The 576,716-nt window shown below is 40.4% G+C and overlaps 5 protein-coding genes, 2 non-coding genes and 3 pseudogenes across 12 annotated transcripts; 6 read left to right on the plus strand and 4 right to left on the minus strand.

Moving 5' to 3' along the window:
* Nucleotides 1–36,551: 36,551 nt before the first annotated feature.
* NHLRC1 (NHL repeat containing E3 ubiquitin protein ligase 1) lies at nucleotides 36,552–38,211 on the minus strand. Its single transcript, XM_066372251.1, has one exon. The coding sequence runs from the start codon at nucleotides 38,149–38,151 to the stop codon at nucleotides 36,964–36,966; it is 1,188 nt and encodes a 395-aa protein (XP_066228348.1). The 5' UTR covers nucleotides 38,152–38,211; the 3' UTR covers nucleotides 36,552–36,963.
* A 52-nt stretch (nucleotides 38,212–38,263) lies between these two features.
* On the plus strand, nucleotides 38,264–44,612 carry LOC136398396 (immediate early response 3-interacting protein 1 pseudogene; annotated as a pseudogene).
* A 16,382-nt stretch (nucleotides 44,613–60,994) lies between these two features.
* TPMT (thiopurine S-methyltransferase) lies at nucleotides 60,995–95,811 on the minus strand. The gene is made up of 9 exons (XM_066377128.1): nucleotides 95,702–95,811; nucleotides 93,750–93,931; nucleotides 92,476–92,568; nucleotides 81,644–81,776; nucleotides 79,335–79,387; nucleotides 77,816–77,890; nucleotides 71,058–71,143; nucleotides 62,233–62,277; nucleotides 60,995–61,521 (listed from the first exon to the last, which is right to left on the minus strand). Exons 2-9 carry the CDS (start codon nucleotides 93,887–93,889, stop codon nucleotides 61,409–61,411), a joined length of 738 nt encoding a protein of 245 aa, XP_066233225.1. The 5' UTR covers nucleotides 93,890–93,931; nucleotides 95,702–95,811; the 3' UTR covers nucleotides 60,995–61,408.
* On the plus strand, nucleotides 74,732–75,183 carry LOC136397775 (small ribosomal subunit protein uS10-like; annotated as a pseudogene).
* Nucleotides 95,812–96,049: 238 nt separating the features above from the next.
* KDM1B (lysine demethylase 1B) lies at nucleotides 96,050–159,117 on the plus strand. 5 transcript variants are annotated; one of them, XM_066377130.1, is made up of 22 exons: nucleotides 96,050–96,196; nucleotides 96,499–96,539; nucleotides 101,363–101,462; nucleotides 102,630–102,757; nucleotides 104,568–104,657; nucleotides 105,508–105,619; nucleotides 109,395–109,511; nucleotides 121,146–121,184; nucleotides 123,804–124,008; nucleotides 125,646–125,830; nucleotides 129,042–129,218; nucleotides 129,819–129,893; nucleotides 133,597–133,734; nucleotides 134,850–135,021; nucleotides 137,641–137,768; nucleotides 138,960–139,091; nucleotides 140,763–140,837; nucleotides 144,848–144,964; nucleotides 145,628–145,753; nucleotides 147,065–147,187; nucleotides 148,855–149,007; nucleotides 158,661–159,117. In XM_066377130.1, exons 3-22 carry the CDS (start codon nucleotides 101,376–101,378, stop codon nucleotides 158,742–158,744), a joined length of 2,463 nt encoding a protein of 820 aa, XP_066233227.1. In that variant the 5' UTR covers nucleotides 96,050–96,196; nucleotides 96,499–96,539; nucleotides 101,363–101,375; the 3' UTR covers nucleotides 158,745–159,117. The 5 variants fall into 5 exon arrangements, with proteins under 5 accessions (XP_066233227.1, XP_066233226.1, XP_066233229.1 ...); XM_066377131.1 differs by lacking the exon at nucleotides 96,050–96,196 and adding an exon at nucleotides 96,311–96,326; XM_066377129.1 differs by lacking the exon at nucleotides 96,499–96,539.
* Nucleotides 159,118–160,815: 1,698 nt separating this feature from the next.
* DEK (DEK proto-oncogene) lies at nucleotides 160,816–196,903 on the minus strand. Of its 2 annotated transcripts, none has more exons than XM_066377135.1 (11): nucleotides 196,760–196,903; nucleotides 196,267–196,411; nucleotides 192,612–192,713; nucleotides 191,089–191,198; nucleotides 188,468–188,562; nucleotides 187,191–187,311; nucleotides 182,578–182,766; nucleotides 169,303–169,438; nucleotides 167,774–167,922; nucleotides 162,799–162,867; nucleotides 160,816–162,368 (listed from the first exon to the last, which is right to left on the minus strand). In XM_066377135.1, the coding sequence occupies exons 2-11, from the start codon at nucleotides 196,400–196,402 to the stop codon at nucleotides 162,357–162,359; spliced, it is 1,119 nt and encodes a 372-aa protein (XP_066233232.1). In that variant the 5' UTR covers nucleotides 196,403–196,411; nucleotides 196,760–196,903; the 3' UTR covers nucleotides 160,816–162,356. The 2 variants fall into 2 exon arrangements, with proteins under 2 accessions (XP_066233232.1, XP_066233234.1); XM_066377137.1 differs by lacking the exon at nucleotides 196,760–196,903 and adding an exon at nucleotides 196,512–196,659.
* Nucleotides 196,904–196,910: 7 nt separating this feature from the next.
* RNF144B (ring finger protein 144B) lies at nucleotides 196,911–460,955 on the plus strand. Its single transcript, XM_066377134.1, has 8 exons — nucleotides 196,911–197,133; nucleotides 374,154–374,353; nucleotides 409,693–409,797; nucleotides 420,161–420,221; nucleotides 446,361–446,565; nucleotides 448,729–448,873; nucleotides 455,727–455,816; nucleotides 457,043–460,955. Exons 1-8 carry the CDS (start codon nucleotides 196,911–196,913, stop codon nucleotides 457,181–457,183), a joined length of 1,170 nt encoding a protein of 389 aa, XP_066233231.1. The 3' UTR covers nucleotides 457,184–460,955.
* LOC136397331 (small ribosomal subunit protein eS24 pseudogene) lies at nucleotides 266,957–267,498 on the plus strand (annotated as a pseudogene).
* LOC136401929 (U6 spliceosomal RNA) lies at nucleotides 267,258–267,364 on the plus strand. Its single transcript, XR_010750852.1, has one exon. It is a non-coding gene; the product is annotated as a U6 spliceosomal RNA (small nuclear RNA).
* A 50,182-nt stretch (nucleotides 460,956–511,137) lies between the features above and the next one.
* Nucleotides 511,138–511,211, minus strand: TRNAP-UGG (transfer RNA proline (anticodon UGG)). Its single transcript has one exon. It is a non-coding gene; the product is annotated as a tRNA-Pro (tRNA).
* Between the last annotated feature and the right edge of the window lie 65,505 nt (nucleotides 511,212–576,716).

Consider the following 576,716-nt stretch of genomic DNA (forward strand, 5'->3'; position numbering starts at 1 on the left):
GTGACCTTGAATCATGTCAATGATCTCACAGTCAAACCAGTGACCCTGTGCTCAAGCTGGCAAGCCTGTGCTCACAGCCTGGGACCTTGGAGTTTCCAATGGGGGATCTCAGTATCCCTGTCGATGCTCTATATACTGTGCCACCACCAGTTGGGCTTTAATGGCTCATTTCTAAAGAATAGATTACAGCAGAAATGGTGGGATGTCATTGCTGAGATTAGGTTACAAAAAGACTCTGCTTTGCATTTGGACCATTCTCTCTCTCTTTCTCTCTCTCTCTCTCTCTCTCTCTCTCTCTGACTGTTCACCTTGAGGGAAGCCAGTTGTCCTGTTATGAAGCAGCTCTACCGAAAGACCCATCTGGTGAGGGATTGAAGTTGGCCAATAAACACATGAGTGAGCCTGGAGGAAGCTGTTCTCACCTCCCACTTTCAGATGAGACCATGTGGCCAGCTGACAACTTGAGTAATCTCATGAGTGTCCTCATGTCAGCACCACCCGGCTAAGAAGCTCCTGAATTTCTCACTCACAGAAACTGAGTGGTAATAAATACTTGTTCTATTAAACCACTAAGTTTTGGGATAACATGTTATACAGCAATAGAAAACAAATACAGAAAAGCCTTATTTATGTTCCATTCATCAAAATTAAAAGACATATATTTCAAAGTAAGTTATATCATTTTTAATAGCAACAAATGTTTATTAATATTGAGTAATGCAGGACAATCATATGGAACGGGGGAGAAATAGGACACTTTAAATTATGAAATATGAAATCTCTAGAGGTTATAAACTTCAGTGTCCATCAAAGTTAGGGCTGCTGTTATCGATACAGCATCTGGCATATTATCAATGCATTGTGCTTATATTAAGCTACAATAATATTGCAAACTTTCAAACTTTAGACTTAAACATTCAGAGGAAGAAAATGGTAAATAATAGGATGTTAAAATGAGACTCCCTGGCTTGGTTTCAGATGAGCTCCCCAAAGCTGAGAGCCATCAAAAGTGCCAAGTGTTACCCAGATGATTGAAGAAGGGCTCTGGTCCTCTCGCACGGATATGCTAAAAGAATCAGAAACCAGGTTGCCAGCATTAGCTGATCACTTACACATTTACTGTTTCAAGACTGAATTTAAGCCCTTCAGGCGTCCCCAAACTACGGCCCGCCTGCTGGCCGCATGTGGCCCCCTGAGGCCATTTATCCTGCCCCCCGCCGCACTCCCGGAAGGGGCACCTCTTTCATTGGTGGTCAGTGAGAGGAGCACTGTATGTGGCGGCCCTCCAACGGTCTGAGGGACAGTGAACTGGCCCCCTGTGTAAAAAGTTTGGGGACCTCTGCGAGATGGTTAGCTTAGTCCAGTGGTTCTCAAACTTTATGAAGTCGGGGCACATTTAAAATCCTACAAATAATTGAAGGTGCACTATATACAAATTTCTGAGAAATATGTTATAATAATTAAGTCAAATATTAAAAATATATATATAAAGTCCACGCGTGTTTTTATGAAATGAAATGAATACCACAAAATTAAATTTATTCTGACATTAAAAAACATTTCTACATTACATTTTTTGAGTTATGCTTTTTCCTTTTTTTTTAATTTTTTTTATTTTTCTGAAGCTGGAAACAGGGAGAGACAGTCAGACAGACTCCCGCATGCGCCCGACCGGGATCCACCCGGCATGCCCACCAGGGGCGACGCTCTGCCCACCAGGGGGCGATGCTCTGCCCATCCTGGGCGTCGCCATGTTGCAACCAGAGCCACTCTAGCGCCTGAGGCAGAGGCCACAGAGCCATCCCCAGCGCCCGGGCCATCTTTGCTCGAATGGAGCCTTGGCTGCGGGAGGGGAAGAGAGAGACAGAGAGGAAAGCGCGGCGGAGGGGTGGAGAAGCAAATGGGCGCTTCTCCTGTGTGCCCTGGCCGGGAATCGAACCCGGGTCCTCCGCACGCTAGGCCGACGCTCTACCGCTGAGCCAACCAGCTAGGGCTAGTTATGCTTTTTAAAATTCATAAAAAAGAAGGCTTAAAAAATTAAAAAACAGCTTGACCAGGCAGTGGCACAGTGGATAGAGTGTCAGACTGGGATGCCGAGGACCCAGGTTCGAGAGCCCGAGGTCGCCAGCTTGAGTGCAGGCTCATCTGGTTTGAGCAAAAGCTCACCAGCTTGGACCCAAGGTCGCTGGCTCGAGCAAGGGGTTGCTCAGTCTGCTGAAGGCCCATGGTCAAGGCACATATGAGAAAGCAATCAATGAACAACTAAGGTGTTGCAACGCACAACAAAAAACTAATGATTGATGCTTCTCATCTGTCTGTTCCTGTCTATCTCTCTCTCTCTGTCTCTGTAAAAAAATTTTTTTAAAAAAATTAAAAAACAATAAAAAGTTATCTTTTTATATATATAGATACATTCTTAGTAAGATTTAGTAAATTTGGCAGGTACCTGCGTGAATGTGTTAAGTTTTTTTATTCTTGTGTTTATGAGAAACATAAATAATATAATGATGTGTTAATAATAAATATAATAATGATGTGTTAACAAAAAGAGTGGTATTTTCATAAGGAAATGGTATAATAGAGTAACTATATTTGTTTTCATATCTGGGCACATGTCGCGAACCAGTGCAGCTAGTAATTTCAGGTCCGAAGTAGGAACAGTGCGGAATTAAGAAAATATGGAGTCAGGAGGGCCCTGTAATTGCTGCTGGCAAGAACAAAGAGCACCAAACACGGCATCTTGCTTTATTTATAGGGTAGAGTGAGGCCATTAGCAAATCTTAACTTTACACCAAACAAAGGATAGAAGAAACTTGCCTCCAGTCTTTCCTGGGAACATGGGGGTAGTGTAAACAATCCAGCACCACAGCTTAACAGCCTTTTGCAACCTAATCAGGCAAGTGAGGTGGGGGGTTGGGCAGACTGTTAGCTTACAGCCAATTCCCCACACTTCTGTTCCCCAAAAATCTAAACTCCAAAAACCCTGTTGGTTTTTTGGTCCCCAACAGGCACATATTTCTCTGGAGCACCATAGGGCACACCTGGAAATCTTCTAGGGTGCACCAGAGTGCCATGGCGCATACTTTGAGAACCACTGGCTTAGTCAGTTAAGAGCATCATCCTGAATGGACAAGGTTGCCTGATTGATCTTCGATCAGAGCTCACATGGGAAGCAACCAGTGAGTGTACAACTGAGTGGAACAACAAATGAGTACTTCCCTCCCCATTCCCCTCTCTTTCTTCCTCTCTCTGTCTCTCTAAAAATCAATCAATAAAACAAAAGGACTGAATTTGAGTAATTTATACTAGAAGAAGGATTTTTTTGTGTGTGAGAATTTTCAATGTGCTGCGTACTCTGACCACACAAGCAGGAGAAGAATGGGCTTCAAGTCAAAGAAAGGAAATTGAAGAGAACCAGTTGCAGAGACCATGGTTTGAGGTCTCAGAGACTAGTGTCTGACTCTTGCCAAGGGACATGTAGAGGTGAGAGAACATGGCTGGACCTGCTCCTGTCTTGTAGTGGAGTGAAGATAGGGTGCCCTAAGAGGCAGCTGCATTTCCACTGCTTTATTCTAGGCCACTGCATTTGAAGGCCACTGGTCTGGAATTTGTGGTAAAAATAACTCTTCCCAGGAGTCCTGCCTAGAGGAGCAATGTGACCCAGGCTGAGGGTGTAGGCACCAGAGGCCCAAGGGTCATGAGCAACCAGGGGAGGCACATTACCTATATCAAGGAGTGGGTGGGGAGATCTCTGAAGAGTGTGCAAAGCTCACCATGAGACAAATCACCTGCCACCCAGAGGGACCAGCAGCAGGGTAACAGCAGTCCAATGGAGTGAGGCTATGTCCTTGTCCTTAACCCTTCTCCCCAACACCCCACATTAAGGAGGTTATGAACAGCAGGACATAAGTGGGGAAGCAGAGGGACTGGGGAAAGAGATAAGAAAGAAAGTCTACCCTAAATCCTGTCTCCTGACTGGCCACGCCCAAACTAGAGAAGGAAAGAAGTCTTTGTTGAATAAAATCTAAAGTTCTGATTTTTATACTGAACTAGATGAGAATTAGAAAGTTATTAAACTGACTTTTTAAATTTTATTGATTGATTTTAGAGTGAGAAGAGAGAGAGAGAGAAACATGGATCTTTTGTTGCATTTATTTATATATTCATTGGTTGCTTCTTTTATGTGCTCTGGCTGGGGCTTGAACCCACAACCTTGGTGTATTGGGACTATGCTCTAATCCAGTGGTAGTCAACCTGGTCCCTACCACCCACTAGTGGGCATTCCAGCTTTCATGATGGGTGGTAGCGGAGCAATCAAAGTATAAATAAAAAGATAGATTTAACTATAGTAAGTTGTTTTATAAAGATTTATTCTGCCAAACTTAGCGAAAATCCAACATAAAGTACTTGGTAAGTAATTATTATTATATGCTTTAACTTGCTGTAACTCTGCTTTATAAATTTTATAAAGTTACTTTCCTACTTTATAAATCACCATTACTGTGGAACTGGTGGGCAGTTAGAAAATTTTACTACTAACAGAGATACAAAAGTGGGCGGTAGGTATAAAAAGGTTGACTACCACTGCTCTAACCAATTGAGCTACATGGCCAGGGCCTAAATTGATTTAATTTTTTAAAATATGAAAACAGGGGCTTTTCATTTATTTTCTAAGAATGACTGGGAAAGCCATGGACCATGCCCATGATCCCTTCCTCAGGCAGGGAAAAATTAGACCATGGAGTGATTTGAGCGGACAGTGGAAGAAAAAATAAAGCTATTTTATGCTTATACTCCACCAAGTTCAACTCATTCAACAAAATGACTGCAAGTGTTTCTGGAAAAAGGAAGGGAGTGTCCTGTTGCCAGGAACCTGCCTCTAGCTACGAAGGATATATGGATCACTAAAGATAAGAGTTACCTAGTGAAGCCTTAGATATCTTCCCTTTGATGAGAAATGATGCCTTCCCCAAAGTTCAGGTTCAACAAAGGACCTTGGGAACATCAATACCTGGACCCATCCAATAGCTGCTAAGGGAATTTATCTCAAGTAAGGAGAAGGATTTTGGTTCCAGGATAGCCAGGTGTCTTCCACCTAGTCTACAACCTTATTGATTTAAAGCCAACATCAGTGTTTTCAACTGTGCTTTTACAAAGCATGACATCCACAGGATATAAATAGTTATTATGAAGGAAAAGAGGTAAAAAAGTTCGATATGTGCTAAGCCAAACAAAGCTAAACAGCTGTCTTTCCTGCAGGACTTCTCAGAGCCTTTAATAAGCTGTAAAGCATGCTGGTCATGTTTTTCGAAGATGAGATTACATTGTACAGTATTTCTTGCAGCTTCAGTCACTGTGGAACACTTTTCTTAATTCCCAGGAATACACTTTAGGAGACATTGTGTAGAAGGAGGGGCAGAATAGAAAAGAATACAAGGAAAGGAGCCAGCTGGGGTAACCGAGTCAGCCAGTGATAAATGATCTGTATCCCATAGTTACAATACAAAACAAGAACAGCAATATCTGTATGTAACTATGACCAGTGATCTGGAAACTCATTCCCCCTTGTTTATCCAACCAAAACTTTCCCTCCCCTCTCCCTGAGTCCTGGGAAACCTTAAACAAAGACATCACATGCACATTGCTTAGATACTGTAAAGGTATATATATACCTGTGAGAAATCAACTTTGAGGAGCCCGTGTTTTGGAACTACAAGTCCCATATGCTCCGCCGGCTTAATAAATTCTTCTTCCTTTAATAATTGAGTTACCTGAGTGTCTATCCTCCGATGGGTCGCTTCCTGCAACAACTGATTTAGAGAATTGTACCCAGGAATGGTACTAACCAGATAAACTACAGCTGCTTGAGAGTAGATTACAGTCTTGAGGTAAAAGGGCAACAGTTTTTTTGGCATCCTCCTTGGTGCTTGGAGCAGCCCCTTGAGGCATCTGCTCTTCCCATCCAGGCCCTGATGTTGTCCTGCCATCCTCCCTCTGGTTCCATGACTTACCTCTGATTTGGTCCCTTTCTGCATACCTACCTACCCAAGATCAAAGGCTTGTTCTCTAATCCAAGTATTGTGCCATTGTGTCCTGAATGTGCTCTCCAGCCTGCTAGGGGTTGAAAAGCTTTGAATTAAGAAATTTTATCTCCTCAAATGTCATGTTTATGCAACATGTATTGCTAGAAATTTAAGCTTTAGGTGATAATCTAAGATTTTATGTTAAATCTCTGGTTAAATAGTTCCATGCCCCCAACCTTGTTCTTACTCCAGACTTCAGCCAGTGTGGTCTGGCTCCGATTACCTCCTAATTCTCACTTTTGTCCTCTTCAACCGTGTTCCCTAAGCTTCAGCAGCACCAGTTTGTCCCAACTCTTTGGAAGCACATCTTCTTCATTTTTCTTGTCCTCCTTTTTTCTCACTCAGTCTCACCACACTCCTTAAGGCATTGGTACATTTTTCTGTTTTGGATACCTCCTACCTCTTTGTAGCATCTTATCTTGTCCCCCCAAACTAAATTAGGTGCCAACCACTCTGTGCTTACTCTTATCTCTCTGAATTAGGATTTCCTGGGGTTTTTTTTCCCCCTATTTTTCATTTAATTTTTTAAATTTTATTTATTGATTTTAGAGAGAGACAAAGGGGTGGGGCAGAGAGAGAGAGAGAAACATCAATTTGTTTTTCCACTTATTTATGTAATCATTGGTTGATTCTTGTATGTGCCCTGACTAGGGATCAAACCGTCAACCTTGGCATATCAGGATCATGCTCTAACCAGCCGAGCTACCCACCCAGGGCTGCCTGCTTTCTTGTATGCATCTTTCTCTAGGCTATAAGCCCCTTAAAGGATGAAATTGTGTCTTATTCATTGCTACATTGTATCTGGCACATAGTAGATATATGGTAGATAAATGAATGTGTACCATTTCATTGGATAGATGTAAGCAGAAAGCAACTTTATTCTTTTTTTTATTTCACTCCATTAAGAGTCGACTGTCAAATCATCCCTAAGTGCAATTTCCAGCAAATGATAGAACTTTTCTTATAATTTGTTTGAATAATAAGTCCACAGGTCACTGGCCTAGAAGCCAATCTAGTCAAATAACCACACAGCTCCAGTCTATTACAGTATAATATCAAAACTCTAAATATATACAATGTTAAAATTTCTCCCATTTTTCACTGAGGCCTCCTTAGCTTTGAAGCCTAGAGTGAAAAATAAAAAGGCATGACTGGTTCCTCTGTTCTCCTTACTTCCTGCCTCCCTTACTACAGAGGTGAGGTTTCTGAATGTGTTTGCATTCCCATCTCCCTATCCCCTTCCACCCCTCTGGCCTCCCCACTAAGATCAGGCACAGACCTAGGGGAAAGGCCATGGTTTATGTGGCTGCTTAAGTCATGGTTGGCATCAGTGCCCTTTTAGAGTGGTGTGTGTCTAAGATTGCAGTTGTGGGCATTTTTCCAGGTTCCTGCGAGATTTCCCTACTGGTGACCTCTAACATATATTAGTTATCTATTGCTACATAAAAAATTACTCCAAAACTTAGTAGCTTAAAACTATAAATATTATCTCACACAGTTGCTACTTAACTGATTGGTCTAGAGCAGGGGTCCCCAAACTACGACCCGCGGGCCACATGCGGCCCCCTGAGGTCATTTATCTGGCCCCCGCCGCACTTCTGGAAGGAGCACCTCTTTCATTGGTGGTCAGTGAGAGGAGCACATTGACTATCTCATTAGCCAAAAGCAGGCCCATAGTTCCCATTGAAATACTGGTCAGTTTGTTGATTTAAATTTACTTTTCTTTATTGTAAATATTGTATTTGTTCCCGTTTTGTTTTTTTACTTTAAAATAAGATATGTGCAGTGTGCATAGGGATTTGTTCATAGTTTTTTTTATAGTCCGGCCCTCCAACGGTCTGAGGGACAGTGAACTGGCCCCTGTGTAAAAAGTTTGGGGACCCCTGGTCTAGAGTCTCTTATGAGGTTGCAGTCAAATGTTGGTAAGGACTGCAGTCATCTGAAGGTTCAGCTGGGGCTGGAGGGTCAGCTTCTAAGATGGTTCTCTCACATGCCTGACAAGTTAGTTCTAGCTTTTGGTGGGAGGCCTTAGTTTCTCACCACTTGGACCTTTCTGTTTGGTTGTTTTCCCCAGAGTGAGTGATCCAAGAGAAAGAACAAGAAGGAAGCCATAGTGCCTTTTATAACCTGGTCTTAGAAGTCACACACCATCACTTAAATTGGTCACTGTCTTGGTCAGATCAAGCTGTCATAACAAAGTACTATATATAGATTAGATGGCTAAAACAACAGGAATTTATTTTTCCCGGTTTTAGATGCTGGGGAGTCTAGGCTCAGGGTGTCAGCTTGGTCAGTTTCTGGTGAGAGCTCTCTTCCTGGATTGTACATGGCTGCCTTCTCCCTTATGGCAGAAAATGTCCTCTCGTAGCAGAGAGGGAGCAAGCTCTTTGCTACATTTCCTTATAAGGGAATTAATCCCATCATGAGGGCCCCATCCATAGGATTTCATCTAAAGCTAATTAACTCCCACCAATCCCAACTCCAAATACCATTTCATGTGAGTTGGGACTTGAGCATATAAATTTTGCAGAGACACAATCAGTCCATATCAACCACACAGCCCTGATATACTGTAGGAGGAGACTGCATGGGAGTATAACATGGGGAGGTGGGGCTCATTGGGAGTGTCTTGGAGGCTGGCAGTCCACAGACAAAGCCTCTCCTCCAGCTGGCCCCTATGGCTCCCAGCTCAGTCCCTGAGCTTCCCCTTGCCCACCCTCCCCCAAACCCCAATACCTACTGGAGGTTCTCTGCCCTTTCAAGTGATCTCTTGGAGAGATTCATTATGCAAACTGGCTCCCTTTACAGTTCCCCATACAGCCCCTGGGAAATATGTCTGTGCCCTGTAGTGGTTAGAAGTGCAACTCACACCCAGCGCAGTGCCCTCCTCTTGGTTGGTCAGCATCAGCCAGATGCTGACCCTTAGCTTTCTCCAAGGTGTTTTAGAAACCAATCTCTGTGGTCTCTAACTCCAAAGAAGGTTGTCAGGTTCTTTGAGCATTCCCCTTAAATTCCGATTCTCACTTAGTTTAAGGTAAAGAATAGAACCCTTTTGTCCTCCAGTTGGGAGAGGATATTGGAAATTTGCTGTACATTGACAAATTTCCCCAAATATCCCACACTCCTCTAACCTCTTCTGCCATGACTTTTGTATAATTTGGGTATACAATTTCCTTTTGTAGCCAGTGTTTTAATCTCTCCATAGACCCTGCAGAAGAGGTTGTAGCAGCTGCTTTTGGTGTCCTGCCCTTTGGTCCTTATGGTGCCACCCATGGTTTCATACTGTGAGTGCCTGTGACTCTGCCTAGGAAACATGGTCTGCCTTGGGCACAGGGGAAGTCCGAAGGCCTGGAAGGTAACTCCTTCTAGAGTAGCCATCAACCAATGGCACATGGGAGTTGGAGATGATATTACCTAGCTCCCTTAGATGGGACAGCTCTGGGGTATAATCCACTGTCTACCAGAAGTCCCCAGTGGGATTGATCTATAACCTGCTTATTAATGCACCTCCAATTGGCTTTTACCCTTTCAGATCCACTTTTCCTCACCTTCTGTTGATGCTTTCTGAATTTACCTCTCAAATAAATTATCATCTTAGGGTCTGTGACAGGAAGAACCCAACTTGATGGGTGTGACCTGTGAAAGGCCTTATTTTTGGCTTGGTGTTCCGCTGTTGCCTTCTTGAAATATGAATAATTTTTTAACAAGGAGCCTCACAGTTTTTTTTTTACCAGACCCTGCAAATTATGTAGTCAGTCCTGAACCCAACTTAAGACAGTGGTCTAGCCTCTCTATTTAAGGTTGGGGGACTTGATACCTATGGTATTATTTGGGGCTTTGGGATTATAGTTCATTATTCTATTTCAAATACATGATTGAGAATGCAGAGAATGGCTGGGTTTTACTCTTGTAAATAATTACATTTGATTTTGTTCTATATGGTTTTCATTGGTTATCCCATAGCTTGGGTTGTGATTAGTCTTTTAAGTTCAAAAGAAAGCTTATTATATTTGTAATGTGCTGTCACTTATACTCTATCAGGCTGTGTTCATTGTTGCAATTCCATAGACTTTTATTTCTATGACTTCTTATCACTTTTCTCAGACTTTGTAATTAATTCTTCAATGTGGGAATAGTCAGTTGGCTCAGATTTTCCTGTTTCTCATATTTGTATTAATAAAGGCTCTAAATCCACAAAAATATGTCCTCATGAGGAAATAATGAAAAGAAATATGGGAGACTGTTTCTGTAGAGCTGGACCTGCTCTGAAAGAGAAGTTATGTAGCTTAGAATTTCGACTTAGACAAAAAGAAGGAACCCTTATCATTGGTCATGGATTGGCCATGCCATATCTTTTCATACCTCAAGGGAGCTGTGTTTTCAATTAAAGGGAATCTCCTCCATCAGAGATCCAACACACTTTTCCAAGAAATCATTCTATTTTCCAGATATAATATCAACATAGAAATTTACTCTTTTTTCTCTCACTACATAATAATCAAATAAAATAGCTTCAGCCTTCTCAACTAAAAATATTATTCCAACAAAATGGCTAAATATCAAGACATTATTGAATGCAAGTGGAAAGTGGAATTTTATCTCTGTGAACTTGAAATGGAAAAGACAAGATCTCTTCATGGGAGGGAAAGGTGAACCAGATGACCCTTAGCTCCCTTTAAACGCTCAAATTCTAGTTTTTGTTCTAGGTGGTGAATCAACTCTTGTGGTAAATAAATTCCATTTTATTCATACTTGACTTCTTGTGTGACAATTTAATGGTAAAGCATATTGGTAAGTATAATAATGACCATTTATTGAGTAATTGATGTGCCAGTCATCTGCCACAAGCATTCTGTCATTAATTTAAAGTAGATACTAATGCTCCCATGCTACATTTGAGGAAAGTGAGACTCAGAAAGTTTAAATGATTTACCACTGAGTCAATGTCTAGATCCAACTGCCCATGCTCGTATGTACTAGGATAGCTTCAATGTCTGAGGTATAATTTAAAAGCCTTGTTACTTCATCTTCCCACAATTTGATTTCTTAGGAGTCTGGTCTAGTTTTCATTGCGTCTTAAGTTTTTACCAATTTTAGAGTTAATATCAGAAAAAGTATAAACAGTAACAGACAAAAGACCTCTGGGAAAATAATGTCTTTGGAAAAAAATCTGCTGCTGAGCAACATGCTGCTTTGGCCACAGGGAGATGGTGGATGGAGGTCTCTGTGGAGAGGAAGTATGATTCTTTTGGTCTGAATACAATGTTATTTCCTTCCTCCTTGCCTTTGCTCATGTGCTTTCCTCTACCCGTCCCGTTCATCTGGTCATTCCTACAAACCCCGCTAAGCCTCTGCATAGACATTTCTTCCAAGAAGGCTACCCTGCCCTTTCCCCCCTGCCCAGTCCTGGGTGGGGCCGCTGGGATTGATCATTGCTCCACAGTGCCCCCCGAAATCACTGTGCATGTTTATGCACTAGTGACCTGCTTCCCCACTAGGTCGGAAGCTCCTTGGACACAGGTCTGATGCCTTACTCATCATTACCCTTTGTACACAGTTGCAGCTTCCTTTTTTTTTTTTTTTTTTTTTTTTTTACAGAGAGAGGGATAGACAGGGACAGACAGACAGGAACGAAGAGAGATGAGAAGCATCAATCATCAGGTTTTTCGTTGCGACACCTTAGTTATTCGTTGATTGCTTTCTCTTATGTGCCATGACTGTGGGCCTTCAGCAGACCAAGTAACCCCTTGCTTGAGTCCAAGATGGTGAGCTTTGCTCAAACCAGATGAGCCCACGCTCAAGCTGGCAACCTTGGGGTCTCGAACCTGGGTCTTCCGCATCCCAGTCTGACACTTTATCCACTGAGCCACCGCCTGGTCAGGCCAGTTGCAGCTTCTTACTGAACCTTTGTGCAATGACTATATGAATGGCTCACTACCTGATAGAACACAGGATCTTCCAAGAACTTTGCCAGTAGAGCTTTGCACGGAGGTGAAGTATGTAAAGGAAGAGGCATCACTACACAAAGAGCTCAGAAAGTTGAACTCTTCCTTGTGAATGAAAACAGCAGCGGGTCCAAGCCCAGCTGTGATCTGAAAGGGAACATTTGCTGTCAGATCCTTCCTTGGACTTGGCAAGTTCTTCCTTATTTGAGGGTGTGTCACTCCCTTTTGTCAGATGTCGCACCCCATAAGGAAGAGTTATTTGCTTCTATTTTAAATGAGGAAAGAAGTAGGTGCCCTGAGGGTCTCTTAGCCTTTTATTGAATGAAAGGCCTTTATTACAGATATAATGGTATCTTTATTTTTTTTTTTTAAGCAAGAAAGAGAGAGAGAGAGAGAGAGAGACTGGCAGGGACAGGTAGACAGGAAGGGAGAGAGATGAGAAGCATCAATTCATAGCTGTGACATCTTAGTTGTTCATTGATTGCTTTCTCATATGTGCCTTGACCGGGGGCCCCTGGCTGAGTCAGTGACCCCTTGCTTAAGCCAGCTACCTTGAGCTCAAGCCAGAGACCTCTAGGCTCAAGTCAGTTACCATGGGGTCATGTCTATGATCCCACGCTCAATCTGGCGACCCTGAGCACAAGCCGGTGACCTCGAGGTTTTGAACCTGGGTCCTTAGTGTTCCAGGCTGATGCTTTATCCACTGTACCACTACCTGGTCAGGCATGATATCTTGGAATAACAGACTTTAATGAATACAGGGTCTGAAGGTAGGTATAGGACAGCCCCTCATCAGTTCATTACCCTGTAGGCTTTACTGACAGACAGATGCCAAAGTGGACAGATTCTGGGAGCTGACATAGCATTGGATTTTCAGTTAGAACTGGATCTGTGATACTTAGTTAGACAGACCAGAGCATGGATGATGGGCCAGGTACAGAAGGTCACCAAAGCAAGAACTATAGGCTAAAAAAGCAAAACTAAAATGATAGGCCAGGCCTAATTGCTGTTTCAGCTCCAGGCCTCCAAAACGCAGCAGATCCAGCCAGGATACCCCATGGCTGACCTTAGGACCAGCTGCATTGACTAATAAACCCCTAAAGGGACACACCCAGAAAGCTGATGAATATTCTATTGAAATTCTCCTCAGGACCTCCCTTAAAATCTCCAGCCTTTGGGAAAACTGGAAAGCCACATGCAAAAGAATGAAACTGGACTACAGTCTCTCCCCCTGTACAAAAATTAACTCAAAATGGATCAAAGATCTAAACATAAGACCTGAAACAATTAAGTACATAGAAGAAGACATAGGTACTCAACTCATGGACCTGGGTTTTAAAGAGCATTTTATGAATTTGACTCCACAGGCAAGAGAAGTGAAGGCAAAAATTAATGAATGGGACTACATCAGACTAAGAAGTTTTTGCTCAGCAAGAGAAACTGATAACAAAATAAACAGAAAGCCAACTAAATGGGAAATGATATTTTCAAACAACAGCTCAGATAAGGGCCTAATATCCAAAATATACAAAGAACTCATAAAACTCAACAACAAACAAACAAACAATCCAATAAAAAAATGGGAAGAGGATATGAATAGACACTTCTCCCAGGAAGAAATACAAATGGCCAACAGATATATGAAAAGATGCTCATCTTCTTTAGCTATTAGAGAAATGCAAATCAAAACGGCAATGAGATACCACCTCACACCTGTTCGATTAGCTGTTATTAGCAAGACAGGTAATAGCAAATGTTGGAGAGGCTGTGGAGAAAAAGGAACCCTCATACACTGTTGGTGGGAATGTAAAGTAGTACAACCATTATGGAAGAAAGTATGGTGGTTCCTCAAAAAACTGCAAATAGAACTACCTTATGACCCAGCAATCCCTCTACTGGGTATATATCCCAAAAACTCAGAAACATTGATACGTAAAGACACATGCAGCCCCATGTTTATTGCAGCATTGTTCACAGTGGCCAGGACATGGAAACAACCAAAAATCCCATCAATAGATGACTGGATAAAGAAGATGTGGCACATATACACTATGGAATACTACTCAGCCATAAGAAATGATGACATCGGAACATTTACAGCAAAATGGTGGGATCTTGATAACATGATACGAAGCGAAATAAGTAAATCAGAAAAAACCAGGAACTGTATTATTCCATACGTAGGTGGGACATAATAGTGAAACTAAGAGACATTGATAAGAGTGTGGTGGTTACGGGGGGGAGGGGGGAATGGGAGAGGGAAAGGGGGTGGGGAGGGGCACAAAGAAAACAAGATAGAAGGTGACAGGACAATCTGACTTTGGGTGGTGGGTATGCAACATAATTGAACGACAAGATAACCTGGACTTGTTATCTTTGAATATATGTATCCTGATTTATTGATGTCACCCCATTAAAAAAATAAAATTATTAAAAAAAAAAAAAAATCTCCAGCCTTAAAAGCCCTTTGGAAGGAAGACCAGTGTGCTCTCCTGCCCTCCCCCTGGAGCACACCAGGCTTTTCCCTCCTCCTCCACTTTCCCCTCCTCCCAGGCACCTTACTCCCTTTCTCCTAAGCTCTAAGGACCTTTATTTGCCTCCATAACTTGTTTCCTAAAGCCCATTTCTTCCATCTCTGTGACTTTCTAAATAAACTTTCTCTTATAGTTTGAGTCTTGGCTCTGAATTCTTTCCTAGCCAGAACTCAAGTACCAACATTGCTGAATCCAGGTTCAGTCTTACCCCACGGGCCTACGCCCAGTGCCATTTTCATTCTCACTGCCACCAACAGACTCAATTTCCAGTTCTTGGAGTTCTTGAACAAGTCATTTCACTTGGCTCAGTGTTCCTTTAAGCAGAGATTATAACATACCTAATTTTGTGCTATCATTAAAAAACTTAGTAACATAACTTCTATACAAGAGTGGACAAAAAAGAGGCCACATATTAAGCTGGACAAGCCCAGGGGAAGTATGCACGGTGGGCCTCACAAACTCAGAATGAAAGTGATAGATACATGAATTGACGAGGAATTATTGTACAACTGCCCTTTTTGTGTTCTGCTTGGCTGCCTGACTCCACCCTTAATTACCGGACAATCGGCTCTGGGACAGAAGGGTTCCAGGAAGCTGGTCGATCACCCCAAAGAGGAGTATCCAGAAAGTCGAACATATCAGCACGCCCTTGCTCGAGGCTATCCTCAACCCTATAAAGTTTTACCTCAGTCTGTTTTGGGGGCCCTTCTTTCTGAGAAGTGCCCCGGCAGGTCTTTCTTCTCTAATAAAGCCTGCACACCTGGAGTTCAAGTGCCATCTCATTCTTACAGAAAGTAACCACATAGGGCGTTTTATGTTCAGACCGTCCCTAACTAAAAGCAGGTCATGGAGGGAAGTCATGTCCTAGGCCTGAAGCTTCCCTGATGAAGGTCCATCTTTACTGTAACAGCCTGTCTACTGTCTTTTTTGCATCTAAGATGACATACCTTTAAAATGTCAGAGTAACCCCTTTTCCAGACCCCTCGGAGCACAGCCCCACAGAGCAGAGCCCACAGCCCCTCCTTGTTTTCCTGATCCCACACACCATCTCCATGTGCTGCACACGTTAATTACTGACCGTTCCGTACCCACCAATGTGAGAGAAGTATGTGTTTCTCCATTCGGCCTTCTTATCCAATCCCAGAGATTTCCCTGCTTTGCTTTCTCCTGCCCCCTTAATCTACCGCCAATGGATTTCATATAACCCTCCTTACCGCTCCTCCTTGGTTCTAATGTGTAAAATAAGCTGCAGGACTGCCATTCTCTAGAGCATTTTTTCAATCATTGAGATTTTGCTCTATGTCAATTGTCAGTTTGGCTCAAAGAAACTAAAAAATTCCCTAAGATTTGGACCTTTCTTACATTGACGCAAGGTACTAAGATGAGGTCGTCAATAAACAACTCCTTTGCTTCCATACAGGTTTAGCTCAATTTCCATCACTTGGCAGTTTATCTCCGGCAACCTTCCTCTGAAGACTGCTCCTTAATCCTCCCAGGTTTAAGAATCAGAGATCCTTGTTAAAGGTAGCCTCCTGGCATCGCCGCCCCTCACCCCCACCCCCACCCCCGAGATTCTAGTGCTCTAGGTCTGGGTTACCACCCAGGAAGTTTTATTTTTAACAGTTGTCCCAGGTAATTCAGAGTCAGGTTGATTATTCAGAGAACTGTTACTCACACTTCTAGAAACATGATTTGAAAAATGCAAACTCTTTTTTTAATTTTTATTTATTTATTTATTTAATTAAAAGATTTTATTTATTCATTATAGAGAGGGAAGAGAGAGAGAGAGAGAGAGAGAGAGAGAAGGGGGAGGAGCAGGAAGCATCAACTCCCATATGTGCCTTGACCAGGCAAGCCCAGGGTTTTGAACCGGCAACCTCAGTGTTTGTTTCCAGGTTGACGCTTTATCCACTGTGCCATCACAGGTCAGGCTAATTTTAATTTTTTTTTAATTTTTTTTATTTTAAACTCAGACTGCTTTCCTTTCATCAGCAACAAGCGAAAGAAAAATACCTTTAAGCCAAAATATCTAACTGCATACTCTGACCTGAGACGTGTTTAGAAAAATAGACAGCAAACTGCGGAGGTAGTGAAAGTTATGGTGGAGAGTGGGGCGAGTTGGTATTTGTTATTAGCCTACTGCTTGGGGAGGGGTGAAGTGAGAAAAGTAGCAGGTGGTCTATACTGGAAGTGGGGATGGAGGAGGGAAAACTTAATGGGGCTGGAGAGCATCCAACTTATACCAAGTCAGCACTTTGAAGTACAGCTTTATTACCTAACTTTAAGGGCTCTAAATTTCCTCTAAATCAGACCCATTCAAATGTAAACATCAGTACTCATATAAATTCCTAAGCCAAATATAAGAGATTTTGCTATTACCAGTGGGTTTGGGTTCCCTCATCCCTGCAGCTTTTTTTTTTTAATTAAGTGAGAGCAGAGGAGACAGAGAGATGGACTTCCACATGTGCTTCCATCGAGATCCACCCAGGAAGCCCTGTATGGGGTAATGCTCTGCCCATCTGGGTCACTGCTCCATTGCTCCACAACTGAGCTATTTTTAGCACCTGAGAAAGAGGCCAGAGCCATCCTCAGTGCCCAGGGCCAACTTGCTTGAATCACTTGAGCCATGAGTGCAGAAGTGGAAAATGGAGAGAGAAAAAGAGAGAGAAAGGGAAAGGGGAGTGGGGGAGAAGCAAATGGTCGCTTCTGTGTGTCCTGACCAGGAATTGAACCCAGAACATCTACACACCTGGCCAATCAATGCTCTACCACTGAGCCAACCAGCCAGGGCCCCTGCAGCTTTATTAGAAGGGGAAAGTGAGAGGTAATTAGCCATCTGCTCAAACTGCCTCTTGCAAAATGCCCACTGAGGCCTGAAGTAGACAAAGCCTTAATCTGCCTCACCTTCCCAGGCACTGAGCAGAGCATTTGGCCAAAAAGCACCTGGCAAGGGCTCCCCAAAAGGCTGATAACTAACTAGGTATGGGCTATTCCTGGAATTTCTCTCCCAATTCTTATTTTCCACCCTTCCTTCTCTTTTTAAATACCATTGAAATTTGGAATTCATTGCTATTTAAAGAAATGCAATTTGTTGTTTTGATAGGTCTTTCCTGCCCTATCTGGAGTCCTTATTTTTGTCCTGCCACCACCTAGTCACTGGTATAGAAGGCAAGTGGTTTTCTTAGCTCTGCATTGATTCAACAACAAAAAATTATTTTAATTGTGCATATTCAATGGAAGAAAAGAAGCCATTTCTTCCCACATGTAGTATACACATAATATCAAATTTACTATCTTCACCATTTTAAAGTGTACAGTTCAGAAGTACTAAGTTATTCATTGTAGTGTAATCAATCTCCAGAACTCTTTCCAACTTGCAAAACTGAAACCCTGTATCCATTAAAGAACAACTCCTCATTACTTACTCCCCTCAGAACCTGGCAACCAACCTGCACTCCACTTTCTGTCTCTACAGATGTGACTGCTCTAGGTACTTGATGGTCAAATGGAATTGCACAGTATTTGTCTTTTTATGACTGGCTTATTTCACTTAGCATAACGTCCTCAAGATTCATTCATGATGTAGCTTATGTCAGAATTTCCTTTCTTTTGAAGACTGAATTATATTCCATCGTGTGTATACATCACATTGTATTTATCCATTTATCTGTCAGTGGACAGTTGAGTTGCTTCAACCTCTTGGTTATTTTTAATAATGCTACTATGAACATTGGTGGACAAATATCTCTTCCAGGCCCTGCCTTCAGTTCTTTAAGGTATCTACCCAGAATTGGAATTGCTGGATCATATGGTAATTCTACTTCTAATTTTTTAAAGAAACCTCCATACCGTTTTCCACAGTGGCTATACCATTTTAAATTCCTACCAACAGCTCACAAGAGTTCTAATTTCTCCCCATTCTGACAACATTTCCATTATGTTCTGATTTTTTTTTATTGTAGCCATCCTAATAGGTGTGAGATGGTTTTGATTTGCATTATTCTAACTAATTATTAGTGATGTTGAGCATCTTTTATGTGCTTGTTGGTCTGTTTATCTTCTTTGGAGAAATTCAACATTTTTTGGTTGTCTATGAGTTGCTTATCCAATAGCCATTTTTCTCTCATCATCCTGGCTGACCTCTGATATTACTTCTCCCTGATGTGGCTCAGGGACAAGTCCTGTTTAATCTAAGTCAGTGGTTTTTAATCCTGGCTGCGCATTAGAGTTACTAAGGGTAACTTCAAAAAATATCCATGCCTGGCTTTCCCCCTTAACCCAAGGCCAATTAAAAATCAAAATGTCTTGAGGTGGCCCTGGGCATTACTACTTTTAGAAGTCTCCTACTTAGCCCCAGACAGTCCAATATGCTGCCAGGAGTAGCAGCCACAGCTCAAAACCAACCACACTGCTCCCATTTCTCTCGCCAGAGACTGGGTTAGGATTGGATGGATGTCTTGGTCCTAGTCAATGTGATATGATGGCTTCTAGGAAAGAGTTACATTTTCCGAAAATGAGACATGAGACAGAGTGGGAGGTTGGAGGGGGGTCAATTTTCTTTCATTGAGTATGACTCTTTAAACTAGGACAGTTCTCTTGCTACTATGAGACACTAGCTTGAGGCTGTCGGAACAGGGGACCCTGGTGATGCCACTGAGCTGCTGAGTTGACCCACCTTGGAGCCAGCCTACTTCTGGAATTCTGATAATAAATGTCCTTCTAATTTAAGCTATTTCGAGTTGCGTTTTCTGTTACTTGCCACTGAAAGTATCCTAACATTACACTTCCTATGTGCTGAGAATTTCAAGAAGACATAGGGCTATCCTTATGGAGTATCTGTTATGACAGAAGAAAGGAACAGAGACATTGCCTTGAATAGACTTAAACCCTGGATTCTCACACTGAAAGTCTGAAGCTCTATTGTCCAAGGTTTTTTTTTTTAAGCTTTCTTTGTATAGGCCTGACCTGTGGTGGCGCAGTGTTAAAAGCCGCGACCAGGAACGCTGAGGTCGCTGGTTTGAAAACCTGGGCTTGCCTGGTCAAGGCATATACTGGAGTTGATGCTTCCTGCTCCTCCCTCCTCCTCTTTCTCTCTCTCTTCTCTCTAAAATGAATAAATAAAGTCTTAAATTCATTTAAAAAAAAAAAGAGCAACTTTCTTTGTGTAATGCTGGTGGTCGAGGCCAGGCAGGTCCACTTTGGATTCGGGCAGACAGTAGAGAGACTGTGGAGCCGGAAAGCGTTGGGCCATACTGTTTAATCAAGTCTCACAATGGTGGATGAACACACAGGCAGGGGAAACGGCCTCTCAGGCAAACAAACAGTAAAACGGCCTCTCACCATGGCGGACAGGCAATCGCCATCCACAATACCCCTGAGCGCAAGCACCCATAGCCTTATACACACCATGCACACATGGCACAGCCACACACTCACGTACCAACTAGGCAAAGTGCTTGCAGCCGGTGAACCAGTGAGCAAGCCTCACATAGCTGCCCCACATTTTGAAACCCGGGTAAGACAGAAAACCAAGAAAGGTGGGCATGCTGTGAGTCAATGGCTAGATCAAAACTGAGGCATTTCAAACTAAAATCCTGTCCTGCCTCAACTTGCCCTGTAGTCCAGGCCAAGTCCTTAATCTGGGTCAGTTAATAGAATTTGGAGGCAACATAAAAAGGGAAAGAAGCTGTATACTTATGAACACTCTGAGCCCAAACCGCATAAGTCTTTAGGGATTAAATTTAACACCTTGGTGTGATACCCGAGCCCAACCAGGTAACTTATTTAAATTAAGAGTCAGCAAAGTAGTACTTCTCAGGTGACATGATTCTCAGGTTTATGGCAGGGGTAATGTTCTTCAGCATTGTCTTTCCTGGGTCTAGGAGTTATCACATCAGGCCTCCTTTCTGCTACAGTTTTCTTCAACTTGACCTGCGAGGGCAGCTTGTATATCACTGCTTAGTGAGTTCCAAAAGTGAGGCTGGGTGAGGGGGTACATGGGATAGATATTTTGTTGGCTGGTCACAGTTTTCTGCCTAGGAGCCAAATTTCAAGATACACCAAACATTTAAAAATGACAATTAGCTGCTAGCTCACAGCACTGTGGGACCAGCATCAGCCATAGTAAGGTTTGGCTCAATGTAAACTACTGAAAGGGTATGTCTGCCTCTAGGAAAGACATTGAAGCGGGAAATACTAAAAACTACTTACCACCCACTTTCCTTGTGGATCATATCAAACTTGAAAATGAACATTGATGAGTATAAGGTGTGGCTAGATCTCCATGTGTCAATAGTTCCCTGGTTTTTGAACTTGCTTGTTGGGCTTTGTGGTCGCTCTAGTGGAGACGAGGGCCTGGTTAGTATTCCCAAAGCTCCTCAGATATGAGAGTTGCATCAGGTGTATCTCAATCTTAAAATGAATGGGGAAAATGTTGGGGGGAAAGGGGTGAGAAGGAGAAAAGTCAGGGGGTGTTTATTTAATTGGATGGTGTTGATGTTGCTTCAACCATGGTTTCGCTGTGGAAACAGCACAATGATACTCCCAACTCTGCCTGGTCTGTGAAAAGAAGGCAATTTTGAGTGTGAAAACTATAAGGGAAGGTAAATCCTACCCGTGTGTAAAATGTATTCAAAATTACTGCTAGAAATGAGAGGACATAAGGCAGAAAGAAAACACAGAAGAACACTTTAGAAAGGTGAAAGACAGTACCATACTTGGTGACAGCTGCTGCAAATCTTCACAGAGGAGGCTGATTCTCCCATCGGAAGGTTGAGCTGGGAACAGACTGGTGTGTAATATGGGAAGCTGGGTGAGCAGCTTCTGGAGACTGGGTGAGTCTCAGAGGCGTCCTGCTGCCAAGTCTGTGCCTGGAGAGACCTAGACTCAACAAGGGGGCCTAGGGTTTTCCCCCGCACTTCTGGGCAAGTTCTCAAGGGCGTCTCAACGCACTGCTCTTCCCCAAAGCCCACATAAGCAAGTGGGAACATTGAGACACACTGAAACCAGGGCTGATCCTGACCTTTTGGGTGAGCCCAGGCTAGTGCTTCTTCCTTATATCTGCCAGAGACATTGTCTCACCTCTACCTCCAAAATAACGGCCACACATAAAGAGACTGAGAAAGAGCGCCACAGCCAGAAAGCAACCAAATAGAGAAGCCTGTAGAAATAGGAGGGTGGGAGGGAGTATGAAAATGGAAGTAAGCATCTAAAAATAAAGATAAGAATTAGAAAATGAAGAACCAAAAGCACATCCCCAAAAAGGGCAGAATTAAATTGCTAAGAAAAGTAACTCTTGAAAAAAATGTGAAAATTCCAGCCTCTAATACAGCATTCCTCAGAACACAAGACCTGGAGTGAAATAAGTTTTAAAAACATTGTATCCTAGCCCTGGCAGTTTGGCTCAGAGGTAGAGTGTCGGCCTGGCATGTGGATGTCCCGGATCCAATTCCAGGCCAAGGCACACAGGAGAAGCACCCATCTGCTTCTCCACCCCTCCCCCCTCGCCTCTCTCTCTCTCTCTCTCTCTCTCTTTCTCTCTTTCTCTCTCTCTCTTCCCCCTCCAGCAGCCAAGGCTCCATCCAAGGCTCCATTGGTTGGCCCAGGTGCTGAGGACGGCTCCATGGCTTCCACCTCAGGCTCTAGAATGGCTCAGGCAATGCCCCAGATGGGCAAAGCATCGCCCCCTGGTGGGCATGCCGGGTGGATCCCAGTCGGGCTAATGCGGGAGTCTGTCTCTCTGCCTCCCTGCTTCTCACTTCAGAAAAATACAAAACAAAAAACAACAACAACAAAAAAAAACCCCAAAACCAAAAAAAAAATCATTGTATCCTATATGTAGCAACTTAAAATGCAAAAGAGCTTATTAATGGCTTTGTAAAGAAACCCATTTATCTCATAAATTGATTTAAATACAGAACCTCTTTTTCCACATTACTCCATTCTAGTACCATCCTGCAGTGCTAGGGTTCAACACATTTTCTGTATTCTGTTATAGCATATTAAGTAACTATAGCAGCCACAAGACATTATTTACTCACAGGAAGAAGCATGATACAATGGGAAAACCAAACTAGGTTCAGTGTCAGCGGAGCTGACATCAGCTACTGACTCGCTTCAATTCTGCACATCTATGTAGAAAAAAAAAATGTTATGTGTAGCTTATATTGCTGAAAATCCAAAATCAGAGAGAATTCAAACAGCAGCAAGGTTTAGAATTCTGGTTTTTCTCATAAGATTAATCACTTGTCCAAGTTACCTAACCTCTCCAGGCTTTAGTTTACTCAGTTAGAAAGTAAAGGAGTTAGACAGCAAGATCCCATGATCCTCCTGCTAAACTTTAAAACCTTACAAAACGAAGGAGCTCTGATAATGCAAAAACATCCTTCTTTTCTTTTTTCTTTCTTTCTTTCTTTCTTTCTTTTTTTTTTTTTTTTTTTTTTTTAGAGCAAGAGACAGGAAGCAAGTGAGATGAGAAGCATTAACTTGTTAGTTGTGTAACTTTTAGTTGTTCATTGGTTGCTTCTCATACGTGCCTTTACCAGGAAGGCTCAAACTGAGCCAGTGAGCCCTTACTCAAGTCAGTGACCTTGGGCTTCAAGCCAGCAGTGTTTGGGCTCAAGCCAGTGACCCTGGGATCATATTGATGATCCCATGCTCAACCTGGTGACTCCATGCTCAAGCTTGTGAGCCTGCACTCAAGCCTGCAACCTCTGGGTTTTGAACCTGAGACCTCAGCATCCAAGTCGACACTCTATGAACTACACCACCAGTGGTCAGGCAAAAAACATCCTTTCAGTTGGTACCAGGCAACTCTCCTCCTACTTGTTAAAAAAAAAGTCTAAGAACTTATTAGCAGTATGATATCCCATTCAAGAGGACTAAATGACTTTCTTCTATTGTGGAACTCTGAGCAAAGACTGAAAACCAGCTACATGCTGCCTTGACAAAAGGTGTAAAGCAGAGTCTTTGTAATGTGTGATGCTTTCTAGAAATTTCTGCCTTGGACTCTCAAAAGGCTCCTTAAGGTAAAAGTCATAGATACCCAACTCAAACTTAGTTAAGGATAACAGGGCATTCATCAGCTCAGATAACTAGGACATTCAGCATTGCATCCAGCTATGGGAACAGAACATTTTGGGAATCAACACAATGTTAGATGGATGTTGTCTTCCTCAGTATCTCAACTCCGCTTTCTTTACTGTGGGCTCCACTTTCAAGCAGGCTGTCTTCACGTAGGAACAAAAATGGCTTCCTGCATGTCTAAGCTTCACAGTCCTTACCTTCTTGCTTAAGAAGGTTTCTCTCCAAATCAGTCAAGCAAAGTAGTGATTTCTAAGAATTATTGAGCACCTACCAGGTACCAATCCAATGCACATGTGTAAACTTATTTAGGCCTCACAACAACTCTAGAGAGCAGGTACTATTAAAGTTCCATTCTACAGACAAGAAAACCAAGGCTCAGAGAGATTAAATGGTTTGCCTACTTTCTCTATGGGTGACTTTGGCCAAGTGACTTAAGCTCTCTGTGTCTCAGTTATTCTCATTCATAACATGGTTTCCCAGGCTGCAGAGAAAATTAGATAAGAATTCATAAGAACTGAAGGATGGTACCAACATAGAGTCACTATATTCATCAAGAAGCCAATAATTCTTGGGACCATTTCCATTTGCTATTCTCTCATCCCTTTGTTGGTTCACAAACCGGCTCCTGCACACAGAGGGCAAGGCGTGATGAAAGAAAGAGGCAGAACACTCCAGACTGCTAAGTGGCAGGTTTAATAAGCAAGGGGACTTACATATGAGGCTTGCCTTGGGCAGCCACAAGAGATATATTTATCCGAACCCGCCCACTAGAATCTTAAGAGTTTATATAGAGGCCCTAACTGGGTTCAATCACATGTTAGTCCAGCTGGTATCAACAACACATTGCTCCCTGAAGCCTGCATTCTTGAAAACAGCTCCTGCTGTGGGCACAGTGGGCATGGTGTACATTCCAAGGACAGGGGAAGGTTGAGGAGCCTCTGGTTGCCCAGGTCCAGCTCATAGGTCAACCTACGATCATGTCCCCTTGGTGACCTCCTCCAACACCCCTGCTTCTTTCCCTGTAATGGTGCAAAAAAATTCAGCTTTATATATTCCATGGTCTCAAGAACATTAGATAAAAAAGAGAATATTACAATGGATCACAGCTATAGATAGAGGAAAGGAAGCTCAAAACAGCAGACCTAAGGCAAAGCTGGGACCTAGATATTGTATCCATGTTGGGACAATGGAGCGGAAGGTAAGAACAAGGTCAAGGCTGTCAATATAGCCAAGATGGATACAAGTAACAAGGCCTATGCCCGGGGTGGCAGACTCCAGGCACTCAAGCACAGGTCATATCCCAACAGGAAATCTTTCATTGATAGTGATTACATGGAAAGATGGTACTAAATATTATTTATAAATTATTTGGCAAGATTCGCAACAGAGTCAAAAATCTTAATTTAACACATATCTGGGCAAAAAATACTTTTTAACTAAGTTGTAAGAAATCTGAACAAATCAACAAATCACTGAGGGTGGTTTTCATTGGAACTAGAGAAACTATTCTGGATTTCCAGACCAAGTGATGGGTGCCAGGATTCAAAATTATTCAAGGCTCACCTGACCTGCGGTGGCATAGTGGATAAAGCGTCGACCTGGAATGCTGAGGTCACTAGTTCGAAACCTCAGACTTACCTGATCAAGGCACATATGAGAAGCAACTAGTATGAGCTGAAACTTCCCACTCCTCCCACCCTCACTTTCTCTCTCTCTCTCCTCTCACTAAACAACAAAAAAACTATTCAAGGCTCCATATTTATCCTACATTGTTCTTTGAAATTAGCTAATGTTTCTGACCTCCTTAAAGATACATTTTCCAATCGTTAAACAGAGCTACCAGGTGAAATCTTACAATCTCTTCATCTTGAATATTGTGCTTCTCCTTGGTCTTTTGGTTAGTGTACAGAAGTAATGCCACCTGAATTGCTGAAGTGGGGTGAGGGGAGGACTCAAGCAACACCATCAGTGCCAAGGTGTCTAGCAAGTTTTTGATTCCTCAGTGCCTGTTAACAGGTTCTGAACATCAAGTGATATCAGAACATGGAAGACACCTTCAATGACACAGCTCTGAATTATGAAAGTATTTGTTATAGTGTCAATTTTACTTCTCCCCCCACAAAATTTGTGGTTGCCATGGTGATGAGAAAGAGGTGCACATGGAAGAAGATTATAAAATATTTTACTATGGGAAGTATTTTATTGTAACATAAATAAGCTTTTCAAAAAAGCCAAAATTGACCTGGGCAGATATTAATAAATTTACTACTGTGTTGTTTGGCTAAATGTGAAAATCAGTAAAACGCCCTTTGATGCTCTGGGACTGTCATTTTGTCTTCTTTATATGATCCCAGAATCCTGACTAGAGACAGCTACAGAGAAATAGATCTTGATATTGGTAATGCAAAGAATCAATATAGGCTTAAATAAAATTGTTTACTTTTAGCTTGTTTTGGATGAAGCAACCAGTATTCATGATATTTATTCATCTGAAATTCTAAGGTGACATCATCTCTTCCAATATGCCTTTTCTGTTATAGCTATTTGGGGTCACCTCTCTCTCTTTGTGGAGCCTTGAGCACACCTGTGCAGGGTGCTTTCCATCCTGTACTGTATTCTTCTGGTTACCGTGCCCACTCCACACCAGACCCTTGCTGTTTCGAGAACATCTTTATACTTCCACTGCTTAGAAAATTGTTTAACATAGAGTGAACACATAGGAAATATTACTGGATAAATGCTTGCCAAAAAAATCAAAGAAATTTAAAAGTTAACTTTTTAAATTGATAAACTTCTTTTTTCAATATGGTTATTTCGAACTGGCCAATCTTTCTCTAGAAAACAACTATAAACTCTGGGCACACACACACAGAAACCTCCCGGACCACGACATTTCACTGTAAAGTCTATCAGGCATTTAAGAAAAAATAACATCTATGTTATACAAATTATTTTTAAAAATAAAAAAGGAAGGAATGTTTTCTTTTTTAAAAAATTGATTGATTTTAGAGAGAAAGGAAGGGAGAGAGAGAGAGAGAGAGAGAGAGAGAGAGAGAGAGAGAGAGACAGGAACATCAATCTATTCCTGTATGTGCCCTGACTGGGGATCGAACCTGCAACTTCCGCATATCAGAACAATGATCTAACCAACAGAGCTATCTGGCCAGGGTGAGAAGGAATATTTTCTGAGTCACAGCACAACCTTACTGCCCAAACCTCACAAAGACATTATCAAAAAAGTAACCAGATAAATTTCCTACACGCTCAAAATACATTTAGATATCCTCATATTCTTCACTTGTGCAGAGAATGCTTCTAGCAAATTTAGCAAATTCATATCAGATATTTCTTACTGATTTACCAGAAAAGAAAAAATGACTAATTTTAAGATTTTTATTTTCATATTCAGCAGGAGGACTGGAAATTAACCCCAAATTGTGATGAAATTGAACTCCTGCATCTTCGGTTTCACAGTCAGTCCACAGATATTTCAATCCATGGTTTAGAAATGGAAACAGACTGAGAAGAAAGAGCATTACACGAAGTCTATTCTGGAATATCTTGCTCATCAGAATGCAGCCTGGACACGGAGGAGGCTGACGTGAAGAAATTGGAGCAGAAGTTTCCTCTGATTCTACCAGCCGTCACCATGCTGCTGACTGCACAGCGCTCCAAACAGCGCGCAGCCCTGTTGCTAACCTTTGACCTCACATATTTATAGGAACTCTCCCCCTCTGTACCGCCGCAGGGTGCCCTGAAAACATACATGAAACTGAACTTTCCGGCTTATAATGCTAACTTTGGTATGACTGAAAGGTAAATCAGACTCCACTAAATTTTACTTTATACAATATTTTATCTCTATATATTACAATACTTTCACTATGAAACTTGAGACCTCTGCTTCACCTCAAAAAAAAAAAATTAAGCCTATATTTTCACGCTGTCATTGTTCTCACGCTACACAAATTGTACTGCTTCCTCTGGGGTTCTGTTCACTGCTAGCATGTGGCACGTGGCACGTGGCACCCGGAAGGGCAGGGAGCTGGGCCGCATGGAAGGCAAGGGGGAGGTTTGGTGACAACCTCTCTCTGCCACGGAGCTAGTGCTGCTGGTGGGTGTAGTCTCCCAAACTGAACTTCAGCCAAATGCTACTAAAAGTTACTTTGAAGAAGTACTACCAATTTATAGGATTCGTTCACTGTTTTACAAAATTTGGATCAATAAAGTGATTTCCAGGAATACTAATTTCAGAGTGATGAGTCAACTAATCTTAAAATGATAACATTAGTTTTCTCTAATTAAAAGTGATTAAATATCTTTATGCTTATTTCTGTTTTCAGATTCTACTATGAACATATGTTACTTCCATAATTTGAGAGGTTGGGAGCGAATGACAAAGAAAGGTAAGGGCACACGACAGGACAAAGGGGTGAAAGAGAATGTTGGGGCCTTGGTTTTGAACCGTGTGGCCTTTCACAGGCAGGCTTCTGCCACTCGCCACTTGGCTTTTTAAGTCTCTCACTACCTGACTGGTGACGCCCTTCACAATACTGATGGACATCAGTTCACAGAACTACTGAGCTCAGTGTGCCAGGAACCTGCGGTTACATTCTCTGATTTCTGAAAATATCAAGTACATTCCTTTATTTTATTTTTAACAAAAGCATTTGGTTTAAGAAAAATATCAGAACTTGAATCTCATCATGCAGAGCCCTCCTAAGACCGAATCACAGAGTTTGCTCTCACCATGGAAACAAGCCTCGCTCCATAGCACCTCAGGGAAGGTGCCATGCATGGAGCTGTGGAGCGCTTCACTCAGAATTTGGTAGGATCAATCTCCGCTTTGAGCAGAAGCTCTGAAACCCAAGGAGGATCGCAACATTTCTGTCTGAATAACATCACCAAGTGCTGAGAGAAATTGATGTGAAGGGTAGATGTGGTGAGGATACCACCAGGAAGGGATGACTGGCATTTATTCGTTCTCTAGAGCAGTGGGAACCAACCCTGACTGTGCATATATTGTCACCTGGGGAGATTATTTTTTAGAAATACCTACTCTCCCCCAACCCAACACACAGCTGGATTTAGTTATATAATCTTGGGCATCACTCCATTTCTGTCCATCTCTGCTTCTTCACCTGTGAAGACCCCCTAATCAAACCTGCCCTATCTCAAAGACAGTGTGAGGGTCACATTAATACACAGCTTTGTGCCTGACCAGGTGGTGGTGCAGTGGATAGAGTGTCAGACTGGGATGCCAAAAACTCAGGTTCGAGACCCCGAGGTCACCAGCTTGAGCCCAAGGTCACTGGCTTGAGCAAGGGGTTACTCTGTCTTCTGTAGCCCCCTGGTCAAGGCACATATGAGAAAGCAATCAATGAACAATTAAGGTGCCACAATAAAGAATGGATGATTCTCATCTCTCTCCCTTCCTGTCTGTCCCTATCTATGTCTCTCTGTAAAAAAACAAAACAAATCAAAACAAAACAACACAGCTTTGTGAAACAACTTTAGAGTATTGTGAAAATGTTGGTTATGTTTAAGCTCTATAATCATGCTCTCTTGCAAAAAAAGGCTCCTTTTTATAACACAGATAGGTGCTGCGAGAGGACATTTGAGGATCATGAAATAGAATGAAGTTATCTGGCTCCTATAGGGACAGAACCTCATGACTTTGGACTCACTGGAACTTACTTACAATTAATGAGACTGGCCTTATGGTTATAATCTGATCAATTTGGAAACACTATGGTGCTCTCCTCGGCCAGCATGCATACAAAGCTGGATGTTTCATGTTATTAGAGAGAGAAACAGTAGGACATCCCAGTAGCTGCAGTGAAACAATAAAATAAAAGTTGACTTAGGAAAGTTGGGACAAAAATACCTATTTGTAAGAACATAAAAGTACCAGCGCACCTGTGTGCACAGATATGTGTGTGTGTGTGTGTGTATGTGTGTGTGTGTGTGTGTGTGTGTCACCAAGCCTTGGACCTTCAGATCCTTTCCCATTAGAGGGGTCAGTGTGGAATATGGAAAAGTCCAGTTTCCAGTCCTAGTTCTACACTTAACTACCTGTGTGACCTATACTTGTCCTTTTACAACTCCACAAGCCTCAGTTGTCATTTGAGTGTATGTAATTAACAATTTTGAAATTTCCTTCCAGGCCTTAAAAACCTTAAAAACTTGAAGCGGTTTCAGATTATCATTCTTCATGGTCTGACAAAAGAGGTGACTCATGAAAACTCAAGCCATGCTTATACTTCAAAGTGCCATGTGTTTGGCAAATTAGAAATGTGGTAACTAAGAACATGAAGTTCTTCACTCAGTTCCCACCCAGGCTACCACAAAGTCACCATAATGCTTTTGTACTCTCTCTGAGTCACTCAGCAAATCCACCACAAATTGTTTTCATGCTGGACTAGCCTTCCCAAGCTACCAAACTACCTACAGCACTTCCCTTTTAGTGAAAGGATACATAGTCTAGAAAAAGTCTTTAAAAAAAACCATACAGTAATTCAACAACTATTTCTGAATGTCTACAATGTGTCAGGCAGTGTTCTAGGTACTAGGGAGAGAGCTGTGAACAACACAAACATCTTTGCCTTACTGGAGTTTACATTCTAATTGTTAGAGGGTGACCAAAACCAAAACAAAACAAAACATGCTTTTTAGGCTCTTCCTCAGACCTTTCAAACATACTTTATCTTAGCATGAGTTTTCTTAAAACTTTGGCACCCCAAATTTGACCCAAAACTCCATCCAAGTATTCTCAAATGGAATCTGGCCTTCCAAATCACAAGAAAGGGCATTTTTAACTTATACGTTTACCTTCACCAAGGTAGAGGATTGAATATATTTTATTTAATAGTGTGGTGGCTTGCTTTACAACTCAAATATTTAGACCTTTCGTATGTGGGCCTCTACTTGGACTCTGGCCTTGGGCCCCACCAGGATGAGGGGTGGATATATTGATGAGAGTGTGTTGAATCTCTCAGAATTAGTTTCTTATTCATGGCATCAACCATGTTTAAGTTTAATTTTCTCCAGATGAGTCAACAACATAATTATTTTTAAGTGAGAGGAGGGGAGATAGATAGATTCCTGCATGTGCCCCAACTGAGATCTACTCAGCAGCCCTGGTCTGGGGCCAACGCTAGGACCAACTGAGCCACTGGCTGCGGGAGGGGAAGAGAGAGGGGGGGAGAGGAGCGGGTGAGAAGACGTTCACCTCTCCTGTGTGCCCTGACCAGGGATTGAACCCAGGACATCCACACGCCACACCAACACTCTATTGAGACAACCAGGCAGGGCCTATAATTTTTGTCAAGGCACTTTCTGTTGCAACCCCCCCCCCCCAAACTCGGTGTATTTTCTCCTTCACTTTTCACCTGGATTCTTCATAGGGGTTATCTTTTCTCTGCCACATAGCTTCTTCTCCTTTGTGACTTTGGCTTGCTCGCAGCTGTTTTGTGAACCTCTAACTGAGCATACTTTCAGCATCCCCCCCCCCCAGCTGCCATTTTCCTGATTTGCTCTATATTTTTCAACTCAAAGTTTCAGGGACAAGAATCTATAGTCATGCACCACATAACAATGTTTGGCAAGATGATAATGAAGCTAAAAAATTCCTGTTGCCTAAAGATGTCGTAACTGTCATAACCTTGTAGCACAACACGTTACTCACAAGTTTGTGATGATGCTGGTGTAAAGTCTACTGTACGTGCCAGTCATATAAAAGTATACAGTTATGCATACAATTACAGTAGCAGGCTATACCATCTAGGTTTCTGTTAGTGCACTCTATGATGTTAGCACAGCAATGCATTTCTTAGAATAGATACTGTCTGTAAGTGGCATATGACTGTGATTTTATCTCCTTGCCCCTTTCTGGGAAAACCTGTTTATTCCAGTCTAATTTGTAGGACAGGCCTCATCTAATTAATGCATTTGATGGGACATTGATGAGTAGACTGTTTTTCAGTGTTAGGGGGATGTCCCTATTCAATCAGCTATTGCTGGAGGGGGTCATGTAATAGCAACTATGGTGGCTGAGGGCAGGCTTGCCAGAAGGGCCTGCAGCAAGGGTGAGGCCAGTTTTCCTCAGCAGCAGCTGCAGGCCCAGGAGACTCCATGATTGTTTAGTGTGGTAGTTGTGAGTGTTGGAAGCCTCCCTGTCATATTTTCTACGTACTCTACAAGAAAACAGTTCATCTCCCTATTAACCATAATAACCACCACAGTGTACCACTGTTGGTAAAGCACTGAACACCAGTATAACACTTTCTTCTGTGGGAGGTGTAAGGATGTTAGTCAGCTGTCAGCAGGTACATTTTTCTGAGATACATGGACTATACTGCTTGTTCTTCTAAAGGTATGTAATTCACTTTGGGTAGGGTAGGGTCTGTACCCCACCTAATTGGGGGCCAGGAAAGGTCTAGAGAAGGCCCTAAAAGTCTAGAGAAGGCCCTAGCTAAATGATCATTTTGGGGTCCCGGGTGAGATTTGCTAAAGGGAAGATTTATGAATTTGAACCAAATCCTTTTGTTCATGGTAAGACAGCACCAAATGTTAGACCGGTGGAGTGAGACAGAACCTCAGCTCAGCAACCTCAGTACTTGGGTTCTGACTAAGAAGAATTCAGAGCCAAGACTCAAACTATAAGACAATGTTTATTTAGAAAACCACAGAGGTAGAAGTGAGCTGTAGAAGAAATGGACTTTAGGAAATGAGTTACAGAGGCAACAGAATGGCCCTTAGATCTTAGAAGAAACAGAGTTAAGGAAAACTCCCCTGGGAGAGGGGTGGGAGAGGCATGGGCCTGTTCTGTAGAGAGAAGCATATTGGGTTCTCTGTCTTGAGGGTACTTATCTGGAGGTCTCAAGTGACGATTCCAGTAGAATATTCATCAGCTCTCCAGGTGTGTCCTTTCAGGGTCATGGTCTCCACTGATTGCTCAGCACCAGGGCAGGGGTCCTTAGTCAGTGCAGCTGGTCCTAGCTCAGCCATGGCATTGCTTGTCTGGTTTTGCTGCTTTTCTGGGCCAGGAGCTGAAACACATCTGAGACCTAGATGTATTTGATGCAGGTCAGAACCTCATTGTCCTAAGGGCTTCATGCTTAAGGGCTATTCTCTGCACCCTTGTAGTTTCCCCTCTAAGGGAGTCTACTACATGACTAGTAACATGCTAGGGGAGAAAAGGTCAGGGGAGGGCCCAAATCATATGACCAGTGACATGAAAGGTCAGGGGGTCTAAACTGCATGACCAGCAATATGCTAGGGGACAAACAATTACTCTGGTGTCAATGTTGGTCAAATAAGTTTGTAAATATGATATACTATATGTTTGCTTGCTTATAGTTTGCATTGAGTGTGGGAGACAGGTTATAACCTGGCAAGGTCCTTATAGCCTAAGGTTTAGTTTTAAGACTAAGCCTTTCCCACCCTTTTAATACTAAGATCTTTTCAACATCTTTCTGATACTAAGATCTTCTCAAAACTAAGCTTTTCCCACACCCTTGACTGTTGCATGATGTGGGGTGGTGCACTCTTATGAGGAATCCCATTCATGCCTCAGATGAGTGGCTTTGTATCAGAGACTTCCTTATTTGTATATTGGCTTTGATTTCTACACTATAAAATGGGGCAGACCAGGGGCTTTCTCTCTCAGTTCCTGCCATCAGCATTGCAGAGGATAGGCAGCCAAGATGGCGGAGTGCTGAAGGAAAAGCCAGTTTGTGCAGAGAGAAGGAGATGGAGAACAGAGGTGAATAAGATTGGTGAGGCCTTTGATTCTAGGAAACTCGGATGAGTCAGTGGCTTTGGGAGCCCTGAATGGAAAGGGAAGTGTTTTTCCACTGTGTGTATTTCTTGCCCGCCGGGTGCGAGCTAGGATTAAAGCTCTTGGCCCACCAGTTCTTGGCTCCGTTGTTTCTTTACCATCTGTCCGAATCCAATGCGAACCTGCATGGGCCAGGCAGCTGTAATGGTGGCCGCGGCCACTGGCTTTACAGTCAAGGTCCTTGTTTTCCCAGTTTTTCTGTTGCTAGGCCCCTGGGCTTTGTGTCCTGGTGCGTTGTCCTTGCTCTGCTCACATTGTCTAACTGCCTGCCATACTTGGAAAATGTCAAGAAAAAAAAAATTGAGAAAACCAAGTCCAGGTGGCAAATCCAGAGGGCAAAACAAGGGCAAAAACAGGAGACAACCAAAGGATCAGAGACTGGGCAAAACGGGAACAGACAGAAGGTGAGTGAGGACTGCTGAGCGGGGGAGCCCAAGTGTCTATGCTTGCTTTTGTGGCCTCACCAGGTGGCATAGAGTGGGCAGTGCTGGCCTAAAGGCCCGCGAGTGAGAGCGACATCAGGAAGAGGCTTTTTTCTCTTTCAACACTTCTTTCTGGTCATATTCTTTTGTCATTTCAACTTTCCTTCATCACCTTGGAACCTTTTGCTTTCTATTGCAATGATCTCTTCCCACCTATCTCAGGAGATCAGGAATCGCCAGCTTTGCACCTTCCCTGGAGAAACCTTGCCTGTTCGCTCCCCCATTATGCTTTCCTAGGAAGAGCCACTTTCTCTCTCTTTTTTTTTTTTTTTTTTTTTTTTGTATTTTTTTTCTGAAGTTGGAAACGGGGAGGCAGTCAGACAGACTCCCGCATGCGCCCGACCGGGATCCACCCGGCATGCCCACCAGGGGGCAATGCTCTGCCCCTCTGGGGCGTTGCTCTATTGCAACCAGGGCCATTCTAGCGCCTGAGGCAGAGGCCATGGAGCCATTCTCAGCGCCCGGGCCAACTTTGCTCCATGGAGCCTTGGCTGTGGGAGGGGAAGAGAGAGACAGAGAGGAAGGAGAGGGGGAGGGGTGGAGAAGCAGATGGGCGCTTCTCCTGTGTGCCCTGGCCGGGAATCGAACCCAGGACTCCTGCACGCCAGGTCGACGCTCTACCACTGAGCCAACTGGCCAGGGCCACCACTTTCTCTTTATGGTGCAAATATTGCCCCACCTACTTCCACACTGATAACAGAGGTAGCAGTTAATGAGGTCACTTGTTATCACCTCTCTGATTGGCTCTCACATCATCTCAGGAACTCACACCTCATTCTTCTGGTGGTATACACCCCAGGAAACAAGCAACACTTTGCTCACACACCTCCACTCATGCTGCATGTTCCATACCTTTCCTCCAAGTGCTATCTGAAAGAGACACAGCACAGCTCTATAGCCAAAGGTGATACCACCGGGAATTCCCCCCACAGGAGAAACTCCCTGGAATTGGCTCAACTGACCCTGAGGCCATTAAAATGTCATTATTCCTAAAGAAAACTTTAAAGATCAATCCACAGTTGCCCTACTTGCAAATGACCAAGTATGAACCTATATCTCCACCTGGGACTTTTCTTGATATGCAATGCAGAATACCTGTGAATTTACTGACCTAAGAGTGACTCCCATGGGTCGGGTGAGTGGGGGAGGAGGTTGCCCTCAGAATTCCTCTCTGGAATGCATTGACAAAGGTGAGCCAGGGAGCTGAAATCTTCTATTACTGCTATATGATGAGAATGTTGAAACAAAATGGGCTTCTGTGGACTGCATGGGAACCAAGCTCTCTTGCAGCTCCAGAGCACAAACTTCCAGTCTTTTTTTTTTTTTTTTTTTTTTCTTACAGAGACAGAGAGTCAGAGAGAGGGATAGATAGGGACACACAGACAGGAACGGAGAGAGATGAGAAGCATCAATCATTAGTTTTTCATTGCGACACCTTAGTTGTTCATTGATTGCTTTCTCATATGTGCCTTGACCATGAGCCTTCAGCAGACTGAGTAATCCCTTGCTTGAGCCAGCGACCTTGGGTAATGGTGAGCTTTTGCTCAAACCAGATGAGCCCGTGCTCAAACTGGTGACCTCTAGGTCTCGAACCTGGATCCTCCGCATCCCAGTCCGACGCTCTATCCACTGCGCCACCACCTAGTCAGGCAACTTCCAGTCTTTTGGAACATATTTTACTAATACTTTTAGGACTGTGTCTAGTGCATACATTATGTCTATTAGAACTGTTGGTATAATAGAATCCTGCTGTTAATAAAGCATCCGCTATTACTGGAAGCAAACACTCACCTTTCAAACCAGTATTTTCTTCCTGAGAAAAACGTTTTGGTGCTTCTGAGGTTCCAGTTATTCGGGGCTATTCTAACAGACTTAAACTCTAAGATGTTTGCACTGGCTAAAAATACACGACTTATAAAGAACTGGCCACTTCACCTGAAATTTCCATTCATTGAATCAACTGCAACATTAAGCAGGTGTTATCTTGGTCAAGGCTATACTTCAACTCAAGAGCTATTTCTGTGTTTACCAGTGGCCTAAATGCTGACTTAGGATCAAGGGAGGTATTTATTAAGTACAGTGTTTGCAACACGTGGGACAAATAAAAAATCACATCACAAAAGTGCTTCAGGTTACAACTCATTATAAAAAGGTTGGCACACCCAATTTACCACAAACTGTGGTGACTTATCTTTGTATTAACATAAACATATAACAGGAATATCATCCAGTCCTCTAATACTGTATAAATGTAGTGTATTCTACAGTCGTTTGGAACTTACACCAACACAGCCTTTCTCAGCCAAGCAAGTACTATTTCCTGCGTGCCTATACAGTGGGGGAGAAACAAGTACCAAGTGACACATTGATTTCCTGAATAAGCAGCTCAACGGTTTTTCTTAGTCTAGTAACTCAGGATCCACAATAACTCCATCCAGTGTGACATCAGAGGAGTTGCAAGTTGAACTAACCGAATCCACACCACACACCCTTTTTCTCTTGAACTCTCTATAAAGTCTCCTATCGCTGTGCATCCAACTGAAATAAATGGCCACTTGTAAACAGTATACACAGAGCAATAATTCACATCCATATATTTATTTAAGAGAAAGGAGTCTGGGAGTCAGAATTGAGTTCCAGTGGTGATTGTCGCAATAAGTGAGTGTGACTTTGAGTAAATCATTTCAGCTCTCAGTCTGTTTTCTCAAATCTAAAATGGGATTAATAATAGAAATTACCTTATTGGGTAATTGTTAAGGATTAATTGAGCTAACATTTACACATTTCTTAGAACAGGGAGTACATACTCAATAAATGGTAGGTTTCATTATTATTCTTTAATAATTGCCTCAATCACTGTAAGTCTGCCAGGCAGTGATAATGATTCCTGTTGGATAGCTGAGATTAGGTAGCTTATCCAGGGCTAAACAATCCACTAGTGGTGGCTCCGGGGCTTCTGGTTCCAAGTCCCAAGACTTTCTCTCACTACGCCCTTCATCCCAAGTCATACTTATAGACGTTTACAGAATGGGCTGCACTGTCCAGCACAAGAAGAGAATTCTCCTTGGTGAAGGTCAGTGCCACAGGATGGGAAAGACCATGGGTGATGATGGGCTTCAGTACTGGAAATTCCTCGGGTTTTCCTAAGCATAGGACAGCCTGATTAGATGTATCGGTGACAATCACATTCCCTTGATGATCGAAGGTCACAGCGGAGGCAGTTATTTCAGACGGGAAGAAGAGACTCAGCCCAAAGTTATCCACCTGGCCGATTAGCTGCATGCTAGCGTTGAACACCTTCACCGTGGTGCTGCAGGCCCCGGTCCTCAGCGCCAGGGGGCGCTCTAGGACAGCAATGGCCCCGGTGAGCCAAGACACCGCCACCCCACGGGGACTACACAGACGCGCTTGCAACCTCTCAGTTCTCCGGAGAACCCCTTCTGGAAAGTCCACTTCCAAGAGGTGCAGGGATCCTGCCTCCGTATCAGTTACCACGACCCCATTCTGAGGGGTGGTCTCCACACCCCAAGGCAAGGAGAACTGGCTTCCAATGACAAGCTTAATCTGGCCCCAAAAATCGAACACTTTGATGGATCGGTCGCCGGCGTCAGTGACAACCACGTGGCAGTCGCTGGTGATGGTGACATCAAGTGGATACCTAATGTCCTGGGCAGCGTCCCCCTTCTCTCCAAACTGATGAGCGCATCCTCCCCCGGAATCAAAAATCTTGACCCGTTTCTTGCCGTCGTGCACCACCACGACCCGCCCCGTCTTGGGACACAGCGCCAGCCCGGTGGGATTGACCAGGGTTCCCCAGCCGCCAAAGGTGTGGTGGCAGGTGAGGACCCCAGGGCTGCAGGGGACGATGCGGTGGGCGGCCTGGGCCGGGCGAATTGCGGAGCCCAAGAGCTCCAGAAGATGCAGCACCGGCAGGCAGTCGCTAGTGTCGCAGCCCCGGCAGGCTCGCCGACAGAATGGACACTCGAGGGCCAGCGTCCGCGGGTGCGCCAGGGCCGCCACGCAGGCCAGGCAGACCACGTGGCCGCAGGGCAGGTTGCGCGGACGCCGCTGCTGGCGATGGCCAAACCTTTCAAAGCACACCTTGCATTCGAGCAAACTGATCTCGGCTTCGCGCATGAGCTCCTGCAGCTCCGGCCCGCTCCCGGAGGCCTCGGCACCCATCGCGCTGCTCGGACGCTGCCACCCCGCCACCAGCCCGCGGTGCTGGGCCCCACCCCCATGCCTCCCGACACCGCCCCCGCGCCGCCCTGGGTCACGGTCAAGGGGCGGGGCGATGACGTTCCCGTGGCGGGCCGCTAGGCCAGGATCTGCTGCCCCCTGGTGGGCGCGTTCGGCACTGCTCCCTGAAAGTCTGGTAAGTGGGTATTTACGGGCTGTATACACAGCGCGTGGTCACTTCGCAGTCCTTCACCACAGTCATGGTTGGATTTATCTCCACGTAACACATGAGAAAATGCACCTATTGAGAACAAGGGGGTTCCTCCCTATTACTCTGTCTGTAAGTGGCAAAGCAAGAACTACAACAACCGAGTTTTCCAACCCTGCTGCCCTGCAGTTTCCAATTTGTGGTGCTGGGTGCTAGGTGCTAGGGCTGACCTGTCATAAAACTTGGTGTCATGGTTCATGGTGCTTATGATCAGATTGGGAGAAAACACACACACACACACACACACACACACACACACACACACGAGGAAAGTTAAATTTCAAGGGGGTGACACAGGTGTGTGTCATCTATTACACTCGTAGTTGAAGTAGATGCTTACTGAATACGTGTAAAATAAATTCATGTATGAACAAAGAAATGTTACAGGACAATACAAGAAACTCAGTAGGTGAATGGATGTCAGATGGGGAAACCATGGCTGGTAATATCTTCCAGAGGAATTAATATGAAATAAGCTGTTCATCATAATTGCTATAGAATTATGCCATGCCTGCTTTCTATTAAGAGGTTTATACAGATTCTTATTTAAACCTAATGACAATACTACAGTATAAGAGTATTGTTTGCATCATCCCTTTTCTATGATAGAATTCACAAGGTTAAGCATCTTGTCCAGGTTCGTGTGCCTAGGAAGTAAATAGCTGTGCTGGGATTAGAAGCCTGACAGTTTGATTTCAGAGCCCACATTCTTACCTATCTCAGGGTTTTTCCAACTTGGCTGCATATGGTAAATACCTGGGCCACATACACATATGTAGGCTTAGTTGGTCTAGGCAGCTAGAATTTTTAAAGCTCTACAGATGATTATAATGTGCAGCCAAGTTTGACAACCACTAACAACTGCACTACAACAATCCCTTTAAATGACCCCAGGTTAAATTCTTCCAACCTTGGTTAAGTTTGAAAGCACAGAGAATCTACCCTATATTTTAAAAACTATTTTTTAATTAATTAATTTATTTAGAGAGAGAGAGGGACAGATAGGGACAGGCAGACAGGAATGGAGAGAAATGAGAACACCAGTTCTTCGTTGAGGCACCTTAGTTGTTCATTGAGTGCTTTCTCATATGTGCCTTGACCAGGGGCCTACAGCAGACCAAGTGACCCCTTGCTCGAGCCAGCAACCTTGGGCTCTAGCTGGTGAGCCTTGCTCAAACCAGATGAGCCCACGCTCAAGCCGGTGACCTCAGGGTTTCAAACCTGGGTCCTCTGTGTCCCAGTCTGATGCTGTCTATCCACTGCGCCACCGCCTGGTTGGGTTACCCTGTTTTAAACTCTAAAAATTCCTCCCTCACTCCACCTGACTACCTTACCTTTATAAACATTTTCTTTATAAAACTACATATCAGCTCACTTATCTTCATTTAAAGATCATTATTCACCCTTCTGCAAAAACAGAGGATTTTTATCTTGTGTTGAAACCCCTGGAGGAGCTTTAATGTAAGACAAGAAAAAAAATTTTTTTATGTGTTACATGATTCAAATATTATTTGTGTATTGGGACATAATAAACAATTTAATATCATAATTTCAGGCTATAATGCATTTTCACTCCAAATAAATAACCAACCAAAGTCAAATTGAATAGAAATTACTTTCTGAAGTAGTCTTTAAGTCAAGAAATGCATTCAGGATACCAAAATATAATATTTTTAAGAACTACTGTTTAATAGAAATTAAAGCCACAGATATAATATTAAATTTTTTAATGCCCACATTTTAAAAAGTAAAAAGAAACTAAGTGAAAAATAATTTCATAATTTATTAATCCCAAATATACATAATGTCATTTTGACAGAAAATTGCTATAAAAACTATTGAGATATTTTACCCCCTTTTTTTTAGTACTGAGTAAAATTCAATGTGTATTTTATACTCACAGTATATCCTAGTTCAGACTAGCCTCACATCAAGAGCTCAGTAACCACCTGCTACGGCAAAAACAATACAGATCTAGACCAAGTCTGTGCTGTGAAATGTTGCCTTCTCAAGATGCTTTGCAGACTGGTCTCATTGATCCTTGACTCACTTCTGACTTGTCTCTGCTCCAGCATTGTCTTAAAATGTATCCTAAGCCCTCCAACTCGCTGCTGACTGTGGCAAGCTTAGGCCCTTCAGTGACCTTGGCTGCAGATCAGGAGAGTTAGCTGTAGGGCTCAGCTCCTTGCTGGCTCCCTGATAATCCTACAATCTTCTTCTTGATCCTTTGCTGCCCCTGCGGGGGCACCAATAGTACTGCAGCAGAGACCATAAAAGGCTGCAATAAACCTGACTTTTTTCTTTCTTTCTTTTTTTTTTTACAGAGACAGAGAGAGAGTCAGAGAGAGGGATAGACAGGGACAGACAGACAGGAATGGAGAGATGAGAAGCATCAATCATTAGTTTGCAACACCTTAGTTGTTCATTGATTGCTTTCTCATATGTGCCTTGACCGCGGGCCTTGAGCAGACCGAGTAACCCCTTGCTCGAGCCAGCGACCTTTGCTCAAAGCAGATGAGTCCGCGCTCAAGCTGGCGACCTCGGGGTCTCGAACCTGGGTCCTCGGCATCCCAGTCTGACGCTCTATCCACTACGCCACCACCTGGTCAGGCTAAACCTGACATTTTTTAAGGAATGATCATAGTAATTGCTCTCCTATTTGGTACAGCATAGTAGTTCTGGAAAGCGTTTTGGCACATACACAGACAATCCACCCTCATGAATTACTGTCAAGACTCTAATGGTAAATTTAAAGCACAGAACTATTTCGGAGCCTTGAATGAAAGTTAAGGTTTTCTCAATTATTCAAATCTTCAGAACTGAAAACATGTGTCTCTCCCTCCCCCTATTCTTCTCCCACAAGTGTGCATCTCCTAAACTCTAAGGGTTCCAGGAGACTTGCGACCAGGGGAGCAGTGGGCAGTGGCAGCTCATCCTGGGCTAGCCCCTGAACCTGTCTCCAAGGCCCCCTTTTCTCTGACTCTCCAGTGAGCTCACTTCTTACTCATAATGTTTCTAGAGAGCCAACACAGCCCCACTATTCCTTCTTCTATTCAAGGCCCTTCCTTGTTTCACTGCACCCAGATTTAATAAACGTACTCTCAAAATCAAATGGACTCGTGTTGTGAAATCCTTCCAGCTCCTAGTCAAGAGCCCACACACTACAGGTCCACTCAGGACAGACCAGCTCTGGGCCCAATCCCTTTCCAGTAACAAAAGAACAAAGACAACACTTAATAAAATAATAAGATAAATAAAACAAAACATGTCGGTTTGAGTCTTTCACCATTTAGGATCCCCACATTCTCGCTCAGCATCCTTAGCAATCATTTTCTTCGCTGTTTAATACATCTCCAAGGAATTAAGCACAGATTCTGTTCCAGCATTCCTGTCAACCCAACCCAGTCACTCCCTCCCCTCACGTTTTGTCCTGTTTGTACTTTACCAAGTATGTGGAATCCAATTTTCCTTTTTGTCCAATCTTATCTTCACCCCTTCTTTCTTTTGCTCCTGTCCCTGGCGAAATAAATTTTCAGGAGAGCAGGACCCACATCTGGTTTTGCTCGGCACCATATCCCCAGAGCCTGGCACATGCCCTGTACACAAGTAGCTGCCCAATAATGTTTCTTAAATGGATGAATAAAGGAATATTTAGAAAGCTATTTCTTTTCTTTCTTTCTTTTTTTTTTTTTTTTTGTTCATTGATTGTTTTCTCATATGTGCCTTGACCAGGGGGTTACAGCAGAGCCAGTGACCCCCCCACTCAAGCCAGCGACCTTGGGCTCAAGCTGGTGAGCTTTTGCTCAAATCAGATGAGCCCACGCTCAAGCTGGTGACCTCAGGGTTTTGAACCTGGGTCCTCCACATCCTAGTTCGATGCTCTATCCACTGCGCTACCGCCTGGTCAGGCAGAAGTCTATTTTTTACAGGTAGTAAGCCCAAATGTTATACGGGAAGCATTGTTAGGAAAGTAGCATTTAGCCAGGAACAGTTTTTGCCTCTCTCTAGAGTCCACGCTAATGGGTTTCTCAAATATTGTATGGAGGATAAGCCTCATCACAGATATACATACAATGATTAATGATAGATCTGTCCTGAGTCAAACACTAACACTTTGAGTTTTTGATGGTGAATCTTTCTGTGGCAGAGTCTCATTGATTTCTTCTCTTTTCCTCCGGAACACCTTGCTGGAGTAGCCCACTCCTCCCTTCCTGATTCCACCTAGAATGAGCCCTGGGGATGACAGAACAAAGGGCTTGAGGAATAGAACCTTTGGCTGGTGGCTGGACCTGTGTGCAAAGTACCACCCAGGGGAGGAGAGAAAATGGAGTCTCAGCCCAAGTGGTTACAGCAGAGAAGAGGGAACACAGAGGAACGGGCTAAGGAACTCAGGGAGGGAGTTGGTGCTTAGGCAGGTGGGTTCCTGGTTTTGTAAATGTGGCAAGATATGCCACATGCATGCAGTTAGAAGGCATCCTAGAACAAGCCAATGACACAGTTACCTCCCAGACTGTACCTGGCAATGGCAGGAGAGAAAAAAGAGCTGCAGGTCACATCGAATGGAATCATCTCAATCAGGGAGGAGAGGTGCAACTTCTTGAAAAAGGAGCAAAGACAGTAGGTGCCTTAGCATGGGCTTATGAGCCCACAGAGCCAAAAACGTGCTATCTTTGCTAACCTGCATCCTTCCTGGGTGGGTCAGTTTTGAGTTTCAAGCCAGCTTCAGGACACCTCCTCAACAACAGGTGAATCCCTTTTTCCTGCGTGGTTCCTTGGACTCTGACCTGGGCTCTGGTGACATCTCCAGCTTTACACTTCTCCTGGGGCATTTGTGTTCCTAGTGTCCCTCTGACCACTTATCTAATTTTCTAACTCACACTACGTGCTTGGCTTCTTCGGTGATAGGTTTGGTGGACCAGGAAATAGTGGTACAGGCCTGAATGCTTTGAGTGCCTACAGAAAAATGAAGTGTATTATTGGAAATGGGAACCTGTAGATTTCAATGTTTGTCAAATTTGAAAAATTTTAGTGTTGCTCAGGGCACCGTCCTTGGTCTTTTTCTCTTCTTTTCCCCACCTGCTTTCCCTGAGCAATGCCGTCCTCACTTATTGATGGGTTAAGTGGCCACTTACAAGCTGATAGCTGCTTGTGTGTCCCCGTAATGCAGCCTTACCACACTATATAGTAATGATAATGTTCAGTCTCTGCCGCCGGAGTCTAAGATCCCTCAGAACAGGACTGTCTCAATCATCAGCGAATCCTCATCCTGCACTTTCAAGAGTACTACTTACATTTGCTGAAAGACTCTGTGTAACAGGAGGACGATGAAATGATGATGGTACTGCCATATGACAGAATATTATGCAGCTATTAAGAAATATTATTTCTACCGGTGGCTCCTGGCGATCATGGCCTTTACCCTCTGCTGCAGGCTGCCCTGCTCTGCGTTAATGCCATCGCAGTGCTGCACGAGGAGCGCTTCCTTAAGAACATTGGCTGGGGAACAGACCAGGGAATTGGCGGATTCAGAGAGGAGCCAGGAATTAAATCTCAGCTAATGAACCTTATTTGATCTGTAAGAACTGTAATGAGAGTGCCATTGATAATAGTAAACTCAGTTGCAATTGTATTACTTCTACTATTTGGGTGAAGATCAGTGAGGGAAGTGGAGACTCAGAAGAAGAGATGCCAGCAGAAGTTAGTACTTTGGTCTTTATTGGAATATACATATCTTGGTTGGCTGTCCTTGGACATGACAAAAATGTAAACCTGATAATAAAACCAGAGTCCCTATTTATATGATTTTTTACAATGTTGTACTTGTAGTTTCATTACAAAAAGATCAGATCATGATAGTTGGTAACTACCCAGGACTGGAATACATTTGATTGCTGACTATTAATAAAATTCATGCTATGTAAAGATTGTTCAAAGCATATAGGACTGTCACTTCTCTGTTTTTAGAACTTTTTCTCTCACTTCTCAGGGATAAATTTTTTTAACTTTTGAAGTTCTTTGTGATTTAGCTATGATGCTCGGAGAGTGATTATTTTCTTAGATAAAAGTTAAAGGATTTTAAAAGTAATTACTGCATATAAAATGATAAATATGTAATTGGGATGATTTCACTTTGCACTCTTTGGCTAAATATTTTGTCTATATTGTCTTGGCTATGAAAAATTCAAATTTACAGTAACTAGCAAGGAGCAATACAGTCTGACTTCACGGAGAATTATAATTTTGTATGTCAGTCACATGGTGATTGTGTTTTTGTTTTAAATTCTTTTCATGAATTTCTTACTTTAATAATTGGCCTGAATAACGAGACCAGATTGGTATCTACATATTTTTGTTGGTAGAAAAATCTGAGTAGAAATCTATTCCCATTTTACAATGATGACTTACTTTTTGAAATCAGCATATTAGCCTGCAAGAGCAATCCTAAACAGTCACAACTTTAAACTATACTATGTAAAAAGACTTATGTATGTGAGACTTTATTGTGAAGGATTTATGTGTCCCAAAATTACCAAGTTTCCTATTCTTGGAGTCCTATATTAAGGGGTGTCATCCTTAACTCTTCTTTCCATCAGTCACTAGGGCATTCATGCTGGATAAGTGTTTTTGTTTTGGTTTTATGTCTTAGACCATCCTATATTTTATTCATCCCATAATAGAGTTTTTTGCAGAAATATTAAAACTATGTAAATGGTTTTTCTGGAAATTATCAGTTATAATATTTTAAAGGGGGTAAATGGCATTTTGTTTATAGGACAACATCTGTAAATAAAAGTTAAATTTCCAAGTCAAAAAAAAAAAAAGAAATATTATTTCTAAAAAGTAGTGGTGTGAGAAAGGCCTGATGAAATACTAGAGAAGATAGTCGAGAGACAATACTGTATCCATAATAAATATGATCTCAACTTTGCAAAAACATACACGTGTATGAGCTAGCACAGGGGTAGTCAATCTTTTTATACCTATCGCCCACTTTTGTATCTCTGTTAGTAGTAAAATTTTCTAACCACCCACCGATTCCACAGTAATGGTGATTTATAAAGTATGGAAGTAACTTTATAAAATTTATAAAGCAGAGTTACAGCAAGTTAAAGCATATAATAATAATTACTTACCAAGTACTTTATGTCGAATTTTTGCTAAGTTTGGCAGAATACATCTTTATAAAACAACTTACTATAGTTAAATCTATCTTTTTATTTATATATACTTTGGTTGCTCCGCTACCGCCCACCATGAAAGCTGGAACACCCACTAGTGGGCGGTAGGGACCAGGTTGACTACCACTGAGCTAGCAGAAAAGATTTTAAAAAAACACTACATAGCCTGACCAGGCGGTGGCACAGTGGATAGAGCATCGGACTGGGATGCGGAGGACCCAGGTTCAAGACCCCCCAGCTCGCCAGCTTAAGCCCGGGCTCATCTGGTTTGAGCAAAGCTCACCAGCTTGGACCCAAGGTCGCTGGCTTGAGCAAGCGGTTACTAGGTCTGCTATAGCCCCACAGTCAAGACACATATGAGAAAGCAATCAATGAACAACTAAGGAGCTGCAACGAAAAACTAATGATTGATGCTTCTCATCTCTCTCTCTGTTACTGTCTGTCTGTCCCTATCTATGACTCTCTCTCTGACTCTCTCTCTGGCTCTGTAAATAAATAAATAAATAATAAGATTAAAAAAAAAAAACACCACATCACCAGTTTAGCTGTAATAGCCTTCAGTAATAGGACTTGGCTGCTTTTGTGTTTCTTTTTCAGATTTTCCTATACATCCTAAATTTTCAGTGAGAACATATTGTTTTATTGTTATTTAAATATAAACATTAACACTGTATGGTGTATTTGATTCTTAAATATGTCCCTTTATTATCCTCCTTCTAGCTGCTGTTGAGATTTAACACCAATTCTCAAACAAATTTTTTTTTTTTTTTGTATTTTTCTGAAGCTGGAAACGGGAGGCAGACAGACTCCCGCATGCGCCCGACCGGGATCCACCCAGCACGCCCACCAGGGGGCGATGCTATGCCCATCCCGGGCGTAGCTCTGTCGTGACCAGAGCCACTCTAGCGCCTGGGGCAGAAGCCAAGGAGCCATCCCCAGCACCCGGGCCATCTTTTGCTCCAATGGAGCCTCAGCTGCGGGAGGGGAAGAGAGAGACAGAGAGGAAGGAGAAGGGGAGGGGTGGAGAAGCAGATGGGTGCCTCTCCTGTGTGCCCTGGCCGGGAATCGAACCCGGGACTTCCGCACGCCAGGCCAATGCTCTACCACTGAGCCAACCGGCCAGGGCAGTTTTGATGTTTTAAAAAGTAATCAGTAGAATCTTTTTCTTTAAAGAGTGTGTGCCGTGTGTGTGTGTGTGTGTGTGTGTGTGTGTGTGTGTGTGTGATTAACACACATCTATATCACATCATTATTAAAATAAAACAATGATAGCTATACGCTATAGTTGTGAATAAGAAAAATTATTTGGACTAACTTCTCTGTGGGTGACATTTTTTTTTAATTTAATGCAGTGACATTAATAAATCAGGGTACATATGTTGAGAGAAAACATCTCCAGATTATTTTGACATTTGATTGTGCTATATACCCCTCCCCCAAAGTCAAATTGTCTTCTGTCACCTTCTATCTGGTTTTTTTTGTGCCCCTCCCCTCCCCCACCCCCTCTCTCCTTCCTCGGCCCATCCCCCCTCCCCCCACCCCCTACCCCTGTTGCCATCACATGTCTCTGAGTCTCATTTTTATGTCCCATTTATGTATGGATTCATATAGTTCTTAGTTTTTTCTGGATTTACTTATTTCACTCCGAATAATGTTATCGAGGTCCATCCATGTTATTGTAAATGATCCGATGTCATCATTTCTTATGGCTGAGTAGTATTCCATAGTATATATGTACCAAAGCTTTTTAATCCACTCATCCTCTGATGGACACTTGGGCTGTTTCCAGATCTTTGCTATTGTGAACAATGCTGCCACAAACATGGGGGTGCATTCCTCCTTTTGGAGCAGTTCTATGGTGTTCTTGGGGTATATTCCTAAAAGTGGAATAGCTGGGTCAAAAGACAGTTCGATTTTCAGTTTTTTGAGGAATCTCCCTACTGTTTTCCACAGAGGCTGCACCAGTCTGCATTCCCACCAGCAGTGCAGGAGGGTTCCCTTTTCTCCACATCCTTGCCAGCACTTATTCTGTGCTGTTTTGTTGATGAGCACCATTCTGGCTGGTGTGAGATGATATCTCCTTGTGGTTTTAATTTGCATTTCTCTAATGATTAGTGATGTTGAGCATTTTTTCATATGCCTATTGGCCATCTGTATGTCCTCTTTGGAGAAGTGTCTATTCATTTCTTTTTCCCATTTTTTTAAAATTTATTTATTAAATTTAATGCAGTGACATTGATAAATCAGGGTACATATGTTGAGAGAAAACATCTCTAGATTATTTTGACATTTGATTGTGCTGTATACCCCTCCCAGAAAGTTAAATTGTCTTCTGTCACCTTCTATCTGGTTTTCTTTGTGCCCCTCCCCTCCCCCAACCCCTCTCTCATTCTTCACCCCATCCCCCCTCCCCCCACCCCCCACCCCTGTTGCCATCACATTCTTGTTCATGTCTCTGAGTCTCATTTTTATGTCCCTTCTATGTATGGATTCATGTAGTTCTTAGTTTTTTTTCTGATTTACTTATTTCACTCCGTATAATGTTATCAAGGTCCATCCATGTTATTGTAAAGGATCCGATGTCATCATTTCTTATGGCTGAGTAGTACTCCATAATATATATGTACCAAAGCTTTTTAATCCACTCGTCCTCTGACGGACATTTGGGTTGTTTCCAGATCTTCGCTATTGTGAACAATGCTGCCACAAACATGGGGGTGCATTTCTCCTTTTGGAGCCGTTCTATGGTGTCCTTGGGGTATATTCCTAAAAGTGGGATAGCTGGGTCAAAAGGCAGTTCGATTTTCAGTTTTTTGAGGAATCTCCATACTGTTTTCCACAGAGGTGGGAATGGTCTGCATTCCCACCAGCAGTGCAGGAGGGTTCCCTTTTCTCCACATCCTCGCCAGCACTTATTCTGTGTTGTTTTGTTGATGAGCGCCATTCTGACTGGTGTGAGGTGATATCTCATTGTGGTTTTAATTTGCATTTCTCTAATGATTAGTGATGTTGAGCATTTTTTCATATGCCTATTGGCCATCTGTATGTCCTCTTTGGAGAGTGTCTATTCATTTCTTTTTCCCATTTTTTGATTGGATTGTTTGTCTTCCTGGTGTTGAGATATACAAGTTCTTTATAAATTTTGGTTATTAACACCTTATCAGATGTATTGTCAAATATGTTCTCCCACTGTGTAGTTTGTCCTTTTATTCTGTTCTTATTGTCTTTAGCTGTGCAGAAGCTTTTTAGTTTGATATAGTCCCATTTATTTATTCTGTCTTTTATTTCACTTCCCCGTGGAGATAAATCAGCAAATATATTGCTCCGAGAGATGTTGGAGAACTTACTGCCTATGTTTTCTTCTAAGATGCTTATGGTTTCACGACTTACATTTAAGTCTTTTATCCATTTTGAGTTTATTTTTGTAAATGGTGTAAGTTGGTGGTCTAGTTTTATTTTTTTCCAGGTAGCTGTCCAATTTTCCCAACACCATTTGTTAAAGAGGCTGTCTTTACTCCATTGTATTTCCTTATTGTCAAATATCAGTGGTCCATAGAGCTGTGGGTTTATTTCTGGGCTCTCTGTTCTGTTCCATTGATCTATATGCCTGTTCTTATGCCAGTACCAGGCTGTTTTGAGTACAATGGCCTCGTAGTATAACTTGATATCCGGAAGTGTGATACCTCCCACTTTATTCTTCCTTTTCAAGATTGCTGAGGCTGTTCGTGTTCTCTTTTGGTTCCATATAAATTTTTGTAATATGTGATCTATATCTTTGAAGTATGTCATTGGTATTTTAATTGGTATTGCATTGAATTTATAGATTGCTTTGGGTAATATAGATATTTTAATGATGTTTATTCTTCCTAACCATAAGCACGGTATATGCTTCCACTTGTTTGTATCTTCCTTGATTTCTTTTATTAATGCTTTATAATTTTCTGAGTACAAGTCTTTAGTCTCCTTGGTTAAGTTTACTCCTAGGTACTTTATTTTTTTGGTTGTAATAGTGAAGGGAATTGTTTCCTTAATTTCTCTTTCTGACTGTTCATTGTTGGCATATAAAAATGCCTCTGATTTCTGAGTATTGATTTTATATCCTGCCACTTTGCTGAATTCATTTATCAGGTCCAGTAGTTTTTTGACTGAGATTTTAGGGTTTTCTATATACAATATCATATCATCTGCAAATAATGATAGTTTTACTTCTTCTTTTCCAACTTGAATGCCTTTTATTTCTTCTTCTTGTCTGATTGCTGTGGCTAGGACTTCCAGGACTATGTTAAATAAGAGTGGTGAAAGGGGGCACCCCTGCCTTGTTCCTGATCTTAAGGGGATTACTTTTAATTTTTGCCCATTGAGTATGATGTTGGCTGTGGGTTTTTCATAGATGGCTTTCATCATGTTGAGGTATGTTCCCTGAGAGTATGTTCCCTGAGGTTTGTTCACTTTGCTGAGAGTTTTGATCATGAATGGGTGCTGGATTTTATCAAATGCTTTTTCTGCATCTATTGAAATTATCATATGGTTTTTCTCCTTCTTTTTGTTTATGTGATGAATCACATTGATTGATTTACGAATGTTGTACCAGCCTTGCCTCCCCAGAATAAATCCCACGTGATCATGGTGTATGATTTTTTCCATATATTGTTAGATCCAGTTTGCTAATATTTTGTTGAGGATTTTAGCATCTATATTCATCAGAGATATTGGCCTATAATTTTCTTTCTTTGTGTTGTCTTTGCCTGGTTTTGGTATCAGAATTATGCTCGCCTCATAAAAGGAGCTTGGAAGTCTTCCTTCCTCTTGAATTTTTGAAATAGTTTGAGAAGGATAGGAGTTAGTTCTTCTTTGAATATTTGGTAGAATTCACTTGTGAAGCCATTAGGCCCCGGACTTTTCTTTGTTGGGAGTTTTTTGATAACTGTTTCGATTTCATTTGGTGTAATCAGTCTGTTTAGGTTTTCTGTTTCTTCTAGATTGATTTTTGGAAGATTGTATGTTTCAAGGAATTTGTCCATTTCTCCTAGGTTGTCTAGTTTTTTGGCATACAGTTCTTCATAGTATTTTCTTACAATATTTCTGTTGTGTCAGTTGTTCTTTCTCCACTCTCATTTCTAATTTTATTTATTTGAGTCCTCTCTCTCTTTTTCTTTGTGATTCTAGTTAAAGGTTTGTCAATCTTGTTTACCTTTTCAAAGAACCAGCTCTAGTTTCATTGATCCTCTGTATTGTTTCTTTAGCCTCTATGTCATTTATTTCTGCTCTGATCTTTATTATTTCCTTCCTTCTACTACATTTGGGCTTTACTTCCTGTTCTTTTTCTAGTTCTTTTAGATGCAGGATTAAGTTATTTGAGCTTTTTCTAGCTTCTTAACGTGTGCCTGTAGTGCTATGAACTTCCCTCTCAGTACTGCTTTTGCTGTGCCCCATAAATTTTTTTTAATTCATTTTAGAGAGGAGAGGGAGAGACAGAGAGAGAGGAAAGACAGAGAGAGAGAAGTGGGGGAGGAGCTGGAAGCATCAACTCCCATATGTGCCTTGACCAGGCAAGCCCAGGGTTTCGAACCTGCGACCTCAGCATTTCTAGGTCGATGCTTTATCCACTGCGCCACCACAGGTCAGGCCTGTGTCCCATAAATTTTGAGTTGTTGTATGCTCATTGTCATTCGTTTCTAGGACTTTTTTTATTTCTTCTTTGATCTCATTCTTAATCCATTCATTATTTAACAACCTGCTATTTAGTTTTCATGTGTTTGAGAATTTTTGACCTTTTCTGTTGTGGTTCATTTCTAGTTTCATTCCGTTGTGATCGGAGAAAGTGCTTGATATGATTTCAATCTTCTTAAATTTGTTGAGACCACTTTTGTGCCCTAACATGTGGTCTATCCTAGAGAATGTACCATAAGCACTTGAAAAGAATGTATATTCTGCTGCTTTAGGGTGAAAGGTTCTGAAGATATCTATTAAATCGAGTTGATCTAGTGTGTCCAATAAGTCTGCTGTTTCTTTGTTAATTTTCTTTCTTGAGTGATGTTAGTGGGGTATTGAAATCCCCTATTATAGTATTACTGTTGATCTCACCCTTTAAATCCATCAAAGTCTGCTTTATATATTTAGGTGCTCCTATATTAGGTGCATAGATATTTATAATAGTTATATCTTCCTGTTGGATTACTCTCTTTATCATTATGTAGTGGCCTTATCTCTTACTGTTTATATCCTTTGTTTTAAAGTCCACTTTGTCTGATATAAGTATTGCTACCCCAACTTTTTTTTCATTTCCATTTGCATAAAATGTTTTTTTCCTTCCTTTTACCTTCAATCTATGTGTATCTTTTGTTCTAAGGTGTGTCTCTTGTAGAGAGCATATGTACGGGTCCTGTTTTCTTATCCACACAGCTACCCTATGTCTTTTGATTGGATTATTTAATCCATTTACATTTATGGTTATTATTGATATGTAGTTGTTTATTGCCATTTTATCCTTTAAAGTTGTATTCCTTTTTTGCTATATTCTTTTCCCACTTTGATCTGTTTACAACAGGCCCCTTAACATTTCCTGCAGCATTGGTTTGGTTGTAATGAATTCCTTGAGTTGTTTTTTGTCTGGGAAGCTTTTTATTTCTCCTTCGATTTTAAACGATAGTCTTGCTGGATAAAGTAGTCTTGGTTGTAGGTTCTTGTTCTGCATTACTTTGAATATTTCTTGCCATTCCCTTCTGGCCTCAAGTGTTTATGTTGAGAAATCAGAAGTAATCCTTATGGGGGCTCTTTTATAGGTGATAGCTTTTTTTTCTCTTGCAGCTTTTAATATTTTCTCTTTATCGCTTAGCTTTGGTATTTTATTTATTTATTTTTTATTTATTTATTTTTTTGTATTTTTTTGAAGCTGGAAATGGGGAGGCAGTCAGACAGACTCCCGCATGTGCCCGACCAGGATCCACCCGGCACGCTCACCAGGGGGCGATGCTCTGCCCATCAGGGTGTCGCTCTGTCACAACCAGAGCCACTCCAGTGCCTGGGGCAGAAGCCAAGGAGCCATCCCAGCACCCGGGCCATCTTTGCTCCAATGAAGCCTTGGCTGTGTGAGGGGAAGAGAGAGACAGAGAGGAAGGAGAGGGGGAGGGATGGAGAAGCAGATGGGCACCTCTTCTGTGTGCCCTGGCCGGGAATCAAACCCGGGACTTCCGCACACCAGGCTGATGCTCTACCACTGAGCCAACTGGCTAGGGCCTAGCTTTGGTATTTTAATTATGATGTGTCTTGGTGTAGGTTTCTTTGGGTTTCTCTTTAATGGAGTCCTCTGTGCTTCTTGAACTTGTGAGAGTTTCTCCTGCATTAATTTAGGGAAGTTTTCGGCTATGATATGATTGAACAAAGTCTCTATCCCTTGTTCTTTTTCTTCTTCTTCAGGAACCCCTATGATGTGGATGTTATTTCTCTTCATGTTGTCACAGAGCTCTCTAAGAGTTTCCTCAGACTTTTTGAGTCTCTTTTCTTTTTTCTTCTCTGCTTTCATGCCTTCATTCCAGTTGTCCTCCAACTTGCTGATTTGATCCTCAGCTCTATCTATCCTGTTTTTAATTCCTTCCATTGTGGTCTTTATTTCTGATATTGTATTTGTCATCTCTGACTGATTCTTTTTTATAGTTGCTATTTCTTTATTTAGGTGTTCATAATGACCATCCATTGTTGTTCTAAGATCCCTAAGCATCCTTACAATCATTATTTTGAACTCCGCATCTGGAAGTTTGATTATTTCTATATCACTCAGTTCATCTCCTGAAGGTGTCTCTTGTGGTTTCATTTGGATTGCACTTTTTTGTCTTCTCATTATGTCTATGTTTGGGTGTTTTGCTTATAGAGCTGGTTGAGTCTAGGCTTGGTGTTGTCTGCCTCCAGTTTTCAGTCGTGTTATTTCTAGGTCTTCTTGGGTTGGTATCAGCTATTATTTGTAATCCACTTTCGGATTTGGACAGCTTTGAAGTCTTGATTTGTTTGTTTTCTTTTTTTTTTTTTTGATTTGTTTGTTTTCTTAACAGGTGATAGTCTTGTTTACTGATCTCAGCAGGGGGCTTCCTTGAAACTGTATCCAGGAATGCGATGGGTGTAACCTGAGACTCTGAAGGCCTCTTCCACCAACTAATCTCTCTGGGGGCAGGGTGTTTTCTCAGCTTCAGTAGGGGGAGGTGTATCTCAGATCTCCATGGAGACCTGAGTTACTGCCCCTCCTCCCCACTTCTTGTTTCAGCTGTGTCATGTGGTGCTGATTGGAGCTGGAGAGATGTCTGGAGATCTCTGATCCGGAAGCAATTCAGTACTGTTTTGTGGGGAGGGATCAGTCCCTCCCCCCGCTATGGCCACCTCCAGCATGAATGAGTCAGCTTTTTTTAGGTCGTTTCCTGAATTCCTTAGCCCCTCACAGTCTGTCTCTCTCTCTTTCCTTTCCACTTGGGAGATAAGCTGGTCTTTTCAACACATCTCGCTCCCTGGTCGCCAGGCAAGTGGCTGTGAGCAGTAGTTTCTGCTCTTTTCCCTGGAGTTAGATCCCCTCTTGGCTCTCAGCCTCACCCCCCCCCCCTCTGATCCTGTAAGCAGGGGAGATTCAGGCGCTCTCTACCAGGTTTGTTGTGTCTTCTTCTTTGCTCCTTGGTTTTTGAGAGCTGTTCGTATAGTCCAGAGTTGGTTTTTCATGCTGATTTTTCCTAAATTGATTTCTATTACAGTTTGGTGGTGAGAGCTGGGCATCTGTGCATCTGCCTACTCTGCTGCCATCGTCAGGTCTCCCTCTGTGGGTGACATTTATATTGATCATTTCATTTTTCTGGCCAGGAATCCCCTTTCCTATGATAATGTGTCTCCCAAAGTACATCTTTCAGACTACCTTCTGTGGTCTCCACACCACTAACCCTTTGGAGAACCAAATCTCCAGCTCATCACAGGTAGGTGTGAAAGCTTTGGTTGTATTTCTTTGTAGTTTCCTTCCCACACTCACCCAAACAGACTATTACAGACAGCTCTCGTTCCATCCTGTCACTGCAAACCCTGCATGTCCCCTGTTAGTGCACTTGTGTCCACTGTTCAGGTGGGGCAAGGCCTTTCCTGAATCACTGGGTCAGGGCCCAGAGTCTCAGGCGATCTGTTATTTAAATTGCAAAGCTGAATAAAAGGCATCTCTAGAAAACTCTGAAAATAATACATTTGCTCTAAAATAATTTGTAATACATATGTAGAATATCATCTTCCCTGAGACTTTTTAAAAAGGTCATTGTTAAAAAAAAAATCATTGTTCCCCAATATGGATACATAATATATAAAAGATCAACTCCATAAGGCTATCTCTTTTTGTTATTTAAGAATCTTTGAGTACAGTTACAGAAAATAACTCTAGCTGGCGAAAGAGAACAGAGGTCTCTATCACAGGGACGCATGGTGTTCTCCTCTCCAGAGCAGCAGGGCTCTGGGAAGGATGGAGACCAGAAATACCCAGGCTGTCTCCAGCTCTCATCTTAGCCGCATTCTGCAGACAGCAGTCTCTTTTTCCTCAGATCTTTTTTTTTTTTTTTGTATTTTTCTGAAGCTGGAAATGGGGAGAGACAGTCAGACAGACTCCTGCATGCGCCCGACCGGGATCCACCTGGCACGCCCACCAGGGGGCGACGCTCTGCCCACCAGGGGGTGATGCTCTGCCCCTCCGGGGCATCACTCTGTTGCGACCAGAGCCACTCTAGCGCCTGAGGCAGAGGCCAAGGAGCCACCCCCAGCGCCCGGGCCATCTTTGCTCCAATGGAGCCTTGCTGCGGGAGAGGAAGAGAGAGACAGAGAGGAAGGAGAGGGGGAGGGGTGGAGAAGCAGATGGGTGCTTCTCCTGTGTGCCCTTGCCGGGAATCGAACCCCGGACTTCTGCACGCCAGCCGACACTCTACCACTGAGCCAACCGGCCAGGGCTTTTCTTCAGATCTTTAAAGTACAATGTGGCTGCCTCAATGCTCTGTGTTCACCTGTTAGTTTCACTCCCTCCATGTGGCTAACTTGCTTGTCTCACTCCAATTCTAAAAACCTCTGAAAAGAATGAGACTGGCCCAGCTCAGGTCAGCTGTCCCTTCTTGGTCCACTCAAATGGTGAGTCAGGAAGTCCACATTAAGAACTGGGGACAGGTCTCAGAGAAGCAAGAATCGTTATGACCTAGAAGACACTTCAAATTACTAGCCTTATATTAGAATAAGACCAGGGCCAAAAAGCATCTAGGGCAGCAGTTTCTAAACAGGGGCAGAATGGACAGGGAGGTCAAAAACTCTGAACCCTAGGAAGTTTTCAGTGTATCTTGCTTATATTCTATCAGTAGTCAAGTGGTCTATAAACTTCCCCCTTTAATCCAGCACACACACATGCACAATTAAGTAACATTTCTTTCTTTTTTTTTATAAAATTTATTTTAATGGGGTGACATCAATAAATCAAGGTACATATATTCAAAGAAAACATGTCCAGGCTATCTTGTCATTCAATTATGTTGCATACCCATCACCCAAAGCGAGATTGTCCTCTGTCACCTTCTATCTAGTTTTCTTTGTGCCCCTCCCCCTCCCCCTCTCCCTCCTTCCATCCTCCCTCCCCCTGTAACCACCACACTCTTGTCCATGTCTCTTAGTCTTGTTTTTATGTCCCACCAATGTATGGAATCCTGCAGTTCTTGTTTTTTTCTGATCTACTTATTTCACTCCGTATAATGTTATCAAGATCCCACCATTTTGTTGAAGATGATCCGATGTCATCATTTCTTATGGCTGAGTAGTATACCATGGTGTACATGTGCCACATCTTCTTTATCTAGTCTTCTATTTTTTTTTACAGTGATTAAAACCTTTAAGCAAACTCTTTGCCAATACAGCAAGAAACCACAAAAGAGTAGTGAGTGTCCTTAACATGTTCACCAAGTCCAAGTTGGCCCCAACACCATGCCAAATCCCTGAAAAATGCAACCCAACCCCAGTGCAGTCTGTTAGGAGCTGTCACAAGGAGTAGGAGTCCAGGAAAAGTCCACATCCAGGAAAAGTCCACATGGCACTGGAATTGTTATCACAATACTATACTTTGCAGCTCACGTCCAAGTCCCAATGACCACTGCTTCTAGCTGGTAATGATTCAGGTAGACTGGAAAAGCCATCTGCAGCATGTGTGGATATGGAGCTTCTGTTCTCCTCTGCCTGGAGAGATGAGACCAGGTTGCTTTTCCCTGGAGCTCTGTGACTGTGGCTTGGTAAAGAGAACCTTGGGATACACTAAGCTGGGTAGCAAAGGTAGATTCATAATAGAAGTTGGCAAAAGGGGGAAAGAGAGCTCTAAATTAGGAGTAGGTCCCAGCCTGAAATACGAGTGGGGCATTGAGGTAGGAGGAATAAAGGAAACACTATATATTAAACAAAGCAGCAGAAAATAGGACTATCAACACCCACAACAGAGATCTTCAAGGGAAGAATAAAAAACCTGACTATTCAGGCAAGACATAGTTAAGTGGCCATTGTGCAAATGAGATCAGTTTACCTGCTTCTTGGAAGAAATACCCTAGGCTCGTCCACAGTGTCGTAGATGGGGCTGACGGCCCTGGGCACCTTCAGCCTTCAGTGGCAAACCCCAGCATTCTGGGCAAGGTTAGGTCATAGGTGGCTGGAGCAGGGCTGGAAGAGACTGAACCCTCCCTTAGAGGAGCAAGGGGGAAGCCTACCTTCCAGTGTCCCTGTTTCCTCACAGCAGAGGCATGTAAGTCTGGCCGGCTTTAGCTCAATGACCTTCCTTTCCACTATTGAAGCAGGACCCAGATGGCATCCTATGAGACCCCTTTGGGGCACTGGAGCCTTTAAGGGTGTATCCTAAAAGCTGGTAGTTCCCCTGATCTCTATTGGGCTTTTTCTGCCTCTTGGTATCTTAAAAGCCATGCTCAGAAGATCTCGCTGAGGGGTTTGAGGATCCCCATCCACCTATATAAATCTTTTCCATATATCTGGAGCTATTTGGAAAAAGACAAAACAATGTTATTAGCTGGATCAAATAAAGAAGGTAGTAGTTTGCAGGTGAAAAAGATTTGGCGTCTCCTGTTCATCAGCATTCAAAAGAAATTAAAATTTTTTTTAAGTAAAAAGCATGATATGGTAGACCCGTAGGAGTTCCAGGATATGACTACCCCCTTAAATTTTTTTTAAATTGACCTTAAAATATTGGCTGGGTACACTTTAATAATACCTTAACTTTAAAGATTGTAAGAATGACAAAATACAGTAAATGCTTTTGCTCCATATGCAGGAGCATTGTCAGTTTAACCAATTTAGGAAATCCAATTAACAGAACAATGCAAGGACTGTTTGCCAAATGAAGGTATATGAGTAACATCCATTTGCCAAAGTTGTCCTGGTAGGGGTCCTTGAGGGTTAACTCCAGATTGTAGTATAGGACCCCTTGGACAGGATTTCCCAATCTGCTGTGCTGCTTCTCGAGAAAGTTGAAACTGTTTACACAGGGCTGCAGCGTTCTGGTGATGAAGAGTACGAGACTGAATTGCTCGATCTGTCATGGTTGCTCCAAATAATTTTCTTTTGGGTAGTTTGATCAACAAGGGCATTCCTAGGCCCTGGCCGTTTGGCTCAGTGGTAGAGCATTGGCCTGGTGTGCAGGATTCCCGGGTTCGATTCCCAGCCAGAGCACACAGAAGAAGCGCCCATCTGCCTCTCCACCCTTCCCCCTCTCCTTCCTCTCTGTCTCTCTCTTCCCCTCCTGCAGCCAAGGCTCCATCAGAGCAAAGCCACCCCAGGTGCTAAGGATGGCCCCGTGGCCTCTGCCTCAGGTGCTAGAATGGCTCTGGTTGCAACAGAGCAACACCCCAGATGGGCAGAGCATTCCCCCCTGGTAGGCGTGCTGGGTGGATCCCGGTCAGGCGCATGCGGGAGTCTGTCTGACTGCCTCCCCCTTTCCAATTTCAGAAAAATACAAAAAAAAAAAAAAAAAATAGAAAAGAAAAAAGAAAAAAAAAGGGCATTCTCTTGTGCTAAAGCTCCAGGGAGCATGGAGTGAGCTCAAGTATGTCCTATGAAACATGGAGCCCTATGTTGACATACAAGTCTTTGAAGAAGGAGGAACTGCTGAAATAGTTCATTAGCATTTGTCCCTAAGACAGCAGTCTTTATAGTGGAAACATCATAAGTAAATATTTGCTGTGTGTATATAGATTAAAGGGGGAATATGGCAAATGCTGAAAAGCCATGATAATGGCATATAATTCTAGACTTTGAGCTGATTTTAAGTTGACAGTTTCAGTTTAAAGTTGTCCATTCATTTGCAAGAGCGATTTGCCATTTAGTGGGTTTCCCAGAGCCATTGTTGTTGATCCTTTGAAAAAAGGAACAACAATAATTTTGAGACTCAAAACCTATAAGCTGTAAGGGTCGCCTATGCCCCTTGATAATCCAGGAGGCGACAAGATCAAAATATGGAAGTGTATTCCATGGGCTATTAGATGGTTCAATGTGCCCAAGCTGTAGCTGCTCTTGTACCAATTGAGCAGCTTAGCTGCCCTAAGTTTCTCCTGAGAAAGGGGACATTGGTCTACCCATACAGGATTATCTGATTTCCAAGTAATTGGGTCTGCACAATGCATTATTGAGGTAGCAGGAGCTACCAAGGCCCCTATGCTAAATTTTGATACCCTAATCCACACCTTCTGGTATTGGGTGCCACTTCTATGGGGGTGAGAATTCCTCGCTGTTCTTTCCCTAGAACAGCGGTTCTCAACCTGCAGGTCGCGACCCTGGCGGGGGTCGAACGACCAAAACACAGGGGTCGCCCAAAGCCATCGGAAAACACACACTTATTATACAATACATTTTTAAATAAAATATGTATTTCCGATGGCTTTAGGCGACCCCCGTGTCCTGGCCGTTCGACCCCTGCCGGGGCCACGACCCACAGGCCGAGAACCCCTGCCCTAGACCCTTGGTGGGCAAAAATCCCTGATCAAGCATCTGAGTACTGACTAAACCATTAGGATTGACAAGCAACACTCCGATATTTTTCAAAACATCTCTACCTCACAAATTAATTGGCCATCCAGGGAGCACATAAGGCTTAAATAATCCAGAATGACCTTAATCTTCCCAATGTAGAAAACTAGAACTTTGTTGAGGGGATTTACTCTGCCCTATACCTTGTACTTCTGTGGCTGCTGCATGAGTGGGCCAGGAAGGAGGCCAATGTAGCTTAGCAATAACAGATACATCAGCTCCAGTATCTAAAAGTCCTTTAAATTTATGCTCATGTATTGTTAGTTCCATTTCAGGGCGTTAAGTAACATTTCTTAATGATAAGCACACACTAGCCTTACCTGTGGTGGTGCAGTGGATAAAGCATCAACCTGGAATGCTGATAGTGCTGGTTTGAAATGCTGGGCTTGCCCGGTCAAGGCACATACAACAAGCAATCAATGAACAACTAAAGTGAAACAACTAAGTTGATACTTCTCACTCTACCCCCCTCCTTTCTCTGTAAAAATAAATAAAATTTAAAAAATAATAATAAGCACACACTATCCTCTTAACATACACCAAACAATCTAAATCATTTAGGTATTAGTGAGGTTTGAGAGGAATGTCTGATTTAACAAAATATGGTTATTAATGAAACACTGAGAAATACTGAATCTAAACTATTAAAACGAGCGGTCCTGAATCCAGCCCCCAGCACACTGCACTTAATAAGACTAATTTTTTTTTTTTTAATTTTAATTTTTTTTTTTTTTTTGCATTTTTCTGAAGCTGGAAACAGGGAGAGACAGTCAGACAGACTCCCGCATGCGCCCGACCGGGATCCACCCGGCACGCCCACCATGGGCCGACGCTCTGCCCACCAGGGGGCGATGCTCTGCCCATTCTGAGCGTCGCCATGTTGCGACCAGAGCCACTCTAGCGCCTGAGGCAGAGGCCACAGAGCCATCCCCAGCGCCCGGGCCATCTTTGCTCCAATGGAGCCTTGGCTGCGGGAGGGGAAGAGAGAGACAGAGAGGAAGGCGCGGCGGAGGGGTGGAGAAGCAAATGTGCGCTTCTCCTGTGTGCCCTGGCCGGGAATCGAACCCGGACGCTAGGCCGACGCTCTACCGCTGAGCCAACTGGCCAGGGCAATAAGACTATAATTTAAACAAGATTAAATTAAAAGAAACAAAAAACTGTCAAACTCAGAAAAAAACTTTTAAAAGAAATTTATTTTTATAGTTTGGGAACAATATTTTGTTACAGATAGATTAGTTTATTTAATTAATTTTAAAATCTGTTTCTTGATTCTGTTACATATGAAATTATATGAAGAGAAAAATAGAGGAGTGTTGAACTTGAGCATAGCTTTTTATAGAAAAAGCTAACCTTTTATGTAATTCTTAGACCTTATTAAAGTGTTACATTTCCTCAATGGTTCCAAATTTCATAAAGAATGCCAATTTTTCTGTCTCATATATTTAAGTTATGTATATTACATTTCTCTTTCTTTAAATTATATAAGTAATCATGCTGATTGTAAAAAATTCTTGCAATTCATAAGTAAAACACGCAGGTATAATCTTTCAACCCAACCATATTCTCCTTTCCAAAGGCAGCTACTTCAACATTCTAGTATGTGTTTTTTATTTTTTATAAAAATCATATGCATTTCTGTGATGTAATTTGAGAACAATTTTTTTCAAAGGTCACCTATTATATTTTCAAGCTTTGGCATAATTTTCAGTGGCTCAAAAGCTCAAACACTTGATGTTACTTGCTTTTATTTCTGTCTCATTTACTTTTCTGTAAGTAGATATAACTTTTCAACAAGGGAGACAATTCCCCAACTTTTATGTTTTTCTTCAAACACATCTACCTCCTCAAGGCACTGAGTCTTGCACACTGAACCTGAAACAAGAAGAAAGGGCCACAAGTTAAAACATTAGGAAGAATGCAATCAGAGGTTCTTCTAAAAACACATCAGATGATTTTTAAAACTGTGTACTGGAGATTTCTCTCAGTTTTAAATAAAAGTTTTTCTTTTCTTTTTTTTAGATTTTATTTATTCATTTTTAGAGAGAGAAAAGAGAGACAGGTCAGGCCTCTTTTTTAAAAATGAAAACGGAAAAATACTAGGCCCATTTTCTGAACTCTGAATTGTTATCACTTATTACTCCTAAGAGCCCAACTAAATATACCATCTCTCCAGAAGAATTCAAATGTCTTCAACATAAGCATACCACTTAGCTAAAAAGGCATATTACAGAAATCTGTCCCTTTTCTAGGATAATACAGTCTTCAAGAAAATGGTTTCTGCAGGCCTGTGGTGGCGCAGTGGATAAAGCATTGACCTGGATGCTTGAAGTCACTGGTTTGAAACCCTGGGCTTGCCTGGTCAAGGCACATATGGGAGTTGATGCTTCCTGCTCCTCCCCCCTTCTCTCTCTCTTTCCCTCTCTATCTCTTCTCTCTCTAATGGAATATATGAAAACCTAAAAAAAAGTTTAAAAAATAGTTTCTGATCTTTAAATTTTATACTTAGTAACAGTTTAATAAGAGCTCAGAACAGTCAACTGTTAGACTTTATTTAAAAAGTTACAGCACATATCCATAACTTACCAAATAATCTTTTAATTTCAGCATCAGAAACATAAAATGGTGGGCCTGGGTAAAAGAGAAACATGGTTAGATCTCACTGTAAGGAGGAATAAATTTTCAGGGCCCCTTCTCAGTGTATATCCAGCAACCTAGGTAGGAGGTACAGCTAGTGCTCAATTTATGACCATGATTGGTTCTGACAGAATGGTCGTAACATGATTTGGTCGTAAGTTGAGTAGGCTATATGTACAGTACTGTGAAATGATGTTAAAAAAAATCTTTAAGTCATATTTTATCATAATTTTCTTTGTTCATTTTATGCCATTTGTACCATCTCTACACCATTTTGTTTCTTATTTTTATATTCGTCAGGTTTAAGTAAAACACTGCATTACCTGTACAACTGGTTTAATATTTGCAAAGACAATTTCCTCTTGGTAGACATCTTGGGAGGGGTTTGATGAAAAATATCCAAGACACAAAACACAAATTGCTGTACCGAGTCTGGGATAACAGTTGAAATAGTGCACGCGGAGATGGTAGTGCTGCCGGAAGCTGGTCTGCACTGTCGTATGCCCAGCTGGGTAATGCTTGTGCTGCCAGATGCGGAGCAGTCGTGGCTAGTGATTGTGGTCGTAAAGTCGAATGGTTGTAAGTTGCATAGATCATAAGTTGATCAATATTTGTATAGTTATTCTACATGCAACTTGATTAGCCAAATAGGTGAGGTTGTGACAGGTTCTTATGCTTCCCCTTTTCTCCATCTCACGCCAAAGACTGGCTCACTGAGGGGAAGGCAACGGTAGGTGCCCATATCCAGCATAGGTGAGATGGCCGAGCCATGGGACTTGGGAAGAATGAAATCAGAATGGAGTTAATTAACAAATTCCCCTGGGGTTTCCATCACCTTCTGGCGTACTGATTTTCTACTGCTCCTGCACTCACCCACAGACTACACACTTCGCCAATGGCCATAACGTTCAAGGAAACATAACTTCTTCCCCGTCCTAAAGCTCTCCCTTCCGGGCTTCATCCCCACACAGAGCTTGCTGTGTGTTCTTCCCACAGGCCCTTTGCTAAGCCTGTTGTTCAGGAATAAAACTGAAATCAGATTAGCGAAGCTGATGTCTGTCTCCATTAATTTCTATGTTTATCTGATTGTCCCAGACTTAATTAGGAACACCAAGTCTCATCTTTTAATGAATTTTAGAGATTTTTTATTCAAACAGAAAAAAAAAATACTAATGTGTAAATGTTTATAAAACATAGCACTTTTAAAAGCTCAATTAAAAATCAAAAAGGGAAATTTTATACATTAAAAGTCTATGCATCTGGTTTTCAAATCTTGCTGAAAATGAAAGTTCTGCTACGACAAAGGTTAAGCTTTAATGTTCAAATACATCAAAATGGGACCAGGCCCTGGCCGGTTGGCTCAGCGGTAGAGCGTCGGCCTAGCGTGCGGAGGACCCGGGTTCGATTCCCGGCCAGGGCACACACAGGAGAAGCGCCCATTTGCTTCTCCACCCCTCCGCCGCGCTTTCCTCTCTGTCTCTCTCTTCCCCTCCCGCAGCCAAGGCTCCATTGGAGCAAAGATAGCCCGGGCGCTGGGGATGGCTCCTTGGCCTCTGCCCCAGGCGCTAGAGTGGCTCTGGTCGCAATATGGCGACGCCCAGGATGGGCAGAGCATCGCCCCCTGGTGGGCAGAGCGCCGCCCCATGGTGGGCGTGCCGGGTGGATCCCGGTCGGGCGCATGCGGGAGTCTGTCTGACTGTCTCTCCCTGTTTCCAGCTTCAGAAAAATGAAAAAAAAAAAAAAAAAAAAAAAAAAATGGGACCAGAAGAAAGCAGCATTTTTATAAATTCAAAACAAAGATAGTTATAAAAGAATACAATTAATAAATTGTAAAATTTTCCCTGGCCAGGTAAGTCAGTTGGTCAGAGCGTCATCCTCATACACCAGTGGTTGTCAACCCAGTCCCTACCGCCCACTAGTGGGAGTTCCAGATTTCATGGTGGGCCGTAGTGGAGCAACCAAAGTATAAATAAAAAGATAGATTTTGAGTGACATCAGAGAAATGGTGCCATAAGGAGTGATACCGATAAATCTCCCCAAAATTTCAACAAATTCTTCAACCAGAGACAGAAAAATCTATCCTTGGAGCGTCTAGAAGTCCCACACTGAACATGAAGGTATGATCAAGCGAAAAATTGACTAAATATATAATCAACCCCAAAGGAAATAGGACGGAGAAAGGAACACTCCGCCTTCCTCACTAACCTAAACAAGGGCTGCTTTCACTTAGAACTGAGAGTATAGGAACTAAGGCGGGCAAAGGGTTGGTGAATAGAGCCAGGCTGCGGCACAAACATCTGAGCCAGGCTGTGGCACAGACGTCCAAGCCGAGGAAAAACTGTGCTTGTGGTGACCCAGCCAACGCAAGCTAACACTCGTGCCAAACCCAGACAAAGAAAGGCAAGTGCGGCAGCCATTAGCCCCGATATCCTGGTTGGCAAGCGTAGATAGAGAGAGGTTCCTCCTAGCGCCCCGGGAGTGGGTGCCTGTGTTACCGAACAGAGGGGCAGAGTCAGAGGCCTTTGTGTGGGCTATAATCAGAGTCTCTGGGTTGCCCCTGCACCCTGAAGAGTGGCCCGCAGGGAGTGCACGAAAGCAAACTTCCCTACGCTCGAACTTCTCCGGGCGGGTGGGGCGCCTCACCCAGCCATACAAACTAACAGACCAGGGAAGGATTAGTTTAACCTACAGTCTGCTCGCCTCCCAACTGACCTATGCAAACTTAACTGACAAGATCTCTCTCAGTTCAGCGATCTAAGACAAGAGGCATGATATTTTTTAGTGCCTCTTGTTATGCTATGCACGTAGGGGTGGGAGAACTTCTGATTGGCAGAGCTTGAATACTCAGGGCTATATGTTAAAAAGAGGAATTTGGCAGCTTGTAAGTCCTCCTGCTTTGCAAACAGCGACTAGGGCATCTTCTACCCAGCCAAAACAGGTTACAAAGTGCCAAAAGCCTGGGTAAAGTGGTCCCACAGAGGGCTGAGGCATTCAGGACGTGCCTAGAGGTGCATAGAAAGGCACCTTGAAAACAATTGGCTCCCAGCCCCACCTGATTATGCTAGCAGCTCTGACTGATAGAGCCTTACCCATAGCCCTGCGCTGAGTGGGGATTTGCCAGTTCTTTGGGCCTCTTACTCTCCAGGCAGAGGCGGCAGCAACCCCATAGCTGGATCATCAGGCTGTTAATTCAGGAAGAAAAGACTAGAAGAGAGGCTCTGGAAAAACGGACTCACTCATTGTCAGAGCCTACAAATGCTAATGAGCCTCGACTGCGAACGAGGCTGAAGCCTAATATATGACATCGCCATAGAGACTTATCAACTGCAAACCTCTACCTAAGTGTGCCACAGGGGCAGAGCCTGGGGTACAGAGTCACCGACCAGGAAGAGGGAGAGAAAAGAAAAAGCAAGAAGATAACCTCTCAAAATCAAGAAAAATCCACAGATTTTATAACTTTTCCATTTTATTTTATTGGTTCGTTTGTTCCTTTCATCTTCTTGTCTTGATTATTTTCTTCTTCTTCCACTTTGGTTGTTTTATTCCCTGCCCGTCTTATTCTTTCCTCTTCTTGAACTACACTACCCATAAGTGTTACATTTCCCATTTTCTTTCCTTTCTTCTTCCTTTCTCTCTATGAGGGTTGCACTCTAAAACCCTTAACTCTCTCTCTTTTTGTTCTTTTTTCTTTTTTCTTCTTTTCTTCTTTTTTTCTCCCTCTATATTAGTTTATTATTTTCTCCTTTACTTTTCCTCTCATTCAATCCTCAAACACGAACAAATTATTTTATTTGGAACTCAAAGGAACTCAAATTTTTCTTTGTGGCACTTTGGGTGTTTTTTACTTTGCATTTTAACTCATTAGCAGTGCTCCGGCCTGGCTCTCCATTTTATCTAGTTTTTGCTCCACTAAATACAATAGTAATTTTTAAAATTTTTCCCCCTTTTTCCTGTTTCTCTCTTATCCCTTTCATTATATCTCTTAGTCAACCATCACTTAAAAGCAAATCATTTTATTCTTGACAAAATTTTTTCCTTTTTTGTATTTTGTGGGTCCATATCCCCTTTTTTGCTCCTTTATCACTTCTCCCCAACTCAGGCCCTCCATTATAGGTAGTTTTTGTTCTATTTAGCACAATATAATTCACAGTTCATCACAATTTTTATTCAAGAAGGAGGGGAGAGGAGAGGGGAGAAAAAAAAGGAAAATAATAAATTATTATTTTTTTTACGTTTTATTCTTTATTAATTCTCATTAGTACTATCAACAAAACCACCCTCAGATGCCATTAAGAAAAAGAAAATTGAATATCATGGATACAACAGACAGAGAGGTAGCACAGATAGATGAGGAAAAATCTATGGAGAAAAAATTTAATATATTGGAAACCTTGGAGCTAAATGACAGAGAATTTGAAATAGAAATCCTAAAAATACTCAGAGATATACAAGAAAACAGAAAGGCAATTTAGGGAGCTCAGAAAACAACTCAACGAACACAAAGAATATATTACCAAGGAAATTGAAAATATAAAAACAAATCAAACAGAGATGAAAAACTCAATTCAGGAACTGAAAAACGAAGTAACAAGCTTAGCTAATAGATCAGGCCAGATAGAAGGTAGGATTAGTGACATGGAAGACAAGCAACTTGAGGCACAACAGAGAGAAGAAGAAAGAGACTCAAAAATTTAAAAAAAATGAGAAACCCTACAGGAATTGTCTGACTCCATCAAAAAGATTAACATAAGAATAATAGGTATATCAGAGGGAGAAGAGAAAGAAAATGGAATGGAGAATATATTCAAACAAATAATAGATGAGAAGTTCCCAAGCCTGTGGAAAGAACTAAAGCCTCAAATTCAAGAAGCAAACAGAACACTGAGTTTTCTTAACCACAACAAACCTATTCCAAGGCACATCATAATGAAATTGGCACTAACCAACGACAAAGAAAAAATCCTCAAAAAAAAAAAATTCTCAAGGCAGCCAGGGAAAAGAAGAATACAACATATAAAAGAAGGCCCATTAGATTATCATTGGATTTCTCAGCAGAAACTCTACAAGCTAGAAGAGAGTGGACCCCAATATTTAAAGTCCTGAAAGAGAGGAACTTTCAGCCACAAATACTATACCCATCAAAGCTATCCTTCAAATACGAAGGAGAAATAAAAACATTCATAGATACAGAAAAGATGAGGGAATTTATCATCAGAAAACCCCCACTCCAGGAAATACTAAAGGGGGTTTTCCAACCAGATACAAAGAACAAAACAAAACAAAACCACAAGTAAAAGCTCTACCAAGAACACAATAAAACCAAATTTAAACTGTGACAACAAAAACAAAAAAGAAAAGGAAGGGAAAGGATGGAGATTAACAGTAGCAAAGGACGATGGAGTGCAGAAGTACTCACAAGATAGTGTACTACAATGAACAGGGTAGGAACCCTTTTTATTACTTAATGGTAACCACCCTTGAAAAAACCACCACAGAAGCACATGACTTAAAAAAGATAGCAACAGAGGAAAGAAGTATGGGATACAACCAAACAAAAACAAAGGATAGAAAAACAAAAGAGAAGAATCAAAGAAGATATAAAACTAACAGAAAGCAATTTATAAAATGGCAACAGGGAACCCAAAAGTGTCAATAATTACACTAAATGTAAACGGATTAAACTCATCAATAAGAAGACAAAGAGTAGCAGAACGGATTAAAAAAGAAAATCCAACTGTATGCTGCCTACAAGAAACACATCTAAGCAACAAGGATAAAAACAAATTCAAAGTGAAAGCCTAGAAAACAATACTCCAAGCAAATACCCAAAAAAAAGCAGGTGTAGCAATACTCATATTTAAAAATGCTGACTACAAGACAGCAAAAGTACTCAGAGACAAAAATGGTCATTTCATAATGATTAAGGGGACACTGAATCAAGAAGACATAACAATCCTTAATATATATGCACCAAACCAAGGAGCACCAAAATATATAAGACAACTACTTACTGACCTTAAAACAAAAACTGACAAAAATACAATCATACTTGGAGACCTCAATACACCGCTAATGACTCTAGATCATTCATCCAAACAGAGAATCAATAAAGATATATTGGCCTTAAACAAAATACTAGAGCACCTGGATATGATAGACATCTATAGGACATTTCATCCCAAAGTGACAGAATATACATTTTTCTCCAGTGTACATGGATCATTCTCAAGAACTGACCATATGTTGGGCCACAAAAATCACATCAGCAAATTCAGAAAAATCAAAATTGTACCACGCATATTTTCTGATCATAAAGCCTTGAAACTAGAATTCAACTGCAAAGAAGAGGGAAAAAATCCCACAAAAATGTGGAAACTAAACAACATACTTTTAAAAAAATGAATGGGTCAAAGAAGAAATTAGTGCAGAGATCAAAAGATATATACAGACAAATGAAAATGACAATACGACATATCAGAATCTATGGGATGCAGCAAAAGCAGTGATAAGAGGGAAGTTCATATCACTTCAGACCTATATGAACAAACAAGAGAGAGCCCAAGTGAACCACTTAGCTTCACACCTTAAGGAACTAGAAAAAGAACAAAGACAACCCAAAACCAGCCGAAGAAAGGAGATAATAAAAATCAGAGCAGCCTGACCAGGCAGTGGCGCAGTGGATAGAGCGTTGGACTGGGATGCAGAGGACCCAGGTTCGAGACCCAGAGGTCACCAGCTTCAGCGCGGGCTCATCTGGTTTGAGCAAAAGCCCACCAGCTTGAACCCAAGGTCGCTGGCTCCAGCAAGGGGTTACTCGGTCTGCTGAAGGCCCACAGTCAAGGCACATATGAGAAAGCAATCAATGAACAACTAAGGTGTTGCAACGTGCAATGAAAAACTAATGATTGATGCTTCCCATTTCTCTCCAATCCTGTCTGTCTGTCCCTGTCTATCCCTCTCTCTGACTCACACTCTGTCTCTGAAAAAAAAAAAAGTCAGAGCAGAAATAAATGAAATAGAGAACAGAAAAACTATAGAAAAAATTAATAGAACAAGGAGCTGGCTTTTGAAAATATCAACAAAATTGACAAGCCCTTGGCAAGACTCACCAAGGAAAAAAGAGAAAGGACTCATATAAACAAAACCCAAAATTAAAGAGGAGAAATCACCACGGATATCATAGTTATACAAAGAATTATTGGAGAATACTACGAAAAACTATATGCCACCAAATTCAACAATCTAGAAGACATGGATAAATTCCTAGAACAATACAACCTTCCTAGACTGAGTCAAGAGGAAGCAGAAAGCCTAAACAGACCAATTAGCAGGGAAGAAATAGAAAAAACTATTAAAAACCTCCTGAAAAATAAAAGTCTAGGCCCAGACGGTTATACTAGTGAATTCTATCAAACATTCAAAGAAGACTTGGTTCCTACTCTTCTCAAAGTCTTCCAAAAAATTGAAGAAGAAGCAATACTTCCAAACACATTTTATGAGGCCAATATAACCCTCATATTGAAACCCGGCAAGGATGGCACAAAAAAAGAAAACTACAGACCAGTATCTCTAATGAATACAGATGCTAAAATACTAAACAAAATGCTAGCAAATTGAATACAACAACATATTAAAAAAAAATACATCATGATCAAGTGGGATTCATCCCAGAATCTCAAGGATGGTTCAACATATGTAAAACGGTTAACATAGTATACCATATCAACAAAACAAAGAACAAAAACCACATGATCCTATCAATAGATGCAGAAAGGCATTTGATAAAATACAACACAATTTTATGTTTAAGACACTCAACAAAATGGGTATAGAAGGAAAATATCTCAACATGATAAAGGCCATATATGATAAACCATCAGCGAACATCATATTAAATGGCACAAAACTGAAGGCTTTCCCCCTTAAATCAGGAGCAAGACAGGGTTGTCCACTCTCTCCATTCTTACTTAACGTGGTGCTAGAAGTTCTAGCCAGAGCAATCAGACAAGATAAAAAAATAAAAGGCATCCATATCGAAAAAGAAGTAAAGGTATCACTTTTTGCAGATGATATGATCCTATACATCGAAAACCCCAAAGAATCTACAAAAATACTACTAGAAACGATAAGCCAATACAGTAAGGTCGCAGGATACAAACTTAATATACAAAAGTCCACAGCCTTTCTATATGCCAACAATGAAACATTAGAGAACGAACTCAAACTTAGCAAAAATTCAACATAAAGTACTTGGTAAGTAATTATTATTATATGCTTTAACTTGCTGTAACTCTGCTTTATAAATTTTATAAAGTAAAGTTACTTTCCCACTTTATAAATCACCATTATTACTATGGAACCAGTGGGTGGTTAGAAAATTTTACTACTAACAGAGATACAAAAGTGGGCGGTAGGTATAAAAAGGTTGACTACCCCTGCCATAGATATACTCAGACTATAGCTGAGCAACCAAATCTCTCCATCTCCTAAGCATGAAATTTCTCTTTTATATTAGAGCCATCCATTTCTCTCTCTCTTTCATAGTCTGAGCTGTGAATGAACAAAATGGGAATGAAGTATGAGAAAAATACGTATCAATTGGGAGACAGAAGCATGTTTATACAGCAGTTTCCATTAGGCAAAAATAGACTTATTTTCATGTATGTGTATAAGCAGTATACGTCCTAAGGGATAAATTAGGAGAAAATGAATGCTATCCATGTCATAGAATTAAATCAGGAAATAAGACAACTAGGAAAACAAAAAGACTTTACCTCCATGTTTAGTTGGATCATAAGACAAAACACACAGGAAGTAGTGAATCCCTTTTCTCATTAGGGACAGGATTATATCTGCATAACTAAAACAAAAATAGTATGTTAGATTTCTGTACAAAGGCAGGGCAGAAAAGCAGCATTTACTTCCATCTACATTACCGAGTTTATTTCCCTTCACTGCCCTGTGAAGCTGATTCTCATTCTCAAAGTGAGAAATGGGCTGTCACCTGCCTAGACTGGGAAATATAAAATGCGACCTGCCTTCAGAGCCGCTCGACCAGAAGACTCACTCTAAGACTAGCAGAGGCTCCTTCCAGCCTGATGGACTCAGAGGCCTGGTCACCTTGAATACATTCTTCCCAAAGACCCACCACGCTTCCCTGGGCTCTGGGAAAGTGACACCTCTTCCCAGGCTGGCATTGAAGTCACCTGGGCACACACTCAGAGAGAAGATGCTTGAACTCCACCCCCACGAACTGAGTCAGCAGGTTTCCTGTGGGGCATGAGATGCTGCAGGGTGACAAATATCCTGGGTGACAGGGACCTCTCCAGAGATACATGTAAGAGGTACAAAACAATCTCTTTCCTCTAGTTAGTTCAGGAGAGAAAGACTAACAGACACAAATTCAAGGAAGGATGAAATTTAAGTTCTGCAAGTATGGCATAAACCATGAGTGTCACTGGAACAGTTCTTTGTAGCAGGTGGCTTGGGGAGCAAGGGATGCCACTTCCCGGCCACGTCTGATTGGTTCAGAGTAGGGACCTGGTCCTGATGGGGCCCATTAGTGGACTAACCAGGAGCCAGGACTGGGACCAGTACAGAACGATGAGCTGGGCCAGTCAGATGACTCCACTGGGAAACTGAATTAAGAGCCCCACTGAGAGGTCACGAGGTCACTGTGGCCGTTGCCCTGAAAGCTGGCGCCTCTGTGCTGTGTGGTGGGTGGAGCTGAGGAGGCTGAAGGGAGCGAGCAGGTCAGATACGTGGGAGCAGAGGTAGAACAAGCAGGGAAGCTGATGGTGAGGGGGAGGACAGAGGACACCCACACAGGGAGGTGAGAGGCCAGCAGAGATGGACAAACAGAGATGGGCAGACTGCCCAGCTCTGCTGGAGGAGCTTTGGCTCTTGGCACACAAGGGTATGGTCTGCCCTCATAGTGAGCTTTGTGTCTTCCAGTTAGCCCAGTAGTCAGCAAACTCATTGAGCCAAATATCTACAGTACAACGATTGAAATTTCTTTTGAGAGCAAAATTTTTTAAACTTAAACTATATAGGTAGGTATATTCCTTATCGAGGTAGTGCCCGCACGTGGTATTTTGTGGAAGAGCCACACTCAAGGAGCCAAAGAGCCACATGTGGCTCGTGAGCCGTGTTTGTCAACCACTGAGTTAGTCCCCCACTGCCTTGTGGATTTTAACTGTGCAAACCAAAGCCCCCAGAGGGACTAACCTCAAAACAGATGAACATCAAAAACAAACAAGACACACAGATGAACATCATTAGGGAGTGGGAAACACCTACAAAGTTAGACATTTAGCAGGATTGAGTTTAGTACACAAATATGGTGTTTTATGGATACAAAGAGGTCAGAGGTGAATCTCTGAGTGGATAAAGGATACTGATATCACACAGGAAATGCCAAGCAGACCCGGGAAATCTGACGTGGATGTTTGGGAGAAAGAACAGAGCTGAAAATATGAAAATGATAAGGGTAAATACCATGTACAATTACTCTAGTTATTTAAATATATCCTATGCTAACATCTGGCATAGGATATATTAAAGCATAATAGGAATTTAATATGTATTTGTTGAAGAACTGAATGAAAGTAACAAGTGAATTAAAGTGTCATTTATTTTTTTTTTTTTAAGTGAGAGGCAGGGAAGCAGAGAGACAGACTCCCACACGCACCCCAAACAGGATCTATCCAGCAACCCCCACCTGGGGCTGATGCTCTGCTCATCTGGGGCAAAATCGAAGCCGGGAGTTCCACATGCTGAGCCGATGCTCTACTGCTGAGCCAACTGGCCATGGCCCTAACGTATCATTAATAGAGCAAGTATAAGAGAGAAAAGCATCCCTGGCCGTTTGGCTCAGTGGTAGAGCGTCGGCCTGGCGTGCAGAAGTCCCAGTTCGATTCCAGGCCAGGAGAAGCACCCATCTGCTTCTCCACCCCTCCCCCTCTCTGTCTCTCTCTTCCCCTCCCGCAGCCGAGGCTCCATTGGAGCAAAGATGGCCCAGGCGCTGGGGATGGCTCCTTGGCCTCTGCCCCAGGCGCTAGAGTGGCTCTGGTCGCAACAGAGTGACGCCCTGGAGGGGCAGAGCATCGCCCCCTGGTGAGCAGAGCGTCGCCCCCTGGTGGGCGTGCCGGGTGGATCCCGGTCGGGCGATTGCGGGAGTCTCTCTGACTGTCTCTCCCCGTTTCCAGCTTCAGAAAAATAAAAAAAATTAAAAAAAAAAAAAAGAGAGAAAAGCAAAGGGCTAGGCTGGTCCCTATGGGAATGACGATTTAGGCATGTGAGAAAGGTGAAGATTCTAGAAAAGCAATCAAGGGGGAGCGGCGACAGAAAGAGAAGGGAGAAAAGGAGAATGAATTATCACCAAAGAAAAACGTTTATTAAGAAGGTGTGGCATGGCTTAATTTAAAAACATTAGATTTGGCAGTAAACCTTATTTATGAAACAACTTCTAAAAATAAAAATGTAATTTCTCTGATGTGGATTCCAACCTTTTTTGCCGTGTTTTAAGAGTCTTCTTCCATACAAATAATTCAATATTATGTGCCAAATCCAAGTAAGTATGTGAGGGATATCTGAGTTGGAAAGTAAGTAGGTGTGGTCACAGTCTACTCAGTACACTTTCTCCTATTTTAATTTTATTTTCTAATGAGGCTAGGTATAGTAAGCATGGTCACCAAAAACATCAATCACAACAGCTCTAATATAATAGCAGTGAATCTTTATACAGTGATTTAAATGATAAGGCCTTTCTTACACATATCATTTCTTTTAATTCCCATAATGACCCTGTAAAGTGTATAATGTACGGATCATGAGTGTGTGCTTTAAAGCCAAACTCCCTGGTTTCAATCTCAGCTGTTACATACTAGCTGTCCAACTTTGGACAAGTAACTCCATCTGTTTGATCTTAGTCTCTTTATCTGTACAATGGGAATAATGAGAGCATATATACCTCACAGAGTTGTTTTGTGGATGAAATGTGTTGATCCACATAAAGTATTTCAAACAATGCCTGACACATGGCCAATGCCTAACATGTCACCTGGTAATATTAGTGGAGGTGGTGATGGTGGTATCAGTAGAGATATAACAACTTTGCAGAGGAAACTGAGACTTAGAGAAAGTGAGTACAGCTAGTGCTTAACTTATGATCACGATTGCTTTTGACAGACCGGTCGTAACACGATTTGGTCGTAAGTTGAGTAGGCTATACTGTACGTACAATACTGTGAAATGATGTTATAAAAATCTTTAAGTCATATTTTATCATAACTTTCTTTCATTATTGTTATATATCATAATTTTCTTTGTTCATTTTATGCCATTTGTATCATCTCTACACCATTTTGTTTCTTATTTTTATATTCGTCAGGTTTAAGTAAAATACTGCATTAGCTCTTTCAGGAAGACACTGCTGCTATTGTAGCGAGCTGTGTCCCTTGCGCTCCTGCTCCTGACTCACCGCTGTTCGCTCTCGCCGAGGAACAAGTCGGTCAGGAAGCCGTGCCGCAGCCATGGCTTTTAAAGATACTGGAAAGACACACACCGTGGAACCAGAGGTGGCAATTCACTGAATTAGAATTACTCTAACCAGCCGCAACGTAAAGTCTCTGGAGAAGGTGTGTGCTGACTTGATCAGAAGTGCAAAGGAAAAGAATCTCAAAGTGAAAGGGACCCGTTTGGATGATGCCTACCAAGACTCTGAGAATCACTACAAGAAAAACTCCCTGCGGGGAGGGTTCTAAGACTTGGGATCAGTTTCAGATGAGAATCTACAAACGTCTCATTGACTTGCACAGCCCTTCTGAGATTGTTAAACAGATTACTTCATTCAGTATTGAGCTGGGAGTTGAGGTTGAAGTCACCATTGCAGATGCTTAAATCAGCCTTTTTTTTTTTTTTTTTTTTTTTTTACAGGGTCAGAGAGAGGGAAAGAGACAGACAGACAGGAACAGAGAGAGATAAGAAGCATCAATCATCAGTTTTTCATTGTGACACCTTAGTTGTTCATTGATTGCTTTCTCATATGTGCCTTGACCACGGGCCTTCAGCAGATTGAGTAACCCCTTGCTTGAGCCAGCGACCTTGGGTCCAAGCTGGTGAGCTTTTTGCTCAAGCCAGATGAGCCCGCACTCCAGCCGGTGACCTCGGGGTCTTGAACGTGGGTTCTTCCGCATCCCAGTCCAATGCTCTATCCACTGCGCCACTGCCCGGTGAGGCTAAATCAGCCTTTTAAATAAATTATCAGTTGTTAAAAAATAAAACAAAACAAAACAAAAAAAACCACACTGCATTACCAGTACAACTGGTTTAATATTTGCAAAGACAATTTCCTCTTGGTAGACAACTTGGGAGGGGTTTGATGAAAAATATCCAAGACACAAAACACAAATTGCTGTACCGAGTCTGGGATTAACAGTTGAAATAGTGCACGCGGAGATGGTAGTGCTGCCGAAAGCTGGTCCGCACTGTCGTATACCCAGCTGGGCAACGCTTGTGCTGCCAGACGCAGAGCAGTTGTGGCTAGTGATTGTGGTCATAAAGTCGAATGGTTGTAAGTTGCATGGGTCGTAAGTTGATCAATATTTGTACTTTGATCAAGGCAATACATCTTGGATGTGACAGCGTCACAGCCTTGTTCCCTTGTTTCAATTGCCAAATCCTACAGTTTTTAATTTTTATTTTATTTATTCATTTTAGAGAGGAGAGAGAGAGACAGAGAGAGAGAGAGAGAGAGGAGAGAGAGACAGGGGGAGGAGCTAGAAGCATCAACTCCCATATGTGCCCTGACCAGGCAAGCCCAGGGTTTCGAACCAGTGACCTCAGCATTTCCAGGTCGACGCTTTATCCACTGTGCCACCACAGGCCAGGCAAATCCTACAGTTTTTAGATGGTACTGTGTTGGGCAGATAAAATATATTATGCTCACTTTGTTAAAGATGGCGCTGCCCAGGTGGAGGCCCGTCACCCAGGTGATATTAGTGTGTCTTGGGGGCGGGCTGTGGGCAGGCTGGATCCTTGTAGCCTGGGGCTTAGTTTTAGGACTAAGCCAGGGGTCCCCAAACTACGGCCCCCTGAGTCCATTTATCCGGCCCCCGCCGCACTTCCGGAAGGGGCACCTCTTTCATTGGTGGTCAGTGAGAGGAGCATAGTTCCCATTGAAATACTGGTCAGTTTTGTTGATTTAAATTTACTTGTTCTTTATTTTAAATATTGTATTTGTTCCCGTTTTTCTTTTTTTTCTTTTTTTTTTTTTTTTTTGTATTTTTCTGAAGCTGGAAACGGGGAGAGACTGTCAGACAGACTCCTGCAAGCGCCCGACCGGGATCCACCTGGCACACCCACCAGGGGCGATGCTCTGTCCACCAGGGGGCGATGCTCTGCCCATCCTGGGTGTCGCTATGTTGCGACCAGAGCCACTCTAGCGCCTGAGGCAGAGGCCACAGAGCCATCCCGAGCGCCCAGGCCATCCTTGCTCCAATGGAGCCTTAGCTGCGGGAGGGGAAGAGAGAGACAGAGAGGAAGGAGAGGGGGAGGGGTGGAGAAGCAGATGGGCGCCTCTCCTGTGTGCCCTGGCTGGGAATCAAACCCGGGACGTCTGCATGCCAGGCCGACGCTCTACCAGTGAGCCAACTGGCCAGGGCCCCATTTTGTTTTTTTACTTGAAAATAAGATTTGTGCAGTGTGCATAGGGATTTGTTCATAGTTTTTTTTTATAGTCTGGCCCTCCAACGGTCTGAGGGACAGTGAACTGGCCCCCTGTGTAAAAAGTTTGGGGACCCTTAGACTAAGCCTTTCCCACCCTTTTTGATGTGGGGTGGTACAATCCCATCATGCCTCAGATAAGTGACTTTGTATCAGAGACTTCCCTATTTTGTATATTGGATTAAAGGTTTTGATTTCTACACTATAAAGTGGGGCAGACTGGGAGCTTGTGCTCTTGGTTCCTGAGATTAACATTAGAGCAGAGAGCAGAGAAAGGCCACATGGAGGAGAGGAGAGAGGCAGCCAAGATGGCGGAATGCTGAAGGAGAAACCAGTTAGTGCAGAGTTTGTGCAGAGAGAAGGAGATGGGGAACAAAGGAGAATGAGGTTAGTGAGCTAGAAACCTTTGACTCTAGGAAACTCGTATAAGTCAGTAGCTTTGTGAGCACTGAATGAGTGGGTTTTGGAGCCCAGTGTGTGTTTTTACTTGCCCGCTGGGTGCAAACTAGGATTAAAGATAATGGCCCACCAGTTCTTAGCTCTGTTGTTTCATTACCATCTGTCCGAATCCAATGCAAACCTGCATGGGCTGGGCGGCTGTGATGGTACCCGTGCCCACTGGTTTACATACTGGATTCAGGTTTTCTAATTCAAATTCAAAAAGCTACTTCAAACCAGTAAAAGTCTAGCTAATTTTCTAGAATCCAGAAAAAGGACACTAAATTATGAAGAAAATAAACAAAGAAAGAGAAAGAAATAGAAAAAAGAAAGAAAAAAGCCAACATAATGAAAAAACCAAATTACTAACCGTTTACGATCAGCTGGGTTAACAGCAACTAATGAACCTCGATCCCAAATCCTGTCAAATTGGCCAATATTTGCTCTGTTTTAAAGAAAATAAATATATATAACATTTTAATGTAAAAATTAAATCTTTAACAAGATGAACAGTGTTCCATGGTGTATACTAGGACTTTACGAGGTGTTAAAGCCCCAGGTGTGAAGGTGACTGTCTCACTCTCCCTTATTTTTCCTTGCCTATCTAGGGTCATAATAATGGTTTCCATAGTTTGTAAGCTATCCAAGGGAGGCAGGATAGTAAGAAACTTGGAAAATTCCTTGACAACTGGAATAGGGAAACTGAGACAGACAATTTAAAGGTCAAACACTTTACAGCCATCTAGTAAATCACAAAACTCTATCTTCTGTAAGCAAGGACCTCTCCTTCCCAAAAAGAGGGTAAATAGCTTCAATCACCCTACTCAGGGAGAGAGAGAGCAGAAATCCAATTAGTGCCATTTGCTAACCACACCCAAAGATAGATGAAGTTAGAGAAATAAATCTCTCACTTTGGGACATCAGCATAAGGCTGATGAATATTCTATTGAGATTCTCCCTTAACATCTTCCCCTAAACCTCCAGCCTTTAAGACCCTCAAAACAAAGGACCCAGCACACTCTCCCTCCCAAGAGCATGCCTGTGCCTTTCCCTTCACCCATTTTTTTTTATAATAGAAAAATCAGCATTTGATTTGAAAGAGGAAGTGCCAGGTTGAGAGAGAAGAAAGCTTTTATTTATTTATTTTTTAAAAGATTTTATTCATTTTTATTGGAGAGAGAGAGAGAAAGGAAAGAGATAGAACAGGGGAAGGAGCAGGAAGCATCAACTACCATATATGCCTTGACTAGGCAAGCCCAGGGTTTTGAACCGGCAACCTCAGCGTTCCAAGTCGATGCTTTATACACTGTGTCACCACAGGTCAGGCCCCTTCACCCATTTTTCCACTCACAGGCATGCATCTCCTAAACTCTAAGGGACCCCAGGGGACTTGCAAGCAGGGGAGCATTGGGCAGCGGCAGCTCCTCCCCAGCTAAGCCCTGAACTGGTCTCCAAGACCCCTTTTCTCTGACTCTCCAGTGAGCCAGAGCAGCCCCGCCTCGTCTCTCTCCTGTTGCTGCTTCTATTGGAGGCCCTTCCTTGTTTCACTGTCCCCAGCTTTAAGAAATGTACTCTCAAAATCACCTGGACTCGTGTTATGAAATCTTGCCTACACAAAGTCAGGGACCCACACACTGCTGCCCGGTGCCCTTTCCAGTAACACCAGGACAAAGATATGGGGCAGTAGGATGTGTTCAATGACTGTTGACTTGGCTAATTTTTTGTCAGACATGTAGCCTGCAGTAAAAATAATTGCAGAACAGACTCAAATCAATGCTCACAGGTGCTGCTACAAGTGGATCAGAGGGAGGAGAGACCCGGCCCTTACCTCAGGCACTGCCAGCAGGCACTCAAGTTTTTAAAAGTGTGGAGGTAGTATTCAGTCCTACCTGGGAAGATCAAAAAGGTTGCAGCAGTACAATGAGATGTTCCCTGAAGAACTCTGTAATGAAAACCAAGAAAAAAAAATCTTAATTAGGAGGTAGCTGAGTAGTCAAGGAAAGGAAAGTGAGGCAAAGTGCATTTGAGCTGACCCTCTTTTCTCAGCCATCCATTTGTCTATTGAGCATTTGTTTTTGGAGCACCCTGGGAGCTTTAAGTAGTACTGATGCCAGCCCCTAAGTTTTAAGTGATGATCGAACCCTACTAAGTTTTAAGTAGTACTGATGCCAGCTCCACACTTAAATCTCTAGAGATCCCGATTTAATTGGCCTAAGGTGAGACCTCAGACTAGGAACTTTAAAAGACCCACAGGTGATTTCAAATGTGGCACTAGGGCTGAGAACTATTGCTCCAAGAAGAGTCTGGAAGCAGGACTAGCCTCTCTGGACTGAGTAATCTGGTATCCTTAGATGATTATGAACAGTGTAGGAGGAAGCTGTATAATACCATACTGTCAAGCCTCCTAATGACCTGAGCAATTAATTTCAACTTTTAGAAAAAAAAAAAAGAGTCCTTTGTGAGAGACTGAATGTCCAGACAACAACCAGACCATGAAAAATAAGAGAACCGGGACCTATAACCTCTGCAGCAACAGCCTGGAGAGCCAAACCACAGCCTCTGCCAGCCTCCCAAATGTTTACCCCTCCTACCAACCAGAAAAGGCCAGATAATTACCCCAAGCCCATCACATCGTATACTCCCCTCTAGTTAGCCCCTCTCCTGCTTCCCAGGCCAAAAGCCTCCAATCAGGGCACAGCTGAGGCCCTTGTGTTTCTCACTATAAAGTGTCCCACTCTCCTGCCAGAGGTCTTTGACCTCTGCCAAATGCAAGTGGCTGACTCCCACTGCTTGTTCACATTAGGGTGGTGAAGCGTCCAGTGGTCAAAGGATGACAAGTCCCAAATCTATTATTTCCAGCCCAAGTGCTGCCCCGTGCTTCAGAGACAAAAGCATTTGCCAGCTCCTCCTTTCCATTCCACAGGTCTCTTAAACTCATCATCTCCACAACAAAACCCATCCGCTCTGCTCTTCCACTGCTTCTCCTGTATTCTCTGCCATTTAATCAGTCCTCTACGCTGGAAATGTGAATGCATTCACCTTGATCTCTCAGTTAATCACTAAATCCTTCTAGTCTGACATCCTAAATATTGCTTTAACCCACCTCGGTTCCCCTGCGCACTCCCATCTCTCTCCTAGTTCAGGTCTTTTTTTTTTTTTTTTTGTATTTTTCTGAAGCTGGAAATGGGGAGAGACAGTCAGACAGACTCCCGCATGCGCCCGACCGGGATCCACCCGGCACGCCCACCAGGGGCGATGCTCTGCCCACCAGGGGGCGATGCTCTGCCCCTCCGGGGCGTTGCTCCGTTGCAACCAGAGCCACTCTAGCGCCTGGGGCAGAGGCCAAGGAGCCATCCCCAGCGCCCAGGCCATCTTTGCTCCAATGGAGCCTTGGCTGCGGGAGGGGAAGAGAGAGACAGAGAGGAAGGAGAGGGGGAGGGGTGGAGAAGCAAATGGGCGCTTCTCCTGTGTGCCCTGGCTGGGAATCGAACCCGGGACTTTTGCACGCCAGGCCGACGCTCTACCATTGAGCCAACCGGCCAGGGCCTCTCCTAGGTCAGGTCTTTTAAGATCTCGTTCCTAGACCACTGCTTGCAGCCTCCCATCTGGTCTCTTTGGCTCCTTCCCTTCAAGTGTACTGCCCTTGAGGCCACAAGGGTTTGTTGGCTCAAAGGAAAATCTGGCTGTGTCATGTTCCCACTTAAAACTTCAGCGCAGGCTGAAGTACCAGCTCCACAGGTATCCGAGACGATGTACCTGCCTCCCTGTCAGTCCCAGCCCAGTCAGCCATTATGCTTCAGGGAGCTCCCCAGGCAGGGTCAGGTAGCTTTCCTCTCTGTTCCTTTAATACCCTGTGCATGACACATAGCTCCGTGGATGACAAACAGCATTCTCTGCATTTCTCTTTTTTCTCTTAAGCTAAAGGATTCTTTAGGGCAGGGACTGTGTAATCTCTTTAATGTCTCATGCAGGGTGTGGAACAAGGTAGGTTTTCAGAAATGCCAACTTCTAAATTTTAAAAATCACACAAACCCATGAGTACAGATAGGCTTTGACCTCATCTTTTACATATATTTTCATATCTAGCTATTTATCAACCTTATTAAGCCCCAGTTCCTTACTAGTGTATAATGTCTAGATGAATCTTATATTCCTTTGTATAGTATGGAAATAATTATTTACCAAAAATAAAACAAACCTTGAATACTTTGGCTCCAGGAATTTCCATGATTGGTTCTTCTGAGTAAGAAAGATTCTGCTCTGTGAAAAATTCCCGTATCCCAAGTTCACTGATTTCCACACCAACTACACTGTGTCCTTGATCTGCAAACCTGCGTGCAACCAATATTTACATTTAAATTTGTATTTCAAATACAGTACTAAATAAAAGATATGCCCTGATACACATATATTATTCCTTAACTTTAGGGATTCATATAAATTCAGGTTCATAGGGTTTCATAGAACATGTAGATCCACAGAAAGTGAATCTGTATATTCTCAAATTGTATGTCATATGGAATTCTGAAAAACTGATTTATCTGACTTTAGAAAAAAATTTTAATATTTTGGAAAATTATAACTTAAAATGTTGATTTATTACAAATGGATTTGATTAGTAGAGTTTCTAATGTAAAAGTATCTTATGGATTAGAAATGCTTTTCAATTTCTCTAAATTAACTGTTCAGTACACTCTTTAGTGATGATGGAAGTGTCTATCCCTATGCTGTCCAGCCACTAACCAAACTAGCTCCAGAGCACCTGCGGTGTGGCTAGGGTCTTTAGTGTATTTAAGTAGCCAATGTGGCTAGTAGCTACTGTGCTAGAACATACAGCTCCAGAACACTAGCATTTTTATAAAAATTTTATATTTTTCGTTTATGTGCAATTTTCACTCTCCAGAAAGTTATATACTTACCATATGCAAATAACTAGTATTTTTCTGATAAGTTTTATAATTACAGAATTCACAGACTTGGAATCGTAGACCCCAGAGAAAACACCACTAGTGGCACAAAACACCTAAGCACAGTATTTATTTTATGTCAGATTTAATGAACACATGCAGTCAGTTCTGCTATAATGCAACATATGCCTAAATAAAAATTGCTGCACTATGCAAAACCATGCAATAAAAATCACAAGGCCCATAGAGAAGGGTTGGGGCACAACTTTAAAACCTTTATCATAATGGAATATGATTCAGTTGTAAAAAAGAATGTATGTTACCATTTGTGACAACGTGGATGAACCCTGATGGCATTATGCTCAGTGCAATAAGTCAGAAGAGAAAGACAGATATACTATATGATCTCACTGGTATGTGGAATCTAAAAAAATCAAACAAACAAATAAGCTCACACTCAGAGAACAGACTGATGATTGCCAGAGGCTGGATTCAGGGGTGGGCAAAATGAGTGAACAGTGTCAAAAAGTACAAACTTTGTTATGAAATAATAAGTCATAGGAATGTAATGTACAGGATGGGGACTGTATTGCATACAGGGTGAAACAGAGGTAGTTGTTCATATGGAAAATAATACAATAAATAATAATACAAGAATAAACTTTGTTTTGAGAACTCACAGCTAAAAACCTACTTTTGCTGCACACTGAATTTGAAAGTTGCTAAGAAAATAAATTTTTTTTTAAGCAAGAGAGAAAGAGAGAGAGAGAGACAGACAGACACAGGAAGGGAGAGATATGAGAAGTATCAACTTGTAGTTGCAGCACTTTAGTTGTTCATTGCTTCTCACATGTACCTTGAGGGGGGGGGGAATCCAGCAGAGCCAGTGACCATGAAATCATATGACTGATCCCCTGCCACCACTGGTCAGGCTAAGAAAGTAGATCTTAAAAGTTCTCATCATGAGAAAAAAAAATTTATAACTATATATTGTGATGGATGTTAGTGAGACTTATTGTGGTGATAATTTTTTAGTACATATAAATATCAAATCATTATGTTGTACAGCTGAAACTAACAGAATGTATGTCAACTATACCTTAATTTAAAAATAATGTTTAAATAATGCTGTCGAAAGACAAGATGTTGTCTCAGCCACCCTAACCCCTGGGACGAGTCACTCCCCAAATCGGAAGTGAATATTTCTCCTGGAAACAGCAATACCAGCAAAAGGAAGCAGGACACCAGCCAAACAAGCTCTCCCTCGGCACTCAGAGCAGAGTCGCTTAGAAGGAGGGAGCTTCCGGGACTACAGCAGTGAGTCTTAGGGTCTGAGCTGAGGGCCCGCACCCACATGGCTGAGGGCTCACCCTAGGGCAGGTGGCAGCGGGACACGGAAGTGTGGTTCTGTCGGCAAGGGCGGAAGCCAGCTGGCGACCTGCCCTTGAGCAAGGGCTCAGGAGCACAGCCTTGCACCGCCCGTGGAACCGAGGCTTGTGGCCTGACTTGGGAGCTGGCTCCTCCTACGGGGGTGGAGGCAAAAGCATAGAACAGGCAGAGTCCCTCTACTGAGCCTGGGCACGCAGTCCCGCCGGGCCTGTGAGGCAAGGCTTACAGCTGTCTGACGAGGGGACTTCTCCTGCAAGGGTGGGGTGAAAGCCCAGAATCAGGCGGAGACCTGCAGCTGAGCAAAGGTGCTCACCCCTGCCCTCAGGGCCGAGCATAACGCCATCCGCAGGGGCAGGGCGAAGGCCAAGGCCACCAAGGCTTGTACACTCCAGCACGTGATCACAGCCACTCCCGTGAAGGAGAGGTGGAAACCACAGCAATGGCCCCAGTGGGCAGGCACTGGCAACGCTCATACCTGAACGCCCTAGGCAGCAACAGCAGAGAGGGTGGCGGTCCTGCAGACAGACCACATCTAGGGAACACAGAGGCCACACCCAGTGGACTCTAGTGGCCAAAAACTTCTTTTACACAGATAAAATGAGAAGGCAGAGAAATGCAACACAAATGAATCAAGTGAAATCCCCAGAAAAGTACCTGAATGAGTCAGATATAACCAAATTACCAGATGCAGAGTTCAAAATAATGATTGTTAGGATGCTCAAAGATATTAGAACAACAATAGATGGTCATTACAGACACCTAAATAAAGAGATAGCAAATATAAAAAAGGACATCGAAATAATAAAAAAGAATCAGTCAGAAATGACAAATACAATATCAGAAATGAAGAACACAATGGAAGAAATTAAAAGCAGGATGGATGAAGCTGAGAATAGAATCAGCGAGTTAGAGGTCAAGATAAATAAAGGCATGGAAGCAGAGCAGAAAAAAGAAAAGAGACTCAAAAAGTCTGAGGAAACTCTAAGAGAGCTCTGTGACAACATGAAGAAAAATAACATCCGCATCATAGGGATTCCTGAAGAAGAAGAGAAAGAACAAGGGATAGAGACTTTGTTCAAACATATCATAGCTGAAAACTTCTCTCAATTAAGGCAGGAAAATGTCTCACATGTTCAGGAAGCACAGAGAACTCCATTAAGGAGAAACCCAAAGAAACCAACACCAAGACATATCATAATTTAAATACCAAAGCTAAGTGATAAAGAGAAAATATTAAAAGCTGCTAGAGAAAAAAAGACTATCACCTACAAAGGAGCCCCCATAAGGATGACTTCCGACTTCTCAACAGAAACACTTGAGGCCAGAAGGGAATGGCAGAACAAAGTAATGCAGAACAAGAGCCTACAACCAAGACTACTTTATCCAGCAAGGCTATCATTTAAAATTGAAGGAGAAATAAAAAGCTTTCCAGATAAAAAAAACCCTCAAGGAATTCACTAGAACCAAACCAAGGCTGCAAGAAATGCTAAGGGGCCTGTTGTAAACAGATCAAAGGAGAAAAAGAATATAGCAAAAGAAGAATATAGTTTTAAAGAATAAAATGGCAATAAACAACTACATATCAATAATAACCTTAAATGTAAATGGTTTAAATGATCCGATCAAAAGACATAGTGTAGCTGCGTGGATAAGAAAACAGGACCCATACATATGCTGTCTACAAGATACATACCTTAAAACAAAAGATGCACATAGACTGAAGTTAAGAGATGGAAAAAAATATTTCACTCAAATGGAAATGAAAGAAAAGCTGGGGTAGCAATACTTATATCAGACAAAATGGACTTTAAAACAAAGATTATGGTAAGAGATAAAGAAGGTCACTACATAATGATAAAGGGAGGAATCCAACAGGAAGATATAACTATTATAAATATCTACGCACCTAATATAGGAGCACATAAATATATAAAGCAGACTTTGATGGATTTAAAAGGTGAGATCAACAGCAATACTATAATAGGAGATTTCAATACCCCACTAACATCACTAGATCCTCAAGAAAGAAAATTGACAAAGAAACAGCAGACTTAAAGAACATACTAGATCAACTCGATTTAGTAGATATCTTCAGAACCTTTCACCCTAAAGTAGCAGAATATACATTATTTATTTATTTATTTATTTATTTATTTATTTTTATTTTATAGAGACAGAGAGAGAGTCAGAGAGAGGGATAGACAGGGACAGACAGGAACAGAGAGAGATGAGAAACATCAATCATCAGTTTTTTGTTGTGACACTTTAGCTGTTCACCGACTGCCCTCTCATATGTGCCTTGACCGGGGGGCTACAGCAGACCAAGTAATCCCTTGCTCGAGCCAGCAACCCTGGGTCCAAGCTGGTGAGCTTTGCTCAAACCAGATGAGCCCATGCTCAAGTTGGCGACCTCGGGGTCTTGAACCTGGGTCGTCTGCATCCCACTCCAATGCTCTATCCACTGTGCCATCACCTGATCAGGCAGAATATACATTCTTTTCAAGTGCTCATGTACATTCTCTAGGATAGACCACATGTTACGGCACAAAAGCGGTCTCAACAAATTAAAGAAGATTGAAATCATATTGAGCACTTTCTCTGATCACAATGGCATGAAACTAGAAATCAACCACAACAGAAAAACTGAAAAATACTCAAACACTTGGAAACTAAATAGCATGTTATTAAATAACAAACGGATAACAATGAGATCAAAGAAGAAATTAAAAAATTCCTAGAAACAAACAATAACGAGCATACAACAACTCAAAATTTATGGGACACACCAAAAGCAGTCCTGAAAGGGAAGTTCATAGCATTACAGGCATACCTCAAGAAGCTAGAAAAAGCTCAAATAAACAACTTGACCATGCATCTAAAAGAACTAGAAAAAGAACAGCAAGTAAAGACCAGAGCTAGTAGAAGGATCAGAGTAGAAAAAAGAAGAGACTCAAAAAGTCTGAGGAAACTCTAAGTGTGCTCTGTGACAACATGAAGAGAAATAACATCCACATCATAGGGATTCCTGAAGAAGAAGAGAAAGAACAAGGGATAGAGACTTTGTTCAAACATATCATAGCTGAAAACTTCCCTCAATTAAGGCAGAAAACACCTCACAAGTTCAAGAAGAACAGAAATAAATGACATAGAGGCTAAAGAAACAATACAGAGGATCAATGAAACCAGGAGCTGGTTCTTTGAAAGGTAAACAAGATTGATGAACCTTTAACCAGACTCACCAAGAAAAAAAAAGAAAGAGGACTCAAATAAATAAAATTAGAAATGAGAGTGGAGAAATAACAACTGACACAACAGAAATACAAAATATTGTACGAAAATGCTATGAAGAACTGTACGCCAAAAAACTAAACAACCTAGATGAAATGGACAAATTCCTTGAAACATAATCTTCCAAAAAATAATCTGGAAGAATCAGAAAACCTAAACAGACCAATTACAACAAATGAGATTGAAATAGTTATCAAAAAACTCCCAAAAAAGAAATGTCCTGGGCCTGATGGCTTCACAAGTGAATTCTACCAAATATTCAAAGAAGAACTAACTCCTATCCTTCTCAAGCTATTTCAAAAAATTCAAGAGGAAGGAAGACTTCCAAACTCCTTTTATGAGGCGAGTATAATTCCGATTCCAAAACCAGGCAAAGACAACACAAAGAAAGAAAATTATAGGCCAATATCCCTGATGAATTTAGATGCTAAAATCCTCAAAAAAATATTAACAAACTGGATCCAGCAATATATGAAAAAAATCATACACCAGGATCAAGTGGGATTTATTCTTGGGAGGCAAGGCTGGTACAATATTCGCAAATCAATCAATATGATTCATCACATAAACAAAAGGAAGGAGAAAACCACATGATTATCTCAGTAGATGCAGAAAAAGCATTTGATAAAATCCAGCACCCATTCATGATCAAAACTCTCAGCAAAGTGGGAATACAGGGAACATACTTCAACATGATAAAGGCCATCTATGACAAACCCACAGCCAACATCATACTCAATGGGCAAAAATTAAAAGCAATCCCCTTAAGATCAGGAACAAGGCAAGGGTGCCCCCTTTCACCACTCTTATTCAACATAGTTCTGGAAGTCCTAGCCACAGCAATCAGACAAGAAAAAGAAATAAAAGGCATCCAAATTGGAAAAGAAGAAGTAAAACTATCATTATTTGATATTATACTGTATATAGAAAACCCTAAAGTCTCAGTCAAAAAACTACTGGACCTGATAAATGAATTCAGCAAAGTGGCAGGATATAAAATCAATACTCAGAAATCAGAGGCATTTTTATACACTAACAGTGAACTGTCAGAAAGAGAAATTAAGGAAGCAATCCCCTTTACCATTGCAACCAAAAAAATAAAGTACCTAGGAATAAATTTAACCAGGGAGATTAAAGACTTGTACTCAGTAAATTATAAAACATTGATAAAAGAAATCAGGGAAGATACAAACAAGTGGAAGCATATACCGTGCTCATGGTTAGGAAGAGTAAACATCATTAAAATGTCTGTATTACCCAAAGCAATTTATAAATTCAATGCAATACCGATTAAAATACCAATGACTTACTTCAAAGATATAGAACACATAATCCCAAAATTTATATGGAACCAAAAGAGAACACGAACAGCCTCAGCAATCTTGAAAAGAAAGAATAAAGTGGGAGGTATCACACTTCCGGATATCAAGTTATACTACAAGGCCATTGTACTCAAAACAGCCTGGTACTGGCATAAGAACAGGCATATAGATCAATGGAACAGAACAGAGAACCCAGAAATAAACCCACACTTTTATGGACAACTGATATTTGACAAAGGAGGTAAGACCATACATTGGAGTAAAGACAGCCTCTTCAACAAATGGTGTTGGGAAAATTGGACAGCTAGCTGCAAAAAAATGAAACTAGACCACTAACTTACACCATCCACAAAAATAAACTCAAAATGGATAAAAGACTTAAAGGTAAGCCGTGAAACTATAAGCATCTTAGAAGAAAACATAGGCAGTAAGCTCTCTGACATCTCTCGCAGCAATATATTTGCCGATTTATCTCCTCGGGCAAGTGAAATAAAAGACAGGATAAACAAATGGGACTATATCAAAGTAAAAAGCTTCTGCACAGCTAAAGACAATAAGAACAGAATAAAAAGACAAACTACACAGTGGGAGAACATATTTAAATTTTTTTTAATTTTAATTTTTATTTATTTATTTATTTTTTACAGAGACAGAGAGTGAGTCAGAGAGAGGGATAGACAGGGACAGACAGACAGGAACGGAGAGAGATGAGAAGCATCAATCATTAGTTTTTCATTGCGCGTTGCAACACCTTAGTTGTCCATTGATTGCTTTCTCATATGTGCCTTGACCGCAGACCTTCAGCAGACTGAGTAACCCCTTGCTGGAGCCAGCGACCTTGGGTTCAATCTGGTGGGCTTTTCCTCAAACCAGATGAGCCCACACTCAAGCTGGCAACCTCGGGGTCTCGAACCCGGGTCCTCTGCATCCCAGTCCGATGCTCTATCCACTCGCCACTGCCTGGTCAGGCGGGAGAACATATTTGACAATGCATCTGATAAGGGGTTAATAACCAAAATTTATAAAGAACTTGTAAAACTCAATACCAGGAAGACAAACAATCCAATCAAAAAATGGGCGAAAGAGTGCCTGACCTGTGGTGGAGCAGTGGATAAAGTGTCGACCGGAAATGCTGAGGTCGCTGGTTCGAAACCCTAGGCTTGCCTGGTCAAGGCAAATATGGGAGTTGATGCTTCCAGCTCCTCTCCCCTTCTGTCTCTCTGTCTCTCTCTCCTCTCTCTCTCTTTCCTTTCTCTCTCCTCTCTAAAAATGAATAAATAAAATAAAAAAAAATTTTTATTTTATTTTTTTTTAAATTAAAAAAAAATGGGCGAAAGAAATGAATAGACACATCTCCAAAGAAGACATACAGATGGCCAATAGGCATATGAAAAAATGCTCAACATCACTAATCTTTAGAGAAATGCAAATTAAAACCACAGTGAGATATTACCTCACACCAGTCAGAATGGCGCTTATCAACAAAATAACACAGAATAAGTGCTGGTGAGGATGTGGATAAAAGGGAACCCTCCTGCACTGCTGGTGGGAATGCAGACTGGTGCAGCTACTGTGGAAAACAGTATGGAGATGCCTCAAGAAATTAAAAATTGAACTGCCTTTTGTCCCAGCTATCCCACTTTTAGGAATATACCCCAAGAACATCATAGTACTGTTTGAAAAGAAGAAATGCACCCTCATGTTTATGGCAGCGTTGTTCACAATAGCGAAGATTTGGAAACAGCCCAAGTGTCCGTCAGTGGACGAGTGGATTAAAAAGCTTTGGTACATATATATATATATATTATGGAATACTACTCAGCCATAAGAAATAATGACATCGGATCATTTACAACAATATGGATGGACCTTGATAACATTATACTGAGTGAAATAAGTAAATCAGAAAAAACTAAGAAATATATGATTCCATACATAGGTGGGACATAAAAATGAGACTCAGAGACATGGACAAGAGTGTAAGGGTTACGGGGTGCAGGGGAGGAGAGGGAGGGCGTTGGCGGTGGGGAGGAGAACAAAGAAAACCAGTTAGAAGGTGACAGAAGACAACTGGACTTTGGGTGATGGGAATGCAGCATAATCAAATGTCAAAATAACCTAGAGATGTTTTCTCTGAACATAGGTACCCTGATTTATCAATGTCACCCCATTAAAATTAGTAAAAATAAAACATTAATGTCAAAAAAATAATATAAATAAATAAATAAATAATGCTATCACACATTTGCCATAATTTATCTCTGTGAATCATAATTTTCTCAATAATGTACAATTAAGAAAAATTTAGAAATAAACTAGGTAAATTTTACAAGAAAAAAATTTTTGCTCTGGCCAGATAGCTTAGTTGGTTAGAACGTTGACCTGAAGTGCAGATGTTGCCAGTTCAATTCACAGTCAGGGCACATCTAGGAACAGATTCATGTTCCTATCTCTCTCTCTCTCTCTCCCTTCCACTCTCACTAAAATCAATAAATTAAAAAAAGAAAAGGAGAAAAATCTTTGTCAGAGCCACATCAAAAAGAAAAAGACAAAAATCTAATAGAAACAGTGGCCCAGACCAGGCCGTGGCACAGTGATAGAGCATCAGACTGAGATGCAGAGGACCCAGGTTCGAGACCTCAAGGTTGCCAGCTTGAGCGCGGGCTCATCTGGTTTGAGCAAAGCACGCCAGGTTAGACCCAAGGTCGCTGGCTCCAGCAAGGGGTTACTTGGTCTGCTATAGCCCCACGGTCAAGGCACATATGAGAAAGCAATCAATGAACAACTAAGGTGTTACAACGAAAAACTGATGATTGATGCTTCTCATCTCTCTCTGTTCCTGTCTGTCTGTCCCTATCTATCCCTCCCTCTGACTCTGTAAAAAAAAAAAAAAAAAAAAAATTAGAAACAGTGGCCCAGTTTTATACATGGTAAATGGTTATAGAATACATAAATACTACAACGTGGCACTTTACCTTGAGAGAAACTGGATGTGTATGTGTAGAACTGGGCGTTGGAAGGGCTATAGGTGTCAAGTTATTGTGAAGTGATGGACAGAGGATCACCGAGAATCAAATTTAAAGTCCTGACTCTAGCTGTGGATGGAAGTGACTCACACACTGTACACACGGTGAACTGAGACATCTGGGAGGGGTTTGAGGTGTGTGCCTGTTTCGTTTTGTCTATTCATACACAGCTTAGTCCCACGGCACACAGATATCTGCTTTGACCTCGCTTTTTGTCCAAACTAAGCAAATGTAAAATTCACATCATGCTCAAATTATTCCCTAACATATCAATGGAGTGGAATGAAATTTTCATTTTTAAAACAACAGGTAGCACAAAAAGTGACTGTACCTATTCCTCATACAAGACTACATAACTTTTCAGTTTGGTCAGTTTGTTTAGTTTTAAAATAAACATATCAATAACTTGTCTTTCATGTTTCCTATGAAGTTTGTAAGTTAACATACACGGAATATTTTTTTTTAATTCTTCATACATTTTCTGAAGTTACAAAATATAAACAAAAGTGTCTAAACTAGCTGTGTGAATTTTTATTTCCATTCAATATATGGAAAAATGACACAGCCTACTATAGACTGGTATAGGCTGGATAAAATTGAAATATACTGCCCAAGATAATGTCTTAAACATTTTATCTTAATGTTTTTGGGCCTCTGGTTATTGTTCATTCACACTTGATATCTATATAGACCTCTATAAATTAGTTACATAAATTAAAAATCCTCTAATATAATAACTTATATACAAGTTTAGTTCTGATATTTTTATTATAAATGACTTTAAATTCAAAATATTTAACAATCACATTTAATTAGCAGTTTCATCATATAATTTCCTAATTTTGTCTCAAAACCTCTGCTAGAGTTAGATTGTTATTATCACTAATGACATGGCAATAAAACAATCTATAGAGTTAATGTATTTTAAAGTAATTTTTCTTGTGGTTCAGTCAGTTGGTTAGGATAAAGTCTAATGATATAGTTTAAATGTTCTCAATTTCATGATCACACTATAGCAACCATTCCACACATGCTCTAAGTTACAAGTACTTTTCATCAAGACAAGAAAGTATGTTGCTAATGCTTATCTGCTCATACCATTTCATCTCAACTGCTTTTCCACAAAGAGGGAAAAATACCCTCAGTCCACTCTTGCCTTTAAGGAAAGAATCCAAATGCTTCTTTAATAACCTGGGGAGAAAAAAAAAATTTTTGTTTTCATTAGCCAATGCACAAAGTAAATGACGACAATTATATGATGCTAAGTATTTTTTGTGCATTATCTCATTTACTATTCCCGCCTGCTTTACAAAGTAGACAACATTAATTGCTATAACCTCCAGCTGACACAGGGAGAAACAGGGAGGTTAAGTAACTTGCTCAGTAACATAGCTAGTGAATGATTTATCTGACTCAAATCTGGAGCTTTCCTAATTAATAATTTAAAATTAAAAAATTTTTCCCTTGGTTGATATGTCTTGAAAATTCTTTATTAATCTCCCAACTGTAAACGTGTGTGTGTGTGTGTGTGAGAGAGAGAGAGAGAGAGAGAGAGAGATGTGGGGGACCCTCTGGACGCACTGAGTTTGTCAACATTCATTTTATGAATAAGCTCTCTAAATGTGTACTCAGATCTCACGAGGAGTTCTGACAAGTTGTAGTTATTCTTGTAGTTAATTCCTCTGTAAAAATGTGGCTCTACTAAGGCCATCCACATGACAGAGATAACCCATACAATGATTCTGGGATGACGCCCCAACTACCAGTCGGTATGTAAAAAAAAAAAATAATAATAATGATAATATCCCCTGGGAAGGCAGGGTGGCTGCCCTATGATACAAGGAATATCTGACATGACCACTTTACTCAGCACTGGCTCATGATTTATTGTCTCTGCTTCGAAGCCTACTACTGCTGCTGATATGTGGCTCGGCATTATGGCTGACTTGCTGATATCTTTGAACTTCTCTTCTTCTACCATATAGATAATAGCATACTATTGGAAAGCAAAATCAGAATACCATTCTTCAATATAAAGAGACATAAGCAGTGTCGCGTAAGCTTCTGTTGTATATGGATAAACATGCATGTCCAATACTTATATGCTACAGGGGCTTACAAAGCCATATGTCATAATTCTAAGATGCCTTCAATTGTAACTCACACCATTATTTATACTCCATGGGAAGAAAGAACATTGCCAATTCACCTATGACATTCCACAGATCCATTCTGATTTTAGATATGCTAAAATGTGGAAAACTAAACATGTACATCTTAAAGTCAGTCAAGTAACGTGCATCCTATTATATCTATTTCCAAAGTTAGTTTCTAATAGAGCATTTCTCTGTTATATACCAAAAATTTCTTACTGGTGTCCTTGTTTTTGATGAAATGTAATTTTGCGGTCCACCCACTTTTCTTGCCATTCTTCCAGAGTGAGTACTTGGTTTTTCTGTACCTCAGTATCGGGGTACTCTTTAATATCAAGTGAAGTCCTTTCATTATCCATAGTTTTGCAGACACCTTTGCTTCACAAGCAGGTCTCCAATGCCTAAATGGAAAATATTTGCAATGTTGATGTTTAAGGGCACAGCTATTCTACTGACGAAAAAAATTAAAACCATTATCCTCAGATGTATGGCTTTTAAAAAATATTTCAACAGCCCAGGAAAAGCCATACAAAAATTACTTTTCAGTGAGACTGATGTTAGAGACAACCTCATATTACACATTAGAAAAGATCTTTAAATAAATTGAATTTTATACACACACACACACACACACATTAAGCAAGAGGAGGAGAGATAGTGAGATAGACTCCCACATATGTCGTACTGGGATCTATCCCGCAACCCCTGTCTGGGGCAGATCCAATAAACCAAGCTATCTGATATGCTTGAACCAATTGAACCACTGGCGGGAAGAGAGAAGGGCAAGAGGGAAGAGAAGCAGATGGTCGCTTTTTTAGAGAGAGACAGACAGAAAGGGAAAGAGATGAGAAGCATTAATTCTTTGTAGCTCCATAGTTGTTCATTAATGGCTTTCTCATACGTGCCTTGGGGGAAGGGGCGCTCCAGCTAAGCCAGTGACCCCTTGCTCAAGCCAGCAACGTTGGGCTCAAGTCAGACACCAAGCCAGTGACCATGGCATCATGTCTACACTGGCAACACCAATGCTCAAGCCAGTGAGCCCACGCTCAAGCTGGCGACCTCAGGGTTTCAAACCTGGGTCGTCTGCGTCCCAGACCTATGCTCTATCCACTGCGCCACCACCTGTTCAGGCAGATGTGTGTCCTGACTGGGAATCGAACTCCGGATGTCCACATGCCCGGTTGATGCTCTATTCACTTAGCCAACCAGCCAGGGTATATACGTATCTTAATTTTAGAGTAAAAGGATTTAAGATTAAAAAAAAAAAAAGAGGGGAAAAAACCAAACAGATGTTTCACATTTTATAACTTTTGTAAACTTAGAATTCTTTTCTAGAATCTCAAGTTAATTTTACATTTTTCTTTTAATGTCTACTTCTTTTTTTTTATCAGTGCACACAATTGAAAGACTTCAACAGAGTTATGAAAGTAACAATTCCCATTCCCATAAGAGAGGCAATCATCTTTAACTCTTTTAGCTGAGTCTTAAAATCTAACTCTGTATCTCAACATAACAAGCTTAACTTTTCATTTTTTAGGTAGCTTCTACAAATAAGCAGTTAGCCCTCTTTCAGCTTACACATACCACACACATATACATACTCATCATTTTTTCTGTTCTTTCAATAGAGACATAGTTTTTTGATAAAATACATGGAGTACACATTATTGTGACTCACTAAATACTATTCACAGCCAAGACACACAGTATTCTATGATTGCTTTTCCTCTGCTGTACTTTATTCTGTAGTTAATAACTCTCTTGCTTTTTTATTTATAAAATTTCTATGTAGTAGTTTGGATTATACTATTATGCTATTATTGGTGGTTCTAATTTAATGATTTATTCATGAAAATAGCAAACAATACATAAAAGCAGGCATTTCAGGAAAAGTCCCCTTTATTGATATACACCTTTGTAACCACTATTGAGCAAGACTATTTATCTTCTCTTAAAAATTTCTTATACACAATGTTTTGGTTTCCTTTTAAATTATGGACCCACAAGAGTTGTTCACTGCCAGATATCACTATTCCCAGATTCCACTCTCTGCTCCCTGAATCCCATTTTCAGGGCGCGAAATGATGAGCTGTTCACCCTTCTTAGGCTGTCCGATTGCGAAATGCTATCGCAGGTCACGCCCGCACCCTCTCTGACCCCGGGGAACCTACCTTACGAGCCGCCTGCCTCCTCCCTCGCAGCCTAGCTCTTGAACCGCTGCAGGCAGGAAAGAAAAGGACTACGAGTCCCCAACTCCTCCCACGCCCCGCCTCAGTCCCCGCCTCGGGACCCACCCCCTCACCGGCACCCAGACCCCGCCTCCGTCCCGGTGCCCCGCCTCAGTCCCCGCCCCGGGCCCCACCTCCTTATCGTGTCAAGACCCCACCCCTTCCCTAGGCTCACTGGCTTGCGCAGCGGCGGAAATGGCCGAGGCGGGGCATGCACCGCGGCGAAGGCGAAGGCGGGGACCCTACTCCTCCCAGCTTCCGCTGGCTCCTCCCACCCCAGGTCACGCCGTCACAGGGGCGGAAGCGGCGGCGGCGGCCACGGCCGAGCGAGAGCTGCGGCTCGCCGCGCGGGTCCTGCAGTCCTGTGCGCGCCGCGCGCGTCTCGGGAGAGGCGCCCGCGGCCCGGGGCGGCGCTCGCTGTCTCGCACGCGCTCAGAGGTGAGGCGCATGCGGCTCTGGGGGTGGCCGTAGGGGCTGCGGCGGGTTTCGGCTGACAGCTCTGTACAAAGCACCTTGGCTGGGGTGCAAACCCTCCTTCTCCCTCTGTGCAGCGCCCCTCGCTCGGGTGGTAGGTGGACGGATGCCCGAGGGGCTGATACCTGCCTCTGCGGGGTGCAGGGTGGGGATCCCTGTCTGAAGAGGAGGAATTCCCGGGCGGGGGTGTTGCGGCGACGGGACTCCCCGATTCGTCTTGGTTTTGCGGGTCTCTCCTAATCCCCTCTCCTAATCTTTCTGTACAGCGCTGCATTCTCGCGACTGCTTGCTCCTTTTCAGAGCTCAGGTGAGCCCCGGAGGCTCTTGCTTCTCCGACTTTGGAGAACAGACGGGAAAGCTTTTTGGAAAGCTGGGTGGCTGCAGATGGCAAAGAGAACGCTGGAGCTCCCTCCTGGGGACTGTTAGAGCCCTGTCACCTGGGAAGTGTGCGTTGCGTGGGGGGGAAAACCCACAGTCCGGAGTAGGAACTCCTCGCTTATTCTCAGCTGAGAGAGTGGCGGTGAGGAGCCCTTACAGCCTTGCAGGTGTCGTAATAACGCTCCAGTGCGGCCACCACGCATTGAGGCACGATCAGCATTGCGGGGTTGCTGGGGTAACTCCTCCGGGCTTGAGAACCCGCAGGGAGCGGCCCCATAATGGTAGTTGTTAGTCAACAGCCTGGCAGCTGGCAGGTGAAACAGGAAGAAGAGGAAGGCCCAGCTGCAGAAAGTTGGAGTTCCGTGACATGGAACCTCGCCAGTAAGAGGCCTAGCCTTCCCTTGGGTGAGCGCGCAGGAACCCATAGACCAGTCTATTGGGGGATATCCATCACTCCACATTCACAAACTGAAGGCTTTTGGGTTTTGTTTGGTTGATTGGCTTAAAAAGAAATTATCGATTTCAGTGGAAGAAAGGCAAGTGGAAGGGAAGGTTTCTTAAGGAGGTACATGAGAAAATGACCATCAATAATTAATAGTCTTCCAGGCAGGGAAAGTAATCAACAAAGCATTCAGGTAATTGAACTGGATCCATATTTTGGAAATTTTGATTAGTGTGGGTGCTGGTCCTGCCTTATTTTACGTGGCCCAAAGGGAAATTCCTATTTCTGTTGTCTAAAGAAGTTTCTAGGTTTCTTATTTTTAGAAATGCTGATGCCACTGTAAATTTGTATTCCAACCTGGAGTCACTCTGATTTATTTTTATGAAAACTGTATGTGTGTTTTTTTGGATTTTTTTTTTACAGAGACAGAGAGAGAGTCAGAGAGAGGGGTAGACAGGGACAGACAGAAACGGAGAGATGAGAAGCATCAACCATTAGTTTTTTGTTGCACATTGTGTGACACCTTAGTTGTTCATTGATTGCTTTCTCATGTGTGCCTTGACGGCGGGCCTTCAGCAGACTGAGTAACCCCTTGCTGGAGCCAGCGACCTTGGGTCCAAGCTGGTGAGCTTTTGCTCAAACCAAATGAGCCCGCGCTCAAGCTGGTGACCTCAGGGTCTTGAACCTGGGTCCTCCACATCCCAGTCCGACGCTCTATCCACTGCGCCACCGCCTGGTCAGGCTGTATGTGTGTTTTTAAAAATATTTTTGAAAAATCTATTTCAGAAAAAATTCTGAGAATTATCAAAATAGAAGTCTAGGCATTGATATATCCACTTACATATTTACCCCCCCCAACCCACTTTTTGGGTCACATTAAAAGAAAACCAAAACTATGAATTTAAAATTAGGAAGATATATGCTTATAAAATTATATGGAACATGAAACAAATTGATTATGTTTAAAATTAGATGTGTTTGTTAATTTGAAGAACCAGGTGGAAAAGCACTTAAGTACATTAACTTGTTTTAGTGACACTTTAGATCAGTATTTCTGAGATTATATTTAAAAACACAAAAACTGAACAAGTCCTTTTAAGTTTATTTAAATTTTTTCCCCTCCATTTTAAGCCCCAAGAACCTAGCAACTGTGAAAGTACAGAAATTACTGCAGGTGTCAAAAAAGGATGAGGCTACGTTACTATAAATCATATACTATAATTAAAGGTGAAAATATACCACTCAAAATCTTCAGTCATATTTTCCCCAGACAACACAGATTTAATGATGGCTTTTATAGCTAATGTATTCATTTCATCTAAACCATTTCTTGATTTACATAATTCTTTATTATAGTTCAATACATATTTTTAGTATACAGTTGGGCTTAAATGTTTGATGATATTTCTGGAAATTGTGCCATGCCCCTTTTTCTTTTTCTTTTTTTTGGAGAATGCTTGCATTCCTACGGTCAAATGTTGCATGAACCTAGGCTGTTCCTAAACCCCACATTCAACTGAAAGATTTTTTTAAAAATTTTTTTATTTTATTTTATTTTATTTTTTTTTTTCTTAAGCTGGAAACGGGGAGAGACAGTCAGACAGACTCCCGCATGCGCCCGACCAGGATCCACCAGCACGCCCACCAGGGGGCGACGCTCTGCCCACCAGGGGGCGATGCTCTGCCCCTCCGGGGCGTCGCTCTGCCGCGACATGAGTCACTCTAGCGCCTGGGGCAGATGCCAAGGAGCCATCCCCAGCGCCCGGGCCATCTTTGCTCCAATGGAGCCTTGGCTGTGGGAGGGGAAGAGAGAGACAGAGAGGAAGGGGGGGGGTGGAGAAGCAAATGGGCGCTTCTCCTATGTGCCCTGGCCGGGAATCGAACCCGAGTCCCCCGCACGCCAGGCCGACGCTCTACCGCTGAGCCAACCAGCTAGGGCCTATTTTTATTTTTTTCAGAGACAGAGAGAGAGAGAGAGTCAGAGAGAGTGATAGATAGGGACAGACAGACAGGAATAGAGAGAGATGAGAAGCATCAATCATTAGATTAGTTTTTCCTTGCGACACCTTAGTTGTTCATTGATCGCTTTCTCATACGTGCTCTGACCGTGGGGCTACCGCAGACCAAGTAACCCCTTGCTCAAGCCAGTGACCTTGGGTCCAAGCTGGTGAGCTTTGCTCAAACCAGATGAGCCTGTGCTCAAGCTGGTGACCTCGGGGTCTCGAACCTGGGTCCTCCACATCCCAGTGCGACGCTCTATCCACTGCGCCACCACCTGGTCAGGCTCAACTGAAAGATTTTTGTTGCAATACTTTTATATATGTTATACATTTATAAGTACTGTATTTACATATACCTTATTTTTGGTTCATTTTGTGAATAATGTGGGATATATGATTTATATAAAGAGATTTGTTAGATTGGACAGCCTTTTGAGAATATAAATGTGATCCAGGAAGCCGCCTTTGAGTTTAACAATTCTAGGTAGGTAGTAGTACTTTTAACATTATTAGTACTTTATCCATCTGTATCTAGAGTGCTGTAGAACTAGACAATAACTTATTTAATTCTTAAAGAAGTATAATGCATTTCAGAATAGGTTTTAAGGAAGTAAAAAGTTTGTGAAAGGAAGATCATCCATAACATCAGTGTCATGATTTCTCAAAGGTGATGTAGCTAGAAAACTCCAAGTTTTCACACGTGATGTTAATAATCCATTAAAAATGTTCCTAGGAGTAGTAGAACTCTCAGATAGTAAAAATAGCATTACAGGCCCCTCAAAGCTTTTCTTCAAGATTAAGGTGTGCCTCACTTTACTGCACTTCATAGGTGTGACAGTTTTTTTTTTTTGCTGATTGAAGTCAAGATAACTCCCCCCCCCCCCCCCCAGGCCAGAAAAAAGATTATGACTCACTTTATTGTGGTCTGGAACCAAACCCACAGTATCTCCTAGGTATTCCTGTATGTGAAATTTGTATATTATGGCAACACTTTTCCACTTTCAAATTTCTTATCTATATGTGTTCTATTTATTTTATATATTATTTTGTGTAAGTGTATGTGTGTAGTAAATACAATAGATCAAGGAAGGAGGTGTGTGATAATCGTAGAACCAATATATTATTGAGTGCTTATTTCTGCTAAGCATTTTTTATTTTTTCTCTAACTTAATTAAAAAAAATACTAATTTGATAATTCAGTCTTTCATGATTGCTATGTATTATTTTTCTCGAAGACTTTTGGTTCTTTTTTTTTTTTTCTTTTTTTTTTTTTTTTTCTTTTCATTTTTCTGAAGCTGGAAACAGGGAGAGACAGTCAGACAGACTCCCGCATGCGCCCCACCGGGATCCACCCGGCACGCCCACCAGGGGCGGTGCTCTGCCCCCCAGGGGGCGATGCTCTGCCCATCCTGGGCGTCGCCATATTGCGACCAGAGCCACTCTAGCGCCTGAGGCAGAGGCCACAGAGCCATGCCCAGCGCCCGGGCCATCTTTGCTCCAATGGAGCCTTGGCTGCGGGAGGGGAAGAGAGAGACAGAGAGGAAAGCGAGGCGGAGGGGTGGAGAAGCAAATGGGCGCTTCTCCTATGTGCCCTGGCCGGGAATCGAACCCGGGTCCTCCGCACGCTAGGTCGACGCTCTACCGCTGAGCCAACCGGCCAGGGCCGACTTTTGGTTCTTAACTGTGCTGTTATTTGACTAGTTTGAGAACTTATAAAATTTTTTCAGTAGAAGATATAGTAACTATCCCAGATTCCTCTATTTGGTAGTGACTAGATGGTGTGTCTGAGGTTTATTTGTTGGGTTTTACCTAGAAGGAATGAATGAGTTTTCTTTTTAAAGTATAAATGATCAAAATTCAGGACCTGTGAAGAAGACACAGTAAGATGGAGAGAAACAGACAAAAACTAGGTGTTTTTGTTCATTGAATTTTACAGTGTAATTTGTTTATTGGTCACTTGAGCAGTGTTTTTCTCAATTTTATGTCTTTAAATTTACATACTACTAGTGGATAACTTTTATTGCATACTTATAATATGCCAGTCATGATGTTTTAAATAAGTTACTTTACTTAATGCTCACTAACGTTATGATGCACTCTTGCTATGCCCATTTTGTATATGAGAACACTGAGATCTTAGAGACATTGAAGAACTTGAAAGCAATGGCTTCATATTCAGGCAATCTAACTGCAGAGAATATATTGTTACCTAGTACAGCATAATAACTTTGCTCCAGAATGTTAAAAGTATTTTCAAATACTAATATTTAATGACTTATTTAAAATTTTTTTTTCTTAAATTTTTTGCAGAGTATCTGATACAATGGCAACCCCGCGGGGGAGAACAAAGAAAAAAGCATCTTTTGATCATTCTCCAGATAGCCTTCCTTTGAGGAGTTCCGGTAGGCAGGTATTATCATTTGTTTTTTCTGTGCATCTGTTTTGAGCACACAGAATTATTCTCACTGGGACTGAAGAATTAGAAATGAAAAGATACAATTTCACTCCTCAGGGAACTTGCACACTCATGGAGAAGTTCACACGGAGCAATCCCAGTATAGTGATGCAGTGTGAAAAGCATACCGCAGACAGAACTGCAAAGATGAAGACATAGGACAGGGATCCCCGGGCTGCATGCGGCCCCCTGAGGCCATTTACCTGCCCCCCCCCTGCACTTCCGGAAAGGGCACCTCTGTCATTGGTGGTCAGTGAGAGGAGCACATTGACCATCTCATTAGCCAAAAGCAGGCCCATATTCCCATTGAAATACTGGTCGGTTTGTTGATTTAAATTGTTCTTTATTTTAAATATTGTATTTGTTCCCATTTTGTTTTTTTACTTTAAAATAAGATATGTGCAGTGTGCATAGGGATTTGTTCATAGTTTTTTTTATAGTCCGGCCCTCCAACGATCTAAGGGACAGTGAACTGGCCCCCTGTGTAAAAAGTTTGGGGACCCCTGTCATAGGGTGTGAGCCAGCATGGGGTGTGCAGAGCATTGCAGCTGTGTGATTGCTTCCAGGATGTGAGCTGGAGCCAGACCATGCTTGGCTTGCTGTCATTCAAACAAATTTGACGTCAGCTTGTCGCTGGTTGAGTGCTGTTAATGGGTTACTTGTTGCCATCTCTGTTGTAGGGCTTTTTTTTTTTCCTTAAGAAAAATCATGAATGATGTAATTATTTTTCTAGAATTTTTCTACTTGTGTTTTTTTTTTTTTTTTCCATGTACAATACTAAGAGGATATAATTGCCCTAAGAAAAAAATATCCTAATTTGAGAGTGGCTTTTATTTTGATTGATACAGCTTTTTCCCAAGAAAAAGGCTTGCATGCATTTTAGCTCTCTTCAAAGACCTGTCGTTAAAGTGCTGGTTCTATATCTCAGGCAAGTTAGTGAATTATTTGCACCATACAGTCTCAAGGAAGTTGCTGTGTTGTCAACCCCCATCCTACTGCCAGGATGCTTATTTTCATGTTCAAACTCCTCCTAACATGGAAGTCCTTTCAGTAGTAAACCTTCGACCACATTCACCTTTGGCCATTCTGGTGAAATCTTAACCTCAGCTGGTTCTTCTTCAGGCAAAGAAAAAAGCAGCGGAGATGACAGATGAAGATGAAGACGGTGGGTCAGAGAAGAAGTACAGGAAATGTGAAAAGGCAGGCTGTACAGCAACGTGCCCAGTGTGCTTTGCAAGTACTTCTGAAAGGTCTGTTGGGATGACATGCCTTGGCCTCACATTTCTGCCTGTGAGAGCATTCTTTGTGGGAACATCATCCTCAAAGATAGTTTTACTAAAGATAGACACATTTACTATAAGTCATCTAATAATAGCGACATTGCCTGTATATTCTATACACACCACACCCTTCTATATGCTCCCCTTGTTAGATATAGCCATCTCAGCTCTACACAGTGGTCACTCAGTGTCCTCAGACTTCACTGACCATGGCTGGACTTCTCTTGGGGGTTGAAGGTGAGATAGGGGTCAGGGATCATGACGCAGCAGAGAACTGCGGGGTTCCCTGTAGCCCAGCAGGTATTTCCTTCTCCTAGGCTTCTTTTCTCTTTCATATAATGCAACTCCTCTTCCAATAGGCAACAGGTCTCATTGATACAATGAGGCTAACTGTACTTGCCATTTTTATTGGGATGATGCAAGCATGACCTTTCACTTCTAGAGAAAAATCTTCAATGAAGGCTTAAGATTCAGTAAAACCTGGGACACAAATCCCATTTTTGTTTTTTTTGTTTGTTTGTTTTTGTATTTTTCTGAAGTTGGAAACGGGGAGGCAGTCAGACTCCCGCATGCACCGGACCAGGATCCACCCCGCACGCCCACCAGGGGGCGATGCCCTGCCCATCTGGGACGTTGCTCTGTTGCAACCAGAGCCATTCTAGTGCCTGAGGCAGAGGCCACAGAGCCATCCCCAGTGCCCGGGCCAACTTTGCTCCAATGGAGCCTTGGCTGCAGGAGGGGAAGAGAGAGACAGAGAGGAAGGAGAGGGGGAGGGGAAGGGATGGAGAAGCAGATGGGTGCTTCTCCTGTGTGCCCTGGCCGGGAGTTGAACCCAGGACTCCTGCACGCCAGGCCGACGCTCTACCACTGAGCCAACCGGCCAGGTCCCCATTTTTGTTTTTTTAATCATGAAGAGTAGTGGTGTTAGTATTCATTGTGGCAACAGATTTCATTCTTTTATCAAATTTTTGGCCGTTTGACAGGTCATACTTGCCAGATTGACTGCTCAAGGGTCAGAGTCCAGATGGTCAGTTTCATTCACTATTCACTATTGGGCCAGATGTTATTACTGAGACGACTTTTCTCCTTCATCCACGTGCGATTTGCAGCAGCCACATTTCTTGTTTCATGTTGTAAAACCCTATCATTCCTCCAGGGAGTCTTTTTTTTTGTAGAGACAGAGAGAGAGTCAGAGAGAGGGATAGACAGGAACAGACAGACAGGAATGGAGAGAGATGAGAAGCATCAATCATTAGTTTTTTGTTGCGACTCCTTAGTTGTTCATTGATTGCTTTCTCATGTGCCTTGGCCAGGGGCTGTAGCAGACCAAGTAACCCCTTGCTCAAGCCAGAGACCTTGGGTCCAAGCTGGTGAGCCTTGCTCAAACTAGATGAGCCTGCACTCAAGCTGGCTATCTTGGGGTCTCGAACCTGGGTCTTCCGCATCCCAGTCTGTTGCGCTATCCACTGTGCCACTGCCTGGTCAGGCTCCAGGGAGTCTTGATAAAGCTCCTAAGCCCTAGGCCCTTTAATGTGCATCCACCTAGGTTATAGGTTAGGTCCTCTGGTCTAAGCCCCTGTGTCCTCACCACATGTTATCACCTATCAATCATCCATTCTACTTTCCCTGTTACTAGCTCCTGGTTGGTAGGATTCTAAGTAGAGAGACTACAACATGGGCTCACAGGAGGAGCTCAAAACATGTTTTGCTTTGTTTCATTTTTTTAAAGTGAGAAGGAATATTATTTGTTACCAAAGCTACATGTTTTTGCTATTTTCAGATGTGCCAAGAATGGCTACACCTCCCGATGGTATCACCTCTCCTGTGGGGAGCATTTCTGCAATGAGTGCTTTGACCATTACTACAGAAGGTCTGTTCTCTAACTGTGAGAGGTTTTCGTAGTGGAGGGGGCAGGGGTGGGGTCGAGGAGGGGGTCAGATGGTTCACGCTAAGCCCACAAGCTTACTGAATTATTCCACTGTTATAGCCACCTCTGTGTTGACTACAGCTGTGCCAGAACTTTATGCTGAAGTTTGCATGTGTGCGTGCTCATATGTGTGCACACTCAAGGTTCAAAAAATAACTGCTGTGAGACAGTTACTCTCTTAGTCCGCAAGTTGCAGAAACTCTAACACAGGAGTCGGGAACCTTTTTGGCTGAGAGATCTATGAACGCCACATATGTTAAAATGTAATTCCATGAGAGCCATACAACGACCTGTGTACGTTACACATTATCCAATAAAAATTTGGTGTTGTCCCGGAGGACAGCTGTGATTGGCTCCAGCCACCGGCAACCATGAACATGAGCAGTAGGAAATGAATGGATTGTAATACATGAGAATGTTTTATATTTTTAACGTTATTATCTTTTTTATTAAAGATTTGTCTGCGAGCCAGATGCAGCCATCAAAAGAGCCACATCTGGCTCGCAGGCCATAGGTTCCCGACCCCTGCTCCAGGAGCTGCTTTAGTATTCTGTAACAGTGCCTAGGGGGATGAATGCCGAGATGTGGGGGAAGATGCTGACAACTAGAGAGAGCTCAGACAGACAGGGAGCAGCCGTCCCTTCCTGATAGCCTCTTTATGGGTAGCATCATAACTTCCTCCTTTTTTTTTATAAGATGCCTAGTTGAATCTTTTACATAAGATTTTCTAACCTGCCTCCTGTTTTGAAAGTCCAATTAACTTATAGTTTGATATATTTTTATTATTTTTCAGCCATAAGGATGGATATGACAAATATACTACATGGAAAAAAGTATGGACTACCAATGGAAAAACTGAACCTAGTCCCAAAGCTTTCATGGCGGACCAGCAGCTCCCCTACTGGGTAAAAAGGATAATGCTTTATTATTCTGTGAGGCACTTGACCTAAAAAACAGGAAGAATGGATGAAAATACTGATTTGTACAAAACTTTTTTTATTACATTTGTTGTTCTATGTCTATTAAAGGAAATCACATTTTTTACTTTTGTAGGGAACTTAGATAACTCAACATAGTATAAGGAAGAAACTAAAGACTTTTCACCGGCTGGTGAAAGCCATTGCTAAACTTATGAATCTTTGTTTATTCTGTTAAATCATTTATTTATTTATTTATTTTAGTTTTAGAGACAGGAAGGGAGAGAGATGGGAAGCATCAACTCATAGTCGGAGCACCTTAGTTGTTCATTGATTGCTTTCTCATATGTGCCTTGATGGGGGGGGGGGGGGGGCTCCAGCTGAGCCAGTGACCCCTTGCTCAAGCCAGTGACCTTGGATTCAAGCTAGAGACCTTGGGCTTCAAGCCAGCAACTTTTGAGCCCAAGCCAGCAACCATGGGGTCATGTCTATGATCCCACACTCAAGCTGGCAACCTTGAGCTCAAGCTGGTAAGCCTGTGTTCAAGCCAGATAGATGAGCCTGCGCTCAAGCCAGTGACCTTGGAGTTTTGAACCTGGGTCCTCTGCATCCCAGGCCCATTCTCCAACCACTGTGCCACTGCCTGGTCAGGGTTCTTTGTTAATTTTTTAAATGTATCTTTAAACACAATTTCATGCTTTATATACAAATCCTAATAAGGTTAACATACTTTGGATATAATATATTGTTAACTTTTAACTTTTTTTTAATTCAACTTTATAGTGTTATTTCTTTTAGCCAGTTTTTGAAAATAATTTGTAGTATTGCGTATATTGGATAAATATCCCATCATTTAATATATGATTTTCTAAATTTTTAATATCATAGGTAGAGTAAGGCTTTTCTTGCACTTAAAATTTTTTTATTGACATGAACCTCACATATTATAAAATCAACTCTTAAAACATACACTTCAGTGGCACTTAGTACATTGGCAGTGTGTGCAGCCACCAGTTCTCTCTAATTCCAAGCACTGTTATCATTCACAGAGTAAACCTGTCCCCATTAAGCAGTCACCTCTCATTTTTCTCTCCCCTAGTCCCTGGAAACCACTAATCTGATTTCTCTCTTTATGAATTTACCTATTTTGGATATTTTTATATAGAGAAATCATGCAGTATGTGACTTCTCATGACTGGTCTCTTTCACTCAGCATAATGTTTTTGAAGTTCATCCATGTTGTAGCATATATTCTTTTTATGGGTGAATAATATTCCATTATATGGATTTGGCAGATTTAATTTATCCATTCACCTGTTCATGGATGGCTGAGTCACTTCTACCTTTTAATTTTTACAAATAGTGCTGCTATGATATTTGTGTACAAATATTTATTTGAATACCTGTTTTCAATTCTTTTCAGTATGAAAAGAATAAAATTGTTGAATCACAGTCCATGTTTTACATTTTTAATGACTACTGAACTGTTTTCCTTAGCAACTGCTGTGGCATCTTTCATTTCTACCAGCAGTGTATAAAGATTTAAATTTCTCCACATCTACCTGACCGGACAGTGGCTCAGTGGATGTAGCGTCGGACTGGAATGCAGAGGGCCCGAGTTCGAGACCCCAGTGTCGCCAGCTTGAGCGTGGGCTCATCTGGTTTGGGCAAGGGTCACCAGCTTGAGCCCAGGGTCGCTGGCTCGAGTAAGGAGTCACTCGGTCGCTGTAGCCCCCCGGTCAAGGCACATGTGAGAAAGCAATCAATGAACAACTAAAGTGTCACAATGAAAAACTGGTGATGGATGCTTCTCATCTCTCTCTGTTCCTGTCTCTGTCCCTATCTGACTCTGTAAAAAATAAAAATAAAAAATAAAAATTTTATAAAAAAAAAATTTCTCCACATCCTCACCAATTCATGTTTTCCCTTTTTGTTGTTATCTGTCCCTCTGTCTCTGTAAAAAATAAAAATAAAAAATAAAAATTTTATAAAAAAAAAAAATTTCTCCACATCCTCACCAATTCATGTTTTCCCTTTTTGTTGTTATTGTTCTAGCTGTCCTAATGGGTGTGAAGTGGTGTGTCATTGTGGTCTTTTTTTTTTTTTTTAAGATTTTATTTACTGATTTGACAGAGTGGAGAGAGAAAGAGAAAGAGAAAGTGTGTGTGGGGGGGAGGACCAGGTAGCATCAGCTTGTAGTTGCTTCTTGCATGTGCCTTGACTAGGTAAGCTGGGGGTTTTGAACTGGCAACCTCAGCATTGCAGGTCAACGCTTAATCCACTGCTCCGCCACAGGTCAGGCTCATTGTGGGTATTTTTTGTTTCTCTTTTTAATCACTCAATGAAAAGAGGGGAGGCAAAGAGACAGACTCTTACATGCACTGCAACTGAAATCCACCCAGGAAACCCACTAGGGGATGATGCTCTGCCCATCCAGGGCGTGCTTTGTTGCTCAGCAACGGAGCTCTTCTTAGCATCTGAGGCAAAGGCCATACAGCCATCCTCAGTGCCTGGGGCCAACTCGCTCCAATCAAACCATGGCTTCAGGAGGAGAAGAGAGAGAGAGAAGTGAGAAGGGAAGGGGTGGAACAGCTGATGGGTCCTTCTGTTGTGTGCCCTGACTGGGAATTGAATCCGGAACATCCACATGCCAGGCCAATACCCCACCATTGAGCCAACCGGCCAGGGCTGTGGTTTTGATTTGCATTTCCCTAATTGCTACTGCATCTTTTTGTGTGCTTGTTAGCCGTTTTATATCTTTGGAGAAATATCTTTTTGGTTCTTTGCCTTTTTTAAATTGGGTTGTCTTTTGTTATTGAGTTGTAAGCGTTTTTTATATATTCTGGATATAGATATAGAATTCACAAGTATTTTCTCTTATAGGTTGTCTTTTCACTTTCATAATAGTGTCCTTTGGGGCACAAAAGTTTTTAATTTTGATGAAGTACAGTTTATATTTTGTTGTTGTTGAATGTGCTTTCAGTGTCGTATCTAAGAATCCATTGCTAAATCTCAGGTCATGAAGATTGGATCCTGTTTTTTCTTCTAAGAGTTCTATCATTTTAGCTCTTACATTACAGTGTTTGATCTATTTTGAGTTAATTTTTAGATGTGTGTGAAATAAAGATCCAGTTTCATTATTTTGCGTATGTATAGTATATCTGCCTACTTTTTTTTTTTTTTAAAAATTAGTTTTTATTTTAGATTATTTTAAATATACAAAAGAGTTGCAAGGATAATATAGAAAGTTACCATATATCCTTCACCCAGTTTCTCCTAATGTTAGTATCTAACACCCTGTGATTATTTGTCAAACTAAGAAATTAACATTAATACAGTACTAGTAACTATAGTACAGACTTTATTTGGATTTCATCAACTTTTTCACTAGTGTCTTTATACTCTTCTGGGATCCTACTCAGGATACCACATTTCATTTAGTGCACATACTTTATGACTAACGGTAACTAAATTGAACTTTGATTATTTTCTTAGGTTAGAGCTGGAAAACCTTTCTGACAATAGTAGTCAGATCCTCTTAGCACTTTCCTGGTGCCTGAGCTAGTATTGAATCAGAAATTACTCTAATGGGGTAAAAGTGGATTATATGGGTGGTGGTCATGCAAGCGAGAGAATAAGACTTAGCAGTGCTAAAAGGTTGGTCAAATCATGTGACGAAGATGCCAAAGTGAGTGTTGGAGGAGAGAAATGCAGGCTCAAGATTAGCCAACTGATTTACCTTAACATGTTATTTTCCATCCAGGTTCAGTGTACAAAACCTGAGTGTAGAAAATGGAGGCAACTTACCAAGGAAATCCAGCTTACTCCACAGATAGCAAAGACCTACCGCTGTGGAATGAAACCAAATACCGCTGCTAAGGTATGATCTCTGTTGGTTTTCCTTTTGAATTATTTGATAGGTTAATGTAGTTGTCAGTAAATAGTAATGGTGTATGTTTCTCATTTATTGTGTTGATCATTGTATCAGGATTGTGATAACCCCCACATATAAACAAAACTCCAGCTACAATGGTTTAACCAACAAAGGATTTTATTTTTCTCTCACTATGGGCAGTTTGGAGATAGGCTGTCCAGGGTTGGTGTATTTGCCCTAGGAAATCTTGTAGGTTTTCTTTTTGTTTGTTTGTTTTTTATACAGAGACACAGAGAGAGTCAGAGAGAGGGATAGATAGGGACAGACAGACAGGAACGGAGAAAGATGTGAAGCATCAATCATTAGTTTTTCGTTGCGACACTTTACTTGTTCATTGAATGCTTTCTCATATGTGCCTTGACGGCGGATCTTCAGCAGACCGAGTAACACCTTGCTGTAGCCAGCGACCTTGGGTCCAAGCTGGTGAGCTTTGCTCAAACTAGATGAGCCCGCGCTCAAGCTGGCAACCTCGGGGTCTTGAACCTGGGTCTTCTGCATCCCAATTTGACGCTCTATCCACTGCGCCACCACTTGGTCAAGGTCTCTCCTTGTAGGTTTTAATTCCACTACAACAAGGTGGTTGCTGCACCATCTGCCCTCCTGTTCAAATGCTAAGCCTGGGAGAGTCACATGGTAAGAGGAGTATGCCAGCTAAGTTTCTCCCTCTTTTACTGGGAAAATGGCTTTCCTGGAAGTTCCAAGAGTAGATTTCTATTTATATATCATTGTCTAGAACAGGATCATGTAGCTACTCTGAACAACGATAGAAACAAAGGAAGAAAATATTTTATAATTGAGCATGTGGTAATATCAAACAAAACCAGGATTTTTTTACTAAGGAAGAAGGGATGACTGAATATATTTGGGCAATTAGGAATCTGCCATTGTTGTTATGATCTCCCTTTTTTGATATCTGGCAATTTCTTAGTGTTTAAAATGTATTAAAGCATTAATCTACACAAATGTCCCTAGTTTAAACATGTTAATTAATCTCAGAAGTAAGGTACTTTCTTTAAAAAAATTGATATATAATTCACAAGTCAAAAAATTCACAATTTTAAAGTATACAATTCCATGTTTGTGGTATAGTCACAAAGATATATAATCATCACTGGCAAAATATTTTCTTAGTTTAAATATTTCCTATAAAAGAATGAATGAAAGGTTTTATATAGTTTTTGGTCAAGTGTTTTAAAACCTAGGATTTTAGGTATAAACATTATTAAAGCAACTCATAATTATAAACATTTGGAAGATTTTGCTAAGTGAAATGATGAGAAGTAGTGTATGGACATTTAGGGATTATATTTTATTGTTTTAAATTTTACATAAATATTACATGAGTATTATCTCAGGGTTTTTAAAAAAAGAAATTGAATACAATAAAATAAAATATAAATAAGTGAAAGTCCTCCTTGATCATTTTCTCCTTTTCACCCTAGTAGGTGAACACTCTTAACAATTTATCCTAATAGAACGTTTTTTATGTATCTGATTACATATTTCTGGTATGCACATCTTTTAATGCTCTTGATATGAATACTTTTTAAAGGTTTAAAGACTTATAGTACAGAGAGATCATTTTATCAAAACCTTGTCTATATTGAGTGGTAGTATTTTTTATAGATATAAAATTGCCGGAGGAATAATATATGCACAGATCTTAAATGCATTTCATTGAGTTTAGGAAAATGTCTACATTGTATAACCAGTACCCAATTAAGATACACACTTCTTCTACCCTAAAAATTCTATTTATTTCCTTCCCTACCACTGTTCTGATTTCTGTACTCTAAACAGAGTTCTGCCTGCTATTGAACTTCATAAAAATGGAAATTAGCCACTATATATTCTTTTGTGTTTAGTTTAACTGAGTGTAATTGTTTTTAAGGTTCATCCACGTTGTCACATGAATCAGTAGTTTTCCCTTTTTATTACTGAGTAGTATGCCATTATATAGATATACTACATATTCCATTATATAGATATACAGTACCACAATCTATTTAACTATTTTCCTTTTGAAGGGCATTTGTGATGTTTAAAATTTCATGTTATGAATAAAACTGCTGTGAATATGCCTTGCAAGTGTTTTTGTGGACCTATTGTTTTATTTCATAAGGGTAAATACATGGGAGTAGAATTGCAGAGTCATATGGTAAATTTGTATTTCAGAAATTGCCAAATGGTTTTCCATAGTTATTGTTGCAGATTACAATATTTTGTGATATTAACTGTTTTTTATTTAGCTATTCTAGTGGGTATGTACTGGTATGTCATTATGGTTTTAGTTTTCATTTCCCTGATGACTAGTGATGCTAAGTATCATTTCATACAGTTGTTGGCCATTATATTTCATCTTTGGAGAAATATATATCTAAATTTTTTTACCTTTTTTTAAAAAAAATTATTTATTTATTTTGAAGAGAGGAAGAGGAAGAGAGACAGAAACAGTGATTCGTTCCTGTTTGTGCCCTGACCAGGGATCAAACCGGCAATCTCTACACTTCAGGAAAATCCTCTAAACAACTGAACTATCCTGCCAGGACTCCGAATCCTTTTTTTTTCTTTTCTTAGTGAGATGAGGGGAGATAGAAAGACAGACTCCCACATGCACCCTGTCCCGGATCCAACTGGTAACCCCCTCTGGGGCTGATGCTCTGCCCATCTGGGGCCATGCTTGCAACCGAGCTATTTTTAGCACCTAAGGTAGCCGCTCCACAGAGCCATCCTCAGTGCCCAGGGATGATATGCTTGAACCATTTGAGCTATGGCTGTGGGAGGAGAAGGTGGGGGAGGGGGAGGAGTGGAGAAGCAGATGGTTGCTTCTCCTGTGTGTCCTGACCTGGAATCAAACTGGGACATCCACAGGCCAGGCCAATACTCTACCACTGAACCAGCTGGCCAGGGCCTCCAAATATTTTTTTAAAATTGGTATTGTCTTGTAGGAATTCCTATATGATCTGGATATGAGATATGATCTTGAATATTTTTCCTAATCTTTGTCTTACCTTTTTATTTTCTTGAGAAGTTTTTAATATTGAAACGTAGCTTATTCATTTTTTTTATGCTTAGAACTTATGGTATCCTTCTGAGAAATTATTGATTACCTCTTAATTTACACAGATAGTCTCATGTTTTCTTTGAGGAGCTTTATAGACTTAGTGTTTATATTGAGGTCACTAATCTATCTCATGATAATTTTTGGTTTTGATGTGCGGTATGGGGCAAGATTCAATTTTTTTTCGTAGAAACATTTAGTTTTCCAGTACCATTTGTTGAAAAGACTGTTTTTTCCCCATTGAATTATCTTGGCTCTGTTATCACAAGTCAGTTGGCAGTACATGTTGGTCTCTTTCTGGACTCCGTTCCATTGATCTCCTTGCTTATTATTACCTCAGTACTCTGCTGGCTCGATTATTGTAACTTTATAATAAGTCTTAAAATCAAGTAATGTCAATTCCTCTTGTATTTGTTTTTCAAGATTATTTTGGCTATTGTAGGTTTTTTACATTAAAATGTAAATTTTATTATCAGTTTGTTAATATCTATAAAAAAGCTTCTGGGATTTTTTTGTAATGCATTGAATCCATAGATAATCTTAAGAAGAATTGACATCCTTATATTTTTCTGTTTTTTAATCCATGGGTCAGCAAACTATGAGTCAAATCTGGCCCTCCATCTATTTTTGAAAAATAAAAGTTTTATTTCAACACAGCAATGCTCATTCATTATGTATTATGGCTGCTTTCATGCAACAGTGGCAGAGTGGTTGTGACAGAGGCTGTGTCATCCACAGAACCTAATATTTACTATCTGACCTTTTATAGAAAGTATTTCCCAACCCCTGTTCTGACCCATGAGCATGGTGTATCTCTCCATCTTTTCAGAGTCTTTAACCCTTTGAGTAGTGAGTTTCTTTCATGCTCGCTGACCCCCGGGAGTAAGTTTTATTTTATTTTTTTCAAAAAATGAAATTAGTTCCAGTTCCAGTTTTATTAACTTGAAGTCGTTTGTTTGATAACCAATTTATGGAAACAAGAATAACATACATTTGCCTCTTTTTAATGTTGCCGTACACATTCTTAAAATAAAAATTTTTGTACAATCGTACTCTGGATGGTCAGGAGGCACGAGGATGTACATGAATGTCTGTACTACTCAAAGGGTTAATTTCTTCCAATAATGTTTTATAATTTTCAGTGAGGATGTCTTTTGTTAAGTATGTACCTAGGTATTATGTGGTGTTCTTTTTGTGATTGTAGAATAAGTAGATAAGTAGAATTTATTTATTTTTTATTTTAAGATTTTATTTACTGATTTTAGAGAAGGGAGAGAAAGGGAGGAGCGAGAAGCATCAGCTCCTAGTTGTTGCTTCCCACATGTGCCTTGACCTGGCAAGCCCTGGGGTTTTGAACTGGCGACCTCAGCGTTCCAGGTTGATGGTTTACCCAGTGCGTCACCACCAGTCAGGCAGAATTTATTTTGAACTTCATTTACAATTTGTTGCAATGCTATAGAAATACAATTTTTTTGGTATGTGTTTATTTTATACCAACAGGCTTTGTTAAATTGCATAGATTTTTTTCTGTAGAGTCCTTTGGATTTTCTATAGTTATATCAACTATGAATGAAGACTTTGCTTTTTAAAAAAACTCAATCTTTTTGCTCTTTCAGTACCATGTTGAATAGAAGTCGGAGAGCAGACATCCTTGCCTTGTTCCTGCGCACAGGAGAAATGTGTTCAGTATTTTATTATGTCTAATGCTGGCTGTAGCTCTTTGAAGGTGCCTTTTATCAGATTAAAGAAATTTCTTTCTATTCCTAGCTTGCTGAGTACCTTTTATTATGAGTGGATGTTGGATTTTGTCAATACTTTCTCTGTATCTTTTATGATGATCATGTGGTTTTTCTCCTTTAATCTGAATGTGGTGAATTATATTGATTCTGAAATATGGAAACAACCTTGCATGCCTAGGAAAAAAAACTCATTTGTTCTTAATATATCATTAATTTAATTTAATTTTATTTTATTATTTATTTTTTTGTGTGTGTATTTTTCTGAAGCTGGAAACGGGGAGAGACGGTCAGACAGACTCCCGCATGCGCCCGACTGGGATCCACCCTGCACGCCCACCAGGGGGCGACGCTCTGCCCACCGGGGGTGGGGGGGGTGCTCTGCCCCTCTGGGGCATCGCTCTGTTGCGACCAGAGTCACTCCAGCGCCTGGGGCAGAGGCCAAGGAGCCATCCCTAGCGCCCGGGCCATCTTTGCTCCAATGGAGCCTCACTGCGGGAGGGGAAGAGAGAGACAGAGAGGAAGGAGAGGGGGAGGGGTGGAGAAGCAGATGGGTGCCTTTCCTGTGTGCCCTGGCCGGAAATCGAACCCGGGACTTCTGCACGCCAGGCCTACGCTCTACCACTGAGCCAACCGGCCAGAGCCTCATTGTTTTCTTTTTGTTTGTTTTTAAGCTAGAGAGAGACACACACACAGGCAGGGACAGATAGACAGGAAGGGAGAGAGATGAGAAGCATCAATCATTAGTTTTTCTTTGTGACACCTTAGTTGTTCATTGATTGCTTTTTCATATGTGCCTAGACCAGGATGCTCCAGCTGAGCCAGTAACGCCTTTTAAAAGCCAGCGACCTTGGGTTCATGTCTATGATCCCACACTCAAGCCGGTGACCCTGTTAAGCTGATAAACTCGTGCTCAAAGTTGGTCACTTCAAGGTTTCGAAGCTGGGTCCTCAACGTCCCAGGCTGATGCTCTATTCACTGTGCCACCACCTGGTTGGGCAATATATCATCCTTTTAATGAATTTTATGATTCAGTTTGCTAATATTTTGTTAAGGATTTTTACATCTGTGTTCATGATGGATACTATGTGTCATTTTTTTTTTCCTTGTAATGTTCTTAAAGGGTTCTGCTGTCTGAGTTATGCTGGCTCCATAAAATTATTTCAGAAGTATATCCTTCTGTTAAAGAATATGAGTCAAGTTGATGTTATGTTACTTAGTGGTTTGGTGTAATTCACTAGTGAAGTCATTTGGGCCAGTTTCCTTTGTGAGAAATTTTAAATTATAAATTCAGTTTCTCTAACAGGTGCATAGAAATTTAGGTGGTTTATTCTACCAGTTTCAGAAAGTTGTTGGTTTTCAAGAAATTTGCCTATTTCACCTATGTTGTCAAATTTGTTAACACAATTGTTTGCACTACTACTTTATACTTCTTTTAATGTTGGTTTAGCTCTGCGCTGCTGATATCCTTGTTCTTATTTTTGACATTGGTAATTTGTAGGTGAAATGTGAGAAGTACAGCTCTAAGCCTGGGACCAAGGTCCTGGAACGAAAGAGTCTTGTTCTGAAACCTTTCAATTTAGCCCTTAATTGATTCTTGAGAGTAGAAGGCCTTTCTGGGGAATAGGAGAGAAAACAATGGGAAGGGCTGACACTGAGGGGGTAGGTAATTCATTTTCCAGGCTGAGTGCACTGATGAGAATTGGGGTCTGTGTAATGAAGGTATATGAGCCATGTGACAAAGGGGAAGCTGGCTGAAACAATGTCAGGGCTGCACTGAACTTTACCAGCCTATGTGCCCTAGAGTACTTCTCAAGTCAAAAGGAGACTCAGGCCTGACCAGGCAGTGGCGCAGTGGATAGAGTGTCGGACTGGGATGTGGAGGACCCAGGTTCGAGACCCCAAGGTTGCCAGCTTGAGCGCAGGCTCATCTAGTTTGAGCAAAAGCTCACCAGCTTGGACTCAAGCTCGCTGGTTCAAGCAAGGGGTTACTTGGTCTGCTGAAGGCCCGTGGTCAAGGCACATATGAGAAAGCAATCAATGAACAACTAAGGTGTTGCAATGCGCAACGAAAAACTAATGATTGATGCTTCTCATCTCTCCGTTCCTGTCTGTCTCTGTCTATCCCTCTCTCTGACTCTCTCTCTCTGTCAAAAAAAAAAAAAAAAAAAAGGAGACTCAGTGCATTTCATTATAATATTTTTTTTTTTTTTTTCATTTTCTTTTTCTGAAGCTGGAAACAGGGAGAGACAGTCAGACAGACTCCCGCATGCGCCCGACCGGGATCCACCCAGCACGCCCACCATGGGGCGACGCTCTGCCCACCAGGGGGCAATGCTCTGCCCATCCTGGGCGTCGCCATGTTGCGACCATCCTGGGTGTCGCCATATTGCGACCAGAGCCACTCTAGCGCCTGGGGCAGAGGCCACAGAGCCATCCCCAGCGCCCGGGCCATCTTTGCTCCAATGGAGCCTTGGCTGCGGGAGGGGAAGAGAGAGACAGAGAGGAAGGCGCGGCGGAGGGGTGGAGAAGCAAATGGGCGCTTCTCCTATGTGCCCTGGCCGGGAATCGAACCCATTATAATATTTAAAGGAGAGTTCAGCCAAGAGCAGTAAAAAATAGCAGATTGTTTTATAGATACTAGCTCTGTTGGGCCATGTTCATTCAACCTATTTCTGCGGTTTCTAAGCAGTTCTAAACAATTAAAAAAATATTTTGGATGATTTGCTTACTAATGTATGTTACTAAATACTAGGCAAGATTTTCCATAAAAAGTTTATTTTGTGATATGCTTCAATTAGCTTCAGCTGAACTCTCATTTGGAATTATACTTAATCCCTCCTCTCTTTTACGTGATGACAATGGAATTTGTATAACTATGACTTCATCTGTAGTAATTGTTCAAATTATCCATGTCCCTTTTTTTGTTTATTTGATTTTTCTTTGGGTGGTAATTGTTCTTTTCACTTGTTTCAGTTTAAGTAGTTTTGGATAAGTCTGAGGTTTGTTTGTTTTTAATGAGTTTATTTTTAAATGAATGATATATGTTCATTACTGAAAAATTGAAACAATGTAGAAAAGAACAAAGATGATAACAAAAAGTCATGTAGTCATCATCACGAACTAACCATCATTAAATGAGATTTATTTTTTAAAAAAAGCCTGACAAGTGGTGGCACAGTGCATAGAGGGTCAGCCTGGGATGCAGAGGACCCAGCTTTGAAACCCTGAGGTTGCTGGCTTGAGGGCAGGTTTCAGCGTGGGATCATAGGCATGACTCTATATGGTCTCTAGCTTGACCAAGGGGTCACTTGCTCTGCTGTATCCCCCCCCCCCTCGGTCAAGGCACTTATGAGAAAGCAATCAATGAACAACTAAGGAGCCACAATGAAGACTTGATGCTTCTCATCTCTCTCCCTTCCTGTCTGTCTGTCCCTATCTGTCCCTCTCTCTGTCTCTCTCTCTCTGTCTCTGTCACCAGAAAAAAAATGTTTTTCTGCGTGTAGTTCAGGGAGGCCAGGATGACAAATAACTTCATATTAATAAAGAGTATTATGCAGGCTGGTTTTATGTAAAATGATTGAGTTCCATACAATAAAATTTAAAATCAGGAAAAGAAGCCAAAGTGAAATAATAGTTGAACGTACGGTAATTCTTTCCTCATCTCCAGAAATAGTAGTTTCCAACAATTCCCTGAAAGGTTATGAAAACCTATGATGAGAGTGGTGTAAGGTTGGAATCACTTTTTTTTAGTTGCGTGTTTCAGTTTTGCATAGTGACACCCTGCTGTGAAAGTGGGAAAAGTAAACTATGTCACACTTTAGTCCACCTCCTCTTTTCTTCTCCCCCAATTTTTATTAGTGTTTTGTTTTGTCTTTTAGGGTACTCAGTCAGAGTAAATGTATCATTTTTTATAACCGTAGTTCTTCCATTGCTTACTTTTGTTTCTGTATTTAGGTGGGTTTGCTGCTCCCCACAATTTATCTTACCACAATTTCTTCTCTCTCAGGTTCTTTATTTTGATTCATCAGAATGACATTAGGAATTTTTTTCCAGGAAAACTGAGAGGTGTCAGATTTCTTAGGCTTTTGAAAACTTAATTGCCTTTCTCTCCTTCCAAGCATCTTAATGTTGAAGGCTTCATGGTCTTCTTAAATTCCAACTTCTAAGCAGCGTATCATGTTCTACACTTCTTTCCCTGCCCCCGCACCCAGATTCTCTTTTGAGACACTGCTGCGCAAGTCTGTTTCTGTCTATAGCATGAAGTTTGAAATATTTATTTAAATGGTGTTTATTGATCCAAAGTCCCTTTGGTTTTCAACTTGGTATTCTGTCAAGGACAAACTCTGGAAAGGTTTATTTGTAAAACAATATTAAAAACAGTAGTGGCAAACTATGCACAGTTTTGGAGATTGCTTTTGTCATTTATTTTATCTTCAAGATGCTTCCATCTCAGATCTCTTTCTCTTTAAAGATTGTATAATAAATATAATAAATAGTCTACTGAACGGATGTATCATGATTGAGAGCATTTAGGTAACTTTTTTTTTTTTTAGAGAGAGACAGGAAGGAAGAGATGAGAAGCATCAACTGGTAGTTACATAACTTTAGTTGATGTTTACTGCTTCTCATACATGCCTGGGAGGAGGGCACTCAAGCCAAGCCAGTGACCCTTTGCTTAAGCCAATGACCTTGGTCTTCAAGCCAGTGACCTTTGGACTCAAACCAGTGACCATGGGATTGTGTCTATGATCACATGCTCAAGCCTGCGATCCTGCGCTCAAGCCAGGTGAGCCCATGCTCAAGCCGGTGAACTCAGGTTTTTGAACCTGGCACCTCAGCATCCCAGGTTGTTGCTCTATCCACTGCACCACCACAAGTCAGGTACATTTCAGTGACTTTTAAACGTTTTCCTTTAGGGAGGGATGGCTGCAATGAATACCTTTATGGTTTTTGTCATTTTGCAGTATATTTGTAGGTTCAATTCCTAGAAATAAAATTTGTGTCAAGGAGAATATAACATTGTTTTATTTTTATTTTTCAAAGATTTTATTTATTGATTTTTAGAGGGGGGAGAAAGGGGTGGGGAGGAAGAATCAACTCATAGTTGCTTCTTGTATGTGCTTTGACTGGGCAAACCCGGGGTTTTAGATCAATGACCTCAGCATTGCAGTTTGACGTTCTATCCACTGCACTCACAGGTCAGGCTACCATTGTTTTTAATATGAAATAATTCTTAGACACAAAAGAGGATTTATAATTTGTGTGTAAGGAATAATTAGCAAACACACGCAGCACCCGGTTTTAGAAACAGCATTGCCAGTGCCTCTCAGAATGCCCTCAGTACTTACCTTCCTCCCTCTCCTGCAAGAAGGAACAGTATTCTGAATTTTGTATGTATTAGTCCTCCGCTTTTTGTTACAGTTAATATGTATTTACCAAGCCCTAAACAACATGTAAAGTTCTGCAGTTCTGGACTAGTTATAAATTACATTGTATTCTTTTGCCGCTGGCTCTTTTTACTTAGCACAGAGGTTTTTCTAATGCACCCATGTGGATACCTAGAGCTCTGAAGCCATCATTTCCCCTGCTGTATAGTATTGCATTGTGTGAATATACCATGATGTATCTATTTTTCTATTCAGTGGCATGAGGGCTGTCATCAGTTTGGGGTTGTTATACACAGTGCTCCTGTGAGCATTTTTCATGCCTCTCCTAGTGCACATGTGCAAGAGTTTCTCCGGAATGTATTCTAGGGGCAAGATTTGCCAGGCTATGTGGGATGCCAATCATCAGTTTATGTAGCAAAGTTTTTTTATTGAAATAGGCAGTAAGGAAAACGCACAAAGCAAAATGCATAGGTCAGTGGCTGGATGGCTTGGTTGGTTGGAGCATCAACCCGATATGCAGGGGTTGGTTGCCAGTTCAATCTTTGGTCAGGGTGTATGCAGGAATAGATTGATGTTTCTGTCTTTCTCTAACTCCCTTCCTCTCTCTCTAAAATCAATCAGTAACTTTATTTTAAAAAGAAAATATATTCAAAATGCATGCTAAGTGAATTTTCATAAGACCTCATTTAGCCAGCGTCCAATAAAGACATGGAAGGTTTAGCAAACCCTCAGAATCCCCCAGTGCCCTCTATCACTCACAGCCTCCATCCCTTGCCCCTCCCCCACTTCCAGTTCTGACTTACAAAAGCACAGATGTTTTACTTGTGTTTGAAATTTACATGAATGGAATCATACATATATTTTCTTTGGGGTCTGGCTGCTTTCTCTTACCATTATGTTTGTGAGGTGCATTCGTGTTGTAGTGTATAGTTGTAGTAGTTTGTTCATTCCTGTTGCCATGTAGTGACCGTTGTTTGATACATTTTTAAAATTTATTAATATACTCTTGGTGGACTTCTGGGTTGTGTTTAGCTTTTTCCTGTTACAAACAGGCCTTGTGCGAGGGCCTTTTCTAGAAATTATAACACAGGTTAAAATTGCTGGGCATATAGTGTGTATATCTTCAGTTATACATGATAATGCCAAATCAGTATTCATTTAAAAGTTTCGTATTTTGTCCAGGTGCTCTCCAGAGTTGTTACACCCTTAGATTTCCACCCAGGACATCCTTGTGAGAGCTGTCCTCCCCACACCTTCACTCGTGCAGTGTTTTGTCACACTTTTTTTCTTTGCCAATCTAATAGGTGAAAAGGGGTATCTTCTTGAAGTTAAATTGATTCTGGAGACTGTATTTTATAAGTAAAGCTAATTAACATTTAGTTTTCCTTTGCAGCCCGAGACCCCAGATCATTGTTCCCTCCCAGAGGATCTAGTGAGTATTTTTGCATGTACTAGATTGAAGTTCATTGTGCCTTCGATGATAAGTACTATATGTAAATGACAGTAACCGTTTTTGTGAGTTTCTCTCTCTTTGGTTGCTTATCAAAGGCTTTTCAAGCTAACATAATGATATGATGAAAATGCTATGAATAGTTCTATTATAGGTGATCCTCCCCAAATAAAAAATATAAAAGTAAAGTTATATTGCTTTACATCAAAAGGAAATAAAAAGGAAGAAACTGCTACTTTGCCTTACGTGTAAGGATCAGGCTTGTTACACTAGTTTTTCATGGGTGACTTCATGACCTTATCTCCACTTGAATCCTTCAGAGAAAAGAACAAGAGGCTAGTATTGGATGGTCTCGTCCCAGACCACCGTTCAGCTGTGAGAGTGTTCTTGTGTGTTCTGACGTTGATGTAGCTGCGTTGTCCTGTCTTGCATGGAGGGGAAGGCTGTGTCTCCAGCTGGCTACACCTTGTTTCATTTGTCTCAGGAGGCTTTGCTGCCTGAGCTGGCCAAGTCCATGGGCTGTACAACCACATGCAATGGCTGTTTCAGAAAGTAACTTTAAAAAAAAACTCTTGAGTTTCTAATATTATGAGATTCTGAGTTATTCTGCATTTCATTCAGTAAGTCAGGATGGTTAACTTGCAGTTTTTCCTGTATGTCTGAAACTTAGGAACTGTGGTTGATTTTTAGGCAAAGGGAGAATTGACATCTAGCAGATTTGACATCTTTAAAACAGAATTGACATCTGTTTTAAAGCCATTCTGCTATATAATGAGGTGTGTAAGACACACCTGTACACATTTTATTATTTTTTTTTGGTTACAGAGAGAGGGACAGACAGACAGGAAGGGAGAGAGATGAGAAGCATCAGTTCTTCGTTGTGGCACCTTAGTTTCTCATTGATTGCTTTCTCATATATGCCTTGACGGGGGGCTACAGCAGACAAAGTGACCCCTTGCTCAAGCCAGCGACCTTGAGCTCAAGCTGGTGAGCCTTGCTTAAACCAGATGAGCCTACGCTCAAGCTGGTGACCACGGGGTTTTGAACCTGGGTCCTCTGTATTTCAGTCAGATGCTCTATCCACTGCGCCACTGCCTGGTCAGGCCCAAAAGTGGAATTTTTTATTGCATGTGGACAAAATTATAGCCAGGTGCCCAGAAATTGTGCGTGTGTTGAGGGACTACACTTGGGCTAGCAAAATCAAATGCCAGTTTGTTAGTCACTGTTTGAGTTTTTCATATTCCAATGCAGAGGCTGGCTGGAACACCCTCAAGTGGGCTTCTACAGAGAGGCAGACTAGGGGGGTTAATAGGGTGGCTAGGTCTTCTCTTGGTTCCCGACTCAAGTTACCAACACAGTTACAAGACCCAGGAAGAAGTAGAGAATGAGAGAGCACGGGTTCATGTCTTTTAAGACACCTGTATTCTGCCATCTCTGTGGTCTCTTTGGGGTATCAGTATCTGAACACCCAGTGTAGTATCTCCTTGGGGCTGAGCTCAGAAGGGGATTGGTAGAGGCAGTGCTGGTGTATGCAAAAGGGACTGAAGCTTCCCTTCTCTTTGGCACTGCACACTCTAGTCAAAGGTAGTCGAATCCAAGATGAGACTTGAGAACAAAGATTACACACAGGCATGCCTTCGGGGCCAGGCCCATACAGTGAACTGTGAAACAGCTGGGAATGATTTATAGGCAGCTTTGGGGTTTGCAGTAAACTGAAAATCACTCGTCCCAGATTTGGACTTGGTGAAATGTGAAGGGCAGACAAAACACATCCCTAAATTGGATTAACACCAAAGACATTAAGTTCACAAACCCCTGCTGGATGTCCGGTGGCATTTGCTAGGAGCCTGGAGAACTAACACCAGAGGGGTCCTGAGCTCAGGGTTTTCCTGTATGAGATTCTTAGAATTCCTGGAGCATGCATCCAGGATCATTTTTAGAAAGTGCTATCTAGCATGGGATTTGTGGCATGTATCTCTAAGAGCCTACCAGATTTTCTTTTTATTATAAGAGTGAGTCATCATGGGGATGCTTTGATCCAATGGTTCTGTATGTTGCATCAGCTTTGGAATGTGATCACATATTTTAAGACTGAAAATAGATTTTTATTGTTCAGTTCTACATTTATCATCTCACTTAATGGTTGTAGTGTACTTTTTTCCTCTGAAAATATTTTAGTAGCCTCTGGTGAAATACTTGCCTGCTATGTAGGAGAATTATTTTTTTCTGACCACTTTTGCAATTTCAATTATCTATAGGTCCTAAATACAAGGGAGAGATGGATGATAAATGGTTACTGAATAGGAAGAAATTTGTCCTATCACACCTTAAACCTAGACTTGCCTTGTAGTCGGTGGATGCAGCACTAAGACTGACCTGGGATTGGTGGGTTTGCTGAGGATGGAGAGGGAGAGAGGAGGAGGCTATTGCTGTGTCTCTGAAATAACTTAGCCTTGGAAACATACTCTCCAGGTACGGCCAGCCACCTCTGCTCCTAAGTCTGAGTGTGCTGAGCTCTGTGTAGGCTTGCAGAGAGGGCAAGGCAGAGAAGGGTTGAGGATGAACACCATGATGAGAATTGCCTTGCTCTGCCCATTTCAGAGAGTGTTGGAAGTCTCCAATCATTGGTGGTACTCCATGCTCATCCTACCTCCTTTGCTGAAAGACAGCGTGGCGGCACCCCTGCTCTCTGCCTACTATCCCGACTGCGTTGGCATGAGCCCCTCCTGCAGCAGCACAAACCGTGCAGCCAGTGATGCCAGCCCCGGAAAGCTGGAGCACCCCAAGGCGGTCCCCTCTGTGCTGGGTGAGAGCTGGTCCTGCCACTCCCTGCTCCCTCCACCTCCACCCTCTACCCCCAGTCCCTGGAAATGTGTGGGTGAGCAGAATGGAAAAGATTGTTTTAATGTGCACAGCATGTGGGATTAAGCACCTTATTATATCATGCATTTGGTTACACTGTGAACGTCCTATCATTTGTGTATATTGTGCAGTTAATTCTTCCCGCAGTAATTGGAAAGCCTGTAACACTTGTCCAGGAATCATGTCTACAGAGTTTAACGAGTAGTTATTTGAAAACTGGATAAGTTGATGATAAAACACAATCTTAAAATACTGGAAGAAACTTTTGATTGTAATAGCAGCCTTTTTTTTTTTTTGAGTTTTTTAGCTTCTAGTTATGCTGTTGAGAATCTCAGCAAAATGATCCATCTTGAAAAAATTCAGAACTTCAGGTCAGGCATTACTGTTGATCATATCTTTAAAATTCCGGATCGGAATTCTTTGTATACAAGCAAGAATTCTAGCTCTTCTGCCTGAATATGAACAAAGTTCATTTCTTTTCATTTTTAATTTCATTTTTCAATGACAAACTTCCATTTTGATGGTGCAAATAGATTTTGACATGGTGGCCCTATCTTAAGGTTTTTAACTCCTAACATGGGGCCTTCTAAAAATGTAGTTGTAGTAGAAATCAAAGCAGAAGGGAAAAATAAATCCCAGTATTAGATTAAGTGAAATGAATCAAACACTCAAATTAGTGGATTTGAACATTTTTGAAGGGTATTTTTGGCAGTGTGAATCAAAAGCCTTGAAGTTGATACTCATTTACCCTCCAAATTTTCCCCAAATTATCAAAGTACATTATAAAAGTAAGTCCAAAGATTTATGTACAAAGAAATGTGTGGGACATTGTTTTTAATAGTGAATGATTGGATGAAGTTTAAATGCTCAGCATTAGTGGAATGATTAAATGATGAGAAAATAGTGCATGACCATTAAAGTCCTATTTAATGACATAAAAAAATGTTCTTAATGTCTTAAGTTTTTTAAAAACAACAGGTTAGAAAAGAGCATTTCTCTGGCTTTGTAAAAACAAGTATTTATTATATTAAAACCCTCTATTCATAGAAATAGCACAAATAGTATATAAACCGCAACTCAAGGATTCACAGGAGTTAGTAATTGCTACTTACGTCTGTGAATCTACTAATGTTATACTCAGAAAAATTGCAATAAAAGTTAATTTTAAAATATATTTCCATGGGGAGTTGGTGTTCAGTAGGTACAGAGTTTGAGTCTTACAAATTATAAAAGTTCTGGAGACCTGTCACACAATATGAGTATGCTTCACACTACTGAACTGTACACTTAAACGTGGTTAAGATGGTAGATTTAGTGTGTGGGGTTTTTTGTTTGTTTGTTTTTTACCACAATTACAACTTTAAAAATGTTGTTCATTCATAGAAATTGAATTTGTGAAGAAAGAATGGGGAAAACCTTTGTTCAATTTGTATAGATGTCTAATTGTGTGGAGGACGCAGCCATGTAGTAGGACAGACTGGGAGCTTGTCTTGGCATCCTCATGGGTTTGGTTTTGCTCTTCAATTCACCCTCATTTGGAAGTGACAGCTTGTCGGATTTGCCTGTTGGTGCTTCTGTCAGTTCCAGGCATGAACCGGTACTTTCAGCCTTTCTACCAGCCCAACGAGTGTGGCAAAGCCCTGTGCGTGAGGCCGGATGTGATGGAGCTGGATGAGCTCTATGAGTTCCCAGAGTATTCCCGCGACCCCACAATGTACCTGGCGCTGCGGAACCTCATCCTGGCCCTGTGGTACACTCATTGCAAAGTAAGTGGAGGACGTGTTACTCTCAGCAGGCAGATGGAGACCTCCCGTGAGAGAGAGGAGCTGCTCTACCTGTGCACAGAACCTTTGACCAGGGCTTCTCCACCTCCATTGTGTGGACATTTTGGGGGATAGTCTTTATGTGAGGGGCTGTCCTGTGCATTGTAATATGTTTATCTCTGTCTTTGGCTTCTGCCCCTAGATGCCAGAGCACCCCGCAGTTGTGATGACCAGGAATATATCCAGCTGTGGCCCAAGGGGGGCAAAGTCTTTTCTTCCTCAGAACCCCCACTTTAGACCATGTGTCATCAGAATTCTTGACTCTAGTGAGTGAGCAGAATGCGCAAAGTTTGGTTCAAACAATTCCGGTGGCTACGCCAGGAGGAAAAGGGCAAACACTAAAGACTGGATTAAATCCACTAAGGGCAGGATTCACGTTCACTTCATTAGCTTCAACCTTTGCTCTCCATTGGGACTGGAGAAATGTTAGGGGCCTCAAACCTACAGGACCAGCATTGAAAGGCAGAGTAATTTGGGCGTGAGATAAGCTGCTTTCTTTTTTTTAAAAAAACAAAGCCTTTTCTAAGTCTAGTATTTTTCTGATTTATTAATTTCTTCTGCAATTATTGAGTGACTGAGAACATTTTGCAAGGCCACCCAGAAAGATATTCCAGTTCCACCCTGGTATCTCACTGGATTAGGCTTCAGTATGCAGTGACCTGATTAAGCGATTACTGTTAATGCCATTTGTATGAATTATACCCAGGTGAGTAAGCTGGGCAAGGGAGGATTATTCAGTTTCTCCCAGCAGGCTTGAGGTAGGTGCGTATTAAACATTTGCTGAACTGAACAAAATTGTGGTCAGAATTTCCTGTGAATAATTATAAAGATACACTTTTCAGAAACAGCCTTGGATTCATTTTTCTTCACATTTTTAAAATTTGACTTTGAACTTTAACTTATACAGGTTAAGAATCTTATAGAAAAAAATTCTGAACTTGTCAGTCTGGATTCATTTTAATTTTTAATAAGAAGAGTATGTATTGTATGTATTTAATACTCTAGGGGTAAAACACAAATGTTTTCTGTAGAATCAAAGACTTTGAAATGATGATTATTATTATTTTTGTGACAGAGAGAGGGACATATAGGGACAGACAGGAAGGGAGAGATGAGAAGCATCAGTTCTTCGTTGCGACACCTTAGTTATTCATTGATTGCTTTCTCATATGTGCCCTGACAAGGGGGCTACAGCAGACTGAGCGACCCCTTTCTCAAGCCAGCAACCTTGGGCTCAAGCTGGTGAGCCTTGCTCAAACCAGATGAGCCTGCTCTCAAGCCAGTGACCTCAGTGTTTTGAACCTGGGTGCTCTGCGTCTGATGCTCTATCCACTGTGTTACTGGCTGGTCAGGCCTGAAATGATTAAAAAAAAATTTTTTTTTTAAACTTTTTTTTTTTTTTAGATTTTTTTATTTATTCATTATAGAGAGGGGAGAGAGAGAGAGAGAGAAGGGGGGAGGAGCAGGAAGCATCAACTCCCATATGTGCCTTGACCAGGCAAGCCCAGGGTTTTGAACCGGCAACCTCAGAGTTTCCAGGTTGACACTTTATCCACTGCGCCACCACAGGTCAGGCCAAAAAAAAATTTTTTTAATTAAGTGAGAAGCAGGGAGGCAGAGAGACAGACTGGGATCCACCAAGCAAGCCCACTAGGGGGTATGTTCTACCCATCTGGGGCTGCTGTTCCATTGCTCAGCAACTGAGCCATTTTAGCACCTGAAGCGAGGCTATGGAGCCATCCTCAGTGCTCGGGGCCAACTTGCTTGAACACGTTAGAACCATGGTTGCAAGAGGTGAAGAGGGAGGAAGAAGGAGGAGGGTGAGGGGTGGAGAAGCAGATGGGCGCTTCTCCTGTGTGCCCTGACCTGGAATCAAACCCGGGACTTCCACACGCTATGCCGACACTCTACTGCTGAGCCAGTTGGCCAGGCCTGATTTTTAAAATTTCATAAATCCAAATACATTTTGTCTTCTGAAGCAGTGAGGGTCAATGTTGTGTGTGTTATTTTTTGAAGACTTTGAGTGTATAGGCATTTTCCTGCATTCAGGTTCTGGTGGAGCTGGGGGTTGGTGACAAGTTAAGGAGAGGCCAAGGGTAGGGACCCCTCACCCCCACCCCCATTGCCTGTACTAACCTTATCCAGGCCAAGGCCATGTTACTCTGGCATCTTTGAAGTGGACCAAGGCCTTGCCAGAGCAGGGCTGAGCAGAGAAAGGCAGTGTTTGTCTTTTTTTCTCAAGTTCCTTAATCAGTTCCTCCTCTTCTTATCAGAGATAAGAATTCAACTTTTCCTGCTGCCAGTACACAGGACAGCCCGGGTCTTCCATAGTGGCCTTTGTGTGGCTTATTGAGTCAGGAATATATTTGTGATGGGGTCTGCCCCCACACGCCTGGTAGCAGTCATTCTCAGCAAGGGAGTATAAGTGATAAGAAACAAATTGTTCCATCTGCCTCTTGTCCCTTCTTTTGTCCCTTCACCCAGCAAAACTCCCTTTAATCTTACTATAGTTTAGTGACAAATGATGGCTTTGAATGATCCCTGAGAGTTTCTATTGTGATAAAACACACACAACATAAAATTTACCATTTTAACTATTCTAAAACATATAATAATTCAGTAGCATTAAGTACAATATACAATGTTGTTTAATCATCACCACTCTCTAGTTCCAGAAATTTTTATTACCCCAACAGGAAACCCCAAAGTCCTCCCCTTCCCCCACAAACCACTAATGTACTTCCTATCCAGAGATTTGTCTCTTCTGGACATGTCATATAAATGGAAGCACAATATGTGGCCTTCTGTAATGAGCTTCTTCACTTAGCACTATGTTTGCAAGGTTCATGCATATTGAAGATGGATCAGCACTTCATTGCTTTTTATGGCTAAATAATAGAGCACATATATGGAATATTATTGACCACATTTATTTATCTGTTTAGTTTTGATCAACATTATTTTGTTTTGTTTATTTGAATAGTGCCGCTTTGAACTTTTTTTTTTTTAAATATCTATTTTCATTTTTTTCGGGCATGTACCTAGGAGTGGAAATGGCTGAGTCATGTGGTAATTCTAGGTTTAACATTTTGAGGAATCAAGAGTTGCTTTTTGTTGGTTTGCCTTAACAGTTTGATTTTATTTCCAAACACAGGAAGCTCTTACTCCTCATAAATGTATTCCTCACATCATTGTCCGGGGTCTCGTGCGCATTCGATGTGTTCAGGAAGTGGAGAGAATACTTTATTTTATGACAAGAAAAGGTCTCATCAACACAGGTGTTCTCAGCATCGGCAGCGACCAGCATCTTCTTCCTAAAGATTACCACAATGTAGGTGACTAGCTCTGGCAGTAACACCACTGGCGGTCATGGTAAAGGCTGGTACATTGTTGTTAATAACACGGGCAAAAGTCACATTATGGCCATAAAAGTTATAAAGCAACACTTTTTAATTTTTAAGATTTTTTTATTGATTGATAAATAAAAATCTCCTCCTCTAAAGAGTGAGGAGAGAGAAAGAAAGGGGGGGAGGAATGGGAAGCATCAACTCATAGTAATTGTTTCTCATATGTGTCCTGACCGGGCAAACCCAGGGCTTCAAACCAGCGACCTCAGTGTTCCGGGTCGATGCTTTATCCGCTGGGCCACCACAGGTCAGGCAAAGCAACACTTTTTAGAATATGTGTTTCTCTGGAGAGGAAACTATGAAGCACTTTTTACCTGGACAGTGATAGAAAGGAGAAAGGGATTGCTTGAGAAAAGTACTGCATATTCTTTTGAAAAATAACTTTCTGCTATGGACATCAAAGAAATGTAGATGAACCCACATTGCTTGGTAGTAGTAGTACCTTCCAGAACAACTGAAACAGCATATTGTTTTTATTGCTCTAATTAGATTTTTGTTGTTTCTTTTTATTTTTTCCCCCAAAGAAATCAGTCATCATTATCGGGGCGGGTCCAGCAGGATTAGCAGCTGCTAGGCAACTGCATAACTTTGGAATTAAGGTAAGATTTTTGGCTCATGGAGGCAGAAACAGATGGTTAACTGCTCCTCTGGTTCGAATTTTCTAAGACTTAAAAACCAGTTCTGGATTTTAGCAAAGAATGCTGACTACATGATATCTTGAGATTTTTACAATCGATCCTAGAAGAGATACGAAATTTGAAATTGACTTAATAAAAGAAAGATAGAGGAATATAGAAATTCCCACAGTTTTATAAAGAGTTTTATTTTTTTTAAGATTTTATTCATTTGGGGGGGGGGAGGAGCGGGAAGCATCAACTCATTGCTTCTTGATCGGACAAGCCTAGGGCTTTGAACCAGTGAGCTCAGTGTTCTAGGTTGACGCTTTACTGGAGAATTTTAGACTCTAATGAGCAACTCGGAATAGATTTCAGTTAGGTTGGTATCAACGCAGAAATTCCTAACAGGTTATTACTGACATAATAGAAGGATCATTGGGAAAAATTCTTTAATTCTGCAACAGTTTGAGACAACAGATAACAGCTTGGAAATTTACTGTTTCTTGTATAAAAGTTTCTGAAATATCCAGTTACATTTTCTTATGCAAATTAAAGGAACCCTTTGAATCTTACTCTGAAAAATAAAAATCTTTGGTTTTGGAAGCAGGATTGAATTAATTAACCCTTTGAGTAGTGAGTGTTTTTCATGCTTGCTGACCCCCGGGAGTGAGTTTTTTTTTCAAAAAATGAAATTAGTTCCAGTTTCAGTTTTATTAACTTAAAATCATGTTTGTTTGATAACCAATTTATGGAAACAAGAACATACATTTACCTTTTTTTAATGTTGCCTTACCCATTTTTAAAATAAATCGATCGTAGGTCAGGAGGCACGAGGACGTACATGAACGTTCATACTACTCAAAGGGTTAATCTATGGTTGAGACAGACTTACAGGTCTTTCAAAGTACTGTGCATGTTTGAGGCTGCCTACTTCCCCAACGTAGGATATTCTTTTTCTCTATCTGGTCTGTTGCCTTATTCCAGTTGTTCAAAATTAGCCAAAATAGAGACTATTACTAAAAACTATTTGTGCAATTCATTATCTAATTTGTGTTGTAGTTATTCAATTAACCATCCCCTAGATTTCTGTGACTTCCTAAATCTGACACATTTCTCCTTTTTAAAAAACTTATTTTGCAAGGACTTTGGTTTTTGCTTAATTCACTGAATATTAATTTGTCTCTTGTAAAATTGAATTAGCCTTTTTGCTCTTCTCTATCTGGCTAAATAAATGATGACTAGGCCCTGGCTGGTTGGTTCAGTGGTAGAGCATCAGCCCAGTGTGTGGAAGTCTCTGGTTCGATTCCCAGTCAGGGCACACAGAAGAAGCGACCATATGCTTCTCCACCCCTCTTCCTCCCCTTTTCTCTCTCTTTTTTTCTCCCATAGCCATAGCTTGAATGGTTCAAGAAAGCTGGCCCCAGGTGCTGAGAATGACTCCATGGCCTTGCCTCAGGCACTGAAATAATAGCTCAGTTGCCAACCAACGGAGTAGCAGCCCCAGATGGGAGAGCATCACCCTGTAGGGGGCTTGCCAGGTGGATCCTGATCTGGGCACATGTAGGAGTCTGTCTCTCTGCCTCCCTGTCTCTCATTTAATAATAATAATAATAAAATGATGACTTTTTCACAATATCTTCTTTATGCGAGTATTAGGGGCAAGATAAGTTTTCAGCAGCTGGATCTGAAAGGGGTTTTCCTCTTAATTGAATTGAGGACCCAGATCTTGAATTACAGCATGTTGCTGACAAAGCAGAAGAATTGGAGCTGGATTTATAGGAAGTGGGTTTGCATTGGCAAGTGTTTTCTTAGTGTTATTAAGCTATGAGGTGTTTTAATTAATTGTTTATTTCAATGTTACGTATTCGAGTCTCAGCTTCCTGTTTGTTCTTTACTTAGGAAACCCACAGATGATGTTACAGGGGAGGTTGTTACTATCCAGAGTCTTCAGTGTTCAGCCTTCCTCTTTCCCTAAATGGAAACTGGACACGGATGGTTCTGTGTTCATCTGAAGTCAGAGCAGCAGAGTGGGGAGGGCTGAAGCACCAGCTCTAGCCTTTCTAGTTGGAAGAAATAAGGACTGGAGGTCTGAGGAAGAGTATTCAAAGGATCCCTGTTACCCCTTTTCTCTTGCTAGGCGATGAGGGTGACACCACGGAGACTACCCATCCCTGTTATGCTTAGAAAGTAGATTCCTCTGAGTCAGCTGAGAGATGGTAAACTCAGGGAAGATTCCTGAACAATTTGAAGGAGTGCTTCTAGGGACCCAGAAACGAAATGACTGGCCTTGCGCTGACTAGAATTCACATTTTTAGTTACTGCAACTGGTGAAGTGTAGTGTAGCACTTTGAGTCCCAGGGCCACCCACCTGAGAGCAGCCCTCCTGCCACCGGAATGAGAAATTTAAATAAGTTAAAATAGCCTGGGTGTTGGAACAACCTACTTAGGCCAAGTCCATAAGGGGACATGATCATTATTTTTTTTAAGTGACAGTATTATCTTAGGGAAGTTAAGGTCTATTTGCTGTGTTAAAGGATCATAGGACAAAATCTCCTCTTTAACCTGTTCTTTCTTTTTAATTTTAATTTTTTTTATTTTTTTATTGGTTTTAGCAAGAAAGGAAGGAAGGAGGGAGGGGAGTGGGAGGGAGAGGGAGGGAGGAATAGAGAGATAGAGAGAGAGAAGCATTGAGCTATTCCTGTATGTGCCCTGACCAGGGATTGAACTGGCAAACTCTGCACTTTGGGAGAATGCTCTAACCAGCCAAGCTATCTGGCCAAGGCTTAACCTAGTTTTTAATAGTGTTTTTTAAATTATGGAGTGCTGCCTGACCTGTAGTGGCGCAGTGGATAAAGCGTAGACCTGGAAATGCTGAGGTCGTCGGTTCGAAACCCTGGGCTTGCCTGGTCAAGGCACATATGGGAGTTGATGCTTCCAGCTCCTACCCCTGTCTCTCTCTCCTCTCTCGCTCTCTGTCTCTCTCTCTCCTCTCTGAAATGAATAAATAAATAAAAATTTAAAAATAAATAAATAAATAAATAAATAAATTATGGAGTGCTGTTTCATGAAAGCTTTCCAAGTGCATTTAATGGGCTAGTTCATCATGTCTTATAGGATTTGAAAGGGAACAGTGTGAGGATTTTACCAGCAGACCACTGACTTATTCCTTAGTAGACTCTGAGTTGTTTAAAGCCGCTTTGGCTTCTCTTCACACTGGTTTCTTTTCAAAGTCATTTCTCTGGGAATGTAATAGGCCCTGGCTGGTGGATCAGTGGCTAGAGCGTTGGCCTGGCATATGGACATCCCATGTTCGATTCCTGATCAGGGTGCACAGAAGAAGTGACCATCTGCTTCACTCCCCCTCCCTCTCCCCCTTCCCTCCCTCGACCTCTCCTGCAGCCTGTGGCTCAAGTGGTTTGAGCGTTGGCCCTGGGCACTGAGGATAGCTCAGTTGATTCAAGCATCTGCCATAGATGGGGTTGCCAGGAGGATCCCAGTCAGGGTGCACCTCACTATTGGGAGTTTGTCTCACTATCTCCCCTTCTCTCACTTAAGAAAAAAAAGTAATGTAATAAAACTATTAACCAAATATGAAATTTATTTAACTATTAGTCTACATTTATAGTAGTACATTTGATATGACTATTCTACTGAACTTAGCTTCCTCCATTGTTTGTCTTTGTAGGTGACTGTGCTGGAAGCCAAAGACAGAATTGGAGGCCGAGTGTGGGATGATAAGTCTTTTAAAGGTGTCACAGTGGGAAGAGGAGCCCAGATTGTCAATGGCTGTATTAACAACCCAGTAGCACTCATGTGTGAACAAGTGGGTTTCTTCCTTTAAGAAAGAATTTTCAGTGTGCTTTTGTGTAGTGTGAATGTGCTCTTCAATAATAGGATGATCGTTTGCCCCTCATCTTCTCTGACAAGCAAATACAGTTACAGTTCTTCCTTCTGAGAAAGGTGGTACTGCAGGTCTTACAATATTTTTTTCTAAGGTCTTTAATTATATTTGTGTGTTATCTTTAGGCCACTGGATTAGCACAGTGTTAGGGTTGCCAGAGTAAACAAATAATAAATACAAAATGCCTAGTTACATTCAGATAAATAACAAGTAACTTTTTAGTGTAAGTATGTCCCAGATATTTCACGAGATACTTTGCATGCAATATTTGGGACATACATACATATATATATATATTTATTTTATTTTATTTCATTTCATTTTATTTTATTTTTTATTTTATTTTATTTTATTTTATTTTATTTTATTTTATTTTATTTTATTTTATTTTATTTTATTTTATTTTATTTTATTTTATTTTTTTTATTTTATTTTATTTTATTTTATTTTATTTTATTTTATTTTATTTTATTTTATTTTATTTTATTTTATTTTATTTTATTTTATTTTATTTTATTTATTTTATTTTATTTTATTTTATTGTTGTTTACCTGAGAGTTGTATTTAACTGGGCATCTTAATCTTTTTTGAGGCTACCCTGCATAGTTTCTTTGAAGACCGGGTAGGCCCAAGGTATTTCCTGAAATATTTATTAACAGTAAATTCATTTGCAACCTCTGTGAGCATGTGTTTGTGCTCACGCACAAGGGCCCATAGAGGAGACAGCACGCTGGTGTGAGGAGCGGCCATGTGCACTGGAGCGTCTGCCGTCATAATAACTATTGGCTGGAAAGCTGGAAAGTGCATGGCACAGACGCTGTCGCTGTCCCCCTCTCATTCTCAGAAAAGGTCTCCTACATCATGCTGTTTTCTCACTGCCTTCCTTTGATGTCATTTTCTGTTAAGTGTATTCAGCTTTATTTTTTAGAGGCTCTAGACCCTTTTCTCCATGAGAGCTCTGTCTAATTGCAGCTTAGAACCTGTACGTAATTTTTTCCAGGGAAAATTTTCACCTTCTTATTCTTATTATTTTGAAGCTTGGCATCAGCATGCATAAGTTTGGAGAAAGATGTGACTTAATTCAGGAAGGTGGAAGAATTACTGACCCCACTATTGACAAGCGCATGGATTTTCATTTTAATGCTCTCTTGGATGTTGTCTCTGAGTGGAGGAAGGATAAGACTCAGCTCCAGGATGTCCCTTTAGGAGGTATGGGGAGAATGGTGTTCTGATTGTTCCCTCTAAGTCTCCTTCTAACCTAAGCTTGGTCAGCAGGAACATCATTCATCTGGGAGGTTGATGTATGCAGTAAAATTAGTTCTTCAGAGCATTCCTTGTGGACTGATGGGTTCTCCGAACCATTCTGCAGAGGGAGCAGAACTTCCTCAGGGACCTGTAGGTGCTTGTGTGTACACACACATCTTACTTTACACAATAGCTGGTATTTAAAAAAATTAAATATTTAATTATCAGTTTCCCAGAGGAGCTTCCTTTTGAGTGAAGTATGGTAAGCCCTCTGTGAGCTAACAGTCACCACATAATGTCTTTTCCAGATAAGTGTTTCTGTGTGCCAGGATTCCATTTGTTTTCCTTTTTGGGGGCAGTAGGTTAAGATTTTTTTTCAGTATATTTTGTTTAAGAATGCAAGAATGTGTATTATAACTTAATAATTTTACTTCAAATTTTTTTAGGCGTTGGTCCTAGAAGGACAATATTAACCGCAGCGCTCTAGGCAACTTGACTGTGTATCTGACTCATTTCCTTGAAGGTGCCAGCTGAAATTTTGCTATATTGTTTCTTAAATTGGTGTTTATTTAACGTATAACTTTATGACCTGAATTTATTCACTTGTGTTCTTGGAAGCATGTCAGAGTTTCTTAAAGTATGAACATTTGAACTCGGTTTTCAGGATGTTAATTTGCTTCAACTCTGTTTCATTGTAAGAGTTCTTAGTTCCTCACTCTGGTGTATACTCCATGTCTGTTTGGGGTGAACTCCTCAGGTAGGGACTGCCTGTCTCTTGTTTTTCATTTGCACTCCCCACCCCCAACCTTCTGAGACTGGCCTACACTGTAATCACCCCCATTGGTGTTGACAGACAAACCATAACAGAGTATCTTCAGAAATGTACTGGGGTCAACAGGGATCATTTAATTATCTGCCATAGTGTCCAGACCAAGTGGTGAGTTGTTGAATTTTCTGGAATTGATGATAGTTGTTCTCAGAATTTGGTTAGTGTTTGTCACATGTGTGGTAGTCACTGGATGGCATTTTCTTGATACGTTCAGTGTCACCAAATAAAAATGTAATGATATTGCTTTGTTTTTAACCTTATTTAAAATAAGGGAGGATCAGCAACACTTACTGTGTAAGAAACTATTTCATCTTATTAATAGTTTTTGGAATAGCTTTAATAATAATGCACATATCTGTATCTAAGGTTAGTTATAGCCAGACTAGCAGTATCTCAGCTGAGATCTTAGTTTGTTAGCACTTAACTGAAAGAAACAAAATATAAATACTAAGAAACTAGCGTTAATTTTACAGAGCATATGTACTGAAGTTTCTAAATAGTATTTACATAAAAATCACATTTATATTTTATCTGTTTATACTTAATTTTCTGTACTGTTCCACAAATCTTGGTTCTTGCTGAACCTCTACAGAACCTAAAGGAAAACAAGTGACAGGAGGCAGGAATGGGATTGCACAAGAAGGCCCCGAAAGTGGTAAAATAGCCCAGTGGTCTGGGGCCAACAGCCTGGCGCAAATCCAGGGGTGCTATGACATTCCCATATTACAATCCAGGGGAAGAATGGATATTTTTAGTGAGAATCTTGAGTTGTCTAAAAAACAAACAAAAGGCAATTGATATGTCTTCCTGGGGCTAGTCAAGCAAGTTCACGGCACTTTATAAAAGCTTCGCATCTGCAATGTGTACATTGGATGGTCATCTCCCCCAGGAAGGTTATAAAGAAGTAATCTGGATTACAATGCTTATAATTTATCAGTTGTAAGCCTCCCTTAAACTCCCCAAAAGGAGTCTAAGACAGTAATTGGAATGGTATCACAACGCTGTGTGTGCGTTGTTGAAAGTTCCAGTTGAGTGGGATAGATAAGTGCTGAAGTTGATAACAAGATGTGATTTCTGAGGCGTGCAGAGTCCAGGCTCTGTGGGACTGGGAGCCGGGTGGGTGGTGCTCGGTGAGGGGGACTGTCGCAGGCACCATCGCAGGCCTGGGGAAGGGACTCTGCAGCAGAGTGAATTGGCAGGTGGTGTTGCCATGTTTGGAAAAGTTAAGAACATGCTGGCAGTCTGGCTGTGGGTTGGGGATTTATTACACAGGCAACAGAGAACCCCTAATTAAAGGTACTAAGGTGGAGGGCTGGTGTGATGACAGCCCATGTGGGCTATTGCTGGGGACAGAATACAGCCAGTGGTCAGTGTCCCACAGATCCCTCAGTTGAGGTGAGATGTTATAAAAACTTGACTTGAGACCAAAGAGGAATGGGAATCCTCTGTGGGTATCTGTCTGGATGTGCAGAGGGTGCTTTTCTGTATCTTGCGCAAAAGAGGAAACAGCTTCTGAACTAAGCAGAAATGAGACATGGAGATATGGAACCTACATAGCTTTGTTTCCAGTTAAGATAAGCTTTCACTTCCTGAGAGAAGCCAGCCTTGTCAAGATGCCTTTCCCCCGCGTGGGCCCGGGAAAGGACCTCGGAAGTCCGGGGTTTGCGGGTTGAAGGCGGTTGAGGACAAACAATAATGAATTAGAGAATAGTGCTAATGCTGTTTGTTTCTGCTTTTCTCCGTTCCCGCAACAGAAAAAATAGAGGAGATCTACAAAGCTTTTATTAAGGAATCTGGCATCCAGTTCAGTGAGCTGGAAGAACAGGTGCTTCAGTTCCACCTCAGTAACCTGGAGTATGCCTGCGGCAGCAGCCTCCATCAGGTGCGACCAGGTCTCCTGAAACCTCCTTTGAAATGCTTGTTTTTGTTTATGTGTGTGTGTATTTTATACGATCTCAGTATTGAACTTGGGCTGGTTTTGACAAACAGGAAACAATGGTTCTGCTGCCTAAAAGCTAGCAAACCACGATTTCATGAGCGTATTAACCCCACAGTGGTTTTGAAAAAAAAAATTTTTTTTTTTGAAAAACAAAAGAAACTTTGTTTTCAATAATGCCTGTGAAAAAGCTTAGTGTGTGGTGCAGGGCGTGACTGGGCTGAATCGGGGCCCAGAGCCCGTGCATCAGCCCTCCTCCCGGTGCCCCAGAGAGGCCCCAGGGGCCAGGCTGTGGAACCCTGCATGGTCTGAAACACTGCTCTTGGAACAGCAGTATCCTTGCAGTGGTGGCCTGTTTATCTGGCTGAAATAAATTTAAACTTGCCTAACTTATTTAACCAAGTGATTTCGATACTTAAATATTCTGTATTTGGAATAGAGGCTCCATGGATGGCCCCTGACTCAACTGTCTGTCCTCTTTGGAACCTCTCCATGTTCATTTGATTCTTTTTTTATTCCCCATTGATTTGAGAGAGAGAGAGAGAGAGAGAGAAGCCACTTAGTTGTTCCATTTAGTTGTGCACTCATTGTGCTTCTCATATGTGCCCTGAACTGGGATCGAGCCTTTGACCTTGGTGCACCAGGATGACACTGTATCCACTGAGCCACCTGGCCAGGGCCTCCAAGTTCATTTGATTCTTCATGGCAACTGGAATAGCACTGTTTTCTCAAGTCATACTGCTTTTCAATCTCTATAGTTTCCATGTTGAAGACCAATATGGCATGTTTTTATAGGGAGCTGATCAAATGTGGTTTTACTCTCATAGAATTCTCCTTTTCTGAGATGGTTTTTTATTTTTATTAAGGAGTGGTACCCACACCCAAATCATATCTGCCTTTTATTTTAATAAGCTTTCCAGTGCATTGTTGAGCGATTTCCTTCGTCAGCACGGTGTCCACCTGGGCTGGTTTGTGTGTCCCCTCCTTCCATCATGTTCTGCCCTGTTCATAGCAGCCCTGCCCTCCTGCCTCAGGTGGCTCTTCCCATCTTGAGGTTCTTTCCTTCTCCCTTAGGTGCAGACTCAAGAAGAGGTAGGAACACCTCTTCTGTCCCCAACCTGTCCTGTTATTTCCCAGGTGTCTGCTCGCTCCTGGGACCACAACGAATTCTTTGCCCAATTTGCTGGTGACCACACTCTCTTGACTCCCGGCTACTCTGTCATCATTGAAAAACTGGCTGAAGGAATAGACATTCGGCTCCAATCCCCAGTGAGTATGACAGTGGTAGGAGGCTCTGGTCTGGCCTTATTTTTAGAGGATGTCAAGTTTGGGGCATGTGGATTACACAGAAGACAGGATACTTACTGTGACCATCAGCTACTGCCTCCAAGTACTTTTCTCCACATCAATTACATAGCTGCTGCTATTTGGAAACAATAGTGATACAGTTGCATTTTCATTAATAATAAAGTGTTCAAGTTGCTCACAACATCCCTGACCCAGCATACTTGTTTTCACTTTAAAATTTTGCCTTCAAATCCTTGTCCCTTTGCATTTCTACTGTACATTATTGTAATCATAAAGGCAGTTATTTATATTATACTTTATACTATATTATAAAGGTTTTTCATATTTTAACATAGTATTTATAGCCTGACCAGGCGGTGGTGCAGTAGATAGAGCGTCAAACTGGGATGCGGAGGACCCAGGTTCGAGACCCCCAAGGTCACCCGCCAGCTGGAGCGCAGGCTCATCTGGTTTGAGCGAAGCTCACCAGCTTGGACCCAAGGTCGCTGGCTCAAGCAAGGGGTCGCTCGGTCTGCTGTGGCCCCACGGTCAAGGCACATGTGAGAGGTCAATTAATGAACAACTAAGGAGCCGCAATGAAGAATTGATGTTTCTCATCTCTCTCCCTTCCTGTCTGTCTGTCCCTATCTGTCCTTCTCTCTGACTCTATCTCTGCCACAAAAACTAAAAACAAACAAACAAACAAAAAAACATAGTATTTATAAATTTTTCAAAAATTTAATTTTTAGAGAACAAGGGGGAGAGGGGGAAAGGGACAGAGAGAAACATTGATTTGTTATTCTACTTATTTACACATTCATTGGTTGATTCTTATATGTGCCCTGACTGGGAATTGAACCCACAGCCTTGGCATAGTGGACGATGCTATAACCAACTGAGCTACATGGCCAGGGCCAGTATTTATAAATTTTAATGCCTGAGCGATAATTTCCTGAAATAGGCTGTAACGGGTTTTTTTTCTTTCTTTCTTTTTTTTTTTTTCCAGAGACAGTGAGGCAGAGAGGGGGATAGAGACGGACAGACAGGAATGCAGAGAGATGAGAAGCATCAACCGTTAGTTTTTTGTTGTGACACCTTAGTTGTTCATTGATTGCTTTCTCATATGTGCCTTGACTGCGGGCCTTCAGCAGACTGAGTAACCCCTTGCTCGAGCCAGCGACCTTGGGTCCAAGCTGGTGAGCTTTGCTCAAACCAGTTGAGCCCATGCTCAAGCTGGCAACCTTGGGGTCTCAACCCTGGGTCCTCCACATCCCAGTCCGATGTTCTATCCACTGCACCACCACCTGGTCAGGCTCCCTCCTTTTTTATAATTTTATTTATAGATTTTAGAGGGGTGTAGAGAGAGAGAGAGAAAAAGGAGGGGAGGTGCAGGAAGCATCAACTCATAGTTGTTTCCTGTATGTGCCCTGAATGGGCAAGCCCAGGGTTTTGAACTGGTGACCTCAGCATTCCAGGTCGACACTTTATCCACTGCGCCACCACAGGTCAGGCTGTAACTGTTGTTTTGATCTCTGAATGCCAGGAAAGGATTTTCCATTGCCTTAAAAATGTAAATTTACATAATAGGATACTTGGGAGGGGTCCCAGATCATTTGGTTCCATCATGTTTTTTATAATTGTTTTTCTGAGCAGGTCCAGAGTATTGATTATTCGGGAGATGAAGTACAAGTTACCACAACAGATGGGACAGGGTATACAGCACAGAAGGTAAGTGCTGGAATTTTTCTAAGTGCTTCAGGTGCCTGGCAGAAACTGAAAAGAGTCTTTTCCACCAAGAAGGTGGCCTTTGGCAATCTGCCTGGAGCCTTGTTTGATTTTTGAGGAGTTATGCACGTCCAGTTAATTGTGCAAATCCGATTTAACTAATCTAACACTAATAAATTCATGGCTGATGGAATTCTTAAAATGGGTTCTGTGCTACATTAGTCCTTAGAATTGAGAAAGAAATTTTTTGCCCACATAAATTTGAAAAGTATTGTATACTACAGTTTACTTTTAGGGTTATACAGGGGCATATTAAAGGCTCTGAGAAGGCCTACTTTTAAAAATACCTATTTTAGGCCTGACCTGTGGTAGCGCAGTGGATAAAGTGTCGATCTGGAATACTGAGGTCGCCAGTTCAAAACCTTGGGCTTACAGGGTCAAGGCACATATGGGAGTTGATGCTTCCTGCTCCTCCCCCCTTTCTCTCTCTCTCTCTCTCTCTGTCTCACTTCTCTAAAATGAATTTTAAATTTTTTAAAAAAAATTAAAAAAGATATCTATTTTACTTTAATTCACTGTTTTCCAGATTGATGAGTTTTTTTGTTCATTTTGCCATGAAACCATTTTTCAAATCCGGAAAGCTCTGTTTTCATTTTGAAACTGCGGAAGTACTTCTATACTATTTGAGGTTTTTGTAACCACTTCAGTAGATGGACAGTGAAAAAGGTGCTATAATGTAATATGTGAAATCACACTGAGATTTCTGTAGTGTTGGAGAACAAAGGCACTTACTTGGGGTGCAGGAAGATTAATAAACCCCATAAGTTTATTTAAATTCAGTTATGTCTACATTTTGTCCTTTTTAGTTATCTGAAAGTATTTCACAGTCCTTGATATTCATACAGAAGTGAAGGATTGAATATCAAATGGAAAGACGAGGTTTGTGCATGAGTCCATGGAATGGGCCTCATACTATTCATCCCTTTAACTAGTGGTGCTATAGACTTGGGACTGATAGTGGTTCTCAGTCCCGGCTGCACATTACAACCATGCAGAAGGTGTTTGAAAAGACTGCAAAACATCACCCCGCAGGGATTCTCACTGAATTGGTCTGGTCACATTTGTGATACTCCCTAAGTGATTACAGCATGCAGCTGGAGTAGAGGACCACAAGGCAACAGTGTCCTTATTTGTAAGAACTACTTTACGATTTGTAAGATGACCCTAGTCAGGGTAATCTCCCAAATTCTTATTAGTGGTAATTTTTTTTTTAATCTCTCTTTTTCAAATTGCAAGTCAGCCTGTGGCTCAACCTCTGGTATGTTGTAACTCGGCCTTTGGTCATCCAGAGGACATGCCTGTTAAACTCACCCTGCTGGGTCGCCCTCTGCTGACCCTGGCCAGGCATGTTTGCTCTTCTCTCTTTGTGTTCTGGCTCCCAGAGATATTACAGGGCACAGCTTCAGCCTGCGTTTCAAAGCCTACTCTGAATGGTTAAAGCAAATGTTTTTATTTTTATGGTTGTCAGCACACATCACATGGTTTGAGTTGGAAGTTTCCCCAGTTTAAAAATGAAAGATTTCTAACTTGACAGGATACCCTGATAAACATTTGCAAACTAATTCAGTCTAGGCTGCTTCAACTGAGATGTAGTTTTAGTTCTTTAATAGCATATGTTTATATGTTGTGCCTGTTACTTTACTTAAGTTTCTGTGCTTTTGAAAGCTTCTTCCTTATTAAGAAAATCTATAGATCTTATGTTCTTCTAATTTTTATTTATATATCCAAGAGTAATCTTTTTGGTTGTTACATGGTAGCTGTTTCCTGTAACCAGATTGAGGATAGGGCACATGGTTTTTACTTTTAAATTTTTCTAATTTTCTTGTGGCAGAAAACAGTGACAGAATCCCAGGAAGAACTATGAATTTCTGTGAATCAAGCCACATACACTAAATCTTTTTTTTTTTTTAATTGAGTGGGTGGGAGAGACATGGTGGGGGGGAGAGAGAGAGAGAGAGAGAGAGAGACTTGCTCCACTTAGCACTCATTGATTGCTTCTCATATTGCTCTGACCGAGCTCAAACTGGTGCCCTCAGGGTCACGCCGGCACTCTCAGGATGGAGCCAGTGACCCTGGGATCCTACTGGCAACCTCAGCACTCCAGGAAGATGCTCTGTCTACTGCAGAGCCAAATACACTAAATCTCTGATGCAGGCCATGGTGGATATTGTGCTTTGCATTCAGCTTTATTCCACTCCCGTCTTCCTGTTACCTTGTACTGTAGATGATAGAAAGTAAGCGCGCGCGCGCACACACACACACACACACACACACACACACACACACACACGCACGCACCTTCCCAGACTCCTTTGCAGCTGGGGCTCTAAATAATAAATGGTTTGGTCATGCCAATGCACTTGTATGATATGGAAGGTCTAGTCTGGCTTTTACTTCATTTCTGCTCCATCTGCTGACAAACACAATGGTCGGGGTGTTTGGTTCTTCTATAGCAGGGACAGTTGAGGGTCCTGTTCAATCATTAACTACAAGGGAGTTGAGTCTACAGCCATACGACCCTGAACATGCCCGATCTCATCTGATCTCGGAAGCTAAGCAGGGTTGGGCCTGGTAAGTACTTGGATGGGAGACAAGGGAGTCGAGGCAGGACACGAGGAATCCATTTTGCTGGTACAGGCTGTTCTATAAGTGGCGTGATTCTGATAGTGGTATTAATGGCTCCTGGTTGTGGCATTGGTCACATGGTTCTGGAGCCAGAAATTTCCTGACTGTGTAGAGCAGGGGTCCCCAAACTATGGCCCGCGGGCCGCATGCGGCCCCCTGAGGCCATTTATCCGGCCCCCACCACACTTCCGGAAGGGGCACCTCTTTCATTGGTGGTCAGTGAGAGGAGCATAGTTCCCATTGAAATACTGGTCAGTTTGTTGATTTAAATTTACTTGTTCTTTATTTAAAATATTGTATTTGTTCCCGTTCTATTTTTTTTACTTTAAAATAAGATATGTGCAGTGTGCATAGGGATTTGTTTATAGTTTTCTTTATAGTCCGGCCCTACAACGGTCTGAGGGACAGTGAACTGGCCCCCTGTGTAAAAAGTTTGGGGACCCCTGGTGTAGAAAGACAGCAAGTTTCTTTGATGGCCTGGTTTTGTAAAAGACTTTTGAGAGCCATTCTTGAAGGCTCTGTTAGCATCTGTTACTTCATCTGTTAGCTAAATGATTCTGTAAGCCACTTGAGACCATGAAATAATTTTTTTTTAGATTTTATTTATTCATTTTTAGAGAGAGAGAAAGAGAGAGAGAAAAAGTGGGGAGGAGCAGAAAGCATCAACTCCCATATGTGCCTTGACCAGGCAAGCCCGGGGTTTCCAACTGGCAACCTCAGCATTCCCAAATTGACACTTTATCTACTGTGCCACTATAGGTCAGGCCAAGAACCTGCAATAAATTGCTTCCTTCTTTTAAAAAAAATTTCATGTGGCTTTACATGATTGTAATAGTCCCTGGTGTTTGTGACGTGCTTTACCATTTATAAGGCATATTGATGTATATTGTAAGGGGTTTTGTTTTAAGCATTAACCCAATCCTTTGCGATTAGTAGGGTGGGTATTTTCTTGGTCACACTTTAGAAAGCGTCAGAAATGATGCACAAGTTTAGTTCTCCTGACTCCAGATCTAGGTACATCCCTTCTTACAGCACTTATTTTCAGGATTGGGATCTGCTGACTCTTCTTAACCTGGGGTTATTATAAATCATCTAGACCTTTCTGCAAGTTCCTTCATGCAGATGCCAGTGCTTCCCAGCCAGGCACCTTTTTGCAGTGAGCAGCCTGCACAGCTGTGCATGGCAGTGTGGGATACTGACTGTCTCATGACCAGCAACAGAGAAGAATGTTCTTTAGGATTGAGATTTTCCTGGAAACACACGCACTGGGTTGTAGTGATGTTAAGTCAGTTGCTGCTTGTATGTTAACTGTTAATTATTTCCCACAGGTATTAGTCACAGTACCACTGGCCTTACTGCAGAAGGGTGCCATTCAGTTTAACCCACTGCTGTCAGACAAGAAGATGAAGGCTATCAACAGCTTAGGTGCAGGCATCATTGAAAAGGTGACTGGATCATGTAAGCCCCAGAACTACAGAGATTAATGTCAGTTGACAGGAGTTCCTTCACTTCTGATATTGAGAAGTAGTAGGTAATTTTGAATCCAAATAGAATTTAAAGATTTCCTTTACGTTTGAGTTATTACAGAAGGATATTATGAAAACGTAAGGAGGAGAGCTGGCTGAGCTCTGTGAATTTTAACTTCAGGAGGATAATCTTGTTATTCAGAATTAGAACTTGTTATATAAATAAGCAGTTCTTCTTTTTCTTCTGTCCTCCATTGGTCGGTCCCAGTGGGGAGAATGTTTGGCTTCCTCTGCCTTTAAAATCTTTTTAGCAGAATCTGCCAGTGCTGTAGGAGATAATGGCGGACTGACGAGGGAGTCAGAATTTATTGTAGGGACTTCAGCTTCAAGACCGAGTCTCATGAATGCTTTGTATTTTCAGATTAGCCGAGAGGTTGTTATTGGGAGTACGGATCTGAGGGACACGAATGGCCAGATGCTCACAGAGAAGAGAACGGAGGTTGGAGAATGAAAAGGGAGTAGTGAGGCTTGTTTTTTTTTTTTTAGTGTAGTTTTAGTTAAGAGCTATAGGTTACTTCTCAGAGATTGTTGTACTTTTGATTAAAGACACTGTTAACCATTTTTCTCTTGCTTACTTTTCAGATTGCCTTGCAATTTCCTTATAGATTCTGGGACAGTAAGGTTCAAGGGGCGGACTTTTTTGGGCATGTCCCTCCTTGTGCCAGCAAACGAGGGCTTTTTGCTGTATTCTATGACATGGATCCCCAGGTAAAGTCATTGGTGAAACGTGGTGTGAATTTCTCTATTACAGTTTAAAATACTGTGTGGTAATTATTTACATGTCTAGCTGAAAAACTAATGGACATCGTGGACACTCTCAATGTATGTTTATATTCTGGGAGGATACTTGGATGGGACATTTTCCTATAGGGTAGGAGCCCCATTATCTGCCATATTTTCTCAAAGTGCTGTTGTTGCTCCCTGAGAAATGAGTTGGTCACTTGTGGAAACTGCATTATTTCAGGCTGATAGGGGAATTCCTTTTAGGGAGAGCCTACCACAGCGTAGCCATGAGTGGTACTAGAAAAGGACTTCCCAAGGATCCTCCAGCAGTGCTGTGAAGGCTGGGCTCTGATTGGCCCAGGTGAGGGCAGGTCTTGGTGTTAGCAGATGTGATTGGTGGGGGACATTAATGATTTGAAAGCTATGGTGGTGCTGATGTCATGCAAAGGAATCCCAGTTGTTTGTTTTTTGTCTTTTTTTTTTTTTTTTTCATTTTTCTGAAGCTGGAAACAGGGAGAGACAGTCAGACAGACTCCTGCATGCGCCCGACCGGGATCCACCCGGCACGCCCACCATGGGGCGACGCTCTGCCCACCAGGGGGCGATGCTCTGCCCATCCTGGGCGTCGCCATGTTGCGACCAGAGCCACTCTAGCGCCTGAGGCAGAGGCCACAGAGCCATCCCCAGCGCCCGGGCCATCTTTGCTCCAGTGGAGCCTTGGCTGCGGGAGGGGAAGAGAGAGACAGAGAGGAAAGCACGGCGGAGGTGTGGAGAAGCAAATGGGCGCTTCTCCTGTGTGCCCTGGCCGGGAATCGAACCCGGGTCCTCCGCACGCTAGGCCGACGCTCTACCGCTGAGCCAACCGGCCAGGGCCTGTTTTTTGTCTTAATTCCAAGAAGCATCTTAAAAGATTTCACATGGGAGCTGAGGGCAAAGTTTCTTTACTATTTGAGAAAGTTCTTTCCCTTACTTAATCCACAGACTTCCCTTCTCAACCTTGTTCCACTTCTTCTAAAACAAGTTCTTACAAGCGAAAAGCCAAGAGAACCCTCAATCAGATATTTACGCTGCCTCCTGGTTTTTTTTTTCAGCAGGGTACAATAAAAAAATGTGTAGTGTCTAGGCGAGTAATGAGTGTCTGTGAGTAGAATGGGCAGGTGAGTGGAAGGATAGGAACGGTAGGAAATAATGAAATTTAATTTGTGAGGTGAGGTCATCTCTTTGGAGTAGTGCATTTAGAGACTTTTGCACCCAAGTGAAAAGTATATAAACTGCTTTTCTCTGTCACGTGTCCAGAAGAAACACAGCGTGCTGATGTCTGTGATTGCTGGGGAGGCGGTGGCCTCCCTCTGGAACTTGGATGACAAGCAGGTGCTGCAGCAGTGCATGGCCACGCTCCGGGAGCTGTTCAAGGAGCAGGTCAGAGACGCCCTCTCCAGGACGGGAAGGACATGCCCGCTCCCAGTGTGCTCTTCCCCGCTGCACGCCGCTGTTACCGAGTGAGGGGAGTCAAGGCAGTGGGCCACATTCTTCTCTTGGCCAACACCCAACTTTCCACCGAAGTTCCTGGATTAGATTGCTAGAGCTGCCATAACAAAATACCACAGCCTGGAGGTTTAAACAATGGAGTTTGTTTTCTGACCATTCTGGAGGCTAGAAGTCCAAGATCAAGATGTTGGCAGGTTTGGTTTCCTTGAGGACTCCCTCCTTGGCTTATAGATGGCTGCCTTCTTGCTGTGGCTTCACATGGTCACCCCTCTGTGTTGTCTGTGGCCTAATCCTCTTTCTTATAAAGACACCAGTCATACTGGATTCAGGCTACCCTAATGACCACATTTAAACTTAATTACTTCATTAAAGGCTCTTTCTCAAACATGGTCATATTATAAAGTAGTGGGAGTTAGGGCTTCAACGTATGATTTTAGGGGGGACATAAATGTATCCATAACAGTGCCCCATCCCTCCTCTTACACTGTTAGCTTCCTTCCCCTTTTCCTTACATCATGAACACCCTCTTTCTTAAGGATGTAAAAGGCTCAGAATTTCCAACAATTCTGTATTTACCCAAACCCTAAGCAGGGGTCTCCAAACTTTTTACACAGGGGGCCAGTTCACTGTTCCTCAGACCATTGGAGGGCTGCCAAATACAGTGGTCCTCTCACTGACCACCAATGAAAGAGGTACCCCTTCCAGAAGTGCAGTGGGGGCTGGATAAATGGCCTCAGGGGGCCGCATTGCAGCCTGCGGGCCCGTAGTTTGGGGACGCCTGCCCTAAAGGCTTTAGCAATAACTTTCCTTTTAAAGGGACATTGTCTAGAAATTTTTTGTACCCCACATAAGCAGCCAGTGTCTTTTCTGTCTTTCTCCAAGGAGCTTAAGGTACTTTTTACTTGTCAATTTATTAAATCTCAGTCTCTGGAGATTTATAAATGGTGTGGCTTATATCTTTTTCAAATAAAGGAACAGACGTGGAAAGAAGTGGAATGACTCAAAGGTCACAGAAATTAGAGAAAGAGAGGCATCCAGGGGTGTTGCTTATTTTGCATGATGTTGTTATCTCTCATAGTAGTGCCCAGCTCTGGGGTTATGTCCAAATATTTGTTTTCAAATTATTCAGCACTGAGGACATAGTTTCATGATGGTGCTTCGCAGAGGCTGGCTTACGAAATGATTTGAAACTTAGCGTGAAACACATCTTGGATAGCTGTTTGTGGAGCTTGTTGAGATTCCACCTTAGGTCCTAGAACTCCAGCCCTCCCTTCCCTACTCTGGCTGAGGCCCTGCCTTCTGCATCTCAGGCACAGGCCAGGGTGGGGGGGAGGTGATGGCCCCATGTACGCAGGAGGAGGGTGAAATGTAAAGTGAGGAGACATGTGCAGGGGGAGGTTGCAGAGCTGGGGCAGGAGGTAAGAATGGTGCACAGATATGGGTTAGGGTCATAAAGGGTCAGAGGAACATACTGAAAATGGCTATTTCAGAAAGCTACAAGAATGACCTCAGTTTCTAATGGGAGGGAGGACTGTATATTTATAGTTTGGGATGCATCATGACTAACTCCCTTCTTGATCATGTTCAACCTGACACAGGAAGTCCCCGATCCCACAAAGCATTTTGTCACTCGGTGGAGCACAGACCCCTGGATTCAGATGGCATACAGTTTTGTGAAGACAGGTGGGAGTGGCGAAGCCTACGATATCATTGCTGAAGAGATACAAGGAACCATCTTCTTTGCTGGAGAGGTATGTATCATGATACTAAACCCACTTACTTTTATTTTGATTTCTTTTAATTAAAATGATAAATGTCCAGAGTTTAAAAACTTTTTTTTGTGGGTTTTTTTTTGTGTGTGTGTATGTGTGTGTGACAGAGACAGAGAGAGAGGGGGACAGATAGGAACAGACAGGAGGAGAGAGATATGAGAAACATCAATTCTTCATTGTGGCACCTTAGCTGTTCATTGATTGCTTTTTCATTTGTTCCTTGACGGGGGTGGGGGACTGGGGGGCTGCAGCAGACCTAGTGACCTCTTGCTCAAGCCAGCCACCTTGGGGTTTTGATTTTGTTTTTTTTGTTGTTGTTTTTACAGAGACAGAGAGTGAGTCAGAGAGAGGGATAGACAGGGACAGACAGACAGGAATGGAGAGAGATGAGAAGCATCAATCATTAGTTTTTCATTGCGCGTTGCAACACCTTAGTTGTTCATTGATTGCTTTCTCATATGTGCCTTGACCGCGGGTCTTCAGCAGACGGAGTAACCCCTTGCTGGAGCCAGTGACTTTGGGTCCAAGCTGGTGAGCTTTGCTCAAACCAGATGAGTCTGCACTCAAGCTGGCGACCTCGGGGTCTCGAACCTGGGTCCTTCCGCATCCCAGTCTGACGCTCTATCCACTGCGCCACCTCCTGGTCAGGCCACCTTGGGGTTTTAAACCTGGGTCCTCCGCATCCCAGTTCAACACTTTATCCACTGCGCCACCGCCTGGTCAGGCAAAAAAAACCTGTGAAGTTTTATGATGACAAACAGCAGAGGTCCTCTCAGTAATCCTCCTCAGACTTCCAGAGCAACCATTTCTAACTCTCTGCTCTTTCTTCTGGAATTTACTTCATGTTTTAAAATACTTATATTGTCTTTTGATTTTACAAGTTAGACATTATTAATGACTTCCTATCAGGTTAAAAGATTTAGCTCGTTTCATCTCTTCACTACATGTTTACTTCACAGTGAAGTTGGTGTCATTGTTGAAGTGATGTGGCTTGGTTAATGTTGCTTACTGCTGACCACGGAGTTCATTGATTCCATTCCTATATAGTTCTCTGTTTTGACCGTCATAATAACCTTGTTTTTCGTTAGCTTAATTCTTTTTTTTTACTTTAAATATATATATTTTTTTATTCAGTGAGAGGAGAGTAGGTGGAGATAGACTTCCTCATGCACCCCAATTAGGAGCCACCTGGCAAGCCCATTAGGGGTTGATGCTCTGCCCATCTGGGGTGTTGCTCCATTGCTCAGCAACTGAGCTCTTCTTAGCACCTGAGGCAGAGGCCATGGAGCCATCCTCAGCACCCTAGGCCAACTCGCTCCAATCGAGCCATGGCTGCAGGAGGGGGAGAGAGAGAGAAAGAGAAGCACGAGGGGGAGCAGATGGTGCTTCTCCTGTGTGCTCTGACCAGGAAGTGAACCTGGGACATTCACGCTCCAAGCTGACACTCTCCACTGAGCCAACCGGCCTGGGCCAATTTTTATTTTTCAATTCCAGTTAACATACAATATTATATTGCATAGTTTCAGATATACCACCCAGTGATTAAACTTTATATCAGTGGTCCCCAACCTTTTTTGGGCCACAGACCAGTTTAATGTCAGAAAATATTTTCACCGACTGGCCTTTAGGGTGGGACAGATAAATGTATCACGTGACCGAGACAAGCATCAAGAGTGAGTCTTGGATGTAACAGAGGGAATCTGGTCATTTTTTAAAAATAAAACATCGTTCAGACTTAAATATAAATAAAACGGAAATAATGTAAGTTATTTATTCTTTCTCTGCAGACCGGTACCAAATGGCCCACAGACCGGTACCAGTCCACAGCCCGGGGTTTGGGGACCACTGCTTTATATAACTAAGTGATCATCCTGATAATTCTTGTAGCCATCTGACACCATAGATAATTAGAATATTCACTATATTCCCTGTGCTATACTCTACAACCCAGTGAGTCTTCTGTAACTACCACTGCCAGTTTATACTTCTTAACCCCTTCACCTTTTTCATCCACCCTCAACTCGCCTCCAGTCAGGCAACCATCCAAATGTTATCTGCATCAATGAGTCTGTTTCTGTTCTACTTGTTAATTTATTTTATTTTTTAGATTCAGTTGTGGATACATATGTATTTATTACCATTTTATTTATATTTTTTATATTTTTTTCTTCTTCTTAAAGAAGACTATTAACATTTCATATGACACTGGTTTGGTGGTGATGAACTGTTAGCTTTTTCTTGTCTGGAAAGATCATTTTATGTCCTTCTAAATGATAGCTTTGCTGAGTAGAGTAATCTTGGTTGTAGGTCCTTGCTTTTCATCACTTTAAATATTTCTTGCCAGTTCTTTCTGGCCTGCAAAATTTTTGTTGTGAAATCAGCTGACAGTCTTATGGGAGCGCCCTTGTAAGTAACTAACTGCTTTTTTCTCGCTGCTTTTAAGATTCTCTCCTTGTCTCTAAGCTTTTGCAATTTTAATTATGATGTGTCTTGGTGTGGGCCTCTTTGTGTTCGTCTTGTTTGGGACTTTGTGCATTTCCTGGATTTTATATGTCTTATTTCCTTCACCAGCTTAAGGAATATTTCTGTCATTATTTTCTCATAATAGGTTTTCAATTCCTTGCTCTCTCTTTTCTGCTTCTAGCACCCCCTTGATGCAAATGTTGGTACACCTGAAGTTGTCCCAGAGGCTCTTTACACTATCCTCACTTTTTTGGATTCTCTCCCTCTTTTTTTTTTTTCTCTTGATGGTTTTCTGCTTCCTGATATTCCATATGGATGATTTGATTATTGGCTTCATCAACTCTACTATTAATTCCCTGTACTTTATTCTTCATTTCAGTTAGTGTATCCTTCATTTCTGACTAGTCTGTTATGTGTCCTCTTCTATTTTTATGCTTCCTGTCTCTTTGTTGAAGTTTGCATCAAGTTCATCTACTCTTCCTCTAAGTTCATTGAATGTTCTTATAACCAGTGTTTTTAACTCTGCATCTGGTAGATTGTTTCCATTTTATTTAGTTCTTTTTCTGGAGTTTTGTTCTATTCTTTCAGAATGTTCCTCTGTCTCCTCATTTTGGCAACCTCCCTATGTATTAGGTAGAGCTGCTATATCTCCCAGGCTTGGTGGAGTGGCCTTGTGTAGTAGGTGTCCAAGTAGCACAGCCTCCCTGGTCACCTGAGCTGGGCCTCAGGTGTGGTCCCCCGCAGGCCTCCTATTGTAGTTGAGCCTTGATTGCTGTTGGCACATCAGTGGAGAGGGATTTACCCTTGGGCTGATCAGCTCTCAGGACTGGCTACTACCGCCTTGGAAGATCTGCTGTGCAGGGGCCTACCCTATGAAGCTAGGGCTCTGGTGCCTTCTGAGTCTGCACTTTGTGCATGTGGCTCGTGGAGGTGATGGGGTGGTGCTTCAATGTGCTCTGACACTGTCCACTGGGTGCACTGACTCAGGGGCCTCCCGGGAGGTGCAGGCCAGGGTCAGCCTCCACCTGTGTTCTACCTGGAGCTACCAGGCATGTGCTACAAAGCAGTGTGCCGATATCTGCTACTTTTGCTGGACTTGAGGGTGCCCAGGAGAGGCCAAGCTGTGAACCAAGGATGGCTGCTATGCTAGGCCGGGGCCATTTAGCAAGAGGTACTAGGAATGCCAAGGCCAGAGCTGCTTGTTGGAGAAATTTTAGGGAAGTCTAAGCATGAGCCAAGACACGCCATTTGTATGGAAAAGCCACTGGAAATAGCTTGGGTTGGCCCTCAAGCTGGGTGTAGCAGGCCTCAGGGAATCATCAGGGTGGCGCAAACAGTATAAGCCAGGTTGATGGAGACTTAGATATGGTGCCCACCCACTGGCTCTTTGTGGGGAGGGCTCAGGAAAGGAACAGTGGCTTTTGTCAGCACTTCTGTTTGGGAAATAGCTGCCCTTCAGCTCTAGTCTTAATGTCTGACAGTTCAGTTCCTCCCGTATATCTCTGGTATCTTTGAAGCTGCTGCCGCAGCTCTGGAGCTCAGGGAGTGAGTCCAAGTAAGTTTGTGCTCCAGCTCTTTTTTTTTTTTATAAATAAATTTTTATTAATTTTAATGGGGTGACATCAATAAATCAGGGTACATATATTCAAAGAAAACATGTCCAGGTTATCTTATCATTCAATTATGTTGCATACCTATCACCCAAAGTCAGATTGTCCTCCGTCACCTTCTATCTAGTTTTCTTTGTGCCCTTCCCCCTTCCCCTCTCCCTCCTTACCCCCCATAACCACCACACTCTTGTCCATGTCTCTTAGTCTCGTTTTTATGTCCCACCAATGTATGGAATCCTGCAGTTCTTGTTTTTTTCTGATTTATTTATTTCACTCCGTATAATGTTACCAAGATCCCACCATTTTGTTGTAAATGATCCGATGTCATCATTTCTTATGGCTGAGTAGTATTCCATAGTGTATATGTGCCATATCTTCTTTATCCAGTCTTCTATTTTTTTTTTTACAGTGATTAAAGCCTTTAAGCAACTCTTGGCCAATACAGCAAGAATCCATAAAAGAGTAGTGTCCTTAACATGTTCACCAAGTCCAAGTTGGCACCAACACCATTCCAGATCCCTGCGAATGCAACCCAACCCCAGTTCAGTCCGTTAGGAGGTGTCACAAGGAGCAGGAGTCCAGGAAAAGTCCACATCCAAGAAAAGTCCGCATGGCACTGGGATTGTTGTCACAATTTCTATACTTTGCAGCTCACGTCCAAGTCCCAATGACTGCTGCTTCTAGCTGGTAATGGTTCAGCTCTTTAAGAGGAACTGCCTGGGACTCCCACAGCCCTCTGTCTCAGCCACAATCCCTAGTGGTTTTTACAGTGAGAATAGGGACTTCTTTTCCAGTGCCCTGGGCTAAGGGGCCTAGTGTGGGGCTGGGCTCCCTTGCTCCTCAGTGAGGATTTCTTTTTTGTTTAATTAATTTTAATGGGTTGAAATTGATAAATCAGGGTACATATGTTCAGAGAATACATCTCTAGGTTATTTTGACATTTGATTATGCTGCATTCCCATCACCCAAAGTCCAATTGTCTTCTGTCACCTTCTAACTGGTTTTCTTTGTGCCCCTCCCCTCCCCCAACCCCCTCCCTCTCCCCCCCCACCCCGTAACCCCCACACTCTTGTCCATGTCTCTGAGTCTCATTTTTATGTCCCACCTACATATGGAATCATATAGTTCTTAGTTTTTTCTGATTTACTTATTTCGCTCAGTATAATGTTATCAAGGTCCATCCATGTTGTTATAAATCAGAGGTCCCCAAACTTTTTACACAGGGGGCCAGTTCACTGTCCCTCAGACCGTTGTAGGGCCGGACTATAAAAAAAACTATGAACAAATCCCTATGCACACTGCACATATCTTATTTTAAAGTAAAAAAACAAAACGGGAACAAATACAATATTTAAAATAAAGAACAAGTAAATTTAAATCAACAAACTGACCAGTATTTTAATGGGAACTACGATCCTCTCACTGACCACCAATGAAAGAGGTGCTCCTTCCAGAAGTGCAACGGGAGCCAGATAAATGGCCTCAGGGGGCCACATGTGCCCGCGGGCCATAGTTTGGGACCCCTGTTGTAAATGATCCGATGTCATCATTTCTTATGACTGAGTAGTATTCCATAGTATATATGTACCAAAGCTTTTTAGTCAGTGAGGATTTCTATAACTGAGGTATCCTTCCCAATTTTTATCCACCACAGGTAGGTATGGACCAGCCTGTTCTGCATCTCCACCCCTCCTACCAGTCTCTTTGTGGCTTCTTTATATCCTTAGTTGTAGGACTTCCATTCAGCCAGATTTTAAGAGGCTGAGTTGTGGCTATTCTGTAGTTTAGTTGTAATTTTGATTTGGTTGTGGGAGGATAGGAGTACCTTGTTTACTTACACTGCCATCTTGACCCAAAGATCCTAACCATAGCTGAATTCTTATACCCCTCCTAAGTCTTCCTGAACTTTAGTCACCTCTAAATCACTATCAGCTGAGGTGTGAGTCCATGTTTTTGTTTTTTTGTTGTTTTTTTTAAATTTTTTATTTATTTTTTATAGAGACAGAGAGCGAGTCAGAGAGAGGGATAGACAGGGACAGACAGGAACGGAGAGAGATGAGAAGCATCAATCATTAGTTTTTCATTGCGCATTGCAACACCTTAGTTGTTCATTGATAGCTTTCTCATATGTGCCTTGACCGCAGGCCTTCAGCAGCCCGAGTAACCCCTTGCTGGAGCCAGCGACCTTGGGTTCAAGCTGGTGGGCTTTTTGCTCAAACCAGATGAGCCCGCGCTCAAGGTAGTGACCTCGGGGTCTCGAACCTGGGTTCTCTGCATCCCAGTTTGACGCTCTATCCTCTGCACCACCGCCTGGTCAGGCTGTTTTTGTTTTTGTTTGTTTGTTTTTTGTATTTTTCTGAAGTTGGAAACGGGGAGGCAGTCAGATAGACTCCCGCATGCGCCCAACCAGGATCCACCCGGCATGCCCACCAGGGGGCGATGCTCTGCCCATCTGGGGCGTCGCTCTGTTGCAACCAGAGCCATTCTAGTGCCTGAGGCAGAGGCCATGGAGCCATCCTCAGCGCCCGGGCCATCTTTGCTCCAATGGAGCCTTGGCTGCGGGAGGGGAAGAGAGAGACAGAGAGGAAGGAGAGGGGGAGGGGTGGAGAAGCAGATGGGCGGCTTTCCTGTGTGCCCTGGCCGGGAATCAAACCCAGGACTCCTGCACGCCAGGCTGATGCTCTACCACTGAGCCAACCGGCCAGGGCTGAGTCCATGTTTTGAAACCTCTTTTCCTGGTGTACTCATCCCTCTGCTCCTGTCTGCACTGGGTTGATCTCTAGGACTCCTGGGAACATCTCCTTCATACCACTTTCCCTTTCTTCCATTTTTTCTTATTTATTTTTAAAATTTTTATAAACTACACATAAAATTTACCATCTTAACTACTTAAGTGTCCAGTTAATTGTAATTCATTTACATAGAACCATCAACATGATCTATCTCCAGAACTTTTTCATCCTGCAAAACTGAAACTCTGCCCCTCAACAACTCTTCTCCCCGAGCCCCTGGCAGCCACTACTTTGTCTCTTTGTATTTTTTCTAGGTACGTCATCATAAGTGGAGTCAGATTATTTGTCCTTTTGTCACTGGTATATTTCATTTAGCATAATGTCCTTAAGGTTCATCTGTATTGTAGGATGTCAGACTGTCTTTCCTTTTTAAGACTTATATCCTGTTTATCCATTAATCTGTCATGGACACTTGAGTTGCTTCCACCTTTTGGCTGTTTTGAGCATTGCTGCTAACATGGGTGTATACATATCTCTTCAAGAACTTTTTTTTTTTTTTTTTTGTATTTTTCCTAAGTTAGAAGTGGGGAGGCAGTCAGACTCCTGCATGCACCCAACTGGGATCCACCAGGGGGCGATGTTCTGAGTCTTTGCTCCGTTGCGGCCAGAGCCATTCTAGTACCTGAGGTGGAGGCCATGGAACCGTCCTCAGCCCCTGGACCAACTTTGCTCCAATGGAGCCTGGGCTGCAGGAGGGGAAGAAAGAGACAGAGAGGAAGGAGAGGGGGAAGGGTGGAGAAGCAGATGGGCACTTCTCCTGTGCACCCTGACCGGGAATCGAACCCAGGACTTTCACACACCAGGCCTGCACTCTACCGCTGAGCCAACTGGCCAGGGCCAGATGCCTTTTTGATTCCTTGCACCTGGAAACTCATGACCTTCAGCCCTAGATTTTACTTCTGATTGTTTCATTTTTCCCTCTATTTCTGATCTTCTATTACATATATCGGACTCATATTATCTAATTTCCTTTTCTTTGCTATTATTCATTTGTCTTTTTATTCTGCTTTTGTGGTGGGGAGAGTTATCATCCAGCCTTTATACTGACTTAAAATTTTGGCTTTTACTTTCTGAGCACTTTATTCTCAGACTATTTCTTTTTGGTTGCTTCCTCTTGTTTTGTAACTTGTTCTTTGCATGACTTCTCAGAATTTCTATATTGTCTCCTTTAGCCTGTGCCTCCCACATGTCCAAATAGCCAGTCCTTAACTGTGCTCAGATTTGAGTGAGGCATTCTTAATTTTTTTGAGTGAGTCATTTTTACAAAGCTCATCAACCGGTAATTGAATCCACAAATCAGTATCTAGCTCTTTTTGCAGGAATATGGTTTCTCTCATTTGTATGGTGAAAACTCAGCTCCTGGCATTCTGGGAGCCAGAAACCTCTTAATTATGAAGACTTTAACCCCCATTTCGTTTGGCACCTTACCCCTGCCCTCTCCCTCAGATCTCCTGGGGGTATAGTGAGCGGGGGTGGGGAACCTATGAGGGGCCAAAATGCTCTTTGCAGTCCTTAATTTCCTTCCCAGTGATAGCCAACCTCTGTCTCCATGGTTCCTGATGCCCCCAATGGCTGAGAATTTTTAAGGATTATTTGGGGTGAATTGGCTTGCTTTTGTTATCACCCTATCCTGCCCTATCCCCCAAACTTAGCTGAGTCAAGTGACTTCTCAGCACTTTCCTCTGCTTTCGTGCTTTGTACATTATAATTTGGGATTACTGAGGTCTCCCAGCTTTATCTAAGATAGTGCTTTTATTTTTTCTCTTCATTTTTAAATGACCACAAAAGACCATTTAAAAACCAGCGACCTTTGATTACTTCACAGGCCAACTTTGTAGGAAGAGCAGAATGGCTGCATGCCAGGCAACTGCCAGCTGCTCCAGGAGATGGCTGCGTTAGGACCCTGGACCATGAGCCGGGTGTGGAAGGAACCTGTTTTGCTTTTTTCTTTTCTTTGCTGTTTAATAGTTGTTACCTTCTTATAGAACCCATTTCTCTGTGGTTTATATTAGTCACTCTCTTCTACATAATTGTATTCCTGCTGGCCTGATCCATCCACTTACTGAAGTTTTTGTCATATCCAGTCTCCATGTCACATCCCTTCCACTCAGCCATCAATTTAGGTGACATGAAACCTAAAGCAGTTCCCATGGAACTTCATCTGTTTGTTATCTTCCATTTTCTATGGCCTGCTCACTTCATTTCAGCTAGCCTACCCCACAGCTACATTCCAAGCCTACTTTCCTGTCCTGGGCTTGCTTATTGTTCCCACCACAACCTACGTGCAAGGGAGCCCTCAGCCACCTCACTTTTCCTTTCCTGCTGAACTGCTGTCCTTTGAGTCCCTCAACTCGAGCTATCCACTTGTTCCATCTAGCGAAACCACCACGTTGGAGTTGTGATTTACTTTTTGTACCATTTCATTTAATGCTGATTTAACAGCTACATTACTTGTCTGAGGAGAGGTACTATGACTTATTCATTGTACTTAATTCTAGTACCTGTCATATATAAGTCTGTAGTAGAATGCCAAACAGTCCTTCACAGGAGTGCTGAATTGACTGTAGAATGAATGCATTTAGTAATGCATGGGAGACAACAGGAAAAGGTCAGGTGTTGTGATGGGTGTGTACTGTTAACCTGAGCACACAGGAGTGGCACTAGTCTTCACTTTGGGACGATCAGAGGAAGCATATGCTCATATTACCTTTGATTATCATCTGAATTCCTTGTATGTGATATCAAATCTTGCATTTATTTTTTACAGGCAACAAACAGACATTTCCCGCAAACGGTTACTGGGGCATATTTGAGCGGTGTTCGAGAAGCAAGCAAGATTGCAGCCTTTTAAATAGAATTTGGCTGGACCCAGTTTTCTACTGTATCCCAAGTGGGAAAGACGTTAACCTCACTTTCACAAAATCAAACAAAATCATCTGAATAACAAAACTGCAGTTTCTAAGGTGGTTTGATGTTAACCCACGTCACCACTCTGAAAGCATTAGCCCTAAGAATTGTTTTATAAGCACTTATATTTAATTGCATTTTTCACAAGTCTAACTTGCGCTCAATCTTCTGGATTTCAGAATAAGGCAGACTATAAACTTAAACTAAGATCTTGGGTATGATTCTTCCATAGTTGGAGATTCCCTTTAAATCTTTTTGTTTGGCTGATCAATTTTCACATATTGAGAAACCAAGCCTATCAAGCAGAAATCATTAAACAGAGCCATGTATATTCTTCTGTGACAACTTCACTCTTTGCCAATGAGCCTTAAGATTTTTATATAGTTCTAACATTAAGCTTTTACTTAAAATTTCAATAGAAATCTTTCCTTTTGGATACAGCACAAACTTCAAACAAAAGTAAATGAAGCTTCTGGAATATTTTATATACTTCCCATTGGGTGTTCAAAATAAATTTAAATTGATATCTTTTGTGATAAAACATTTTAGGTTTGTGTCCTCATTGGCAAAAGAGCAAAATTTTCAATCCTTAAACAGTACAGGTTTGTATCACTGAAAATGGGGTAGAGATAGTGTGGTCTTCATACTTGACACAGACTATAGGGCTGATTTTCCTTTGAGCCAAATTTGGGTGGATGGCACACTTCAAATAGCCTTAATTTTAGTAATTACTAGCAAAAATATCTTGTCAGAATCTAATAAAAGCCTCTTCCCACTGCCTCTTTTAAAAATAACTGATTCAACCTATAGGAGTATTTTTTACAGAATTATGTTTTCAGTATTCCATCGGCAGGTCCACTGGAAAACTGCAGAAAAATGTGATATCCTGGTTAAGTATTACATATTTTATAAGCCATATTGTAAAAGCCTGAGAACATGGCAAATACTTTTTCCTTTTATCACTCATGACAAAAGAAAAAAAAAGTTACTTAAAACAGACACTGGTTTCAGGGTCTTCAAGATGTTTATCTTGCCAAGAATTTCAGTTTACAGGTAATAATAACATGGATAATTTAAGTGCTTCTGAATGACTTTAAAGCCACTTTTTAAAATAATAGGATTTTAAGTCAGCTTATAAATAACAGTATCATATGCAAATGAATGGTGAAACTAGATACATTTCAGTCCCCATCCAAGTATGATACAAATGAAAGGAAGATGGAGTTTCAGAGTTACACAGGGAATGAATGATATTTAAGTTATCTGATGAGATTCATTGGTACTAACTGGCAAGTATTCTGCTTTCAAGTGTTAGGAATTAAAGCATTTAAAGAATAGCATGTGTTAAGTGATAAATGCAAAATATTTTGTTTGAAATGGTTCACAATAAATTGAGTCTAGGCACTTAAACTTGTGCTACAAACAGGAAAAACCTACTTAATAAAGTACGGTAAATGTGTATTTAAAAAAACCCTCATTTCCTGTCTTGTGTCTACACCTGACATTTTGTTAAGGAACCATGGTACTTTTAAATTCTTGAGCTACTATGAATGCTTTTCATTGTTCTGAAGATTCTGTAATTGAGTAGCCATGAATATACAACGTTTTAACTGCAGATTGTGAACAGCTGGTTGTGTAAAACTAAATAAAAACTAAATTTGTTTTTCAAATCCACTCTGCACTGTAGTGATGAAAACACATTACATTCTCATGAGTTTTCACACCTGCCAACCACATCCCTTCACCTATATACCCTCCTTAGACCTTTAAGGTCATAGGCATTTCTATACATCCCCTTTAAGTCAATGACCATAAAGTAAACAATTATTAACCTTGATCAACTTACTTTTGTGAACAACTATTTTCCCCAGGAAATTTCTTTGTAGTGCATTTATTCAAAGTGAAAGTGGTCAGTTATCACTGAAGAACATTCTAATTATATACATGTTCTGAAATCCTTATGTAGAGGAGAAACACTATAAAAACCTCTAAATTAAGTTGACATGCAAGAGACGAAAGCATTATTACTTTTATTGACAAAGTTTATAGGAACAAATGAAATACTTAAAATCAAAGGCCAATTCACAGGTTCATTTACTTTATTCATTTGTATTAAGTGCACCTTTTTCTAATATGTTAACAATTTATCAAAAAATCAAAATTGAAAGTACCTGTTAACAGTCTACTTATTTTTACGTATTTCTGTTCTACAATGCAAAGGTATTTTTATTTTAATCACTTAATTGGTTCATCAAAGGCCTAATTCTCTCATAAGCAGCATGTTTTAGTTTAAAATTCAGAGATTTAATAAACTGATTAAGACAGTCAATTTAAAACAAATTAGTTTTATTCAGGGTGGTTCATATGTTGATTACCTAGAATCCTGATTAGCCAAAATTTAAAACCCAGCAGCTCTCATTCCACAAATGCATTTCTCCAATGTTAGAAACATTTCTTGAATGTTAGGAATGAGTCTATTCTCACTTTGGAGAACTATTTTGTCAGATACCCACTACTGCCTGCACATTATCTTCTAGCATTAGCATTACACCTGGTGCTTTTTGTCTTAATTACAGAGGTCCAAGTTTCCTGTAAATACCAATATCTTATATGGGCAAAGCAGTTAATAAAAATCAGTAATTTATTATAAGCCAAATGTTCTTGTACTTATCCCACTATTCGCTAAATTTCCGAACCTTTAGTGTGTTGATTTTGGTCTGTCCTTAATATAAAATATATCTAAAAACAATGGTTGCAGAGTTGACACCAAAACAAATTAATGACACTTTCAAGGCAAAGCAGAGAAACTGTTACTTCAGTGTTTTCTTCACTGAATTCTGACTCACTGCTCTGTGATACCATCTGGCTGAACACTGACATTTCAGTTTATAACAGTAAAGATACCTACACCTCTATGGGTTTAAAAATTGATCTGCACAAAAGAAATAAAAAAAAAACTTTATATACAACAAATTTGTTTTTCAAAATACAAAAATATCTGTCACTTGTCATGCTGACAAATTGATACATATATACATGCAGGAGAAAAGTTCCAATTTAGTCATCCGGACAGCTGAAGCTTCTATATTCTTAGTATGATGAACACACTGCCACTGAGTTTTTACACTGACAGATGTATTCAAAATATTTCATATATTAAATACTGCATTGGTCTCTGCATGTATAAGTGCCAGTTATAGTAACAGTTTCTGTTCTCCTTGATTAAAAGTATGTCTCAAAAAGCTAATATTAACTGCACTAAAAACAACAGTTCAAGAATTGATGACCTTATTTAAAGAAATCCAAAATGTACAAAATAACAACTATAAAAGGAAGGAACAATCACTGCCATGCAAAATTTTAAAGTAAAAACTGCATAGAAATGCAATTTAAAATGGCAAACTCAAATTTACATAACACTTAAGATAAAAAAGTCAGGAGTAAATTCTACCAACACAATTCTTGCAAGGATTTAGAAAAGTAAATACATTCTCTTTGCTGGTTTAATGGTATAAAGCAGATCTTTAAATCCATAGAACTGCCTCTGTCCTTGATCTCAGGAAATTAGCTGTAACGAAAGAGAAAAACATTATTTCCCATACCCAACATACAGTATCAGGTACACATAAATCATAAAACCTATTTCACTTTAAAATATTTGACTACTGTGACCTTGGGAAACTAGTGGGAGTCAGTATGAACTAGAGAGCTACTGCTAGTCCTCTCCTCGCCGGACTGGTGGACAGACGTGCTCTTTAGTTGACTGAGCATCTCTTCTCATCTGAGATTAGGGTCTGCTCTTAATGTGGAAGCTTTATTTTAAACTCTAAAATGGGAATGAAAAGAAATATCTTTTCCCATCTATTCTGAGGAAATCTGAGGATCAAATGTGACATTTAGTAATATATTTTGAAAAACATGCACTATCTGATATACTGTACATTTCTTTGTCTCTTATGTCCAAAATGATCAAAATTAGATATGGTGGATAGATTTACCTCTTTAACAGTTGTTTTTATGAAACCTTTTCTTTCAGTCAAATCATAAGCAGGATAATTTTCATATACCTATAGTAAAAAGAAAAACAAAAGATTTAAAAATCCAATAATGCTATTTTTGGACAAAAAGTGTATATTATGTACTAACAGCTGCATGTATATTCTAACAGTACTTTGACTCACCAGAGTATTCTATTGCAAATGAGTAGTTTTAATAATGTTGTATATACAGTAGAAAATAAACTAGCATACAAACATGCTCAGTGTTTTAAACCGGGAATATCAGTTGAATTAACAAACATGAGTAAGGAAAACATCTAGATAACCTATGTACTCTTATTAATCAATGTCACCATGTTCAAATTAATTTTCTAAATAAAATTTAAAAATAAAAAAGACAATAAATGATACTTTTTTTGTGGCAGAGACAGAGAAAGTCAGAGAGAGGGACAGAGAGGGACAGACAGGGAGAGAGATGAGAAGCATCAATTCTTCGTTGCGCTCCTTAGTTGTTCACTGACTGCTTTCTTTTATGTGCCTTGACCAGGGGGCTACAGCAGAGCAAATGACCCCTTGCTCAAGCCAGTGACCTCAGGGTCTCGAACCTGGATCCTCTGCATCCCAGTCTGATGCTCTATCCACTGTGCTACCACCTGGTCAGGCTCATCCAACTATTTATAATTCAGTTTGAACTCTAGTGTACTTCAGCCTTCATTCATAGCTCAGTCCCTTCCCCAAGTAGGTCTTGGGAGTACTCTATTCCTAATATCTTACTCTAAATTTCCCTCTTTTATCAACTTGATACTTCCTGTTTGATTTCACAGTGACTTCTAGTCCTGACTCCATATGCACCCTGCCAGCTTCATGCCTGCAATGTAGTTCAAAGTCAGCACACTTTTCTCTAAAGGATCAGACTGGTTAAATGGTCAGCTTTTCTCATGATGCATTTATGCCACTGCTCTGTGGAAGCTGCGATGGCCAGTACTTACAATGACCATGTGGCTGTATTACAAACAATCACATTAAGATGGATTTTGCCCACAAGCTGATAGTTTGCCATTCCCTGCAAATACAATAATTTACACTACTTGAATTGTTTCCTCCTTGTTCAATTTATACAACGCTACAAACCTGAGGTGGTCTAGCTACCAACTAGTTAGGCCCAGAGAAAAGATTGCTGTGGGAAAATTAGACAACTTTGCAGACTGATCCTGTTTTGAGTCTATGATATTCAATGCCAAAGCCTCCCCAGCAATCCCAAGTAGCTCTCTAATCAGGTCCTTTCACTCCTGTCAATGACAATTTCATCCCCTTACTCAAGTGTCCAACATTTTTGTTCTCAGCCAGGAAGCTGTTATTCCAAACTCCTTCAACTCTCTGACATAACTTTTCCTCCAGCTTGTTTCTGGACTCATCACCTCACCACTTTTCCCTCTGCAGAGAGCAGTCCCTCAACTCTCCTGACCCTCAGCGTCTTCTCTCCCGCACTGCCCACAGCCTAACACATGCTTGCGATCTATTTCCCTTCTAATGCAAGCCACTTGAAACAAACGTTAATTTATTCACTTCCCTCACTATTCATTTACCACCCATTAAAACTGCTCTTATATAAACAATTATCTCCTAATTGCTAAGTCCAAAAACCCTCCACCTCACTTAACATCTCCATATTAATAATCCCCTTTTAAAAATTACATAAATGTACTCACAAAACCATTCAAAGGGACAGAACTAGTTTCCCTATACTCCCTCCTCCCTTTCCCTGCAGACTGAGGGTCGGCGTGCTGTGCATTCTTCTAGACTGTTTTAGAAAGTGAATTTATATATAAATGTATAAATGTATCAACGACTATATAGTTTTCCTGTATTTACACAAATGGGGTAATATTCTGTATGTTTTAATTTCCACAGTTTTTTCCATGTTCTTTTGAACTGCTACATAGTATTCCAAAAATATGGATGTTACCAGTTTAACCATTTCCCTATTCAGGGCCATTTCTGATTTTTTCAATATTAGACATGCTGAACATTACTGTAATCATTTTGTGCAGATGTGACTATGTCTTTAGGACAGAAACCTAGAACTGCAATTGCTAGGGTAAAGGGTATTTGCAATTTAAAGTTTAAGGTACTACTTAATTGTTCTCCAAAGCTATTACATCTTAAGGCATGAGAATGCTTCCCTATCCTTGTCAACCATGAAAACTTATTCCTCATAAATATTTTATCATGCTAATACGCAAAAAATAGTCCCTTTTAATTTCTACTGCCCTCATTAGTAGGGAAGGTTAAGCATGTTTTCATTCCTTTACAGGCATTTTTTTTTTTCTGTGAAGTACCTGCCTTTCCATAGCCACTGTCCCATTTAAGTTGATTTCTTTTCTTATCTGGCACTATACCCACCCACCTTGAAATGTTTCTGCTCTTGGCTTTCACAGCACTGCTCTCTGGCCTTCCCTCTGAGACTGACCACAATTTCTTTCTTTCTTTTTTTTTTTTTTACAGAGAGAGTCAGAGAGAGGGATAAACAGGGACAGACAGACAGAAACGGAGAGAGATGAGAAGCATCGATCATCAGTTTTTCGTTGCGACACCTTAGTTGTTCATTGATTGCTTTCTCATATGTGCCTTGACCAGGGGGCTACAGCAGACCGAGTGACCCCTTGCTCAAGCCAGCAACCTTGGGTCCAAGATGGTGAGCTTTGCTCAAACCAGATGAGCCCGTGCTCAAGCTGGCGACCTCAGGGTCTTGAACCTGGGTCCTCCACATCCCAGTCCGATGCTCTATCTACTGCGCCACCGCCTGGTCAGGGCACAATTTCTTATATTCTGTAGAAATTATGTCTTAACTCTTTGGTGTTAATGGTCTCCAGGACTGTCCTTTGCTCTTCTCACCTTTTATCTTCTTCCATGGGCTACCTTATCTATATTTCTGGTTTTCCTTTTTCTTTTTTTTTATTTCTCTGAAGTTGGAAATGGGGAGGCAGTCAGACAGACTCCCCGCATGCGCCCAACCGGGATCCACCTGGCACGCCCACCAGGGGGCGATGCTCTGCCCATCTTGGGGCATCGCTCTGCCACAACCAGAGCCATTCTAGCGCCTGAGGCAGAGGCCACAGAGCCATCCTCAGCACCCGGGCCAATCCTGCTCCAATGGAGCCTTGCTGCGGGAGGGGAAGAGAGAGACAGAGAGGAAGGAGAGGGGGAGGGGTGGAGAAGCAGATGGGCACGTCTCCTGTGTGCCCTGGCCGGAAATCGAACCCGGGACTCCCGCACACCAGGCCAACGCTCTACCACTGAGCCAAACGGCCAGGGCCCATATTTCTGGTTTTAACTCCCAGCAACCTCCCAGTCTAGGTTTCTCTCCTAACTTGAAGAATTACAATGTTCAGATTTTCTCCCACATCAGTGTTCCGAAGCACCCCATCTCAAAACATCTAGAACAAAACTCTCATCTATTCCTCAAAAAGTGTATATATATACCTTTTGTCTGTTTCCTATTATAATTAATGCACCCAAAGCCTTAATACCCACACTGAAACCTCTGATCATTCTCTTGATTTGACTTGGATTATGGCAACTCTGTAAACTTTGACTATGACATGAACTGGTTTCTTGTCTCTTATCTCGTTCTTCACCAGCCTGTCCTTGGTTATGTCTAGGATGATTCTTAAAAAATTGAAACCTGATTAGGTCACGCCCCTGACAAATAGCTCTCAAAAACCTCCCAACCTCCCAATTCCCATTAGTTTTAGGAAGAAAACCAAACTGTAACATGGCATTCTTAAGAACTGCAAAACTTTAATCTTCTCTAACTTCTGTAAAGACTTACTTCCAACTATAGTCTTCAGCCAAATTAAACTATTATTCATTGCAGTCACGATTTGTCATGTTTTGTGAATGTGTCAATGTTCTTCAATTGTATGAAACAGCTAATGCTCTACAATCTCTTCCAAGGTGCTTTGCCACAATTCCTCAACCCTATTCCTCTCAATCTCAAGGTCCTTTTTGTTCCATGGTGATGTAGCTGCCTTCTGCACTCTTATAACACAGCCCTCACAGTGTACTCTATGAAAACAGTTGTCTTTCGATTCCACTGGACTATATGCCCCCAATGTGAAGTAACAGCTTTTCCAGCTCTACCTCTAACATCTATCCCAGGAGCTAATATAAAGTAGAGGTTGAGCCCTGGCTGGATGGCTCGTTTGGCTGGAACATTGTCCTGCAATGCAGAGATGGCTGGTTCTGTCCTTGGCCGGGGCACATACAGAAACAGATTGATGCTTCTGTCTCCCCCTTACCCCCCCCCTCTCTGGATTCAATAAAAATAAAAGATTAAAAATATAGAAAAAAAAAAGGCAACAGAGAACATTAAAAAAAGAGTGCTGAGTGAATTAACAAATAATATCTTTAAAAATATAGAACATTTCACCTTTGATACATTTCAAATCTTAATTTCATTATACCGTATGAAGAAACTAGATCATAGAATCTCCCAGTATTGAAATAAGTATGAAATCTCTATGGAATCATTTTCAAGACTAGATCATTTTAGTACCAGAACTGCACAGAAGTCTAACCTAAGAACCTGATCTATATGTAACATCTCATTTATCACAGTGACACTGAAAATGAGATGGTCCATAAGATTTTGCTTTGTAAAACTAACATAATCTAAGGATGCATGAATACAAAGTTCCCACCTCAGGAAAAGGAAGTTCCCTATGTAGTTTGGAATGTAACACTTTAATCACTGTATACATTCTACTGTTATTTATGAAATAACTCCAAAGGGCCCAGGCTTTTACTTACTTTAATGTGGTTATCCCAGCACCTGTAACAGGATGCCTGGCATGTGGCAGTGAAATAAGGATGTGTTCAATGAAAGAATACATGTAAAAATCTGGCTTCGAACTGAGGGATAGGTGAAAATTTTCAAATAAAAGCAAAGTGATCTAAGCATCTGTCCAATTACCTTTTTGCAAATCTGCTTCATTGTAACTTCCTCCAAGTTAGCACTAGCCAATAATTTCTTTACTGTTTCCTTTAACTCTTCGTCTGTAGGAGGTTTCTTCAATTTCTTAATTAAAGGTTCATCATCTGAACTATCTTCAGATTCACTTTCTAAAAGACATTACACGTGAATTAAAATTTTTCTTACATAGTAAATTAGTATTCAGGATAGACTGGAAAAATTCTATAAGCATTCATCAGATTCTCAATGAGGATATTAGGTAAAAATAATTATAAATCATCCAGTATAAAACATACATTAAAATTTTTGGCCTGACCAGGCGGTAGCACAATGGATAGAGTGTCAACCTGGGATGCTAAGGACCCAGGTTCAAAACCCTGAGGCTGCCAGTTTGAGCAAGGGGTCACTGGCTTGGCTGGAGTTCCCCAGTCAAGGTACGTATGAGAAAGCAATCAGTGAACAACTACAGTGCTACAACTATTTTTAAGTTGACGCTTCTCATCTTTCTCCCCTCCTGCCTGTCCCTCCCTCTCTTAAAAAAAAAAAGTAAATTTTGAAAAATTATAAACTATAAAAAACTGATATACTACAAACCCCAAATGTTCTTCTCAGTTTACCTATTTCCTAAACACTTAAAAACTGTTATAGCATGTTATATCTTTAGTGATGTTTAATTTCTTTCTTTTTTTTTTTTTTTGTATATTTCCGAAGTTGGAAACGGGGAGGCAGTCAGACAGACTCCCGCATGCGCCCGACCGGGATCCACCCGGCATGCCCACCAGGGGGCGATGCTCTGCCCATCTTGGGGCGTCGCTCTGCCGCAATCAGAGCCATTCTAGTGCCTGAGGCAGAGGCCACAGAGCCATCCTCAGCGCCCGGACAAACTTTGCTCCAATGGAGCCTTGGCTGCGGGAGGGGAAGAGAGAGACAGAGAGGAAGGAGAGGGGGAGGGGTGGAGAAGCAGATGGGCGCTTCTCCTGTGTGCCCTGGCTGGGAATCGAACCCGGGACTCCTGCACGCCAGGCCGACACTCTACCACTGAGCCAACCAGCCAGGGCTAATTTCTTTCTTTTTAATTGAGAGGCAGGGAAGTAGGGACACAAAGAAACAAGACTCCCGCATGTGCCCCAACCAGGATCTGCTCGGCAAGCCCACTAGAGGGCAATGCTCTACCCATCTGCTGCTCTATTGCTCTAAACCAGGGGTCTCAAACTCGCGGTCTGCGGGCCGCACAAAATTGTTCGGCGGGCCGCGAGTTTGAGACCCTGCAAACGGAGCTTTTTCAGTGCTTGAGGTGAGGTCATGGAGCCCTCCTCAGCCCCCAGGGCCAAACTCCTTGAAGCATTCGAGCCATGGCTGCGGGAAGGGAAAAGAGAAAGAGAGAGAGGGGGAGGAGGGGTAGAGAAGCAGATGGTCACTTCTTCTGTGTGTCCTGACTGGGAATTGTGCCTGGGACTTCCACACGTCAGGCGGACGCTCTACCACTAAGCCAACTGGCCAGGGCTAATGATGTATAATTTCTCACATACCTTTTTTGGAAGTGTTTTGATTCTTCTTGGTGGTGCTGCTATCTGCCTTCTTCACATTCGCATTCTTTACAGATTTTTTACTTTTAGGAGTGGTTTTCTGTTTAGGTTTTTCTCTTTTAGAAGTTTTTTTTGGTGGCTGTCATGAAGCAAAGTATATACATTCATGAGATTAACTGCTATCTTTCTACTCCTCTATACCCCTCAACATTAGAGAAAATTAATGTGTTCAATATTACCTATAAAAAAAGTATTACTAATTATCAATTTTTGAGATGACTAGTATACCCAACAAATTTAATTTTATGCCAACATATTAGTCCTGTGAAGTCAAGAATCAAACACTAAAAGTAACACATGTCCACATTTATTTCACACACGATTAAAAAGAAAGCTTTACATGTATTACCTCACTTAATCTTGAAAAACTCTAATACAGGTACTAGTAGTACGCTGTTATTTACTGTCACTCCCAATTCATATGGAAGTTCCATAAAGATAGGGATTTATTTGACCACTGTAATCATATGTATCCCTCACTCCTAATATAGTGCACGGTACACAGTAGTTGCTCAATAACTATTTATGAATATATGAGGAAACTAAAGCTCAAGAAATTATTTCTCTCCATAGCCACATAACTAATAAAATGAGGTTCAAATAGATCTGACTCTAGAACCTGTTCTCTTAAATAATAATTCATAGCTGGTAAGACAAAAGAAAAGGCTATACATATGGCTAGACTAAAATGACAAAATTGGTTACTTTGTCTCAAATAGGGTCTATAAAAATTAGAAAACATTACTTCATTTAATTGATATTTCCAAAGGTAAAAGTAGCCTGGATAAGCAAATATCCCAAGATAACTTAAATTTTCATCTTTTAAACCAAAAATACTGCAAATCACTTCTGACAGAATGTTTCCCCAAATGTTTTACATTTAATTTCTTGTTACTATCATAATTCAACTTTTTTTTAAAGGCATTTTTTTATTTTTTTAGATTTTATTTATTCATTTTAGAGAGAGGGGAGAGAGAGAGAGACAGAAAGAGAAGGGAGGGAGGAGTAGAAAGCATCAACTTCCATATGTGCCTTGACCAGGGAAGCCCGGGGTTTCAAACCCACAACCTCAGTGTTCCAGGTCGATGCTTTTACCCACTGTGCCACCGCAGGTCAGGCAATTCAACTTTTTTTTTTTACAGGACATTGTGTTGAATTTATCCTTAAGAAAAATTAAAGTGTACAGACCAACCTGTTACAAAAATTAAATGGTTCAGTCGATTTCTAAGTGCAGTTCATTGGATTTTAGTGCCTGTCTTTTCTCTTGCTCCACTGCCATTACCATACACATTTACTTACACAAGCCTACGACCACCCTGCAATACCTCAATAAAGTGTCACCTGGGAATTAGCTAACTTTTCTAGTTCAACCACTATCAACTCACCTAAGAGGTGTCAAGGGGTTGACGATTCTAAAAGTAAAGTATATGAGCTTTCCTATGGGTTTTTGCCATTTTTACTTATTTCCTAATTCTCAGAGGTGTTCCAGATAGTGAGTGTTGCTGGAAAGGCATGAATGATTCATTACAGTTTTCTGTGATTAACTTGAACTAAGTTTTTAAGTTTATAGAGCATCCACCTAATCATAACCACACTAGGCCCTGAAAGGAAATACTAAAAATTCATTAAGTTCTGTTGATGCACTTAACACACAGAATAAAATCATCACTATTAAATATCATTATTTAGTCAAAGTTTAATAAAATCTTGGACCTGTAAGATATCCAGATATTTTACAAGAAGTTATTACAAAAAGGGTTGGAGAGAGTAATAATGTTTAAAACATTACTACTTAATCTCCATTCAAATTAAATAATTACAATAATAATTAAAATACTTCCAGAGCCTTTTAAGGCCAGAGTATAAGGCTGTCATTAAAACTTTAAAAGGCACACATAATATGGCACCATTTTAAAACCTGCAAGATGGGGCCCTGGCCAGTTGGCTCAGCAGTAGAGCATCAGCCTGGTGTAGTGGATACCCCAGGTTCAAATCCCGGTCAAAGCACACAGAAGTGACCATTTGCTTCTCCACCCCCCTTCTCTATTTTTCTCTTCCCCACCTGCAGCCATGGCTCAGTTGGAACAAGTTGGCCCCAAACACTTAGGATGGCTCCATGGCCTTGCCTCAGACACTAAAATAGCTTGGTTGCCAAGCAATGGAGCAACGACCCTAGATGTGTAGAGCACTGCCCCATACGGAGCTTGCTTAGTGGATCCTGGTTAGGGCACATGTGAGAACTTGTCTGCTTCCCCACTTCTCACTTTTTATATATATATATAATAAAACCTGCAAGTTGGGAGTAGTAATAGTTTAAAATTTGCAGCAATAAAGAATAATCAAGCTATCTCCATAAAATCTTACTGTGGTACAAACATGTTATTAAAACTATGCTTCTTTTTATATTTAACATTACCATCTAGAAGGAAAAATGTTCTAGTTTTTAAAAGGACAATTAGTCTATTACCTATTAATAAAAAGACTGCAAAAATACTGTTACAAGCAGTATAGAGACAGAGTATAATAGGTAAGAAGGTGGCTCTGGAGGCAAGCTTCCTGTATTCTAATTCTAGCCCAGCACATCCCCAGGCTCTAACTTTCTCATTTACAAAATGAGAGACAAACGGGAAATACTGTCTATGGACAGTCAATGCATTAATAATGCAAATACTTTTAATGGCACCCAGCACATAGAAAACAATAATTAGCCATCATTACTATCATGAGTGCCTCTTTTGTAAATAAATTCTTTCATTATGCAAATGTAATTTCCTCCAATAACTTGAAATTTGTTTTCTTTAAAAGCAAGGCAGAATAAAAAGCAGTTAGACAGACTCAATGACACTTGTGTTATGTTAACTAACTAGGTAACATCTTGTTTATTTCCATTACATCTGGCAGATAAGACCGGACCCACCAACATGCAAATCTCTATAATAACAAATTATGTTATTTATAATGAAGTTCACTTATCTTCAGTAATAACTTAGAAATTATTCTGTCACAAATTAAAGGAAAGAAATCAGTAAAGTATATTTTTTAGACAAATATTGGCATGAGAAGGAGTGAAAGCTACAGAGTAAAATAACTAAACTCTGCAGATACACATATTTAAGAGGTTTGATCTCAATCAGAGGCAGGCCCTGGCCGGTTGCTCAGTGGTAGAGCGTGAGCAGACAACTGATTAATTCACATCATATGCTTTGGTCTTACAGGTATTAAAAAAATCATACCAGCTGTCCTCAAGATAAGTTATTAGGTACAGGAGGAATAGGTAACTGGAGAATTTTTGGCAGGTCAAACAAACATGGGTAATCTGGAATTTTAAAGGTAATGAAAAGAGACCCTGGGAGAGCTGAGACAAAGTTAAACCATGCCCACTTAAAATTTTATTTTATTTTTTTATTTTTTATTTTATTTTTTTTCATTTTTCTGAACCTGGAAACAGGGAGAGACAGACAGACTCCCGCATGCGCCCGACCGGGATCCACCCGGCACGCCCACCATGGGGCGACGCTCTGCCCATCCTGGCGTCGCCATGTTGCGACCAGAGCCACTCTAGCGCCTGAGGCAGAGGCCACAGAGCCATCCCCAGCGCCCGGGCCATCTTTGCTCCAATGGAGCCTTGGCTGCGGGAGGGGAAGAGAGAGAGAGAGAGAGAGAGGAAAGCGCCGCGGAGGGGTGGAGAAGCAAATGGGCGCTTCTCCTGTGTGCCCTGGCCGGGAATCGAACCCGGGTCCTCCGCACGCTAGGCTGACGCTCTACCGCTGAGCCAACCGGCCAGGGCCACTTAAAATTTTATATGAACTTTCAAATCTTCACCAACTTCATTTCTTCTTCTGTGTGTTTAGGATAATCTCATTCATGGTTCTAAATACAATTTAATCAAACTCCTCCTCTAAATCCTTCATACCACTAGTAGTTTGACTAATCCACTATACCAGTGGTCGGCAAACTGCGGCTCTTTGGCCAGTTTAGGAGTACCCTAATTAAGTTAATAACAATGTACCTACCTATATTGTTTAAGTTTAAAAAACTTGGCTCTCAAAAGAAATTCCAATCCTTGTACTGTTGATATTTGGCTCGGCTGACTAATGAGTTTGCCGACCACTGTACTATATACCACAGTATTTGGCCTATAATTCACTTATACCTACTTTTAGGGAGGTTTGTGAAGCAGTGAAAGAAACACAGATTTAAAGCCAAACTTCCTAGCTCAACTCCTCACTCCACTACTGACTAAATCTGCATTCTAAGGCAAATCACCCTTCCTTATACCTGTTTCTCACTGTAAAATTAAGGTAATACCAAAGTAGGCTGAACTTACACCCTTTTTTCACATTTTTATATCTGATATTGGTGCACATTTCACAATTTACATTAAAAGGATGCCTTATATGTATTATAGATTTGATGGCCATAGCTGTAGAATTTTTTTGAGGACCAAATGCATAAATACATATAAGGCAGCAAAAAATTAAACACTTTATATGCGTTTTTATTATACTGTAATTATTTATATAGTTTTCTCACTACATTACAAGTTTCTTAAGAGCAAATCTGACTATCTCCTTGAGAATAGGCATCTATTTTATTGAGGCCTATGCATCCCCAACACCTGCAAGAGTGTGAGGATAAAGGAGCCACTTAAATATTTGTCATGTTCACTTCTGTATCATTTGTAGGATCTGGCTTTGAACCCAGGATGTGGTTAAAAATATAAAAGGAAAAAAATGCATTTGTATAGCACTGCTTTCATATCCACTATAAAGAAAAATAAAAAAAAGAAACCCAAAGACAAATTCTCATTGTAAGCGAGCCAATGCCTTATGGCTAGTAAAAACCAAGACCACTGATTTTCAGTGTGCCTCCTACTATACTAGTTGTACAGAAATGACTAACTTACCTATATATTTAGCCAGAGTTGAAACTACTGAACTAAATTACAGAAATAAGCCGGTGGTACCAAGTGTTACTAATGATGACAAAGAATAAAAAATACTGGCAAAGAACACAGAACGGCAACAAAAGGACAACCAAACTCTGTATTAGGGCTGAGTTTACCCCCAAACTTTGCATGGATCCCTAGATCCTTTCTTAGAAAAACAATTGTTTTTAAAGCTAAAATTGGTGTAATCAATTTTGCAGTCTTCTCCAAATATCTTTCTTTTGCTATGGCAGTCTTTACCGTTTACCCTTCAAGGTTCGTATCCAATTGTTACCTCCTGCGAAGTTCCCCTATCTGGACCCTTGCTCCCTACATACCCCTACAAAGAGGTGAAGACTCCCCCACCCTCTGAGCTTCCAAATTACCCTTGTCCACAGTTCTTTTTTAGCTACGTTATATTCCACTGTACCTTTTCCCCCAGTTTTTGACCTCTCCCCTCCTACCAACTAAACTGAACTGCGTAAGGGAAGAGACCCTGTCTTATTTGATTTCCAGTGCAGAGCTTAAAACTGGAACTTAATAGTTACTATGTAATTATTTTGAAAACTGAGATGAAAAAAGATCCTTGCAGACTAGATAACCAACCTGAGGTTGTTTCATTAGAACCACTCTGTTTGCTGAGATAAACATGTTTTCTATTAAAAGCAGTTAGCCAAATCTGATTTTTAATATCACCGCCTTCTGGTACAACTTACCTATAGAGAGTGTACAATTAAGAGAAAAAGAAAAACCTATTAGATCAAATCATCATGAGTGGGGTCTTGGTACCTATAAATTTTTAAAGGCCCCACAGCTGACTCTCCTAGCTATAAACCATATGAGATAAATTTCTAGTTTGGATCTGTTACCAAGCCTTTTCTATAAATTGCCAGATAGTAAACATTGTAGGCTTTTATGGTCTTTTGTTTGTTCAATTTTGATTTTTTCTTTACAAGTATGAATCTAGTGTACAGGCCTCAGTTTGTGAACTCCTGGTCTAGCTTATGAATTATTGAAGATATATAAGGAAAAAGCAAGAACCAGATAAAGCAATCAATAGAATAACTTCTCAAGTTACAAAGTTTATGTCAATAGTTTTTATGCTCAAAGTCCAAAAATGAGGCTAAACACTCCTCTCATGGGGTCAAAGCTAAATGAGAGGCAAGACCTAAAGGACCTGACTCAATAGCTTCTCCTCCTTGTATGTACCAATAAATGCCTACTGAACAAGTGACACTTCTCCACAGACTGCCAGTTCCCAGAAGGCAGAGGAGGGGTCTCCCTTTATTCCCCCACAGAGCAAAGTACCAAGGTCAAATAAGTGAATTAGAACGATGAATCTATCCCCAAAGGTTTTATTCACACAAGGCCCAACCTTACGGGTTCTTGGTCTGGCTTCAATTGTGTTACTCTAGTTTCACCTGTCACTGCTCTACCTCTAGACATACGCCCTAACCGCAAGTGCTGGTCCAAGTTGCCCTGTACTTTCCTGCTCTCCATCTTCCTTCACATGGCCGAATTTTCTTTCTATTACCACGGTCAACCTCAACTGGTACTTCTTCCCATTTCTCCCCAAAGCTTTCCCTCATTAACAGATAGATTCTTTTTATTAAAATTCTATATTAAGTATCACTTAAAACGGTATTTTGGGTAGAAAGTATCTTCTGTAACTCCAACAACACTTAGTATAATCCCAAAACTTGAGTCATCTAACAAAATATATGGGAAAAAGAAAATTAGTTAAGTTTAAACAAAAAGAAGAAAAGGCTAGTTTCCAAATCACCATGGATTTATCTTTAAGATTCCAGCTCACTGTTTTTGAATGTGCTATGAGTGGTTCAATCAGGACCACCCAATACTGTATTTTTGATGTGCTAAAGGGACACAGATAAGAACTGACAGCTATTAATTTTAGATAGTACACTGTACTGTACCTAAATTTTAAAAAGATTAAAAATATAAACTTTTGGCCTGACCAGGTGGTGGCGCAGTGAATAGAGTGTCGGATTGGGATACGCAAGGACCCAGGTTTGAGACCCCGAGGTTGCCAGCTTGAGCACGGGCTCATCTGGCTTGAGCAAAAAGCTCACCAGCTTGAGCCCAAGGTCTCTGGCTTGAGCAAGGGGTTACTCCGTCTGCTGTAGCCCCACGGCCAAGGCACATATGAGAAAGCAATCAATGAACAACTAAGGTGTCGCAACGAAAAACTGATGATTGATGCTTCTCATCTCTTTCCATTCCTGTCTGTCTGTCCCTATCTATCCTCTCTCTGTCCCTGTAAAAAAAAAAAAAAAAAAAATATATATATATATATATACACACACACACACACACACACACACACACACACACACACACACACATATATATATATATATATACTTTTAAAAATCTAAAGGGGATGTTCCATGTCTATCATAACCATAAAGGTAGAAAATCAAGAGGAATGACACAACCACTTCTTGAAGGAAGGCAAAAAAAAAAAAAAAAAATCTTGGCAGAGAAGGCTTACCTATCTTTTATAGGCAGCAGGGCTCTTTGAAGGAGGGTCTCCAAAAAAGACGCCTGTCAGAGCCAGAATCCTGTTCTCACCGCAGAAAGGTGTACTGGGTGAACACATGAACAAAATAAAAATTAGCTTAAAATATACTATTCTTAAAAACAAAACAAAACAAAAAGCCCAAAAACCTATTCTTATAACAACTTGGCTAAGAAAACTCAAGAATGCCAAGAGTAAAAAATGTGCAAGTCTCTTTATATTTCAGAAAAGATTATGAAAACAAGTTTTAAGTTTAAATAGATGTTTATTATGGTGATTATTCAACTTTGCTTTCCAACGAAAGGTTTAATACTGTAGTTTATATGGTTTTCTAATCCCTCTGATCAAATTATGAGATGGAAGAATCTTATTTTTTATAACATAATTAAGAACTTAACAATGCTTAACCAGGCGGTGGCACAGTGGATACAGCATTGGCCTGGGACGCTGAGGACCCAGGTTCGAGACCCCACAGTTGCCAGCTTGAGCGTGGGGTCACCAGCTTGAATGTGGGATCACAGACATGACCCCATGGTCGTTGGCTTGAGCAAGGGGTCACTGGAGCCCCCTGGTCAAGGCACATTTGAGAAAAATGGACAATTAAGGAGCCACAACAAAGAATTGATGCTTCTATTCTCTCCCTTCCTGTCTGTCCCTCTCTCTGCTCCTGTCTCTCTCACTAAAAAACAAAACAAAAAAACAAAAAATAACTTTCACATTCATCCTCCTACCACCGCCAAATTTTTTTTTTGTTTTGTTTTGTTTTTACAGGGACAGAGAGAGAGTCAGATATAGACAGACAGGAACTGAGAGAGATGAGAAGCATCAATCATCAGTTTTTCGTTGCAACATCATAGTTGTTCATTGATTGCTTTCTCACATGTGCCATGACCACGGGCTGGGCCTTTAGCAGACGGAGTAACCCCTTACTCGAACCAGCGACCTTGGGTCCATGCCAGTGAGCTTTTTGCTCAAGCCAGATGAGCCCGTGCTCAAGCTGGCAACCCTGGGGTCTCGAACCTGGGTCCTTCAGCATCCCAGTTGGACGCTCTATCCACTGCGCCACCGCCTGGTCAGGCCCAAATAATTTTTTAAATGGTCCGAATATATGTTTACTAAAAACGATAATGCAGTTTCCCTTATTTGGCAAACAGTATAGCATGGCTCACTGAACATCTCTTTGTATTTGCCTTCCTCCTATAGAGGGCAGGAAAGCTAACACCTGGATCTTTCAGCCTTCCTTTCAGCTAGAAGTGACCAGGTATCAAAGTTTGAGACAATGCAATATACATGAAGGTCTCTGGTAAAAAGCACATGGGAGGGGAAACACCTCTAGAAGAAAGCCCTTTGCTCTTTCCTACCTGGAACAGGAAAACAATGCTTAAAGATAAAGCCACCATTTCGTGATCATAAGGTTAAATGTCACATATAAAGATGATGGCTTTAAAAAAGGGGGGGGGGGTACCCAAATTTTTCATACCTGTCTGGAGCTGTTATACTGGTCTAGAACTGCCTGCCTATGGATTTCTTCCCATGAAAGAAAAAGAACTTCTCTTTTGGACATTATTAGTATGTTTGTTTGTTTTGAAATCTTATTTATTGATTTAATAGAGAGGAGAGAATGAGAGAAAGTTGGTGGGGGAAGACAGGTATGTGCCTTGACTGGGAAGGCCTAGGGCAGGTGTCCCCTAACTAGGGCCCGCTGCATGTGGCCCCCTGAGGCCATTTATCTGGTCCCCCTGCACTTCTGGAAGGGGCACCTCTTTCACTGGTGGTGAGAGGAGCACTGTATGTGGCGGCCCTCCAATGGTCTGAGGGGCAGTGAACTGGCCCCCTGTGTAAAAAGTTTGGGGACCTTGGCCTAAGGTTTTGAACTGTTAACCTTAGTGTTATCCACTGTGCCACCACAGGTCAAGCATTATCAGTAAGGTTTTTAAGTATTTACAGCTGAAGACATTCCTCATTCATATTATAACATTCAGATACATTTTCAACACTCACAAAGTAAAAAATCCAATTTTATACTTTTTTCTAGAAATTGAGTGTTATAGAAACACTACAAAGCAAAAATTAAAGAAGTAACAGATAAAAGGAAAAAAATGTTAAATATACTTTTAAGGGCCTAAAAAGAATTAAAGTAGTTTCCTCTAAGCTGGGAAGCACTGCTTTGCACTTCTTTTCTCTGTACTCCAGTAATTTTTCTTTGCCTAAGGTCTAATGTCTGTGAATGGTGAGCTTGAAAATGATTTCATCTCACTGGTTCATTTTTAGCAAAATCCCCCTAAAAATGCTAATCCAAAATGGGAACCAGTTCATTTTCAGAGTTAAGTTTACAGAAATAACTAAACCTGTCATTTTTCTAGTCTCTCATTTTTTAGTCTCTTCATACACTAGTGTCTTCCCAGTTCCAACTGCTCTCCTTCTGCAAATGTCCAAAAGTCAAGATGATGAAGTTTAAAACAGGTTTTTCAGAAAACAATTACTACCCAAGTAATTCTCTGAAAGAACACCTTAACTTTCCAAAGAAAAAGAGAATTAAAAACTATTGTGAACCACTCACTGCACATCACAGAAACAGAGGTACAGGTATAGAGAACTTCAAACAAAACGTCTTAGTAATTACTGGCTGACATGCTAATGTAACATATTTTCTTATAAAAGACTTTTAAAGAACAAAAAGAGGTAAACTTAATCTTCAAAGTTATTTACTGCAAGACACTAAAGTACAACATAAAACTGACCTTAGTAGGGAGAAATCTTTTATTTACAAAAGAAAAATTCACTCTGAAATAAAAAGAATAAGTAATATTTACCTGCAATTCTTCTTTATGGCCTCTCAGAAAAGAGGTCTTTTCATGGTAATGACCAAAAATACCTCTACTTATGAAGTCCCTAACAAGGCTGCCACTTAAGAGTCCTCAAATAGAAGAATAAAGAAAGATAGCTATCATAGAAATACTGTTCCTTCTGCTACACTTACCTCCCAAAGGCAATCAGAGCTTTTCATCAAAATAGAATCAGCAATAAAGTTTTTGAGGAAGATAGCCCTAAATTTGAAAGTCTTTAAAGCAATAAAGACTATGCTTACTGGAGGGAGTTTTACTGGGAAAATGGGGACCATTTTCCAGTCCAGATTTTGCTGGCACTGTATTTTATGGACTCTGACTTTTATCAGCCAAAGCAGAAAAATTGAAGCAGAAAGCACAGCATCATGATACAGCTTTAATATTGTGTAGCTTTATATACTTAACGTCTGTAAAAGCATTTTTCTGTTTCCCTTTTTCCTCCATGTATTTTCATCATCTGAACTGGGTTTCTAGCAAAAAATCCTTGTTTATGGCACTGTAGAAAGAAAATCTTTAATTTACATACAGTGGGACAGTTTCACTTGTGATCATTATCCAATGACCAATATGTTTATAAATCAGGGGTCATCTATATTTTCAGACTTCAACTAATTCTATTTAGATCAAAGAAACAATCTAGAAAGCAAATAAAATTAGTAGCCTGTACTTTAGTAATGACAGGAGATTGGATTTAGAAATCCTAAATACGAGACAAGATCAGCTTAATACTAACAGTAACAGCAGCAGCTAATACTTAGATAGCACTTGTGCCAAGCACTGTTCTAAGTGCTTTACACAAAATCATTAATTACAACCCTTTGGAGCTACTACTATTATTATCCCTATTTTGCAGAAGGGAATCTGACATTACAGAGTTTAAGTTACTTGCCCAACCAAAGTCATATAATGGTATACCTGGGATTTGAATCCAGATAGTTTCCAAAGCTCATGCTCATAATCATACTGCCTCTATGAAAAAATTAGATGTTTATATTCTATGACAACTTTTCATGCTTTAACTAACTCTGCCTTTAAAAGGTTTCAAGGGGCTTGCCTGACCAGGTGGTGACACATTGGAGTGTCAACCTGGGAAGCTGAAGACCCAGGTTTGAGTCCCCAAGGTCACTGGCTTAAGCATGGGATAATAGACATGACCGAGTGGTTGCTGGCTTGAGCCCAAGGTCACTGGCTTGGCTGGAACCTCCCAGTCAAGACATGTAGGAGAAAGTAATCAATGAAGAACTAAAGTGCTTCAACTGTGAGCTGATACTTCTCATCTCTCTCCCTCCTATCTCTCTGGCTAAAAATAATAAATAATATATACACATATACAGACAAAAAGGTTTTAGGGAAAGCATAATGAATACATGTTAGATAATCCAAAATTTGTTGAATGAGAAATACTATTATTGCAAAATTGCTATTACATATTCACATATAAACAAACATATTCTCCTCCCGATGCTCTTAAAATCTAGTCCATAAAAACCTTAGTGCTCAGATTATTCATCTTCCTTTACACCAAAAATTTACTGCTATTTATTAAATATATGCTAGATCTGTAATATTCTTTCAATTATGAAACATTTCATACTTAGCTTTATTGAAGTCTTTATAAAATTTGACTTTAAAATAAGCATGCATTTTAAATACCTAAATAAATATACAAAATATGCACCTAAAACCAGAGTTCACCACATCTTTATTCCCTCTAATCTAGAAGTTATCAACTGGACGTGATTTTGCTCGTCCAGGAGACAGTTGGTGATGTATGGAGACACTTTTGGTTTTCACAATGAAGGTTGGAGAGGTGTGCTACTGGTATCTAGTGGGCAAATATTCTATGCAGTCACAAGACAGCCCTCCACTGTGAAGAATCATTTTGGCCCAAAATGTCAAGCCACCCTAATCAAGTCCTAAATAAAACCAAGTTACCCAAGTTACAAAGCAAGTTCTGACCAGTGAAGGGGGCACCAAAGGAGAATAGTCTACCAAAACATTATTAACAATAATAGAAACTCATTTTCTTGTACCCATTAACCACCTACTTGATTGAAGATACACAACAAGGAAAGGGTAAAGTTAACCCTTTAAATGGTTTAACAGTGGTCGGCAAACTCACTAGTCAACAGAGCCAAATATCAACAGTACGATTGAAATCTTTTGAGAGCCAAATTTTTTAAACTTAAACTATGTAAGTAGGTACATTCCTTATCAAGGTAGGGCCTACACGTGGTATTTTGTGCAAGAGCCACCCTCAAGGGGCCAAAGAGCCACATGTGGCTCGCAAGCCAAGCCGCAGTTCAGTTTGCAGACCAGGGGTTTAGCAGGTCTTCCCTTCCTGAAACTTCACTTTGGAAACTAAATAATCAACATTTATAAAGATTTGCAAGTAAAAGATGATGGCAAGCATTTCTAAGTGATACAAAAACTTGCCCACCAATCAAACTTGAAATGCTATTATTTCTCGTTAAATCCATAACTAGTTGAGGGAAAAAATGATGGTCCTTAAATCCCATACTTTTTGCATAAAACAGAATAAAATGGTTTAAGACCATCATAATATATTAATATACTATAAAAGAATTCTCAAAAAATCTGCTCCTTTGGGTTCCCATTCAGGATACGCATCCCTCCCCATGTCTCTTTCTTTCCCATGTGACCTACTCTAGTCAAGGCTCAGCTCACGTCCAGTCCAAAGCAACCTCACTCATCTCCAACTTTTACACTCTGGCATGGCAAGCTTCTGAAGAGAAAGAAAGGGTTTATATGGAATTATTTACAGGTCTTCAGAATTAAATACAACCGATACAGTACTGACTGTTCCTATAATGTTTTCTAGCTATACCTATTATACAGCAGGAATATTTCACTCTCCCCAGGAAATAAGGGACCCAAAATTTTACCTCCTCTTCACTTTCTTTATCTTCATCCTCTGAAGACTCTTCCTTGTTTTTCTTTTCATCTTCATCACTGCTAGACTCATCTGACAGAATTTCAGGACATTTGGTCCGCTTTGCTTTCCTTGCCATTCCAGAACTGTTCCGTTCCTTTTTGTTGCCTTTGCTAGAAGATTTTTTAGATTTTGGCAATGGCTGCATAAAATAAACACCAATGAGGTATTGTATTTCTAAATTAATCAAGTTTATGAGAGCTTCTTCTCAACTCAATTCTTATTTCTATCTCAAGATATTATTTTTCCAAGCTTAGCAGCTTTAGAGAATAATTCATCTTTAGCTCAATGTGTCAAATTAATCTGTCTGAACTACAAACACTCTTTCATTTGTATTCTAAACACCTAAGCAAGAGACTCATTTAAATATGCATTCTACATTCAGCTGGGATTAGAGGCCCACATCCATAACCATGTTTGAGCTCAGTTGTTTACACTTTATCTTTCAGAGAAGGTTCTTATTTTAGGGGACCTTCCTATCAAAATATTTGCAAGAACCATCTATAAAGTAAATTAAAATCTCAGTTTAAATATCCTGAATTTATGAAACTATAAAGTTTATATTCCTATTACCTCTGGGCTCTACTTTCAATGCCAGCACTACATTCTGCTGATTCTAAATATGTAGTAAGTACTATGTTATTTAAGAAACTAAGAGCCACAAAATAAGTGCATTGTAATCAGAATCAAATATGAAAAACTGATGTTAGAGATACCTTAAAGAAGGATAAAATAGGGGTTTTCAAAGTGTGGTTTATGGACCTGGGTTACCTGAGAACTTTCCAGAAACTTACCAGGTCAAAACTATTTTCATAATACCAACGCCATTATTTGCTCTTTCACTGTGTTGACATTTGTACTGATAACACAAAAGCAAAGGTAAGTAAAACCGCTGGCATCTTACGTAGTGGTTTCTAATCAAAGCAGAGGGGGCAAACTGTGCTAGTACTCATTATTTTCCTCACCACACACTAGCAGGGGGAAAGATTTTTTACTTAAGAATGTCTCTGATGAAGCAGTAAATAGTAATTGTATTAACTCTAAACTTTTGAGTACATGTCTAGAATATCTGTGAAGGAAAATGGGAAGCACAAGAGTACTTTGCTACAAACTGAATTCACTGATTTTCTCAAGAAAATATCCTTGCTCTACTTAGTTGTGAGCTATGCTAGCTACTTTTTTCATGAAATACCTTTTAAAAGAAAATAATAGAAAAATTATGCCTACTTAGACTTAGGTAAATGATAGATATGTTCTCAAAAATGAAGAACACAACCCTGTCAGGTTAAGGAAAATAATAATTGCCAATGATAAATTTCAAAATTCAAATGAAAAATATAATTTTGAAAAATGTCAAATATCATGAATTTGACATCCTCCCAATATGTAACAATTTTTCTGATGAGATGGTAGTTGTATTACTGAATGTCACTTACTGACAGTGTTTAATGAAATGTGCCAATATTTGGAAGATATGTACAATCAGGGAACCAATATGTCCAAATGGTGAATGTTTACTATAAAATCATGCACTAGACTAGACCAGGTGGTGGTGCACTGAATAGAGCAGGGGTCTAAAACTCAACTCAGCATGTGGGCTGCAGAGCAAGATCACAGCCGTTGGGCGGGCCGCACTAGGTCTACAAAAGGCAACTGTTACGCAACACTTTTCTCACTGCAGTTGAAAACAAAAAAAAATCAGTACAAAATTGTTTGGCGGGCCGCGAGTTTGAGACCCCTGGAATAGAGCATTGACCTGGGATGCTGAGGAACAGGTTCAAAACTCTGAGGTCACTGGCTTGAGTGTGGGCTCACAGATATGAGCAAGGGATCACTGGCTCAGCTAGAGGAGCCCTCTGCTCAAGGCATATATGAGAAAGCAATCAATGAATTAAGTGTAACAACTAAGAGTTGATGCTTCTCATATCTCTCCCTTTCTGCCTGTCACTCACTCCCTCCCTCTCAAAAACAAATAAACAAACAAACAAACAAAATCATGCACTGGTAAAAGGTCCAAGTTCATTAACATATCAGACACATTACTATTAAACTTTAATAAACTACCACTGTGAAGTTTTGATGTTGTATCAAAGGAGAATACCCACAAAATTTTTAAAGGGTTTTAAAAAGAATCCATTTTTCTAACACATACCTTTGTGAGGCTAGATTGTCTTCATATACTTCAAGCTAACATATCAGACACATTACTATTAAACTTTAATAAACTACCACTGTGAAGTTTTGATGTTGTATCAAAGGAGAATACCCACAAAATTTTTAAAGGGTTTTAAAAAGAATCCATTTTTCTAACACATACCTTTGTGAGGCTAGATTGTCTTCATATACTTCAAGCTAAACTATATACATTGCAACAAATTGTAATGCAGAAGCAAATGAGAATATAGCTGTCTTAAGTCAGACATGAACAGATTTGCAAAGACATAAAATATCCTGTCTTGCTAAATTTTAGTTATTTTTCATACAAAATACAGTGGTACCTTGAGATACGAACAGACCAACCTAAGTTTTTTAAGATACGAGCTGTGACTCGGTCCATATTTTTGTTCAAGATCTGAGCAAAATTCCAAGATACTAGTCGTGATTCGAGAAGCTGCTGTTAGTTGGCGTGTTGGCACATGGGTCCGGTATCGGCAGTTTCATATATGAGTTGACTGACGAGCTCAGTCATACAACAAATTAAATTCATATCTCAAGAGATACAACCAGATCAACATATGAATTTTTTTAAAGATAAGCTGTGGCCCTGGCCGGTTGGCTCAGTGGTAGAGCGTTGGCCTGGCGTGCAGAAGTCCCGGGTTTGATTCCCGGCCAGGGCACACAGGAGAGGCGCCCATCTGCTTCTCCACCCCTCCCCCTTTCCTTCCTTTCTGTCTCTCTTCCCCTCCCGCAGCCGAGGCTCCACTGGAGCAAAAGATGGCCCAGGCGCTGGGGATGGCTCCTTGGCCTCTGCCCCAGGCGCTAGAGTGGCTCTGGTCTCGACAAAGCGACGCACCGGATGGGCAGAGCATCGCCCCCTGGTGGGCGTGCGGGGGAGGGGGGGTGATCCCGGTCGGGTGCATGCGGGAGTCTGTCTGACTGCCTCCCCGTTTCCAGCTTCAGAAAAATACAAAAAAAAAAAAAGATAAGCTGTGACTTGGTCCATATTTTATCAAAATGAAGATTATGAAAATACTTCCTGACAGACTTAAAATGAAATATGCAAGGTCATAAAAGTAACACCCCAACAGACATTTTAAATCAGTGACATTATTTGTTACTATTAAACAATTAGGGCAAACTTAATCTAGATTTCAGGAAAAGTAGGGTAAATTATAAGGCCATTTTACATCTCTGTCTAGCTCCTGGGCTCTGCAGATGACTTTTGAAACCAAATCCAAGAAACTTATTTAAATGAGTCAGCTTTATGTCACTTTTCCATAACTTTACTCCAGTGTCTAGGAAACATCCAGTTCTAATATACTCCCATCTTGTCTTTCCTGACCTGACTGCAGGTTGCACACCAGCCCAACACCTCATCAACTCAACCTGTTTCCTTTGTTCCAGTTCCTTCTAGATATTTAACTCTCCATACTTAGTTTGTATGTCTGCACCATCTGATCTTTAATGATTATTTTTCTTAATCTTATATCCTTTAGACTTGACCTAGGGCAGTGAACACAAAGTGCAATGTACAGATGAGGTCTTACAGGATGGTAAATGTAAAATCTATTTAATTTTAACAAATGTCATCCTAATTAAATTCAATTAAAAAAATTTTATATCCTTTTATATATAATAAGGGAGAACATATCCATATGCCTTCTGTTATTTCTATCATGACATTGTGGCAAATAGGTCAATGGAAGGCAAATTCTTTGAATGTAGACAATATAACTGAATGCTAACAATGCTGTTATCTAAATTGTTCCATAGGCCCTGGCTAGTTGGCTCAGTAGTAGATGGCGCGGTGGGTGGATGTCTCATGTTCAATTCCCAGTCAGGGCACACAGGAGAAGCGCCCATCTGCTTCTCCACCCCTCCCCCTCTCGCTTCTCCTCCCGCAGCCAAGGCTTGATTAGAGCGAGTTGGCCCAGGCACTGAGGATGGCTCTATGGCAGCGGTTCTCAACCTGTGGGTCGCGACCCCGGCGGGGGTCGAACGACCAAAACACAGGGGTCGCCTAAAGCCATCGGAAAATACATATTTATTATACAATACATTTTTAAATAAAATATGTATTTCCAATGGCTTTAGGTGACCCGTGTTTTGGTCGTTCAACCCCCACCGGGGTCGCGACCCACAGGATGAGAACCGCTGCTCTATGGCCTCTGCCTCAGGCGCTAAAATGGCTCCTGTTACAACGAAGCAAGGGCTCCAGATGGGCAGAGCATCACCCCCTAGTGGGTGTGCCAGGTGGATCCCAGTAGGGGCACATGCAGAAGTCTGTTTCTGCCTTCCCTCCTCTCACTAAAAAATAAAATTAAATACATTTGTTCCATAAAAAAAGAAAAAGGAGAGGCTATAAATAATTAATTCATTACTGAAATAATACAAATTGGTCCTCACTTTGCCAGAAGGCTTTGGATGCATTAAGAAATTCAAGATCCTCTTCACCAGTTCACTATTTACACCTGATCTCTCCAAATCAAGAACCTCACAAATGCTTTTTAACATGGCATTTCTAAATCTGAAAAAGAAAATAAAGAAACCAAGGTGATCATTTAGGAAAGTGTACAAACATTCTCCACATATAAATGCAATAGCTAACCAAACTGGGTAAGCTACAAACATTAAAAAAAGTATACAATGTTTCTCTGAATCTTAGAACTACACCCTCAGCATTCCTACTGTGATGTTCCAATGAAGGAAAAGGTAATTATCTTTATTATTTTGAGTTCTTAAACTACAGGGAATTTAATAAGGAAAAGCACTAATATATCATCTTGGTTACATTACAGTAGCGAAGGACCTTGTTTCAATCAAACTGATTATCTTCAAAATAGCTTAAATCAGTGGTTTTCAACTGGTGGTCCTCCAGAAATTCCATGCTGGTCCAGTGGTTAACTTCTGCAAACTGGCATGGAATGTCTGGTGGACCAGCACCTTAGGAGTCCATAATCTTCATACAACACACATCAGCGTGGTTAATCTTTGCAGACTATCATAAAATTTCTGGCGAACTGGTGGCTGAAAACCACTAGCTAAAATGGTCCTTATAGCCTGACTGGTGGTGGTTTAGTGTATAAAGTGTTGCCTGGGATGCTGAGGTCCCAGGTTTAAACTCCAAGGTCACTGGTTTGAGCGTGGGGTTGCTGGCTTAAGACTGGGATCACAAACATGATCCCATGGTCACTGGCTTGAAGCCCAAGGTCGCTGGCTTGAGCAATGGGTCACTGGCGCAGCTACAGCCCCCTGGTCAAGGCATGTATGAGAAGCAATCAATGAACAGCTCAAGTGCTGCAACTACAAGTTAATGCTTCTCATTGCTTTCCCTTCCTGTCTCTTTTTCTGGCTGCTTAAAGAAAAGGTACCTATGTAAGTGGAGGAACAGTGGCTGACAGGACAGGAGAGTTTTCACTATATTCCTTTTATACTTTTTGAAATTTGAATTGTGAACAATATCCCCATGTGTATCATTTGTCTAAGAAATAGAAATGTCTTTGAGTTGTCAATAATCTTGATAGCCACTATTTATTGGAAAGTAATGAAGATCCCAAGTTAGTAGTTAAGAAGACAAATCAGGTCTGGCTTTAAGCCAAAATTAGCAGTCTATTGAAAATGTATGGGTGGTCACATTAAATGTAAAGCATATTGACCAAAACATATTTGTAAAAATAACTTACTTTTTCAACATTTCTTCCTTTTTTTTATATTGGGTACTTCCTTTTTCAAATGGAAAGCCACTGAACTGACCCACATTCTTCTTTAATGAAGATACCTGAAAATGTTTATTATTAATGCTTACTACCCAGTATTGTACATACACAAAAAAAATTCAAAGCCAAAATCTTAATTTTCCTCTTTGTCTCTGAGTTACAGTATTGGTTTATGTAACATTTCTTACCCAGAAATGAAAACTATATTTGTTACTAAAATATTAACACTATAAAAGGTTTATAACCTTAATTTTTTGAAAATGACTATCTGAATCAATTTTTATCTGGGAATCTTTACTGGTAATCACAAAACCACAACCAAATGTTATCTGACAGTACCAGGGGATGTGGAAAGTAACTACTTAAAAAGACATTCTTTCCCTCAGTAATATAAGTAATATCTCTTATTTTCCAAATCAGAAAAGTCAGGGATTTTATTCTTTGAAAAGTAAAGAACAGAACACCTCCAAGTTACACCAATTAACAGTAAAGGGACTTTACTGAGGATTAAATGAGATAATACAAATGAAAATAAATTATATCATGCCTCATAAATTCTAACCTAACTACACAAAACTTTTCTTTTGTCCAGTGCACAATCACAAAGCAGTTTCCTTGACTGCATGGAATACTGAAGTTGTGTGTACAGAAGCCCCCCCATACATGGATACTATGGTCTGAAAATATTATTAATTCCAGAGATAAACAGTTCTAAGTTTGAGTATTATTCTAAGTAGTTTGATGAACTCTCAAGGCATCTCACTAGGATGCAAAGCAACCCTTTGTCTAGTATAGCGGTTGGCAAACTCATTAGTCAACAGAACGAAATATCAACAGTACAATGATTAAAATTTCTTTTGAGAGCCAAATTTTTAAACTTAAACTATGTAGGTAGGTACATTCCTTATCAAAGTCGCACCTGCACATGGAATTTTGTGGAAGAGCCACACTCAAGGGGCCAAAGAGCCACCTGTGCCTCGCAAGCCACGGTTTGCCGACCACTGGTCTAGTATATCCACGATGCACAACAGTTCCCTTTTAGATATAGCTCCAAGACCCCAACTGGATGCCTAAAACAAGTTAGTAGTGAACCTTATATATGTATCTATCATGAAGTTTAGTATATAAGTTAGTAAGAGATTAATAATAACCAATAATAAAATAGAACAATTATAACAATATACTGTAGTAAAAGTTATGTGGATGGCTTTGAGGTCATTCTTTAAAGTAAGGCTCTGCAATACTGAGTCAATCTGATAACCAACCAAGAATCCATACCAAGTGACTAACAGGCAGGTAGGGTGTACAGCATGAATGTGCTGGACAGATTCACATCTCAGGCAGAACAGCATAAGATTTCATCATACTACTCAGAACAGTGTGCAATTTAATATTTACAGATTTCTAGAATTTTCCATTTAATATTTTTGGACCACGGCTGAACACAGGTAACTAAAACCATAAAAAGCCAAACCGTGGAGATAAGGGGGGACTACTGTATAAGTTCTCTGCCTGTTAGTCACTTAGCGAGCTCAGATGAACAATGGCAGTATCTCAGGGTTTGCGTTCAGGTAATTACTTAATAATTTAATTTTACTTAAAAGTAATGGCCCCAAAGCGCAAGAGGAATGATGTTGGAAATTCAGATAAGCCAAATAAAAGCCATAAAGTGCTTTTTTTAAGCAAAAAGATGAGTACTGGACAGTAAAATAAGGTATTTTGAGACCACATTCACATATAACTTTTACTGTAGTATACTGTTATAATTATTATTTCATTATTGTTATGGTTAATCTCTTACTGTGCCTAATTTAGAAATTAAACTAGGTTTGTGTGAAGGGAAAAAAACAGTATGCATCAGGTTCAATACTATCCTTGGTTTTAGGCATCCACTAGGGTCTTGGAATGTATTCCATGCAGATAAGAGACTACTGTAAAACAATTTAGTAAATGAAAACACTGATTTATTTTAACAAATCTTCTGGCAAAGAATTACCACCTAATTTATCAGATATTTGCTCAAAAAGATGTACAATTATACTGTATCATTTATTCTGAATGACTAATAAAAATACAAAAAATTGTTTATACAATTAAAAACCACCACAATCATCACATTTGACATTTCAGTTTGGCATAAATACAACTTCAATAGAAAGACCCCAGGATATTGCAATCCTAATTGCTAATATCTCACAATGTATCCTGTGGTAAGTCATTTAAAAAGTATATGTCTCGCCTGACTTGTGGTGGTACAGTGGATAAAGCGTCAACCTGGAAACACTAAGGTTGCCAGTTCAAAACCCTGGGCCTGCCTGGTCAAGGCACATATGGGAGTTCATGCTTCCTGCTCCTCCCCCCTTCTCTCTCTCTCTCTCCCCTCTCTATAATGAATAAAATCTTAAAAAAAAAAAAGTTTCCTAAAAAGTGTATGTTTCAGTTTGCTCACTTGTATGGTAATGAATATTGAACTATTTGATTGCTAAAGTCCTTTCCAAGACTAAAATTATACTTCTATTGTGAAGTATTTTAATACATGTTAATACAATAAATATGCTATTAGGTTAAAGGTATAAAAGAGGGCTTACTGTGCCTGGTCTGTTGTAAAGTAGTTTATGTAGATTTCTAAGTTCATCTGTTTTCTTCTTACTCAGAAAAAAATGTATCCTTTCAATTTCACAGAGTTTCTGCCCTTTTCCTAGAAAAAAAAATTACCATAATTACAGTTAAATACCATTCCACGTTAATGCATTTACAAATTTTTAAAAAAGATTTTATTTGTTAATTTTACAGGGGGGGGGTTTGAGAAGTATCAACTCTTCATGTTTCATGTTTAGCTGTTACTGCTTGCTTGTTGCTTGCTGTATGTGTCCTGACGGGGCAAGGCCAGGGTTTCAAACTAGCGACCTCAGCATTCCAGGTCGATGCTCTATCCCAGGCATGGCCAACATACAGCCCACGATTAAATTTTTAATATTCTCCGCTACTTTAAAATCTCAGCTACTCAGAAGCAGAAGCGTCTTTGATTATTGAAAATCGACAAATTTAAGAAGATAGTGATACACGGGAAAGAATTCCACGTGCGACTAATTTAGGGTTAACTTCCAATAATTGGTTGAATGGATTCACGATACTTATTTTTTAAAAAAATTCCATTATAAAGATTTACAACTTTTGTACTCGTCCGTACTCAATATGAACTGTTTGATGTTTAGCGGCGATGTGAAACCCACATTCTTTTAGGCGGAGTTTGCCAGTGCGCACCTAAGGTCAAACAATTCGTTATTTTTATGGTCAAGTGTGCTGAATCAAGTGGCACTGTAGCATAAACAATAGCTGCGGTTGATAACTGAAAATGTGTCCAGGCTGTTTGTAAAACGAAATAATTGTTTTATTTGCGATATAACCCTTTCAAGCTCATTCTATTAATGACATATTGTTATGACTGATTGTGATACAGTTTGGATATTTATATGGTATGTAATCATATTTTTATTAAAATAATATTGTATATTAAAATTTTTTTCACCACTTACATTTATTCATAACAAATTACATAATAAAATTTTATTTACTTAAATTGTTTTTATATTTAACATTTTTTTAATTTATTTACTTTTTAGATTTTATTTATTCATTTTTATTAGAGAGAGAGGGGAGAGAGAGAGGAAAGAGATAGAACAGGGGGAGAAGCAGGAAGCATCAACTCCCATATGTGCCTTGACTAGGCAAGCCCAGGGTTTTGAACCGGCGACCTCAGCATTCCAGGTCGACGCTTTATCCACTGCGTCACCACAGGTCAGGCCAACATTTTTTTTATTTTAATATTTCGTCCAGCCCTTGAAAAAAGTTTTCTTTCTAATCTGGCCTGGGGGTAAAAACTGTTGGCCACGCCTGCTCTATCCACTGTTGCCACCACAGGCCAGGCAATATATTTACAAATTTAAAAATTATTTTTCAGCATAATTTTTGTAACTTTTGTCCTAACAGGGCAAATTAAGTAATACCAATAATATATCACTACATAGAAAACACTAAAAACTAAGCACTAACCATCACTTTGTATATTCACGTATTTCCTCCATAAAATGAAAACACAGAGTAAACTTACCTTGTGCAATTGTAAACGGCTCTCTTTGTAAAGAAGAGACTTGCATCGTCAACCTCTCGACTTTCTTCTTTTCCCTCTTGCCTTCCACTATGAGACTCTTTTCTAGAAATTAATTTAATACTTCTTAAATAACAAAAAATTTAAAAATATGTTAACTTTATTGGATAAATATATAGAAAATAATCATAGAAACCTAATACCTTACTTTCTCTGTAGCAGGATTTTGAGAAGGAAATAAGTAACAGACGAAAATACTTGACCAGTCAAGAGCAACATCAAACTATTTTGGGATAACATTATACTTACCTGGCAACCTCAGAGGGTCTCCAATTAAAAAAAGAAATCAGAAGGCAAATAAACCTTAAAAAAAAAAATCTTTAAATTTACTGGTTTTAGTAAAAGGAAAGAGAGAAAGAAATACTGATTTGTTGTTCCAGCCACCCATGCTGGATTGATTGATTCAAACCAGCTGGTTGATTCCTTCATGTGCCCTGATCGGGGATCAAACTCATAACCTGGCATTATCAGGATGATGCTCTAAGCAACTGAACTACCTGGTCAGGGCACAAACTTTTATCCAACTATAATTACTGGAAAGTCCAGTTACTTTGTGAAGTCACCAACGCCCTCACTTAGCCTATTCTTCAATTACACATAATTCTACTAATTGCAATTCGTTATTTATGATACCTCAGGCAACAGTAAATTCAGGATAAGATCTTAAGAACTTCAAAAGTTATAAAGAGAAAAGAAATAATTTAGTAGGCTGACAAAGAAAATAAGAACTTTCAGGAAAGCAAAGCAACTTGGAATTATTAAAGGGTAAAATTCTACAAGTTTACACTTACTACATCATCTGGGAGATCATGTACATTATTTCACAGTTTAATAAATGATGTTCATAATTATGATCATAAATTATTACAAAAATGTTTATTTTTATTTTATTTTATTTTTTAGTGAGAGAGAGAGAGAGGGACAGATAGATAGGAAGGGAGAGAGATGAGAAGCATCAATTCTTCACTGTGGCTCCTTAGTTGTTCATTGGTTGCTTTCTCATATGTGCCTTGGGAGCGAGGGGGCTTCAGCTGAGCCAGTGACCATGGGGTCATGTCAATTATCCCATGCTCAAGCTGGTGACTTTGGGAGTTTCAAACCTCGGTCCTTTGCATCCCAGGTCAATGCTCTATCTACTGCTACACTACTGCCTGATCAGGTTAAAAATGTTAAATTGTTTAGTCCAGACTGCCTTTTTTTTTTTAAAGCTAGAAAATACAGAACATATACTTTAAAATTTAAAACATTAAGCCTGACTTTCTAAAACCACTTACCTACGAACTGAGATAAAGTCAGATAAATAACAGGACACTATACTTTACCATTGGTGATCCTTCCAACTATTTAATTACTGCTTGTTTTGTACAAACCTGTACTAGATACTAAGGGCGACTGAGCAGATGATTAAGACAGGGCTATTTTTTTTAGAAGACCATGTTTACTTGGGAGGTGATGAGACACAAATATTATACTCCAAAGATGACAGAATGCCTTTAATAAAAACACAAATAAGAGTTCTGAGAGTTGAGAAAAGAGTAAATATACGAATTATTGAGGATGGCTTTGAAGGGCAGTTAAGATCTGGAGAGGTAAGGATCTGCACAGAAAGGAGAAAGGGATTCTACCAGGTATATTCTGGGAAATGGTGTATAGAAAAGAAAGCACTCAAAAGCAACCCGTTATCACTTGGCTTCCTTCTTCTGAGTGATTGAGAGCATTTGCTTGAGTCAGATTACCATCTAAAAGCTAATAATTTTCCTAGTCTATCTCTAGTCCAGAGTACCCCCCTCTCGGACTTTCTCTAACAGGGCTGCCAACTGGATAGCTCCACTTTCTGTCCTCCAGGTACCTAACTCAGTGCATCCAAAACAGAAGTCAAAAACATCTCTGAACTCAGTCACCAGCATGAAGCTCATTTTTCAGAAAATGGTCATACTATTCACCTAGCTGCCAAAGGCAGAAATTGAGGAGTCTTTTACTAGGCACCCTTTACTCCCTGCCAAGTTATATCAGGGCTAAGTACGATAAACACATTCAGAATTTTAGTTGTTCCATTAACACCTAAAATGAGGGAAAATAATAAACTAGAACTATAAACTGCTTGAGAATGTTTTTGTTTAATTTTCTGTTTAAATTCATCATCTCTGTGGTATCCAAACTGTCTTAAAAAGACTAAAAACAAAATAAAACAAAAAATTGGAGGAAAAAGGGTTGAGAAAGTCTTGGACTAGGAGTTACTGCAGCCAATTTTGTTAATGTATTATGAATCATTTAAAAAGTAACATTTTTTCCCCTAAGCATTTTTTTTTTTTTCTGAGACAGAGAGAGAGAAATAGTTAGGACAGACAGACAGGAACGGAGAGAGATGAGAAGCATCAATCATTAGTTTTCTGTTATGACACATTTAGTTGTTCATTGATTACTTTCTCCTATGTGCCAAGCTTGACCAGGGGCTGCAGCAGACCGAGTAACCCCTTGCTGGAGCCAGCGACTTGGGGTCTCCAACCTGGGTTCTCTGCATCCCAGTCCAATGCTCTATCCACTGCATCACCACCTGGTCAGGCTCCCTAAGCATTTTTGTTCTTAAATGTGGATAGGCTCCCTTCCTAGAGCACCTAACACTTTCAACAAACAAAAGCCACACCATTTGGTGTAATCTCAACCCAGGCTGTACTTATAAAATGCTGACTCTAGACTGGTTTTGGCTTAAAAGAAACGAACCGTTTAACCTGCTTTGGGGATGAAAACTTCAAACATCTTCCCAAGTTTGGCTGAGTGGCAGCCATATATATGTTCAGTAACTCTAGACTGGGCTGCTATCAGACTTAAGATCTCTGATCTGGATTTCCAAGTGGCTGGAAACATTTCAGGAAGCTGGCACCCCTCAAAGAGGCAGTCGCTGTCCATCTACTTGGGATAACCTGGCGCAGTACTATTCCTTACTCCTGTTTTGTTCTTCTGCTTCCTAACTCCAGGCGAATGGTAATAACGCTCTCCCTCAACACCAAAACTGAGACAGCGGCTGAGCTCATCTTTAACTTTCTCTCAGTTCACTGCTTCCATATTTAACCACTTTCTCAAGTAGCAACAGCTTTTACCGGTGTTTCCCCGTGAAAACAACCCCCCTGGGCCTCCGAAAGGGACCTCTGCTGAAGTTCAAGTAAGCGACAATCTGTCCGGGGGCTCACACTAATAACCCAGTGAGCGTGTCGTGTCAGTCAAGACCTTCTAATTCCTTCAAAAGGTAAAAGATGCCTACTTCAGTCATCGAGAAGATTAAAATAGAACAATACCCTCAGTAATTTCAAAGGCTACGGGTTTTAAAACAGATCCGAAACTTACAAGTTTCCTGTCAAAGGCTGCAATGTTATGAAAGCATACGCGTAGTGATAAGTCGACCACGCTCCAAAACACGCAACAACGCTGGCGGGTCTATTTTTTAAAAACTGGAATTCTCAAAGTTAATGTTCTGCTACTGGTAACACGAAAACAGATGGATTTCGCACTCCCGCTGGAAATCACTCCAGTTTAGAGCCTCTAAGCGCACAAGAAGCAGAACTGCTCAGTAAGAGCGTCACTCGGGGGCCGGGCTTCCCACCTTTCTCTTCCTCCTCGTCCTCGTCGTCGTCCTCCTCCTCGCTTTCCTCTCTCGGGTCGGGAGTTTGGGGCTCTTTCTCCGACGCGGGCTGATCGGGGGCTCCCTCTTCCTGCGCAGCAGGGGCCGAGGAGGACATGCTGCGGACCTGCAGACGAGAGGAAGCCGGACGCTTCGGTGTCCTCGCCCCGGGTGCGCGGGGCCCCCACTGTCCACGGACCCCGGGTGCGGGCCCGCTGGGAACCGACCTCAGAGTCGCCTCCTCCGGGAGCGGGGACAGCGGCCCCCTCCGGCTCCCTCGCCCGGAACGACTTCCCTCCCGCGGCGCCCGGGCTCCCGGAACCGCCGAGGCGGGAGCCGCGGGGCCGAGCCGCCCCTCCCACCACCGGCCGCGCCGCGTCCCCTCCCCCGCCGCAGGCCGCCGTCCAAATGGCCGCGGCGGAGCGGGCGGGACCCACGGCGCCTCCCGGCCTCCCTGCCCCGACGCAGCCCTCACCGCGGGTCCCGGCCGCCGCGGGCCTGGCGCGCGTGGACACAAGGAGGCTCCGAAAGACGGCGGCGGGCGCGGAAAAGAAGGCGCCCGGGACGCTCCAGGCGTGACGCTCGCGCCGCGCTCTCTGCTCCCCAGAATCAACAAGATTTTCAAAATGGCGGTTCGGGCAAGAAAGCGGGAATACGGCGGCCAATCAGGGTCGCCAGCTGGGAGTTGGCGTGCGGGTGGGGGAGGCGGGGCCGGCCGGCGCCTCCGCGGGAAACCCCGGAGGCACGGGGTTCCGGGCGGCGGGGCTCCGGGCGGAGGGTCCGCGCGCCCCGCTGCGTCCGACTCGAGCTGCCTCCCGACGACGTTGAACGGAGGACGCTCGGGGCTGCGTGGGTATTGTCCCCCACGGTTCGTTCGGGGGAGAGAGGACGCGCCGTCACGGGCCGGGGACGGGGCGGGCGGGTGGTGGCAGAGAAGTTGACAAACCACGGAGGCGCGGTCTGCAGCATTTCACAGAAATGGAGGGGAGCAGCGGTTTGAGCGGTCCCACGTAGGTCCCAGAGTTCATGCTGGTGATGACTCCCAGTTCCGCTGTGTTTCTGAGCCCCCAGGGCCTGTGCCGTGCACCGGAGGAAAAAGATCCTGTCACGGTGGAAGTTCATGTCACCAGAGACAAGTAGATTTCCTACCTTAACCCGTACAGGGAACCGCGCCTGCGGGTGAGGAAATAACGGTATTCTGCCCAGTCCAGACCCTTCTCCCAGAGTTCTAGGTTAGCTCCGTGGATGACTCTTACACTCAAGATTTCAAAAACTGAATACCCTTTCCCTCTCAGATATTCGCCCTTTCTGTAAGCGATTCCCTTCATTCTTCCCAACTCGTAAACCACTAGCTGCTCAAAGGATCCTTTTACACAATGGACTTAACAGGTATAAGATCTATTCAACTAGAAAAAATTATTTTGCCTGAATAGACTCTGGGTTGCAGGGCAAAAATCAGACATTGTGCTTGAATCCTCCCTTTTCCTTTTGTGCACCATTTGTGCACAAAACAAGCAAATTTTGTCATTTCTACCCTCAAATTTTATACCATTTCCCATTTATGCCATTCAAATCCTTTTGCTTGGATTTCCACACAGCCTGTCACTCACTGGTGGAGGAAGGGGCTTCAACATGGTTACTTCTGTCCCCTACTAGTCACATGGCAGCCAAGGTTTTGTTATTTTAATGTGTTGGTACTCTTGGTTAAAACTCTCCAATGGCTTTCCCTCGTACTTAGAATAAAATTAAAAATACAATGGTTTGTAAAAAAAACAACAACAATGGTTTGTAAGGCCTATGTAATTCAGTTACTGATAATCTATTATTTTTATTTTATTTATTATTATTTTATTTATTTATTTTTACAGGGACAGAGAGAGAGTCAGAGAGAGGGATAGATAGGGACAGACAGAGAGAGATGAGAAGCATCAATCATCAGTTTTTCATTGCAACACCTTAGTTCATTGATTGCTTTCTCATATGTGCCTTGCCCGTGGGCCTTCAACAGACCGAGTAACCCCTTGCTCGAGCCAGCAACCTTGGGTCCAAGCTGGTGAGCTTTTTTTTTGTTTGTTTGTTTTGTTTTGTTTTGTTCAAGCCAGATGAGCTCGCGCTCAAGCTGGCAACCTCGGGGATCGAACCTCGGTCCTTCCGCATCCCAGTCTGGCGCTCTATCCACTGCACCACCGCCTGGTCAGGCTTATTATTATTTTTTAAAGATTTTATTTATGAATTTTTAGAGAGGGGGGAGAGAGAGAGAAAGAGAAGGGGGTAGGGCAGAAAGCATCAACACCCATATGTGCTTGACCAGGCAAGCCTGCAGACCAGCGACCTCAGCATTTCCAGGTTGACGCTTTATCCACTGCACCACCACAGGTCAGGCGATAATTTATTTTTTTAAAGAGCTCATTTATTAATTTTATGGGGGGGGAGGAATGAGAAGCATCACCTTATAGTTGCTTCACTTTAGTTGTTCATTGATTGCTTGTCATATGTGCCTTGATTGAGTAAGCCCAGGGGTTCAAACCAGCAGACCTCAGTGTTCCAGGTTGATGTTCTATCCACTGTGCCACCAGCAGCCATGCCAGTTGCTGATAATCTTGATCTCATCTCTCTGACACTTGGCTGTTTTAGCCACACAGCCTAACTTTATGTTTTCCTATAAAGCCAAGCTTATTCCCGCCTTTGAACTTTCCACTTAACTTTTTCTGCTAGGACTGCATTTCCTTCAGAATCATCAAATGATTTGCACCTTCACATCACTTAGCTCTATGCTCCAGTGCTTCTCCTCTCTCAGTACCATCACTATTCCCTTCCCATTCTTTTTCATTCATTCATTCATTCATTCATTCATTCAAAAAATATATTGAGCACCTACTCTCTGCTCAGGACTTGGAAGCTAGAGAGCAGAACTAAGAAAGATCTTTTTAATAGATGACACTTGAAAAGATATCTTAAGTAAATGAGAGCAGTGAAGAAAGATGATACACTCGACATAATTCTGTAAAGTATTGAATGTGGGATATAAGAGACAGAAGTTAATGATGACTTTGAACTTTTGGTTCAATAACCAGAAGAACCAAGTAGCTATTTGCTGAGATGAAGACCTCAGGCGTTGGGAAGAGAATGCAGGGCTTTGGGGGTGGAGGGGAATGAGTGATGAAGAAGGGGATCAGCTGTTTTGTTTTGGATACGTTAGGTTTGAGATTCCTGTTGGTATCTAAATGGAGATTCAGAATAGGCAGCTGGATGTAAGAGTCTGGCATTTAGAGGAAGAAGCTCTAGCTCAAGATACAAATTTAGCAGTTATGAACATGTAGATGTTATCTAAAACCCTGAGACTGGATGTGATCACTAACAGTGAAGATTGGTAGAGATGAGGAAAAGGTCAAAATTGTTTCTTGGAGCTCCCCAATGTTTAGAGGTTCAGGAAAGGAAGAGAAACCAGTAAAGGAGATGTAGCCAGTGAAGTGGGAGGACAGTCGAGGGAAAGTTGTGTCTCAGAAACTAAATGAATAACAAGAGTCTAAGAGGGAGAGGATGATTAACCGGGTCAGAAGCTGCTGAAAGGTCAGATGAGATGAGAATTGAGAATTGACCATCTGATATAACAATGATAAGTTATCAGTGACACGGACAACAACTATCTGTGGGATGATGAGTACAAAGGTACTGGAATGGGGATCTAGAGAAACAGGTAGGCAAGGAATGGACTCGGATACTCTTTTCAGGAATTTTTCTCTTCAGGGGAGTTGAGAAGTGGGTGTGTGGTTTTTAGGAAGGAAGATACTACAGTATGTTTATCGGATGATGTGAATGAATCAAATTGATGAAAGAGGGAGGGTCAATATCTGGAACCGAGTGACTGATGGTAGGTATGTCAAGTTCAGTTCTCTGTAAAAGCAGATGCTGAAGCAGAATCTGAGGTGCCAGATATTTATGGGGGATCAGTACTTGTGAAAGGAAGGGGGAAAGAAGCAGGATTGGACAGAAGTTCAACTGTGAATCACACCTGACAAAGCCTCAGCCAGCCCTGTGGGGAGCTCTGGAGTGAGGACTGCTCTTCTGAGTGTCCTGCCTGGCTGGGCTTTCATACTTTAACCTTGCCAAGTCACTACACGCAGGTTGTCCCAGGAAGGACACGACCTCAGGTGATGTGACTCCACAGCTGTGGCAGACCCCGAAGGAGCTGACTGCAATAGGCTCTGCAGCTGGGCAGCAGGTGTTTCCATGAAGGGAGATCAGGGTGGCACATTTCCATGCTTACCACAGGAGATAAGAGGTGACAGAATCTAGTACACAAGAGGAGGAGTTGTCCTTACATGGAACAATGGACATTTTCTACACAGTAGCAAGAGGAAACACGGAGGATATGGGTACCAATGCTGGGCGGGAGTTGGCAGATGTGGTGGGAGTTTTAGAAGTCCTTATTGCATTAAGTTTCTCAGTGAAGTCAGGAGCAAAATCACTGACAGTGAGTGAGTGTGGGAGAGGATTGTTTGGAGTTTCAGGAGAAAGGAAATGTGAGCTAGTTTGGTAGGACCAGGGGTCCCCAAACTATGGCCGGTGGGCTGCATGCGGTCCCCTGAGGCCATTTATCGGGCCCCCACTGCACTTCCGGAAGGGGCACCTCTTTCACTGGTGGTCAGTGAGAGGAGCATAGTTCCCATTGAAATACTGGTCAGTTTGTTGTTTGCTTGTTCTTTATTTTAATTATTGTATTTGTTCCCGTTTTGCTTTTTTACTTTAAAATAAGATATGTGCAGTGTGCATAGGGATTTGTTCATAGGTTTTTTTATAGTCCGGCCCTCCAACGGTCTGAGGGACAATGAACTGGCCCCCTGTGTAAAAAGTTTGGGGACCCCTGGGTAGGACAATGGGGGATGGATTGATTAGGGAATGTAATATGGTTGCCAGGAAGCTGCAAGGAGAACTGAGTGAGAATAGTGGCCATGAAACCTAAGTGAGACCGGCCAGATTATTGTGTTTCTCCAGCCATATTCAGCTACCTGGGAGTAAGTGTAAATATGTTACAAATTTGGGCCCTCGCTGGTTGGCTCAGGAGATAGAGCATCGGCCTGGCATATGTACGTCTTGGGTTCGATTCCCAGTCAGGGCGCACAGGAGAAGCAACTATCTGCTTCTCTCCCTCTCCTGCTCTCCCTTTTCCCCTCCTGCAGCCAGTGGCTCAGTTGGTTTGAGCTTTGGCCCCAGGTGCTGAGGATAGCTTGGTTGAATTAAGCATCGGTTCCAGATGGGGTTGCCAGGTGGATCCCAGTCAGGGCACATGTGGGAGTCTGACTCACTATCACCCCTCCTCTCGCTTTAAAAAAATAGATAGAGAGAGAGAGAGAGAGAGAGAGAGAGACAGATAGATGATAAAGAGTTGGGTTTAATCAGGCTAGGGTTTTGCCAGGGAAGTATAAAGACAGGAGAGAAGGGTGAGTTGATACAAACAGAACAATGAACATTGTGATGCTACCTAGAATCTGAACTGAGTAAGGAGGAGAGTAAGGGCAGAAGAGAGGTGAGACTAGTGAAAATGGGGCAAGATCAGGAAGCAAGATCTTCATTTCTTTGCTGCATTTATCACTACCTGAAAATTCCATTGTCTGTCTTCCCCAGTAGAATAGTAAATTTCTTATAGCTGTGGGGACTCTTACTCATCATGGTGTTCTCAGCTTGTGAAGCAGTGCCAAACACATAGCAAGTGGTCATTAAGTATTTGTCAAATGAATGCAAACTGACACTTATTAAAATCTTATTGTGAAGATTCAGAACATTTTTTGTTTAATGAGATGGTATATTAGGTAGGACAGGTTATTTCAGCAAAAGTTTATCTAACAGCAATTCAACAGTTTTTGTTGAAAGCTTATTTCTCACTCTGTAAAGCTTTCTGTTGGTTTGGACAACCCCCCCCCCCTCCCCCAGGGCTTCCATTCATGTGGTTTATGTACTTCTCCAGGCTACTTTGATCTTATAGATCCACTATCTCAACACAAATCCTTGGTGTTCTTGGTGGTATGGGATGACAGCAGCAGAAGAACTCATTCCTGCTCTTCTGTGATTCTGCTCATTGGCCAGTGGCCAGATCAGACATATGACCCCACCTAACTGCAAAGAATCTAGGCAGTGTGGGCACATATGGAGTAGCTGATGAGCACTGCTGTCTCTGTACCCAGGAGGCTAATAATTGCGACCAGATAAGATACAATTGGGGTGAACAGGGAATGTGCCTGAAAATACCTGTTAGTTTTATTTTGGAAAACACCGGGTGGGGCAAAAGTAGCTTTACTGTTGTTCATATGGAAAATAATAATAACAAGAATAAACTGCCTGACCTCTGGTGGTGCAGTGGATGGAGTGCTGACCTGGAATGCTGAGGTTGCCTGTTCGAAGCTCTGGGCTTGCCTGGTCAAGGCACATGCGGGAGTTGATGCTTCCTGTTCTTCCCCCTTTCTCTCTCTCTCTCCCTCTCTAAAATGAGTAAATAAAATCTTAACAAATAAAAAAACTTTAAAAAAAATAAAAAGGAATAAACTCTGTTTCACATACAACTGTAAACCTACTTTTGCTTCACCCTAACTAAACCCCTGATTCTTAATGTCTTTTCATTTTGCCTTAAGAAGCTTTTATATACACTGCACACATATATCTGTCTTTCTCATACAGATATCTAGCTCTTACATACACATACCTGTTTTTCCCCACTCAATAGCCTCATAAGCTCCATGGACACTCCCAGTATTTGGCACATAGTAAATGCCTTAAAAATATTTAATTGAGTCTGACTAGGCAGTGGCGCAGTGGATAGAGCATCGGACTGGGATGCGGAGGACCCAGGTTCGAGACCCCAAGGTCGCCAGCTTGAGCGCGGGCTCATCTGGTTTGAGCAAAGCTCACCAGCTTGGACCCAAGGTGGCTGGCTTGAGCAAGGGGTTACTCAGTCTGCTGTAGCCCCATGGTCAAGGTACATATGAGAAAGCAATCAATGAACAACTAAGGTGTCGCAACGAAAAACTAATGATTGATGCTTCTCATCTCTCTCCGTTCCTGTCTGTGTGTCCCTATCTGTCCCTCTCTCTGACTCTCTCTGTCTCTGTAAATAAATAAATAAATAAATAAATAAATAAATAAATAAATAAATAAAATATATATTTATATTGAATTGAAATGTATCCTTTTTTGGTTCTTAGTGGCATGAGTCTGTTGTCTGGCTCCTATTTAAAGACCTTCAGCAATATCAACTCAGTAAATGAATATGGCTTGAATAAGCTGAGGACCAGATTCTTATTTAGATCTGGTCATAAATATAAATAAATATAAATATAAATATAGTGACATTTGGTTCTTCTAAAAACAAGATCCCATGCTCTATTTTGGTAGAAAGAGCCAGAGTACACATTTTAGTAATTTGAGATTAGGTTTGAAAATACATGAAGGCAGCAATATTCAGTTGGTTCGTGAACTGGATAATGGTCAGGGAAGACTATTCAAGGTGAGCAATAGGAGAAACTGAGGGAAATAGTGGTAGACTTATAAAAGTTGGAGAACAAAGGATAAGTGGTTACCAATTTTGGGTCCTAGCACCAATTATGTTCTAAATTTAGCAAGTATAATTTGTAACACAGTTTGTTAATATTGGTATATTCTTATCAACTCTTCCAAGCAATGAGACCAAAGTAATAGAAAAGCAGAGTTTTGCTATTGTTTTCTTTGTTCACTGTAAAATAAGACCATCTCTGTTGAAGGGGGCTTTTCTGCTTAGGGACTAACATTCACTGCTTAGATTATTTTTAATGTGAGAGCATCAGAAGCAGGAAAATGTTTTCCACTACAAGTTGGCTAGAAATCCTTAACATTGTCACAAGATTATCAAAATGGGATGTTATGTTAGAAAACAGGTATGTCTGCCTGACCAGGTAGTGGTGCAGTGGACAAAGGATCAACCTGGGACACTGAGGACCCAGGTTTGAAACCCGAAGTCGCTGGCTTGAGTGCAGGCTCACCAGTTTGAGTGCATTTTCTCCAATATGAGTGTGGGATCATAGATACAACCCCATGGCCGCTGGCTTGAAGCCTAAGGTTGCTGGCTTGAGCAAAGGGTCACTGGGTTGGCTGGAGTCCCCTGGTCAAGGCATGTATGTGAAAGTAATTAATGAAAAACTAAAGTGCCTCAACTTGGCCTGACCTGTGGTGGCGCAGTGGATAAAGCGTTGACCTGCAACGCTGACGTCACTGGTTCAAAACCCTGGGCTTGCCTGGTCAAGGCATATATGGGAGTCGATGCTTCCTGCTCCTTCCCCTGTTCTCTCTCTCTCTCTAACTCTCTCTCCTCTCTAAAATGAATAAATAAATAAAATTTAAAGTGCCTGAACTACAGTATGAGTTGATGCTTCTCATCTCTCTCCCTTCATCTGTCTCTCTCTCAAAAAGAAAAAGAGAGAGAAGGGGAATAGGTATGTCTAGATGGCACCCATGTTTAGCAGTCTCAGTTGGCTCCCCCATTACACATAGGACAGAATTTATTTTTAATGTGTTTAAAATTTTTTTATTGAGTTTATTGGGGTGACAGTGGTTAATAAAATTATATAGGTTTCAGGTGCATAATTCTACAATAGATAATCTGTATATTGCATTGTGTGTTCACCACCCAAGTCACATAGGATGGAATTTAAACCTGCAACAAATTGTATGACAATCTGATCCCTAGCTTCATCACCTACTCTTCCTTGCTATTCATACAGTCAACCTATTTTTTTCTGTTTTTTTTTTTTTTACAATTTATTGAGGTATAATTAGCATGAAATAAAATGCATGTAATGAAAATATACTATCTGATAAGTTTGACATATGTATGTTACATGGAACCATGATCATACTTAAGATAAGGAACATTCCCTTTTTTTCTGCCCTTTGTTTTCCTACCCTTTCATCTATCCAATCCCTAATCCTGGAAAAGGACTAATAATATCCTTTCTGCCACTATTGAAAAAAAAAGATATGTCTTAACTCTTAAAATATTCCTATAACCTTTACTTTGAATCTAGATTTTTATAAATAAAATATTTGTTTTTATAACATTCTTATTTAAGTGAACTAAAGGAAGGTTTGTGTAGATATTTGTTCCATAGGTAACTTGAGTTTAAAAAGTTAAATTTAGAAGAAATGAATGTTTGAAAATTAGGAAAAGAAAAAGATTTTTAAAAGGTTATGCTACCTCCTAAACACACACACACACACACACACACACACACACACACACACAAGATTTTATTTAATGATTTTACAGAGAGAGGAATGGGGGGGGTGTGGAGTGAAAAGTATCAACTCATAGTTGCTTCACTTTAGTTCACTGATTGCCTGTTATATGCTCCTCGACTGGACAAGCCCAGAGTTTTGAACGGATGACCTCAGTGCTCCAGATTGATGCTTTATCCACTGTGCCACCACAGGCCAGGCAATCTATATAAATAAAAATGTAAATGTTCGTTTGTTGAAAATTTTAAATCTCCGAAAGTTCTTCACCGATTGCTTTGAAATTGACACAACATTGCATTTGAATACGTGCGTGTTTTTATATACCTACTATTATATAGCTGTCACACCTGTGACAGGTTAAAACACGCTTTTTTTTGAAAAACAGCGCCATCTGTTGGACGTAAAAGCAACACATGCTATAATAAATATTTTACGATTATATGTTGCGTGTTCTAGACTTGGCAAACCAGACAATCTCTATATCTGCACAGGCAATGGAACAACAAAAAATATTGTATACCCACAAGCATTGTGAAATTAAACATATTAGAAATGTGTGCTTTCTCTTTTCTATTTAACCAGACTGAGCCACAGTAACACGTGGCCAGGTACAGCTAGTAATATATATATATAATATATATATATTATATATATTATATATATTTAGTATATATATATTATATATATAGTAGTATATATATATATTTTGAAAAATACATTTGTTGTGTCTCCTATCAGCTTCTCAATTTAATACAGTGGTTATCAAGTAGGGGGGACATTTTGCCCTAAGGGACATTTGATAATATCTGGAGACATTTTCAGTTGTCATAACTCTGGAGAGGTGTTACTGGGATCTAGTGGGCAGGGACCCACGGTGCTGCTGAACATCTCATATGGTAAAGGACAGCTCCCACAAGAGAGAACTGTCTGGTTTAAAACATCAATAGTGCTGAGATTGAGAAACACTGATATAATGTACTGTACTCTCTTCATAGGATTGCACTGAAACTGGGATCATAAAGACCAACAATGCAATGTAAAGGCTTCTTTTGAATATTCCTATAATATTATTTAGTTATTTTTGTTGTTGTTTTTTGGGTTTTTTTTGTATTTTTCTGAAGCTGGAAACGGGGAGACAGACTCCTGCATGCGCCCAACCGGGATCCACCCGGCACGCCCACCAGGGGCGACGCTCTGCCCCTCCGGGGCGTCGCTCTGCCGCGACCAGAGCCACTCTAGCGCCTGGGGCAGAGGCCAAGGAGCCATCCCCAGCGCCCGGGCCATCTTTACTCCAATGGAGCCTTGGCTGCGGGAGGGGAAGAGAAAGACAGAGAGGAAGGAGGGGGGGGGTGGAGAAGCAAATGGGCGCTTCTCCTATGTGCCCTGGCCGGGGATCGAACCCGGGTCCCCCGCACGCCAGGCCAACACTCTACTGCTGAGCCAGCCGGCCAGGGCCAAATATTATTTAGTTTTTATACAGCATTTGACACTATTTACCATCATCTTCTTTAAAAAATCTTTTCCTCTTGATTTGCATAACACTGCTTTCTCTTGGTCTTCCTTCTCTGCTGGCTGTCTTGTGTCTGTTAGCCTCACAAACCTCGGTTTTCTTCAGGGATCCACCTATGCCCTTGGTTCTTTTCTCACACATGATTTCCTGTATGATCTCGTCCACACCCATGGTACCACTGACCTCTAGATTCATACAGTCTAAAGCAATATACTTAGCAATTCACTTTCTCTTTAAGTGTCATACTCCTGTCAACTGCCAATTAGATTTCTTCCTTCAATCATCCCTCAGTACCTGAAATTAACATATTTAAAACTAAACTCATTCTCTTCCTGAGAAAATCTTTCCTCTTTTTATTGACTTATTTAATCACTTTATTGTCTGCCTTGTTGTTGAAGCTTGAATATTTGAAGTCATCTTTGGCATCTCCCTCTTTGCAACCCTTCCATCAAATCCTCTGAATTTGAAATCTCTGTCTCTCACACACATCTTTCAGGCCATATCAGCTCTCTCCTTAACTTATAATAGACTTCTTACTAGTCTCTCTCTGAAGCCTTGTCAATACTGAAATAAAATGCATGTAATGAAAATATACTATCTGATAAGTTTGACATATGTATGTAGCATGGAACCATGACCATACTTAAGGGGCATACCCACCACCTCCACCAAACAAGGAATAATCTTGCAAATCCTATAGATCAGATAGTGTATTTGGCAAACATAGATTAATCTTCTTTTGTGTGTGTGTGTGACAGAGAGAGGGACAGATAGGGACAGACAGGAAGGGAGAGAGATGAGAAGCATCAATTCTTTGTTGCAGCACCTTAGTTGTTCATTGATTGCTTTCTCATACGTGCCTTGACTGGGGGGCTACAGCAGACTGAGTGACCACTTGCTCAAGCCAGCGACCTCAGGGTTTTGAACCTGGGTCCTCCGCGTTCCAGTGCAATGCTCTATCCACTGCGCCACTGCCTGGTCAGGCCATAGATTAATCTTTTAAGATTGTATTTAATTCTTAGTTCCAGACTGTTGAGGAAGTCTGTCTGTATCCATCACCTGGGCTTCGAGGGGGCAGCCCTATTACCTTTTACACAGCCCCTCCCCAACTAACTTGCCTTGACTACATTTCTGTTACCTGTGTCCATAGAGTTCATGCATCCATTGATTTATTGATACATCTACTAACTATGAATTAAAGGGTAAGGTCCTTGCCTTGGTCATCTTTGTATATCTAGCACTTACCCTAGTAACATAATAGATAGTACTACATAGATACAAAATTAATAATAGATAAAAATGTTGTGGAATGAATCAATGAATAAAGGAGAAAAAGAAGAAAGGAAAAAGAAGTGATGAGAGGTTTAAAATAAGAGAAATAGAAATAAAAAATACATACTTGGCTGGTTTGCTCATTCGGTTAGAGTGTCATCCTGAAACACCAAGGTTGCAGGTTTGATCTCCAGTCAGGGCATCTAAGGGAAATGACCAATGAATGCACAACTAAGTAAAATAATGAATGAGTGCTTCTCTCTCTCTCTTTCTCCCACTCCCCTTTTCTCTTTCTAGAAATAAATCAAGTATAATAAAAGGAAAGAAAATTGAGGCAAATAGAATTGAATTTAGAGAGAGGTAGCAAATGACCTTAAAACAACAACAAAAGAGCCCTGGCCGGTTGGCTCAGTGGTAGAGCATCGGCCTGGCGTGCAGAAGTCCCGGGTTTGATTCCCGGCCAGGGCACACAGGAGAAGCGCCCATCTGCTTCTCCACCCCTCCCCCTCTCCTTCCTCTCTCTCTCTTCCCCTCCCGCAGCGAGGCTCCATTGGAGCAAAGATGGCCCGGGCGCTGGGGATGGCTCCTTGGCCTCTGCCCCAGGCGCTGGAGTGGCTCTGGTCGCAACGGAGTGACGCCCCGGAGGGGCAGAGCATCGCCCCCTGGTGGGCAGAGCGTTGCCCCCTGGTGGGCGTGCCGGGTGGATCCCGGTCAGGTGCATGCGGGAGTCTGACTGTCTCTTCCCGTTTCCAGCTTCAGAAAAATACAAAAAAACAAACAAACAAACAAAAAACCAACAACAACAAAAGAATAATGAAGAGCATGATCTAGGGGTAAATGTTTGGCTTTCAGTTCTGGCCCTGCTCTCCTAAGGTCAGCCAGCCCTTCCTTCTTGCTTTCATCTTTGCCCATTTGTCTCAGAGTCAGGTGGGAGGATCCAGAATGGAGACCTAGTACCTCAGAGTACCCTTACCCAGGCTGTAATCTGATTACAGCCCCCCATGATTACAGTGAAATAAGTTATCTCCTGGTGGCAGACATTAGGTCCAGATTGAGGAAGGTCATAAAGAAATTAGGTGGGAGAAGTGAAAGGTAGTAGGAATAAAATAACTTTTGAAAGGAGAAGGAATCTGGTGTAGGAGCACACGGTTACATAGTAGGAAATTTTGGATGTCGTTCAAAGTAATATCTATGTCTCAAATTTTCCATTAATTTACTCCATTATTCAGTAAAAGATCAACATTCTGTTCATCCTTGAACTGTATGAGATAGAGTTACAGTATAAATAAAATATTTCATTGTAAAACCCCAACCCATATTCAATCTTTATTTTCTGTTTACTTCTATTGTTTCTCTGTTTATCACCAATGACTCTCCTCCCTGCACATCTTCCTTCAGGAAAAATTTATCTCTCTAGGGACTTGTCATGAGATTGAATTTAGATTTCATAAAGGTAGGAGTATCTATACTCTGCCATTGATTGATCTTGTACCTCTTCTAGAGATCTTCTCCCTGGCTCCCTTTCAACCCTAATCCCATCCTCATTTGAGAGAGCCTACTACTAGAGCCAGTAATCTTTCTCAGGCAAAGACCTGATCTCACCATGACCTTGCTTATAACATTTCAATATTTCCCCCATTGTCTGTGGTATAAAGTGCAATTTTGAAAACACGACCCAGAAGGCTCTCCATGACCTGGCATCTGCTTACCTCTCTAGCCTTGTCTCTCTCATCTTCCTCCCAGCCACTCCCACTGCCAACCCCAAGGAAAAACCCTCCAGCCATAATGAGTTCCTTTAAATTCTTTGAATTGACACGTTCTTTCTCACCTTTGGCTTTCTCTCCGTGCTATTTACCTCCTACTGGAAAACTTTCCTCCTCATCTCCTGTCCCTGGCCAAATTGCACTCACTCTTCAGGTCTCAGTGTAGTGGTCTTGTCCTTTGGGCATCATGTATATACTGCCTTCCCTGTGTGCTGTCCTCCATCAGACTGTCTAAGCAGCCCATTTACTTGTCTATCTCCCTACTCAGCTTGGTGAGGTTGGGATGTTGCCTTTCTTTTTTTTTTTTTTTTTTTTTTTTTTTTCATTTTTCTGAAGCTGGAAACAGGGAGAGACAGTCAGACAGACTCCCGCATGCGCCCGACCGGGATCCACCCGGCACGCCCACCATGGGGCGACGCTCTGCCCACCAGGGGGCGATGCTCTGCCCATCCTGGGCGTCGCCATGTTGCGACCAGAGCCACTCTAGCGCCTGAGGCAGAGGCCACAGAGCCATCCCCAGCGCCCGGGCCATCTTTGCTCCAATGGAGCCTTGGCTGCGGGAGGGGAAGAGAGAGACAGAGAGGAAAGCGCGGCGGAGGGATGGAGAAGCAAATGGGCGCTTCTCCTGTGTGCCCTGGCCGGGAATCGAACCCGGGTCCTCCGCACGCTAGGCCGACGCTCTACCGCTGAGCCAACCGGCCAGGGCCGGATGTTGCCTTTCTTATTAGCTCTGTATCTCTAGCAATCAGCAGTGTCTTGAACTAGCAAGCATTCAATAAGTATTGGCAGAATGAGGAAGAAGGCCAGAGTCTTTGTGCTAACCTCTCCCTACCCCTCGTCCAATGTCATTGAAACTGGTCCTTGCAATAACTTGTTTGATGAGTTTATCTTCCAATATCCATCTCCTGCCCATTAGAGAAACCTGACAATTTTAGTAAGTATTCATTTTTTTTCCCCAGCCCTCAGATTACAAATTATCTGGTCAGTATTTATTTATTTATTTATTTTAACAGAGACAGAGAAAGAGTCAGAGAGAGGGATAGATAGGGACAGACAGATAGGAACGGAGAGAGATTAGAAGCATCAATCATCAGTTTTTCGTGGCCACACCTTAGTTGTTCAGTGATTGCTTTCTCATATGTGCCTTGACCGCGGGCCTTCAGCAGACCAAGTAATCCCTTGCTCGAGGCAGTGACCTTGGGTCCAAGCTGGTGAGCTTTTGCTCAAACCAGATGAGCCCCGCGCTCAAGCTGGCAACCTCGGGGTCTCGAACCTGGGTCCTTCCGCATCCCAGTCCGATGCTCTATCCACTGCGCTACTGCCTGGTCAGGCTCTGGTAAATCTTTAATAGGTATTTAATCAGGGCTCTATAATAAACTGATTGCTTCTCATGTTAATTCCTAACACCCTTTAAATTATAGTATGACTGATTATGAATCAGGCTATACTGCCTCTAACTTTTCCATAAATACATATATAGTATATGGATAGGTGAATAAAATGCCATTAACTAGTCACCTTCCACATTCCCAGTAGGGATTATGTCACTCCAGCTCCTGCATATTAATGACACAGCAAAGTTTTCACGGATCCTCTCGCATCGTTATCTTCTATATTACAGTATGCTCTGCCCATTGCCGGTGCTCACCACTGGAACTCTGAGTACATCCACCTGTTCCTTTCCAGAACTTTGGCTTCAGAGCTGCATCTTTCCTAAGTGAGAACAGAGGCTCAGGGCACGCTCAGTAACCAAAGCCAGTTGTAATTAACTGCTCTGGCCCTCACTCGGAGGTCTGACAGATGGCAGGTATCAATAATGCTGGCAAAAGGGACTTGCCCTGTTTGGTGGAGCTGAACATACCCTCCCTCTACCCCAACCCGGCCAATCTAACGGCCTGGCAACCTAAGTTGAAATAGTGGGGACGTCTTCGTTTTAAAACCAATGAAACAGAAGGAGTTATTTTGAAAAAATTAAAATGACTGGCAGGAGGTTTTCATCAAAGACTACAAGAATATCAAATTGTGGTTAAGACGAACGAGGACGGAGGCGGGGATGAATGGAAGCGGTGCCTATCTTGAACCTCACTGGGCAGATCAAGATTTTTAAAAGGATTTTCTGAGATTGCCCAGCCCCAGAATTTCCAGAATCCCAGTCGCTGCCTCCTTGCTAAGACTGCGCGTTTCTGGAGGAGGTGTGTGTGTGCACGCGCCGGGGAGGGCCGGCACGGAGAGCGGCCACTGCTCTCTGGAATAAACAGCAGGGGGAGAAGGGGAGCGCAGCGAATTGCCGCCGGAGGGGAGCGGAGTCAGGCTGCAGGGCAGGGCGGGAGGAGGGGGCTGAGACGTGCCCGGGGGCTGGTTGCAGGAGACCGAAGTGCCTCCGAAACCCAGAGCGGCTGCGGGGCGGAGCTGACAGCGGGCCCCGAGCGGCGCACGCCTTGCCCGAGCCCTGCGCTCCGGCTCCCCGGCTCCTCACTCCGACCTCGTGCGCAAGGTAAGGAGGGGTGCGGGTGCAGCCCTCTTCCAAGCGCGGCTTGGCCAGCGTGCCGTGTGCGGTTCGGCCTCCCCAGGCTGTCACCACCTTCCTCCCTGGCCCCTCCCTGGTCTCCTCGGCGCCCGGGAGCCCTGGGCGGGTTGCCCGCAGGGACTCAGGACCCTCAGGCACCCCTACTTTAACTCCGCAGCGCGTAGGACCCCCGTCTCCTCCCTACTCTCACTTCCCCTCCCCCCTCCTGGGTAGCTCCCGGAACCCCGTTTCTGCGGGCAGAGACTGAAGGTCTTCCATCCTCACCAGGTGTGGGGAGAAAACAACACCACCCACTTCCCCCCCTGAACCCCAAGTCTGCAGTGATTTCCAGGCTGAAATATCCCAGCCCCTCTCCTTCCAAAACATACCTGTCCCAGCCTTCTGTTACCATCCTAACTTTGAGAGACGTTCACTTTTGGTCTAGGTAGGTATAGCGTCCTACCTTTTGTATCGGCAGCGCACAATAGCTTGAGGGTCTTTGGGATTTAATTTTCCTGAAAATCAAATACTGTGATAAATTTCCAAGGTTTTATGGGTGACTAGGATGCTAGAACTTGATCACAGCCTAGCGCAATAGCTCCTAGTCCGAAGCTGAGATCCTGATTCAGAAATCGTGTGTGTGTGTGTGTGTGTGTGTGTGTGTGTGTGTGTGTGTGTGTGTATGTGTGTGTGTGTTGCAGGCTTCTGTGTATTTAGAAGTACTCTATGTGCCTGCGATGCGCTGTCCCTTTCTTATCACTTGAACCTATCTGTAGAGTTCGCGTGGGAGGGGAGGGCACCCAATTGTTTGCAAGCCTCACCTGGAAACAGTAGTGTGAATAGAGAATAAAAACGGAGTGAAAGCTCCTTTTCCTTCAGGTTGATGAATTTGGTAGGGTACCCTTGGTTCAGCGATGACAATTTTGGGAAGGGAGGGTTCAAGTTCATTTTAAACTCAGATATAGGGTGGAAAGAAATACCCCTTCTAAGAGCCCTCGTTGAAGAGTTAGCATTAAAACATCAATTCAAAAAAATGTAAGAATTCCTTCACAGAGACTCTGGGTATTAGAAAGGAATGAAGCCTGTGCTGGTGGGAATCAGAAAATCTCCCTTCACATGCTTGCATTGACTGACTTTCTGTCAGTGACCACTGGCATTTTTACATGCTGGTTACTTTACAGCTAGAGACCCAAATGGACTATTCTAAGAAACAGGAGGAGGAATCATATAAATTAATTTGGATACTGTTTATATCCCTAATTATTTAAACCAAGCTCTTCTACCCTGACTTGATTGTCTGTCAATTATATTGTATTTTAACCTATATTGGTAACTAGCTCTTTCTCCATCTTTCACTTTGTCATAGACCTACAGCTGCTGCTTTTCATATATACGTGTCTGTATATGTACTTGCGCCATGCTGAGTATCCAGCGAACTCTCAGAGTGTAACTGCCAGAGAAAACAAAGATTGTTATTTGTCTTTTGGAAAATTGAGGTGAAGAACAAACTTAAAAATACCATCAAATACTATTAAATCATACAACTTTTTTTTTTATTATGAGGCTTTTATTTTTGCATCCTTTGAAGGCAGGTCTTTTAATTTTTATTTTTTTATGCATTTTAGAGAGGAGAGAGAGAGAGAGAGAGAAATGGGGGAGGAGCAGGAGCTTCAACTCCCATATGTGTCTTGACCAGACAAGTGCAGGGTTTTGAACCAGCGACCTCAGTGTTCCAGGTCAATGCCTTTATCCACTGTACCACCACAGGCCAGACTAAATCATACAACTTTTTTTTTTTTTAAACCCTAAGGATGTTTAATTCGTTTTTTTTTTTTATAAATAATTTTATTTTTTTAATGGGGCGACATCAATAAATCAGGATACATATATTCAAAGATAACAAGTCCAGGTTATCTTGTCTCATACAACTTTTAATGGAATGAAGTGCTTGTTATGAAATAGGAATGGTATTTGGTACCTGCTTTCAAGGATTTTAAGAAGTAGGAGACTTTCTGTAAAGCATTGTATAATTTTTTTTTAATTTATTTATTTTTTACAGAGACAGAGAGTGAGTCAGAGAAAGGGATAGACAGGGACAGACAGACAGGAACGGAGAGAGATGAGAAGCATCAATCATTAGTTTTTCATTGCACATTGCAACACCTTAGTAGTTCATTGATTGCCTTCTCAAACGTGCCTTGACCGCGGGCCTTCAGCAGACCGAGTAACCCCTTGCTTGAGCCAGTGACCTTGGGTTCAAGCTGGTGGGCTCTTGCTCAAACCAGATGAGCCCGCGCACAAGCTGGCAACCTTGGGGTCTCGAACCTAGGTCCTTCCGCATCCCAGTCCGATGCTCTATCCACTGCGCCACCGCCTAGTAAGGCTGTAAAGCATTTTAAACTTGAAGAGTCACAGTCTAGGTATTGAGCCAATGTGATTGTTTTCCTGGCAAACTTTACCTTCTTTCTAAAATTAACTTTCCCTTAGGAAAACTAGTGCAGATGCACACAGTACAGCTAACCAGGTCCAGAAAATACTATTTAAATTTCAAAATTGACCTTAATTCATCTGTATAGATCTAGTGTTTGCAGCCCATGTCACAAAATATGAAGAAATATTCATTGCTGGCTGACCTTTTCAAAGCATTGGCTTAATGAGGGGAGTTATGGATGGAATACAAATTATACTAAGAATTTTGTTAGCTCCTGACCAGGCAGTGGTGCAGTGGATAGAGTATCGGACTGGGATGTGGAGGACCCAGGTTCGAGACCCTGAGGTCGCCAGCTTGAGCGCAGGCTCATCTGGTTTGAGCAAAAGCTCACCAGCTTGGACCCAAGGTCGCTGGCTCCAGCAAGGGGTTACTCGGTCTGCTGAAGGCCCACAGTCAAGGCACATATGAGAAAGCAATCAATGAACAACTAAGGTCTCACAAGGAAAAACTGATAATTGATGCTTCTCATCTCTCTCCATTCCTGTCTCTGACTCTCTCTCTGTCCCTGTAAAAAAAAAAAAAAAAGGAATTTTGTTAGCTTAGGCAAAACTATTATTTTTTCCCCCAAGGTTTTTGTGTATATGTGTGTACACTGGGTCTGGGGCTTACATAATTATGTATATATATGTAACACATGTTTTTAATAGGAACAAAAACCCACAATATTTTTCTTTGTGGCAGAACACTGTAAGCATTGGGTTTTGATTACTTTTTCATGGAAATTTTAATATGAGAGAACTAAAAACTTCAAGGAAATAATTCCATAAAGATCTACTTGGAACTAAAGGCCTTTTAAATAAAACATGTTTGAAGACCTTAGTTTTGGCCTTTGTGAGCAGGTAAGGGTGGTAGATCCAATTCTGGCAGCTTCAGACAGTGGATGATTAGACCCTGCCACTCTTCTCCAGACCATTAATTTAGTCTATAACTTGATGCTTCACTGACCCCACACTCTGCCTGCCACGCTAGCTCACAGAGGAATTGCTGGCACTCTGGATTGAATTTTTTCCCCTCCCATCAATTAGAACATGTTTGCATTGGTTACAGAATGCAGTTACATTTTTAGCTCAGTAATCTAAGAAATACCTTTAGCTATGAAGAGAGTAGTCTTAGTGAGGCCTAGATCACAAATTGCCTTATTTAATTGCTATGTTAATTTCCCAACCATTCAAGTATGTAGAAATAATAGTTGTAGAGTATTAAAATTGGAAGGCACTTTAGAAGTCATCTAGATTCTAACAATTTCTTTCTACAGATAAATATATATATATTTTTTTGTATTTTTCTGAAGCTGGAAATGGGGAGAGACAGTCAGACAGACTCCCGCATGCGCCTGGCACGCCCACCAGGGGCGACGCTCTGCCCCTCCGGGGCGTCGCTCTGCGGCGACCAGAGGCACTCTAGCGCCTGGGGCAGAGGCCAAGGAGCCATCCCCAGCGCCCGGGCCATCTTTGCTCCAATGGAGCCTTGGCTGCGGGAGGGGAAGAGAGAGACAGAGAGGAAGGAGGGGTAGGGGTGGAGGGGTGGGGGTGGAGAAGCAAATGGGCGCTTTTCCTATGTGCCCTGGCCGAGAATCGAACCCGGGTCCCCCGCATACCAGGCCGATGCTCTACCACTGAGCCAACCGGCCAGAGCCTCTACAGATAAATATTGAAGCACTTATCATAGTCATAATCCATACTTTGAGAGTACTCATTAAATTTTATATTCTTTCGAGTTCTTGTAGTGTGGATTTTGCTCATTTCAAATAAATTTATATACGAGTTCAATAATGTAGCAATATCAGCAAAGTATGTTGAAAATCTCAGCAGGATTTCCAGTGAAACTCCAAATGTGATGTTAAAAGCAATATAGGTCATTTACAAAGGCAGTGAATGATTCTAAACTAGCATCCTAGGTTTTTCATTACAATAGGGGAGGGGACTACTTCAACTGGTGATAGAAGAAAAGGAGTAGACTGTGAAAGATGAGCATAAATGGGGAAGAGTAAGGTGGTGAGATGGATGAACAGCATAACCTACTAAATCAGCAAGTCCTTCAGGAATGGTTGGCCTTCAGACTCCTCTCCGGAGATTTTAATCTGAAATAATGCGATCATTGGAGTTTCTAGTCCTCTACACCTTACTGGGTTAAGGCTTGATTTTGGAAGTCCCACCTGATGTTTCTGTCTTTCAAGATCTTCCATCTTAAAAGATGTCTTTTCCCAAGATCCTCGTGTTGAGACATTCTTCTTTTGTCACCAGTTGAAAAAGAATTTGTCCTGATAGGTAGGCACTAAACAGATTACATCTAATCTTAAGAAACAATGTAGAGTCTACATTGTAGAATCTAGGGAAGTATTCTTCCTAGTGCTTCAACTTGCTACCATTTATTTATTGAGGTACTTTACATAAATTAAAAAAAAAATCTCTTCACAGCTCTAATAGGTAGCCATTGTTATCCCCTTTATCTAGATCTGTGATTCAGAGAAGTTAAGCATCTTGACTAAGGAAGCATCTCACTTTCAACACCCTACACTGCATCCTTAACTAGTGTAAGTTGTTGATTGAACCTGTAGATGATAGTATGCTTATTTTAGGGTATCTGACAAATTTTCTATTTCGGAGGGACTATATAAAGTCTTCAAATGGGTTTATATTTTAGTTTAGGTGTCTATGGTATATGGAACTCAGCGTTCTGACATTGATTTAATGATAAATACAGTCACTACATTTAAAATATGTGAAATTCTTAATCAGGATGTCTTTAAAAATATTTTTTCTGTATAATTCCATGAAATTTTGGTGATTCAGAAGACAGCAATCATATGACTAATTTGACATACTTTCAGTTGATCTGTACAAGTGACTCCCCAATGCATGGTACTGATTCCTTCAAGGCTTTAAGAAATTATCTTACAGTGTCATCCTGCCAGAGCAGGTAGAAGTTAAAATGTGTATTACTTTATTAAATGTTCTCTCTTTTATATCTCCTTGATATTATAGTTAGGATGTTCTATTTGTTTGGTTCAGAAAGTATGTTTGTAATTAGGCTATATTTTCTATGAATTTCAAGATAGTAAAGGAGTAACTTACAAAATCTTCATTAAAAAATGAGCATTAGTCTGATAGGATAGAAGCCATTGCCCTACAAGGAATATTACTTACTGAATCTGACACAAATATAGCCATTTAGCAGTAAAAGTTTTACCTTTAGTTTCATGAATTTTTAAGATTTTAATCAGCTTCTTTTGTCTTTTCAGTACCATCAAGCCTTACATCAAAAGGTGAAGAGGTGTCTTCTTAAATTGTAATATTGAAGCTTCTATCTCAAGAGGGAGTCTTTGCACCTGTAGGGCTTTCTTTTTCTTTTACCACCATTTTTCCATTTTATGTTATTTCACATTTCCAAAGGCAGAGGTTATCCTCTCTGAGTTAGTTCATAGAAAATATTTGTCAACTCCTTGAAAGGCTCCACTGCCAGATTTAGTACATACAACAATTGTCCTGTGGCCACACCCTTGGAAAAGCCCAGCTTTCCAGTCTGCAGTTTGGGAATGTTGCTATGAGCAACTCAGGCAGGATGTTTACCCCCTTCCTCACCTCCTCCCCCTCCCGGAGAGGGTAGAAGTGCCTCAGGAAATGCTACCTTATAAAGGAACAAACGAAACAGACACTCATAGATACAGAGAACAGACTGATGGTTCCCAGAAAGGGAGGGAGTTTGGGGACTAGGTGAAAAAGGTGAAAGGATTGAGAAGTTACACAATAGGCATGGTGATCTAAAGTATTGCATAGGAAATATAGTCAATATTGTAATAACTATGTATAGGGCCAGGTGGGTACTGGAAATACCAGGGGGAGCAGTTTGTAAAGTATCTAATGTCTAACTACAATGTGGTACACCGGAAACTAATATAAAATAATATTGAATATAAACTGTAATTGAAAAAAATTAAAAAAATAGAAAAACATTTCAAGTAAATTATTATAACTTGATGCTTCTTTTCCATAATATTTAATTAGTTCATTTTTTTTCTTTTTAAAATCATACTCTCTATTAGTATACTTCAGGTCTTTATCACTATTTAAATGTTTACGGAGGAACCATGTCAAAAGAAAGAGGTAAGAATATTTGAGTATTGTATATAAATATATTTAAGTTTCTTAGGTTTCTGAACAAGATTAAGAGCATGTGTGACAGTTGACTAATTTTATATTTTGGTTTTGGAAACTGCAGAGGAGTATAAAGAAAAATATCAGTGTCACTTCTAGTCCTACCACCCAAACACGTCTGATATTTTCACATTACTGTCCCAGTTTTTAAGCTATGCATGTGGGCATTATGTGTATGAATGTTGTTACTGAATTCAGATTTTTTTCTATTCATTCTTTTTCTTTAGTTTAAAAAAATTTGACAATGTCATAGAATTGCCCATGCTATTCAATATTTTTCTTAGCTGTCTAGACTATTTTATCTGCTCCCTTTTCTTCTGATACATTGAAAGGTATGGATTATATCTTAAAAATCTAACTACTGCTGCCTTTAAGGTGTGTGTGTAGGCTTGTTTTCCCTAATCAATGCCAGGATGAAATGGATTTACTACCTTTCTTTCCATAAGCTTCTACTGCCTCCCTTTCTCTAGCTCTTCTGTTTCCTAGTTTTGTGTTGATATGATCTAGGATTATTAAAATCAAATTTATTATTAAGAATAGCTGAAACACTTTTTCTATTTAAAGAATTACTTTTGACATTGTATGAAGGTTTATGTCCACATTGACCAAATTTATTTAGACTTAACTCTTTTTAAGTTGTTCTACTACTCATACCAGCTTAGTAACATTACAGTTCCTCCATTCTTAAATTCACATCACAACATGTTTCAGTATATAGTCCAGTAATTTTTTTAGGAGACCAGGTGCAGCTGAGAATGTTTTTAAGAAACTTTTCAGGAAGCCTCGTATAGATGAGAACACTTTTCTGTTTTTTCTTGCTCTGGGTAAAATGCTTGAGTCACAGTCTGAACTTCAATACTCTAGATCAGGGGTCCCCAAACTTTTTACACAGGGGGCCAGTTCACTGTCCCTCAGACCATTGGAGGGCTGGACTATAAAAAAAATCTATGAACAAATTCCTATGCATACTGCACATATCTTATTTTAAAGTAAAAAAACAAAAAGGGAACAAATACAATATTTAAAATAAAGAACAAGTAAATTTAAATCAACAAAGTGACCAGTATTTCAATGGGAACTATGCTCCTCTCACTGACCACCAATGAAAGAGGTGCCCCTTCCGGAAGTGCGGCGGGGCCGGATAAATGGCCTCGGGGGGCCGCATGCGGCCCGCGAGCCATAGTTTGAGGACCCCTGCTCTAGATATTGCTTGACTGAATCTAGCATTAAGGTTGCAGAAAAGAAGTTAATTTTGTAGGTAATCTGTTTTTCTGTCTGGATGCTTAAAATGTTTTTTTTTCTTTAATACTAAATTATTTTTTAACCAGACTATATCATGGTGATAGTCTGTTTTATTAATTTTTTCTGGCACTCTTTGAGTAGTTTTGATTTGAAGACTTAAATCCTTTTTTATCTCAATATTCAATTATTTTTTCTGATTATTCTTTATTGGTATTTTTCTTTTTTCAATTATGTATACATTTATGTATTCATCTCCCATGTCATCTTTTATTTAATAAATTTAGTCATGTTGCCTTTTCTCAGAATATTGGCGGAATTACTTAAGCTCATCATCTACTTTGAATAGATTTTCAGTCATTTCCAATCTGTTACCATCTCCACTGAAACTTTTTATTTGGTAATGATATTTTTAGTAGTCCAAGTTGTCCTTCCTAATCTCAGATCCTTCCTGCTTTATGTTTAACTACTTTGGCTTTATAGCAATGTTGTCCTTTTGCTTTTTATTGAATCTACTAAATAGAAAAATCTATAAAAATTGCTGCTGTGCCACAACTTTATTTTGGTAGAAACAGTTACCATCTATGGAAATTCATTAGAAGAGTCTCCTTGAGAAATATAGTCTCTTCATACACACAGAATTGTTTGTTTGTTTACTGTAATTTGGGGAAGGATCCTTATTAGTAGCAAAATCAGTAGTTAAACTGTGTTCTGTACATATATGTGGGACCCTGGCTGAATCCGTGGTCAGTGGAAGGAGACGGAAAAGGTTGAAATGTGCTCTGATTTACTTTCCTGCCTCAGAGAGAAGGGAGTGAGCAAGAGGCAGATGGCATTAAAGAAGGGAACATTGGCTCTTCATAAAATTTTCTATAATATACAATGCCAGAAATTCATTAAAATAGAAACCTTTATCTCCTTTTTCAAACACTTTTATACATTATCTTAGTTTATTCTTAACACTACTGCTTAAGAGTCAATGGGCCATGGCCTTCGGATTTGAAAGGTTGTGGGTTAAATGCGTTCCTTGTCACTAGTAATGGAAACTTTGCAAATTGCTTTAGTTTTCTTAGCTTTATTTCCTTCACCTGGAAAAGGTAATATTTACTTCATAAAGTGATAGAAATTTCATGAGATAATAATTATGTAGGAATTGTCAGAACACAGGTGACGGGAAGAGTGGATGGGAGGCCCTTGGACAGTGTGAAGCGAGGCTTTCAGCAATGAAACTCTGAGGATACAGAGGAAAAGCCAACCAAAGGAGACTGAGAAGGAGTGGCCAGAGTGAAGGACAAAGATCAGGAGAGAGTGACACAGGAGAATCAAGGGAATTTAGAAATTTAAGATGAAAGGAACTCTCATTAGTGGCATGAGGACAAAGAAATTATTATTGGGTTTGACAATTAGAGTCGTATGACCGCAGCCACAGAAGAAACATGCAGCTAGCAGGAAGACTTCAGTGGAATGATTAATGAGAGTAAAGAAGATAGGAAAGTGTAAATAGCCAGTAAAAAACTTTCTCCCTAGAAGAAAGGGAAAAGATAGGAGAGGAGAGAGATAGCCGGTAGCTAGACAGATACTCAAGATTACAGCATTGGATTTGGACTTGAAAAACTTCCAAAATTTCAAAAAAAATTTTAGAGACTGAAAATTTGCCAAGCTAAAAAAATTTTTTTTTTGCCTGACCAGGCGGTGGCGCAGTGGATAGAGCGTCAGACTGGGATGCAGAGGACCCAGGTTCAAGACCCCGAGGTTGCCAGCTTTAGCGCAGGCTCATCTGGTTTGAGCAAAGCTCACCAGCTTGAGCCCAAGGTCGCTGGCTTGAGCAAAGGGTCACTCGGTCTGCTGTAGACCCCCGGTCAAGGTACTATGAGAAATCAATGATCAACTAAGGAACCACAACAAAGAGTTGATGTTTCTCATCTCTCTCCCTACTTGTCTGTCTGTCCCTGTCTGTCCCTCTCTCTGACTCTCTCTGTCTCTGACACACACACAAAAAATAATTTTTTTAAACAAATAAGGACATTAAAAATACTACCATCGGCCCTGGCCGGTTGGCTCAGTGGTAGAGCGTCGGCCTGGCATGCGGGGGACCCAGGTTTGATTCCCGGCCAGGGCACATAGGAGAAGCGCCCATTTGCTTCTCCACCCCCACCCCCTCCTTCCTCTCTGTCTCTCTCTTCCCCTCCCGCAGCCAAGGCTCCGTTGGAGCAAAGATGGCCCGGGCGCTGGGGATGGCTCCTTGGCCTCTGCCCCAGGCGCTAGAGTGGCGAGCGATGTCCCGGAGGGGCAGAGCATCGCCCCCTGGTGGGCAGAGCGTCGCCCCTGGTGGGCGTGCCGGGTGGATCCCGGTCGGGCGCATGCGGGAGTCTGTCTGACTGTCTCTCCCCGTTTCCAGATTCAGAAAAAAAAAAAAAAAAATACTACCATCTAATCCTGTTTTGTAAAAGGAAAAAAGTATTAACATTAGAAAGCTGAATAAATTTAGCATTATGAGAAAGTCAGTATTTAATATAGTGAAGCTTTTCTTTTCTTGTCCAGGATTTATCCTTTTCCCTAGATTTAAGGTTCCATCTCTCCTCCGTTAAGGGTCTGTCCTCACCAGAGGTCTTCTCTCTCAAATATTTTCAACCTCTTCTCTTCCAAAGAGTCACAGAAGCAAAAACAGCCAAGATTAATTGTTCAGCATTTGTGTTCTGTCATTGATCAGTTAAAAAAAAAAGTGTGTGTTCCTGTAAACCTATAATGACAATGCTCATATGCTCATAAACCCATAAACTCTAGAATAAACAGAATGCTAATGGGTTTCTCTTTTCAGCTTTGGGGAATTTAAAAAGGGCTTTAAATTATTAGCTTCCATATTATCTTCCCAGAATTTGCAATGTTATTCAATCAGTCTTTTAATAGTAAAGGAGTGACAAGGGGGGCAATCTAAATAACGTCTCTATTAATGTGTTTCTAAAAGTTGAAAAGACAATTTGAAAACTATACAAGACGTATATAACATATTTATAACATATTTACATTGACAGAGAACACATGCAGTTTATTCCATTGAAGTGGACTTTTGGATCCAGAGGTAGGATATTAGACTGACCTGAAAGATGGAAGAAAGGTGATGACTTGGCATGGGATCTTGAGTCAATCTTCTGTGGCTCTAGAGCAGAGGTCCCGAAACTACAGCCCATGGGCTACATGTGGCCCCCTGAGGCCATTTTTCTGGCCCCCGCAGCACTTCCGGAAGGGGCACCTCTTTCATTGGTGGTCAGTGAGAGTGTCAAAGTGCGGTATCACTCATGTACAGCACTACTTCCGGTGATGCGGGATGCACGTGTCACAGCTCCAGAAGCGTGCCATATCACTTGTTACGGCTAGCAGTGACAAATATGGAACCGGACATTGACCATCTCATTAGCCAAAAGCAGGCCCATAGTTCCCATTGAAATACTGGTCAGTTTGTTGATTTAATTTACTTGTTCTTTATTTTAAATATTGTATTTGTTCCCGTTTTGTTTTTCTACTTTAAAATAAGGTATATGCAGTGTGCATAGGGATTTGTTCAAATAATTTTTTTTTATAGTCCAGCCCTCCAACGGTCTGAGGGACAGTGAACTGGTCCTCTGTGTAAAAAGTTTGGGGACCCTTGCTCTAGGAAACTGCCATGCCCTTAGGATCCTGAGGGCAATGCTGTGTTGCTCTCTTGTCTCGCTAAAAATACCATGTGGACTTCCTTTAGAGTAGTGGTGAGAGCCAAAGTGATAGAAGTGATGTGACCTGGGGCATATTGTATCTTCTAATAGTGCTTGTTCCCTATGGTTGACAAAATTCCAAGACGTCCGCAAGATTCTGGCCCCTGGGGCACACTGCTGTAAATTCCTTCCCCTTAAGAGTGCCTAGAGCCTGTGAAGATGCTAGACTAAGTTATTCCTGTGATGACATTACGTTATATAAGACTGGAGAGAGATTCATTACATTTTATAAGACTGGAGCCAGTATTGAAGAAGCAAGATGCCATGTTGTGAGAGGGCCACGTGACTAGTACTAGAGCAGCAGCTACATTTGTAGTAAGTTATTTCATGACTATGGAAAAGTAGTACATTTTCCATTTTCTCTAGTCCATACTCTCATAGTTATCATAAGCATGTGCTGGAAATTCTATTCTATCCTCATGTCTCTTAACTGCACATATTTTCCATTAAATTTGTTTCTCTGTATTGTGTCTTAGGATTTCTTCAGATTTATTTTTAGTTTCACTAATTATTTTTTCAGCAGGCTGCATTGGTCAGCCTTTGCCTTGGTGGTACAGTGTAACAAAAAAATCTTAAAACCTCAGTGGCTTAGATATTTCTTCCTTGCACTGCATAGCAATGGCTGCAGGTCAGGTGCAGTGTTTTTGCTCCAGGTGGTGGGTCAAGTTTATTTGACAGGAGGAGAGTAGCCCCTGTCTGGGATGTGAGGTTCACTTGGTATGCAAGAGGGCTGGCTGAGACTTGCAGTGCTTCCTAAAGCTTCTGTTTATAACTGGAAGTCAGTGGCCAAGCCCGGCATCAGTGACATGGAAAACTTGACTCTTCGCCGGGAGAAGATGAAAAGAAAAATTTTAAATAACAGTACAATATATTAAATTGGTCTGTTGCCTGACCAGGTGGTGGCACAATGGATAGAGCGTCGACCTGGGACACTGAGGACCCAGGTTTGAAACCCTAAGTTTGCCAGCTTGAGTGTGGGCTCAACTGGCTTGAGCATAGGCTCTCCAGCTTGAGTGTGGGATCACAGGCTTGAGCATGGGATCATAGACATGACCCCATGGTCATTGGCTTGATGCCCAAGGTCACTAACTTGAGACCAAGGTCACTGGCTTGAACCCATGGTTGCTGGCTTGAGCCCAAGGTCATTGGCTTGAGCAAGGGGTCACTGGCTCAGCTGGAGCCCCCCAGTCAAGGTACACATGAGAAAGCAGTCAGTGAATAACTAACGTGCTTCAACTACAAGTTGATGCTTCTCACCTCTTTCCTTTCCTGTCTGTCTAGCTCTTGCTAAATTAAAAAACAATTGGTCTTTTTTTCATTAACAATATTTTGAAATTTTCTGTTCTTAAAAAAATTACAATGATAGAAAACTTGACATATTTCACTTTTTAAGGAGCCTGCAACTAGGCTAATTGGAACTAAACACGCATCTCCCACCACTGCCATACACAAATATGTACAAGTTGTATAAGCAAAGGTTTACAAAACAAATTACAAAGGAAGGGTGAACATACCCATATATGTATATACATGCAGGTTTTCCTTAAAAACATATAACACGGTTGTCTTTCATTTTACTCAATTCAGAGAAATTCTTTCTTTAAAGATATGTCATACCTAACACTATACATAGGCAATATCATAAAGCAAAAGTGGTTCTTTCTGAAACCTCCTTGTTCTTTTATAATGCCTTGATATATATGTTCTCTTCCATCTTTTATCTTGTCAGACATACAAGATAAAAACATTATAAAAACATGTTTTAAAAACATTAAAATTACTAAGAGTGCTCTATTTATTTTTGGTAAAGTAAGTTTCCTTTTTTTAAAAAAAAATTTTTATTTAGAAAATTAAATTTAACCAGGTGACATTGATTAATAAGAGTACATAGGCTTCAGGTAAACATACCTATAGCATTTGAACTGTTGATTTTGTTGTGTACCCATCACCCAGAGTCAAATCATTTCCTGTCACCTTATATTTGTCCTTCTTTACACTCTTCCCCTCCTGTCCCATCCCCCTCCCCTACATCCCCTTCTCCCTTGTAAGTTTTCTTTGTGATTCACCACTAATTTCATCTTCCTCGTGGCGTTTTGCTCACCCATGTGCCTTATCATCTTTGTGAGCTCAGCGTTTACGTTCCATGCATCCTGGCTCATGGAGGTGTTCCTGTGAGGCAGTTTTCCATTTCGTTTGTTGAAGCCGCATGTTTCCTCAGCCTGGGGTCTGGTTTCCAATCCTGTGTAGTTAGAGTGCACTTGGACTCCTTCCTGTGCCTTGAACAGACTTGAGTCTAATTTCTCTGGCCCAGAGCCAGTGACATGCTTTTCTATTGTGTCCTTCTGAGAGGATGCCATTTTCTTGTCCTCCTTCCGGTCCTGACTTTGTATAAGATGCTTATTTCCATCTCTACGTGGTGGATACACTCTACACTCCACGGTGAAGATTCTATTCTTATATTCCTACTAGGTCTTCAATTTTTTTTTTTTTTTTTAACAGGGACAGAGAGAGAGTCAGAGAGAGGGATAGACAGGGACAGACAGACAGGGACGGAGAGAGATGAGAAGCATCAATCATCAGTTTTTCGTTGTGACACCTTAATTGTTCATTGATTGCTTTTTCATATGTGCCTTGACCGTGGGCCTTCAGCAGACTGAGTAACCCCTTGCTTGAGCCAGCAACCTTGGGTCCAAGCTGGTGAGCTTTTTGCTCAAACCAGATGAGCCCGTGCTCAAGCTGGCAACCTTGGGGTCTTGAACCTGGGTCCTCTGGATCCCAGTCCAACACTCTATCCACTGTGCCAGTGCCTGGTCAGGCTAGGTCTTCAATTTTTAATCACAAGTGTAGGTTTAGAGTTTCCTTTTTGTTTCTGGGAGATCTTCCTTTGTTGCTTTCACCCTAGCTTGTATTTACAAATGATTTGTTCTATTTTCTGTAGAACTTATTTGTTAGCAGACAAGGGTGTAGAATGGGGTGGCAGGAGCGGGAATGGAGTGGGCTTCCCAAGTCAGCTCACTGTGCCTCATTGACAAGAAATCCTTAAATTCCTTTGGTAACTTTTCCATCCCCAAATTTCATTTTATTTTTTTATTGGAATTATGTTGAATGTATATATTAATTTGGAGAGAATTTATGTATTCATAATATTGAATCTTTTTATGAATATGACATCTTTCTTACCATTTGTTTGAGACTTCTTTTTAATGTCCTAAGGCAGGGGTCCCCAAACTACGGCCCGCGGGCCGCATGAGGCCCCCTGAGGCCATTTATTCGGCCCCGCTGCACTTCTGGAAGGGGCACCTCTTTCATTGGTGGTCAGTGAGAGGAGCATAGTTCCCATTGAAATACTGGTCAGTTTGTTGATTTAAATTTACTTGTTCTTTATTTTAAATATTGTATTTGTTCCCGTTTTGTTTTTTTACTTTAAAATAAGATATGTGCAGTGTGCATAGGGATTTGTTCATAGTTTTTTTTATAGTACGGCCCTCCAACAGTCTGAAGGACAGTGAACTGGCCCCCTGTGTAAAAAGTTTGGGGACCCCTGTCCTAAGGCAACAATTTTTAGTTGATGTGCCGTAGGAATTTTTAAAACATGCAATACCTGACTCTTTAATCAGGGGCACTGACTTCATTTCCCTTAGACTGTCAAAATAAAAAAAATGACAAAAACCAACACAATAGCCATCCAGTGTGAATGAATCAAAATTATATCTATTTTTTGTCAGATCAGCAAAAAATATACCTTTGACATGCTGCAGAATTTTAGTAATCAGTTTATGTGCGCCATGAGATGAAAAAGGTTAAAAATTGCTCTCCTGCCTGACCAGGCGGTGGCGCAATGGATAGAGCATCGGACTGGGATGCAGAGGACCCAGGTTCAAGACCCCGAGGTCACCAGCTTGAGTGCAGGCTCATCTGGTTTGAGCAAAGCTCACCAGCTTGGACCCAAGGTGGCTGGCTTGAGCAAGGGGTTACTCAGTCTGCTGAAGGCCCACGGTCAAGGCACATATGAAAAAGCAATCAATGAACAATTAAGGTGTCCCAACAAAAAACTGATGATTGATGCTTCTCATCTCTCTTTGTTCCTGTCTGTCTGTCCCTATCTATCCCTCTCTCTGACTCTCTCTCTGTCTCTGTAAAAAAAAAAAAAAAAAAAAAAAGAAATAAAAATAAAAGTTTACTATATAAAAAAAAATTGCTGTTCTACTGAAATTGTGCAATTAAGAATAGGTACTATGCACTAATTGCTAAATTTAGTTCTAGGTTTCATACTTTATTTCTAGGTGTTATTTCTGGCCTGTTGAATAACCATGAGCAAAACTATCATTATAGTTTTAACTTGGTTGAACTGTTTAATTAATATTATTTAACTCAGTTGTAATGAATATAAAGTGACAAACTTACTGGGATACATAATTCAGTTTTTTAACATTTTTATTTATGAGTTTAGTATTAATATTATACTTCCAAAATTTAAAAGAATACATTCATTCACCAAAATTACTCAAAATTCACATAAGTAAAACATTTTGAAGGAAAAGCAAAAATAGAAATTGCTAACACAGTAGTAAATTAAATTAAATATTTGACTTTATTACCTGATGCATGCCAGAATCAGGATTTGTAAAATCATTGGTTGAAAGAAGGACATGGTGGAACCGAGGTCTGTTGTTAACTAGGGAGCTCAGCCTTAGTCAACAGACAGTAAGTGAGCTGAGTGATCTTCAAGCTAGGATATGGTAAGAGTCAACTCAGACACAACAGAAATGTGAAGTTCTTGAAGAGGCCTTGTGGAGGCGTCTGTGGAAAATAGGACTGCATCCTCTGTTGGAGCGTAACTGTCTACTGTGGTTTCATGCACCATCAATTTTAAAAGATTTTGCAAAATTATTGTGGAAATTTATTTTCCCTTTTACTTATTTATTTATTTTTAAATGATGATTTCCTACTATAAGGCAATATTTATTTATTTTTTTAAAATTTTTTTACAGAGAGAGAGAGAGAGAGAGGTATAGATAGGGACAGACAGGAACGGAGAGAGATGAGAAGCATCAATCATTAGTTTTTCGTTGCGCATTGCAACACCTTAGTTGTTCATTGATTGCTTTCTCATATGTGCCTTGACCGCGGGCCTTCAGCAGACTGAATAACCCCTTGCTTGAGCCAAGGACGTTGGGCTCAAGCTGGTGAGCTTTTGCTCAAACCAGATGAGCCCGCACTCAAGCTGGTGAGCTTTTGCTCAAACCAGATGAGCCCGAGCTCAAGCTAGCGACCTCGGGGTCTCGAACCTGGGTCTTCCGCATCCCAGTCCAATGCTCTATCCACTGCGCCACTGCCTAGTCAGTCTATTTTTCTTTTTAATTAAAAGATAGATGTATGGCCCTGGCCAGGTTACTTGGTTGGTTAGAGCAGTGTTTTTCAACCAGTGTGCCGTGGCACACTAGTGTGCCATGAGACATGGTCAGGTGTGCCGTGGGGAAATTAAACATGGGTCCCCAAACTATGGCCCGCGTGCGGGATACGGCCCGCGAAGGCTATTTATCCGGCCACCAGCCGCCTCCATCTGAACATAAACATTCCCCTCACAATCCCTCCAGCTATCAGTGACAGGAAGAGTGGAGGCACAGGGAATGCTTACTGACCAATCACCTTCTAGGATTCATCCCGACCACTAGCGATGAACCAATAGTAGGCCGCCTCTCATCCACACCCAGGAAGGTCCCTGCTCGGGCTGCCGTGCACTTGTCATTGTGTGGGCCTGGAGAGTAGTTGAAGCTGCTACTTCTCCCCATGGTCCCGATTTCTAATCCTGGTCAGGACTGGAGGTAAATGTTGCCACCACTAGATGAAGCCTCAGCCTCAGCTGGTTATGTCTATGCTGATGGTGTATATAGATATTTGACCTTTTACTTTTTAAAAGAGGCCCCCGAGGCCCTGGCCAGTTGGCTCAGCGGTAGAGCGTCGGCCTGGCGTGCGGGGGACCTGGGTTTGATTCCCGGCCAGGGCACATAGGAGAAGTGCCCATTTGCTTCTCCACCCCCCCTCCTTCCTCTCTGTCTCTCTCTTCCCCCTCCCGCAGCCAAGGCTCCATTGGAGCAAAGATGGCCCGGGCGCTGGGGATGGCTCCTTGGCCTCTGCCCCAGGCGCTAGAGTGGCTCTGGTCGTGGCAGAGCGACCCCCGGAGGGGCAGAGCATCGCCCCCTGGTGGGCAGAGCGTCGCCCCTGGTGGGCGTGCCGGGTGGATCCCGGTCGGATGCATGCGGAAGTCTGTCTGACTGTCTCTCCCCGTTTCCAGCTTCAGAAAAATACAAAAAATAAAAAATAAAAGAGGCCCCCGCAGAGGGTGATATACTATGCATCATAATGCATCACAATGCATCATAATATTATCTAACTTTAAAGCTAAAGTTTGCTGGTCTTCCTTTGGACAATTTTTGGTTATCTGCTGCCAAGAAGTTCCCCATTCTGGCCAACAAAGCTATTTTGACATTGCTCCCGGTTTCAACCATGTATCTATGTGAGCTGAGCTTCTCAAGCTTGACTGCAATAAAAACTAAAAACAGAGAGAGACTGAGAACTGTTGAGGAAGAGCTTCGTGTGTGTCTTTCTATCATTCCTGCCAGGATATCCCTTTTGTGTTCATCGAAACAGGCCCAGGTTTCACTCTAAGTGAGTATAAATACATTTAGAAACTATATTATTAACTATATGTATAATATGTACTGTGTTAGAGTGTCATTTTGTGTCATTTTGGTAGGTGGTGTGCCCCAGGATTTTGTAAATGTAAAAAATGTACCGCAGCTCAAAAAAGGTTGAAAATCACTGGGTTAGAGCATTGTCCTGAAATGTAGAGGTTGCCGGTTCGATCCCTGGTCAGGGCATGTACAGGAACAGATCGATGTTCCTGTCTCTCTCTTTTCCTCTCTTGCTAAAATCAATTAAAAAATTAAAAAAATAAAATAAAATCAAGAATAGATGTATGGCATGACAAGTCAGGTGAGACAAGAATCTAAGGAGGCATCCCAAAATCAACCAAGCCCAAATGATCTTAAAACATATTAGTGATATCTGGGCCACAGTATTCTGTTATTTTAGTTATTCTGGTATGCTTAGCCCCCTGTATTAAGTAGCCCCCCATGTTAGAACTTGCTCATTTTAGGAAGATTCACCTTTGCTATTTATTTTTCTTATTTTCCAATTATTGGAAAATATTTAAAATATAAAGTCTTAAATATACAAGTCAAATTTGTTCACATCTGAGAAGCCTGGTGAAAGGCTAAGAGTTGCTATATAATCACCCCCTTTATATTTGCATAATATTTAATATACATTAAATAAATTTGATATATATTCTTATTTGGCTTTCACAACAGCCAGAGAAACAGGTGGTGAAGTGGTGAAGATATTAGCATTTCTACTTTACACAGCTAAGTCCTTCAAGAAACAGTGACTAGCCCTCGGTGGGCCTGGTGGGTCGTATACAGTAAGTCCTCACTTAGCATTCTCCATAGGTTATACAACTTAAAGGAACCAATTTTCCCGTAGGTGATTGGTATAAAGAAAAGTTCATATGCCAATTCATCAAAGTTATAATGAAACAATGTTGAATAATGTTGAGTGGCCTTATTTGAGGACCTACTGAATTTGGAAAAGTGCAGCTAGAAATGACTGAAGTGAGGTGTGTGCTTTAAGAACTAGTAATTAACTGAGGTTTGTAGATAATTGAGTGTCATATTTCATCTCTCTGTGACATACCTTTCCATCAGTGGTATGAATAATTAAGACTTCACAGTTTTCTCTTTAAATTAAAATGTTTTATTGGTTTTACAATGAGAATAGCCTTTTATTTAATTAACAAATTAATTTATTTCTTTATTATTTTTTATTTAATTTTTTAAAATTGAATTTATTGGGATGACACTTGTTAACAAAATTATACAGGTTCAGGTGCCCAATTCTGCAGCACCTCTCTGTACACCGAACTGTGCGTTCTGAGTCCAGTCTTTATCCACCACCATTTATCCCCTACACAGACCTTTCACCACCTCCCCCACCCCTGACAATCGCCACACTGTTGTCCATGTTCGTGAGTTTTATCTTTCTTTTTTTGGTCCTTTTTTTTGCTCAATCCCTCTACCCACCTCACCAAGTCCCCTGCCCAACCTTCCTCCTCAAGAGAACTGACTTTTAAAACACTGGAAAAGGATTATCTTTAGAGAAATGAGGAGACAAAAGCAAGAGGAAGTGTGGTAGGTTTGGAAGTAACCTGTGCCCAGCACCTATTTTATGTGAAGCTCTGCATGAGGTACTGTGAGCAGGGACTTTTATTCCCATTTTATGCATAACAAAACTGAGGCTCAAAAGATTTAATCTTACTAACTAGTTGTAAGTTTAGTTATCCAGCTACTAATTAAGAAGCAATAATTTGATTTTGGGCCAATGCACACTCATTCCCCTTCTCCATGCAAGACTCTGAAATGCAAATCTAATACTAAAGCCATCTGAACAGCTGTAGTATAAGGTAGAGACTATGTGCAGTTCTTTCACAAGGATGCCATGTATGATCAATACATCATTATTGCTTGTAGTGCTCTTTTTTCATTGACTCCTTTATTTATTTATTTATTTATTTATTTAGTGACAGAGAGAGATAGGGAGAGAGGGACAGATAGGGACAGACAGACAGGAAGGGAAAGAGATGAGAAGCATCAATTCTTCATTGTAGCTCCTTAGTTGTTCATTGATTGCTTTCTCATATGTGTCTTGACTGGGGGCTAAAGTAGAGCGTGTGACCCCTTGCTTAAACCAGCGACCCTGCACTCAAGCCGGCGACCTCGAGGTTTTGAACCTGGGTCTTCTGTGTCCAGTTCAACTCTTTATCCACTGCGACACCGCCTGGTCAGGCTATTGGCTCCATTTACTAACATAGTACTTATAGCCAGAGGGCTTTCAGAGATTAGAATTTACAAACTAAAGGTATACAACAAAATTTTTTTGAGGAATATTTTCAAAGTATACATATTGTCTTCTGATTTAGTAGGTTTGGGGTGTGGATTGTATATGTGTTTGGAAACTTTCCTAGGTAATTTGGTGTGGTTTTCTGGTTAAGAATCCTTTCTCTAGGTTAACTCCTTTAAAACTGTATAGATGAAAGAGTTTTCTTGAAAGGAAGAAAAATCCTTCTAATTTAAGATTGCCTTGGTTAACTTGGGTAGTTAGAACATTTAAACCTTAATGATTCTTGCCTGACCTGTGGTGGTGCAGTGGATCAAGTGATGACCTGAAACGCTGAGATCGCCAGTTCAAAACCCTGAGCTTGCCTGGTCAAGGCACATGTGGGAGTTGATGCTTCCTGCTCCTCCCCCCTTCTCTCTCTCTCTCTTCTCTAAAATGAATAAATAAATAAAAATAATTAAAAATTTAAAAAGTGTTTATAAAAAAAAATAATAAACCTTAATGATTCTGTTTCTCCAGTTCTTTTTGAGCTCATATTTCACCACCATTAACTTGCAATTTAGTTCCTGATTTAATGACTTGAGACTTCAGGTAGATTTTTATTTTCAAAACAAATCTCTGTATTTTTTTTATAATGTAGATGAATGAACAATGCTCTGCACTGTGTTTTGGGTTCAGAATTGGGTTCAGAAATTTTATTTATTTATTTATTTATTTTTGTATTTTTCTGAAGCTGGAAATGGGGAGAGACAGTCAGACAGACTCCTGCATGAGCCCGACCGGGATCCACCCGGCACGCCCACCAGGGGCGACGCTCTGCCCACCAGGGGGCGATGCTCTGCCCCTCCGGGGCGTCGCTCTGCCGCGACCAGAGCCACTCTAGCGCCTGGGACAGAGGCCAAGGAACCATCCCCAGCACCCGGGCCATCTTTGCTCCAATGGAGCCTTGGCTGCGGGAGGGGAAGAGAAAGACAGAGAGGAAGGAGGGGGGTGGTGGAGAAGCAAATGGGTGCTTCTCCTATGTGCCCTGGCCGGGAATTGAACCCCGGGTCCCCCGCATGCCAGGCCGACGCTCTACCGCTGAGCCAACCGGCCAGGGCCTGGGTTCAGAAATTTTGAGGAGCTCTTTAATGATAATAATTCAAGTTAGTTGCGAACAGCTGGAGCAGGGCTAGGGCAGATGAGCTGCTTGGGTCAGTGCTGAAGCTGCCCTGAAGTGTGCAGACTGTCTATGGGGCCAAGACTTAGCTCAAGGCTGGAAAGTAACTTTTAAAACCCCCCTCAGTTTATTTTACATTCATATATTTCTGAAGTGATTTATGACTTGGCATCATCTCCCACTCTGGTCATGTTTAATGACTTTGAAACATGATTTCACAATTCCTGAGCTTTCTATATACAAATATGAAAGTTTACTTTTTCAGATGGGTAAGTCAGGCTCCTGAAGTTAACAGGACAGCAAGCGTGTCTTTTCTTTACATTGAATAGTTGGAAAAGAAACCCAAGAAGGAAGCTATCCTTTGTGGAAGAGAAAAGAGCATAGGTAATTTTAACCTTACTTGAGACCATCTACCATAGTTGACAAGCTGCTAACCAGGACTCTCTTTTCACTCATTAGCCCCCCCCCCCCCATTCAGCTTCTTTAACAGCTCAAATCAAGATATTTAATAACATATAATCCAAATAAAGTATTTTGGGTTCAAGTGACTTACTTTGTGATCTTTTATTAAAACAGATTCATTTTTCAAAGGGAGTCATATCTCTAGTTTCACATTTTCCCCTTTCAAAGAGGGGCTTACACTGTTCTTTTTCCATATTATAAAACAATTTTTAAAAAAAAATTAAGATTATTCTTAATAATTGGGAGTTAAAAATGAATGTCCACATCTCCTCAACTGGTTGAACAAAATGACCTTAGTTCAGGTAAAATGTCATGGGCTGATTCCTGTAAGGAAAAGTGTAATGGACCTCATCAAAATTACAACTAAAGTATAGATCACCCATCATTTAGAACCACCTGAAATCTAGCTGAATGGAAGTTCCTATAACTAGGGATTTAAGAAGAAGCCATACTGAGACTGGTAGGAGGCCCAGAGACAGGAAATATCTGGTTCTACACCCACATGTGGTGGACAAATATCTGGAGGTTATCTTGGATATAGAAGTGTCCTGTGAGGATTAAGGGATCCCAGCTCCATACCAGGCCTCTCAGCCCAGGTTCCATAGCCAGGAAGAGACGCCCCCATAGCTTCTGGCTGTAAAAACCAGGGGGATTGTGGCTGAGTGAGACAGAGCATGTGGGAATCCCAGGCAGTTACTCTTTTTTTTTTTTTTTTTTTTCCACAGGGACAGAGAGACAGTCAGAGGGATAGATAGGGACAGACAGACAGGGACGGAGAGAAATGAGAAGCATCAATCATTAGTTTTTCGTTGCAGCACCTTAGTTCATTGATTGCTTTTTCATATATGTGCCTTGACTGTGGGCCTTCAGCAGACTAAGTAACTCCTTGCTCGAGCCAGTGACCTTGGGTCCAAGCTGGTGAGCTTTTTTTTTTTTTTTTTGCTCAAGCCAGATGAGCCCGCGCTCAAGCTGGCGACCTCAGGGTTTCGAACCTGGCTCCTTCTGCATCCCAGTCCGATGCTCTACCCACTGCGCCACCGCCTGGTCAGGCCCAGGCAGTTACTCTTAAAGGGTCAGAGCACTGACTTACTCAGACTTACTACCTCGGAGTTCCAGTGCTGGGGCAGCAGCTCAAAAGGCACCAGGGACTTGTAGGGAGGAACTGAACTGTCTAGCATTGGGACAAGAGTGGGGGACAACCTTTTCCCAGATGGCAGAGGCCATTGTTCCTTTTCTGAGCCCTCTCCCCACAGTGCTGGCAGGTGGGCACCAGATCTGAGTCATCAACCTGGCTCACACTGTTCACCCCAGCCTGGTGATTTCCTAAGGCCTCATTCTACCCAAATTGTGGGCCCACCCAAGCTCTTTCCAGTGTTTTCCATACAAACACTCTTTCTTGGTTCATGCTTCAGACTTTCCTAAAATTTTTCAAACTAGCAGCATCTGTCCTAGTAAGAGGTAGCAGATACTTACCTCTTACTAAGTGGTCCCAGAGCTGGCACTAGCAGTAGCCAGCCTTGGTTCTCAGCTTTGCCTCTCCTGGGCACCTATAAGCCCAGGACAAGTAGCAACCATCTGCAGATTGTAGCTTATGCTGGTGGCCCTGGGCAGAACACAAGTAGGTGGTGGCTGGCCTCTGCTTGCACCTCCTGGGAGGCCTCAGAGCCAGCTTCAGACCATGTGGAAGCACCACATACTCAAGGAGTAGACTCAGCAGGCACCAGAGCCCTGCTGAAATAAGTCCTGCTTATTTGGGTGGGTCCCTGTGCAGCTAGCTGATCTGTCACAGCCAGCCCTTGCAGCCAACCTGCCTAGGGGTAAATTTCTCCCACTGATGTGCTAACAACAATCAAGTCTCAACTACAATGGGAGGGTGTACATAGCCCACACAGTGTGGGGGTCGGCTCACTTTGAGTGCCCAGCTCAGGTGATGGGGAAGATGTCCCACTGGACACCTGTAAGACACCTACTACATAAGGCCACTCTACCAGGCCTTGGAGACATAGCAGCTCTACCTAATACACAGGAACAAACACAGGGAGGCTACGTCCCAAATGGAAGAACAGAACAAAACTCCAGGAAAAGAACTAAACAAAATGAAGACAGGGAATCTACTAGATGTGCATTTCAAAACACTGCTTATAAATATGCTCAGTGGACTTAGGGGAGGAGATAAACTTAGAACTTCAACAGCATAAAAAGGGGCATGAAAACCATAAAATCTAGTCAGAAATGAAGGATAAACTAACTGAAATTGTGGTAAGGTACCAAAGAATGGAAAAATTAATATTTTAGGAGAGGAAAGAGGGAGTTTTTCTGGCTTGCAGAGACATACTGTGTAGAAAATCCCCTTTTTACTAGGAAGCTTAAAAGGCGTTTTATAATTTGGACTAAGCATACAGAGAGATTTTGTGAATATGATTTTTATACTTGTGTGTGATTTGCACCAACTTAGGATAGGATAGACAACAGCATTGTATTATAAAGAGATTTTGTGCTGGGAGACTTAGATCCCCCTTCCCCCACCTCTGTGGGAAACAGGGTAAACACCTTGCCAGGTGTGGGGAGGGGGGGAGAGATTTAGTGAATCTTTTCCTCTCCTCTTCTTCCTTCTTTAATGGGCCATTCGTGGATGTTTAACCCCCGGTGCCATGTAGACTTTCCCTCCCCTCATGAAAACATGTAATCAATGTATATACCTCTAGACCAGGCATCCCAAACTACGGCCGCATGCGGCCCCCTGAGGCCATTTATCCGGCCCGCCACACTTCCAGAAGGGGCACCTCTTTCATTGGTGGTCAGTGTACTGGAGTACTGTACGTGGTGGCCCTCCAGCGATCTGAGGGACAGTTAATTGGCCCCCTGTGTAAAAAGTTTGGGGACCCCTGCTCTAGACAAAGGGATGGCAAATGAACACTAGAAAATTTAGGAATATCTTTAGGAATATTTAGGAATATATGTAGAACGTTTTCCGCTATTGTAATACCTTATAAGTTTTAATGTGTAGAAACATTTTTATAAATCCTAGAGACAAATGTTATAAGCTTGCTAATGAATTGTGTCTCCTCCTCCTTTTCCCGCCAATCTGTGTGTGATCAAAAGTATATAACCTGCCTCAGGGCTATAGTTGGTGTGCACGATTTGGGTCAGCTATGCCCCGTGTTAGTCATATGCAGCCAGCATGTTATTATATCTCCTCCTTTTAATAAAACTCCTTAAAATTCATTTGGACTTGGTGTCTCTAAGTAAACCTGGCGAAATGGTACTTTACAACAAAATGAAGAATAAAGTATAGGGAATTAATAGAGTAGATGAAGCCAAGAATCAAAGTAGTAATTTGGAATATAAGGAAGTAGAAAACTACCCAATTAGAACAACAAAAAGAAAAATCCAAAACCTTGAGGATAGCATGGGAGTCTTTGGAACAACTTCAAGCATAGCAACATTTGCACCATGGGGGTGGCAGAAGGAGAAGAGAGAAAGGAATTTAAAACCTATGTGAAAAAATGATGAAAAACTTCCTTAACTTGATGAAGGAAATAGACATACAATTACAGGAAGTACAGAGTCCCAAACTCCCAAATAAGATGAAAACCAAAGAGGCCCACACCAAGACACATCATAATTAAAATGCAAAAGGTTAAAGACAAAGAGAGAATCTTAAAAGCAGCAAGAAAAAAGCAGTTAGTTACCTACAAGGGCGCTCCCATAAGATTGTCAGCTGATTTCACAACAGAACTTTGCAGGCCAGAAAGAACTGGCAAGAAATATTCAAAGTGATGAAAAGCAAGGACCTACAACCAAGATTACTCAGCAAAGCTATCATTTAGAATTGAAGGACATAAAAAAACTTTCCCAGACAAGAAAAAGCTAAAAGAACCCATCACCACCAAACCAGTATTACTTGAAAATGTTAAAAGGTCTTCTTTAAGAAGACGACAAAGGAAAAAGATAAAAAATATGAATAATAAAATGGAAATAAATACATATGTACCCACAATTGAATCTAAAAGACAAAATAAATAAACAAGCAGAACAGAAACAGAACTCATAGATTCAGAGAACATTTTTTTTTCTTTTCTGAAGCTAGAAACGGGGAGAGACAGTCAGACAGACTTCCGCATGTGCCGGACAGGGATCCACCCAGCATGCCCACCAGGGGACAACGCTCTGCCCACCAGGGGGTGATGCTCTGCCCCTCTGGGGCGTCGCTCTGCCGCGACCAGAGCCACTCTAGCGCCTGGGGCAGAGGCCAAGGAGCCATCCCCAGCACCCGGGCCATCTTTGCTCCAATGGAGCCTTGGCTGCAGGAGGGGAAGAGAGAGACAGAGAGGAAGGAGAGGGGGAGGGGTGGAGAAGCAGATGGGCGCTTCTCCTATGTGCCCTGGCCGGGAATCGAACCTGGGACCTCCGCACGCCAGGCCGACGCTCTACCACTGAGCCAACCGGCCAGGGCTGCAGAGAACATTTTGATGATTGCCTGGTAGGAGGGGGTTGTGGGGCTCAGTGAAAAAGGTGATGAGGGGATTAAGAAGTACAGATTGGCTGCCCTGGCTGGATAGCTTGGTTGGTTGGCGTGTTGTTCTGGAGCATGAAGGTTGTCAGTTCAATTCCCTGGTCAGGGCACATACAGGAGCAGCTCAATGTTCCTGTTTCTCTCTCAGAAAAAACAACAAAACAAACAAACAAGAAGTACAGATTGGTTTTTACAGAATAGTCATGGAGACGTAAAGTACAGCATAGGGAATATAGTCAGTAATAGTCTCATAACCATGTATGATATCAGATGGGTATAAAATGTATCTGGATGATCACTTTTTATTTAATGTCCAATCACTGGGGTGTACATCCGAAACTAATATTGTATGTCAACTGTAATTGAAAAATAAAAAATAATTTTAACAAGTATAATGCTATATTATTGCCTTGTAGAATTCTCAACTCTATTTTTAAAAAAGGACAAATATAAACAGAGATAAATAAATTAAAAATAGTGTATCCAAGCATAGTAAAGCATAGTCAAGTCCAAAATGAAGAGAAGACTTTTACTTTGATTAGAGAAACTACTCCTACATATTGGCATAGGACTCTTTGGAAGAGAGTCCTTGAACAAAATAAGTTTTTCTACTTCTGTTACTACTTGGAAAATGAAAACCAAAAAAGAAAAACAAGTAATCACCATTTTTGTATGATTTTTTGAGAGTGAGACTTCCATATTTGAATGTTGCATTTTCAAGAAAATATATTTGTATTTTATCATTGCTAATGCAGCCAGTGAGAAGACTTCTTGTACATACATAGAAACTCAGTTATTCTTTCTCACATTTTATTTTCAGGTCAGAAATCTGATGTGGCTTGCCAGGGACATTGATCATCTGGGGGTGGTTGAACAAAGGCTATTGATGAAGTTTCTTGATTCTTAGTGACATCCTTTTTGGCTTCTTTCTGCTTGTGATAAATAAATTTAGGTACTTAAATTTGTTGTATTTGCCTGACCTGTGGTGGTACAGTGGCTAAAGTGTCGATCTGGAATGCTGAGATTGCTCGTTCAAAGCTCTGGGCTTGCCTGGTCAAGGAACATATATGGGAGTTGATGCTTCCTTCTTCTTCCCCTCCCTTCTCTCTCTCTCTCTCTCTCTCTCTCTCTCTCTCTCCCCCCTCTCTAAAACGAGTAAAATGAAAATAAATAAATAAATTTGTTGTAGTCAATCAGAGAAGGTCAATATCCAGTTTTTCATGTAACAGGAATATAGAGTATGTAGTAATTCTGTTCTCCACAAATTTCTGGCTTTCTGCCTTTCATATTGCATTTCCTGAGCTTCATGTGGTTGGATGGGACCACATGACCAGTTTGACCAATGGTTTTTGAGCAGAATTGTGTGTCACTTCTGAGGGGGAGTGTTTAATCCATGATATGAGACCCTCTGGGGATCTGTCTATGGTAGCTACTCCATTAACCTGTGTCCCTGAACCATATGATATGCAGCGCCCCCTGCTGAACCAGAATAGACATAACATGAGGAAGAAAACCCATTTTGTTTTAAGCTCTGAGATTTGGGGTTTATCTGTAACCTCAGGTTACAAACTTGCTAACAAGGTGGTTTCTTTTAAGAAAGAAAATGTTTCTAATTTAGGCTGTAGAATTAAAGGCAAATGAGGAATTTAGGTAACACATTTGACCATTTAGGGCAAAAAGAGTTATATGAATCTTTTTCTTATGAGAGATTGAGAGTATCTTGGGGGGGGGGGGCAGTTCTGTATCATTATCTTGATTCTTCATTTGGTTATTTTTTATTACCTATTGTAGCAAAACGTGCATGGAATGACTGCTGCAACCAATCTCAACACTTTTTGAACTATTGTCATTTTAAATCTCAACTAGGATTCAGTAAATTAAATTAAGAATCAAGAATCAGGGTTGTAATTTGCATATTGCCACCATATGAACTTCATGCTTTCTGGACCTCAGGATACACATCTATAAATAGGTGCTGAAACAAATCATCTTGAATATCTTTCTAGCCCTGTTGATCTGTAATTCCAGGAAATTAGAGTAACATATTGCTAGCTATTTTGGGCTGGCTATTAAAAAAAAACAATTTTAAAATATAAGAATAGGTCAAAGCATATCTTGGTATAACAGTTCAAGGAATAACTTATTGTACTGTGAGAGTCTCCTTTTTTAAGTGCTATCCATGATTTTTTAAAATTCAATGAAAGAAGGGGAGGCAGAGACAGACTCCTGCATGCACCCCAACTGGGATCCACACGGCAGTCCCACTAGGGAGCGATGCTCTGCCCATCTGGGGCATTGCTCTGTTGCTCAGCAATTGAGCTCTTCTTAGTGCTTGAGGCAGAGGCCATGGAGCCATCCTCAGCACCTGGGGCCAAGTCCCTGCAATTGAGCCAGGCTGTAGTAGGAGGGGAAGAGAAAGAGAGAGAGAAAGAGAGAGAGAGAGAGAAGTGAGAGGGAGAGGAGTGGAGAAGCAGATGGGCACTTATTCTATGTGTGTCCTGACTGGGAGTCCAATCCGGGGCATCCACATGCTGGGACAATGCTTTCCCACTGAGCCAACTGGCCAGGACCCAATAAATTTTTTAAAAAATATGTTTTCCAATATTTAATGTATATTTAAATGTATATATTTTGCATTTATTAAATGTATATTAAATGTATTTTTAATGTATATTTAAATGTATTTTTCTTGCATTTAAGAAATTTTTACTTTGATATTCAGAAAAATTTACAAAGATGTGGTGGAACTGTGTTGTTTTATTTAACATGCTTTTTATTTTATCTTAAATTTTATTTATTGATTTTAGAGAGAGAGGAGGGGAGAGAGAAAAGGGGACAGAAATATCTATCTGTTCCTGTATGTGCCCTGACCAGGGATCGAGCTGGCAACCTTTGTGTATCAGGATGATGCTCTAATCAACCAAGCTATCCGGCCAGGACCTTAACGTGCCTTTTAAATCTCTCTAATTTCTTATAGAGATGTGGATGCCTAGATCTTTAACACTTTTTCATGAGATTTATCAACTTTATCCAAATTTGCTAAATTTGAGTTCTAAGATGTTGGGAAAGTATTGGCAGGCTAAGCATTACCTTCTCCTTTTAGTGGAAGTTCAAAGGTGGCTGCACTTAAAGGTTCAGCTATCAAATCCTCAGAATGTTTTGTTTGCAATCAATTTGTATGTAAAGCTCAAGTTACAAAGCCTTGAGGATAAATGCCATGCGCCTGTTTAAAGGCAGATGCAGTGTCACTGGTTTCTTGCTCTGGCTTTTACCTTCTGCTTTCTCAGAGCCAAAAATAAGGTGGGCACAGAGCTGTAGCCCTTACCTGGGAGGTGCCCATTGAAGAAACAGTCATTTCATTGCTGTCCTAATGGATTGTAATGGATTGTAAAACGACTAAATGACCCTTGAAAGCCAGTTTAATTGTTTACTTTTATTCAGACAGTATTCTGAATTGTTTAGTTTTATTTATTATTTTTTGTATTGCAGTTTATATAGTTAGTATTGTTGCACATACTCTTTTATCTTAGGGATGTATTGATGATGGAGAAAGTTACCCATAATGACTGTCATTCTTGATGGTTTTAAACATACATCTAAGAATCAGAAACTGCCTAAAAAATAAGCTTATTGTGCTGAGCTCCCAACACCTTGTGTTAATTCAATGGCAAATAAAATGCTTTATATGTAAAACTTGATTTTTAAGAAAACAGACACGAGACATTTTGAATACTGTTACTTTATATTCCTAAATCATTATTTTCTGCTCTCATTTGAATCTTTTATTAAATTGATTTTAGAGAGAGGGGGGAAGGAAGAGAGAGAGAAGGAGAAAGAAACATTGATTTGTTGCTCCACCTGCTTATGCATTCATTGGTTGATTCTTGTATGGGCCCTGACAAGGATCAAATCTGCAGCTTTGGCTTATCAGGACAACGCTCTAACCAACGAAGCTACCCAGCCAGGGCCATCTGAATCTTTAAATGTAAAGACAGTTTTAGTGCACTGACCCAAAGAAATGAAAATAACACAAATACAAACATTATTCAGTTCCAAGAATTCACGAACCTGAAGTCCTATGTACCGAAGCTTTAAAAAGCTGGAGAAGGTGATCTTAGCAGTACAATCTTACCATCTTCAACTAGTCATCTTACCTGATCTTAAAAATTGGCTACTCATAGTGGAGAGGAGTGTTAGAGAAGGGATGTGCCTCCAGATGTCAGTTAACTCTGACGAATGCATAAGCCCCCAGGCTGAGGCAATGCACTGTAACTTTCTGAATATTTGGGAACCACAAACTTGGGGTCTCTGGATAGGTATGAGAGGTATGCAGGGCGAGGTATTTTCTTGACTCCTCCATGCCATCAGGCTCACAGCACTCAACTGAGCTAAGCCAGATTCCACATGTCACAATTTGGGTGGCTTAATTGGTGAGGAGTGTGAACTAAATAGAATGCAGTAACTCAGAGAATGTCCTGAAATGTGTGCAGAGATGATGGTATTGAGAGAAATGTACATTTGACATGATTATTTGCAGTGGAACACTTGCATTTTTAGACATTCTTTCTTAGCCTTCTATTAACTTGATTAAACAATGTCACCCAATAAACTCAATAAAAAAGTGAAGCTAAAATGAAAAAAAGAGACAATAAGCCCAGCTTCAATAGTGGACATCTGTCCCCCATGGCTGATAGGCTCTCCTCTTGGGCTACAGCAGAAGGGCCCTGGGCCCTTCCTTCTGGAGCCTGAAATGCACATAACTAGGGTGTGCCTGAGGGCTGTTGGCATATACATGCTGGCGCAGAACAAAGGAGCACACATTGAGCCTGAAATGGAAAGATATTCCCACACAAGGCGATAAGCCCTGCATGGCAGGCTGTGTGGGCTCTTTATCTCTTGGTAAGGAAGTGTTTCAGGCCCTTTCTTAAATGGAAAGCAGAGGTTGAAAAACTACTCATGAGACTGCTTTTCTCTACGCTTATCATGAAGAATTTATTTTTATTTATTATTTTATGTTATTATTATTTTTTTATTTAGTGAGAGAGACAGAGAGCAGAGAGAGGGACAAATAGGGACAGACAGGAAGGGAGAGAGATGAGAAGCCTCAATTCTTCATTGTGGCACCTTAATTAGTTGTTCATTGATTGCTTTCTCATATGTGCCTTGACCGGGGGTGGGGGACTAGGAGCTCCAGCCTGAGCCAGTGACTCCTTGCTCAAGCAGGGACCTTGGGCTTCAAGCCCATGACCTTTGGACTCAAGCCAGCAACTGTGGGGGGGTCATGTCTGTGTTCCCACGCTCAACCTAGTGACCCTGTGCTCAAGCTGGTGAGCCTGCATTCAAGCCTGATGAGCCCTCGCTCAGGCTGGTGACCTTGGGGTTTTGAACCTGGGTCCTCTGCATCCCAGGCCGAAGCTCTATCCATGGCACCGCCACCTGGTCAGGCAAAAATTTCTTGATTTCTCGATTATGTGTGTTGCTGCTGTCCTTGTTTCTGCTTCTAGGTCTTTGTGCTTAAATACAGTTCCATCTTTGAAAAAGAAAAAAACAAACAAACCCCCCACCCAGTAATGTTTGCTTGATTTGTTACCATGGCCATTTCTCCAAGTCCAATGGCTACTTTAAAGAAAATCCTAATAATTACATTATTTTGTGCTTTCACGTATAAGACCTGTTAGGTTCTGCTCAGCTCAGCAGCTGTTCACAAAGGAAATAAGCTATATTCTTACATACTTGGCATTTGAGGTAAGTACAGATTTTTTTTCCATTCATACTTTAAGTAACTATACCTACCTACCCTAACGGGATGTTGATAAGAATGGGTTTGACATTTGGAAAATAACAAAGTTTGAGCACAACAAAGTAAAAACAAATTAAAGAGCAAGGAGGCACTAATTCTTGCACATGTGTTCTGTTAACCTGTCTCTGTTGGGTTCTGAGGGCAAGAGTGAGCCACTTCTCCAGGGTTAGTATTGGGTGCCCAGCTTGCACCCGCTGCTGCCGCTAAGTATCAGTTACGTGGGACCTCTCACCCCTTTCCACTTTGAGAACAAGAATAGGACTAATTGTAGCATGAAGATGCACTGTATTCCAAAATATATTTACTCTGAAGCAGTAATCTTTCATATCCTGCAAAGCAGCCAAGGACGTATTTTTTGTCACTTAGATCTTTTTTGACATTAGATTTGAAACTCTAAACCTCAAATGTGCTGGAAAAAAAATAGTGCAAACAATCCAATTTGTGTACAGTTCTGTGTATTGATTTAATATTATAGTATTCCAAACCCAGTTATTTATGACTTAAGTTGTTTTGGTCCATTTAGGACAAAGACAAAAAAAATTGCTTCAATATTAGTATGAAGTAGGTCACACCAGGATGTCATTATTCTACCTTTGTTACTGATAAGCAGTCAGCAGTTTATTGAGAGAGAATAGGTGAAGAAGAAGCTATGGCAAGGGGACATTCAGACTACAAATACTGAAAGCTTTTGAGAACTATTTGAAAGTTTTGGTTAGGGTAAGGTGACTCTTCGCTAACCTAAAATCTGTATACCCTTGGAGCATTTGCTCCTGTCTTAGCAAGACAGTCCTCATAGACAGTGGTGTCAAATCACTCAGTGGCCTTGTGAAAGAGCTCAGGCCCCCTACCAACATTAGAGTCTTTATTCCCTAGCAACATGCTCTAGCAACAAAGGACTTTTATTTCTTCATACCCTAAGGGCAGTTGGAAATCAGCTCTTGGTTAATCATCAGAGTACCTGCTTGTTTAAAAAGGTACAGTATTAGAGCCTGACCTGTGGTGGCGCAGTGCATAAAGCATTGACATGGAATGCTGAGATTGCCAGTTCGAAACCCCAGGCTTGCCTGATTAAGGCACATATGGGAGTTAATACTTCCTGCTCCTCCCCCTGTCTCTCTATGTCTTTCCCCTCTCTCTCTCTCTCTAATAAAAATGAATAAATAAAATCTAAAAAAAAAAAAAAAAAGAATAAAAGGGCTGAAAGCCCACATGAAGTTTTTAAAAAAAGTATGGTATTAAATTTGGACTTTCTCTTACCTCCTCTTGCCTGAAACAATAGTGTGATTAATATGTCATATGTGAAATATGTTATTTCTTTATTTGGTTTAGTAAGAGACATTATCTTGTATGTTATTGGCTTGTGAAACTATAATTTCCACCATGAACCTCTGCTAAATAAATTGATGGCAAAGACACACTCAGTTTCTGAGTATAATTTTGGCTGCCTTGCCCCCCCCTTCCCCCCCCAAAATACCAAAACAAGTACAAATAATTTAATAATGAACTCCATGAAACCATTCTTTTACTATATTGGCAGTGTGCTGTGTTAGCTTTTACTTGAAATGAGAAAAGCAGTTTTAGAGAGGATCTTCTGACAATGGTATTGTCATGTGGCATTGGGTCAGCATCCACATCCACCCTAGGTCAAGCTGTACACTTGGTGAAGTTTGCAGCCCTTTGCTTCGTTTCCTTTGTTCTTTACAATTTCTTCCCTGCCAGAAGGCCTCACCCTCACCCTCACCCTCACCCTCATTCCAGCAACCCCCAAGGGTTAGATAAAGTCCCTCCTTAACCACTGTAAACAATCTGATCTTCAGAAGGAATGTAAAACGAATATACAGGTATTGTTCAAAGAAATAATTAACCAGTAATAATGAGCAGAGGTAGGAAACGTCTAACTTTGATGCCCCTGGACTGACTTCATCTAACTATAGGGACATTTCTGTAGTTTATGCCCACTGTACTTGGAGTCTGAAGACCTGTGTTCAAGCCTGGCTTAGCCACTCTCTCAGCTTCTGTCTTTCTTTATATGTGTTACTTGGGGACTGCAGTGCTTCCAGGCGATGGTGTCTAGACATGGTTTGTAAGCCATGAAGCACTTTGTAAGTGGTCTTTTAAAAATATTGCTTTAAAATCATGCAAGCAACTCCAAATAGGAAGTCAGGAATTCTAACCTTTGAGACCTACTCATGCCAGGCTCGTTTCCTTGTCATAAAAACCTTGAAGTCGAGCCCGAAAGTCTCTAAAGTCCTTTTCAACTGCAGGCCTTTGACAATTCCATGAAGTAAATAAAGTATGTAGTTTGCAAAGAAAACATGATGACACATGAGTTTAAAGTAGGAGGTAAGCGGAGGAATAAAGGAAGTGGTGATTATGGGAATCCGGTTAATCACTCCCTTCCCAGGGCTGCAGGTAGAAGCTGTAGGCAGGAGCTGGTGGGCTCTGTGTGGAGGGACTGCAACAGAGTGGGGGCATTGGTTTAGATGCATTTGCGGGTTTGGGGTGAAGGTTCCAGGGATATCTGGGAGCTGAGCGAACAGCTAAAACTGTCTAATGACTTTTGCGGGGCAGTGTTGCCAGGATGGTAGGATCTAAGGCTATGGGGATTGGGGGATTGGTAAATGCAGGGGTGAAAGTGGAAAGAGTGCTATTACTATAACAACCAGCTCCTCTCCTGCACTCAATCCACTGGGCAGTGAGGGCAATGAACTGGAAATGTAAATCACATGACCTCTCCCCTGCCTAAAGTCCTTTAATGGCTTCCATAGTATTGAGATTAAAATGTAAATTCTGTAACTTTTGCTTTGGAATTGGCACATGCTTACCTCTAACTACTCTCTCCCCTCCCACCACCACTTTTTCATTCCAACCTGCTACTTTTAAAATTTAATCCACTGGGGTCAACTTGAAGTCGCCCAGGTTTTCCTGCCTTAGGTCCTTAGCACATTTTCATAGAGTTAGCTTTGACTCTTTGAGAGCCTATCTTAAGTATGTCTTCAGACACATTTTTTCTGACCACTCTATGCATAGTACCCTTTGCCGCTAGTCTAAGCCATTTATTTGTTGCCATAACAACAGCCACAATCTATAATTATTGTGCCCTAGCATGGTGTCTGACTAGATAGAGACTTCTTTGTCCAATGATTGAGTGAAGGAATGAATTTACATTCCCCCCCCTTTTCTCTATTTCTATCTTTTCTCTACTGATCTTCCCTCATTTTTTCAAAGTGAAATAGTTTATACAGTTTTCTTTGATTATAAAAGTATACATAACTATGTCAAAAAATTAAGTAACACTTAAGTATATAAGGAGGGAAATGAAAAATCACTGAAATTTCATCACCCAGAGAAAATCAGAGCTAATGTTTTATTATATATACTTAAAATCTTGTTCTTTATTTTTTATTTTAATGATTTTATTGGCTTTATTTTATTTAATTTTTACTTTTTTAGAAAGAGAGAGGAAGAGGAAGAGAGAGAGAGAAATATTGATTTATTATTCCACTTATTTGAGTATTCATTGATCGATTCTTGTATGTGCCCTGACTAGGGATCAAACCCACAACCTTTATGTATTGGAATGATGCTCTAACCAACTGAGCTACCGGGCTAGGGATTTGGTTTTATTTAAAAAAACATATACTATTGACTATATTTCCTCTGCTGTACTTTATCCCCCTGACTATTCTTTAACTACAATTGTACTTCTGATTCTTTCACTTTTTTTACCCAGCCTTGCAAACCCCCTTTCATCTAGCAACTATCAAAATGTTTTCTGTATATATGAGTCTGTTTCTATTCTACTTGTTTATTTATTTTGTTTTTTAGATTCCACATAGAAGTGAAGTAATCTGGCATTTGTTTTTCTCTCAACACAGTGCCCTCTAAATCTTGCCATCCATGTATGCAGATGGCAAGATTTAATCCTTTTTTATGGCTGAGTCCTATTCCATTGTACATATGCATCACTTCTTTATCCACAAAATCTTGTTCTTAATTTTAAAAAGCAATTGAAGCCATTATTTTTATTTCCATATTCACCAAAACCAAGTTTTTTTCCTCTTGAAAGGCCTTTAACTAGTTGAGTCTATGCATCCTCTGTGGAAACCTTTGCCTCTGTTGACATTGCGCTAGTGTTCTCTGCTGAGGAGTTAGACTGATCCTGCCTTTTTTAGGCACAATCTGGCATTTATCTTTGGTAACAAAAAGTAACTGTTATTCTTGTGTTTCACTGCCAGCATTGCAGACTTGGCATTTAAATGCTTTTGATTGTGTATTTGTGGAAGCTTAACAGCTGCATGTGCTATTTCCAATAGTTTTTAATATCCACTCAGGATGTGACCATGGAATGCTTGTCATTTTTTGAAGGGGAGGATAGATGTAAAAATGGTGAGTAATATACAGAGGTGAAAACTAGGTGAAACATTCTTCAGTAGATTGTAGGCTTGCCATCTGCTATCTAGAAAAAACTACATTCCTTTGAGCAGCTCAGAACGCCCATCTGCCTGAACTCTCAGATGGCCAATGCTTTGAGGACTCAAGTAAAGCCAGCATGCTTCCAAAACAAACAATATGCATCATCCAGCTTGTGGAGATAAAAGACCATCTCTGGAAGGAATGAGATCAATACTAGAGTGCTCAAAACAAGTTTCATCAGTTATATCTGTCTGAGAAACTAGTCTCACAAGTATTTGCTCCTGCCAGTGTCAATTTAGAAGAGAGAAAAGGACTCACTTCTTTCCATTTCCATTGAACCCTGCAGAAAAGAGATCAGAAGGGCTGACTGGGAAAATGTTTACCCCCTCTGCTGGCCATGGCCAGACGTCCAGCAATCCAGGGAGCTAGTAGTGTCCCAACCTGTGAACTCGCCTAGCTGGCTTGCCCGCCAAATGGTGGAGGTAAAAAAAATATGAATACTTTTCTTTCCCACTTCTAAGTTTTTCTAGCTGAGCTAAAAATCAAATTAACAGCGACAGCCTAACAGGAGAAAATCAAGTTTTAATATATGCACATGGGGAATTCACGTAATCATGAAAACTTCAATACAATGAGACAACGTTGGGTATAGAAAACGTTTTTAGACAAAGGAGAAAGGGGAGGTATTAGATTTCAGAAGTGAGAAATGAAGACAGTACTGTATGCACTATGCATACATAGATATATGCACACACATACACATACTTCATGCAAAAGTGCTGTTCTCCAACCTATATTTAAATTACCATAAAACAACAAACAGAAAACCAAATGAAACACTACAATTTTTCTTTTAAAAATTGGATTGGATAGGGGGCCATGGTCAAGTTCTTCCCTTCTTTGAAGCATTAAAATATATAGCTGAATTGTGTTTCCAGTTTTTATATTTACCTCCAGCTCAGTCAATGAACCACTTGTTAACACTGTGTTGGGATCTGATTCAGCTGAGAAATCCTTGTTATATTTTAGTAGGGCCAATTTTATAGATTTTTCTCAAAATATTCTGCAACCCAAAGACTAATAGAAGTTTCTTGTTTTTCTGTTTGTCTGTTTTTAAATGAGAGAGAGAGAGACAGGGATAGAAAGGAAGGGAGAGAGATGAGAAGCATTGACTTATAGTTGTGGCACCTTAGTTGTTCATTGATTGCTTTCTCGTGTGTGCCTTGACTGGGGGGCTTCAGCTGAGCCAGTGACCTCTTGCTCAAGCCAGCGACCTTGGGCTTCAAGCCAGCAACCTTTGGGCTCAAGCCAGCCACTATGGCATGATGTCTATGATCCCACCCTCAAGCTGGTGACCTGGGGGTTTCCAACCTGGGTTCTCAGTGTCCCAGCTCGACACTCTCTCCACTGTGCTACCGCCTGGTCAGGCCTAATAGAAGTTTAAATGAAATCATTATTTTTGGTTTTTTTATATGGTGATATTATTTGATGATCTAGGAATTCTTTGTTTGGGAAAAGATGTTTTTTTTGTTTGTTTTGTTTTTATAATTTTATTTTTTTAATGGGGTGACATCAATAAATCAGGATACATATATTCAAAGATAACATGTCCAGGTTATCTTGTCATTCAATTATGTTGCATACCCATCACCCAAAGTCAGATTGTCCTCTGTCACCTTCTATCTTGTTTTCTTTGTGCCCCTCCCCCTCCCCCTTTCCCTTTCCCTCTCCCCCCTCCCCCCGTAACCACCACACTCTTATCAATGTCTCTTAGTCTCACTTTTATGTCCCACATACGTATGGAATAATGCAGTTCCTGGTTTTTTCTGATTTACTTATTTCACTTCAAATAATGTTATCAAGATCCCACCATTTTGCTGTAAATGATCCGATGTCATCATTTCTTATGGCTGAGTAGTATTCCATAGTGTATATGTGCCACATCTTCTTTATCCAGTCATCTATTGATGGGCTTTTTGGTTGTTTCCATGTCTTGGCCACTGTGAACAATGCTGCAATGAACATGGGGCTGCATGTGTCTTTGCGTATCAATGTTTCTGAGTTTTGGGGGTATATACCCAGTAGAGGGATTGCTGGATCATAAGGTAGTTCTATTTTCAGTTTTTTGAGGAACCACCATACTTTCTTCCATAATGGTTGTACTACTTTACATTCCCACCAACAGTGTATGAGGGTTCCTTTTTCTCCACAGCCTCTCCAACATTTGCTATTACCTGTCTTGTTAATAATAGCTAATCTAACAGGTGTGAGGTGGTATCTCATTGCAGTTTTGATTTGCATTTCTCTAATAACTAAAGAAGATGAGCATCTTTTCATATATCTGTTGGCCATTTGTATTTCTTCCTGGGAGAAATGTCTGTTCATGTCCTCTTCCCATTTTTTATTGGATTGTTTGTTTGTTTGTTGTTGAGTTTTATGAGTTCTTTGTATATTTTGGATATTAGGCCCTTATCTGAGCTGTTGTTTGAAAATATCATTTCCCATTTAGTTGGCTGTCTGTTTATTTTGTTATCAGTTTCTCTTGCTCAGCAAAAACTTCTTAGTCTGATGTAGTCCCATTCATTAATTTTTGCCTTCACTTCTCTTGCCTTTGGAGTCAAATTCATAAAATGCTCTTTAAAACCCAGGTCCATGAGTTTAGTACCTATGTCTTCTTCTATGTACTTAATTGTTTCAGGTCTTATGTTTAGATCTTTGATCCATTTTGAGTTAATTTTAGTACAGGGGGACAAACTGTAGTCCAGTTTCATTCTTTTGCATGTGGCTTTCCAGTTTTCCCAGCACCATTTATTGAAGAGGCTTTCTTTTCTCCGTTGTGTGTTGTTGGTCCATTTATCAAAAATTATTTGACTATATATATGTGGTTTTATTTCTGGGTTTTCTATTCTGTTCCATTGGTCTGAGTGTCTATTTTTCTGCCAATACCATGCTGTTTTGATTGTTGTGGCCCTATAATATAGTTTGAAGTCAGGTATTGTAATGCCCCCAGCTTCATTCTTTTTCTTTAGGATTGCTTTGGCTATTCGGGGTTTCTTATACTTCCATATAAATCTGATGATTTTTTGCTCCATTTCTTTAAAAAATGTCATTGGAATTTTGATGGGAATTGCATTAAATTTGTATATTGCTTTGGGTAATATGGCCATCTTGATTATATTTATTCTTCCTAACCAAGAACAAGGAATATTCTTCCATCTCATTATATCTTTTTCAATTTCCCTTAACAATGGTTTATAGTTTTCATTATATAAGTCCTTTACATTCTTTGTTATGTTTATTCCTAGGTATTTTATTTTTTTTGTTGCAATCGTGAAGGGGATTATTCTTTTGAGTTCATTCTCAAATGTTTCATTGTTGGCATATAGAAAGGCTATTGACTTCTGTATGTTAATTTTGTATCCTGCGACCTTACTGTATTGGCTTATTGTTTCTAGTAGTCTTTTTGTGGATTCTTTGGGGTTTTCGATGTATAGGATCATATCATCTGCGAAAAGTGATACCTTTACTTCTTCTTTTCCAACATGGATGCCTTTTATTTCTTTGTCTTGTCTGATTGCTCTGGCTAGAACCTCTAGTACCACATTAAATAAGAGTGGAGAGAGTGGACAACCCTGTCTTGTTCCTGATTTAAGGGGGAAAGCCTTCAGTTTAGTGCCATTTAATATGATGTTAGCTGATGGTTTATCATATATGGCCTTTATCATGTTGAGATATTTTCCTTCTATACCCATTTTGTTAAGAGTCTTAAACATAAAATTGTGTTGTATTTTATCGAAAGCCTTTTCTGAGACTATTGATAAGATCATGTGGTTTTTGTTCTTTGTTTTGTTGATATGGTGTATTACGTTAACCGTTTTGCGTATGTTGAACCATCCTTGAGATTCTGGGATGAATCCCACTTGATCATGATGTATTATTTTTTTAATATGTTGTTGTATTCGGTTTGCTAGTATTTTGTTTAGTATTTTAGCATCTGTATTCATTAGAGATATTGGTCTGTAGTTTTCTTATTTTGTGCCATCCTTGCCTGGTTTTGGTATGAGGCTTATGTTGGCCTCATAAAATGTGTTTGGAAGTATTGCTTCTTCTTCAATTTTTTGGAAGACTTTCAGTAGAATAGGAACCAAGTCTTCTTTGAATGTTTGATAAAATTTGCTGTTATAGCCGTCTGGGCCTGGACTTTTATTTTTGGGGGTTTTTTAATGTTTTTTTCTATTTCTTCTCTACTAATATGTTTGTTTAGGCTTTCTGCTTCTTCTTGACTCAGTCTAGGAAGGTTGTATTGTTCTAAGAATTTATCCATTTCTTCTAGGTTGTTGAATTTAGTGGCATAAAGTTTTTCATAGGATTCTACAATAATTCTTTATATATCTACAGTGTCCATGGTGATTTCTCCTCTTTCATTTTGGATTTTGTTTATATGAGTTCTTTCTTTTTTTTTCCTTGGTAAGTCTTGCCAAGGGTTTGTCAATTTTGTTGATCTTTTCAAAGAACCAGCTCCTTGTTCTATTAATTTTTTCTATAGTTTTTCTGTTCTCTATTTCATTTATTTCTGCTCTGATTTTTATTATCTCCTTTCTTCGGCTGGTTTTGGGTGTCTTTGTTCTTCTTTTTCTAGTTCCTTAAGGTGTGAAGTTAAGTGGTTCACTTGGGCTCTCTCTTGTTTGTTCATATATGCCTGAAGTGATAGGAACTTTTCTCTTATCACTGCTTTTGCTGCATCCCATAGATTCTGATATGTCGTATTGTCATTTTCATTAGTCTGTATATATCTTTTGATTTCTGCACTTATTTCTTCTTTGACCCATTCATTTTTTAAAAGTATGTTGTTTAGTTTCCACATTTTTGTGGGATTTTTTTCCTCTTTTTTGCAGTTGAATTCTAGTTTCAAGGCTTTATGATCAGAAAATATGCTTGGTACAACTTCGATTTTTCTGAATTTGCTGATGTTGTTTTTGTGGCCCAACATATGGTCAATTCTTGAGAATGATTCATGTACACTGGAGAAAAAAGTGTACTCAGTCACTTTGGGATGAAATGTCCTGTAGATGTCTATCATATCCAGGTGCTCTAGTGTTTTGTTTAAGGCCACTATATCCTTGTTGATTCTCTGTTTGGATGACCGATCTAGAGCCATCAGTGATGTATTGAGGTCTCCAAGTATGATTGTATTTTTGTCAGTTTTTGTTTTAAGGTCAATAAGTAGCTGTCTTATATATTTTGGTGCTCCTTGGTTTGGTGCATATATATTAAGAATTGTTATGTCTTCTTGATTCAGTGTCTCCTTAGCCATTATGAAATGGCCATTTTTGTCACTGAGTACTTTTGCTGTCTTGTAATCAGCATTATTAGATATGAGTATTGCAATGCCTGCTTTATTTTGGATGTTATTTGCTTGGAGTATTGTTTTCCAGCCTTTCACTTTGAATTTGTTTTTATCCTTGTTACTTAGATGAGTTTCTTGTAGGCAGCATACAGTTGGATTTTCTTTTTTAATCTATTCTGCTACTCTTTGCCTTTTTATTGGTGAGTTTAATTCGTTTACATTTAGTGTAATTATTGACACATGTGAGTTCCCTATTGCCATTTTATAGATTGCTTTCTGTTAGTTTTGAGTCTTGTTTGATCCTTCTCTTTCATCTTTCTATCTTTTGTTTTTATTTGGTTGTATTCCATACATCTTTCCTCTGTTGCTATCTTTTTTAAATCATGTGCTTCTGTGGTGGTTTTTTCAATGGTGGTTACCTTTAAGTATTGAAAAGGGTTCCTACCCTGTTCATTGTAGTGCACTATTTTGTGAGTACTTTTGCACTCCATCGTCCTTTGCTACTGTTAATCTCCATCCTCTCCCCCCCTTTCTTTTTGTTGTCACAGTTTAAATTTGGTTTTATTGTGTTCTTTTTGGAGCTTTTACTTGTGGCTTTGTTTTTTTTTTTTGTTCTTTTTATCTGGTTGGAAAACCCCCTTTAGTATTTCCTGGAGTGAGGTTTTCTGATGATAAATTCCCTCATCTTTTCTGTATCTGTGAATGTTTTTATTTCTCCTTCATATTTGAAGGATAGCTTTGATGGGTATAGTATTCATGGCTGAAAGTTCCTTTCTTTCAGGACTTTAAATATGGGGGTCCACTCTCTTCTAGCTCGTAGAGTTTCTGTTGAGAAATCGGATGATAATCTAATGGGCCTTCCTTTATATGTTGTAGTCTTCTTTTCTCTGGCTGCCTTGAGAATTTTTTCTTTGCCGTTGGTTTGTGTCCATTTCATTATGATGTGCCTTGGAGTAGGTTTGTTGGGGTTAAGAAAACTCGGTGTTCTGTTTGCTTCTTCAATTTGAGGCTTTAGTTCTTTCCACAGGCTTGGGAAGTTCTCATCTATTATTTGTTTGAGTATGTTCTCCATTCTATTTTCTCTCTCTTCTCCCTCTGAATACCTATTATTCTTATGTTATTCTTTTTCATGGAGTCAGATAATTCCTGTAGGGCTATCTCATTTTTTTAAATTTTTGAGTCTCTTTCTTCTTCTCTCTGTTGTGCCTCAAGTTGCTTGTCTTCTATTTCACTAATCCTACCTTCTATCTGGTCTGTTCTATTAGCTAAGCTTGTTACCTTGTTTTTTAGCTCGTGAATTGAGTTTTTCATCTCTGTTTGATTTGTTTTTATAGTTTCAGTTTCCTTGGAAATATATTCTTTGTGTTCATTGAGTTGTTTTCTGAGCTCCCTAAATTGTCTTTCTGTGTTTTCTTGTATATCTCTGAGTATTTTTAGGTTTCCTATTTTAAATTCTCTGTCGTTTAACTCCAAGGTTTCCAATATATTATATTTTTTCTCCATAGATTTTTCCTCATCCATCTGTGTTACCTCTCTTTCTTTTGTATTCATGATATTCGATTTTCTCTTCCTTAATGGCATCTGAGAGTGGTTTTGTTGATAGTATTAATGAGATTTAATAAAGAATAAAAAGTTAAAAAAATAAAAATAAAAATGGAAGAGTTTTTAAAAAAAATTAAATAAAGAAAAATAAAATAAAATAAAAAATTAAAAAAAAAAAGAAAATTATTCCCCTCCTCTTTTTTTTCTCTCCTCTCCTCTCCCCTCTTTCTTGAGAAAATCTTGTGGTGAACTGTGAATTATATTGTACTAAATAGAACAAACAATGCCTGTACTGGAGGGCCTGAATTGGGGAGAAGTAATAAAGGGGCCAAAAAAACCCAGAAAAAAAAGTGGGTATGGACCCACAAAAAGCAAATAAGGAAAAAATTTGGGTCAAGAATAAAATGATTTGCTTATAGGTGTTGGTTGACTAAGAGTTATGATGAGAGGAATAAGAGGGAAACAGGAAAATGAGGGGAGAAATTAAAAAATTACTATTATATTTAATGGAAGAAGAACTAGATAAAATGGAGAGCCAGGATGGGAGCACTGCTAGTGAGTTAAAAAGGTGAAGTAAAATCCACCCAAAATGCCACAAACATAAGTTTGAGTCCCAGATAAGATAATTTGTTTGTTATTGAGGTTTGAATGAGAGGAGACGTAAAGGAGAAAGGAAGAATCTAATATAGAGGGAGAAAAGAAAGAGAGAGAGAGAAAAAAAGAGGGAACCACTAAAAGAAGAAAAAAGAAAAAAGAGGAGAGAGAGAGAGAGAGTTAAGGGTTTTGGAATGCAACCCTCATAGAGAGAAAGGAAGAGGAAAGAAAAGATAATGGGAGATGTAACACTTATGGGTAGTGTACTTCAAGGAGAGGAGAGAGTAAGACTGGCAAAGAGTTAAATGACCGAATTTGAGGAGGAAAAAAAAAAATCAAGAATGAAGATTAGAGAAACAAATGAACAAATATAATAAAATGGGATAGGTTATAAAGTCTGCAGATTATTCTTGATTTTGAGAGGTTATCTTCTTGCTTTTTCTTTTCTCTTCCTCTTCCTGGTTGGTGACTCTGTACCCCGGGTTCTGCCCCTTTGGCACGCTCAGGTAGAGGTTTGCAGTTGATAAGTCTCTATGGCGATGTCATGTATTGTGCTTCAGTCTCATTGGCAGTCGAGGCTCATTAGCATTTACAGGCTCCAACAGTGAGAGAGTCCGTGTTCCTGGAGCCTCTCTCCTAGTCTTTCCTTCCTCAATTAGTAGCCTGATAATCCAGCTATGGGGTTGCTGCTGCCTCTGCCTGGATAGTTAGAGGCTCAAAGAGCTGGCCACTCCCCACTCTATTCCCACTCAGCACAGGGCTCTGGGTAAGGCTCAGTCAGTCAGAGCTGCTAGCATAATCAGGTGGGGCTTCCGCCCCCTCAAAGACCTCTGGCTCTGCCACTCTGTCCGGTAACACGGGTGGGCACCCACTCCTGGGGCGCTTGGAGGAAACTCTCACTCACTATCTGTGCGCAGACCAGGATATCAGGCTGGAAGTCTCACCCTCTGAGTGAAACCCCTCCTGCACGGAAAAGTTGCAGCGTTGGAATTGGCTCTCGCTCCCTCCCCGTGCGCGGCTCCCTCAGGGTGCTGGGGCGGCCCGGAGATTCCGCTTTAGGCCCACACAAAGGCCCCTGACTCTGCCTCTCTGTGGGATAACATGGGCACCCACTCCCGGGGCTTTGGAAGGAATCTCTCACCCACTATCTGCGCGCGCCGACCAGGAGATCGGGGAAAATGGCTGCCCCACTTGTCTTTCTTTGTCTGGGTTTGGCGTGAGTCTTAGCTTGTATTGACTGGGTTGCAGCAGGCACAGTTTTTCCTCGGCTTGGATCTCTGTGCTGCAGCCTGGTTCGGCCGTTTGTGCCGCGGCCTGGACCTATTCACCCTCTTTACCCACCTCAGTTTCTATATTCTCAGTTCCCAGTGAAAGCCGCCCTGTTAAGGTTAGTGAGGAAAGTGGAGCATTTCTTACTCCCTATTTCCTTCGGGGTTTGATTATATATTTAGCCAATTTTTCGCTCGACCATACCTTCGGGTGTATTGCAAAACATCTGGAGGCTCCAACGATAGATTTTTCTGTTTCTGGGTGAAGATCTTGTTGAGTTTTGGGGGAGATTTATCGGTATTTTGAGTATTTGTTTTGATGTGGGAAAGAGGCAAGCAATTAGCATGTTATTTGCATAATTACTTCATGTAAGAATATATTAATATATATATACTGTCAGTACTTTGCCCACTTAAGGACCTTATCATTTCATTGTCTTCAGACTTCCAACTTTGATTATCTGGGAATTCTGGGGAATTAAAAGCCACCCCCAGCAGTCAGTCAGTGGATGGTAGGCATTAGGGTCTAATTGCTCCAGCGCCCTCCCTTCTAGATGATTGTAAGGCCTTTATGAGCTGTCCTCCTTTTCCTGCTGCTCCCAAACCAGTTATGCCTGAATCTTTCTAATAAACTACAATCAAATCTTTGTCTCACATCAAACCAATTCCCTTTGGGGAATATCTAATCTAATGCAAATCACTTGTCTTCAAGCAGTATTTTAATCTATTATTCTTGATATTTAAAAAAAGTTCTTGGAATGGCTCTTTTTAACAAATCAACACACAATAAGTGCTGGCGAGGCTGTGGAGAAAAGGGAACCCTCCTGCACTGCTGGTGGGAATGCAGACTTGTGCAGCCACTGTGGAAGACAGTGTGGTGTTTCCTCAAAAAATTAAAAATGGAACTGCCTTTTGACCCAGCTATCCCACTTTTAGGAATATATCTTAAGAATACCAAATCACTGATTCTGGAAACAGCCCAAGTGTCCCTCAGTGGATGAGTGGATTAAAAAGCAGTGGTACATATATACTATGGAATACTATGGGTCCATGAAAGAAGGAAATCTTACCTTTTGCAATAGCATGGATGGACCTGGAAATTATTATGCTAAGTGAAATAAGCCAGGCAGAGAAAGAAAAATATCATATGATCTCACTTATATGTGGAATCTAATGAACGTGGTGAACAGAGGAATGGAATAGAGAGAGACAGAGGTGGAGCCACAGGGAGCAGAGGGACAGCTGTCAGAGGGAAGGGGGATGAGGAAAAGGAATCAGAGAAGGTGAAGGGATTAGTGAAATTACAGAACACATAGATACAGATAACAGGACAGCAAATCCCAGAGGGAATGGGGGTAGGGAGTCAAGGGGAGGGGGACAAAAGGGGTGTAATGGAGGGCTCGTTGGGGGAGATGAGGGCATTATATTGAGTGGGACACTTGAATCCATATTAACAAATTAAAAAATTTAATAAAAAATAATTTAAAAATTTCTTGATTTAATTCACTTAACAAGAATAATAGTCTTCCCCTTTATTCACAGTGGATATGTTCTAAGACCCCCCAGAGGATGCCGGAAGCCACAAATAGCACTAAACCCTCTATATACTAGATCTTTTCCTGTACATACTGTACATACCTACAATAACATTTAATTTATAAATTAGGCACATTAAAAGGCTAGCAACAATAACTCATAATAAATAGAATAGTTATAATATATTGTAATACAAATTTATGTGAATGTGGGCTCGCTCTTCCCCACAATATCTTATGGTCCTGTCCTTATCCTTCTTGTGAAGAGAGATGATACAGTGCCAGTGTGATGACCTATGTGAGGTGAATGACATAAGCATTGTGACATAGTGTTAGGCTACTGCTGACCTGATGGTACTTCAGGAGGGTCATCTGCTTTGAGTAATCTTGATATTGATGAGTAACTATCAGGAGTGAATGATGTTCGTGGTTGGGAAATTTAATGTTTTCGGACTGTGGTTGACAAACCAAGGAAAGCAAAACTGCAGATAAGGGGAGACTACTACACTTTACACAGGCATGCAGACCTCATTTTATTGTGCTTCACAGATGTTTCATTTTTTAAAAATTGAAGGTAAGACCCTGCACTAACAAAAAGGTTTCAGTTTGCTTTATTGTGATACTCGCTTTACTGTGGTGGTCTGGAATTGACCCTGCAATACCTCAGAGGCACACCTGTGTGTTATCTGGTGGTATATATTGTTAATTGTCTACTAAATAATATCTTTGTTATTTTTTTTAAAAAGAAAAGCTTTTGTACATCAAAAGCATAATCAAAACAATTAAAATGCAATAAAAGCCTCAGAAAAATAAGTAAGTTAAACATGATCATATTTTAAGAGTTTCCAGTCTCGATAGTGACATTTTAAAGAGAGCAGAATATACCCCAAGTGCTAAGGTTAGTGTCTAACCTTATAATTATGCTTTCATTGTTGCTTTTCATACCGTCTTCTATGTTATAGGATAGCCAGAGACTTATAAAGAATTTGTAGTTATAGCAAAGGTAAGGTCTGAGGTCAAATACAGTCATGTGTGCCGCTTAACAATGGGGACATATATACAGTGTGTCCGTAAATTCATGATGCACTTTTGACCGGTCACAGGAAAGCAACAAAAGACGATAGAAATGTGAAATCTGCACCAAATAAAAGGAAAACCCTCTCAGTTTCTGTAGGATGATGTGGCAGCCTCCCAGTTTCTGTAGGATGATGTGGCAGCAGGTGCGCATGCGCAGATGATGACGTAACACTGTATACAGCGGAGCAGCCCACGGCCATGCCAGTCGAGATGTGGCTTGCTAAATTCGAATCCGTGACCAAAGTGCAATGTGACTATCAGCTTGTTTATAACGAAGCACCACCACATAGGACTAACATTACTCGGTGGGATAAGCAGTTGAAGGAAACCTGCAGTTTGGTGGAGAAACCCTGTTCTGGTAGGCCAGTGATCCCCAAACTTTTTGGGGCCACAGACCGGTTTAATGTCAGAAAATATTTTCACTTACCGGCCTTTAGGGTGGGACGGATAAATGTATCATGTGACTGAGACAAGCGTCAAGAGTGAGTCTTAGACGGATGTAACAGAGGGAATCTGGTCATTTTTTAAAAATAAAACATCATTCAGACTTAAATATAAATAAAACGGAAATAATGTAAGTTATTTATTCTTTCTCTGCGGACCGGTATCAAATGGCCCATGGACCGGTACCGGTCTGTGGCCCGGGGGTTGGGGACCACTGTGGTAGGCCATCAGTCAGTGATGAGTCTGTAGAGGCTATACAGGATAGCTACCTAAGGAGCCCTAAAAGATCTGTGCATGAGCCCATATTGAACTGCGCTGAATAGGTATGAAACTGGGAGAGTTTTCCTTTTATTTGGTGCAGATTTCACATTTCTATAATCTTTTGTTGCTTTCCTGTGACCGGTCAAAAGTGCACCATGACTTTACGGACACACTGTATATATATTTTTGTTTGGTTGATTATTTTTTGTGTGAGAGACAGACAGACAGACAGGGACAGACAGGAAGGGAGAGAGAGATGAGAAGCATCAGTTCTTTGTGGTGGCACCTTAGTTGTTCATTGATTGCTTTCTCATATGTGCCTTGACCCGGAGGCTTCAGCTGAGCCAGTGACCCCTTGCTCAAGTCTGTGACCTTGGGCTTCAAGCCAGCAGCCTTTGGGTTCAAGCCAGCGACCATGGGGTCATGTATTCGATCCTGCACTCAAGCTGGCAACCCTGTCTCAAGCTGGATGAGTCCGAGCTGAAGCTTGGGGTTTTGAACCTGGACCTCAGTATCCCAGGCTGATGCTCTGTCCACTGTGCGACCACCTGGTCAGGCCAGTGAGGATATGTTCTAAAAAAAAAAGCATCATTAGGCAATTTTGTCATTGCATGAAAAGTGTACTTACAGAAACTTGGATGGTACAGTCTACTACACACCTAGCCTATATAATATAGCCTATTGTACCCAGGCTACAAGCTTATACAGCATGCTTTTGTACTGAATACTGTAGGCATTTGTAACAGTGTTTGTATATCTAAACATATCTAAACATCGAAAGGTTCACTAAAAATATGGTATAAAAGATAAAAAATGGAACTTCTGTATAGGGCACTTACATGAATAAAATTTGCAGGACCGGAAGTTGCTCTGGGTGAATCAGTGAGTAAATGTGAGTGAATGTGAAGATCTAGGGTATTAATATACACTACTGTACACTTTATAAACACTGTACACTTAGGCTACACTAAATTTATTAAAATTTTTCTTCAATAATAAATTCTTTGCTTACTATAACATTTTTTTACTTTATGAAGTTTTTAGTTTTGGTTGGCTCAGTAGTAGAACTTCAACTCAGTGTGTGGATGTTCTAGCTTTGATTCCTGGTCAGGGCACACAGGAAAAGTGACCATCTGCTTCTCTACAGCTCCCCTTCTCCCTTTTCTCTCTCTCTTCCTCTCCCGCAGCCATGGCTCAGTTGGAACAAGTTGGCCCCGGGCTGACCTCAGGCACTAAAGTAGTTTGGTTGCCGAGCAATGGAGCAATGGCCTCAGACAGGCAGAGCATCGCCCAGTCAGAGGCTTGCTGGGTGGATCCCAGTTGGGGCATATGTGAGATTCTGTCTCTCTACCTCCCTGCTTCTCACTTAAGAAAAAAAAAAAAAGGAAAGAAAAAAATTTAACTCTCTGATCCTAACACTTAGCTTAAAACATAAACCATTGTACAACAGCAGAAAAATATTTTCTTTATACCCTTATTCTGTAATATTTATTTATTTTATTTTTTTAACAGTATGTATTTATCCTTTATTTTCTTCATACCTACAAAATATTCTCAACACAATGTGTTCAAAGTTTGAATATTGATAACATAAAGATTATTTACATACCATTATACCTCTGTGTGATTATTAGGTGATGTATGTCAGTCACTAATGATAATATGAAGGAAACAAAGTTCTAAATAGGAGAGTTGTATCTGTCTTTTGAGCAATGCGTGTAAATTGTAATATTCTTACTGGAAAATAAAATTACACTAATGTGTAAATGTTTGAAAATGAATTGACAATGCTTGTTTTATGTTAAAATTATGACAGAGAAATATGAATATACATATTGATCTGTAATGCATTGCCTACAGAAAACCATAGATGCAGTTGAACATCTGCTTGTTAAAATTCCAATACTCTAAAATTATAGTTTATAACACTAATAAATTATTGATTACTAAAGTGAATAGCTCTCATTGACAACCTATAGTTAATACAAAAAACAACCTTGATCAAATGACTTTTTCTTTTTTAAAAAATCTATTTTTAAAAGAACTTTTAAAACTTTATTGTTAAAAACCAAGACACAAACACACACATTAGCCTAGGCCTACACAGGGTCAGGATTATTAATATCACTGTCTTTCACCTCCACATTTTATCCCACAGGAAGGTGCTCAGGGCAGCAGCACACCTGAAGCTGTCTTCTCCTATGATAACAATGTGGCCTACTGGAAGGCCTCCTGAAGGACCTGCCTGAGGCTCTTGTTGGGGAGATCTTACTCTTTTCAGAAATATGTCCATGGTGATTTACTTGGTTTCATTTCTTTCTCTCCCTCCCTCCCTCCCTCCCTCCCTCCCTCTTTTCCTTCCTTCTTTTTTTTGTCATAAATTTTTTGGTAAACAGGTAGCACTATGATGTTACAACAGTTACAATGATACTAGGTGACAAGAAGTTTTGAGCTCCATTTTAATCTTACAGGGCCAGCACTGTATATCAGTCTGTCATTGACCCACAAGTTGCTATGTGGTGCACATATTCCTGTACAATTTGGTTCACAGTACTGCAAGAGCTGTCCATTATGGATCTCACCCCTGTAGTATGTATGTATAGGGTACCACTGAATGCAGAATAAAATATTCTGCAGAACTAGAGATTGCATACACATGCATAAATTACCTGTGTCTTGAAAGATCTGTGACTCTCCTAGGATCTTTTGGGTGCAGTGAATTGCTTGGGTTTGCAGCTGTAGTCTGGCCCCCTAAATGTGCCAGCTATCCTAAGAATATACTGCCTTGGCCAAGTGGTCAATGGGGTCAGAGGTCATGATATAACCAAATCATGGTTATTAGCTAGAAGCGCATTCTCTTTGTTGTGGGTCAGTAGTGTCCTGTAATATAGGGAGAGAGAGGCAGTCAGGCATGGAGACTGGATACAGATTCCCACTCTACTACTTACTGTCATCAGATAAAATGGAGATAATAATTCCTACCCTCCAGGGTATTTGTCAAGATTAAATAGGTAGATAAAGCAATTTGAGCACAGTGTCTGATAGATAGTAAACTCTTAGAAAATGGTAGCTGTTTGTCCGAAACAGTATACTTTCAAAATTGAAAGAATTTAAATTATACATATTATATAACATAATTAAAAAAATTATTTATTGAAAAATCAGTTTTATTATATGGATAGGCCTACAGAATATTTGTATTTAAACATTTTTGAAATGAAATTCTTTAAAAAATTTATGTATGTTAAAGCAAAATAAAAAAAATGAAACCTTTATATTGTCTCATTTGAGTACTAAAAATAAGTAGAATGGTTATTTTATTTATTTATTTTTTTTTAAAGATTTTATTTATTCATTATAGAGAGGGGAGAGAAAGAGAGGGAAGGGGAAGGAGCAGGAAGCATCAACTCCCATATGTGCCTTGACTAGGTAAGCCCAGGGCTTTGAACTGGCAACCTCAGTGTTTCCAGGTTGACACTTTATCCACTGCTCCACCACAGGTCAGGCTAGAATGGTTATTTTTGTTAAATATTTGCATAGTTAATCAGCTTTTTGGTCATATCTGGCTCTACTACTATATCACTAGCATTTTTCTGAAGAATGCCTTTTTTTCTAATATGTACATATTATTTTTAATTTTTCATAATCTGTAATTATTTTAGAAGTTGTACTTTATGCTAATAAATAGAAATTATTACCTTCAATTGCTGCTTTTCTGTAAACCATAATAGTTTTATTTAAGAAATAATCTCTCTACAAGAACTCAGTGCATTCAGCAAAATGGAGACTTCTCAATTATAATATTTTTGTATTAAAATGTATATGTAATCAGCTAAAGTATAATCCTTGATGCACTTTTTTTTTTGCCTTTATTCAAGGTATCTTTTCTTGACAACCATTTCCAAAAGACAAAATTCATTAAATAAATTATCTCCGGATGTGATTCTTTTGCTGTTTCCCCAACAAGGATGCTGCACAAAGACGCTCCTAATTTTGTACAATCCCATTGGCCATTATAAAAGTTTCTTCCCACAAGCAGGTATATTCCAAAGAGCAATTATTGAATTTTAATATAAAACATCGGACATGACTTGTGTGCCCATTATTAATTTATTCACACTTTGCTATTGTTTGGATGTTTCATGTCTTGCTTTTTGCATGTTTTGTTTTCCAATAATTGAAATTCTCCAAAAACTTCAAAAGCTAAAGATTTTTGGTACTCCTTGAATTTTTACTTTTTTAAGTGAGAGGAAATGAGACAAAGAGACAGACTCCCACGTGTGCCCTGACCAGGATCCACCTGGTGACCCCCGTCTGGGGCTGATGCTCACAACTGAGCTATTTTTAGCACCTTACGTAGAGGCTCCATGAAGCCGTCCTCAGTACCTGGGGCCGATATGCTCGAACCAATTGAGCCATGGCTGCAGGAGGAGAAGAGAGAAGTAAGAAGGGAGGGGGGAAGGGAAGGAGAAGCAGATGGTTGCTTCTCTTGTGTGTCCTGATCAGGAATCAAACCTGGGATTTCCACACACCAGGTTGATGCTCTACCATTGAGCCAACCAGCCAGGGTCTGAATTTTTTAATTAAAAATTTTAACTGCTATTGAGTGAATAACCCAAAATCTAGAAGACTCATTTACAAAAAAGTTTAATATCCTTATAGGATACAAATTTATTTAACAAGTAGTTCCAATTAATGATGGGCAATGAAGAGAGCAGTCTGGTGAGACCTTGCTGAACGTTTTTTTTTTTTTTTTTTTAATTCAACATCAGCTTCATAACAAAAATTTTGTAGTTTAATACTTGGCATATTCAAAATTTGTAAATTTAGACAAATATAGCTCCTATTGTTATAATAATGCAACTTTTTTTGAGTGAAATTATGACTTACATTTACACTTTAAGTGTAAATTACATTTCTGCTTCATATCAATTTTAAAATTAGACACCTTAAATTAGTAAAATATTGTTTTTACCATGGACACAATGTTCCAACAGAATTATATAGTATTATCACAAATGCTTTTACAGTTAATATCGAACTTTTAAACTAAATTTATGGGAAGATTCACAATGTTATGTTTCATCTTAGACTAAATTTCTAGAAGCATTGCTTTGATTTCATGAATTAGTTTTAAAAAATGAAACCATATTTGGATTTGATCATTTTTGGTGAAGCTTTGGTAACAGTGACATAAAATTAGCAACATGACATTGATAAAAATTCTGTTTTCATTACCAAATACATTATAGCTTTTGCTTCACTTTTTTGTACATCAACACAAAAACCTGAGATAAAAATTGGCAAAGTTATTTCTTTCTTCCCTGGTTGTTTGAAGATTGGCTACCATCATGAATAATGCAGTAACTCTCCGTACCAGGAAGTTCATGACCAACAAAGTACTACAGCAGAAACAAATGGTCATTGAAATCCTTCACCCTGGGAAGACAATAGTACCTAAGACAGAGATTCTGTTAAAACTTGCCAAAATGTATAAGACCATACCCGATGCCATCTTTGTATTTGGATTCAGAACCTATTTTGGTGGTGGCAGGACAGCTTTGGTGGTGTCTTTGGTCTGATACATGATTCCTTGGATTACACAAAGAAAAATGAACCCAAATATAGATGTACACGACATGGCCTGTGTGAGTGCTCACTTCGGCAGCATACACACTCAAATTGGAACAATACAGAGAAGATTAGCATGGCTCCTGCACAAGGATGACACGTAAATTCATGAAGCGTTCCACTTGGGTCTCTGGTCCATCTGAGAAGAAGAATTGAAAAAAAAAAGAAAACGGCAAAAGGAATGCAAGAACAAAGGAAGTGAGTCAGGGAGACTGTCAAGTCCAATGTAGGTGCTGGAAAAAGTGAGCTGGAGATTGGATAGCACAGGAATAAAGATTCTTCAGAGGCTTTATGTGGTGATTGTGTAGATTTTATGAGAAGATTAACAAACTAAGAACATTTATGTGAAAAAAGTAAAAAGCTTGGCAGAGTCAATTTAGAAGAACAATCAGTGGCTGTAAATGTTATGTCAGCACCTCTACAGCTGCATGTGATAAATCATAAACTTCAAGTACAGGGCTCTCAAAATAGCTTTTGATGTCCATTATAATGCTTCCTTAGCAGATTTGTGTTTTTACTCTGTTATTTATTTATTTATTTATTTGTATTTTTCTGAAGTTGGAAACGGGGAGGCAGTCAGACAGACTCCCGCATGTGCCCGACCGGGATCCACCCGGCTTGCCCACCAGGGGGCGATGCTCTGCCCATCTGGGGCGTTGCTCTGCCGCAATCAGAGCCATCCTAGCGCCTGAGGCAGAGGCCACAGAGCCATCCTCAGCACTCGGGCCAACTTTGCTCCAACGGAGCCTTGGCTGCAGGAGGGGAAGAGAGAGACAGAGAGGAAGGAGAGGGGGAGGGGTGGAGAAGCAGATGGGCACTTCTCCTGTGTGCCCTGGCCAGAAATCAAACCCGGGACTCCTGCACGCCAGGCCGATGCTCTACCACTGAGCCAACCGGCCAGGGCTTTTACTCTGTTATTGATATCATTTTGTTCCTCATGGCTGAGGGGGATGAAAATGCTGACATTCTATGCAATTTCACATTTATCATGAACTTACCTGAGAATCAGAAATTCAGCACTTAATATTTTACTAAGTGTAAACTTCCACTTTTGAATGCATACTACTGAAATGGTTTAATTCAAAATAAAAAAGTATCACCAAATAATATAGTCATAGTAGGTACACCTCATTTAAGAAATGGCCAAATCATTATGTTAAAAGTGTGCAGATTGGTCTCTGTATGCTTCTAAGTGCTCTTTACTCTTCTTCTCTGAAAATATTTTGAAAATCCTCACCCCAAATTTCCTACCTTTCCTACTGACCCCACAGCTGTGCCTTTGTGGATTCATCCATCTGGTGGGCTTGAGCATGGGCATGTCACACCTACTGGTAAACCCAAGGGCTCAGGGCATCAGACTGTTCTCTCACCATCAACAGAGGCAAGAGGGATTCACTGTCCCTGGCAGCTCCTTTTGAGTGCCTTTTCCTTTGTAAGCAAATGTCCTGCTGTCCTGAAAAGGAAGTGGTAGTTCTGTTATGTTTGCAAAGGATTAGGGAAAATAGAAATAAGCCATTGCTGATTATCCTTTGTTAGAGTGACATCTTTGTTTGCTGCTTGTCTTAGCTTAGGCTGTTATAGCAAAATATCATAGACTGGGTGGCTTAAACAACAGGTATTTCTCATAGTTCTGGAGTGTGGAAGTTTAGGGTCAAGGTGCTAGCAGATTTGAGAGCCTGTATTCTGGTTTGAAGATGGCCATATTCTTGTTATGTTCCCACATGACCCTTCTTTGATGTGCATGCATGCATGCACACCTGTGGGTGTGTGTTGGGGGAGGGGGGCTCTGGTTTTTCCTCTTATAAGGGCACTCATCCCATTGCGAGGGCTCCAACCTCATGACTTCATCTAAACCCAATTACCTCTCCAAAGCGCCACCTCCCAATACCACACCATTGGGAATTAGGGCTTCAAAATATAAATTTGCCTGACCAGATGGTGGTGCAGTGGATAGAGCGTCGGACTGGGATGCTGAAGACCCAGGATCGAGACCCCGAGGTTGCCAGCTTGAGTGCGGGCTCATCTGGTTTGAGCAAAAAGCTCACCAGTTTGAGCCCAAAGTCGCTGGCTCGAGCAAGGGGTTACTCAGTCTGCTGAAGGCCCACGGTCAAGGCACATATGAGAAAGCAATCAATGAACAACTAAGGTGTTGCAACGCGCAACAAAAAACTAATGATTGATGCTTCTCATCTCTCCATTCCTGTCTGTCTGTCCCTGTCTATCCCTCTCTCTGTCTCTGTAAAAAAAAAAAAAATACACACACACACACAAACACACACACACACACACACACACACACACACACATATATAAATTTGAGGGGGGCACAATCATTCAATCATAGCACTGCTCATGTGCTTCATAGTACTGGATGAGACCATGAGGGAAGCTTGGAAATACAAAGTGGGGGCCTACCTAACCAATCCCAGATTTTTATGTGACTGTTAATAATAATTCTCCATTAAAGTGAAAATGTCAGGCAAATGTTAAACCAAACAGGACGGCAGGCCAATAGGACTAAATTAGGACTATCCAGGCCAAAAGGCCATTATATAGAAAGGATGGGACTTTATCTGAAAAGTTTTTGCATAAGAACACTAGAGGGCGCTTTAGACTGTAAGAATTCTGCTTTAAGATACACAAGGGAACACATTCAGTACCAAATTGATGTTAATAAATTTCAGTAGTGAATAGTTTATATATCTTTAAAATAATTATAAAATAATAAATTGTTTATTTAATTAGGTAAATGCATATCAGGTAGTTTTGATATTCCAATGGCCTGAAAAAATTAAACACAAATGTTTTGATGTTTGTCTACCCAGTCCCACTCTATGCTAAAGGTTATGATGATCCTATTTTTGTTTTACTTTAAAAATTTTTAAAAAAATATTTAGGAAGTGCCTTAAGGTTAAATATTGGATTTAAATTTTCTCTCACTAACGGAGAGTTTATTTTTTTTCTTGGGGGGGATGGCCAATTTCTGGGACAGAGTGCTTACTCCACAGCCAGGTAAAACAACTACAGCATTGTTCTTTGAGATAAATGTAATGAAATTGTTTTACATCCATGTGATGTCCACTGTTCTTATAGCAAATGTTGACAAGTAAGAGTAGATTATTAAGGTAAGTACTCTAGTCTTTAGGGAAGCAGTAGAAACAGTGGAAGAAAATGTTTGACTGGATGTCTGACCCAGGGCCTGCGGGTCCGCCCCTACCTCTGTGACTTTGGGAAAATTTTATAATTGCTCTGGGTATGTTTGTTAATAAAATGATGGGGTTGAAATAAATGACTGCTGAGTCTTCTTTAAGCCTGAAGCTCTCTAACCCTGGATTTTATACTTGACTTTGGTTGGTCTTTAACCTACATTTGCGTGTAGATGTCACGTCTAGAGGTTACTTTTGGCTCAAACCATGAAGTCTGGGACACCGCAACAACTGGGTCAGAAGAGAGTGGGGAAGTAGGTGGTCCTTTAAGTTCTTTAAAATAATGGCTCATTTTGCATTATGAACAGACTGCTTTTGTCAACTTCTAGAAAATACTAATACAAGCACTGCTGCCCAACCTCAAACTCCCCTCAAAGTAAACATGATGTTCCAGTGTTTATATTGCATTGACTTTCCAGCTAGGATTCAGACTAGATACAAAGTGAGAAACCAAAGTCACTTGAGATTTTAAATCAAATCTAATTAGTCTATTTTTGATGTTATGAAAACAAATGAGGTAAACATTTGCCAGATAGCTGTATGCCCCCATCTGCCCTTGTGTAATTGAGGCCAGACTGTTTAGCGATCTGGTGTTTGATTTAATATTGTTGCTACACAGCTTTTGTAACTCCTGAAGAATGCTCTGACATTGTTAACTGAGTTTTCCTCATAAAACATATTGTTGAATGGTGTACGCTTTACATGGAAGAATAAAATGTTAGCAACATACATCTCTGTTGGAAGGACAATAATTTGGTTGATAGAATTGCACAAGTTCTGACTTAAAGACACACAAAAAATGATTCTTACCTGTTTCTAGACTTGTCAGACTTTCAGAAGTCTTTTGCATGTCTTTGTATGAATGCGTCTGCGTGCATCTGTGTGCATGTATTTGCATGTCTTATGTCTGCACATGTATCTCTGTGTTCATACTTCAAGAGTACATTCATTACAGTTAGTACCTCTTGGATGATTACTTGTTTTACATCTTGAAAGTTTCTCCACACTTCAAAGTTCCCCATCTGTGACGGTGAAATAAAAAATAAGGAGCGATCCCCAAAGGGAACTTCCACATCTTGGTAATTTCTTCCTGACTCATAAAGTCTAAGCTGAGTGTTGGGAGCAGCAGGCAGAGTAGGGAGGAAAGGACACGAAGGCTAAACCAAAAAGCAGCGTAAGGCAGGGGAATCCTGGTGGGTCTCACCTTGGCAGCAAGGTGCACAGCTCATCACATCTGCAAGAAGAACACAGTGGTAGTCTTAGAAGGTCAGTGTCAGGAAGTTTCCACCATTTATTGTTCATCAACCCTGTACTGAGTGCCTGATTTGTGCCAAGTGCAACAGTTGGTGAAATGAATGTGAAAGTTCCTTCTGTCAAGCATTTTAAGGACTAGCATATAAAACAGGCATAGAAATAAACCATGATAAAATCAGAAATGCTGAGAGAGATGCCAAGGGAGCCTCAGGAGTTCAGGCTATGGGAGGATAGGAGAAGACTCTCTGAGGACACAATGACTAATGTCTTCCAAGGGAAGACAAGGGTTCCCCTGGTGGACAGCATGCCTAGGTGTGAATAGAGGGAGCATGAACCCCCATCCTTGTGCAGAATGGTTGAGGGGAAGGTCATGCTGAGTAATGGCAGTCGTGCCTGTGAGAGATGGACCTCTCAGTTCTTTTATTTATTTATTTATTTATTTATTTTAGATTTATTTATTCATTTTAGAGAGAGGAGACAGAGAGAGACAGAGACAGAGAGAAGGGGGAGGAGCAGAAGCATTAACTTTCATATGTGCCTTGAACAGGCATGCCCGAGGTTTTGAACTGGCAACCTCAGCATTCCAGGTCAACGCTTTTACCCACGGCACCACCACAGTTCAGACCTCTCAGTTCTTTTAATGCTTCATAAGGTCTTTAATGGACAGGATGGCTTGAATTAAAGGTAGTGAATTCTGTTTTGTTGTTGTCATTTCAATCTTTATTTATTTAAGGCATGCAATACTTTCCTTTGTCATTTAGCTAAAAAGTAATTTTAGTATTCTTCATTAAAAGTATGTCTGAAACAACACTGGCAGAAGAGAGAGATCAGATGGATACCAATATTAACACTATTGTTTTTACTGACATTGCTTTCAAGATTATCAGTCAAGGCTTTCTTAGTTTTAAGTGACTGAAACTCAGACTAGCTTATGCAGAAAAGGGAATTTGTGGGTTCACATAATTGGGAAGTCTGGAGGGTAGAGACAAGAATAGCTGGACCTGAGTTTTTGTTGCCCCTTATCTCTGTTCCCCTTTGCTTACAGTTTTGTATCCTACAGTTTTTTTAAAAAGATGATCTTTTTTGAGAACTCTAATGAGGTGGAGAACTTCAGTTGATATAGCATGAGCCAGATGATTGGCTGGTATTTTGGCTGCTGTAGTACAAGTGGTGAAGAAACTGTAGAGAGAGTTATAGAGTTATGAAATAAAAAGTAAAGCCATCCTCTTGCACACCCTTCCTCAACTTTTGTGGGACAAGAGTATCAAACATTGGGGAAAAAATGTCACACATCAGCAATGGGCAATGAAGATCAAGGATGTTAGACTGACTCAGATAACAGGAATGACACTCAATACATGTTAGGTGGTTTTCCTAAAACTTTTATGTGTAACACAATGTTCATCAGAATTCTATGAGATAGGCGTGAGTATTATCTCCACTTTATGGATGGGGAAACTGAGGTGCTATGGATTGAGGAGTCTGCCCAGAGTTGCTCACTAGTGCATAGAAGTTGTTCACTAAGCATATGATAAAGAAGGGAAGTGGAAAAACTTGGTATTTTTTTCCAGCAGCTAGCTCAATAATTTGATGTATCCACCCAGATCCCAAAGGTCCAGTGGAGTCCACTACAGCTGGGGAATGGGTTTGTCTGGTTCACCTCTAGGCTTACCTGACAATAGTGAATATGGATTCAGGGCCACCTGCTAACCAACCCTTGGGAGCTTGGCTCAGGGATAGCATAGAAGAGCAAGGGAAATGAGAATGGGGTCCACTTCCTGACAGAATAGGTGAAATACAGGGAGGAGACATTGCCTGAACACCTTCCGCAGCTCTGTTCTGTAACACCAAATCAGTAGGCCTGTCTGTCTCTCTCTCTGGGAGCCAGACCTCCTTGGGTTGACTCCTAACCAGAGAATGTGGACAGACACTGAGGTATCAGGTCTAAAGCCAGTGTCAGTGAGGGTCGAATGAGGTGGGGGGAGAGGGAGGAGTGTGTGAAGTTATCTCCCTTGGCTAATTTTTTGTTGTAAGCTTTTAAATTATGGTTAAATATACATTACATAAAACTGACCATTCTTAAGTGTACTCTTCAGTGGCATTAGAACATTAACAATGTTGCACAACTGTCATTACTGTCTACAGGCATACCTCATTTTATTGCATTTCTGCTTACTGCGTGTCACAGATGTCTTTTTTACAAATTGAAGACAAGACCCTCCGTCAGCAAAAAGATCGACTTGCTTCATTGCGGTGGGAGGGAACCAAGCCTGCTCTTCTCTGAGGTATGTCTGTTTTCTAGAACTTTTCATCATTTCAAATGGAAACTCCCCATTCTCCCCTCCTGTCAGCCCCTGGTAACTTCTATTTTAGTTTCTGTCTCAGTGAATTTGCCTGTTGTTCCTCATATAAATAAAGGGGAATCATGCAATATTTGTCCTTTTGTAACTGGTTTCTTTCATTTAGCATAATGTGTTCAAGGTTCCTCCATATCCTAGCATGTGTTAGAATTTCATTTCTTTGTTAAAATGAGAAGACCGGAGAGGGGATGGCATGAGGTGGTCTGGGAGTGCCCTCCTTGGGGGCAGTGGGAGAAAGCAGAGCAAGGGTGCAGTCCTCCTGCCCTTCAAGAAGCTCTGAGTTATTACCCTACTTTTTCCTTGACCTTTTTCAAGGCTAGCAAGTGTTGTGATTGATGGGACAACAGAAAAACAAACTTCTCGTCCCCAAGCTATCTCCAAACTCCTTCTCCATATTACCTAAAATATGGGGACTAGGAGATTGACTTAACAGTGAGAGTGTGGAGTTGAGGTGGGAAGAAGGCTTGTCAATTATTCACACTTTAGTGGGAGTTCCTGTCATTGGATCATTCTCCAGAACTCCCAGCTGAACTAAGCAAGTAGGAATTACGGCGTGGGGGTGCAGAGTAGAGTGAGGCTGGGACTCTGGAGCATGCGTGTGGCAGCTTATCAGGATAGCAGCTAAGCTCTGGATACCTGCGCAGAAGGAGGCAGAGAAGGGGAGCCTGGGATCTGGAGGAGAAGGGCAGAGGAACCATTCTTGCTCTTGCCAGTCTTAATAGGGACCGGGTGGGGCACTTTTGTGGCCCACGTAGAAACTGTCATTTAAAACATCTTAGGGGGCATGCTCTCCTGGGAGCAACCCTGCACCTCTGCCTCCCCCATGTTTCTCCCCACAGGTGTTCATCTCCTAAACTCTAAGGGTCCCCACGAGACTTGCAACCAGGGGAGCAGTGGGCAGTGGCAGCTCGTCCTGGGCTAGCCTCCGAACCTCTCTCCAAGACCCCTTTTCTCTGGCTCTCCAGTGAGCTGACAGCAGCCCCGCCTCGGCTCACTTCTTTCCTACAGTGTTTCTAGAGAGTCAGAGCAGCCCAGCCCAGGCTCTCCCCTGTTGCTTCTTCTATCCTAGGCCCTTTCTTGTTTCACTGTCCCAGCTTTAATAAATGTACTCTCAAAATCACCTGGACTTGTGTTGTGATATCTTTTCTGCACAAAGCAAGAACCCACACACTACAGGTCCATTCTGGGCCCAGTCCCCTTTCTGATAACACACCTGTCTGGCTGCCTGTGGAAATATTGGACTCCGAGGCTGCTGTTGTCCCCATGTATTGTGTTTAGACTGTGGAGACACCATCTCAGACCTGTTGATGCTGCATGAAAAAAAAGAAAAGAAAAGAAAAAAAAAATCTAAGGGCCCAGCCCTTCTGGAGTCTTAATGAGGAATAGGGAGTGCTGTATTTTGCATCCTCCTTGCCTCCCTCCTTTGCAGACTTTTTGGTGATGGAGCCACGAAGAAGTTTCCAAGGCTGACTCTGGGTCAGGCAGTCAAAACAGAAGTTCTTTGTGGAGACGGTTTATGTTCTTTTCAGCTGTGCTCACACGTTCACTTCCAGCTGTAAGGTCTTGTGGGCGATGCCTCTGTACTGGCTTCCCATGGGTTTACAGACTTTGACACTCTTGTGGGAGGACAGTCTTCTTTCATCTCTGTGTGCTTCCTTCTTAGCTGCACGCCGGATAGGCTGGTGAAAAGGTAGCCAGCTCTGACTGAACACAGTACTTGCAGCGTCAGGAGACAGGGAGGAGGTTTCTAGGTCTGGGTTGTTGACCTAATTCTGTATCATGTTTTCAGCATTGCTGACCTAATTCAGCATTATGGTTTCATTGAATGAGTTGATTATTTTTATTTCATATTCTGGTAAGTGAATTACCTTCACTACTTTCAGTTTTTCCATGTCCCGTTTTCTAGTTCCTTAACACCTTTTATATGCACTTGAAATTCCTTGCTTAAGCTTCTTCTCTTTCAAGTCAGTGGGGACAGTATTGCCTGCTTCTTATTTGAATGGCAGCATTGCTATTATAAACACCCCGGTCTTACATGTAATTTGTATGAGAAATAAATTAAAATTTGTTGTCAAGTTTTTTTTTTTTTAATTTTTATTAATTTTAATAGGGTGACATCAATAAATCAGGGTACATATATTCAAAGAAAACATGTCCAGGTTATTTTGTCATTCAATTATGTTGCATACCCATTACCCAAAGTCAGATTTTCCTCCGTCACCTTCTATCTAGTTTTCTTTGTCCCCCTCCCGCTCTCCCTCCTTCCATCCCCCACCCCCCATAACCACCAGACTCTTGTTCATGCCTCTTAGTCTCATTTTTATGTCCCACCAATGTATGGAATCATGCAGTTCTTGTTTTTTTTCTGATTTACTTATTTCACTCTGTATAATGTTATCAAGATCCCACCCTTTTGTTGTAAATGATCTGATGTCATTATTTCTTATGGCTGAATAGTATACCATGGTGTATATGTGCCACATCTTTATCCAGTCTTCTATTTTTTTTTACAGTGATTAAAGCCTTTAAGCAAACTCTTGGCCAATACAGCAAGAATCCATAAGAGTAGTGTCCTTAACATGTTCACCAAGTCCAAGTTGGCACCATCACCATGCCAAATCCCTGAAAAATGCAACCCAACCCCAGTGCAGTCTGTTAGGAGCTGTCCCAAGAAGCAGGAGTCCAGGAAAAGTCCATATCCAGGAAAAGTCCGCATGGCACTGGGATTGTTGTCATAATTCTATACTTTGCAGCTCACGTCCAAGTCCCAATGACCGCTGCTTCTAGCTGGTAATGATTCAGGTAGACTGGAAAAGCCATCTGCAGCATGTTTGGAGATGGAGCTTCTGTTCTCCTCTGCCTGGAGAGATGAGACCAGGTTGCTTTTCCCTGGAGTTCTGTGACTGTGGCGTGGTAAAGAGAACCTTGGGATACTCTAAGCTGGGTGGCAAAGGTAGATTCATAATAGAAGTCAGCAAAAGGGGGGAAACAGAGCTCTAACTTAGGAGTAGGTCCCAGCCTGAAATATGAGTGGGGCATTGAGGTAGGAGGAATAGAGGAAACACTATATATTAAACAAAGCAGCAGAAAATAGGACTATCAACACCCACAACAGAGATCTTTGAGGGAAGAATAAAAAACCTGACTATTCAGGCAAGACATAGTTAAGTGGCCCTTGTGCAAATGAGATCAGTTTACCTGCTTCTTGGAAGAAATACCCTAGGCTCGTCCACAGTGTCATAGATGGGGCTGACGGCCCTGGGCACCTTCAGCCTTCAGTGGCAAACCCCAGCATTCTGGGCAAGGTTAGGTCATAGGTGGCTGGAGCAGGGCTGGAAGAGACTGAACCCTCCCTTAGAGAAGCAAGGGGGAAGCCTACCTTCCAGTGTCCCTGTTTCCTCACAGCAGAGGCATGTAAGTCTGGCAGGCTTTAGCTCAATGACCTTCCTTTCCACTACTGAAGCAGGACCCAGATGGCATCCTGTGAGACCCCTTTGGGGTGTTGGAGCCTTTAAGGGCGTATCCTAAAAGCTGGTAGTTCCCCTTATCTCTATTGGGCTTTTTCTGCCTCTTGGTATCTTTTTTTTTTTTTCATTTTTCTGAAGCTGGAAACAGGGAGAGACAGTCAGACAGACTCCCGCATGCGCCCGACTGGGATCCACCCGGCACGCCCACCATGGGGCGACGCTCTGCCCACCAGGGGGCGATGCTCTGCCCATCCTGGGCATTGCCATGTTGCGACCAGAGCCACTCTAGCGCCTGGGGCAGAGGCCACAGAGCCATCCCCAGCACCCGGGCCATCTTTGCTCTGATGGAGCCTTGGCTGCGGGAGGGGAAGAGAGAGAGAGAGAGAGGAAAGCGCGGCGGAGGGGTGGAGAAGCAAATGGGCGCTTCTCCTGTGTGCCCTGGCCGGGAATCGAACCCGGGTCCTCCGCACGCTAGGCCGACGCTCTACCGCTGAGCCAACCGGCCAGGGCTGCCTCTTGGTATCTTAAAAGCCATGCTCAGAAGATCTCGCTGAGGGATTTGAGCAGGGGTCCCCAAACTTTTTACACAGGGGGCCGGTTCACTGTCCTTCAGACCGTTGGAGTGCCAGACTATAAAAAAAACTATGAACAAATCCCTATGCACACTGCACATATCTTATTTTAAAGTAAAAAAACAAAACGGGAACAAATACAATATTTAAAATAAAGAACAAGTAAATTTAAATCAACAAACTGACCAGTATTTCAATGGGAACTATGCTCCTCTCACTAACCACCAATGAAAGAGGTGCCCCTTCTGGAAGTGCAGCAGGGGCTGAATAAATGGCCTCAGGGGGCCACATGCGGCCCACGGGCCGTAGTTTGGGGACTCCTGGATTTGAGGATCCCCATCCGCCTATATAAATCTTTTCCATATATCTGGAGCTATTTGGAAAAAGACAAAACAGTGTTATTAGCTGGATCAAATAAAAGAAGGTAGAAGTTTGCAGGAGAAAAAGATTTGGCATCTCCTGTTCATCAGCATTCAAAAGAAATTTTAAAATTTTTAAGTAAATAGCATGATATGGTAGACCCATAGGAGTTCCAGGATATGACTTCCCCCTTTTAAATTGACCTTAAAATATTTGCTGGGTACACTTTAATAATACCTTGACTTTAAAGATTGTTGTTGTCAAGTTTTTATAGGAGCTGTATTCTTCATATGGCATTTTAATATTCAATGTACCAATGTTGTCTTTTTGCTTTAATCAACTTCCTTGAGTGATTAAATATGGGTTGCTAGATCTGGCTTTCACTATCTCTGAAATCTGATTCCTTGTTAAACAAGTTAGTTATTTATTCCCTAAAGTTATATTCTCTGTGGACTGTAGTTGCTGGCATTGCCTTTTGTGTTTCAGTTTCAGTGAAAACATTTAAACAAATCACTTAAAATATATATGTTCTCATTGTATTTTGATATTCATGTTATCTTGTTGTCAGGTTGAACATTGGAGGAATGTTCTAAGTTAATGTTCAAACTCACAGCTGCATGGCTTTTTTGTTTCTAAAACTTAATCGGTTATGCCCAATTTCTGCTGGTATGACATAATAAAAAGACTCTTATGTCTTGTGTAAATTTGAATTTTGTATCCCTTCCCTAATAGTTGGTACATTTTGAGATTCTCTTCACTCCTAAAAATTAAGTGGAAATAATAATTCGATTAAGTATGGCTTTTAAAAATCTTTAATAACAAGATGTCATTGTTTAAAAATTATTTTAATGATTAGAACATTCCAATAGGAATGATTCATTTCTTTTTTTTCTTCCTCTTCTTTTTTTAAGTGAGAGGAGGGGAGGTAGAGAGAAAGACTGCTGCATGTGCTGGACCAGGATCCACCCAGCAACCCTCTTCTGGGGCTGATGCTCTGCCCATTTGGGGCCATGCTTGCAATGGAGCTATTTTTAGCACCTGAAGCAGAAGCTTCATAGATCGATCCTCAGCGCCTGGGCCAACTTTGCTCCAATGGAGCCTTGGCTGTGGGAGGGGAAGAGAGAGACAGAGAGGAAGGAGAGGGGGAGGGGTAGAAAAGCAGATGGTTGCTTCTCCTGTGTGCCCTGACTGGAAATTGAACCCAGGACATCCACACGCTGGGCTGATGCTCTACTGTTGAACCAACTGACCAGGGCCAGGGTACATCCTGCTTTTAAATCACACCTGTTTATGTATGTGAGACCTATGTTAAATGTAAATAAATACATTTAGTAACCCTTCAAGGAACAATTCCCTCTCTTCCATAAAAGGATACACTTACATTTTATAAGAAATAGCATCTTAATTTTATTTAATGACAGGTGGTTTTGAGCAAAAATTTGCAATATAATATTTATGTTCCCTTTTTCTGTTACTGAAGAGAAAAATAGCTTCAGAGGAGAAAGCAGAAAAAAAGGTTTTAGGTCCTGTCATTGACTCTGACTGTATTCCTTTACTGTAGCTGTATTATCTGCATAGATTGCTATAATTATAGAGTTCATTTTTGCAGCAGCCTCAACTAATTCAGTTTAAAATTGGATTAAAACAAAACAAAACTTTCTTTTTCTTGTGTGTCCAAACCTGTGATTTAGACTGTTCTGGACTTTTAAAAGAATTCTTAGCCAGTTCTTTTTTCAACCACAAGTTGATTTAATTTCCTTAAAAAGCAAGAAAATTGTGCCACATTCAAAGAGCCTAGATTTAGTTGTTGAGGAGCTCTTTCAGATGATGGGGGAAATTAAGTGGACCACCATGTACTATTTTCTTTTATAAGTACAATTGACCTTTGAAGAACATGGGGGTTGGGATGCTGACCTCCCACACAGACAAAAATTCATATATAACTTTTGACTCCTCACAAACTTACCTACTACTGGACTACTGTGAAGCCTTACCAATAACGTATAGTGGATTTACACGTTTTGTATATTATATGTGTTATATACTGTATTTTTACAGCAACGTAACTTGAGGAAAGGAACTGTTATTAAGAAAATCATAAGAAAGAGAAAATATTTATTGAAAATAATCTATCTAGAAGTAGACCTACACAGTTTAAACCCATGCTCTTCAAGGGTCAGATGTAGGGGAAGAGAATCATGGCTGGGAAACCGGGGGTGAGTCTCAGTCAACTCAGAGGAAGAGTTGGCAAGGCTGGGATTCTCCCTTTTAACCTTAGCATCGCAGTGGATCTTTGTTTTCATGTGGACTTTTCCCCCTCCTTCTTTCTTCTCTTTTCCTTCCTTCCTTCTTTTCTTCCTTCCTCCCTGTCCCTTCCTTCCTTCTTTAAAAATATAAGCGTTAAAAGAATGGTAATATTTGGATGTGCTCTGAGCTTTGGAAAGATTTTCTTTGAGTTTAGTCTACTGGGTCCATTTAGTTCTGCTGTGTTTTCATACTGCAGCCATCAGAAGAACTTTAAGTGGAATGAAGCACACAGAAGTATTAAATTATCTTGAGTTTCTTCTTGAATCATTTTAACTGCAGTTATTTTCTTCCTTTTGCTAGTCAGAAAATGTGGGGCTTTAGAAGCAGGACTTCCAAGATAGAAAAGCTCAACATTGTACAAACCAAACTTTTTTCCATTTCTCCATGGAAGTCCAGCATCTGATTTCTGATTAGATCAGTACTGAAAGGAGGGCCTCTGGCTTAAGCAGTTGTGAGAGGGAAACTGTTAGCTCTGGCCCCATAGCACAGCCAGAGGAGACTCTAGCTGTGTCTACTTGGAGATTATTAGTATATATAGAAACAAGGGATTGGTTTAGGTAAGTACAATATATGATTTATGAAAGAGGAAATTTGGAGTGGTGATTAAGACTAGAAGCATTGGTGTGACATCAGAGAAATGGTGCCGTGAGGAGCACTACTGATAAATCTCCCCCAAATTTCAACAAGTTCTTCAACCAGAGACAGAAAAATCTATCCTTGGAGTTTCTGGGAGTCCCACACACTGAAAAAAAAGTGCTATCAAGAAAACCACCTTCAGATGCCATTAAGGAAAAGGAAATCAAATATCATGGATACAAAAGATAGAGAAGTAGCACAGATAGATGCAGAAAAATCTGTGGAGAAAAAATTTAATATATTGGAAACCTTGGAGCTAAATGACAGAGAATTTAAAATAGAAATCCTAAAAATACTCAGAGATATACAAGGAAACACAGAAAGGCAATTTAGGGAACTCAGAAAACAATTCAACGAACACAAAGAATATATTACCAAGAAAATTGAAATTATAAAAACAAATCAAACAGAGATGAAAAATTCAAATCATGAACTGGAAAACGAGGTAACAAGCTTAGCTAATAGAACAGGCCAGATAGAAGGTAGGATTAGTGACATAGAAGATAAGCAACTTGAGGCACAACAGAGAGAAGAAGAGAGAGACTCAAAAATTTAAAAAAATGAGAAAACCCTACAGGAATTGTCTGACTCCATCAAAAAGACTAACATAAGAATAATAGGTATATCAGAGGGAGAAGAGAGAGAAAATGGAATGGAGAAAATATTCAAACAAATAATAGATGAGAACTTCCCAAGCCTGTGGAAAGAACTAAAGCCTCAAATTGAAGAAGCAAACAGAACACCAAGTTTTCTTAACCCCAACAAACCTACTCCAAGGCACATCATAATGAAATTGGCACAAAGCAACAACAAAGAAATAATTGTCAAGGCAGCCAGGAAAAAAAAGAATACAACATATCAAGGAAGGCCCATTAGATTATCATTGGATTTCTCAGCAGAAACTCTACAAGCTAGAAGAGAATGGACCCCAATATTTAAAGTCCTGAAAGAGAAGAACTTTCAGCCAAGAATACTATACCCATCAAAGCTATCATTCAAATACTAAGAAGAAATAGAAACATTCACAGATACAGAAAAGATGAGGGAATTTATCATCAGAAAACCTCCACTCCAGGAAATACTAAAGGGGGTTTTCCAACCAGATACAAAGAACAAAACAAAACCAAACCACAAGTAAAAGCTCCACCAAGAACACAATAAAACCAAATTTAAACTGTGACAACAAAAACAAAAAAAAGGGGGAGAGGACAGAGATTAACAGTAGCAAAGGATGATGGAGTGCAGAAGCACTCATAAGATAGTGTACTATAATGAACATGGTAGGTACCCTTTTCATTACTTAATGGTAACCACCCTTGAAAAAACCACCACAGAAGCACATGACTTAAAAAGGTAGCAACAGAGGAAAGAAGTATGGAATACAACCAAACAAAAACAAATGATAGAAAAACAAAAGAGAAGAATCAAACAAGATACAAAACTAACAGAAAGCAATTTATAAAATGGCAATAGGGAACCCACAAGTGTCAATAATTACATTAAATGTAAATGGATTAAACTCACCAATAAAAAGACACAGAGTAGCTGAATGGATTAAAAAAGAAAATCTAACTGTATGCTGCCTACAAGAAACACATCTAAGCAACAAGGATAAAAACAAATTCAAAGTGAAAGGCTGGAAAACAATACTCTAAGCAAATAACATCCAAAAAAAAAAAAAAAAAAAAAAAACAGGTGTAGCAATACTTATATTTAAATATGCTGACTACAAGACAGCAAAAGTACTCAGAGACAAAAATGGTCATTTCATAATGATTAAGGGGACACTGAATCAAGAAGACATAACAATCCTTAATATATAGGCACCTAACCAAGGAGCACCAAAATATATAAGACAGCTACTTATTGACCTAGAAACAAAAACTGACAAAAATAAAATTATACTTGGAGACCTCAATACATCGCTGATGGCTCTAGATCATTCATTCAAACAGAGAATCAATAAAGATATATTGACCTTAAACAAAACACTAGAGCACCTGGATATGATAGACATCTTCAGGACATTTCATCCCAAAGCAGCAGAGTATACATTTTTCTCTAGTGTTCATGGAACATTCTCAAGAATTGACCATATGTTGGGCCACAAAAATCACATAAGCAAATTCAGAAAAATCGAAATTGTACCAAGATATTTTCGATCATAAAGCCTTGAAACTAAAATTCAGCTGCAAAAAAGTGGGGAAAGACTCACAAAAATGTGGAAACTAAACAACATACTTTTAAAAAATGAATGGGTCAAAGAAGAAATAAGGGCAGAGATAAAAAGATATACAGACAAATGAAAATGACAATACGACATATCAGAATTTCTGGGATACAGCAAAAGCAGTAATAAGGGGGAAATTCATATCACTTCAGGTATATATGAACAAACAAGAGAGAGCCCAAGTGAACCACTTAACTTCACACCTTAAGGAACTAGAAAAAGAAGAACAAAGACAACCCAAAACCAGCCGAAGAAAGAAGATAATAAAAATCAGAGCAGAAATAAATGAAATAGAGAACAGAAAAACTATAGAAAAAATTAATAGAAGGAGCTGGTTCTTTGAAAAGATCAACAAAATTGACAAACCCTTGGCAAGACTCACCAAGGAAAAAGAGAAAGGACTCATATAAACAAAATTCAAAATGAAAAAGGAGAAATCAGCACAAACATTATAGATATACAAAGAATTATTGTAGAATACTATGAAAAACTATATGCCACCAAATTCAACAATCTAGAAGAAATGGATAAGTTTCTAGAACAATACAACCTTCCTAGACTGAGTCATGAAGAAGCAGAAAGCCTAAACAGACCAATTAGCAGGAAGGAAATAGAAAAAACAACTAAAAACCTCCCCCAAAGTAAAAGTCCAGGGCCAGACGGCTATACTACTGAATTCTATCAAAGATTCAAAAAAGACTTGGTTCCTATTCTACTCAAAGTCTTCCAAAAAATTGAAGAAGAAGCAATACTTCCAAACACATTTTATGAGGCCAACATAACCTTCATACTGAAACCTGGCAAGGACGGCACAAAAAAAGAAAATTACAGACCAATATCTCTAATGAATACAGATGCTAAAATACTAAACAAAATACTAGCAAACCGAATACAACAACATATTAAAAAAATAATATATCATGATCAAGTGGGATTCATCCCAGAATCTCAAGGATGGTTCAACATACGTAAAACGGTTAACGTAATACACCATATCAACAAAACAAAGAACAAAAACCACATGATCTTATCAATAGATGCAGAAAAGGCATTTGATAAAATACAACACAACTTTATGTTTAAGACTCTCAACAAAATGGGTTTAGAAGGAAAATATCTCAACATGATAAAGGCCATATATGATAAACCATCAGCTAACATGTTAAATGGCACAAAACTGAGGACTTTCCACCTTAAATCAGGAACAAGACAGGGTTGTCCACTCTCTCCACTCTTATTTAATGTGGTGCTAGAAGTTCTAGCCAGAGCAATCAGACAAGACAAAGAAATAAAAGGCATCCATATTGGAAAAGAAGAAGTAAAGGTATCATTTTTTGCAGATGATATGATCCTATATATCGAAAATCCCAAAGACTCCACAAAAAGATTACTAGAAACAATAAACCAATACAGTAAGGTCTCAGGATACAAAATTAATATACAAAAGTCCATAGCCTTTCTATATGCCAACAATCAAACATTAGAAAATGAACTCAAAAATATAATCCCCTTCACGATTGCAACAACAACAAAAATACCTAGGAATAAACATAACAAAGAATGTAAAGGACCTATATAATGAAAACTACAAAGCATCGTTAAGGGAAATCAAAAAAGATACAATGAGATGGAAAAATATTCCTTGTTCGTGGATAGAAAGAATAAATATAATCAAAATGGCTATATTACCCAAAGCAATATACAAATTTAATGCAATTCCCATTAAAGAAATGGAACAAAAAATCATCAGATTTATATGGAACTATAAAAAACCTGACTTCAAACTATATTATAGAGCCACGACAATCAAAACAGCATGGTATTGGCAGAAAAATAGACACTCAGACCAATGGAACAGAATAGAAAGTCCAGAAATAAAACCGCATATATATGGTCAAATAATTTATTTTTATTTATTTTTATTTTTTTTACAGAGAGAGGGATAGACAGGGACAGACAGAAATGGAGAGAGATGAGAAGCATCAATCATTAGTTTTTCACTGCGCGTTGCAACACCTTAGTTGTTCATTGATTGCTTTCTCATATGTGCCTTGACCACCCGTTGGCTTTCAGCAGACCGAGTAGCCCCATGCTGGAGCCAGCGACCTTGGGTTCAAGCTGGTAGGCTTTTTGCTCAAACCAGATGAGCCCGCGCTCAAGCTGGCGACCTCGGAGTCTCGAACCTGGGTCCTCTGCATCCCAGTCCGACGCTTTATCCACTGCGCCACCGCCTGGTCAGGCTGGTCAAATAATTTTTGATAAAGGGGCCAACAACACACAATGGAGAAAAGAAAGCCTCTTCAACAAATGGTGCTGGTAAAACTGGAAAACCACATGCAAAAGATTGAAACTGGACTACAGTTTGTCCCCCTGTACTAAAATTAATTCAAAATGGATCGAAGACCTAAATATAAGACCTGAAACAATAAAGTACATAAAAGAAGACATAGGTAATAAACTCATGGACCTTGGTTTTTTTTTTTGTTATTTTTTTTTTGTATTTTTCTGAAGCTGGAAACGGGGAGAGACAGTCAGACAGACTCCTGCATGCGCCCGACCGGGATCCACCCGGCACGCCCACCAGGGGCGACGCTCTGCCCACCAGGGGGCGATGCTCTGCCCCTCCGGAGCGTCGCTCTGCCGCGACCAGAGCCACTCTAGCGCCTGGGGCAGAGGCCAAGGAGCCATCCCCAGCGCCTGGGCCATCTTTGCTCCAATGGAGCCTTGGCGATGGGAGGGGAAGAGAGAGACAGAGAAGAAGGAGGGGGGGTGGAGAAGCAAATGGGCGCTTCTCCTTTGTGCCCTGGCCGGGAATCGAACCTGGGTCCCCCGCACGCCAGGCCAACGCTCTACCGCTGAGCCAACCCGCCAGGGCCAGACCTTGGTTTTAAAGAGCATTTTATGAATTTGACTCCAAAGTCAAGAGAAATGAAGGCAAAGATAAATAAATGGGACTACATCAGACTAAGAAGTTTTTGCTCAGCAAGAGAAACTGACAACAAAATAAACAGCCAACTAAATGCGAAATGATATTTTCAAACAACAGCTCAGATAAGGGCCTAATATCCAAAATATACAAAGAACTCATTAAACTCAACAACAAACAAACAATCCAATAAAAAAATGGGAAGTGGACATGAAAAGACACTTCTCCCAGGAAGAAATACAAATGGCCAACAGATATATGAAAAGATGCTCATCTTCATTAGCTATTAGAGAAATGCAAATCAAAACTGCACTGAGATACCACCTCATACCTGTTAGATTAGCTATTATCAACAAGACAGGTAATAACAAGTGTTGGAGAGGCTGTGGAGAAAAAGGAATCCTCATACACTGTTGGTGGGAATGTAAAGTAGTACAACCATTATGGAAGAAAATATGGTGGTTCCTCAAAAAACTGAAAATAGAATTACCTTATGACCCAGCAATTCCTCTATTGGGTATATACCCCCAAAACTCAGAGACATTGATACATAAAGACACATGTAGCCCCATGTTCATTGCAGCATTGTTTACAGTGGCCAAGACATGGGAAACAACGAAAAAGCCCTTCAATAGATGACTGGATAAAGAATATGTGGCACATATACACTATGGAATACTTCTCAGCCATAAGAAATGCTGATGTCGGGTCATTTACAACAAAATGGTGGGATCTTGATAACATTATACGGAGTGAAATAAGCAAATCAGAAAAAAACAGGAACTCCATGATTCTATACATAGGCGGGACATAAAAACGAGACTAAGAGACCTGGACGAGAGTGTGGTGGTTATGGGGGGTGGGGTGGGCTGGGAGTAGAGGAGGGAGATGGGAAGGGGAGGGGGAGGGGCACAAAGAAAACTAGATAGAAGGTCACGGAGGACAATCTGACTTTGGGTAATGGGTATGCAACATAATTGAATGACTGACAAGATAACCTGGACATGTTTTCTTTGAACATATGTACCCTGATTTATTGATGTCACCCCATTAAAGTTAATAAAAATTTATAAAAAAAAAAGACTAGAAGCATTGACATTAGATAAATCTGGTTAAAAATCTGGCTGAGCCAGTCAGGTGATCTTGACCTAACTAATGGGTTTTCATCTATAAAGATAATAATATAGATAATGTTTAGGGGATATTGTGGAACATAACATATGTATTGTATCTAGCATAAGGTAAGTCCTCAGTAAATGGGTTATTAATTCATAAATGTATCCACAAATTTTTTGTCATGTATGTACCAAGAGAAATAGCCATTACAAATTTCTTATAAATTTCTTTGTGGCTGTCTGGTTGAAATAAGAATGATGTGTGTTGTCTTAAGGATTAAAGATATTTAAGGAGAAGGTAAATTGATGTGACTTTCACAAGTAATGATATACCTGGAGGCAATTTTCCTGCCTCTTGCCTGCAGAGCTCGTTTGTCCTTTAACTTTTTTTTTTTTTGTATTTTTTCAAAGTTAGAAGCACAGAGGCAGCCAGACTCCTGCATGCACCCTACTGGGATCCACCGGGCATGCCCAACAGGGGGCGATGCTTGGCCCATCTGGGGCATTGTTCCGTTGTGGCTGGAGCCATTCTAGCACCTGAAGAGGAGGCCATGGAGCTGTCCTCAGCGCCCAGGCCAACTTTGCTCCAATGGAGCCTTGGCTACAGAAAGGGAAAAGAGAGAGAGGAAGGAGAGGGGGAAGGGTGGAGAAGCAGATGGATGCTTCTTCTGTGTTCTCCGGCCAGGAATCAAACCCGGGACATCCACACACAGGGCCGATGCTTTACCACTGAGCCAACCAGCTAGGGACTGTCCTTTAATTTAAACCCAGCTCTTTATCACCTTCCCTAACCCTCCAGAGGGCTATTTTCTCTGTGTTTCCTTTGTACCGGGCCTCTAGTCTGTAGTTACCTTTATCTCAGGGTTTCTGCAGTCTCCCCTTTTGGACTGAGAGCATTATTGAAACAAGAACTTCTTTATTCATACTTACTGTCTCCCCCTGCCCCCTAACTCCCCACTGTCCAGTATGTGACCTGGCATAGATATCACTTGGATTGAAATAGATTGATTTTAATTAAATCAAATACTTGTATAGAAAACAGAGCCATGCAGAATATTTGGGGCTCACAAGACTGCTAGCTAAGTCCACGAGGTGTCTCACTGTGCAGCTTTATGTTTAATTCCAGGACCCCAACCTCAGCTTGTCCCAGACTGCACATCACATTGGATATGCTCTGTGCTACAGTCGCCACTGCAGATGAACAATGTGGTGCGATCCAGTGCCAACAGATGTCAGGTTTTTCTAGGCTCAAACAAGTGGATTGGTTGTTCTTTGGGATGTGAGCAGCCATAGGTTCAGCTTTCTGGAATGGAATTAAGGGATGATTGCCAGTGTGACAATGGGGAATAAAGGCCCAGATACAAGCTCAGGAATTGTGCTCAGATGTCGTGGTTTTCTTGATGAGACTGAGTTTTAACCTGTCGGTAGGGTTGTGTCTCTATTTGTAGCTTCTTTGAGGTATAGGTTTACTTTTGAGTCTTTCACTGTCCTTTTTAAGAAAATAGGAATGAGTTATTCCACATATGGTGTCAGTCAAAAATAACACTGACAGTTACACCTTTAAATGTAAAAAGTATGTTTGAACCATTTTTATGTACAAAATTTTTATGTAATTGCCACATCTGATTCATAGATTGCAGTTTAAGTGTAGATTCTTTCCTGGTACTTTGATATTCTTGAGAGGGTAGTATCATTTAAATATATGTTCTTCTACCTGTTTTAATTCTTTATTCTCCATTTAATGAGTGTATATTTCTTATGTTATTCAAGAATCGACTTAAACCTCCTTTTTCCCTGGTCATGAACCACTCAAGGTAGATCAGTAAGAGTGGCCTGCTGTGGGTGAACCCTGTGAAGAGTGCCTTGTCTGTGTACAGCTATAAAACAAAACCAATAAATGTTGGTCTGCATTTTAATATTACCATGTGATAATAATTCTAGACAAATGTCAATGATAAAGAACTCTTCCCTGAAAAAGCTCTTTTGTTGGCCTAAGTTCTAAACCTGCTAGGGTTACTGAGGAGTTTTAATAATATACATGTAAGCTATAAATTAGCACATTTGCATTATGCATTTCTTAATAAATATTGTTTCTATATGGATGTTAATTTGGAGAACTACTTAAACACTGAGCTATACACATTCATTTTAAAAAAATTATTGGGGTAATATTGGTTAATAACATTAAAAAAATAATAGACATTTCTTCTCTCACACAGTATCTGAGGGGCTGGATCTGGGAACAGCTTTAGGACCAGAGCTCTGGTTCAGCTTCTTTCCTGAGGCCGCAGTGAAGATAGTGGCTGCAGCTTCCATCATTTAAAGGCTCTTGGTTGGAGGCTTCAGTTCCTCCGCTGATTTCTCCACTGGGTAACCTTCATGGCATCGAGCTTCCCCAGTGTGAGTGATCTACACACATTTTTTTTGAGAGTAAGTTTCTAAAGGTTCAGAATTGTTTGAGCTCACTTTAGGTGTCGTTTGAGTCTCTGACCCCTATGGAACTATACATTTCTGTGTTTAAACCATAGATTGGAAATAATGACAGCACAGTGATTGTACAGGTGAGGAAATCTACTTTCTTTAATCCTGTCACTCTGTGACCATAGGCAACTTTTTTTGTGTGTGTGTGTGTTTAAAGTTTAAAACAGTGCAAACTGAAAAGGGTAAAATTTTAATATGTAGTTTATGCATGACATTTTATTGATTTTGAATAGCAGTTTTTATCTTAAATTCTTGTTTGTTTTCAAATAAACAAGAAAATACAATATTACAGCAATATGATTTGGCAGTTACCCTAAACATTAAGTTTTTCAGATATTTCCTTTTAATTGAAATTAGTTTATTCAGTTACTGTAATATTGTTAATTATAATGGATAAATTATAGTATTAATTATTTATAATAAAAACAGGTCAATATATAGATATGTTTTTCCTTCCTTATTATAAAAATATGCTAAAATAATTAAAGGGTACTGGACTATTACTTTTTTTTGAATGGTAAACTTTCTTTCCTTTTTTATTTTATTTATTTTTTAAATTGATTTTAATTTGTTGTGTTTACATAGTTACAAGTGTGCCCACAAATATATCTCCCTCCCCCCCCTTGTTCTCCTTGATACCCCCTTTGCCCCCTCCCTGCATGGCCTTTTCCCCTTTCCTCCATGATTTACTATCCTGCCCTCTATCTCTGTGTTAGGTTTATATACTTTCACTAATGTCTTTCCTTTCTTTGATCACCTCCTCTCATCTTCTTTCCCTCTACCCACTTTCTCTCTGGATTTTTTGACCCCTTTTCCACCTCTCTTCCGTTCCTCAGTTCACATTGTTCATTGGGTTCCTCATATGAATGAAGTCATATGATATTTTTCTTTCTCTGCCTGGCTTATTTTGCTTAGCATAATAGACTCCAGGTCCATCCATGTTGTTGCAAAGGGTAAGATTTCCTATATTTCATAGCTGTATAGTATTCCATTGTGTATATGTACCACTGCTTTTTAATTCACACATCCACTGATGGCCACTTGGGCTGTTTCCAGATTTTCGCTATTGTGAACAATGATGCCATAAACATGAGGGTGCATTTCTCCTTTTGAAATAGTGCTATAGTGTTTTGGGGGTACATTCCTAAAAGTGGGATAGCTGGGTCAAAAGGCAGTTCGATTTTTAATTTTTTGAGGAATCTCCATACTGTTTTGCACAGTGGTTGCATCAGTCTGCATTCCCACCAGCAGTGCAGGAGGGTTCCCTTTTCTCCACATTCTGGCCAGTACCTGTCATGTGTTGTTTTGTTGATGAACGCCATTCTGACAGCTGTGAGGTGATATCTCATAGTGATTTTAATTTGCATTTCTCTAATGATTAGTGAAACATTTTTTCATATGCCTATTGGCCATCTGTATGTCCTCTTTGGAGAAGTGCCCATTCATTTCTTTTGCCTATTTTTTGATTGGATTGTTTATCTTCCTGATGTTGAGTTTTACAAGTTCTTTATAAATTTTGGTTATTAACCCTTTATCAGATGTATTGTCAAAAATGTTATCCTATTGGAAAAAAAAATGTTATCCCATTGTGTAGTTTGTCTTTTTATTCTGTACTTATTGTCTTTAGTTGTGCAAAAGCTTTTGAGTTTGATATAGTCCCATTTGTTTATCCTGTCTTTTATTTTTCTTGCCTGTGGAGATAAATCAGCAAATATATTGCTGCTAGAGATGTCAGAGAGGTTACTGCCTATGTTTTCTTCTAAGATGCTTATGGTTTCACGACTTACATTTAAGTCTTTTATCCATTTTGAGTTTATTTTTGTAAATGGTGTAAGTTGGTGGTCTAGTTTTATTTTTTTCCAGGTAGCTGTCCAATTTTCCCAACACCATTTGTTGAAGAGGCTGTCTTTACTCCATTGTATGCTCTTACCTCCTTTGTCAAATATCAGTTGTCCATAGAGCTGTGGGTTTATATCTGGGTTCTCTGTTCTGTTCCATTGATCTATATGCCTGTTCTTATGCCAGTAACAGGCTGTTTTGAGTACAATGACCTTGTAGTATAACTTGATATCAGGAAGTGTGATACCTCCCACTTTATTCTTCCTTTTCAAGATTGCTGAGGCTATTTGTGTTCTTTTTTGGTTCCATATAAATTTTTGGAATATGTGTTCTATATCTTTGAATATGTCATTGGTATTTTAATTGGCATTGCATTGAATTTTTAATTTGCTTTGGGTAATATAGACATTTTAATGATGTTTATTCTTCCTAACCATGAACACGGTATATGCTTCCACTTGTTTGTATCTTCCTTGATTTCTTTTATCAATGTTTTATAATTTTCTGAGTAAAGTCTTTAATCTCCTTGTTTAAATTTACTCTTAGGTACTTTATTTTTTTGGTTGCAATAGTGAAGGGGATTGTTTCCTTAATTTCTCTTTCTGATAGTTCATTGTTGGTGTATAAAAATGTCTCTGATTTCTGAGTATTAATTTTATATTTTGCCACCTGGCTGAATTTATTTATCAGGTCCAGTAGTTTTTTGACTGAGACTTTAGGGTTTTCTATATACAGTATCATATCATCTGCAAATAATGATAGTTTTATTTCTTTTTTTCCAATTTGGATGCCTTTTATTTCTTCTTCTTGTCTGACTGTTGTAGCTAGGACTTCCAGGACTATGTTGAATAAGAGTGGCGAAAGGGGGCACCCCTGCCTTGTTCCTGATCTTAAGGGGATTGCTTTTCATTTTTGCTCATTGAATATGATGTTGGCTGTGGGTTTGTCATAGATGGTTTTTATCATGTTGAGGTATGTTCCCTGTACTCCCACCTTGCTGAGAGTTTTGATCATGAATGGGTGCTGGATTGTATCAAATGTTTTTTCTGCATCTATTATCATGTGGTTTTTCTCCTTCCTTTTGTTTATGTGATGAATCACATTGATTTGCAAATGTTATACCAGTCTTGCCCCCACAGAATAAATCCTACCTGATCATGGTGTATAATCTTTTCCATATATTGCTGGATCTAGTTGGCTAATATTTTGTTGAAAATTTTAGCATCTAGATTCATCAGCGATATTGGCGTATAATTTTTTTTTGTGTGTGTTGTCTCTGCTGGTTTTGGAGTTGGAATTATGCTCACCTCATAAAAGGAGCTTGGAAGTCTTCCTTCCTCTTCAGTTTTTTGAAATAGGTTGAGATGGATAGGAGTTAGTTCTTCTTTGACTATTTGGTAGTATTCACTTGTGAAGACATTAGGCCCCGGGCTTTTGTTTGTTGGTAGTTTTTTGATAACTGTTTTGATCTCATTTGTTGTAATTGGTCTGGTTAGGTTTTCTGATTCTTTCTGATTGATTTTTAAAATATTATATATATGTTTCAAGTAATTTGTCTATTTCATCTAGGTTGTCTAATTTTTTGGCATACAGTTCTTCATAGTATTTTCTTACAATCCTTTGTTTTTCTGTTGTGTCAGTTGTTATTTTTCCACTGTCATTTCTAATTTTATTTATTTGAGTCCTCTTTTTCTTGGTGAGTCTGGTTAAAGGTTCATTGATCTGTTTAGCTTTTCAAAGAACCAGCTCCTGGTTTCATTGATCCTCTGTATTGTTTCTTTAGCCTCTATGTCATTTATTTCTGCTCTGATCTTTATTATTTCCTTCCTTCTACTACATTTGAGCTTTACTTGCTGTTCTTTTTCTAGTTCTTTTAGGTGCAGGGTTAAGTTGTTTATTTGAGCTTTTTCTAGCTTCTTAAGGTATGCCTGTAATGCTATGAACTTCCCTCTCAGGACTGCTTTTGCTGTGTCTCATAAATTTTGAGTTGTTTTATGCTCATTATCATTTGTTCCTAGGATTTTTTATATTTCTTCTTTGATCTCATTGTTAACCCATTTAATAACCCATGTTATTTAATAACATGCTATTTAATTTCCAAGTGTTTGAGTATTTTTCAGTTTTTCTGTTGTGGTTGATTTCTAGTTTCATGGCACTGTGATCAGAGCAAGTGCTTGATATGATTTTAATCTTTTTAAATTTGTTGAGACGCTTTTGTGCCCTAACATGTTGTCTATCCTAGAGAATGTTTATCATAGCACTTGAAAAGAATGTGTATTCTGCTGCTTTAGGGTGCAAAGTTCTGAAAATATCTATTAAATTGAGTTGACCTAGTGTGTCCTTTAAGTCTGCTGTTTCTTTGTTAATTTTCTTTCTAGAGGATCTATCTACTGATGTTAGTGGGGTATTATAATCCTGTACTATTACAGTATTGCTGTTGATTTTGCCCTTTATATTCATCAAAGTGCTTTATATATTTAGGTGCTCCTATATTAGGTGCCTAGATATTTATAATGGTTATATCTTCCTGTTGGATTGCTCCCTTTATCATTATGTAGTGACCTTTTTTATCCTTACTATAGCCTTTGTTTTAAAGTCCATTTTGTCTGATATAAGTATTGCTCCCCCAGCTTTCTTTTTATTTCCATTTGCATAAAATATTTTTTTCCATCCTTTTACCTTCAGTCTATATGGATCTTTTCTTTTAAAGTGTGTCTCTTGTAGACAGCATTTGTATAGGTCCTGTTTTCTAATCCACAGAGTTATCCTATGTCTTTTGATTGGATCATTTAATTTATTTACATTTAAGGTTATTATTTATATGTAGTTATTTCTTGCCATTTTTTCTTTAAAGCTGTATTCCTCTTTTGCTATATTCTTTTTCCCCTTTGATCTGTTTACAACAGGCCCCTTAACATTTCTTGCAGCATTGGTTTGGTTGTAATGAATTCCTTGAGGGTTTTTTTTTGTCTGGGAAGCTTTAATTCTCCTTCAATTTTAAATGATAGCCTTGCTGAATAAAGTTGTCTTGGTTGTAGGCTCTTGTTCTGCATTACTTTGAATATTTCTTGCCATTCCTTTCTGGCCTCAAGTGTTTCTGTTGAGAAGTCAGATGTCATTCTTATGGGGGCTCCTTTGTAGATGATAGCCTTTTATTTTCTAGCAGCTTTTAATATTTTCTTGTTATCACTTAGTTTTGGTATTTTAATTATGATGTGTCTTGGTTTACATTTCTTTGGGTTTCTCTTTAATGGAGTTCTCTGTGCTTCTTGAACTTGTGTGCCTTTTTCCTGCATCAACTTAGAGAAGTTTTCAGCTATGATATGATTGAACAAAATCTCTATCCCTTGTTCTTTCTCTTCTTTTTTAGGAACCCCTATGATGTGATGTTATTTTTATTCATGTTGTCACAGAGCTCTCTTAGAGTTTTTCAAACTTTTTGAGACTCTTTTCTTTTTTCTGCTCTGCTTCTGTGCCTTCGTTTATCTTGTCCTCTAACTCACTGATTCTACTTTCAGCTTCATCTGTCCTGCTTTTAATTCTTTTTATTGTGTAATTTCTGATATATTTGTCATTTCTGACTGATTTTTTTTATTATTTCAATGTCCTTTTTATACTTGCTATCTCTTTATTTAGTTGTTTGTTATGATCATCTATTGTTCTAAGATCTTTGAACATCCTAACAATCATTATTTTAAACTCTGCATTCGGTAATCTGGGTATATCTGACTCATTCAAGTACTTTTCTGGGGATTTCTCTTGGTTTAATTGGGTTGCATTTCTCTGCCTTCTCATTTTGTCTGTGTATAAGAAGGGTGTGGCCACTGAGTCCAGTGAGTGTGGCCTCTGTATTCTGTTGGTGTGGTCTATCTGCAGGCCTGCCACCCCATCTGCTGTTGCCTCGGGTGTTCGGATATGGGCTTTGCAGGCACCAGCCGGCTGCAGCTGTCAGTGTGGTTTACACCTCTCCTCCACCGGAGGGGCTGTGTTCATGTGCTCGAGTGTACAAGCCTCAGCCTTCGCCCTGCCCCCATGGGTGGGGCTGCTCACCAATGCCCAGGGCTGCAAACCTCAGCACTGCTGGCAGGGGTGAGCACCTTTACTCAGCTGCAGGTCTCCACCTATTCCCGGGCTTTTTCCAGCTCCTGTGGGCAGAGCTGTGCTTGCGCGTCTGGTCACAAGCCCTGGCTCTGCAGGCCGGGCTGGGCTGCATGCCTGTGCTCTGCTGCTGGTCTTCACCTGTTCCCGGGCTTTTACCCTGCCCCTATAGGCAGAATTGTGCTGGTGGGTTGGGCCGCAAGCCCCAGTTCTGCTGGCCGGGCAGGGCTCTGTGCCCAGGCTTAGCCGTAGATCTCTGCATTTCCTACACTTTCACCTTTCCCCCACAGGCAGGATTTCAGTCGGGCCTGAGCAGCCGACTGCTTTTGTGCATCCCTTTTGTCCCCGCTGGGCGAGACTGAGCTCATGCCGGGCCTCAGTTGTGGCCTGTCTGACTTCCGCCCCTGCCGTCCTCACTGCTCTTTTGCATCCTGCCACTGCCCGCCCTCTGGTGAGCCTCAGCAGTGTGGATGGGGGTGCTGCAGCTCAGACTCTAGCACTCAATACTGTATTTCTTATGGCTCCCTCCTTCTAAGCAACTCTGCTCTGAGTGCCACAGAAGAGCTTGTTTGGCTGGTGTCCTGCTTCCCTTTGCTGGTATTGCTGGTTCCTGGGGAAATATTCACTTCTGATTTGGGGAGTGACTCAGCCCAGGGGTTAGGGTAGCTGTCCCTCAAAGTGTCTCTGCCTGTGCCTCCTAGATTACACTCTCTTCCTGCTACTCCAGTCCTCTCCTCTATCCTCGTCCCCTGGAGCCCTGGGTGAGTGGTTGTGAAAGAGGTTTTTTGTGTGGTACCTTTAAGAAGAATTCTGGTTCTGAGAAATCTGTCTCTTTCTCACAAACAGTAACCTGACTTGTTTCACAGCTAAATACTGTCCATTTGCTTCTTCTAGGCTCTGAGGCTGCAGAATAGGGTTTTGTTCCTGGGGCTCAGGACCCTCCCCTCTCCGTTAAACTCACTTCCTGCCATGCAGGTCTCTTTAGGCTGCCGTTTGCTCACAGGAGCTGGGCAGCCCTCTCCGCATTTCCGCTTTTCTTACCAGTCTCAATATGGCTTCTTCAGTGTTCCTTGGTTAAAGAATCATCTTAGTTTAGTCCAAAGGTGGTTTTTCCAGATGATGGTTCTTAAAATTAAGTTGTAATCCACTTTGGTTCTGGGAGGTGGAAGGTGGTACATCTGTCTACTCCATCGCCATTTTGCCACCCCACTTCCTCCTTTCTGAACAACCTTTCATGCTGATTGAAGCTGGAGAGCTTTTTGTACATGGGTCAACTGGTTATATGCTAGGCTTGTGCAGGATGGATGGAGCGACCCCTCCCCCAGCTATGGCTGCCTCAGCACTGTAGAATGACTCAGCTCAGGTTTTCTTCTCCCCATCACCATTTGTGTCCCCATGTCTCATTCTTTCCACTCTGCTCATGCAAGACCACTCCTCTCAGTTCTCCTTATCCTTGAAGCCCCAGGCAAGTGGCTGTGAGCAATATTTTCTGTGCTGGCCCTTTAAGGCTGCACTTTCTTTCACCAGCTGCTTCCCACAGACAGAACTCTCACTCTTCTCCCCACGCAATGTCAGGTTGTCTCCTCCAGTCCCTAGGTTTCTAGGCTGGGGCTCCAGTCCTGGGACTGAGGACCCTCACCTCTCAGGGTCTTTCTTCTTCTGGACCTTCAGCCTCAGCCTTCCCTCACTCCTGGGAGTGGGGGAACGCCCACCACACCCCCACACTCCCTATGAGGCTCAGTGTGTATTCTTCTGTGCTCCTTGGTTTTGAAGTCCTGTTCTTTTAGTCCCAAATTGGTTTTTCACGATGATTGTTCATAAATTAATTTGTAATCCAGTTTGGTCGCAGAAGGTGGCAGTTTGTGTGTCTGCCTACTCCACTGCCATCTTGGAGTCTCCTCTGTTTTTATTCTTTCTTTCTTTCTTTTTTTTTTTGGTCTCTATGACTACATATATTAAGTAAAATAAAAGTGTCTTTGTTTATGCTTCTTTTCTGGCCATTGTTATTATTTGTTCCCTTTTACAATCATAACTGAAAATAGCTTTGTCATAGAATGCTGGCATTAGATGATTTATGCCAGGTCATATTTACTAGGTATGCCATTGCTTCCAGAATCATTTTCCACATAACTTTATCATATCTAGTAACTTTTCTTGTACTCCAGACTTGGTCAAATAAACACAGACAACCTTCATATAACAACATTGCTCCTGAAAAACATGTACATAATTAGAATCTTTGGAAAACAAAGCTATTTAAAATATATTCTTTAGAATATCCACGTTACCTGTTTTCATTTCAGCATGCTTACAACCGTTTGCCTCCCCCCTCTTTACTCCTAAAAGAGAACCAGGAAGTAACCATGAAGGGATAGTCTGTGTTCTGAACAAAGAACATTAGATGCTTTTTTCACCCCCCCCCCCCCCACTTCTTGCTCTGATAAGAGACGCAGAGATTGTTTCAGCCCTGAAACAACTTTATTTTAGCATCAGAGTCCTCTCTTGTCTTATAGGCTCTGTTTCCTGTCACTTTGAAGTCACAGGCCAACTTTATTACCTAGCTAGAACCAAAAAGCAAAAAGTTCCCTGCCAAAGACATTCCTTGAACCATTCAGGCTAAAGTTGAAGAAATTTCTGAGTTCCCAATGCAGCCTGGGGACATGGTAAATGGAAATCATATCTGGGAACAGGCACATAATATGTGCTTGAACATATTAGTGAAAGCAGTGAGCTCCTCAGACATGATGTTAACAATCTGTTATCTGCAAGAAAAGGCAGCATGTGTTACATGGTGGAGTCAGATGAGACCTTGGTCCAGCAACCTTAGTACTTGGGTTCTGGCTAAGAAAGAATTCAGAGACAAGACTCAAACTATAAGAGAAAGTTTATTTAGGAAGTCATAGATGTAGAAGAAGTGAGCTGTAGAGGAAATGGAATCAGGAAGCAAGTAAGAGAGGCAAAAGAAGGGCCCTTGGAGCTCAGGAGAGAGAAATGTAGAGAAACTGTGCCTGTTGGGAAGAAGAGGGATGCAAAAGGTGCAAGCTTGCTTCTGGGAGAGAAAGGGAGCGGGGTCCTCTGTCCTAAGGGTTATAAGGGTAGGGATTTTAAGGGCAATCCCACAGGAGGATCTCAATAGAATATTTGTTAGCTTTCCAGGTATCTCCTTTTAGGGTTATGGTCTCCACTGATTGGCTGGTGTCAGGGAAAAAGTCATTAGTCAGTGCAGTTGGTCCTGTGTTCTGCCGTATCATCACTTGTCTGGTTTTACTGATTTTCTGGGCCTGGAGCTGAAACACAACTGAGGACTAGATGTTATCCCTAGGGGCTAATGCTTAAGGGACTGGTCAGCAAGGACCTGTAAGGGAGTTGCTGCTCCTTGTACCTCCTCCAAGGAAGTCTACCACACAACTAATGACATATCAGGGAAGGAGAGGTCAGGAGAAGGTTCAAATCACATACATATGAAAGGTCAGAGGGTCTAAACCACATGACTAGTGATATGCTAGGGGAGGAAAGTTTACCATGGGGGTAAGTTCCTTGTTTTCCCAGTTTTGCCCATTGCTAGGCACCCTGGGCTTTCTGCCCTGGTGACCCTCTACCTGACCTGTTCTTGGTCTGCTCATGTCTGTCTAACCACCTACCACAAATCAACCAGGAATTTCTGAATAGCCTGTACTGTTCTTAAGGAGTTGCAGCAATATCCATAGGCCTAGATATATTCATTTATAAATTTTCACAAATGTATTTCCAGAAGAGCTCTTTTAATAGAATGGTTTGAGCTGAACTTCTCTGGAATTTATCTTATTAGTTCAAATTATGAAAAAGATACCTATGATGGGATGGTTTGCCATCTGCTAACCACTGTCACTGTCAGAGGCCAGTCAGTGCCCCTCCCCCCACCATCCTTTACTCTTTTTTGCTTTGTTTGGCACAGGGGAAACCTTCTTGTCCTTTGGCCTCTTCCCACATAGTCTATTCTTTGTTGGATGACAGTAACTGTTAATCAAATATTCTCATCTGAGTGACTGCATTACCCAAAGGGTATGTCACTGTCTCAGATAAAACAAAGACATTTCCTGAAGACATTTAAAGAAAGCAAACAGTGATGTGATTTCAGGCTATTTGGGGGGGAAAGTCACATGGTATTTCTGGAGAAGAAATTCTGGCTTCAGCATTAGAATTGTCAGCATTTGAATATATATAAATCCTGGCTCCTTAACCTATTAGCTAGATGATCTTGGGCAAATGATTGACCTTTATGAGACTTTGTTTTCTCATCTCAAAAAACCCAGATGATAATTCTAATTGGAGGAAGGGTTGTTATTTGGATTAAGTAGAATAACAGATGGTAGTAATGTTTACCCCATAATGGGCTCCATGAATTGGCAGATGTAACTATAATATTTAGGGCCATTTTAGGCTTTTCTGAAGCCTCATTCTTATGTGTGAGTTTCTGCCTGGATAGCAGACACAAAGTACTGATTTGTCTTAGAAAACTCTTTTATTTTTTTAATTTTTTTTCATTTTTCTGAAGCTGGAAACAGGGAGAGACAGTCAGACAGACTCCCGCATGCGCCCGACCAGGATCCACCCGGCACGCCCACCAGGGGTGACGCTCTGCCCACCAGGGGGCAATGCTCTGCCCATCCTGGGCGTCGCCATGTTGCGACCAGAGCCACTCTAGCGCCTGGGGCAGAGGCCAAGGAGCCATCCCCAGCGCCCGGGCCATCTTTGCTCCAATGGAGCCTTGGCTGCGGGAGGGGAAGAGAGAGACAGAGAGGAAAGCATGGCGGAGGGGTGGAGAAGCAAATGGGCGCTTCTCCTGTGTGCCCTGGCCGGGAATCGAACCCGGGTCCTCCGCACGCTAGGCCGACGCTCTACCGCTGAGCCAACCGGCCAGGGCTGAGAAAACTCTTTTAATTGAAAATGGTACCCAGACATTTAGAAATGATTAGTCTGGATGATAGTTTTATTATTTGCTTTGTGTAGTTTTATTATTCTTAAATCATCTCCCTTTGAATTTATTGGCGTCTCTTCCAGTATATGTGATGCTGATCACTGAATAATTTGAAGGTTAAAGGGATGATGCATTCAGTTGGAGGCAGGAGCATCTCTCTGACAGGGGGCCAAAGTTGACCTCCTATTTACAGGGGTGGTTTTATGTATGGTCATAAAAATGGTAAGAAAATATTTTGGATGAGTTCTTCCACTTACATATATGGATCTAGTGACTACCCCAAGAGAGGTACACATTTATACCTTGAATATATGTTAAAATGGCAAGTCTCAAGATTTTCAACCTGTGAGTGAGAAAAAGGCTCTGACTTTCCCTTATATGAAAACTCCAATTGCAATATTAAGAGCTTTAGTAGGAGCTTTGATAAAAAGACCCTGAAAAGGTGATCTGGGCTATTTATTAATCCAGTATATTTAATTTCTTTGGGCTAAGGAGGAAATTTATTATTTTTCTTAAAAAATAATTTTCACATTAAATAAAACATTTAGACTCTGGTGTCTATTTTAATGAATGACTACAAGGGCTGGTAAAACCATTTAATTTGCCTATGTGTCAGTTTCTTTCTTTATAAAATAAGAAGCTGAACCTGCTCTGTCCTCACATGCTTTGATTTCTAATGCAAATCAGAAGGATTGAAAGACTGGCCCTGGCCGGTTGGCTCAGCGGTAGAGCGTCGGCCTGGCGTGCGGGGGACCTGGGTTCCATTCCCGGCCAGGGCACATAGGAGAAGCGCCCATTTGCTTCTCCACCCCCACCCCCCCACCCCCCCTCCTTCCTCTCTGTCTCTCTCTTCCCCTCCCGCAGCCAAGGCTCCATTGGAGCAAAGATGGCCCGGGCGCTGGGGATGGCTCCTTGGCCTCTGCCCCAGGCGCTAGAGTGGCTCTGGTCGCGGCAGAGCTACGCCCCGGAGGGGCAGAGCATTGCCCCCTGGTGGGCAGAGCATCACCCCTGGTGGGCGTGCCGGGTGGATCCCGGTTGGGCGCATGCGGGAGTCTGTCTGACTGTCTCTCCCCGTTTCCAGCTTCAGAAAAATACAAAAAAAAAAAAAAAAAAAAAAAAAAGAAAGACTGTGAACACCTGTCAGTCCCTCCATACCCTTTATGTGAATGGCCTAGCAGATTGTGGCTTAAGCTTTTATAAATGGGAAGAAAAGACAGCAAAAGAATTTTGATTTTGCACTCATTCCCCACCCTACCCCCTACTCGCCCAACCAACCAGGAAGTTAATGCTTCTTTTTTGAAGTTAAAGAAATGCTAGTTTCAGTTGAGCTTTTCTGGGTGGCTTTTCAGGGTTGTTATTTGAAAGAATGTGCTGTGTTAAAAATGTTTACCCCCTTTCTGGAAATTCTTACATTCTTCCTACTGGCACCCAAAGCACTCTATTTTCTGTAGATGTGTTACAGACTTGCTTCACTAAGCTTAAAAATATAAAACTGATGTAAACTGGCATTAATTTTTTAAATGACCTTTTAAAAGTTTATACTTTCTACCAAATTTGCCTTTCTCTTCTATTCTTTACATTTTACTGGATTTTTACTAGATATTTTGGTGGTAACTTTGAAACATTTATTGTATTCCTTCCAGGAATTTACACTCTGTTAGCATATGATTACATTTTAACAGTTTACCAAGTGCTTCACTCATACTTAAACCAATATAAGTCTCACAACATGTTTATGAAGTTAGCATGTTATAATTATCAACTTTTTATAGATTAGGAAATTGAGGTGTAGGAAGGTTACATAACTTAATGTTGACATGGTGTTGGGCAAACCAATCAATGTGTTTCACGTGTGAAACAAGTGAGTTAGGTTTGCTCACTTGTATTTTGCATTGGTGTGGGGCAGCAGCGTGTGTGTGTGTGTGTGTGTGTGTGTGTGTGTGTGTGTGTGTGTGTGGTCTGTGGAAGGCTGTGGTGCTTGCCCTCAGGGAGGCAAATTGTGGATTGTCTTCCTGCTTGGGAGGGGCATTTGTTTACTGTTGTTTGCTGGAGAAGTGTTCTCCCCCCCACACCTGTTTTGCTGGAGAGTGCAGAGAGAGAAAGAGAGAGAGAGAGAGAGAGAGGGAGAGAGTGTGGAAGGGCTGGGGAGCCTGTAGATTTCTGTCAGGCCTGTTTGGCTGGGGAGTGCTGAGGCTGGTGGGGCCTGTGAGTCCAGAATCTGGAGAATCAGTCAGGGGAGTCTGGAGTGCTGAGGGGCTTGGGAGCCCTGAGTGAGAGGGAAGCGGTCTTCCCTGCCTGTTTGCTCGTCCACCATTGCGAGACTTTAATAAACGGAGTGGCCCACCATTTTCTGGCTCCACAGTTCATTTATCATCTGCTCAAATCCAACAGGAACCTAAACCTGCCTGGCCACAGTGACAGCCACTGGCCGTACACATGGGAACCCATAAGTCTGAATTCAACTTCCATGGTCTTTCTACTTCACCAGGTTGGGTCAAATGAGCAAGCCTACTGCCACACACCCCTTTTTACAATGTAAAACATTTTTAGAAGAGAAACCTCAAAAACAGATTTTGTAAAGGTTGACTTTTACTTATTGTGATACTTTTTCTTAATTGATTTTTTTAGACAGAGAGAGAGAAAGGGTGGTGGGGCAGCAGAGAAAAAGAAAGAAGCATCAATTTATTGTTCCACTTAGTTGTGCATTCATTGCTTGTGCATTCATTGTGTGTGTCCTAACTGGGGAATGAACCCACAACCATGGCACATGGGGACGATGCTAACAACTGAGCTACCCGGCCAGGGCTATTGTGACACTTTCACAAATAGATTTTCTTGCTTCCTTGAAATACTGTATAGGTCACTCTGCATTTTTTCCTAAAGCAAAGCAGGCCCTGTGAAATAAATATGATGCATATTAAATTAAGAATTTCAAAATGTTAATTTAGGAGGATTTCATAGGCCATAGTCAATTCATTCATTTAACAATTAAAACAATTAAATGAGGATCCACTCTTCCAGGTGCTAGGGAAACATCAGTGAACTGAAGAGACAAACATTCCAGCCCTCATGGAGCTAACACTCTAAGGCAGTGGTCCCCAACCCCTGGGCTGCGGACCGGTACCAGTCTGTGGGCCATTTGGTACCGGTCTGCAGAGAAAGAATAAATAACGTACATTATTTCAGTTTTATTTATATTTAAGTCTGAACGATGTTTTATTTTTAAAAAATGACCAGATTCCCTCTGTTACATCCGTCTAAGACTCACTTTTGACACTTGTCTTGGTCACGTGATACATTTATCCATCCCACCCTAAAGGCTGGTCCATGAAAATATTTTCTGACATTAAACCGGTCTGTGGCCCAAAAAAGGTTGGGGACCACTGCTCTAAGGGACTGGGGTGAGTAAATGGATGATACTCAAGTAAACTAGTGTGTCATCAGATGGGAATCTGTGCTATGAGAAAAAGGATTACAGGTTTTTAAAGGGAATGGTGTAGTCTGACCAGAAGGTGGTACAGTGGATAGAGCATCAGACTGGGATGCAGAGGACCCAGGTTTGAAACCTCGAGATACCCGGCTTGAGCACAGGCTCATCTTGCATGAGCATGAGCTCACTAGCTAGAGTGCAGGGTCACTGGCTTGAGTGTGGGTTCGTGGACATGATCCCATGGTTGCTGGCTTGAGCTCAAGGTCACTGGCTTGAGTAAGGGATCATTCACTCTGCTGTAGTCCCCTTCCTCCCCCATCAAGGCACATATGAGAAAGCAATCAATGAACAACTAAGCTGCTGCAACAAAGAATTGATGCTTCTCATCTCTCTCCCTTCCTGTCTGTCTGTTCCTATCTTCCCCTCTCTCTGTCTCTATCAAAAAAGAAAAAAAAAAGAAAAAGAAAAAGAAAAAGAAAAAAGGGTATGATTGAGAAGATGATATTTAAGGATAGATCTGAAGGAGGCAGGTGAGGTAGGAGCATCTGGATGAACAGTTGAGTAAGTGTCCTTTCTGTACTTCCTGTATCCCAGCCACCTGCTTCTCCTGGAAGGCAAAATTACCACTCTGTTTCTGTGCCTAGAGACAATCCAGGCACACAGATACAAATATAGCATACAGGTTGGGGACACCAGCCATGGAGCCCGGTGACCTGTATTTCAGTCCTGGTTTTGGTACTTGCTACCTGTATGACCTTTAACCAAGTAGCTAAATGTCCAAATGCCTCCATTACTTCATCCAAAGAAGGGAGAGAATAATCATAGGGTTATTGTGGGGATTAAATGAGATTATGTATTTATGTAATACGTATATATATATATGTGTGTGTGTGTAATATTATATACATATAAAGAATTTAGTACAGTGTCTAGCAAATAGTAAGTACTTAATAAATGTTAGCTATTATCACCATATTTAATTCTCATAGAAATATCTCATAGGGTAATCCCATTATACAGATGAGAAAAATAAGTCTTAGAAAGGTCATGACATTTAGTATGCAGAGGTACAGCAATGTTCAACCAGAATTCTCTTACCATGCGCCAGGGTTTTCTAGATGAACATCATTGATTGGCTCTCTTATGTGTCTTTCATTCAACCAAATAAAGTGTGTAAGAGCCAGATGAATGTAAATATAGAAACACTTGTCAGTATTTGCTTTGAGACCATCATCAAATACAGTTATTTTTTATGGTTTTAGCCATAAATGCACAGTTTTTATTTTTCACCTCAGGCAACTTTCGTTTTTCTAACCAATGTTTATTAAGAATTTATTATGTTCCAAGCAGCATATTAGGCACAGTGAGTGAAAAACTAGACAAAGTCCCTGCACTGTGACAGTGACAGTTAAGTGAGAGACATAGACAAAGAGCTCTGTAAAGTGCCCAGTGCTGTTACTCTCATAGGGATTTGTCCAATGTGGGAGAAGCTTGACTTCCTGAATCCAATATAGGTGTTTTCAAAAACTTTTCTTTTTTTTGGAGGTTTGTTGCTCATGGACATACATCAAAAAATTCTTAGAAATAAGTTTGTTTTTTCTTTGGTATGCCTGAGCACGTCCCAAACATTTGGTTGGTGTTGCCTGCTTTCAAGGTTCAGTGGGTTGCAAGCAGTATTGCATTGTTTGCCACCACAGAAGTCATTATTGGTTTGGCACATAAAGGAGATTATGAGCAAGAGGTGTGGATTTTAAATGGAATGTATTAAGGGCAAGAAATGTGAGCACAGTCTGTCTTGAAACACTGTTAAATTATAAATGCTGTTAGCTATTACTTCTTGGAGGGAGGAAGTGAAAAACCTTGAACCATTATTCTGGGTTGCTGGATATAGATGGTCTGTTCAGTGCTACAGGCCCAGGGGAAATAACATACATAGTTGAAGGCAGTGCTTTTTGTGTCAAATTTGCTGATAAATCATGGTAAAAGCTCAACAGAAAAGGGAAGTATAGAATGATTTTAAATATTTACTTATTACTCTTACTACTTACTGTCTTCAGTAAAAAACATTGCATATGTGTCCTTTCGTTCACTGGCCCTTCTTTTAGAATTTATTACACTTTGCCTCCCCACTATGCTCCTCACCCCTGTGGTCCTGCTGCTCTCACCTACCTGATTCATCTGTTCCTGGTCTGTCTTGTTTGGGGACACATCTCTCCCAGAGAGCCTAGCTTTCCCACTCCTGCTTCAGTTATGAGTGGGATTCGCTTGCATAACTTGGCCTGCCTTTCAGTTCCAGTTAATCACTGCCTTTGAGCATAGAGCAACCCCTAGCCCAAGTGGAAGGACTGAAGAGCTCCTGTTCTAGGGTCAGAGCTGTGACTCCCTGATGCTTGTCCTGTTGGGGCAGGGGATTTTCTTGCCAGCAAGCCTTTCAACTTCTTTGGAACCTGTCTGTGTACCCAAGTTTGTGGTTTTTTCTAGACCCTTTCCTCAGCTCTTCAGCATAGAGTCTCCGTATAGTTAAGGCTTAATGTGCCCTGTGACCTGGCAAAATAGCAACGGGCCTCTGGAACTCTCAAGGCAAAACACATTTCCTTCTGGCTCTTCTTAGCCAGACCCTTGGGAGCGGGAATGCAGTATCCCTAAACAGTTAGAGATGGGGAAAAGGTGACACTTAGCAGCTACTCACCACTGTTCTCTCTAAAGACACAGACAGCCTCTCTTGGCTGCTTGCCAAATGCTTGTGTCCTTGGACTGCGAGGCATTGGATTTTGCAACCCACTTCTTCCTTCTTATCACTATTCAGGGAGAAGCCTAAGGCAGGACAATGGGAATTACTGTTTTGTTTCTCTGCAGAAGTGGGAGACATTGGCTTGTCTTGAAAGGTAGTGTCATATCATGTCACTCCTCAGAGTGGGTGGACCTCTACCCTTTGTCCTGATTTGTTAAGCTTTGCTCTGAGAGGCAGTATGTCATAATGAAACTTTTGTCCCTTCCTGAGACCTCAGGAAGCATTTGTCTCCAGTCAAAGATCTCCATGGCACCCCTCCTCCAAGAACCCTCCCACAGCTGGCCTGTCACTCTGCTCAGCCTCTGAACCCTCCCACAGCTGGCCCGTCACTCTGCTCAGCCTCCCCTCCCCCACCACACACCTGTAGGACTAGCTGTATCCAGCCTGTCACATCTACTTGGAAGGTTTCTTTGGCTAATTTATTTGTTTGTTTGTCTTTCCTACAATGCTCTGCAACTGCTCTTTCCACCACTAAGGCAGCACAGCGTGCCCATGACAATTGGATAATATCTGACTCTTGGACTAGATGAAATTGTGTACACAAAGCTCCTAGCCTGGCATTTGGTACACATGGTGGGGATCCAATAAACGTTAGCTTCCTTCATCTTTCCTGTATTCTTTTTCTGGCAGGGAGCAATGTGTTGGCAGGCTTTTCAACTCTTGTTTGATGAGCACTGTTACAATGTTATGGGTAGGAGAGTGGACCATGGTCCGGTCCCCCACTGTTAGGGTCTAGAGTCATTGTCTAGGTGACTTTGGGTAACACAGTTTGCTTAACCTCTCTACCTCAGTTTCCTTATTAATGGAGTTAGCACTAAGAGTTCATATTCATAACATTGTTGTGAAGGTTAAATTAGTTAATCCATCAAGTACTGGTGAGACCATGTGCCTGGTACATAGGTCTAAGAAAGTGGGAGAAACATCGTGTTACATTAGTAATAGAAGTGGGGCTACCAAGATTATCATTGCCATACGGCCTAAAGTAAAGCAAGTTCCCACTTTCTCTTTGGGAAAATCCAGGTCAGAGTAGAGCTGAACGCATGGAATGGGGGCTCCAAAAAGGGTCCAAAGGTCCATTGGAACAACCTTGCTGCTGGGGATGGCAGTGTCTGACTCAGCTAAGTAAGATAGACACATTTCTCAAACTCTAGTTAGACACACACTCTAAGGCCTTGCCCCGGGCAGACCTAGTGAATCAGAATCAGGAAGGGCCCATCTGTTGGCTAACACCTAGAAACACTAAGCCTCCATCACCTGGGAAGCTTGAGAACCCTAAGGACTGACTGGGCCTCATGCCCTTGATGCCTTGATTTGATTGTTTTGGGGTCGTGGTGTACAGGCATAAACACTCTTTTTTTTGAATGCTTTGCACAGAAATGTAGTGTGAACCAAAGTTGAAATCCACTAAAATAGAATCAGAATTAACCCTTTGAGTAGTACGAACATTCATGTACGTCCTTGTGCCTCCTGACCATCCAGAGTAAGATTGATTTACTTAAAAAATGTGTAAGGCAACGTTAAAAAAAGGCAAATGTATATTCTTCTTGTTTCCATAAATTGGTTATCAAACAAAAATGATTTTAAGTTAATAAAACTGTAACTGGAACTAATTTCATTTTTTTTTTTTTTTTGTATTTTTCTGAAGTTGGAAATGGGGAGGCAGTCAGATAGACTCCCGCATGCGCCCAACCAGGATCCACCCGGCATGCCCACCGGGGGGCGATGCTCTGCCCATCTGGGGCATCGCTCTGTTGCAACCAGAGCCATTCTAGCGCCTGAGGCAGAGGCCACAAAGCCATCCTCAGTGCCCGGGCCAACTTTGCTCCAATGGAGCCTTGGCTGCGGGAGGGGAAGAGAGAGACAGAGAGGAAGGAGAAGGGGAGGGGTGGAGAAGCAGATGGGTGCTTCTCCTGTGTGCCCTGGCTGGGAATCGAACCCGGGACTCCTGCACACCAGGCCAATGCTCTACCACTGAGCCAACCGGCCAGGGCCTAATTTAATTTTTTGAAAAAAAAAACAAAAAACCTCATTCCCGGGGGTCAGTGAGCATGAAAAAAAACTCACTACTCAAAGGGTTAAGTTAGTATTTCTCAGAATCAGTTGGGATCTGTGCTAAAAATGCAGTTTAATAAGCCCATCCCCAGCCTGCTGAACCCCACTCTCTGATAGTAGGGGTAGAATTGGAGGAGGGAGACCCTGGATTCTGCATTCTAAACAGATTTGCCAGGTGATTCATCTGCATGCTAGACTTTGAGAACTACCCACTGAACAGTGTTTTCCCTTAGTAGGCATATGTGAAAGTGGCTGAATAAATGAAACAAAATTATTTTCTTTCTGGCTAAACCAATCTGTTAGAAACATGCTTCTTCATGTATTGTATAAAAATTCATACTTGCTCTGCTTTAATAGGCATAGGGTTTCTAGATAGTGGTCTAATTTTTCTTATGGTATGATTTGACCTGGCAGAATTTTCTGGGAATTGCTTTTCAGCTTTTGCACAGCCATATGCGCATAACAGGTGAGCTGATGACACCAGGGAATTGCTGTGGAACTAAGACTGGTTGAGCAGGTGCAGTTCAGCACAGTGTGCCTGTGTTCTCAAGGCTGTTACACCAAGAGTCCACCGAAGATGAAACTGACTGAAAGGGGAAAGTAGACAGTGTTTAAGAGTAAATGTTTATGTAGCCATCCTAAAGACAGAAAGCATGCAGCTTCTCTCAAATCAGGGCCGGCGTCTCATCTGCTTTTGCTCACCACTGCATCCCAGGCTGACCCCGTGTTTGGCTCTCCATTGGGGCTCCATAAATAGTTTAGGCATAAGAATCCTCTCTACTGTGGCAGCAGCATAAATGTAGCATTTCTTCTTTTTCATTAAGACAAGGAAAATAACGATTTTGCCGAGAGCTAATCTAGGACGTTTATAAGCACTGGGTCAGTGTGGAGATTTATCAGGTCCTCTTGGAGGGAATGACTCCTTGCTCTGCAAAACCAGCTCATAAACTAATTGAAGGCATGTATATATATGTATATATGTATGTGTGTATATATATATGAATCTGTTACTCCCACTGCAGGTGGGAGGAGATTAAGTGTGGAAGCAACATAGGAAGAGTCCCTGGAGCTGCATATTGGCGGTACCCATGGGAACCCTGTCCAGGGGAGGGGTGACCTGCCAAGGATAATGCCATCACTGAGTGCTGGTAGTGGGAGATGGATGCATCAGGCAATCAAAGCCTGATGACATTTAAACAGGTGGTCAACTGCTCCTGTGATGTAATTCATATTCAGGTCACCATTAAACTCTATACTTTGTTTTCCATGTAACTTGTCTGGACCCTTGCTATGTAAAGTATGGTCCATGGACCAGCAAGATTGGCATCACTTGAGAGCTTGTTAGAAATGGAGACTCAGAGGCCTCACCTCATCAGGCCCAATGTGTCAGCTTTGCCTGACAATGTGGCATTCTGTTTTTCTATATCATATTCACTGATGCTTCGTTAGTATGAGTGAGCCTCTGTGAGATACTAATGAAGTAGTTGCTGAACCTCTAAGGCTGAGAGCTGACTCTGAGCAGAGGCGAGAGTGATATTACCAAGTGAATATCAGTGAATGGGTGGGGGTTGGCCTTCTTCCGGTAATCTCCCTTTTTGTTGTGCACTGCCTTCTAATTTCAGCACCCACACCTGCTACAAGTTGCCTCCGATAACTGCAGTTCCATCTGGCATGTGCCTGATGGTGAACTGTCTCCCTTCCAGCTGTTATGAGCAGCTTCCTCCAGCTGCTTGGCAGCCAGCCAGGCCAGCAGCAGCTTCTGAGAGCCTTTGTAGTGAAGGAAGGAGCCTTACTTGTTGAGATTATATAGGATACATTTATATAGATATATAATTTGTATAATATATATTATCTAGATTATTACAATATTTTTTTTAAGTGAGAGGAGGGGAGATAGAGACAGACTCCTGCATGCACCCCAACTGGGATCCACCTGGCAACCCTGTCTGGGGCTGATGCTCAAATCAGTGGAGCTATCCTCAGTGCCTGAGGCTGATGCTTGGACCAACCAAGACATTGGCTGCCTGAGGAGAAGGTGGAGAGAAGGAGGAAAGGTTGGAGGAGAGAAGCAGATGGTTGCTTCTCTTACACGCCCTGACTGGGGATTAAATCCAGGATGTCCATATGCTGGGCCCACGCACTATCCACTGAGACAACTGGACAGGGCTTATTGTAATCATTTTTAAGTGAACTGAAGCCCATACTTTGTTCTTAGTTTTTACCTAATGTCCTTTTTCTTTCCCAGGATCCCATCTACAATACCATGTTGTGTTTAGTCATCAGCTCTCCTTAGGCTCCTCTTGGCTAAGTTCCTCAGACTCTTCTTGTTTTTGATGACATAGTGTTGAGGAATAAGGGTCAGGTATTTTGAGTGTCCTTCAATTGGGATTTGTCTGATGTTTTCCTCACGATTAGGCCAGGATCATAGGTTCTCAGGAGGACAACTACATACTATCCTCATGACTTGACATGGTTGATATTGGCCTTGATCACCTGGCTGAAGAGTGTTTGTCAGGTTTCCTCACTTTACCCTGCTCTCCCCCTTTCCCTGCAGTATTCTCTAGAATGAAGTCACACTGAAGAATTGGAGAGTTATGCTTGAATGTAGAGTATCAACATCAATTATTTAGAATTCTTCTAGGAGATTGGTCAGTTCTCCATCATTTATTTATATAAGTATAAACTCCTAAACGCCCGTTTTATAGTTTGTGTTATAATCCAACACAACTTTATTTTGTCACTCAAATTATAGATCTTTTTTGATGCCTACTAGAAATAGCTTTTACGGTTAACTGGAGTCTAGGTCTGTGCTCATGTAAAGGTGGTAACTGCTTAACTGGTATGAGTTCAGTGATGCTTCCCATCAATTTAAAAATTGGTGCCATTTGAAATACTTAGTGACTCCTTGTATTCGTTTGCTAGAGTTGTTATGACAAAGTGCCACAGATTGGGTGGCTTAAACAACAAATTTATTTTCTCACAGTCCTAGAGGCTGGAAGTCTGAGATCAAAATTGTCACCAGGGTTGAATTCTTTTGAGGCCTCTGTCCTTGGCTTGTTGAGGGCCATCTTCTCTCTGTGTCCTCACATGGTCTCCCTTCTGGACTTATGTTTTATTATCCTCTTTTTGTAAGGACACCAGTATTATTGGATTAGGACCCACCCTAATGACTTCACTTTAACTTAATCACCTCTTCAAAGACACTATCTTTAAATACATTCATATTCTGAGGTTCTGGCAGTGTTAGGACTGCAACATAGGAATTTTGGGAAGACGCTGTTCAACCCATAATGCTCCTTCAGGGAGTTTTAGGGGCACATTTTTACTAGCTATGTTCTTTAGTTTATCTTACTACCGCTCTGGTCACTGCCATGAGGCAATAGTGTACCTCCTCTAGAATGGTTTGAGACTGGCAGTTGGAGGTGGGGCCACCTGAGATCCCTGGACACCTAAAAGAGTGAGGGAGGAGAGAAGTGTCAGAACAAAATTCATAAAGAAGGTATGGGACACAAAAATAAGACGTTTGTAGTAATCTGATGGCTCTGTCCATTATTGAGAAGCATCTTGCTTTAGTTGCTTAATTCACATGCAAAGTCTATAAGAATGACCTGAGGATCAAACACAGAAAAAATTGGGTGATTTATATTACAATGGTGACTTCCTCTTTGTATACCTGCTGCTCAGTGTGATGTATCAGCATGTCTGTCTCTATTCTTAGTTAAAAAAGACTGGGTTTTATGCACATCTTGCCCAGAAGGGGTAGATACTGAATGAATATTCCTTGATTCTAAGCCCAGTTTTTGAAGCTGAATTCGTTGTGACTTTATAGACAACAGATCTTGTCAATGTAGGTGGTTTGGCATCTTCAGCTTATTCAACCACACAGAAGATAATGGTGTCAAAAAACTTCATGTCTCATGTCATACCTGTTTTCTAAGGCCAGGGACAATTTGGGACCCCACATAACAACAAGGTTGATTCAAAGAAGAGAGCAAGATGGTGTGGAGATAGTCAGAGCTATGCTAGTAGTCAGGCAGACTACTAGCTGTCCTTCTGAATCCCATTTTCAACTCTCCTTTAGCAAGAACTTTAACCCCATCCAAACTATACTTCCCAGCCTCAGTTACATCCCAATGAGTCCACACAATTAAGTTTTAATCAGTAAGATGTACATAGACAGACATATTTAGGGAATTCCAGGAAGGCCATTGAAAAGGAGGGGTGTTGTAGTGAGTTGAGGGCGCAGAAAGAGACATCAGCAGACGAAATCATCAAGGACTAGCAAAGGACCACCACTTGCTCAGGCAAATGGCCCCGAGTTCATGCAGTGTCCTAATTTTATTCACAAGACTTCAAAAAGCTTGTTTACTGAGAAATTGGCATAACATTAAGTGTAACTTTTACTTAAAGATACATAGAGCGCACCTGCAAGATAGCTTAGTAACAACATAATATCAGAAGGCATTAATTGCTATTGCTTCTATGGATCCCACAACATTCCTATCCTTATCTTAAGGGATAACCTTGGAAAGTGCAGAAATCTTATGAGAATGTTTTACTGAGAAAAGCCCAGCAACTGACTTCAGTCACATAGACCTGTTTCAGTGACCCGCCTTCAAGTCAAAAAACAACTTTCTTGGCAAAACATTCTTTTCTTGTTGGCTGTGTTCCCATCCAAGGCCATGCAATGGGTTATTCCACTACATTTCCCCCTTTTTGTTTATGCTGAATGTTATGAAGCACCACAGAAAACACAGCCTTCTGTCGTTCATCCCTTATTTCTTTTGCTTTGATTTGTTGACAGACTACATATAAAAGAAAACATAGAATTAATATTATTATAAAAAGTCCTACAGTGGATTCCCAAAATCCTTTAATATATTTAATAGGATTTAATTGCGATAAATTATCCATTAATCCCTTCAATATAGGTTGACATGTCAGAATTTCTAATTTTCTTTGAAAAGCTTCATGAATATGTCTTTGTAATTTAATGATTTCTTTAGTTACATTATCATGATTTAACAAATGCTTTTTAACATTTTCCTAAGGGAAATAAGTATGATTTTAAGAAATAGGGGTAACACAAAAAGTAGTTACATTCTAATAACATCTTAGCTTAATTTGTCTTTGCAGGCTAACAATTTGATCTCTTAACACAATCATAGTCTGTTCTAAATCATTAATTTTAGTATTAATGTTACTATTTATACGTTACTGAGAAGACCACAGTTGTTCAGAATCTTTTTTTTTTTTTTTTTGTATCTTTCTGAAGCTGGAAACGGGGAGAGACAGTCAGACAGACTCCCGCATGTGCCCGACCGGAATCCACCCGGCACGCCCACCAGGGGGCGACGCTCTGCCCACCAGGGGGCGATGCTCTGCCCCTCTGGGGCATCACTCTGTTGCGACCAGAGCCACTCCAGCGCCTGGGGCAGAGGCCAAGGAGCCACCCCCAGCGCCCGGGCCATCTTTGCTCCAATGGAGCCTCGACTGTGGGAGGGGAAGAGAGAGACAGAGAGGAAGGAAAGGGGGAGGAGTGGAGAAGCAGATGGGCGCTTCTCCTGTGTGCGCTGGCCGGGAATCGAACCGGGACTTCCGCACGCCAGGCCGGTGCTCTACCACTGAGCAAACCGGCCAGGGCCCTTTGTTTGTTTGTTTTTAATAATTTTATTTTTTTAATGGGGTAACATCAATAAATCAGGATACATATATTCAAAGATAACATGTCCAGGTTTTCTTGTCGTTCAATTATGTTGCATACCCATCACCCAAAGTCAGATTGTCCTCTGTCACCTTCTATCTAGTTTTCTTTGTGCCCCTCTCCCTCCCCCTTTCCCTCTCTCCCTCCTCTCTCCCCCATAACCACCACACTCTTATCAATGTCTCTTAGTCTCACTTTTATGTCCCACCTACGTATGGAATAATGCAGTTCCTGGTTTTTTCTGATTTACTTATTTCACTTTGTATAATGTTATCAAGATCCCACCATTTTGCTGTAAATGATCCGATGTCATCCTTTCTTATGGCTGAGTAGTATTCCATAGTGTATATGTGCCACATCTTCTTTATCCAGTCATCTATTGATGGGCTTTTTGGTTGTTTCCATATCCTGGCCACTGTGAACAATGCTGCAATGAACATGGGGCTGCATGTGTCTTTACGTATCAATGTTTCTGAGTTTTTGGGGTATATACGCAGTAGAGGGATTGCTGGGTCATAAGGTAGTTCTATTTTCAGTTTTTTGAGGAACCACCATACTTTCTTCCATAATGGTTGTACTACTTTACATTCCCACCAACAGTGTATGAGGGTTCCTTTTTCTCCACAGCCTCTCCAACATTTGCTATTACCTGTCTTGTTAATAATAGCTAATCTAACAGGTGTGAGGTGGTATCTCATTGCAGTTTTGATTTGCATTTCTCTAATAACTAAAAAAGATGAGCATCTTTTCATATATCTGTTGGCCATTTGTATTTCTTCCTGGGAGAAATGTCTGTTCATGTCCTCTTCCCATATTTTTATTGGATTGTTTGTTTGTTTGTTGTTGAGTTTTATGAGTTCTTTGTATATTTTGGATATTAGGCCCTTATCTGAGCTGTTGTTTGAAAATATCATTTCCCATTTAGTTGGCTGTCTGTTTATTTTGTTATCAGTTTCTCTTGCTGAGCAAAAACTTCTTAGTCTGATGTAGTCCCATTCATTAATTTTTGCCTTCACTTCTCTTGCCTTTGGAGTCAAATTCATAAAATGCTCTTTAAAACCCAGGTCCATGAGTTTAGTACCTATGTCTTCTTCTATGTACTTAATTTTTTTTTTTTTTTGTATTTTTCTGAAGTTGGAAATGGGGAGAGACAGTCAGACAGACTCCCGCATGCGCCCGACCGGGATCCACCCAGCACGCCCACCAGGGGCGACGCTCTGCCCACCATGGGGCGATGCTCTGCCCCTCCGGGGCATCACTCTGCCGTGACCAGAGCCACTCTAGCGCCTGGGGCAGAGGCCAAGGAGCCATCCCCAGCGCCCGGGCCATCTTTGCTGCAATGGAGCCTTTGCTGCGGGAGGGGAAGAGAGAGACAGAGAGGAAGGAGGGGGGTGGGGGTGGAGAAGCAAATGGGTGCTTCTCCTATGTGCCCTGGCCGGGAATCGAACCCGGGTCCCCCGCACGCCAGGCCGATGCTCTACCGCTGAGCCAACTGGCCAGGGCCTGTACTTGATTGTTTCAGGTCTTATGTTTAGATCTTTAATTCATTTTGAGTTAATTTTAGTACAGGGGGACAAACTGTAGTCGAGTTTCATTCTTTTGCATGTGGCTTTCCAGTTTTCCCAGCACCATTTATTGAAGAGGCTTTCTTTTCTCCATTGTGTGTTGTTGGCCCCTTTATCAAAAATTATTTGACTATATATATGTGGTTTTATTTCTGGGTTTTCTATTCTGTTCCATTGGTCTGAGTGTCTATTTTTCTGCCAATACCATGCTGTTTTGATTGTCGTGGCCTTATAATATAGTTTGAAATCAGGTATTGTAATGCCCTCAGCTTCATCCTTTTTCTTTAGGATTGCTTTGGCTATTCGGGGTTTCTTATAGTTCCATATAAATCTGATGATTTTTTTGCTCCATTTCTTTAAAAAATGTCATTGGAATTTTGATGGGAATTGCATTAAATTTGTATATTGCTTTGGGTAATATGGCCATCTTGATTATATTTATTCTTCCTAACCAAGAACAAGGAATATTCTTCCATCTCATTATATCTTTTTCGATTTCCCTTAACAATGGTTTATAGTTTTCATTATATAAGTCCTTTACATTCTTTGTTATGATTATTCCTAGGTATTTTATTTTTTTTGTTGCAATCGTGAAGGGGATTATTCTTTTGAGTTCGTTCTCAAATGTTTCATTGTTGGCATATAGAAAGGCTATTGACTTCTGTATGTTAATTTTGTATCCTGCGACCTTACTGTATTGGCTTATTGTTTCTAGTAATCTTTTTGTGGATTCTTTGGGGTTTTCGATGTATAGGATCATATCATCTGCAAAAAGTGATACCTTTACTTCTTCTTTTCTGATATGGATGCCTTTTATTTCTTTGTCTTGTCTGATTACTCTGGCTAGAACCTCTAGTACCACATTAAATAAGAGTGAAGAGAGTGGACAACCCTGTCTTGTTCCTGATTTAAGGGGGAAAGCCTTCAGTTTTGTGCCATTTAACATGATGTTAGCTGATGGTTTATCATATATGGCCTTTATCATGTTGAGATATTTTCCTTCTATACCCATTTTGTTGAGAGTCTTAAACATAAAATTGTGTTGTATTTTATCAAAAGCCTTTTCTGCGTCTATTGATAAGATCATGTGGTTTTTGTTCTTTGTTTTGTTGATATGGTGTATTATGTTAACCGTTTTACGTATGTTGAACCATCCTTGAGATTCTGGGATGAATCCCACTTGATCATGATATATTATTTTTTTAATATGTTGTTGTATTCGATTTGCTAGTATTTTGTTTAGTATTTTAGCATCTGTATTCATTAGACATATAGGTCTGTAGTTTTCTTTTTTTGTGCCATCCTTGCCTGGTTTTGGTATGAGGCTTATGTTGGCCTCATAAAATGTGTTTGGAAGTATTGCTTCTTCTTCAATTTTTTGGAAGACTTTGAGTAGAATAGGAACCAAGTCTTCTTTGAATGTTTGATAAAATTCGCTAGTATAGCTGTCTGGGCCTGGACTTTTATTTTTGGGGAGGTTTTTAATGGTTTTTTCTATTTCTTCTCTACTAATAGGTCTGTTTAGACTTTCTGCTTCTTCTTGACTCAGTCTAGGAAGGTTGTATTGTTCTAGGAATTTATCCATTCCTTCTAGGTTGTTGAATTTAGTGGCATAAAGCTTTTCATAGTATTCTACAATAATTCTTTGTATATCTACGGTGTCCGTGGTGATTTCTCCTCTTTCATTTTGGAATATGTTTATATGAGTTCTTTATCTTTTTTCCTTGGTGAGTCTTGCCAAGGGTTTGTCAATTTTGTTGATCTTTTCAAAGAACCAGCTTCTTGTTCTATTAATTTTTTCTATAGTTTTTCTGTTCTCTATTTCATTTATTTCTGTTCTGATTTTTATTATCTCCTTTCTTCAGCTGGTTTTGGGTTGTCTTTGTTCTTCTTTTTCTAGTTCCTTAAGGTGTGAAGTTAAGTGGTTCACTTGGGCTCTCTCTTGTTTGTTCATATATGCCTGAAGTGATATGAACTTCCCTCTTATCACTGCTTTTGCTACATCCCGTAGATTCTGATATGTCGTATTGTCATTTTCATTAGTCTGTATATATCTTTTGATCTCTGCACTTATTTCTTCTTTGACCCATTCATTTTTTAAAAGTATGTTGTTTAGTTTCCACATTTTTGTGGGATTTTTTCCCTCTTTTTTGCAGTTGAATTCTAGTTTGAAGGCTTTATGATCAGAAAATATGCTTGGTGCAACTTTGATTTTTCTGAATTTGCTGATGTTGTTTTTGTGGCCTAACATATGGTCAATTCTTGAGAATGATCTATGTACACTGGAGAAAAATGTATACTCAGTCACTTTGGGATGAAATGTCCTGTAGATGTTTATCATATCCAGGTGCTCTATTGTTTTGTTTAAGGCCATTATATCTTTGTTGATTCTCTGTTTGGATGACCGATGTAGAGCCGTCAGTGGTGTATTGAGGTCTCCAAGTATGATTGTATTTTTGTCAGTTTTTGTTTTAAGGTCAATAAGTAGCTGTCTTATATATTTTGGTGCTCCTTGTTTTGGTGCATATATATTAAGAATTGTTATGTCTTCTTGATTCAGTGTCCCCTTAGCCATTATGCAATGGCCATTTTTGTCACTGAGTACTTTTGCTGTCTTGTAATCAGCATTATCAGATATGAGTATTGCAACGCCTGCTTATTTTGGATGTTATTTGCTTGGAGTATTGTTTTCCAGCCTTCACTTTGAATTTGTTTTTATCCTTGTTACTTAGATGAGTTTCTTGTAGGCAGCATACAGTTGGATTTTCTTTTTTAATCTATTCTGCTACTCTGTGCCTTTTTATTGGTGAGTTTAATTCATTTACATTTAGTGTAATTATTGACACTTGTGAGTTCCCTATTGCCATTTTATAGATTGCTTTCTGTTAGTTTTGTGTCTTGTTTAATCCTTCTCTTTCATCTTTCTATCTTTTGTTTTTATTTGGTTTTATTCCATACATCTTTCCTCTGTTGCTATCTTTTTTAAATCATGTGCTTCTGTGGTGGTTTTTTCAATGGTGGTTACCATTAAGTAATGAAAAGGGTTCCTACCCTGTTCATTGTAGTGCACTATTTTGTGAGTACTTTTGCACTCCATCGTCCTTTGCTACTGTTAATCTCCATCCTCTCCCCCCCTTTCTTTTTGTTGTTGTCACAGTTTAAATTTGGTTTTATTGTGTTCTTCTTGAAGCTTTTACTTGTGGCTTTGTTTTTTTTTTGTTCTTTGTATCTGATTGTAGAACCCCCTTTAGTAATTCCTGGAGTGGGGGTTTTCTGATGATAAATTCCCTCATCTTTTCTGTATCTGTGAATGTTTTTATTTCTCCTTCATATTTGAAGGATAGCTTTGATGGGTATAGTATTCGTGGCTGAAAGTTCCTCTCTTTCAGGACTTTAAATATTGGGGTCCACTCTCTTCTAGCTTGTAGAGTTTCTGCTGAGAAATCGGATGATAATCTAATGGGCCTTTCTTTATATGTTGTATTCTTCTTTTCCCTGGCTGTCTTGAGAATTTTTTCTTTGCCGTTGGTTTGTGCCAATTTTATTATGATGTTCCTTGGAGTAGGTCTGTTGGGGTTAAGAAAACTTGGAGTTCTGTTTGCTTCCGAATTTGAGGCTTTAGTTCTTTCCACAGGCTTGGGAAGTTCTCATCTATTATTTGTTTGAGTATATTCACCATTTCATTTTCTCTCTCTTCTTCTTCTCATATACCTATTATTCTTATGTAATTCTTTTTGATGGCATCAGATAATTCCTGTAGGGCTATCTCATTTTTTTTTTTTTAATTTTTGAGTCTCTTTCTTCTTCTCTCTGTTGTGCCTCAAGTTGCTTGTCTTCTATTTCACTAATCCTACCTTCTGTCTGGCCTGTTCTATTAACTAAGCTTGGTACCTCGTTTTTCAGCTCATGAATTGAGTTTTTCATCTCTGTTTGATTTGTTTTTATAGTTTCAATTTCCTTGGAAATATATTCTTTGTGTTCATTGAGTTGTTTTCTGAGCTCTCCAAATTGCCTTTTTGTGTTTTTTTTTGTATATCTCTGAGTATTTTTAGGATTTCTATTTTAAATTCTCTGTCGTTTAATTCCAAGGTTTCCAATATATTAAATTTTTTCTCCATAGATTTTTCCTCATCTATCTGTGTTACCTCTCTTTCTTTTGTATCCATGATATTCGATTTTCTCTTCCTTAATGGCATCTGAGGGTGGTTTTGTTGATAGTACTAATGAGATTTAATAAAGAATAAAAAGTTAAAAATATAAAAATAAAAAATTGAAGAGTTGTTTTTTTTAAAAAATTAATAATTAAATAAAGAAAAATAAAATAAAATAAAAATTAAAAAAAGAGAAATTATTCCCCCCCTTTTTTTTTTCTCTCCTCTCCTCTCCCCTCTTTCTTGAGAAAATCTAGTAGTGAACTGTGAATTATATTGTACTAAATAGAACAAACAATGCCTGTAATGGAGGGCCTGAGTTGGGGAGAAGTAATAAAGGGGCAAAAAAAAAAAATAAAAGAAAAGAAAAAAAAGGGGGTGTGGACCCACAAAAAGCAAATAAGGAAAAAATTTGCGTCAAGAATAAAATGATTTGCTTTTAGGTGTTGGTTTATGAAGAGTTATGATGAGAGGAATAAGAGGGAAACAGGAAAATGGGGGGACAAATGAAAAAATTACTATTGCATTTAGTGGAACAAGAACTAGATAAAATGGAGAGCCAGGGATGCGAGTACTGCTAGTGAGTTAAAAAGGTGAAGTAACCCCCCCCCCAAAATGCCACAAACATAAGTTTGAGTCCCAGATAAGATAATTTGTTCGTTATTGGGTTTTGAATGAGAGAAGACGTAAAAGAGAAAGGAAGAAACTAATATAGAGGGAGAAAAGAAAGAGAGAGAGAGAGAAAAAAGAGGGAACCACTAAAAGAAGAAAAAAGAAATAAAAGGAGAGAGAGAGAGAGAGAGATTTAAGGGTTATGGAGTGCAACCCTCATAGAGAGAAAGGAAGAGGAAAGAAAAGATAATGGGAGATGTAACACTTATGGGTAATGTAGTTCAAGGAGAGGAGAACGTAAGACTGGCAGAGAGTTAAACGACCAAATTGTAGAAGGAAAAAAAAAATCAAGAATGAAGATAAGAGAAACAAACGAACAAATATAATAAAATGGGATAGGTTATAAAGTCTGTGGATTATTCTTGATTTTGAGAGGTTATCTTCTTGCTTTTTCTTTTCTCTCCCTCTTCCTGGTCGGTGACTCTGTACCCGGGTTCTGCCCCTTTTGGCATGCTCAGGTAGAGGTTTGCAGTTGATAAGTCTCTATGGCGATGTCATGTATTGTGCTTCAGTCTCATTGGCAGTCAAGGCTCATTAGCATTTACAGGCTCCAACAGTGAGAGAGTCCGTGTTCCTGGAGCCTCTCTCCTAGTCTTTCCTTCCTCAATTAGTTGCCTGACAATCCAGCTATGGTGTTGCTGCTGCCTCTGCCTGGATAGTAAGAGGCTCAAAGAGCTGGCAACTCCCCACTCTATTCTCACTCAGCACAGGGCTCTGGGTAACCTCAGTCAGTCAGAGCTGCTAACATAATCAGGCGGGACTTCCGCCCCCTCAAAGACCTCTGGCTCTGCCACTCTGTCCGGTAACACGGGCAGGCGCTCACTCCTGGGGCGCTTGGAGGAAACTCTTGCTCACTGTGCTCAGACCAGGATATCAGGCTGGAATTCTCACACTCTGAGTGAAACCCCTGCCCGCACAGAAAAGTTTCAGCATTGGAATTGGCTCTCGCTCCCTTCCCGTGCGCGGCTTTTTCAGGGCACTGGGGTGGCCTGGAGATTCCGCTTTTGGCCCACACAAAGGCCCCCAACTCTGCCCCTCTGTGGGATAACACAGGCACCTACTGCCGAGGCACTCGGAGGAATCTCTTGCTCATTATCTGCGTGTGCAGAGCAGGATATCAGGCTGGCAGTCCGACCCTCTGAGTGAAAACCCCGCCCGCACGGAAAAGTTCTATCATTGGAATTGGCTCTCAGACCCTCCCCGTGCGCGGCTTTTTCAGGGTGCTGGGGCAGCCCGAGATTCTGCTTTTGGCCCCCACAAAGGCCCCTGACTCTGCCCCTCTGTGGGATAACATGGGCTACTACTCCTGAGGTGCTGGGAGGAATCTCTTGCCCACTTTCCGTGCATGCCAAGCAGGATATCAGGCCAGCCACCTTACCCTCCGAGTGAAACCCCCGCCCGCACAGAAAAGTTCCAGTGTTGGAATTTGCTCTCAGTCCCTCCCCGTGTGCGGCTTTTTCAGGGCGCTGGGGTGGCCTGGAGATTCTGCTTTCGGCCCACACAAAGGCCTCTGACTCTGCCTCTCTGTGGGGTAACACGAGCGCCCACTGCAGAGGCACTCGGAGGAATCTGTCGCCCACTATCTGCGCGCGCCGACCAGGGGGTCGGGGAAAATGACTGCCCCACTTGACTTTCTTTGTCTGGATTTGGCACAAGTGTTAGCTTGTATTGACTGGGTTTCCACAGGCACAGTTTTTCCTCGGCTTGGATCTCTGTGCCACAGCCTGGTTTGGCCATTTGTGTCGCAGCCTGGATCTATTCACCCCTTTTGCCCGCCTCAGTTTCTATATTCTCAGTTCCCAGTGAAAGCAGCCCTTTTTACATTAGTGAGGAAGGCAGAGCATTTTTTACTCTCTATTTCCTTCGTGGTTTGATTAAATATTTAGCCAATTTTTCACTTGGCCATACCTTTGGGTGTATTGTGAAACATCCGGAGGCTCCAAGGATAGGTTTTTCTGTTTCTGGTTGAAGATCTTGTTGAGTTTTGGGGGAGATTTATCGGTACTGCTTCCTACAGCGCCATTACTCTGATGTCATCTCTGTTCAGAATCTTCATGTCATTTTTGCACAAAATCTACAGTCTGTATACTTTGATGTAATGTAACTCCAGATACAGCAGCCGCGGTGGTTACAGCTATTAGTTTCATAATGATGGCGATGATCAGTCTAACCAGTCTCTTGGTTCACTTCAGGGACTTAATAAGATGTTGTAACAGCATCATGGAAGGGAACCTTGCCACATCCGATGCATCTGTACTGGAATCAGGTTCTTAAAATGTAAAGACTTTGACTATTTTCATTAAAAAGAATAGAAGAGTTAATACATGTATAAAAAGCACACTTATTGCAAGTTATTGAATAATTTTCAGCTGTCTATTTGGTTTCACCTATAACAAATATATAAAGCAATCTAACACAAGCAGATATGAAGTGTGTTTCATTTTTCTTAAAGATTAACATAATATGATTAGAAGGATAATTTCTCCAGATTTTTTCTTTCTACACTGACATATGTTTAAGTGCCATGGCTACTTTCCACAAATGATATTGTATAGGACCAAATTTTATATGAGGAGCTTGAGGTGACATCCCTCCTCTATACTATATGATAGTATGATTACTTTGATCACCAGCTGTAATTAAACCATTGTTTTTATGCCACCTTATATAAGCACCCTGCCCATTAACTTGGGCAGAGCTATGAGGGTTTTAATCTATAACATTTTATGTACAGATGTATTACTTTTAAATCTATATCCTTGTAACAAATGTGTTTTTTTTTATCTTCTTTACTGTTATTTTTGAAAATAGAGAGCCAAGCTTGAGCTTCTATGTTTAAACAATGTGGTTTGTGTCCTATACATATAGGTAATTCCTCAACTCCTGATGTATGATTTCTAATTTTACGCCTTCTTTCGAAGGCGCTAAGGGACCTCTATCATTTAAAGGTCCTAGAAGCCAATTAGAGTCATTAACAAAAATAGGAAAGGCAATATTTTCCTAATGAATAGCTCTACTTAATGGAGGATTAGGAACATATGCCTAATAACTAAAATTTTCAGCTTTACTTACTGGAATTGTTACCAAAGCAATCATTGCTAAAAATAGGTTAGTAGCATTTTCTTCTTTTTTAGTAGTTTGTAGCATTTTTTTTTTTTTACCATTAAAGGTCAGTTTTTTAAGTTAACCCCACCTTGGTATTTTAGCCTTTTCAATACCAAGCACTAGTACCTTTAAGATTCTTCTTTTGAAATTCATTTCTTCCATCTCAGCAATGGGCAGATATGGAAAGAATCTATTGTTCTTATTCATGGTGTTAGTTTAATTCTGTGAGCAGAACTCCAAAAGACTTCACCGGATTCTGCAATGACACAAGCAAACCCTCTTTCCCAATGTTGCACTACACTAGGTACCTATTGATTCAACTCACTTTTATAATGTATAGGTTGATTAATCTTAGAACTGTTACTTTTTATCTAATGTCTGCAGCAGTCAAATTATCTTCTCCTGTATTTAAGAAATTTAAAGTAAATAAAGCTTTGTGTAACATAATTCTAGGGAATAATCTCCTTTCATCTCCCCCCTTTTGTTTAAGTAACATATTTTTCAGAGTGCAATTACTGCATTCAATAATTGCTTGTTCTTGTGGATTATGTGGAATTCTAGTAGTATGTTTAATATTCTAAAATGATAAGAATTGTTGAAATTTAGTAGATGTATAGGCAGGACTATTGTCAGTTTTAATTGCTTTAGGAATGCCTATAACATTAAAAGCTTTAATAAGATGTTGAATGACACAATTAGCCTTTTCTCTAGGCAAAGGTGTGGCCTATCGAAAGGAAGAATAAATATAAATAAAACCATACATAAGATAGTTTTTTTAAAAGAAGAATTATGAGAAATATCTATTTGCTGCAGGTTATTACTGTGTTGCCCTCTAGGATTCATTCCTCTTGGTAATGGAGGAGCATTATAATACTACACTGAGGACAGTTTCTAACAATATTCCGAGCTTCTCACCAGGTTATTTTAAATTTTTGCATTAAATCTTTTTTATTTGTATGAGTCTTTGTATAAAACTTAGTAGCTATTTTTATTGATCTAATGAGTAATTGATCAACTTCATTATCTGTAGTAGACATAGGTCCTGGTAAAGCTGTATGAAAACAAATGTGAGTTATATAGATAGGCAAATTTCATTCCTACAATAAAAGTTGTAACTCTTGAAACAATTTGTGCAATCTAGAACTATTATTTGAAATATGAACAGTTTCTATAAGTTTAATTGTATGTTCTACATATTGTGAATCAGTTAATAGGACAGGATGTTTGAGTTTTGTCTTTAACTACAATCAAGCTATACTGATTTAAGGTTTCAGAAGCATTTTTAAGGATACTGAAAGTTCAGCATTATTTTTATAAGCTATTATGTCATTTATATAATGGATTATTAAAGATTGAGGATATTTTAAACAAATTTTTTAAAGGTTGATTTACATAATGTTGATACAGTGTCTGACTATTCAACATTGCCTATTTAAGTAATATAAACTTAGTAAGAATAGTTAGTTATGCTTATTGTTATAGACACACAGCTAGCATTGCTAGAAATAGAGTCGATGTTTTTTGAAGTCTTAGTCTTAATTAAAAAATTTTTTGCCTCCTAGGTAAGTTTATTTAATTGTCAAAATTTTTTTCTATTTCTAACTTATGCCAAGGCTTCAATTTTCTGGAAGGTATCTACTAGTCCCGTATCTGTGGAAATAAGAGCAAATCCTCACCCCTACATTTTGTCTACATTGCTGTTAAAAGTTAGAAAACTGTCTATTTAAAAAGTTCATTTTGTGTAATATTAATAAGAGGGTTAGCATTAGCATTTTGATTAGCTTGAATACAAGCTTGATTTTCCTAAGTTATAAATTGTAACTCTTTCGCTTTTGAAAGAACAGTCCAAGTAACATTTCTAAATTTTTTGAAATAAAACATTCAGAGTCTATGAAGGAGGATAGCAGTTCCTGCATATAAAGACAGTTAGTTTTATACTGGGAGCAAGCCGTTTTTAACTCTTTAAGACCTTTGACAGAAATTTGGTCATAGTGAGAATAAAAAACTCCTTGTCAGAAAGTTTAGACTGTAATTTAAAAAGTTGCTCTTTTAATTATTTATAAGATAAATGCTTTTCTTTATCAGAGGCCAAATGACCCTTGTTATTTTCCTATTGTAAAAGAAATCTTAGAGCTTTGTTAGGGACTTCTCCTAAGCCATGCAGCTTAGTGACTACTGCCTAAGTGGGCTAAAAAGAAAACTAATGTTGCTTAGTAATAAGAGATGTATTAGCTTCTATATCTAAAAGTCTGTTGTATTGTTAAGTCTATTATAGGGCATCAGAGGAACTAAATTCCCACTTTCCTCAGTGCCTCCTTTTTCAGGATGTTGCCTTACGAGCAGCCAACTGTCTGAAGCAACTTGTGATAAATTCTTAAAATGACTTAATTTTACTTAATTCCTTAGTTTTACAAATTTGAGTATATTTTACACATAAACAAGAAAATTTTCTTTTCTTTTTTTAATAATTTTATTTTTAGTGGGGCGACATCAATAAATCAGGATACATATATTCAAAGATAACAACTCCAGGTTATCTTGCCGTTCACTTATGTTGCATACCCATCACCCAAAGTCAGATTGTCCTCTGTCACCTTCTATCTAGTTTTCTTTGTGCCCCTCCCCCTCCCCCCTTTCCCTCTCCTTCTCCCCCCTCCCCCTGTAACCACCACACTCTTATCAATGTCTCTTAGTTTCACTTTTATGTCCCACCTATGTATGGAATAATGCAGTTCCTGGTTTTTTCTGATTTACTTATTTCACTTTGTATAATGTTATCAAGATCCCACCATTTTGCTGTAAATGATCCGATGTCATCCTTTCTTATGGCTGAGTAGTATTCCATAGTGTATATGTGCCACATCTTCTTTATCCAGTCATCTATTGACGGGCTTTTTGGTTGTTTCCATGTCCTGGCCACTGTGAACAATGCTGCAATGAACATGGGGCTGCATGTGTCTTTACGTATCAATATTTCTGAGTTTTTGGGGTATATACCCAGTAGAGGGATTGCTGGGTCATAAGGTAATTCTATTTTCAGTTTTTTGAAACAAGACAATTTTCAATACAGAAACACAAGTATAACATATAACTTTAATTAATTCTAATATTTGAATTCTTATTTGATTTCAAACTTTGAATATACCTTATAATGTATTAACCAAATTAGCAAGTCTTAAGGATCCATATTCTATTTAATTTAAATTTAAATGAGTGCTCCTTATAATTTCTCATTTTAAAGCAAAAAATATATGGATGAAACTATTTTTTCAATATAAAAGCCGGCATTTTTAATTTTTGTATGTAAACACAATTCAGGCCTTAAAAATCACATTTTAGACAACATCAAACAAAAACTTAACAGAAATTAGAATCAGACAAAACAGACTAGACAAACCAAAGAGAAACCCGGGATTTCAGAGCACAGTCAGACTAGAAAGATGCCTGCCTGATTTTAATCAGGGCATTTTCTGACAGAGGGACTGACGATGGATTAGACTAAACAAAATTTTCCCAAGAAAATTCTCTTGGCAGCTGCTGGGATATTTTCTATAGTCAGATCCAACACATGTCCCCTGCCTCAGTTTCCAGGCAAAGAATAAGAAAGAAACAAAATGATAGCTCAGAGGATTGTAGCTAAAACACCAAAGAAAATTAGTATTTATTTATTTATTATTACAAAGACTAGAGAATTCTAAGGACTTCATGATTCTTCTATATGTCCTAATTCTAATTGAATTTTTACCAATTGATGTAAAGCTTTAAGCTTTTCTTCCTTGTCTCCAACTCTAGTGATTTGCATCCAGGCTTTAAGACAAGCAATTTAATCTGAACTATAATAGCATCAGTATAACCAGTTTGTTGTCCCACAGCTGCATAAGCGCCAACTCCGATGAGCATTTCAAAAGTAACTCCGGGGGGATTATTTCTGGTGTTCATGTGAGATATTCGAAAAGCCTCCTCTCTCCACCAAGATTTTAATTGTAAATATTGTCCTGGTTCCAAAACCATACTAGCAAGTAAATCCCAATCCAAAGGAATGATTAAATGATTATTACAATAGGAAGAGATCAGACCTTGAACATATGAGGACTGAGGTCCATACGTAGCAACAGATTCTTTGAATAGCTTTAAGAAAGTAAATTCAGTTTGGTCAAATTGGATATTATGCCCTCCCCCAGGATCTGAAACATTAAGAGGAAAAGGCTGTCGAATAATTGGAAACATAGATGCAGAAAAATTACTAGAATTAGATTCTAAATCATTATGGCGTATAAGCACCTGTTGCATTTCAGAGATTTCAGGGAATTGAAAAATCCTTCCCCTGCCAGTACCAATTAATTTTTGACCTTGAATTGGAGGAGCCATAGGCTCACATATATCTTGCTTTTGAACAGGATAAGCAGTATACTGATTTTCATTCTCCTGTTGTTCCAGTGTAAATTGTAGTTTACTTAATAAATGTTTTAGACAGGCAACATCATCCATAGGGGCTCCCTCATTTTTTAAGAAAGAGGGATGAAAGCCTGTGAATGGCTGAATTTCATTAACATTATCAGTAACTTCAGAAGCAGAGACAGTATTGTCCAAGTCATTATTCTGTTCATTCTGTGCTGAATCAAATTCTTCAGGCTTATTAAAAATAAGCTCACTCAAGTCTTTAACAGAATCTCCATCTGATTGCAAAGGTCCAAGGGCTGTAGCAATAAGATTATAAGCAGCCCATGTTTCAGCATCAAGTGGATCTCCGTGCTGATGAACACAGCGTAAAGATTTTCCTACTTGTTGCCAAACATTCAGATTCAATTGATTACAATGTTCAGGAGTATACTAATAACAGTGTTTCTGAACAGCATTTAAAAGACGTAACAAAACCTTGTCTTTTATCTGAGTCCCAGACCCTTTTAAAAGGGATGTCAAAACCTGTACATAATTGTCACGTAATGAATGGGAATTTCCCATGACTTTGCTAGTTACCCAAAAGTATCGTGTACACAGAGTGTCCAACTTACCCTTTCGGGGTTCCATCTGTTCCCAACCTCTTCTTAAGGCCCCATGGTAGGCGCCAAATGTTGTGGTGAGTCAGGGGTGCAGTGAGAGATCAGCAGACGAAATCATCAAGGACTAGCAAAGGACCACCGCTTGCTCAGGCAAATGGCCCCGAGTTCATGCAGTGTCCTAATTTTATTCACAAGACTTCAAAAAGCTTGATTACTGAGAAATTGGCATAACATCAAGAGTAACTTTTACTTAAAGATACATAGAGTGCACCTGCAAGATAGCTTAGTAACAACATAATATCAGAAGGCATTAATTGCTATTGCTTCTATGGATCCCACAACATTCATCTCCTTATCTTAAGGGATAACCTTGGAAAGTACAGAAATCTTATGAGACTGTTTTACTGAGAAAAGCCCAGCAACTGCCTTCAGTCACATAGACCTGTTTCAGTGACCCGCCTTCAAGTCAAAAAACAACTTTCTTGGCAAAACATTCTTTTCTTGTTGGCTGTGTTCCCATCCAAGGCCATGCAATGGGTTATTCCACTACAGAGGGGCACCTGTAGTTTTCCTCTGTTCTCAATTTTTCCTCCTTATAATCTTGAATATGATGGGTGGAGTGTCGTCAGGCATTTTAGAACGTGAAATGAAATGAATTAAAGACATAAACACAAGACCTAAAACGATAGGGGAAAAGCTCCTTGACAATGTGTTGGTAATGATTTTTTAGATATGCCATTAAAAACACACGCTATGAGCCTGACCAGCGGTGGTGTAGTGGATAAAGTGTCGACTTGGAATGCTGAAGTTCACAACTTGAAACCCTGGGCTTGTCTGGTCAAAGCACATGTGGGAGTTGATGCTTCCTGCTCTACCCCCCTTCTCTCTGAAATGAATAAATAAAATCTAAAAAAAAACAACCAATGAATTTTCAAGCAATGAAAGCAAAAATTAAGTGGGACTACATCAAATTAGAAAGCTGAGCAGCAAAAGAAACAATAAGCAAAATGAAAGGCAATCTGTGGAATGAGAGAAAATATTTGCAAATCAAATATGTGATAATGAGTTAATACCCAAAATATATAAAGAACTCATACAACTGAGCAAACCCCCCCCCCCCAAATCCAATTAAAAATGGACATAGGAACTGAATGGACATTTTTAAAAAAGAAGACATACAAATGGCCAGCAGCTACATGAAAAGAGGCTCAATATCACTAATCACTAGGGAATTTGTATCAAAATCACAATAAGATATCACTTTACACTTGTTAGAATGACTGTTATCAGAAAAAGACAAGAAATAACAAGTATTGGCAAGGATGTGGAGAAAAGGAACTCTTGTGCACTGTAGGTAGAAATGTAAATTGGTACAGCCATTATGAAAAACAATATAGCGGTTCCTCAAAAAATTAAAAATAGAACTACCATATGATCCAGAAGTCCCACTTCTGGGTATATGTCAAAATGAAATATAACAGGATATTGAAGAGATATCTGCCACTTCCATGATCATTGTTGTATTGCTTACAATAGCCAAGATCTGGAAACAACTTAAATATCCATCAACAGATAAAAGAATAAAAGAAATATGTTATACACAGACACAGGAATATTATTCAGCATGAGAAAGAAGGGAAATCTTGACATTTGTGACAACACGATGAACCTTGAGGACATTATGAAAGGAAATAAGTCAGAAGAGAAAGACAAATACTGAATGAAATCACTTGTATGTAGAACCTGGAGAAGCTGAACTCATAGAAAAAGTAGAATGGTGGTTACTGGGGACTGGAGGAGGAGGGAGGGGGCAGTATTGGTAAAAGCGTACAAACTTTCAATTATAAGATGAATAAGTTTGGGGATCTAAAATACTGCAGGAGATTATAGTTAACAATACCGTATTATATACTGCAAAGTTGCTGAGAGAGTTAATTTTAGATCTTTTCACCACAAAATAGAAATTGTTATTCCGTACGGTGATGGAGGTATCAACTACAACAGTGGTAGTCAGCCTGGTCCCTACCACCCACTGGTGGGCGTTCCAGCTTTCATGTTGGGTGGTAGTGGAGCAACCAAAGTATAAATAAAAAGATTTAACTATAGTAAGTTGTTTTATAAAGATTTATTTTGCCAAACATAGCGAAAATTTGACATAAATTACTTGGTAAGTAATTATTATTATATGCTTTAACTTGCTGTAACTCTGCTTTATAAATTTTATAAAGTAAAGTTACTTCCCTACTTTATAAATCACCATTCCTGTGGGACCAGTGGGCGGTTAGAAAATTTTACTACTAACAGAGATACAAAAGTGAGTGGTAGGTATAAAATGGTTGACTACCCCTGGACTACAGTTATTGTGGTGATCGTTTTGCAGTGTGTAATTGTATCAAATCAACACCTGTATACCTTAAACTTATACAATATTATATGTCAATGATATCTCAATAAAGCTGGACAAAAAATATACTATTTAGAAATATCAGTACATTAATACTTCTGAAAAGCACTAACATTTTCTGAGGAATAACTGACCTATAGCATTATAGTAGATTCAGGTATATATATAACAATTTTATATTTGTATACATTGTGAAATTATCACCACAATAAATGTAATTACCATCTAAAAAGCACTAACACATGATTTTTTCTTATAAATATTTCATTTATTAATTTTAGAGATAGGAGAGAGAGAAATAGAGAAGGGGGGTGGGAGGAGCAGGAAGTATCAACTCATAGTAGTTGCTTCTCATATGAGCCTTGACTGGGCAAGCCTGGGATTTCGAACTGGGGGCCTCAGCATTCCAGGTTGACACTTTATCCACTGTGCCACCACAGGTCAAACTACATAATTTTTTCTGTTGAGTTTTCTATTTTAGGGTGTAATTTGCTTGGATTGTCCTTTCTTATCTAAGGCAAATTATACACTTGGGCTCCTGGACCATATCTTCCCAACTTTTCTTTTTTCTTTTTTTTTTTGTATTTTTCTGGAGCTGGAAACGGGGAGAGACAGCCAGACAGACTCCCACATGCGCCCGACCGGGATCCACCCGGCATGCCCACCAGGGGCGATGCTCTGCCCACCAGGGAGCGATGCTCTGCCCCTCCGGGGGGTCGCTCTGCCGCAACCAGAGCCACTCTAGCGCCTGGGGCAGAGGCCAAGGAGCCATCCCCAGCGCCCGGACCATCTTTGCTCCAATGGAGTCTTGGCTGTGGGAGGGGAAGAAAGAGACAGAGAGGAAGGAGGGGGGGTGGAAAAGCAAATGGGCGCTTCTCCTATGTGCCCTGGCCGGGAATCGAACCCGGGTCCCCCGCACGCCAGGCTGACACTCTACCACTGAGCCAACCGGCCAGGGCCTCTTCCCAACTTTTCAATGACCCTATGTTATGATTTACCCTGATGTTCTCCAGTATCTTCTCTTTTACATTTGCTTTTAGACATGCATTAAAAAGTATATTAGATTAATTCTACCTCCCTCTCCAGCTACCAATCTATCTTTTCATCTTTAAAATATAATAGAATTTCTTGGCCATGCTGTCTATTTGCCATCTCCATTTCCTTACCTCCAGCTTACTTTTCAGCCCATTCCCAACTGGCATTTATTTCTTCCACTTTCTGAAGCTTCTCTTGTTCAAATCATCATTGACCTCTAATAACATCAACCCCAATGGACCCTTTTGGTCTTTACTTTGCTTGAACTTCCACCAGCATTTGATTCTGTAATCTTCTCTTTGCTTCTTGGAGCTTTCTTTTACTTGGATTTCCTGAGCTACATTCACTTGGTCCCTTGGTTTTCCTCCTATCTCTCTGGCCATTTCCTTTTTATCCTTTGCTATCTCTTTCATTGTTATCCCTTCTTCCTCTGTTCATTAGCTTCTTATGGGGTTAGGTTCTAAGCTTCCTTCATCTCAGACTTGAATTACTTAAGTAATATCATTCACATTCATCGCTTCAGTAAACATGAATAAGCAGACTACTCCTTAATCAGTATTTTCACAGACCTGTCCTCAAAGATTCTACTAGACATTTTCACCTATGTACCCTACCTTGAGTTCAATATGCTTAAATCTGAGCTTGTTTATCCATGTTCTTATCAGAAACATGGAAGTGAACATTGACCTCTCACATCTCCAACATCCCACTAATTCCCTAGTCTTATCAGATCTGGCTTTTAAGTAATGTGTGAAGCTGTTAACTTCTCTCCCACCCCATGCTACCACCAGCATCATTTCTCACCTGGACTAGTGAGACAGATTCTCATCTAGAAGCACCTGATTAAATTTTGTTTCTGGTCAACCTATTTCAACACTGTAGCCAGGGTGACATTTAAACAAGGACGGGTAATGTCAAGTTGTTTAAAAAGGCTTCCCTGGTCTTTTAATTCAACTCTTAAGCTAACTGATTCTTTATCATCTTATCAAATTCCTTCATTCTAATGTCAAAGCACTCTCCCTCAACCTTTCTATAATCCAGTCCTGCTGAAGTCTGTAAATCCTTCAAATGAACTCTGTCTTTCTGCCCTCTACCTTTTAAACATGCAATTTTCTCTGCTTTGAAACTCCTTTTTCCCATTTATTTTTATACTCCTATTCATCCAGGTCTCAGCTAACTCTATGGACCACAGTAGAATCAGCTAGGGATATCTTTTATTTTATTATTATTATTAAATTTAATGCAGTGACATTGATAAATCAGGGTACATATGTTGAGAGAAAACATCTCCAGATTATTTTGACATTTGATTATGCTGCATACCCCTTGCCCAAAGTCAAATTGTCTTCCATCACCTTCTATCTGGTTTTCTTTGTGCCCCTCCCCTCCCCCCACCCCCCTCTTTCCTCGCCCCATTTCTCCCCCCCCCCCGTTAGTATCACATTCTTGTCTGTATCTCTGAGTCTCATTTTTATGTCTCATCTATGTATGGATTCATATAGTTCTTAGTTCTTTCTAATTTACTTATTTCACTCTGTATGATGTTATCAAGATCCTCAAAACAGCCTGGTACTGGCATAAGAACAGGCATATAGATCAATGGAACAGGATAGAGAACCCAGAAATAAACCCACAGCTCTATGGACAACTGATATTTGACAAAGGAGGTAAGGAAATACAATGGAGTAAAGATAGCCTCTTTAATAAATGGTGTTGGGAAAATTGGACAGCTACCTGCAAAAAAATGAAACTAGACCACCAACTTACACCATTCACAAAAATAAACTCAAAATGGATAAAAGACTTAAATGTAAGTTGTGAAACCATAAGCATCTTAGAAGAAAACATAGGCAGTAAGCTCTCCAACCTCTCTCTCAGCGATATATTTGCTGATTTATCTCCAAGGGGAAGTGATATAAAAGAGGATAAACAAATGGGACTATATCAAACTAAAAAGCTTTTGCACAGTTAAAGACAGTAAGAACAGAATAAAAAGACAAACACAATGGGAGAACATATTTGACAATACATCTGATAAGGGGTTAAAAACCAAATTTTATAAAGAACTTGTAAATCTCAACACCAGAAAGATCAACAATCCAATAAAAAAATGGGAAAAGAAATGAATAGGAACTTCTCCAAAGAGGACATACAGATGGCCAATAGGCATATGAAAAAATGCTCAACATCACTATCATTAGAGAAATGCAAATTAAAACCACAATGAGATATCACCTCACACCAGTCAGAATGGTGCTCATCAACAAAACAACACAGAATAAGTGCTGGCGAGGATGTGGAGAAAAGGGGACCCTCCTGCACTGCTGGTGGGAACGCAGACTGGTGCAGCCACTGTGGAAAACAGTATGGAGATTCCTCAAAAAATTGAAAATCAAACTGCCTTTTGTCCCAGCTATACCACTTTTAGGAATATACCCCAAGAACACCATAGAACTGCTCCAAAAGGAGTAATGCACCCCCATGTTTATGGCAGCATTGTTCACAATAGCGAAGATCTGGAAACAACCCAAGTGTCCTTCAGAGGATGAGTGGATTAAAAAGCTTTGGTACATATATACTATGGAGTACTACTCAGCCATATGAAATGATGACATCAGATCATTTACAGCTAGGAACATCTTGGAATACCAGTGACCTCATGTAACTGTGATGGGATGGGTGTGAATCAGAATCTGGAATCTTGTTAGAGCCACAGAGTAACATGAGTGCTGCTCATGTGGGGGCTGCACTTGGAAATCATTGCTCTAGATTAGACTAAGTTTGGGCTCCAGCTAAGTGTTGTCACAGCACCTGTGCATCTCTTAGCGCATACTTTATTATCGTCACTTAAAATAAAATTCTTTCTTGCTCAAAAGGAAAGACAGTCTTCATGAGGTTGGGCACCCCAACTTTCTAGCATTGTGCCTGGCACATAATAAAGATTTATTTAATATTTGTTGAACGAATGAATAAAAGACTATGTTTGAGTAAGAGGGTGGTATTTAGATAACCTATGAATGAATCAGGGTAATAATAATATAGAGATAAGATTAGAGTTTATTCTATGAATCTATCTTTAACTTGTTTCAACTTTATTTTTTGGTTAACTATTTATTCAAAATCTGACACTTATTTTTAATGTGTACATGTGTGTGCTCACATGTTTGTGTGTATGGTGGAATTTATTTTAGAAATGTCTTAGGGTATAAGAGAATCAAATAAGACCAGAGATATGCATTGTATAGAGCAGGGGTCCTCAAACTTTTTACACAGGGGGCCAGTTCACTGTCCCTCAGACCGTTGGAGGGCCGGACTATAAAAAAAAAACTATGAATAAATCCCTATGCACACTGCACATATCTTATTTTAAAGTAAAAAAAAAAAAACAAAAAACAAAACGGGAACAAATACAATATTTAAAATAAAGACCAAGTAAATTTAAATCAACAAACTGACCAGTATTTCAATAGGAACTAGGCTCCTCTCACTGACCACCAATGAAAGAGGTGCCCCTTCGGAAGTGCGGCGGGGGCCGGATAGATGGCCTCAGGGGGCTGCATGTGGCCCGCGGGCCGTAGTTTGGGGACCCCTGGTATAGAGCTCCATTGCCAAAAAATATAATTCTTTAGAATTGACCAAGCAGAGAGTGCCTTCAGCTCCTATAAAGTTGTAAGGAAAATATATTCTGGAATGTATTAAGGTCCTTTTATTCTGGAATGGATTAAAGTCCTTTTATTGTCTGTACACTATCTTAAATTTTCTATTTCTCAAATAAAAGACAAGCATAAATCATAATTTGCATTTATAAAATATTACATACTTATTTATTTATCATTTATTGAGTATTTACTGTATGGAACATAATCCTAGAAATAAGTGACACATATTCTGTCCTCATTCATATTTTAGTATGGGAGACATGTGCAAACCTACTGTATTGCATTTCAGTAACATTAGTAGCCTAGGGGTGGGGAACTTAAAGCAGGATATCTTTTGCCTGTGGATCATACCCAAGGATACTTTCTGACACATAGATTTATATTTAAAGAAGTACCAGCTAAGGAAGTTTATTGGACTGTTCAGCCCTTGGGTAATTCATGGATGAGATTCAGGTGCATCATGCACACCGGGCAATGTGCAACCTTGTTTTTATGTATATATGTGAATCTTCCGAAGTGAGAGGTTATACTTCTATCATATTCCCCAAAGGCTCTATGATTTCTGCAAGGATTAGAACTGTCGCTCTAGTGCAGTGGTAGTCAACCTGGTCCCTACCGCCCACCTAGTGGGCGTTCCAGCTTTCATGGTGGGCAATAGCGGAGCAACCAAAGTATAAATAAAAAGATAGATTTAACTATAGTAAGTTATTTTATAAAGATTTATTCTGCCAAACTTAGCGAAAATCTGACATTCAGTACTTGGTAAGTAATTATTATTATATGCTTTAACTTGCTGTCACTCTGCTTTATAAATTTTATAAAGTAAAGTTACTTCCCTACTTTATAAATCACCATTACTGTGGAACCGGTGGGTGGTTAGAAAATTTTACTACTATCAGAGATACAAAAGTGGGCATAAAAAGGTTGACTACCCCTGCTCTAGTGTGTAAACTGATGGAGGAGGAAGATGAGTTGAGAAGGAAGTAATCCTCCACTTGGAGTTGCTACTGGGATTTCCCTAGGACTTTTCTCACAAATATAGAAGTAACCTGTGGTCAGGGCTATGTTAAAAAGCATTTTAAAATCAAGCTATATTTTGCATATACTAGAGTATCTCAGTGAAGAAACTTGGGTTGAATTATTTTGTAAAGTACAGAATTTAAGAAAAATATCTCCTGTATTCATAGGTTCTGGTTTTTGTAAATAGTCCTGCTATTGAAGTATCCATGGTGATGCTGCTATGGCCACCATGGCTACTGTTCCAAAGAACTCTGCCAGAACTTATCATTTATTTATTTATTTTTATTTTTTTGTATTTTTCTGAAGCTGGAAACGGGGATAGACAGTCAGACAGACTCCCGCATGCGCCTGACTGGGATCCACCCAGCATGCCCACCAGTGGGCGATGCTCTGCCCCTCCGGGGCATTGCTCTGTCGCGACCAGAGCCACTCTAGCGCCTGGGGCAGAGGCCAAGGAACCATCCCCAGCGCCCGGGCCATCCTTGCTCCAATGGAGCCTCGCTGCGGGAGGGGAAGAGAAAGACAGAGAGGAAGGAGAGGGGGAGGGGTGGAGAAACAGATGGGCGCTTCTCCTGTGTGCCCTTGCCGGGAATCGAACCCGGGACTTCTGCACGCCAGGCCGATGCTCTACCACTGAGCCAACAGGCCAGGGCCCTTATCATTTATTTTGTGTTTACTACATGCCAGAGTCTCTCTCTATGTAGTTCTGATTTTCACAGCAATTCTACATGGAAGTTAGTATCTGCATTATAATTGAGGGGACCAAGGTTCAAGGAGACAGCTTCTTATTCAGTAGAGCCGAGATCTGAAGCCAGCATTGGCATATTCAAAGGTCCCTGCTCTCCTTGTAGCATGATGCTGATTTACTTTTACAGTAATGTGGCTTAATCAAGGTGTTTCTGATTTCAGATAGCCGAAATCCATTTGAACTACCTTTAGCAAAACTTTGTTATAAGGACAAGAAGTATCTTGAGGAGCTGAAATGCAGCTTCTGTAAGGAGCTATAACAGAACTTTTAAACCATTCTCTTTCTCTGACTCTCATCTCACCTTTTCTCTTGGACATTGGCTCTACTGTTCTCTCCCTGGCTTCTTTTGTTGCTCATATAGATGATGGAATATGGCTGCTATACTGCTTCAACCAAGCACAGAGATTGGCTGTCCCTAAATCCCAATGTCTGACTCTTGTCTTTTCTTACTCATCTGGTTTGACTACTGCCCATTCTGGGTATTCTAATTGTTGCATGGAGATGTCTAAGGATTCCCTTCCTGATTTGACCCATGATTATAGTTCTTTGAAAAGAAACATGACCAGGACAGACTTAGCCAGTATGTAGTCACATCAACTCTTTTCCTCTTTTAAAATATATTGTCATTGTCATCCCCCTCCAGTCTTATTCCTTATAGCTCAGTTGCCTTTACACACACATGCCCATGAACACACATACACATGCTTACACAGGAGTGTATTTTACAGTGTCTGCTTGGAAGAAACCACCTGCCACCTGCCTCCTGCCTCATTGGAGTTCAACTTTCACCTTGGGTTACTGTATCAACAAGCCTACTAACTCCCTTTAGTTAATGAATAGAAAGTAAATAAAACCCTCCCTCACCTGTTACTCTTCCTATTCTTTATGATAATTCTGAGAGTTCTTTTCCCAATAGTCATTACTTATCCAGAAGTGGGCCCAGTTACTCTCATTGAGCACAACCAGAAGAATAAATTTACCTAGGGTTTCTTAGAACAAATGGTGGTCACCAACTTTTTCTTTTTCTTTTTACAGGAACAGAGAGAGAGAGTCAGAGAGAGGGATAGACAGGGACAGACAGACAGGAACAGAGCTGAGAAGCATCAATCATCAGTTTTTTGTTGCAACACCTTAGTTGTTCATTGATTGCTTTCTCGTATGTGCCTTAACTGCGGGCCTTCAGCAGACTGAGTAACCCCTTGCTCGAGCCAGCGACCTTGGGTCCAAGCTGGTGAGCTTTGCTCAAACCAGATGAGCCCATGCTCAAGCTGGCGACCTTGGGGTCTTGAACCTGGGTCCTCTGCATCCCAGTCCAATGTTCTATCCACTGCGCTACCGCCTGGTCAGGCATCCAACTTCTTTTTCAACTGATGCAGCTTCTAAGGAAGAAGGTCAGATCTCAGCACCCACTCACATATATGTATACTTTCTATATTCTGCAGCTGCAAAGAGAAGGAAACTTAGGGAGAAAAGTCATGTCATTACATTTCTTGTAGGTGGCCAAAACTTATAAACATCAAGTGTTCTGAAAGGTTGCAGGTCAATTGTTTAGAATTTGGAACTCATTTAACTATGGAAACAATATTATATGTGCCAGTTTAAGTTTCTAGCTGAACTGCAAATGATCATTTGGACTGCAACATAGCTGAAGTGTTAATTATATTCTTGAAATTTCCTTGCCTTTAAAGTTGAGGTCTGGACTCTTCTGTGTCTAATGCTCTAATTCATTAGCTTCCTCAGTACTAATCCCACTGAACTCCCCCAAAGTGTGATATTCTCTGGACCCCTGTTTGCTCTCACTGTAAAGGAGATGGGGGAATGGTGTGCAGGTGAGTGATGGGTGGGGCTCCGGGTATTAAAAGATGCAGGGGTACTAGATGCCACAAAAGGACAAGCAGGGAGTGTAGTGAGTTTGATGTCCTTGGTGAATTCCATAGGAAAGATTGGAGAGTATGAGGAGGAGAGTCATTAGTTAGTCAATGCCTGTGTTGAAAACATTAACTTTTTTTTCTCGTTTGCAGTTCTGTGAGTTGTTCTGTCCCCTGGATTAGCTTGCAGTACACAAGTAAAGAATTTTACAGCATTTTTCATTTGTCTCACTGAATCCCTGAGCACACCTCCCTGCAGTGAGGTGCCGTGACTGCACAGCAGTCCAGCCAGGTAACAGGAAGTGTGCCCTGGCCTCTCACCACGTGGCTGTGGCATGTTGCCGCCGCCCCAACCTATGCAGCTAGAGTGGATGATGTTGTCCCCTTTTCTGACTTGGACTCAGATGGCTTTACATTCCCAGCAAATGGATGGACAAGGTTGAAACAGGATCTTGTTCTAAAATAATCTTTGAGTCGTCTTCTTGTTTGCTCTTCCAGGAAACTTGCCCCTTCCTTCTTGCAGGAGGCCAGTGCTGAGAACTAATGTACTCAGACTTGTTGGACTCTCTTCCCAATGTGTTCTTCATATTTTTCTTCTTGGTCTAGATTAGGGTTTCACTAAGATACAAATAGTGTCTAATATGCTCAGGCTTTTTGCCCTAAGTAGACCTTTAAAAATAGAATAAAAAGTTTTGCATCACCTTTCTATTTTTGTCCTCCTTCCAAAAAAGGTTCTGATATGAGAACAGGAGGCTTGATTTCACCTATAACTTTATTTTGGGAGGCATGGGTGCCCTAGCAGAAAGTCACTTGACTAGGTTATTAGGTTCTAGTCCAAGCTGTGCGAGTAACTACCTGTTTGACATCAGGAGAGATGATTCATTTTTCAGTGCTCAGTTTTTACATCTGTAAAAATGGAATGATAAAACATCAGCTGAAAGGTTGTTTCAAGCATTCAGTGAGACGATGTTTGTGAAAGCACCCAGATGAGGCATTGCTTTAATAACATAGGTTTTGATTAATTTTCATAGATTTGAGCTATCCTTCCTCTATAGTAAAATAACTTATAATAAGCAAGAAATAATTCACTTACAGATGTATTTATTGGAAGCCTAAAGTATTGTGCTCAGTAACTTTAATTCAGTTCTTGCAAAATAGTGATAACAATATTCACGCCTTTGTTGTTTCATCCTCCATTTGATTTTTTGAATGTGGTATAAAATGAAGCAAAGCATAATTCAGGACATGATGTGGCTCACACTGTCTCCATCTCGCCCAGTTGGGACATTTACTGTGAAATTGTTAGGTATTTCGCTAAGAGACATAAACTGATATGCTATCAAAGGAACATCTTGAACGATCTGAACTGTTGAAATAGCATGAACTGGGCGGCCAACCCCCACCCAGGTTTCAGCATGCTTTTGAGGATGATGGTATCTGCTTTCTCAGTGCCAGTTTCTGCAGCTGTAGGTAGCTACTGCATTGTCCAAGGTCCTGAGGAAGTATGTGTCAAAAATGCAGGCTGAAAAGATTGGAATTTTATTTTTCAGAATTTAAATAACAACATGTATTGGTCACTCTAAACCGTTTTGTCTCTGTTAGTCAGAGGATACAATTTGGATTAGAGATTTTCTATATAACCACTGAGGAGGAGAATTTTTAGCTTGTGTGTGTGAATTAGGTCATAAGAAAAAAAGACTGGTGCTTGAAAGCGCCCCTAACCCCTTAGGATGGCCTAGAGGTTTTACCCCAAAGTTTCTATCATTTGTGTTGATTTGTCCTCACCCTTACCTGGGGAGGTGAGTGAGTCTCTTCCCCTCACCCCATTTCTCAGTCTCACATGACTGAACTATTTTTCCTTATTCACTAATGCTTATTAGAGCAGTTATAAAATAGCATTTTTGCCTTTATATAAAATATGAAAGTCTCATTTAGATAAAATAATGAGTCTCATTGGGCTTAAGAAAGCACTGGGTATTACTGACAATTAGGAATAAGGTTAGGGTTGACTTTCTACCATTATATTTTATTTTGCTTTTATTATAGCTTGCAAAAGTTTGTAAACAAGTGGTTTGAAAGTTTATTTTTTAAATAGTGTGCCTTGGTTGGAAAAATTTTGTTTTCTGCCATCAACAGAGTTTACCTGTAACCCATCTCTGCCTTTGCTTATGTGGTTCTTCTGCCCATTACACTCTTCCCATCCTTCAGGGCGGTGCCCACAAAGCTGCCATCCTGGATCAGGGACAGCACCGTTTTGACTTATTTACATGTCTATCTGTTCCTGTACCACTTGAAGTCTTAGGTTTTATTTATCTTTGTATACCTAGCACCAAATAAAGAACCCCGTAGATAACAGGAGCTTAATAAGTGTTTGCTGAATGAAGGAATAAGAGCTGTAATAGGGCAAGAGCACTGTACTGAGGGAGGAAGGCTGGAGGAGGCTATGTAAGCATATAGTAGGTAAAGAAAGTAGAGGGGGCTGTCTCAGAGAAAGCTACACTTTGAGTGACATTTTGGAGAATGAGCAGCTATTTGTTAGGTGAAAGGGTAGGGAAGAATGAATGGCTTGAGCAAATGGAGACCCAGAGGAATTTGTGAATGAGAAATGTGGGTGCCTAAAATACTACTATTGGCCCTGGCCGGTTGGCTCAGTGGTAGAGCGTTGGCCTGGCGTGCAGAAGTCCCCGGTTCGATTCCCGGCCAGGGCACACAGGAGAAGCGCCCATCTGCTTCTCCACCCCTCCCCCTCTCCTTCCTCTCTGTTTCTCTCTTCCCCTCCCGTAGCGAGGCTCCATTGGAGCAAGGATGGCCCGGGCGCTGGGGATGGCTCCTTGGCCTCTGCCCCAGGTGCTGGAGTGGCTCTGGTCGCAACAGAGCGACGCCCCGGAGGGGCAGAGCATCGCCCCCTGGTGGGCAGAGCGTCGCCCCCTGGTGGGCGTGCCAGGTGGATCCCGGTTGGGCACATGCGGGAGTCTGACTGTCTCTCCCTGTTTCCAGCTTAAGAAAAATTAAAAAAAAAAAAATACTACTAGTGTGTCTGGAACATAGATGAAAAGTCAAAAGGGTAGAAGATGGCTCTAAAAAGGTCAGTCAGTTATGTGTTACTTTGAATTTTGTGCCAGTTAAAAAAAATCACTTATGTTATTAGCCAGAACAACCTCTGTGATACCCTGATCAATTATAAATAAAAAGTAAACTATAATGAGATTAGATCTCATGAAGTCAGGTCATTTGATTAGGTGAGTTATTATTTAATTTTTATGTAACACTTTCTTTAAAGTACAATATATAAATGGATGGGCATATTGGTCTGTGTTTAAAACATGAAATTTGCTGAAATCTTAGAAGTTTTAGTGGGTTACTCCTGACTAAATGTTAGTCATAGTTTATCTTCAGACAACTTTATAGTCAAATCTATGTTTTAATGAGCCTTTCCTGGTACTGTATATTAGTTGCTAACCATTTAAAAATGTGATACTTACAAAGAGTTTGTAATTAGATTAAGTTAGATTATATTCTATAATGACTACTGTTGTGAATATTGAAAGAGAATGTATGCAAAATGCTTAGTACTAAGTACTGGGCCCGGCACACAGTAGGTACTCAAGAATATATAATTTGTTTCTTCCTCAAACTCACCAGACCTGAGGAAGCTTATGGTCTATCTCTATGAACTTTCAGGAGAAACTTTAAGATAACAACACCCTGCCTCTACATGTATCTTTGCTTAAATATCTGCTAATTATTTTGTAAGAGTTTGGAATCTCCTTTGTGATAATTGACAAGATTTCCTCTCTTAAACATGCTCATTCTCTGAGTCTTAGGTCACAAGGCTGATGTGAGTTGAGTATAGAATCTTCAAAGCCTTGATGGGACTAAATATTTTAACAGTTACTTGCACTTAAAATAGTGTTAGCTCCTTTCAGCTCAAGGTGTCAGAGATCACGCTGAAGTACTTTTGACTGGCAAGTCAAGTGTTTTTCTGTTGGATTTGTGCATGGGCAGTAGGTTTGCCTGATGCCTACCTACTAATGCCCACTAATGCTGAACAGGAACTAAGATGCCAGATTGGAAAAGGAATTAAACTGGGTGTTTGCTAGGCACCATTTATGGTATTGTGTGCCTTTGGTTTGTTTTAATTAAATTCCAAGGGGATACAATCACCTGGCTGTTAAAAATAATGAATGGCCTTTTTTTGTACTTAGAGGTATCATGGTTCCAGATTCCCCAGTTAGGGTGCATTTCGCAATGGGACATTGAAACATGAACAGCTGTTACTGACTCAGCCTTTAGGTGAGTGCAGCAAGTGACCTGGGCACATCACCATGACACTTTTCAGGGAACATTTCTTTGGAGATGGGCAACTTTCCAACCCCCAGTTACTGAAAATAATAGAATTATTAACCAATTTGGCCAATAACAAAACAAAACTATAATAAATATAAAAAGTATACATGTTTAGATTATACTCTCTAATCATAATTCAATTAAATTAGAAGTTGATATTAAAAATATGACCAAACAACAACTACTTGGAAATTAAGAAACACTGTCCCAGAAAAACCTTTGGTCAAAGAGCAAATCAAAGAGAATGATAGATTCATTAGGAAGGGACAAAACAAGTTACTTTATGCCCAAATCTTTAGGGTATTGCAGGTACCCTAACTTTTACTCAGGTAAAAGTTAGTATATAACAGTAAGTACTCATGAATATTTGTATTCATGAAGGAAGGATCAGCAAAACACCTGCCCCCCCCAAATAACAAATGATAAAGTTAAAAGGTGGAATTAATGAAATAGAAACAAAAGTAGGAAGGCTAAATAAGAAAACTGAAAAAAGAGTAAAAATATATAAGATTGGGAATGAAGGAACAGACACAACCACAGAAGTAGGAGAGTTGGAAAGAATGATAAGAATTATACCTAGAGACGAGGGGCAAAACTCAGTAGAAACAAATTTGGAAATGTGGAAGAAATGGACAGATTTATAAGTGAAATATAAATGATCAATATTGACTCATGTAGAAAACTCAAACAGATTAATTATTGTGGAAGTCCTAGTTGGTGCCTGTTATATCTCATTTGACATTGGTTCTGTACTTTTTTTTGTATTTTTAAGGAAGTATTATTTTTACATACACTAAAATAAGGGGTAATAGTCCTCCATCTTATAATATTAGCTTTTACTATAGTCTCCTCTAATAGCATACTATGAAAAGCATTTTTACACAAGGTTAAAGGTGAAAGATGACAAGTATGATCCTGTATCCCCCCCCCCCATTCTCTCTAAATGCAAGTTAACTCTCACCTCTCTTTAAAGAACAGCATGCAAAGCGCTTGCTAGTAGAATGAAATATGTTCCTATGTAGATGGCTAAGAGTAACTAATACATTCCAGTCTCAATGGTGGGGGAAGTACTTGGTGCTGCTACTTCTGTTTGCTAGTTAGGGTTTAGTTGGTTGTGCTGTGGTCCCCACTGTGGCCACAACAAACATGAAGCTGCCAGACTGCCCGTTGGCAGGGTTGGTTGCTAGTGTGGGAAGTCTGAATTCTCCTGGTACAGTGGTTTTGTCATTTCTGTATAATGTAAACCTATAGCTCTTTATTTTATTGTTTATTACCTTTAACTTTTATTTTGGAATGATCTTCTTATTCCAGTAATAAGCTAAAGAAAGACAAAGTTTAATGAAAAATTAAGCACTGAATCCGTTTCTCATGAAAGATATTGATGAATGTGTAACTTACACATCTACTGAAATAGCATCAATGTCTTTTTAAAAGTTTGTAATTATTTTAAGAATGCTTTGCCCAAGCATCATGATTTAATACATGCAGCTACAGAAGGTATCATTTCATTCTGTGAAGCATGACTTTTCATTTAGACCCAATGACTCCTTAAATCCATTTCACCCATCTACGATTTTAAGTTTTCTTATACATATAAGAATAGTGAAGTAGTCACTATTAATCTGTTGGTTCCATTAGCAGAAGAGACATTTTCACACAATTAGATCCAGACATTTTTTTTTATTATTTTTTTATTTTTTTATTTTTCTGAAGCTGGAAACGGGGAGAGACAGTCAGACAGACTCCCGCATGTGCCCGACCAGGATCCACCCGGCACACCCACCAGGGGCGATGCTCTGCCCACCAGGGGGCGATGCTCTGCCCCTCCGGGGCATCGCTCTGTTGCGACCAGAGCCACTCTAGTGCCTGGGGCAGAGGCCAAGGAGCCATCCCCAGCACCCGGGCCATCCTTGCTCCAATGGAGCCTTGGCTGCGGGAGGGGAAGAGAGAGACAGAGAGGAAGGAGAGGGGGAGGGGTGGAGAAGCAGATGGGCGCTTCTCCTGTGTGCCCTGGCCAGGAATCGAACCCGGGACTTCTACACACCAGGCCGACGCTCTACCACTGAGCCAACTGGCCAGGGCCCAAGATCCAGACATTTTAATAAAAATATTACCAGAGTCTTAAAAATAGAAATTCAACTAATTTTTTTCCAGAATGGTTTAATTTTTTTCATATAATCTGTAAATAAAAGTAAAGATTTATAACAATCATTCTACTCAAATTTAAATGTTTAAAATTATGAATTCTATTTGGTATTTATTTTAAAGTTTATCATAAAAATAATAAATTTTTAAACAGCTTTATTGAGGTAAACCTTATATACCAGGGATTTCACACATTTTGAGTGTCCAGTTGGGAGACTTTTAGTACATTTATACCGTTGTGCCACCATCACTACCATCTAGTTTCAGAACACTTCCGTCACCTCCGAAAGTTACCTGCTACCCATTTGCAATCATCCCCACTTTCACACCCAGTCCCAGACAACGACTAAAAATGATTGATTTCTTTCAAACAAACTGCAGTAGAAATAGAAATAATTGCCAAATTATATATTTTCTACATACACTAAGAAGCTGAGCTACAACATTTTTGTGATGAAGCTGGTGTTGAATATGAAATACCTTTCAGCATGCAGGATGTTTTCTCTCTTTGCAGTCCATTATCATTCAATTCGGATCTTTTAAATGCTTTGAAATTTGAAGAATGACTTTGTAAATCAGTACCTATTGACAGTTGACTTTTTTCTTTCTTTTTTTTTTGCAAAGGAGTCCTCAAAATTTGGATTGTATTTTGTCTGAAAGGAGTTGGAAAAATTTTTTTTGTAACAGAGACAGAGAGAGTCAGAGAGAGGGATAGATAAGGACAGACAGACAGGAACAGAGAGAGATGAGAAGCATCAATTATCAGTTTTTCATTGCAACACCTTAGTTGTTCATTGATTGCTTTCTCATATGTGTTTGACCATGGGGCTACAGCAGACTGAGTAACCCCTTGCTCAAGCCAGCCACCTTGGGTCCAAGCTGGTGAGCTTTACTCAAACCAGATTTGCCCGCGCTCAAGCTGGCAAGCTTGGGGTCTTGAACCTAGGTCCTCAGCATCCCAGTCTGATGCTCTATCGACAGTGCCACCGCCTGGTCAGGCAGGAGTTGGAAATTTTTAATGAAAGTATTCAGTTAATGGAGCAAGCAAAATATTCAGCTTTTTTTTTTTTTTTTTTTCATTTTTCCAAAGCTGGAAACGGGGAGGCAGTCAGACAGACTCCCTCATGCACCTGACCGGGATCCACCTGGCATGCCCACCAGGGGGCGATGTTCTGCCCCTCTGGGGGGTCACTCTGTTGCATCCATAGCCACTCCAGCACCTGAAGCAGAGGCCACAGAGCCATCCCCAGCGCCCGGGCCATCCTTGCTCCAATGGAGCCTCGGCTGCGGGAAGGGAAGAGAGAGACAGAGAGGAAGGAGAGGGGGAGGGGTGGAGAAGCAGATGGGCGCTTCTCCTGTGTGCCCTGGCTGGGAATCGAACCTGGGACTCCTGCACGCCAGGCCGACACTCCACCGCTGAGCCAACCGGCCAGGGCCAAAATATTCAACTTTTGAAGTTTTACACACTGCAGTTATGGAAAACAAAGCTTGCAAATAGGAAGGCACTAGAATTTAACCTTACACATACAAGGTAGGAACTGAGCACAAATAAAAACTCAGAGTTATACAGGATTTAATTTTTAAATTTTATAGTGAGTCTCGAACGTGAGACTAGCCTGACCAGGCAGTGGTACAGTGGATAGAGTGTTGGACTGGGACGCTGACCACCAGGTTTGAAACTTTGTGGTTGCCGGCTTGAGCATGGGCTCATCTGGCTTGAGCACCAGCTAACCAGATTGAGCGCGGAGACACTGGCTTGAGTTTGAGATTATAGACATGACTTCATGGTCGCTGACTTGAGCCCAAAGGTTGCTAGCTTGAAGCCCAAGGTCACTGGCTTGAGCAGGGGGTCACTCACTCTACTATAGCCCCTGGTCAAAGCACATATGAGGAAGCAATCAATGAACAACTAAGGTGCCACAACAAAGAATTGATGTTTCTCATTTCTCTCCCTTCCTGTCTGTCTGTCCCTATCTATCCCTCTCTCTCTCTCCCTGTCTCTGTCAATAAAAGCCAAACCAAACAAAAAACCCCCAAACAAACCAGATACTGAACAAAACAAAACAAAACAAAAACATAGCCACTCTGGAGCCACTCTAATGGAATTAATAAACTCTTTGTGGAGATGGCTGGATGCTTGATAAATGTACAAATTGAAAGCTTTTCTTTATTTAAGCAAAGCAATAAATACTAAGAAATGAAGGAATTATTCTCTTAAATAATAAACCATAAAAATATACAAAATATATAAATTTATTGCAGTTCAAAAACAGAATGGCAATATGGTTTTAAAAAATTGCATAGGACCCTGGCCAGTTTGCTCAGTGGTAGACCATCAGCTTGGTGTGTGGAAGTCCCGGGTTTAATTCCTTGTCAGGGCACACAGGAGAAGCACCCATCTACTTCTTCACTCCCCACCTTGCTTTTCTCTCTCTCTCTCTCTCTCTCTCTCTCTCTCTCTCTCTCTTCCCATCCTGCAGCCATGGCTCAGTTGGAGTGAGTTGGCCCCAAGCACTGAAGATGATAGGCTCCATGGTCTCTGCCTCAGGTGCTAAGAAGAGCTCAGTCGCTAAGCAATGGAGCAATGCTCCATATGGGCAAAGCATTGCCCCCTAGTGAGCTTGCTGGGTGGATCCTGGTTGGGGGGCATGCAGGAGTCTGTCTCTTGCCTCCCCTCCTCTCACTGAATAAAAAAAATTGCATAAATGTATCATAAAATTTTTTTATTGTTATATTTTTCTGAAGTGAGAAGCAGGGAGGCAGAGAGACAGACTTCCACATGCGCCATCTGGGGCATTGATCTGTTGCAACCAGAGCCATTCTAGCACCTGAGGCAGAGGCCATAGAGCTATACTCAGCACCTGGGCCACCTGAGGCAGAGGCCATAGAGCTATACTCAGCACCTGGGGCAACTTCTGCTCCAGTGGAGCCTTGGCTGTGGGAGGGGAAGAGAGAGATAGAGAGGAAGGAGAGGGGGAAGGGTGGAGAAGCAGACGAGCGCTTCTTCTGTGTGCCCTGGTGGGAATCAAACCCAGGACTTCTACATGCTGGGCTGATGCTCTAACAATGAGCCAACCAACCAGGGCCATAAAATTTGATATTGATAAAGAAATACCCTATTATACCCAAGAAAAGTATGAAAAGTAAAAATACTATAAAGTCACTATCAGTATTGACCAAGCAATTGTCAAATAGATCATTGGAATAGAGTAGATTCAAAAATAGATCATTCAGAATAGATCATTGAAAATACAGAAAACATAATATTTAATACATGTTATAGTTCAATTTAGTGGAAAAATTCTGGATTGTTGAATAAATTGTTCTGTGATAGGTCCCTATCTGGTTAAAATATAACGGGACTCATCATATATTATTTAAATATAGTTCCTTGGTAGAATACAAATTAAAAAAAAACATAACAATAACATCTCATAAGAATATCTAGGAAAGCATACATATACAATCTAAAGCATGGGAAACCTTTTCAAGACTGGAAACCCTAGAAGCTATATATAAGAAGGAAGGGATATCATAACATATACAGTCAAAAACCATTTTATGCTACTCAGCCATGAGAAATGATAACATAGTATCATTTATGACAACTTGGATGGACTTTGAGAACATTATACTTAATGAAATAGTAAATCAGAAAAGGCTAAAACCTGCATGATTTCACACATAGGTGGGATACAAAACTGAGACTTATGGACATAGATAAGAGTGCAGTGGTTACCAGGGGAAGAGGGATGTAGGGGAGGGGGAGAGAGGGTGGGTTGGGGGAAGGTTGTAAAGAGGGATAGACATAAGGTGACAGAAAATGATTTGACTTTGGGTAAGTGATGGGTATACAACATAATCAACTGTTCAAATGATGTGAAGATGTTTACCTGAAATCTATGTACTCTTGTTGATCAAAGTCATCCTGTTAAATTTAATTTTCTAAATAACAAAACAAAACAAAACACCTTGGCTGGTTGGCTCAGTGGTAGAGTGTCAGCCAGGCATATGTAAGTCCTGGATTGGATTCCTTGTCAGGGCACACAGGAGAAGTGATCATCTGCTTCTCCACCCTTCCCCCCCTTCTTCTCCCACAGCCATGGCTGGAATGTTTTGAGCAAGCTGGCCCTGGGCTCTGAGGATGGCTCCATGGCCTCATCTCTGGTGCTAAAATAGCTCAGTTGCTCAGCAATGGAGCAGCGGCCCTAGGTGGGCAAAGCATCACCCCATAGAGGGCTTGCCAGGTGGATCCTCGTTGGGACAGATGTGCAGGAGTCTGTCTCTCTGCCTCCCACCTCTCACTTAAAAAAAAACAACAACCAAAAATGATTTTATGGAAATAGTAACATAAAGTAAATCAGTAGACAGCAACTATGTGTGGAAAAGTATTTGTAAAATGTATTGCAGCCAAGTGTTCATGTTTATAAAGAGCTTTCATAAATAAGAAAAATATAAACTATACTACAGCATGATGGACAAAGACTACGAAAAGACAATTCATAGAGCTAAGATAAATGCTGTATGTGTTAGCGTACATCAGTATGACTAAATGAACACGGAGGAAAATGCTTAGAAGACACCAGAGGCTGTTAACTTTGGTACATGGGTGGGTGAGTGAGAGGCTGCTATGAGTGGAAAGTGAAAAGAAATATTATGACACTCTTCTAACAGACAACTGTGGGAGATGGACATCAATAGAGTGTTCCATAGGTCTCAAAGTTGAGGAATAACATGAGAGTTGACTGAGTTAGAGAAGGAGGGAAAGGCCTATGTATCTGAAAAGAAATGGCTCTGGGTAGTGACTTATTTTCTATAGTACTGGCCTTATGAGATCATTAATTACCTGCCACCAGTGACACAGTGACTTCCATTAAATAAATATAGTAATGTGGGTCAAGCATACTATGAATTTAAAAATTGCCTGACCTGTGGTGGTGCGGTGGATAAAGTGTCGACCTGGAATGCTGAGGTCACTGATTCAAAACTCTGAGCTTGCCCGGTCAAGGCACATAAGAAAAGCAACTACTATGAGTTGATGTGTCCTGCGCTTCCCCTGCCTCTATCTGTCTCTCTCTTCTCTCTAAAATGAATAAATAAAATCCTTAAAAATTATTTTGGGGTCCTTGGAAGAAAGTACTGTGCAAAGACATATCACATGACTCCAATTACTGCTTATTTAAACTGATCTAACTGGTCTTCATATACTTAATCAATTATGATAGCTCTTCAGGGACCAAAGGAAATGAGAAGGATTCACTTAAGAAACACTGAATTGTAAGAAAGAGCTCCCTGAGATCCCATTTTGTTGGTGATGCAAGCAGTGTTGAACAGAGTCTATGGTTTCTGCTACAACTCTTAATACCCAGTGACGTATCTGTGGGGCTCCTCGTGAGGCTGTACTGTGGCATGTGCTGTGGGGAGTTATGTTGAACCAACCCCCTTAATACATTCTAGGAGGATTTTAGATGAAAAGTGGTAGATGTTGCCTACCAGGCAGTGGCAAAGTGGATAGAGAATTGTTCTGGGATGCTAAGGACCCAGGTGTGAAACCCTGAGGTTGCGGCTTAAGCGTAGGATCGCAGACATGACCCCATGGTCACTGGCTTGAGCCCAAAGGTTGCTGGCTTGAAGCCCAAGGTCGCTGGCTTTAGCTAAGGGGTCACTGGCTCAGTTGGAGCCTCCCGGTCAAAGCACATAGAGAAAGCAATGAGTGAACAACTAAGGTGCCACAACTATGAGTTGATGCTTCTCGTCTATCTTCTTTCCTTTCTGTCCCTCTCCTTCTCTCTCTGTCACAAAAAAAAAAAAAAGAAAAAAATAAAGAAAAAAGAAAAAAAAGTGGTAGTTGTGGAAGGCAAATAGGCTTTCCTAGTATAGGGGTTTTGTTTCTCTTGTGGAATGCAGAATACCCCTCTCAGGGCACCTGTATTTCTTCATCCAGCATACACTTAGCCTTGGGTTCCATGCTCTTAATTTTGGTTTCTTTGACCTGTTGCAGATGATAGTATTTGTTGGTTCTATTTGGCTCCTGGTTTCACTGGGGACTTTATGATTCACTGTTTTGCAGGAAGATGGACAAGAAAGGTGAAAGGGAGAAAGCAGGAAAAGAAGGGAATCAGACATCAATATTATAGAGAAAACAAACTTTTAAGGTGCCTTTAAAATTCTACTGGGAAATTAACACCTATAATATTCCTATCTATGAGTAATTTGGTCCTGGAGAGTGGAATCTTAATTTGAAGAATGACATTCCTAATGATATACCAGTAAGCCAAGAAATATATAGTTTGACTTTTACTTGAGCTGAGTCCTTTGTATCATGTAGGATAGGGATGCACAGTACTGAGCTCTTCATGTCCTGTACACCAATTAGTATGCATTTTCTTGGATGACAATTTATGGGAAATTGTTTGGGCATTTTTTTCATTGATTCTCTGATATATAGGCATGTGGAGATGATAATATTATTAGTAGGATGATTAATGCAAACTTTGCAAACCTAAGAAGTCTCAAAACTATTTCATCTGACTTTCTAGTGGATAATAATATTTTATTTAATTTTTATTTATTGATTTTATGAGAGAGAGAGTGGAGAGAGAAAGTGACAAGCATCAAAATTCATGTATAGTTGGCTTTATGTTAGTTGTTCATTGATTGCTTCTTGTACGCGCCACCATTGGGGGAGCCAAGGTTTAGAACTGGCGACCTCAGTGTTCTGAGTCAACACTCTATCCACTAAGCCACCACAGGTCAATCTCTAGTGGAGACTCTTCATTCGGGGCTAATGTAGTAATTTTTTTCTAGAGTTAGTGCTGTATTTTATTTTCTCATTGGGCTCATAAACCCAGCTTGCTAGTGGTGGTATCATATGTGGGATGTTAAGAGTCTTGAACAACTAAATCCTTTGGAATCTTGCCCTCTTGTTCACAGTCCATCTTGGGTCATGATGGGTTCTCATGTGACATAATAGCAACGTCAGTTTGAGATTACAGTCTTGTGCTCCTTAACTGCGGGGATCCATTCTGAGAGATGCATCTTTAGTTGATTTCATTGTTATGTAAATGTCGTAGAGTACAAATTAAACCTAGATGGTATAGCCTACTACATACCTATTATTCTTATTATTCTTGCCTACAAGCCTGTACAGCATGTTACTGTAAAAAACAGTATGAGATTAAATCAAGCACAAGAGAAAATGTTGTAATTAAAAGATGGGGTAGGCCCTGGCTGGTTGGCTCAGTGGTAGAGCATTGGCCTGGTGTGCAGGAATCCCGGGTTCAATTCCCGGCCAGAGCACACAGGAGAAGCGCCCAACTGCTTCTCCACCCCTCCCCCTCTCCTTCCTCTCTGTCTCTCTCTTCTCCTCCCACAGCCAAGGCTCCATTGGAGCAAAGTTGGCCTGGGTGCTGAGGATGGCTCCATGGCCTCTGCCTCAGGCGCTAGAATGGCTCTGGTCGCAGCAGAGCGATGCCCCAGATGGGCAGAGCATTGCCCCCTGGTGGGCATGCCGGGTGGATCCCGGTCGGGTGCATGCAGGAGTCTGTCTGACTGCCTCCCCGTTTCCAACTTCAGAAAGAAAAAAGGTGGGGTAGGCCCTGGCTGGTTAGCTCAGTGGTAGAGTGTCGGCCTGGTGTGTGGATGTCCCAGGTTTGATTCCTTGCCAGTACACAAAGGAGAAGCAGTGATCTGCTTCTCCACCCTTCCCCCTCTCACTTCTCTCTGTCTCTCTTCTCCTCCCCTCCTGCAGCCAGGGCTCGATTGGCCCCAGGTGCTGAGGATGGCTTCATGGCCTCCGCCTCAGGAGCTAAAAAATGGCTCTGGTTGCAATGGAACAAGGGCCCCAAATGAGGCCCCTAGTGGGCTTGCTGGGTGGATCCTGGTCAGGGAGCATGTAGGAGTCTGTCTCTGCCTCTCCTCCTCTCTCTCTCTCTCTCTCTCTTTCTCTCTCTCTCTCTCTCTCTCTCTCTCTCTCTCACACACACACACACACACACACACACACACACACACACACAAAGATGGGGTAAACACAAGAGGTAAAAGTCGCTGCTGCCATAACACATCTTAGTTTTACAGCAAACCTTTTTTTAATAAGTAGCAAGAGTGCACTCTAAATTAACAAGAAAAACTATAGTATAGTAAATACATAAACCAGTAACATAGTTGTTTATTGTCATCATCAAGTAGTATGTACTGTACATAATTGTACATGCTATGCTTTTATCTGACTGGCAGCCAGTAGGTTTACACCAGCACCCCCCTCCTCCACACACAAGAACTGTGTTGCACTAGATGTTATCACTAGGATGTGAAAAGGCAATAGGTATTTTTTAGCTACATTGTTTTTTTTAAAGGACATATAGAGTTTACTGGTGACTTTAATTTTCTTTTAACTTATTTTTCACCAGTTAAAATAAAGGTCATTTAAAATAAGCATTACATGCATTTCAGTTTTTCCTAATGTGTAATTTAACAGATGTACTTTTAAATTAAATTTATTGGGGAGACATTGGTTAATAAAATGATATAGGTTTCAAGTATATAATTCTAATACATGAGCTGTATATCACATTGTCTTTACCACTCAAAGTCAAATCTCCTTCCATTACCACATATTCGGCACCTTTCACTGTTTATTACCTTCCGCTCCCTCCCTCCCCCCTCCCACCCCCCTCCCTCCCTCCCTCCTTTCTTCCTTCCTTCCCTCCCTCCCTCCCTCCCTCCTTCCCTTCCTCCTTTCTCTTGGTCAGCACCGTGCTGTTGTCTGTGTTTATGAGTTTTTTATTTTTATTTTTATTGATTGATTTTAGTGGGAGGAAGGGAAGAGAGAGAGGGGCACACTGGTCTGCTCCTGCATGTGCCCCAACTGGGGATCAAACTGGCAACCTCTGTGCTGCCGAATGATGCTCTAACCAGCTAAGCTATCTGGCCAGGGCTATGAGTTATTCTTTGTTTCTTTGTTTTGTTTGTTCGTTTATTGCTTTCAGTTCAGCTCCATTATAAACTATGAGGCCATTACCACATATTGTGGTTCATTGATTACCAAAAAGTCTTAGGCGGCCCATGACTATATTCTGGTCAGGTTTTGACTTGCTTTGTGGGATATGATGTTGAGATGCATGAAATTAAACCAAATGACATGTCCCCAGCTTTTTGAAAACTTTTGTTTTCAAGTCTGAGGAAACTGGATGATCATTTCTGAGTCATGATTTCCATGTAATTTGACTTTCATGGCAGCCTGAGAGCATATCTCTGGCATAGTTTCTTTCTATCACACTATCTTGTAATGTTCTTAGTCTCATTTTGTATTGTGTCTTACTCTTAGTTCTATACTCACTACCTTTGATCAAGGTTGAATTGAATGTGTAAGATGAGCAGCTGTAGATGCAACAGAAAGATGTAAATGAAACTGTAGCTGTTTGGAAATGAAGTATCACCATATTGTCAGTGGCAGAACACCATGACCTTTGCCTTAAATTTTTTCCTGTGGAGAAAGCATTGCACCTATTGCAGAAGTAGGTTTCCCAATACTTGTGTTCTGTCAGCTGATTTTTAAAAATTAATTAATTTATTCATTTTTAGAGAGAAAGAGTATAGAGAGAGAGAGAGGGAAGAAGGGAAGAAGCAGAAAGCATCAGCACCCATATGTGCCTTGACCAGGGAAGCCCAGATTTTGAACCTGCAACCTCAGCATTCCAGGTTGACGGCTTTATCCACTGTGCCACCGCAGGTCAGGCCTGTCATCTGATTTTTTGAAACTGAACAAATCATTAAAAATTTTTATGTTTTATTACAGGATATAACTAAGATGTCACATCTTATTTGCATAACTTAAATATTAAGGTCTATTGGAAGGTGAATTTCAATAGCACAAGAGCGAATCTTGAATTTTCTTCATATTAAAGAGAATATTTTTTTAAATAAGAAATTCCATTTGTTAATTTTCTTCTTATGTGGACTATATGTGCATTTTACAGTATTTATCTATTATCTATTATATACTATGACAGATATTATTATATAAGTATTTTACACATAAATATTAGTAATCTAATAAATATATTTCTATATAGTTTTGCCTCATATGCAGGGAAAACTTTAAGTATCCTTTGGATTTATTTTGGTTTTGCTCTATATAACTTTAGATATATTACAAGTTAATATAATTTCTACAGTTTGGATTACTTACCATTAATGTCGAGATTTTGTTTCCCTTTTCTTTAGGAAGCTCTGTAATTCTGATTAGGAAATAATTCCCTATTACAATGAAGGTCAACATGACTGTAATCTCTGGTGAACAATTTGTAATTCTATGTCTATTAGAAAGATAAAAAATACTTTTATAGATTATAGTGGTGGAATTCTTCTTGGTCAGAGATAGAAAATGTTAACATTTTTTTTTTTTACCCTTTAAATACTGGTGTTGTTTTGGTTCTCTTTTCTGATCCCTTTCTTTTCACTTCCCCTTAACATTGACTGAGTTTCTATTGTGTAGCAGGACAGGGCCATGCTGTACAGGTGAGCAGGTTGTGTACCGCACAGTTCTAGAAGGAGACATTCACTGCACTATCCCCAAGACTTAGTACTAGCTAATCTGCAACCTCTTGTTTAACCTTACCACAACCTATGAGAAGAATATTATCCTTCCTATTTTCTACACGAGAAAACTGAGTTTGAGGTATGTTAAAACTTATTTAAATTTACATAATAATGAATGGTGATAAAGTTTGTATGGGTCTGATTATCTCAATAGCATGCCATCTTTTGTGGGTGACTTCAGCTCTGGGTCATCTCATCCATGGACACAGCCTAAGTGATGCTAATTGCTAAAAGACTCTCTATCCAAGATCTTTGTCTCTGTCTCTACTACACAAGTCTTCCACTATGTCCTGGAGGCACCTCAGATTCTGCAGAATTAAGTTGTCATCATTTACCTTATAATTATGCCTCCCTTATTCCCAATCTCAGCTGGTGGCACCAACAGCCTGTGCTCTCCTTGCTCCCTAATTCCTCATATCCAGTCAGATCTTTCAGGTCTTACTAATTTTGTTTCTGTAATCTCTCTCCATTTGTTCCCTTCCTTTTCATGCCAGTTGTCACTGATGTTAGTTCAGGCCCTCATTCTTTTATTCTGAATGCATCCACTGTGTCTGAATTATAAAAAAAGCATCACCTACAGTCTCACATCTCTAGGCCTTTGCATTGGCTGTTGCCTCTGGCTGGTTCATCTTTCTCCACCTTCCCCAGTCAGCTACCTGAGGACTCAGCTTTAAGTAACTTTCCCAGGGATGCCTCCCTTGCTTCTTTCTATCTAGTCCTTTCCTTGAGTTAAATTATTTTTCTCTGTACTCCCACGGAATGTCATATGTAAGTTTATTGTCTCACTCATCACAATACCCTGAGAATTGATTTGATTATCTGGCTCCTTCCCGGGACTGAGAGCTCTCTGAGGACAGGGACTATAGCCAATTTATCTTTGTCTTCCAAGCATCTAGCAGCCTTTCTGGGAGGAGATCAATAAATGCTCGAGAGAATGAATCAATGAACACAATGGACTCGTTAGGTAGACTGGAAAGAACTGTTCACATAATACCATAGTATTTTACATGTTTATTTAGTCCAACTAAAACTGGAATGCAATTTTTATAAACTTCAGTGTTTGAAAATAATACTGATGCTTTTTAAGGACACAATGTATTTTTTCTTTCTCATTGCCATTTACAATAACAGGTGGCCTGATTATTGCTTAACCCATGTTTTCATTCCGATTGGCAGCAGCTTCTTCCCTTATCCTGTTGATAAGAGATTATAACTTAATTACCTGGTAATTTAAAAAGTGGACTCTCTGTTGAACTTTGGTTTGAGGTGCCACACTTTTTGCATCAACACTAATGAAAAACTGACCTCTTAGAAAGTGCTTTATTTGTCTTTCTTGATTCCTGTTCATCTACAATAGTCACTACATAAAGTAAATACCTGGATACTGATTTTTTCAGAACCTAAGCTACTGCTAAATTTGAAGTCAGACGTCTCGTGGGGTGGTTTTCGTCTAAGACAGATTTAGCTCTTTCCATCTAAGACAGATTTAGCTCTCATCCCACTCTGTCCCCTATCTGGTTCAAGCCAACCACGTACACCTCCCTGTACATCAGTTTCTTCATTTTTAAAATTAAGCATTTGGACTAAACTAGGTAGGAAAAATTTTCAAACTCAAATATCCTCTGAGTCTATTATTTTGGGTCCCCAATGTCAATTCTCTTAGTGTCTTATTTCCCTTATTCACTTTCCCTTCCTCTCCCACTAGTTGACAGATCTTCCTGCCTGGCCTACCACCATATACATAGACACACTGTGTTCTTCAACCCCTGGCTTTGACCAGAAGGTTTTCTTTGACATGGAGAGAGATGAGAAAGTTTACTGTGTGCACTTTTTTCAATGGCGTGCATTGGAAGGGTCCACAAAGGGCTTGCGAGGCCCTGCCTTTCAGGAAGCACATTCCTGAGTGCAGTTTCAAATGTAGACTGAGGTTGGAGTAATGGCATTTCTAAATTGCAACCGATCTAGGACTGCAGTTTTGACCTCTGGGGGCTGTGGGCAAGTATGTATATAATCTGTTATAAATATTACACAAATTGGCTCTGACCAGTTGCCTCAGTGGATAGAGCACCGGCCCAGAGTACAGAATTCTGGGTTTGATCCCCAGTCAGGGCACTCTTGAGAAGTGACCATCTACTTCTCTCCCCCTCTCTCTCTCCCTCTTCCTCACTCACATCCAGTGACTTGATTGGTTCAAGTGTTTAGGATAGCTTGGTTGATTCTAGCTTCTGCCCCAGACAGGGACTGCCGGTGGATCCCAGTTGGGTGCATGCGGGAGTCTGTCTATCTCCCCTCCTCTCACTTAAAAAGAAATTATATAAATTCAGTGTCTAAGGTTTTGGAGTGAAGAAGGGATGTTAGAGTCCCCCACTGGATTACCTTGTTACATTTTTTTCTAATTGAGATTACCACCTGTTAGATTATTAAGTGCTCTCCACATAATTTGTTGACAACCCATTTCAAGCAAAATCATTGTTTCATAAAGGTGTGCCTGGATTTTATGAGGTAAACTAAGATGGTCTTGATTTCATTTGCCTGAGTTTTCATTTTATCATTAGACACAAAAGGACAAATCAGATCAAAGGTGCTTTTTTAAAATTTTAAATCATTTTTATTTTTCAACTACAGTTGACATACAATATCATATTAGTTTCAGGTGTACACCCCAGGGATTATACATTACATAATGTACTAATGATCATCCTGATAAATCTTGTATCCACCTGACACCATACATAGTTCACCACCACCAAACCAGTATTACATTAGATGTTAAAGGATCTTCTTTAAGAAGAAGAAAAAAGATTTAAAAAATGAATAAAATGGCAATAAATACATATCTATCAACATCTGAATCTATAAAAACAAACTAAGTGAACAAGCAGAACAGAAACAGACTACACACATAGAGAACATTGTGATGGTTGCCAGATGGGAGGGAGGTTGGGGGCTGTGAGAAAAAGGTGAAGGGATTGAGAAGTACACATTGGCAGTTACAGAACAGTCATGGGGATGTAAAGTACAGCACAGGGAATAGAGTCAATAATATTCTAATAACTAGGTACAAGGTGTTTTTGATGAAATGTACGTGGGAAATGTTTATAAAAACAGTTTTCTGGCAAGGTGGTAAAGTCAGGTCTGGGCTATTGGAAGTGGAAGAAAAAAGAAAATTTAAAGAACAGGGAAGGAGGGAGACAAAGGTGCCCTGGAAGAACACAGTGCAAGAAGCAGCAAGCTCTGAAGGCGAAGAGGTGACATGTCCCCGTCTGGGTAAGATGAAGGACACTAGGGACTGCTGCCGGACATCTTGCTCTGGATTTCTGCGGCAGCCCTCCCAGAAGGACAGAGAGCAGTCCCGTCAGGTGGAGCCACCGCAAGAAGGCTGAATCGCCCCGGAGCGCCGGCGGCCGGTCCGGACAGGGTTAAGACCATCACCTGCAGCTGAAGTGCGACTCCGATGGGAAGTAGGAAGTGCCGCGCCTGAGCTTCCTGTATAAATAAACGCGCTGCCGCCGCCGCCGCCGCCGCCGCCGCTCCGAGCTGTGTCCCGCGCTCTGCCCCATGCTCTGCACGGCTCCGGGCCCCGCAGCAGCTCCCAAGTGCGGGAGTCGGTCGACCGTAAGTCTCCTCCTACGGCCCGACAGGTCTGGGAGCCCGAGTCCTGTTACAGCCCTGCAGAGTGCAAAGCTGTCAGCTGCAGAGCGCGGAGGGCCAGGGCGAGAACGAATCAGCTCCTCCTCCCCGGTTCCGGAGCAGGAGGCTGCTGAGAAGCCGGCGGCGCAGCTCGCTCGCCAGGTAGGTTTAGCAAGCTTTTAAAAAACTGCAGGCATGGCAAAACAGGAATGGTTTTGGACTAAGGAAAGAAAAGAAAGAAAGAAAGAAAGAAAGGACAGTAAACTACAATGCCTTGGTTTTTTGCTTTATGTGCTGCGTCTAGTGCTTCAACCATACAGAACTGAATTCATTCTGAATGCCTTAAACACCTGTTAACTTTTAAAAATAGATGTCTTGTAAAGGTGAAAAGAAACGAATTTTTACTAAAACAGTCTCTACAGAATATTGGAAAATTCAAGGTTAGATCAAACCTCCCACTGTCTTAAGGGGAGAACAAAAGTTGGCTAACCTCAGATGTTTACCTTCTGTTACTTGGAAATGCATGGCATTATGTTGACACACATAGAGATATGGATATGATGTTGTATTATCCATGGGATCTTGGTCATACATTATGCCTATTATTTTGTCAGGTAATTGTTGATAAAATGAAGTGAAACTCTGGTCTTGTACCGCTATTCTAAATTTTAAGTTAAAATGAAACTGATTTCTGCTGTTTGAGCAGAGAAGAGGTATTTTAGCTGAACTCTTCCAGGGTTCCTTTTGCATTTCTTGTTAGATTTAGTGATTCTGCTGTAAGTCTATTCCTGATGCATGTAATTATCACAGATTTCTCATAATTGAATTCTACTTTCTGGGAAAATGTTCTCTGTCTTCATATTTCCATGATAGTCTCTCATTTTCTTACTTCTTTCTACCTCACAGGTATCTTATCAAAACATTAGCTGGGGCTCCTAATAGGACTGTGTTCTAACTTGGCATTTCTGGATGTTTATTTGAACATAGCCAAGTATGAATTAAAGAAAAATGTATCTAACATTTTTGAAGCAGCAGATTGGGGTTGTCTGAGCAGAAGCAAAAGAAATGAACTTTGAGATGACTCAGTTTTCAGGGTGTGGGTAAGAGGCAGAAGGAACCCAGCCAATCTTCACTGAGTCCTGGCTAATTAAAATCTCAGGCTGCCGCAGCTTTCACTGAGATGAGCCTCATGATCCCTGGTCCTTCATGTTTGCTTCCTCTGATGGCTTCTCCTTTTCCTTACTCTGTCCTCCCTCCCAACCCTAGTCTTTTGCATAGGAAGCAGTCCCTTAAGTACTTCTGGAACTACTTGAGGAGAAGAGAGGGAGAGAAACAGAATGATAGCTATAGCAGGTCCACAGAGCCACTGGGAGAAAATTGTATTAGAAAATCCAAGGTTACATTTTCTTTCACCTCCTCCCTAACTCAAGTACACCTGTGACAGGTATTTTATTCTTTGTAGTCAGCATAAACTGTGAAAAGAAAGGGGGAAAAAAAAAAACTATTTCAAAAGTAATCTTTGACTAATTGTAAACTGTGAACATATACAGAATGTAAAAAAGATACTGAGTTGCAGAATTGGGTTACTTGGGCTTTTTATTTAAAACAAACAAACCAAAAACTCAACCAGAAAACCCCTCAAATGAATCACCCTAGATAACTTGCTCCTGCACTACTACTGTGCTGGAAATGAGGTTTGAATGTGGTCAAACACGGTCTAAACCCAGAGTTTTACAAATATTTACAGTTATCAATGCCAAATATCTTTGTGCTGAGCCCCAAGAACATTGTCAGCATTCAAAAACTCCATTCTCATGAATGGTTTCAGTTCATTGGCAGTTTGAAGGCATCCAGGCTTCCAAACTAGGTCAGTTTAAGACATGTATTTTTTTTTAAATGATAATTAGTTTTTGGGTCTCCCAGATTATGAACCAGGTTTTCTCAGCCAAACTCTATAGCAGAGAAAGAAATTATGCTTTATCTAGAAGGGGAAAAAAAGCTTATTTTATCTATACATTTTATATATATATATATATATATATATATATATATATATTTAACTTTCTGGAAACGATCTTTATCTTCATTCAATAATATGAACACATTTAATCTGAGAAAATATATTTAATTTTTTTTTCTTGAAAAGTAGTTTCAATATTTTTGATGTTCAGAAACATTTGTCAGGACATCAGAATCATTTCTCCATAGTGTTTCTATTGATTTTGGCTTGTGTGTTGCCCCCGGCCTTGATGAATAGCATTGCTTTCTTGTTAAATGAGGTTTGTAGGGTTTGAAATCACCAGTTTGAAGTAGAGGTCACGAATCATGCTGAACCCAGATGTTGATGGAGGAACAAAGTCCAAACAGTTTTGGGACTAAACTTACTTTGTGCAATTGATTATTTTGGATATGGGAAAGGGGCCAACCTGCCCCACAAGTCATGCTGTCCACTTTGGGCTGTGTTGGGTAGGTATCTGCAGCTACTTCTCCTGAGTGCTGCGGACTTTGTTCAGGGATGTCTGCCTTCATTTACAGAAATTCCTGAGCTACAGTAAATTATCAGTATTTTTAGTGTCTGAATTGCTGGAAGTGAATACAGATGAGGAACAGGCCTTTAATATTTTCTCTCTCCCACATTCACTGAGAAGACTTATCTACTATAATATTGAGTGTCTACTGTTTGCCAGGTGCGGAGGATAGAAAGCCTTATAAGATGTGGCCTCTGTCCTGAAGGGATTCGCGTAATCTTGGAAGTGACTTTGGACTAGAGTGGTAGTTATCAATTCATGTTGTTTTACCTGAGCATGAAGAATACCTTGCTGTTTGTCATCTCAACCATCTTTTTTCTCTGATGTTACCTGAGCATTCAGTAATTTTTTTTTCATTTTACGTTACTATTATTTTTTTAAATTTTAATTTATTGTGTTTACATAGATTCTAGTGTCCCCCTTAATGCATCCCCCCTGTGTTCCCCACAACATCCTACTTTCCCCCCTTCCCATAACGCCCTCCCCACTTCCCTCCAGGATTAGCTTTTCTGCTCTCTATAACGCTGTGTTATGTGTATATAATTTCACCAATCTCTTTCCCTTCTCTGACCCCAACCTCTCATCCCCTTTCCCTCTTGTCCCTTTGATCCCGTCTCTGTCTCTATTTTGTTTCTCAGTTCACATTGTTCATTGGATTCCTCAAATGAGTGAGGTCATATGGTATTTTTCTTTCTCTGCCTGGCTTATTTCACTTAACATAATAGTTTCCAGGCTCATCCTTGTTGCAAAAGGTAAGATTTCCTTCTCTTTCATGGTTCCATAGTTTTCTATAGTATGTATGTACCACTGCTTTTTAATCCACTCGTCCACTGACGGACACTTGAGTTGTTTCTATATCTTGGCTATTGTAAACAATGCAAGCATTCAGTAATTTGAAGAGTTATATCATCATCTAAGTTCATTTATTTAATTACTTCAATTTTAATTTTTTTCCACTTTGAGGCATATGTGAGAGGTGTTATATTAATGTTCTATTTTTATTAACTTTGACATTTGCTATTTACTTGGTCAGTGAATACTTCTAAACCTAGTGCATCATACTGTAGGAGTTATTTCAAAGTGGAAAGCGATACATTAAAGACAGTAAAAGTGGCCAATGCTTTTGCAACACAGAATGAGAAACTTCTCATCTATGGTCACATCTCTTTCTTGAATTGAAAATATAACAAACTAAATGAAATGCACTTTTCTTATTCATAGCTGGAGATACTTCTGATCACTTGGCTTGCAGTGTCTATTGAAGCACATACTTGGAAAGCCATGTCTCACTGGTTTCTAATTCTTCTGCAGTCATGAGTTTGAGTCCTATATCTTTAGTCAACTGGTTCTTTGTCTTTCTTGGAAAGACAGAACAAGACATCTGATTTCTCTTTTTGCTGGACTTGTGGCTAAAGCTGTAAACCCACAAATTGTCTAGTGTATGATTACATGAAACTAATTGTTGACAAGCTCTTCAACTAGCTTACTCTTTATATGTGGGGGACAGGGTTTAATCATGTCTACACCCCTTGCACCTAACACTTATGGAATTCAGTTCTTTGTGGGTTTTGTTTCCTGCATTATTGGTTCCTTAAGAAACTGATTTGGCAAAGACATAGAAAAATATACACCCTGTACTTTACTTAGTTGGGATGGAGAAGATTCTTCTTCCAAACTGGTTTTAAATTTGTTTCTAATTAAAATTTCTATATGCAACTTCTAGCTTTCACAGGAGAGGGTAATATATACATATGTTTTTGTTCATTCGGAGAAAATATTTTAATTAGATTATTTGTGCTTTAGTGACTGTAGTTTGCTGCTAACGTCATGACCCAAGAAATCAGCCCTTCTCTTGATCTATAGACCTTTCTGAAATAACACTTCTTCTTGATCTGTTGATTACATCATTCTCTGACCTGCCTTTATGTGGCATTTCTTCTTGCTTCTGAGCTTGTTGTTATGCTAGGCAGGGGGGAAGAAAATTATTCAGCAGGGCTTTTTGAATTGTGGGAAGCAAGGGAACTGTTGATTAAAAAAGGAGTGGGCAGGGCACATTGTGATGTCAAGGAGGGAGCTAACATGATGAATGTAAAATTACAGTGCCAAAAACATCATTGACCTGTTATTCTCAAATTCACCTCTGTCTTCTTTGATATGTTTTTTTATTGTTAGGAAAGCTCAGAGTGGATTTCCTCCTCTTGGGCCTTACCCTGTTGTGGTAATGAGAACATGGAAAAAAGAAATATGTTTTTTAGAAAAAGGATCAGCTTTTTGCCAGTGTTAAAACTTGACATCCCAGGTGCTCAATACTTTTAAGATTTAGAGTTAGCTTATCACAGTGTCATGTCCTTTGTTGGCCATGATCTCATATTTTTTTCCATATATTTTACCTATATATTTTGTAGGAAAAAATATAAACATTAGATTTTATTATTCTCATAAAAAATTGTAACTGTATGTGGTGACGGATGTGTTAACTAACTTTATTATGATAATCATTTCACAAAATATATATGTGAAATCGTTATGTTGCATAACTTCAATTTACATGATATAATGTATCAATTATATCTCAATGAAGCTGGAAAAAAAAATCTTATTAAAATGCTTGTAACAGACTGTATTCATACCCTAATTTCAAATAGCAATGAGACTGTCTAGAAAATAGTTCCTGCTAATATTTAAGATGCCCATCCTAATGGAGTATCTGTCCTTTTCACCCACATAACAAATTAAGAGACATATTAGCAAATCAGTTCCATTTTAGACCATGATGGTTTTCAAGTTACAAAGTTATAATCTTATTGCCATTCTGGAAACCGATGAGATGAAGATGTTAAAACTAAGGAACTAAAGAGGAGTTTGTTTTTCATTTCTTGATATCCTCTAAATGAAGCTTTGAAACAGTGGGAAAGAAAACAGAAATTCCCTTTTATCTCATGGGGCACATGTGTTTTTTGACAATGCTATCTTACAAAGCCTGAGTAGGTGAATATTTACATCTATCATATCTAAGAATTAAACATTTCTTGGATTTGTTTATTCTAGAGAATATTTTCTAATCTATTTCTTTTTCAATAATGACAGTGTCCTATGTACGTTGCCATGTATCTATTCATTGGCCTTGAGCACTGTTCTTATACAAAATAATTAAATATGTATAAAATATTTAATTTAAAATTATTTGCTTCCTGAGAATCTCTCTCACCATCCAAGGGAACACTTCAGCTATACCTTCCCACCACCTACCCTTCCTAAAAACACTTCCCTTTCTTAGCCCTCTCTGGTAGTCATGTATTCATATGTTTTATTCCACCTACCTCACAGGGATGACTCTGTGTCTCGCATGGCTATGTAAACATTTTGAGAGTATTCGTATATCTCCCCTCTGTTTTGTCCCTTGTTCTTGAATAACTCTTAGACTTTCAAAATGCAGCCTGGAACTAAGTCCTCAGCACAGATCAACTGGAATTTTACATACATTAATATTCTGTTACATCAGTCATATCCAGTTGATTCATTTTGGTAGCTTTCTATTTCTCTTAGTTTCTTTAACTGTGCTTTATCAATTTATGTAAGTTATAAAGTTTTTACAGAATGCTGTAAAAATTCCTAAATAACTAGATAATAAGCATCCTAGTAAAGCATTATTCTTTGCAAACACATTATCTTTTTTGTGTAGTGGAATAACTACTGTGATTTTAGGTAGTGCAACAGTCATAAATACATTAGTTAAAAATACTTTGAGGCTCTCGCCAGCTGGCTCAGTGGATAGAGTTCCAGCCTGGTGTGCTGACGTCCCAGGTTTGATCCCAGTCAGGGCACACATGAGAACCGACCATCTGCTTCTCTCCCCCTTCTCTCCCTCCCCCTTCTTTCCCTCTTCCTCTCTCACAACCAATGGCTGGTTTGAGCATCAGCCCCAGATGCTGAGGATAGCTTGGTTGGTCTGAGTGTCAGCCTCGGGTGCTGAGGATAGCTTGGTTGATTTGAGCATGGCCCCAATTGAGGGTTGCCAGGGGGATCCCAGTTGGGGTACATGCAGGAGTTTGTCTCTCTATCTCCCCTCTTCTCAGAAAAGAAAAGAAAAAATACTTGAATGTTGGCCCTCCCACCCTCTATGTTTTTGGAGCAGAGTGCTTTTTCAGGCAAATTCCTTATACATCCTGTGCTTCTAACACTGCTTCTGAATTATCCTTCTTTGGCAATTCCAATGAAAATACATGAGATAAGTGGCTTTCCTGTTCTTTCCTATCAGATAAGTACTTGCTTCTCATATAATGAACACTCTTAGAGCAAGAGACACTCATAGAGTAGATGGAACTGCTGATTCCCCTTTTCTGGTAATTTAGTGCAAAATCAGATGTTTTTTCTTCCTTGCATGCTCCAGCCATTCTGTCCTATTCTGGGATTAGCTACAGTTAAGCAAGTGATACTTTTACAATTTGGGTGAAGTCTGCCCCTCATGACCCTACCATAATTCTACCACTGACTTTCCAAAATTTAAACCTGAAGGCAACTATCATCTATTCATCTTTTTTCTTCCCTCCCTCCCTTCTTTCCTTCCTTCTCTCTCTCTCTCTCCTCTCTCTCTCTCTCTCTTTCTGTATTTCTTTATTTTGTGACAGACAGAGAGAGGAACAGAGAGAGGGACAGATAGGGACAGACGGGCAGGAAAGGAGAAAAATGAGAAACATCAATAAAACGTGAAGTATGAGGCAAAACAAGTTGAGCAAGAATGAGTTATAGAGTCTCGAGAAGGAAAACTTTTTTGCAAACTGGAAGGGAGTGGTGAACTGTCAGTGTACGTATGAGCATGTGATCTTGTGAAAGGTTCAGGAGGAGCTGTGAATGGTCGCCAGTTTTCCTATGGGCACCCCCTCTGATTCTCATGCCATTTACTAATAGTTTGGGTAGGGGGTAAGGTTCTACTATTGGTGGTTTCCTGTTGTGGAGACTGGAACATCTTAATAAAACATAAATGAAGAAACACTAGGACATGGTGGAGCCAGCCATTCCCAAACATCTCAAGAGCAAGAGAACTTATTAGACAATGTCAGGATTCTCCTGATTATTGCTTGAAGAGCTCTATTTCTAATCAATCAGTGGTGAAAGGATTTTTTATTTGATATTTTTCTTTTATGAAGTCATTCATTTTTTATTTTATTTTATTTTTTTTTTGTATTTTTCTGAAGCTGGAAACGGGGAGAGACAGACTCCCGCATGCGCCCGACCGGGATCCACCCGGCACGCCCACCAGGGGGCGACGCTCTGCCCACCAGGGGGCGATGCTCTGCTTCTCCCGGGCGTCGCTCTGTTGTGACCAGAGCCACTCCAGCGCCTGGGGCAGAGGCCAAGAAGCCATCCCCAGCGCCCGGGCCATCTTTGATCCAATGGAGCCTCAGCTGCGGGAGGGGAAGAGAGAGACAGAGAGGAAGGAGAGAGGGAGGGGTGGAGAAGCAGATGGGCGCTTCTCCTGTGTGCCCTGGCCGGGAATCGAACCCAGGACTTCTGCATGCCAGGCCGACGCTCTACCACTGAGCCAACCGGCCAGGGCCTGAAGTCATTCATTTTTATAATATTCACTATTGATTTTACTCGAGTAAAAACCAAAGGGCTGGCTTTCTTTTTTCTTTTTCATTATTTTTTTAAGTGAGAGGAGCGGAGATGGACAGACAGACTCCCCTGCATGTACCCCGACCAGGATCCACCCAGCAATCCCTGTCTGGGGCCGATGCTTGAATCAGTTGAGCTATTGCTGATGCACTTGTACCAACTGAGTTATCCTCAGTTCCTGGGGCCTATGTTAGAACCAGTCAAGCCACAGGCTACAGAAGAGGAAGAGGGAGAGAAGGGGGAAAAGGAGGGGAAGAGAAGCAGATGGTTGCTTCTCTTGTGTGCCCTGACTGGTAATTGAACCTGGGATGTCTGTTATGCTGGGCCAACGCTGTATCCACTGAGCCAACTGTCCAGGGCCAGGGCTGGTTTTCAAATTGTGTATGGTGAAGGCTTCAGCTGCTATGATGGTGCCTGGAAGGCTGCAGAGGGAAAGGCCAATGGGACCTGGCCTGGGTCTCCCAGCATTGCTTCAACCAGCATTCATCTACCTTATCTCTTATACAGGGGTGGTTTACTTAAGACTCTGTTTTCAGCCCTGGCCGATTGGCTCAGTGGTAGAGCATCGGCCTGGCGTGCAGGAGTCCCAGGTTCGATTCCCAGCCAGGGCACACAGGAGAAGCGCCCATCTGCTTCTCCACTCCTCCCCTTCTCCTTCCTCTCTGTCTCTCTCTTCCCCTCCCGCAGCCAAGGCTCCATTGGAGCAAAGTTGGCCCGGGTGCTGAGGATGGCTCCATGGCCTCTGCCTCAGGCGCTAGAATGGCTCTGGTTGCAACAGAGCAATACCCCAGATGGGCAAAGCATCGCCCCCTGGTGGGCATGCCAGGTGGATCCTGGTCGGGTGCATGCGGCAGTCTGTCTGACTGCCTTCCTATTTCCAACTTCAGAAAAATACAAAAAAAAAAAAGACTGTTTTCATAAAATTCCATTGCTTTAAAAACATATGGAAGGCATTACTTTTGGGAATTGGGGTTATTGTACACAGAAAAATAAATCACTTCTTTTTTGAGGCATTATTTTGGATTGTGCACAGCTCAGAGGGATGAAATATACAACTTCTTTCCTCTCTTTCACTGAGTCACAAGTACTGCCTCATTTGGAATGCTTGGAATTTTTTTAACACATCTCTGATTTATAAAAGTTTTTATGTCATAAAATATTTTTATAAATAAATATATTTTTAAAATTTATATATGTTTAAACCATTTTATTGAGGTATGATTGACAGACAAAAAGCTAATCATATTTAATGTATGCAACTTGATGAGTTTGGAGATAAGTATACAACCATGGAACATCATAAAGCCTGTCATTCAGAATACTGTATTGTATATTTAAAAATTTGCTTGGAGGGTTCTTATAACACGCACAAAATCATGATAAATAAAGAGCATCAGGAGGAAACTTCTGAGAATGATGGATATATTTATGTAACTCACAAACTAAGGAGTAAAAACATGGATACAGTAAAAGACAAGAGTAAAAACTTAAGAACATGGTAAGAGATAAGATTATGTTTCGGATAGCCTTGATTAATGCAATTGCTAGTTCTGCCTTCCAAAGAAGGCTATTTCTGCAATATACCTTCTAAAAGGTATTGAATTATATCTTCATGTTTTAGAACATTAAAAATTTGGCCTGTTTAATGTCTCCTTCTAAAAAAGTAGTATAGTTTGAGACTGAGGACTAATTGACTTTCTTGAAGAATACCTAGATCTCTTGCTAGATGGAAACAACAGGGCTTGCTGTGTCTATTCACAACAGCGTTCCCCAGATGGGCTCAAAAGTATAACTGACATTTGTGGGGTGGGATGGTTCTGGCCTGTGTCATTTCCCATCTTCCCCTCTCAGGAAGCATTTACAGGCTACATTTCTTCTTGTTGTTTGACTTGGGATTTATCTTTTTTTTTCCAGGGTAGGGGAGGTAGTTCAGAATATGTTGTGTGAACATGTTAGGAAGACAGAGATGAGAAGATAGCAGTTGGGGGAGATGGACGAGCCTCTGTATTCTGTGGGGAGTTTTGGAGAAACAAATGGGTGATAGTTTTTTCTAGGCATAAACTGGGAAGAGTGGGGAGATAAAGTCATTCAATTTTACCCTTAATTTACCTGAAAGAGATTTTTTTAAAAAACTTCAAAATCCTGAATTTGATATACAGGTTGATTTGAATTTAATTTACTCTTGGATGATTACTCATTCATAGTTAATTGAATAAAAACACTATGTCTTGAACCTTATTGTATCTTTCCCAAGAAGTATCATATTGGAAGCCAATTATTCATTAGCATTTTATTTATTTTTTAAGTCAAGTCTACTACTACCACTCAAAAGTATGTGAAAAACCTTGAATACTTCACATTACTAGAGTTAGTAACTGTTGACTATTTCTGGTATGACAAAAGAAAGGCAGTGCAGTTAGATAAAATTTTTTTTCCCCAACTGATCCAATTTGTTCTTCTCTACATTGTTTTAATACTTTTATACCTATATGTTGAGACTTATGCTACTGTGGGGCTATGTAGCAAATGCTGAACATGTAATTTCTTTTGTCCAAAAATTGGGAGGAAAAATTCTGGTTCTCCAGGGAGAGAGGGTATTCACAACTATTTCTATGGCAGAATTTGTTAGAATTGGCCTTACTCTTATTTATTTATTTATTTATTTATTTATTTATTTATTTATTTATTTATTTTTGACAGAGTCAAAGAGAGAGTCAGAGAGAAGGACAGACAGGGACAGACAGGAAGGGAGAGAGATGAGAAGCATCAGTTCTTCATTGCAGCACCTTAGTTGTACATTGGTTGTTTTCTCATATGTACCTTGACTGGGGGTGGGATGGGGTTGGGTTGGGTGGGGGTGGCTACAGCAGAGTGAGTGACCCTTTGCTCAAGCCAGTAACCTTGGGCTTCAAGCCAGCAACCTTTGGGCTCAAGTCAGTGACCATGGCGTCATGTCTATGATTCCACGCTCAAGCCAGTGACCTTGCGCTCAAGCCTGATGAGCCTGCACTCAAGCCAGTAAACTCGGTTTTTCAAACCTGGGTCCTCTGCATCCCAGTTCGATGCTCTATCCATTGCGTCACCGCCTGGTCAGGTTTGCCTTACTCTTAAAATAGTAAGTTCTTTAGGATTTTGCTTTTATTTAATTAAAGCAGGGGTCCCCAAACAGCCCATTGAGGTCATTTATCCGGCCCCCGCCACACTTATGGAAGGGGCACCTCTTTCATTGGTGGTCAGTGCAGTACTGGAGTACTGTATGTGGCAGTGCCACAAAGCACAGCGTTGCTCCCTACAGTACTTTTTCTGGTGACACGGGACACACGGAAGTGTGTCATATCACTTGTTACGGCTAGCAGTGACAAATAGGGAACCGGATATTGACCATCTCATTAGCCAAAAGCAGGCCCATAGTTCCCATTGAAATACTGGTCAGTTTGTTGATTTAAATTTACTTGTTCTTTATTTTAAGTATTGTATTTGTTCCCATTTTGTTTTTTTACTTTAAAATATGTGCAGTGTGCATAGGGATTTGTTCATAGTTTTTTTTTTAATAGTCTGGCCCTTCAACGGTCTGAGGGACAGTGAACTGGCCTCCTATGTAAAAAGTTTGGGTACCCCTGAATTAAACCATTAAATTTCTTGATGTGATGTGAACTGAATATGCAGGCAGATAATTTTCAGTTATTTTACCTCTTTTAAAGATATTCTGAATAAAAATCTAGGGGAAATACTTTAGTTACACTTTTTATTTTTCAGTGTAGAAATATCCCTTTCTATAGTTATGCTATACATGGAGACAAATCTTATTTTTGTACAATCAGAGTGAACTTATGAAAGCTGTAGTCAAGGACTTCCTGTCTCTCGCTCTCTTTCTCTCTCTCTCCCCCTTCCTATTCCTATGCATGCTACATCCACAAAATATTCACTGGTGAGGCAGCTCTGGTGTAATGGACCAGGTTTGGCTTCAGAAGATGGAAGTTTCAGTTTTGCTCTGCTATATTCAAAAAGAACTTTGGCGGATTACTTAATTCCTTAGGACCTCAATTCATCTATAAAATGAAGGAAATAATCATCATGGTTGTAAAAGAATAAATGAAATTTTGCATATGAAGGAACACAATGCTAACACTTCACTGAGATTTTTTTTATTGGAATAAAATATACATAAAAGTTAATATTTCATCCATTTTAAGTGTATCTTTTAGTGGCATTAAGTATATCTACATGTTGTGTAACTATCACACTATTTCCAGAATTTTTAATCTTTAAACAGAAATTCTGTGCTCTTTTAAAAATAACTCCCCATTCCCCATTCCTCCAACTCTTAGTAACCACCTTTCTGCTTCCTGTTTCTATAAATTTGACTGCTGTAGGCATCACATATAAGCAGAATCATATATTTGTCCTTTTGTCTCTAGCTCATTTCACTTAGCATAATGTCTTCAAGTTCATCCATGTTGTAGCATATGTTAGAATTTCAGCTCTTTTAAAGGCTGAATAATATTCCATTTTATGTGTTTAAATAACATTTGGTATATCCATTCATCTGTTGATGGACATTTAGATTGTTCCCATCTTGTAGCTAATGTGAAAAATGCTGCTGTGAACATTGGTGTACAAGTATCTGTTTGAATCCTTTTTTTTTCCAGTTTTTTGGGGCGTACAACTAGAATTGGAATTGCTGGGTCATATGGTAATTCTTTGTTTAACTTTTTGGGTGACATGTTATTTTTAAGTATTTTTGGAATCTATTGAATTGGTTGTAGTGGTGTGACTACCACATGGAGTGTTTGTTCATATGGTCATTTAATTCCCATAGTTTACATAATCTGAGCCAGGACAGTGAAGCCACCTGAAATTTCAGGATTCCAGGAACACCTTGACAAGGTAGCAAGCTTTGTAGCCCATGGTTCTCAGAAATGCATTCACTGTACGCCTAGAGATTGAGGGTGAGGGTTTGCTCTGTTGATGCCAAAATATGTTGATTAAACAATAGGTGCATCAGTGATATATTTTCTGCTTTGCATCTTAATGCAGGGTTTGAGGAGACTGCAGACACTGAAGACAGGCTGAGGGGCTCAGTTGGTGGGCTGCATTATCCCACCATGACTGCTGAAAATCCGATGCCTGGAAATCTGCCTCTAGCTCCTCTTGTCACTTGCAAACTCTGTCTGTGTGAACAGTCTTTGGACAAGATGACCACACTCCAGGAATGCCGGTGCATCTTTTGTACAGCTGTAAGTTTTCCTTGATGCTTTCATCGTGAGAAAACACAAAAGGAAGAACTGTAAAGGTATAGGACACATTTCTCTGGCTTACTGCGAAACCACATGTGCTGCAGTATGACCCTGTTCTGGAGAGCAGTTACACATTTGGACCTTTTTCCAAATAGTATCTGGAATGATAAATTCTGTATTTATTGTTATTTAAGAAATTTATTTGTTGCAGAGTTTTTCTCTCCTTAAAGTTCTAGCTAAGAAACAAAATAGAGACATTTTTAACATGCCTTAGTTAACTATCATCTGTAAGAAGCTCATGGAGTATTTTTAATGATGGAGAAATTAGGTAGTAATTTACTGAATTTTCTTTCATATATTTTCTCATCTCCTACAAGTACATGGTATACAATTGTTTTTCTTTGTCATATCTCCTGTTTGTTTTTCTTTTCCTATTTTCATAATTTGCTGAAGGCTGCTTATTCCTCACAATAGAGAAATGCTGTAAATCTCCAGGCATAGTTGACACTTGGTATCAATGCCCATGACCTTTATTGCATGTTTCCCTACAGATTAGTTGGCTAAGAGGTGTCAAGCTAGAAAACAGACTGATGAGTTCAAAGTGACTATTAGGAGTGTGAGACCAGGTGGTCCTATTCAAATTTTCATTTCATTCAAACATTTTCTGAGCTTCTACTATGTGCCAGGCATTCTGCTGAATGCTGGGAATATGAAGAAGAACAAGATGCTCCCCACAGGGAAGATGGACACATTGAAGGCGCTCTAGGGGAGCCTGGGGAAGTCAGGGTGGTTAAATGCGCATCCCACAGGGGATCTCAGGGCCTGGTGCTGGGGAGGGGAGGGGAAGGGAGGGAATGGAGGGCATCTTGCTAGCAGTGGTCTCCCAGCTGAGGCTTTCAACAGGAGATTGCAAACTGATGCTCATGGACTATGTCCTGCCTCAGTACATTTTTTTTTGGGGGGGGGAATTGGAAAATTTAGAGTAACAAATTTTATAAATTTTTCATGACAGAATGAAAAAGTAGTAAGATATAGCTACTCTGGGCCTCTAGTCACGGGCCCAGAAATAGATGATCCTTCCTCTGGGTATGTACCTGTCTCTCTCCTGTATGTATTTGAATCAGCTGCACTTTAAAACTAAGAATGGGTTGGTGAAGACAGGAAGAGTGCTGGCATCTCAGTGTGGTAGAGGAGGGTGTGAGGCAGTGTTTCCCAACCTTTTTTGTGCCATGCCCCACCTTAACCTTTCTAAAATTTTTATGTCCCCCCCCATGTAACATACATAATTTTTAACATTAAAAAATTGATTTGTTCACTTAATAAACATAAATGATAGGTTCTAGGAAGAAATCACTATGAAATTGTTGACAAAACTCAGTAAGTAAAATTTCAAAACATATAATGAAAAACAGAAATTTAAATTCCAAATAATTTTAATACAGATTTTTCTATATTAATTTATTATTTTAATTTAGTGTGATCCTTGCGCTTGATGCTTGCTGCACAGAGATTTTATATTAGGTTCAATTTGGTTAGCTTTAGTCTCAAGTCTCCACGTTGTGTTATATCCAGCCGATTTCTTTTTTTTACCAGTAAATCATTTATAGCACTAAATCCACATTCAGCTAAAAATGAAGATGGAAACGGTAGCAATAGTTTTCTTGCACATTTGGTTGAATTTGGGTATTTGATTTCTGTTTTCTCACAAAGTAAAGCTTTAACTGACTCATCATTTTGCAATTCTGCGAGTTCTTGATACTGCATATTTGATATATCAGACAAATCCACTAACATTGGCTGCATCATCCATGTTGGGAAAACAATTTGTTTTAAATCAGAAAATCTTTCTTTTAAATCAGCCGATAGAATATTCAAGTGATTGACAATAACAAGTAAAGTGGTATCAGTTACTTTACATTTTTGGAGCCAACGAAACTATTTAAAGTTTTTGTTGTTAATATGTTCTGACATAACTCAATATTGGTAATGAAACCAAATATCTTTGCTTTTGCATCGACAAGAGTTTTATTTGTTCCTTGAAGTTGCTTATTTAATATATTTAGTTTTTCAAAGATATCGGCTAAATAACTCACAAACGCTTTACCATCTATTTGTTAACAGATACTTCATTTCAGGTTTGTCACTTAAAAAATCACTAAGAGTATCAAACAGTTCCATAAATCTTTTCAAACAGTTTCCTTTAGATAGCCATCTTACTTCAGTATGAAGTAAAAGTCTCACATGGTCTTCATTTTGTTCTTCACAAAATAGCTTGAAAAGACGCTCACATTTGGCACTAGCTTTAATAGCATTAACACACTTTATTACTGTATGTAATACTTCATTCAGAACAGGCGAGATGTTTTTAGCTACCAAGTTTTCCCTATGAATAACACAATGCACAAGAATCATTTCTGGATTCGCATCTTTCATCAATTTTAAGCAGCCATTTTTCTTGCCCATCATATTGGGAGCACCATCTGCAGCACAAGATGTTATATTTTTCATTGGTATATCATTGACATCTAAGTAGTTTTTCAGCTTATTATATATATCTTTGGAGGTAGTGGTGCTTTCTAATCTTTTACAGAACAACATTTCTTCAGCAAAATGTCCTTTATCAATATATCTTACGTAAGTTATCAATACTGCCTCACTGTCTCTCAAAGTTGATTCATCCATTTGCAAGGAGAATTTTCTTGTTTTCAGCTTTTCAATAAGTTGTTTTTCAATATCCTCACTCATTTCATCTATTCTTCTGCTAACAGTATTGTCACTGAGTGGCATAGCTTTTACATCTTTGTCATCTTTTTCAAGAACCGTTTTAAGAAATGCTGATATTGACGGTTTTATTAAATTCTCTCCTATAGTGTGATTTTCTCCAGTTTTAGCGATGAATAAAGAAATTTGATAACTAGCCTCAAGAACACGATTATTAGTTGAAGTATGAGCAGAAAATAGAGACTTTAATGTTGTTCTTTCTTCAAAATTTTTCTTTAAAGTTTTAAAGTAACTCAAATTGGAATTAATATGAGCACTATGTTTCGCCTTCAAATGCGCCTCAAGACGACCTCGTTTTATTGATTCGTTGGTCAAGCATTGCTGGCATAAAAGACAAAAAGGAATCCGCTCATAGTGAACAGCGGGTATGAACCCAAATTTTAAATATTCCTCCGAATATTGACGAGTTTTTTTCTTGCTTGCACCACTCATTTTACTATGGGCTATAAGAAATAAAAATAAGATCAATTAAAAACTAATATTAAAATATGTGTTAAAATATATTCAATGTGACATAGAGTAAACGTATACTAAAAATTCATATTTATTTAAATGTATATAACACATTTACTACACTACCACCGCAAATCAAAAGGTATCTATATTTTTTCCACTTGACAAAATTTTCTGGAAAGTTATGCTTCTAAAATTAAAATTGTCGTGCATGCACTATTATAGCTCCAATAATATTTATAAAATATTATTGCTTTCTAGCCCCTATGCAAGAAGTACTTAATAAAGAGTTTAATATTGATAAAAATAAAATCAAATACTTACCAATTATATCTATACAATATATATGTATATTTATTAAATAAACGAGCTTTTACAACAGTTTTGACTGACACTTATTTCAAGTTAACACCAACTGAATGATGTGAAACACTACAGAAGTTGCGATGGGCCAATTAGGTGAGAATAACTGCGTTGTTTAGCGAGTTTTTAAAACGTCCGGGGTTCCCCGCGGCAGACGGCAAGCTCTGCGGTGAACCCAGGGCGAAGTTTACTTGACGACGCCAATCACCCAGTTGATATTTTGGTCTCGTCAAACGAAATTATACTTAATAATTATTTACCACAATTATTTAAGAATTGCATTTTTTGTTAAATTTGGCACTGATATCTAGCATTGCATTTAAATAGCCCGGGGCGAGAGAGTTAAAGTCGTGTGGAGTCTATTTTCAAATTGCCCCCCTTAACTATCGAATTGCCCCCCTGTGGGGCGTGGCCCCACATTGGGAAACACTGGTGTGAGGCCTAAATTCAGTACTTATGTTTGTCTTTGCTTGGTCGGCCTTGTATGAGCAGACTGTTAATATTTATTATACAGTCAGTACAGTGATCGCTAGACAAATGAGGGTTTAATGCCCTGGCTTGTGAAGGAAATTGAATAGTTTAGTTACAGTAATCAGTGGTTAAATTAAGGGGAATAAGAAGAAAGGAATCTTTTAGGAAGTAGAATCATTTATTAAGAGACATATTTATTACTAAGGTTTAATAAGCATTATTTTTTTAACAGACAAGGTGAAATAAAATTGATTTCATATTTCTTTGGTACATTAATCAATATGGCACATTTTCAAGCTAGTTCATACCAATTTTCTTAAAAAAAATTTTTTTTTTGATTGGGAGTTAGGGTGGGGAGAAACCTCAGCATGGCTTTCAGGTGAAAAGAAAAGGGACTGCAATCTTTTTCTTCTGTTCTGGACTCTAGGATCCAAAGATGGCAAAAGTAGTATTGTTTGTTCATTCATTCAACAGAAATCTAGTGAGCAGCATCTCTATGTCAGGAACTGTTCTAGACACCAGGACTTATCAGTTAGGGAAACAAAGCCCAGCAGAGATCCTTACTGTTATGAAAGCAAGTTATACAGCAAACAATAAACATAATGAACAGGTAAGTTATAAGATTGAGTAATAAAGGCTTAGAAAAAAAGCTGAGAAGGAGACTAGGCATGCAGAGCGAGGGGTATGTTATAGTTCAAGTAGGTGGTCAGGAGAAAGTCTCACTAAGTGATGTTTGTCCCAGTTCTTTCTTGTCTTGTCAGCGTGTGTTACTTTATAGTAAGTGAGGAAATGGCCTTATCGTCTTTGGGTTCCTTGGTCTTGCTTTGTTTCCGAATGCTATGCTTCAGAAATGGTTATTCCTCTGACTTTTTCCTCATATGTTTCAGACTCTGACTGATCCTTGAAACAAATGAATGAGAAGCACCATTTGGTTCAAGGCAAGATGGAAATTTTTGTCCAAGTATTACTGATGTTTAAAAACAGGATATGGAATTCGGTTTTTGCTATGAGATGTAGCAGTGAGCAATTCAAGTGTGTATGTCAACATTGGGTAAGGAGTACACAAGCAAAAGTTGTCTTTCCTATTCACCAGGAGCTGACACTGACATATCGTGTCGGGAGATCTTGGTTCCCAGTTTAAAACGTCACAACCACTTCTCATTTCTCCTTCAGCAATTTAGAGGGATGAGTTAGTATAATCAGATTATTCTGTCATCTAGGTTCATACTTCCTTATTATTGGGGAGTGCTCAAAAGCAGAAAGTCAAATGGCTTGTTGTTTTTGGTATCCCTCCAACTTTGGAACTTTTTGTATGCGTAAACATTAACCTTGCATGGCTTCCTGGTACCCGTCTTCTGTGATCTGCCACGATAGTAAGCTGCATGTGTTTGATTTTATGTTAGTGTCTGCAAATTTGCAGTTGATACCAGACTCATCTGAAATACTACTATAGCTTGTTATGGTTGGAGCTTTTATTTCTTTTTTCCTAAAAAAACGTTTTAAAATGTATCTAATCCTCCCAGATATTAATTTGCCCTCACATTAAAGCTGTCAAATATGTTTGTGTTTTCAAGGCTGGAAAGAAATTTGTGACTTTTTTCTTAAAGATTTTATTTACTGATTTTTTAGAGAGTGGGGGTGGGGTTGGGGAGAGAGAAAGAGAAGGAGGGGGAGGAGTGGGAAGCATTAATTCCTAGTAGTTGCTTCTTCTGAGTGCCTTAACTAGGCAAGTGCTAAGTTTCGAACCAGCAACATTGGCATTCCAGGTCAACACTCTGTCCACTGTGCCACCACAGGTCAGGCTTGTGACTTTTTTTAAATCATGCCATATACTAGTAATTTCCAGCTTGAAATATGATTGGATGACATCTCCCAGTTATTGGCTGGGAAAGACCATGTATTTAAAACAGTTTTGCTAAGATGTTCCTCTCTCCCCCCCATTAGGGAAATGTTCAAATGTAATGATCCTCCTGCTAGATATTGCTCCATACTTATATATTTTCATAGATTTAATCAAGCTCTTTATACATTCTGTCCTAGTCCTGTTTTCTCTAAGATGAATCCCTGGACATTTGTGGGGAGGTTAAATTCTTTTTGTTTCCAAGGTTGTTGTGGTCTGGGAGTGCAGAATGGACAGATATGGGTGTCTGACTTGCCCACTGGCTCCAGGACCTCCAGCTCTGTGAGACAGAGATGCATTTTGAATAAAGTGTTCCATGCTCAAATTAACTTGGAAATGGTATGTTCTCTATTCCTCTCTTGGAGGGACCTAATGTATATTTGCATTTTAGAGGCTCTGTAAATCTTGTGGTTAAGAGGAAAGCAAGGAGACCCTTTTTAACTTCTTCCAAAGCGTTTCCATTTGATCATACTACCTTGTTTAGTGGGATACCTATTAATTTTCCTATAACAAGGGTTCTGAAGAATGCTTCTTTAAATTAATCCATGTAGGCAATTCTTGATTTAAATGACATCTAGATAAAGGAATGTGAACATTGTTTTAAATACTCCATCAGTATATCGAGTTTCTTTTTAAAGGAAATGTACTATGTTCTATTTGTGAAGATGGTTTTTGTTAAACTGTTTGCTCAGCTTTATATACAGAAGAAAATGTAATATAAAGCAAGGGAAACTGAATTTACAGGACCAAAGTGGGTGTAGCTCTCATGAGCATGACTGAAGTTATAAGTCATAGGTGTATTATGGAGATAGACAGGTTGATATTTGGAAGTTATGGCAAGAGGTGTTTCAAAATTACTTGTTTTTGTAATTGAAGGTGTTTTTAGTTTCTCAGGGATGTTAGTCTGCTAATGATATGCAAAAAGTCTCTGTCTCTCTCTCTCTCTCTGTGAATTTAAATAACCCAAATATAAAAATTCATATTTTGCTTTTCTGGCTTCTGCAACACATGTTTTCAGATCATACCACACAATTATAATTAAAGTAAAAGAAGAAAAATTTATAAAAGTCAATTATCAAAGGAGGGCAGATTGTCTGTTTGCTCCCTTGTGAGCAATATTTGCCTCTTTGATTTATTTTGGAAGCTATTCCTGTCAGCCATGAATTAAAGGATAATGAAAACACAGTTGTTGCTTGTTTTTATAACCTAGATAATTTCACCTGAAAAGAGTTGGTATATTTACCTTTCAGATTAAAGACAGGATGTGCTGAGCAAAAAGAAAATTAAGTCCAGCCATATTCTTGCCTTTTTCCCATTACGTTTTTTTGGCTCAAAATAGTTAGAACTCCTTTTACTATTCATTTCTCTGGGCCAAATGGATTTTCCAATGTTTAAAATAGTGAGAGGAAATATAAAAGTTTTCAACCAAGCCCCTCTTTTCCTTGGGGCCTGTTGTGTGACCTTTAAGAACAGCCCACATATGGCCTGAGACACATTTCAGTTTGGGAAGATTAGCAGCGTGCTCAGATGCACACGTGCTTATGTATACTTGTGACTTGTATATACTTGCACTCCCACGTAGTTGGTAACTTTCCGATGAAGCAAAGAACCTACAATGGGATTCTGATTTCTGGATTCTGATATCTGAATTAGGAGAAAGGAATGCCATTTTTCTACTTCCACCTCCGTCTTCTCTCGCAGTGTAGCATGGTGATTAGGAGTGAAGATAGCCCTGGTGCTGGATAGCTTGGTTGGTAGAGCATTGTCCCGAAGCACAGATGTTGCTGGTTCAATACTCGGTCAGGGCTCATACAGGAACAGCTCAATGTTCCTGTCTCTTTGTCTTTCTCTCATTGCCTCTCTCTAAAATAAAATAAATAAAATGAAGTGGATTTTTTTTTTGTTTTTGTTTTTTTAAAGAGTAAAGATAGAGAGCTAGGAAGACCCAGGCTCAAGTTCAGGCTTGGTCATTTGATAGTGTGTGACTTTAGGTAAAAATCTTTGGCTTTTCTGAACTTGAATTTTGTCACCTGTAAGATGAGGAAGGTCAGGGATGAGAATGCCTATCAGAGTGTTGTAGGAGGCATCAAATAGAATTTCAGTAAAGCAGCTAGCACAGTGCTAAGGCCCGAGTAAATGGCTTTGTTATTCCTTTCTATACTATGTTCTACCAGGATACTGAACTGTTCTGTTTTTCAAAAATGTTCTAGAGAAAGAAAATCCTATAAAAAAACTTGTTTGGCTTTCTCATTAGCCTTTTATATAAAGGAAGTTATATAGGTGGTTTCAACCTTACTGCTATTCTGAAACACCCAGAGGCTAGCAATTAGGATAGAGAGAAATTTCTGTTTGATTTCTTTAAAGAGAGACAAATGGTTGGGTGTTTCAACTGAAGATCTTGAAGTAGGATTTATAGGAAGAAACAAACAAACAAACAAAAACAATGTAAGTTTGAAAGTGAATAGATGAGCACTTTTTTTAAAAATTAATTTTAACGGGGTGACATTGATAAATCAGGGTACATATGTTCAGAGAAAACATCTCTAGGTTATTTTGACATTTGATTATGCTGCATTCCCATCACCCAAAGTCCAGTTGTCTTCCATCACCTCCTAATCAGGGGTCCCCAAACTTCCTACACAGGGGGCCAGTTCACTGTCCCTTAGACCGTTGGAGGGCCGCCACATACAGTGCTCCTCTCACTGACCACCAGTGAAAGAGGTGCCCCTATCGGAAGTGCGGCGGGGGCCTGATAAATGGCCTCAGGGGGCAGCATGCAGCCAGTGGGCTGTAGTTTGGGGCGCCTGTAACTGGTTTTCTTTGTGCCCCTCCCCTCCCCCAACTCCCTCCCTCTCCTCCCCCCCTCCACATAAACCCCACACTCTTGTCCATGTCTGTGAGTCTCATTGCTATGTCCCACCTATGTATGGAATCATATAGTTCTTAGTTTTTTCTGATTTACTTATTTCGATGAGCACATTTTTGATGGATGTAAAACATTCGGATGGAAGAGTGTTTCAAGCTACCATTTATTTAAGAGCTGTTTGCCCCTAATAAGAACATAATAATATAATTACTTGTTGGCTTCATGTGTTTAGTCTAGTATCATTGTAAGTTTCTTTTGCTTTTCTTTTTTTTAATTATTATTATATTTTTTTGTATTTTTCTGAAGCTGGAAACGGGGAGAGACAGACAGACTCCCGCATGCGCCCGACCGGGATCCACCCGGCATGCCCACCAGGGGCGGACGCTCTGCCCACCAGGGGGCGATGCTCTGCCCCTCCGGGGCGTCTCTCTGCTGCGACCAGAGCCACTCTAGCGCCTGGGGCAGAGGCCAAGGAGCCATCCCCAGCGCCCGGGCCATCTTTGCTCCAATGGAGCCTCTGCTGCAGGAGGGGAAGATAGAGACAGAGAGGAAGGAGGGGGGGGTGGAGAAGCAAATGAGCGCTTCTCCTATGTGCCCTGGCCAGGAATCGAACCCGGGTCCCCCGCACGCCAGGCCGACGCTCTACCGCTGAGCCAACCGGCCAGGGCCTTTTTTTTTTTTTTTTTTTTTTTTTTGATAACTCTCTGTAACTGTAAGAAATAATGAGGCATTTTACTCTAGCAATGTCACAGAACAATTTTTTGTCTCCTCTTCTGGTCATGTGACCTGCCAACCTTTCCTGAAGCTTTAAAATTCTCCAGCTCTCCTTGTTCCCATGTCTTCTAGTTCTATTAAATGGACAGAAGTAAATTCTGCCAGTTCAAAGCCCTCTCGTTGCGATACCTTAGTTGTTCATTGATTGCTTTCTCATATGTGCCTTGACCACGGACCGAGCAACCCCTTGCTCAAACCAGCGAGCTTGGGTCCAAGCTGGTGAGCTTTTTGCTCAAGCCAGATGAGCCTGCGCTCAAGCTGGCGACCTCGGGGTCTTGAACCTGGGTCTTCTGCATCCCAATCCAACGCTCTATCCACTGCACCACCGCCTGGTCAGGCTCAAAGCCCTCTTACTCTGTTGGTTCCTAGTACTGAAATATACTGGCTTGCAGGGTTAGCTTTATGCTCTCCTTGGGCATCAACACTGAGTCAGTGAATTTCCCTTTTTTTTATTTGTAAATGACTTCATTATAGTCACTGGTCATGCTTGTTAAGAGTTTTAATTTAATGCTATAATGGCTTTTGCATTTATTAGTCAAACCACTGGTTTAAAATACAAATTTGACACTATATTTTTCCATTGGTGATTGAGCTGCTGCAGGTCAGGTGGTATCTGAGAAACAGGAGTGAGTTATAACAGCATGAGAAATAGGTTAGAGATGACTCAAGGAGGAGCTGGCTTCCTGGACCTATGATCTCATCCATGCCTAATGCTCACCATTTATTCAAGGAAGGTAGTAAAATATGGGAAGAGAGGAAAGAGCAGCAAAAGAAAACCGTACTCTTACGGCCAAATGACTCTGTCATGGCATCATAGTCCTATTATTAGAAGGGACCTTGGCTCCACTAGTCCCCCCGCCCTCCTAATGAAAGAAGGTCTTTTCCTGGGTGCCAGTATGGTTTGGCATTTAAGAGAATGGGCCTCAAATCTGATTGCCTGGGCTTTGTGTATTCAAACATTTAACACATCTTGTGTAGTTCTGATGGGTAAGGTAGAGTGATGAACAATGAAATTAAGGCCTGGTTTTTAGATAGCTTGAATTTTAGTGCAAGGCACAGATAGTAACAAGGAAGTACAGAAGTCAGATGAGATGTGCCCTGAGGAAAAACACAACCAGGGGAGGGGGAACAGGGAGTTCTGTGGGTGTGAGGGTTTCCACTTTCTGTGAGATGGTCAGAGAAGTCCATTGATAAGGTATTATTTAAGCAGAGACCTGAAGGACATGGGAACTAGGCTGTATAGATACCTGGGAGAAGAGACTTTTGGGCAGGAGGGGGCAGTGCAGTGGTCCCAAGCCGGGAGTGTGCTTAGTACATTCAGATACAGCAAGGAGGCCAGTGTGAATGAGTTTGTGTTTGGGAGGGATGTGAGGGAGCAGTAGGAGATGAAATCAGAGAGGTCGTGTTGTTGGTGTGTGGGACCTTGAATCCTATGGTAAGGATCGGGGCCTTCATTTGATATGAGGTCTGAAGACTTTTTTCCGTGAAGTCTCATGAGCTGCTATCTGCATGTTGGAGATGAAGGAGACCCAATGGTATAGTTCCATTCTGTGTCCTAAGGCCTAAGGATAAGAAGACCACTGGTATAGTTCCAGTCTGTGTCCTAAGGCCTGAGGATGAGAAGACCACTGGTATAATTCCAGTCTGTGTCCTAGGCCTGAGGATGAGGAGAACCAATGGTGTAGGGTGTCCTAAGGCCTGAGGATGAGGAGAGCCAATGGTATAGTTCTAGTCTGTGTCCTAAGGACCGAGGATGAGGAGAACCAATGGTGTAGGTTCCAGTCTGAAGGCAGGAGAAGACCAGTGTTCTGGCTCAGGCAGTCAGGCAGAGAGAGTGAATTCTCCCTTCCTCTGCCTTTTTGTTCTATTTATATCCTAGAATGATTGGACTGAGGCTCACCGACATGGGGTGGGGGAAGTGTGCTTTACTCAGTCTACTGATTCAGATGCTAATCTCATCTGGAAACACCCTTACAGACATAACTAGAAATAATGTGAAACCAAACACCCAGGCACCCTGTGGCTTGGTCAAGTTGACATCTAAAATTAACCATCACAGTCACGCTGGCACAGAGAATGGACTGAGGAAAAGGGTGACAGCAAGGTGACCAGTTAGAAGGTAAATATTCAGGTCAGAGAGGAGAGTGGATTGCACCAGCAGGTGGTAGCTGTTAATATCTTTGGGTCATCTAAGCTTTCATTTTCTTTCATGTAATAATATAAGGATAATAAGAACTCACTGCATTAGGTTGTAGAGAAGATTGTAGTAGATAGCACCCAGTTCCTGGAATACAGCTAGCCTATGTCACTGTACTGGTTGTAGTGAAATCATCTAGATTTTGCTTAAAAACTTCCAGGATTGGGACATACCATAGCACTCACTTTTCAATTATTGAAAACTCTAATTTTCTTATTTATTTATTTATTTTTAGAGACAAGAGCAAGACAGAGAGAAAGGGGGGTGGGAGGAGCAGGAAGCATCAATTCATAGCAGTTGCTTCCTGAATGTGCCTCGACCCGGCAAGCCCAGGGTTTTGAACCAGGTACCTCAGTGTTCCAGGTCAATGCTTTATTCACTGCACCACCACAGGTCAGGTAGAAACTAGTTTTCTAAACTATCTTTTCTTCTACATTCATCTGAAACATTTCTTTATAAGTCCTACCTATTAATACTAGTTCCCATCTCTAGAACAAAATTGGTTGAAATCTCCCAGAGTGCTCTGTCCAAGTGTGGGAATATTAGTAAATAGAACTTCATTCCCTCACCTTTGGCCCCTTCTGTTGACACAGTTCTTTTGGGCTAAGCTTCATTTGCACATTCCTGACTTTGATCATAGGCTGAACAAGTACTTCAGGCTTTTCTCTATTTTCTTAGAAAAGCATTTGGTGTCAGTGAAAGGGGTGTAGTACTACAATAAGGAACAAGGTTTTTTGTGGGTTTTTTTTATGACAGCCAGAGAGAGAGACAGAGACAGAGAGAGGGAGAGATAGGGACAGACAGACAGGAAGGGAGAGAGATGAGAAGTCTTAATTTTTTGTTGCGCTCCTTAGTCTCCTTAGTTGTTCATTGATTGCTTTCTATATGTGCCTTAACTAGGGGGCTACAGCAGTCAGTGACCTTGGGCTTCAAGTCAGCGACCTTTGAGCTCAAGCCAGTGACCATGGCGTCATGTCTATGATCCCATGCTCAAGCTGGGGTAGCCGTGCTTAAGCTGGATGAGCCCTTGCTCAAGCCGGCGACCTCGGGGTCTCGAACCTGGGTCCTCTGCATCCCAGTCCGATGCTCTATCCACTGCGCTACCGCCTGGTCAGGCAGGAACAAGATTTAATTTTTTTTTCTCAAAGAAGGTTATAAAAAGATGGTAAATTGGTAATCTGTGTTTTTATGTTGTGAAGACTTTTATGGTTGTTGTGGTTAATTTAATTCTTCAAACCATTTATCAGAGTGTGATAGGCTGGCCACACATGCAGACAATAACAGAGAGCAGTCAAAACTTGGAATATAGTGAGACAACTTTCCCTTACATCCACCGAATCACCAAGGGTTAGCTATTTATTTCTTTGAAGTTGTACTTTTATTCCAATTTTCTCTAAATCTATTCCCATCTTAGTCCTGAGTTTGCTATTCCATCTGGTACTACTTGGTACTGGCCATTGGGCTGTGTGTGGAACACATTGCCAGACTGGTTGTCATGTGAGAAGTAGACCCTCTGACAGAGGAAGCCCTGGGTGCTAGCGCAGTATGTGGGAACCCACCGAAACTAGACTTGAGGAGGTTGGGAAAGGTTTCCTGAGGGGCTGAGACCAAAAGATGAGTAGGAGGTTGCTTGATGGTGGTGTTGATGGAGTTATGGACAGGTAGAGTGCCATAGGGAGTAAGAGAAGCCACATGCGAAGGCACAGAACCAAGGAAGAAGGCCTACTGAGGAACCAAATGGCAAGACATCCCTGGAATATATTGTGGAAGTGTGGGTGTGCTTAGGCACGAGGTGGAGAGGCAAGCAGAGACCAGATGGAGGGTCTTGCATGCCATGTTAAATAGCATTATGGAGCCATTGAGAAGCTTTATTTGGGAGTGGGTAGGCTTTGGCATAGGGTGGAGAATGGTCTGAAAATGAGCAGAACTGGAGTGAGATAAAGTGGGTCTTGACATCTCCAAGGACGCACCCTTATCAACATACATAACGTTTGTTATGGTAGACTGCAATTTGAGGTCTGGAATGTTTAAATTATTTTTATAACTCCAATTTCTCCTTCCTTTCCACTTAGATACTAATGTCAGTTTCTTAAAATATTTCTGTCAAAATGCCACTTCTTTTATTTAGGGTTCATGTTTCCTGTTTGAATCATATTCCTTAGTGCTGACATTCAAGTTTCTCTATGAACTGTCACACAATGTCTATCCAGATCACCTTCTGCTACCTCTTATGTGAGGCATCTCATCCCTCCATTTCTTTCCTTCTTTCTGGAAAGCTCCTCTTTTCTTTTTTACTCCTCCTGCTCAATTCCTAATGATGTCTCATTGCCTGATCAAGGCCAACCACCATTCATTACTCAACAAATACTTATTTTGACAGGCAGATTACTAATGGGGTGGGGGATTTATTGATGAGCAACTCAAAATCATTCTTATCCTGGTGGCCCTGGAAACCCTAGTGTAAGATTATCATCTCTTCTCTAAAAGTATTTGATTGGGGGGGGGGGAGAGGGAAGGGGTGGGGGGAGGGGAGGGGTACAATGAAAACCAGATAGAAGGTGATGGAAGATAATTTGACTTTGGGGTCTTGTACCTGGGTCCTCAGCAACCAGTCTGATGCTCTATCCACTGCGCCACAGCCTGGTCAGGTAATTTGACTTTGGATGAGGGGTATGCAATATAATCAAATGTCAAAATAACCTGGAGATGTTTTCTCTGAACATATGTACCCTGATTTATCAATGTCACCCCATTAAAATTAATAGAAAAAGTAAAAAGCATTCAACATTTAAAATCTAATTAGATTTTATACAAATATCTGTATTACCTTATAATCTAGTTGTTTGACATACATTCTTTTTACTTTCCCATGTAGACTTGAAGTTCACTGAGGGAAAAACCCAGGAAAGCAGTTAGGCATCACTGGTCATCATTGTTGTCATAATAGTAGTAGTCAGCATTTATTCAACTTATTCAGTAGGAGGTATTGTTCTAAATGCTTTAACTCATTTCATTCATATAACTATAAAAATCAGTCTTTAAAGAATATCCCTGTATTAAAGATCATTTAGTAGATAGACAGTAGTTACTCATTTACTAATGTAACAACATTTTGTGTTTGTGTGTTCATGTTTTGAGGCCCATTCAACCATCCTAAGCAAATCATTCACTTAATTGCCAATTTCCAAGAGTACTTTTGACTGTCAGGGATGACTGTGCCAGAACCAGATAGCTACTCTGGCTAACTTCAGCTACCTCTACCAAGTTGGCAGTAATGTAAGAGTAGGATGCACAGGATTTTAGTTCCTCTGTTTATCTCTTTGCAGAAAAAGGAAGCCAATAGGCAAGTGAAGGTCCCAACAGAAGGGTCAGAAGGAAACGCTACATGGCTCAATCCTCTCTTCCCTTTAATTGCCAACCCAAGTTGACTTTTAGTCCTAGACTGACACTTTAGTTCAATGCAAAGTCTTTGGTGACCAATTTCATGTACACTGATGGGGTAGAGAATTTTTAGTTAGAAATATAAGGAAACCTCACTTACTTTTTTCTCTCAGTCCTATCCATTTTTCCTTGCTCTCTCTCTCTTTTTAAAAATTTTTTTTTTATTTTTCCGAAGTGAGAAGCGGGGGTGGGGTGCAGACAGACAGACTCCCGCATGCCCCTGACCAGGATCCACCTGGCATGCCCACTAGGGGGCGATGCTTGGCCCATCTGGAGCGTTGCTCTGCTGCAACTGGAGTGCCTGAGGCGGAGGCCATGGACCCATCCTCAGCGCCTGGGCAAACTTTGCTCCAGTGGAGCCTTGGCTGTGGGAGGGGAAGAGAGAGACAGAGAGAAAGGAGAGGAGGAAGGGTGGAGAAGCAGATGGGTGCTTCTCCTGTGTGACCTGGCCAGGAACCTGGGACCTCCACATGCCAGGTGGACACTCTATCGCTGAGCCCACTGACCAGGGCTCCTTGCTCTCTTATTAAAGACTAATATTTAAAATTATAAATCTAATACATGCTGGTTGTAAAACAAAGCAAAAATCCCCTAAGTATTGATGAAACAAACAGTTCACCTGTACCAGACCCTTTCTTTGTGTATAAATAAATATATAACCATATGGATGGATATGTATTCATACAAAACATGTAATAGAGAAATTAGATCTTTATGAATAGATACTATTTTTAACTTGACTCTCACAAACCTAACTTAGTGTGTTATGGACATAATTCTGTGTAAGTATATCCAGACCTACCTTCCCACTTTTCTTTTTAAGGTTTGTGTTGCCCTGGCTGGTTGGTTCAGTGGTAGAGCGTCGGCCCAGCGTGTGGAAGTCCCGGGTTTGATTCCTGGTCGGGGAGCACAGGAGAAGCTATCATCTGCTTTTCGACTTCTCTCCCCTCTCCCTTCTGTCTCTCTCTTCCCCTTCAGCAGCCCTGGCTTGGTTGGAGCAAGTTGGCCCCAGGAGGTGAGGATGCTCCATGGCCTCTGCCTCAGGCACTAAAATAGCTCTGTTACCAAGCAATGGAGCAACGGCCCCAGATGGGCACAGCATTGCCCAGTAGGGGGCTTGCCAAGTGGATCCTGATTAGGGTGCATGTGGGAGTCTGTTCCACTGCCTTCCCACTTCTCACTTAAGATAAAAAAGAAAGTGTAGTGTTCTTGGTATGGCTATATCAACATTTATTTAATTAGGCCCCTCCTAGTAAATGGGCTTTAAGGCTGTTTCTAGTTTTTGCTATTATGAATGAAAATGCTTATACTTATTTAAATGTGATAATATATCTCTCTAGGAATAATTTCTAAAAGTGGAATTGCCTAATCAAAAGGTATGTGCATTTTAAATCAATATGTTTAGCCAGATTACCTTCCCACAATGTTGTGCCAGTTTGGCATTCTCACCAATAGTGTGGGAAAGCACCCTTCTTTGGCACTCTGGGTATTTGCAAATTTTTTATCTTCTCTAATCTGAAATGTGAATAGAACATATCTTATTGTTTAATCCATGCTTCCTCTTTCAAGGAGGAAGCAAATTGTAGCAAAACATACTCATCTCGTGAATCTATCTTTAACTCAGTATATGCTATGTTAGTCCAGTGCCAGTATAGTGTCAGCTGATTTTATATCTGGATATTCACAGTACTGCCAAGTTAGAAAAATGAGCCACATCTAGAAAAGTATATTACACATAAGAGAGTGAATGAATGAAAAAATGTTCATAACGGTGGCTATGTGAGATGTGTTGTCACAATGTTTATGTTCAACGACAAGTAGGAAAAGAACTAAAAAATTTAGGTAAGTGGAAAAAAGGGCTGTGAGCTAACTAGAAAAAGCAGTTAACTCTAAAACTCCATTTCTGAATAATTAATTTCATCAAGGGTTGGTTATGCTGTGGATTCCAGATATGCAGGGCACCTCTTAGAATCAGGCTAGACACAGTCAGTGCTTTATTTCTGTAGAAATAAATAGTCTGTGTTAACTAAAAGCCTTAATGGTTTTGAGTGATTTCCCCATGCCCAATAAGGAGGTCCTTTAGGTTGGACTCTTCTGGAAAGCGTTAGTAAGGTATTAGCCACATGAATGCAGGGTTTTATTGAATTTCTTTGACCCTCAGTTTGTTCATCTACTAAAAAAATAAAATCAAGAAAGACAAGTACATTTGAGTACCTGCCCTGTAATACATATTATGCAAGACCACTACTCTCCCCCTTTAATTCTTACCCTCCAACTTACAGATAAAGAAACCAATGCAGAATCAAGTTACTTGCCCAAGATCCATACTGTTAACTCCTGGAACATAGGGTGGTTTGGATGAAATAAGACCAGCCTCTGTGAAAATACATAATGTACTACCTAATACATAGTATGTGTTCCCTATATTTTATTTGTCAGCATGAACAATGGATGAGCCTCATATTAGATTTTTATGATCCTTCCTGTAGTTTCTAAAGCTCAACAATGACCTATATATTGTAAGCTCAAAACCGGTTTTTAATTACATAAAACTTGAGTCAATATGAAGATGTAAGGAGCAACTGATTAAAAAATCCAAGGAGTTGTCCAGAGACCAGAGAGTATGTAATCTTATACACTAGTGGCCGTAGCCCTAGACTGAAGGGATTGGACAGTGTGCTATGAATTTTCAACTGTGTGTCTTCTGGCAAGTTACTTATAAAACCAAGGGCTGGCCCTGGCCGGTTGGCTCAGCGGTAGAGCGTCGGCCTGGCGTGCGGGGGACCCGGGTTCGATTCCCGGCCAGGGCACATAGGAGAAGCGCCCATTTGCTTCTCCACCCCCCCTCCTTCCTCTCTGTCTCTCTCTTCCCCTCCCACAGCCAAGGCTACATTGGAGCAAAGATGGCCCGGGTGTTGGGGATGGCTCCTTGGCCTCTGCCCCAGGCGCTAGAGTGGCTCTGGTCATGGCAGAGCGACGCCCCGGAGGGGCAGAGCATCGCCCCCTGGTGGGCAGAGCGTCATCCCTGGTGGACATGCCGGGTGGATCCCGGTCGGGCGCATGCGGGAGTCTGTCTGACTGTCTCTCCCCGTTTCCAGCTTCAGAAAAATACAAAAACCAAACAAACAAAAAACCAAGGGCTGAGAGATGAAGAGGTCTGCTTTCCATACCTGGAAGTTCCCAGTGTACTTAGTATATGTTCAGATATTGAAACTGAAGTCAAGGTTCAAGCCCAGACCTCCTGGTTCAAAGACTGGTATTCTCCCCTCTAATGCCAATGGCCGAGGCCAGGCAGGTCCACATTAGATTTGGGCAGACAGTAGAAAAACTGCGGAGCTGGAAAGGGTTGGGCCATTCTAGTTAATAAAGTCTCACAATGCCGAACAAGCACACAGTCAGGGTAAAACACCTCTCAGTCGAACAAACAGCAAAATGGCCCCTCACAGTGGTGGGCAGGCAATCCGTGCATCAGCAGTCCCCTGAGCACAAGCACCCATAGCCTTATATAGGTTGTGCACACGTGCCTCTGCCAGGTGCTCACACACTAATCAAGCAAAGTGCTTGCAGCCGGTAAACCAGTGAGCAAGCCTCACACAGCTGCCCCACATCCCTCCAACCCCCCTACATGCATCATGTTTGTGGAAGTGACTGGTGTTCACAAGAGGGCCTCAGTCTGACAGTTATTTCTTGTGTGCTGAGGGTAATTACTGAATGTATGACTCTGAAGCACACAAATCTTGACCACAACTGGAAAAGAATGTTTTATAGCCATAATACCTACTTTTCCTAGGTAGTGTGTTAAATACCGACTGTCTTTTTTTTTTTTTCCCTGAAGCTGGAAACAGGGAGGCAGTCAGACAGACTCCCACATGTGCCTGACCGGGATCCACCCGGCATGCCCACCAGGGGGCAATGCTCTGCCCATCTGGGGTGTTGCTCTGTTTAAACCAGGGCCATTCTAGCACCTGAGGCAGAGGCCACAGAGCCATCCTCAGCGCCCGAGCCAACTTTGCTCCAATGGAGCCTTGGCTGCGGGAGGGGAAGAGAGAGACAGAGAGGAAGGAGAGGGGGAGGGGTGGAGAAGCAGATGTGCGCTTCTCCTGTGTGCCCTGGCCGGGAATTGAACCCTGGACTCCTGCACACCAGGCCGACACTCTACCACTGAGCCAACCGGCCAGGGCCCAACTGTCTTAATATGGAGTGGTGTCTAGTCTTTGAAAAGCTTTATGGCTGATTGTGTTAGCCTTCAGAGGAAAAGAAGTAGCATTTTCAAGTTGTAAAGACCCCAGTATTTTTTCATACTTTAGTTCAAATAATATGAAAATTATTCTGAGGTAGTGAGAAAGGAAGCAAGGGCTCTGTCTCAATTAGACTTTATTTATTTATTTATTTATTTATTTATTCTGTATTTTTCTGGAGTGAGAAGCGAAGAGGAGAGAGACAGATTCCCAAATGTGCCCGACCAGGATCCACCCGGCATGCCCACCAGGGGGTGATGCTCTGCCCATCTGGGGCGTTGCTTCAGTGTAACTGGAACCATTCTAGCACCTGAGGTGGAGGCCATGGAGCCATCCTCAGTGCCCGAGCCAACATTGCTCCCATGGAGCTGTGACTGCAGGACGGGAAGAGAGAGACAGAGAGAAAGGAGAGGGGGAAGAAGGGTGGAGAAGCAGATGGGCACTTCTCCTTTGTGCTCTGACTGGGAATTGAACCTGGGATATCCACATGTGAGGCTCATGCTCTACCACTGACTCAGCTGGCCAGGGCTCTCAATTAGACTTTTAAATCTCTACAGCTGTATTTACTAGCTGTGGAAATTTAGGATAAGTTACTGAATTGCTTTGTGTGAAATGGGGATAATACCCACCTCAGACTTGCTATGGGAATTAAATGAGATAATTTTAAGACACATACCATGGCTATCATAGCATTTTGATGAATATTCTTATTCCTGCCATCTCTGTATTTCCCTGCCTTTCATGTGATGAATATTTTAGCTGTTGGCTAGTGGCTTTCAAAGTGTGGTCCTCAGACCAGCCCCAGCAGCAGCTGTGAACTTGTTAGAATTACACCTCTCAAGCCCTACCCTAGACCTACAGAATTGGAAGCTCTGGGGATGGGGCCCTACGATCTGTGTTTCAGTTCTTCGTTCAGGAGATTCTGATGCACTGGTATTTGCAGAGCACTGTACTGGTGAAGCACATATGAATTACTCACTATCATGTGCTTTGAAGTACATATGCCCCTCTGTCTCTTCTGTGACCACTGACACACACTTATGAAACCACTGGTCATATGGCTTTGAATTAAGATCTTTGCCTTGATAGTCTAATTTGCTTGAAAATGGTGCTAACTCAAAACATTTGGAAAGTTACAGTTCAAGAACAGTAATCAGATTAGATTTTAACAAGAGAGTCAAGAGCTGTCTCAGATACATAAGCCTGTGGTTTTCCTAAGAGAGAGAAAAGGAAGACTGTTTCAAATTATTGCAAATAAAATGGAAAAAAAAAAGTAAGCATCACATATAATGCCCCCCCCCCCACCACCAATTTCTAGAAACGTGCTTTTTAGAAAATTTTGAAAACCTTTATCTTTTTTCAGTATAAAGTGTTGGGGGGAAATTATGAGGTGAGGAATAGTTGCGGTTGTGTTTCATCTGTATTATAAGTAGAAAGATATTCTGATTTTGCTATGGAGTAATTGAATAAAAATAATTTCAAATTATGTTTGAATTCAGGAAGGTTGAAACTAAAAAGAAAAATAATTACACCTTTCACCAAATCTCAGATTTTAATATTCCCTAAGGCAGGAATTATCTGTATATTTTATATAAAACTCCAATACTTGTATTAGTATATAAACAAGTTTATATATTCAGTATAGTCACTGTTCATCATTGTTTAAGTTTTTAGAGTTTACATTTCTTAAATAATACATTCTCTTTTGTAAATGTAGCTAAGGAAGAAGTTTGCTTATATAGGCTGTGCACACGTGCCTCTGCCAGGTGCTTACACACTAAGCAAACAAAGTGCTTGCAGCCGGTACACCAGCAAGCAAGCCTCACACAGCTGCCCCACATCCCCCCACCCCCTACATGCATGATGTTTGTGGAAATAACTGGTGTTCACAAGAGGGCCTCAGTCTGACAGTTATTTCTTTCTTTTTTTTTTTTTTTTGTATTTTTCTGAAGCTGGAAACGGGGAGGCAATCAGACAGACTCCCGCATGCGCCTGACCAGGATCCACCTGGCACGCCCACCAGGGGGCGATGCTCTGCCCATGGGGGGGGCGTCGCTCTGTTGCGACCAGAGCCACTCTAGCGCCTGGGGCAGAAGCCAAGGAGCCATCCCCAGCGCCCCGGCCATCTTTTGCTCCAATGGAGCCTTGGCTGCGGGAGGGGAAGAGAGAGACAGAGAGGAAAGAGAAGGGGAGGGGTGGAGAAGCAGATGAGCGCCTCTCCTATGTGCCCTGGCCGGAAATCGAACCCGGGACTTCTGCATGCCAGGCCGATGCTCTACCACTGAGCCATCCGGCCAGGGCCCTGACAGTTATTTCTTATATGCTTAAGACTGACATCTATTCTAAACTGATAATACTTGGCTGCTAACCGTCACTCCATGCAAAGAAACAATATCTTGTTGAGGAGACAAACAGCATCTCTACTGTCCAGTTGTCCTTGATGTGAGCTGTTTTTCATGCTGGCTTTCTAGGTTATATTCTGTAGAAAAAAATGTAGTTAATGTTGAGTTAGCTTCATCCTCTCTCTTTTTTTTTTTTTTTTTTTTACAGGAACAGAGAGAGTCAGAGATAGGGATAGATAGGGACAGACTGACAGGAACGGAGAGAGATGAGAACCATCAATCATCAGTTTTTCGTTGGGACTCCTTAGTTGTTCATTGATTGCTTTCTCATATGTGCCTTGACTGTGGGCCTTCAGCAGACTGAGTAACCCCTTGCTCGAGCCACAGACTGTGGGTCCAAGCTGGTGAGCTTTTTTTTTTCTCAAGCCAGATGAGCCCACGCTCAAGCTGGTGACCTTGGAGGTCTTGAACCTGGGTCGTTGGCATCCCAGTTCGATGCTCTATCCACTGCGCCACCGCCTGGTCAGGCTCATCCTCTCATTTATACAGTGTAAATATTCTTCAAAATTTTTAAAATTCAAATAATCATTAATCAGTATTGCTGCCATTACTTTTAATCAATAAGGTTTTATTTCACTTTAATTTATGTAAACTCTAGTTTATATACTAATACAGGTATTGGAGTTTTATATAAAATATACAGATAATTCCTGCCTTAGGGAATATTAAAATCTGAGATTTGGTGAAAGGTGTAATTATTTTTCTTTTTAGTTTCAAGAAATTGTACAATAGTTTGTTATGAGATATTTTGCAAACATACAACAAAGGTAGAAGAATTTTAACAATGACTATATTTCTACCTCCTTTTAGATTCTAACATTAACATTTTACCCTACTTGCCTTATAACACATCTGTCCATCAACTTATCTTTCTATCCTTTGAATGGTATTTAGTTTTAATACTCACTGTGAATTCTTGTACTACATTCTCCAGTGTGTTTGCTTGGATTGGTTGAATGGCCATATTTGTTGCAGATAACTTGCATAATTCTACATCATGGTTTCTTGACCCTTTATTAATTTGGAGTTTGGGTTTTGTTAATTTCTTGTTGCTGAAACTTTTATGTGTTCTGTGAGTCAGAAGAGCTGCCTGAGAGTTCAAATAGGGACTCTTGAGGTACACAGGGGGAAGAGGAAGAAAGTGACGAATGAGCCCAGTGGGACCTGCCGACCTTTAATCTGGTGTGTGCTTATTCTCATGCAGTGCCTGTCCTGGGCCTGCTGGTGGCTGGGAGGCCTGAGGTCTAATGTTTCTTTGGAGGAAATGGAGGATGTAAGCTTGGCAAGGTTTCTTGTTTTCTTTCTCCTGGAATCATCAGTTTTTCTGGGTATATACTGTGTCGCAAGGTAGCACCTGACACAGATGAATCTCTTTGGAATTGTATATGAATGAAGAATTGGGGCCTCCAAGAAAGGTAGCAGAGATGGGACAAAAAGGAAAGCTGAAGAGTGATTGAACTTTGTAACTCTCGTGTTGGAAGCAGACCTGCTCCCTGCTCTGATTGAAGTATCCTTCTTGTTTACAAATTTAATTGGCTTCATTGTGAGGACCAGAAAAGGCTGCTGCATTTCTAGTGGATTTCTCTTAACAACTCTTTCTGTCACCGAGTTTCTTAATTTACATGTTTCATGATCACTTGAGATATAGAAGTGTTTGATTACTCTTGCTTGGTGGAAACTGGAGTACTTTTGAGTAGAGCCTCGATTTAATTTCCCATATTGAATGAATGACTGTTCTCAAACTTACAAGGTAGATCTAGTACCCTCATCCAGAAAACTAATGGCACTACTTTGGGTAAAGTATTGAAAGGATCTCAATGAGAACTTAAAATTTTGTATATATACTTTCTCCCTTAAGCTTCCTTCACTCTTTCTTCTGGAACAAGCTGAATGTATTCTCTGTGGATACGTCGGTTAGAAAGGAATCCGTCCTTCCTTATGGACATCACACGTCTGAATATTACAAAAAGACTTAAAGGTGCCAATGATAGACATAATTCTCCTGATTAAACTTGAGGGCATGGATGGTATTGAACTAGTGATTCTCAGACTTGGTTGCATATTGGAATCATTTTGAGAGTTTGAAAATATTGATGCCAGTTCAATGAAGTTACAGAATGTAAAATCAGTATAGAAAAATCATTTAAACTCCTATACACTAGCAAAGAATAATATGCTTAGGAATAAATTTAGCAAAAGAAGGACAAAGCTTATGCTGAGAACTACAAAACATTGTTGAAAGAAGTTCAAGAAGACCAAAGAGAAAGATACCCTGTGTTTATGGATTGGAAGACTTAGTACTGCTAAAGTGGCAGTATCCCCTAAATGGATGTACAGATTCAATATAATTCCTATCAAAACCCCAACTATCATTTTTGTAGGAATTGACACGCTGATCCTAAAATTCATATGGTAATTGGAGGTACCTAGAATAGCCAAAGCAATCTTGAAAAAGAAGAACAAAGTTGGAGGACTTGCTTCGTGATATCAAACTCACCACAGGGCTATTGTATTGGAAACTGTGTGAAACTCCCACAATGGTAGATCAGTGAAATAGAACTGAAAGTACAGAAATAATTTCTCATTTATTGTCATTTTTCATCAAGGATGCTAAGACAGTTTAAAGGAGAATGAATAATTTTTCAGTAAATGATGCTGGACAATTGGATAGCCATTTGCAAAAAAGTGAAGTTGGACTGCCCCCCTTATACCATGGAACATTAACTCAAAGTGCATAATAGACCTAACTATAATAGCTAAAACTAAAACTCTTAGAAGAACATATAGGAAATAAAAAAAATTCATGACCATGGGTTAGGCAAAGCATGAACAATAAAAGAAAAAAGATAAATTAGACTTCATCAAAATTAAAAACCTTTATATTTGAATGGACACCATTAAGAAAATGAAAAGATAACCCACATAATGGGAGAGAATATTTGCAAGTCATATCTCATAAGGGACATATCTAGAATATAAAAGAAATCTTACAAGTCAATAAAAACACAAATAACTCAATTTAAAAAATGTACAAAGGGGCCTGACCTGTGGTGGCGCAGTGGATAAAGCGTCGACCTGGAATGCTGAGGTTGCCAGTTCAAAATCCTGGGCTTGCACCTGACCAGGCGGTGGCACAGTGGATAGAGTGTTGGACTGGGATGCCGAGGACCCAGGTTCGAGACCCTGAGGTTGCCAGCTTGAGTGCGGGCTCATCTGGCTTGAGCAAAGCTCACCAGCTTGAGCCCAAGGTCGCTGGCTCAAGCAAGGGGACCCTCGGTCTGCTGTAGACCCCCAGTCAGGGCACATATGAGAAAGCAATCAATGAACAACTAAGGTGCTGCAACGAAAAACTAATGATTGATGCTTCTCATCTCTCCATTTCTGTCTGTCTGTCCCTGTCCCTCTCTCTCTGTCTCTAAAAAATAAAAAAGCCCCAAAAAGCCCTGGGCTTGCCTGGTCAAGGTACATATGGGAATTGATGCTTCCTGCTCCTCCCCCCTTCTCTCTCCCTTTCTCTCTCTCTCTGCTCTCTCTCTAAAAATGAATAAATAAAATCTAAAAAATATGTACAAAGGATCTGAATATATGTTTTTCTAAAGAAGATATATAAATTACCTATAAGCACACAAAAATTTTTAGCCATCGGGAAATTCAAAGCAAAACCATAGTGAGATACTGCCTCACATACATTAGGATTGGCTAGAATAAAAAAGACAGACAATAACAGGTTCTGGTGAAGATTTGGAGAAACTGGAACCCTCACACACTGGTGGTGGGAATGTAAAATGCTGCAGTTACTTTGGAAAACAGTGGACCAGTTCTTCAAAAGACAAACATAAGAGATGTCATTTACCACATGGACTCATAAGTGTACACTCAAGAAAATGAAAAATTTACTTTACGTGAGAATTTATACATATAGGTATTCATAGAAGCAATATTTATAATAACAAAAATGGAAACAACTCAGATGTTCATCAACTGATGAATGGATAAATATTTCATACAATGGAATATTATTCAGCAATAAAAAGAAATACTGATACATGCTGTAAAATGGACAAACCTTGAAAACATTATATTTAGTGAAAGAAGCCTGTCATAAAAGACCATGTATTATACGATTCAGTTTAATGAAAGTTACTACCTTAATATAACAAATGCTACCTCGTTGTCTCTCACCACTTAGGAAATTCCAAGGGTTTTAGAAGCTTCGTGCAGAAAATGGGAACAAAGATCAAATAGGTATTTCTAATTATAAATCACAATATCACAGTTGCCCTTCCCAATAGTGCCGTTAGTTTGTAACGTTTCTTGTTTGTAAAAACATCTGTCTTATATTGTTCTTTCTCAGGATATAGCCCTCTGCTAGAGAACTGGCCTCTCTAACCTGGATTAGGATTCTCCTGCCATCATTGCATGTGAATGGTGACAGGAGCATTTTAGAGACAAGGTTTTAGTCACAGAAATCCAAAGGTTGAAATTTCTGGTAATGTTTTCAGGTGGCATGAGTGGACAGTGAGATTTTGGGGAGCACATAATTATATGCACCTAATTTCTAAATCCTAATTATAAGAAGTGCTACAAGGGAGAAATAAAGAATGCTTACAATTCTGGAATGGTGTTAAGCAGGTGAAAGAAGGGATCAGACTTAGATTTTTAAAAATGTTCTTTTGCCCACAGAGTGGAGAATTAATATGAAAGAGGCAGAAACAGATACAGGAAGACCAGAGACTGGGCTAAGGCAGAAGCCCAGGTAAGAGGTAATGGCAGATGGACTAGGGTCATGGCAGAAGAGGTGGAGAGGAGTAGCCTTAATCAGTGTTTAGAAAAGGGATTGATAGGACCTGGAGATTCATTATGTCATGCAATAATACCTTTTGTAGAACCTTCTACATGGTTTTCTGGGATCCATCAGAGAGCAAGGCAAAGCCCCATGCTTCTAGCTGAACTTCTAGGTAACAGGCAATACGCAAGTAATATTAGGTAGTGGCAAGTGCTGTGAAGAAAAATAAAGGCAGTGGAAGAGGCCTGATAGGGGAGGGAAGGGTGGCCTGTGTATCCAGGGAGGGCCTCTCTTTGGGGGTCACACTGAGCAGGGCCCTGAACAAAGTGAGATTGAGTCATCTAGGGGAAGGGTATCCCAGGGAGGGGAAATGGCACAAACCAAGAAAGGCCTTCCATCAGGGGCAAGTGTGACATGTGAAGAAAGAGTGAGAAAGCTCGTGTTCCCTGAGGAAGGGAGAATATGGTGGACGTGAACTCACAGCAGGAGCTGGTAGTAGAGCATGGAGGACCTGGGAGCCATGGTAAGGAGGCTGAGAGACAGTCTAAATGAGATGTACATTCATTGGAGGTTTTGAGCAAGAGAATATATGATTTATGTTTTTTAAAGATGTGTATTAAGAGCACCCTTGTCTGCTGTGAGGAGTAGAAGCCAGGAGACAGTGAGGGAGTTACTGCCGGGGTCCTTGGAGTAGGGATGATGGCCTGACTTGCAGTGGGAGTGGTGGGGAGTGGTTAGGTTTGGGGCTTGTTTTGGTCATGGAGTCTGAGGAAAAGAAGAATCAGGATGTTATTGTTATTATGGGTTTTTTTTTTGGTTTTTTTTTTTGCTAAGCGATTAGCTGATTGGTTTCTTTTATGCCTCCTGTGGGCCAAGTCTCCCTGGAATCTGGGAAGTATATTCTCTGCATTACAGAACAGAGCAGGAAGGTGGTTATATCTAGTTAATGAGGTGACCAAAGAGTGCAAAGAGAGAAGAGAGTTTAGACACCATCCTGCAATTTCAGCATTTACAAACTGAGGAGAGGGAACTGAAAGAGGCTGGGAAGGAATGGCCAGAAAGGAGGAATAGAATGAAAACCAGAGAACTGCGGAGTTCTGAAGGTAAGGGAAGAAAAAATTTCAACAAAGTGGGTCAAGTGTGTCTTATGGCTGAGAGGCCAGAAAGAACATGTGTATTGGATTCAGTGACATGAAGGTCACTGGCAACTTTGGACAGCCACTTCACTCAAGTTGCAGGGCAGAGCCGTGAGGGCATTGGTGAAGGTGTGAGGGAAATGAGGGCAGACAACTCTTGAATATTTGATAATAAAGAGGAAAAAGAATGAAAAGTCAGGATCTAGCCAGGAAGAGGAGTAAGGCAAGGCTGTTTTTCTTGGCTGTTTTATTATTATTATTTTTAATTAGGACAATTTTAGACATGTTTAACTGCTGAAGAAGGACCCAATAGATAGGGAAATCTTCAAGGCATAAGAAAGAAAATAGATAATCAATAGGGTAAATATCCTGAAAGGCAGGAGAGAATGGGAACTAGAGAACAGTGGAGTTGGCCCTGGAAGGCAGCTTTGGCTCCCATGTGTCTGGAGTGAAGGGAGGAAGGATGCAGGTGGAGGGCCGTTACCTGTTTCAGTGATTGGAGCCGGAGGGGTTTCCCACAAAGCTGGGAAGTGGTAGAATCAGGCTTTGAGCTTTCCAGAAGTCTGAGTGTCTACCTTGTGCCAGATACTGTCATAGATGTTTCTGGAGGATATGAAGAGAAATAAGATATGATCCGGACCCTGAAGGAACTCCTGGGATATTGGGGAGACAACCTCATTCATGGTCACCTGCAATGCAGGGTGATAAGCACTACACTGTTGACATGTGTGACATACTCAATTGTTAACATCTGGTGTTACCTAGGTTGGTGAGGGAAATACTGGAGAGTGGGAAGAAAGAGCCAAGTCTTGTGGAGAAGTGGGCAAGAGGTGTGTGGTTATATAGTTTATAAAATTTTCTTTGAAAAGACTGATATTTTGATAAATCCCCAAGGGAAAAATGTCATACAACCAACTGCAGTGCCATTGAAAATCAGTGTTCTCCTTCTTTGATGGGTTTCCTTTTGAAGAGGAAAATAATTGGAACCCCAATACTGAACTATTTTAAAATTACTTTTATTATAGCCACACTTAAACTTGTACAAACATAATACAAGGCACAAGCACATTTAGATTTATATCTCTTAAATGAGAACATCAGAATAAATGTATAAGATGCATATTAACTAAAATTACAGACTAACAAAATTTAAGTTAACATTAATGTGATGGATGATGGCTAGTTTCCCCTACATCACTTTTTACAGTCAAGCTCTGAGTTTGGTATGTTCCAGTGAACAACTGGCAATTCAGTGTCCTGGCCACTTGCCAGTTCACTGAGACTGGGTCTACATACTTCATCCCCCTTTCACCTGCCTGTGACAGTGGAAACATTCTTATCTGGAAAAGCAGGACCATGCCACAAACGCAACCATGAGCACTAAAATTGAGTAGAAATGGGGTTTTCCTTGAGAAGGTCCAAAGTATGCTTTTATTAATGTTATTAAAAAAACATAAAATGGATAAACATCTTGCCATGGAGAATTCATGGGCTCCCAAGAATACACCTTTGCACCCAGTTTGAAAAGAACTATGCTAGTTGGGCATCCAAGTGCTCTGAGAGCAGACGGGCTGGGCATTGCGCCAGCCTGGGGGACAAGACCAGGAAGGCTTTCTGAGACAGAGACGCTGAAGGATGGAAACTGGAGAACTAAGGTTTCTTTTTAACTGTACTTACAGCTTCTTGTGTGGTTTGAGGCTTCTCTTTAATCATCTGCTGGGGTTTTTTTTGTTTTTTGTTTTATCAGTCTTCTGATGTACTGTGTGGTTGGCAAAGGGGTAGAAGGTGAAGCCATTGCTAGTAATAATCATGTTTATGAAAAGCCAACATTTCTGAAAATGGTTTTTTAATAAAAAGTTTTAGGACCATTCTCTACCAGGGAACAAGGGGATAATTTGCTCCCTACCTATAGATTATTGATTTACTTGAATTTTTTCAAACCATTATGCATTTCCAAACCAAGATGCTTTTGGGGTGTTAAAAGCCTATTGAATTGTGAAAGATATATCATCTTGAGTTCATTAATAATTTAACTCTACAGCATCCAACAAAGAAGGCTTTATTCTTGGATCATGTGCAGAGATCATAGTCTCAACTGGAATAAACAGAATATTGGCCTAAATATAAGATGTTATTTAGAACACTCTTGAGACATTATGATGTAATTGTGTACCGAGGCAGAGAAGTGTTAGTCTACATTTTATTAAATATCCATTTTAGTGTATAGCATTGTGCCAGGAATGATAAAAAGTGAACTATAAACTCAAGGTACTTAGTTCCCCATCACCTTCCTTCCCATCTATAGCTGAGTTAGCAATGAGAAACCCAGGGTCAATAGTTCACCAGCTCAGCTACAATGCAGGTGGTCTGCCCATCCTTCTTGGATCTCAGAACCCCAGTATCTGCATCCAGAAGCATCCAAGAGCCTGGAGATCAGTTTAAACTTTCAGTGAATGGTGCACATTACCCCTTTCCTCTCAGCAGTACATACTCTCCTCTTACCTCACTGCCCCGCCATCATGAGACTAATCTCCAGGGGTTGTATCTGTTTCGGGACTTTCATTTCTGCATGCCTGCCTATACTTTAGAAACAGCTATTCTGCTCTCCAGTTATAGTTTACGTTTGCATACCTCTTTTCACTTTTCCTTGCATTTTCATGTATTTACCCTCATGAAGGACTCTCCGTTTCCCCCAGGAGGAGGCTTGGCAGGTGGTATTGTCCCATTTTATAATTGAGGGTGCTGTAGCTGGAGATGTTATAGACTTGCCCAATATGCCGGGAGAAAGCATTAGAGCTTGTACTTTAGTCTTAATTGTTAGAATTCAGTTCCCTTGACTGTTCATTGTAATGCTTTTTTTTTTTCTCTTACAGAAACATTTTTTAAGGAAAGTATAATCTATTGACAGAATATATAGTAAACATATATATGTATATTACTCTTGGGTGGATCTATTAAGAACTTTTCTAAATGTTGTAGCTTTTTAAAAATTTATTTTTATTTATTTTGTTTTATATTATTTTTTTCATTTTTCTGAAGCTGGAAACGGGGAGGCAGTCAGACAGACCCCGCATGCGCCCGACCGGGATCCACCCGGCATGCCCATCAGGGGGCGATGCTCTGCCCCTCTGGGGCGTCGCTCTGTTGCATCCAGAGCCATTCTAGCACCTGAGGCAGAGGCCACAGAGCCATCCTCAGCGCCTGGGCCATCTTTGCTCTAATGGAGCCTTGGCTGCGGGAGGGGAAGAGAGAGACAGAGAGGAAGGAGAGGGGGAGGGGTGGAGAAGCAGATGGGCACTTCTCCTGTGTGCCCTGGCCGGGAATCGAACCCGGGACTCCTGCATGCCAGGCCGACCGGCCAGGGCTAAATGTTGTAGCTCTTTTTGCCTCGTCCAGCTAATGGATGAGAACACCTATGAAGAAAGCCCTTTGGTGCATTGGAAAATAACACCCCGAAAGGGGTCTAGGAGAAGTCTCTTTCTGGGAAGGTTCCATTGTACATAATTCATAGGCTCTCAGGGCTGGAAGAGACAATACAAATTAGCTTGTTTACCAGGTGTTTGATTGTTAGATCCCATTTGAATCCTTGAGGGCTGTGGAATAATTTTGAGGAATAATTCTTTTTATACATGACCCTTCGTGGCCTAATAAATGTTATGTTCTACCACACTAATTAAGTGAAATGGTGAGTATCCAAAACAAAAGTTGTTTCTTTCTTTCTCTGGTCATCAGGTTATTTGAAATGTACTATTTGAAACATTTTTCCTTAGAATTTGTTAGCTGTTATGAAAATTGCATATTTAGACATTTGGTTTTTATAGTTTTTTAAAATTTTATTGTTTTTAGAGGAGAGGGAGAGAAAGGGAGAGAAACATTGGTTTGTTCCACTTATTTTTGCATTAATTGGTTGATTTTTGCATGTGCCTTGACTGGGGATTGAACCCGCAACCTTGGCATATTGGGACAATGCTCTAACCAACTGAGCTTCCTGGCCAGAACTAGACATTTGTTTAATGCTCTTGTGTAATTGGTATGTATTTTTTTCAGTGTGACCGATCTTTTTCTCTTTCTATGTTTCTCTGTCTTTATTTACAAGCTCAATGCCAGTTTCTTCCAGAATTGTTAACCATTTACCTGTGTTTGGTTCATATAACATGCACAAGGGTCAGTGAATGTTTTCAGTTTTTGTGTGCTATAGTCAGAATTTTTAAAGAAGAGAGGGAGAGTTTGAGATTAAATTTTTAGTGCAAGCCAATACAAGACATATAATGAACCTATGATACTTGAAAATTTAATAAGAAGCAATAACGAGAGCTGGTAGTTTTCTCTCTTTACCTTTGAATAGAAATGTAGGCCCCTAGCAATGGCTTGTCAAGTGCCTGTGCTAAAGCATTACTTAGCAGCTTACACTTATAAATCTTTCTTGACCCATTGTGTCTTAGAATTTTAAGAAAAAGGGTATATAGGATTTATACAATTACACCCTGTCATTGGTGTGTACAGCTCTAATTTCTGTCCTAAAGTCATGGATCATGTAATATTGTCGCCAGGGAAGTACTTGTGGGAAGCTTAAAAGTTCATTGGTTTTATGTATTGTGATTGCAGTGTATCTAAGAACATTACATTAACAAATAGAACATTCACAAATAGGACATTCATTATAAACCCTTGGGCAAGCTTATATTCAACTTTACAAATTTGCAGTATAAGTGGAAATGATTTTTTTTTTACCTATAAAGACTCACAGATCTTTTAGTTCTTATTTAACTCTAGATTTTATGTATAGACCTAAATCATTCTAAGAAGAGGCTTGGATAGAGGTGTGTGGGGTATCCTGTTAGAAATACCTGCTCCTAGAAATAGGAGCTCCTTTACCATGAGTGGCTGAACTGCTCACCTCTGGGGACTGGAGAAAGGATAATCTGAGGTCAAAGGATTGGCATTTAACCTCGATGTTGTTCATAGGAAGTCTAGGACAGGTGAAATGGAGTAGAAATATGACCAAATACCCTGCATTTGCATATTTTTAAAAGGCTTCCATATACAACATTTCAGACTTACCTTTGTTTATGTGAGTGTTTTAAAGCCTACATGAGGTTACCATAGCAAGTATTATTGTCCCGCTTTTAAAAATTAAGGGAAGCGGCCCTGGAGGGTTGGCTCAGTGGTAGAGCATCATCCTGGCATGCAGGAGTCCAGGGTTCAATTCCCGGCCAGGGCACACAGGAGAAACACCCATCTGCTTCTCCACCCCTCCCCCTCTCCTTCCTCTCTGTCTCTCTCTTCCTCTCCCGCAGCCAAGGCTCTATTGGAGCAGGGTTGGCCCCAGGCTCTGAGGATGGCTCTGTGGCCTCTGCCTCAGGCGCTAGAATGGCTCTGGATGCAACAGAGCAATGCCCCAGATGGGCAGAGCATCGCCCCCTGGTGGGCATGCTGGGTGGATCCCGGTCGGGCGCATGCGGGAGTCTGTCTGACTGCCTCCCTGTTTCCAGCTTCAGAAAAATACAAAAAAAAAAATAAAAAATAAAAAAAATTAAGGGAAGCAAGTCTGGATCATAATTTAAGTAATGTTCCCATTGTCACCTGACAGAGTGGTGCTGGGGCTAGAGCCTGGATACTAGGATTTGACATTCATTTCCTCAGATGCCTTCCCCCTGAGCCCAGGGACCATACATTTTCAGAGTCTTTCTAGTTGAGTTTCAAGTGGCAGCTGGAGAGGTCAAGGCAGTAACACTGGAAAGGGTGTGGCAGGTGGAAGAGTGGGGTGGACAGGCCTTCACATGGTTTATTCACTTGTCCTTTCGTCAGCCACCTTTTCTGTGTCTCTGAAACTCTTCCTTGTTTCCTTGCTGCTGCCCTCTTTCTGGCACTGGAGACCGTGTTCCACCCAGTCACTCTCAGCAAAAGTCATTGTTCACCCTTCTCTTGAAAGAGAAAGCGAAAGCTAAAATATGGTATTGAAATTGTAGTCAATTGTAAGGGAAGAGTGATTGAAGAAAACCCCTGCTCCCAGGTGGCTTTTTTATTCTTCAGTTCATGCCAAACCGTGAGCACGTTCCCATGTCTCTCAATGTCATTTGAAAATATTTTTCATGATTCTTCAGTTTCCATTGCATGAAGTTAGCATAATTTATTTATGTATTGTTCTGTTTTGGATATTTAGGTTACTTTCCAGGCTTTATTTTTTTTTTTTTCTATGAAGTGTATCATAGAAAAAAAATGAACTCTTTGGAGAAGAGAATTATTAAGTACTCGAAGAGATGCCGGTCTGGTTTAAATGGTTTTCCTTAGTCATTGATTCATTAGTACATTGTAACAGTAATTTCAGTCAGATAAAAATATGATTATTTTTATGAAATATAATTGTGATATCAGTTTTATTTTCAGATGGAGAAAATAAATAGAGTCAATGAAAGGAAAAATTTCCACAATTGTGTCATTAGTATTCTTACAATAAAAATTATTTGGTAGTTGAGCTTTTATAAGGTTGGCACAACAGCAATATTTTTAATGTAGCAGGTTGATACATAAATGTGTAAATGTAAAAGATTTGAACTGAATTATAAATAATGATCACTTTGTAAGAGTCATTAATCCATTGACTAGATAATATATTTTTGGGTTGTCTCCATCAAACATTTGAGCTTGATTTTTGCTCTTTTCATCATGATTATAGAAAAGAGTTGACCAATTAAGAGCAAATTAGTAGAAATTGAAAGGCCAACTTAAGAGCTTTATCTTCTAAAACCACAGCCTTTGATTTCCCGTGGGTGTGTAGGGTGGGTTAGGAGGAAGAAGGGAGGAGTTGGAGATTTCCATAATGCAGTTAGTTCCTCTCCTTCCTTCTCAGTCTGCCTCACATCTCCATCCACCGACCAAGATCCAGGCACAATAGGCAATAAGGAGGTCAAATTTGTCCTTGATATTTATTCTTCCTCTTCTCTTCTCTGGGTTTCTTTATTCCCAGGTTCTAATTAAGCCTCCTCATCATAGCATTTATGAAGGCCCATAGTTTTGGGAAGGTCTCATTCTTCCAAATTTCTAGGTGTATTTGCTATTAAGGGTGTTCCTAGGTAACTCAGTGTCCTAATTTCATTTTGTTTCTGTTTGGCTAGCTCTGTACAAGGGTCACAGTTCTAGTTCTGAGCAAACTTTGAAGGACAGGACCACTAGATAAAAATAAAACTGGGAAGTCTAAGCATAAGTTTAGAAAAAAAGTAGAAGGCTTTTGCCATTAGTACAAAAGAGTTCTTCTTTTCCCAGTCTACGATGGGTAAAATGTGATCATATAGGAATTTGACTTGTTGCCTTGAATAACTCAATATTCTTAGGATGAAGTCATACAAAATTGTCAGTCTCTGCATTCTTTTCAAAGTGATGGCTCTGGATATTCACACTTGTGATCATTTCTGTTTCCTGAGTACAAGAACCCCAGGACTTCCAAGTATGGAAGAAGTGGCACTGGTGGTTTTGTAACCATTGTGCTACTGTAATGCAGTCATGGTCTGTGTTTTTTCTTCTTCACTTCTAGTGCCTGAAACAGTACATGCAGCTGGCAATCCGAGAAGGATGTGGGTCTCCCATCACTTGCCCTGACATGGTGTGCCTAAACCAGGGGACTCTACAGGAAGCTGAGGTATGGATGAGTACCATGATCTTCTCTTTCCTCTGGACATTATTTCTGAGGAGCTTGACTCTGTTATTTCCTAACAGGGAATCTAGAAACAAAACGCAGAGGTTGACTTAGTGGAGTGCTTTATTGCTTCCCACCTGTGTATTCTTTATACAAACTGTTAAAGCTGCTGTTTGCCTCAGTTCTATTTATATATGCTACCTGAGAGTTGAAGAAGCTCTAGAATAGATAGGCAAAAGTGTGGAAATCAAGTTTACCAAATGTGAGGTTTGGAGGCTGAGTAGTGAGTGTGGCCTTTCATACTTCAGAGATAAACAGCAGAATAGCCACAGTCAGAGACAGACAATAAACTAGTATTTGGGTCTACAAGGTAGTCTGAGTTGAACCATTTCCAACAAGCAAAGACAGGCCTTTTACTTAATCTTTATCAGGCATCAGAAATATCTTTTTTCAGTGAGTTCTTCATTTTCTTAAGACTGTGATATATCCCCCTCCTTTGTTTCTTCTCTCCCTGATCAGTAGCTTGTCCTTAAGTCTACTGTTCATCCTCAGAGCCAGATAACTGTAAATCAGAAGATGACCAACTCTTGTCCATTTGTAGGGAGTCAATAATTGTCTCAAAGAAGTCCCAAGAAGCAGATGAAATGGCATTCATTCAGCAAACACAGCATGCCTGCTGTGCATTAGGCACTTTTCCAGTGGTTTTTATAGTCAGTATGCTAACTATCTAATCCTCTCAAAAAGCTTATAAAACTGAGGCCCAGGGGGTTTAAGTAATTTGCTCAAAAGTGTATATTTATAAAAGTAGAAGAGCTAGAAATTAAGTTCAGTTCTTTCTGACAACCATAATAATTATATGGCTTTAAGAGTAGATCTAGGAAGATAGAATGTGTGATAATTGGAAGCTGAATAGTGAATGTGTATAGATACATATATGTATGTGCAGATATGTACATGTGTATATGTGCATGTATGTGTATATATACATACTCCTTTACACACACACACACACACACACACACACACACACACACACACACACACACACACATTCTTTTTTTTTCTTTCTGAAGTTGGAAACGGGGAGGCAGTCAGGCAGACTCCTGCATGAGCCCAACCGGGATCCACCCGGCATGCCCACCAGGGGGCGATGCTCTGCCCATCTGGGGCGTTGCTCTGTTGCAACCAGAGCCATTCTAGTGCCTGAGGCAGAGGCCATAGAGCCACCCCCAGCGCCCGGGCCAACTTTGCTCCAATGGAACCCTGGCTGCGGGAGGGGAAGAGAGAGACAGGAAGGAGAGGGGGAGGGGTAGAGAAGCAGATGGGCGCCTCTCCTGTGTGCCCTGGCTGGGAATCGAACCCAGGACTCCTGCACGCCAGGCCGATGCTCTACCATTGAGCCAACCAGCCAGGGCCACATACATTCTTATATAAAATTGTTTTCTTTTTAAGCAAAGCAGTCAGAAAGCTGTTACCACTTCTAATCAGTGTGTCTCTGGATGTTCCATATTTAGCGTATGGAGTATCAGCTTAGTGGTATGAGTGAGCTTGAAGAGTTTTTAGGGAAGAATCAAAGCAATACATAATGTTTTAGAAATGATTCATTTTAGGAAAATCATGAAATAATTGATTTTTTTGACAAAAATGTAACACTGAATATGTAAAGTGTGGTGGAAAATATTGCTTACTTTTGTGTAAGTAATGGGCAAAAGGAAATTAAAGTGGGGAAAGATTAGGTTAGTTACCAAGAGTATTATTGTTCTATGCCACCCAGAAATAGTTTTCAAAATGAGATTTAAGTATTCAGGAGTCTCATTCTATGCATAATGCTTCCAAGAAAGATACTTCCTTTTTGACTTCTTTGATGTTAGATGAATGAACGAGTGTTTATATGGTGCACAATGTGCCGGGCCCTGGTACACACCAGGGCAGAGAGGTGAATAAGACAGGCTTAGTGCTATCAGTCCTCTCACAATAGCTTCTGTTCTAGCAGAGAGACAGTAAACTGATTATAAAAATGAAAAGCGTGACATGGAGTGGGCTACAAGAGCTGTGTCTGGTATGAAATGTTACTTAATTCATGTATGCAAAATCTATTAAACATAAATGAATGGTTTAGTGAAGCTTCAAGCCTTTGAAATTAATCACAGTGCTATATTCTATACTTGGGCTGTCTGAAGCAGTAGCCATTGGCTTCATATGGCTATTTACAATTTATTAAAATTAAATAAAATAAAAAATTCATTCCTTTGGTTGCACTAATAACATTTCAAGTAGACACACGTGGCTACTGACTACCAGACTGTACAGCATGAAATAGAACATTTCCATCATAGCAGAAAGTTCAATTGTATTGCATTGGAATAGACTTTTATATGAATAGTAGCCATTAACTATTGACATTTTGGATATCAGATGTTAGGGCTAATGTATTCCAACAAGTGAGTGAAAGCCATCATTTGTCTCTCTGATTTTCTTTTTCTTTTTTTATTTATTGATTTTAGCGAGAGAGAAAGGGAGAGATACAGGAACATAAATCTGTTCCTCTATGTGCTCTGACAGGGGATCAAACCAGCAACCTCTGTGCTTCTAGACAGGACGATACTCTAACGGAGCTATGTGGCCAGAGTGTGTCTCAATGATTTTCATTTCCAGTTCCCCAGCAGTTCTCCTCTCCTTTTTCATCCTTACCCCTTTCCCACTGTCCCTGTCCCTGTTCTCATTTACGCTTTCCTAGTTCTGATTCTATTCTCCCAGTTTTACTCTGAAAACAATCTTCTAGTCTGTGTCAAAACCAAACAAATCCGTGGTGGCTCTTAAAAATTACAAAAGGATATTTGAAAAAACAGAACAAAAACATATTCTGAATGAAACATGGTATTGATTAAATTTTCCAAAGTCTGTTTCCCATTAGATGAGTAAGAAGATCCTCCAGGGCGTTAATGGACCTTTCTGTACTTGTTAGGCTTGCTGAGAGCCTGACTGGAGATGGCCAAGAATGTACAGTAATCATGTTCTTAACCAACTTGCCATGATTTTTTTTTCAGAGTGAAAAACTATGTGATGGTAGTGATGGTGATTGTCTCTCATTCTGAATTGAGAAATGACTAGAAGATTATGTTGGAGATATTGGTAGCTTCATCAGTTTATACTAGACTATTCTTTTCAAAGCAAACACCACACAACACATGAACTTGGGCTGTACTGTCTTCTTTTCTGACTTGCTTCACATCAAGCTTTCCTCATATATAGTTATTATGATAATCTGTAGCTTTTAATCTAAATTTTATTGACTATATCACAATGGGGCTTGACTCACTATGCTTGACTATATTCTATCTCCATGACTACTTTCTCTGCCTTTAAAAAAAGTATTGAATTACACAGCTATTACATAAATATACTTTGCTTATTAAAAAATAATTCTGGTTAAAGATTAAGTTCCCTTTGTCCTGCTGCTATTTATATTACAATATATGGTTCTTCATCATTTATTGCCTTATAAAATGCTTGTAAGTAGAATATTTCTTCATTGTCAGAGGACACAAGGAACTGAAGCTCTTTCCCCTGAAGGCTTCCCTGCATGGGTCTAGTAGTTTACATCGTTGGCTGTGCTCCATCTGTCTGCCTCTTGCAGGCTTTAGGTCCTGCCTGCCTTCTTAATGTTTCCAAATTGGCTCAGCTGTGGCTCTGCTCATTTTATTAGCAATAGCTTCATCAGCAAGACATTTCATGTCCAGTTGCAGTCCTACTTGTTTGTATAGGAAGCAGTAGAAAAGGCAGCTTCAGTGTCAGGGAAGCTGCGGGGAGGACGTGCCCCTGTAGGCCTGTGCCCCGAGAGGTGCTCCCCCAGAGCCGGGAACAAGGGAAGCTTTCCTTCCTTGTGTCATCTGGTGCTTTCAGCTGTTGCTCTGCAGGGCTTTTCTGATAGACTTGATCCAGGGATCTTGTCCAACATGGGATTATGAAAGACAGGACACAGATTGTTTGTTCTGATAGCATCACTTCAATCACAACCTTTGCTTGAAGTCAGTAGCCTTGTTAGAAAGGCAATGACTACTTTAAGCAGCTCCCTTACAGTGTTAGGAAAGTGGCGCATCATCACTTGCTGGGAAAGCCTGACCATTGCTCTGAACCATGTAAAATTTGAGTAGTGAGCATATAACTTATTTATGTGGTACCTACTGTGATATGGCCTGAGAAATGGAACTTCTCCCTGCCAGTTGGCAGAGGAAGGCAGGGAGCAGCTTCTCACCCGCCAATCCTCCTTTCGAGCCTTGGGTCACTGAAGTGACCAGCCTGCCTTTTACTGCTAGTGCTACAACATGCTTCAGAGGAAGGACGAGTGCAGCTGCTCTGGCCAAGAATGGGGGCTGCAGAATTCTACAGGAGGGGTCTTAGGGTGGGGTACTCTGGAAGACTAGGATAGGGGCATGGTGGGAGTGGAGGTGCAGTACTGGGGAATTTGAAGCTACATTTGCAGAATAAACAGTTTTTACTCATATTGCATGTTTGTTGAGGGTAGCTTTGGTAATGGCTGCTGGAAATACAGAGATCCAAGTGGTTCCCCCAAATCACCCATTAGCACAGCCTCCACTTGTCATCTCTCACCACGCTTCCTTCCCATTGTCCCACTGCAGAGCTGGGGGAGAGCAAAGGTGAGGGTGCCCAGGCAAGTGGCCACATTCCTGTTAGTGTGGTGTGAGGATTTGAAAGGGGAGGGTTAAGTCTGTCTATTATAATAACCCTTGACTGCAGTATTCGTTGGCTGGAGAAGAGTAAAACTTTGAAGTGGAGAAGGGTAAAGGAATCTGCTATGTCAAAGTCAGTAGATATTTTTGAAGTTCTTAGCTTATTTTGTCCTAGAACATGTTTAAAATTTTGTTTAAAAACTGCATATTAGTGGAGAAGACTATTTCTAAGCTTCTTCTTTAACTAAAGGCAAGTGTAAGAAGACTGAGCACCAGTAGGTTGACCGTGTCACATGAATGTGTATGTGGGCATATCCCCTTTGCCCTAGATGAACCGAGGGAGAAATGGCAGGCTGTACTGAGGTCTCTGCAGAAGCGGTAGAGAAAGAACAGACACAGCTCTCTGCAGGGTGCTATGCACAAGATTCCTGGCCCTGGAATCCCAGGCCTCCCCCATCCTGCCCTCTTCCAGTGGGCCCTGCTGACTGCCCTCTTGTTTCTTCAAGCAGGATTTCATACGTAGTACGTAGATGTAAATAAGGAGATGAACTTGGTTTATTATACTCAAGTGAATGGGTAAATATGCCATTTTTCTTTTTCTGTTAGGAAATAACAGTTCTTATTTTCTGGGTTGAGATAGGGAACCTTCTTAGTTTCTGCATCATTGTGATAAGACACTTATTCGTAAGATTAGTACTGTTTCCCTTGCCAGTATTTTTGCAAGTCATAGCACCTCAAGATTTGCCAAAACCTTGACACGCTGTAATGATCTACTAGAGGTCAATTCCATCTCCAGATAAAGTGATCTGTTGTATGTCATGTTCAGGCTGGTTCTTAATATTTAAAAGCAACTGTAGCAGAGATATGACTTAAAGGGCCAAACCTAAGGAAAGACTAGGCTTTCCCCCCCTTTTGTCTTGGCTTTCCCTAGCTTCTTTGATTTAACCATCTGGTTTTCCTAACAAAAGAAACTATAAGTTTTATTTATCAATATTGCTTATGAAAATACCACTTTAAGCATAAATGCTTCTCTAGCAAGTCAGCTCTACTCTCTGCATCCTTTATTTCTCTGTAGGGCTAATTTCAGTGTAGGTGGTGGGGCTTGCTCACATACTATGGTCATAGTTAATAACAGTAAACAGGGTGTGCCTCACTTTTTATTTCTTCAGTTGTGGATGTACCAGTTAACTGTTATGTATAACACTTAAAGCACCCCGCACACGTGGGTGTATTCTAACTTCCCTTGTTATGCTCTGCGATGGGAGGAGTGCGATAGAAAGTGAGGACATCCAGCAGAGTAGGAACTGGGTTCTTAATAAGTATCCTCAGGTTCACTTTTACCAGAAGAAACCATGATGGTGATTGTAGGGAGTTAGTAAATTTTTGCTGTTATTATTCTGATGTTTGCTATTCTTCTATTAAAATAAAAGTGGATTTATTTTCTCTTTGAATCAAACTTTTTTTTCTTTTTTCCTTTTTGGAAAGGATTTCTGGAATGATGAAGAGGAAATATGGTCTTTCAGGCTTGGAGTGGAGGAGAGAGAAATTTTTGTTTAACTGGTAGATTAGCACAATTTTTTTTTTTTTTTTTTTTTACAGAGACAGAGAGAGTCAGAGAGGGATAGATAGGGACAGGCAGACAGGAATGGAGAGAGATGAGAAGCATCAATTATTAGTTTTTTGTTGCGACACCTTAGTTGTTCATTGATTGCTTTCTCATATTGTGCCTTGACTGTGGGGCTGCAGCAGATCGAGTAACCCCTTGCTCAAGCCAGCAACCTTGGGTCCAAGCTGGTGAGCTTTGCTCAAACCAAATGAGCCTGCGCTCAAGCTGGCGACCTCGAGGTCTTGAACCTGGGTCCTCTGCATCCCATTCCAATGCTCTATCCACTGCGCCACCACCTGGTCAGGCAGATTAGCACAAATTTCAATGGAGAAATAGAAAAATATGACTAAATCAAGTTAAGGACTTTTTAGTAGTTAATCTGAGGGAAGTGGTCTCTTAATAGATGAGAAGATACTTAAATATCTTTGTTTCTGCTATTTGAATATGAATTTGGTTATCAGTGTATTGGAATGCACTGAATACAATAAATGTTAGTAGTTCATACTGACATAAACAAATAAATGCAGGAGAAGGATAGCCCTTCTTTATAGTAGAATTCTAATGAACAAATACAGATAGATATAGAAAATCATCATTAAGCAAATAGCATAGTAATAATGATAGTAGGCAAGAATTTTTTGATAAATACAAAAAGAAATCAGTGGACAAAGGCATGGTGAGAAACATGATATTTGCAGAATCTCAAAATACCTCCCTACAAGATTATAAAGGGAGGAACAACCTGGCGGATCCCGCTTTACCTAGGTTAGGAAGTTAACATTACCAGTAAGGAGACAGGCTGTCCTCGTGTACCTCCTGATGGCCCAAGATCACTGCTGGGATGTTTTTGCCAGAAATGCATAATCTCAACCTAATCATAGAAAACATCAGATCAACCCAAATTGGAGAGCACTGTACAAAATAACTCGCCTGGGCTCTTTAAACATGTCAGGGTCATGAAAGGCAAACACGGAGTGAGCAACTGCCCCAGATCAGAGAAGGCGAAGGAGACAGGGAGCCGAGTGCAAGGTGGTGTCCTGAATTGGATCTGGGACTGTAAAAAAAAAAAGACTTTGTGGGTCAGTTTATGAAATTTGAATAAGGCCTGCAGATTAATAATTTTGTATCAAAGAAATTTTTGTTATTTTAATAATTAACTATGGTTATATAAGGTGTTAATATTAGGAAAAGTTGGGGGGGGATGGCATTTAGGAACTCTATATAATTCTTGGAACTTTTTGTGAGTCTAAAATTATTTCAAAGTAAAAATGTTAAAAAGGAATGTCGTGGTATGATTTTGAATGATTTGGAATTTCTTTGTTGGCAGGAAGAGGATAATTGTATGCCATATGATACCTCTCATGATCTCTTACCATTTTCACAATTAATTTTAGAGGCCTTGTGAGTCCTTTAAAATTTTTTTTAAATGGAGTAGCCCTTTAACCTGTCACCTGATTGAACCTTCAATAATCATCCTAAATATTTATCTCAGTTTTATAATTGTGAAAGACCTTGAGCAATAGTGATGTAGTTTCAAATGGCAATGGAATGGGAATTCAATACTTTGGATCATTTTTTTTCTTTTAAAAAAATCTAATACAGCTTTCTCTCATCTAAAGCCAAAAGTGTGATAAAAAACCTTTCAGAAGATTACCTCTAACCTGTGAAATCCAACAAATGATAAAATCAAGGAGTAGCTCTTTTTTAAAAATTTAGGCATATTTATTGCCTCGCCAGTAATTTAAGTTCTTTGAGGGCAGCTTCTGTATCTCTGTGCTCATTTGTATTCCCAGGCTTCCAGCCAGTGCTTTATCTGTAATAGACCGTCAACAGTTGCTGGAGAAGACACAAGCCCTCCAGAGGGTGGGGGTGGGAAGGGAATGGGTGTTGGGGTTTATCTTTAGCGCAGAAGTATCAAACAGCGAATAGTGATAAACCTGACTTTTTGTCAATAGAAAAATGAATTTACCTTGTTGAGGCTTAATTCTGTATAAACCTTTAACCTAAAAATAATAATTAATGGGAGATTCAAAGTAGAGTGAAAGACAAAATATGTTAGGGACCTCTGACTTTCCTGTTGGCAATAAAATATCCCATGATGAAATATATCTTTCTAATTTAACATTAAACAGCCATCTCTACTGTTATTGATATTTTACTGCATTGATTTATTGTTTACATTAGCGTTTCATCTGTATCTGAAATATTATTCTCCTGTTTGCTTTGCCTTTTATAAACTGCATTTGTTTTAGCTGTTATATAAATGGCTTGCCATTGAAAAACATCAGAATTTTTAGGAGTTGGCTGTGCGGGGTTTGAGGAAAGTCTTCATCAGTCCAGAAATAATTTTAGATGGCATAAGAAGAGCGCAGAACTGTCCCATAGAACTGAACACTCAAATGGCCTTATTTTGGGGGGGGGGGTTGAAAATATATTTATAGAATATCACTGCCCTTGCTGGTTGGCTCAGTGGTAGAGCATCAGCCCGGTGTGTGGAAGTCCGGGGTTCCATTCCTGGTCAGGGCACTCAGGAGAAGCGCCCATCTGCTTCTCCCTTCTCCCTCTTCCCTTCCTGCAGCCCAGATGATAGCATCCCCCAAGTAACCTTGACCCCCAAATCTGAAGTAGTAGTAGATTATTTGCCTTCCATCTAAGACAAATCAATGCCTAGGTATGAACTGAACTCTGATTCCTTGGTGCCTCCCCTGCTTTTACTTGCTTGCACCTTCTGTCTCCAAATGCATTTTATTTGAGGTGCCTTTGTCTTTTAGGAAAGATGTCCAGGTTGTGTTATAACAGGTGAAACAAAAGTGGTGTTCAGTTGAATAAATGTCTAACCATAACTTTTAAAAAATTAAGGTAAAATACGCATAACATAAAATTAACCATAATTTTCTATAGTGATTGCTAAGGAGGTTTCACTTCAGGTGCCAGAAAAAAATGTAACATTTTCCCCTCAGCTGGAGAAAAATATTATAATTAAATTAAATTTATGTTTTACTGCACTGTACTTGAAACGGAGAAGACAGAACTTGCCTATTTGTGGTTCTTCCTGTATTTAACTAAACTAGTTTAATTTATATGCAAAATAAACAAATTGGTTGTTTTTGTGTGGGTGGAGGATTAGATTTTTGAAAGCATACTTTTTTCCGTTAGTTGCAAGAACTTTCGCCTACATATGCTTTATACCAAGAAATATGTGATACTTTGGAGTCAGAATTGCTAAGGTATGTCCTGTATCAACTTGGTGAATGTCTGGAAGCCTAATATCAAATTCTTTGACTTCTCTCAGTTCTAACTCTTTTAAGCAATGTCAGTATACTTGTATGTTGACATCAGTGGAATTATTATTTTTTGGAAAGCCAGTTTAAGAGCAGTTAGCTTTGCTTGCATCTGACTTTGAAATGCAATTTAGAAATGCTTAAATCTCAAATGTCATTTGGCTCTGTATGAATCGTTGTTTATGAACGTTTCATTCACGTTGCTGTCTGCACTGGGAAGGGAGTTTGGCCACAAGGAGTATCTTAGCGTTTCTTGTCTATCAGGGCATGGATGGCAATGCATGATAACCAAGGGCCCCTTGAAGTGATTTTTGTCAGAAGAGATGATTTTTACATTGCTTAGAAGGTGCTATCCCCTAGGTAACAAATGAAGTTTTTATATTTCCTGAGGCACTATTTACCTGACTAGTGTTCAAGGGTTCTAAAACTAGAATTATAATCTTAAAAATTTCTTAAATGAATCTAGCGAGAAAAAAGACCATTTTTCCTATATACACACAAATAATTTGGGAAGTCTAAACATTCCATTGGTCTTTTAGTAGCTGCTGATGGAAGAATGAAGGTGCTTAGTGAGTTCTGGTGGCCTGAGAGACTCCTAGGCATGGCAGATGTGTGGGGACGGTTTGGGAATTCTGCTTGTATTCCTGCATGAACAGGGCAGAGGCAGAGAAGTTTACAAACAACCTGAATACAGAAGATGCATAAACCAAACAAGGAGGGATCATAAAGGGCTGGTAACTCAGGTCTCTATGCTGACTGACATCTCATCTTTATCATGTTGGTTTCAGATCGCCTGTTTGGTACCTGTGGATCAGTTTCAGCTTTATCAGCAGTTAAAATTTGAACGAGGTATGTATGCACTCTTTTTTTTTTTTATCCCAATGGTAAATTTGGTTTTACACATGTCATCTTTCCACAAACCTGCATGGAAAATTAAGGCAGCTGTGGGCTGTCAACAAAACCAGGAGGGTCCTAGGAAAGGGAAAGACTATAATTGCAATATTCGATTTTAGCTTTCTCAGCCACAGCCAGAAAAGATACAGACTAGCAGGAAATAGAACTTTGTTTATATGGTTGTTTTGTATTTTTATTTTAATTTAATTTATTTATTTTTTACAGAGACAGTGAGTCAGAGAGAGGGATAGACAGGGACAGAGAGACAGGAACAAAGAGAGGTGAGAAGCATCAATCATTAGTTTTTCGTTGCGCCTTGCAACACCTTAGTTGTGCATTGATTGCTTTCTCATATGTGCCTTGACTGCGGGCCTTCAGCAGACCGAGTAACCCCTTGCTGGAGCCAGTGACCTTGGGTTCAAGCTGGTGGGCTTTTGCTCAAACCAGATGAGCCTGCGCTCAAGCTGGCGACCTCAGGGTCTCGAACCTGGGTCCTCTGCATCCCAGTCCGATGCTGCGCCACTGCCTGGTCAGGCTGTTTTGTATTTTTAATTTGGCTCATGTGAGGGAACTTCTGCAGAAGTTGGATAGCTTCATAAAAGCAATACTATTACAAAAGACAAGTGCCCTCACATGGGGTTTGACTGTCATCTTTCGTACTCATGAAGATCCCTCTAAAACATCAATCAGCCCAAACATTTTTACTGATGTGTATAACATTTATCATTTGTTCTTTTGGTCCCATCTTTTAATTATAGTGATTGCTGAGCATATCATTTTAATGTGATTTATAATATATTGGACTAATTTTTTTTCTGACTTTGGACTTGGGGTAATTTGTATAACTTTTGTAGTTAATCCTGCCTTTTTGTCTGTAGGATTTACTTTTTACTCTTTTTGGCTTCTCATAGATCTTTTTTAGGAGGCCATTCCCTCCTGTCACACGCTAATATGTACTTGAACTAAATGGTCTGTTTTTTGTTTTGTTTTGTTCTGTTTATGTGTCTGAGAATTAGAGAAAAAAATTGTTTCCCCTAGACCTCTTAGGACTGGTATAGTCTCACTGAGTATATAAAATAAACTAATCTAGCATTAACATGAAATATTTTGATTGCTGACTTTTTAATCTGGAATAATAAAATCTAGAGGTGAGGGTGGTAGTGGGAGAATGAACATTTATCTGTCCTGTCCCAGTAAGTTTGGTAAACACAATGGCCTTTATTTCATCTAATTTTTACAACACCCTGACATATATATAATTCTTACATGAAAAGGAAAGAAAACCCCATGAAGGGGGTAAGAATAGGAGTGCTTGCAGGGGAGTCACAGGATGGCATTCACTAGGACCATGATCTGGCTCAGTCTCATAGGCTTGTGTTTTTCAGCAAGCCAAAAACAGATTCATCTCTCCCGGGTAGGTCATTAACTAAATTTATCATACTGATGTATTAAGGTGGAATTTACTGAAAAATATTCTTGGACTAGATTACTTGAATTACAGTTTTGCTCTATAGGAAGATGCAAATAGAAGGCTAGGACACAGAATGTTGTTGAACATGGAATCAGAAGTGGTGGAGTCAGATGAAGTTTAGATTTCATGGTGAAGACACAGCTTGATGCATCTTGTCCTGCAGATTCTGAGCTAACTAGAGAAATTAATGGTGGGTACTTAATATTGGCTTGCCTTAATCCATCTACCTGGGCTGACTAGATTGAGCTTCTAAGGTCAGATGCTATTTATTGGATGTGACAACCAAGGATGATAGATATTGGTGTCAAGTATCTGCCTTGCCACTTTCCCACTGTATGCCAATATTCTTCACTATAAAAATAAATACTGTTGGAACAGAGACATTTTAAGTATTCACCCATGTATGGATGAGGCTGGTAGTGAGTGCCATGGTTTTAAAAGTCTTGAGTGGAGAAAGTCAAAGGAGTTAGATTGGATTTTCAGGCTTCTTTTTAAATGGTGAGACCTGAAACTCACCGGTCCTCCTTAGTCTCCAGGACTCATCCTTTTTGTAGCATTCCCTTGCCCCATGTATACCTCTCTTCTCCTATGTGTACAACCTCTTCCACACCCACCCCTGCCCCATCTTTTAGGTCTTCTTCATCACTGTTTACATGTTAGTGACATAGTTATTACTAAAATGCCTTTCTGTAATTATACAAATTCTGATAGTAGCAGGAATTAAAACGTTTGGTGGGTTGGTTCTCACTGATAAATATGAAGTTTCGGTTTATTTTAAAAAAGTAGTGCCTAGAGCCTGGGTGGGGATGCAGGCTCTACCACTCACTGAGCTGTGTGACTTTGGGCAAGTTACTTGGTTCCTGCACTTCAATTTCCTTATCTGTAAAATGCAGATAATAATAGTTCCCACACTTTGGGGTTGCAATGAGAATTAAGTGAATTAATGCATGTAAAGCACTTTCTATGAATGCTTCTTATATTTTAGTGTTCAAAGTATTAATAGTTGGTAATAAAAGTATTAATAATAGAGTAGCTCTTTTTACAATAAAGTATACTCAATGGTCTTCTATTCCCTTTTTTCTAAGAGAAGAGAATCATAACATTCATATTGAAATAGATATTATGATTGTCTTTTTGTCAGTGGGATTAGAACACTGGAACTTAATTGATCACATCTATCTTGTGTGTGTGTGTGTGCGCGCGCGTGCGTGCGCCGTACCTTCTCTAGGTTTGGGAAAATTTACAATGATATGTGTACACCATTATAATATCCTACAGAGTAGTTTTACTGCCCTTTGCTCTGCCTGTTCATCTGTTCCTCCCTTAAAACCTCTCTCAACCACTGATTTTTTAACCGTCTCCATAGTTTTGTCTTTCATAGAATGTCATAGAGTTAGAATCATACACTATGTAGCCCTCTCCCATTGACTTCTCTCACTTTGTAATATGCATTTCACCACCATGTCCATCTATATGGTAGGAATAGCTTTGCAATAGGTGAGGTACACATGAAAAATTATTGGCCAAGACTCTCACTCTTCTCTAGTAAGTGCTTGGACAGATGTCACCACAGTTTGCTTTGTAACTGGGACTTTTTGATGTTTTTGTAGTGTTCATCCCTACTTGTGATTGGCTTATTTCTTCATTAGATATAATAATGTATTTGGTCTGGTTATAATCAAGCTGGGCAGGCTTTGGAACCAGACTGTTCTATAGAAGTGGTCTTGCATAGCTCTGCTTTGATGCATTAAAAGGTGATCACATAGTTTTACTCATAGAAGGCATCTATTTGTTTTTTCTCACAAGTTCTAGGTAGGTGCACCACGATAGATTCCTATGGATTGAGAATTGATTTTATAATTTCTATTTTATAGATTCAGAAACTTAAAATTGGAGAGGTTGCCACTTGCCTAGGATCACATAAACTATGTCTAAGCTTCCTCATCTATAATTTTTTTTTTAGTTCTATTTAGGTAAAATATGTAAAACGTAAAATTTACTATTTCACCCATCTTAGGTGTACAATTCAGTGGTGTTGAACATTCACAATGTTGTACAACCACCATTACCATCTATTTCCAAAGCTTTTATTACTGCAAATAGAAACTGTAGCCATTGAATAATAACTTCTCATTCCCTTCTGATTCCAATCCATGGTAACCTCTGACCTATTTTCTGCCCTATGGAGTTGCATAGTCTAAATATTTCATGAGTGGAATCATACAATAAGCCAGAAAATTTCTTTTGTGTCTGGCTTATTTTACTTATAATGTTTTAAGGGTTTATTCATGTTGTAGCATGTGTCAGCACTCCATTTTGTTTTATGGCTGAATAACATTCCATTGTGTAAACACACCACATTTTGTTTAGCCATTCATTGTTGATGGACCCACTTGGGTTGTTTAGGGGTACAAGTATCTGTTCAAGTCTCTTCTTTCAATTCTTTTGGGTATAAAGCTATGAGTGTAATAGCTGGGCCATATGGTAATTCTATCTTTAGTTTTGAGGAACTGTCAAACTGTAAAACACTGTAATTTAATTATAAAAATTTTTATTATTTTAAAGTATGGAAATATTGATATGTTAAATTTTAAGTATGTTAAATCTGGTGACCCTTTTACTCAACTCCCTCATTCTATAAAAAGAAACCTGAGACCCAGAGACATTTGATCTTACATGATTTGGAAGGGGATTTGTAATCATGTAATTCTTCATTATAATCTGGTACAAATAATTATATTAAAAAACAGATATTTCAAGTTAGAGTAAATTAAGTTAATATAGTACCGCATAATGGAATTTACTTGATTGGACTATTCTATATAAGTTGTATACCTAATTTTTACATAATAGATGTCATATTCACTTAAAACTCAAGACCTATTAGCTAGGTGACTTGAGGTTAATGCCACGAAAATATTTTATGTGAAACTGTTTTGAAGAGGATCTTGAGATGCATTAAGTACTAATATTGTGAATGAGTTAAATGACTGACTGGCAGAAAGTTAAACTCATTGGCCAGGCCCTGAGATGAAATTGGAGAGACTGTTGTTGCTTTGAGAAAAATGTAGTCAACTTAGTGGCAGTCCTATATCCTAATTATAAAAATTTTTGTTAGTTTTGCCAAGTCCTTACTGCCTACCAAGCTCTCAGTTTTTAGTTTGTCATCTAGTACTTTGTCTTCTGCTTTATGTTACATAAGTGATTAGCTTGCCCTTTATGTCTTTGTTTTTTATCTAAGTCTTTGTGAGGAATAAACATGTTGAATAGGAATGGGTCCAAATTATCTCTGTTGATACAAAGTGAGGAAACACCACTTGGGATTGATTGGTTATTCTTTGACTCCACTTCGCATCCATCTGTGACTTTCCATTGGCTACTACTGTGTTTGCGGCTTTCCCTTTCTGTGTCAGTCTTCCAGTATTAACCAAGAGAGGGCAATACTAAGTTTCCATGTGCTAGTGATTACTGCTTTACTTTCTTCTGGTTCTCAAAGCACATGCCTGATGATTCATGCTAGAATCTTGCTTTACTCTTGTTTTCAGAATCTATTTTTTCAAAACATTTTTTTTCCCCAGAAATTGGGTTAAGGTCATCCATCTCTCATCCTTAAACACTTTTTCCACTTTAGTGACCCTGTTTTACTTACTATAACTGCATATTGCTCAGTTCTTTGGTAGGTTAACATGTCTGTTCTTGCCTAGTTGTATTATTATATAGTGGTTAGAAACACTTCAAAATGTTTTAAGTGCCATATTGTTGTTGTTCATAAAAAAGTGAAGTAAAATAGGAATTTGTTTCCCTGTTACCTACTAATTCTACCATATTCGCTCATGTATTCAACAACTACGTTTTTATGTAGTGAGCATCTATTATGTGCTAAGGGCCAGGTACAGTTCCATACGCTGATTTCATCTTTCTTTGAAAGCCCTTTTGTTCTTAGCATTTTTCACAAGGCTCTTCATTTTAAGTCTTAACATTGATGATATGGCTGTTTGAGTTTCATGTTACTCTTTTATTTGTCCTTGGTGAAGTGCTCCCACCCCATCTTTTGTGTCTGATCAGTTAAGTGTCTCACCAGAGCTCCCTCTGTAGTTATTTGATGTCTTTTAGTAGGGTTATTTTTTTGTAAGATGATGATACTTTTTGACCTTATCAAGTTAGTTTTATTTTTTTGACAACTTCTATCTCTCATTAATCATCTTCCTTTTCATAGTTCCTGATCACAAGCCTGTTCTTGTTTTGTGTGTGTGTGTGTGTGTGTGTGTGTGTGTGTGTGTGTGTGCGCATGTGTGTGCTTTCTTTTGGAGCCTGCTTTTCTGGTGTCTTGTGGTAAGTGAAGGATTAGTTCTAGGGTTTCCTCCCTAAGCTGCTCTGTGCTTTCCCATGATAACACTTTTTTTTCCCTCAGCGTCATGCTTCTTCTACTTTACCATCTATTTTTTTCTTTTTGATCAGTTTTAAATCTAAAATAGTGTGCTCTAGATCAGTGGTGGTCAACCTGGTCACTACCACCCACTAGTGGGCGTTCCAGCTTTCAAAGTGGGTGGTAGCAGAACAACCAAAGTATAAATAAAAAGATAGATTTAACTATAGTAAGTTGTTTTATAAAGATTTATTCTGCCAAACTTAGTGAAAATCTTACATAAATTATTATTATATGCTTTAACCTGCTGTAACTCTGCTTTATAAATTTTATAAAGTAAAGTTACTTCCCTGCTTTATAAATCACCATTACTGTGGAACCGGTGGGCGGTTAAAAATTTTTACTACTAACAGAGATACAAAAGTGGGCAGTAGGAATAAAAAGGTTGACTACCCTGCTCTAGATGGTTCAGTTTTTCTTGGAAAACTAAAGTGTCTGCAGGAAAAGACATTTATCAGCATATAGGATGAGTTTTCTCTTGCAATACCTTAGTTGGTCATTGATTGCTTTCTCATATGTGCCTTGACCGCGGGCCTTCAGGAGACCGAGTAACCCCTTGCTCAAGCCAGCGACCTTGGGTCCAAGCTGGTGAGCTTTTTGCTCAAGCCAGATGACCCCGTGCTCAAGCTGGTGACCTCGGGGTCTCTAACCTCGGTCCTCCACATCCCAATCTGACGCTCTATCCACTGTGCCACCGCCTGGTCAGGCTAGGATGAGTTTTCTAAAGGGAACTCGGATGAGAGACGTGATATTAAATGCTTGCTGCTTCCTATGTGTACTTCCATTTCCTCATATAAAACATGGGGATAAACAGCATGATTATCCCAGGGCTAGTGTAGAAAAAGTAAATATTGTGTGTTGCTCACAGTGTTGCTCATTCAGTAAATTATCACTGCTATTATCATTACTGTTGTTATTAATCACTACCACCACAAAATCTTGCCTTTTCCCCAGTTTTCTAAACTAACTTAAGAGAGCATCTTCTAGAATCAAGATCAGACCTCGGACTGAATGTATAGCACAATAATATTACTTCTGTTTTCTTTTCAACTTAGCTCGAATATTTTTCAACATGTTTCCATCCTTGTTATAGGATATCCTAGAATAGATGATGTTATATCCTAGATTCTAGAGCATTATATAGGAACTTGATAATAAATGCTAATTCTTCTGTACCACCTTATCATTTCCATTTGCTTCCTACAGTATACTTTTACTATAAGCCTGAATCCACTTTTCCTGACCATCTCTAAGGAGATCAAAATTTGTTAAGATGAAGCATTCAAAGTTGGTGCTTTGAAGAGAAAATATTCCCATGGTGTACACTTAATTAAAGTGAAATTAAAATCTATTTAGTAGCATGATTATATTTTTACACAGAGAATGGTATTCTAGGTATAAAAAAGGCTTGATCCCATCATATACTCACTAACCCCATTATGCAGACTCCTAACATGTGTGGGTCCTAATGTAGCATCTTTAGACTAGATATCATGAGAGTTGTTTCCAAGTTTGAAATTCTGTGGTTCTCTCCGACTATCTTGAGTGTACCTGCTCTGCCAATGGCCACCTCCATTTGAGTATATTTCCTGTAGCAAATGTTAAGTTTGATCAGTTTAATTTAATTGCATTTTAATGTCTTCAGAAGACCTTTGTTTTCTGAGATAAACAAATTAACTTTGGCACCAGAGCTGTGGCGGTGCAGTGGATAAAGCATCGACCTAGAAATCTGAGGTTGCTGGTATGAAAACCCAGGTCTTGCCTGTTCAAGGCACAGATGGGAAGCAGTTACTATGAGTTAGTTGATGCTTCCCACTTCTCTCCCCAACCCCTCTCTCTAAACAAAACAAAACAAAACAACAAAAACAAACAAATTAGGTTTGGTATAATTAAAAATGCAATGGGTCATAAAAGTGAAAACAGTTTGACTAATTTCAGCTGATAATTAAATTAGCTTGGGTGCATGGTGTTTCCCACAAGAATAAAAATTAATGTGATGTCTTTTTGGGCACAGCCTCACAATGGTAGAGGATGGCAGAGAAACCACACCCATGAGTTGAGAGAGAATGAGAAGCAAACTGCACATATGTGATGCTGCTAGTTCCAGGAGGGAAAACCAAGGGTCCCGAGTTTAGTTTTGAAAACTGAAAATGGTCATTGTTGTTAGATAATGATCTTGAGGTTTCATGGTAGTTTTATTTTCTTAGAATGTTTCTACTTCCCAAACATTGTCAGAATACAGAAGTAGAAAATAGTTTAAACAGCATTTTCTCTCTTGCAAAAATTACATGATAAGCAGAGTCTTAAGATCAAATAGTCACGGGGCTTTATTTCAGTAATCAACTCTCATTTTTATAAGTGCATTCCAGTGTGAGTCTATGAATTTGTCTATCTCTGATGTCAGTATGTTATAATTAATCACTTAAATCACGTTCATATTAAAATGTTTGGGGCACTGTTAGTTTGGGGCTGATATACACAAACTCCTGCTTTCTCTTTTTCTAGGTTTCTGAAAGCTTTCACCTCAGAGCAACCTGAAGCTTTCATAACTACCAGTGCAGAAGGAATTAGTTGGATATGGCTTAGTTCACTTTTTTCCCTAGCTTTGGAAAGGAAATTTGAATGGGGAAGAAACTACTAGACCTTAAATCAGGGGTCCCCAAACTTTTTACACAGGGGGCCAGTTTCACTGTCCCTCAGACCATTGGAGGGCCAGACTATAAAAAAAACTATGAACAAATCCCTATGCACACTGCACAGATCTTATTTTAAAGTAAAAAAACAAAACAAAACGGGAATACAATATTTAAAATAAAGAACAAGTAAATTTAAATCAACCAACTGACCAGTATTTCAATGGGAACTATGCTCCTCTCACTGACCACCAATGAAAGAGGCGCCCCTTCCAGAAGTGCGGCGGGGGCCGGATAAATGGCCTCAGGGGGCCGCATGTGGCCCGCGGGCCGTAGTTTGGGGACCCCTGCCTTAAATGTTCTGGATAAGGGTTCATTTTCTTTATCTCCATAATTACTGTGTTTCCTAGGCCCAGAGCCAGGAGGTAGAATTGAGTTCACCATAATAGTATAAAAAGTTTTTTTTTGTTGTTGTTGTTTTTTTTTTGTTTACAGAGACAGAGATTCAGAGAGAGGGATAGACAGGGACAGACAGACAGGAACAGAGAGATGATAAGCATCAATTATTAGGTTTTCATTGCGACATCTTAGTTCATTGATTGCTTTCTCATACGTGCCTTGACCGTGGGACTTCAGCATACCCCTTGCTCGAGCCAGTGACCTTGGGTCCAAGCTGGTGACCTTTGCTCAAACCAAATGAGCCCGTGTTCAAGCTGGCGACCTTGGGGTCTCGAACCTGGGTCTTCTGCATCTCAGTCCGACACTCTATCCACTGCACCACCGCCCGGTCAGGCAATAAAAAGTTTTTTTGAAATTCCCTATTGACCCAGTGGGGCTCCCCTTTCCCTCAGTCTCCTCTCAGGTTGTTGTCATGGAGGTAAGAGTGGGGAGAAGACAGCTCTTGCTCATGCGCAGTGGTTTGGCCACCACCTGGTGTCCATCAGTCTGTTCCCTTTTGGCTTGGGTTCTGCGAAGTCCTGTTAGCTGCCGGGGCTGCCAATGTCTGATGCCCCTTCAGCATTTTTTTTTTTTTTTTTTTTTTGCTTTTCTACTAATCTGGCCTGTAGGTTCCTCTGGTGGAACACTGGGATACTTGATGTAGGTAAAGCAAAATTGTACTGTTAATGGCATATTAGAATTATGATATTAAAAAGAAGGAACTCTTTTAGCTTCTAATGATTTTTACTTATGGCAGCTCTTCTAGGAGCAGGACAGATGAGTAATTTGAAGGACAGATGCCTTTTCAATGTGACCTGATTTGTATGTTTAAATTCTTGTTTTGTTGTGGGGAAGCTCATCTCCAAGAGACACCGAGATGCCCTGAAATAATCCTCTCTGGGTAGTTGTTTCTGTTTTCTGAAAATAACTGAATAAAGGGTGGGACAGTATAGAACCTTGCCATTTATGCTACCATTATCTCTTATTACCAAATGGAGTTGATCTATGATATTATTTTTTACACTTCTGTTGTTATATTGCTTCATTCATTTATTCAATAACTACTACATTCCAGGGATATTTCTAGGTCAGTGTTTGTCAACTGGGATGATTGTTTCCAGCTGCACCTCTACTATAAAATCATGACAGTTTCACCTTCAAAGTGTGCTCCAAATTTTTAGTACTTCCACTTTTAACATATAATCCTGTGTATTATCTTGGGTTAGATCACTACAATAGTGTCCTAATAGATCTCTCTGCTGCTACTTTGTACCGTTACCATCTATTCTTTCTACAGTGGCCAGAGTAATCTTCTAAAAGTGGGAATCATGACCCTCCCCTTCAAGGACTTCTCATCTCGCTTAGGCCTTATTAGTAATCAGGCCATTCACTGCTATTCCCAAATAATCACCTATGACTCTGCCTCGGCTCACTTAGCTTCTTGAAAGTTGGATAGCTTTATTACATATGTAAAGCTCTTCTTTTGCATTATTTGGGTAAAAGTTGGAAAGCTTTCAGATCAAAACTATGTGTGGGTTGGCTGCTTGTTCATAGTTCTAACCTATACACTTACCTTTATCATCAGACTTTGAAAGACCTATGATTTAGAATGGATGGTAAATAGATATTTGATCTGGGACTCTTTAATTACAAGTTATAAATCAGTCTTCATTTCTTTGGTTTTGGTATTCATGAAACAGTAATAAGAGTTTGAATGAAAATATAAATGGTATGGAAATTCAAGGTAAGACCTTAGAGCAGTGGTTCTCAAACTTTTTGAAGTCAGGGCACATTTAAAATCCTACAAATAGTTGTAGGCTAACTATATACAAATTTCTGAGAAATATGTTATAATAATTAAGTCAAATATTAAAGAAAAAAGTATAAAGTCCAAGCGTGCTTTTATGGTAATTAAACAAAATAAATATGACAAAATTAAATTTATTCTGACATTAAAAAACATTTTTATGTTACATTTTTTGAGTTATACTTTTTAGAATTCATAAAAAAGAGGGGTTAAAAAATAAAAAACAACAAAGAAGTTTTTTTTTTTTAAAATAAATTTTTATTAATGTTAATGGGATGACATTAATAAATTAGGGTACATATATTCAAAGAAAACATGTCTAGGTTATCTTGTCATTAAATTATGTTGCATACCCCTCGCCTAGAGTCAGATTGTCCTCCGTTACCCTCTATCTAGTTTTCTCTGTGCCCCTCCCCCTCCCCCTAACTCTCTCCCTCCTTCCCTCCTGCGTCCTCCCTCCCCCCACCCCTGGTAACCACCACACTTTTGTCCATGTCTCTTGGTCTCGTTTTTATGTTCCACCAATGTATGGAATCATGTAGTTCTTGTTTTTTTCTGATTTATTTATTTCACTCCGTATAATGTTATCAAGATCCCACCATTTTGCTGTAAATGATCTGATGTCATCATTTCTTATGGCTGAGTAGTATTCCATAGTGTATATGTGCCACATCTTCTTTATCCAGTCTTCTATTGAAGGGCTTTTTGGTTGTTTCCATGTCTTGGCCACTGTGAACAGTGCTGCAATGAACATGGGGCTACATGTGTCTTTACATATCAATGTTTCTGAGTTTTTGGGGTATATACCCAGTAGAGGGATTGCTGGGTCATAAGGTAGTTCTATTTTTAGTTTTTTGAGAAACCACCATACTTTCCTCCATAATGGTTGTACTACTTTACAGTCCCACCAACAGTGGATGAAAGTTCCCTTTTCTCCGCAGCCTCTCCAACATTTGCTATTACCCGTCTTGTTGATAATAGATAATCTAACAGGGGTGAGGTGGTATCTCATTGTAGTTTTGATTTGCATTTCTCTAATAACTAATGAAGCTGAGCATCTTTTTATATATCTGTTGGCCATTTGTATTTCTTCCTGGGAGAAGTGTCTGTTCATGTCCTCTTCCCATTTTTTTATTGGATTGTTTGTTTGTTTGTTGTTGAGTTTTATGAGTTCTTTGTAAATTTTGGATATTAGGCCCTTATCTGAGCTGTTGTTTGAAAATAACATTTCCCATTTAGTTGGCTTTCTGTTTATTTTGATATCAGTTTCTCTTGCTGAGCAAAAACTTTTTATTCTGATGTAGTCCCATTCATTTATCTTTGCCTTCACTTCTCTTACCATTGGAGTCAAGTTCATAAAATGTTCTTTAAAACCCAGGTCCATGAGTTTAGTACCTATGTCTTCTTCTATGTACTTTATTGTTTCAGGTCTTATGTTTAGATCTTTGATCCATTCTGAGTTAATTTTAGTACAGGGGGACAGACTGTAGTCCAGTTTCATTCTTTTGCATGTGGCTTTCCAGTTTTCCCAGCACCATTTGTTGAAGAGGCTTTCTTTCTCCATTGTGTGTTGTTGGCACCTTTATCAAAGATTATTTGACCATATATATGTGGTTTTATTTCTGGGCTTTCTATTCTGTTCCATTGGTCTGAGTGTCTATTTTTCTGCCAATACCATGCTGTTTTGATTATCGTGGCCCTATAATATAGTTTAAAGTCAGGTATTGTAATGCCCCCAGCTTCATTCTTTTTCCTTAGGATTGCTTTGGCTATTCGGGGTTTTTTATAGTTCCATATAAATCTGATGATTTTTTGTTCCATTTCATTAAAAAATGTCATAGGAATTTTGATGGGAATTGCATTAAATTTATATATTGCTTTGGGTAATATGGTTATTTTAATTATATTTATTCTTCCTATCCAAGAACAAGGAATATTTTTCCATCTCATTGTGTCTTTTTCTATTTCTCTTAACAATGCCTTGTAGTTTTCGTTATATAGGTCCTTTACATTCTTTGTTATGTTTATTCCTAGGTATTTTATTTTTTTTGTTGCAATTGTGAAGGGGATTATTTTTTTGAGTTCGTTTTCTAATATTTCATTGTTGGCATATAGAAAGGCTATGGACTTTTGTATGTTAATTTTGTATCCTGCGACCTTACTGTATTGGTTTATTGTTTCTAGTAATCTTTTTGTGGAGTCCTTTGGGTTTTCGATGTATAGGATCATATCATCAGCAAAAAGTGATACCTTTACTTCTTCTTTTCCGATATGGATGCCTTTTATTTCTTTGTCTTGTCTGATTGCTCTGGCTAGAACTTCTAGCACCACGTTAATTAAGAGTGGAGAGAGTGGACAACCCTGTCTTGTTCCTGATTTAAGGTGGAAAGTCCTCAGTTTTATGCCATTTAATATGATGTTGGCTGATGGTTTATCATATATGGCCTTTATCATGTTGAGGTATTTTCCTTCTATACCCATTTTGTTGAGAGTCTTAAATATAAAATTGTGTTGTATTTTATCAAAAGCCTTTTCTGCGTCTATTGATAAGATCATGTGGTTTTTGTTCTTTGTTTTGTTGATATGGTGTATTACGTTAACCGTTTTACGTATGTTGAACCATCCTTGAGATTCTGGGATGAATCCCACTTGATCATGATGTATTATCTTTTTAATATGTTGTTGTATTCGATTTGCCAGTATTTTGTTTAGTATTTTAGCATCTGTATTCATTAGAGATATTGGTCTGTAGTTTTCTTTCTTTGTGCCATCCTTGCCAGGTTTCAGTATGAGGGTTATGTTGGCCTCATAAAATATGTTTGAAAGTATTGCTTCTTCTTCAATTTTTTGGAAGACTTTCAGTAGAATAGGAACCAAGTCTTCTTTGAATGTTTGATAGAATTCACTAGTATAACCGTCTGGGCCTGGACTTTTATTTTTGGGGAGGTGGTTAATAGTTTTTTCTATTTTCTCTCTGCTGATTGGTCTGTTTAGGCTTTCTGCTTCTTCATGACTCAGTCTAGGAAGGTTGTATTGTTCTAGGAATTTATCCATTTCTTCTAGATTGTTGTATTTGGTGGCATATAGTTTTTCATAGTATTCTACAATAATTCTTTGTATATCTATGATGTCTGTGGTGATTTCTCCTCTTTCATTTTGGATTTTATTTATTTGAGTCCTGTGCCTTTTCCTTGGTGAGCCTTGCCAAGGGTCTGTCAATTTTGTTGATCTTTTCAAAGAACCAGCTCCTTGTTTTATTGATTTTTTCTATAGTTTTTCTGTTCTCTATTTCGTTTATCTCTGCTCTGAGTTTTATTATCTCCTTTGTTCGGCTGGTTTTGGGTTGTCTTTGTTCTTTTTCTAGTTCCTTAAGGTGTGAAGTTAAGTGGTTTACTTTGGCTCTCTCTTGTTTGTTCATATAGGCCTGAAGTGATATGAATTTTCCTCTTATTACAGCTTTTGCTGCATCCCAGAGATTCTGATATGTCGTATTGTCATTTTCATTTGTCTGTATATATCTTTTGATCTCTGTGCTTATTTCTTCTTTGACCCATTCATTTTTTAGAAGTATGTTGTTTAGTTTCCACATTTTTGTGGGTTTTCCCCCCTCTTTTTTGCAGTTGAATTCTAGTTTCAAGGCTTTATGATCAGAGAATATGCTTGGTACAATTTCAATTTTTCTAAATTTGCTGATATTATCTTTGTGGCCCAACATATAGTCAATTCTTGAGAATGTTCCATGTACACTAGAGAAAAATGTATACTCTGTCACTTTGGGATGAAGTGTCCTGTAGATGTCTATCATATCCAGGTGTTCTAGTATTTCATTTAAGGCCACTATATCTTTATTGATTCTCTGTTTGGATGACCGATCTAGAGCTGTCAGCGGTGTATTGAGGTCTCCAAGTATGATTGTATATTTGTCAGTTTTTGTTTTAAGGTCAATAAGTAGCTGTCTTATATATTTTGGTGCTCCTTGGTTTGGTGCATATATATTAAGGATTGTTATGTCTTCTTGATTCAGTGTCCCCTTAATCATTATGAAATGACCATTTTTGTCTCTGAGTACTTTTTCTGTCTTGTAGTCAGCATTATCAGATATGAGTATTGCTACACCTGCTTTTTTTGGGGTGTTGTTTGCTTGGAGTATTGTTTTCCAGCCTTTCACTTTGAATTTGTTTTTATCCTTGTTGCTTAGATGAGCTTCTTGTAGGCAGCATACAGTTGGATTTTCTTTTTTAATCCATTCTGCTACTCTGTGTCTTTTTATTGGTAAGTTTAATCCATTTACATTTAGTGTAATTATTGACACTTGTGGGTTCCCTATTGCCATTTTATAAATTGCTTTCTGTTAGTTTTGTATCTTGTTTGATTCTTCTCTTTTGTTTTTCTATCATTTGTTTTTGTTTGTTTGTATTCCATACTTCTTTCCTCTGTTGCTACCTTTTTTAAGTCAAATGTTTTTGTGGTGGTTTTTTCAAGGGTGGTTACCATTAAGTAATGAAAAGGGTACCTACCATATTCATTGTAGTACTCTATCTTATGAGTATTTCTGCGCTTCATCGTCCTTTGCTACTGTTAATCTCCATCCTCTCCCCCCTTTTTTTCTTTTGTTGTCACAGTATAAATTTGGTTTTATTGTGTTCTTGGTGGAGCTGTTACTTGTGGTTTTGTTTTGTTTTGTTCTATGAATCTGGTTGGAAAACCCCCTTTAGTATTTCCTGGAGTGGGGGCTTTCTGATGATAAATTCTCTCATCTTTTCTGTATTTGTGAATGTTTTTATATCTCCTTCGTACTTGAAGGATAGCTTTGATGGGTATAGTATTCTTGGCTGAAAGTTCCTCTCTTTCAGGACTTTAAATATTGGGGTCCACTCTCTTCTAGCTTGTAGAGTTTCTACTGAGAAATCTGATGATAATCTAATAGGCCTTCTTTTATATGTTGTACTCTTCTTTTCCCTGGCTGCCTTGAGAATTTTTTCTTTGTCATTGGTTTGTGTCATCTTCATTATGATATGCCTTGGAGTGGGTTTGTTGGGGTTAAGAAAACTCGGTGTTCTGTTTGCTTCTTGAATTTGAGGCTTTAGTTCTTTCCACAGGCTTGGGAAGTTCTCATCTATTATTTGTTTGAGTATATTCTCCATTCCATTTTCTTTCTCTTCTCCCTCTGATATACCTATTATTCTTATGTTATTCTTTCTGATGGAGTCAGACAATTCCTGTAGGGCTTTCTCGTTTTTTATTATTTTTGAGTCTCTTTGTTCTTCTCTCTGTTGTGCCTCAAGTTGCTTGTCTTCTATTTCACTGATCCTATCTTCTATCTGGGCTGTTCTATTAGCTAAGCTTGTTACCTCGTTTTTCAGCTCATGAATTGAGTTTTTCATCTCTGTTTGATTTGTTTTTATAGTTTCAATTTCCTTGGTAATATATTCTTTGTGATCGTTGAGTTATTTTCTGATCTCCCTAAATTGCCTTTCTGTGTTTTCTTGTATATCTCTGAGTATTTTTAGGATTTCTATTTTAAATTCTCTGTCATTTAGCTCCAAGGTTTCCAATATGTTAAATCTTTTCTCCATAGGTTTTTCCACATCTATTTGTGTTACCTCTCTATCTTTTGTATTCATAGTATTCAATTTCCTTTTTCTTATTGGCATCTGAGGGTGGTCTTGTTGATAGCACTAATTAGAATTAATAAAGAATAAAAAGTAAAAAAAAAAAAAAGGAAAAAAGAAAAATAGTATTAATTTATTATTTCCCCCTTTTTTCTTTCTTCTCTTCCCCTCCTCTCCCCTCCTTAGGGAAATATCGTGATGACCTGTGAATTATATTATGCTAAATTGAACAAAAACTGCCTATAATGGAGGGCCTGATTTGGGGTGAATAGTTCATGGGGCAAAAAGGGGAGTAGGGACCTACTAAATGCAAAAAAAGGAGAAAATCTTAGACAAGTATAAAATGATTTGCTTTTAAGTTATGGTCGACTAAGAGATATAATGAGAGGGATAAGAGGGAAACAGAAAAAAGGAGCAAAAAAAATAATTAAAGAAGAAAAAAACAAGAATAATAAGTAAAAATCTGTTGTGTTAAGTGGAGCAATGACTAAATACAATGGAGACCTTGGGTTGGGAGGAATGCTAATGAGTTAAAAAGCAAAGTAAAAAGTACCCAAAATGCCACAAAAACAAACAAAAGAAAACCAAAAACAAGAGCAAAAATAAAACCAAAAAAACTTGAGTCCCAAATTAAATAATTTGTTCGTGATTGAGGATTGAATGGGAGGAAAAGTAAAAGGAGAAAAGAAGAAACAAATAGAAAGAAAAAATAAGAAAAAGAGAAAAATGATGGAAGAAAAAAAGGAAAAGAAAAAAAAAACCAAAAGGGGAGAGAGTGAGAGTTAAGGGTTTTGGAGTGTAACCCTAAAGGAGAGTAAGGATGAAGAAAAGAAATAAAATATAACACTCATGGGTAGTGTAGTTCAAGAAAAGGGAAGCATAAGATGGGCAGAGAATAAAATGACCGAGGTGGAGGAAATAGAAGTAATAATAATAAAGGCAATAAGATAGAAGAAACAAACAACAACAAAAAAAAAATAGTGGAACAAGTTATAAAGTCTGTGGATTTTTCTTGATTTTGAGATGTTAACTTCTTCCTTTTTCTTTTCTCTCCCTCTTCCTGGTCGGTGACTCTGTACCCCAGGCTCTGCCCCTGTGTCACGCTTAGGTAGGAATTTGCAGTTGATGGGATTCTATGGCAATGTCATATAATTGGCTTTAGTCTCGTTGGTAGTCAAGGCTTGTTGGCGTTTGCAGGGTCCAACAATGAGAGAGTTTGCTTTCCCGGAGTCTCTCTCCTACTCTCCCCTTCCTGAATTAGCAGCCTGTTGATCCAGCTATGTGGCTGCCACTGCTTCTGCCTGGAGAGTAAGAGGCTCAAAGAGCTGGGAAATCCCCACTCTATCCCCACTCAGCGCAAGTCTCTGGGTAAGGCTCTGGCAGTCAGAGCCTCCAGCGTAATCAGGCGGGGCTGGGAGTCAATTGTTGTCAAGGTGACTGTTCAGTGCCTAGCATTCAGTTGGACCACTCAACCCAGGCTTTCCACACATTGTAGCCTGTTTAGGCTGGGAAGAAGAGGCACTAGTCGCTGCTTGCTGTATAGATCTTAACATCTGCCAAGTCCTTCTTGTTAGCGTATATTCCTGAATATGAAGGCTCTGTCAATCAGAAGTTGCCCCCGCCCCTTTAGCGAGAGGCACTAAAAAATATCATGCCTCTTGTCTTGGATCCCTGAACTGAGAGAGATCTTATCAATTAGAGCCCCGTGGGTGTGCAGATTTCGTGGGTTAAGCCAATTTCAGTGATTGGATCTGCAGCTGTGCTCCAGAAAGTATTTCAAGCTGCCCGCGCGCCCCTCCCCCAACGCTTGATTGTTAGCTTGAATGGCTGGGTGAGGTGCCCTGCCCACAGAGAGAATCTCCGGAGTAGGGAAGATAGCTTTGGCGCCCTTCCCGCTTGGCTTGCCGCTGGCGGCTGGGGTGCACTGGGCGCGCGGGAGAATGGGGCACTCTGGGTGTGCGGGCGAGTGGGGTGCTCTGGGCATGTGGGCAAGTGGGATGTTCAGGGCACGCAAGCGAATGGGGTGCTCTAGGCACGCCGGTGGCTGGGGACTCTCACTCGCAGTGCGCGGGCTGCTCGCGGTGCAAGGGAGCTCGCTCTGCGACCGGACCGCGGCACCGGGCGCGCGGTTTCTCAAGGCAGGCCCGCGGCTGCTCGCAGAGTGTGGACGGGCAGTTGCACACGTGGGTTGACTCACCACAGGCATACTCCCTCCTCGGCTTGAATGGACGTCCGTGCAGTAGTTAGCTTCTTCCACACCCTCAGCTCCGACCCGTCTCTCAGATTCAGGTGATAACAGTCCTTTCGCTTTCAGTGTGTGTGGAACTCTGGAATGCTCCGAGGATAAATTTTTCTGTTTCTAGTTGATAAATTTGTTGAGATTTTGGAGAGATCTGTCGGACGCGCTTCTCACGGTGCCATTTCCGTGACGTCACTTATCTTCTTATATATATAGACTAAATATATAATCTTACTTTCTTAGTAAGATTTAGTAAATTCGGCATGTCCCAGGGCGAATGTGTTAAGTTTTTTCATTCTTGTGTTTATAAGAAACATGAGCCTGATGTGTCCTAGTGATTTCTTCAATGTTTGGGCATATATTTGAAAGGCAAACTCTTATTTCCTCATCAATACATTGAAGAATTTCTCCCTTTTTACTTTTAATTGTGTTGAGGGTAGAAAATCCTAATTCACATAAATTGGATGTTGAAAATCATAATAAAATGTTCAAAGCTTTTTTAGATATTGCCACATATTCTTCTTTTATAGAAATCCAAAAGGCTTCAAGAGACAATTTCTTTTTTTTTTTTTTTTTTTTTTTTTTTTAAATTTTTCTTTTATTAATTTTTAGAGAGGAGATAGAGTGAGTGAGAAAGAGAGAGAGAGAAGGGGGAGGGAGGAGCAGGAAGCATCAACTCCCATATGTGCCTTGACCAGGCAAGCCCAGGGTTTTGAACCGGTGACCTCAGCGTTCCAGGTCAACTCTTTATCCACTGCGCCACCACAGGTCAGGCCAAGAGACAATTTCTTATGTTTAATCATCAATCCACAATCAGTGGCTATAGCTGCCAGTTCTTCTTCTTCTGTAAATGTTAAACCAAAATCACTTGAAGCTTCCATGAATGAGTTTCTAATCCAATCGTATTGTTCAGTGTTAAGTGATGGAAATGCTATAAATTAAATTCTACCCATCAGCCTTCAAGTCCTATTTTATTTACATTTATCTTTGCTCACTTCCAGAGTTGGATTCTTCAATATCATGCTTCTTTTTGAGAAATCTATCCATTTTATTTGAGTATATTTATCTAAAAATAATATAATGATGTGTTAATAATAAATATAATAATGCTGTGTTAACAAAAAGAGCAGTATTTCCATAATGAAATGGTATAATAGAGTAACTATATTTATTTTTATATCTGGGCACATGCCACGAACCAGAGCAGCTAGTAATTCCAGGTCCTGAGTGGGAACGGTGTGGAATTAAGAAAATATGGGGTCAGGAGGGTCCTGTAATTGCTGCTGGCAAGAACAAAGCACGCCCAAAAACTGCATCTTGTTTTATTCATAGGGCAGAGTGAGAACATTAACAAATCAATGGTCTCTGATCACGTTTCCAAGGCAACCCAAGAATTTTACCAAGTGCAGAAAACCCCCACCATACATATCATCTTAACTTTACACCAAACAAAGAATAGAAGAAACTTGTTTCCAGTCTTTCCGGGGACCATGGGGGGTAGTGTAAATAATCCAGCACCACAGTTTAACAGCCTTTGGCAACCTAATCAGGCAAGAGAGGTGGGGGTTGGGCAGACTGTCAGTTTACAGCCAATTCCCACACCTCTGTCCCCCCAAAATCTAAACTCCTAAAACCCTGTTGGTTTTTTGGTCCCCAACAGGCACATATTTCTCTGGAATAACATAGGGCACACCTGGAAATCTTATGTGGCACACTGGTGTGCCCTGGCACGCACTTTGAGAACCACTGCCTTCGAGTATATGTGTGTCACTGTCCCTAGACTTTCTCACCAGCATGTTCCAAAGTTTTAGGGATCTTTGATGGTCCACCTGTCTTGGGGTCTGAGGATCTATGAATCATAGATTTCCCTTTTCTGATTTTATTTACCCCATCATTCTCCAATCCCTGTCCCTCAGAATTAAATAAGAAAACATGTTTAAGGATTCTGTTTTTGAATGAAAATCAATAATAAGCATAGATCCAACTGTTACATTTTTGATGTGAGACATTAATGGAGACAGTGTTGACTGGAACACTTCAGACATTTCCCCCAATACTGAATTTGTGAAATCATTACCTTTAAAACCAAGCTCATACTTGGTACTTTCAGTTCCCTTTTGTACCACCCTTTGGGTTTCTTTGCCTCCTGGGCAGAAATGTTTTTTTAATTAATTTTAATGGGGTGACATTGATAAATCAGGGTACATATGTTCAGAGAAAACATCTCTAGGTTATTTTGACATTTGATTATACTGCATTCCCATCACCCAAAGTCCAATTGTCTTCCGTCACCTTTTAACTGGTTTTCTTTGTGCCACTCCCCTCCCCCACCCCCTCTCTCTCCTCCCCTCCCACCCCGTAACCCCCACACTCTTATCCATGTCTCTGAGTCTCATTTTTATGTCCCACCTATGTATGGAATCATATAGTTCTTAGTTTTTTCTGATTTACTTATTTCGCTCAGTATAATGTTATCAAGGTCCATCCATGCTGTTGTAAATGATCCGATGTCATCATTTCTTATGGCTGAGTAGTATTCCATAGTATATATGTACCAAAGCTTTTTAATCCACTCGTCCTCTGATGTACACTTGGGCTGTTTCCAGATCTTTGCTATTGTGAACAATGCTGCCATAAACATGGAGATGCATTTCTCCTTCTGGAACAGTTCTATGATGTTCTTGGGGTATATTCCTAAAAGTGGGATAGCTGGGTCAAAAAGCAGTTTGATTTTTAATTTTTTGAGGAATCTCCATACTGTTTTCCACAGTGGCTGCACCAGTCTGCATTCCCACCAGCAGTGCAGGAGGGTTCCCTTTTCTCCACATCCTCGCCAGCACTTATTCTGTGTTGTTTTGTTGATGAGCGCCATTCTGACTGGTGTGAGATGATATCTCATTGTGGTTTTAATTTGCATTTCTCTAATGATTAGTGATGTTGAGCATTTTTTCATATGCCTATTGGCCATCTGTATGTCCTCTTTGGAGAAGTGTCTATTCATTTCTTTCGCCCATTTTTTTATTGGATTGTTTGTCTTCCTGGTATTGAGTTTTACAAGTTCTTTATACATTTTGGTTATTAACCCCTTATCAGACATATTGTCAAATATATTCTCCCATTATGTAGTTTGTCTTTTTATTCTGTTATTATTGTCTTTAACTGTGCAAAAGCATTTTAGTTTGATATAGTCCCATTTGTTTATTCTGTCTTTTATTTCACTTGCCCTTGGAGATAAGTCGGCAAATATATTGCTGTGAGAGATGTCAGAGAGCTTACTGCCTATGTTTTCTTCTAAGATGCTTATGGTTTCACGGCTTACATCTAAGTCTTTTATCCATTTTGAGTTTTTTTTGTGGATGGTGTAAGTTGGTGGTCTAGTTTTAGTTTTTTGCAGGTAGCTGTCCAATATTCCCAACACCATTTGTTGAAGAGGCTGTCTTTACTCCAATGTATGCTCTTACCTCCTTTGTCAAATATCAGTTGTCCATAAAAGTGTTGTTTTATTTCTGGGTTCTCAGTTCTGTTCCATTGATTTATATGCCTCTTCTTATGCCAGTACCAGGCTGTTTTGAGTACACTGGCCTTGTAGTATAACTTGATATCCGGAAGTGTGATACCTCCCACTTTATTCTTCCTTTTCAAGATTGCTGAGGCTATTCGTGTTCTCTTTTGGTTCCATATAAATTTTGGAATATGTGTTCTATATCTTTGAAGTAAGTCATTGGTATTTTAATCGGTATTGCATTGAATTTATAAATTGCTTTGGGTAATATAGACATTTTAATGATGTTTATTCTTCCTAACCATGAGCACGGTATATGCTTCCACTTGTTTGTATCTTCCCTGATTTCTTTTATCAATGTTTTATAATTTTCCGAGTACAAGTCTTTAATCTCCCTGGTTAAATTTATCCCTAGGTACTTTATTTTTTTGGTTGCAATGGTGAAGGGGATTGCTTCCTTAATTTCTCTTTCTGGCCTGACCAGGTGGTGGTGTAGTGGATAGAGCGTCGGACTGGGATGTGGAGGACTCAGGTTCGAGACCCCGAGGTCGCCAGTTTGAGCGCGGGCTCATCTGGTTTGAGCAAAGCTCACCAGCTTGGACCCAAGGTCGCTGGCTCAAGAAAGGGGTTACTCGATCCGCTGAAGGCCCGCAGTCAAGGCACATATGAGAAGGCAATCAATGAACAACTAAGGTGTCGTACGCACAACGAAAAACTAATGATTGATGCTTCTTATCTCTCTGTTCCTGTCTGTCTGTCCCTGTCTATCCCTCTCTCTGACTCTCTGTTAAAAAAAAAATTCTCTTTCTGACAGTTCATTGTTAGTGTATAAAAATGCCTGTGATTTCTGAGTATTAATTTTGTATCCTGCCACTTTGCTGAATTCATTTATCAGGTCCAGTAGTTTTTTGACTGAGACTTTAGGGTTTTCTGTATACAATATCATATCATCTGCAAATAATGAATAGTTTTACTTCTTCTTTTCCAATTTGTATGCCTTTTATTTCTTCTTCTTGTCTGATTACTGTGGCTACGACTTCCAGAACTATGTTAAATAAGAGTGGTGAAAGGGGGCACCCCTGCCCTGTTCCTGATCTTAAGGGGATTGCTTTTAATTTTTGCCCATTGAGTATGATGTTGGCTGTGGGTTTGTCATAGATGGCCTTAATCATGTTGAGGTATGTTCCCTGTATTCCCACTTTGCTGAGAGTTTTGATCATGAATGGGTGCTGGATTTTATCAAATGCTTTTTCTGCATCTATTGAAATTATCATGTGGATTTTCTCCTTCCTTTTGTTTATATGATGAATCACATTGATTGATTTGCAAATATTGTACCAGCTTTGCCTCCCAAGAATTAATCCCACTTGATCATGGGTATGATTTTTTTTATATATTGCTGAATCCGGTGTGCTAATATTTTTTTGAGGATTTTAGCATCTAAATTCATCAGGGATATTGGCCTATAATTTTCTTTCTTTGTGTTGTCTTTGCCTGGTTTTGGAATCAGAATTATTATACTCACCTCATAAAAGGAGCTTGGAAGTTTTCTTCCTCTTGAATTTTTTGAAATAGCTTGAGAAGGATAGGAGTTAGTTCTTCTTTGACTATTTGGTAGAATTCACTTGTGAAGCCCTCAGGCCCCGGACGTTTCTTTTTTGGGAGTTTTTGATAACTGTTTCAATCTCATTTGTTGTAATTGGTCTGTTTAGGTTTTCTGATTCTTCCAGATTAATTTTTGGAAGATTATATATTTCAAGGAATTTGTCCATTTCATCTAGGTTGTCTAGTTTTTTGGCGTATAATTCGTCATAGTATTTTCGTACAATATTTTGTATTTCTGTTGTGTCAGTTGTTATTTCTCCAGTCTCATTTCTATTTTTATTTATTTGAGTCCTCTCTCTTTTTTTCTTGGTGAGTCTGGTTAAAGGTTCATCGATCTTGTTTACCTTTTCAAAGAACCAGCTCCTGGTTTCATTGATCCTCTGTATTGTTTCTTTAGCCTCTATGTCATTTATTTCTGCTCTGATCTTTATTATTTCCTTCCTTCTACTAGCTCTGGGCTTTACTTGCTGTTCTTTTTCTAGTTCTTTTAGATGCAGGGTTAAGTTGTTTATTTGAGCTTTTTCTAGCTTCTTGAGGTATGCCTGTAATGCTATAAACTTCCCTCTCAGGACTGCTTTTGCTGTGTCCCATAAATTTTGAGTTGATGTATGCTCATTATCGTCTGTTTCTAGGAACTTTTTAATTTCTTCTTTGATCTCAAAGTTAACCCATTCATTGTTTAATAACGTGCTATTTAGTTTCCAAGTGTTTGAATGTTTTTCAGTTTTTCTGTTGTGGTTGATTTCTAGTTTCATGCCATTGTAATCAAAGAAAGTGCTCGATATGATTTCAATCTTCTTAAATTTGTTGAGACAACTTTTGTGCCCTAACATGTGGTCTATCCTAGAGAATGTACCATGAGCACTTGAAAAGAATGTATATTCTGCTGCTGTAGGGTCAAAGGTTCTAAGATATCTATTAAATCCAGTTGATCTAGTATGTCCTTTAAGTCTGCTGTTTCTTTGTTAATTTTCTTTCTTGTGGATCTATCTAGTGATGTTCATGGGGTATTGAAATCCCCTACTATTATAGTATTGCTGTTGATCTCACTGGGCAGAAATTTTTAAGAATCACAGGCTTAAGGCTCCATTCGAGCAAAGATGGCCCGGGCGCTGGGGATGGCTCCTTGGCCTCTGCCCCAGGCGCTAGAGTGGCTCTGGTTGCGGCAGAGCGATGCCGGAGGGGCAGAGCATCGCCCCCTGGTGGGCAGAGCATTGCCCCTGGTGGGCGTGCCGGGTGGATCCCGGTCGGGCGCATGCGGGAGTCTGTCTGACTGTCTCTCCCCGTTTCCAGCTTCAGAAATTAATAAAAAAAAAAAGAAAGAAAGAAAGAAAAAAGAATCACAGGCTTTAGGAGATTTAAAACTAGAATCTAATCAGATCAAAATTTGAAAATAAGGGTGGGGCCAAAGTGGGTTTACAGTCGTTTGTACAGAAAATAATACAATAATTAACAAATAATACAAGAATAAACAGTATTTTGCATACTCACAGCTATAAACTTGCTTTTGCCCCACCCTATACATTGGTTCAAAAAAAAGGGGGCTTTTCTATTCCTCAAATAGCATCATTTTTCACATAATGTTTCCTTGAAGGTCACAGTGGTTGACAAGAACATGGGGACTATTACTGTATAGAAAATGGAAACCTGAAAAAGATTTGTAAACATTGGAGTAGAAAGTCATCCACCCCAACCTTATATTCTTTCCTGAATGCCACATGGACTTAGCTGATGAGGTATCAGACAAAACTATCATTTTATGGTCTGTGAAATTCCCTACCCTTTGTTTTTAGAGTACATGAGTCTTTTACAGATGGTCTCTAAGCGACATATAAGTAAGGCCCAAAAGGTCTGAATTAACATCTAATCTGACTTTTTGGCTAAGCCATACCAGACACTGATTGGTGTCCAACTTAATTGGCTTTCTCCTTATTCTTTAATTTCTCTCTAAACAGCAAAGAAAACCTCACTACCTATTCTAAGTGCCTGAAAGGACAATTTTTTTTTTTGTTTTGGTAGGCTCTTCATGTTCAATTTCTACCGAGATAGTACCCAAAATAACTGTAGAAGGAATTTGAAGATTTTGCCTATTTTGAGTGCTGAAAGGGGAGAAATATTCCTAGAGTTACAAATTTTCATTAACAAGAACACTGCTTACCTGTTTATAAGGACCTTTTCCTTTAGTACCTACTCTGAGAAGTGTGGCAGGGCTGAGGGACCTTTGTAGGTTTGGATTCATTATGAAGAAATCACTGCCCTGGGTTTTCCTAAGTTTGCAAAAGAGAATAAATGAAGGGGAGAGAGCCTCAAGTTTGAATGAAAGACTGACAGACCATCACATTTTCTTTCTTTATGCTTTAGAAGTTCATCTGGACCCCTATCGAACATGGTGCCCTGTCGCAGACTGTCAGGCAGTTTGCCCTGTTGTCTCAGGTGACCCAGGACAGCCTGTGCTGGTGGAGTGCCCTTCTTGCCACCTGAAGTTCTGCTCATGTTGCAAGGATGCATGGCATGCCGAGGTCTCCTGTAAAGACAGTCAGCCTATTGTCTCGCCAACAGAGCATGGGTAAGAAGGAAAAGGGTGGTATTTGGGCTTTTTCCCTCGTTTTCTCAGAAACACAAAATATGGAGACTTGGAGAAGGAGTTACCTTGTGATGGAATTTAGAGATTCATTATTTCTCTGTGCACTTTCTGAGAAGTGTCTCAGGACTGCTAAATTGTTAACAAAGAATGCAACTCCGCCCAAAAAAGCGATTTCTAGAGGAATTTTAGTTATTACTCCAGAGAAGCTCTCAGATACTGCTGAGTCTGTATGTGCTTTGATTCTCTTTAGTTAGAGAGTCACATGGTCCACTGGTTTACAGTTGGAAGCCATGGCTTGTCCCCAGCCATTTACAACCATTAACATACCTCATTCTTCCTGCTTGCAAAGTGTGCAGAAATTATTTTCTTACCTAACTAAATTGCCGGCTCATGAAGTGTGCCAGTCATATCAGAGAGAGAACAGCAGTGGAAACAACAGCCCTTCAGTGTCATAGAACTAAATTCATAGCTAGTAGAGGGAAAGAGATTATCTCTCAATACTTTACACTTTGAAAAGATGGTGCCAAGCTTGAGGTTTTGTTATGATGAGAAGCAATTAAATCTGTACCTTTTAGTAGGAAGGGTTTCTATGGCGGCGGTGGGGCCCAGAGTGAGAGACCTTTGTGTTTGATCCCTTTGCTTTGCCTGAGGTTCTGGCTGTTCTGCATGGGCACAAACAGCAATACCAGTGTTTTAGTCCAGCTGGCTCAGTCTCGCAGTGCCCTCTGCATGTGTAGAACCATTCTTTAAGAGCAGTAATGCTACCTGGCTATGATACTGTGCTTGACTCTCAGACCCAACAAATCAAGAGGGAGAAAAAATCCAATACACTGGGCAAACCTGTGTCCGTTTAGCCAGTACCTCCTACATTTTCACTGCCACCTTGATTAGGTCCCCAGGTGTCACAGGATAATGTAAAGATCCTGGAAGGAGAAAGATTGAGTTCTGACATTGCCACTTGGCATTTGTGAGACCTCAGCAGATCACTCAGTCTTTAGGGGATGTTTCTCTTTTGGAAAAAAAAAAGAGGTAATTTAAATAGTAACTGCCCCACTGTTGTATAAGTTTATTGTGAGTACCGAATTGTATCATGGTTTTCACACCACTGTGATATTGATGTCTCTGTGCTGGGTGGTGGTTTTGCTAAACAGTACCTAAAGTGCATCCCAGTGTGATGGTGCACCTAGCCTTCCTTCCCACCCCACTTTTCCCCTTATTCTCTGTGTCCTGCTAGGCTGTGACCCTGCATTAGCCTATCTGTCTGTTTGGAGCAGGTCTTTTCAATGACATGGCACATTCACTCAAGTATTGATTATTGACTGCCCCCAACCTCCTGCATGTGTTTACGTGAACAGACCATTAGATGAATTATCTATGCCCGGCTAGATCCTTAGCTTGTTCTTTTGCATGTAGCAGAATTCTTGCACTTTTTATTCAGGCAGTGAGTGTTCAGGGAATGAAACACTAATTTGGCAAAACAATGAATTAAATCAGCTGTGCAAAACTTGCCTATATCATTCACTCAAAGCCAAAGATAAATAAATTTAGGTCCTTTTTGTTTTGAGTTTTCTGAATAACTAATAATCTACATCCCTCCTATTTTTACCCCACCCTTTTCTCTGGTGGTGAGTTAAGGTCAGATAACCACTAGCCACCCATCAGGAGGAGCCCTACAAAGTCCATTTCAGACCATAAAATTGAGTCTAGAAGGGCATTACTTAATGATTAATTATATCCAGCCCACTCCTACCACAGCTCTGGGTAGTGTACATCCTTGTGGTTTTAGTTTCTTAAAAAATCAGGCAGCTTTATTCAATTTTTAAAAAAATAATTATCGATTGATTGATTTTAGGGAAAGAAATTGATTTGTTGTTCCACTTATTTATGTATTCATTGGTTGATTCTTGTATGTGCCCTGATGGGGGATCAACCAATTAAGCATTGTCCCAATATCCCAGGTTGCAGGTTCAATCCTTGGTCAAGACATATGGAATCGACCATTGGCTGTGTAGATGAGTGGAGCAACAAATCGATGTCTCTCTCTCTTTTTCCCCCTCTCTCTAAATTAATAAAACAAACAAAAATTCTTTAAAAATCAGGCAGCATTCCCCATCCCCTATAATTTCTCACCCACTTTGTTTCTAGGGCCCTCTTTGGGACGGATACAGATGTTCCCATTAAGCAGTGCCCTGTGTGCCGGGTTTACATTGAACGCAATGAAGGCTGTGCTCAGATGATGTGCAAGAACTGCAAGCACACGTTTTGCTGGTACTGCCTCCAGAACCTGGACGTAAGTTTCCCGTGGAAGACCTGCTCAGATCATCTTTCTCCATACTGTCCCTGTGCAATAGCCAGTGTCATACAGGCTTTCCTGTAGGACAAAATACTGAGCCTGTTTTTGTCCTTCCAAAGGATCTGTTTTCCTTAACGAGACTTCTCGAGCTTGCTACTTTAGATATCTGTAAAACCTCTTTGACTGCCTTAGGTATGTCACCTTAGCTTTAAAGGCAAGCTTTGGGGACGTTTCCTGCTTTTGGGGGGTTGTCTCATTCTATTATGTAAAGGACTGTTAGTGTACCTGTTTTATGTTTCTGTTATATAACAAATTACTACAAAATTTTGGCTTAAAATGACACAAATTTATTATCTTTAGCTCTGTACATTGGAAGTCTAATGTGAGTCTCACTGGATTTACATTAAAGTGTCCTCAGGGCTATATTTTTTTCTGTAGGCTCTAGGGGAAAATCCATTTCTTGGCCTTTTTGAGCTTCTTAAGGTGGCCTGTATTCCTTGGTTTGTGGCCCCATTCTCTATCTTCAAAGGCAACAACATCACATTTCTCTGATTCTTCTTTCACAGTCAAAGCTTACAGTCATTCCCTCTGACTGCAGCTGGGAAAACTTCTCTGCCTTTGAGGACCAGTGAAATTAGATTATGCCCATTTGGACTGGATAATCTCCCCTATCTCCAAGTCTTAATTTATTTTTATTTATTTATTTTCTTATTATTATTATTATTTTACGAGACAGAGAGAGAGTCAGAGAGGGGGATAGATAGGGACAAACAGAAAGGAACGGAGAGAGATAAGAAGCATCAATTATTAGTTTTTTGTTGTGACACCTTAGTTGTTCATTGATTGCTTTCTCATATGTGCCTTGACCGTGGGGCTACAGAAGACCAAGTAACCCCTTGCTTGAGCCAGTCACCTTTGGTCCAAGCTGGTGAGCTTTGCTCAAACCAGATGAGCCCGCGCTCAAGCTGGTGACCTTGGGGTCTCGAACCTGGGTCCTCCACATCCTAGTCCAATGCTCTATTCACTGCGCCATCGCCTGGTCAGGCTCTCCAAGTCTTAATTTAATTGCACTTGTAAAATCCTTTTTGCCATGTTAGGTAACATCTTCACGAGTCTGGGGGAAAGCTGTGGACATCTTTAGGGGAGCAGTTATTCTGCCTACCACAATTAGGTTTTCTTCTTTTTGAATTTAAAGAAAAAAGCCATTCAAATCAATGAAGTCTTTCAAATAACTATGTTTCTCATTCATTGGCATGACAGAGGTTTTGCGATTGTTTTTGTCAGGGTTTCCTTCTAGATAAAGAAGTCTTGTCTCGTTTTTTTTTGTTTGTTTGTTTGTTTTGTTTTTTTGCCATTCATGAAGCATGTCTTCTTAAATTCAGGTATAGTTTCATTCAGTCCTTTGTTAAGGCTAATAGTAACTTGAGTTAAAAGATGGTGTGAATGCCTGACCAGGTGGTGGCACAGTGGATATAGCATTGGCCTGGGACGCAGAAGACTCAGGTTCAAAACCTCAAGGTTTGAGTGTGAGTTCATCTGGCTTGAGCCGTGCTCACCAGCTTGAGCATGGGGCTGTTGGCTTGAGCGTGGGATCATAGACATGACCCCATCGTTGCTGGCTTGAACCCAAAGGTCGCTGGCTTGAGCCAGGGGTCACTCACTCTGCTGGAGCCCCTGGTCAAGGCACATATGAGAAGCAATCAATGAACAACTAAGGTGCCACAATGAAAAATTGATGCTTCTCATCTCCCTCCCTCCCTGCCTGCCTGTCCCTCTCTCTCTTTTTCTCTCTCACTAAAAAAAAAAAAAAGAAAAAAGAAAACAAAAGGTGATGTGAAGGATTGTTGAGAATCCATTCTACTGTTTTCAAGTATAGTGTCGTAAAGCTTGAGGTAGCCTCAAAGTTGTTTATAGATTTTTTCCTATTTTGACAATTTGGACCTATAAATTATATCCATATCAGAGTAAGCTGTCAGTCATGGTAGGGTGGTCATTCTTTTCTCAGCTTTTCATTTTAATTGCTCAGTTTGCTTCAATTCAATAAGCAAGTCGTTTAGTGCTTTAGTATCATACACAGTTAGGGAGTGAGTGTGCAGTTAACACAGGATGCGTGTTGGCCATCATGTACCTCATTTGACCTGAAAATTTAATAAGTTGTTTAGGATGACATTTGTGAGTAAGAATCTTAATCAGTTTTATGTGTAGGTATATTTGGGGGAGAATAAAACTGATGTTTTGGACTCTAGCAGCTCACATTGAAAAAAAGGTCTTCATTCTTTTTTGAAAGTTCTATTACAACCCTTGAATTACAATTATGTTTGATAGTTGAGACCTCTCATAATTCCAAATGAGTGATCAAACACCCCTCACACTTTACAAATGGAAGAAATCTTTTTTGGTTTGTTTGTTTTCCTCCAGGTTTGAACCATCATGTTAATTGGGTTCAGATCCACAAGCAGGCTGAGCCCATGAGGTTCTCTTTAGGAAGCAAGAGTGTAAGGGAATAAATATGTGTGCCAGATCTCTCCATTCTCAGGCTACAACGTGTTTGTGGTGTGGACTTGCATAGAACAGACTGTTCTGTCACTTGTACCATTCTGGGACTTGAGATGACATGTGCAAAGGTCAGGTGGCTGAATACACAGCATCTTTTTCTGGCCATTGTTTTCTGAGACCTCATTTTCTTGGGTTTAGCCAGGGGCATTAGATTGTTGGTAATGATGTTTTTGGGTTTTTTTGTAGACAAGTGTTCTATATCAGATGGTGGTGTTGATCCTTGTTCATAGGAAACTTTTAGAGCATGGGTCTAGGAGAAGGGTGATTGTCCAAAAGGCAGGCCCAAGACAGATACCAAACAGAGTGGTTTTGAGTTTTGCTCAGGCATTGAATGCGTCCCTGCCTTGATCTTTATCCCTGTTATTTCAGAGGATGAGGTGTGTGTGTGTGTGTGTGTGTGTGTGTGTGTGTGTGTGTGTGTATATATATATAAAATATGTTTTCTTCCAATTAACTATCAGATCAATCTCATTGGCTATGATACTGCCACTGTGCAAAGCTAGGTATTCTTTATTGGGGGAGGGGTTGTAAATGTTTATTAAACCAAATTTTTCAATGATACCCACCTACGGTCTTGAAACAAATATAGCGCACATGTAAGTATTATAAAAGGATCTTAGATTAGAATTAATGAAATAACTAAAGACCCCTTTGTACACTGGTGCCTCTCCTCTCTGTGGGTCGTGCCATGGGGCATTGTTCTATTTAAACAATTCAAGAAAAATCAGGAGTTTAGCTCAATCCTACCTGCTAAGATGAATTTTAAGACAAATGATTTTTTCACATTATAGTAGATTGGGTTATAGCTAGGCAGTGGTGTAGATTTTACAATCACAGATGGGCTGAAATAGTACAAATTGAGCATCTCTTCTGGATGTCTCCCTCCCTATTACCATAATTAGTAAGAGATAATAGGCCACATGTTTTTACAAAAATAGATTAACTCATAGAGTAATAAATATCTATAGTTAGCAGTGCACAGACTTTAAAAATTTGCCTTTCTTCATAATGTGTAGCATATCATAAGGATGCTCAACAGGTACAGTCAGCAGATTTCCAAGAGGTAAGAGAGCATTTGTAAGGAAAAAACACTCAAGTACGAAACCCAGAGCAGGAAGCTGAATACAGATGAGAACATACAAAGGACAGAATCCTGATTCTTCACCTCTGTGTATCCTACTCAATATTGACACCACCACAATTATCTCACCACTCTTTATGTGTCTTATAAAAAGTAACACTTCGTTACCTATGTACAAACTTTTAAAAAGATTAATCATGAGGCAAGCAAAAATTGATTAACTTAATAATAGCATTGAAAATGAAATGTAGCTTTTTGTGAGCTTCAGCCTAGAACAGTATCTTCCTGGAAACTTTGGCAAGTTTCTTTTTTTTTTTTCTGAAGTTGGAAACAGGGAGGCAGTCAGACAGACTCCCACATGTGCCCGACCTGGATCCACCTGGCATGCCCACCAGGGGGCGATGCTCTGCCCATCTGGGGCATTGCTCTGTTGCAACCAGAGCTATTCTAGCACCTGAGGCAGAGGCCATAGAGCCATCCTCAGCTCCTGGGCCAACTTTGCTCCAGTGGAGCCTTGGCTGCGGGAGGGGAAGAGAGAGACAGAGAGGAAGGAGAGGGGGAGGGGTGGAGAAGCAGATGGATGCTTCTTCTGTGTGCCCTGGCTGGGAATCGAACCTGGGACTCCTGCACACCAGGCCGACGCTCTACCACTGAGCAACCAGCCAGGGCCGGCAAGTTTCTTTGGTGAAACAAAGCTCCATAATCTAATGTGTTTTGGACTCGCTAGGTTAAATAAACAGGTTTCACTGAGATAATAACATATATTCTACACTTTCAAGATGCAGCTTTTCCCAAACGCACTTGACCTTGCCAGGGAATACCCAGAACCACCATTGGATCGTAAGACACTAGTTTCCAATGGAATACAGTTTGAGAATTGCCATTCTAAAGTAAATTTTCTAGAAGTAGCAGTTCTAAAATTGTAGCGAACATTAGAAACACACAGAAGACATGTTAAAGTATAGATACCATACCCCACTTGAGAGGTCTACAGTGGGACCTGGGAACCTGCATTTCTAAGTTGCTCCAAGTTCAGTTGTTTGTTTGTCTAGACAGCGCTCTACACCACAAAAATCTTAGCTGCAGGAAGCCCTCCTATGGCTTCAGGAAAAGTTGCATGTGGCATTTGCCACAATTAGCTGGTCAGATCACCCCATTGACATCTGTGAAGGTCCTGGGGCACCCTGGTGGAGGAGCACTTGACTTGACTCCTGGCTCTGCCCCTCCTCACTAGGGGACCAGGCACAATGATTTTTTAAAAAAATATTTTATTTATTCATTTGAGAGAGAGAGAGAGAGAGAGAGAAAGAGAGAGAGAGAGAGAGAGAGAGAGAGAGAGAGAGAGAGAGAAAAGCATCAGCTCATTGTTCCACTTAGTTGTGCATTTAATGGTTGCTTTTTGTATTTCCCCTGACTGGGAATAGAACCCATAACCATGGTGTGCCAGGACGATGCTCTATCTATTGAGCGATGTGGCCAGGGCTGTGACTGTTTCTTAAAAGAGGAATAATAGCAGCCCTCTCTCAGAGGATCTGTGAAACTTAAAGGAAACTACCTAACAAAAAGCATCACACAAGTATTATTAATCAGAAGACTGCGTCAGTCACAGAAGGAAAACCCCAGATGCGTTTTCTGTCATCTGCCATAACCGAGCCTTTTCAAAAGCACGTTCTGGCAGCTAATGACGGGGAAAGAGGCTAAAAACAAAGAAAGCTGCAGTGAGAGGAAGATACATAGTGGATTACTTAATTAAAAATTCCTGATTGTTCAAAAAAAAGGTCAACTCACAATCAAAGTCCTTAATTATGCTGGCTTTGAAGTAGTGTTCACAAGTTAGAATCTGTTATCTTTGAACACACTCACTTTTCTGTTCTACCATCTTATTAATGCTTGAAAATTTTAACATGAAGAGAATGTGAAAAACATTTCTTCATTAAAATACACATGAATTCGATGTGAAAAATTTAGCTACGATAGTCCAATTTTATAAGCTACCGCAGTTGTAGGATGAGGTACTCGTAATTGTCTGCTTTGGGAACCTTGGTGACTTGTACCCTTCAATTATCTCTTCTCTGTCCTTTGACTTCAGCTTCTGTTGTCCTTTCTCTAGTCCCTAACTTATCCATGCATCCAACTGTGTTTCACTTAAAAATGATACCACTTGTCTCAAGCCGACATCTTTCCCTTGCTGTCATTCTGTTTGTCTTGTACCTTTAGTAGCCAAGCCTCAATAAAGCATAATTCTGACCATTGGCACTTCCTTACATCCAGTCACTGCCGTGTGTTCAGACTGCCACTCAGTCACACCTTGACAGTATTATTCCACGGCTTTGAGTGGTTTCTTCTGGGTAAAATCCAAGGGAAACCTCAGTCCTCATCTTCCCTGGATGCTCTGCTGCCTCTGACAGCTGGTCCACATCCATTGCAGTGGGTCCATCTCTTCAGGTGTCTCTTCTGTATTTCTGGCCACTTCTCAGTTTCTTTTCCAGGCTCTTCCTTGACCCATTCTTACATGTTTGTGTTCAAGAGCCTGATGCCTCTTAGTGTGCACTCTCCCTGGGTAATATGTTCAACTTCTGTGCTTGCTTTTACCCCAAGAATGTCATTCCCACTGATTCCCAAGTCCTTTTCCCCAAATCTACCTCTGTGGAACCAGCTACCTCTTGAACAGTACTGCTTGGGTGTCTCAAGTTCAACTTGCCTGAGCTGTGGTTGCCACATCCCAACAAAATCAATCTCTATGTTGTTATTTCTGTCAACCAAGCCAGTCCCTTCCACCCAGTGACTTTCCCCTCATCCGTGATATCTCCCTATTTCCTCACCTGGCTAGTTACCTTCTTAATCTCTCATGACTATAGTTTCCTCTTCTCTATCACAAGCACCAGCATTTTGTCACCTTGTTTGCCACCCCACCTTGTATCTCCTTCCCTTGCGGTCCTGTCCTTCCACATCACAACTCTGGTAGAGCTACCTTCCAAAGATAACTGGTCAGGCCATTAGACACAGTGAAGAGTCTCATTGATTAGGATGTTTTCACTTGGTGATATATAAAACTGAGATACAGTCTAAAGATCACGGGCTTGGGATTCCTAGAGACCATTACTAATATCACCAGAGAAAGCCTTACTTCCACTAAGGTGACCTGGTGTGGTTTGTTTCTATCTCTCCATTCAAAATTACCTGTTTACCTAAACCTTTCTCTTTGTTTTTCAGAATGACATTTTCCTCAGACACTATGACAAAGGGCCATGTAGGAATAAGCTTGGCCATTCAAGAGCCTCAGTGATCTGGAACCGAACACAGGTACTGCAGCCTAAAGAGGAGCAGGAGATAAACCAGGCTGACGATGGTTTGAAAAGCCTGCCTGTTCATCCTCCTCACTTTCCTCCTGCCTGCTTACCTAGTCTGGCCTAGGAGGCTCGGGGAAGTTCTGAGGCAAGGCTAGGGAAAAGTAATGGAGCAATTGACTGAAGTTAATTCATGACACAATACTCTTGAGTGTAAGTGGAGGGGCAGGGCACCATAGCAGTGGAGTAATTAACAGTGGCTTGCAGAATTAGGGAAGATGTTCTTTCCTTCTGAAAAAAAAAAATGGTGGAACGACTTTCCTAAAGCCCTTTATGGAATGTTTGCTATGAAAGGCAGTGCTCTAAAGCCCAATGAGCCGCTGCTGGGGCTTAGATCCCTCTGCACATGCCATCAGGTGCTTATGTGACAGGTTCAAAGGGAGTCCTGGTTTATGTTTAATAGTCATATTTATTAAAAGCTATGTTACTTTTGAAGAAGTCAGTGTTAATAGGCCGGTATTCGTTATTAGCATCCTTATGAGACTGTTGAGGAAACCCAGGTAGAGAGAGAGCCAACACCAACATTTTATGATTATACTGAACTCATGCCAGAGCCTGAGTTAACATTTGGTTTGTTCTTCTCACCTTTAAATTAGTCTTTGGTATTGTCCTGGTTTATTCAGGTCACGCCATTGCTGTGGACTGGCTAAAAGGTCACATACTTGCAACTGTTGTATGTGCTTGAGGTGGTATCTTAGTCAGTTCAGGTTGCTGTAACAAATTCCCACACACTGGGTGGCTTAAAAAAGAGAAGTTATTTCTCACAGTTCTGGAAACTGGAAATTCAGGATCAGGGTGCCAGCATTGTTGGGGTTGGGTTCCGGTGAAGACTCTCTTGTTTATGTACAGATGACCATATCTTCTCACTGTGCCCTCCTATGGCAGAGGTTGAAGAGAGAGCAAGCAAGCTCTCTGGTGTCTCTTCCAATAAAGGCACTAATCCCTTCATGAGGGCTCCACCCTCATGTCCTAATTACCTCTCAAAGACCCTCATTTCCAAAATTCATCATATTGGGCATTAGGGTTTCAACATGAATTTGGACAGGGGTGGTGGGCCACAGGCATTCAGCCCATAGCTGATGGTATAGAGTGTGTGTGTGTGTGTGTGTGTGTGTGTGTGTGTGTGTGTGTGTGTATGAAGATTTAACAACTAAAATATTTTTTTTTCTCTTAAATTTCCAGGTGGTTGGGATGCTTGTGGGGCTGGGCATCATTGCCTTGGTTACATCACCCTTGCTGCTTCTGGCTTCCCCATGTATAATCTGTTGTGTCTGCAAGTCCTGTCGGAACAAGAAGAAAAAGCATGACCCATCCACCACCTAAAGATCTCTGCTTCTGTCCGTGTGCCATACATCTTATGCATATGTGACAGCACAGTAATAAAGCCCCATTTAGTGTACTTGCCTCCTTTTTCTTGCCAAATTTTGGAAGTGCCTCTGTGTCCAGACTTTGAACTTGTTCACCCACCTATGGCGTCAGGAAAGGCCACGCGCTGCTGTGTGTGTTTCTGGGGAAAGAGAGCCGGGTTCTGCCATCCAGGTTGCATCCGTGGAGCACGACAGGGGCTTCGGGTTCTTGGGAAGGAACTAATATCATCATTCTGTCATCTGAGGGATCCCACCAGACTGTTCAATTTCCAGCCACACTCGAGGAGCCTGAGTGAACAAAAAGGTGTTGTGGTTGGCAACATACGTGATAATTGAGCAGCTAGAGTCTGCTCTGTGTTGATTTGACTACCATGGGAAACATGGGGAAAACCCATGGATAAAACTATTTCAGGGAAAAAACTCGTAAGAGTGATAAAGCAGGCTGCTTATCTCAGGAGGCGATGTGGCGGTGGAGCCTCTGCCAGCTACTGGGTGTGCTTCCCCAGCATTCCCACAGTGACTTGGCAGAAACACACTAGGTTTCCCCCAGTGCGATCTCAGCTTCCAGCAGGAGAAACTGCTGTGCTGAGGGAGCTTTTCCTCCCCAGTGAAAGGGTTTTGGCATATAAAACAATAGGGTCTAATTTAGTCTCTCTTTCTTGGCAAGTGTAACTTTTTTAAGGTGGTAGTAGCTGCTGTCTACAAGCTTGTTTTACATGAAGTATTGGGGGGAGTGGCAGGGATCAAAACCTTCATCGTAGAGAACAGGGACCTTTCTTGAGCTCTGTTCACACACCAAAACATATCTAGAATTAGACCTAAAAGAACACACCACAAGTGAGTATTAAAGTCCATCTGTACATCTAGAACCCATATAACTTGCTGCCTAACTAGAATTTTTATCCATTGGACATGCCTGGATATACACACAAAATAATAGTGTATGTTATTACACACACTAGTATAACACACAAAATAAATGTTTATATAAAAGCCATTCTGTATTTCCTCCTGTGACTAATACTGTTTGTTATTGGTTGCAAGTTCTTAACTTACCCAAGTATAGACTCATAACCATAACTCTTTTAAAACAATACTTAGTATGACATCATGCCATCCAATTTTGTAAAAACAGTAGTGATTGATAATCACGTCATTTACGTACAGTGTGTCCATAAAGTCATGATGCACTTTTGACGGGTCATAGGAAAACAACAAAAGACGATAGAAATGTGAAATCTGCACCAAATAAAAGGAAAACTCTCCCAGTTTCATACCTATTCAGTGCAGTTTGATGTGGGCTCACACACAGATTTTTTAGGGCTCCTTAGGTAGCTATCCCGTATAGCCTCTACAGACTCGTCACTGACTGATGGCCTACCAGAACGGGGTTTCTCCACCAAACTGCTGGTTTCCTTCAACTGCTTATCCCACCGAGTAATGTTATTCCTATGTGGCGGCGCTTCGTTATAAACGCGCCGATATTCATGTTGCACTTTGATCATGGATTCGAATTTAGTGAACCACAGAACACACTGAACTTTCCTCTGTACCATCCACATCTCGACTGGCTTGGCTGTGGGCTGCTCCGCTGTATACACAGTGTTACGTCATTATCTGCACATGCACACATGCTGCCACATCATCCTACAGGAACTAGGAGGGTTTTCCTTTTATTTGGTGCAGATTTCACATTCCTATCGTCTTTTGTTGCTTTCCTGTGACTGGTCAAAAGTGCACCATGACTTTACGGAGTTGTATTTGAAAATACAACTCAGAGAAGCTGTCTTCTCGGCTGAGTTTAGTATCTGTTAAGGCAATCTGAGCACTTTTCTGTATGTACCAGGCACTGATAAACAACAAAAATATGTAAGAGATGAAATGTAATAGTTTGTATTTGCATCACCTCATTATGACTTTTTTTTTTCATTATACCATTAGTCAGATTTTGAATAAACGGGTCTTGGAAAGACAGTAACTTTTTCTCCAATGACAGGATGACATAATTGCCATTAGCAATGTAGCCTGGTGCCTCATGAGAACTGTATTAAATGGTATTGAAGCCAGGGATACCACATGAGGAACTATCAGGACCTTTGATATGTTCTGAGGTAACTGGATAACTAGAATATTAAATTGCTGCTATCCTGGACCTATTATTAAAAAATAATGCTCTGTCTATGTAATGGAATGTATCCTAAGTGGGGATGTGTATATTTAAGGAGCTTTATTTCACATGTACATATATATAGTACTTTTGGTCATGAATATTTTTATTTACAGTTTGTATAGAACATAAGTGAGAACTCTGGGAAAATTTTTGAATGGCAGCCAAACAAAAATATTTTTAATCGCTTATTAGAAGATTCTTAATATTAAGTGTCTTTATTTTTCTTCGAAACTCGAAACACTTCAGAAAAAAATACTGTCTCCTAACAATGTATTTCATATTAATATAAATGTATCTATATTTGAATGACTTGCTTTGTCTTACATTGCCTCATTATAGTAAAAGGCATTTATAACTGCTCAGGGGATCACAGGAACTCAACTGAAATTGAAGTTTTGTATTAAGAATGTCAGTAGTGGCAATGTCCTACTCAATCAATAAACTCTTCAAGCTTGGTTCCACAAAGAATCTTAACAAGGAGTTGATTTTAAGTAACCTACAAGTCGGTGTTATTAAAGGTGGAACTCCTGAATTTGGAGTAAAAGTAGAAGGAAATATCTATGTTATTTCCTTGGAAAAATGGAAGGAACTTGTCTTCTCACAGAGATAGTTATAACAGAATTACCTCCTATTTTGTGGGGGGTAATGAATCGGGGTTGTTTGTCAAACAGATTTGAAATAACTTGATTTAAGTTTTCAAATGTTGAAAAGTACCTGAAAAATGGTGACTTCCTCCTTGGATAGCTAAATGAATTGGCCTGTAAGAGATTGTCAGAAACAATAGGAACAGATGAATAGATGAAACCCAAGTGTATCTCTTGCATCAAGGGTCCAGATGTAAGCTGATCAGGAGAGTTTGTTTAAAAAAGAGAGAGCTAACAACTTGGATAATAGAGACTGATGTTATCATTTTGGATAATTGTCCAGTAAAAGGGTCTATCCTTGTCTCCTCCTTCTGTTGGGTTATCCTTTCCTAATGATTTTCATTCTGTACTAGGAAGAAATCTGGGCCCATATAATGTTTGGATGTTATAACAAAATATTTTTGTGTTTGGAGTGGTGTAGTCCATTTGAAATAGAAATAAAAAAAAAATCCTTCACCAAAATTTTAATCTGGATGTGGTAACGTACCGTCCAGAAACACTACTGGATGTAATGGTATTTAATATCTAGCCCTTGCCTCTTCTAGGAATTTTTCTCTTAGTCTTAGGTAAGGAATTGAGGAGGAAAGTAATATGGAAGCAAAGTTTAGAATCTTAGGCATCCTATTTGTTGATGCCATGGTTGTTTGCTGTGGACCTGAAATATCTCTTTTGAAGGAGGTCTTTGGAAAATATTTCACAGTGTGAGTTTTCTTGTGGCCTGCATCACAAAAATTTTACCTATCCAAGTTTGAAAGTGTAATTGCTTATTTGAATGTAAATCCCTTTCTTGGAACCCCAAATTGTCTCTTAAAAATTATGCAGAATTAGGCCCTGGCCGGTTGGCTCAGCGGTAGAGCGTCGGCCTAGCGTGCGGAGGACCCGGGTTCGATTCCCGGCCAGGGCACACAGGAGAAGCGCCCATTTGCTTCTCCACCCCTCCGCCGCGCTTTCCTCTCTGTCTCTCTCTTCCCCTCCCGCAGCCAAGGCTCCATTGGAGCAAAGATGGCCCGGGCACTGGGGATGGCTCTGTGGCCTCTGCCCCAGGCGCTAGAGTGGCTCTGGTCGCAACATGGCGATGCCCAGGATGGGCAGAGCATCGCCCCCTGGTGGGCAGAGCGTCGCCCCATGGTGGGCGTGCTGGGTGGATCCCGGTTGGGCGCATGCGGGAGTCTGTCTGACTGTCTCTCCCTGTTTCCAGCTTCAGAAAAAAAAAATGCAAAAAAAAAAAAAAATTATGCAGAATCTGAAGATGTATGTATTACTTTAACTTTACTTACAGTGCTTCTAAAGGACTTTCTGTTCATGAAATGGATGCCTTCATGTATATATGTGTAGCTTCAGAGACAATTTCAGAATGCCTTAGATGAATGATATTTTATAAAGCTGTCACAGTTGATATCTATAGGCTATTACATTTCATGTTGATTCATGATCCAAAAAGTTTTGTTATGCATTTAAGAAATTGCTGTCATAATTTTCCAATTATTTGAGAGGAAAATAGCTGTTTTTGTCTCTCTAGCCCTAATAAATGTGGAGCAGGAAATCAATGTGTTAACTCTGGTTGTGTTGCATGTTTTTACATGTTTAATTTTATCATCTAGGAGCCAATAAGGCCCTAGCTGGTTGGCTCAGCGATAGAGCGTTGTTCTGGCATGTGGATGTCCCAGGTTTGATTCCCAGTCAGGGCACACAGAAGAAGCACCCATCTGCTTCTTCACCCTTCCCCCTCTCCCTTTTCTCTCTCTCTTCCCCTCTTGCAGCCATGGTTCAACGAGTGGGTTGGCTCCAGGTGCTGAGGATGGCTCCATGTCCTCCACTTCAGGTACAAAGAAGAGCTTAGTTGCTGAGCAACGAAGCAACACCCTAGATGGGCAGAGTATCACCCCCTAGTTGGCTTGCCTTTTGGATCCTGGCTGGGGTGCATGCAGGAGTCTGTCTCTGCCTCCCCTCCTCTCACTGCATAAAAAAGAAAAAAGCCAACTATTAAATCCTAGGCTCAGAATTGACAGAAAATACCCAAATCTGCCATTTATGGAACTAACTCTTGCTCTACCTTGTTTCTCAGCAGAAGTGGGAGCAAATGTAATGCCTTCACTTGCTGCAGGCTTCCTTGTTATGTGTACTGTTCCACACTGCCAGTGCACAAACACTGGTCATTATCCAGAGAAATAATGATAGGTTAGGTCTTTGATCATTCCAATAAAAACGCAGCCAGGCATCAAAGTCATTAGTTCTGTAAAACCAGGGTTGGACTACGTACTCTCTAAGGTCAGTTCTAACCTTCCAAAAGTTTGTAAGAGAAATGTGTTCCCTTGTGATTTTTTTTTAAAAAAAGATTTACATTAGAGTGTTAACTTAAGGTCATTTCCATTTGATTACTATTCAAGGCAGGATTCCCTGAAGTTGAGTGCCAGAAGTTGGTTAACAACTAGACCTTGTGTTTCTGCAAAATTGAAAGCGCACATTTGTACACTGGCATTGATACCTTTTTGTTTAGTATTATTATATGCTCCTAATATACCTGATTTTGAAGGTTTATAATTGCCTTGTAAATTGAAAATTTATTTTCTTATCCTTCAGTTTTGAGGAAATCAATAACATTATTTTAAAACATTTTGGGTTATTCAGAATGTTTGCCTAATCATCTCTTAGAATATTAACATTATTTCATTTTGAAAATGTGCTTATTGTCTGCTAAACTTAAATTTGCATTCCTGAAGAATTATTGAATTATTTTATAAGCAGTGATTTTAATCAGTGCCTAACCAGCAGACTCATTGCAATGTAAATTATGAATCTAGTGAATTTGGAGAATTATAATTGGAGTTTTCTGTAATTCAGTTATTTTCATTTGTTAGATAATAAATCTAGGGGTTTTTTTTTTTGGACCCTAAAGATAGCATACAGCTCTACATTATGAGGGAAAATAATTGTCTTCAAAGAATTTAATAGCAATTATAATTTTTTACATATTGTAAGGCTGGTGATTGTGACCATGCAGATTCACATTGAATTCAGGCAGATGGTAAAGGAACTGCGGAGCCAGAGGATGGTGGGCCGTTCCATTTATTAGTCTTGCAACTGTGGATGAGCAAGCAGGCAGGACAAACTGCTTCTCTCTCTACCTCAGGACTTACAAGCAAAACGAAGGGGGGGGGATAGGGACCCCTCTCTGGCAAACAATAGCAACAGCCCCTCCCAATGGTGGTAGGCAATCCGCAATTTACAATCTGTGGCCCTGAGGGCAAGCACCTGCAGCAGTGGTAGTCAACCTGGTCCCTACCGCCCACTAGGGGGCATTCCAGCTTTCATGGCGGGTGGTAGTGGAGCAACCAAAGTATAAATAAAAAGATAGATTCAACTATAGTAAGTTGTTTTATAAAGATTTATTCTGCCAAATTTAGCGAAAATCCGACATAAAGTACTTGGTAAGTAATCATTATTATATGCTTTTAACTTGCTGTAACTCTGCTTTATAAATTTTATAAAGTTACTTCCCTACTTTATAAATCACCATTACTGTGGAACTGGTAGGCAGTTAGAAAATGTTACTACTAACATTAGAGACACAAAAGTGGGCGGTATGTATAAAAAGGTTGACTACCCTGACCTGCAGCCTTACATACACTATACACACGTGGTGCTGCCCCATGCTCATGCACCAGTCAGGCAAAGTACAAGTGAGGAAGCCAACACACTTGTTTGTCCAACATATATACTTTTTAAAGAACTTTGAGAGCAATCTCATGATTCCACAGAGATCCATTCCATAGAGAAAGCAATGGTTTTGTGTTCATGTCTTGTCAGGTGTCACACTCTGATGAGTGGCAACCAGGAAAAGAATGCCTGACTCCTTAAAAGTATGTGAATGCTCTTGCATTCATTGGTTAGTAATTCTGAGCCTGTCTTTGCTCCCATATCTGTAAGTCCCAGGAGAATGCACTTCCCTCTCAATTATTTGCACAGTGGAGGTATATATAAGAGAATAATTTATGATTTTGAATAATCACTTGGACTCTGTGTTGTGATGTGTCTGACAGCATGCCAACGGCAGATGGCCACCTCTGAGATCAAACCCAGTCACTCCCTGGGGGTCGGCTAGAGGAGAAGGGCAGGGGATAGACTCATTAACTAACTAGTGGTATGCATCTGACTTGCTAATATGGGATCTAGAATTACACTTACTTCAAATGCCAAAATCTTTGCCTATTCCACACAAATACAAAGTGTATTTTCTCAGGTTCCTTTTTAGTAAATTGAATGTATTGGGGTGACACTGGATAACACAATTATTCCAGTTTCAGGTGCCCAATTCTTCCAGCACATATCTTACAGGTTCCTTTTAATGTTTATAATCCAAACTCAGAGGAATTGTTAATGCCAAATATTTTCCTATTAAGTTTACTCTCTTGTATTCTAATGTGCATTTTTGGCCTATCGTCAAAGAAATCAACTAACTGACGGTTTCTAAAGCAAGAAATGAGACTCTAAATAATGAACTTAGCAAATGAATTTCTGATATACATACATACATACATATATATACACATATATATATATAGAGAGAGAGAGAGAGAGTGTACTTTGAGTTCCATCTTCTGTTTTTATGTTTTTCAACATTATCACTTTTCCTTTTTTTATGTTAAAACTAGAATTTAGGCTTTTGATGAGACAGAAATGAAGTCTAATGTTAGCCATTTTGTTTTGTAGTCCCTTAATGATCTGGCATGATTCATTTGAGGAATATATCAATATTTTATTTTGGGAAGAGTGGGTGGGTAGTTAACATTAATGCTATTGAACACATTCACATAAAATGAACATGAGGTTTTCTTGAGGTGAGTTATGGGACTTCTGATTATTGATCAACCTGGACTTATCTTTTGAAGCCAGTTTGTTAAACTAAAAGCAAATAAGTCCAGAAATCCACACACCACCCTGCACAGTGTGTCTCAAATTCCAGCCTGGCCCTGGGGTTTTGGCACTACAAGGACACATAAATGAAGTGTTGGGAGAGGGTTGGCAAAGCTGGCGTCACCCTGGGTATAGAACAAGCAGGCAGCATCCTGTGTTCTCCCTGCTGTCTGCTACTCCAGGTGATATGGGGTGGGGTGGGGCAGGGTGGGGACAAACACCCAATTTATAATAAGATGACTTCAGTTCCAGGCCTGACTTTGCCCTTGACTGGTGCTGTGGTCCAGGGCTGGCCATTTATCATACAGCCTCTTTCATCCATCTTCGCTCTGGCTTAGGAGGAGCTGATGAGATCACGAATGTCAAATTCATAAGTGTTGTTTGTTAGGAGGTGGGAGGCGAGGGAGCCATTGCAGTCCTGTGGGGCATGGTGCCGTGTGTGCTGTGGCTGTGAGTGTGGGTGACAAGTTTTCAGCCAGATGCTGATCCCAAAGGAGCAGAGGGAGGCTAATAGATTTCAAACTTGTAAAAGTGTATTGAGGGAGGAATGGTTTTCTCAGTAAATATATTGTCTTTTTTTACTTAAGACATTTCTTTATGTTGCTTTTTTCATGAAGAAGTATTTCACAAATAAATATTTAGCTAATTTTATGCTCAATTAAAATGGAGGCTATATGGAGAGAAAAATACAAAATTCATATCAACACAATGCTATTTGGGGGATGGAGGTTTACTACAAAAACTTGCATTTACACGATGCCATATGTACTTTTGCATTTCACTTTGCTCTTCAAACTCCTCTAGAAAGTAAATTTAACATGCCCCTCCCCAAATTTACATATGGAAGATGAGCTTCAGGGGCTAGGTGACATGGCACTAGGTCATACAATGGATTAGTGGCAAAACTAGAATTTGAACCTATATGTTGCACAAGCCAGCCCAGGAGCTCAGAGCATTATTTTAATTTTTTTTGAAGTAGCTTAAAATAGTAGATCGATTAACCTTAGTTTCTGTATATCAGAAGTCTGGCAGCATGTGGCTGGGTTCTCAGCTCAGGGTCTCACCAGGCTGAAGATTAAGGTATATTCTCATTTGGGGCTCAGGGTTCCATCCAAGCTCAAGGGTTGTGGGCAGAATTCAGTTTCTTCTCCCACCTTCCATGTGGCCCCCTTCATCTGCAAGCCACACTGAGTCCTTCTGACAATTTAGATCTCTTTGACTTGCTCTTCTGCCATCTTTCTCTGACCTCTTGGCTAATGGGACCATGTTTGTGTTTGGCATTTTTAACAGGATATTTAACATTTTATTGTTCTGTTTCCTTGCCCTGTGAAGCTAGCAGTTTGCAGATGTGATAGTGTCATGTAGAAGAAATCACAAACTCAGAGGAGAAGGAAGAGCAACATCTAGCTTCCTTCAAAGTAATCTTTGATCTAAAGTTTCAATTGAGCCTGGCATGGCCAAGGTGTTAGCAGCAACCTGCATCTGGCTGGCATCCTTGGGATGTCCCCTGGGTCTTTACCTGAGACAGATTTCCCCTAATGGACTTAGAAGAAAACCTGATCTCATTTTTAATTTCCTAGTATTTAAAAAATTGTTATTATTTTAAGACTTTATTCATTTTAGAGAGAAGACAGAAAAAGAGAGGGAGAGAGAAAGAAACTGGGGGGGAGGAGCAGGAAGCATTAGCTCCCATATGTGCCTTGACCAGGTAAGCCCAGGGTTTCAAACCAGCGACCTCAGAATTCCAAGTTGAAGCTTTATCCACTGCACCACCACAGGTCAGGCAAAAAAAAAAAAATATTTTTGAGAGAGAGAGAGAGAAAAAAAGAGAGAGAGAGAGAGAAGCATCAATTCATTGTTTCACTTTTAGTTGTGCCATTGATTGCTTCTCATATGACCGGGGCTGAGCCTGACCGGGGCTCAAACCCTGCAACCTCAGGGGCAGAATTTGCACCCTCGGAATTGAGCCAGTGACCTTGGCACTCCGAGGAACACTCTATCCATTGTATCACCAGCCAGGGCTAAAATTTATTTTTCAATTATAGTTGACATACAACATTATATTAGTTTAAGGTGCACAACATAGTTATTAGATGATTATATACCTTGTAAAGTGCTGATCTCAATTTTTAAACAAACTTTCAGGGTTGGATTATTGAATCGCATGTTGGATTCAGGAAGGACAGTTTCTTTCAAGAGCTGGTTTAAAGTACAGACAGGCTTGTGTTGCCAGTGAAGTAGGACCAAGAAAGGAACGGATTGGTGTTAACCAGTTGCCTGTTATGAGGGACCTGCACCAAAATTCGAGTTCATCAGCTCTTCTCCCCTGTCCTGCCCCAGTGCAGGAGCACAGACCCTGACTGGTGCTTTAGGGGTTTTGAACTACAACGGCTGTTCTTCTGACTAGAAGTGGAAGACTAGCGGTGCTATGAGAGCTCCACTAGTCCCTGGTGGCTTTGGACTATTTATCTTTGTCTTGGTTTTCTCATCTACAAAATTGGAAGTGATTGTTTCTGGGTCCAATTCAAACAACCTTTGTGTAAGATGGAAAAGCTAACCAGCATCCATAATGTGCCCCACACATAAGCATAGTTAGCACAGGGAATTTCTTGTTAGGCAAGGAATCGGTGATTACCAGAAGCTCCCATTTGCTAAATTATGAATAATTCCAGAAGCATGTGAAATATATTACCCGTTTATTTAAAATAAACAAATTCAAAGAATAATAGTTGAAGTTCATGGTTTGTTTACAGTTCTTGATGGCTGAAAAAGATTTACAACAAAAGTCTCTTGAGGGAATTTCCAGGGACACGACTCCTCTAGTCCTTCTATTGAAAACATCAGAATCCACAGCATCCTAATTTGAAGCACACAGTGGACTATTCTGAGTGTGTCAGTCTAAGGATTCTTTTTAACATTCAGTTACTTGTTACTGATTAATTTTTCTCTACGTTTCTGGTACACATTCCATGTTCTATGAATTGAAATAAAGTTAAGGTCATAGTTAAGGTAATATGTATGTGTATTAATAGATGGTATAAAGGAACACACACACACACACACACACACACACACACACACACACATCAAACCAATAAAGCAATGGATTTAAGTCAACCAGTTCCTGCCTGTTGTTGAGGGATCTGCACATGTGTTTGTGTGTGTGGTGTGTGTGTATGTGTGTGTGTAGGTGTGTATAAATAGTAGATAGGTATCTGGGTAGGTACATCTACTTAGGTACAAAGAAATTTTTATTCAGACTTAGTAGATTTTATTTTCAAAAGAACACAAAACTACTGGATTTCAAAAACTATAAATTAAAAAGTAGAAGTTAAACAAATATTCAAAAAATGCTTTAAAAAACATTTTGATTTTGGAACTAAAATGTGTTTACTTCTCCATGTATCAGTTGAAACCCACAATAAACTGTTCTTGCAGATATTTGCTCCCACTTGTGACAGAATGTTTCCACTGAGGGCTTTTAATGTTTGTGAGAAAAAACATTTAATTTTGAATGGTCATATTAAAACTCATTTCTAGTACTTCTGTCTGATGTCACAAATAAGTCATAGCCAAGGAAGTAAAACAAAGACATGAAAAAAAATCTTGTCTTAATTTCTATTACCCAGTTTGATAAGAACAAAAATGTATATTGATTGTATCTTAAAATGGAAATGATGAAAGAAAAAGAAATGGTAGTATTCTTTCCCTGTTACCCATTCACAATCTATATGGTATTTCTCAAGTGTTTCTGCATAAACATCCTCAGCTGGTGTAGGAACACCAATTCACCCCTGTAAGGAAGAGGGCATGACCTGGGAGCATTGCCCAAATGAATTGCTGAGGACTAGAAACTTATTTGACCTCTACTGTTTAATTTTCTAATTTTGTCTTTAAAATGTATCTAAAAATTATCATCTCCTTATTACTTTGATTTTATTTTAAAGATAACATTGGAAATGACATAAGTAAAATGAACCTCTTAAAGAAGCTTCTTCTTTATCTACTTCCTCCTGTACCCACAGTGTACATACACCTCAGTCTGCCTCAGACCATGGCCTGCAGTGAACACAGTGAAGAAGACAAATCTATTAGGTTACCGTTCTCATTATGAAGCATGTGTTCAGTGCCCTCTTTGTATAAACAAACATGGCCATGAGTTGCCTAAAGTGGCTTAGCCAGGTTTAGAAGAAAGAACACGTTAGGCTACAGAAAGAGGACTAGCCATGCCAAGTCATGCCTGATAAATGCCTGCGGAGTGGGATGTGGAGGAGGGTAGACATGGTTGGAACGTTTTGGTTAGGGTTTGTGGAGATGTGCTGGATCAAGGCTTTGAAAGATAGTTAGGACTGTGGTTACAAAGGAGAAACAAAGGCATTAGGGAGAGGGGGCATAATGAGAGCAAGGTGGTTTGGGGAGCAAGCAGAGCCAGGAAAGGTTGAGGAAAAGAGTCAGCCTTGGCTGCCAGGCTCAGGAGCTGACGGGAGCCATTTAAGGGTTCTGATCTTGAGGGGTGATATTTGCAAAGGTACGTTTTAGGAGGTGAATCTGACAGCACTGTGTTGTAAGGGAGAAAGCAGGAAGTAGCATGACCAGTTAGGAGCATAATCCGTTATTTAATGAAGCCCTGGTCCAGAGTGGTGTCTGCAGAGAAAAGGGAGGAAACTGAATGAGAAGGAAAACATACCCACATGTATATATGTAATTCAATAGCATTTTGGTGGTTATGTCAACTACAGAGAAAGTGCTTTCTAAAAGTATTTCAATATACAACTGTTTTCTTACTTAAACATATTGCTGTACTGTTGCTAACAGTTTTTACCCAGAGCCAGCTTAGAAAGAAAGGGTTTTGTTACTGTGAGGCTTACTCATAGGACTTACCCTTACATCATTTTGGTATAAAGCTGAGAATAAATAAAGCTCTTCATAGGGCATGATGGAAGGGCCAGATCGAATGCAGGAAAATTGTGTGGGAGATACATTTCTACTTGGTTTTTAAAACTTTAGATAATTCTTATGGAAGCACACAGCAGTGTCTTACATGAATAAATTTATGAGAGGTTAAAAAATGCTTTTAACCCAGCTGCCTTCTTTTGTGGGGGAGAGCCAGGCGCACTGATGTATATAACCCACCTAACAGAGATGGGAAATGGAGCTGAATTCTGAAAGTGCTTTGAGGAAGTTAATGAGCTGTGTTGTTTTCATTTACTCAGAAAGAAATTCCCTTTGTGTTTTTTTTTTGTTTTTTTATATTTTTCTGAAGCTAAAACTGGGAGAGACAGTCAGACAGACTCCCGCATGCGCCTGACCGGGATCCACCCGGCACGCCCACCAGGGGGCGACGCTCTGCCCACCAGGGGGCGATGCTCTGCCCCTCCGGGCGTCGCTCTGCCGCGACCAGAGCCATTCTAGCACCTGGGGCAGAGGCCAAGGAGCCATCCCCAGCGCCCGGGCCATCTTTGCTCCAATGGAGCCTGGCTGCGGGAGGGGAAGAGAGAGACAGAGAGGAAGGAGAGGGGGAGGGGTGGAGAAGCAGATGGGCGCTTCTCCTGTGTGCCCTGGCCGGGAATCGAACCTGGGACTTTTGCACGCCAGGCCGACGTTCTACCACTGAGCCAACCAGCCAGGGCTAGGAATTCCCTTTGAAAGTGAAACAAGCTGTGTCTTTCCCTGTACTTAACTGCCACTCTGTCTGTTAACAAGATAAACCGATGAAGTCATGTTATGTACTTCCGTTTTGTATATGAAGAACTAAAGCTTATAGCAATACCGCTTAGCTCAGTGATTCTGTGTTGTAACTGATGATTAGCCCATTCTCATTAGGCTCTTCTTTTGCCCTTTGCTCACGGAAACCATTTGCTCTCTGTGTCTGACACAGTAGCTGTTGGAGGCCCGCTTACCATAGCTGAACACAGACACCGGGGACTAGAGAAGAGGAACACTAGATTCTGGGCTATTTGGCCTTCTGTGAATCAATACTCATTATTTTAGGAGGAATAAAAGGAATAGCTGCATGTTGTGATCAGAAACTAACAAGGCCTTCCCTCTAACAAATAGTGGAAGGAGAGCTCAGCACCCCCATAGTTCTTGCATGCTGGTCAATTAAGGCTCAGGGAGAGAAAGTGAAGCTTGGAGAAGAGCCTGGAGAGTTTTCTGAAGTACTTCCATAGATACTGGTGCATGCAAATATTTCTGTTAGTGCTTTTGTTGTACTGAGAGGGTGAAGGATGGAGTCATATAGAGAAGTCTTGTATAATTAAAAACAATCTCTGATTCTCAGAATGATGCTTTTATCTGGTTTTTCCTCAGTTGTTTCTTAATAGCCAGATATTTGTCTGTTTTTTTAGTCTTTTCAAACAATGGGCTTTTGGGTTTATCTTATTCTGCCTTCTAATTCAGTAATTTAAAAATATTTATTAACTTTTTTTTCTGCTTTTTTAAATATTTTTTAAAAATTGTCCTTTTTTACTTCTTGAGTGCTTCACTGATTTTTTATTTCTTGTTCAGTTTTAAAAGCATTTTTAAAACTATAACTTTTCCTTTCAATATAACTTTGATAGCATCCAAAGAATATTAATAATGTTGTCATTGTTAGTTTTTCTACAAAATAATCACCATCTTGATTTTTACTTTCACTCAATGAATGTGGTTACATAGGCTTTGGTTTTCAGGTATGTTTTCTTTTTTTCCTTAATGTAAGGTTGGCAGATAATGGGAAAGGTCAGACCCGCAAACTTTGGCTACCACATCCAAGTGTGCCAAAAGAAACTTCCCAGGAACCCTTTGGAAAAAAGCAACCGTCTGCCAGCCAGTGAGATTTCACCACGTCCCTCGACCACCCTAGAGACCCTTTAAATATCTCCCACATGGGTCACCACTTGCGACTTCCCTGGCCTCCATCTTTCCTCAGGGACAGGGAACCTTGCCTGGAAGGATGCTCTCTGTACTCAATAAAGCCTTTTACTATTCCACACTTCGTGGCTCCGCAGTTTTGCCTCAAGCTTGCCTCCATACAGGACCACTGGCAGTCGGAACCACTGGACTCCATCTATCTCTGGCTCACCAAAAGGCTGGATCCTGAAAATCCCCCTATTACTCCTCCTTTTTTAAAATCTTTACAGGACCGCATCCGCGAAGTTTCTCCAGTCACAGCCAAACAGATGTTCCTCCGGATACCCCTCAAAGTCACCACCTTCCAATCTCCCCCTCCCCACGACGGCCCTAATCAGCAGGAAGTAGCCAAATAAACGGCGCCCCTATTCTATTTAACACAAAAGGTCGGAATGTAAGGTCAGTGGATAATGGGAAAGGTCAGACCCGCAAACTTTGGCTAGGACCGCCCACAACCAAGCGCGCCAAAAGAAACTTTCCAGGAATCCTTTGGAAAAAGGCGACCGTCTGCCAGCCAGTGAGATTTCACCACATCCTATTAGCTCGACCACCCTAGGGATCCTTTAAATATCTCCCACGCGGGTCACCACTTAACGACTTCCCTGGCCTCCATCTTTCTTTGGGGCCAAGGAACCTCGTCGGGTGGGATGCGGGATGCGCTGTACTCAATAAAGCCTTTGCTATTCCACACTTTGTGGCTCTGGCCCCCTTCCTTCCTTTTTGGTGGGAAAAAAATACCTTACACTTAACAGTATGAGAAATCTAGGTTTGTTTGTTTTTACATTGGGGTCATGTAGCCTATGCAATCTCTACTTTTGGGATTTAGTGAATTTTTTTTTTTATGAAAAGAAAATTAGAAAATATTCCAAAAATAAGTATTTTCTTTGAAAGGTACAATTTTTATTTATTTGTTTGTTTGTTTCTATTTCAGCTTTATAGAGGTACCATTGACAAATAAAATTATAAGATTTGAAAGTGTATTATACATGGGTTTACTTCCTTTTTTTCTTTTTGAGAGAGAGAGAGAGAGAGAGAGAGAGAGAGAGAGAGAGATGAGAAGCATCAACTCAGTTGAGTTGATTCACTTTAGTTGTTCATTGATTGGTCCTCATACATGTCTTAAACAGGGGCTTAAGCTAAGCCAGTGATTACTTGGTCAAGCCAACAACCATGAGCTTTCAAACCTGGGACCTCAGTGTCCCAGGTCGATGCTCTATTCCCTGCACCACAACTGGTCAGGCATGCATGGGTTTATTTCTGGGCTCTCTATTATGGTCTATTGATCTATGTGTCTGTTTTTATGCTAATATACTGTTTTCATTATTATAGCTGCATATAGTTTGATCAAGAAGTTTAATGCCTCCAGTTTTGTTTTTCTTTCTCAACATTGTTGGGCTATTTGGAGATTATTGTGGTTCCATACAAATTTTAGATTTTTTCTTTATTTCTATTTAAAATGCCATTGACATGGTATATATGTACAATGGAATGCTATTCAGCCATAAGAAATGATGACATATTGCCATTTATGACAACATGGATGGACCTTGAGAACATTATACTGAGTAAAATAAGTAAATCAGAAAAAGCTAAGAACTGTAGGATTTTACACATAGGTGGGACATAAATCTGAGACTACCAGACATAGATAGAAGTAAAGTGGTGACCAGGGTGAGGGGGTGAGGGAGAGGGTTGTAGAGGAGGGGAATAAAGAGGAACCCTCATCCACTGTTGGTGGGAATGTAAAGTAGTACAACCATTATGGAAGAAAGTATGGTGATTCCTCAAAAAATTAAGAATAGAACTACCATATGACCCAGCAATCCCTCTACTGGGTATATAACCCCAAAACTCAAAAACACTGGTAAGTAAAGATACATGCAACCCCATGTTCATTGCAGCATTGTTCACAGTGGCCAAAACATGGAAATAACCAAAAAGTCCTTCAATAGATGACTGGATAAAGAAGATGTGGTACATATCATATGGGTACTATGGAATACTATTCAACCATAAGAAATGATGACATCGAATCATTTACAACAACATGGATGGACCTTGATAACATTATACTGAATGAAATAAGTAAATCAGAAAAGACTAGGAGCTGTATGATTCCATATATGGTTGGGACACAAAATTGAGACTCATAGACATAAATAGGAGGCAGTGGTTACCAGGGGCAGGGGAAGGGATGAGAAGGAGGGGAGTAGGGGGTAGGAGAGGGGTATAAAGACAATCAAATAAAGGGTGACGGTTTCTGCCTGGCTTATTTCACTTAACATAATAGTTTCCATGTCCATCCATGTTGTCACAAAAGGTAAGATTTCCTTCTTATTCATGGCCCCATAGTATTCCATTATATATATGTATCACTGCTTTTTAAACCACTCATCTACTGCCGGACACTTGGGCTGTTTCAGATCTTTGCTATTGTGAACAATGCTGCCATAAACATGGGGGTGCTTTCTCCTTTTGGAACAGTGCTATGGTGTTCTTGGGGTATATTCCTAAAAGTGGAATAGCTGGGTCAAAAGGCAGTTTGATTTTTAATTTTTTGAGGAATCTCCATACTGTTTTCCACAGCGGCTGCACCAGTCTGCATTCCCAGCAGCAGTGCAGGAGGGTCCCCTTTTCTCCACATTCTCGCCAGCACTTATTCTGTGTTGTTTTCTTGATGAGCGCCATTCTGACTGGTGTGAGGTGATATTGTATTGTGGTTTTAATTTGAATTTCTCTAATGATTAGGGATGTGGAACATTTTTTCATATGCCTATTGTCCATCTGTATGTCCTCTTTGGATAAGTGTCTATTCATTTCTTTCACCCATTTTTTTATTGGATTGTTTATCTTCCTGGTATTGAATTTTACAAGTTCTTTATACATTTTGGTTATTAACCCCTTATCAGAAAAATTGTCGAATATGTTCTCCCATTGTATAGTTTGTCTTTTTATTCTGTTATTATTGTCTTTAACTGTGCAAAAGCATTTTAGTTTGATATAGTTCCATTTGTTTATCCTGTCTTTTTTTTTATAATTTTATTTTTAATGGGGCGACATCAATAAATCAGGATACATATATTCAAAGATAACAACTCCAGGTTATCATGTATTTCACTTATGTTGCATACCCATCACCCAAAGTCAGATTGTCCTCTGTCACCTTCTATCTAGTTTTCTTTGTGCCCCTCCCCCTCCTCCTTCCCCTCTCCCTCTCCTCCCTCCCCCCGTAACCACCACACTCTTATAAATGTCTCTTAGTTTCACTTTTATGTCCCACCTATGTATGGAATAATGCAGTTCCTGTTTTTTTCTGATTTACTTATATCACTTTGTATAATGTTATCAAGATCCCACCATTTTGCTGTAAATGATCCGATGTCATCATTTCGTATGGCTGAATAGTATTCCATAGTGTATATGTGCCACATCTTCTTTATCCAGTCATCTATTGAAGGGTTTTTCGGTTGTTTCCATGTCTTGGCCACTGTGAACAATGCTGCAATGAACATGGGGCTGCATGTGTCTTTACGTATCAATGTTTCTGAGTTTTTGGGGTATATACCCAGGATAGGGATTGCTGGGTCATAAGGTAATTCTATTTTCAGTTTTTTGAGGAACCACCATACTTTCTTCCATAATGGTTGTACTACTTTACATTCCCACCAACAGTGTATGAGGGTTCTTTTTCTCCACAGCCTCTCCAACATTTGCTATTACCTGTCTTGTTAATAATAGCCAATCTAAGAGGTGTGAGGTGGTATCTCATTGCAGTTTTTTTTTTTTTTTTTTTCTGAAGCTGGAAACAGGGAGAGACAGTCAGACAGACTCCCGCAGGCGCCCGACCGGGATCCACCAGGCACGCCCACCATGGGGCGACGCTCTGCCCACCAGGGGGTGATGCTCTGCCCATCCTGGGCGTCGCCATGTTGCAACCAGAGCCACTCTAGCGCCTGAGGCAGAGGCCACAGAGCCATCCCCAGCGCCCGGGCCATCTTTGCTCCAATGGAGCCTTGGCTGCGGGAGGGGAAGAGAGAGACAGAGAGGAAGGCGCGGCGGAGGGGTGGAGAAGCAAATGGGCGCTTCTCCTGTGTGCCCTAGCTGGGAATCGAACCCGGGTCCTCCGCACGCTAGGCCGACGCTCTACCGCTGAGCCAACCGGCCAGGGCCTTCATTGCAGTTTTGATTTGCATTTCTCTAATAACTAAAGAAGATGAGCATCTTTTCATATATCTGTTGGCCATTTGTATTTCTTCCTGGGAGAAGTGTCTGTTCATGTCCTCTTCCCATTTTTTTTTATTGGATTGTTTGTTTGTTGTTGAGTTTTATGAGTTCTTTGTATATTGTGGATATTAGGCCCTTATCTGAGCTGTTGTTTGAAAATATCATTTCCCATTTAGTTGGCTGTCTGTTTATTTTGTTATCAGTTTCTCTTGCTGAGCAAAAACTTCTTAGTCTGATGTAGTCCCATTCATTAATTTTTGCCTTCACTTCTCTTGCCATTGGAGTCAAATTCATAAAATGCTCTTTAAAACCCAGGTCCATGAGTTTAGTACCTATGTCTTCTTCTATGTACTTAATTGTTTCAGGTCTTATGTTTAGATCTTTGTTCCATTTTGAGTTAATTTTAGTACAGGGGGACAGACTGTAGTCCAGTTTCATTCTTTTGCATGTGGCTTTCCAGTTTTCCCAGCACCATTTATTGAAGAGGCTTTCTTTTCTCCATTGTGTGTTGTTGGCCCCTTTATCAAAAATTATTTGACTATATATATGTGGTTTTATTTCTGGGTTTTCTATTCTGTTCCATTGGTCTGAGTGTCTATTTTTCTGCCAATACCATGCTGCTTTGATTGTCGTGGCCCTATAATATAGTTTGAAGTCAAGTATTGTAATGCCCCTAGCTTCATTCTTTTTCTATAGGATTGCTTTGGCTATTAAGGGTTTTTTATAGTTCCATATAAATCTGATGATTTTTTGCTCCATTTCTTTAAAAATGTCATTGGAATTTTGATGGGAATTGCATTAAATTTGTATATTGCTTTGGGTAATATGGCCATCTTGATTATATTTATTCTTCCTAACCAAGAACAAGGAATATTCTTCCATCTCATTATATCTTTTTCAATTTCCCTTAACAATGGTTTATAGTTTTCATTATATAAGTCTTTACATTCTTTGTTATGTTTATACCTAAGTATTTTTTTTTTTTTTGTTGCAATCGTGAAGGGGATTGTTCTTTTTAGTTCGTTCTCAAATGTTTCATTGTTGGCATATAGAAAGGCTATTGACTTCTGTATGTTAATTTTGTATCCTGCGACCTTACTGTATAGGCTTATTGTTTCTAGAAGTCTTTTTATGGAGTCCTTCGGGTTTTCGATGTATAGGATCATATCATCTGCGAAAAGTGATACCTTTACTTCTTCTTTTCCCATATGGATGCCTTTTATTTCTTTGTCTTGTCTGATTGCTCTGGCTAGAACCTCTAGTACCACATTAAATAAGAGTGGAGAGAGTGGACAACCCTGTCTTGTTCCTGATTTAAGGGGGAAAGCCTTCAGTTTAGTTCCATTTAATATGATGTTAGCTGATGGTTTATCATATATGGCCTTTATCATGTCGAGATATTTTCCTTCTATACCCATTTTGTTGAGAGTCTTAAACATAAAATTGTGTTGTATTTTATCGAAAGCCTTTTCTGCATCTATTGATAAAATCATGTGGTTTTTGTTCTTTGTTTTGTTGATATGGTATATTACGTTAACCGTTTTATGTATGTTGAACCATCCTTGAGATTCTGGGATGAATCCCACTTGATCATGATGTATTATCTTTTTAATATGTTGTTGTATTCGATTTGCTAGTATTTCGTGTAGTATTTTAGCATCTGTATTCATTAGAGATATTGGTCTGTAGTTTTCTTATTTTGTGCCATCCTTGCCTGGTTTTGGTATGAGGGTTATGTTGGCCTCATAAAATGTGTTTGGAAGTATGGCTTCTTCTTCAATTTTTTGGAAGACTTTCAGTAGAATAGGAACCAAGTCTTCTTTGAATGTTTGATAAAATTCGCTGGTATAGCCATCAGGGCCTGGACTTTTATTTTTGGGGAGGTTTTTAATGGTTTTTTCTATTTCTTCTCTACTAAAAGGCCTGTTTAGGCTTTCTGCTTCTTCTTGACTCAGTCTAGGAGGGTTGTTTTGTTCTAGGAATTTATTCATTTCTTCTAGATTGTTGAATTTAGTGGCATAAAGTTTTTCATAGTATTCTACAATAATTCTTTGTATATCTATGGTGTCTGTGGTGATTTCTCCTCTTTCGTTTTGGATTTTGTTTATATGAGTTCTTTCTCTTTTTTCCTTGGTAAGTCTTGCCAAGGGTTTGTCAATTTTGTTGATCTTTTCAAAGAACCAGCTCCTTGTTCTATTAATTTTTTCTATAGTTTTTCTGTTCTCTATTTCATTTATTTTTGCTCTGATTTTTATTTACTCCTTTCTTCGGCTAGTTTTGGGTTGTCTTTGTTCTTCTTTTTCTAGTTCCTTAAGGTGTGAAGTTAAGTGGTTCACTTGGGCTCTCTCTTGTTTGTTCATATATGCCTGAAGTGATATGAACTTCCCTCTTATCACTGCTTTTGCTGCATCCCATAGATTCTGATATGTCGTATTGTCATTTTCATTAGTCTGTATATAGCTTTTGATCTCTGAACTTATTTCTTCTTTGACCCATTCATTTTTTAAAAGTATGTTGTTTAGTTTCCACATTTTTGTGGGATTTTTTTTCTCTTTTTTGCTCTTTAATTCTAGTTTCAAGACTTTATGATCAGAAAATATGCTTGGTACAACTTCGATTTTTCTGAATTTGCTGATGTTGTTTTTGTGGCTCAACATATGGTCAATTCTTGAGAATGATCCATGTACACTGGAGAAAAAAGTATACTCAGTCACTTTGGGATGAAATGTCCTGTAGATGTCTATCATATTCAGATGCTCTAGTGTTTTGTTTAAGGCCACTATATCTTTGTTGATTCTCTGTTTGGATGACTGATCTAGAGCCGTCAGCGGTGTATTGAGGTCTCCAGGTATGATTGTATTTTTGTCAGTTTTTGTTTTAAGGTCAATATGTAGCTGTCTTATATATTTTGGTGCTCCTTGTTTTGGTGCATATATATTAAGAATTGTTATGTCTTCTTGATTCAGTGTCCCCTTAGCCATTATGAAATGGCCATTTTTGTCACTGAGTACTTCTGCTGTCTTGTAATCAGCATTATCAGATATGAGTATTGCAACGCCTGCATTTTTATTTGCTTGGAGTATTGTTTTCCAGCCTTTCACTTTGAATTTGTTTTTATCCTTGTTACTTAGATGAGTTTCTTGTAGGCAGCATACAGGTGGATTTTCTTTTTTAATCCATTCTGCTACTCTGTGCGTTTTTATTGGTGAGTTTAATTTGTTTACATTTAGTGTAATTATTGACACTTGTGAGTTCCCTATTGCTATTTTATAGATTGCTTGCTGTTAGTTTTGTGTCTTGTTTGATCCTTCTCATTCATTTTTCTATCTTTTGTTTTTATTTGGTTGTATTCCATACATCTTTCCTCTGTTGCTATCTTTTTCCAATCATGTGCTTCTGTGGTGGTTTTTTCAATGGTGGTTACCTTTAAGTAATGAAAAGGGTTCCTACCCTGTTCATTGTAGTGCACTATTTTGTGAGTACTTTTGCACTCCATCGTCCTTTGCTACTGTTAATCTCCATCCTCTCCCCCCCTTTCTTTTTGTTGTTGTCACAGTTTAAATTCGGTTTTATTGTGTTCTTCTTGGAGCTTTTACTTGTGGCTTTTTTTTTTTTTTTTGTTCTTTGTAACTGATTGGAAAACCCCCTTTAGTAATTCCTGGAGTGGGTGTTTTCTGATGATAAATTCCCTCATCTTTTCTGTGTCCGTGAATGTTTTTATTTCTCCTTCATATTTAAAGGATAGCTTTGATGGGTATAGTATTTGTGGCTGAAAGTTCCTCTCTTTCAGGACTTTAAATATTGGGGTCCACTCTATTCTAGCTTGTAGAGTTTCTGCTGAGAAATCTGATGATAATCTAATGGGCCTTCCTTTATATGTTGTATTCTTCTTTTCCCTGGCTGCCTTGAGAATTTTTTCTTTGCCGTTGGTTTGTGCCAATTTTATTATGATATGCCTTGGAGTAGGTTTGTTGGGGTTAAGAAAACTCAGAGTTCTGTTTGCTTCTTGAATTTGAGGCTTTAGTTTTTTCCACAGGCTTGGGATGTTCTCATCTATTATTTGTTTGAGTATGTTCTCCATTCCATTTTTTCTCTCTTCTCCCTCTGATATACCTATTATTCTTATGTTATTCTTTTTGATGGAGTCAGATAATTCTTGTAGGTCTATCTCATTTTTAAAATTTTTGAGTCTCTTTCTTCTTCTTTCTGTTGTGCCTCAAGTTGCTTGTCTTCTATTTCACTAATCCTCTCTTCTGTGTGGCCTGTTCTATTAGCTAAGCTTGTTACCTCATTTTTCAGCTCATGAATTGAGTTTTTCATCTCTGTTTGATTTGTTTTTTAGTTTCAATTTCCTTGGAAATATATTCTTTGTGTTCGTTGAGTTGTTTTCTGAGCTCCCTAAATTGCCTTTCTGTGTTTTCTTGTATATCTCAGAGGATATTTAGGATTTCTGTCTTAAATTCTCTGTCACATAGCTCCAAGGTTTCCAATTTATTAAATTTTTTCTCCATAGATTTTCCTCATCTAGCTGTGTTACCTCTTTCTTTTGTATCCATGATATTCGATTTTCTCTTCCTTAATGGCATCTGAGGGTGGTTTTGTTGATAGTATTAATGAGATTTAATAAAGAATAAAAAGTTAAAAAAATAAAAAATCGAAAGTTGTTTTTTTTTTAAAAAAAATTAATAATGAAATAAAGAAAAATAAAATAAAATAAAAATTAAAAAAAAAAGGAAATTATTCCTTCCCCTCCTTTTTTTCCTCGCCTCTTTTCTCCCCTCTTTCTTGAGAAAATCTTGTGGTGTACTGTGAATTATATTGTACTAAATAGAACAAACAATGCCTATAATGGAGGGCCTGAATTGGGGAGAAGTAATAAAGGGGGGAAAAAAAAGAAAAAGAAAAAAAATAGGGCGTATGAACCCACAAAAAGCAAATAAAAAAAATTGGGTCAAGAATAAAATGATTTGCTTTTAGGTGTTGGTTGACTAAGAATTATGATGAGAGGAATAAGAGGGAAACAGGAAGATGGGGGTTAAATGAAAAAATTACTATTGTATTCAGTGGAACAAGAACTAGATAAAATGGAGAGCCAGGGATGGGAGCACTGCTAGTGTGTTAAAAAGGTGAAGTAAAACCCCCCCAAAATGCCACAAACATAAGTTTGAGTCCCAGATAAGATATTGTTCGTTATTGAGGTTTGAATGAGAGGAGACGTAAAGGAGATAGGAAGAAACTAATATAGAGGGAGAAAAGAAAGAGAGAGAGAGAAAAGAGGGAACCACTAAAAGAAGAAAAAAGAAAAAAGAGGAGAGAGAGAGAGAGAGAGAGAGAGAGTTAAGGGTTTTGGAGTGCAACCCTCATAGAGAGAAAGGAAGAGGAAAGAAAAGATAATGGGAGATGTAACACTTATGGGTAGTGTAGTTCAAGGAGAGGAGAGAGTAAGACCAGCAGAGAGTTAATCGACCAAATTGGAGGAGGAATAAAAAATATCAAGAGTGAAGATAAGAGAAACAAATGAACAAATATAATAAAATGGGATAGGTTATAATGTCTGCGTATTATTCTTGATTTTGAGAGGGTATATTCTTGCTTTTTCTTTTATCTCCCTCTTCCTGGTCGGTGACTCTGTACCTTGGGTTCTGCCCCTTTGGCACGCTCAGGTAGAGGTTTGCAGTTGATAAGTCTCTATGGCGATGTCGTGTATTGTGCTTCAGTCTCGTTGACAGTCGAGGCTCATTAGCATTTATAGGCTCCGACAGTGAGAGAGTCCGTGTTCCTGGAGCCTTTCTCCTAGTCTTTCCTTCTTCAATTAGTAGCCTGATAATCCAGCTACGGGGCTGCTGCTGCCTCTGCCTGGATAGTAAGAGGCTCAAAGAGCTGGCAACTCCCCACTCTATTCCCACTCAGCACAGGGCTCGGGGTAAGGCTCAGTCAGTCAGAGCTGCTAGCATAATCAGGCGGGGCTTCCGCCCACTCAAAGACCTCTGGCTCTGCCACTCTGTGGGATAACACGGGCGCGCACTGCCGAGGCACTTGGAGGAATCTCTCGCCCACTATCTGCGCACACAGACCAGGATATCAGGCCAGCCGCCTCTCACTCCGAGTGAAACCCCTGCCTGCACGGAAAAGTTGCAGCGTTGGAATTGGCTCTCGCTCCGTCCCCGTGCGCGGCTCTCTCAGGCTGCTGGGGCGGTCAGGAGATTCTGCTTTTTGGCCCACACAAAGGCCCCTTACTCTGCCCCTCTGTGGGGTTACACGGGCGCCCACTCCTGAGGCACTCAGAGGAATCTCTTGCTCACTCTATGTGTGCGCCGACCAGGATATCAGGCCAGCCGCCTCACCCTCTGAGTGAATCCCCCGCCCGCACGGAAATGTTCCAGTGTTGGAATTGGTTCTTCCTCCCTCCCCTTGTGCGGCTCCTTCAGGGCGCTGGGGCAGCCCAGAGATTTCGCTTTCGGCCCATACAAAGGCCCCTGACTCTGCCTCTCTGTGGGACAACACGGGCGCACACTCCCGGGGCTTTGGAAGAAATCTCTCACCCACTATCTGCGCGCGCCGACCAGGAGATTGGGGAAAATGGCTGCCCCGCTTGTCTTTCTTTGTCGGGTTTGGCGCGAGTGTTATCTTGTATTGACCGGGTTGCCACAGGAACAGTTTTTCCTCGACTTGGATCTCTGTGCCACAGCCTGGTTCAGCTGTTTGTGCCGCGGCCTGGATCTATTCACCCCCTTTGCCCGCCTCAGTTTCTATATTCTCAGTTCCCAATGAAAGCCGCCCTGCTTAGGTTAGTGAGGAAGGCAGAGCATTTCTTACTCCCTATTTCTTTCGGGGTTTGATTATATATTTAGCCAATTTTTCACTCAACCATACCTTCGGGTGTATTGTGAAACATCTGGAGGCTCGAAGGATAGGTTTTTCTGTTTCTGGTTGAAGATCTTGTTGAGTTTTGGGGGAGATTTATCGGTATCGCTTCCTCCCGCGCCATTACTCTGACGTCATCTCCTTATCCTGTCTTTTATTTCACTTGCCCGTGGAGATAAATCGGCAAATATATTGCTGCAAGAGATGTCGGAGAGCTTACTGCCTATGTTTTCTTCTAAGATGCTTATGGTTTCACGGCTTACATTTAAGTCTTTTATCCATTTTGAGTTTATTTTTGTGAATGGTGTAAGTGGTGGTCTAGTTTCATTTTTTTGCAGATAGCTGTCCAATTTTCCCAACACCATTTGTTTAAGAGGCTGTCTTTACTCCAATGTATGCCTCTTACCTCCTTTGTCAAATATCAGTTATCCATAAAGGTGTGGGTTTATTTCTGGGTTCTCTGTTCTGCTCCATTGATCTATATACCTGTTGTTAGCCAGTACCAAGCTGTTTTGAGTACAATGGCCTTGTATTATAACTTGATATCCGGAAATGTGATGCCTCCCACTTTATTCTTCCTTTTTAAGATTGCTGAGGCTATTCGTGTTCTTTTTTGATTCCATATAAATTTTTAGAATATGTGTTCTATATCTTTGAAGTATATCATTGGTATTTTAATTGGTATTGCGTTGAATTTATAAATTGCTTTGGGTAATATAGACATTTTAATGATGTTTATTCTTCCGAACCATGAGCACGGTATATGCTTCCATTTGTTTGTATCTTCCTTGATTTCTTTTACCAATGTTTTATAATTTTCCGAGTACAAGTCTTTAATCTCCTTGGTTAAATTTACTCCTAGGTACTTTATTTATTTTATTGCAATAGTGAAGGGGATTGTTTTCTTAATTTCTCTTTCTGACAGTTCATTGTTGATGTATAAAAATGTCTCTGATTTCTGAGTATTAATTTTATATTCTGCCACCTTGCTGAATTCATTTATCGGGTCCAGTAGTTTTTTGACTGAGACTTTAGGGTTTTCTATATACAATATCATATCATCTGCAAATAATGATAGTTTTACTTCTTCTTTTCCAATTTGGATGTCTTTTATTTCTTCTTCTTGTCTAATTGCTATGGCTAGGACTTCCAGGACTATGTTGAATAAGAGTGGTGAAAGGGGCCACCCCTGCTTTGTTCTTGATCTTAAGGGGATTGCTTTTAATTTTTGCCCATTGAGTATGATGTTGGCTGTGGGTTTGTCATAGATGGCTTTTATCATGTTGAGGTATGTTCCCTGTATTCCCACTTTGCTGAGAGTTTTTATCATGAATGGGTGCTGGATTTTATCAAACACTTTTTCTGCATCTACTGAAATAATTATGTGGTTTTCTCCTTCCTTTTGTTTATGTGATGAATCACATTGATTGATTGGCAAATATTGTACTAGCCTTGCCTTCCCAGAATAAATCCCACTTGATCATGGTGTATGATTTTTACATATATTGCTGGATCTGGTTGGCTAATATTTTGTTGAGAATTTTAGCATCTAAATTCATTAGGGATATTGGCCTATAATTTTCTTTTTTGTGTGTTGTCTTTGCCTGGTTTTGGAATCAGAATTATGCTCGCCTCATAAAAGAAGCTTGGAAGTCTTCCTTCCTCTTGAATTTTTTGAAATAGCTTGAGAAGAATAGGAGTTCTTCTTTGAATATTTGGTAGAATTCACTTGTGAAGCCATCAGGCCCTGGGTTTTTGTGGGTAGTTTTTTGATAACTGTTTTGATCTCATTTGTTGTAATCAGTCTGTTTAGGTTTTTGGATTCTTCCTGATTGAATTTTAAAATATTATATGTTTCAAGGAATTTTTCTATTTCATGTAGGTTGTCTAATTTTTTGGCATACAGTTTTTCATAATATTTTCTTACAATCTTTTGTTTTTCTGTTGTGTCAGTTGTTATTTCTCCACTCTCATTACTAATTTTTATTTATTTGAGTCCTCTCTCTTTTTACTTGGTAAGTCTGGTTAAAGGTTTATTGATCTTGTTTACTTTTTTAAAGGACCAGATCCTTGTTTTATTGATCCTCTGTATTGTTTCTTTAGTCTCTATGTCATTTATTTTCACTCTGATCTTTATTATTTCCTTCCTTCTACTACCTCTGGGCTTTACTTGTTTGTTTTTTTTTTCTAATTCGTTTAGATGCAGAGTTAAGTTGTTTGTTGGAGCTTTATCTAGCTTCTTAAGGTATGCCTGTAATGCTATAAACTTTCCTCTCAATACTGCTTTTGCTGAGTCTCATAAATTTTGAGTTGTCATATGCTCAGTATAATTCATTTCTAGAAGTTTTTAAAATTTCTTTTTTGATCATTGTTAACCCATTTGTTATTTAATAACATGCTATTTATTTTCTATGTGTTTGAGTATTTTTCAGTTTTTCTGTTGTGGTTGATTTCTAGTTTCATGCCATTGTGATCAGAGAAAAGTCTTGATATGATTTTAATCTTCTGAAATTTTTTGAGACTGCTTTAGTGCCCTAACATGTGGTCTTTTCTAGAGAATGTACCATATGCACTTGAAAAGAATGTACATTCTGCTGCTTTAGGGTGAAAGGTTCTGAAGATAACTACTAAATCGAGTTGATCTAGTGTGTCCTTTAAGTCTGCTCTTTCTTTGTTAATTTTCTTTCTTTAGGATATATCTAGTAATGTTAGTGGGTTATTGAAATCCCCTACTATTATAGTATTACTGTTGATCTCATCTTTTATATACCCTACTAACATTTGGAATTTTCTTAGGGATTGTATGAATCTTTGGTTGCTTTGGGTAAAATGAACATTTTAAACAATATTAATTCTTTACAAACCATGAATATGGAGTATTTTTCCATTTATTTGTCTTCAATTTTTTTTATCAATATCTTATAGATTTCATATTTAGGTGCTTTATATATTTAGGTGCTCCTATGTTAGGTGTGTAGATATTTATAACGGTTATATCTTCCTGTTGGATTGCTCCCTTTATCATTATGTAGTGATCTTTTTTATCTCTTACTATAGCCTTTGTTTTAAAGTCCATTTTGTCTAATCTAAGTATTGCTACCCCAGCTTTTTTTTTCATTTTCATTTGCATGAAATATTTTTTTCCATCCTTTTACCTTCAGCCTATGTGCATCTTTTGTTTTAAGGTGTGTCTCTTGTAGACAGCATATGTACGGGTCCTGTTCTCTTAATCCACTCAACTACCCTGTGTCTTTTGATTGGATCATTTAATCCATTTATGTTTACGGTTATTATTGATATGTAGTTGTTTATTGCCATTTTATTCTTTAAAGCTGTATTCCTCTTTTGCTATATTCTGTTTTCCCTTTGATCTGTTTACAACAGGCCCCTTAACATTTTTTGTAGCATTGGTTTGGTTGTAATGAATTCCTTGAGTTTTTTTTTTTTGTCTGAGAAGCTTTTTATTTCTCCTTCAATTTTAAACAATAGCCTTGCTGGATAAAGTAGTCTTGGTTTTAGGCTCCTGTTCTGCATTACTTTGAATATTTCTTGCCATTTCCTTCTGGCCTCAAGTGTTTCTATTGCGAAGTAGGATATCATCATTATGGTGCTCCTTTGTAGGTGATAACTTTTTTTTTCTTTTGTTGCTTTTAATATTTTCTCTTTATCAATTAGCTTTGGTATTTTAATTATGATGTGTCTTGGTGTAGATTTCTTTGGTTTTCTCTTTAATGAAATTCTTGTGTTTCTTGAACTTGTGTGACTTTTTCCTGCCTCAATTTTGGGAAGTTTTCAGCTATGATTTGATTGAACAAAGTCTCTATACTTTATACTTTCTCTTCTTCAGGAACCCCTATGATGTGGATGCTATTTCTCTTCATGTTATCACAGAGCTCTCTAAGAGTTTCCTCGAGCTTTTTGAGTCTCTTTGCTTGTTGCTGCTCTGCTTCCGTGCTTTCGTTTATCTTGTCCTCTCACTCACTGATTTGATCCTCAGCTTCATTTATCCTGCTTTTAATACTTTCCATTGTGTTCTTCATTTCTGATATTGTTTGTCATTTCTGATTGATTTTTTTTTATTATTTCAATGTCCTTTTTTATACTTGCTATCTCTTTATTTAGTTGTTTGTTATGATCATCTATTATTGTTCTAAGATCTTTGAACATCCTAATAATCATTATTTTAAACTCTGAATCTGGTAATTTGGTTATATCTGACTCATTCAAGTCCTTTTCTGGGGATTTCTCTTGATTCAATTGGGTTGCATTTCTCTGCCTTCTCATTTTGTCTGTGTATAAGAAGGTTGTGGCCACTGTAGTCCAATGGGTGTGGCCTTTGTGTTCCCTAGGTGTGGTCTGTCTGCAGGCCCACCACCCACTCTGCCACTGCCTCGGGCATTTGGGCATTTGGGTATGGGCATTGCCGTTGCTGGCTGGCTGTGGCTGTTTGCTGTGGTTTCTACCTCTCCTCCACGGGACGGGCTGTGTTCACGTGCCCGAGTCTACAAGCTTCAGCCTTCAGCTTGCCAGCTCGCCACCATGAGTGAGGCTGCATGCTGCACCTGTGGCCACAAGCCTCAGCACCGTGGTGAGGGGTGAGCATCTTTTCTCAGCCACGGTTCTCAGCCTATTCCTGGGCTTTTGCCCCACCCCCACAAGTGGAGCTGCACTCCTGTGTTTGGCCACAAGCACTGGGCTTCATGGGCCAGGCGGGGCTGTGCACCTGTGCTCAGCCGCAGTTCTCCATTTGTTCCCGGGCTTTTGCTCCACTGGTATACAACATAATTGAATGTCAAAATTATCTGGAGATGTTTTCTCTAAATCTTTTTACTCTAGTTGACCAATGTCACCACATTAAAATTAATTGTCTAAATAAAAACTAATATATGGACAAATACAGAGTGATGGAAAATAATTTGTCTTTGGATAATGGGTATGCAACATAATCAACAGTTCAAATTCTATAGAAATGTTTACCTGAAACCTATGTACTCTTATTGATCAATGTCACCCATTCAATTTAATTTTCTAAATAAAATTTAAAAAAATAATAAAATGTAATTGTAATTCTTATAGGGATTATATGAATCTTTGGTTGCTTTGGGTAATATAAACATTTTAAACAATATTAATTCTTATAAACCATAAAGATGGACTATTTTTCCATTTATATGTCCTCAATTTCTCTTATCAATATCTTATAGACTTCAGTGTACAAGATCTTTTACCTCCTTGGGTAAATTAATTTCTAGGTATTTTATTCTTTTTTTATAATATTGTGAATGGGGTTGTTTTATTTCTTTTTTTAGATATTATATTGTTAGTGTATAAAAACAGCACTGATTTTTGTATGTTAATTTTATATCCTGCAACTTTACAGAATATTTTGACTACTTCTAACAGTTTTTTGGTGGAGTTGGTAGGGTTCATAAAATAAATAATATGTCATTTGCAAATAGTTTTACTTTTTTGTTTCAAATTTGGATGCCTTTTATTTCTTTTTCTTGCCTAATTGCTCTGGCTAGGACTTCTAGTACTGTTGTCTTACTTCTCATCTTAGAGAAAGAGTGTTCAGCTTTTAACCATTGACTATTGTGCTAGCTGTGGTTATGTCTATCATATACAGTGGTACCTTGAAATACAAATTTAATTCGTTCTGTAACCGAGCTTGTAAGTCAGTCAACTCATATATCAAACTGCTGATACTAGACCCATGCATCAAGGCGCCAACTAGTGGCAGCTTCCCGAATCGTGACTCAGATCTTGGAATTTCACTCAAATCTTGAACAAAAATACAAATTGAGTTGCAGCTCATAACTTAAAAATTTGTATGTTGGTCTGTTTGTATCTCAAGGTACCACTTTATGGCCTTTAGAGGTACATTCTCTCTTTACCTATTTGGTTGAGAGATTTTATCATGAATGCATGTTGGATTTTGTCAAGTGCTTTTTCTGTGTCTATAAAAATGACCATATGACTTTTGTCCTTTATTTTGTCAATGGAGTGTGTCACATTTATTAATTTATGGATATTGAGCTATTCTTGCATCCTTAAAATAAATCTTATTTGACCATGTTTTATTATCCTTTTAATGTTTTGTTGTATTCTGTTTGCTAACATATTGTTAAGAATTTTTATTTCTATGTTCATCAGTCATATTGGTTCATAATTTTCTTTTCTTATATTGTTCTTGTCTGGTTTTGGTATTTTAGGTAATTCTGGTCATATAAAATGAGTTTAGAAAGTTTCCCTTTTCTTTAATTTTTTTTGGAAGAGTTTGAGAAAGATTGGTATTAATTAATTTTTCAATGTGTGCTAGTATTCACCAGTGAAGCCATCTGATCCTGGACTTCTGTTTATTGGGAGGTTTTTGATTACTGATTCAATCTCCTTTCTTCTTCTTATTTCTATTTTTCTTATTATTGGTCTATTTAGATTTTGTACTTCTTTATGATTTAATCTTACTAGTTGTATGTTTCTAGAAACATATCCATTTCTTCTAGATTGTCTAATTTTTTGGTGTGTAATTATTTATAGTTGTCTCTTATTCTTTGTATTTGTGTGATATCATTTGTAATGTTTCCTCTTTCATTTCTAATTTTATTTATTGGTGTTCTCTCTCTCTTGGTTTCTTGGTAAGTATAGGTAAAAGTTTGTCTATTTTGTTTACTTTTTAAAAAATAGCTATTGATTATATTGATCTTTTTCTTGTCTTTTTAGTCTCTATTTCATTTATTTCTGCTCTGATGTTCATAATGTCCTTACTGTTGTTAATATCAACGATGGAGAGCTGAATGTGGAGAATCTGCCATTGTCAACTTGATTAAAGAAATTTTCTTTAACAAACACAGGGATTAATCCATTGATATCTTAGAAGAAGAAACATGGCAGCTTTAGAGAAGAAACAAAGTGGCATTTATGCTGGAAGAATCATTGTAATCAAGCAGTAATTGTCAACAATGGTCAATGCTAATTATAAAAGCACATTCTAGAAATAGTAACCCAACTGAGGCTGGTAGGAGAAGGTACAGAACTATAGAATTGAGTCCAAAATTTCTCTTTGGAATTCTCTCCAATACTTATGAAATTCTATGGAAATATGTATTAATCCAGTAGCAACAGGCATATTAAAAGACTTTTAGCAGTGATATATAGTCTGAAGAATTAATAGTTGCCACTTATTCTTCCCATAGTAGTGATGATAAAAATTAAAATGGATAATATTTGAATGTTGACTATGTAGTAGGTGCTTTGGCATTACCACTACTTACAAGGAATATATTATAACCATTTTTTTTTCTCTGAAGCTGGAAACGGGAAGAGACAGTCAGACAGACTCCCGCATGTGCCCGACCGGGATCCACCCAGCACGCCCACCAGGGGGAGACGCTCTGCCCACCAGGGGGCGATGCTCTGCCCCTCCGGGGCATCGCTCTGTCGCGACCAGAGCCACTCCAGAGCCTGGGGCAGAGGCCAAGGAGCCATCCCCAGCGCCCGGGCCATCTTTGCTCCAATGGAGCCTCGGCTGCAGGAGGGGAAGAGAGAGACAGAGAGGAAGGAGAGGGGGCGGGGTGGAGAAGCAGATGGGCGCTTCTCCTGTGTGCCCTGGCCGGGAATCGAACCGGGACTTCTGCATGCCAGGCCGACGCTCTACCACTGAGCCAACCATTTTTAATGAAAGAATTCAGTCTTACAAAGTTTACATAACTTGATATAGTAAATACAGACCAAGTTTTGAGCCTGGGTATAAGCTCTGTGAAGGCAGATAGTATACCTGTCTTGTTCATTTGGTACCCCTAGTGCCTTGAAATAGTGTCTTTCACATATAAGTGTGCAGTGAATATTCGTTGAGTGAATGAATGATTCCCATATCTGAATGCTTTCCATTATTTTCTTATCATTTTATTTTAAGATTTATTAGGACTTTGTACCATATCCCTTCTAGTTCTTTATAGTGGATATTCCAAGAGGTTCATCGAGTTGGAAGATATTAGAGGACTATAGTAATCTTTTACTGGTGAGTTGGAGGTCCTTGTAGGATGGGTAATTGGCTATGGGTGGTATAAGTTAGATATAAATAATGATGGGCCTATAGAAATAAACATTTCTTAGTAAGTAATTTATGCTTCCATTTAATAGATGTAATGAAGGAACCTTTAACCTAGGAAGTATAGAGCCCAAGGGGTTCCCTGGGAGGTCATCAGTGAGTTTGTCAACACTGAAATTGTATGCAAAATTGTGTCATGTGTGTATGTTTTTGGAAAGAGGTTTCCATAGTTTTCACTGTTAACTAAAAAGACGAACAATGTTTAATGAAACATTTATCATTTCACTTCTTATGAATAGTGTTGACATTAGAAAAGAACTTTCTTTCGGTTGGTTTTTATTAAAAGGAAAATATTGTTTTCTCCTTCCAATAATGTATCTAAGACTGTTTTTGGGTATAGTTGACATTTCTGAGCTTAGGGGCATATTTCTTACTGAAAAGCCTATGCCACTTATCACATCAAAGCCAAGAAGAGAATATTAATTAATTTCCGTCATATTTGGAGGCAGGATGAAAATAAGTTGGTTTCACCATCTGACCACCCATGCTGCTAGCTACCCTGAATGCTTTTTCTTGTTCCTTTATGTTTGGGGTCCAAACTAGTAAGTCAGGGTCTTCTAAAGGTTTTCTCTAAATAAGCTAGTGAGCATTTACCTGTTTCTAAACAAAACTCAGAGACCTGCCTGTTTAATTTTAGCAATAGAAGTTCCAGGACTGCTAGCAAGTTTGCCTCTGCTTTGATCTATAATGTGGATGACATTATATTTTTTGGCTGCTCTAAAGCAGACTGCCAATTAGATCCAAATGTGCCAGACAGCCTCATAGAGGGTACTAGTGGCCAAGTTTCCATTAGTGCTTACTACAGATTGATGCCTGCAGCATTCTGTACAAATACAAACCTATTCTCATCTTTAATCTCGGGGTTGGGAGTTGAGGTAATGGAGAGAAGAAGGTCTCAGAACACACTTAAATCTCTTTGTATCTCTCAGATTTTAACTGTTGTTTTTCCTTTAACACAAGAAAGACTCAAAATTTTAGAATGTGGTGATTCTCTTGTTTAGACTAGGGTGTGCTTGTCACCTTCTCAGGAATAGAAAGATGAAGGGAGGAGGGAAAGATGCCACATTTTTTGAAAGACAGCTCTGAGCCTGCAATGGTGTTAAATACTTTCACATGTGACCTCATTCGATTGTCTAACAGAAAATAAGAGTTAGAATTCTGCTTCCTGTTGAGGAAGTTATGGTTCAGAGATGAAGAATACATTCAGTATTGTGTATATTATAAGTGGCAAAACAAATTCACACAGGTATCTGTTGGATGTAACAATCTGTGCTATTTGTACTCCACTGTACAATAATGTAAATGATTATGGTGTGAATTCCTCTTGTACATGAAAAGAGCATGAAGAAAGCCTCTAGAGCTCAATGGAAATGGGGACACTAGCTTACCTGTGAGTCACCATCAACCAGTATAGAAAAAATAAGACTAAGGACTTAATTTCTAGTTTTGATCTTTGCATTAATATTTGGAAATGGGCCTACATTTATTTTTATCTTCTGGTTTGAGGCTATAGTTTCTTGAGATGATTGTTCTGAGAAGTATACTGTGCCTGGGGACAGAATGAAGGAGATAAAAATAAACCTTTCTTCTTTGTTAATGAGTCATGTTGTCTGCACTTGGGTTTTCACTGACACCAGCTGAGATCGATTCTGTCTATCTCTCCAGGAGGATCCTGATAATGGTTCACGGTGCCTGCATCTCATTTTTGATGCCAGTTAATTTTGGAAACTCAAAAAGTATTAAATTTAGTGTATTTTTAAAACCAATTTTTTTTTCTTTCTCCCCCATCTTTATTTTCAAGGAGTGTAATTTGATATGTAAGGACTGTATTACACAGAAGTTGGTGGAGTATACCTCACTACAACTTTTCAGGGAAAGAAGGTTTATTGTAACCAGAAGTTTCAGATGTGGGGAATAGCCTAGAGCAGACAGTTTCTGTAAAGTTCCGGATAGAAAATATTTTTGGTTTTGCAGGCTGTGTAGTCTCTGTAGCAATTACTCAGCTGTGCTGTTCACTGTGATAGTAGCCATAGACTGTATGTAAACAAATGTGCACAGCTGTGTTCCAATAAAACTTTATTTACAAAAATAGGGACAGGGCCAGATTTGGTCTGAGAGTTATAGTTTGCTAAACCCTAGCCTAGAAGATGTCTCAGGCTTTTCTGCCTATATGACCCTCACTGCCAAGCTGTGGGGAAACAGCTGTGTTAGGCTTGCTCACTGGTTTCCTGGCTGCAAGCACTTTGCAGGCTTAGTGCTTGAACTGAGCATGTGGCAGAAAGCTACGTGTGTGTCTCAATAAAAAGTTATGGATGCTTTTCCCCCAGGGTGATTCTCTCAGTTTGCTCTCCTGACACTGAGAGGTGCTTTTCCCTGATTCCCTCAGCTGCCACCTTGAGGGGCGGTGTTCCTGATCCCTTACCCTCCACTACAAAAAGCGGGTTTTCTTTGTTTATTCTCTTACCTGTCTCTACGAGCCTCCAATGGTGTAAATGGCAATGTCCCAAAGCTTTCTGGCTTCTCAGTTTCTCTATCGTCTGCTCAAATCCAATGTGAACCTGCCTGGCCTCGGCCACCAGCATTATACAAGTACATAGAAAGTGCTCAATCAGTGTCTTTTTTTTTTTTAACTGATTGAGTGCATTATAAAGGAACAGTAGAATTCTTTTGCTATGGTCTGAATCATGTGTTGAAATTTTTTAGTTGGCAACCTAATGCCCCAGGTGATGGTATTAGGAAGTGAGATTTTTGAGAGCTCTGCCCTCATGACTGGAATTAGTGCCCTTATAAAAGTGACCCCTGAGAGCTAGCTTTCCACTGCTACCACACAAGGGCACAGCAAGAAGTTGGCCCTCGTCAACCTGGAAGAGCACTCTCACCAGAACCTGACTGTGCTGGCACCCTGATCCTGGATTTCTGGTCTCTGGAGCTGCGAGAAATACATTTGCTTGTTTATGAGCCACCCAGTCTCTGGTATTTTGTTAGAGCAGCCTAAACAGACTATGCGATCTCTCCCAACTTTATTACTATCAACTGTCTTATAAATTAAGAAAGGAGTTGGTGGGAATAGACTCACTGCATAGATAGAAGAATAAGGCATGAGAAACTAGGGTCTCAAAGGGTTGCAGGCAAATTTTCATTTAGAATTCAAGTTTCATGATTCTATTCAACACTGCATTTACTGGACACATTTAGGTTTTTAAAATTATTTTATCATTTATTCCAAGGAAAGTTGCTTCTTTCAGAGAGAATATTGTTAATTTCACTGTACCAGATAAAGTTCTCTGTAGCAAGAGATGGAAAACCCAGTTCAAATAGGCTTAAACAATACAGGGAATTTTTTTGGCTGATGAAATTGAAAAGTCTAGATACAGAGTGGGCTCCAGACAGGCTTGACTCAATCACTTAGTAGTGAATGGCCTAGTCCCTCTCTGCCTCTTTGGTCTCACTGCCTCTTGGTCATCTTTACTATCAGATTCCACCCTGTGGATCACCCCTTAAGGTTTTCTTGCTTAGGGATGGTGAAGTAGGGAAAATAAAGTTCTCTTCTAACTTCTGTTGACCTTGGCTGATTAAAGAAACAGAACATAGATAAGGACAAACATGGGGAGCAGAATAAAATTTGGGCAGGTCAGTTGAATATTTGGTGGTCTTGAAAACTGGAAGCAAACCAGAGTGTCGATGTATTCTAGGAAAAGGAATCCCTTGGAGGCATGCAAGAACCTGGCTAGTTTGTTGAGCCCACAGCCAGTTAGGACACTGGAGTCTAGGAGAAAGCAGGATATAAGGGTGGTTGGACAGGGAAGCAAGGACTAAATCCTAAAGCCACTTAAAGCAGTAGTCCCCAAACTTTTTTAGGCCACAGACCGGTTTAAGGTCAGAAAGTATTTTCACGGACCGGCCTTTAGGGTGGGACAGATAAATATATCACATGACCGAGACAAGCGTCAAGAGTGAGTCTGACGGATGTAACAGAGGGAATCTGGTCATTTTTAAAAAATAAAACATCATTCAGACTTAAATATAAATAAAATGGAAATAATGTAAGTTATTTATTCTTTCTCTGCAGACTGGTACCAAATGGCCCATAGACCGGTACCAGTCCGTGGCCCAGGAGTTGGGGACCACTGACTTAAAGGCGTCAGTTTTTATCTCTGAGATAATGAGGTATTGCTGAAGGATTTTAGCAAGGGAGTGATAAGATCAGACCTGAATGTTAGAAACATTACTCAGACAGGTTGTGGGAAAGGGTTCAGGGGAAGCAGGGAGAGAAGCAGTGAAACTAAGACAGTTAGTTGGATGAGGCACAGCAATGGCAGGATGGAGGAGAGGGGAGAGTAAGAGAGCTGTTTAGGTAGAATCAGCTCACTATGGGTTATGGGTTATGGGGAGATAGGAAAAGCGAAACAACCAGAACAGCTCTGTTTTAGCTGCTGACTGCACAGTGGGCCTGTAAAGCCAGTAGCCACGGCCACCATCACAGCCACCTGGCCTGTGCAGGTTTGCATTGATTTGGACAGACAGTAATGAAACAACGGAACCAAGAACTGGTGGGCCATTACCTTTAATCCTAGCTTGCACCCGGCGCGCAAGAAATACATACAGTGGGAAAACACTTCCCTTTCCATTCAGGGCTCCCAAAGCTACTGACTTATCCAAGTTTCTTAGAATCAAAGGTTTCTACCTCACCAGCCTTATTCACCTCTGTTCCCCTCTACACAAACTGGCTTCTCTTTCAGCACTCCGCCATCTTGGCTGCCTCTCTGTTGCAGTGTTTCTCTCAGGAACTGAGTCAGAAAGAGCCCCTGGTCTGCTGCCCCATTTTATAGTGTAAAAATCAAAACCTTTAAGCCAATATACAAACAAGGAAGTCTCTGATACAAAGCCACTTATCTGAGGCATAAATGGGACTCCTCATAAGAATGCACCACCCCACATTATGCAACAGTCAAGGGTGTGGGGAGGTGAGAGGAAGCAAAGCAGGAAAATCTCTGGGTTTGGATAAAAAGTAAAAATGTATAATGAAACTTTTTACCTAGGCAGGAATAAGATGGTTAATAGTTAACTAACATGTTAATAATGACAATGAGGAGACTTATTGGTTCCTGCTCTGGTGGGGGCAGGAAAAGATTACCCTCATATTTCAAAGGCATATTATCTGGTACATTATTGTAGATGCAAAAGACAACAGACAGGATTGATTAAGGTAAGCATTGACTTTTGTTAGAAAAAAATGCCTCCTTAGGTCATGACTACTTATCATAAACTGCTTTTAGTTAGAAAGTTCTCATTTCCGACCACCTTGTATGGTTACTTTAGGTCTCTGAGTGTGCAAGGCCATCATGCAGGGCTCACCTGAGCTTGTCAGGTATCGTCCATCCACAATGACAAGAAACATGGGGAAGGTTTCTGGGAAGAAATGCCATGCAGAGAGTGAGGGTGGACAGTATTGTTGCAGATGGAGAACCAGAATGTTCTGAGAGGAAATGTCCCTCTGTGAACTCTGCCAGGGGCCACACATCAGGGGGCCACCTGTGATCAACTCACTTCCTCAGAGTATCAGAGTTTGGGACAGTTGCTTTTCATGGTTAGAAAAGTTTACCCCGGCTGAGAGTCTGGGACAGGGGCCGGTTCTTCCAGGGTGGGTTTCCACAGAGCCAGGAAAGGAGACAAGTAGAGTCGTCTCTGGCCTGTTTATATCTTAGTTAATATTTATTGACAGTCCTTCCTGAACGTCATGAAAACTCCCTGATCACAAGGAATGTAGAGTCAGGTGAAGGAGACACAGAAGTTGCTTTTATTGCTTAAAATATGAAACCAGTATTTTTCAGAGCCCCTGAATGTGCTCTCCTAACAGAACATTTTCTTAGGTTTCTACTCTGTGCCAGACAAGAGAACAACTGTCCTTGTATTTCAAATAATCCTTGAGGTATATGTTTCTGAAAACTTGAGTCAATTCTGCACTCACCTCATTTTGAACCAGTGACTGCTTCGAAGATGATGCTGTTGGACTGCTAGGTAGCATTTTCAGAGGCAACCAGGCCCCTCTTAAGAAGAGTGGGAAAATGCAGAGGCGATCCCTCAAACCCTACAAAAGGGTGTGGGGGGGGAAAGGGAGGGGGGTGGGGGGAGTATAGATAAGGCAGGAAGTCACATTTATTGAATATCTTGATCCACCGGGCACTATGCTAGGTACTTTGTAGGCAATGACTTATATCGTCCTCAGGACTGCTGGGTGAAGTAGTTGGTAACCGTACAGAGTGATGAAGAAACTGAGACTCTGAGAGGTTAAGTAACTTGCCCCAGGCCCATCTACTCAGAAATGATGCAGCCATGATTCATAGGTCAGAATCCAGGGTTTACTCACCCTGCCTGGATACTACTGCTCCACCAGCACCTTTGCTACTACTAGGGCAAAACTTGCCAACTCTTCTATCCACCACTGTAGTAAGAAATACACATGACAGGAAGACCCCATACAGATCCATCTATAAAATTGCAAAAGTTTCATGAAGTGATTCTTACATTTACTAAGTGTGAAGTATTCTGTTCTATTGAAGTAATCTATACTATTTGTTCAATTAAAAAAATGCTGGTCTTGATCTTCCTGTTGGGGGTACCTTACAGAGTCCAAGTACTATCTGTAACAAAAACAAAAAGATTTGTTTGTAGCTTTGGACAGAAATTTGACAACCTCCTCTCTTTTTTGTATACAACCCTCTGGCTAAGGACCTGATGTTAACTTTTTATGACTTATTTTTCCCATAAAGGCTTTCTGGCTCTATTGTTCATAAAAGAAATAGGTAAAACTATTCACCTAGCTCCAAGAGCCTTTCCTTCTAACTTGTGTGTAGAGTCCACCCCAGGAGCAAGCCCTCACTTGAGGGGAGTTTTAAATGGAAGAAACTTGATCATGTCTGCTTTTAAAAATTATTTTCTTTGTCTATGTCATGGATAGAGATTCTTCCTTATGAGTGCACCTGTGAGTAAACAGAACTTTTAAAACAGCATTTTTTAACTTTAATCATTGAAATTTTGCTAGGTTTGTGGTCTCAAACACATAATGTTTGAGAGGGTTAGAGAGAGGCAGGTGGTGTTTGTGAGGTGAACTTCATGATTCTGTCCACACCGAGAGGCTCCCATCTGAAGATCAGGCTGGCCAGATTGGGGGGAAGAAACCCTGCAGGAATCATCTTTTTGAAGGTGTGCTGCAAAGTACTAGACAAATAGGAGCAATTATTGTTGCCAGATGTGTGCTGGGTGAGAGCATAGCCCTTTGTCTGTTTACAAAGATGGCGGCCTGTCCTTGGCACAGGTGGGACCTATAACAAATTATTGCTCAACTGATCACAAAAACTGTTGCTTTTTATTTGACCAATAAGTCAAGTACATGTTGATTCCTGTGATATGCTAGCATTGTGCCAGTCTTTGTGAAGGCTGAAAACAAATGAGATGGAGTCTCTGCATGCGAGGTGCGTAAAAATGATCTTCAAGGGGAAGCAAGAATTTTAAAAAATGTGAAAAGTCTCTGGTGGCATGTAATCAGTGCTAAATGGTATACTGCAGATTATGAGAGAAAAGCCAAAATGGTCAGATTAGTCTGAGGAGCTCAGACCTGCTCCATGGCCTGTAAAGAAACCTCCATTATAGAAATTAGAGAGAAGAGTGAGGAGGCTGCAGAGGTCTGTTTATCTGGAAAACTAGGCTCAGTTACCTGAGACCCTTGGGATTATTACCTTGCTTTGTGGTGTTGATTAAACTCAGACTGCAAGATGCTATGCATTGTATCACCCACCTAAGGCCTTGGCGAAGAACTGAATTGAAGGACTATGAGTTCTGAGTCTTGGTATATTGTCACCCCAGGCTTCCATAGCAGAATACTGTAGGTAGGCTGGGTGACTCCAACAAGAGAAACTTATATTTCTCACAGTTTTGGAAGCTGGGAAGTTCAAGATCAAGGTGCTGGCAAGGTAGGTTTTATTCTGAGGTCTCTTCTCTTGTTTTGTAGGCTACTGTCATCTCACACGACCACTTCTTTAAGAGTACTCGTATCTCCTTATTATTTTAAAGACACAAGAGTCCTGCCCTCATCATCTCACCTAAACCTAGTTATCCTTCAAATGCCCCACCTCCAAATAATCTCACATTGAGGATTTATATTCAACATATAAATTTTGAGAGGATACAAAAACATGCAGCCTATAATACTTGGTGTATGCTAAAGTTCTGTGATGAAAGGGAGGAAGGGAAAAGCATAAGAGAACTTCCCTTGTCCTTTGCCCCCTCTGAGCTCTGTTCCAGGGAGAATGCATTCTAAATATTGTCTTCCTGTCATTCGATGTGTTCACATTTTACAAGGCCACACCGATTTTAACATTGTTGCCATATTTGAAATCGCAGCTCCCAATGTTAACTTGGAAGACTGCCATGGTGCCATGCACCTAGTTCATTGTTGAGTATTAAGGCTTCTTGAATGAATGCACTTGGGAAATGTGTACTCTTTTAGGCAAGTCGTAAAACTTACCTGCCGGCTTTCGTAATTAATGTAACACGTGGGTAGTAGAGAGGCTGCTGCTCAGTTCCTTCCCAGTTGACTGCCCGTTTCTGATTTAATGATAGCTAGAAGTTTCTGGCACTTTTTTTCTTCTTTGTTTTTTTCATCCAGTATTTTCAACAATACCTTCCCTTTGAGACTTCTCCTCTGCCTCTTCTTCTTGGATCAGAAAGCCATGAGTTGTTTGGCTCCTTATTTTTCTGGCTTTGTACCAGGTAGAGCCATGCCTGGTATGTTCAATTTAAGATAAGCAGAACTTGTCTGTTGTTAAGTGTTTATAAAGAAAGTTCCAAGGAAAACAGATTGTGGGGTGTTGGGTGGGGCAAGTGCCCTCTGACCCAGTATCGGGAGAGGCCCTGTTGTGCTGGACAGGGCAATGTTTGGTCTGTGAGAATAAAGTCCCACAACCTCAATAATGACCCATGGCCACTGGGTTTCTGAGGTTTTCTTCCAGGTAAATCACACTCCTGAGAAAATTCCAACTAGGGTGACCCTATATTTTTCAATATTAATCTTTCATAACATTCAGATTTTTAAAATGCTTTGCCAACATTGCCCATTAAAGTGTGTCTATCCTTTGGATGACCCAAGCTAGGTCACATCACTCAGGAGATCACTAAAGGCATCCATACAATTATGCGGAATCATAGAAACTTATGGATGAAGGAGCTTTAAGGATATTGTGTATTGTATCAGTCAGTGGAAGAGCATATGGAGACCTCCTGACTCCCACTCAATTACTGTCCTGGTTACTATGCCCCAGCTTAGAATGTCTATGTATTTTTGAGAATTGAGATAAACTTCCTTTGAGGATTGCCTGATTTTAGCAAAGTGCTGAGGCTTTTATAAGCTCATGGTTTAATAGGCAAAGTTGGCACGAATTTCACCTTTTTAGCAGAGCAAGTAGCAGATCTAGAGGTGATCAATACAGTTTTAAAAAGATACTGGGATAAAAGCTTTTGAGTCAACAAAACAACAGCCATGTTTTGTTCAGGGCTTCGAATTTTGTTATAAATTCATTCTGAGGTAGACTGGAACATTGCCTTTGTCTAGGCAGTTTTCATGGGCAGCTGTATAAAGAGATTCTCTGTCTTTGGGCATTGTAATATGCTTGGGTGATGGTGGGGTTGGGTGGATGAGTGCAGTATTAAGGAGAAAGAGAGATGTGAGAAGTGTAGTCAGAGAGAAAATGGCACTTGTGTCAGGAAACCTAGTTCTTCTCCTCATGGTCTTGTTGTTGAAATACAGTCCATTTCACATCTTAAAGTTTATTCTAATAAGGAAGATAAAGATTAATTAAGGGTATATTTTATGACAGGTTGTGTGTTTACAAAGGTCCTTTAACAGCAAGCCGAGACCAAGTAGCCTCAGCTGTGTCACCAAGAAGCCAAGATCATCCAACAGTAATATTGACTCCTTGGGTCTGAGTTTCTTTGTCAGTGTTATGAAGAAATAAATCAGATGACTTCTTGAGCTCTCTTGTGGCTCCCAAATTCTAGATCATCGTTCATGGCAAGACACCTTGTTCCTGAAACCATTCAGATTGGTTGTGTACTCTGCTAACAGTGCAGTGAATGCTAATTTACACAGTCCAACATTACCAGCTTTGTTCATTAACACCCTGAAGGTCATGACTAGGAGGCTGCCTCCCTTTTTCTACCAAAAACCAATTAGAAAGATTTTGCAATTTGGGATGAATGGAATGTCTGGAAGGCATGTTGCTTAAAGAGTTCTTTCATCCTCTGTCTTGAAAGCCTGTTGTGGTAAAAGTACCCAGCTAAGTGTCTGGCACTGCACAGCTTCCTCAGGAGTGTGTGTGTGTGCGTGTGTGTGTGTGTGTGTATACATACATATACAAATATATATATCAATGCATATCTGGATACACACATATATAAATACGTAAATAAATATATGTAAATAAAGTGGTGAGGGAAGTGATCATGGTCCATGAACTCAGTCTGTGCCGAGTCAAAGAAAACCACTATCTTCAAAGTTTCTGTTATATCCTAAGAATGATAGGTATTTTGTTTATGAAAATCCTGAATGCACCATTTTGGTAAAAGAAAACAAAAGATTATGCCTACTGGAATGATCTAGAGGAGAAGATGGAGTTCAAAGTGCTAACTTGCCTTGTGTAATAAAATTGAGAGAATGTGAGCTTCTGGGATTGTAGCTTGGTAGAGGGTGGTGAGGACCCTGGCACAATGAGGGAAAGGAAGATGGTAGAAGAGTCTAGTTGGCTACAGCAACATAAGAAATGTGTTGACAACTAAGTAAATAAAAGAAGCCATTGGGAATCTCCTGCGGAGGACTGAGAAACTTCAAGAAAGTGATGCGTAATACCCAATGGTAAATTTTTCTTTAGAATCTCTAGTCTCCTTAGGTTAAAGTTTGTTCCCTGAAGTAGTGGTGATGGAATTGCTTTGGGTATTGAAAGAAGGTAGAAAGGTGGTGGACAAGGTGAGGCGTTGGGATGAAGAAGCAGATGAGCCTCTATAAGAAGCAAGATGGTAAGTAGGCCTGAGACATCAACAGTGCAGGAACTTGGAGTGAGGTGAGCCAGGACAGCATGCTTTCTGAACTCAAAAATACTGAGAAGTAGCTAGATTTCTCCCTCCCTCCTTCCCTCCCTCCCTCCTTCCCTCCCTCCCTCCTTCCCTCCCTCTTTCCCTCCCTCCTTCTCTCTTTCCTTCTCTCCCTCCCTTCTTTCCTTCCCTTCTTCCTAGTGAGAACAGGGGAGGCAGAGAGACAGACTCCTGCATTCGCCCCCCACTGGGATCCACCCTGCAAGCCCCCTATGGGGCAGTGCTCTGCCTCTCTGGGGCTTTGCTCCATTGGGCAACAGATCTATTTTTAGCACCTGAGGTGGAAGTCACTGAGCCATCCTCAGTGCAGAGGGCCAATGCCCCAGCCAATCGAGCCATAGCTGTGTGTGTGTGTAAAAATAGAAGGGAGAGGGTTGGAGAAGGAGATGGTCACTTCTCCTGTGTGCCCTGACTGGGAATAGAACCCGGGACTTCCACACACCGTGGATGCTCTACCACTGAGCTAACTGGCCAGGACCTGGATTTCTCACAATACATTTGATGGTGGCTCAAGTCATTATTTGAATATTAGTGAAAAAGGTGGATCCTGATTAGCTGGTAAACTTGGAGATAATAGCTGATAAATTTGGATTAAAGAAAAGAGATCTAAGCACACACAAAATGTGTGCAATGCTCTGGTATCAGGTGGGATGCTGGGTGACACTGCACTGCCACACCATCCCAGTCCACGGCTGCATATTGAAGTCCTGCATGGAGCTTTAAGAATTACTTTGCCCTGTCTACCCCAAGACCGTCTGCTTCACTTGACCAAGGGTGAAGCCCAGGCATTGATACTTTTAATAAGATCCTCAGTTGATTTCTAATATGTGTGTAGGTATGAGAATAGTGGACCAAATAGCTATTTTAAGATAAGTAGCATCAAATAATTTTTGTGCATTTCTACTTTGATTTTAATTCTAGAGATAAAAGGCAACCTGGGGGAGGGGTCTAGGGTCAGCAAAAATAATTCTTAAATTTATACAACATTAAGAGTTTATATCCCAAACTTCATAACTACATATAATTATTTTACAATTATTAAAAAATATCTGTTATTAAATATAGGGTGATACAGATGTCATTAAACCTAGAATCTAGTTCTGATTCAAACTAGCACAATGTATTAGAAATTACATTTCTTTATCTTTTGAGTAGTACTAATAATAATAGTATCTGCCCAATCTACCTTATAACTTAGGAATAAAGCAATACTGTAATAGATGCAAATTTTTGATAAAGGTAGAAAGTTTTGTAGAAATGTAGAATGTTATTTTTTATTTTGTAGTTCTATGTAGTCACACTCATGAAGAAACTATATATGTGTATATATATATGCAGAAACATATGTGTGTATATATATATACATACATATATATATATATGCAGAAACATATGTGATGAACCCTGAACAATTTTGGGAATTGGGGACACTGACCCTGCAAGGTTGAAAATCCATGTATAACTCTTGATCCCCCAAAACTTACACTCCAGTTGGCACTTTATATCTATGGATTCAACCTACCTGGGTTGGAAAACTGTATTTCTAACTCATGGTTGGAAATCTGCTCTTGGGAATGTGAAAATATTGTTTCTGATCCCATGTTGGTTGAAATCTGCAGATGTCAAACCTGGGAATGGGAGGGGTAGTCTGTATTTGTTGGAAAAACACTGCTGCCTAAGTGTACCTGGGAAGTTCAAATCCCTCATGTTCAAGGGTCAGCTGTATACAAGTGCGTACATGTATATCCCACATCTTCTGGGCCATTGGAAGCAGCCGTGTGTGAGGAGTACTCTAGGCCCCGCAGACCCTCCGCTTAAGCGCCGATGTTGCTGACTCCCAGGAAGGCAGCACCCACAGCCTCAGCGTTGCGCTGACAAAGCTTCCTGATACATTTTTCAGATGATCAACTGAGCTTCAAGCTTTCTCTGTTCCTATCCTCAGATGCCTTCTGTGGACTTCATCTCCAGGAACAAACTCTATCACTGAGGAAAGCCTGGCCACTTTCTCAGCTCTCAGATGAGAGCATTTCCTAAGGATATCCAAGATTTCTTAGAGGAGCTGCAGGCAGAAGATGGTGGCCCTTCTCAATAGCTCTCTTGCATTCTCCTTAATCCCTGTCTGCCTTCCCCATGTACTACACTTAGGACTGAGAGGCGCTCTGGGCACTTCACTCCTGTTTTAGGGCAGGGAACCTCTTCCTAGGCCGTGGGCTCCCTGGCTGGGAAGGATGCCAGCTCTCACAAAGGCTCTACTGTGCAAGTGAGGACGGGCCCCCTAAGCTCCACTGTTAGCCAAAGAGGAAGCCCTGGTAGGAGCCGTCTAATGGGAGGAAAGGCTGTTGGTAGGTATACAGTGACGTCATTGTAGGGGGTTTCAGTAAAAATGCAAAAAGTGTGTGGTGATTCCTCTCTTTTGCCATGACCTGGAGAGTACTTTCCATATTGTTTGTCCTCAGGATTAAGAAGTCTGGAATCAAGAACATGATTTTACTGCCCCAGTTTCTTTGCTTATAAAGTGCTTCTTTTCTTCCCTAGCTCAGGGATCTTCAAGGTAGCCAAACTCCAAGGTTGATTCTGGACATGGGAATGGTACTCTGGGTCCTGTTCAGCTCAGGGTAGAACTTGTCTTACGCACCAAAGGGACTCAGGGAGTTATGATAGTGGCAAGGTGCTGAGGTAGTACTTTCTATCTTTGTTGTCCTTCCCAGTCCCCAAGAAGACTGACGTCAAATGCTGGCCATCAATATGCTCTGACTTTGGTCCCATGGGAAGTCTGTGGGCCTGGTGGTGCAGGTGCAGCCTGTTAGGGCATTTCCTTGGCAGTATCGTTCTGTTCCTCGGGTTCCTCTTCCATAGCTTCTGGATCAGTCTTTGAACTGCCAGGAGTCAGGGTTCTACACTTAGGTCTAACTCCTGCTGCCTACATTTAGCCCTGTGACCTCAGGCCATTTACTGCATTGCATTTTCCTCCTTTTACCTGTTAGATGGAGATGCTTGTCTATTATGAAGTTGGACAAAGAGTTAAAGTATTATTGCTGGAGCTTTACGGTGGCTGGTTTTATTTCTGTTGAGTATGTGTGTATATGGAAGGAAACACAGCCTCAACATTGAGTTTAGGGCCAGATTGAAAGAACCTCTAAATTTAAAAGTGTGGTTGCTGAGGGGCGTAAAGCAAAGGAAACAGAATAGTAGGTACATTTCAGAGTGTGGTTATTTATATAGATCAGAGGGAAGAAGCTGGGGAACAGAACGAGCTAAGCCTCCTTTAAAAACTAGGAGACTGACTTTTCTGGTAAGAAGAGTTGATGACTTAAAGTCTTTCCCCACACAGTGCCTCACATTTAACCATTAGAGATTTATTTGTTTGAATGAACCACTGTCTCTTTATTACCCTTCTCATTTAAAATATAGATGTTTCTGGAACTGGTAACATGTTAAGCCATCCATTTCTTTTTCTGCTCATTTCCCTACCTGACAGGGATAAAAGTGAAGGATAGCATTATCTGGAGAGGGAAAGTTAAAATTCAGGATATGGAAGAAGAAAATTTAGAGACCCTTTTCATTTCACCATTTTGCTTAGCTTTCATTTTTGTTTGGAGTTAGCTGAGAGGACTGGGAATGAGTGTGCTCGGGCTTCTACCTGAGACTGGAATTAAGTCGGGGGTGATAATTTAACCAGCAAGCAGGGAGAGTAAAGCCTGGTGTCCAGGAACTGAATGCACTTCTGTTCCTTCACTGTATGCCATTGAGCGTGTTGGCCACGCTCAGCGGAAACACTGCATTCCCAGTCAGGGCACCTCCTGCCTTTGCAGAGAAACGGCTTTGCCCTCCTCAGTCTGTGTTGCCCAAGGACAAGCTCTGATCCCAGGACGAAATGTGTGTTAACTAAGGAACAACCCGTCACAATTTACACAAGGCTTTCCAATCCTTTGTGACTTCTGGTTCTCACATACCCCTCTCGGGGAAGCCAGGTGCAGCTCTGATTCTAGTGTGTGAGGAAATGAGTCGCATGCTGGTCCTCTGCATTAAATCTCGACAGTTGACAGTGAGAATGGAGGTGCTTCTTGTGTTGGAATATTAGCTTATTTTTATTTCTTTTTCTCTTCTCTGAGGAGAATGATAGGCATGAGGGCAAAATTGAGGCTCTGTGTATGAAATGCTGACTCGTTGATGAGAAGTAAGCCAAGGATACTTGTCCAGTTACTCTAATGAGCAGTTTCTGGTGCCATCTAGTGTTTCGTTGAAGTAATGGCGGATGAATGGCTCTTGGTTAGCGAATTGTCTTTAATCAGAGTTGAGTTTTCCCCCTCAATCTGGGGTCATTGTATTTATTTCCAGAGTTTTCTGAGAATTGTCTTATTTAAAGCTTGTCTTCCCCCAAAGATACTTTAGGAGGAAAAAGCTGATGAACAAATTCATAATGTGCTGTGTTATAAATTACACCATGGATAGTTGCATATTAACAGGGCTACAGAGAATGAACAAGAATTAATCCCAGAGAAGGGATCCTGCTAACAGTCTCTGAGTCCCTTGAGGCTGGTGACCAAGTTGGTCATCCTCACACCCCTAACCTAGCAAACACCTGCTGTGTAGTAGGCGCAGATAAATACACATCCAATCCAGCAGTGATGCTGCAACTTCAGACCCTGTGCCATCTGGATTAGGAAGATGTACAATCTGCAAGCCAGCAGTGGTCTTAGATAGTGAGGAAGTTATGAAATTCTTAGCTTATTTCTATGGAGGCAGGTTGCCTGAGCATGGGGGACGTACAGCTTTCAGACAAATACCAACCTGGCCCTTTTCTAGAAACAAGTCTGGGTTTTGCTTTTATTTTTATTTTATTATTGTTGTTATTTTTTTGAGTGAGAGGAGGGGAGATAGAGAAACAGACTCCCACATATGCCCTATCCAGGATCCACCTGGCAACCCCCATCTGAGGCTGATGCTCAAATCAACCGAGCTATTCTCAGCACCTGAGGCTGGGACCAAGTGAGCCACTAGCTGCGAGAGGGGAAGGGAGAGAGAAGGTGGAGAGGGAGGGGGAGAGAAACAGCTGGTCGCTTTTCATGTGTGTCCTGACCGGGAACCTAACCTGGGACGTTCATACGCTGGGCCAATGCTCCAACCACCGAGCCAACTGGTCAGGGCCTGGGTTTTGTTTTTAAAGAACACTTAGGAGCCTGACCTGTGGTGGCGCAGTGGATAAAGTGTCAACCTGGAAATGCTGAGGTCGCAGGTTCAAAACCCTGGGCTTGCCTGGTCAAGGCACATATGAGAGTTGATGCTTCCTGCTCCTCCCCCTTCTCTCTCTCTGTTTCTCTCTCTCCTCTCTCTCCCTCTTTCTCCTTTCTCTCTCTCTCCCTCCCTCTCTCCTTTCTAAAAATGAATAAATAAAATTAAAAAAAAAGGAAAAAAAATTAAAGAACACTTAGGAGATAGGAAAAAAGATAAGAGCATTTAAGGCATAAAACAAGAGAATGTTAAAAATCCATTTATAAGCTCCATTCTTAGTATCCAGAATTAGGGTTAGAGTCAGGGATGCTGGTTGAGAAATGGGGTAGGCATGGACCCTAATTTTAAAATAGTTTCCCCTGATGTAGAATGTCCTGGGACACCATTCCTGCCTCTAACGATGAGCTGTGGAGGAAAGAGCTGAAAACAAATAGTTTGGTCTTTACACATTTTAATCCTGACTTTTAGAAACCTTATGTGCAAGAAAGACATCAACAAACATCTGTAGTCCTAGACTTTGCCTGGCTACTTACTGTTGAGCTGGCTACTTCTTGTTGTAGCAGTGTCTGTTAACGCTCAATCTGACGCCCACGTGGGAAGGCACATGTTTTGAGACTTTCTGTTAGAAGTGGCAGGCAGTTTAATGAGGCAGAGTCTACAGGCCTAAAATAAGAGCGATGATACTTCATTTCTATTTCACTCCTACCTTTGCTTTTAGCTACAGCTGTGTGCATGAAAATGTGTGTGAGTTAAAATAGGTTTTTACATGTGACTAGTTAAGCTACAGTTGATTCTTTTGAAAAGCAAAGAATCGTTTTTTAAAGTAAATAATCACACAGTTTAACATGGTAATCTATGAGTTGACCAACTTGATAATATATGAGTTGTTAAATACATGTTACAGGTTTGAGGGATCAGAGACATTATTTAGTCCCTGAGCAAGAAATGAATTGGCTTGTAGATCTTTATTAAGGCAAACCCATATGTCCTTTATTTACAAAAGTATAAATCATAAATAGGTTTTCAGATAAACTCTTTAAAATCTAGAAAGCCCATGATGTAATTAAATAATAAAATCTGTAATTTAAATAAGTAAAAAGAATACTACTAAAATATTCAAACTTATAAAGGTTATTAAAAATTCAACAGAAATATATTTTTAGTTATCATTAAGATGTTTGAGTAGATGCAGTGTTAGAGAAACATGGAGAAGAAAAAGACTTTTGGCCCTGGCCAGTGACTCAGTGGATAGAGCCATCAAGCTTTTCACAACCTGGCATATGGACATCCCACATTCAATTCCTGGTCAGGGCACACAGGAAAAGTGACCATCTGCTTCTCTCACCCTCCATCTCCTCCTTTTCTTCTTCTTCCTGCCATGGCCAGTGGCTCAACTGGTCTGAGTGTGGCCAGCACTGAAGATAGCTCCATTGGAGAGCAGCAGCCTGTCACTAAAAATAGCTTGGTATTCAAGCATCGACCCTAGACAGGGTTGCTGGTTGGATCTTGGTTATAGTGCATGCAGGAGTCTGCCTCACTATCCCCCTCCTCTCACCTAAAAAGAAAAAAAAAAAGAGACTTTTTGTCAAGCTTGAATGACTCCAAGAATTTGAACTGTTGGTGTCACTGATTCTTGTATCTAAGTCGATCAAAATATGTGGCCTTCTTCTGTTTGAAGAGACCTAGCGTATACTAGCTTATATTCAGAAAACTTGGCCATTTCTTCCTTAAGAATTGAGCAAACAGAAGGGGAAGAAAAGGGGTGATTTTTCTGGACTCAGTGGGTAAGATCTAGGAGATAAAGGTGGAAGAACAGAGTTGGTAACAAATATGTATGCTTATGAAAAAGAGATATCTTGAAGTAGCATCTGACCTGTAAGTAGAGAAATTATAAAAATTAACTCACAATAGTTTACACAATTTCCCCAAACCCCAAAGGAAGGGAATGTGCCCATTGGTTTTCATGTCGGCAGACAATTAGGTATGTCAAAAGGAGAATAGTATTTTGTATGTTTAATGACTTTTGAAAAGCATTTGCAATTTTTTTCACATGGAGACATGATACATTGCTTGGGAAAGAAATTTCAATTCAAGCACTTTAAAATGAAAAATCTCACCTCTCTCCCCACTCCCTATACAACTGCTGTTTTGATTCTTGTAGCAGCGAAGAGCCTAGCTTAGGTTTCTCAGATGACATTCCATAGAATCTCATGGCAACCAAGCTTTTCACAACAAATATCCAGCTGGCTTTCTGTCTCTATATGTGTCAAACAAGCAGGCAGCTGTGAGTCATCAAATGCACATTGGGGTCATTTGGGAGATACTATTTAAAAAGATGAAAAATGGGTTTGAGTGTTTATTGATTTCTTCACTTCAGTGTGGAATGAAGAAGCTCTGTCAAGTAATGCAGTGGGTTCTTAAAGTGTGGTCCAGGGCCAGGTGCATCCAAGTAGTCCACTGGGAACTTGTTTGAAATTAAGTTCATGCCCCATCTCAGACCATCTGAATTGGAAATGGGAATAGGAATCTGTAATCTGTGTTTTAATTAGTCCTCTAGGTGATGGATGCGTGCTGGGGTTTAAGAACTATGGAGTAGTGTGTGGATGGGGTTGGGGAGCTTAAGGACATAGGTTAAGGAGAGAAGCCAGTTCAGGCTAACTCCTTTCAACACTCAGATATTATTACATGGCTGAAAGAAGTTTGAAAGGAACATTAAGGACACTCTTCCTCAGGGTTAAAAAATAAACCGAACACAGACAAGGGAGAGTAAAAAGAGAGGCAGAGCACTACTCATTTTTCTCTTGGGGGTGTGTTCTCACCCAAGCAGACCTGGCTAAGTATTGCCAGTGAAAAAGCCCAACCCAAATTTAATTCAAAAAAGGAATGTGTTGATTCTTGTTCTTACAAAACTCAGAATACTGGTTTCAGGCATGGCAGGATCCAGGAACTCAATCACAGTTGTTAGGCATTGTTTCTTTGGGGTTGGCTTTATTTTTTAGGCCAGCTCTCTCCAAAACTTAGAAAAGAGGATTCCTATGAATCCTTATGACCCTTAGAAATAGGATTTTCAGGGGAAAAAAGAGCAAGCTTTTCAAAAGAGAAGCTCAGGAGCCCCTGGAGAGAGTTTCCTTATTCCAGTGTAGATTGGGTGCTGATTCTGGGATCTGTGACCCGGGATGCACTGCAATGATTGGCCAGGCCCAAGTCATGTGCCAATCTGGAGCTTGAGGGGTGGGCCAGCCCCATTACAAAGCACAGGCATTACAAAGCAGGGGGGGAAGAAAGGCTGAGTTGGCAATAGGTCACTTTAGTGAGCTATCTAAAATTGTTTGTTAAAATGAAAGTAGCAATATGTACAGAGAGTATTCTGATAGTCAAAGAGAAAACTTATATCCTATTATTTTTTTGATGCTTACCAAGGTGTTTTTCTAAGCATTTTTTTTTTTTTCCTGAAGCTGGAAACGGGGAGAGACAGTCAGACAGACTCCCGCCTGCACCCGACCGGGATCCACCCGGCACGCCCACCAGGGGCAACGCTCTGCCCACCAGGAGGCGTCGCTCTGCCGCGACCAGAGCCACTCTAGCGCCTGGGGCAGAGGCCAAGGAGCCATCCCCAGCGCCCAGGCCATCTTTGCTCCAATGGAACCTTGGCTGCGGGAGGGGAAGAGAGAGACAGAGAGGAAGGAGGGGGGGTGGGGAAGCAAATGGGCGCTTCTCCTGTGTGCCCTGGCCGGGAATCGAACCCGGGTCTCCCACGCCAGGCCGACGCTCTACCGCTGAGCCAACCGGCCAGGGCCTCTAAGCATTTTATATTCACCGATTCATCTAATTTTAAGAATAACCCTAGAAAATAGACTCCATTATTACCCTCATTTTACAGACAAGGGAACACAGGCACGGACAAATGAGATAACTTGCCCACAGAAATACAACCCATAAATGATGGGAACAAGAATTACCCAGCCAGTCCAACTCAAGATGTTCTAAGCCATTTTATAATACTGCCTACTGAGAGAGCCCTGGGCAGTTAGTGTGACAAGTGCTGTGGTGTATTGTCAGACCTCTTTCTGGTGCCAAGGCACTCATTCACCCATTTCCACAGTTGCTGGCAGTGTTGGCTGCTATTGTGATTGAAGCTCCTCCCTTTCAATTGTCCTTTGCTGAATGGAGCAGCCTAGACGGTCCGATCTGTCCTTGGGGATAAGCTGCATGTGATGACTGTGTGATACAGGAGTTCAAAGTCCTGGCCTGGCCTCTGTAGAGCCAGCCCAGCTCCAGAGGTCCCTGCAAGACCACTCACCTTGTCCCTCTGCCCAGCGATGCCTCCTTTACTCTCCTGCAATGTTGTTCCCCAGAGTACTCCCCAATAACACTTCTTTCTTCTCACAAATCTCAGTCTCAGAGTCTAGTTCCCAGGGAACCCAACTCAGAACAGCTAATTATTGTTATTCATCTTTGTGTCTTCCACCAAGTCTAGCATAATGAAATTACTAAGATACCCCAAGATAAATGAATGAGATATGTAGGTACTTCCCTGAGGATGTTAAGATGAGACATATTGAACCCATTCCCTCCCTGATGTAAGAATCCAAAAGACCATGAAATGTTTACTTAAAGTCTCTGCTTGAAGGTTACTGAATTAGCAAAGCCTGTTTTTTACCATCTGATATCAACTTCCACCCTCTCCCTATACTCTGTAACTCTCAATCCCTCTTAATCTGCTTCACTTTCTGATCATAACATTCATCACCAAGGCTTTCTCCCTCTTCCTCTTCCTCTCTGAGTCTGTCTGTCTGCTGTCTGTCCAGCTATTTATTGAAATATTTAGATGTAGATCTCTCTCTCTATTTCTCTTCACACCCTGCCCCTCTCTCTTTCTCAAGTATTTCTCCTCTTGCTTCCTACATAATGTAAGCTCCATGAGAGAAGTAATTTTATTTTGCTTACTGCTTTATCCTTAGTGTTTATATTAGTCTTTGGCTCATACTGGGTGTTCACTGAATATCTGTTAAATATAAGAAAGATAAAGCAAGCAGATTAAATACGGAGAAGGGGCAGAAACGCAGCTCACAGAAAGAATAAACTGAAGGCTCAGAGAACAGCAGCAACTCTTCTGAGCACACGTGCCACCACACGGAGCTCAGATGACAGCTATGCCTGGCATAGTGTGTGCCCGCCCCTCCCTGGCAAGGGTGTGCTCCCTGATCTCTACTCTTAGACCTCTTTCTTATAGGCAATCTTAACTCTGCTAATTACAAGTTGTGTGAGCCTAGACAAATCACTTATATTTTCAGCCTTAAATTTTTTTAAAATCTGAAAATGGGGATTCTGTGCTTCTTACCTGATAGGGACTAAATGTGATACCTTAAATGAAGGAGAGGAGTCACGCACAGGGTTTATGCTCCAGAAATACTGTCTTTTCCTGGTTCTGGCATTTGTGGCACTACTAGGAGATGTGTTGGGGCGGTTGGCAAAAAGAATTTATGTTCTGGACTGGAGATTGGACAAGATGATGGCTCAGCCTCTCTTTAATTCTAAGTCTGTAGCTCTAGATAACATTATGAGTGGAAACTAATTTTCTTTTTTGAGTCAGAGCAAAGCTCACTCTTCGTTTTTATCTGCATAGGGTGTTTGTCCTTAGAAATTTATATAGGTAGTTTTACAATACAGCATAGTACAATGGTTGATAGGAACTTTGGAACTCTATGAATTGGGTTCAATTTTTCACTCTACAACATGCTAGCTGAGATGTTGGGTGACTTTGTAACCATTCTCTGCCTTGATTTCCTCATCTATAAAATGGGGATAATATAAAAGGGGGTTCTACTATGCTTAATGTTTCTTAGACTTCATAGATACCTCGGCAATCACATGGACAGGTTATGTCATAACTACTGCCCGTCTATTATTGTAATGTCTCTGGACAAGAAAGCAAATTGACACCAATGGGGTTATAAATCAGTGCACTTAGAACTGGATGGGAGAGCCATCAGAAGTGGCCAACCAAGGTTAATTTTTAAAGCTAAATAAAGCAATTATTTAGAACTTCACAGTGAAAGGCCTTCTGGCAACCTGGTAGGATCTCTCCTTGGACAGGTAGAATACCGTTCTCACCAGCCTGAGGCTATCTCCTATGAGAAACTGAGGAGAATAGAGAATTCTCCCTCCCCTAGCATCTTCCCAGCTTAGTGTTCTCTGTTAACATTTGCTGAAAATGTTTTCTTTGTTCAGAGATTTTAAGATGTTAAAATGTAGGTGTCAGGATGCCCAGTTGCGCCAGACCTCCAGTCCAGTCATTTGCAGGACCACCTCAGTTCTCGGTAGTTCTTGTCTCTCTGACTACCGTTTGCTCACCTCCCAAAAGGAAGATAAGTAGCTAACTGGTGAGTGTGGATCTCTGGAGCTATGTCCAGCACAGTTGGTAGTTACTGTGTCTGCAAAGCGAGACTCTACTCTGCTTGTCTTACACATCTGTAAGAAGGGCAAAGGGAATTCCTTTCTCCATGAAGAAAGTAGACTGAACAGAACTGCTCTTTTTGCCATCAGGCCTGGCTTCTTTACTGTACCTGATATCATTTATCAAGGTGACCTTGACTGCAGGTCTAGCTGTCTGCATTTCAAGGAGAATATCCAAAAGGGAAGTACAGTTTTGGCCTTAGACCTCTTTTATTTGATATTTTGAAAGAAAATTCAGTATTAGCCATTAACGAAGCTTGCCATTTGAGCTAGTGAACTTTGTTAGCTAGGTGAGGAGTGGGACATAGATTCTTTAATTTCTAGCACTTTGAAGTGGACCCCCTCATTTTAGAAGTGGTGAGACAAACTCATGTTGGTGATATGATCTGTTGAGAGGTGAGGCTTTTTTCTTTTTAAGTGAGAAGAGGGGAGATAGAGAGACAGACTCCCACGTGCACCCCAACTGAGATCCACCCAGCAACCCCCGTCTGGGGCTAATGGTTGAATCAACTGATCAACAGAGCAATCTTTAGTACCTGGGGCCTACACTCGGTCCAACTGAGCCACTGGCTGCAGGAGGGGAAGAGAGAGAGAAGGGAGAGAGGGAGAGGTGGAGAAGCAGATGGTTACTTCTTATATGTGCCCTGACCAGGGATCAAACCCAGGACTTCTGCATGTTGGGTCAATGCTCTATCCACTGAGCTAACTGGCCAGGGCCAAGGCTATCTTTTAACATGGGTGTTTCTTGGAAAGAGAAAAAAATTCTAGCTCTTCAAAATTCCAATTGGCCTTTTAGTTCCCTTGAGGCCAGTGGTATTGCCTTCACCTCTCCCATGTATATTTGGATGATGTTAAACAGGAACATGCAGATATAAATGAGAGGAGGAGTCCCTGGGTCCCAGGGGCTGTGACTGGATCCCACACACGTTGATAGTTCAGGATCTACAGCCTCGTGTGTTGGGGGCAAGCCATGCTCATTTTCTCTCTGTAAGGTGTCTCTCTTTTTCTGAAGGGGTTTGTGGGATCTCATGGAATGATCACTTTCTTCAAAGGTGAATTGATTCAGAGTCATTAAGTTTGTGCTGGGTCTGCAGGCAACACTTGGGTAGTGAAAGTATAAAAAAGAAAAGCAGCAGTATCTCCAAACAGTGTTATTATTTCAAGAGGTTAATGAAGATTTTTCACGCGTTCTAGAGCTGGGGAGTAGCAGGGCACCACTGCTTGCTTTCAGAGCCTGCCTGTTGCTGCTGTCAAGGTCAGACTGCCCTTGACATCTCTCAGTGCCCATCAAACTAGTGCACAAATAACAAGGGCTGCAGTTGCTTGACTAATCCCTCCGCACCCTGGATTTTTTTGGGTAAATGACAAGAGGCTTCTTTGACTTTCTCTGGTGCAGCAGAATAACCTCCCTCCCCTGGTAATTACGCCATTAGGAGAAGGCAAGGATTTGTGGTAGATGATATCAAAGCTAAACTGAGAGCATTATTAAAGAAAATGAATTATTTGCTAAACTGTCCTTCATTCCTTTTTCTCCAGATTAGCATGGTTTTTTTCTAAAATCTTTTTATAGAGCCACGTCAATATTCAGGCACAAATTTCCTCTTGGTATTCAATTATTGTTAAGCATTTAATATGACATTTAGAGTTATTTATAAGATCTTTTAAATCAGCCTTTTCATTAAACATTTATTTTTTAAATGACATTGTTATTATAGAAAGGATTACATGATCATTATAGAAAATATGGGACATAAAAAATATAAAAGAAAAAATAAAAGCATTTAGAACACTAACATCTAGTGATAACTGTGAGGAGGAGTGAAAATTGAGACCCAAATGACATACCAAGTCAATGACTGAAGTGGAGCTGCTCTAGGTCAGGTCAGGTTTCCCCTGACTAACAAGTCAGGTTGTTCCCCTCCCAGAGAAAAAGGACTTCTAATTTTAGGTGTGCCACATTGAGAAATCATTATCTGTGGTCTCACTCGAAGGCTGGGACATTTTCTTACTCATTTTTCCCCATAGATTTTATTTACTTAATTATTATTATTATTGCAGCTTCTTTGAGGTATAATTGACAAGCAATAAACTACCCCTATTTAAAGTATAAAATGCATGAGTTATGTAATATATGCATACATATATGTATATAAGTATACATATGTATATATGCACATATAGTTGATTTTGGTGATGGTTTCACAGATACATATAAAAAATATACACATACCTTTTTTTAAGTGAGAGGAGAGGAGATAGAGAGACAGACTCCCGCATGCACCATGACTGGGATCCAGCCAGCAAGCCCACTGGAGCCGATGCTCAAATCAACTGAGCTATTTTTAGCACCTGAAGCCGATGCTCAGACCAACTGAGCTGTCCTCAGGGCCCAGCACTGAATTTGAGCCACTGGCTGCTGGAGGGGATGAAGGAGAGGAAGAGGAAGAGAAGCAGATGGTCACTTCTCATGAATGCCTTGACTGAAAATCTAATCCAGGATGTCTGTACACTGGGCTGACATTCTATCCACTGAACTAACTGGCCAGGACCTATATATCTTAATGTATATTTATATATGTATCTGTGAAACATCACCAAAATCAAGTTAATAAGTGTCATTATCACTTGCAAGAATTTCTACATGCCCATCCTCTACCCCCAGACAAACATTGCTTTCTCTCATTATAGAGTAGTTTGCATTCTTGAGCATTTTATATAATTGGAATCTTGTTTTTTACTGGCTACTTTCACTCAGAATAATTATTTTTAGATTCCTCCATGTTGTTGTGTGTATTCAAAGTTCATTCCTTTATACTGCTGAGTAGTATTCCACTGTAAGAATATGCCATAGTTTTATCAACTTACCTATTGATAGACATTTAAATTGTTTCCAGTTTTGGGCTATTACAAGTAAAGCTTTATGAACATTCATACATGTATTTGTGTGGACATGTCATTTCATTGTCTTGGATGAATAGCTGAGAGTGAGGTGACTGGGTCATATGGTAAGCTAATGTATATGTTTTTAGAGATTGTTTTCTAAAGAGGTTGAAACATTACACATTTCCACTAGTACTATATGAGATTTCCAGTTATTCCACATTCTTGAAAACACTTAGTATGGTTAGTCTTTTAAATTCTAGCCATTCTAATGGCTGCACAGTAGTATCTCATGGGATTCAAATTTGGACTAATTGCTCTACTGACTAATATTGTTGAACATCTTTTCATGTGCTTATTTGCCATCCATATATCTTTGTTGGTTAAGTGTCTGTTTAAATATTTTACCTGTTTTAAAAAAATTATATTATTGTAACCATTCTATATACATGCCAAATACCAGTTCTTTAGGAGATATATGTTTGCAAAGATTTTCTCCTGATCTGTTGCATATGTCCTGCTTTTAAAAATAGTATTTTTGGATGAAATTCAATTTATTGACTCTTTTTGTGTGTGTGTCTTATTTAAGAAATATGCCAAGCTAAGGCCATGAAGATTTTTTTCCTATTTCCTTGTAGAAGTTTTATTTCTTCTATTTAGATTTATGGTGCAGTTTGATTTGAGTTTTGTATATGGTATGAAGTAAGAACTAAGGTTCATTCTTATGTATATGGCATCCAGTTGTTCCCATACCACTTACTGAAAAGATTATCTTTCTCTTTTGAATTGCCTTGGAACCTTTGTAAAAAATCATAGGTATTTGGGGGTTTTGCTCTATTCTAATTTATTTATTGACTTGGCTACTTTTATACCAATTCTATACTGTTCTGATTAATGTAGCTTTATAAAACGTTTTGCATTTTGGAAGTATATGCCCTCTGTCTCCTTTTTCAAAGTTGTTTTGGATTTTAATAAACATTTCAGAATTAGCTTGCCAGTTTTGTTAAAAAATGAGACTCCTGGAATTGTGATTGGGAGCACATTGAATCTACACAGCAATTTGGGGCAAATTGACATTACAAATATACTGATGTCTCTGATCTATGAACATGATATCTGTTTCCCATTATTTAGATCTTTAATTTCTCTTAGTAGTGTTTGGTAGTTTTCAGTGTACAGGTCTTGTACATCCTTTGTCAGATTTATTTTAAAATATTTAATATTTTTAGATGCTGTTATAAACGGTGCTTTAACATTTTTCACTTCTGATTATTTGTTGCTTGTCTATAGAAAATTTTTGTTCATTGACTTTTGTATACTGACATTTCAACCTTGTTAAACCCATTTATTAATTCTGTTAGCTTTTATGGGGGGAAAACTCCATTAAATTTTTTTTTTTTTGTATTTTTCTGAAGCTGGAAACGGGGAGAGACAGACAGACTCCCGCATGCGCCCGACCGGGATCCACCCAGCACGCCCACCAGGGGGTGACGCTCTGCCCACCAGGGGGCGATGCTCTGCCCCTCCGGGGCGTCGCTCTGTCGCGACCAGAGCCAACTCATCGCCTGGGGCAGAGGCCAAGGAGCCATCCCCAGTGCCTGGCCCATCTTTGCTCCAATGGAGCCTCGCTGTGGGAGGGGAAGAGAGAGACAGAGAGGAAGGAGAGGGGGAGGGGTGGAGAAGGAGATGGGCGCTTCTCCTGTGTGCCCTGGCCGGGAATCGAACCCAGGACTTCTGCATGCCAGGCTGATGTCCCACCACTGAGCCAACCGGCCAGGGCCCATTAAAATTTTTTTATCTTATTTTTCTTAATTTTAATGGGGTGACATTGATAAATCAGGGTACATATGTTCCAAGAAAACATCTCCAGATTATTTTGACATTTGATTATACTGCATACCCTTCACTCAAAGTCCAATTGTCTTCCATCACCTTCTATCTGGTTTTCTTTGTGCCCCTCCCCTCCCCCACCCCCCCTCTCTCCATCTTTGCCCCCTCCCCACCACCCCACCCCACCAACTGTTACCATCACATTTTTGTCCATGTCTCTGAGTCTCATTTTTATGTCCCATCTATGTATGGATTCATATAGTTCTTAGTTTTTTCTGATTTACTTATTTTACTCTGTATAATGTTATCAAGATCCATCCATGTTATTGTAAATGATCCAATGTCATCATTTCTTATGGCTGAGTGGTATTCCATAGTATATATGTACCAAAGTTTTTTAATCCACTCGTCCACTGACGGACACTTGGGCTGTTTCCAGATCTTTGCTATTGTGAACAATGCTGTCATAAACACGGGGGTGCATTTCTCCTTCTGGAACAGTACTATGTATGATGTTCTTGGGGTATCTTCCTAAAAGTGGGATAGCTGGGTCAAAAGGCAGTTTGATTTTCAATTTTTTGAGGAATCTCCCTACTGTTTTCCACAGAGGCTGCACCAGTCTGCATTCCCACCATCAGTATAGGAGGGTTCCCTTTCCTCCACACCCTCGCCAGCACTTATTCTGTGTTGTTTTGTTGATGAATGCCATTCTGACCGGTGTGAGGTGATATCTCATTGTGGTTTTAATTTGCATTTTTCTAATGATTAGTGATGTTGAGCATTTTTTCATATGCCTATCGGCCATCTGTAAGTACTCTTTGGAGAAGTGTCTATTTATTTCTTTTGCCCATTTTTTGATTGGATTGTTTGTCTTTATGGTGTTGAGATTTACAAGTTCTTTATAAATTTTGGTTATTAACCCCTTATCAGATATACTGTCAAATATGTTCTCCCATTGTGTAGTTTGCCTTTTTATTCTGTTCTTATTGTCTTTGGCTGTGCAAAAGTTTTTTAGTTTGATATAGTCCCATTTGTTTATCCTGTCTTTTATTTCACTTGCCCGTGGAGATAAATCAGCAAATATATCACTGCGAGAGATGTCGGAGAGCTTACTGCCTATGTTTTCTTCTAAGATGCTTATGGTTTCACGGCTTACATTTAAGTCTTTTATCCATTTTGAGTTTATTTTTGTGAATAGTGTAATTTGGTGGTCTAGTTTCATTTTTTTGCAGGTAGCTGACCAATTTTCCCAACACCATTTATTAAAGAGGCTGTCTTTACTCCATTGTATGACCTTACCTCCTTTGTCAAATATCAGTTGTCCATAGAGCTGTGGGTTTATTTCTGGGTTCTCTGTTCTGTCCCACTGATCTTTGTGCCTGTTCTTATGCCAGTACCAGGCTGTTTTGAGTACAATGGCCTTGTAGTATAGCTTGATATCAGGAAGTGTGATACCTTCCCCTTTATTCTTTTTTTTTTTTTTTTTAGATTGTTGAAGCTATTCGTGTTCTTTTTTGGTTCCATATAAATTTTTGGAATATGTGGTCGATTTCTTTAAGTATGTCATTGGTATTTTAATTGGTATTGCATTGCATTTATAAATGCTTTGGGTAATATAGACATTTTAATGATGTTTATGCTTCCTAACCATGGGCATGGTATATGCTTCTACTTGTTTGTATCTTCCTTGATTTCTTTTACCAATGTTTTATAATTTTCTGAGTACAAGTCTTTAGTCTCCTTGGTTAAATGTACTCCTAGGTACTTTATTTTTTTGGTTGTAATAGTGAAGGGGATTGTTTCCTTAATTTCTCTTTCTGACTATTCGTTGTTGATGTATAAAAATGTCTCTGATTTCTGAGTATGAATTTTATATCCTGCCACTTTGCTGAATTCATTTATCAGGTCCAGTAGTTTTTGGACTGAGACTTTAGGGTTTCTATATACAATATCATATCATCTGCAAATAATGATAGCTTTACTTCTTCTTTTCCAATTTGAATGCCTTTTATTTCTTCTTCTTGTCTGATTGCTGTGGCTAGGACTTCAAGGACTACGTTGAATAAAAGTGGTGAAAGGGGGTACCCCTGACTTGTTCCTGATCTTAAGGGGATTGCTTTTAATTTTTGCCCATTGAGTATGATGTTGACTGTGGGTTTGTCATAGATGGTTTTTATCATGTTGAGGTATGTTTCCTGTATTCCCACTTTGTTGAGAGTTCTGATCACGAATGGGTGCTGGATTTTATCAAATGCTTTTTCTGCATCTATTGAAATTATCATGTGGTTTTTCTCCTTCCTTTTGTTTATGTGATGAATCACATTGATTAATTAGCAAATATTATACCAGCCTTGCCTCCCCAGAATAAATCCCACTTGATCATGGTGTATGATTTTTTCCATATATTGTTGGATTCGGTTTGCTAATAGTTTTTTGAGGATTTTAGCATCTATATTCATCAGGGATATTGGCCTATAATTTTCTTTCTTTGTGTTGTCTTTGCCTGGTTTTGGAATCAGAATTATGCTTGCCTCATAAAAGGAGCTTGGAAATCTTTCTTCCTCTTGAATTTTTTGAAATAACTTGAGAAGGATAGGAGTTAGTTCTTCTTTGACTATTAGGTAAAATTCACTTGTGAAGACATCTGGCCCAGGACTTTCCTTTGTTGGAGTTTTTTGATAACTGTTTTGATCTCATTTGGTGTAATCGGTTTGTTTAGGTTTTCTGATTCTTCCAGATTGTTTTTTGGAAGATTGTATGTTTCAAGGAATTTGTCCATTTCATCTAAGTTGTCTAGTTTTTTGGCATACAGTTCTTCATAGTATTTTCTTACAATCTTTTGTATTTCTGTTGTGTCAGTTGTTATTTCTCCACTCTCATTTCTAATTTTATTTATTTGAGTCCTCTCTCTCTTTTTTTTTTGGTGAGTCTGGTTAAAGGTTCATCGATCTTGTTTACCTTTTTAAAGAACCAGCTCCTGGTTTCATTGATCCTCTGTATTGTTTCTTTAACCTCTATGTCAGTTATTTCTGCTCTGATCTTTATTATTTCCTTCCTTCTACTACATTTGCGCTTTACTTGCTATTCTTTTTCTAGTTCTTTTAGATGCAGGGTTAAGTTGTTTATTTGAGCTTTTTCTAACTTCTTAAAGTGTGCCTGTAGTGCTATGAATTTTCCTCTCAGTACTGCTTTTGCTGTGTTCCATAAATTTTGAGTTGTTGTATGCTCATTATCATTTGTTTCTAGGAAATTTTTTATTTCTTCTTTGATCTCATTCTTAATCCATTTGTTATTTAACAACCTACTATTTAGTTTCCATGTGTTTGAGAATTTTGAGCTTTTCTGTTGTGGTTGATTTCTAGTTTCATGCCACTGTGATCAGAGAAAGTGCTTGATATGATTTCAATTTCTTAAATTTGTTGAGACCACTTTTGTGCCCTAACATGTGGTCTATCCTAGAGAATGTACCATGAGTACTTGAAAAGAATGTATATTCTGCTGCTTTAGGGTGAAAGGTTCTGAAGATATCTATTAAATCAAGTTGATCTAGTGTGTCCTTTAATTCTGCTGTTTCTTTTTTAATTTTCTTTCTTGAGGATCTATCCAATGATGTTATTGGGGTATTAAAATTCCCTACTATTATAGTATTGCTGTTGATCTTGTCCTTTATATCCATCAAAGTCTGCTTTATATATTTAGGTGCTCCTATATTAGGTGCATAGATATTTATAATAGTTATATCTTTCTGTTGGATTGCTCCCTTTATCATTTTGAGTGGGCTTCTTTATCTCTTACTATTTTCTTTGTTTTAAAGTCTATTTGGTCTGATATAAGTATTGCTACCCCAGCTTTTTTTTCATTTCCATTTGCATGAAATGTTTTTTTTCATCCTTTTACCTTTAGTCTATGTGCAGCTTTTGTTGTAAGGTGTGTCTCTTGTAGACAGCATATGTATGGGTCCTGTTTTCTTATCTATGCAGCTACCCTATGTCTTTTGATTGGATCATTTAATCCATTTACATTTAAGGTTGTTATTGATATGTAGTTGTTTATTGTCATTTTATTCTTTAAAGCTATATTCCTCTTTTGCTACATTCTTTTCCCACTTTGATCTGTTTACACCATGCCTCTTAACATTTCCTGCAGCATTGGTTTGGTTGTAAGGAATTCCTTGAGTTTTTTCTTGTCTGGGAAGCTTTTTATTTCTCCTTCAATTTTAAATGATAGCCTTGCTGGATAAAGTAGTCTTGGTTGTAGGTTCTTGTTCTGCATTACTTTGAATATTTCTTGCCATTCCCTTCTGGCCTCAAGTGTTTCTGTTGAGAAGTCTGATGTCATCCTTATGGGGGCTCCTTTGTAGGTTATTTCTCTTTATGTTGTCACAGAGCTCTCTAAGAGTTTCCTCAGACTTTTTGAGTCTCTTTTCTTTTTTCTTCTCTCCTTTCATGCCTTCATTCCAGTTGTCCTCTAACTCACTGATTCGATCCTCAGCTTCATTCATCCTTGTTTTAATTCCTTCCATTGTGGTCTTCATTTTTGATATTGTATTTGTCATCTCCGACTGATTTTTAAAAATATTTCAATATCTTTTTTTATACTTGCTATTTCTTTATTTAGGTGTTCATAATGACCATCCATTGTTGTTCTAAGATCCCTAAGCATCCTTACAATCATTATTTTGAACTCTGCATCTGGAAGTTTGGCTATTTCCATATCACTGAGTTCATTTCCTGGATGTTTCTCTTGTGGTTTCATTTGGATTGCACTTCTCTGTCTTCTCATTATATCTGTGTATTTGGGTGTTTTGTTTGTAGAACTGGTTGAGTCTAGGCTTGGTGTTTTCTGCCTCCAGTTTTCAATTGTGTTATTTCTAGGTCTTCTTGGGTTGGCATCAGCTATTATTTGTAATCCACTTTCAGATTTGGGCCGCTTTGAAGTCTTGATTTGTTTGTTTTCTTACAGGTGATTGTCTTGTTTGCTGATCTCAGCATGGGGCTTATTTGAAACTGTATCCAGGAATGCAGTGGGTGTAACCTGAGGCTCTGAAGTCCTCTTCTGCCAGTTAATCTCTCTGGGGGCGGGTTGCTTTCTCAGCTTCAGTAGGGTGAGGTGTATCTCAGATTTCCATGGAGACCTGAGTTACTGCCTCTCCTCCCCACTTCTTGTTTTGCTGATTGGAGCTGGAGAAATGTCTGGAGATGTGTGACCTGGGAGCACTTTGTATTTCGCTTTGTCGAAGGACCAGCCCCTCCCCCAGCTATGGCTGCCTCCAGCACTGAATGAGCTGGCTTTTCAGGTCTCCTGCATTTCTCTGCCCCTCACTGTCTGTCTCTCTCTCTCCCCTTTCTTTTTAGAAGACAGGCCAGCCCTTTCAACACACCTCATTCCCTGGTCGCCAGGCAAGTGGCTGTAAGCAGTATTTACTTCTCTTTTCCTTGGAGTGAGATCCCTTCTGGGCTCTCAGCCTCAACCCCCCCCACTCTGTTCTTGTAAGCAGGGGAGATTCAGGCTCTCCCTACCAGGTTTGTTGTGGCTTCTTCTTTGCTCCTTGGTTTTTGAGAGCTGTTCTTGTAGTCCAGATTTGGTTTTTCATGCTGATTGTTCATAAATTAGTTTATAATTCAGTTTGGTGGTGTGAGCTCGGAGTCTGTGCATCTGCCTACTCCATTGCCATCTTCAGGTCTGCTCTCCATTAAAATTTTTACATGGACAGTCATGTAATTCATAAATGAAGATAGTTTTATTTCTTCCTTTCAAATCTGGATGCCTTTTATTTTTATTTATTTTTTATTTCATTGAATAGAATCTCTAGTACAATATTGAATGAAAATGGCAAAAACAAATATCCTTTTATTGTTCCTAATCAAAGATAGAAAGCATTCAGTCATTCACCATTTATATATATTAGCTATTCTTACTAATTTTTTAGGGTATCTTTCATATCATAATACATTGTAATATTTAATGTATGAAATAGTGAAGCTCAGGAATAAGAATGAACTCTCCTCCACAAATGGGATTATAAGATACAGAAATTGTAGCAAATTATATAGCTCTTTGATCCAGCACAACATACATGTATTCTCTGTCATAGAGTTTATATGTCACAATTGGAGAAAAGATTCATGAATTATCTCCTGGTTCATGGTCTTTTTAAAGAAATATTTATTGAATTTATTGGGAGGGGACACTGGTTAACAAAATTATGCAGGTTTTAGGTGCAAAATTCTACAACACATCTTGTTTCATGGTATCTTAGATGTAAGTTATAGAGTGAGATTTTTTTGTTCAGGATTGCCTGACATTTTCCTCTTAAGCAACCATCCAATGATATGAGGATATTGATGTCTAAGAGAGAACTACAGTAGCTAGATGGAAGGGATTTGATTCATAACAATTATTGGAGAAATATTATTTGTATATATAGAGGTGTTGAGGATAGTGATGACAAATGACACTGATAGGCAAGAAGGCTATGAAAGACAAAGTTCAAGATAGGATTCAAACATATCATTTTTGAAGGGTAATTAGAATCCCAAATATCTTTTTGAAATACCAGATGTCTGTATTTGCTCCTAGATTCACAGGTCTAAAAAGTTTTGACCAAGCACAGTTTTGAAAAAATAATTTCGGTACATATATTGCATCTGGTATAAATTGCACAGAACCATACTGAACTTTTACATGTGGAAATATCCCATACATTGATATTAATAAAATAATTCAACGCCTAAGAAAACAAGACTGGACAATAAATGTATTTATTTATTTTTTCCTTTTTTTGTAGGCAAACTTTCTCAGGGATTTTGATCTCTGGAAACTTTTCAAAAGAAAATATTCTTTCAACATTTTTATTTTATTATTTCATTTCACACTTCTGAGGGAAAAGCTGTGGAAATCTGATTAAAAATATGTATCTAAATGGTTAAATATTCTAAGCTAAGCAGGAAGCATTTCTTAGATACCAGTGATTGAGTTAACAAGGGCAGGTGTTGGGAACTAAGGGTCAAGTCCGCCTGGGAGGGTCCTGGCTACACGACCTCATCAGTGACTTCATCATATATATGTTGGCATTGTTGGGATTGCTTAATAGCAGAGCTCTTTCAATTTAGAGCACATATTACCTCCAGTTCTTTCTGTGACAATGGAACATATTCAAATAGCTTGCAAATTTTGAAGTGCTTGCAAACCTAAAGAAGAGAGGACTTATTTAGAAAATCATTTTTTTGTTGCTTTGTAGTATAATTTGAAATCAGGGAGTGTGCTACCACTGGCTTAGTTCTTTTTTCTCAGGATTGCTGGAGTTATTTGGGGTCTTTGTCTTATATGAGAAGCATGGGTTCTTATGGGAATATATTTAAAAACCATGTATTTCCAAGGAAATACATATTTTAAAGAAAGTGGAAATCAGTATATACACATAGATTTGTCATTTTAACTTATTTTTAAAATATTTCCATACACTTAGATATTCAAGATCACAATTATTATTATTGTCATAACATTATATGTATATAATTATTGAGCCAATTCCCGATGTGTAACAAGGAGGTTGTTTCCAATTTACAACATTACAGTGATTGGAGAGAATAATATTTTTGTGTGTATCTGGATTATTTTCTCAGAATAAATTCCCGGAAATGAAAACATTGGTGAAGGGTCAAAATAATTTTAGGATTTAAAAAATATATTGACAAATTACTGCCTGGAAAGTTTGAGGGAATTTAAACTCATAGTAGCAGTAGATAAGAGTACTCATTTCATCCCACACTTAAGCAGTGAACATTATTTTACAAAAACACATTTGCCATGTTGATAAAATGCAATGTTATCTCTGAACTTGAATTTCTTTGATTACTAGTGATTTTGAACTTTTAAAATATGGACCTTTTATTGGCCATTTCTATTTACTTTTTTGTGAGTTATAATTCTTTTATACCGTCAATATTTGTTGGTTGTTTACTACACGTGAAGTGAGAAAGAGAAAATCCCTCTCCTCAGGGAACTTAAAGTTTGATCATGTCCTTTCACTATTAAAAAAAATTGAAATGGCGACCTTTTATTGACACATATATATTTATATTAAGATTTTAACTATCATATATGTTGTAGGTATTTACCTAAGCTTGTATTTACCTTTATTTTATTTTTTATTCATGATAGGTTTGATGTGAAAAAGCCATATTAAAAAATGTAGGACAATTGTGTTACCATCCTCTCTTTGGTTTATTTTCTTCCTTTAGCATTTTGTTCACAAAGGTATTCTAAATGTTACATCACAAATTCACATGTATTTCTTCTAGGTCTCTCAAGTATGGCTTTTATATTTAGCAATTTAATCTATGCAAAATATATATTGTATATTGTAAGGTAGTGGTTTCTCTTTAAAATGAAAAAGTACAAAATAGAAAATAAGAACCACCTCAACTCCATCACCAGAGACAAATATTTAAAATTTTTTTCTTTTTGTATTTTTCTGAAGCTGGAAACGGGGAGAGATAGTCGGACAGACTCCTGCATGCGCCCGACCGGGATCCACCCGGCACACCCACCAGGGGCGACGCTCTGCCCACCAGGGGGCGATGCTCTGCCCCTCCATGGCGTCGCTCTGCCGCGACCAGAGCCACTCTAGCGCCTGGGGCAGAGGCCAAGGAGCCATCCCCAGCGCCCGGGCCATCTTTGCTCCAATGGAGCCTTGGCTGCAGGAGGGGAAGAGAGAGACAGAGAGGAAGGAGGGGGTGGGAGTGGAGAAGCAAATGGGCGCTTCTCCTGTGTGCCCTGGCCGGGAATCGAACCCGGGTCCCCCGCACGCCAGGCCGACGCTCTACCGCTGAGCCAACCGGCCAGGACTATTTAAAATATTTTGAATCATATATTTCTGCCTTTTAGATATACATATGATGCATATACTGTTTGTGCCTTTTATTCCAAACAGTATCTAAGTAGAGCATTTTTTATGTCACTAAATATTTTTAGTCTTTTAAAACACTATTTGCCCTGGCTGCTTGGTACAGTGGCAGAGTGTCGGCCTGGTGTGTGAAAGTCCTGGGTTCAATTCCTGGCCAGGACACACAGGAGAAGTGCCCATCTGCTTCTCCAGTCTTTTCTCTCCCCTTTCTGTTTCTCTCTCTCTTCCCCTCCCACAGCCAAGGCTCCATTGGAGCAAACTTGGCCCGGGTGCTGAGGATGGCTCTATGGCCTCTGCCTCAGGTGCTAGAATGGCTCCAGTTGCAGAGGAGCAATGTCCAGATGGGCAGAGCATCGCCCCCTGGTGGGCATGCTGGGTGGATCCTGGTCAGGCGCATGCAGGAGTCTGTCTGCTGCCCCCCTTCTCACTTCAGAAAAATAAAAACAAAAACCAAAAAACATTATTTAATGATTGTACAGGATATAATAATTTCATACGATATACTGGATATATCATATTATTACCAAATTCAAAGGGTTCTTTCACAGCTGTTCCAGAAGTGATTTTTCCAAGGCAGTTTTATTTACTTGCAGCAAGTAAAGGAGACAGTGTATTCATATCCAAAGCTCTGTCTCACTGAAGGGAGGCTTACTTAGCCTTTGTTTATGTGTACTAATTTGGTCAGTAACATCTTGATTTCTTTCTTTTTTTTCTTTTTCTTTTTTGTTTTTCTTTTTCTTTTTTTTTTTTTTACAGAGAGTCAGAGAGAGGGATAGACAGGGACAGACAGACAGGAACAGAGAGATGAGAAGCATCAATCATTAGTTTTTCATTGCGACACCTTAGTTGTTCATTGATTGCTTTGTCATATGTGCCTTGACCGCGGGCCTTCAGCAGACCGAGTAACCCCTTGCTCGAGCCAGTGACCTTGGGTCCAAGCTGTTGAGATTTTGCTTAAACCAGATGAGTCTGTGCTCAAGCTCGCGACCTTGGGGTCTCGAACCTGGGTCGTCGGCATCCTAGTCCGATGCTCTATCCACTGCACCACAGCCTGGTCAGGCTTTTTCTTTTTTGTTATTAAGTGAGAGGTAGAGAGGCCGAGATAGACTCCCGCATGCACTCTGACTGGGGTTCACCTGGCAAATCCCCTGTCAGGCAATGCTCTGCCTGTATTGACTGCTGCTCTGTTGCTTTGCAACCAAGCTATTTTAGTGCCTGAGGTGAGGTCATAGAGCCATCATCTGAACGCGGAGCCAACTTTGCTAAAATCATTTGACCATGGCTGCAGGAAGGGAAGAGAGATATATATATATATATAGAGAGAGAGAGAGAGAGGGGGGAGAGGGGTGGAGAAGTAGATAGTCTTTTCTCTATGTGCCCTGACCAGGATTTCCACACATGGCACTGAGGCTGTACAGCTACATGTTGATTTCTTCTTTGCAGTTGGCTATATTTGTCCTTGAGTTTCTGCCAAACTCACACTGTTCACAGATGGTCTGTAAAATAGTATTATATTTTAATATTTAGCAAGAATAGCATTTAGGAGGAGTCCAAGATGGCAACAGAGTATGTGAACATTCCAGCTACCATCTCCCAACCAAATTGGGTTACAACTTAATTTTTTTTTATATAAAACTTAAGCTATTTATTGATCATTCACTTTTCTAAAAAACACAAATGCCTGACCTGTGGTGGCACAGTGGATAAAGTGTCGACCTGGGAACATTGAGGTCACCGGTTCAAAAAAAAACCCCTGGCTTGCCTGGCCAAGGCACATATGAGAGTTGATGCTTTCTGCTCCTCTCCCTTCTCTCTCTCTCTCTCTCTCTCTCTCTCTCTCTCTCTCTCTCTCAAAAACTGAATAAAGTTAAAAATAAAAAAATAAAAAACACAAACAGAATAAAATAAACACACCTAAGACAAGACTTCCTCTCCTTGCAGGGTAGGAAGCTGCCCTGGACAGAGCCTGTAATGTTTCCTCTGAGTGTGTCTGAGCCTCCTCATGCATTCTAGGGTCCCGGGCCTGTCACCTTGGAAGGTGAAGGTCACTGAAGCTACAAGATTCATGGACAAGAGGATCACAGCTTTAAAGCTGTTCAACATTCACGGCTTGTACATTCTTGTTTGCAACTCTGAGAAACAATGTCAACAAGCAGTCAGAAACCTACTCCCGGGGGTCTTTCCTGCCGAGACAGCACCTCTGGGACTGCCTATGTCCCTCCTTTGTAGCTTTGATCATCCCTAGGGTTACAACTTAATTTAAGAACAATCATCTTGAAAAACCAACTTTGGACTAAAGGAAGAGGACTCTATAACCAAGGATCACAGAAGAAGCCACATTGAGACTGGTAGAAAGGGTGGAGACATGAATTGGGCTGCCTCGCTCCTGGGAACAAACAGTGGCTGATGGTCCGGAGGGACTCTCACTGTGAGGAGGGTCACCCTGAGAGGTGTGGGTCCTCAACCCCAGGCCCGGAGCCCCATCTTAGAGCTCCAGAGCCTAGAAGAAGCACCCAGGCAGCATCCAGTGCTGAGAAGAGCCAGAGTTTCTGTCTGTGAGAAAGAGATAGAGCTCTCAGAGACACAGCCTCCATCTTAAAGGGCCAGTGCAAAAAAATCTCATTCACAGCCATTTATCTGGGGCTCTGGTAGAGGGAGAGCTGAGAGGACTAGAGTTATGTGAGGACAGGATAAAGTTGGAGACCTAGGGAGAGCTATTGTGGGGATGGCCACCAGAACCATCAGACTGACTGTGCTGAGTCAGTCTCCAATACTGCAGTCGCCATCTTTCTTGGGTGGAGAAGTCCCCTCTGAGTGCCATCATCCTGGGGAGAAGCAACTGCTCCATCCTTGGGAGTCTCTCCTGCCACAGTCATGGAGACTGGGTCATATTGAGAAGCCAGGAAGCAGGGACACATCAGTGACTCAGTTTTCTCGTGTTGAGGCTGGAGTTTTCACCCACACACTCCTAATTCTAAGACTGGTGCTTCTGTCCCACAGGAAACTCAGTAGAAACTATCTGAAGATGGGGTAGACCACACCTCTGGGTCTCAGAGGCCACACCCTACTGAGGTCTGTGAAAACGTTCTGGACAGACTGACACCTGGGGTCGAGGGGTGAAGCCACACCCACCATGCTTCCTAATCCCTAAACTGCAGCATGCTCTAGACCAGGGGTCCCCAAACTTTTTACACAGGGGGCCAGTTCACTGTCCCTCAGACTGCTGGAGGGCTGGACTATAAAAAAAACTATGAACAAATCCCTATGCACACTGCACATATCTTATTTTAAAGTAAAAAAAAAAAAAAAAAAAAACGGGAACAAATACAGTATTTAAAGTAAAGAACAAGTAAATTTAAATCAACAAACTGACCAGTATTTCAATGGGAACTATGGGCCTGCTTTTGACTAATGAGATGGTCAATGTCCGGTTCCATATTTGTCACTGCTAGCCGTAACAAGTGATATGATGTGCTTCAGGAGCCGTGATGCGTGCATCCTGCGTCACTGGAAGTAGTACTGTACGTGAGCGACACCGCACTTTGCGGTGCCACCACATACAGTACTCCAGGAGCACAGGGTGTGGATGCATCTTGTGCTCCTCTCACTGACCACCAATGAAAGAGGTGGCCCTTCTGGAAGTGCAGCGGGGGCCGGATAAATGGCCTCAGGGGGCCGCATGTGGCCCACGGGCCGTAGTTTGGAGACCCCTGCTCTAGACTTCACCACAGGTTTTTTCTTTATTTTTTAAATTAAATTTAATTTTTTAAAATTAATTTTAATTTATTGTGTTAACATGGATTCAAGTGTTCCACTCTATATAACACCCTGAACCCACACACCCAAGTCCCCCATTACACCCTTTTAACCCCCCTCCCCTAACTCCCTTTCCCACTTCCTTCTGGGATTTCCCATCCTGTTACCTGTATCTATGAGTTATGTACATATAATTTCACTAATCTTTCACTTTCTCTGATCCCATTCTTTCATCCCTCTTCCCTCTGACTGCTGTCCCTCTGGTTCCTGTGACCCCGCCTCTGCCTCTGTTTTGTTCCTCAGTTGACTTTGTTCATTAGATTTCACATGTAAGTAAGATCGTATGATATTTTTCTTTCTCTGCCTGGCTTATTTCACTTAGCATAAAAATCTCCAGGTCCATCCATGCCATCACAAATGGTAAGATTTCCTTCTTTCTCATGGCCACGTAGTATTCCCTTGTGTATATGTACCACTGCTTTTTAATCCACTCTCCACTGACACACTCTTGGGCTGTTTCCAGATCTTGGCTATTATAAACAATGCTGCAATAAGCATGGGAATGTGTATCTTCTTTTGAATCAGTGATTTGGTATTCTTAGGATATATTCCTAAACATGTGATAGCTGGGTCAAAAGGCAGTTCCACTTTATAGCTAGTGCTCGAATTATGACCACAATTGGTTCTGACAGACCAGTCGTAACATGATTTGGTCATAAGTTGAGTAGGCTATATGTACAGTACTGTGAAATGATGTTATAAAAATCTTTAAGTAATACTTTATCATAATTTTCTTTCATTATTGTTATATATCATAATTTTCTTTGTTCATTTTATGCCATTTGTATCATCTCTACACCATTTTGTTTCTTATTTTTACATTCGTCAGGTTTAAGTAAAACACTGCATTACCAGTACAACTGGTTCAATATTTGCAAAGACAATTTCCTCTTGGTAGACATCTTGGGAGGGGTTTGATGAAAAATATCCAAGACACAAAACACAAATTGCTGTACCGAGTCTGGGATAACAGTTGAAATGGTGCACGCAGAGATGGTAGTGCTGCCAGAAGCTGGTCCACACTGTCATACGCCCAGCTGGGCAACGCTTGTGCTGCCAGAAGCAGAGCAGTCGTGGCTAGCGATTGTGGTTGTAAAGTCAAATGGTCATAAGTTGCATAGGTTGTAAGTTGATCAATATTTGTAATTTTTTGAGGAAATGCCATACTGTTTTCCACAATGGCTGCACAAATCTGAATTCCCACCAGCAGTGCAGGAGGGTTCCCTTTTCTCCACACCAGGGGTCCCCAAACTTTTTACACAGGGAGGCAGTTCACTGTCCCTCAGACCGTTTAAGGGCCAGACTATAAAAAAAACTATAAACAGTCCCGGGTTCGATTCCCGGCCAGGGCACACAGGAGAAGCACCCATCTGTTTCTCCACCCCTTTCTCTCTCCTTCCTCTCTGTCTCTCTCTTCCCCTCCAGCAGCCAAGGCTCCATTGGAGCAAAGTTGGCCCGGTGCTGAGGATGGCTCTGTGGCCTCTGCCTCAGGTGCTAGAATGGCTCTGGTTGCAACAGAGTGATGCCCCAGATGGGCAGAGCATCGCCCCTGGTGGGCTTGCTGGGTGGATCCCGGTCGGGCGCATGCGGGAGTCTGACTACCTCCCTGTTTCCAACTTCAGAAAAAAAAAATAATAATAAACAACAAACTCCCCCCCCTCCATGAACAAATCCCTATGCACACTGCACATATCTATTTTAAAGTAAAAAAACAAAACGGGAACAAATACAATATTTAAAATAAAGAACAAGTAAATTTAAATCAACAAACTGACCAGTATTTCAATGGGAACTATGGGCCTGCTTTTGGCTAATGAGATGGTCAATGTACTCCTCTCACTGACCAACAATGAAAGAGGTATCCCTTCCAGAAGTGCGGGAGGGGCCAGATAAATGGCCTCAGGGGGCCGCACGTGGCCCGTGGGTTGTAGTTTGGGGACCCCTGCTCCACACCCTTGCCAGCACTTATTGTGTATTGATTTGTTAATGAGCGCCATTCTGACAGGTGTGAGGTGGTATCTCATTGTGTTTATTTATTAATTGTGTTTACATAGATTCTAGTGTCTCCCCGAATGTATCTTCCCTCCCCCGTACTCCCCTCAACATCTCCTTTACCCCTCTCCGAACAGCTCGCTCCCCCCTTCCTTCAGGTTTAATTCCGTCGCTCAGTTCATATTGTTCCTTGTATTCCTCAAATGAGTGAGGTCAGAGGATATTTTTCTTTCTCTGCCTGGCTTATTTCACTTAACATAATAGTTTTCAGGTCTATCCATGTTGTTGCAAAAGGTAATATTTCTTTCTTTTTCATGTCCCCATAGTATTTCATTGTATATATGTACCACTGCTTTTTAATCCCCTCGTTCACTGACGGACACTTGGGTTATTTCCAGATCTTCATTATTGTGAACAATGCTGCCATAAACATGGGGGTGCATTTCTTTTATTGAGTCAGTGATATGGTGTTCTTGGGATATATTCCTAAAAGTGGGATGGCTGGGTCAAAAGGCAGTTCCATTTTAGTTTTTTGAGAAATTTCCATACTGTTTTCCACAGTGGCTGCACCAGTCTGCATTCCCATCAGCAGTGCAGGAGGGTTCTCTCTTCTCCACATCCTGGCCAACACCTATCATGTGTTGTTTTGTTAATGAGCGCCATTCTGACTGGTGTGAGGTGATATCTCATTGTGGTTTTAATTTGCATTTCTCTAATGATTAGTGATGTTGAACAGTAACATCTGCCTATTGGCCATTTGTATGTACTTTTTGGAGAAGACATTTTTTGCCCCTTTTTTTTATTGGATTGTTAATTTTTCTGGTGTTGAGTTTTATAAGTTCTTTATAAATTTTGGTTATTAACCCCTTATCAGACATATTGTTGAATATGTTCTCCCATTGTGTGGTTTGTCTTTTTATTCTGTTCATATTGTCTTTAGCTGTACAAAAGCTTTTTAGTTTAATATAGTCCCATTTGTTTATCCTGTCTTTTATTTCATTTGCCCGTAGAGACAAATCAGCAAATATATTGCAGCGAGAGATGTTGGTGAGCTTACTGCTTATGTTTTCTTCTAAGATGCTTATGGTTTCACAACTTACATTTAAGTCTTTTATCCATTTTGAGTTTATTTTTGTGAATGGTGTAAGTTGGTGGTCTAGTTTCATTTTTTTTGCAGATAGCTGTCCAATTTTCCCAACACCATTTGTTAAAGAGACTGTCTCTACTCCATTGTTTGGTCTATCCTCCTTTGTCAAATATTAGTTGTCCATAAAGGTGTGGGTTTATTTCTGGGTTCTCTGTTCTGTTCCATTGATCTATTTGCCTGTTCTTATGCCAGTACCAAACTGTTTTGAGTACAATGGCCTTGTAGTATAACTTGATATCAGGAAGTGTGATTCCTGCCACTTTATTCTTCTTTTTCAAGATTGCTGAGGCTATTCGTGTCCCTTTTTGGTTCCATATAAATTTTTGGAATATGTGTTCTATATCTTTGAAATATGTCATTGGTATTTTAATTGATATTGCGTTGAATTTATAAATTGATTTGAGTAATATAGACATTTTAATGATGTTTATACTTCCTAACCATGAGCACGGTATATGTTTCCACTTGTTTGTATCTTTCTTGATTTCTTTTATCAATGTTTTATAATTTTTCGAGTACAAGTCTTTAAACTCCTTGGTTAAATTTACTCCTGGCTACTTTATTTTATTATTTTTTGCAATAGTGAAGGGGATTGTTTCCTTAATTTCTCTTTCTGACAGTTCATTGTTGGTGTATAAAAATGCCTCTAATTTCTGTGTATTAATTTTATACCCTGCCACCTTGCTGAATTTATTTATCAGATCCAGTAGTGTTTTGACTGAGACTTTAGGGTTTTCTATATATAGTATCATATCATCTGCAAATAATGATAGTTTTACTTCTTCTTTTACAATTTGGATGCCTTTTATTTCTTCTTGTCTGATTGCTGTAGCTAGGACTTCCAGTACTATGTTGAATAAGAGTTGTGCCTTGTTCCTGATCTTAAGGGGATTGCTTTTAATTTTTGCCTATTAATTATGATATTGGCTGTGGGCTTGTTATAGATGGCCTTTATCATGTTGAAGTGTGTTCCCTGTATTCCCAGTTTACTGAGAGTTTTGATCATAAATGGGTGCTGGATTTTATCAAATGCTTTTTCTGCATCTATTGAAATTATCATGTGGTTTTTCTCCTTCCTTTTGTTTATGTGATTAATCACACTGATTGATTTACAAATATTGTACCATCCTAGACTTCCCAGAATGAATCTCACTTGATCATGATGTATGATTTTTTTTTTATATATGCTGGATCCAGTTTGCTAATATTTTGTTTAGGATTTTAGCATCTAAATTCATCAGAGATATTGGCCTATAACTTTCTTTCTTTGTGTTGTCTTTGCCTGGTTTTGGAAATAGAATTATGCTTGCCTCATAAAAGGAGCTTGGAAGTCTACTTCCTCTTGAATTTTTTGAAATAGTTTGAGAAGGATAGGAGTTAGTTCTTCTTTGAATATTTGGTTGAATTCACCAGTAAAGCAATCTGGCCCGGGGCCTTTGTTTGTTGGAAGTTTTTTGATAACTGTTTCGATCTCATTTGTTGTAACCGGTCTGTTTAAATTTTATGGTTTTTCCAGACTGATTTTTTGAAGATTATATGTTTTAAGGAATTTGTCCATTTCACCTAGGTTGTTTAATTTTTTGGTGTACAGTTCTTCATAGTATTTTCTTACAATATTTTATATTTCTGTTGTGTCAGTTGTTATTTTTCCACTCACATTTTAAATTTTATTTATTTGAGTCCTCTCTCTCTTTTTTTTTTGGTGAGTCTGGTTAAAGGTTCATCGATCTTGTTTACCTTTTTAAAGAACCAGCTCCTGGTTTCATTGATCCTCTGTATTGTGTCTTTAGCCTCTATGTCATTTATTTTTGCTCTGATCTTTATTATTTCTTCCTTTAACTACCTCTGGGATTTACTTGCTGTTCTTTTTTTTAGTTCTTTTAGATGCAGGGTTAGGTTGTTTATTTGAACATATCTAGCTTTTAAGGTATGCGTGTAGAGTTATAAACTTCCCTCTCAGTACTGCTTTTGCTGTGTTCCATAAATTTTGAGTTGTTGTATGCTCATTATCATTTGTTTCTAGGAATTTTTTTATTTCTTCTTTGATCTTACTGTTAACCCATTCATTATTTAATAACATGCTATTTAGCCTCCAAGTGTTTGAATGTTTTTCAGTTTTTCTGTTGTGGTTGATTTCTACTTTCATTCCATTGTGATCAGAGAAAGTGCTTGATATGATTTCAATCTTCTTAAATTTGTTGAGACCGCTTTGTGCCCTAACATGCAGTCTATCCTAGAGAATGTACCATGAGCACTTGAAAAAAATGTATATTCTCCTGCTTTAGGGTGAAAGATTCTGAAGATATCAATTAAATCCAGTTGATCTAGTGTACCATTTAAGACCTCTGTTCCTTGGTTAATTTTTCATCTGAAAGATCTGTTCATTGATGTTAGTGGGATTTCAAAATCTCCTACTATTATAGTATTGCTGTTGATCTTGTCCTTTATATCCATCAAAGTCTGATTTATATATTTAGGTGCTCCTATGTTAGGTGTGTAGATATTTATAATGGTTATATCTTCCTGTTGGATTGCTCCCTTTATCATTATGTAGTGACTTTCTTTATCTCTTACTATAGCCTTTATTGTAAAGCCCATTTTGCCTGATATAAGTATTGCTACCCCAGCTTTATTTTCATTTCTATTTGCATGAAATATTATTTTTTCCATCCTTTTACCTTTAGTCTATGTGTATCTTTTTTTTTTTTTTTTTTGTATTTTTCTGAAGTTGGAAACGAGGAGGCAGTCAGACAGACTCCCGCATGCGCCCAACCGGATCCACCCGGCATGTGCACCAGGGGGCGATGCTCTGCCCATCTGGGGCGTCGCTCTGCCACAATCAAAGCCATTCTAGTGCCTGAGGCAGAGGCCACAGAGCCATCCTCTGCGCCTGGGCCAACTTTGCTCCAATGGAGCCTTGGCTGCAGGAGGGGAAGAGAGAGACAGAGAGGAAGGAGAGGGGGAGGGGTGGAGAAGCAGATGGGTGCTTCTCCTGTGTGCCCTACCCGGGAATTGAACCCGGGACTCCTGCACACCAGTCTGACGCTCTACCACTGAGCCAACCGGCCAGGACTATCTTTTGTTTTGAGGTGTATCTCTTGTACACAACATATGTATGGGTCCTGTTTTCGTATTCGTGCAGCTATCCTATGTTTTTTGATTGGATCACTTAATCAATTTACATTTAAGGTTATTATTATTATTATTATTATATTTTTTAATAATTTTATTTTTTTAATGGGTTGACATCAATAAATCAGGGTACATATATTCAAAGAAAACATGTCCAGGTTATCTTGTCATTCAATTATGTTGCATACCCATCACCCAAAGTCAGATTGTCCTTTGTCACCTTCTATCTAGTTTTCTTTGTGCCCCTCCCTCTCCCCCTTTTCCTATAAGCATAAGGTTATTATTGATATATAGTTGTTTATTGCCATTTTATTCTTTAAAGCTATATTCCTGTTTTACTATATTCTTTTTTTTTTTTTTTTTTTTGACTTAAGATCTGTTTATTCTATAAGAATTGAACAAATCTTCCTGGGTAAACTGGAAGATGATGTTAAATTTAGATAACTATTCAAATTCACATCCAAATAATACTAATTTAATCTGTTTGGGAATATACATCCTTATGTCTTCCTTATTTTTTTTTTAAATGAATTTTTATTAATGGTAATGGGATGACATTAATAAATCAGGGTACATATATTCAAAGAAAACATGTCTAGGTTATTTTGTCATTAGATTATGCTGCATACCCCTCGCCCAAAGTCAGATTGTCCTTCGCCATCCTCTATCTAGTTCTCTGTGCCCCTCCCCCTCCCCCTAACTCTCCCCCTGTCCTCCCTCCCCCCACCCCTGGTAACCACCACACTCTTGTCCATGTCTCTTAGTCTCATCTTTATGTTCCACCAATGTATGGAATCATGTAGTTCCTGTTTTTTTCTGATTTACCTATTTCACTCCTTATAATGTTATCAAGATCCCACCATTTTGCTGCAAATGATCTGATGTCATCATTTCTTATGGCTGAGTAGTATTCCATAGTGTATATGTGCCACATCTTCTTTATCCAGTCTTCTATTGAAGGGCTTTTTGGTTGTTTCCATGTCTTGGCCACTGTGAACAGTGCTGCAATGAACATGGGGCTACATGTGTCTTCACGTATCAATGTTTCTGAGGTTTTGGGGTATATACCCAGTAGAGGGATTGCTGGGTCATAAGGTAGTTCTATTTTCAGTTTTTTGAGGAACCACCATACTTTCCTCCACAATGGTTGTACTACTTTACAGTCCCACCAACAGTGAATGAGGGTTCCTTTTTCTCCACAGCCTCTCCAACATTTGCTATTACCCGTCTTGTTGATAATGGCTAATCTAACAGGGATGAGGTGGTATCTCATTGTAGTTTTGATTTGCATTTCCCTAATAACTAATGAAGCTGAGCATCTTTTCATATATCTGTTGGCCATTTGTATCTCTTCCTGGGAGAAGTGTCTATTCATGTCCTCTTCCCATTTTTTTATTGGATTGTTTGTTCGTTTGTTGTTGAGTTTTATGAGTTCTTTGTAAATTTTGGATATTAGGCCCTTATCTGAGCTGTTGTTTGAAAATATCATTTCCCATTTAGTTGGCTGTCTGTTTATTTTGATATCAGTTTCTCTTGCTGAGCAAAAACTTTTTATTCTGATGTAGTCCCATTCATTTATCTTTGCCTTCACTTCTCTTGCCATTGGAGTCAAGTTCATAAAATGTTCTTTAAAACCCAGGTCCATGAGTTTAGTACCTATGTCTTCTTCTATGTATTTTATTGTTTCAGGTCTTATATTTAGGTCTTTGATCCATTTTGAATTAATTTTAGTACACGGGGACAGGCTGTAGTCGAGTTTCATTCTTTTGCATGTGGCTTTCCAGTTTTCCCAACACCATTTGTTGAAGAGGCTTTCTTTTCTCCATTGTGTGTTGTTGGCCCCTTTATCAAAGATTATTTGACCATATATATGTGGTTTTATTTCTGGGCTTTCTATTCTGTTCCATTGGTCTGAGTGTCTATTTTTCTACCAATACCATGCTGTTTTGATTATCGTGGCCCTATAATATAGTTTAAAGTCAGGTATTGTAATGCCCCCAGCTTCATTCTTTTTTCTTAGGATTGTTTTGGCTATTCGGGGTTTTTTATAGTTCCATATAAATCTGATGATTTTTTTTCCATTTCTTTAAAAAATCTCATAGGGATTTTGATGGGAATTGCATTAAATTTGTATATTGCTTTGGGTAATAAGGCCATTTTGATTATATTTATTCTTCCTATCCAAGAACAAGGAATATTTTTCCATCTCATTGTATCTTTTTCGATTTCCCTTAACAATGCTTTGTAATTTTCATTATATAGGTCCTTTACATTCTTTGTTATGTTTATTCCTAGGTATTTTATTTTTTTTGTTGCAATCGTGAAGGGGATTATTTTTTTGAGTTCATTTTCTAATATTTCATTGTTGGCATAGAGAAAGGCTATGGACTTCTGTATGTTAATTTTGTATCCTGCGACCTTACTGTATTGGTTTATTGTTTCTAATAATCTTTTTGTGGAGTCCTTCGGGTTTTCGATGTATAGGATCATATCATCAGCAAAAAGTGATACCTTTACTTCTTCTTTTCCGATATGGATGCCTTTTATTTCTTTGTCTTGTCTGATTGCTCTGGCCAGAACTTCTAGCACCACGTTAAATAAGAGTGGAGAGAGTGGACAACCCTGTCTTGTTCCTGATTTAAGGTAGAAAGTCCTCAGTTTTATGCCGTTTAAAATGATGTTGGCTGATGGTTTATCATATATAGCCTTTATCATGTTGAGATATTTTCCTTCTATACCCATTTTGTTGAGAGTCTTAAACATAAAATTGTGTTGTATTTTATCAAAAGCCTTTTCTGCATCTATTGATAAGATCATGTGGTTTTTGTTCTTTGTTTTGTTGATATGGTGTATTACGTTAACCGTTTTGCGTATGTTGAACCATCCTTGAGATTCTGGGATGAATCCCACTTGATCATGATGTATTATTTTTTTAATATGTTGTTGTATTCGGTTTGCCAGTATTTTGTTTAGAATTTTAGCATCTGTATTCATTAGAGATATTGGTCTGTAGTTTTCTTTCTTTGTGCCATCCTTGCCAGGTTTTGGTATGAGGGTTATGTTGGCCTCATAAAATGTGTTTGGAAGTATTGCTTCTTCTTCAATTTTTTGGAAGACTTTGAGTAGAATAGGAACCAAGTCTTCTTTGAATGTTTGATAGAATTCACTAGTATAACCGTCTGGGCCTGGACTTTTATTTTTGGGGAGGTTTTTAATAGTTTTTTCTATTTCCTCCCTGCTGATTGGTCTGTTTAGGCTTTCTGCTTCTTCATGACTCAGTCTAGGAAGGTTGTATTGTTCTAGGAATTTATCCATTTCTTCTAGATTGTTGTATTTGGTGGCATAAAGTTTTTCATAGTATTCTACAATAATTCTTTGTATATCTATGATGTCTGTGGTGATCTCTCCTCTTTCATTTTGGATTTTATTTATTTGAGTCCTGTGCCTTTTTTCCTTGGTGAGTCTTGCCAAGGGTTTGTCAATTTTGTTGATCTTTTCAAAGAACCAGCTCCTTGTTTTATTGATTTTTTCTATAGTTTTTCTGTTCTCTATTTCATTTAATTCTGCTCTGATTTTTATTATCTCCTTTCTTCGGCTGGTTTTGGGTTGTCTTTGTTCTTCTTTTTCTAGTTCCTTAAGGTGTGAAGTTAAGTGGTTTACTTGGGCTCTCTCTTGTTTGTTCATATAGGCCTGAAGTGATATGAACTTTCCTCTTATTACTGCTTTTGCTGCATCCCAGAGATTCTGATATGTCGTATTTTCATTTTCATTTGTCTGTATATATCTTTTGATCTCTGCGCTTATTTCTTCTTTGACCCATTCATTTTTTAGAAGTATGTTGTTTAGTTTCCACATTTTTGTGGGTTTTTCCCCCTCTTTTTTGCAGTTGAATTCTAGTTTCAAGGCTTTATGATCAGAAAATATGCTTGGTACAATTTCAATTTTTCTAAATTTGCTGATATTGTCTTTGTGGCCCAACATATGGTCAATTCTTGAGAATGTTCCATGTACACTAGAGAAAAATTTATACTCTGTCGCTTTGGGATGAAGTGTCCTGTAGATGTCTATCATATCCAGGTGTTCTAGTATTTCGTTTAAGGCCACTATCTCTTTATTGATTCTCTGTTTGGATGACTGATCTAGAGCCGTCAGCGGAGTATTGAGGTCTCCAAGTATGATTGTATTTTTGTTAGTTTTTGTTTTAAGGTCAATAAGTAGCTGTCTTATATATTTTGGTGCTCCTTGGTTTGGTGCATATATATTAAGGATTTTTATGTCTTCTTGATTCAGTGTCCCCTTAATCATTATGAAATGACCATTTTTGTCTCTGAGTACTTTTTCTGTCTTGTAGTCAGCATTATCAGATATGAGTATTGCTACACCTGCTTTTTTTTGGGTGTTGTTTGCTTGGAGTATTGTTTTCCAGCCTTTCACTTTGAATTTGTTTTTATCCTTGTTGCTTAGATGTGTTTCTTGTAGGCAGCATATAGTTGGATTTTCTTTTTTAATCCATTCTGCTACTCTGTGTCTTTTTATTGGTAAGTTTAATCCATTTACATTTAGTGTAATTATTGACACTTGTGGGTTCCCTACTGCCATTTTATAAATTGCTTTCTGTTAGTTTTGTATCTAGTTTGACTCTTCTCTTTTGTTTTTCTATCATTTGTTTTTGTTTGTTTGTGTTCCATACTTCTTTCCTCTGTTGCTACCTTTTTTAAGTCAAATGTTTTTGTGGTGGTTTTTTCAAGGGTGGTTACCATTAAGTAATGAAAAGGGTACCTACCATATTCATTGTAGTACCCTATCTTATGAGTATTTCTGCACTTCATCGTCCTTTGCTACTGTTAATCTCCATCCTCTCCCCCCTTTTTTTCCTTTGTTGTCACAGTTTAAGTTTGGTTTTATTGTGTTCTTGGTGGAGCTGTTACTTGTGGTGTTGTTTTCTTTTGTTCTTTGAATCTGGTTGGAAAACCCCCTTTAGTATTTCCTGGAGTGGGGGCTTTCTGTTGATAAATTCTCTCATCTTTTCTGAATTTGTGAATGTTTTTATATCTCCTTCATACTTGAAGGATAGCTTTGATGGGTATAGTATTCGTGGCTGAAAGTTCCTCTCTTTCAGGGCTTTAAATATTGGGGTCCACTCTCTTCTAGCTTGTAGAGTTTCTGCTGAGAAATCTGATGATAATCTAATAGGCCTTCCTTTATATGTTGTACTCTTCTTTTCCCTGGCTGCCTTGAGAATTTTTTCTTTGTCATTGGTTTGTGTCATCTTTATTATGATGTGCCTTGGAGTGGGTTTGTTGGGGTTAAGAAAACTCGGTGTTCTGTTTGCTTCTTGAATTTGAGGCTTTAGTTCTTTCCACAGGCTTGGGAAGTTCTCGTCTATTATTTGTTTGAGTATATTCTCCATTCCATTTTCTTTCTCTTCTCCCTCTGATATACCTATTATTCTTATGTTATTCTTTCTGATGGAGTCAGACAATTCCTGTAGGGCTTTCTCATTTTTTATTATTTTTGAGTCTCTTTCTTCTTCTCTCTGTTGTGCCTCAAGTTGTTTGTCTTCTATTTCACTAATCCTATCTTCAATCTGGGCTGTTCTGCTAGCTAAGCTTGTTACCTCGTTTTTCAGCTCGTGAATTGAGTTTTTCATTTCTGTTTGATTTGTTTTTATAGTTTCAATTTCCTTGGTAATATATTCTTTGTGTTCATTGAGTTGTTTTCTGATCTCTCTATATTGCCTTTCTGTGTTTTCTTGTATATCTCTGAGTATTTTTAAGATTTCTATTTTAAATTCTCTGTCATTTAGCTCCAAGGCTTCCAATATGTTAAGTCTTTTCTCCATAGATTTTTCCACATCTATTTGTGTCACCTCTCTTTCTTTTGTATCCATAATATTTGATTTCCTCTTTCTTATTGGCATCTGAGGGTGGTCTTGTTGATAGCACTAATTAGAATTAATCAGGGTACATATATTCAAAGAAAACATGTCCAGGTTATCTTGTCATTCAATTATGTTGCATACCCATCACCCAAAGTCAGATTGTCCTTTGTCACCTTCTATCTAGTTTTCTTTGTGCCCCTCCCTCTCCCCCTTTTCCTATAAGCATAAGGTTATTATTGATATATAGTTGTTTATTGCCATTTTATTCTTTAAAGCTATATTCCTGTTTTACTATATTCTTTCTCCCCTTTGTTCTGTTTCCAACAGGCTCATTAACATTGTTTGCAGCATTGGTTTGATTGTAATGAATTCCTTGAGTTTATTTTTGTCTGGGATGCTTTTAATTTCTTCTTCAATTTTAAATGATAGCCTTGCTGAATAATGTAGTCTTGGTTGTAGGCTCTTGTTCTGCATTACTTTGATTTTTTCTTGCCATTTCCTTCTGGACTCAAGTGTTTCTGTTGAGAAGTCAAATGCCAACCTCATGGTGCTCTTTTTTAGGTGATAGCCTTTTTTTCTCTAGCAGCATTTAATATTTTCTCTTTATCTCTTAGCTTTGGTATTTTAATTATGATGTGTCTTGGTGTAGATTTCTTTGGGTTTCTCTTTAATGGAATTCTCTGAGCGTCTTGAACTTGTATGACTTTTTCCTGCATCAATTTAGGGAAGTTTTCAGCTATGAGTTGATAAACATGGTCTCTATCCCGTGTTCTTTCTCTTCTTCTCAGGAGCTCCTATGATGTGGATGTTGTTTCCCTTTAGGTTATCACAGAGCTCTGTTAGAGTTTCCTCAGATTTTTTTTAGTCTCTTTTTTTTTGCTGCTTCGATTCTTTGTTTTTGTTTATCTTGTCTTCTAAATAGCTGATTTGATCCTCTGCTTTATCCAGCTTGCTTGTAATTGCTTTTAGTGTAGTCTTCATTTCTGACATTGTATTTTTCATTTCTGGCTGGTTGTTTTTTATTATTTCAGTGTCTTTTTTTTTTTTTTTTTTTTTCAGGGACAGAGAAAAAGTCAGAGAGACGGATAGATAGAGATAGACATACAGGAACCGAGAGAGATGAGAAGCATCAATCATCAATTTTTCATTGCAACACTTTAGTTCATTGATTGCTTTCTCATATATGCCTTGACTGCAGGCCTTCAGCAGACTGAGTAACCCCTTGCTTGAGTCAGCGACCTTGGGTCCTAGCTAGTGAGCTTTTTGCTCAAGCCAGATGAGCCTGTGCTCAAGCTGGTGACTTCAGGGTCTTGAACCTGGGTCCTTCTACATCGCACTCCAACGCTCTATGCCCTGCACCTCTGCCTGGTCAGGCTTCAAGGTCCTTTTTGATGCTTGTTATCTCTTTATTTATGTGCTCACTGTGTCAATCCACTGTTGTTCTAAGATCTTTCTGCATTCTAATAATCATTACTTTAAACTCTGTATCCCATAATTTGCTTATTTCCATCTTAGTTCATTTTCTGGGGCTTTCTCTTGTTAATTCATTTAGATTGCACTTCTCTGTCTTTCAATTTTGTCTGTGTTGCCCTGGACTTCCCTGGCCCTGGCCTGGTGCAGATCAGTGGTTCACTGCATATGACTGGTTCTTATCCAACTTTTGGGGGCTACAGGTTATCCAGATCTTGTGGCTGCTTCTGCTGGATCCAGATGCCATTCTAAATATCAGCTGTACACCTAGGCTGGGTTTTATCTAGTCTTGGCCTGGGAGAAGTTCCTTTAAAAGTTCAAGTTCCCCTAAAATCTGCTCTCTGTTGCCTCTTATTACTGGCTACTTGTTTGGCTCAGTACTGTATTTTAATAATTAGGTACCATAGCACTCTGTGGTGTGTAGTTTCAGGGTCCAATGGGTGTGGCTTCTGTGCTCCTGTTGTGTGGTCTGTGTACCAGGCCACCACAGCTGTTGCTGTCCGGGGCTTTTGGACTCAGGTGCTGCTGGTGTAAGCCCGCCTCCGTGACTGCTGCTGCCCTGGTTGGGCTCGTGCACACCAGCATGTCCATTTGGACTGCTTCTGTGGCCACCCCAGCCTCCGCTGTCCCCGAGAGCTGGTGTGCACCGTGGGCACCCCTGCTCATGGGCTTGGGCCTCTGCCTCTGCCATCACTTCCACAGGTGGAGCCGTGCATGCCCACTCAGGCCACTGCAGGGTCTGCCTCGTCTCCAGAGGGCTGCACGTTGGCTCAGACTTTGGTAGCTGCCATGGAGGGGCCGTAAGTGCCCCCTCGGATCACTGCTGAGGGCATGCCCCACCCCAGGCTGGTTTGTGCTGGCTTGAATCACCGCTGAAGGCACACCCCACCCTGGGCAGGTTTGCGCACTGGCTTGGATCACTGCTGAGGATGCGCCCACCCAGGAAGGTCTGTGTGCTGGCTCGGATCCCAGCTGCTCTGACTTCCACCTTCGCTGGGCCTCTGCCCCAACCAAGGTCGTGCCTACTCAGCAAGCAGGACTGTGTGTGAGCCTGGACTTCCCACAGCAGCAGCAGCAGTTCCTGGCTCCGTGGGCTGGCTTGCGTGTGCTCACTTGAACTTCCGTAGCCACGGCCTGCTGCCTCCGGCCTGCCCTGGGTGAGCACTCAGCAGTGTGGTGGGTGGTGTAGTTAGACCTCTGCACTCCCTATTTGTGTCCCTAACATGGTGCTTGGCTCTAAGTTCCTTTGTTCTAGCTAGGGTAGGAGAGCCTCGGGTGGATGAGGCACTTCCTTTTCTTTGCTGTTGATGCTGTTCCAAGGAAAAATGTTCACTTTAAATTTGGGAAGTGACTCAGCCCAGGGGTTAGGGTGCCTCCTGGAGCTCTGGGAAAGTAGCTGTGAGTGAGGATTTCCATGCAGTTCCTTTAATACAGAGCCTGGGTCTGAGAGTCCTGCCTCCTTCTCTCAAACTGTGTCTAGGATTTTTTCTCAGCCAAATATAGTCTGTAAGCTCCTTGCAGGCTCCAGGGCTCTAGGCTGGGATTCCATTTTCAGGGATAAGGACCTACAACTCACTGGACAGCCCTCCCCATTGCAAAAATTTCTCCTGGGCACTGCTCGCTCCCGAGAGTGGGGCAGCCTTTTCTGTGTCTCTGCCTTTCCTACCAGACTCAGTGTAGGTTCTTCGGTGGTCCTTAGCTGTATAATCCTCTTAGTTTAGTCCAAAGTTTGTCTTTCATTCACGATAAGTGTTCTCAGATTTAAGTTGTAATCCTTCTTGGTTCTGGGAAGTGAGAGTTGGAACATCTGCCTACTCTGTGGACATCTTGGATTCTCTTTCTCATTGTGGTTTTAATTTGCATTTCTCTGATGATTAGTGACATTGAACATTTTTTCATATGCTTATTGGCCATCTGTGTGTCCTCTTTGGAGAAGTGTCTATTCAGGTCCTTTGCCTACTTTTAAATTGGATTGTTTACCTTCCTGGTGTTGAGTTTCAAAAGTTTTCTTTTATAAATTTTGGTTATTAACCCCTTATCTGACATATTGGTGAATATATTCTCCCATTGTGCAGGTTGTTTTTATTTTGTTAGTTGTGTTTTTTGCTGTGCTAAAGTTTTTTAGTTTGATATAGTCCCATTTGTTTATCTTATCCTTTATTTTACTTTCCTGTGGAGATGAATTGGTAAAAATATTGCCACAAGAGATATCAGAAAGTTTCCTACCTATGTGTTTTTCAATATGTTTATGGTTTCACAACTTACATTTACCATATTTCCCCATGTATAAGATGCACCTGTTTTAGAAAATTGGGTTCTAAAAACTGTGTGAATTTTATATAGTGGTTGTAAATTTTTATACTTGCATTTCTCACTTTTTTGTGTGGATGAGGAGTTGTATGAATTTTATGATGAATAAAACTTGAGTTCAGTAACTTTATGTAATACTTAAAAAAAAATTTCAGGCTCCCAAATTAAGGTGCATCTTATACATGGGGAAATATGGTAAGTTTTTATCCATTTTGAGTTTATTTTTGTGAATGGTATAAGTTGGTGGTCTAGTTATATTTTTTTTGCATGCACCTGTCCACTTTTCCCAACACCATTTATTAAAGAGACTGTCTTTACTCCATTGTATGCTCTTATCTCCTTTGTCAAATATCAATTGACTATAAATGTGTGGGTTTATTACCAGAGGTTTTTTAGTGGCAAAGCCCAACAAGTACCCAGCAGACCGAGGCTGCAGGAAGTGGGACTCAGGGAACCTTGGCTTTTTAAGTGGACCTTCCCCCAGGTCCAGTGTGAGTAAATGCCACCTAGGTATGCAGCTGGTATTTCCATGTACACCTGGGCCCAGCAGAGGCAGCCACAAACTCTGGATTGCTTGTAGCTCCAAGAAGGTTGCTGAGGGCCATTCATGAGCAGTGTCTCCCACTGGTCTGCACCGGGTTCCTGCCCAGGGGTGCACATCTGGTGGCCAGCTATGGAGAGCATTGGTTCAGAACCTAACAACCATTGCTAGAATGGTATCCTAAGGAAGGGTCCCCCTACCTGGCCCACCTGAGGTGAGTTCTGCTCTCTGTGATCAACACCGGCACACTGGCTCATGTGCATTGGATAGGGTGGAGCTTCACAGTCCGCTGGACTAGGTGCTGAATATCCTGCCCTGCTGGGCTAGATTCCACAGGGGGGAGGGAGAGAGGCTTGGAACATGGACATGTAAAGTGTGGGTCCCTGTGAGCCTATTGTTGGATCTGGTCAAGGGGCTTAGCCACTTACTGGGGGGGCACAGTCAGCCTCAGGAGAGGACAATCTCAGTCTTCCTCCCTGAGACCAGGGTCTCACCAGCTGTAAGAACTTCTGCAGAGGGGACTGTCAGCCTCACTCGATCTGAACCTACTGCTCACCTTGTTGGGGAGAAATAAAATTTGAGTATCCAGCAGTGGATGAGGGATTAGGCTCTGGAGTAAGGGCCACATTCCCCATACTAAGCTCCTGACCAAGAGACCTCTGATGTAGGGGTTCCTACTAATGTTGTATTCACAACCTCAGCTGTCCTAACCCAACAAGCTTGCAACCTGAAGAGGGGTTGGTTTGAAGAGGCCAGTCTGAGCCCATGCTACAGTCTTTCTACAGAAGACTTTGCAGGAAGACCAGGCAGCAGCAAGAGGAGGTAGAGTAGCTGAAAAGTGGAGGCAAATCTTACAGAGCTTGGGGCTTTTACAGAGCTGCTGTCAGCTCTAAACAAGAGGAAGCTGATCCTTATACACAGGTTGGCACCACCACACTACCCAGGCACAGAAAATGCTGACACAAACAGGGAAAAGAGCACTAACTGCAGACAGGTAGCCTAAAGCAGGTTACAAATAACAGCTGTGCCAACCAAAGATGATCTAGAAGTAACACAACTGGTAGTGGGTGGCAGAAAACATCAATCCTAGACTCAGCTAGCTAAATAAGCAGCATGCCAAAGGAGGAGTCTAGCTGGCACCAGACACTGTGGAGAATAAATATACCCAACAGGACAGACATTGTACAGTGTGTGTAATATACATGATTGAGTGTTGGGTACTGAAAAGTAAACAGGGTATTTTATAGTTTAGATATCTAGGGGACAGAGGTGTTGGGCCCAACCCCCCACCTCACCTGCCTAATTAAGTTAACAAAGGGCTGTGCTTCAGTACTTAACCTGCCTGCCCATGTTCCCTGGGAAGACTGGAAGCTAGTTTCTTCTTAATGTAAAGTTAAGATTGACTAGTATGGTAGCGGTTGTTTTTGAATTGCCTTGGAAACCTAATTGAATTGCTAATGGCCCATATTACCCAGAAAATAAAGATGGATGTTTTCTGGGAGTGGCCATGTTTCGGCAGCTCGAACAGTAGTGACTGTTGCCAAGAAGCTGTGGCATCCTCCTGAACCCATCCTGTATATATCTTTAAGTCTCTGTCTACCTTTCATTCAATTTTGTACCATTTCCAGCTAGAGACCCTGGAATAGACTCATGGCATGGGACACAGAAATCGAGGTTGACTCTTAGAGGCAGCTTTCCATACCCATGAAAAGACCAACTGCATTAAATACGCACATATAACAGAAGGAAAAATGGTATCCTCAAGAAGCATTTCTAGAGCAAGGTAAAATAGGTTGCCTGGTGGTCAGTGATAACAAGCCCATCTTCCTCATAAAGACACCACAAAAATTTCAACATCAGACAGTGCTACCTAATACAGACAAAATGGGCAAAAAAAGAAATGTGACCTAAATGAATTAACAAGAGAAATCCCCAGAAAAAGAACTAAATGAAATGGAGGTAACCAAACTACCAGATGCAGAGTTTAAAATAATGATTTTTAGGATGCTCAAGGATCTTAGAGGAACAATGGATGGTCATAATGAATACCTAAATAAAGAGATAGCAAGCATAAAAAATAACATTGAAATAAAAAAAGAAACAGTCAGAAATGATAAATACAATATCAGAAATGAAGACTATATTAGAAGGCGGGCTGAATGAAGCAGGCTGGATGAAGCAGAGGATCAAATCAGTGATTTAGAAGACAAGATAAACAGAAAGAAGCACAAAAGCAGAGCAACAAAATGAAAAGAGGTGAAAAAAGACTGAGAAAATTCTAAGAGACCTCTGTGACAACATGAAGAGAAACAACATCTGCATCATAGGGGTTCCTGAAGGAGAAGAGAATGAACAAGAAATAGAGAGCCTGTTTGAAGAAATCATAGGTGAGCATTTCCCTAAATTAATGAAGGAAAAAGTCACACAAGTTTAAGAAGCACAGAAAGTCCCATTAGAGAGGAACCCAAAAGGCCTACACCAAGACACATCATAATTAAAATTCCAAAGTTAAGAGACAAAGAAAGAATACTAAAAGCTGCAAGAGAAAAGCAGTAAATTACCTACAGAGTAGCCCTCATAAAGATTGCATCTGACTTCTCAACAGAAACACTTGAGGCCAGAAGGGATTGCCAAAAATATTTGAAGTGATGCAAAACAAGAACACACAACCAAGAATACTTTATTCAGCAAGGCTATCATTTAAAATTGAAGGAGAAGTAAAAAGCTTCCCAGAAAAAAGAAAAACAAAACAAAACAAAAAAAACCCTCAAGGAATTTATTGCAAGTAAACCATTACAGCAAGAAATGTTAAGGGGCCTGCTATAAACAGTGCAGAGAAAAAAAAAGAAATCGAGAAAAAAGAAGATTGTAGATTTAAAGAATAAAATAGCAATGAATACATACATATCAATAATAACCTTAAATATAAATGGATTAAATGCTGCAATCAAAAGACATAGGGAGCTGCATGGATAAGAAAACAGGACACGTACATATATTGTCTATAAGAGACACACCTCAGAACAAAAGATACACAAAGACTAAAAGTGAAGGGATGAAAAAACGTATTTTATGAAAATAGAAATGAAAAAAAAAAAGCTAGGTATCAATAGTTATATCTGACAAAATAGACTTTAAAACAAAGGCTATAGTAAGGGATAAAGAAGGTCACTATGTAATGATAAAGGGAGCAATCCAACAGGAAGATATAACCATTGTAAATATCTATGCATCTATTATAGGAGCACCTAAATATATAAAGCAGATTTTGATGGACAGATAGGGTGAGATTGACAGCAAAACTTTAATAGTAGGGGATTTTGATATCCCACTAACATCAATGGACAGATCCTCCAGATGGAAAATTAACCGAGAAATAGAGGTCTTAAATGGCACACTAGATCAACTGGATTTAATTGATATCTTCAGAACCTTTCACCCCAAAGCAGCAGAATATACATTCTTTTTAAGTGCTCATGGTACATTCTCTAGGATAGACCACATGTTAGGACAATAAACAAGTCTCAATAAATTTAAGAAAATTGAAATGATATCAAGTATCTTCTCTGATCACAATGGCATGAAATAAAAATCAACCACAATAGAAAAACTGAAAAACATTCAAACATTTGGAGGCTAAAGAGCATGATATTAAATAATGAATGGGTTAACAACAAGATCAAGGAAGAAATAAAAAATTTCTTTGAAACAAATGAAAATGAACATACAACAGCTCAAAAGTTATGCAACATAACAAAAACAGTCCTGAGAGGGAGGTTCTTAGCATTACAGGCATTCCTTAAGAGACAAGAAAAAGCTCAAATAAACAACTTAACCTTGTATCTAAAAGAACTAGAAAAAGAATAACAAATAAAGCCCAGAGGAAGTAGAAGGAAGGAAATAATAAAGATCAGAGTAGAAATAAATGACATAGAGGCTAAAAAAATATACAAAAAATCAGTGAAACCAAGAGCTGGTTCTTTGAAAAGGTAAACAAGATTAATGAACCTTAAACCAGACTCATCAAGAAAAAAGAGAGGACTCAAATAAATAAAATTAGAAATGAACATGGAGAAGTAACAACTGATACTGCAGAAATACAAAAGATTATAAGGAAATACTATGAAGATCTATATGCCAAAAAACTGGACAACCTAGGTGAAATGAATAAATTCCTAGAAACATACCATCTTCTATAACCCAATCTGCAAGAATCACAAAACCTAATCAGACCAATTACAACAAATGAAATTGAAACACTTATCAAAAAACTCCCAGCAAACAAAGGTCCTGGACGGGATGACTTCACAGGCAAACATTGAAGGAAGAGCTAACACCTATTTTTCTTAAGCTATTTCAAAAAATTCAAGAAGAGAGAAGACTTTCAAACTTTTATATGCAGCAAGCATTATCCTCATTCCAAACCCAGGTAAAGACACTACAATGAAAGAAAACTATAGGCCAATATCCCTTATGAATATAGATGCTAAAATTCTCAACAAAATATTAGCAAACCGGATCCAGCAATACATCAAAAAGATCATACATCATGATCAAGTAAGATTCATTCTGGGGAGGCAAGGCTGGTATAACATTTGCAAATCAATAAATGTGATTCATCACATAAACAAAAGGAAGGAGAAAAATCACATGATTATATCAATAGATACAGAAAAAGCATTTGATAAAATCCAGCACCCATTTATGATCAAAACTCTCAGCAAAGTGGGAATACAGGGAACATACCTCAACATAATGAAGGCCATCTATGACAAACCCACAGCCACTGTCATACTCAATGGACATAAATGAAAAGCAATCCTGTTAAGATCAGGAACAAGGCAGGGGTGCCCCTTTTCACCACTCTAATTCAACATAGTCCTGGAAGTCCTAACCACAGGAATGAGACAACAAGAAGAAATAAAAGGCATTCAAATTGGAAAAGAAGAAGTAAAACTATCATTATCTGCTGAAGACATGATACTGTACATAGAATACCCTAAAGTCTCAGTCAAAAAACTACTATACCTGCTAAATGAATTCAGTAAGGTGGCAGGATATAAAATTAATATTTAGAAATCAATGGCATTTTTATACACCAAAAATGAACTGTCTGAAAAAGAAATTAAGGAAACAATTCCCTTCATTGTTGCAACAAAAAGCATTAAGTACTTAGGAGTAAATTTAACCAAGGAGGTAAAGACTTCTATTCAGAAAATTATAAGACATTGAAAAAAGAAATCAAGGAAGATACAAACAAGTGGAAGCATATACTGTGTTCATGGATAGGAAGAATACACATTATTAAAATGTCTATATTACCCAAAGCAATTTATAAATTCAATGCAATTCCTATTAAAATATCAATGGCATACATAAAAAATATAGAAGAAATATTCTAAAAATTTATATGGAAACAAGAAAGAACATGAATAGACTCAGCAATCTTGAAAAGGAAGAATAAAGTGGGAGGTATCACACTTCCTGATATCAAATTATACTACAAGGCCATTGTACTCAAAACAGCCTGGTATTGGCATAAGAACAGGCATATAAATCAATGGAACAGAACAGAGAACCCAGAAATAAACCCACGCTTCTTGGTCAATTGATATTTGACAAAGGAGGTCAGAGCATACAATGGAGTAAAAACAGTCTCTTTAATAAAGGATGTTGGGAAAATTGGACAGGTACATGCAAAAAAGGGAATCTAGATTACCAACTTACACCATTCCCAAAAATAAACTCAAAATGAATAAAATACTTAAATGGAAGTCATGAAACCATAAACCTTTTGGAAGAAAACATACCAGTAAACTGATATCGCTCATAAAAATATTTTTGCCAATTTATCTCCATGGGCAAGTGAAATAAAGGACAAGATAAACAAATGGGATTATATCAAACTAAAAAACTTTTGCACAGCAAAAGACTCCATTAACAAAATAAGAAGACAACCTGCACAATGGGAGAACATATTCACCAATACATCTGACAAGGGGTTAATAACCAAAATTTTTTAAAAACTTCTGAAACTGAGCACCAGGAAGGTAAACAATCCAATTATAAAATGGGCAAAGGACCTGAATAGATGCTTCTCCAAAGAGGACATACAGATAGCCAATAGGTATATGAAAAAATTCAATTTCACTAATTATCAGAGAAATGCAAATTAAAACCACAATGAGATACCACCTCACACCAGTCAGAATGGCGCTCATCAACAAATTAATACACAATAAGTGCTGGTGAGGATGTGGAGGAAAGGAAACCCTCCTGCACTGCTGATGGGAATGCAGACTTGTGCAGCCACTGTGGAATACAGTATGGAGATTCCTCAAAAAATTAAAATGGAACTGCCTTTTGACCCAGCTATCCCACTTTTAGGAATATATCCTAAGAATACCAAATCACTGATTCAAAAGAAGATATGCATTCCCATGCTTATTGCAGCATTGTTTATAATAGCCAAGATCTGGAAACAGCCCAATAGTCTGTCAGTGGATGAGTGGATTAAAAAGCAGTGGTACATATACACAATGGAATATTATGGGGCTATGAGAAAGAAGGAAATCTTACCATTTGTCACGGCATGGATGGACCTGGAGATTATTATGCTAAGTGAAATAAACCAGGCAGAGAAAGAAAAATATCATATGATCTTACTTATATGTGGAATCTAATGAACAAAGTGAACTGAGGAACGGAATAGAGGCAGAGGTGGGGTCACAGGGAGCAGAGGGACAGCTGTCAGAGGGAAGGGGGATGAGGGGATGGGATTAGAGAAGGTGAAGGGATTAGTGACGTTATGTATAGATAACACATAGATACAGTTAACAGGTTGGGAAATCCCAGAGGGAAGTGGGGGAGGAATTTAAGGGAGGGGGTTAAGGGGTGTAATGGGGGACACGGGTGTGTGGGGTAAGGGGATTAAGTGGGACACTTGAATCCATGTTAACACAATAAATTTAAATTAATAAAAATAAAATTAAAAAAAAGAATAGCATTTAGTAAGAATGGCCCAGACCTTGAGATCCTTGTTCTATCTTACTCGGTTGTGCTACACAGAAAATGTAGATTATATGGTCACAAGGACTAAATGTAACTTTCTTAAATTTGTGCTTGACAAATACTAAGTTTAAAACAATGAGCAATTTATATTATCAATATAAGCAGGAGAATGTAAAAAGAAAGGTTTTTAGGGTATTCCTTGAAAATTCTGATGGACGGATTTCTGGAAACACAGGGTACTCAGGATCTGTTAGCCTTGCGGGGTAGATTAGACCTGGGAACTCGAGTGGAGGTTAGACAGCTACAACAAAACCTGGCTTATTCTGAGGGACAAGGAGGAAGAAAATCAAAGAAGTAAGAGAGTTCCTCAATAGGTACCTGAGGTAGACTTGGTTTTGAAAAGCTTTGGGCAAATATTTGATTATTCCTCATAGTAAATTTTTGGAAAGAAAAATGCTGAGTCAAAGAATTTCAGTAAGTTTAGAGCATTACACTTTCTGAAAACTGATTCAAGAAAATTGTGGCCCCTGAAGCATGCTACATCTCAGCTTGCGTGGAAATCGAAGTTGAAAAATGAAAAATTACATAAAGAGGCTGGCATGGAAGTATGCTCTTATGTAGGTCCCAGACCATGATTTTTACGTGAGTACCACCTGTTTCTTGCCCCACCCCAATTTAGTACACAGTAACTAAGAAGACTAAGTAATAAAAATAATTCTCATTAATAATCCTTATTTTTCAAAGTTATCTTAAAAGTACAATGGATCCCATACAACTAATATATCTAGGTTAGAGATGTCACAGTTTGTTGGGTTAAAAAAATGAAATGTTTTAATGCTCTGAAACTTAGTACATAGAACTTTCTTTTCCTATTGGTTAGCAGGTCCCACACATAGCATCTGAGTCTAGTTCCATATATTTTCAGCTATTTGGTCTTAAAGCAATCACATTTAGGTGACTCATTTAAAAAAAGTTAATTGATTTTAGAAAGATAGAAGAAGGAAAAGAGAGAGAGAGAAATACTGACTTGTTGTTCCACTTATTTATGCATTTATTGGTTGATTTTTATATGTGCCTTGATGAGAGATTGAACCCACAACCTTGGTATTTTGGATTATACTCCAGGCCATGGAGCTGTACAGCCAGGCCTCATTCCTGTTTCTTTTTAAACTTCAGATTCTATTGGAGCTCCCCTCTTTTACTATGTACCACCAACCCTGCACTCCTCAACCTTCTCCCTGGCTCTGGACTCCTGGCCCTTGGGGAGGCGCCTGGGAGAGAAGTGTGTGTAGGTTGTCACGGTCCTTCCTCTCCTTCCTCCTGGCACTCACGCTGTGCTGGGCAGCATCCGCTCCAGGGCTTTTTCTCGGTAGCACAGGTCCTTCCCTTGGCTCTGGGGTAGGTGACTAGTTTTTCCTCCTTATGGAGAAAATAGTTTTGTTTTATTTTTTTTAAACAAAATATTGCACTCTCTCAAAAGGTGATCTCAGGTTTTCCTACAATATGGAGCAGGAGTAGGGGGACCACTGACTGTCCAGATAGAGCTGTTAATACTGCCCCTGCTGAACTGGTTCCTGGCAGGAAGCTCTCCGTGGGCATGGCTGGCTGCTATAGCCAACGAGCCTCTGGACTTAGAGTGTGCTCTACTTAGAGACTGGTTCCCAGCTGTGGATTGAGTCTGCAGTTTGTCACTTCTAGCACCTAACATCAGTGGAAGTTGGAACTAATGAGAAAGATTAGAGAACAAACGGATGGTTGCCAGAGCGGGGAGGGTTTGGGGGCTGGGTGAAAAGCTGAAGAGAGTAAGAAGTACAGCTTGGTAGTTACAGAATAGTCACAGAGATGTAAAGTACTGAATAAGGAATATAGTCAGTAATATTGTAATAACTATGTATGTTTCCAGGTGGGTACTGGAAATACCAGGGAGAACACTTTGTAATGTATATGATTGTCTAACCACTGTGTTGTATACCTGAAACTGATACAAAATAATAGAGTGTATACTGTAATTGAAAAAATAAACATAAAAAATGAAAAATGAAAAAGATTAGAAAAATACAGTAAAAACTAGGGAGAGGTACATACACACAATGTGTGCCATCAGTTTTTTGAAATTACTGGAGGTAACTCAGGTTCACAAAATTAGCTCTGTGTTTTCTTTTTTTTTTTTTGTATTTTTCTGAAGCTGGAAACGGGGAGAGACAGTTAGACAGACTCCCGCATGCGCCCGACTGGGATCCACCCAGCACGCCCGCCAGGGGCGACGCTCTGCCCACCAGAGGGCGATGCTCTGCCTCTCCGCGGCGTCGCTCTGCCACGACCAGAGCCACTCTAGCGCCTGGGGCAGAGGCCAAGGAGCCATCCCCAGCGCCCGGACCATCTTTGCTCCAATGGAGCCTTGGCTGTGGGAGGGGAAGAGAGAGACAGAGAGGAAGGAGGGGGATTGGAGAAGCAAATGGGCACTTCTCCTATGTGCCCTGGCCGGGAATCGAACCCGGGTCCCCCACACGCCAGGCCGACGCTCTACCGCTGAGCCAACCGGCCAGGGCCTGCTATATTCTTAAAGGGGAAAAAAAAAACAATTCCTCAGGAGTAGTAAAACTTTTCCTTATACTGATTTAAACTGTTCCCTTGGCCCCAGTGGAAAGAATAATGTCCTCACAATGCCTTGAAGTCACTGTGTCACTCTTTACATCCCATAATGTGAGCCAATGATTTAAACATAAAATGTAATTTGGTGAAAACAGTTCTGTCGGGGAGGGAAGCCAAACACTTGTATCCTGACTAGGTAAGTAGCAATTTGACAAAATACCTTGATGTGAGCATAAATCTTTAATGAAAACAGCTTTATTGAGGTATAATTGACAAATAGGAATTGTATAAATTTAAGGTATACACTGAATTTTTTTTTTTTAAACAGAATGGTCCACCATCCTCCGACTCCACCGTTTTGTTTTTTTTTAAGGTTTTTATTTATTCATTTTTAGAGAGTGGGGGAGAGAGAACTAGAAAGGGGGGAGGAGCAGGAAGCTCAACTCCCATATGTGCCTTGACCAGGCAAGCCCAGGGTTTTTTTCTGTTTTGTTTTGTTTTTGTATTTTTCTGAAGCTGGAAACGGGAAGAGACAGTCAGACAGACTCCCGCATGCGCCCGACCGGGATCCACCCGGCACGTCCACCAGGGACGACGCTCTGCCCACCAGGGGGTGATGCTCTGCCCCTCCGGGGCATCGCCCTGTTGTGACCAGAGCCACTCCAGCGCCTGGGGCAGAGGCCAAGGAGCCATCCCCAGCGCCTGGGCCATCTTTGCTCCAATGGAGCCTCGGCTGCGGGAGGGGAAGAGAGAGACAGCGAGGAAGGAGAGGGGGAGGGGTGGAGAAGCAGATGGGCGCCTCTCATGTGTGCCCTGGCCGGGAATCGAACCCAGGACATCTGCACGCCAGGCCGACACTCTACCACTGAGCCAACCGGCCAGGGCCAAGCCCAGGGTTTTGAACCGGCAACCTCAGAGTTTCAGGTTGACGCTGTATCCACTGCACCATCACAGGTCAGGCCTACACTGAATGTTTTGATATACAGGGTGGGGCAAAAGTGGGTTTACATTTGTGAGTATGCGAAATAGTTTATTCTTATATTATCATTATTTATTTATTATTATGTTATTTTCCACAAGGACTACTGTAAACCTACTTTTGCTCCACCCTGTATATATACATTGTGAAATGATCACCACAACCAAGCTAATTAACATATCCATCACTTCACATCTTTTAAAATTTTTTTCCTTTCATTTTTTATGTGTGTGTGTGGTAGGAGCACTTAAAATCTAACTTCTTAGCAAATTTTAAGTAAACAATACAGTATTATTAACTAAAGTCGCCATGCTTCAGAGCTTAATCATCTTGACTTTGTACCCTTGACCGGACCTCCCCATTTCCACTCCTCCCCCAATTCCTGGCAGCCACCACTCGACTCTCTGCTTCTCTGTTTGACTATTTTAGATCCTACATATAAGTTAGATCGATTATCTGAGCATAAATCTTATATCTAGAGAAAAAAAAAGGACTGCCCAATAATCCTTTATAAATATTGAATCTCTTAGCTAGATTTTGATAGAATTAAGTATGTGACTTCAAGGCTATCCCTTCAGTAATATCTGAAAGCTAAATGCAGACCTGTACACTTAATAGCTATGCAGGGAGTAGATTTAACAGTCTGTGAAAGTTGAGAAGCTAATAGGACACATGCCATATGGAAAGCTCCCCATTTTCCATTTGGAATTGGGTGGAGTCCAGGAAAGGCTTACTCTTGTTGATTAATAGCTTCACTTTCACTCTGACACATAGACAAATGGGCAAAGGCATTCCCATTCTGCAGAGAATGGCCCAGTCTATAGATCGGGAGCTGATCCCTGCAGGCACTGTCTGTAGGTTCAAGATCATATACAAATGTTATTTTTTCATTCATTCATAATATTTATTGAGTACTATCAATACATTTGGCATACCAGTTCTAAAAGTGTGACAAATATTTTTAAGTAGATGGACATTCAGAGCAGAATGGTTAGTCAAGAGACTTTGCAAAATTGCATTTTGATATTCAAGAGGTTTTCACACTTAAAATTTGGAAGCCATTGCTAAAGACCATACTGCTATAATTCTAGCCTGCAAAACTTTAGAGAGCTGTTGCAAAAATATTTACTTTGACCATTAAAAATCATAGTAGGCCCTGGACAGTTGGTTCAGTGGATAGAGTGTCAGCCTGGCTTGTGGATTTTCTGGGTTTGATCCCAGTCAGGGCACACAGGAGAAGCGACCCTCTGCTTCTCTCTCCCTCCCCCTCCTTCCCCCTTTCCCTCTCTTCTTCTCTTTCCCTTTTCCCCTCCTTCTTCCTCTCCTGCAGCAGCCAGCGGCTCTATTGGTTCGAGCATTGGCCCCTGGCACTGAGGATAGCTTTGTTGATTTGAGCATCAGCCCCAGATGAGGGTTGCCAGGTGGATCCCAATTGGGGAGCATGTGAGAGTCTGTCTCTCTATGTTTCCTCCTCTCACTTAAAAAAAATTGTATAAAACTCATCACGTGTCAAGCACTTTCATGATCATATTTCAGGTATTGAAACTTCTCATATCGAATCAGTTGCCTTTATAGAACCTGGTCACTTAGAGCTGAGTACTACCTTCATGTCCCAGCTTCTCTGAGCTCCAGTGAACGTTTGCCTATGTGGACTCTCCTGCTAATATTTTACTTTGTTAACAAGGGCAACTTAAATTTGAAAACGATATGAAAACCCTCTGGGACTTGTTCTACAAACTTCCATATCACTTTTTTTGTTCTATGCCCTTGACTCTTCGGCTTTACTTTATCTCTTTTCCTGGAAGAAAAAGAATTTCTTGGCTGTAGTGTGCCAACAGAAGTCCTCAACCTGGCTGGCCCTCCACAGCAGAGCCAAAGAATCATGCTGGGATACTCCTGGGGCATCCAAGTATTTCAGTCCATATCTCCCAGCATTGGAAACTAGATATAGGGATCCCATTAATATTTTAATGTTTTGTTTAAATAATATTTTAAAATCCTGAATTATTTGTCTAGTGTCTATATACAGGGAGAAAGCATGTCTAGAAGTGCTCCCCCCCCGAAAACATCACTAGCTTTTAGTTCCTCCTCCTCCTTTTCCCCCAACTGCCATTCTTCTTTCCTTCCCCACCTCATTCCTTTTCCAAAGCTGCAGTCCAGGTCCAGTTGTTGCTATTTTGGTAGGTTCCCTGTTCTCCCAAGGACTCCTGGATTACTTCTGAACTGCAAAGTTACTTAAGTGCTGCTATTTTTAGCCTCCTAAAGAGTTCTACAATCCATCCACTTTGCTCATTCCCACAGTCATCTACCTGGCCCAAGCCATCCTTGTCTTTGGCCTAGAGAAGTTCATGAACACCTTGCATGAGAGAACACTCAAGTAGGAGCAAGCTAAGTGTTTGACTCCTAAGCAGAAGAGTGTCAAACATCCCAGGGCAGTAATTTCACTGTCTTTCACAGCATTCCTTGGAGTTCTACTGTTTCTTGCGTGTTATCAAGACAGCAATTTTCAACCAGCATGCTGGAAGAATTTTTAAACCATGCAATACCTGACTATTTAGTCAGGGTCACTGACCTCTTTTCCCTTAGATTGCTAAATAAAAAAAAAAATGACAACAGCCAACACAACAATAGCCATCCAGTGTGATTTAATCAAAATTATACCTATTTTTTAGTCAGATTGGTAAAATATATATATATATATGGGTGTGCTGCAGAATATTATTAGTTTATGAGTGCCATGAGATGGAAAAGGTTTGGAAATTGCTGTACTAAGAAACTAATGATGAAGAAAGAAAGGACAGAAGAGAAAGAATTAAGAGGTTCTAATGACATCTAATGGAGAAGAAAATCCACACTGAAGCTTGGGTGACAACGTCTGGAGGAATAGAGACTTAAATCTCAGTATTTAGGGTACTACTTGAGGCTTGGCTGCTCTTTGCAACTTTACACATGTAGGTCTGGATTTTTTTTTAATATTAACTTGATTATATAAGCTCTACTTAAGAGAAAGTCAGCTGCTGTGTTTAGCACAATGCTTGCACATAGTATGTGCTCAACAACTGTATATTTTTCTTTTTCTTTTCTGGGGTGTCCCTGGTAAAGGGAGAGAATGAATGACAGACATGCTACTATCCATTTGCTTTCCAGGATCATAGAGTTTCAAAATTTAAATTTATTTATGGTTGAGTGTTGGCCTGGCATGTGGAAGTCACGGGTTCTATTCCTGGCCAGGGCACACAGGAGAAGTGCCCATCTGCTTCTCCACCCTTCCCTCTCTTTTTTCTCTCTATCTCTCTCTTCCCCTCCCGCAGCCAAGGCTCCATTGGAGCAAAGTTGGTCTGGGCGCTGAGGATGACTCTATGGCCTCTGCTTCAGGCACTAGAATGACTCCAGCAGCAATGAAGCAATGGCCCAGATGGGCAGAGCATCGCCCCCTGGTGGCCATGCTGGGTGCATCCTGGTTGGGAGCATGCAGGAGTCTGTCTCTCTGCCTCCCCACTTCTAACTTTAGAAAAATACAAAAAAAAATTAATCATGGTAATCTAAGTAGTTATTAAGATAGGAAAGTGCCGCATGGGCAAGTTATTGCATTTATTTATTGATTGTCAGCTGAAAAGCTGTGTTTGTGTGTGTAAGTGATGTATACATATATAACAGGTAATTATAACATATCCCAATGACTGTTACAATAGGAACATGGAAATTTTTTCTTGATCTGTAACCAATCAAATCCCAAATCTCAGTCTCTTGTTTTTACCCACTATTCCATGCTCCTAATAAAAGTACTTAAAATTATTGACAAGAATATCAATGAAGATAAATAGTCATGGCCTGTGCTCTAAGGATATGGTGAATCTTCCATGTATAGGCCCCTGCAGTCACCTGTCACCATTCTAGTTTTTCCTCTCTTACTGATTCGAAGCCAGAGATCCTTGACAACTCAAGTCATTTGAAAATCTTACATTTGGAAGGTGTACTTACTGGTTAGCTATAGACTGCTGTCTCTTAACCCATTTAGAAAGATGAGGGTCATTATCATGCCTGTTTTTCATTTTAGACTGTTGATGTCCCTGTTCTAATCAATCAATCAATGGTCCCATGAGGCCACTGTATATTCTACCTTGTGAGGGAGTTTAGCTAATCAGCCCTTATTAATTAGTCACTAATTTGTACTTTGTACCAACTGTTTTCAATAAGTGGTGGCAGCATTAACTGATGGGGGATAATGAACCCCTCCCTAATTACAAAGAAATATTGCTCCTTACTCTCTGTATATGATCCTTGTAAATGAAGGATCACAGAGGGAAGGCTGGGATAGGCACAGGATGGCAGAGTCTAATTTGTTTTTAACCTGCTTTTAAGGAGTTGTTTAATTAATATGAGATCAGCACACTTGAAGGCTTGAACAGGTGCAAATACACACTTGTAACCAGCTGTGTAATTGACCGCAGTGTAACAAGACAGGGATGAGGATACAGACCTCACTAATCACATGCTTGCTCTCCTACCTGTGGTTTTAAAAAGGACTGTTCTTCCTAGTGCAGGATTCTCTGAATCTATCTGGAAGGCCAGACTGTGTTGAGATTATTATACATGCTAGGTCTTCAGGCACAAATTTGTAAATGGGTTTATCTCTGCTCAATACACACTATAAACATTGCTGTTCCTTTTTCTTGTTGGTTTGCTTTTGTAGCCTTTTAAAAAATCTGAGCACTGTGTGGACATTGTACATAGTGGTGGGTAAATAGGTCTCCAGGTTCAGATCTCAGAGCCAAATAACTTTAGAGTTCTAGGAGCAGATGTCTAGTCTAGGGACTGCCAAACTGCAGCACAAGGTCAATCAGCCTGAGTCCTTCTTCCTCCAGTAAATGAAGTTTTCCTGGAACTCAGCCATGCTCATGTGTATGCACTGAACGTGCTGCTTTCTGCTCCAATGGCAGAGTTGAGTAGTTGTGTCAAAGACCGTATGAGGTACAAAGGTGAAGTTATTTACTATCTGGCCCTTTGTAGAACAAGTTTTCTGACCCTTCAGATTGGGGATTCAACCCATACTATGTTTTTCAGCTTTTATTGTAAAAGTTAAAGAAGTTGTCTTTTAAAAATGTGCTAGCTGTCAGGTGGGGTTGGCAATGCTGAGTTTCTTTTTTTTTTTGTTTCATTTTTTAAAAATTAATTTTAATGGGGTGACATTGATAAATCAAGGTACATATGTTCAGAGAAAACATCTCTAGGTTATTTTGACATTTGATTATGCTGCATTCCCATCACCCAAAGTCCAATTGTCTTCTGTCACCTTCTAACTGGTTTTCTTTGTGCCACTCCCCTCCCCCACTCCCCTCCCTCTCCTCCCTCCCCCCACCCCGTAACCCCCACACTATTGTCCATGTCTCTGAGTCTCATTTTTATGTCCCACCTTTGTATGGAATCATATAGTTCTTAGTTTTTTCTGATTTACTTATTTCGCTCAGTATAATGTTATCAAGGTCCATCCATGTTGTTGTAAATGATCCGATGTCATCATTTCTTATGGCTGAGTAGTATTCCATAGTATATATGTACCAAAGCTTTTTAATCCACTCGTCCTCTGATGGACACTTGGGTTGTTTCCAGATCTTCACTATTGTGAACAATGCTGCCATAAACATGAGGGTGCATTTCTTCTTTTCAAACAGTGCTATGATGTTCTTGGGGTATATTCCTAAAAGTGGGATAGCTGGGTCAAAAGGCAGTTCAATTTTTACTTTCTTGAGGAATCTCCATACTGTTTTCCACAGAGGCTGCACCAGTCTGCATTCCCACCAGCAGTGCAGGAGGGTTCCCTTTTCTCCACATCCTCGCCAGCACTTATTCTGTAATGCTTAGTTTCTTTACCAAAGGTTTTCTCAGAGACTTTAATATGTCGACACACATGATGTTGTAAAGAATCCAAGAAAAAGATAGAGTATGCAGGATTTTTATAATATTGTCACATCTCCGTGAATATCACTAGGAAGAAACTCACTATCTCACAGGGCAGACGGCATTTTAAGACAGTTCTGATTCTACAATGTAAGAAACTCCTTAGTGACTTTCACTTTTTCATTCTTGTTCTGCTGACCAGAGTCACATAAACTAGATCCAAGCTCTCTTCACTAAGAAGATCCTTCAAGTAAAGGCAATTTTGATCTCTCTCCATTCAATTGTTTTTTCTTTTCCTTCTTCAACCTTTCCTCACTTGGTTTGTCCCAAAGAGCATTCATCTACCCATTCTCCTTTGGAATCACAGTAGTTTATCAACATTCCTTTTAAAATAATGGTTCTAAACACTTAGAGAATCTGCAGGAAATTATAGATTCATTCTTAGAAGACATGCTCTGCAAAATAAAATGCTACACATAATTTTATGAGATTCCTAGATTCTTTGAAGCAAATTTATGTCAATTGATGCTTTCTGAAGAACCTCTGTCTGAATATGCTTGCCCAAACTGAATACAGTATTGACTCTAGAACAGCAGGCCTGGAGGGAGATGTATTAATGCAGCAGACTGAAAGACATTTAGCCTCAGAAATTTTCTCTGATGTAGATTTAGTCAGCAACAAGAATCCCCAAATCTTTTTACATATACTACTGTTAGATCATATATCTTATATTCTGTTCTTTTACAAATAAAATTTTAGTCTGAAAGCAGGACTTAACAGTTATTTTTAATATTTTTAAAATGAATTAATGTATTGATTTTTAGAGAGAGATGAAGGGAGAGAGAGAGAAAAAGAGTGAAACACTGATTTGTTGTTCCACTTATTTGTGCATTCACTGCTTGACTCTTATGTGTGTCCTGATTGGGGACTGAACCTGTAACCTTGGCATATCAGGATGAAACGCTAACCAACTGAGCTACCCAGCCAGGGATCACAGTTGTTTTTGTTAAGTTAGGTTTCATTCATTGTTTTATTCTGTCATCATTGTTTTGTATCTTAACTCCATCAGCTAATGTACTTGTTATCTGTTGAGCAGATAAGTTTGTAAACTGTAATTTTATGCTCACTTTATTAAAGATGGCACTGCCTACATGGATGGCTGTTGCTGAGGTGGTAATATTAATTACCTTCCTGTTTGGGAAGAGGCTTGGTTATGCTAATGTGTGCTGGGGGAGGAGAGACTACAGTGCAGAGAGAGGAGAGATGCCATATGGTTGGAGGGGAGGAACCAGCTAAAATGGAGGCATGCAGAGGGGATAAGACTGGTGGGGCCTTTGATTCTAGGAAAACTCAGATGAGTCAGTGACTTTGGGAGCCCTGAATGGAAAGGGAAATGTTTCCTGCTGTGTGTTTTTACTCACTTGCCGAGTGCGAGTCTAGAATAAAGGAAAATAGACCACCAGTTTTTGGCTCCACAGTTTCTTTATTATCTGTTCGAATTAAATGTGAACCTGCAAGGGCCAGGTGGCTGTGATGGTGGCCGTGGCTACTGGCTTTACATTATTCTTCCATGATTTATCATCTGCAGATTGGATATTAATGTAATTTATTTGCCCTAATCACTGATAAAATTGTTGAGTAAGACAAGGCTACATAGGGCTGTACCATGGCTTTGAAGACAGTTGCCAATTTTGCTGTCTTCCTATTAATCAGCTACTTTGATAGTCATATCCAGTTCACATTATTATATTATTAGTCTATTCAGTTCCTCCAAATTGTAATTTCTCCTTATGTGAAATCCACAATTTAAAAAATTTGCTTCTGAATATTTTTTCTTTTCTAACATTAGATTGAGATGTAGGATTAAATTCAGTTTTTGCTCAGTCTCTGTCACTGTACCTAGTTTCAATGTATTATATATTTGTTCATTTGTTTATTAGATATCTCCCCTCCCTCACCACAATGTAAGCTCCACAATAGAGAAACTTCACATTTGTTGTTCACACATCCTGGGTTTCAGAATAATAGCATGGCATATACTAGATGCTCAATAAGTATTGTAATTTATGGAATCAGTTGTAAGCTAATACCATTATTTTATATAGCACTAAGAAAGAAAAGCACTGTCAATTAATTTGATACCTGCTGAGATATTAATTGAAAGATGCATGTGTCAGAATTGTTAAAATATAAAATAATATATTCTTAAATTCAATGAACAAGGGTAATTGTCAAATAGATGGAAGAATCGACGATCATATGATAATTATTTTCAAAGGTTAGCTGACATTTTATCTCAAATCAAATCAAAATAAAATCCCCCCCAATTTTTTTTTTTTTTTTACAGAGACAGAGAGAGAGTCAGAGAGAGGGATAGATAGGGACAGACAGACAGGAACAGAGAGAGATGAGAAGCATCAATTATTAGTTTTTCGTTGCGACACCTTAGTTGTTCATTGATTGCTTTCCCATATGTGCCTTGACCGTGGGCCTTCAGCAGACCAAGTAACCTCTTGCTGGAGCCAGTGACCTTGGACTAAAGCTGGTGAGCCTTGCTCAAACCAGATGAGCCCATGCTCAAGCTGGCAACCTTGGGGTCTCGAACCTGGGTCCTCTGCATCCCAGTCCGACGCTCTATCCACTGCGCCACTGCCTGGTCAGGTCCCCAAATTTATTAATTGCTATGCACAGTATTCTGGCTGGGTACTTCCTTTAAGCCATCCCTGTGCCTTGGGGGACTCCCTCTCCTGCTTCTCCCAAACTATAGAAACTTGGAGCCTGATAACACAATTTAGAACTTACTTATATACTGCCTTTTATTGATCACCATTGTTTCTAGTGAAGTAGCAGTCTTATTTCCACAACTAAATTATAAGCCCCTTGAGCATAGGACCAATTAAAAAAATTATATATTCTTCACAGTGCTTCCTCTTTCCATTACCCAGAAAGGAGAATGTGGCAATTGAAGGGCTTGCAGGATTGAATATTAAGTATGGAGAAGACCTATGAATGTTTGCAGACAGATGGATAAGAGACCAATAGAAATAAACAGATTGAAGGAATGTGTGAGAAATTGGAATGTAATGAGAAGAAAATTTATGACATATGGTTCCAGAAAATGCTGGTGACATTGATTTAGAAGCACAGAGGCAGGGGCAGGCTGATAAGCTGCCAGGAGAAGTTGTATGTTGGCCAAATAAGTTTGTAAATATGATGTATATGTTTGCTCACTTATAGTTTGCATTGGGTGTGGGGGACAAGCTGTAAGCAGGCTGGGTCATTATAGCCTAAGGCTTAGTTTTAAGACTAAGCTTTTCCCCACACCCTTGACTGATTGCATGATGTGGGGTGGTGCACTCTCATGAGGAATCCCATTATGCCTCAGATAAGTGACTTTGTATCAGAGACTTCCTTGTTTGTATATTGGATTAAAGGTTTTGAGTTCTACACTATAAAATGGGGCAGAGGAGCCCATGCTGGAGGACAGCAGAGAAAGGCCACATGGAGGGGAGGAGAAGCAGCCAAGATGGTGGAGTGCTGAAGGAGAAGCCAGTTTGTGCAGAGTTTTTGCAGAGAGAAGGAGATGGGGAGCAGAGGTGAATGAGACTGGTGAGGTAGAAACCTTTGATTCTAGGAAACTTGGATAAGTCAGTGGCTTTGGGAGCCCTGAATGGAAAGGGAAGTGTTTTCTTACTGTATATATTTCTTGCCCACTGAGTGCAAGCAAGGATTAAAGCTAATGGCCCACCAGTTCTTGGTTCTGTTGTTTCATTACTCTCTGTCTGAATCAAGGGCAAACCTGCACGGGCCAGGTGGCTGTGATGGTGGCCGTGGCCACTGGCTATACATTGTACATGAAAAGTAAATGAGCAGGAATAAGAAAGACCCCGTTGTCTCTTTCTTCAGGAAAGTTTAAAAGGCAATAAAGAAAGAATGGCACTAAATGGGAAGAAATGGAGAAAACAAGCCTCTTCTAATCTCATTAGCTTCACTCATTCTTCCCTTTTTTCTATCTTCTCAATACTTAAAAAAATATGCTAGGATATTTTACATAGGTCTTTCATTTTATCACAATCATCCTTTTTAAACATTTTAGGCTCTCGCTGGTGGTACAATGGATAGAGAGTTGGCCTGGCATACATATGTCCTGGATTCAATTCCCCATCAGGGCACACAGGAGAAGCGACCATCTACTTCTCCCCTACTTCTCCCCCTTGTGTCCCTCTTCTTCTCCCACAGCCAGTGGCTTGATTGGTTTGAGTGTGGCCTCAGGCACTGAGGATAGCTCCATTGGAGTGCATCAGCTTCAGGAACTAAAAATATCTTGATACTCCAGCATTGGTCCCAGATGGGGTTGCCAGGTAGATCTTGGTCTGCATGTGGGAGTCTGCCTCACTATCTCTCCTCCTCTCACCTAAAAAAACCTCCCAAAAAACAACCCAACAAAAAACAACATGTTAGACACTTTTCCTAAGGCATTACTTAGCCAAGCTGTCATGCAAACTTTGGCCTGTCTGGCTCCAGGACCCAGAACCCAGAACCCAGCTGACTTTTGACATCACATTACTATTTCACTGAGTGTATTGCTTTGTTCTAATTATGGAAGACTTGTTCTTTTATATGTTCTTGTATTGAATACCTAGATATATTCATCACTTAAAGAGATTTAGCCAAGATTCAGTATGGTTTTAATATGTTTTAATTATACAAGTTATATATGTTCATCATAAAAACAATTGGAAAGTCGCCCCTGGTGGGCATGCCAGGTGTATCCTGGTCGAGCACATGGGGAGTCTGTCTGTCTCCCTGCTTTTAACTTCGGAAAAATACACACACACACACACACACACACACATACACAAAACAAAATTAAAAAATCACAGAAAACAAACAAACAAACAAATAATTGGAAAGTACTGATAAGCAAGGTAAAGAAAATAAAAGATTATCACCATGCTGTGTGCCATGATTTAAAAAGTCACTATAATGAGGCCTGGTTGGTAGCTCAGTTGGTTAGAATGTTGTTCCCAGCATGCTGAGGTTGTGGGATTGATCCCCCATCAGCACATTCAAGAATCAACTAGTGACAGCGTGAATGGGTGGAAAAACAAATTGATGTTTCTCTGTCTCCTTTCCTCTCTCTCTAAAAATCAATAAATGAAAACATTTAAAAAATTACTACGATGAAAAAGCAATTCCTCTTCATTATAAAATATTTTGTATAAGAATATAAGCTTAAGAGTTCACTCAGACACACATATTCAGACATGGGCTAATCGATGGCCTAGAATTTCATCCCCAGACCAAAGTATTCGTTTGAGGCCTTGTTGTGGGGTGTGTGTTTTGTTTTATTTTCATTCCTAATGAGTAATTGGGCTAAAGGATCAGGCTTAATTATAACCAGAGTCCCTTTCTGTGTGTCCATCACTGCAGACCTAATTGTAGGCTGGCAGCCCTGCTGCAGCCTGAGTGGTCATTAGCTTGCTGATAACGGACTGTTCTTGTCAACAAGGACTCATTAACCATTGTGGTTTTTGGTTTTTTTTCCTGCATAATAGTTGTAAGGGTTTGACCTTGTGATTGAATATATGCTAGGCTCATGGTGCTAGGGGAAACTTTACCCTTTCCATGGCTAGACCCACGGATTTTTGGCTCAGATTTTCGGCCATCCAGGAAGACTGGCTCTGCGCTGCAGCACCAGGAATGTGATGTGATTGGGAACCCTGACCTGGGAATGGGCAGGCCAGCCGTCTAGCCTTTGCTCTGTCACTGGCTTTTGGCTAATCCTTTTACTTTCTATTCCTTAATTTTTTTTATCTGACAGTGAGAAGTTTCTACTCAATGATTAGTAGCATAACTTTTTGCCAATAAAAATAATTTTGTATGGTGCTTGTACAATTTGCTTCTTTTTTTCTTTTTGTTGTTTGTAGGCATGATTTTATCTTCTTAGGTTATGCACTAGAGGGCAGTGGTACGTTGATGTTATAAACTATGAATGCTCTTGGTACTGCTCTCAGCTACAATCCAGAGCTTTGGGTTTGTAAAGGACCTTACATCTTTCTACACTCATACCAAATATAGGAAGCTGTTCTGTTTTACCCTGATTGGTAGTCATCTTCCCCCTTTTGACTATTTCTGGTGTTTGGAAACTTGCTATTTCATCAGCTTTTTCTCTTGTTAGTTCTAGTTACTAGAAAGTTATTGCTTTATTAAAAAAACTATCTATTTACATAGAACTTTACCCACTATTCTTACAACACCACAGTAAACTTAATTTTTTTTTCTTGTAAGGACACTCCAAATATTTCATGAAATTGTATTACTGAATGGTTACAAGTATAACATGTTAATACTTGGTAATTGAATACTCTAAATTTATAATTTACTATGTATTAGGCACTGTACCAGGTGTCTTATTTACATTGCTTTTTAAAACCTCATGATAATCTCTGAGGGAGAGTTCATTTTTGTGTATCTTTATTTTATAGAGACTCAGACCAAAATCATTTAGCAATAATCCATGAAGGTGGGATTTGAATCTGTGGTGTCTGATTAAAATCCATGCCATTAGCCACAACACAACATCTCCTCTTATTGATGTACAGACCAAAACCCAAAGGCAGTAAGCAGCTTGCTTCAGATTACATAGCAAAATAGGAAAAGAGTGGAAACTGGATTCTAGATATTTGGAGAATGCGTTCAGTTTTTCTTTGCATAGTATATTCAAGACCACTGTCATTCACTTCCCAAGTCCTCTTCTCTCTATATGAAATTTCCTTCATTGTTATTCTGATAGTTCCCTTGCTATCCTGTCATGTCCTCTGAGCCTAGTCTTAATTCACTTCATTCTTTCTAAATTATAAAACTCAGAATTCAAAACAATGCTCTGTCTAAATAGCACAGAAGACACTGAGACTGTACTTCCTGTCATTTGGACTTAATTTACCACTAACATTGTCTAAGGTTGCATTAATATTTCAGTATAATGTTGGCTTATTTCAAACATAAGGTCAACAATAACCCTTTTTTCCTTTAATTCTTATGAAATGTCAGAACAAGACAAAATGATCTTGTCACATTTTTATTGGTAGAAAAAAAATCCTCCTGATCTAAAAAGGAGTCCTTGTAAGGTGATTATAACCTATAGCAAATGCCCACTGTCTTAAGATATTCAAAGGATATGAATGTGAAAACTCTCCAGCTTTGGGATGATGATTAAATTCATGATATGTAAATGTCCACGTGTTCTTTACCTTTCCTATCAGAAATGCATATGTGTTGCATTTGGTGGACACTTTTTTTCCTGCCCATTATCTTTGGCCATAGTACAACCTTGACATCTCTGTAAAAAGGGCTGCCTGACAGGGGCTGTTGATCAAAAGGCCCTGACTTTCTCTAGCCAAGAGATGGTCATGTGAAGCAATGCTCTCTAACCAAGGATGGGGGATCTCAATTTGAGTGATATAGAATAGAAAATATGAAGGCTGATTCATCCTGATAACATTATTGCTCCCTGAGTAGTCTTCCCATTAGATCCTGCTGACCCAAATTTGTGTCTCTACTCTTTAATATTTCCTTTGATCTGTGAGATACTTCACATACCATTGCAATATTACGTAGGTTTATATGTATAAGTACTATTTTAAAAGTCCAGATCAGTTCCTGAAAATGGCAACCAAATTGGTTTCTGATAACTGCGAACACTGATTTTTGAAATATATTTTTTACTTTTTCTACTGTTAAATGGTATAACAATAATTAAACTAACCAACAGAGTTTATTGATCTAATATCATACTTATGTAGATTTTGTTCTCTGACACAACTTTGGATTGTAGATTTAAAATGTATTTGTCACATCTAATGCAATAGATATGTTCTTTAAAATTAGAGATAAATGAAATTTTATAAATGTCTTTGCTAAGGGCAGTTGCTAGTCAATAAAAATCAATGTCTACATTTGATATTGAATCTTTTATTTTTATTTTTCCTTTTGCTTTAAAATTTTTTAAAATTTTTATTGGATTTATTAGGGTGACATTGGTTAATATAATTATATAGGTTTTACTTGTGTAATTCTATCATACATCATATGTATATTGTATTGTGTGTTCACCACTCTAAGTAAGTTAGATCTCCTTTCATCAACACTTATTCCCTCTTTACCCTCTTCTGCCTCCTCCCGCCCACCTTTACCTTTGGTAGTCACCACACTGTTGTCTGTGCCTATGAGTTCTTTTTTCCTTGCTCAATCCCTTCACCTTTTCTACCCAGCCCCTCCCCTCTGACAGCCATCAGTCTGTTCTCTGTGTCTATGAGTCTGTTTCTACTTTGGTTGTCAGTTTATTTTGTTTATTAGATTCCACATATAAGTGAAATCATATGGTACTTATCTTTCTCTGATTGGCTAATTTCAGTAGTATAATACTCTCCAAGTCCATCCATGCTGTTGCAAAAGATTTCTTTTGTTTTATGGCTGAGTAATATTCCATTGTGTAAATGTACCACAGCTTTCTTTTCCACTCATCTACTAATGAGCACCTGGGCTACTTCCAAAGCTTGAGCATTGTAAATAATGCTGCAGTGAACATAGAGGGCATATGTTCATTCAAATTAGTGTTTCAGGATTTTTTGGATATATTGCCAGAAGTGGAATCACTGAGTCATAAAGCAGTTTAATTAAAAAAATTGTTTACTGATTTAATGAGAAAAGGAAGGGAGAGAGAGAACTTGGAACACTGATCTGCTCCTGTATGTGCCCTGACGAGGGTTCAAACTGGCAACCTCTGCACTTTGGGACGATGCTCCAACCAACTGAACTATCTGGCCAGGGCCCATTTTTAGTTTTTTGAGGTAACTCAATACTGTTTCCCAGTGGTTGCACCAATCTGCATTCCCACCAACAGTGCACTTGAGTTCCCTGTTCTCCACAGCCTCACTAATACTTGTGGTTTGTTGATTTATTGATGATAACCATTCTGACAGGTGTGAGGTGATATCTCATTGTTGTTTCAACTTCCATTTCTCTGATGATTAATGACCTTGAGAATCTTGTCATATGTCTATTGGCCATCTGTATATCCTCTTTGGAGAAGTATTTATTCAAGTTTTTTGCCCATTTTTAAAAGTTGAATTATTTGGTTTTGGTGTTGAGTTCTATATGTTTTTAACATTTTCTCTTTGTCTTTAACCTTTGAGAGAGGGACCAACAGGGACAGACAGACAGGAAGGGAGAGAGATGAGGATCATCAACTCATAGTTGTGGCACTTTAGTTGTTCATTGATTACTTTCTCATATGTGCCTTGACCAGGGGGCTCCAGCTGAGCCAGTGACCCCTTGCTCGAGCCAGTAACTTTGGGATCAAGCCAGTGAACTGGGGTCATGTCTATGATCCCATGCTCAAGCTGGTGACCCTGTGCTCAAGTTGGATGAGCCCATGCTCAAGCCGGTGACCTTGGGGTTTCGAAACTGGGTCCTCAATGTCTCAGGCTGATGCTCTCTAGCCATTGTGCCACTGCTTGATCAGGTAATAGGTATGCTTTTATTGCCATTTTATTCTTTATAACTATGTCTCTCCCTCTGTCTCTCTCTCTCTGTCTCTTTTTCTTTCTCTTCCTAAAGAAGATTCTTTATCATTTCTTGTAATACTGGTTTGGTAATAATAATGAACTCCTTTACCTTTTCCTTGTTTGGGAAGCTTTTTATTTCACCTTCAATTTTGAAAGATAGCCTTGCTGGGTAGAATTCTCTTGGTTGTATGACCTTGATTTTCATCACATTAAATATTTCATGCTAATTCTATCTGGCCTAAAATGTTTCTGTTGGGAAACCAGCTGACAGTCTCATGAGAGCTCTCTTGTAGGTTACTAACTGCTTTTCTCTTGCTGTTTTAAAGATTTTCTTTTTGTCCTTAACCTTCACTATTTTAATTATGATGTGTCTTGGTGTGGGCCTTTTGGAGTTTATCTTATTTGGGACTCTGTACTTCCTGGACCTGTGTGTCTTTTTCCTTCACCAGGTTGGGAAAGTTTTCAGCCATTATTTCTTCACATAGATTCTCAATTCCTGTTCTCTCACCTCTCTTTCTAGTACCCCTCTAATGTGGATGTTATTATACTGAGTTTGCCTCATTTTTTAAAATTTGTTTTTCTTTTTGCTGCTCTAATTGGGAGTTTTCTGCTACCTTGTCTTTCAAATTGCTGATTGATTTTCTGCTTCATCCAATGTACTATTTATTCCTTCTACTGTATTCTTCACTTCAGATATTTTATTCTTCATTTATGACTGGTTCTTTTTTATGATTTCATGATGTTGTAGTTCTCACTAAGTTTCTTGAGCATCCCTACAACCATTTTTTCTGAACTCTATATCTGATAAATTGCTTGCCTCCATTTCATTTAGCTCTTCTTTTCTGGTGATTTCTCCTGTTCTTTCATTTGGGGTATGTTTCTTTATCTCCCCACTGTGGCTGCCTCTTTGAGTCTGTTACTGTGTATTAGATATCTACTATGGCTCCTAGTTTTGGTAGGGTGGTCTTATGTAGTAGGTGTCCTCTGGGACCCAATGGCACAGTCTCCTTGATCACCATGAGACACCTGGTAAAGCCACTTGGAGTTGGGAGGGTGGAGCTGCCAGGAGTCCAGAGAGTGGGGCTAACAGATCTCCTATGAGGGCAAAGTGCCAGTCAGGTTCATGGAAAAATGGTGGGAATGGCTACTGGCTCAAAGCCACACAACTGAGCCACAGACATCCCCTGAGTCCACCCAGACTTCTCCACCCTGGCCCAGGCAGTTGATTTCTCAGCAGGGTGCAAGTTTTACTGGATGGAGCTGCAAGGAGTTCAGAGGCTGGTGCTATTGCATTCTTCCAGGCTGATGCCATAGGGAGGGGAGTGCCCTACCCAAGAAAGATGATGTCTGTGTTGTGGGAATGTGACTCAGTACAGGTATCATGGCAGCTGTCCCTTCAGCTCTTTCTCCAGAGCCACCAACCCTATATGACTCTAGTTTGCTCTGCCCTCCTTCCACCAGAGCCCAAGGTGAAGGGCTATGAATGAGATTTTGTGTGTTGGGCCTTTAGAGGGCATCTGTCTCTCTAGCAGACTCCTTTCTCTTCTTGGCAGACAGAATCCTTGATGATTTTCACAGCCACATCTTATGTGGGTGCCTATTCCTGGCTGTGATGCTCTGGGTTGGGAGGCCTAGCCTGAGGTTCAGACTTCACACTTCTCAGGGGAAACTTCACAGCTGACTTATCCCTCCAGAATATCAGTAACTGCCTGGGGGAGCGGGGCAGCCCTTTTCATGTCTCCACCCTTCCTATCAGTCTTGATGTGGCTTCTGTAAATTATTGGTTATAAGCTTTTCTTCAGCAAGTCTCTAGTTGTTATTCAGGTTGATTATTCTTAAATTTAATTGTAATTCATGTTTGGTCCTGAGAGGAGATGAGTGTAACATCCACCTGCTTCACTGATCTTGAATCTTTCTTGATGTTGGATCTTTTAGAATGCTAATAATTGATCTGTTTTATGTATTTAAAATTTGATGAATTTTATGCTTTTTTTCTAGGAGGAAAGCATTTTATATATTCAATTAAAAACTCATTCATTTTGAATCCTATTAATATGTAATCTTAGTGAAAATATTATATCTTTATTTAGGTAGTGCTTTCTACACCATAGATATAAACTGTAATAGATTTTTCAGGGTTAGGACATTTGAGATGTGAAAATAAACTCAGTAGACAATGAAAGGCCATGAAGGTTTTGAAAGAAGAATGCCCCCTGAGAAAGTTTCACCCTGGGAGCAGCGTGTAGAGTGGACAAAGAGAGCAGTCTAGAGCAATGGTTCTCAAACTGTGGTCCCCTGGGCAGTGCCGCTGGGCCTTGTCAGAAGTGTACCTTCTTGAACTGCACCTCAGATCTACTAAACCAGAAACTCAGAGAGTGGAGCCCAGGAATTCATGTTTCAACAAATAATAGAACTTTTCAGTTCTGTTTCTCTTACTCTGTTGACATCTACCCACCAGGCAACACTTTCATGTGGGAAGATTTATTCACATTTTATTTCTGATTTTCTTTCTGAGTTTCAGATTCACATTCTCAACTTTCTGCAGAAGATACTCACTTCATTGTTCTAAAGGCACTCACAGTTCCACATGATGTTCTTAAACCAAATTATTTATCTCCAAGGACAGTATTTAGAACACTGTTTCCTACATTATAAATATCCTCTTCCATGGTCTAGGGTAGAAATTTCTCCTTGGTTTCAACACAAAGAATAAATGGGCTTTTCTTAAGTAACTGATTTGCTTTGCTCTCATACGTCCTGTGAATCTTTTGGGGTCCTGGTTACAAGGGAGCTTAGAGGTAGATTGCTGGCCCTCTTCTGACTCACTTATAGGCTCATTTTACTTCTCTACCCTTACTTTTTCTGTCCTCATTTTTTTTTCTTTCTTGT

This window comes from Saccopteryx leptura, chromosome 3, assembly GCF_036850995.1.
Source record: "Saccopteryx leptura isolate mSacLep1 chromosome 3, mSacLep1_pri_phased_curated, whole genome shotgun sequence".
Taxonomy (NCBI): Eukaryota; Metazoa; Chordata; class Mammalia; order Chiroptera; family Emballonuridae; genus Saccopteryx; species Saccopteryx leptura.

Bases quoted from the DNA above. Each gene is read 5' to 3' on its own strand.
- RNF144B (XM_066377134.1), top strand. From the start codon at position 196,911: ATGGCGGTTCGGGCAAGAAAGCGGGAATACGGCGGCCAATCAGGGTCG. The intron at 197,134-374,153 runs GTGGGTATTGTC...ATCTTAATGCAG, and splicing joins CGGAGGACGCTCGGGGCTGC to GGTTTGAGGAGACTGCAGAC. The intron at 448,874-455,726 runs GTAAGTTTCCCG...TTTGTTTTTCAG, and splicing joins ACTGCCTCCAGAACCTGGAC to AATGACATTTTCCTCAGACA.
- KDM1B (XM_066377130.1), top strand. From the start codon at position 101,376: ATGGCAACCCCGCGGGGGAGAACAAAGAAAAAAGCATCTTTTGATCAT. The intron at 129,219-129,818 runs GTAGGTGACTAG...TTTCCCCCAAAG, and splicing joins TTCCTAAAGATTACCACAAT to AAATCAGTCATCATTATCGG. The intron at 147,188-148,854 runs GTCAGAGACGCC...AACCTGACACAG, and splicing joins GGGAGCTGTTCAAGGAGCAG to GAAGTCCCCGATCCCACAAA.
- NHLRC1 (XM_066372251.1), bottom strand. From the start codon at position 38,151: ATGGGTGCCGAGGCCTCCGGGAGCGGGCCGGAGCTGCAGGAGCTCATG.
- TPMT (XM_066377128.1), bottom strand. From the start codon at position 93,889: ATGGATAATGAAAGGACTTCACTTGATATTAAAGAGTACCCCGATACT. The intron at 81,777-92,475 runs GTATGAGCAGAT...GGTTGCACGCAG, and splicing joins AAAGCAGTTGAGATGAAATG to GTTTGCAGATCAAGGACACA. The intron at 77,891-79,334 runs GTAGGACTGAAT...TCTTTAAAACAG, and splicing joins AACCTTTTTGATCTTCCCAG to AGCAAATATTGGCCAATTTG.
- DEK (XM_066377135.1), bottom strand. From the start codon at position 196,402: ATGTCCTCCTCGGCCCCTGCTGCGCAGGAAGAGGGAGCCCCCGATCAG. The intron at 169,439-182,577 runs GTAAAATTTTGG...GCTTCATGACAG, and splicing joins ATAAAGAAAGTGAAGAGGAG to CCACCAAAAAAAACTTCTAA. The intron at 162,868-167,773 runs GTAATTGGACAG...TTTTTACTATAG, and splicing joins TGAAGCAGATTTGCAAAAAG to GTATATGAAAATTATCCTGC.